This window comes from Schistocerca serialis, chromosome 4 (assembly GCF_023864345.2).
Source record: "Schistocerca serialis cubense isolate TAMUIC-IGC-003099 chromosome 4, iqSchSeri2.2, whole genome shotgun sequence".
Lineage (NCBI taxonomy): Eukaryota > Metazoa > Arthropoda > Insecta > Orthoptera > Acrididae > Schistocerca > Schistocerca serialis.
This window is the reverse complement of record NC_064641.1, coordinates 438,746,708-439,323,423: the sequence shown is the minus strand read 5'-3', so window position 1 is coordinate 439,323,423 and position 576,716 is coordinate 438,746,708. Positions and strand designations below refer to the sequence as shown.

At 41.8% G+C, this 576,716-nt stretch overlaps 1 protein-coding gene and 1 non-coding gene across 2 annotated transcripts; both read left to right on the top strand.

Moving 5' to 3' along the window:
- The first annotated feature begins 188,262 nt into the window (after positions 1–188,262).
- Positions 188,263–563,972, top strand: LOC126475054 (Ca(2+)/calmodulin-responsive adenylate cyclase). Its single transcript, XM_050102605.1, has 26 exons — positions 188,263–188,445; positions 194,964–195,159; positions 211,277–211,305; positions 215,255–215,434; positions 283,569–283,718; positions 293,780–293,898; positions 331,268–331,379; positions 368,127–368,254; positions 370,656–370,814; positions 371,592–371,736; positions 385,308–385,469; positions 388,393–388,494; positions 393,413–393,598; positions 411,209–411,487; positions 414,997–415,271; positions 419,211–419,331; positions 434,227–434,346; positions 450,202–450,348; positions 473,465–473,687; positions 486,680–486,804; positions 489,773–489,947; positions 497,827–500,491; positions 535,189–535,321; positions 536,507–536,723; positions 539,274–539,623; positions 562,066–563,972. Exons 1-25 carry the CDS (start codon positions 188,278–188,280, stop codon positions 539,621–539,623), a joined length of 6,666 nt encoding a protein of 2,221 aa, XP_049958562.1. The 5' UTR covers positions 188,263–188,277; the 3' UTR covers positions 562,066–563,972.
- Positions 206,882–206,956, top strand: Trnat-ugu (transfer RNA threonine (anticodon UGU)). Its single transcript has one exon. It is a non-coding gene; the product is annotated as a tRNA-Thr (tRNA).
- Positions 563,973–576,716: the final 12,744 nt, after the last annotated feature.

The following is a 576,716-nucleotide window of genomic DNA, read 5'->3' as shown; positions in this document are numbered from 1 at the left end:
ATACCATTGAAGCTAACGGAAAAAATTATGGAATGAAAATTAACACAAAGAAAGGAAAAGTATTGGCACTAGGAGGAAATAAAGAAATAAAAATTACGCTGTATGGAGATATATTAGAACACGGGAGGCCCTAGCCACACGACATTTCATTTCAGGTGCAAAATTATAAGTATCTTGGAAGTAGGATAGACAGCGACTGGAAGTTCAGCACAGAAATTAAAACAAGGATAGCAATGGCAAAAAGAGGCATTTTATAAGAAAAAGGGAAATTTTCTGCAGCAGTCTGGACAGAGAACTGAGGAAAAGACTCATAAAATGTTTTGTATGGAGTGTTCTTCTGTATGGCTCTGAAACGTGGACTTCGAGGAAGAAAGACAGAGAAAGGCTGGAGGTTTTTGAGATGTGGACATGGCGGAGAATGGAAAGAATAAGTTAGATGGACAGAGTAAAAAATGAAGAGGCACTGAGGAGAGTGGGAGAAAAAAGACAATTACTAGATGTAATAAAAAGAATAAAAAGAAATTGGATTGGGCATATATTAAGAAAGAATGACGGACTGATAAAAACAAAAATGGTTCAAATGGCTCTAAGCACTGTGGGACTTAACATCTGAGGTCATCGGTCCCCGAGACTTAGTACTAAGTAAACCTAACTAACCTAAGGACATCACAGACATCCATGCCCGAGGCAGGATTCGAACCTGCGATCGTAGCAGCCGCGTGGTTCCGGACTGAAGCGCATAGAACGATAAAAACAGTTTTATGATGTTATATAGAAGGGAAAAGGAAGCGAGGAAGGAAGAGATTTGAGGCACTGGATGGCGTGATGGACGGTACAACATACAGAAGCCTTAAGAAGGAAGCAATGGATCACAGAAAATGGAGAGGCAAAGGACCTGCTAATATAGCAGAAAACGTGGTGGTGGTGGTGGTGGTGGTGGTGGTGGTGGTGGTGGTTAAATGTAAAAGATGTAGAGAAGCCCCGCAGCTCCGGAAGTAGCCTGGCACAGTGGAAAAGGTGTGGTTGGCGCGCAAGTGGCAACTCATCCTTGGTGACGAGTAAGGAATCTGGTCTGAGCAGCGGATCATAGTGGCTCCTATTCCTGGAGTTTTGAGGCCAGAAGAGCATTAGGTCAGTATTTATGGGCCTCCGATGCTGAATTTGGTGATACCATTACCATGGCATGGTTTTTAGACCTATAAAAATATTATTTCGTCGCCAAGATCAGTATTAGGGCGAGGCCAACAGTACTGCCATGACTGTATAGCCGCCAGGTTAATAGCCACTGTAAATTGCGCCACCAGTGCTACTAGCCTTCCACTAAATTGTTTTGTATTTGGCACTCTGTAAATGGACCAGGTATTTGTGACATTTGCTTGATTTTAATAAAAATCTTGATGTTTCTTAAAACTCTATCTTACACTCGTGATTATCCCAAATCACAAACCTGGACAGGATTCCTGTCCTAGTGAATTTAATTCTGGGTGTCCGTATTTATGATAAGAAAATGGTTGAACTTGAATTTAACTTTGTGTTGTCATTTGCTCAGACGATTTTGAGTAGGTCAAAAGACTGCTTGTAAATGCACAGTTGTATAAAGAGCTATAGTGTGTTGTGCTGTACTTAACTAATACTTAAAGATCAGAATACTTACCTTTTGTCATACATACTAGTGTAGTTTTGTTAATGAGCATGGTTCTCCAAACCATGAAAGTTTAAGGGTCCTCATGTAACTGCCTAGTTATTTAATGAAGCAATGCGAAGGCTCCTTCAGAGCCAGTGTAGTTAGATTTGCATTCTGTTTAGTTGCTTCAAACCGAGTTCAAGAAAGAACTGTTTACTGTGTTATCTATTCTAATGCAAGTTGGTTAATGCACATGCTGAGACACCCTGTATTACGCAATGAAGTTACAGATGATGATCATTAGTAGACGGCAATGATTTAAATTCAGAATCATTTCAAGCTTTTCCCTGTTCAGTATTGCTTCTAGTTTCATGTGTGACAGTATTTGGTTTTATAAACTGTTGCACCTAGTTCATTCAAGGTACGTGTTGTTGAGAGGCATATGTTGCTGCTTACTAAATCATTGACCATTTGCTTATTGACTTACTAGTTAGTAGCACATTTATCTGCAAGATTAGGTTACTGTGTTCTAGTGTGAACAGATGTAAGGAAAGAGTTTAGTGTGTGTGTGTGTGTGTGTGTGTGTGTGTGTCAAGGAAGGTTAGGTTAGCCGTAGCATTGCCTTATGCTTTATCATTTTCTTTTGACGCATGAATGCCTAATTAGACTGGCGATCTGTTCTACTATGTAATGTTACAACTTGCTTTTCTGCTGGGAGAACGTCTGTTCCTGACTCACCGTTACTATTGTTTACACTCTGGTGGCGTATTTCGGAAACTAATTCCAGTCTGATTGCTGTATTTCCATTGGGTTACCTCACGGTCACATCTCAAAAATTCGTCGCAGAGGTATAACGTTGTCATCGATTCCCGTTTTAAGGTGGTCGGCGCTAGCGTTAAAAGGAAATTCGCCCAGTGATTAGGAGAGAGAGAGAAGAGCCATGAATCACCCCCCGCTGTTGTGAGCCCGGGACACAGTGACCTGGAATGAAACTGTGACGTCGGCAGCCATCAGCCGCGGATCGCCGCGCGTGTGCGCCAGTGCGTGTGCACGCGTGCTGACACGCTCCACATGCGCATCCGCCGCTGTGTGTGCACTGCTGCACAAAAAAATAGCCGCCGCGGAGCAAGCGTGAAATCGAGGCGCGTCTGGCTAACACGCTCCCAGCCACATGATCAAAGTTGCATAACAGGACGATCAAATCACACAAGCGATATGGATATTCCACGACGCTGTTTTAACTGAAAAGAAAGAACCACACAGGCATCGGATGCTTTCCTTTTCTTGGAACTGCATGCAAGCTGCTTCAGTCTAAACAGTGATGACTGCTTTGAGGGATTCAGTGAAGTGCTCCGCCCACTATGATCGGCATACTAGTCATATTATCTCTCTCTCTCTCTCTCTCTCTCTCTCTCTCTCTCTCTCTCTCTTTCTCTTCATTTTTAGTACAGTAGAACATCGATTATCCGAAAATCGGTGAACCGAAACACCTTCTTTCTGCTGGCCTATTTGGTGGTTGTCCCAATCCTGCCAACTGTCATCGTTGCTGTTGTGTGTAGACTTCTGAACCTTCACTTCTGACAGATCGTGCCAGTGCTGACAATTCGCAGTGGGAACTCAACGGAAACGCGTCGTTTTTAGTATTTCCGATAAAATTAAAATAATACACCAGTTTATGAAAAGCGTCAGTGGATCAAGTTTATTCCGGGAATGCGGAGTTGGAAATGCAACAATATAGGGCGTTTTCTGGACACTGAAGTCATTAGAAAATTTGCAAGTGAATATGTTTACACAGATTGAACACCAGAATTGTCTGAAGACCACTTTAAATGTGCTAGTGCGTTTGGGAACTGAAGTATTGTTAGGGTGAAACTGCTGACTAATAAACGGCGACTAAAATGAATGTAGTTAATTGCTAACGACATGTAAACAATCTGCATACTACATTTATGAAACGGCAATATAATCAAGCTGTATTAAAATCTGAACTGGAACACGGGGTTGATACTAGACACACGGTCTCAGATTTTGAACTTCCGTCGTTTTCCTACATATGAGTTCTTAATTCTTAAAGGAAATTACGTGTGACGCTTTAATTAAACTTGGGACTAGTAATAACGATCGAAATATCTGGAGCGGGGGTTGGGAGTTTATACAACCTGATACCAGTTGTGGTTGGTTCTGCCGACTGCACGACGGCTGGAGCCTGGCGCCCCTCACCGCCGTGTGGTCTGAGCACGGGGCGCCGAGTAATCTGCTTAAGCGATTAGCGGCTCGTTCCATGTTTCCCCTTCGCGTTTCCCGGCCACCGTCTCGTTTACAAAGCACCAGCCGAGACAATGCGCCCTGTCGTTCAGCTACTCCCTGTGACTTCAGGCCGCTCTGGTCCGCACAAATGTATTTCACGATGGCACCATATCTTCTGCCCAGAAGGCTGTATGGATTCTTCCACAATGCAGGTTCACTCTGGACGGAGCCGGCACACGTCGGTGTGGAGTCGGACTAATCTCTTGGTATCTCATGAGTTGTTCGTCGGGGAATATAGCTTACGAAACACATGCCACTGTAGGCTGCGAGTACAACTCATGCAAGTACATGAAATGCTAAGGCTTAGTAACTAGTGTGAATACTTCGCGAGCAGTCTACACCTCCTCCTCCTCCTCCCCCCCCCCCTTCCCGCTTCCAGTGATAAGTGGCCAGAAGTATCAGGGCAACTATTCTCTCTCTCTCTCTCTCTCTCTCTCTCTCTCTCTCACACACACACACACACACACACACACACACACACACACACACACACACACACGCACGCACGCATTCATTTCCAAAGGAACAAGCAATGCAACGACTGTAGCCGTTAGGGAATAAAGAAAATGTATTCAGTTGCGATTACGAACCACTTTCTGCTGTATATTGGAATGACGACAGTGAAAATTTGTGCGAGACCGCGCATCTGGACTCAAACCCGCACTTCCCACTTAACGCGAGCAATCTCCTTAACCGCTTCGGCTCTCCGTGCACGAATCACGGCCAGACCCAAACGTCAGTATGTCGTTGTGCATGTGTCACAACCTGCACTAGTACGTTATGTATCTCCCCGTACAGCAGGAACATATTCATTGGGAGTCGAGAGCATGACATTGGCAAATAAACGCATGCACGTCCGAAGGAACAATGTATCGTTTTTCCCAGTAACATACCGCTACTATCATTACTATTTCATATTTATCCGCTAACACCAGACAACGACTCTCAATGAATATATCCACCCTAGAAGGGAATATACGTAACGGACGAGTGCATGTTGTGACACCTGGTCTATGACATGTGGAAGTTCGGGTGTGGCCGTGATTCGTGAACGAATAGCCGAAGGAGATAAGGCAATCGTTCACGTAAAGAGGGAAACCGGAGTTCGAGTCGCGGCCAGCACAAAATTTCACTGTCGTCATTCCAGTATACAACCGAAGATGGTCCAAATTCACAACTGCTAATACGTTTCCTGTATTTTCTGATGAAGATTGGACTCTATGGTCACATTCAGTTTGGGTGATAAACCAGCAAATAGCTGACTAATTGATTCCTGACTAAAAAAAATCTAGTTATACTAAGCGTCGATTCCTTAGTAGTTGAAAGGGACGTTGGTGTAAAGAACTGCTCTCATAGAACATTCATTTCGTTCGAACTCGCAGCAGGTCTGTTAACGGTTGAAACTCACTTGTCAAAAACGGAACGAACACAGTTTTATTTGTATTTTCACAGAAAGCTAATACATGTAAGTAAACTTTGTCAGACATTCTTTAGGGGTGGCTGAATTTAACCAATGAAGTGTGATTAGGATAATTACATCATGGGATACTTTTGAGGGATAATATGGTTTTGTGATGGAATAATATGGTCTTGCGATGCTAATGAAGACGAGATGTACAAAACAGCTAGTGGTGACACGTTGCAGTAGAGGTTTTTCCAAATTATTGCGGATCTTTATTCCATTACATTATGAAGTAAATAACTTCAACTAAGAAGGCTTTCTCTGTTAAAAAGTAAGCCCTTGTGAGAACTTGGGTGGTACCTCACATATGGATACACCAGAGAGGCGATTTTAGCCATTAGGAGCCGTCTGTTTTTGTCAACCTAACGTGTCTCAGCAGTCTTCCAAAAACTCTGGAAATGGACTTACTTAGATTGGCTATGAGCAGCCAACTGTTATTTGAATGCTGAAGTTTCAAACAGCACCCAGAGCTGTCAGTTCACTGGTTATCTTCCGCAGGCAGTGTACGTCTTCCGCAGTTAGAACAGTCGACCTTCGGGTCGGACCTTCAGCTTAGGCACCATGTTATCTCAGTAACTAAGACTTTAGAGGTTCAGGAAAGGCTGCCAGTGTACTTTCGAGTTGTACAGTTTAGAATCCTATTGTTCAGTAGACGCTTCAATTAGGTTTATCGAAATTGCGATGGTATAACGAAATTACAACCACAGATGCCACTATGACGCCGCTAATTTAATTTTCAGTCTTCTGTTGCCGTTTATCATTAATAGAATCTATCTACCTGGCTCTCAGTTTTTGATGTTTCATTTCTATATTCGTTATATTCCATTATTTTTTATGTGGGGTTTTTTATTGACTGAGCACTGTCTGCCGATCCCTTAAAGAATGATCCTCTATCGAGGGTCTCCAAACTACTACTCGCGGGCCAACAACGGCCAGCGAAGACTGGTCCACAATAACGAGTGAGACATGCATGGTGTACTTCCCGCCGTAATTTTTTAAATTATAGTCGAACCGTGCTTATCGAGCACATCCCATAAAGAGTGATTCCCACAACGAGTAGGAAAAAATCTAAGAAACTGGCTCGCTTAACGAAGGATGTTTCGTATAAAGAATCTGTTTAATGCTATTTTTTCAGACATTAATAACTATTTCGAAGCCCAGCTTCTGGCCAGGATCGGTCGCTTTTGGCCACAATAAATGAACACTAAGTCACTCGTTCTCCTCTAACTTCCGCACTGTAAAGTACAATCCCCGACGATGTAGCAAATTCTCTACAACGATGTTTCAAGATCTTTTATTCACCAGCGCATGGTAACCCTTTCCCTTTTAGTATCTGCTTATGAATTCCAATTCTGACTTGCCCTCATTAACTAACACGAATTCATTAAAGATGCCCATAAATCAGTAATTCTGAACGATTCGAATTTAATTAACAATAATACTATATCTTTTTCGACAAATACTGAAGCATAGGGATAGACATATATCTTCGGACAACTTTCTTCTAAATAGGACGTACTGTACTATAAATAAAAAATTACAACATTGTATTAGAAATCTGTTTGAGCACCTGCTTTTTCGGAATGGAACGTATTGACTTATTCTACATGGATTAGTACGGAAAAAATTATTTCGCTTAGCGATTGTTGATTACGAGTAAGATTCAGGAACGAATCATACTCATTAAGCGAAGTAACATTGGATAGTGTAGGATTTACAATGCAATTAAATCATACAAAGTACTTAAACCAACTAGTTTTTTTCGTGACCAGTGAAGCTCACATTAGTTAACTTGTATAATGTTACTGAACATTTTAACCGTGTTTAATTATGAGATTTGCTGAAAATTTACCGTACCAAAGATACTTCGGCAATTCACATAATGAAATTAAGCATTGTAATGATTATTATTAATGGGATTTGTTTGGCTGTAACTTCCCACTTACAGTTTCTTGTAGTTTTTGATCAAGTTAACTAGTGGAAATTATCAGCAGCGACTTCAAATGCTCTTCAGATAGTTTAGATCCGTAAATACTTTTTGTATATTAAATTTTGGAGAATGTTTTTTTTTTTTTCACACAGGTAAGTAGCCACGAACAAACTTATACAACGGCAAACTGTGTGAGTGGAAGACTCTAATAAAATTCTGGCAGTGATGAATTTAAATGTTTATCTGTATAAAATTCGCTACATTCCAAACCAACCATTTCCATTCGAAGTTTTGGGGCCAGAGTTTCTACATAGGCGTTCAAAGAATTTTCAAAAATCTTGATATCATTTGCAGTTTGATCAAAACTTGAAAAACGAGACTCAAAATTTATTTTTAAAGCACTCAAAGTTTCAACTGCGGAATCTACCAGAAATGGAGTCTCTGTTGCTGACCGAATGTTTGGCATATTTTAAAATGTGCAAAAACATTCTTTGTTCAATTAAGACTGAAACAAAACAATTTTTTGTCCCAAGGATTTAATATGACTGTAGAAATAAGGCAGTGGCAGATTTTCTCTTTGTAATTTCAAATAAGATAGTTCGTATGTTAAGTATAATTTGTTGTTAGCGATAACTTACTTAACCCTTCATTTTGTAACTCACCCAGAGGACGATTCCTTCCATTCAAGAAATTTTTTCAGTTGTTGTTCGATGTTCAAAAAACGCGTCAGAGCTTTTCCACAGCTAAACCAGCGTTCTGCTGTATAATACGTTACGTTATTTTCTTCAATAAACGCGCGGAGTTGACGCGATTGAAAGCATGCGATTTCATATCATGGACAGTTGTCATTAGTGGCTTTAAAACTTCTAACGTGACTAAGCGTTTTCTGCACGAAGACTGTTGATGAATGATGCAATGTACGATTAATGATTTTGATCCTTCGTAATTTTCTACCACGTTTGGCATAAGAGTAACGACACCTTTATTTTTCAACACACGTTTTTGCTAGCATCGGTTGTAATACACATTGTTTATCCATTGAAGATTATTTTTCAGAAGAGCATTTTCTGCTCCTTCACAAATTTCTTCTCCTGTAGCCGTGCCGGGAATGCTATGAACGTCTAGAAGCTTTTCGTACATCTTACAATGTTTGTTTATCCCTCTAATAAAAATTAACACCTGAGCAGTATCAGAAACATATGTTGAGTCATCCAGAGCCATAGAGAACCACTCTGTCGAATTTTCTCATACAATTTCCAGCATAGTGTTCGCTGACAAACTAATATTTTTAAATAATTTTTTTTTTTCTGGATACACATCTTCGATTGCTGCAGTCTTTCAATTCTTTGTTAATTAGCTATCACTAAATGATTTTCCACATTTTCCTGTTGAGCGATCCATGCAGTGGCTAGCACGAGGAATTACGTTCCTAAAAGACGTTTGCTTTGAGTTCAAATAACGTTACAATGAATAACTCTGAGAATTTTTAGTCTCATAATGAAATTTTATATTGTATTCTTTTAGAATTGATACTGTTTCATTGAAAATTATACTCATTGTCTTGTTACTTGACTCAATTACGAAATAATGATTTCCCCATTGCTGTTCAAAATTTCTGCCCTCACTATTTATCTTCCGTTTCTTTTCCGTATGTACACAAATCTAGACAAAAGGGATCTAATTGCAAATCAAAAGGATGCCACTTAATAGTATTTAACGCGTGGTTTTTGAGTAATGAACTGCACTTGATTTATCTGTAAGGCAATTTTAATTGAATTAAATACTAACTGTTAAACACACGATATTTCCAGTAAGGAGCTGTAGCCAGAAAAAAACACTAATCTCACTATATTTTGCTTTTCAGATCGCACAGGTTGCCGCTACTACTGCACTTCTCTACTCTCCGGAACACGTCACTATTATACATTTAGCATTGTCAGAAGTTGTCATAATAATACGTGAAGCGCAGCATGCATGTCGGGCCGTTATCGTGGCAGTGAAATGACCTGCACACTTGCCTGTAAGTGGCAACAGAAATTGCGGAGTTGAGTCCATCCCTGCTCCCTGTGCCATAGATATCACAATCGCCGTCTAGTTCTGAAACGAAAATTTGAACGTAATTTAACAATACAGTATACTGGTACGATGACCAATATAGTCTGTCCAACTTTTATTAAGCCATGCCAGCGGTGACCAAAGATAATAATTGCCGTCGCATGGTGAGGACCTTCGCGGTGGGATAATATCATGTAATGCTGAGACCATGAACTGAGGTGACAGACGTAAAAATGATTCAAATGGCTCTGAGCACTATGGGACTTAACATCTGAGGTCATCAGTCCCCTAGAACGTAGAACTACTCAAACCTAACTAACCTAAGGACATCACACACATCCATGCCCGAGGCAGGATTCGAACCTGCGACCGTAGCGGTGGCGCGGTTCCAGACTGAAGACAGAAGTCATGGTACGGCTCCTAATATCGTGTCGGATCTCGTTTTGCGTGGAATTGTGCAGTAGCTCGACGTGGTATGGATCTAACAAGTCGTTGGAAGTCTCTTAGAGACATATTGAATCATTATGCCTTTATAGTCGTCAATAACTGCAAAAGTGTTGCTGGCGCAGGATTTTGTACACGAGCTGATCTCTCGATTATGTCTCATAAATGTTCGATGGGATTCATGTCGGGCCACTGGGTGGCCAAATAATTCGCTCGAATTGTCCAGAACGTTTTTCAAGCCAGCCGCGAAAAAATTGTGGCCCGGTGAACAAGGCGCGTTGTCATCCGTAAAAATCCCACGGTTGTTTGGGAACATGAAGTCCATGGATGGCTGCGGATTGTCTCCAGGTAGCGGAATAAAACCGTTTCCAGTCAATGATCGGTCCAAATGGACCAGGTGAGCAATTCCATTCAATGTAAACACAGCCCACACCATTATTGAGTCACCACCAGCTTGTAAAATGCCTTGTTGACAATTTAAATCCCTGGCTTCGTGGGGTCTGCGCCACATTAGAACCAACTCTACTATTAGTTTTTACCTACTGAAATCGGGACATACTTAGTGAGGACACGGTTTTCCAGTAGTATAGGATCCAACCGATATGGTCAAGAGCCAAGGAGAGGTTCGAATCCTGCCTCGGGCATGGATGTGTGTGATGTCCTTAGTTTAGTTAGGTTTAAGTAGTTCTAAGTTCTAGGGGACTGACTACCACAGATGTTAAGTCCCATAGTGCTCAGAGCCATTTGAACCAAAGAGAGGTGCTTCATGTGATGTCGTGCTGTTAGGAAAGACCGTCGTGTCGGTCGTGTACTGCCATAGTCCATTAACGCCAAATTTAGCCGCACGGACCTAACGGATATGTTCGTCGCAAGTCCCAAATTGATTTCTCCTGTTACTCGTATTTCACGCGGTGTTGCTTGTCTGTTAGCCGTGTAAACTTTACGCAAACGGTTCTGCTCTTGGTCGTCAAGCCAAGGCCGTCAGCCATTGCTTTGTCCGTGATGAGAGGTAATACTCTGAAATCTAGCATTGTCGGCACACTCTTTACACTGTTGATCGCGGAATATTGAGTTCCCTGACTGTCTTGGAAATGGAAATGGCCCTTGCGTCTAGTTCCAACTAACATTCCGCCTTCAGATTCTGTTAATTCCCGTCGTGCAGCCATAATCACGTCGGAAACCTTTTAACATGAATCAACAGAGTACAAATGACAGCTTCGCCAATGCATTGTCCTTTTCTACATTGTGCAAATGATACTACCGCCATCTGTATACGTGCATATCGCTGTATCATGATTTTTGGCACCTCACTGAGTGTGCAGCTCGATGGCTCGGTGGCGAAGTGCCAGTCCACAAATGCGGTTTCTGTACCCGGTCAGACCTAAGATTTTATCTCCCAGATATCGCTTCTTTCATCTCTGTCAATGTTTGTTGATGTGAAAAGTGCCGTGGTTTGGAATCCACGTTGAACTGTAGGTCCCTCTACACCTGGCTGGGTAAATCATTTCAAGGGAGGGAGGAAGGCAACGGTATACCACCTCCAACAGTACCATTCCTGGTAAAGCAATGTGGTGTTCCAAACAATCATCGGAGTGATGACTGTTTTACTTACTCTTACTTTTATAATATGTATTATGTATTTCTAACATGTCCATATCTTCGAAGTGTCTACTGAACGAACAGTATGTCTAACCTAGGTAGAACGAAAAGTTGCTATGTATGTTGCTAAATAAAAATATTAATACTGATAACTGTACAAGAAAATATGAAACCAAATGATGTTTTATATTTGAGTAAATCGATTTGACTTTCATGGGTTCTAACGTTATATCTGAGATTTTTCGAATTTAAGTCTATAACGAAATTCTATTATGTGGTTGAACAACTTTTTGTGTTCCATCATTACAAATGGAACTGTCGATGACAAAAAATGGACTTACAGCGTAGATACGTTTACAGTTGGTTTCATGCAATGTGACATAACCTAGTAACGTCTAGATGCTGGTAGAAAGTAGGTCACGAAAGTATGCATGCAGCGAGTGAATAACCCGACTTGTCTAGATAGACATCTTCCAGAGCCACCGCTGTCGGACAGAGTTCTTCCTGGTCTGGCTATCGCATTTCACGACACGGCAACTTCTATTTGCTGCACTCCCGTAGAGCTAGGTATACACTACTGCAGCAGCTTAACTTTTTTTCTTTTTTGTGATTCTGTGGCTGCAGGTGGTCAGGTATCTTTTATCACTGTTAGTGTCGAACAAATACACGTGTGTGTACGGGCGCCTTTTGCGTGCGCGCGCGCGTGTGTGTGTGTGCGTGTGTGTGTGTGTCCACTGCGTGAAAGTGCAATACATTAAACCGTGTCTTCCGTTACAGACATTTCACTCAACAGCCTTGTGTAACACGAATAAAAAAAGAAAAGTTTTTTCTCGACTTTTCTTTTTGGGAATATTTATTTCTAGCTATATAACTACTGAAAGTATTAGACAAACTACGCATTTGATCTTAATAGCTAATGCGTTTTTCAAGCATAATGGTTTATTTTCACTAAAATTTACACTATTGGCTCTCGTGCATTCTGAAGCGGATGTTACAACAAATCTGTCTGTTATTATCCTCATTGTAAGTAACTTTATCAGTCGCCTTCAGTAAGTTGGAGTGGAAGACTGCTTCTTGCAAAGCTTTTTTTGTTTACCGATACATACTTTTTAGTGACTTAGCATGTATATCTATTCCATGGTACACTATATTTTTACGAATAATTTTACAGACGATATTTTTTCGGTGCACGTAGTACCTTATTCTTCATCGTCCAGCCACTCTTGTCCAGAATAAGATGTTACAGTGTACTTCCTACAGGAATGATGGTTACGTTAGTGTTACAAAATTTACTGCGTATTAGGAAGAAACACCCACTGTAGACGGTATTGCAGTAACGAAACGTATCCGGGAACTAAAAACAAAGGAAGAAGGCAGTAGGTAACATTAGCTTATCAATTAGTTATTCTCAAGATTGAGAAACCAGAGCTACGCATGTTCTGTTGACTGTGCTTTTAATTTCGTTTCGTTTCCTTTCGTAACATTCCGTAACCTTATCCCAAAATTTAATAACCGATGTGATCAAGTTTATGAGTTGGTCGTTTGTGCCCTGATACGAGACTGCAGAAATCTTACTCCTGTCGGAGATTTTATCTGCCAGTAGTAGAGGTTTAAGAGAGTTGCAATTCACTACACTAGCTGAAATTTTTGTCTCATTCTTCCAGACTTCCGTTGTGCTTGGCCAGTTATGGTATCCATCTTCACGCAAAAGCAATTCAGCTCAGTTTGGCAGTTCCTTTGGGCCACGTCGACCGAACTTGTATTTCTGACGAATACTCGCTACTGCGTGGCGTTATTTGGAAAAGAAAGGTTGCTGAAAGATTCTGATCCGGAAACACCGACTACGTTTTGTATTGATCATAAGTTTCTGAAATTAATACCAAAGTATTTTTGTCATCCAGTTTTTTGAAAGAACATTTCTTGTACATTTTGGTTTAAAAATTGATTACGATAGTCGTAATTTCCACGTTGTACTGAACTGCGCTTAGGATTCGAAGTTTTGATTTAAAATGAGAAATACTTTTTTTTTTCTTTTTTCTTCTGTGCGCAGTTACTGGGCCAGGCACACGGGACAATATTCTGAAAAAATAACTGTTCAGTACTCCTGAATTACGTTCTTTAAAAATTAAATCACGAACGCTTACGCCTCCAGAACACCTACAGAATATCTAAATAAAATATGGTGCCCTATAAACAGGGGGTGACACTGCAGACTCTACTAAATTACAAGATGTAGCATCTGTGTATTCTTCTCTTTCGCTTCATATTACAGCTATACTTTCAGCTTCAGGAAAATGAATGCTTCCTTTCTCCTTAGCGAATGATTTTGTGTTAACCGTGTATTATGCGTACTTATTCACTGTTTACATAAGTCAAAATATGTAAATGCGTCAAAGTATATAAATAAAGACTCAAAATTTCAGTGATATATAGAATTCGTTTGTTTTAAAAGCGGCATACCCTGTTACAGCAGGGTATAGAAGGAAACCAGTCAGAGGGCAAAAATGTGAACATGTTACTCTTTAAACCACTCTGACGGAAAGGTGTGGAACCCTAATCCTGCATTCCTCACCAAACCTTTTGTCATGCGAACACGTTCGAGCATTTTGTGCTGAGAAAAAGTAGCAAAGAGACAGTGACAATGGGAGAGAGAGGGCACAGTGCCAGTGGAAGAGAAGGAGAGAGAAGGTGACTTTGATAGTGATAGTGAAAGAGAGAGAGAGAGAGAGAGAGAGAGAGAGAGAGAGAGAGAGAGAGAGAGAGAGAAGAGACAGTGGAAATGAAAAATGCAGGTGGGTGGAGACAATACAAACGCTTGGGGGGCCTGGAGCCTCCCAAACCGACCGACTTCAGCCCGTATGTATAGGGGATGGTGCATTTTGAACCGAAATTTTAAACACGTGGATGTAGGGGAAGAAGTAAGTTCGACCCCCAGAATTTTTGAGCTGAGAAAGTATGATGGAGATAGTTGCAGTGGAAAAGAAGTGCTACAGGAGACAGAGTAAGTGAGAGAGTGTGGTGGTGGGAGACGTTGTAAATCAGTGGGAGAAAAAGAAGACAGTAGGAGACAGACATATATATATATATGCAGTGGTAGTGAGACAGAAATGGTGAGTGTAAAGGCTTCACTACAAAGAGAGACAGGTGTAACAGTATTAAGGATTTTCTGTATTAAAATAGCGCGAACATGTTCGCATACCAAAATTTTTGGTGAGAAAGGCGGAGCAAGGGTTGAGACAGCTAGTTCGCCACTATTCTGTGAGTCTTTTAAAGAGGAACACAATAGCCTTTTTCGTGCCCCGACAGTATTCTTACGGCGGAGTATGTCCATGTGAGCCTCCTGTTTTATTGTGATGGAAGAATTCCGGTCATGCAAAGGGAATACCGATAAGATCACACTACAAAATATTCGTCACAAAAGGTGGTTAGCAGTAGTGTCATTGACCTGTACTGGATACAAGATAAGCTAACAGAATACACTGAGACGGCTAAAGGCATGAGATACCTTCTGATACCGTGTCGGACTTCGTTTTTGCCCGGCGTCATGCAACAACTCGACGTGGCATGGACTCGACAAGTCGTTGGAAGTCCCATGCACAAATATTGAGCCATGCTGCTTCTAAAGCCGTCCTTACTGCGAAAGTTTTGCTGATGCAGGATTTTGTGCACGAACTGAACTCTCGATTATGTCCCATAAGATTCATGTCGAGTGATTTTAGTGGCCTAATCATTCGCTCGGACTGCTCAGAATGTGCATCAAATCAATCACGAACAGTTATTGCCCAGTGACATGTTTGGGAAGACCATGAATGGCTGCGGATGGTCTCCAAGTAGTCCTACATAACCATTTCCAGTCAGTTACTGGTTCACTTGGATCAGGGGACCTAGTCCATTCCATTTAAACACAGACCACCAGCTTGAACAGTGCCTTGTTGACAACTCGTGTCCATGACTTCGTGGGGCCTGCGACTTACTCGAGCCCCACCATCTGCTCTTACCAACTAAAATCGGGACTCATCTGACCAGACCACGGTTTTCCAATCATCTAGGGTCCAACTGATATAGTTACGAGCCCAGGAGATGCACTGCTGGCGATGCAGTGTTGTTAGCAAAGGCGCTCGTGTCGGTCGTCTGCTGCCATGGTCCATTAGCGCCAAATTTCGTCGCACTGTCCTAACGTCCCACATTGATTTCTACAGTTATTTGACGCTGTCTTGCATGTCTGTTAACACTGACGACTCTTCGCAAACGCTGCTGCTCTCGGTCGTTAAGTGAAGGCCGTCGGCCACTGCGTTGTCCATGGTGAAAGGTGATGCCTCAGATCTGGTATTGTCAGCACACTCTTGATACTGCGGATCTCGGAATATTGAATTCCCAAAGGATTTCCAACATCGACTGCCCCATGCGTCTAGCTGAAACTATCATTCAGCGTTAGAAGTCTGTTAATTCCCGTTGAATACAAACGTCAGCTCCGCACATTCACCGCCTTTTTATATCTTATGTACACAATACTACCGCCATCTGTATATGTGCATATCGCTATCCTGTGACTTTTGTCACTTCCGTGCAACTGTCTTCAACTGTACTGAGCCGGTCTGAGTGGCCGAGCGGTTCTAGGCGCTACAGTCTGGAGCCGCGCGACCGCTACGGTCGCAGGTTCGAATCCTGCCTCGGGTATGGATGTGTGTGATGTCCTTAGGTTGGTTAGGTTTAAGTAGTTCTAAGTCTACGGGACTGATGACCTCAGATGTTAAGTCCGATAGTGCTCAGAGCCATTTGAACTGTACCGAAATGGCTCTGATTCAATCAGAGATCTTCCTCTGTACAGAACTCTCTTCGTACGACATAACTTAACTTATTCTGGATGAAATGGCGTGCTGTGTTCTGAAGTAAAGCCTCCATCAAGCAGAATATTTGTGTTAACACCATAATGCTTCGACATTATGTTGGAAATGGTATTAATGTACCCTTCCTCAAGCCTGTAAACTAACAGAACCAGCCGCTTGTAAGGGGGCGTACAGTTTAAACTTGCATTTTCACATACGGATCTCTTATCGCAGATATGAGAAATGAAGAACGGAAAAAAATTCTAGGACCGACGAGGGGGTCGACATTTGAAACTATGTATTTGGAATCTGACGTTTATCGACTAAGTCACAGATTAAAAAGTATACAAATGTAAAAACAAAAATTAATATAGATTCATATGAACTTAAAGCTTTCTTGATTGTTTCAATTTTTATCTATGATGGTTAGAACTAAGTAAAATTAATCACAGACTCTGAATTCTTCAAATTCGCAACCGAATGCAGACGTGGATCATGACGTACGGTACTAAAAGCGCCTCGCGTCGTCATCGTCTCGTTACTGATCACCACGATACAGTGTCTCTAACTGCTGGTGCCTTACAGCAGAAAATTACTTCGCCGTGTCTCTTCTCCGCTGCGGGATTAATTAGAAGGCAGTTACAGTTCGCTCAGTGACTTTTTTCCTCTTCCCGAATGTCTCTGGTGTTCTATAGAGTGCTAGAAAGTTTTTCGTTACTCCAGCGAGAGTCGTGATTCTGTCTTTTAATGACGCCATTGATCAGGTAGTCAAAGGGGAACAGCAGCAATTGATGGTTCGGTCTTTTGAAAGTCACCATTTTACTCACTTCTTTCGCGGATGTCGAACAGATAGCGAAGTGGAGGTTGTCGATGAAGCACTGGATTCTTAATCTGAAAATAGCAGAGATGGAACGAATGGGCTTAAATTACCTACCACTGGTAGGGGCACCTGTTGAAGGAGGGAGTCGAGGTGCCGCCGCAGAGACTCACTCGCTGCTTGCTTACATTACATTGTGTTTTCGCTGAGTAATGCACACGCACGAAGTTGAATACTGCAGCTATGGCTCTCCTGCCTGGAGGTATATATCGGTATTACGTAGAAATAGTGTCTATATTAATAGAGTGATGTTCAACTGTTCCCGCGTGTATCGTTCTTCAATTCTTCCACAATTTTTCAGTCGCAGAAGGAAACTGCTGTCATTTACTTGGTAACAATGGTATAGAATTCACACACACACACACACACACACACACACACACACACACACACACACACACACACACTCGCACGCACAATTTTAAGTGGAACTATAGACGACATAGTTCGAGAAATAAATGGAAATTGTTCTAATTTCCCAGTCGGCCGTGGTTTTTGCAACGATTCCCTTGATTGTCGGACGAGTGCCGAAACTGGATGTCCCGTCCCTTTTATTCCCAGTTGGGAACACTTTTGCACCTCTCCTAGTCTATTGGGATGTATAGCAGAAAAGAACCGGAGCTCTATAATGAGTCGGATCTCACAAACAGCCTGCTCCACTTCTTGGAGTGTGAAAAAGAGGGATCAAACATCACGACACGACAAACCACAGTTAAAGGGTCATATTTTTGAAAACCCATGATTGTGTCCCATTGCAGCGCTGAAGTTTGAAATTTGGCTCATAGGTGACTACAACCCTCTTCTTCTTGTTGGTGGAAAACCTTGGCATCCTGCGACGTCGCCCGCGCGCTCGGTGACTCTTCAGACAGCAAGGTTTTGGCACATGCGAAAAAAGTCAGAGCTCAGATGCAAGGTGGGTTAATGATGTCGTATAGCCACCAAATTTCACCACAGTTCTGTCCAACGTCATTGCGGACGTTAACGCACCCCGCCTTACCCAAATTTAACCCATTCTTTTGACGCCTTCGCGATGGAGGAATTTGCGTTATCGCGAATCAAGGGAGAGATTGCTAAGGGCGTATGTGAATTCGGGTTGCAATCGTTAAAACAGAGGCGAAAATTCAGTCTTAAAAGTTTCTCTTCCGATTGCGAAAATATTCTGTTTGCTGCACCCACATACACAGGGACAAAAGATCATCATGATAAAATTAGAGAAGTCAGAACTCGCATATTAAGATTTAAGTGCTAGTTTTTTACGCGCACCGTTCGTTAGCTTTATGGTGGTTCGATGAACCGTTTGCCAGGCATTTAATTGTGAATTGCAGAGTAATAATGTGGACGTAGATGGCGTCAGAACCATGACACCCACTGCTGAAACCACTTGGTTTTCTTATAGGTGTGTAGGAAAACTTTTCAGACACACTGTCGCCTGAAATCGACACGTAGAGACCACACCTTTGAACGTTATCTGGGCCCTTTGGAGTACAGGGTGACCACAATATTACCTGTGGTATATAGGATGTAACCACTATAGACCGTTCACGTCCATTCGACAAAATTTGAAGGTGATCCGAAGTAAAGGGTGTTGATGCATTTTCAAGCATCATGTTTCATGCCCTCCTTTCGTGGCAAACGGAATATAAGAGGTGTCGAAAGGGATGCTTGCTCTCAGGCGCTGTAGCTATGAGAAGCTGCTCGACAATTGTACCATTTTGAACCCCCTTACAAATAGTTGTTGAGCAGGCTGGACTGCTGGTATTACTTCGGAACCCATTAGTGATTCCTTTTGCTGATTTCATGCAACTTTTATAACCACTCTCCGAAGTGGTCGATCGTCCCTGTCAGAACAGGTCTGTCTGGTCTTAGTTTAGCTGTGGTTGTTCCTTTCCCTTTCCAGTTTCCGTGATGGATTTGTTACTCAGGTGACATTCAGTGTCTAGTGCACAGTCCAAGTCAAAGAGCTCTCCTGACCAACCCACTCTGCTATTACTACATCTCTCCTTCAGAGATGGAGTGCAAGATAAAACATAAAATAAAAACAATTCGCAGTAAAACTATAGTTCGAACCACATGCGATCACAAGCGATGTAGATATGTTGCACGTGTCCAGTACGTCATCGACTGTACAACGTATTCCTGTGTGCGCGCTTACACACACACACACACACACACACACACACACACACACACACACACACACACACACACACACTTTCCATGTACTTTGAGACATATATCTCAGAAGTAAATAAAATATAGATATCGAAAGTAGATTGGCACAAATGAAGAAAACTTCCTTCAAAAAAGGAGCACTGCTTGTATCAATAAGGGACTGAGAAAGAAGATGCAGGAAGTGTACGTTTACGTTCCAAACATGTCCAAGAAACCATCGGAAATCTGATGAAGAGCGCACTTGAATCGTATGAAACGTGCTGATATCGTAGAGCGTTAAAAATTGTGTAGACTGATAAAGTTCGAAATGATGAAGTACTAAAAGCAGTAAGTGAGGGAAGAATTGTAAGGAAAACCTTCCCAGGAGGATGAACAGATCAATACATCAGCTTCGGTGCCCGGGAACAGTTGAACTGGCGCTGTAAGACCGAAATATGCAAAACGGGTTGAAGAGACTGTTTCGTGAAGTGGTTTTGTATGCATGAAAAATTTAGATAACGTCTTGTCATTAGAAAGATGTATAACTTTAAAAAAATGAAAAACGTCGAAAATTATTTTATTTTAGGGGACAGCAGCGTCCTTAAAGAAAATATTGCTGTGGCTTACAGCTTAGCGTGTTTAGCTTTGTGAGCTTTTGACTCACTGACAGTGGAAAATATCATCTTTCAGACAAGTTAAGGACAGAGGACATTTCATAGTACGCATTGGGAGACGGCGTTCAAAGAATGTAGAACTGAAACGGCTGCTGGGCTCTGAGGTAGCGCAGTAATTCTTTTGAGAGGGGCTTATTAAGCTTTAACGCTGACACGTCGCCTGTCACTTTTATATCGAAATAGCGCCGGACCACTCGCCCAGGCTAACCTCGCAGGGGTGCAGCAGTTAGAAGCAGTGCCGAGAATTTTACGACCAGTAAAAGTGGCAGCTTTATTCTGGGCGCAGGCTATGCCCTTCTTTATACCGGTTCCGAGCTGTTTCCCCCTCAAAGCGCAGCGAGTTTGACAGATCCTCCCAATCGATTGGAAAGAAATGGCGCTGAAAGTAAACATTGTTGTTCATTCAGTTAATGCAGAACAAAAAAAACTGCTATAACGTTACGCTGGTCATTAATGACTAGTTTTCAGCGTATTGTATTACCCAGAACGTCGAAAATAGAGAAATTACTCAGTTTTGTGCTGCAGGCTGATACTTACCGGAAGAGCATTTGGCTGAAACCATGACAAAAGTATGATGCCAATAAAATAATATGAGCGATTAAGGGTTTTATTTTTGTTTTTTAAATCTCAGCAATGGAACACTTGGTGCCTGAAGTTTCGTCAACAAACGCTCAGTAGTAATAATTATTGCAGATGAAGAGCGATATCACCTGTGACTAAACGCTGCTGCGGCAGTTTTACCTAAAGAAGAATCGATAACGAATGTTTTTTCAACAGAGGTAAAGGGAGCGAGAAGTGGCGCCGAAAGGCTGGTGTTTACATTCATCTCTGTAAAATACGACTCTTGCGTAGTACGAGACATGGGATAGAAGAGTGGATGCAGATTTTCATGTTGGAGTATGCCTTTCTGAAACAAGAGCGGGAACTGGTCCATGATGGGGCTACTTCATCCACCACTGCAACATGCCTGCTCGCCCGGCGACGAAAACACTGACTTTCATGAAAGCATCCCTAAATCAACCACTTGCGTATCCGATTTGTAGAACCCCTCTTTTCTCGGTTATTTTTTTACTTTGCTGAAAAGAAATGAAACTACTGGTGAGTGCCTGTCTCAGTCTGCCGGCAAAGTAGTACTGAAAGAAAGTCTCAAAAAGACCTTCCATTTGACCTTCAAGAAGTGGCTTCACATAATACGTCGGTAAATGTAGCGTGAAAGAGGGTACTACCAAAAGCTGTGAAGGTAAGTTTTCATAAAAACATGAATTTGCACCAATTTTCAAACTTCTGCGAGTTTTACTCGTGGTGGTGGTGGTGGTGGTGGTGGTGGTGGTGGTGATGATAATTCAAAACTGACAGTTTATGTCGGTCAAATATTTCGTGTAGAATATTCAGGATAGGTTAAAGCTATGGACATCAGAAAGACCAATTACCTGCGCTTAGTGCCTTTTCCATTAGGGGTGCGCCAACTCTCCTGTCGGCCCGAACCCGTGTTCAACATAACGTTACCTCACCGTCTGTTTTCTCACCAGACGTCTCTGTAGCAGTACGAGTTCTTTCGTAGAAGGCGTAGCGGAGAGATAGGATTGAAATAAGTCCAAAGGAGCTGTTGCTGGCAGCGTAACTCTGTATTACCATTGCCTACTCACTCTGTTGAAAACAGTTTCAGATAATGAAGATTTTTCAAATTTACGTGATACCCATGGAGTTGTATCCATTTCAAAATAATGAAGTAAAGAAAATGTTTAAAAATCCTTCATGAAACACCATTCCATTTGTAGTGACTCATTCTTTGAAACGTGTTGTCAACGTATTTTCCTTTTGAATGGGTGTGACTTCCCAATTTATTTTGATCACCTTTTTCACTTAACTCATTTGAAGTACATCCTGACTTCCAGTAGCTGACGGGGCGAGAGAGAGAGAGAGAGAGAGAGAGAGAGAGAGAGAGAGAGAGAGAGGGGGGGGGGGGGGACGTGAGAATGAACTGCGACTGCTCCTTCCGATGTAGTAGTTTGATGTAGCACCTACCGAATAATTTTATCGGGTTTTGTTCTGGCCGTTTGATTGCAGGTAATGCACATGGTGGGGAAGACAGGAGATCGTACTAAAATTTATGGCGTCCACTTTGAGTGTAATGCATGTGGCACTCCATATGCCAAGTCCTGCAAACACTCTTTTTGAACGGATCCTTCTTAGTTGCCTAATTCCATGATTCATAGACAACAGATAAAGATGTAGAACAGTGACTTAGATTGATTAGAAATAAGGGTATTTGTCTCCTACACTGCCCATTCCACCAGCGAACAACCCTTAAAATTTCCAATCAAATAAATTTCTTCGCGTAATACTACTTTTTGATGAAAAATTCTGATATAGAAATCTACTTCCAGAAGAGACAGTTTCACTTTCGACACAAAATTTTCTTTTCTGTCTGCCAGATATTTGTTGTTGAATAATCGAGGATTTTTGTGACTGCATATTTTACATCTTCCTGAGCCACTAAAAGGTACATTAATGAGTGAAGAAACCATGTATATCTCTTAGTCCTCCAGATAAGTTAGTATTGTTTTATGAGCGAATATTCGGCACGTCAGGGTGTGCTTGAACACCTACAACTATGAAGAGGCACATAAGAGACAAAACTGTGTGTGAACACGTTATCAATTACATGTACCCCAAGGCATTTTTATAGGATAGCTGCTTTTTTATGATACACATGAGGATTACGAACCAGTCCGCTTTGAAGTCCAAGCGGTACAAAGCGTCGCACAGTGGGCCAAAATCCTGAAAAAGTGGCTATAAAAGAAGATCGAAGTTAAGGCATTTCTTTTAATAGTGGCGAGAGTAATTTTGGTACCGTTGAATCCAGGTCTTAGAAGCGGCCACCTGTTTCTTCTGTCTGTAGGTTGAATTTTAGGTCCAACGCGGCATTCATTTGAGAGCCGCGCGCTGAGCCGGGCTGGAAAAGTACTGCGTCGTTCGGATGAAATATTTTTGTTCAATGAAATCAGACCGAATTTTTTTAAATGTAGGCCATTTCGGAAGATATGTACCTAGTTATGAAAGCCAATTTCATTGTGTAATCATCAATTAACAATTGGCTTTTGTTAATTAATTTCTCCGGACATGCAAAGAAAAGAAATTTTAAAACTCCAGTGAAACAGAGTGAGATAAGGTTTTAGATCCACGATATTTCGCCTTCTGTTTCATACCTCCCTTAAGTGTGTGCTACTAGATTCGCGATTCAGCGTTAAAACCCAGCTACAAGCTATTAAAAAATGAAAATATAATTAGTAAAGTTTTCCCAATCGGCCAGCTGTCGAAGGATGCGCAGGAATAAAAAAACACGCTAATAAGACTATGTCGTTTAAGCTTTGTCCGAAAGACTTCTCTCGTGGAAAATATGGAGGACGTGTTCTGGAGACTTCTGGCAACAACGGATCCTTCTATTTCTTCTTTGCGGAAACCATTTCCGAAGAAAGTGAATACTTTGTCGTCGGAAATTGTTGGCATCTTGGTACTTGCAGCAGAGGATGATGAAGAAGATACAAATATTGACCAAGAAGATGAAGAAAATGAAGATAAACAAAAAGCACGAGAGGAAGAAGGCCTATGAAGAAGACTTATAAACATTTTGTTACTGATATATATTTTCTTGGCGTCTTGGTACTTGCAGCAGAGGATGATGAAGAAGATACAAATATTGACCAAGAAGATGAAGAAAATGAAGATGAACAAAAAGCACGAGAGGAAGAAGGCCTATGAAGAAGACTTATAAACATTTTGTTACTGATATATATTTTCTGTAATAAAGGTAGTAATAGAGCCAGTTTTGTTATAATTTGCCATTAGAATTATTAATGTTCACAGTCAACATTTATTGTCCACTTCATTTTGTGTAGACTCTTCATCGCGATATTGGAACTGTTATTTTGAGATTTCGATTGTGGTGTAAAAATTGTTATCAGAAGGGCCAGAAGCTGTATTACACCCATTTTTGGCCATCTTGAACCAGATTTTGAAAATCTTGAACCAGATTTTGAAATTTTGGCCAGGTTTCCAGGATTCTGGTCAGCTGTGCGTCACTCGGAGTGCCAAACTGAGAGGGGCGCCCAAGTGCAAGATTTGTATAGGTGCGTATCACAATTAGTAACGGAAACTGACACGAGGGAAAAGGAGGGAGGGGAGGGGGCGCCAAGTGGTAAGTTACTTGTGCGGAAAACGGGCTCTGGTTACGGACATTGAAGTAAATACGAGAAAGGCCTGTCATTAACTACTTTGTTCTCTTTGGATGGGCGGTAATGTGAATGCAAAGAATTTCATAATAATGTTTTACCTAGGAGGGTGAAGGTATTTGAAACAAAATTATCCGGACAATTTCGTAGTTTTCAGAATCTCCTTGGTTAATGTGTGATGATTGATCTTCTTGGACGACAGTGTGTGAAGTGACTTCAGGAAGCGAAAACGCGGCTTTAATTATAAAGCAAAAATGAATGCGACGACAGGGCACAGATGGAGAGCGACAAATAAATCGATGGCGTTCGCGCATGTCGTGTAAACAGGTGCGAAATTTTACGAAACTGGTGCCTTAACCTACAAAGTAAACCAAAAGATAACAAGGTCTTTTATGCACATGATGAGTTCAATAAATGCACTACAGTCGAAGGAGGAAACGCAGGAAACTTGTGGAGCCAAGGGAACAATAAAATATTATGCAAGTCTGCGGAAATAACTATTAGTGGAAGAGAGGAACTTATAACACCAATGGAAATGAATACCGATAATGTACTACATTATTAGCAAATGACGAATTATTTCATATTGTTCATGGAACACATTTGTCAGTACGTCATTGCGGAAGAAGAAATAGAATGACATCTGAACTAAAGTAAAAGTATTCTAACTTCACCAAGGAAAGTATTATGACTTATGTACGTCTTTGTGCGTGCATTTGCCAAAAGAAATACGGGCCACAGATGGACCAAGACTTTATTGAATTGCTTAATTTGTGAAGCTCTTTCTCGTGAATGAGTCATCCAGCTTTTCTGAAATTGTAACCATTTGTTTGCCTGTACACGTACATCACATCTACCTATTTCCGTCTCGTCGGAGAGTGAATTTTGAAACAGAAGTAGAACATATGGGCGAAAGGTAAATTGTGCATACTCTTCATTATCGGATGAGGCATTAAGGATACTGAATCCATTCGGCACTACTTAAAGGAATGGGCGTGGGATTTCAACTGATGTTCACAGGTCGATAGCAAACAGAACATAAGAGAATGTCAGAAGTGATCATTACCAGCCGTCTCATTGACTTGTTGCTTGTTGGTTTAATAAATCAAAAACAAAACATTAGGGTTTCTCGGCGACATTGGTTGTTTGAAAGTTGCCGCCGCAACCCCTGTTTTCTCTTTTAACCCGTCGGCGCCTGAATTAATTTCTACTGAGAAAAAAAATCAGAAGTCAAATTTTGTTCCCAGTATTGGGGTGTTAGATCATTTTTAATATCAAATGAGAGAAATGTTACACGTAACTGATATAATTAGGTATGTGTCAAATATGTGATAACAAGAATTTGAGAAATAGAGGACTGAAAGCTCTTCATTGAGGGAGGGATTTTTTTTTTAATTGAACGTTCTCATAAGATAGAAAGAAATAATTTGTATGTGTTTGAATTACATTTGTCTTTATTTTAAAGCCAATGCACGAGATTAAGGTTACTTTGCTCATGAAATTGGCTAAAATAATTTGCGTTTATGTCTAGGTAAATGTGAAGCTTGAATTTTGTACACATGATGAGTCTGCCCTTTACAGATATGGCTTCTGCATCTTTGTCTTTCTGTTACAAAGGGCTAGTGATCTATTCTACATATGTGGGACTGGCTTTGTGGACCTTCTTACATTGAATTTCGGTTTCCATACGCAATGAGGGCGTACCTCTTTTTTTCGTGTCATGTCTTTTCTATGCTTGCAGAGAGCATGTGCTATTCTGGATTTGAATTCCAGATCATCATTTTGTTTGCGACGGGGGATTCCCAAAATGTCACATTCCCTTCGATGCAGCAGTCAACAGTTCACTTCTACAATATCCAACAGATGAAAAAATAACCGTTGATAGTATGTCCTTGAATTTATGAAAATCCTATAATATGAAGTTAGAGCATCTATCAAATCCATCCCTCCCATGAATTTATTGTAGATTGTAACAATGTTAGGGGATGATACTGACTGTGTGCTTTTTGTGTTATTTCTATTGCACTAACTGGATGATCAGATGCAGATGTACTGGCAAGAACTACACCTCTGTTGTCAAACCATTTTACTCCTCTGAACTCTAAACCTTCAACCGTAGCCCTCTTTTCTTCGAAAGTGTCCCTTCCTTGCTTCTTCAAGGTGCTGGTGCTATCAGTTGAAAACGTAAAATCTGGAACACGGCTTGGGGGGGGGGGGGGGGAATGTTCCCACTGAATAAATCCCCCTTCTTCATCAATGCAACAAGCAAATTTTTAGCTGAAAACCAGTTGTGGGGAAAAAAAAAATTCTGGCTGTCTTCAGTAAATTAACAGAATATTTCCACATGCCCTTACGTCCGGACAACCTGCCACTAAAATAGGTTTGCCTGTATAAATCTCAAAATTATGTGTCATTCTTTTTGTGTCACATAAAATAAATATTTTTATATCCCAATTTATTGGTCTTCTTGGGAGAACATTGCTTCACTGCAGACTGCCGTTTGAATGGAACCATCTGCTCAGCAACACAAATCATCTGAATTTGAGGTCTAGCCTGAAACTTCGGAATCAACGAGCCAATTTCTTGACGTATTTTGAACAGTCTGTTTCTGTTTGGATCATGAGTATTAGTCATTCTGTCATTATCATTTAAATGCACATTTCTCTTGATGACTTTCCACAAATCGCGTGATATAAAATAAGCACATGTCACTGGACTTGCCATTCCCCAGTGCATACGGGTGCGAGGGAGACGATATACTTACAAGAAACTGCTCACGTTCGTCTTTTGTGAGTTGTAATGACCTACTTATGTTATTCTGAACAGAAAATGTTAGTTCGTTCAACCGTATGCTCTAAAAGAAAGTCGCCAAAAACACTGCGAAAATAATCTGTGGGAGCTTTCACGTCATCTGTTTCTGGCAACGAATTATTCCAAACAGGTGTAACTCTGTGCTACAAATAGCTGGTACTGTCTGCCACAGCAGCGGTCTCTTTACTGCACTATTAGTATTGGCATTCTGCGAACAGCCCCCCGATCTTGAAAAATGTTTTCGGTCTCATTCTCAGCACCATCATCCTAAGCAATAGGAGAGAAGAAATACATGAGGCACTAACATAAAAAGACAGATTTTGGATGCAGATTTTAAATTGGAAGACATTTCCAGTGGCAGATGTAGACCCCGACCACAATTTATTATTTACGAACTGTAGATTAAAACTGAAAAAACTGCGAAAAGGTAGGAATTTAAGGAGATGGGACCTCGGTAAATTGAAAGAGCCAGATGTTGTAGAGGGTTTCAGAGGGATTGTTAGGGAACGATTGACAAAATCCGGGTTGAAGGAATGCAGTAGAATAAGAATTGGTAGCTTTTTGAGAATTGAAACGATGAAGGCAGCAGAGGATCAAGTAGGTGAAAAGACGAGGGCTAGAAGACATCCTTGGGTAACGCAGGAGATATGGAATTTAACTGATAAAAGGAGAAAATGTAAAAATGTAGCAAATTAAACAGGCGAAAGGAAATACAAACGCCTAAAAATGGGATTGACGGGAAGTGCAAAATAGCTAAGCAGGAATGGCTAGAGGACAAATGCAAGAATTGAGAAGCATATATCATTAGGGGAAACGTAGATCCCTCCTACAGGAAAATTAAGGAGACCTTTGGAGAAAAAAGAACTACCAGTTTGAATATCAAGAGCTCACATGGAAAACCAGTCCTAAGCAAAGAAGAGAAAGCAGAAAGATGGAAGGAGTATGCAGAGGATCTATACAATGGAGATGCAGTTGAGGGCAATATTGTTAAAGTGGAAGAGGACGTAATGAAGAAAGAGGGTTGGAGGGTTAATTTGTGGAAAGAGACCAAACATCAAGGTCATCGGTCTCATCGGATTAGGGAAGGATGGGGAAGGAAGTCGGCCGTGCCCTGTCAAGGGAACCATCCCGGCATCTGCCTGAAGCGATTTAGGAAATCGCAGAAAACGTAAATCGGGAAGGCCGGACGCGAAATTGAACCGTCGTCTTTCCGAATGCGAGTCCAGTGTGCTAGCCACTGCGCCACCTCGCTCGGTGTCGATGAAGAAGCGATGGGAGACATGATACTATGTGAAGAATTTGACAGAGTACTGAAAGACCTGAGTTGAAACAACATTCCGGTAGATCTACTGAAAGCCTTGGGAGAGCCAACTAAGACAGAACTCTTCCATCTGATGAGCAAGACGTATTAGACAAGCGAAATACCCTCAGACTTCAAGAATAATATAGTAATTCCAATCCCAAAGAAAGCAGGTGTTAACAGGTGTGAAAATTACCGAACTATCAGTTTAATAAGTCACGGCAGCAAAATACTAACAAGTCTTTACAGACAAATGGAAAAACTAGTAGAAGCCGACTTGCGGAAAGATCAGTTTGGATTCCGTAGAGATGTAGGAACGTAAGAGGCAATACTGACCCTAAGGCTTCTCAGATAAGAAACCTACATTTTTAGCGTCTGTAGACTTCAAGAAAGCTTTTGACCGTGTTGACTGGAATACTCTCTTCGAAATTCTATGGGTACTAGGGATAACTTACAGAGAGCGGAAGGCTATTTACAACTTTTAGAGAAACCAGATGACAGTAATAAGAGTCGTGGGGCATGAAAGGAAAGCACAAATTGAGAAGGGAGTGAGACAGGGTTGTAGCCAATCCCCTATGTTATTAAAGCTGTTCTTTGAGCAAGAAGTAAAGAAAACCAAAGAAAAATTTGGAGTACGAATTTAAGTTCAGGGAGAAGAAAAAAAAAATTAAGGTTTGCCGAGACATTGCAATTCTATCAGATGCAGCAAAGTACTTGGAAGAGCAGTTAAATGGAATGAACAGTGTCTTGATAGGAGTACATAAGATGATCATCATCAAAAGCAAAACGAGGTTCATGGAATATTATGGAATTATATCAGGTGATAGTGATGGAATTAGATTACGAAATGAGACACTTAAAGTAGTTGATGATGGTCGAAATAGAGAGGATATAAACTGGAGACTGGCAGTGGCAAGAAGAGAAATTTGTTGCATCGAGTATAGATTGAGGTGTCAGGAAGTTTTGTCTGGAGGGATTTGCATGGAGTGTAGCCATGTATGGAAGAGAAACATGGACAATAAATACTTTAGAAAAGAAGAGAATAGAAGTTTTTGGGACGTGGTGCTACAGAAGAAAGCTGAAGATTAGATGGGTAGACGATGTAACTGACGAGGAGGTACTGAATAGAATAGGGGAGAAAAGAAACAAGTGGCGCAACCTGACTAGAAGAAAGGATCGGCTGATAGGACACATTCTGAAACATGAAGGGATCACCATTTCAGTATTGGAGGGAAGCGTGGGGGTAAAAGTCGTAGAGACACCAAGAGATGAATACGAGAACAGAGTTGAAAACATATTGGCCACATGACTCCATTGATCATTGTTATACATAAAAGCGCAGGAACCTAAATCACAAACACAAGATGGCACTGAAGCGTGGTTAGTTGATTCGGGGGAAGAGACCAAATAGTGAGGGCATTGGTCCCATCGGATTAGGGAAGGAAGTCGGCCGTGCCCTTGAAAGGAAACATCCCGGCAATTGCCTGAAGCGATTTAGGATAATCACGGAAAACCTAAATCAGTATGACCAGGCGCAGCTTTGAACCGTCGTTCTCCGGAATTGAAGCATGTTAACACTAAAGATGAATGGGAATTATCCTTTCTTCATTTGGTTTACCTCTTGCATGTGCAAATAAATGTGCCTAAGATTCTGATGATGCCTATTTTACAAAAACAGTATTTTCGTGTTCACTGAAAGTTGTATCTAGTTTATCATATCGAAATATGGATTACAGCACCTAACAGATATTAGCAAAATATGATACTTTTCTGCGTATTTACCTGTATATCAAGAAACAGTGAACACAACATCGCGTCTTTGTTCGCAACGCGAACACAATAAATGAAGGTCGTTACACGAATACAACCAACGTTCAGTAGTTACCAGCACATATCACACGCACAGGGGTCGTTCATGTAAAAGTTGCTTCAAGCGGCACTAGTGCTCGAAAACAGTTCTTCTCCCACTTAAAAGCGTCATAATGGTATGATGCGAATTCGCGACAGTCGGCATTAAAGGGTTAACAATATTTCGAGAAACCTTCGCAATTTCCATCGTAAAGTGTCAAACGCTGATTTCGTTAGTCTCCGTTGGGACTCCAGCAGATGGAGTGGGAACCACTGTTCTGAGAGCAATCATCAGAAGATCAGCGTGCTATTCGTGTAGTTCTATGCCGTGATCATGTTAATACGTCGCGTGGCGGAACAGCGTTTTTACGCTCCAACCGTCCCGCTGATTACCCCGTGGGCAGCTGCCAGAAAACTTCCGCCTCGTTGGCTACTTGTTGCGAAAGGGCCTCTACTTATATCCGCCGCCGGCCTTACACTCGGTCAGCTTATGTCGAGAAGACAGTTGTTTCCAACTGTCAGTGCCTTTGTAGCACATTTTTTGTCACCAAGGAGCTAACGCGTGTTATTGTCCTTGTGTATAGAGCAGCGGTGTGTCGTTCAAACCTAGTAACGAAAAAAGGTTTTTTTACCGGCCACCCTGAATTCCCTCTAAAAGGAGAAAAAGGATTGTAGGTTATGCACCACTTACTTCAAGTTAGAATTTGGAGCAGGAAAATTTTACCTTTGTGTTGCACTTGTCGTCGTTCCGCAGCCAACATTCGGTTCCTTGATGGTGCTGGAATTGAAATTGTTTAACATTATGAGGAACTATACTGTATGATGTGAACGAAGTACATTGCGATTGGCTACTGAAGTAACGCTTCAGTAAATTTATAATCAATTCATTTGTGGCAGCCACAGACACTGCTTAAGATCTAGCATCACTGCATTATCTGATGGTATAACAAAAATGCTCTCAGTGATTTGAATTTATCTTCTGCTTTAAATGAATTTTCATAGCAGTCTTCCGAAATGTGGGAAGTCAACATTTTTCGTGGGGTTCATCTTATTGGAAGTTCTTTACTATTTTTGATTAATTTTTATGTATTTGTTTCTTTAGTTGGCCATCTAAGGGCCACAGTAAGCTTACAGTCATTATAATGGTTCTTCTCAGTTTCTATTTTTTCTGTAAAGCCAGACGTTGTCATCAGTGCACTGTGTCTAGAATGGTGCTCGATTTGGCATCAAGTCTTCTTATCTAGGAAAGCACCTAATGTCACTACAGCTGGTGTGAAAATGTCCCAGTTTTGCGTGTCTTGTGGTTGTTTACTCATTTCGTCTAGATCTTTTTTTAACGTTCATACACCACGATATTTTAGTTTTCTGTGTTCATTCAAATATGCTGGGATTGCGCTTCGCCTATGAGGAATCATTCGGTCTTCTTAGGTGACCATAATAATTGAGCTATACATATGCGTATTGCGTCGTATTTGTTACTGTAATAGAAAATATTTCTTGTTTCATTTTTGCAGTATAGATTCCAGTTTTGTAATTCTCACCCAATAGGCTGTGTAACATCTTTATCTGTTTTTGTTTCTAATACCCCTAGTAATCATACCTCAGAGAGGGTAAGGCACGCCTTTAAACACATTAGTTTTATGACAGTTTTGTTATTTTTGGAAAACGAATTTATACTGTAAAATTTCGTTTGAAATGGAAAGCTATTTCCATATTTCTGCCAGTTCTTGGTTTCAGGTGGGCTGTTGCCTGTCATCCATTCACTCAGATATTTAAAGATATTCACACGTTTTGATTGTCTCGTATCCTGTGTTTAACGGGATTTTACTGTCCATGATGAAATTTTACACTACTTCTTCTGTTTTCTTTTTCTTCCCCTTCTTGTAAAGATAGTTGCAAACTGCTGCTTCTGTTAGTACATTACTTTGTTCTGTTAATGTTGCAAAACCTTTTGTCCTTATTTCTATGTCATGTGCAAGAACTGAACAGACTACTTCCACCCCATTCTTCTTAGTCACAATCCTTAAAACTTTTGAACAAGTTCCGAAGTTTTAATTCCTTGCGCCGTTCTTGTATTTTTTTTTCTAATAAGCCGTTGCAGTAGAGGGTCAAATTCATGTTCTGATGTCAAAGCCTTCAGTAGTAACATCGTTGAAATTTTATTTTGGGCTATACGTTAGCGTTGATCTACTGATCTTCAGTAGCTTCTCGATAAATCTCATATCTGCCAGTACGATAAGTAGCATATCACGATGGACTGAGATACTGTCTTGCTCGTCGCACGTAATACATTATAAAGGTTTTTTGTTATTTTTTGCTTACATATTTCTTCAGTAACAGAACAATGATTGTGAGTGCAACGTTAAATATCAGTCATAATTACGATCGTGAGCCTCGAAATGGAGAGATTATTAATAATGCGTAGATCTGCTCCTGGTGCAAAACATTTAACAAACAAAGCAACTCGACCGAGACAGCTTTTGGTGGGCTTTTTACACGTATTACGACGAATACCCACCTTACTTTCATTCGCGATTGTAATCTTACCCGCACTGGATGTGAAAGAAGCCATATTGTTTCACAACCACTTGGCCGTATATGACAAGCCGGAATTAGGAAGCAATAACGTACGTCCGCAGCAACCTTACTGAGGACTTAAATGCAAATAAGCTACGTACATGGTTATTGTTTTTGTGTATAATGGATAATACGGCATAAACTACTGCAGCAAACATCAGTGAAACAATTTCAGATTTTATCGAATCAAGATTTGTTACTATTTATATGGATTTCTTCGAAGGTAAATCTTACGCCTGGTCATGTTACAGTGATTCATGGATGTACTGATTCAAAATAAAATGAAGGGAAAATACTACCTGAAATTATGTGGAAAATAGCATCTGAACTGTATCTGAGTTCATAATGTTAAGAAATTGGCTAAGCCTTTACTGAGGTGTAATGGACAAGCTTAAACCTGCAGAAAGCGTAACGTTATGTCTGCAGACATACTTATGGGCGTAGGAGATTAGTACTACGGTACAATAGTCTCTGAAAATGCGCGACCGTCAAAATTGCGACGAGTGTGTGTAAAACAGCAGGGGAAATTTTAAACATTTGTTATGAGGTGACTTGAGAACTTCATTTCGTTGAACAACACAAAAGAGCATTTTCGGACTTAAACAATTTATGTGGATCCATTTTCTTCTTTTAATGAGAAGAATACTCCTTGAAAGTTATTTAAAAGTGTAACTGATGCATTTTGTATAAACTCAGTATGTTCTTGACAGAGACAAGAGAGCAATCTACATCCATTGTGGAGGAAGTCAACAAACTTGGTGATTGTTGTTATATGGACGTTAGGCCGTGATCTGAGGCACGTTTTCGGTGCCTAAAGTATCGTCTCGTAATGCTGGAAGCATCCACATAGGCTACAACGACGTAGTTAGTTGATTTTTTAACTTAAAACTGCGCTCACTTGACACTCAACTAACTACGATCTTAAAGCCGCTGTGGATGTTTCCAGCATTAGGAGCAGAACGCTGGCACTGAAACATGCCTTAGAACATGGTCTCATGTTCATAGAACAGGAGTGTCCAAGGATGCAACCTGCCATTGGTAACCCCCTCTGTGGCTCTTTATGAATTGCAGACTGATCCCGTTGTGAAGAATGCTGGGTTTGTACAGAGCATATTTCTGATGATATCTCTACCATTGGGAAACGAAACGTAGACGCTTGACACATGCCATATACCACGGCATGGTGCCCTTACAACAAAAATTGCTCAGGATGTAAATATAATACATGAAAGCCTGCACTGCGTAGTGAATAGCACGTTACGTACGTTCCTCCGCCTGCCTGCTCTTCCTTTTAAGCGCAGTCGTTTCCCGCTCGAGACAACTTGAGCTCGAGGACATTCGCAGAGCGCCTGTTACGCCAACACGTCAAGTGAGCAGCTCTCAGCAGAAGCTGATAGCGCAGCCCTCGGCCGTGACCTGATAAGCCCGCGGTGACGTTTGGCGGCCGAGGTGGCCGTGCCTCCGCGGTCGACGATGATCGATCGCTCGACCCAGGTCGACGGTCGCCTAGCGTCGCGGCGCGGCGATCGAGCGGCGCAGGTCTCGTCTGCCCGGCCGTGCTTTCATTTTGCCGGCTTCCCTGTCTAGCCTGCCCCGAGACGGAAATAAGAGGGCAGCAGCCGCTGGAAAATTGCGCCGCCTTGTTCGCGTTTCGTTGCGGCAAATTACTTTCCCATCTTGCTTTCCCACTCTAGTCTGTAGAGTAAACAAGGCGCGCGCTCACACACACACACACACACACACACACACACACACACGTCATTGCGATGCGGCCCCCATACGTGGGACACGTAGCTGTGATATCCCCGAGGAAATCGGCTAGTGGAAGGCTTAACTGAAGCCTTCACATCTCTTACAGTGAAATCAGATTAACTTACTGTGTGCATTTTGTTGAGACCTGACCTTCGACAAGTTCACCAAGGCGTAAACGCTTTGGAAAGACGCACAGATTGATTCAGCTGCCCCTACCGCTGTCATTTTATGCAACCCGCAATGTTATACCTGGCCTTCATAAACCATGCGCTAGGTTTCCATATTCGTTCACTCGCTACGCGCAAAATAAACGAGACCTATTCGTAGGATATTTATTGTGGTGAAATTCTGTGCCGGGGTACGTTTTCACTGGTACCAATGGTTTCGGAGTCTGGATTTCTTGCAAAATGGTTCGTGGCACTTCCTCCTACCACTGTACAAAAGCTTTCGGCTACATGAACTATTCCCGATATTCACCTTTTTTTGGTCTCTCTTGATTGGACTTGTACGCCACCAGCACACTCCTCTATTTCGTTAACATTATTAATTTAAACGTAACCGTGAGGACAATGAAAGGAAAAAGACTTTCATAAACGTTGCGAAATTAATTACGTTGATAATTCGATCCAAACTTAATCCTACAAGCACAGTAGTTTCGTAATAGAACGAAGCGATTGCTTGTTTTGTGCTGTTAACATTGTCAAAACTGTTCGGTAAAATTTACGCAAACGTCAGTTTTGCGATTTGTAAGTGCTCAACTAAGCCGGTGTCGTAATAAGACCAGATAGTGAAGACCAAAAGTGTCGAATGAGTAAAATAAATCGTGCAGATTTTTGTCCAGTGGTAGGAAGAAGTGCCATGAACAAGACAGTAGTAATCCTGACCGCTGGGGGTTAAGTGGGAAAATGGAGATGCGTCTGAAGGTCACTTTAGTACGTTTTTCTTGAATAACTCCAAAGCTACGGTCTCTAGTGAAAACGTGTCACAGTACAAAATTTAAGTGCATTAAATTTCCTATAAAAAGGTCCTGCTCACCTTTCCTGTAGGACTAACAGTTTGCTCGTAGCGAGCGAGAAAATATGAAAATTTCGCGCGTGGTTGTTGATGCCAGATATAACATAGAGGGTAGCCCGAAACAACAGCAATAGGGGCAGCTGAATCACACTGTATACAGACGTCAGCTGCTTCGCTAAGCTCTCTGTGCTTCATTTCAATGTCTGAAAATGTTTCACTTTTCTGTAATTAGGCAATGGCTCGTATCCAGGGAGGACTGTGGCCGTCGGGGGGGTGGGGGGGGGGGAGGGGGGGATACACTGAGGTCAACCCCCACCCTAAAAAAATAACAATTTTTGTAAATGTTTTTATATCTTTACGTGTACCAAAGCTCTCCGGTAACCTCCAGAGAATAAAGTAAGGAAAGAACTTGATGTCTTAAAGTCGTCAAGTAAATATAGAAATTACACGCTACATCAGTCACAGGATACTTACAGTTGCTAGCACGGAACATTCCAGCCAGCGAAAGGGATACATTCAAAGGCTGATCGCTGATCGCAACTATCGTCAAGAGCAAAACCGACACGGTTCAACAGTTCATAGGTATTAGCGACAAACGACAGGACAGTGAGCGAAAAAGAAAGATAAGGAGACACTCTCTTCGATTTAAAAAAGCTGCAACAGGATCAGACTTACTTACGTTTTCGCAAAGCCACAGGCAGCAGACCTTTGCTCACAATAGCAGTGCTAATAGAAATAGGTAGCGGCAAACTATGTAACATTTTACGTTGTGCAGATTGTGACTTTGTTAAAGTTTCATGTTTTTAATTGCAAATGTTTTTGTATTCATACATTAAATACAGTCTACAATTTATGGTGGTCCGTCCACACAGCTAATACGTACAGCCGCAGAGAAGTACGACAAGCCGATTGGCTAGTGAATGCATGCAACAGACCTTTAATGTATTTGTATGTAATTCTCTTTTCTCTTAGCCCTCGATAGACACAGTTAAAAGAGCCTCACAAAAACAGAAGTAGTGACTGCAGACAAGGCCGAAATAATTCTTGATCTAGGTAGCCAGATGAGAAGGCCAGCGTTTGAATCCTTCCAGTACTAGCTTCGCAAAGCATTTTCAACATTCAGTGACTACTGCCGTATCACCTTCCACAAAAATCCTTTTTTGAAAATTACTGTGTATATACTATCAAGCGAGGGACGTTAGAAGCAACGTTCTTGTTAACTCTGGGTAATGTTATCGCGTGCCCACACCCCAAACCGTCTCCGTTTCCCAAGGGGCCCTTGAATCCGAACGGCTCCACTTCTTTTATCGCCTCGCGAGACCGCCTCGCAAGCTCTCTCCCGCAGTATGTCTCGGCTAAACGCACCGATAGTTCGGCAGGAAAATAGTAGTTTGCTGCTGTGAAGCCATTCGGCCTCCACTATCTCCGATTGGATTTCCATGGAAAAAGTTCTACCGAAAGGGAGAGAAGTAAAGGAGCGCTAGTCCGAAGCGACGAGGCGTGGCGTCCTTTAAGCATCAGCAAAAGAGCAGCAACATTGAAGGGAAAAAATTGTTTATTAATGAAACTGAGTAGCGAATAGAAGAAACTGAATTAGCTCTGGCATCTGACACAGGGGGCCAGTCATAGAAACGAAAGATAATGCGTTGCAGTAGCCATCAAATACCTCTTCGCTTCAGCACAGTCAGTTCTGAAAGCTATAACTTTACGCTTTCGTAGTATTAACAGTAACTAGTATGCACCATCTGATCAAAAAATCTGGACGTCCCCATGTGATTGATATCATGAGAGGCAGACCCGCTACTATGAAAAGAGGTGAAGAGTATTGTTTTTCATAGAGACGCAGTAACAGGAGACTGGATTGGTCAAGAGAGCTCAGTAACTTCGAACGTGGATTAATCATTTAATGTCGCCTCAGTAACAAATGCATCAGTGATATTTAGATCTTCTAAAGCTGCCCAAAGTTCATTGACTGAGAAACTGAAACGCGAAAGAAGAACCACACCTAGACAAAGACAAGGCAAAGCACTGCAGAGGGTGGTGGCAAAAAATCACATGAAACCAACAGAAGGAATCACTCGTGAGGTCTACAGTAATACCAGCAAAAATTATACATAATCTCACAAAACAACTGAAAATAAGTTCAATCTCCACCGACATACATCGCTGTATGAGGAAGCGTTAAATAGACAAAGCAGATCATTGTCAAAGAAGCTCTGTTAAATGCTTCTTGAGATAATCGATTTCCTATTTTCCCGTAGAAATATGCAGTACTGGACCTCACAGCAAGGAGACGTCAGTAGTTTAGAGAAATTTTGATTTGCACTTCGTGTTTGGAAAAAGAAAGATTTTCGAATCCTTCTATACCCACTTGCGACTTGCGATTTTAGAAATTATGGAACGGAACGTGCCCTGAAAAAAATGGCCTCCTTTGTTTATTTTGATCGTGGTCATTTCCTTCTTCCCAAGACAGCAAGGGAAGAATACGAAACACTTTAATTCTTCGATACTTTCGAAAATTTCCACTTCCATCACACAACGTACCATTACCACCGAAACAGCGGTCTTTTGAAAGGGAGTATTGCTCAATTGTTGGAACAACGAATGCCTTTCGAATGATTATTATTTTCAACAAGGTTGCGGTACAGTATTACGTAACTATAGGTCTGTTATAGTTGATAACGATTTGTTGCAGATTTGCGGAACGAATTTCACGGAAACACATTTTTTTGGGGAATATATGGCCAAGTGGATTACTTCGCATAGCCCAAGAGGTGTCATGGTTTTCAAAGTAATGATCAGATTCTTTGTAATATTCTCAGTGAAAAGTAAAGCACCCACATAGGAACTACCTTAAAACCCTCGGTTGAGTATTTTACTTCAGTATGGGATCCTTATCAGCCAGGATTCACAGAGGAGGTAGAGAAAAACGCGGTCCATTTCATGCCTGTTCGTTAAGTAAGCATTCCATTCTTGAATGGTACAGGGAACGAAGTGTGTAGGGCCGGTTTAAGACACAAGCGACACACGGCGGCCGCTTGGGGCACTAAGCTGAGGCGCCGTAACTGTGAGTTTCTATACAGGACGTGTCACATTCACGAGCGGCCTGTTGAGGGACCAAGCTGAGAGGGCCTCCGGGTAGGCCCCAAGTACAAGATGTATATTCAGTGCAAATCAAAATTACTAGCTAAAACTGGCACGGTTGAAAATCTGTCAACCAAAAGCGGGGGTAGGGGAGACGAGAGGGCAGATTAAACAGAATTGATTTTTTGTATTACAGTTTATTGGGAATGTGTTTTATGAAATGTTAGAAAGTCGCTTGTGCGGAAAAACGGTCCGGAACCTGCCCTGGTGGTACCCGAAGTACTCTAACTCATACGCCATAAGGTGGCTGGCGGTGTGTGGACTTAAATGTTTATATGACATATAAATAACAAAACTGCTATTAATTGTAACAGTTAAGTCAGTTCAAGACTTTATTTACACATCTGATAAACGTTTCAGTGTTTGAGAGTAACGGGGCTCATAAAACGAGTCACAGTGACCAAAAATGTATACATAAAACAGGGACTGACCTTTCTTAGCAAAACTATGAAATTACGTCTCGTGCCTCCTCCTAGATACAGAGGAAAGAGGATTGCTGCTGTGGTTTGCAGATAATGGTAGAACTGGTAGAACATTATCTCCCGATTCAGATTGTGGAAAACGTCGTTCAGACCTTATTCACCTCTGATGGACTCAGGCTGTTTGGGCTTGTCTTTGTAGAATTTGATGAAACTTTCATTGAGTGTGGATAAAGGCAAAGAATTATTATGTTCGCAATCTATTAGTGGTTCCCGGCCGCAGAACTGAAACGGCCACACAGTGTGGTTAACTCTCAGGCTACGTATCTCGTAAGAAAGATAAGGAGAACGTACTTTTCAGCCAAGTGCTGTGAGGTTATCGGCTGCACTTTCTCCTGAGTTTCTTGCAGTACAGTAATATAACTTGTTTCTTCTTTTTCATACTATCTTTGCAGTGTTGATATCAGCCAGTTTATGTATATTACGCTTTGTGTTACATGCAAAAGCACGTCTAAATTCACTTTCACTTCAGTACCTAGTAGACGGTCGGATACTCTTTCAAATAACTTCATGGAGTTACTAGCGTCTGCTCGAATGTGTATTTTCAAAAGCATAGCACAGTTCACTCTGTAAGATATTGGATAATTGATAAACGAACAACGTAGCCCATACTCTTACTACATGTACATAAATAATCCTCAACCCACTGTACGATGCTTGGCGGAGAGTACCCTCTACCACTACTAGTTGTTTCCTTTTCTGTTCCACTCGCAAACAGAGTGAGAGGAAAACTATTGCCATTTTACCTCCGTACGAGCTGTAATTTACCTTACATTTTTTGTCCAGAGGCGAAATGTACGTTGACGGTAGTGAATCGTTTCTCAATCAGCTTCAAATGCCAGTTCTCTATATTTTTCCAATATTGTTTCTCGAAAAAGAACGTCGCCTTCTTGCAGGGAATCCCATTTGAGTTTCCGACGCACCTCCGTAATACTTGAGTGTTGATCGAACCTACCGGGAACAAATCTAGTAGCCCACCTCTGACTTTTATTCGAGGTCTTCGTTCAACTGGACCTGGTGCAGCTCACAAACGTTCGAGCAGTACTCAAGAATGAGTCGCACTGGTGTCCTATATGCGTTTTACTCCGTTACAGATGAACGACACCTCCCTAAAATTCTCCCAATAAACCGAAGTCGTCCGTTTCCCCTTCCCTACTGCAACCCTTACAGGCCCATTGCATTTCATATCGCTTCTCAGCTTTACGCCTGTACTCATCTGCACTAACTTACATTTTTCTACATTTAGAGCTAGCTGCTGTTCATCACACTACCTAGAAATTTTGTCAGTCATCTCGTATCGTCACTCAGTGACGAAACCTTCCCGTCAACCGTAGCACCATTAGCAAAGAGCTGCGGCCTGCTGCTCACTCTGTCCGGCAGATCATTTATGTATGTGGAAGGTAACAGCGGTCCGCCACACATGCGGTGCTTCTGACGATACCCTTGTCTCTTATGAACACAGGCCGTCGAGAACAATGTGCTGGGTTCTGTGTTACTTCGAGCCACTCACATGTTTGGGAACCTCTTTTTCCTAGAGGCGGTGGCAGGTTTTACGTAAGCTTTCAATGAACATTTAAACATCTGGGACGACGTGGGCAGTAAAATAGACATGGTCACGCCAGTCGTTCTGGTCGTGGACCTCAAGTGCAGTGCCACAGGAGGTAGCATCTGTCGCGGCCTGTCTGTAGAACCCTGGGCCAGGAGGAAATCTCAAATCTTATGGCAGCTGGAACAGCGGAAACGAAGTTTACGTATGACATTAATGGGCGGAAGACTGCACGTGGGAAGTACGCGCAAGTCTTTTTATGTGACGCCACTTCGGCACATCGATGCGCACGCGCGCGACTCCCTCCCTCCCTCACACACAGCCCGCATCTCGTGGTCGTGCGGTAGCGTTCTTGCTTCCCACGCCCGGGTTCCCGGGTTCGATTCCCGGCGGGTTCAGGGATTTTCTCTGCCTCGTGATGGCTGGGTGTTGTGTGCTGTCCTTAGGTTAGTTAGGTTTAAGTAGTTCTAAGTTCTAGGGGACCGATGACCATAGATGTTAAATCCCATAGTGCTCAGAGCCAGCCTCACACACAACACACACACACACACACACACACACTCACGCACGCACCCCCCCCACACACACACACAGAGAGAGAGAGAGAGAGAGAGAGAGAGAGAGAGAGAGAGCAAAAATCTTCAACCCGGCCGGGAATCGAACCTGGGGCCACGTGATCGAGAATCAGCAACGCCAACCACAAGACGACGAACTGGTGACGCTGTAGCGGAGTGCGGTACTTCCGCCACTGAAGTTGTGGGAGGAGAATGTCGGTGCCAGACTGTAGGGTGTGGCGGGGCCTCGTAGTGCAAACGTCACGGGCAGGTCTAGCGGCTACAGGCGCGCGGCTGCTCAACCGGCAGCACGCACGCACGTCGGCCTGACCTGTCGCGGCCCACTACCTGCCGTCCACCTCACGATCTCTCTACATGCCCGTTCTCCCACAGGTGAAACACGTGTGCTTTCTTTGTCAATTCCACTCCGTCACAGCTAGACGGACAGTTCTTTTAGGCTTGCGGGAAGCCAGATACACACAAAGCAATATTGAGGATATTCAGCCCAATGGTTAATCGTGCATTTGCTACGACATGTTTCGGGATAACAGTATCCCATTTTCAGGTGCTAAAAACAAGGAAACCAGATAAAACAATCCTCCTTATACCGACAGACGTATAAGCATTGAAGAAATCATGAGTTAAATTTTTTATGCCATTATGCCTAGTCATAACTTAAAAAAATAGCTGCACGCATGCATTGTCAACTCAAATTATAAAAAATAAAACATCACAAGCCGATGCATTTACTGTTCCCGAAGTACAGTTGCAGACTGAAAGCTGCTGCCATAACATACCAACGATGATATAAGTCCAATGCTCAGTACTAAATATACTACTGTCGATCATAAAATCGTTGATAAATTCATATCTGGCCTTGCCCCATTCTAACTTAAAACTGTCCCTATGCTGCAATCTAACGGAAGTATCATGCGAAAATCCTGTGTTAAAAGGTAAAATACACTGAAGCGCCAAAGAAACTGGTATAGGCAGGCCTATTCAAATACAGAGACAAGTAAAGAGGCAGAATAAAGCGCTGCTGTCGGCAACGCGTATAAGACAAATGTCTGGCCGCAGTTCTTAGATCAGTCACTGCTGCTACAATGGCAGGCTGTCATGATGTGAGCGAATCTGAACTTGGTGTTACAGTCGGAGCACGAGGGGTGGCACACAGCATGTCCGAGCTAGCGATGAAGTGGGGATTTTCCCGTATGACCATTACACGAGTGAATACCAGGAATCCGGTAAAACATCAAATCCCCGACACCGCTGCATCTGAAAAAAAAAGATCGTGCAAGAAGGGGAGCGACGACAGCTGAAGAGAATCTTCGAAAGCGACATAAGTACTACCCTTCCACAAATAGCTGCAATTTCAATGCTGGGCCATCAACAACTGTCAGCGTGCGAACCATTCAACGAAACAACATCGACAGGGCTTCCGAAGGCCCACTCGTGTACCCTTGATAACTGCACGACACAAAGCTTTACGCCGGCCGCAGCCGAGCGGTTCTAGGCGCTTCGGTCTGGAACCGCGCCACCTCTACAGTCGCAGGTTCGACTCCTGCCTCGGGCATGGATGTGTGTGATGTCCTTAGGTTAGTTAGGTTTAAGTAGTTCTAAGTTCTAAGGGACTGATGACCTCAGTGCTCAGAGCCATTTGAATCATTTGAACAAAGCTTTACGCCTCACCTGGGCCCGTCAACATAGACATTGGACTGTTGATGACTGGAAACTTGATGTCTAGTCGGACGAGTCTCGTTTCAAATTGTATCGAGCGGATGGACGTGCCTGGGTGTGTGGACACCTTCACGAATCAAAGGACCCTGCATGCCAGGAGAGGACTGTTCAAGCTGGAGGCTCTGTAATGGTGTGAGATGTATGCAGTGGGAGTGATATGGTACCTCTGATACGTTTAGATATGACTGACAAGTGACACATTTATAATTATCCTGTCTGATCACCTGCTTGCATTCAAGTCCATTGTGCATTCCGACGGACTGGGGCAATTCCAGTAGAACAATGCGACACCGCACTCGTCCAGAATTCTTACAGAATGGCTCCAGGAAAATGAGTTTAAACACTGTCGCTGCCCACCAAACTCTCAAGACATGAAAATTATTGAGCATATGCGGAATGCCTTGCAACGTGCTGTTCAGAGGAGATCTCCACCCCCTCGTACTCGTACGGATTTATGGACAGCCCTGTAGGATTCATGGTGTCAGTTCCCTCCAGCACTACTTCAGACATTAGTCTAAACCATGCCACGTCGTGTTGGGGTACTTCGGCATACTCGCGGGGGCCGTGTATCAATGTCTTTGGCTGTTCAGTTTATGTTGGTGGCTAGTTCTTACGGAAGATATCTCTAAATTGTGCCCAGAAATGCCCTTTAGACACTTCCGTCCTCTCATTTGAAACTCCGACGCACTCATCTTTCAAGGCACAATAAATCTTTACCTTCTCTAAATTTGATAAGCAAGTACCCTTTTTCTTTAACGTGCAACACCCACATGCTTTCCGTTATTTCCCCAAAGAGTGATACACACTCTTTAGATGCTTTGCTGCAGCTGACTAACCGTTGTCTCTATTATTATGCTCTTTAAATCGAACTTCAAAATTCCGTCCCGTCTGCCCCACATATCTCACTTCAAAATCATGACATTTTACTTCATACATTCCCAATTTCCCCATCCAGTTTTCATTTGGACCGATCTTATTCCTCGGCCTCTATCCTAATTTGTTTTCCGCCTTGAAAGCAATTTTAACCCCTTTCTTGTTAAACCATCTCGCTAATTTATATGAGATGGTCCCCCAATACGGCATGACTATATTTGTCTGGATTTTTATCTTTTGCTGGTTACCATGCCTAACTGCTACATCCAATCGTTTTGAAATCCGCATCAAAGCAGATACACAGCGAGTGACACGGAAGAGCATTACCCCCCGAGAAAAATATATGATCTCCTAGAGTTTTTGTCGCAATCTCCCCCGTCACACATACAGTCGTATCAGTGCATCATTGCTTTCAAGCAAGTGTTCCCGGAGCCACTTTTTGTGAACTCTATTTTGCTGTTCGGAGCTATTCTCTTTGAAATGATTTGAGTTTCATTTTGTACGAAATTGGTGTTCAGCTACATCCATCCATCCATCCATCCATCCACCTTCCACAAAGTTGTATTGCACACTCCTCTACTCCTCCCGCCCTCCCACCACGTTCAGTCAGATCATCTGTACGTGTATGGAAGCTGGCCTTATCAAACAGTTTCACCAGTCTGTCAATGGAAAATAAAATAGTACACGATAGATCAACATTTTGCAGCTTCCTGAAATTAAATTCTACGAATAGGTGCCTATAGGCATGTAGTACTGTAAGATAAATGGCAAAAGTAATATATATATATATAGAACCTGGTCTTCGATTATTGATAACTCCACCACTTTTCTGCATGGTATGTTCTCCAGGAATGCATATTCGTTGGGAGAAAGACTTTCTTGATATGACAACAGTGATGTTGGCATGAAGTTCGTGATCATGAAACAATGTGTGGCATTCCTCGGTTAAATTTGAAACCCTCCTGTTGCCTGTCCGGAGTGACAGAAAGTAACACGGTTTATGGATAGGACAATGAGAGGGAGGGAGAGAGAGAACGAGAACAATCCTTTTACTGCCACTACAGCGATAAGTAGCGAAATTTGAGATAAACATTTCCTATTGCACAGAATTACATGTACAATACTGAATATCAGATTGATTATTTTTAGTGGTTTCAGACTTGTCGAAATTTGATGATGATTAGTATGCCAATATAATGCGAAACATACACAACATGTAAGAGCCTTAAATACGGAATCGAAGAAACGAAAAACGGCCACCTGGACGCTGAGAGCGAAATAGACACGTGCTAGTAGTCTTAATATCGTGTAATTACCGACATAGGTCATGACAAAACTGAAAGTAATTCAACCGTTTTACTATCGAAGTTTCCTCAAATGGGCGATTACTGGTAAGATATTACGATTCTTTGGTGTCGACTATTCACCACCCAGTTTATTAGCGTGGCTTGTTTCAATGTCGTAGGGACGATTCTACACCAGCTATCCGAATACCATGCATCTATTAAAGAACCAACCCTTAGGCCATTATAATGTAATAATCAAATTAGCGAAACAATTTGTACATAAATTGCGTGGACAAATGCCATGGAAATAGTAACGCTGTCCAAACAATAATCATCATTTAAACGCAGTAAATGTTAATTGCAATTAATTGACACATTTGCGAATGTGGTCTTACACTATTGCGGATTCAAATTGAAACGAAGATGAATAATAAATAATTAATGTAGTGCAGCAGAGAAATGTAAACTGAACACATGCATATAAAGTTCGTTTAACAGCTCATTAATCAAGAAATTCGAAAGCAAATATTTGAAACTGTCCGCAGCACAGATTCTCACTATCGGTCCCAACATACAATTAAGGTTCATTACCGTAAATAATCGCTGTAGTAACAAGCACAAAACATCAGACCTGAATAGCAATATTAACCATAGCAATATTTTTAAGTTGTCAGCTTCCTTAAGTCCCACAAATAAACTTGAACTGCGTATGGGTCTTCAGACTCAATCACTGAAAACCGCAATCAAATGTTCTAACTAAAAGTTCTTCGGTACTCACTAAAATAACTCTTTAAGTCCAATGATCGGTACCTGAACGTTGGTAGTGTTCTAGCTACCGCGGATACTTCCTCGCCCAGACTACGCAGACTGCCGTCAAGCACGCCAGCCGATAAAATAACGCTCGTAAAGGTAAAAACATCTCCCAGACGGAGGGCTGAAAACCTGAGACAAAAGGCCGTGTGCGTGCCGCTGCTCGCCCATAAATACACTGGAGTGCAAAACTTGAGGACGAAACTATTAGCGTGAAGCGTGAATGTCAGTATGAAGTAACATAGATCGATGAAAGTTGGGTCATACATGGAAAGAACTGCTACAATATAGTATAGAAAGTAACTGACAGAAGTATGCAATGAGACGAACAGAAATAACACTCTTATTTAGAGAGAAAGGTATCGTCAGGAGTGCCCTAGGGAAGTTTGATAGGACCTTTATTGTTTATATATACCAGTGATTTGGCGGACAGGATGGGTGCTGATGATGCTAAGGTGTACGGTGTGGTGTCGAAGCTGAATGACTGTAGGAAGGTACAAGACGACTTAAACAAAATTTCCGTTGGTGTGATGAATGGCAGCTAGCCCTAAATGTGGAAAAATGTAAGTTAATGCGGATGCGTAAGAAGAACAAACCTGCAATGTTCGGATACAGTATTACTAATGTCCTGCTTGACAGAGTCAAGTCGTTTAAATATCTGGACGTAACGTTGCAAAGCGATATGGGGTGGAACGAGCATGTGAAAACTGTGCTAGGGAAGGCAAATGGTATACTTCGGTTTGTTGGGAGAATTTTAGGAAAGAGTGGCTCACCTGTAAAGACCACCTATAGGAAGCTGGTGCGACCTCTTCTTGAGTACTGCTCGAGTGTTTGGGAACCGTTCCAGATCGGATTGAAGGAAGACATAGACGCAATTCAGAGGAGGGTTGCTGCATTTGTTGCCAGTAGGTTCGGACAAAAATCTTACGGAGATGCTTCGGGAACTCAAATGGGAATCCCTGGAGGGATGGCGGCGTTTCTTTCGGGAAACACCATTGAGAAAGTTCAGACAACTGGCATTTGAAGCTGACTGCCGAACGATTCGTATTCCGCCAACATACATCGCGCGTAAAGATCACGAAGATAAGGTACAAGAAATTAGGGCTCACACGGAGGTGTGCAGACAGTCGTTTTTCCTTCGCTCTATTTGCGAGTGGAACAGGAGGGAAAGTGACAAGTAATGGTACAGAGTGCCCTCCGACACGCACACAACGGTAACTTGCGGAGTATAGATGTAGATGTAGACAATAATTAAAGTGGAGTCTCCGCGATTTATGATGGTGCCCTGGAAATTCCAAGAGGCTGGACATGTTTCTTGATTGACAACATGGGCGATAATGCGTGCTCTGCAACGTGCCCCCATCGTAGCCACAAGGTAAGTAAGGAGCTCCTGTAGTACGACGTTCCATTCCTCCATCAGCGCAGCTGAGAACTGTTGATGCATGTGGACGTGCTGCAGTACGTGTTCTCAACGCATCCCGCTTATGCTCGATGGGATTTAAGTCGGAGGAATGGGCATGTCAGTCCATTCGCCGAATATCATCTCTCATTTCAAGAGTTTCTACACCCGTTCTGCTCGCTGCGCTCGCGCATTGTTGTCCATAAAAGTGTTAGAATTTTGTTTTATTTTGTTTTATCGGCGCTGATTTCTGCGGATGCCACATTGCCTATCTGGTTGGGCAGTACTGGAGAATTGGCAGATTTAGTTACACTGACTTAGATTGAGCTGTCGCATGTGGTGTTCATCCAGGGTCATTCAAGTGTCCTCTCTCTCTCTCTCTCTCTCTCTCTCTCTCTCTCTCTCTTATTTATATCTCTGATTATAATCCATTAATACCTGTATGTTCAGTTTACTTTGACTGTCATCTGTGTATTTGGCATAGTTTTCACCAGCTTATGTCTTACGAATCAACAAACGTTTCTTTATATGGTGATGCATGTTAGATTACATTGATTTTTCCATTACTCGGTGCTTGTTGTTTCTTTATTTATAACAGCCATAGTCTTCTCAAATATAAATCTTCACATGACTTGCACAATTAGTGTTCGACACAACACTGAAACGTCACTGAAGACTGCGGAACTGCCTCTTTGTGTCAGAGGTCATTCTACGTTAGTTTTTCTGCAGAAATGTCATTTACGTTCATAGAGACGGCTCGTATCTGAAGGTATCGTGTGACAAGAATTGTGATTCTTATTTTTACGTTTCATTCCGTATCGCAGTAGACGGCGGGTTGCTTGAGATCACGGCAGCTAGTTGATCTTGGATCTTTTCAAGCAGGTTCCAGTTGGGGCAGAGTTTTCCAATTGCGAATGTGTGGAACGCAATAAATTTTTCTAGCATTGGCCGTACAACGAAGGGAAACGCGTATAGAACTTTTTTCACAGTTGAAGAAATGGAACCAGTTTTATAACTGGATTGTGTGTCTGCAAAGAAAATGTGGAGGACTAGTGTGTGTAGAATCGTTTCATTCAATATGTTCCTTAACTTCGTCGCACCTGCAGCCTTTTAATTGGGTGCTCTGTTTCGTTACAGAAGAGACGCACCGTCCCTGCATGGGTCGTCACGGCGCGTGAGGATCATCTGCTAAGGTAAGCTGCGCATGCGCGTTCCGTCAGCGCGTTTCTGATCACCGTTACCAGTCACTGATATATTGCAGTTTCTTCTTTCTCTTGGCAGAAATCTATATGATAATCCGCTCATAAGCTGCATTATTTAGGCAAATCAATCCGAGAAACTATCCCATTTGGACGATTGCTGGCGTGGGCACCGATTTCTCTAATTTTACCTTCACGCAATATGTTTATTGACTCTTCCATGAACGTACTCTCTCGGAATTTAAACACAGACTATACTGTGATGTAGAATGCATCACGTGCAGCGTATGCCAGTGGAGATCGCTAGCATCCGTCTGACATTTTCATGTTTACTAAATGAACTTTCAACGAGAAGTTCTGCTCTTCATTCGGTCTTCTCTATTTCCGCTATCAATGCTATCTAGTGAAGATTCCAGACTGTCGAGTAGTTTACAAGCCAATGACTTCTTTCTTTGTATTACCTCCAACTTTTTACATTTCTGTTAATTACTCTTGGCTGGGCCTACAATCCGGAAGCGACATTATGGTGTGACGCAGAGCGTACTTCTTGCAACACAATCATTCCTCCACTGTACTGTGTGGTAATTTTGTCTTGTGGTAATTTCGTGAGAGGAAGACACATGTTACCCTTCTTGTGACCCAAGACCTTGTAATATTAGTAGGAATATTTTGCTGAATCAACAACTCCCGTCCTATTAATCCATCCTGATAAGAGTTGCAAACTTCCGAACAGTACTCAAGAATCTGTCTTACACTACTTTGTAAGCCACTTCTTTTATGGATGAAGTACATTTCCTTAAGATTCCTCACTGAATCTCAGCATGACCTACGCTTCTCTTCACAGCTGGTTTTATCTGACATTTCACTTCAGGTCGCTATGGGCGGTACCTCTACGTACTTCACCATTGTTTGCAGCGATTTATCGTCAGTGGTTTAACCAAAAAGTAATCGATCTCTTCCGTTTATGCGTAGTTCGTCAACTTCATTTACGTTCAGGATCAACTGCCAGATTCTCTGTGTTTCGCTGAACGCTTTCGGCGTTGCAAGGTTTCTATATACTACAGTATCGTCTGCGAAGAATCTCTTGGAGCTTTGAATTGATCTAGTACACAAATTATATGTATTTTAAACATTATTACACTCCCATTGTCACTTCCACATTCGTCCCGTTTCATCTTGGGAAAGTCCTGTCAGAAATATGTTCTGATCTACCGAAAACTCTTCTGTTGTTCACTATACAACAGTATGGACCTGCATCTAATGGCTTTAGGTCAAGGACACGCATCAACTTCTGCACCGTTGTTATCTATGCTCTGGATTTCAGCTGAATTTTACTAAATAGCTTTTTGTGTAATCCAGAGTGATTTCTGCGAAAAAAATTGTTTACAGAAAATTTTAAAATACGTGATTCTAAGAGAGCTAGATTAGTAAACGAGACACTGCAAGTAGTAGGTGAGGTTTTCTATTTGGCAGCGAAATAACTGATGATGGCCGAAGTAGAGAGGATATTAAATGTATGCTGGCAGTGTCAAGAAAAGCATTTCTGAAGAAGAAAAATTTATTTATATTGAATATTGATTTGAGTGTTAGGGAGTCTTTTCTGGAGGGATTTGCACTTCTTGCAGCCATGTATGGAAGTGAAACATGGATGATTAACAGTTTCGACAAGAAGGTGTAGCACCTTTTGAAATGTGGTGCTACAGAAGACTGCTGAAAATTAGATGGGTAAATCGCGTAACTAATGTGGAGGTACTGGATAGAGTTGGGGAGAAAAGAAATTTGTGGCAGAACCTGGATAAAAGAAAGATCGGTTGTTCGGTCCCATTTCGAGACATCAATGGATCACCTGTTTAGTGTTGGAGGGTTGTGTGGGAGGTAAAAGTCGTAGACGGAGACCGAGAGATGAATACAGCAAGTAGATCCAGAAGTATGTATGTGGCAGTAGTTATTCTGAGATGTAGAGGCTTGCACGGGATAGGGAGCATCAAACCAGTCTTCGGACTGAACACCACAAGAAGTCTTAAATTATAATTGTCATCCTACTGTCCTGTTGTCTTTTTGCTTTAAAAAAAGCAAGCATGACTGAAATTTAACGTCAGTCTTGTGACTGAGGACGACGACGTCGTCGTCGACGACGACGACGACGACGACGACGACGACGACGACGTGGACGACAACAACAACAACAGCTAATATAGATCCTGAAACTATAAGTTTATAATAAAGGTCGAACAGAAAATAGTAATGACGATTTGTTGATAGAACTGTGTGGTATGCATCTTACATATAGTGGTGGTCTCATCTTTTCCAATTTTCGGAACCTGAAGTCGCGGTACTGACGTAAATAGAGTCGGAATACACACATTGAGAAATTGGCCCGTGATAACGTGTCGATTCGATGTCGTGCAGTGACTGAATTCATTCTAAAGTTTAAAGAAAGGATATCCGCGGCAGACGTTAAGTGCTAATTGCATTAGTTGGTGGTGGTGGGTAATGTAAAGATGAAACATTCAAGAGCGAAAACACTGCTGTTCATCATCGGCCTCGCTCAGTTACTGCAATTCAGAACGCGGAGTGTCTTTACTCGTTAGAGAAAATAGGCATTTTTTTCATGTGCTACTGTATAGCGCGTTGGGATAATGTCGGTTAGTGTTTTTAGAAGTTTGGTGTGTATTCTCTGAATATCTACATCTCACTTCGTAAAATGATCACTTATTGAATTAAATCAGAATCGATTGTCTGGGGAGCAGTAATTACGTAATAACAATGTGAAACCACAGATTCCTCTAATGTCATTCATTGCTCCAAAGAAACTGTGGCTGAGACAGTTTCAGAACTACTAGAACTGAGGGCAAAGCTCTTCGAAGTGAACTGGAAGAATTGGAGTTCCTTACAGGAAAGCAGTATGAAAAATGTATTAAATGAAGTGAATGAGTTCAATTTCAACACTTTTCCGTTTGTTCTATCAGATGTTGCAACATTATGCTAATAACTGGTTTATACATGACGGTACAACTCTTTAAAGTTCCAAATCGAATGTGAGCTTCCACAGTTGTTCTTTGATGCAACACACATCCCCCTTGCGTTTGACTGTGGTACACAACGGTAGGTTTAGCTGTTGTTTTGCACGGCAGCGATTGTTATTAAGACATACTGACTTTTAGTAATTAACGTTGTCTGACGTCTTCCGCTAAATTTTTGCCGTTACAGGTTATAAAAGTAAGCGGTGTGCATCCTGTGGCTGTTCCATTTGTATATTCTTTATGACGATCAATTTGTCGACGGCAGGCCATGCCTGCGTTTGCGAAGAGAACGGGATATTCACCAGAGTTATAGAGATTCCCATTTTGAATTAAGATTGTATGTGAAGCATTTATTCTCATATTTCTCCTAATGTAAGAAAAATGTTAAGCGCAGCTTTGGATAGAGCTTCAGGTTAATGATAACATGGATAGCAGGCAGAACAGGATACAGGCTCTCTAGTTTTCGGCAGATACGTGTAATTTCGTTTTTAAAATGTGTAGCTGGAATTGTTCAACATTTGTTCTATGCGACGCCCTTTCGACGGGAAATATAAGTTTATACATAATTACGAATACAATTTTTAAAATGTAATTTGTATACCCATTCTAAACAGCGATTCGAAAGCTGTATTCAGTTCAGCGACGTGGGTTAATGGAGTCAGCAGAACACGAAGAACGACCAATACTCCAGCAGCGACTCTGCATACTGGTCGGGCATTTTTTAATGGATTTTTGTCTTCTCAATCTTTACTTTGTTGTTTGCTTTGTTTTCTTGACATGGTGCAAATGTTGGATATAGACTTCATATTTTTCCAAGTGTTGCTCTGCCGCGAAAGAGACCTAATATGTGAAAGCAAAAAGAAAAATAACATACACTGTGCATAAATAAGATGGTAAACATAAGAAACACGTTTCCTATGGAAAAACGTATAACGAAAAGTCAAATCTACTGAACGAAATTTTATTCCGATGTTGTTTGACACAAGAAAACAAGGTACAAAGAATAAAGTAAAAACGTGCTATCTACTCTCCTGTAAATACACTAGGCGCTACAGTCTGGAGTTGAGCGACCGCTACGGTCGCAGGTTCGAATCCTGCCTCGGGCATGGATGTGTGTGATTTCCTTTAGTTAGTTAGGTTTAATTAGTTCTAAGCTCTAGGCGACTGATGACCTCAGAAGTTAAGTCGCATAGTGCTCAGAGCCATTCGATTTTGTAAATACACTATCTAAGCAAAACTATCTGTAAACATAGGATGCATCGATATGAATCACCGATTAAAAAAATCCTAACTATCATGTTACTTGAGATACGTGCTCAGTTCTAGTAAAAATGGTGTCGGGACAGCAGAAAGCGTTTTGTGTTCTACGTATCGCGCAGTGCGCGTCAGTAACAACTGTTCGGCGTGACTTTCGTACTAGCTATGGTGTCTGACACAGACGTCGAACGCATCCGCCATAGTTTCATAAGGAGGCCGCAGAAATACGTTCGCCGTGTAGCCTGACAGCTCAACATGCCCCCGATGTCCGTCTGGCGTGTGTTGCTTGTACGTTTACATATGAAACCATTCGAAAATCAGCTACTGCAAACTCTTCGGGAAGGTGACAAACAACAACGCGTGGAGTTCCGTAGTTTTGTTCTTGGCAATGTGGAGGATGTCAGTTTTCTTCCAGTCTTAGTGTTTAGCGACGAGGCAACATTCCATTTAAATGGAAAGGTGAACCGTCATAATGTGAGAATATGGAGTACGGAACAACCACATGAAGTTGTACAACATGAGAAGGACTCTACAAAATTTAATGTGTTTTGTGCAGTGTATGGTCCATTTTTATTTGCCGACAAGACTGTTACAGGAAGCACATACCTCTATATGCCTGAGAACTTTATTTTCTCACAGTTGGAGACTGTTTCGAACGACTTCGTTTGCCAACAGGATGGGGCACAGCCACACTGGCATCTGGAAGTGCGGGAATTTTTACATCAAAGGATTACTGAACGATGTATCGGTCGTACTGGACCAAATGTTCAGCCTTACGTAACTGACCTCCAAGGTCGACGGAGCTGACTGGTTATTTCTTGTGAGGTTCATAAAAGACTGTTTATGTTCCTCCGTTACCAACAACAATGAATGAACTGAGACGTCGCATAATAGTGGCTGTGGAAGCTGTAACTCAAGACATCGTCGATGCAATGTGGGAACAATTTGAATACCGCATTGACACGCCGTCCACTTAAATGGGGGTATATCGAACATCTATGAAAAGGTATGAAAACAACTTTTTGAGTTTTCCGTTCATCAAAAAACAAAATTCATTGTATATGTTTATTAGTTTCAGAAATATAAACGTGCCAGATCGGATGATTATTTTTGATACACACCGTAGAGTATACTAGTACACACTTAAATGGGATGTGTACACTGTGAGGCAATGGTTTGCGGACAGTAACATTCATGAAATGGGGTGACCCGTCCATATTCCCGACTTGAACCCAACGGTATAACTTTGAAGTGAGCTAGGACGTAGACTTCTCTCCATACCCCAGCACCCAGAATCACTACCGTCTCTGGTTTCAGCTCTTCAGGAAGAACCGCCGGCCATTCAGACACCTCATGCATAGTGTTCCGAGCAGATTTAAAGCTGCTATAAAGGCTAACATAATGGCTGTTTGAGCTCTGCTTGGAGAAGTGTAAATGAGGTGCCGTTAATGTCTGTGGAGTAATGGCAGACGGTTCTTCGTGAAGAGCTGAAACCAGAGAAGGTAGTGATGTTGGACGCTGGGGCATGGGGCGAAGTCGATGTCCTAGCTCACTTCAACGTTATACCGTTGGGTTCAGGTCGGGACTTTGGGCGGGTCACCCCGTTTCAGGAATGTTACCGCCCGCAGATCACTGCCTCACAGATGCTGGTTTATAACATGTGGATACTATCGATCATCACCTCACAACTGTTCCTCTACTGTACGCAGTAAACAGTGCTGTATGTGTTCATATCTTTCCGGAATCGGCGTATTCTTAATCGCAATGAGGGGACCACAAACTAACCACGTAAAACACCCCGTATCGTAACACCTGCTCCGTACTTCACAACTGACACTACACATGACGGCAGATAACGTTCTTTAGGCATTCACCTAACCCAAATTATTCCATCGGATTGCCATAGTGTAGAGCGTGATTCGTCACTCTAAATCACTCGTTTCCACTCATCTACTAGGGAGTGGCGTCGCTCTCCACACCACGTCAATGTCGCTTGACATTAACTAGAAAAATTCATTGCTTATTGAAGAACTGCTCGACCATCGTATCCCACTCCCTTTAACCCCGTACGGACAGTCGTGGTAACTGGACTGCTGCTGAAAATTTGGACTCAAGAATGATTCCTTCCGGTGATTCGATGCATTGTTTTTATAACCACCCTCTACAAAACTTGACGGTCCTTACCAATAATGACACGAAACTTGGTGGTGTTGGTCATCCAGTGACTAGACTGCATTCGAAGTCATTGATCTCTCCTGAACGACCCGTTCTGTTGTTTATGCTTCTCAACTGAAAAATGGCTCTGAGCACTATGGGACTTAACTTCTGAGGTCATCAGTCCCCTAGAACTTAGAACTACTTAAACCTAACTAACCTAAGGACATCACACAGATCTATGCCCGAGGCAGGATTCGAACCTGCGACCGTAGCGGTCACGCGGTTCCAGACTGACGCGCCTAGAACCACACGGCCACACCGGCCGGCGCCCGCTGGTGTCAGAATTGTATCTTTGCCTGAAAGAAATTTAAAGAAGCACAGGTCACTACCGAAGGCACTGTGACAGATAAAGAAGAGGAGAGAGCATAATTGTTTGTATCACCTCGTCAGGTCAACAACTTGATTTGCCCGTAAGAACAGCCATCAACGGCGGCGACACACATCCGTATTCGACGAAGGCGCGCCGCATCCAGGTGTATATTGCCGCAGCAGTGAGGAGCTGCGTGGCTGGCAAAGTTGCCTCGTAAGGCGATGTGTTATTAACGGCCCATTGAAGTTAACACGGTTGACGCAGGTTACCCTCTAATGGAGCGTAACTCAGCGCGGCACACTTTCTGTGGCGCTGCCGGCGGGCGACGGGCGCATCGACCTGCAACCCTATACTAGCAGCGTAATAGAGTATTCGCCACCGCGCCCGTCCTCATCTTTTACACACACACACACACACACACACACACACACACACACACACACACACACACAAATATTGCTTATGCGGATACCATGCGCCAATCAATATTTTCAGCTGTTTTCTCTAGGGTGTAAAATTCGCTGCACTCAACATCCCTCCCTCGCGGGGCAGCCTTTGGGGCTAATCAACCGACATCGATGCGCAACTCCTCACCAATCGTACGAGGAAAGTAGTTCAACAGTAGGCTCCGTGCTTCATTCACAGTGAGATGATTGACGCCGGCACGGTAGCTCAGCGCGTTCGGTCAGAGATCTGGTTGGCCTCCGTAATAAAAAAACTTAGTTGAAGGATCAACAAACGAACTTAAAAGGATGTCATGTGACGCCCGCAACGACCAAAGACAACGATGAAAAAACAGCCTGATGCCAGTATTTTGCTTAACTCACTGTCCTTCTACTATACTAGCACGCCCAAGAACACTTCTTGCAGTGTAATTATGGTCGCAGTCAGTCTATCTCGCTGTAGAAAACTAGAAGTTAAAATGCAAAGACCTCGTGAAACCTTTTCAAACTTACGAAAACGAAGTAAACAACACAGTAAACATGAAACCACGAAATCCATTTCTACACTGAACAGCCAAAGAAACTGGTACTCCTGCCTGATATCGTGTAGGGCCCCCGCGAGCACGCAGAAGTGCCACAAAACGACGTGGCATGGACTCGACTAATGTATGAAGTAGTGGTGGAGGGAATTGACTTCATGAATCCTGCAGGGCTGTCCATAAGTCAGCAGAGTACGACGGGGTGGAGATACCTTCTGAACAGCACGTTGCAAGGCATCCCACATATGCTCAATAATGTTCATGTCTGGGGAGTTTGGTGGCCAGCGGCAATGTTTAAACTCAGAAGAGTGTTCCTTCAGCAATTTTGGACGTGTGGAAGTACGTCGTCATGCATAATAGACAAGGATACAGGTGATCAGACAAGATGCTTACGCACATCTCACTCGTCAGGATCGTTTCTAGACTTACCAACGGTCACATATCACTCCAACTGCACGCGCTCCACACCATTAGACAGCCTCCACCAGCTTGAACAGTCCCCTGCTGACATGCAGGGTCCATGGATTCATGAGGTTTTCTCCATACCCGCGCACGTCATTTCTCTCGATACAATTTGAAACGAGACTCGTCCAACGAGGCATCATGTTTCCAGTCATAAACAGTCCAATGTCGGTGTTGACGGGCCCAGGCCAAGCGTAAAGCTTTGTGTTGTGCAGTCATCAAGCCTACACGAGTGGGCCTTCGGCGCTGAAACCCCATAACGTTGATATCTCGTTGAATGGTTGAATGATTCGCACGCTGACACTTGTTGATGGCACAGCATTGAAATCTGCAGCAATTTACGGAAGGGCTGAACTTGTGCCACGTTGAACGGTTCTCTTCAGTCGTCGTTGGTCCCGTTTTTGCAGGATCTTTTTCCGGCCGCAGCGATATCGAAGATTTGGTATTTTACCGGATTCCTGATATTCATGGTACACTCGTGAAATGATCGTACGGGAAAATTCCGACTTCGTCGCTACCTCGGAGATCTGTGTCCCATCGCTCGAGCGCCGATTATAACACCACGTTCAAATCTGCTTAAATCTTGATAACCTGCCATTGTAGAAGGAGTAACCGGTGTAACAACTGCGCCAGACACTTGTTGCCGTATATAGGCGAACCGCATAGCCGTATTCTGCTTGTTTAGATTTCTCTTTATTTGAATACACATGCCTATACCAGTTTGTTCGGCGCTTCAGTGTATAATAGGAGTGAGCTCGACCAGAATAGATTATAAAGCTACCGATGATAGCAGGCGCCGCGAGAGTCCCTTGTCTCTGTGCACGCACAGCGTGCAGCATACTCCGTAATTTATAACTCCACATTCGACACAATGTATAGAGCGTTGACGTCATATACACTCGCGTCTTATTTCGTTGCTGAGTTACTTGCAGGCATGAAAGGAGCACACACTTCGAGTAGTAGATTTTGAGCAGAAAGTCGCACGTGTAAAATGGGCTGAAAACAGGAGCAGGGGCCGAACAACAAACCTTTCCTCATCCCGATTTGTGAGGTGGCGTTGACAGCAGCAAGCTCCTGAACGCGAATGGTGCTGATCTACACGAACGGTCCTAACACATTGCCGCTCCCAACGTGATGAGAAACAACAATGGCGTTAACTTCCGCAGTATTGCTGTACACTAAGTGATACGTCTCAGATCAGCCACCGAATGCGCCGGACCGTGGCTCTCAGTTCTGTTTGTAAACGTGGTAGCGGAAGGGAATGAACGGCCGTTGTCTTTGCCCCTCAAGCTGTGGTACCAGTTTGGGCGCGAATTATCCGATCGAGGGAAAATTGGTATGCGCGCTCCACCTCGCGGCTTCACGTTACATTCAAACTTAATGATCAGGAACTATTAAGGAAGTTCTCCATTTTTAGCTGTTTCTGCATTAATCGGATGGAGAATGTGAAAATGGACCATCAGGGCGCGAGTCCTGGCTAATGTAAGTAACTAAACTTAAAGATTGAACCTTATTGATGGATTTTGGTGGAGCAGGGTCATCTTTTGCGGTAGTAAAATTTGTGTACACACTTTGGCCAAATCTTGCGTCAACAAGTCAAGCTTAGGTACTGGCGCCATCCCTGTCCGTGAGTGTTTACTCATCCAGCGGCTATGTCAAACATAGATAGTTTGAAAATTGCCGTTGTACCATTAAGTTCCAGAAAAAAAATAGCACTTTATCTCTCATTAATTGCATATTTATAAGCCTCTTTTCTTCTTTGATTTCATTACGGAAACTATAATGTACAGTAAACAGAGGCCTTTTAAGTTCCCAGTAGTCTGCAAGGATGTTCCTGATGTTTAACGACGTTGTGTAAGACAGTGAACGACGTCGTTCCACTTCAGGCCGGCTTCTTTGCAGCTATACTGGCATCTGGTGACCATTTCGTTCCAATATTCCTAACGTGATGAAATAGTATGTCTGACATGGATTTAAATTTCAATGCCAGCTTTTCGGGAGCTCTGCTCTTACTGTTCAGTTGTCCGAGCAGCTTTGGCCCCCTACCGTGCTTCGATGTACAAAATGGTTAGTCTCTCTTCTTAAGTCATTCTCGTTACAGGTGGTAAAGTTAAAATAAATGTTCAGAATCTGATGTCAGTCTATTGCTTGCAATAAGCAAGAATCTGCATAATTAAGCAGTTTCCCATTCGACGCCCACGGCTCAGTTTTCATGTTAATTTACTGCTCCACCTACCTTGACTTAATTTACATATTGATCCAGCAGAATTTGCAAAGTCTGCGTTAATCACTAGCCCACATCGATCGTTTGCTCCCATAGCCTTCTCATCTCGAATTACTTTGTATGCATGTCATTTTAAGCAATTTAACGGACTGTTTATTTGTGAGTTCATATTTTTTCCTGTGCTTGATGCTCTTTTCAATTTTGATAGTAGATTTGAATAATGGCTTTCTCCTTGAGTCTCTTGAAGAAACCACAAATGGCACGCATCAGAAGACTTTCAGCAGACATCACATTTATCTAGATGTCCCGTTTGTAAGCAGTTGCACACTTCTACCTGCTTAGGTTTGTTTATAAATAACTCGTCTGCTACCAGTCACGATTTTATTTTATTTTTCGCACGACGCGTTTCGGGAAATGAATCCTATTTTCAAATGCGTTTTTTGTGTTTGTTATGCCATTTCTATGCGATGTTATCGATGTGTGAGAGTCTGCTTCATTTCGTTGACTTTACTGCAATATATAAGAAAACACGCGATTTTTAGTTGGTTGTCGATCTTTTTGTGAAGTTGGTGCTAAAAACAACTTCACACATAAGATTCAACAAGCACTGCCAACAATTAGGTATAATTCCGAATTATATAAAAGTGAAAATATGTTCTAGCAGCAGTATCGCAAAAGTTATAAAGCACAAAGCAGAACAACTATGGCTGAAAACCGAAATAAGGCAGTTACACAAGAAGGACTTACTAGACAGAAAGTTACTCAACATGCAAATAGACAGAAAGTTACTCAACATGCAAATAGAAGCAGCAAACGACATGAAACCCACAGTTTATGGCAGCTTATGTAAGCACATCCAAGACATAGTTGACAAGGAGTACTCGACCATTTGCAATACACATAACAAGAAACTACTGACATTGACATCCAAACAAAATAAGAAATCCAACCTTGAGATAACAGACAAAAACACACACACACACATTTTACAACAAAGTGGTGAAGAACACAGACATAAATTTGACCAAAGAGAAAATGATCTGCTCCAGAAAGGACTAAAATACAATGTAAAACCCAAGCTCAACAACCATACACTGAAACAGACCATAGCTGCAACTAAAAATGCAGCAGATGTTACAAAATTAAATTCTAATACAAAAGCAGCAATAAAAAAACAACCAATCCATAGTCGTAAAGTCAAGCAAAAGCAATACATTAGTTGTGATGAAATAAAAGGAATACATAGACAAAACACGTGGATTTTTTGATGCTAATAGTATTCAGCACACAATTTCAAAATAAAATTTAGAAACAATTAAAGAACACACATTTCCTACTGACAGAAACTGAAAAGAAATACCTTAATACATGAATCCAAAAGCACCAGGCCTAAGAGCACAGCCAAAAATACACAAAGATAGAAATTCGATATGTCTCGTGGTCAACTCTATAAATAGCACAGCATACAAACAATCACAAAAACTGAATAGCATACTGATGAAAAATTATACATATGAAGCTACATATTCCATAAAAAAACACCATGATACTAGCTAAAGAACTAAAAACCAGAAAGCTCCCCCAAGATGCTCAGTTTATAACACTTGACATCACCAACCTTTACTCAAACATACCCATACACGAAGCTGTAACAGTAATACACAAGGAACTTTCATTCACAGAAATTGTTGAATTTATGGAACTTCTTCAGCTAACCCTAAGTTACAACTACTTCACTTTTAATGGCAACATTTATAAACCACCAGATGGCCTAGCAATGGGATCATGTATATCTGGTACCATAGCTGACATATACATAAATCACTTAGAACAAAAAATTATTTAACAACCAAGAACCTTTCCTAAAGAAAATTGAATTTTATGGGAGATATGTAGATGACACACTACTGTTAGTGAAAGGGGATACCAAAGACATCACAGGCGTTCTAAATTACTTCAATAATCTACATGAGAAAATCAAATTTACGGTGGAACATGAGCAAAACAAAAGCATCAACTTTCTGGACCTAAATATAACAAGTCACAACAACATGTGCACATTCAGAATTCACAGGAAAAATACAATGACAGACGCCACAATCCCTGCAACCTCGTGTCACCCAAATATCCATAAACAGGTAACATACAGGTCAATGCTGCATAGGGCAACTAAAGTACCACTGAACCAAGAAAACATGCAACAAGAAACAAACACAGTGAAAAAGATTGCAGTTGCCAATGGTTACAATGCTTCCATGGTTGACACAATCCTAGAAAAAGTGAAGAAAGACTCAGGTACAAACTGCACCACAGAAGAAAAGGAGAAAAACAAATGTATATCTAGTATCCTATACATTGGCAATGTATCACAGAAGACTGCAAATATTTTCAAAAATCACAAAGTAAAAATTGTGTTTTCTACATCTAATAAACTACAACAAAAACTAGTACATAATATAAAGTGTAAGCATGATCCATACTCAAACTCTGGAATGTACAAGGTAACAAGGCAGGAATGCTCCATGTTCTACCTTGGACAAACAGGCCGAAATTTCAACACCAGGTAGACAGAGCACATCAAAGCCTACACACACACAACACACATCATCAGCCATAGAAGCACATATACGTAATACAGGACACCCATATGGAAAAATAGAGCAGAATGTTAAAGTACTCCACCGACTAAATAAAGGATATAAAATGGATTTGCTACTAGAACTGGAGATATTCACATAACAGAAAATGTGAAGATAAAATATTAAACGAAAAACTTGAAAGCGAATCAGTGAATTTCTTAAGATGTTTCGATAGTATAATTAAATAAAAATAGTAACACATAGAAATAAGCAGAATTGTAAAATAGATATAAGTAAATTATGATCAAAATTGTTGAGGTAAATAACCTCTGTACAGAAGCATATAATGCTCTGCGGCAGACCTATAATGTTATCGCTGTTAACTACTTGTAGGAATATCTGTGTAACTGTGTCGTTTATGTAAAATGTTTTCGCTGTTTAAAAGCGTACAAGTTGTTTGTCTGAGACTCTGCACAAATAGACCATAAGGAAACTGTAAGTACAAATTCTTCTAAATTTCCCCACTAACTTCACAAAAAGATCGACAACCAACTAAAAATCGCGTGTTTTCTTATATATTGCAGTAAAGTCAACGAAATGAGGCAGACTCTCACACATCGACAACATCAGATAGAAATGGCATAACAAACACAGAAAACGCATTTGAAATTGGGAATCATTTGTATACGCGTCGTGCGAAAAATGAAATAAAGAAAATCGTGACTGGTAGCAGATGAGTTCTCTTGAACAAACAAACCCATTGCTTTCACAGTCGTAGGCTTTCAGAACCATTTACAATGGATCAAATCAGTTCTACCTCCATTTAGTTCAGCTGAATTAAACAGAAATATACGTAAATGTTTTAAAGAGTGTTTGAGAATATAGAGTAAAAGTTATAAATAACAAATGGAAACAAAGTATTAGGAAAACACTAAATATATGGTTTTATTTTGTGCAGGCGGTGCCCCAGAGCTTGTAAAAGACGTCGTATTTGAGTACCGCTACGGGCTACTGGTAAATAAATCTATATCAATTACCGTTTTCGATCTTGTCATCATTTCAAGTATTACAAAATTATTCATAGTAGCCTTTTAAGGAAACGTTCTTGCTGTGACTTCAGATAAAATCAAAACCAACCTGTGTCACTGCTGTCAATAATAAAATGCATTACATAATAAATGCATTTTGTTGTTGTTGATGCGAGGGATTATTTTGAAACGCAGATATGTTATTGGTGGCTTCATTAGCTGATCACAGTTGGCGTCACTTGGCGTCCGGTTCTGGCGAAATGTTACGCGTAAGAGAACTGTAGAAGTTTCAGGGCTCTACTGTAGAGTAATATAGGGTGTTCCACAGTTCCTATTACGGGCGTATATGGTTTGTATAGGGGACTCAGTAAATAAAGGTTTGATGAGTAACCTAAGTCTGAACATTTACCGTTTGGATGTGAATTAGGAAGTTCAGATCACTTTCAAATGCCCCGCTTCACGGGACGCAGAAACACTAAGAGGGCTCTGTCGTCAGTCCATGTTGTAGCTGTGATGTAACATGCTAGTTTCGTCTTACAACTAGAACGGCTGCGAGAAAAAGAGTATGTTCGAAAATACAGTGGTTGACAGTGGTGTTCCACAGACGCAGTGCAAACTGGACTTCGAAGAGCTCGTCCTTCGTCACGTAGAAGAGAATACAACAATGTGTACTCCAAACATTGCTCGTGGCGTGACTCCCGCAGAGCACGCAGGTCAGAGCTCATTGTCTGTGCTATGTACGTACAGGGAAGCGGAAGATTTGAAAGTTATCTTATCTACACCCTCTGCAACGCTTTGAAGCCTGTTTTAGGAACTGTGAAACACACAGTGTTTTTGAGGGCGATACAGTAGCTGTCTTCCTTGCCTTCTCTCTCTCTCTCTCTCTCTGTACACGCAGGCGCAGCCATGTCCTGTAAGGGGAGAGACGCTGCAGCGGTACGGAAAAGATCGTCCGCCAGAGAAACGTGATTTCCGACCAGACGCGATTTCATTTTGCTGGCCTCTGCCCGTGGTCCGGCCTGTTCATGCAGAATATCCTCCCGGCCAGGGCAGCGGGATTAAAGAAGACGGCCGTCCAAAAGAGGGGGATCAGATTAGTTCTGCTATCTAAGCCGCCTGTCAAAGACTCTTCGCTTAAGAGTGGAGCAAGAAACACACAGATACGTTACGTTACATGTTTTACGAACGCAGGGCATTATACGCAGATGTACTGTACTGCAATATATCTCCCGTCGAAATGTTTGCAATGATCCGGGTGCTTATAAGTAAAGTGCAGCGATCGAGGAATTCCACTATGGGCTGTAATTATCGTATGGCAGCGAAGAAGTAAATTTACGGGACCAGAATTCAACTTAAGTAATTCGTGTGCATGTCCATCGTTAGCCCCATGGGCTAGATTACTAGATTGGTAATCAGATTGTTACTGAAACAACATCAAAGAATTATGGGTTTTTCTTCGTGAGATATACCATTGTGAATGAGGACAGGAATGTGTTCAGTCGTTTGAAGATGAATGAATTAAGTCGATGGGCAAAGCCTTTCATAGCAGAGAATCGTTGTCATCATTGGTTATTAATTTTGTGTGGCAGTAAAGATACGTTGCGGGCAGTAGACACTCTTATATACGACGTTAGGATGAAAACGCCTTCAGATAAAATTTTTTCGTGTTTTATTAAATTACTCTATCCAGTACGGCCCATGTGCGTCCTTCTTCAGGCGCAAATCGTCTAATACATAATTTACATTTGCTCTTAAGTGAACTAAAATGAAGTATCGTGCTATGAGAAAGTTAAATGATCGGTTTTGTATTTTGTGAATCGACTGCATAAAATATGTTAGAAAAACATTCGATTTATGATTCACGAAATAAAAAACATGCTATTTAACTTTACCATAACAGAAAACCTGCCTGTGTAGTGACTACGGTCAGGTTCACAGCTGCAAAATATGGATAAAAGTAAGTAAACACTCTATTTCATTCTTTGCCGAGCATGATCTGTTTGCAAGTTTTCTTCCTGGGAAATATGCATGTCCTTAAAATCGAATGAGCTGTAGTACTTCCGAAAAGCAGAGTGAGTCTGCAAGAGGACGATCATGACAAGAAACAGTCTTCGCACTCGAAAAACCCGGTAGCAAACTGTACCATGTTGACATTTGTAGGAAACAAAAGGAAGCATAGCGCGTGTGCGACCTAAAACGGTTACTGAAACATGAAAAAAGTCGCGTGCAAGTGAAACAATGAAAGGAGATTGATCGCAGTGGTACGGGACATCGTCATCAATACTTATCAATAATGGCAGCTCATACTAAGCCAAAGAGTGAAAGTATCGAAGACTGTTTTTACGGTACTCCAGTTTGTCATAAACAGAATTTCATTCGGAATTTTAGTTACGAGCCCGTTGGCATGAGATATCTAGTATCTCTGCAAATTCATGGATGTCACTATGGTCGTCGTCTTTCCAGTTAGCAAGAATTTTATCGACCATTCCTCAGAAGAAGGATCCAGAACGGCAGTACTCATCAACTTGGCCACCATTACATCCTCGTATCCTGTTAGCCTATTTGCTTTGTGCAGAGTCCCTGTGAACTTTCGTGGTTTCAGTCCGTTTCAGTTAACTGCCACTTCAAAAAGACGTTCGGTATGTATTAGGTTGACCGCTTATTGGATGATTACCAAGAAAACACTTTTGAGTTGCATCTGTTTGTAACTCTAAACAAATGTCGGGTAAGAGACGATTTCACAAAGAAAAAGTTGAAAATACTAATCATTAAAAATATAAGAAAGATATGGACAACATATTTTTCAGAACTGTTCCATTGTAATGACACACTTCCTGCTTTAAATTTGAAGTGCCAAAAACAGCTTATACAGAACTCATGGACAACCATCTTTGAAAGATTGGACAAGCAATAAAGAAACAAAACAAAAAAAAAACGTGCAATGAAGGTCATATTTGTACAGAATAAAATGGAGGATCCCAATTAAAATCATAACTCCTGTCTTTAACAGAAATAGTTCTCTACATAATTCGAATAGTTCTTAGGAATTCCATGAAGAAAACCGAATACAGGAAAATGTTACCTTGTAAAAAAATTGTTTGCCGATTATGAGCACGATTCTGAATAGCGGCAAAGAGTTCTCCAGAAAACCCTAATGACCTTCTTTGTATTGATAATACTTTGAGGTAATTGCAATAATGAGGGATCTATTTTCACACCACAAAATATACGAAATCGAAAGTTCCGGCGGCAGTTCCGGATAGCACCCCAAGAGTTCTATTGAAAACCCTGATGTAATTTTTTTTGTGAAGATTATAAGTATCTCATAAACAGTGATTTGGGACACATTTCATTATCATACATCCTTTCACTCGGAAGCTGATCTTCGCTGCCCTAGTTGTGTTCGGTACATCTCGGTACAAGGCGGCACATTTCGTGTCGACAGTCATTTCTATCTGAGTGCTAACAACCCCACTAATCTAACGGTAATTGCAATTTGTTTCATCTACTTATTGCGATGGACTACACGAACTTTAACTTTATGTTCTTTGCTACAAATAAGTGTCGAATTTGAAGATAATTGTTTTTGCTTTCACGAATTAATGTTATTTCAGTGTCTGACGCATACCGGACTTTGCCAACATTTAACAAGACGTGGGCTAGTATTTTTTTTACAGAAGAGATCAGATGCTTCATACAACTTAGACACCTTTTGTACCTTGATATGTTCGTTGTCAGAGTTGAGAAATAGGGATGGGGGTTGCATCTTCTTCGCTTAGAAGAGGTAAAAGAATAACTGAGTCAAACAATTTACTTTGGTTCAAAAGACACACGTTTATTGGAGCAACAGTCGTCAATAGTAAGAAAAGATTTCTTGAATGAGTGGATAAGCGCTGTTGTGGACCCCGCTTATCATGATACAGATAGCGAAGACTGTTGTTCGGTTAAGATAGCTCTGGACCAGATTTGTGGGACACGGAGAGATAAAGCGTGTTCAGAGGGAGGTGGAGCATTGAGTGGTCGGAGCTTGGGGTTGCTTGTTCTCACTGCTCATTAGGAGTCCTGCTATGTGTTTAATAGTCCTAAAGTATGTTTGTAGACAGAATGAACTTTTTTAAATTATTTAATTAAGGAATTTAAACATCATCTGTAACAGCATAGGAACCTAACTTACCACTAGTTTGATTAAGATATCCGTGACTTTATTTTGTCTTTAATAAATCTCATAGATAGAAAACCTTGTATTCACCTGAAAGTCGTCCCAAAGAGAAATAGGCCTATATAACTACATGGTGGGGAGGCTAGCGTGCCTCAGCGATACAGATAGCCGTACCGTAGGTGCAACCACAACGGAGGGGTATCTGTTGAGAGGCCAGACAAACGTGTGGTTCCTGAAGAGGGGCAGCAGCCTTTTCAGTAGTTGCAAGGGCAACAGTCTGGATGATTGACTGATCTGGTCTTGTAACAATAACCGAAACGGCCTTGCTGTGCTGGTACTGCGAACGGCTGAAAGCAAGGGGAAACTACAGCCGTAATTTTTCCCGAGGGCATGCAGCTTTACTGTATGAAAGACATTTCCAGGGGCAGATGTGGACTCTGACCACAATCTATTGGTTATGACCTGTAGATTAAAACTGAAGAAACTGCAAAAAGGTGGGAATTTAAGGAGATGGGACCTGGATAAACTAAAAGAACCAGAGGTTGTAAAGAGATTCAGGGAGAGCATAAGGGAGCAATTGACAGGAATGGGGGAAATAAATACAGTAGAAGAAGAATGGGTAGCTTTGAAGGATGAAGTAGTGAAGGCAGCAGAAGATCAAGTAGGTAAAAAGACGAGGGCTAGTAGAAATCCTTGGGTAACAGAAGAAATATTGAATTTAATTGATGAAAGGAGAAAATATAAAAATGCAGTAAGTGAAACAGGCAAAAAGGAATAAAAACGTCTCAAAAATGAGATCGACAGGAAGTGCAAAATGGCTAAGCAGGGATGGCTAGAGGACAAATGTAAGGATGTAGAGACCTATCTCACTGGGGGTAAGATAGATACCGCCTACAGGAAAATTAAAGAGACCTTTGGAGATAAGAGAACGACTTGTATGAATATCAAGAGCTTAGATGGAAACCCAGTTCTAAGCAAGGAAGGGAAAGCAGAAAGGTGGAAGGAGTATATAGAGGGTCTATACAAGGGCGATGTACTTGAGGACAGTATTATGGAAATGGAAGAGGATGAAGATGAAATGGGAGATATGATACTGCGTGAAGAGTTTGACAGAGCACTGAAAGACCTGAGTCGAAACAAGGCCCCCGGAGTAGACAATATTCCATTGGAACTACTGACGGCCGTGGGAGAGCCAGTCCTGACAAAACTCTACCATCTGGTGAGCAAGATGTATGAAACAGGCGAAATACCCTCAGACTTCAAGAAGAATATAATAATTTCAATCCCAAAGAAGGCAGGTGTTGACAGATGTGAAAATTACCGAACTATCAGTTTAATAAGTCACAGCTGCAAAATACTGACACGAATTCTTTACAGACGAATGGAAAAACTAGTAGAAGCCAACCTCGGGGAAGATCAGTTTGGATTCCGTAGAAACACTGGAACACGTGAGGCAATACTGACCTTACGACTTATCTTAGAAGGTAGATTAAGGAAAGGCAAAACTACGTTTCTTTCAAATTCTAAAGATGGCAGGGGTAAAATACAGGGAGCGAAAGGCTATTTACAGTTTGTACAGAAACCAGATGGCAGTTATAAGAGTTGAGGGACATGAAAGGGAAGCAGTGGTTGGGAAGGGGGTAAGACAGGGTTGTAGCCTCTCCCCGATGTTGTTCAATCTGTATATTGAGCAAGCAGTAAAGGAAACAAAAGAAAAATTCGGAGTAGGTATTAAAATTCATGGAGAAGAAATAAAAACTTTGAGGTTCGCCGATGACATTGTAATTCTGTAAGAGACAGCAAAGGACTTGGAAGAGCAGTTGAACGGAATGGACAGTGTCTTGAAAGGAGGATATAAGATGAACATCAACAAAAGCAAAACAAGGATAACGGAATGGACAGTGTCTTGAAAGGAGGATATAAGATGACCATCAACAAAAGCAAAACAAGGATAAGGTCGTTTCTGAAAGTATTTGTGTGGAGTGTAGCCATGTATGGAAGTGAAGCGTGGACGATAAATAGTTTGGACAAGAAGAGAATAGAAGCTTTCGAAATGTGGTGCTACAGAAGAATGCTGAAGATTAGATGGGTAGATCTCATAACTAATGAGGAAGTATTGAATAGGATTGGGGAGAAGAGAAGTTTGTGGCACAACTTGACCAGAAGAAGGGATCGGTTGGTAGGACATGTTCTGAGGCATCAAGGGATTACCTATTTAGTATTGGAGAGCAGCGTGGAGGGTAAAAATCGTAGAGGGAGACCAAGAGATGAATACTCTAAGCAGATTCAGAAGGATGTAGGTTGCATTAGGTACTGGGAGATGAAAAAGCTTGCACAGGTTAGAGTAGCATGGAGAGCTGCATCAAACCAGTCTCAGGACTGAAGACAACAACAACAACTACGTGCAAACATTCTTCTGTAGAAGACGACAACTAGCTTCTTTAACTTTTTTAAACATGTTTTGTCCACATTTTCGATCCAGTATCGCGAATGGCATCCGACATCCTCTTGAGATTTTGTGCAATATGGCACCTTCTTAGAGATACGATGATGTCCTGTGTGAGTGGCGTGCTGGGCGGGTAGCATATATGTATGATAGGCCGCCGTCGCGTGTCAGATGCTCCTGGCCTGTGTTACTTTCATGCAATTGCCCTTGTGTGGTGATATGTATGTAGAAAGCAGATGTGTGTCAGAAATTACTTAACAATAGAAAATCGTCCGACGGTGCCGCACTTCTTCGGGTATTATCACATTATTGCAGGAGGAAGGTATCTCACTTTTTGCAGGCCGTTTGTAACTTATTATTTATCTTTATGCGCTTGAAACGATTGTTGTCTACCTAATATGATATTCATCGACTAGATTTTGTGTTACCAGTGACAGAACGTAGGCTGCTGAACAAGTAATCTTAGCTATACTCTGTAGGCGAGCTATTGCAAATAATCAGAGAGGGTAGAATTGAAGAAAATTATTGTTATATAACATCACATGCTGCTAATAAACCAAATTTTATTTAATACCTGTTTCAGTCTATCGTATAATCACCAGGGAACACAAATAACGTCACTCCAGCCGTTATAGTACCATTACTCCTGTGGCATCCGAAAAAAAAAACAGTATTATCGAAATAATTGTTTCACATATACTACTGATACAAATGCAGAAAATACATAACATGATGAGATAGTCTTTAGAAACAAAAACATCCATCAACACTGTTTAAAAGTATATGTTCGTCTATCAGGTAGAGCTGTGGCAATTACATTATCGAATCGTGAGAGAAATTGGAGAGAAGGAAAAGAAGATTTAACATTCGCCAATGATTTTCTAAAAGAAAACTACGCATCCGATGTGTCGCTATTCGATGTACGTGAAAAGAATAAAAATAAATCACAAAATGCGAACAAAATTTCCGTTTCCCATTTATTTTGTGGTGGTAAACTCATATGAGACCAAATTGGTGAGGTCATCGGTCCCTAGGCTTACACACTACTTAATCTAACTCAAACTAACTTGCGGTAAGGACAATGCTCACACCCATGCCCGAGGGAGGATTCGAACCTCCGACGGGGGAGGCGCGCGACCGTGGCAAAGCGCCCCTCTATTAAATTAAGTTTGTTATAAAAATACGGATTACAATAAAAATTTCATTTTTCATATTTTTTAATGTGACAGTTTCCACACAACATTGAAAATGTAATACTTTCCTTTGTAAATTATCTATTTCATAATTTTGTGTGTGTTTTTGACTCGGTAATACTTTTCATTGTGTCACAGCAGTTGCACATCGTTCTGCGAAACTTAAAGACGACATCGATAAAGTATCAAAACACTAACTATTCGGTAGAAATGAATGAAAGTGCGAGATCATGTTGCCAGAAGTCTCCCAGTTGTGCTTAGGGACTTGGACGTCACACGGCGTTAGCTCAGCGTGACTATAGCGCCATATAGAGCTGGCTCCGTAACAGGAGGTATTTTAAAAAGGGAAAAGATAGGGTGTGTCGATCAGCCAGCGGTTACGGTGCTGTGGTGGTATTTTTTGATAACAACAAAGCCCAGACACAACATTTGGATGCCTTTACAAGGGGAATGATCGTGATACTGGAAGGACGAAGTGTGGAGAGTGTAGCCCACGAGTTTAATATTACTCACAGCATTGTTTCACGTGCACGGGGAGCGTTCCGAATCAGAGACAGTGCTACCTGAAGTAGAAGAGGTTGCCGACCAGGGTCAATTACAGCAGCAGATCACCGCTACATTGTGCAAGAACCACGTCAAACAGAAGGTGCAACTGCTACCACAATGAACACTGTAAGACATGCAGTCTCATGCTCCGCAGAGTCACGGGATACTGGATGAGGGTGCTCTTTTTCCGACGACAAGTAACTTGTTCTCCGTTGGCTCCTGCATATCGGCGGCACCATGTGCGGTGGTGCCAGAGCACAGGAGTGGCGTCACGTGCTCTTCTAGGACGAGAGCAGACGGAGTCTGAGTAGTTATTCTGGACGTACGTGGGAACGCGTAATGCACCCGGGAACATTATCGAATTTGATCGTTTTGGTGGTCCAGTATGGGGAAGCATAATGTTGCATGGGCGTACAGGCTCCAAATCTTTGAACACGGTAGACTCACCGGTCAGTGTTATTGTGATACTGTACTGCTTCCCTATGTGCGATTTTTCAGGGGTGCTTTTGGCCTTTACTTCGTTTTCATAGATGACAAGCGCGACCGCATCGAAGAATGCAAGGGGAGGAGCTCTTGGAATGGGAGCATATTCGATGAGTGAACTGGCCTGCCCGTTCCCCCGACTTATATCAATTCGAGCACATACGGGATGCTTTGGGAGACGTATTGCGACACCTCCACATGCATCAAAGACCCGCCAGCTGTAGTCAAGCGCACTGGCGCAGGACAGGAACGCCCTACCACAAGAACTCTGTACCAATATTGTGGCCAGCATGGGAACACGTTGCAGAGCACGCATTGCCGTCCGTGGTCATCACATACTGTTAATAACCATGGTGCGCATTACGTAATGCCAAGGGGACCATTATAAATCGTGATGACTCCACTGTAATTATAGTCTTTCCATGAAAGTGTCACTTCTGCTCATCTCATTGCATATTTCTTTCAGTTATCATGTCTAGGGTAGGGCGGGGCTAGTTGAGCATAGGGGTAAGTTGGGAAATCGAAATATCTCGGAAACTTCACCGCACGCTACTGCATCAAATTGCGGAAAGAAACGGTCGTGAGAGGGGAACCCATCGCGCGACCGCCTGTTATTTTCTCCCACGCAACAGGAGTCGTTAAAAAAATACTTGTTACGAATGGCATCAGTCTTGTATGGACATTCTCCAAAAGATGTTCGTCGCCTTACCTACGAGTGTGCTGCTAAATTTGGCATTAGAATTCCATTCAGATGGTTCATATGGCTCTGAGCACTATGGGACTTAACTGTGGTCATCAGTCCCCTAGAACTACTTAAACCTAACTAACCTAAGGACATCACACATATCCATGCCCGAGGCAGGATTCGAACCTGCGACCGTAGCAGTCGCGCGGTTCCGGACTGCGCGCCTAGAACCGCTAGACCACCGCCGCAGGCAGAATTCCATTCTCCTGGAGTGCTAATAAGATCGGAAAAGAATGGTTTACGATGTTTTCAAAACGACATCCGGCGCTATCGATTCGAAAATCAGAACCGACCAGCCGTGGTAGGGCAACACCATTCAATGCTGAGAATGTCAAAGTTTTTTTTTTTGACAAATTAGCTGAAGTAATGGATATTCATGGATTCAGTGCGTCAGGCGATGGAATGTATACGAAACAGTAGTGTCCACTGTGCTCAAGCCAAATAAAACTGTAGCTGTCAGGAGTAAGCGTAACGTCGTCGCCATGACTCTTGGGGAGCGACGGACTAACGTTACAGTACTAACTGCTGTGACTGCGTATGGAAAAACAGTACCTTCTATGTTTGTTTTTCCCAGAAAAAAATTTAAGAGACACTTTCTTAATAGTGGCCCCTCTGATTGTATAGGAGCAGGCAATGCCAGTGCGAAACCGTCCATTGAGCACCGTATTTTGTTAGTATTAGATAATCACTCCTCTCATTTGAGCGTGACGACGCTAAATTTGGCCAAAGAGAACGGAGTTGTAATGTTGTCCTTTCCGCCGTATTGTAGCCACAAGCTGCAGCCATTGGATGTCTCAGTATTTGGACCATTCAAAAAGTATTGCGCTGCTGCTGAAGATGCGTGGCTACGAAATTATTACGATATAACAAAAATTGTCGCTGATTCGTTGCCAGTGTGTCAGACAAGTGTTAATATTGTCTACGGTCTCCGAAAGCCTGGCATCTTCCCATATTATACGAACATTTTTAGTGAGGATGGGTTTTCACCGTCATTGGTAACCGACCGTCCAGATCCAGAAACTGTCAAGCTGGAAAAAGATCGTCCAGAGCAAGCTATGGGCCTAATGTCCAGCACTGAACCTAATCCCACTCCTCCTACGTTCACCATTCAAACTGAAACCGAACCTTGTAAACAATAAAGAACAAGCTGTTCCACCTAACGCATACATTTTCTCCAGAAATTGTTCGACCATATTCAAAACCAAGTCCTAGAAAAGAAGAAAAAAAAATAACAGAAGAAAGAGGTAAGCTGCTGTTCTAACAGACACTCCTGAAAAGAAAGCATTGCAAGAGGAACAAAATAAAACCGCAACGAAAATTAAAAAGCCGAGAAAGAGAATTCATAAAGAAAGTTTTCCTAAAAAAATGCTTCAGTCGAGTTTGGAAAAAAAACGATGATTGTTTCTGTCTGGTGTGTTGCAAAGGCTATTCTGCAAGTTTACCATGGGAAACATGTATCCATTGTCAAGTTTGCAGGTAATGGGCACATATACTTTCACTTTTGTAAACTGAAACAGTGACGAGGACGATTAAGTTTCCAAGATCTTATTAATATTTTCTTTCTTACTATAAGCTGTATTGATAATTACATAAATATTCAAGTTTGTTTTTGAATAGAAAGACTGAGCATAATCCAAAATTTAAACGGAAGATACGTTATTGTCTTGTTGATTCTATTTTTTGTTTATTATTAAAATAAAATTTCTTTTAGTTTTACTGTTACATCATTAAAAGACTATAATTAAAAAGTTGATTGTCAAATAGAAACCCATGGTTTGGCTAGATTTCTAAGTGGTCAATTTGCCCCATACTCTTGCTGAACTTGCCTCATTTATGGGGTACGTTGAACGTAATTGACTGTTTGCATTTAAACAGCTCTAGCTCTTAAATGCGACATGTTAGAAATTAATTACTATGGACGGTTTTGCAAAGGGATAAATTACTTACCCATCAGTATGCATAACAAGCCATTAAGACTTAACGTTGAGGAGCTATAACCAATTGCTCAACTAGCCCCGCCCTACCCTAGTATATTGTTGCTGTTTGTTCTGTGTAGATTCATCGCCCTCTGTGTCACATCACGCAGACCGGTGTAGCTGGCAGTTCGTCAGATATGTGGGACTTTGTTGTAGTTAGTGGACACGGTCATATTAATGGAACAGCAAGATACGAAGACCAGAATGGTGAAAGCGTCGTTTAGAAAGGAGCACTCATCGTCGTTTCAATCTCAGTGTTCTGTAACTAAGAGTTGCACCTAGTGTTGTTAAACGCACGACAGCGCTGCCTTGCACTTGAAACGACACTGGGCTGTCAGCAGCACGCTGTTGGCCTCGGGAGGCGGCGATGGTGTTGGCAACGCGCCCTAGGTGGCCAGTAACGAGGCGTGTCGCTAGAGACAAGTGGCCCGCCGGCGCGGCGGCCCGCGCCCCTGGGCGAGGGGACGGTTTGCTGCCGGCTGGGCAGCGGCGCACGCTCTCTGCAGCTGACCTTTGCGGGGCTCGTCAGTCCCGCACAAATGTCAGCAGTCAGCGAGAGGGCGGCCACCGATCAGTTAGCTGTTACACTCTGACATGGGTCAAAGCTGGCTGAATAGAGCTCCCCGTAATTGATGGCTTCCACAACTCACAAGGAGAGGTCCCCGCAATGGGGTCGACTTTTTGGAACCATCTATCTGGTGACGTAGGTTAAGATCCCAGGTGTCACACACGTCTTCTAGTCATAAATAGTTAATTCGATTTTTGTTTCTTAATTACTTTTAGGCCTATAAGTAATTAACGCTGCAATATTATTAATCCTTACTAAAAATATCAAATGAGTTTCACATACTGTACACGTACAATTTCATATTGTGAAAGTACAAGCTTTCCTAGTAACAAGGTGGTAGATCGTCTGTAAATGGCAACAAACAAATAAAGATAGATAAATATCACACAACGCAGCCATTCACCCTGGCGGGCACTGGTTTGCCAGTAATGAACGAAATAAAACTTCGGAAATTTTCGTGACCCTCTGTAGCGTTAAAAGTCATGCATTGTACACATTGGTTGCGTGCTGTAGTGGGTAGGGAAAGGGCTACACAGGCAGAAAGTCGTGGGTTCGCATCTCATCAGGTACTTTACCTTTTTTATTTTCAATTTTTTTTCGAATTTACTTGATCATTTTCATTCAATTAATTGGTTTAAATGTAATTTCTTTATTTCTGTTCCTTTCCACATTATTTTAATCACCGTTTGGACTTTCTCATTTGTTCTCATTGTTTCTTTGTATAATTCTGTTTCCGTTTGCAATTTTCGTGAATGTGAATTTAGTTATATGTCAACTGCATACAGGGAATTATTCAAGAAATATAATCCGCCCACATCGTCTTTAACATTTTTGATTAGTGTTTGTAATTGAGGTGGAATGAGGTGGAGTGGAGCGTGGACTACATCAGAGTGCAACGCTATAAGTGGTATACCTGAACGCAATGGTCAGCCATCCCTGATATGTCAGGCTGTAGCAGACGAATGTAGCGTCCATGTTTCACGCAACGTTCGCCGGCCGATGTGGCCGAGCGGTGCTAGGCGCTTCAGTCTGGAACCGCGCGACCGCTACGGTCGCAGGTTCGAATCCTGCCTTGGGCATAGATGTGTGTGATGTCCTTAGGTTAGTTAGGCTTAAACAGTTCTAAGTTCTAGGGGACTGATGACCTCAGATGTTGAGTCCCATAGTGCTCAGAGCCATTTGAACCATTTTTCACACAACGTTCCTGACTATTATACGAAAGTCTTTACTGGCTGTCTTCTTGTACATACCTGCCTTAGGTAGAGTTAGATCGTGCTTCACAGGACCTACGACAGATCTCTTTCGCGCTGAACGAACGGCAGTCTTCACTTTAAGCTCATTTATTTACTTATTGTTTCCAACAAACAAAGCCTGTAGTATCGTTACCTGATGCAGATTGAACAACACAAATTGTATTTCACAAATACAAAAGCGCGCATTCATACAATTCAGTGTTGGATAAATCTGCTACAGCTGGGATAATGCATCCTAAGAAATAATGGCCGGCCGGTGTGACCGTGCGGTTCTAAGCGCGTCAGTTTGGAACCGCGTGACCGCTACGGTCGCAGGTTCGAGTCCTGCCTCAGGCATGGATGTGTGTGATGTCCTTAGGTTAGTTAGGTTTAAGTAGTTCTAAGTTCTAGGGGACTGATGACCTCAGTAGTTAAGTCCCATAGTGCTCAGAGCCATTTGAACCATTTTTTTAAGAAATAATGCGCTATGGCGCTTTGAGTGATACACGCAATGCCGCCATTAATATGATCAGCTGCAACAGGGAGTTTTATCTAAAAGAGGAAGGACGGCGAGGGATTAACTTGCCGTCGACATGATGTCATTGCAGCGCAGGTCGGAATAGGATAGGAAGGGAAATGAAACCAGACGTGTCCTTTCTTCTCAAAGACAGCGTCTCGACAGTGATTTAGGGAAGCCACGGAATATCGAAATATGAAAGTCCGCACTAATATTAGAATCCTGATTCCACAAATGGGAGTCCAGCGTTATTCTTATGCGAAGTACTGACTTGTTCGCAAAGTGATACTCAAATAGCCATGTATGTACTTCGTGAGCCCCTGGCGCTTGGTACACTCGTGTGCTGCGACACCGAATTATGCATTAGTTCTTGTAATGACCTGCGGCGAATTCTGCATTAGTTCATGTAATGACCTGCGTCTTCTGTACTCTGGCTTGTGTTCGGAATTTGCGTTTTGATCGACTCATAATGGGTGCATGTAGGATTACCACGCTGTCTCAACAGTTCGTTACTCCACACGATACAGGCATGGCAGAGGGTACCGTGTACCACTGCCAGTTATTTCCTTTCGTATTCCATTCGCTGATGAAGCGAGGGAAAATTGACTGTCGCCAAGCAAGTGTTGTCGGCTCTCGGCTGTTCCGAATCTACGTAGGGCGGTCAGATACTAAAGAGACAGCTTACACTACACTCGTTCGTTCTCTGTTTGAATATTGCTGCGCGGTGTGGGATCCTTACCAGGTGGGATTGACGGAGGACATCGAAAGGGTGCAAAAAAGGGCAGCTCATTTTGTATTATCACGTAATAGGGGAGAGAGTGTGGCAGATATGATACGCGAGTTGGGATGGAAGTTACTGAAGCAAAGACGTTTTTCGTCGCGGCGAGATCTATTTACGAAATTTCAGTCACCAACTTTCTCTTCCGAATGCGAAAATATTTTGTTGAGCCCAACCTACATAGGTAGGAATGATCATCAAAATAAAATAAGAGAAATCAGAGCTCGAAGAGAAGGGTTTAGGTGTTCGTTTTTCCCGCGCGCTGTTCGGGAGTGGAATGGTAGAGAGATAGTATGATTGTGGTTCGGTTAATCCTCTGCCAAGCACTTAAATGTGAATTGCAGAGTAATCATGTAGATGTAGATGTAGAAAGAGTCTAAAAGGCCAGTAACGATGTTGCAGGGCAGGTTGTGCTGAGAAACAGTTGTTAAAAATATTCGATACGTTGCGTCTTTTCTGTGTTACTTAGCACTGAACTTAGTCAATTAGGCCGTTGCGTGCACAAATTCCTAAAACAAAACAAGAGCGATACATAAAAAACTGGACGTAGGACGGTAGTAATGCTCGAATCCGAGCCAATAAAGGTTGAGCAGTCTCGTGTGTTTGAGAACAAATGACACTAATTGTATCTTACGGGCCGCTCGAGTTTGCACGCGCAATGGGGCTGATTAAGTAACTTCAATGCCAATTAACTCGGAAACAACGTAAAGTATGGACTTCTTGTTCTTAACTTTTAGTTCTCATCACAACCTACCTTGCAATATCCTTCCAAGCTTTTCAGACTGGCTCTGGCCACCTTGTATGTGCCTCCACACAAGTCTTGATTTCTCTTGTCTTCGTGGACCTTACGCGAGATGTAGATTGTAGCAGTAGGTTCGTTCTGTAATGTACCGCAAATGACTGTTCTCTAAATTTCTTAGTATTGTAAACGAAAAGAACTACTACTTCCTCCAGGGGTTTCATTTTGAGTTCACGGAGCATTTCCGTAATACTCGCGTGTTAATAGAACCTACCGGTAAGAAATCTAGCGGCACGCCGCTGAATTGCTTCGATTTCTTTCTTTAATCCGATCTTACGGGGATCCCAAAAGCTCGAACAGTAGGCAAGAATGGGTCGCACAAATGTTCGGTTCGCTGTCTTCTTTTTAGAGGAGCTACATTTTTTAGAATCTCCCAGTACACTCAAGTGGACCATTCGCCTTCCTTATAACCGACCTTAGGTACTCGTTCCATTTTATGTCGCTTTGCAACGTTACACCTAGATATTTAATCGACGTTACTGTGGCGGCAGGCAGCTACTTGCAACAAACAAACAGTCATTCATTTGTGATTCGGAGGAAAAATAATCGGATTTTTAGATTGACGGAGGAAAATATCTTGCACGAACGAGGGCGGTGGTTGCGTGTTACCTCTGTTAGTTGGTTGGTTGATTTAGGGGTGGGGACCAGACTGCGATGTCATCGGTCCCTTCGGATTAGGGAAGGAAGCCAGACGTATCTCTATTGGCCTAAAACCCTGGTAACAATGTCTTGAATGGTTCTCGGGCTTTGCGTTGGGTGTTGTGCCAGACTACACGATGTTTAATCAAGATAGCTCCTCGTCATCTTTACGCCTGAAACCAATGAACATGGAAAGGTAACCATAGAAATAATGTGACTGTCTTTTAATAAAGCAAGGAAAGAAGAACAGATATAAATTTACACACATGATGTATTAATGGAAAAAGAACTAGTTCATTAAGCAAAAACAACGTGATGTATAATTAAGCGCGCTATAAGGAGAATCGTGACGATCACTTGCCTTAGGCGTCATAATCATAGGAACAGTTCGTTGGTATAGCTCTAGGTTAGCGTACTCACTTTCTGAAACCCATCCGCACTCACAATATGTGCTACGCCCGGGCCTCGTGCTGCTCTTCCTGCTTTACGATGCCATCTGCAATGAGGACATGTTGCTTACGTTCCTTCGCATTCAGCCGGCGTCCTTTCACTGCCGAGTACTGCGGATGAGGGTGCTACAGAACGTGCCGCATATCTCGATGGAACTCATTCAGCGGTTCCTCCCCCCCCCCCCCTCCCCCACTCCCCCCCCCCCCCCCCCAAAGTCCTCGTTTCGCTCACGGTTCCTCTCCCTCTCCCCTGTCTGTTACTTATTCGCTACGCGTCATTGCAACACACATCGAACGTGAATTAAACTCGGCAGATACTTTGATAAAGACCTAACCTGGGAAGCAGAGGAGGAGCGAGAGAGGTTCGTGGTGACACCCTTACAGGAACGCATCTGAATCTAGCCCCTGCCATTCAATCGACAGAGGCGCCAGCGACTTCTCTATATCATTTCGGTTTAATTTCAATTTGAGCTGATGTCGGAACACGCATCATTGGTTTAGGGGAAGTACATCTCGCAACTGGCTGTGTCGCTAAGTTAATACTGCTTCCCAGGTGTCTTCACAAGCAGCAGTTTGTTCGGATCCAATAAACTTGGAAGAGGTTTACTGAGTTGGGATTTGTGATTGGAACAACGGAGAGATAATTATAAACAGAACCCATGTCTTACGCAAAGACCTGAGAAATCAAACACATTGATGTCGGAGACAAATTTTCTTAATTCCACTTAAGTGACAAAAGGACACGTTGGACACTTCATATCAATTGTTTTTTTAATGTCGATAATACACAAAGCGACGGAAGTTTTCTTCCCTGTTGTCTTTTACATCTTTTTTATCTACGAAGATACTGAACTGGCTGCTGCTGTCTCTATCATCAACGTTGAGGTTGGTTAGATGCAGTTCTCCAGGTCTTGCGCTTGGCATTATTACTCTTTATTTAAGCACAATTGCTGCGTCCTACACATCATCGGAAATCTGCGTCATGTTCACGTGTATTCTTCACATACCTAATCTATCCTTCCACAATCTCTTCGGCTACAGTTTTCAACATCGACTAACCATTCTGTTTATCCTTTTCATAGCGTTCATTGTTAGGCGTAGTTTTTCGTTCACTTGTTGCAGGACTTCGTTCCTTATCGATCAGCCCGTCTGATCCTCACATGTCTGCTGTAACACCTTTCCCATTGCCCACGTTTCACACTAACGTAGAAGTACGCTCCATACGTGGTTTATAATCAAATTTTTCTGCTCTGAAGGTTCATAATTTTGGTTGTTAGAAGCTGATTCTTTTTAATAGAAAGCCCTTTGGACGTGAGCAAGCCTTACCATTCCGTCATCGTTGCATCGTCCTGCTTTAGCTATTCTACATCCGAAATAGGAAAATTCGACCTCCTCTCGAAGAGTTTCATGTCCAAATTAAAAGTTTATCCACCATGTGCGCTTGATACGCATGTTACTATCGTTTCTCTCTTTTTGTTTATGTGCATAGTACTGTCGCCAGTGCTTACAGTGAAACCTGCTACACAGTTGCTTGGTGATCAACAGATTGTGTGGAGGTAAGGCTAGCAACGTTGTATCGTTTCCCGGGTGGACATCGCATTCGCTGGCCATCACCTTAGCCTTGACATTTTCAACTATTTTCAGTTATTCTCGCTGAGAGTCTAATTGCAGACGGTAATAATCGTTGTTACTGTTCGTCTACTCTTCCTCAAGAGCTCTCACATGGGGTAAACAAACACGTCGGTATATTTCAAGAAGCCATATTTGCCTCTGTATTTGATTGGAATTTGGCCTAACAGCAACATAGAAGACCCTATCTTTTATACGCCGTAGATATCCGGAAACGGTGTCTCCGTATACTGAACATCGACAAAGAAAATTGAAATGACAATAGAATGTGAAAGCAGATCGCAGTCGATGACGCCTTAGAAGATAACTAAGTAATGAATGAGTGTGAAGTAAGGATTCGTCGATTATGAAGAATTTAGAATTTATTAAGTGCGTGAATACATCGGGGTGAACGCAGCATATCCTCCCACCACCTCATTTGTTGCAGAAAACACACAAAAATTACATTTGACCACTACCAAGGTTCAACTACGTGGTCTCTCTCGCCCTGAGCCCTGTCAACTAGTCAACACAAGAGATGTCAAGAACCCTGTGATGTTATCACCGGCAGAAAAGAAGGCAGGAAGGTAGCTTAGGGATAGCGGCACAACGACAAAGAGTTCATTAGACGCTGAGCACAGTGTCGAATTGAAGATGGTTTCCGTAGTTGGTAGGAAACCATTTCGCAAGTACTACATAGGCCACTAAATACGCAAAACTTGTAATACATCACCTTTGTTACTCAGAAGTTCTTTTTAAGGCCGTTGAATTTCCAGTAGATTCATATTTTACGACTGATATTTTCTTTTTGCTAAATTTGTTAAGTAGTAATAAATTCGTATTATGATTTCCAGGGTAAAAAAATAAAGTCAGTGTACGATGTGCTGGAATTTCCGCAAGAGGCTGCGAAAAGAGAAGAAAGGAATTTGTAAGAAAGAAAACTGAGCGCAGAAGTGAATCGAGCGGTGGGGCGACATAAACTATTGAAGGCAGCCGGAGCCGCAGTGAGGCCTGTGGCGAAGGTATGCGGGAGGCCTATACATCAGGCGTCGCTCCCGAAACCAACAGTGGTCTTGCGCTGGCAGTTCACGTTATAAAAACAGATCAGTGACGAAAGAAAGGATGCTATTAACAGCATGAGTTTCCCTCACTCATGTTCACAGAAATACTGTTACCTGTTGAATTATTTGAACGAGGATTGGTGGTTGATGTCACTGCCGTATTATCTTTCTGCTGATCATTGTTTACTAGCCACGTAATATACTTCAATACATAGGCACAAATTAAAGTAAACCCCATAGATACGACAGTCTGATAGTGTGACGTTTGGACTGTGATTGGTACTCTTCAGACAGCTTATTGAGATTCGACTTCGCGAATTAGCTAAAAGTACAGCTTCCGCATGCTCTCCTGTCGTAAACACATCATCATCAATAGGCAGCGCGTCATTTGACTAGATAACAGGTTCTCATATACCGTGGTGGCCATTGAAACGGTAACACTAGGAAAAAATGGTTGGTGAGGAATTTGATGTACAATTCTATACAGTATAACAGGAAAATACATAATTAAATTTGTTGGTGATTTGAAGGTATACGGGGCGCGAAATCTAGTATGCCGTTCTGATACCTCTGGAGAAAGCAGCAGCAACGGCTCTAAACAGTCTGGGTATCAAAACGGCAAGTGCCATAACCCGATTTCCCAGAAACTTCGTTAAGTGGAAGAGTGGTCAGAATAAGAGAACACGTATCTCACTTATCCGTATATATGCGACTGCTTCTGAGAAAATGGCGGTTAATTTTTTCGAATGGCGGTTAATTTTTTCGAGGTAATTTATGTACCTTTTTAAGTAAACAGTCCAACCGAAACAGTGGCATAGTGGGTAGCGTCAGGTCTTCACACTTTGGCGCTCCGTGTTCAAAACCAGATTATTTTTATTTATTTATCACATTACAGGAATGTTTTCCAGTGTATACTGAAATAACGTTGTCCTTATTTGTCTACTAGTTATCTATCAGGTAAATGAATAAAAAAAAAAAAACAAAGTGTTTCTTGATTCATAATCAACTGCAAGCGCTAGTTTTCGGAAAAGTGATCAGTTCTGCGTGGTTTTTGCGCCAATTTATTGGCAACGCGTGAAACCTTCAGCAGTGTTAACGAAATGTCTTTCTCGAGTGAAATTAATACGAAGAAATGTCGCTGTGAGAAACCTGTTTTCGCGCGATGCTGGTGGTGGTAGGAATTTCTATATAAACCAAATCTTCCTGAAGAATAAACATAACAGTAAAATACAAGAATCAAGAACTGATGTACGAATGAAACATAATAATATCAGAATTTAAAAAGAGTGTAAGCCCTGAAATTACCGCACACGCATGTGTTACGTAATCAGTGCGTAACACTCACTGTGAAATCCAGCTGTAACTTTACAATTAATATGACTCATTGTATCCGCTAACTTCATAAGAAACAGTCACGTGGTACATGGATAGATTAATGAGAAACATAAAATCAGTAAAAACAGTAATCGGGTTTCGTACACAGGGCGCAATAGTGAAAGGCTGCAACGCTAGCCACTGTGCCACCTGTTGGGTTAACCTTATCGCGCGCTAAAAAGCACCGAAATGAAGTCGAAAACCTTGACAGCCTTTTTCACAGAAACGGTCCTGTATCTTCAGATAAGCCGAGACACATTATTGTAACTCTTCTTACACTGAGCGAAGTTTCTGAGAAATTGGATTATGGCACTTGCCGTCTTCTCCTCGTCAAATGTTTCCATCGTGTGACAAAGCAACAGTCGAACACACTGTGTGGAAGTTGATCAGTATAGCACGGGCAGCGTGTAGTCTTACTTTATCGTCATTAGACCTCGTAGGGAGGGCCCAGTTACTGGCGTTAATACATCAGAAATGGCACTCCATACCATCGCACCAGTTACTAGGTCCATACGACGATGTTGAATGTAACCTTGCAACGTTCTTTCCCCTGGGAGCCTCCACACTTTTGGATTCTTCCATCACTATGCTGTATGCAGAACTGGGACGTGGTGCCACCCCTGTTTTCAGTGTTACCACTGGTCTTACCAGTGTCAGCTCATCTCTCTGCTGCTTCTGCTGCGTCAAGGAAAGCCGCAACAACGGTAGCTGTGCTGAGAATTCGTGGTGCTGCAGACGACATCGCGCTGACCTTGTGGAATCTAATATTCCTGCGAACAACCCATTTCCTGACTGAAGATACGTGACGTGGCTGTACGATCCTCCATAGCTGAAATTTTCCCCTTCGGTGCTAATCGCGTGGGGCAGCCGACATAGTGTACGATGTTGAGGATGGCACTCTGGTACCCATCGATTCCATATTAGCGTGAGTCGTAAGATCCCGACCAATGCGAGAAGCGATATATTTCTTCTTGTAAACAACCAATATTCAGATGCAGTTTATGGGTAAGAAGCCTGCGGCGAAATGTTTCCTTATATACATAATGTAGACCGTATTACTCCAGCTACTAACGTCCGGTGCACTGAAATGATTATCATTTCCATTTCCAAGCATGTAGAGCACTTAATGCCTCATTGTCGTTTGCTGCATGCTGCTCTGATAATACTGAGATTTTAATGACAGACAAATTAGTTTGCAAGCCCTTGCATTCACTCTTCACAAGTAACACCTTCAAATATCCGAAACAATATACTATAAATATTGTTCACTACCATCTGCGTTATATGTTGATAAGAAATGTAATCCAGATTAAGTAATTATGCAACTGTTAGATTCCACATTTGTCCATTTCCGGACGTCTCATGCAATGTCCCACAGCAGATCGTTAACCCACTGACTTACTGATATTTATTCCCATAGTCGACCCTACATTTACTATTTAGATTTACGACAGCAAGCATATTTTGTCTTGTACTCTTCTCTCAAAATTATATAATCTTTTAATAGGAATTCTTTATAAATCTATCCTTACTATTTATTAAAGTAACGATGAGTGTAGATAGTACTGTTGTATTTCATGTTGGTGCGGCATTCCGAAAAAATACAGGCAGTTGCAACGCCGCTAGACATTTCTCACACTCACACCATGTATCACTTCTTCTTCCTTGCTGAGCGTGCGCGCTCCTCCCCCCCCCCCCCCCTCCCCACACACACACACACACACACACACACACACACACACACACACACACACACACACACACACACACACAATTTCTGCAGCGTGTTTTTTGATGGAATTAGGTGAGGGGGGGGGGGGGGGGATAAACCTAATAAAACCTGAAAACGATTTCTTGTAACTAACAAAATGTCGAAAGAAATCGATTGTGTTATACACCAATAAATAGATCGGTTTCTCAGTTTTCCAGTAGTACATAACATGTTTCCTGTCATCTTTTAACAGAGGAGAAGAAGAAGAAGATGAAGAAGAAGCTATAGCTGCTCGGCCCGTCTCACAACCGGCAGTGTAGTAACAGACCTGGAAACTGCGACTGGCTGTGAGCCAGCTGCATATGCTCGTGGGTTAACGGAAGTCCGAGCATACGGAGTAGGTTACCAGATATGTGAGTGGCTCGAATCCAGTACGTTGTCCTGAACGGCGAGTGCTCATCAGAGATAAGGCTGTCGTCAATGGTGCGGTAGAGAAGCGTGATATGACCGTTATTATTCTTTATATGCGAGCACATAAATGATTTGACGACAGGATGAGCAGCAGTCTGCGCCTGTTTGCTGATGATATTGTGGTATACGGCAAGGTGTCGTCATTGTGTGACTGTAGGAGAATACAAGATGACAGGCTAAATTTGTAGTTGTGATGAATGTCAGCTTGCGGCAAATGTACAAAAGTTTGTAAGTTAATGCAGACGAGTAGGAAAAACAGCCCCGTAAGTTTCGAGTACGTCATTAGTATTGTGCTGCTTGACACAGTAACGTCCATTAAATACGTAGGCGTAACGTTTGAAAGCCATATGGGATGGAATGAGGGTGTAAGATCACTTGTAGGGAAGGCGAATGATCGACTTCGGCTTATTGGGGGAATTGTAGGAAAGTGTAGGTTAACTATAAACGAGACAGCATACAGAACACTAGTGCGACCCATTCTTCAGTGCTATTCGAGTGTTTGGGATCTCCACCACGTCGGATTAAAGGCATCAAAGCAATGTAGAGGCGGTCCACTAGATTTATTACCGGTAGGTTCGATCAACACACGAGTATTGTGGGATTGCTTCGTGAACTCAAATAGGAATTGCCTCAAGGATGACGATAACAAGATAAGAGAAATTACGACTCGTACGGAAGAATATAGATAGTCGTTTTTCCTGCGCTCCACTTGCGTCAACTAGAATATGGAAACAATTTTTATTTAATTCTGGGAAAATACGACCCAGACAAAAAATTAAAAACTAGTATATCTGAAACTGTATTTGTTCATGAGTATACAGAATAAAGTCGATGACATTCTCGATATGTGCAGTTTAGCTATGTCGATGTACCCATCTGAGGTTCATTTACGTGTCTATATGTTTCCCCAAGAAACTGTAGAACGTGTCATTAATCATCAAGCAGTCTGCCTACTTAGCTGAGTGGTAACGTGCTTGCCTACCCTGCAGCGGGCCCAGGTTCGATTCTCCACCCGTGGACTGGGTGCTGTGTTGTCCTCCTCATTATCTCATCATCTACGCGCTAATCGCCCAATGTGGCGTCACCTGAAATAAGACTTGCTCCCGGCTGGCGAGCTCCTCGGACGGGGCCTCCCGGCCAACAATGCCACACCATCATTTTATTTTTTTATCATTATATAGCATTTATGTGAATAGTTTGCCGTGATCCTAAGTGGAGACCTACAGAACACTAGAAAGGTGCAGAACTTATTTCTCAACGACAGATATGTGATGACGGGAAGGGTGTAACCTTGACAGCAAGAGTGCATGGTGCCGATAACCTGTTGAAGGTAAGTGGCCACAAATGAAACCGTGCTAAATGCACATAGCGCCACTTAGAGGCTGCGGCTTGAAAGGGGTTGAGCTCGCACCCTCGCCTCTGGAGTGACGCACGTGCAGGGGGCGGATTCCACCACAGAGCGCTTGTGGAATTGCCTCACATTAGCAGCGGAGTGGGGTCGCCGTTTTTGTAGTTGGCGGCCCATTTTCCAGCCTGTTTGCCACCCTCACCGGAGCCGAAAACGGGGGTGGACTAGGGTCTGGGGGTGAGTGTCGGGGTTTACAGATGGCGCGACTCAGCTCCGGTCTGGGCGTAGGTAGCGGCAGCGACCGCAGGCGAGGATTGAGGGCGGGCTGCGAGGCGGCTATGGGGACGTCCTTCACCTTTCTGCAGGTACACGTGAGACGAGCTGGCTGTATCGCAGATACACGCGAATGAATTGTTTCGTTACATGAACTGCTGGCTAGGAAAATTGATGCGCCAGCGTGGAGTTCCGTTGTCATGTATTACAGGAGCACAACACGATACACCAGATGCTTGGATGCAAATAATCTGAATGAGGGTAATTAGTGGTGTTTTAAGGATATCCAGGTTCTGTGGTATGGGAATGCGATGGGTTGTTCTTAATGACTGGTGATGACAGGAACTTCTTCCACAGTGCTACAGATATGCTAACGGCGAGAAAAATTTGACACGGCGCTGAGAGACATTTACCGAAAAACAGCCCTTGGAATAGAGGAAATTTTTTTCGGAATTATTGACGTCGTTGTGAAAGCCAGCTATGACAAAACTATTATACGTGATATGTAAGATACATGAAATAGGCGAAATACACTGACACATCAAGAAGAGTGTAATGTAAGAGGCAATCAAATGAAAACCGAACACCCGTCGTAACGGGACCATGGGATGATTCCATTCAAATGTAATCACCACACACGTTAAGACATTTATGCCCCTCGCGGTTGGCCGCTGACGGATCCACAGCCGCACTCTTGCACTTCTTCGTCCGACTGAAACCAATGTCCACGCATGTCTTGCTTCGCGTCGCAAACAATGTGAAAATGACACGGTGAACGATCCGGGCTGTACGAAGTAAGTTGCGGTGTTTCACAACCAAATCGATGAAGGGTAGCCTTCGCCCGATTCACTGTGTGAGGGCCTGCGTTGTCGTGCAACAGTATGATTCCGTCCGACAGTATTCATCGGCGTTTTGTCTTTATGGCGCATCGAAATTCCTACAAAATGTCTTCATAGCTCTGCTCATTGATTCTGGTTTCACGCTTAAGGAACTCGACAAGGAGAGGGCCTCTGCAGTCACAGGCGCACTGCCAGTCAGACGAAGGTTACGCTTTAGCGATTTGGTTGGGAAAAACTGCAGCGTCCTCTGTACTGCCCGGATCGCTCACTGTGTGTTTTCCACATCGTTGGCGACCTGAAGAAAAACATGCGTTGACGTCGGTATCAGGCGAACGGTATAGTGCGAGAGTGGGTGCGTCTGCGGATCCGTCCGCAGCCGAACACGTTCTGCAAAACAGGAATTGATCATGTCGCCCATGTGATACATGTGTTAACGCGTATGGTGAGTACTCTTGAATGGGACCACTCCATTGTCTCGCTGCGGAGAATGTTCGGTTTTCATTTGACTGCCCGTCAGAATTTCTACACCAAAGAAGGCAGTTGCTGAGAGCTGTCACTATTACAGAACCATCAGTTTAACAAGTCATCGCTACAAAAAGTTACACGAATGATTTACCCAAGATTGGAAAAAGCTGGTATAATGCAGTCTCGGGGAGGATCACTTTGGGTCTGGAGAAATAGAGTGACAATCCAGGCAATACAGACCATGTAATATATCTTAGAAGATGAGCTGAAGAAAGATAAACCTGCGTTTACAGCATTTGTAGACTTCGGAAAATCCTTTAACAATCTTAAGTAGAATACACTCTCTGAAATTCTAAAGGTACCATAGATAAGACGTCATCTGCAACTTGTGCATAACCCACACTGTAGTTATGAGTCGAAGGATGTGAAAGGGAAGTAGTAGTTGAAAAGGGGGTGAACCAGCGGTGTTGCCTATTCCCAATATTGTTCAGTCTGTACATTGAGCAAGCAGTAATGGAAACAAACGAAACTGGAGTATGAATTATATTTCGGGGAGAATAAATAAAAAATTGGAAACTTGCCAATGACACTGTGGTTCTGTTAAGAGACGGTGAAGTACTTCGAAGAGCAGTTGATCGGAATGGAAAGTATCTTCAAAATAGGTAATGATATGAAAATCAACAAAAGTAAAATCTGAATAATATTGTCGAATTAAATCACGAGATGCTGAGGGAATTAGGAGACGAAACAAGACAAGTAATTGTTAAGTTCTGCTATTTTGGGAGCAGAATAACTGAAGATGGCCGAAGTAAAGAGGATGAAAATGCAGACTGGCAACAAAAAAGAAGCCTTCTTGAAAAAGTAAAATCTATGAATATCCAGTACAAATTTAAGTGTTGTGCAGTCTTTCCGGTAGTTATTGGTATGGAGTGTAAAGTAAGTGAAAGGTGGGTAATAAGCAACATAGACAAGAACAGAATAAAAGATTTTGAAATACGGGGCTAAAGAAGAATAATGAAGATTAGGCGAGTAGATCAAATAAACACCGAGGAAATACTAAATCGAATTGGGGAGAGAGGCAATTTATGGCACAACTTTACTGGAAGGAGGGAATGGTTGACAGGACGCGTGCTGAGGTATCAAGGAATCGGCACTTTATTAGTTCAAAAAAATGTAGGGGGAGGGGGTAAAAATTGTAGAGGAAGACGAAGGCTTAAGTAAAACTAGCACATTCAAATGAACTTAGGTTTCAGTTGCTATGTAGAGATAAAGAGTACTGGGCAGGACGAACTAGCTGTAGAGTAGCATCAAACCAGTCTTCGGACTAAACACCACAAGAAATATAATACTGAAAACAGAAAGATTATGGTACACATTTACGGAATTACGGATAAGGCTATAGGAGGGAAGAGCTATAAATCTTATCGGAGGACCAGCCACAGCAGAAACCCAGGCATCTGGCTCGCAGCGGCTGGTCATAACAATACAAACATGAATTTTGGTGGGTGTAGCAGAAGACGAAACAGCAACGGAGCTGATGGTAGCTGTGTAGGAGTACAACACGAGGGGGACGGTGTGTGTCGACTTCCGGGTACGTGACGCTTCTGACTTCAGGATCTCTTACGGAGCATCAGAGACCATAAGCGGCCTAGGCATGTACGGTCCCTCGACGTGTCCTGGAGCGCTGGAAACAGAAGACCACTCCAGCCACATACTTCGTAGGAAACGACGTTAGCCCATCTGCGCATAGCTGCCTGTCTCCAGAATTCCGCTTCACGCGTGTCGGCGAGGAACACAACTTCCAGAATAGGGAGCAAGACCGGAAAGAAAAATAAGTAGAAAACACAGCTCACTTTGTTTTCACGCTGAATCACGGGGAGGGTGGTTGTGGCAGTTTTGCAATGGCAGTGTCACTAGTTCTTTCCTTTCTTTTAATTTGCTTAATTTTTCAGTTTGAGGGTTCCGCGCCTTAGTGCGTAAGAACAGAACTCTTGTAGGATCACTTTGTTGTCCGTCAATCTATCCATCTATCTATCTATCTATCTGTCTGTCTGTCTGTCCGTCTGACTGCTAAGAACCCTTTTTCTCAGGAACGGGCAGACGTATCAAGTTCAAATTTACTCCACGTACTAGGTCTATTTTTCCTTGGCGGTGTAAAAACTTTAAGCTTCTAATTTAACGCAGCGAAAAGATACGGCCATGTATGTCACATATTTTGATACTCGAAAACTCACTCATCAAAATTTAAGGGGTACTTTCCCTTGACCTAGAATCGTGAAATTTGGCAAGAAGTAAGGTCTCACAGTACAGATAAAGGGAACAAACCGAAATTATTAATTTATAATTATATCGCACGAAGAAGAATACTTCTTTGGTCATGTGTTATCCAGCCGCGATGTTTGGGCGCCTTGCGACGGTTCGCGCGGATCCGCCCGTTGGAGATTAGTCTTCCCTAGGACATGGGTGTGTGTGTGTTGTCCTTAGCGTAAGTTAGTTTCAGTTAGATTAAGTAGTGTGTAAGCCTAGGGACCATTGACTTCAGCATTTTGGTCCTATAGGAACTTACCACAAATTTACAAATTTTTCCTGCTTCACACTTGAAATTAAAGCATTCTCTTAAGTCTTGGAATCCATGGGACCGATAGTTTGCCAGTATACTTGTCGATACATACAAAAATCTGCAGTATCTCGAACTCGCGGAATGGATGAATTGTTCATGTATGTTATTAAGTTTGTAAGAAACCGTCAGTGTGCAAGTCCTACTCGCACCTGGCAAGTTTTCCTTATTTTTATTTATCGACTTACAAATGGCTCTGAGCACAATGGGACTTAACAGCTGAGGTCATCAGTCCCCCAGAACTTAGAACTACTTAAACCTAACTAACCTAAGGACCCACACACAGCCATGCCCGAGGCAGGATTCGAACCTGCGACGTAGCGGTCGCGCGGTTCCAGACTGAAGCGCCTAGAACCGCTCGGCCACATCGGCCGGCGAATTACATTTTACATCGAGTATCAGCAGTACTCTGCACATTGAACCTTGTTGAGCTCTCTGGATCCAGGAGTTGTGCTTCCTGAGAACCAGAAGGTGAGAAGTCTGGATAAGACACAGTCAGCAGGCAACATGTAGTAAGTAGCGTTTTACTGAAAATTTAGTCATATAATTATAAAAATGCAGTCTGCAGTAGGATAGAACGCAAAATAATGCGGAGTGTTTCGCTATTCTATGAGCCGTAGAGAAGACTTATTAGACAAAGTTTCGGTTAGGAACTTGTATCCATAAATGTGCCGTCTGGATGAAAAATAAGTTTGAGGATGCGATCGCTTTCATATCTCCCACACGACGGTACGCACACAGCGGGAGCTAGGTGATCTTTGACCTGCGTTTCCTACAGGGCCCCATGGCGTGAGAAATATTTAGAGTACTACTCTAGGGTTCACTTCTACATGACGATGGACGTCATCTCGAAAGTCGAGAGAGCGGCACGTCCTTGCAGCACCACAGTTAACCATCCAAACTGCGAACGTACCAGTTTCTCGCAGCCGTTGCTGTAGTCTGACGAAAATGCCAAATGGTGTCATAATTGCAATAGGAAGTGGTAGGGACTGAGGACGGTGTCCTGTTCTCAGTTTGTGTGCATACTGTGAAGCGAGAGATCTGAAAGTGATCCTTTTGATATCCAAAAAGTGCGTTTCCGGACGGGGGATCCTTGTCAGAACTATAACAGTACATTTTGTGAAATGTGTTAGTCTAGTGACGATGATGATGATAATAATAATAATGATAATAGCGGTACTTTTGATTGATAAAGAAGCTTATCCTGAAATACTCATTAATTTCTGTGCAAAATATTCGCTCTTGTGCCTACAGCGGCCGCATCCCCTCGCCTAGCGCGTGGCGGTTACGTTTGTTCTCAGGCTAAATCAGCCATTTGCCCCTGTAGAATATCAAACGCGCCTGCTTTTCCTCGTAGGTACAGAACCGTGGCTACCTACAGCACATACCTTCAAGCACCATTCAGTAAAACCTTTCTGATGCGTTGAGGGCGGCTTGTCGAAACACAAAGTAAAATAAATATTGTTACACGGAAAGAAGGTAGGGATGGTGAACGAAGCATCACTCCAAGGCTTACTTAACTACCAGGAACAGTCTACGCGTACCACTTGGTTACATTTTCTGTATGAATCTTCCTAAATCAACCTCTTTACTTCCGTTTAGATTTTTTTTGTCCTGGTTGATTGGTTGATTAGTAACTCATACCCGAAAATTCTTTAAGAAATGGTGAATTTCATCATAGCAGATCGACAGCAAACTGTGGGAACTTAATTGCAGTGTCGCTCTAATAAATTGCTTCATTCGTAAAACATTCGTTACACGTTATACGTTAGGCCAGTCAGCTTTTATTGAATGCTGTGCTGTACCTGAAAGTAGCGCATATACATGACACTGTTCTTCTACGTAGTCACTGTAAAGAACGGTCTACCAGTTCCTCGACGATATTCATCCGCTCCTTGCCGTAGTGGATATACACCAGAGCCATTGTGCGCACGACCTTATCGTTGGAAAAACTGCGATTGCTGCGAATGGGTTCCTCGAATGCCTGGACATTATCGTCTGTAATTGATGTCGATGGCCATCCTTCCCGATCACCTTCACCCACATCTGTGCGGCCTTCGTCATTTTGTTGACGGTTGGGCGCGACGTAATATTAGGTCCATGTGCAGCCAGAATTTCACGGTGAATCTGTGTGCAATTAAGACGTTTTGCGCTCAAGAATTGTAATGTGCCGCGCGCCTTAGCTATGGATTCCGTTTGCAGTTGCCGCACTGTTTCACTGCCACACTTATTTTTGCACATGTTTGCTGTGCCATAGGAGAACTGCGTCTGTAGGAAACCCGGGTGATGTACTCTCCTCTGACAATGTGCAACGTTCATAGCGTGGGACGGCACGTGTAACTTAACATTTGAAATCCCCTCTTCTGAATTTCAATGGCGGTGCTACAGTCTACAGTCTGAAAACTGCTTCAACGCAGCTCTCCACGCTAGTCCGTTCTTGATTAACCATGTCAGCGGATCCTGTTTTTCTTCAGGTTCTGTCCTAAACTCCTTTCCTTCCCAATCTGCTCAATTACTTCCTCGTTAATCTCAGCAAGCCATCTTACCTTCAGCGTTCCTCTGTAGCACCGTATTTCGAAACCTTTTATTCTGTTATTGTCCGAATTGTTATATATATATATATATATATATATATATATATATATATATATATATATATATAACTAAATTCTCTGGCTAGCAAATTACCATTGTTACAATTTTCCAGGCTGTTATTGCCGTAGTCTAATGGATTTTCTTGATCGCGTTTGGTCAACGTCAGCGGATGGTTGAATGATGACTACCCGCGAGTCAGTTGGTGCAGCACGTACCAATATTTTGTGGGTTTTTTCTGATCGGAAGCTATATTCATCACATGAGCACTATATTCCACTGACATACTCGCGTTTCACATATCTCAAAACGAGATAATAGGTAACATCGTGCAATTGTCTCCCGGAAACTGCAAATTTCTACGACGTAATCCTTTGTATTTCTGTGCTTATGCGTGGAATTTCAATGGTTATAGTTACTACGTAGATTGTCCTGTGATCTGGTCGTCGTGATACTCGAACAGAATCCGAGCACGTGTGCGTCCATATGGCTGCGAGAAGAAGGGCGATGTATGTGGTGAGAGTTAGCGCTACGTCAGGTCCGAAGTCTTGCGCTGGGTCAACGAGGTCTGCCTGCCTAGGCTGCAAGGAGGATCGGATTACCTGCTAGGTGGGAGCACTGCTGTGCAGGCTCCAGTGCCTGCAGCTGTGGACGTGACTCGCCCAGCTGCTACCAGTGCGGCCGGTCTGGAACTCGTTTCTGACGTCTCTATCTGCACGCCGGCCGACAAGGCAATCACAGCAGGCCGCAACGCTAGTTTCACAGGTTACTGTTCTACCTATTAAAATAGCCACGGCCAGCTGTATTGTAGTTATCACACGCAGGATTGACACACAGGCTCACTCGTAGTTTATGCAGGATACTGGGAAAATGCAAAGAGTGTAGAAACGAAATTGGTTACAAAAAAGCTCGTGCGATCCATCATAGAATATGACTGAAGTCTGTGGAATCCGTATCAGATAAGGCTAGCTGGGGGTTCTGAACGTTTTCGGAGAAGGCAGCACGAATGGTGATAAGTTTGTTTGATCCACGGGAGAGATTCACAAAATTGTTGACAAACGAAACTATCATATGCTTAAAGACAGATGCGAACTATCCCCTGTATGCCCAGTTCTAAAGCTTTAAAGAACCAACTAGAATCTGGGAGTACACTACGTTCCCCCCTATGTATCACCCCTGCAGGAGTGGAGAACACAAGATTAAACGTAGCATACAGGGTTTTTAGCAATAATTCGTCCCGCGCTACTTGCGAGAATGGAGTGGGAAGAAGCCCTAATAACTAGAACAATGGCTAGTACCCTTTGCCATGCACTTCACTGTGGTTTGCAGAGTGTAAATGTACGCACTAAGTTAAGATTATCCCCTGACAATTGAACTGGTTTGATATTTGATAAATTCCATTGCAGTGAGGCGGTTTCCATAACACATTTTGTTTTGGGGCATCCACAGTCGAAATATATGTTGAATAAGTAGGAACGCTGCGACAGTTATTGAAAGATACGGCCGGTTTAGCGAACTATATTTGCGTCATCAGCGGTTTATTTGTATAAGGATGTATAAAACAACGTATTAGAATTTTGGCAATGGCAGGTAATGGAATATAAAAGCGACTAGGTTTATGTCTGCTCACTGTCACTCCATAGAAGCGATCTGTTTAATAGCCAGAAAAAGCACATACCCCAACATTCTCAACAGGGTATTTAAAATTTGTAACTCGCAAATGTCCAAACACCCATGAATAGAAAAAGGGGCTAAAGCCATCCCGAAAGCTAGAAAGGAACAAGTGAGAACATCGAAGTAGGAACGTAGTGGATATTAAATTAATGATTTATAAAGACAGTCTGCAAAAGAACCGCGTTTGACGTTTTCACTGGGTTGTTTTTAGGATTCGGGATATTTACTCCCCTTTTTCTATTCAATTACAGATTGTAAATATCTTGATGGGCAAGTTGGCGAATGTGCTTTTTCCGCTCCTCAAAATGTATGGTTGAAAGTCACGAGAATGCATGTACCATTTGAAGACATGCCTTGTGTGATTTCCGAATGTTACTGCTGGATGATTTCCGAATCTTACTGCTGGATGAGGCGTGTGGCGCGACTGTGGACACGCTATATGAGCCCTGTTACAGATAGTTGTGGTAGCGAATATGGTAGCACGTCCCGTGTTACCCGACCTCGAACGTGGGGTGATAACGGGTTGAAGACGCATGGGTCATAACGAATTGGAGGTTACAGAATAATTCGCTTTTTCTACGTTAGCAGTGTCTAAGATGGATCTTCAACACCCATGAAACAGTGTCTTCACGCAAGTAAACCGCCGTACAACAGGGCATCCACAAAAGTTTTACGGACGAGCGTCATTTCACCTCCGCAGGGCATAGGGGGCGATAGAACGTCTGCTGTTTTGTGAGTCAGACTGCCACCAGTGTGAATGGGCGGTGTCAGGAGCCGATTTCTGCCGCAGCTGATTGCAGAGAAATGCACTGCCAAGGCTTCAGCAGTGGGGGAGCGAAATTCCTCAAGCCGCTATACAAACTTCGTGAGAGTTTTAGCGAATTGTTGTCTTCCTCCATTCGCGGATGGAGGTGGTGAGGGACAAGGACTGCGGGTATGTCTGTTTATGCCTCCTACTTTTCCTTATCTTAAGACACCCGAAGTACACCGTGATGACATCGGAATAGTCGCGCAGCTTTCGTCGAATACCTGTTCTCTAAATGTTGTGCGAGAACGCTGTCTTTCGTCAAAAGATCATTAAAGCTCCCTCGAACACATCTAATACGCCTCCGTGTGGATTGTACACGGTCTAGGCACATTAATGTGACCCCCGCCTATATTTGACGTGAACGTTATTCACAGGCAGCATGTAACAGCACTAGCAGTGGACGTGATAAACCGTGTCGGGGGGATGGGGAAAATAGTGCCGTCGTTGTCGTAGTAATTCCAGTTCCAAAAACAGCATGTGCTAAGGGTGGTGAATATTACCGAACCGTTAGACACAGGACTCGCATTCGGGAGGACGACGGTTCAATCCCGTGTCTGGCCATCCTGATTTAGGTTTTCCGTAATTTCCCTAAATCACTCCGGGTAAATGCCGAGATGGTTCCTCTGAAAGGGCACGGCCGACTACCTTCCCTAATCCGATGAGATCGATGACCACGCTGTCTGGTCTCCTTCCCCAAACAACCAACCAACCATTACCGAACCATCTTTTTAATAATTTATGGTTGCAAAATACTGAAACGAGTTATGTCTCAATCGTGGAGAAATGTTGGAATACGCGAAGTAAAACTGAGCCTACTTCTGAGACAGGTAGAATGAAGGCAAACCGACTTTTGCAGCGTGTGTAGATTTAGTGAAAGCTTTTGAGAAAGTTCACTGAATTACTCATTTTTTTAAATTTTGAAGTTAGTAAAGATAAAACATAGGAAGCGAAAGGTTATTCACAACTTGTACAGACACCAAACTACAGATACAGGAGTCTTAAGGACATAAAAGGGAAACACTTGTTGAAAAGAGGGCAAGACAGAGTTTACCCCATCCGCGTTCTTATTGAGGAGGCTGTGAAGAAAAGTAACAAAAAATTTGGAGAAAGAACTAGGCTTCATCCTGAAGAAATAAAATTTATACGTTTGGTGATAATACGGCAATTCAATCACAGCAGGTAATGAACGTAGAAGAGTGGTTGAAAAGAACGAATAATGCCTTGAATGTGGTTAGAAAATGAGCATGACCAAAGCTGAAAAGGTTAATGGAATGTAGCCGAATTAAATGACACTATGGTTAGGGGAAGTGGGTTAGCACATACGGAAAGGGGTAGAAGGGTTTTACTGTTTGGAGAGCAAAATAACTGACAGTGAACAAAGTCGAAAGGGTGGAATACAAATTTGTGTGTTCGGAAGTGTCTTCTGACTATGTTTATCTGGAGTATAGCCTTGTACGGAAGTGAAATGTGGAAGGCACATAGTTCATACTACAAGAGAATAGGAGCTTTTGAAAGGCGCTGCTTCAGAAGAATGTTGAAAATGACATGGATAGATTAGATTCATAAAGAGGAGGCAGTTAATCGAACTGAGAAGAAAAGAAATTAGTGAAAGTCGATGAAAAGAGGGGATCGGTTGATTGGACGAATCGTAAGGTACCTAGGAATAATCGGTACGGTTTTGGAAATAATTGGGGGAGGGTGGGGGGTGTAAAGATGGTAGAGGGAAAAAAAGCTTGAATGAGTACGTAGATTCAGTTGTTATGGAGAGGTTTGAACATGGATTAGACTGATGTGGAGAGCAAACTAGTACTCTCAATGAAGACTAGGAGGAGCGTTCGACAAGTAAAGCATGACACTTTTGTCCTGAAAGCAGGTTGGTTTTATTCAGGTTTCCAATACACCATATTATTCCCCACTCTATTTTCCTCAAAACCATGTTTTTAAATGTAATCTCCAATCAGTGCGACAGTCTTACGCCACCTTACTGGTAGGGCCTGTATTCCCGCATGGTACTACTTTGCTGGTCGGCGACGTTGTCAGTGTCTTGCCCCCCTCCCATCACCCAACTGCTTCATTGGGTCTCTCAGTTGGAAGTCGCTAGATGCGAGTCCGGGCTACTGGGTGGATGAGGAAGAACGGTCCCATGAACTTAACGTGACCTGCTCTAGGATGTGCAGACGTATGTGAGACCTTGCGTTGCCACAGAAGATACGTAGTTCGTTTGTCTTTTGTGGGACGGACACGCTAAAGTCGTTTCTACAATTACCTGCGGGTAGCAAAGTATGCTTGAGAGTTGACTCTGGCACCGTGAGGAAGGACATCAAACGGAATAACCCTTCAGAGTCCCAGAAGACCGTCACCATGACTTTACCGGCTGCAGGTGCGGCTTCGAACCTTTCCTTCGGAGGAGAGGTGGTGTGGCGCCACTCCCTGGATTGCCGTGTCGTTTTCGCTTTAAACTGATGAACCCATGTTTCATCGCCTTCGTTAACGTCCAACAAAAGTCACGGTCACTCTTGTAACGCCCAAGCAATTCCGCACAGATGGTCCTTCGTTGCTCTCTACAGTCTTCTGATAGGTGACGAGAAAGGTAGCGAGCACACACCTTTGAGTACCCGAGTTGATGTTTAAGCAGTACCAACTGAGATGTTCAGTTGAATAGCGAGGTATTTGATTGAGATCTGTTGATTACCTCGAATGAGTGTCCCCGTACGTTCCAATATTGCTGCTTGGAACGCGCCATTTTGAAGGCTACGTATAGCGTTGAAACCAATAGGAATTTCATGACAGTGTAGGGGCTGAAGGAGGAATATTCCACGGTGTACCAAAACAAATTCCGCACTTTTTTTAACCGATACTTGCCGAGAAGAAAAATGTGTTGGGTTACTTATTGAACCCCTCTCGTATGCAACAACAACGACTGGCATGCTGCCTTTTCTGGTCAGTGCCATCGGTTGAGTCTCCTGGTTCAGGACTGAGGTGTATCGGGCACTGGGTGACTGTGTGGAACAGAGCCACGTGCGGGCCTCGGCCAGAGTTTGGGCCGGCCTGGTGCTGATCTGTCGGACAAGATTGTCCACATCCGGCCTGTAATTGCCGAGAGCCTCGGGCGCGCGGTAGCCGAGATAACCTGTGCGGAGCGTAAGCCTGATGGTAGCGCGGCATGCGAGCCCGCCTCCCCGGGCACTGCGGCTGCTGGGCTGAGCGTTCCTTTTGTTCTCTGGAGAGGGGGCCGCGGAACGGAATGTTGCCAGCAGCGACGTTCAATGCGCGGGGGCAGCAGGCGCACACCGGCCTCTGGAACTGGCTGCGGCGTACTCAGCCAGCTGTTTAGTAATGTGTTCTACGTCGAGTCCTCTAGCGTTTCACTTTTGCGACACTTAAATCTCTGCTTCTGTCTATTTAGTGGGCAATGACAATATAGCCGGAGCGTCCGTTGCCCCAGATATTTCTGCTTCCACTGTTGCTACAGTCCTCATCAGCTATCTCCTCCCAGAGTAGCACAGAATATTTATAAATCAGAGGTGCGGTTTTAAAAATGAATAATAAATCGTTTTATTACTTTATATGGAAAAACTTCAGAGCATGGGCAGCGGTAGCTGTCTAAGTTTTTGATGCACTATCCAATGTTCGTTTGCAATGCTTACTGCACATGCATAGCGTCTGTTCTGAAGATGGCGTCAGAACAGGAGAACGCTTCCTGTGTGTTCCATTTTGAGGTGTCCAAATCTGTGGTTAAAGTGCAGCGTGAGTTCTGTGCACGATTTAGGAAACGCCCATCACGTAACGTAGGCGTATGGTACCGACAGTTCACGGAAATTGGTTGTGTTTGTAACAGGAAGAAGAGTCTTGGTTGACGCCGTATGCCTGATGCAAATATCGAAAGAGTGCGCGAGGCGTTTCAACCAAGTTGTCGGAAGTTACTTACCAAAATAAGCAGGGAATTGTTCATGCTAAAGATTGCAGTGTGGAAGGTGTTACGTTAGGGGCTATGTTTTAAACCGTACAAATTGGGATTAGTGCACGCTGGTTTGATAGAAAGACTCATTTTCAGCGATGGGGCCGCTTTCCACGTAAGTAGCAAGGTGAACACACAATATCCATACCTGGAGAAGCAAGAAACCACATACGCTGACAGAACATAAACATGCTCGAGAAAGTGCACGTCCGATTATTCTTCGAACAACAAGCAGTGTGGGGGTGGGGGGGGGGGGGGGGGAGGGAGAGGCGGCTAACTCATTTCTATACATATTGGAAACTTGGTAGTTGCTCCAGCTGAACACCAGTTATGATCACATTTTGCAAGTGGGTGGTGCTCCGTCCCATTTTAACAGCAATGTAAAAGAGCTTCGTACTCGTGTTCTTCACCAACCTTGGAATGGATGTGTTGCTACAGCAGACAACAGCTTTCTCCTGTGGTCAGCCCGTTCGCTGGTTTTAACAGCCTGCGATTCCTTTTTGTGGGGGTTTGTGAAAGAGTCTGTGTATCGCCAATGCCCGTGTGTCTCGAAGTGTGTGCTTGGATAAAGCATGCACTGCAGACCATCACGGAGGGCGTGTTACACCGAATTTGGGAATAATTTGATTGTCGTGTAGACGCGTGTTGTTTGACCGAGGGAGCACGTATTGAAGGATTGTGATTGATGCATAAAAAAACTTGGACCGTTGTCGCTGTTTACGCTGTCAGGTTTGCCGACATAAAGTAATAAATCGATTTATTATTAATTTTTAAAACTGCGCCATTCATTTATGAACACCCCATATAGATGTTCTCTTGTATTTCTGTAGTCAATGCTTAGAAGAATTCTTGTGTGTGTTTATCATTGTATGAACGTCATCCTTGCTTACGAAAAGTCGTAAGTAAAGATGTGACGACCCTACTGTAAAAGAAATACTGTGGGTATATAATTCAGAGTTGCACTTCAGTCGCCGAATGAACTGAAAATGCCACCATAATTACTGTTCTTGGTTCTTCGTTTCTACGGGGTTGGTCCGCATCATCACATTCGTTTCAATTATGAAAATGTAGTACCAAAATCCCAGTACACATCGAATCGTCACATTCACTTCAGTACTTAAACTGTAATACCGAATCCCCTGTACACATCAACATTGATGCTGGGCAACCAACTGTAAATTAGTGTAACCAAGAAGTAGCGTTCGTATTAAAACTGGAAATTTATTTAAAGAATCACCACGGGAATTAGCTCTTAGTGCATAGCACTGAGCTTTTCGTGCATTCAATCTCGATGCAAAGTCAACCATTAATAACGAAGCCCTCCAGTACCAAGTGTGCTCGAAATGAAGTTGAACTCTTGTTACACATTAGAACACGTCCATCTGTAGCTTAGGTTGCTTCGTGATAAAGCAGCAAAACTGAGAACATCGGTCGAAGTGCGTTGTGAGGGAAAAACACACACACACACACACACACACACACACACACACACACACACACACACACACTCTTTCCATAGTCCAGTATGCCATCCATAATGCACTGCTTGTACATGGCTGCGACTGATTAGATGGCACTCAAAAAATTATTGGTACACTGCTTCAGACACTTACTTTTAACACTACTACATGTTTCATTGATCATGCCACCACCACCATTATCATCGATTTCATCATCATGAGGTACATTAACATACCTTTACATCGTTGAATTTGTTTGTAACATCGACAATTGGCACGCAGCGCTGTGACAGGAAAGTTGTATGCCGTCGTACTGATGGAGGAACATTAGCGTAATTTACAACAATGAAAGGGTTTAAAAACTTTCAATCCAAAGATGTAAGTTGTGATAAAGATTCTGGACACAAGCCAAGAGTTTGTTCAAAGATGTCGAGATATTTTAATGTTGTCGTATCCTTAGTTTACGAGATAGCTTAACATAACAGACATCTGCGAAATGAATAAAGTATTAACACATTCATTTACAATACATAAAAGTTGAAACACACAGTATGCATAACTTGGATCGCTATGAGTCCTTCATTGGTGCTGAGAAACATCAATTTCTGAATTGTTCTTTACAGAAAGTGGTTCACTTACTAGAGGCTATAAGATAAATCACTGGCTAGCTGTTGAGATTACTGGCGTCCTGTTATATCGATGTAGCCTCACTCAGTCTTCCGATAAACCTGGGCGGCGGAGCTCGATATGCGCCATAAACAGACTTGGCAACGGAGCAAGTGAATGCAGCGACAAATACGAAGACGTCGTCCTCTGATGGCATCCGTGGTGCCACTCACCGGAGACACTGGACAGAGCGTTGGCGGGAGGTTTCAGATGTGTCGTCTGCCACGAATATGTGAGCGACGCGCCGCGTGCGGTCGACGAAGGTACCGCCGATAGCGCAAATGCTATGGATTATTAGTTTTGCGGAAAAGTGAATTTTTTAGTTTAAAACACGACTGTAATTAAAATTGGTAATTTGGGTCTGCTGACTTCGGCTGGTTCACACGGCTGGTTTACAATATTGCATCTTGTACTTGATATGTTTGTTACAGTTTAGTGATATAACATTAAGATGTTTGGAAAACTTATAAAAAAAATTAGTATTTGTTGTCCAATCTGATTGTTTTTCTTGTCGAAAACAGTACATTAGATTTTATAAAAAATCAGACCTTTAAGGGATCGGATATTCCTCGTGTACGCCGCTTTATCCCTCAAATGTAGGGTATAAAGATAAATGAATTCGTAACTATTATAACAGCAATACTTTATACTGTGCTTATTCAATATTATACATAATTGGAAACTAATCATATACATGTATCTCTCATGCTAACTGAAACTACTGATATTACACATTACAGTTATATAAATATGAAAACACTAAATATCAGTCGCGCTGCACTTCCATTTCCTCATCTTCTCTTCCACGACTGCAGTCGCAAACTACGTGGCGTGTTGAGTGTTTCTTACATACAAAACGTCTGCATGTCGAACAGCGTACAGTAGTTTTGTTATTCTTGTTTGGTCCACATTTCTAGCACGAACCTACTCTTTTTTTTTCATCCGATTGTCTGGTCAATTCTGTATTAGTTGGTTCTTGGTAGTCTGATAGGAAATAGGTATCCTTTTGGCAAATTCTTACGTTTTGTACGGTCTTAGTAGTGTTCTTCAGAAAGCCCGGAGGCCATGTTTTCCGGGAAGTCCTGTCTACTGAATGTTTGGTCTATATTATTTCACCTCCACAATATGTGTGCATTTGTTCCTGCCGTTTCCAAAAATAGGAAGAATACTGACAGCGGCCACCTTTCGTTTTTATCGAAGTCAAATAAAGCGCACACTTTTGATCAACTATATCCACGCCTTCTTGGTATGGCTGTAGTCCGTTATTGGGGTAGGTTTTCCCTTTTCCGTGTCTGCTTCCTCACAATCATGCGTTGTAGATAACAAGACGTCACATTTTTCCTTCTGTAGCATGTAAGATACCAGGGTGCAATCGTCCTGGAATACAAATAGCGTAGAGCCCCTTTCTCGGGATTACAGATCCAGTAAGTCTGAGGGGCTTTCTTTTTTATTCTCTTTCATTTTACCAAGAATTTTTACACCCTTCTCCAGAAGGAACTTCACCAATGGACAGCTATTGTAGTAATTGTCGGTGGTCACATTTCTGTGAGAACCTGAGATGGGCCGAACCAGTCACTAACTGTGTCGAACGGTTTGTTCGATATAAAATATGGACCTTCACTTTGTATATCTCAAAGCTGTGCACATAAAATGCTCTACTATTGCGTATGGCATACAAATTTCAGGCCGTACTTTGCTGGCATGGCAGGCATGTATTGGATGAAACTAAACCGACCCCAAAGGGGAATCAGAGTTTCATCAGTGGTCACAAATTCTGATAGGGAATAATTGTTTTTACAGCTACTTTCAAAGTCTCTGTATACCTTCCTAATGGCGGCTAATTTATCACAGTTTTCTCGAATTCCCCTGATCGCCCTCTCATGAAACCTGATGCTTCTCTCTAGGAACATACATCTGTTACAAGAAAACACAGCTCAGCAAACAATCGTCCCTCTACTATTACATTTTCAAGCTCTTAGGGCACTGGCGCTTCTAATTTTGTTGAGGGCGATCAAGAATACAATTCCACAAGGACCCTTCATTTCCGAAGAAGTAGTAAACGTAGAATCTCTTTCCCTCGTATATTGAATTGTACATCTCCGTTCTGAAATATATAGGTGTGTGTTTCTTCAATCATATTTGTTGGAATGAATCTCATTAACGGCCAAATTCCGAGGAAATATTTCTGCCCGCGCTGGTCGGACCAGGCAATACTTTTATAGTATTCCTTGATTTCGTTTTATTCTACTGAGATAATCAATTGCTTATCCAAGGTATTTTCCCATCTTTTCCGACGTAAAAAGAGTAATAATTGCTTGAATATTGTCTAAGGGGTTGGAGTCTTCGTCCCCGGACTGTTCCGAGCCGCTGCTGCGTCAATCCACGTTCACACTTTCTTCCTCCTCTTCACTTTCATCGGTGAAATCGCATGGAGGCTCTGCGCCTTCATCTTGGTCCTCGGACAGCCTACGAAGTATTTGAGATATAACTTCATCATGTATATTGTCCCTGTTCCTAGAAAATCAAAAGGAAACAAAGACGTAATTATGTGCATTGCAGTTCCCGCAATACGCAGCGACGCTTAGGTAAAAGCAAAGGGAGGTACGGCAAAGTAAGAAGGTACAGTCGTGGACAAAACGAGCGAGACCCCTCGCCTTTTCGTTATGCTGATCCGCACAGCTTTAAAGTCTGCTACACAGCATAACAGGCAAGGCGACGAAGTGCTACCAACATATTATGCAGGTTCGCTCAGCTGATGTGCTGAGATAGCCTTCATTGGTCTGGAGAAACTTGCGCTTCGAAGACACCACAGCATCGTCTGCCGCCACTTCGTGGAAACAAAATACCTCAAGCATAAGCCAATGTGTTGTATTCACATATCTGTGACTATGACTAGGATCTAAAGTTAGGTTATGGATACTACGTATGCTCAGATTGCGAATCTAACATCATGAATAAGACAAGGGGAAATGAGTTAGGCGTTCTTCCTCTTCCGTAAAATCAAATATATTTAATTACTCTTTCTTAAATGGACTGCGCAGAAAATCATTCACCAGAAGTGAATAACTTTTTAGCAACACCAAATGATATTAACAGCTTGCCGGCACGGGTTAGACGTGCGCTCAATGGCGTCATATCGCGGACGCCGTTGAGCGTCATATCGCGGACCGCGCTGCTGCTTGCGCCGTAGTTCTAATCCTTCCCCGGGCATGGACGTGTGTCAGGTTAGGTAGGTTGAAGTAGTTCTAGATCTAGGGGACTGATGACCTAAGCAGTTTGGTGGCATAGTTCTTAGAGCCATTTTCTGACCTTTCGCGTAAATTTTCTTTACATAAACGGCCGTAGCTTTAGATTGCGTTGACATAGCTCACTTTTTTACACCAGCCAGGGGCCGTATACCGCAGGAAGTGCGATACATTTCCGCTTATTATGTCCACCCGTACTCGAGGTAAACGGGTTTTAAGGGTTGGGTAGACAGATAGACGGTCAAGAAAGTGAGACTAGTAGGGTTCCATTTTGACCGATTTACGTGACGGAATCTTAACAACGAAAATAGCTACCACAGTTACTGAAGATGAGGGCCGCATAATAATTTCCCCTGCTCTTTATTCGAAATGTTCCAGTTGGAGTCGATAAATCAGCATATTAATCGTAGCTACGCTTTCGATCCAAATCACGTTTACAGGAATGCAAATAAAATCCATTTGCCTATACACTATTAAATGCCACCGCGTTTTAGATGTGCGAGCATTCCCATTGCTAGCTAACTTAGGGAACACTTCGGCTAATGAACGTTTTCCGGCTGTGACACGTCTAATGGAGAATTCGAAACATTCTAGAATACGTTTGGCAGTTACGTCGCCGTTTATTTCATGGAGTGGTGCAGAATAATCCTCCTAAATTTCCTTGCTAATAACAGTTTTTTGTTATTTCGATAAACGTACCGAATGATTGTCACATAAGCAGTGACATAAACGTAGACAATTCATGTTTTTGAATCCAGAAAGCTGTATGCAACAGAAACTGCAGATCATTTTGCCATTTTCATTGCAAAATTGCCGGCTTATTCATGTCTGGGGTAATAATGGAGGGCTGTTTGCATGGGTTGTCTGCTAGCGTAGTGAAAGGTGTTTGCTACTGCAAGGGAGGTCTGGTTTGTTTTCGATTCTAATCTCGATGGAGGCAGATAGACTATCAGTAAAGGAATTGTAAGAAATTCTCGCACCCCCAATACGTTTTATTGCTACCTTTATTCTATACCGGCGCCCTGTGGATGTCGATATGAAACACTTGTAGAATTTCATAGTTGGTACTGCCTACTTTTTCCGCTTCTGTCAATACTTGAATTTACTTAAGTGTGGCGCTGAATGATTTTTAACTGAATTTCGTTATGAATCTTCACGCATTGCTAAATTTGCACACTTTCATGGTAGGTCAGCAACGGTAATCCAGCATGACCTTTTCTAAACGTTGACACAGACCATTTCGCGGCCGAATGCGCATAATATTTTGCTAATTCGTAACGATCTGGGGTACTTTCTCTTGTTAAAACATTTTTGCTATCTCAGTAAGCTGAAATTCATTTTTATTAGTACAGTTCATCCTAATTAGCGTTTCTTCTTTCATTTATATCTTATATTTAGGTGTTGTGGTTAACATACTAATCAGCATTGATATAGTCTTACACATGATTGAAAACAGTGTGACAGATTTCGGATAGTTTTTCAGTTTCACGCCTGTGCATAGTATGTTGGTAGCACTTCGTCGCCTTGCCTGTTATGCTGTGTAGCAGACTTTAAAGCTGTGCGGATCAGCATAACGAAAAGGAGAGGGGTCTCGCTCGTTTTGTCCACGACTGTACATGATTGACCGCGCGCAGTACGGAGTGCCGCGTGTGCGATGTTCAGTTCAACGGATAGTTTCTCACTGACTACGAGGAAACAGGAGACAGACACATGCAATACTCGGGGGAAGGGCGACCGTGAGATTTCCTATAAACAGAAAGTGAGGGGACTAAAGAACAACACGTAATTCCGCGAACACTGCAGTTGCGGCACTCTCTGCCGCCGCGCGGTGTTGAGAGGGTTAATATATACTTACGCTAATCTTCCGGATTACCTCGTAGCTGTTTCAGTGAATTTATATTGAGTGAGCGGCCCTTTTTCAGTAACTACTTTGATAACTACCACGTCTTCTGTCGTATGTGGAACAGGAGCGCATACGAGCTTTACGTACAGCAAAGCGTCGTCCATGTTACTTTACTGTAAGTAAAATACTAATTACTGATATGAGATCATAACGAATAGATCAGTAAAAAGTACAGAAACTTGGAACGCCTCGCGAAGATCCAAACAAACACTGAACATTACGGGTGGAATTCCTTTGGATAAAACGCACGTGCGTGGACGTATTTTTCCTCCTCATCAGAATTTACACACTTGTAAAGCCGATCAAGTAAACTTGAAAGCGAAGAGTAGGCTTGACACAGTGTGTGTCGCTGACAACGGCTGACACATCCCACGTAGCAACCGCGAAGACTCAGCGAAAGGGAAAGGAGAACTTGGTCGGTTTGTTGGGACGGTGTTTTACTTTCACATTGTCTGAGTTAGCGCTGTTTTTTTAATGACTGTCGCGCCACATAATAAGTCTGTCCTCCTCTCATTTATCTTCGCTACTTGATGCGTGTATGATAACAGCTATAATACAGAAAAACCCATGACATTAACCCCTCCTCTGAGAGCCTAGTGTGCCAGTCTGTCGGTAACCAGCCGGGATGGGCCGAACTGACAATAGTATAACAACTTTTCCCTGGACAGCAGAAGCAAATTCCTCATCGAATTTAGCGTTGGCCACATATGAGAATATGCTTTCCGAAGAGACTAACGAGCAAATTAAAACATACGCAGATGAAAGGTAACAGTGAAACACAGCAGCGACGACTCAGGCGTAACACGGCGCTGTATTCACAACGCAGTCGAATCGCGGAGCCATGTAAGCGATAATGAAACGGCATATCCACTCAAGCATCCAGCCACCACATACATACACGTTCGTGTACACAAACGTAACTATATTGCTGCCGAAACTGTTTCCATTCAACTTTCAATAAGCATACAGGCATGCACTGCTGTACACTGAGGCTGTAGTATTCAAACTTAAATGGAACTGGTCAGGTCCAACTCAGCAATAAAATTTAAATTCGTGGAGGTATGTTCCGTCTATGCAACTAATTGAAGACGTTTTGTTTATTGTCATACGCGTTTCGCTTCTTTTATTTGTGAAGCGTCTTCAGTGGCCTGTAATACATGTTTCTTTTTATACATACAGCAAACGTAGTATGTGGTAGATACAACATATAGTTATCTACCACATAATACGTTCATTGTATGTGTGAAAAGAAACAGGTGTTACAGGCCACTGAAGATGTTCACAAATAAAGGAAGCGAAACGCGTATGCTAATGAACAAACTGCCTTCAATTAGATGCATAGACGGAACCTACCTCTACGAATTTAAAGCGAGTAAGTAAAGATGGAAAACAGAAAAAATGACAACTTAAATTGTATATTATTGTCATTATGTAAAGTGATTGGTATTTCAGTTGTACTGAGAACATGGAGATTTAGATGTCACTGTTTTTTAGATAAATTATGCAACTCAGAGTAAAGGGGTCATAGTCTAAGAACAACAGAATGTTCTAAACAAAAAGTTTCGAAACTGACTGTACGTCAGTGGTTCAGATGTAACAAATTTCACTGCCCAACTTTGGAGTAGCGTCAGCCTTAGCGTGATTTCACCGAAACTGGTGTTCCAGTGACGTTCGTAGTCTGCTCCTGTTGCCCCTAAAATTAAAAAAATTCATGCTTTCTTTTACTCGGTAAGCTGTAAGGTAATTTATTTTTTTATTATTCTGTAAAACTCCATATTGTACCATCGGTAACTGAGTACTGTTTCCGAACTGTGTTTGCAATACAGCACTCCCAAACTAAAAAACGTTTTTTGTCCATTTCAGCGTATGGACCCTTGCCTTTTTTCCCCTCCAACTTTTGAAAGGCAGAAGGGGGGGAGCCGCACTCACTCGCATTGGGTTGCTTTCGTCCATTTAGCGACAATATCATCGCTCTAGTAAACACTTCTCGGGCAGAAATGTATTGACGTTCATATTGCCAAGCAACAGTGACCGACAATGTCACCGAACATGGACCATCCGCGTGTCCAGCAATGTTACCTGATTATTTTACTGGCAATATGCAATTACTGTGGGCTGTGTAAACGCCTCTTGACTTAGTTCTGATGGGTTGTAAATTGTCTTATAAGATAACCGGTATTCTATATATTTTTATGCTTCTACATTAAGCCACAGAGTAAAGTGATCTTGATTTCGCAGTAACTGCATTGAAGCAACGAAAGTCATTGATGTCGCAGAGTGCCTGGTTCACGGGAGAGAACACTAGCAAACGAGTATCAGCGAAAAAGAAGTTATTCTGGAGTAAGCGGTAGGCAAGTGGCGTTATGTGGTTTTCGGTTTGTATTCGCTGGTGTTCGCTTGTATTCCACTAGCTTTCAATCTTTAAAGCAAACCAACAAAGGAAGTTGGCGCCCTCTCCGCTTTGGCAGTAACAGCATACGAGTAGATATCATTCGTGTGCTGTTTTGCGCGAGAACTACTTTTTCTGTTAACATGATGTGCATGAGCGATGGGATAGTCAGATGATCAAATAATGTTGGTAACGGATCGGTATGGAGATCAGAGGTGCCTGTGAGATCCAGAAGATCGACCACACCAGATACCGACTTAAAAGAAACACGATTGGTAGAAAATAACAGAAGCACCAAAGTGTCCAGTTGGAGCGTGAGAAAGAAGTCAATATATGAAATGTTTTCACCATGCACGAACCCACTGAATATATTGGAGTTTCGTATTTCTTTTTAATGAGAAGGAACACAAAAACCATTTCCTGGAAAGTAAGCGATTAAGAATTCGTATGCATATGATAAGCCAGCGAAAAGCGTCAGCCGGCAGACATAAGACGTTTTAGATTAATTTTAACTAAGGTCTGGAGCTGCAGTTCAATGACAAGTATCCTAAAGTACGAGGGACATTCAGTAAGTAATGGAACACACTTTTTTCGCAGAGAATATCTGTTGGAAAAATGTGCAATTTGTTGTACATCATGAGTGTTCCACTTCAACCCCTATAGTTTCATGAAGTTCCTATAGGTGGCGGCGCTAAACATAACCGTCAATATGGCGTCTTTAACGGAGGTGCGCTCCTGGCAGAGAGCTGTCATTGAGGTTCTTTTGGTGGAGACAAAAGCACGATGTGAGGCGTCTGTTGTCGTCACAAAAAGATATCGTAAATCTGTCCGAATCCGGCCGGCCGCACACAGCTTTGACACCTGCCGCGTTGGAACGTGCAGACAGTCTCCTTCCAGGTGTTCGATGGATCACAGTCAAATACGTTGCTACACAACTGGACGTCTCTGCTGGTAGCGCAGACACATTTGTCCACCAGTTGGGATTCTCAAGTCTGACTGCGCGCTAGGTTCCTCGCCGCCTAACAGAGGACCATAGAGAGCAACGAACGATCCTGTATGCGGAGTCGCTTGCGTTTCACGAGGCTGGTCGTGACAATATTTTTGTCGAATATCGTCACAGACTACGAAACGTCTGTTCATCACTTTGGAGCGGAAACAAAACGGCAATCCAACGAGTGGCGCCGTGCCACCTCCCCTCCGAAGAAAAAGTTCAAAGCCGGACCCTCAACCGGTAAAGTCGCGGCAACGATCTTCTGGGACTCCGAAGGGGTTATTCCGTTTAATGTCCTCCCCCGTGGTGCAACGATAAACTGGGAAGTGTATTGTGCTACCGTTAGCAAATTGAAGGAACCACTTCAGCATGTTCGTCGACACAAAAATGCAATCGAACATTTCGTTCTCCCTGTCAAAGCAAGTTCTCACACAAGTCAGCTCACCCGAGAGGCACTCACAAAACTTCATTTCACTGTTCTTCCTCATTAGCCCTACAGCCCGGATTTCGCTCCTTCCGACTTCCATGTGTTAGGCGCAATGAAAGACGCTCTCCGCGGGAAACAGTACGCGGATGAAGGGGGAGATTATTGACGCGGCAAGACGTTGGCTCTGACGTCGACCAGTAGAGTGATACAATGCGGGCATACAGGCCCTCCCAGTAAGGTGGCGGAGATGATCTTGGAAAAAACAGGGTTTTGTAGCCAGAAGAGAGGGGCATAATGTGGTGTATTGGAATCCTGAATAAAATCAACCTGCTTTGAGGAAAAATGTGTCATATTACTTATTAAACGCCTCTCGTAACACGCTTCACATTGGGATAAATATTCAGTCACCTACTACATTCTTGATTTCCTTCGGCATTTTGCTTGATTCTTCAAAAGGAGCGAGCCCACAAAACAGTGCTGCTGAATAAATATCACAGTTTTGCATCTCACGTCACCTATCACCATCGTTGTTTAGAGTTAAAACTGTGCAACAGTTATTAAAAGAAACAGAAACGCGGCGTTCATGAAGTTGCCACGTGATGATGGTTCTCTTATGCTCTCTTACGTGTGCTACAGTATAAACGCCAGGTACAAGTGAATTGTAGTGACCATTGACTAATTATCTACGCACGCTTGTTCGCTTCCATTCGCTCCGGCGTAAACGAGGCATTACGTAGAGAACGTGTGTTGTAGCCCCTGGTGTGTAGGCCGGCCACAGCGCACGGCTGCGTTGCGTGCAGCGCGCGGTGAGAGGGCGGGAGCGCCGTGTGGACGAGAGCCGAGTCGATACTGCGTGCGGCCGCGGCCTCGGGCGTCCGGGCGCACGGCTGCGTGCCTGTCTGCCTGCGTGCACGCAGCGTGCGTGAGCAGCGGCCGCGTCTGCACTGTGCATTGCTACGGGAAAATCTCCATACTCGACCAGCCACAAACACTCGTACTAATTAGGAAGAAAAAATTCAGCAACAAGCCACCTTTTACTAATGATGTTTATTAACCTGTTTCGAACAGACGGGTACATCATTAGGCGACTGTCGCTGTTTGTTTTTGTCATTTGAATTATATTACACTCAATATTTCGGTTGTTTTTGGTTGTAACTGAAGTTTATTGGGGAGGTGGTTTCGGCAAAGATCCGCGTGATGTGGGGGGGAGTGGCCTGTCCAGGCAGAATACCTTTTCTGCAGTACAGCCACCCCAAGACTCACTATCGTGTCCAGAAGCGCCGTGCAGAGTGGGATGTTTTACAGATTCTGTTGTGCATTCCTTGCATCAGTTTCTTAGTTGCTGATCTCTGTATACCGTGTACTGTTACTACATTTTCTGGAAAATAAACACTCTCAGGCGTCTCTGCCCACCATGTCGTCACTGGTTCAAAAGGACCAGTATAACTTTCTCGAACAGCGTGTAGTTGCTCTTTGTGACGTAGTGGAGTAGAGAGAGAGAGAGAGAGAGAGAGAGAGAGAGAGAAGGGGGGGGGCAGGAAGGGGGAGGAAACTCGCATGCTAGCTCATCATTTTGGTGACTGATTATACAAACATTGAACTTTGCAGATAGAAACAGGATAGAACACAAACGCACAGGCCTGCTGCAGTCGCTGGTCAGAACACCGTCTGTCGGCACGTCATGTTATAACAGTAAGATATTTGGCTTACACGACATTTTCTGATCCAGTCTGTGTTTGTTTGCCTGTTGCTATTGCGTACGCAAATGCCGGTTTCGAGTATCGAGGGGAAGGTTGCCTCCAGCCCGGAGCTCATGGGCAGGCCTTCCCGTAATCCTCCTAAATGGGTTGTGTTGGAGACCGACGATACTGGCTCAGGGGCGAGTAATTTTCCAACATGGCTGACGTTTCCAAGCACTTGCTGGAAATAAAATTTTTAGATAATCTGGAATCGAGGAGTCAAATGGCATCCCTGCCGGATGTTCTGCATCTGCGTCTGTACTGTGCAAGCCACCTTACCGGTGTGGCGGATGGTACTAACTATACCACTGTTACTTCCCCATTTTCGTGTTCTAGTTGGGTGTGGTTCGCGGGAAGAACGGTTGCTGGTAAGCCTCTGTGTAGGTGGGCTCGAATCTCTCTAATTTTATCTTGATTGTCTTTTCGTGAGATATCGTTAGGAGGAAGAAATACGTTGGTTGACTCTTCGAGGATGCACACTCTCGGAACTGCCACAGTAGGCGATTACGTGACTTCAGAACGCTCTCTCGGACCATCCGACCGACCATCTCCTTGAGACTTCCCCGCTTACTAAATGAACCTGTAACGAAACGTGTTGCTCCTCTTTGAATGTTCTCTACTTTTTTTTATCAATCATATCTGATGCGGATAAATCTCTGACGAGCAGTATTCAAGTACTGATCGAACGAGTGTTTTGTGAGCTGCTTCCTTTTTTGACATACTCGCTGTCAATTTTACGTGGTAGTTCCACTTCATATCGATCCGTATGCGTACTCCTAGGTATTTTATTGAAGTGATTGTTCTGAAATTTTTTAATCATACAATAAAGGATCTTTGTGCCTGTGTATTAGCAATCGGCTACATTCGTTTGTGTGAGTGCGACTCCATTTACCAACCGTCAAACCTCTGCAAGACTTCCTGCATCTCGGTACAATTTATTTTCTAGCGCCGCGAATTATCTATATACAACAGCGTTATCCGCGAATAGCCTCATGGAACTTCCTACGTTTTCTGCTATGTTATTTATATATATTTTGAAAAGTAATGGTCCTGTAACACTCCTATGGAGCACGCCTGAAGTTGCGTTTACATTTGAAGACTTCTCTCCGTTCAGAAAGACAGGCTGTGTTCTGTTTGGTAGAAACTCTTCAATGCAGTGACACAGTTGGTCTAATATTCGTTATTTTCTTCATGAGGCGGCGGCGCAGAATTGTTTCGAGTGACTTGCAGAAGTCTGTGAGCACGACCTCTACCTTGGCGCCTGTATCTACTGCGTTATGGGTGTCGTGGACGAACAGAGCGAACTGGGTTTCACACGGTCGTTGTTTTCGAACACATGTTGGTTCCTACAGAGGAAATTTTCGGTCTCCAGTAATGGCATAATACGGGAGCATCAAACATGTTCCAGAATTCTACGACAGACCGACGTCAGAGATACAGACCAATAGTTTTTCCCGTCTGTTCGATGACCCTTCTAGGGAACGGGAATGACCTGTGCTTTTTTCGTATTAGGAACACTTCGCTCCTGAAGATACCTACGGTGCACAGCTGCTAGAAGAGGTGCTAGTTCTTTCCATACTTTGCCGAATCAAACTGCGTCGCATGAGGTCCATTGGCCTTTCCTTTGTTCGACGATTTCAGGTGCGTTCCTGTCCAGTGGTCACTAATTTCGATTCCAGCCTCTTTGTCGTTCGTGCAACGTTTGAAAGGAGTCCCTGCAGTGCGATCTTCCTCTGTGAAACAGTTTTGGAAACAGACGTTTACTATATAGCCCTTTCTGTGTTATTCACTGTTTCAGTGCCTTTATGGTCACAGAATGCCTTGACAGATCGCTGCGATTTGTTTACTGATTTAACATAACACCAGAACGTCTGAGATTTCCCGTCAAGTTAGCAGGTAGTTCTAGTTTCGTATCCACTGAACCTTTCCCGCATTGTCCTCCTTCCGCTTTGTTTGTCTGTGAGGCTTTGACTACTTTTAAATTTGCAGCGAAAATCTCTTTGCTTTCGTAGCAGCTTCGTAACAGGGTTGTCAAACTACGATGTGTCTTTTTCAACCCTGACAATTCTGCTCGGTACATCCTCGTGTAAATTGTGTTGCACGCTGCTTTTGAACTTCGTCAATTGATGCTCGACTTTGTTAATGCTGGAGGTGAAACTTTTATGATGACGTGTCAAGCAATCTGAAATCTGTTTCTTCTTGGAGTCGTGGACTCTGTCAAGTGGAGCTGGTTCTAGAGAATTACTGATTTCAGTTTTTGGAGACTTAAATGATAGTTGTAGTGTTTTTTTTCTCCAGTGCGGAGAAAATGAGAGAGTTGGCAAGGTTGTTCCTCGTGCATGGGTGTGGAATGCTCAACGGTTTTACGGTTTTTATTTGTGTGTGTTCCGCGTTGAGTTAGAATCACGTTCCTATTTTGTTGTTACTAATACAGTACTACCGGCAGAAGTTGCTAGGAGCCATCAGGAGGCCGTTTACGATCCTTAACGGCGTTATGTTCCAGCCCAATGGTGGCATCTTGGAGTCTTGCTGAGAGTAATTAGACAACTACAGGGCTTATAATTGTTGATCCTAACGTAGTTTAATCTTGTCCTGCTGGTCAAAGTGAAGTTGGCGATTGATATTATCGGTGTAGTAGTGCAGGGAATTAATCGGTCCGCTAGTAAAATTTTCCGATTAAATAAACGAAGTACGTTGCGTAATTCGCCTCAGACGCTGCACAAAGCTAAGAGATCGGTACTTCGTGCCGCAGCCGCAAGTGCAACTTCACATGTCACAGAAGCTGCGAGGGATGGAGGGGAAGAACGCTTCTGTCGTTTACTCGTTATTCTTCGATACTACGATTAAGGGACGTCGGGGAAAGAACCTGAGAGACATACCTAGCCAAATTATCTAAAATCATTCTAGAATCTCCAAAATTTGCTCCCTACGCGTGGCCAGTAGGAGATCGTTTGTGCATACACCCTCAGTTCGCAAAAGTAATCATACTCCATAATGTTCAGGGCTCGACTGCGTGTGGAACATAAACGGTAGACGACATAGATAAAAAAAAGAGACAAGATTTCTTTAAGTAGTAAGGAACTATCTGTTGTTGCATATTAGTAGACGACGTTTTTCCGATCTTGAATTAACTCCTCATGCGGATCTGAGCGCCATCGAAATCGACCAACTCAATTGCAGTGACGGACGTGTTCTCTCTTTGTAGGTAGTCTGGCATATAACAAACTAGACGGAAATTGCAGATTTTTGTACATATCAAATACGTTCAGTTAGCTGTCGTCTGTTTCAAAGTACTTGTAGGATCCCGCTGAAGCCGCACACGTCTTCATTCATTCGTTGCACTCTTCAAAATATTGATGCTCAGGAGCTACCGTATTATGCGGTCTTATTCCTTTTTGTATCTAGGTATAATAAAAGGTTCTGTGATCCCGAAAAGTCATTCGATCATGTAGAGTATAAAATAAGGCGTAGACCTAAGCGAAAAAGAACTTTTTTCATGGACCAGCTACTGAGAAAACGTTTAATGGCACGAGCGTAATAGGTATCTCTCAAAAACGTAAAAATGGCCGGAAAAAAGCGATCGTATAGCAAAGTATAGCGGATGTATTGCTAGCTGAATGCAGATAATTCAGATATTTTAATTTACTTTAACTTCATTTTAAATTTTATTCCGCACGACCTCTAAAACAATGTTGTCCTAGCAAAGAAATCTGTACTACGTATTATTAATTTCGTGACACGGTCATTAGCAATCTAACTACAGAAGTCTATGTGGTAGAGAGCAGGAATGTCTTTCGCCCTGATTGTCGTGGTGACGTGTGCTGTCGGCCACTCCACGAATCATTGAATGCACAAGAGAGCCATCTTAGAATTCCTGCGTGTTGGTACCTTTAATTAGAAACACTGTGACAGCATTTGTCATCTACGACGTTTATTATGTGGCGCGATGTTTTGCACACTCTGTGATGTACGTTAAATTCTAATGTTTAAAATCGTCAGCCGTGCTTTGTTGCAAATCTATCAAAAAACATACAAAGGCGCGTAGCGAGAGTCCTTCCTGTACGAGTAGCTCCCTTTGTTGTGGAGTTTGCTGGTGGGTTTTCCTACGACGTCTCTTCCTGGAGATGGCTGTTCCAAATCGCTAATGAGTGCGCGTGTAAACAGAGCTCGCGAATCATGCCGTAAACATTCTTTTAAACCAAGCAATTAATGCGATCGTCATTTTGCATGATTCTCGTATTACATTCGAATGTACTAACTTGTCATACGGTCCGACATCGTCTCTCGTTTTCTGCAGCATGAAATAAGCCGTTAATTGATCAATCACGCAGGAAATTGTGAATTTCCACGTACATTTCGACACCAGATTGTTAAGGATTAGCCATGTATGGAAGTGAAACATGGACGATAAATAGTTTGGACAAGAAGAGAATAGAAGCTTTCGAAATGTGATGCTACAGAGGAATGCTGAAGATTAGATGGGTAGATCACATAACTAATCAGAAAGTATTGAATAGAATTGGGGAGAAGAGGAGTTTGTGGCACAATTTTATTAGAAGAAGGGATCGGTTGGTAGGACATGTTCTGAGGCATCAAGGGATCACCAATTTAGTATTGGAGGGCAGCGTGGAGGGTAAAAATCGTAGAGGGAGACCAAGAGATGAATACACTAAGCAGATTCAGAGGGATGTAGGTTGCAGTAGGTACTGGGAGATGAAGAAGCTTGCACAGGATAGAGTAGCATGGAGAGGTGCATCAAACCAGTCTCTGGACTGAAGACCATAACAACAACAGCGCCACTATTCGAATATGAGACAATATCATTTATGTTATTTACAACAGAAAGTATGGACTGTTGATCCAAAACACGATGACCACCTGCTTAATATCTTGTTTGTCCGCCTTTGGAACGAAATACATCACTGATTCTGCTTATCAGCAATTCGGCATTTTGTTTGTAGGTACGTTTTGGTATGTGACATGGGATGTCTACTCACAGGTCATGTAATTTCACGTAAATAATGGGCTGCTGATTAGCGTTCGCGATGATGGCACCTGATAGCGACCCAGGTGGGTTCATAGGATTAATTCGGGCTAATTTTCTTCTACGAGGCATCAGCGTGAGTACAATCACGAGACACGGGCAGTTATACTGCTGAAAGATGACATGGCCGTCGGGGAACACGAAGGGATGCATGTGGTTCGCAGCTGTTAGCGTGTCTTCGATTAGTACCACAGGTCGTCCCATGCAAGCGCAGGAGAATGTCTGCTGTAGTTTAACACTGCTCCTACCAGCGTGCGTCCGCGGTGGGCTGCGCGCTCGCCGTTTACCTCGATGACGGCGTTACTGGAGACGACCATCGACCTAATATAGCAAAAATGTGATTTACCCGAAGAGCCGAAACGTTTCCATTGATCGACGGTCGGATCCCGATGATCGCGTGCCCACTGCGTTTGTCACTGACGGTGTCGTTGGGTCAATAAGTGAACATGTAGGGGTGGTCTGCTGCTTCGGAGACATCAACGTGAGTTCACTGCAAAGCTCCTCAAACCACTGTAGCAGGGTTCTGGCTTCGAGGCACGGACAATTGTACTGCTGAAAGATTACATGCCGTCGGGGAAGACATCAAGCCTGAAGGGTTGCAGATGGTTCGCAGCTGTCAGCGTGTCTTAGATTACCATCACATGTCCTCTGCAAGCACAGGAGAATGTCTCCCATAGCACAATACTGCTCTCATCAACCTGCGTCCGTTGCGTGACGCACATTTCGAGCCACCGTTCGCCTCGATGACGGCGTTTGTGTAGACGACCATCGACCTATCGTAGCAAAAACGTGATTGACCCGAAGAGCCATAGATCGACGGTCGAACCCCGATGGTTCCGTGCTCACTGTAATCATAATTGATGATGTCGTTGGGTCAACATGTGAACATGTAGGGTTGATCTGCTGCAGAGCTCCAAGTTCAACAATGTACGATGAACGGTGTGCTCCGGAACATGTGTGTGCACCAACACTGTGCTCTTTCGCCAGAGATCCAACAGATTATCTTCTATCGTGCTACACAGAGCAGACTACCTTACAAACCCCACGTTGTGTTAAGAGTCGTGGACGTCCAACCATTTAGGCTTAGTGGCAGTTTCACTGTCCTATCTATTTCCGTAGAGGCTCAGGACAGTAGCACGTGAACATACGATCAACTGCGCCGTTTTCGAGGTACTCGTTCATAGGCTCTCGTAAAAATAATCTGTCCTTTGTCAAAGTCGCTTATCTCAGCGGATTTTCACTATTTTTAGCCCATATCTTCGCTAGGGTAATGCCCCGTCCGTTTCTGCTCCGCTTACATGCTTTTGTTAATGCGTTACGTGCCCGCAACGCCACCAGGCGGCACTCATCCTCGTGGTGGGCAGTGGCCATAATGTTTTGACTTATCGGTGCGTCATATGCAACATACAAGAAGTCACAGAGAATGAATATCGTCCGGGTGTGTCACATTAAAGATGTGAAGACGCAACAAAAATGTACAAACATGTAATATACGAATAAATGAAAATATCTTACATATAAGTACAGGCGACTTGTAACTTGCATTATACTGTTTTCCACGACATCAGTACTACATGTTTCAGCTGGTACGACGTCCCAAACCGCATGGCCCCCCCCCACTCCAGGGGGTCCACAACTCTTTTGTGGATACGTGCGTAGCGAGCACGGGACCCCGAGCTAGTGTGGCCTTCCTTTCTTTCCGGGCTGCATACCTTCCCTTTCCGCATCCTTCCCCATCCCCCATTCCCCCCCCCCCTCACCTCCGCCTCTTTCGTTCCCTTTCTTCCCCTCTGGGAGTATGTTTTGTGCCTACGTCCGGAGACGGACGCTCAAAACTGTAACAAATTCTTTGCTTTCTCCGCTTGCAAGTCTTCGTCATTCCTTTGTGCTTCTCTTTTCCTTACCTCTTCTCTTTGCCCTTTTCTCCGCTGCGGCGTTTGAGACCTCTCTTCCTTCCTTTCCCTTTGTTTTTTCCGTTTCTCTTTTTTCCTCCCTGTGCGTGTCTGAAGGCCGACCCACGCGTTTCCATGCGTAGCCGGTGATGGGGTAACGCGTAATTCCCCGCCCCGGGTAGACAGGTAGGGCACGTACGTACCCCCTGGTAATGGCTAGGACCAGGGAGGGGTGATTACCCCAGCTAATACCTTCCGAAAGTGCCGATTGGCCCCTCCGTCCGTTTCTCGGGAGATGTGACCTGAAGTGTGACCTGAGGTGTGAACAATCACCTAAGGTGGGAGTGCCCTCAGAGAGGACCCCCACAAGGAAGGAGAGCACCATCGGAGACGCCGGTAATCATGGGGGATACTTTCGCAATGGTTTCCTCTACTTCCACTATGTCTGCTCACAAGCGTAAGTTCACTGAGTCTCAGCCACAGACAGTCCTTCCATCGTTGCCACAGTTCCTTGTTGTTTCTCGGTCTGACGAAGGTCAGGACTTCTCCACGGTCAACCCTTTCATTATTCAGAAAGGTGTCGACGCAATTGCAGGTCCTGTAAAGTCTTGTGTCAGATTACGAAATGGCACCTTGTTGTTAGAAACAGTCAGTGCCCTCCAGGCACAAAAATTGCTGCGTACTTCACTGCTACACACCTTCCCTGTCCGGGTGGAACCACACCGCACTTTAAATTCATCACATGGTGTCGTTTATACACGCTCCCTCGACGGATTGTCCGACAAGGAAATTCAACACTACCTGTCTGACCAGGGCGTAACGGCTGTTCATAGAGTCATGAAAAGGGTTGACACGAACATCATTCCAACCCGTACTGTCTTCTTCACATTTGACAAAGTTCAACTCCCATCGAAAATCAGAGCAGGCTATGAGATAATTTCTGTTCGCCCTTACATCCAAAACCCTACGCGTTGCTATCGGTGTCAGCGGTTCAATCACACCAGCCAGTCCTGTTCCAATCCGGCCAAATGTGTTACGTGTGGCAAGGCTGACCATGAGGGTGTTTGTCCACCTCCATCCCCTTGTTGCTTCAACTGTATGGGTGACCACGCTGCTTCCTCTCGAGATTGCCCCATTTTTAAAGACGAAAAGCTCATTCAGGAAATCAGAGTGAAGGAAAAGGTGTCGACCTTTGCTGCTCGAAAATTATTCGCCAGTCGAAAGCCCACTGTGCCTCAGACAGGAAAATACAGCACTGTCTGTGCCTCTCCTCGGCCAACAAAGGAGGCGGCCACGCAGACTTGCGATCTCACCTTTAGTGCCACGGTCGTCAGATCGGCCAGCGCAAAGATCGCCCGTTCAACCTCCCCAATTTCGCCTGCTCACTCTACAGCTCACCTTTCATCGGGTTCTGCTAAATCTCGAGCCCAAAAGTCAGACACCAAGACTTCCAAAAAAGAGCATACTCGTACCCCAACTTCACAACCATCGGTTCCTCCTTCACCTAAACATCATGTTTCAAGAAGGCTAATAAGAAACCCAGTTCCTCTCCTTCTCCGCCAAGGCGTGTCCAATCTACAGCACCACCTGGCGGTAATCGCCCTCGGCCGTCTTCTGTGTCGCCGACGCGCACTGCTGGCGGCCGATCAGCCGGCCGATCGCTGGTGGCAGGAGCTACTCCTGAACAAGCTATGGACCAGGATCTTCTGCCTTCGGCTGACTGCCATTCCATGCTGTCGGTCACAAGCTCTGAGCAGTCGTTGAGTTGACAGCAACCTTGGTCACATTCTTCTATTTTCTGTTCACCCTATGTCCATTATCCACTGGAATATTCGCGACATTCGAGCCAATCGGGATGAATTGTCGATCCTCTTACGATCCTACTCGCCGGTCATCTTCTGTCTTCAGGAAACAAAGCTGCGTCCCCATGACCGCTTTGTTTTCCCCAGTATTCAGTCCGTCCGATTTGATCTCCCCTCTGTTGAAGGCACTCCAGCACATGGAGGACTCATGATTCTTCTCCATGATACTCTCCACTATCACCCAATCCCCTTAAACACTTCCTTCCAAGCTGTCGCTGTCCGTCTTTCCCTTTCTGGATACACCTTCTCTCTTTGTACTGTCTACATTCCATCGTCCACACCAATGGCACGAGCTGATCTCCTTCATCTTCTTGGTCAGCTTCCACCCCCCTATTTGCTGATTGGGGACTTCAATGCCCACCACCCGCTTTGGGGATCTCCACATCCTTGTCCGCGTGGCTCACTATTGCTAGACGTCTTCCACCAAGCAGATCTAGTTTCCCTCAACACTGGGGACCCTACATTTTTGTCTGCCTCCACGACAAATTTCTCTCATTTGGACCTTTCGGTCGGTGCTGTTCCGTTAGCTCGGCGCTTCGAATGGTTCGCCCTTGATGATACACACTCGAGTGACCACTTTCCATGTGTCCTTAGACTGCAGCCTCAACTGCCATACATGCGCCCGCGACGCTGGAAGTTTGCCCAAGCCGATTGGACACTTTTTTCGTCTCTAGCGACATTCGATGACTGTCACTTTCCTAGCGTCGACGATGAGGTCACTCATATTACAGAAGTTATTCTTTCCGCTGCGGAACGTTCAATACCTCGCACCTCCGAATTGCCCTGGCGCCCCCCCAGTTCCTTGGTGGAACGAGGCATGGCGTGACGCAATACGTAAGCGGCGACGTGCTCTTCGCGTTTTCAGACACCATCCTGCTTTGGCCAACTGTATCCGCTATAAGCAGTTCTGTGCGCGATGCCGTCGCGTCATCCGCGATAGCAAGAAGGCAAGCTGGAAATTCTTTACTAGCTCATTTAACACCTTCACTCCCTCCTCGGAAGTTTGGAGTCGGATTCGACGGTTATCTGGCGCGCCTAGTTTCTCCCCGGTCTCTGGGCTCACTGTCGTGCATGATACGTTAGTGGACCCCGTCGCAATTTCTAACTCATTGGGTCAACACTTTGCTGAGATTTCGAGCTCTTCAAATTACCCGCCAGCGTTTCTCCCGAAGAAACGTGCAGCGGAATTGCAACCTCTTGCCTTGTCCTCTCAAAATCGCGAAAGCTACAATACTGTTCTCTCCATGCGGGAACTCCAACATGCACTCTCTTCTTCTCGCTCCTCCACCCCAGGACCGGATGGTATCCACATCCAAATGTTGCTGCATTTATCAACCCATAGTCTGCGTTACCTCCTTCGCCTTTATAATCGAATTTGGACCGACAGTACTTTCCCCAGACGATGGCGGGAAGTTATAGTCGTTCCTGTTCCGAAACCTGGAAAGGAGAAACATCTCCCCTCTAGCTATCGCCCCATTTCTCTCACGAGTAGTGTATGTATGGTTTTGGAGCGTATGGTGAATTGCCGTTTAGCTTGGTGGCTGGAGTCCCGCAATCTTTTAACACCTGCCCAATGCGGTTTCCGAAAGCATCGTTCTGCAATTGACCATCTTGTTGCTCTCTCCACTTATGTCATGAACAATTTTCTCTGGAAACGCCAAACAGTAGCAATATTTTTTGATCTGGAGAGAGCATACGATACCTGTTGGAGGACAGGCATCCTCCGCACACTGTTCTCTTGGGGCTTTCGAGGTCGGCTGCCCCTTTTTCTTCACGAATTTATGGCAGAGCGCACATTTAGAGTTCGGATGAACACTACTCTCTCCCGTACTTTCTCCCAAGAAAACGGGGTACCCCAGGGCTCCGTTCTGAGTGTTGTACTGTTTGCCATTGCCATAAATCCAATTATGGATTGTCTCCTTCCCGATGTCTCACGCTCTCTGTTTGTGGACCATTTTGCGATCTACTACAGCTCTCAACGGACCAGCCTTCTTGAACGACGTCTTCAAGGATGTCTCGATCGCCTCCACTCTTGGAGCATCGAAACCGGCTTCCGCTTTTCTTCCAGTAGGACCGTGTGTGTTAATTTTTGGCGTCGTAAGGAGTTTCTTCCACTCTCCTAACATCTAGGACCTGTCAACCTTCCGTTTTCGGACGTCGCTAAATTCTTGGGTCTTATGTTTGACAGAAAACTGTGCTGGTCCTCCCACGTTTCCTATCTTTCGGCTCGCTGTCTGCGATCCCTCAACACCCTCCGTGTCCTACTGGGGAGCGGACCGAGTGGTCCTTCTTCGCCTCTATCGCGCCATAGTGCGCTCGAAATTGGACTATGGAAGCATAGTTTACTCCTCTGCTCGGCCGTCTATTCTTCGTCGTCTCGACTCTATCCTCCACCGTGGATTGCGTTTAGTGTCTGGAGCTTTTTACACCAGCCCTGTGGAAAGCCTTTATGCTGAGACTGCTGAACCTCCGCTGTCCAATCGGCGAGCTGTCCTTCTGAGTCATTATGCTAGCCATCTGTCTTCCATGCCTGCTAATCCGGCCCATGACATTTTTTTCGACGCCCCCTTGGATGTAGGATATGCAGGCCGCCCTTCCTCCCTACTACCACCGGGAGTCCGCTTCCGTCAACTGCTACATTCTCATTCCTTCCGCTTTCCTAAAACCTTCATGACACTTTGGGTACAGCACCGCCCTGGCTCCGTCCCCGGATCTGCCTGCTCCGTGACCTTTGCGGTTTGCCAAGGAAGGTACTTCTTCACTTGTTTATCGTCGGACATTTGCTGCTCTATGTGCACAAATGAAGGAAGCCACATTTATTTACACTGATGGCTCGAAAACATCGTTAGGTGTAGGGAGTGCCTATATTGTTGGCGACACCCCAAATCGATTTCGACTTCCCGACCAGTGTTCGGTTTATACTTCGGAGCCTTACGCTGTTCTCCAGACTGTCCAATACATCCGCCGCCATCAGCGGATACAGTATGTTATCTGTTCAGATTCTCTCAGCTCTCTCCTCAGTCTCCAAGCTCTTTACCCTGTCCACCCTCTGGTCCACCGGATTCAGGACTGCCTGCGCTTGCTCCACTGGGGGGGGGGGGGGGGGGGGCGTCTCGGTGGCGTTCCTCTGGCTCCCAGGACACGTTGGTATTTGTGAAAATGAGGCGGCCGATGTAGCGGCCAAGGCTGCAGTCTCTCTTCTTCGGCCAGGTATTCGATCGATTCCCTTCGCCGATCTACGGAATTTTATGTCGTCGTGTTGTTCTTTTATGGCACGCACATTGGTCGACACTTCCCCATAATAAATTGCGGTCTTGAAAGCTCTACCCTGTGCTTGGACCTCTTCCTCCCGACCGCGTCGTCGGGAGGAGGTAATTTTAACTAGACTCCGGATAGGGCACTGTCTTTTTAGCCATCGACATCTTTTAAGCGGCGATCCTCCCCCACTCTGTCCCCACTGCTCTCAGCTGTGGACGGTAAGACACCTTTTAATTGAGTCCCCCTATTTTACTCCGTTACGCGCCCGTCTACAGCTGTCGCCTGATATATCGTCAATTTTAGCAGATGACACGCGCTCGGCCGATCGCGTTCTCGAGTTTATTAGTGCCAGTGAGATGACGTCAATCATTTGAAGCTCTTTTTGGGGACAACCAACCCCTTTCTGTAGTGGATTTTTAAGCTTTCCTTCTGCTTTTAGGTTCTCCAATTTTTTAAGTTTCGTTCCCATTGCTGCAGGTTTCCATTTTCGTTTTTTACCGTTTCCTAAGTCACAGACCGGGCACTAATGACTATAGCAGTTTTGCGCCCCAAAACAAAAAAAAAAAAAAAAAAAACGCCTGGCAGTCGTTGCCATATGTGCGACAGTTATCGTTAAGCGAGGCCTGTCAATATTTGGTATTAGTCGTAAACGTTACACAGCACCGCATTTGTGTGCTTGTGATGAATTAAACGTGAAATGCGTAATATCGCAGTTGTAATCAAACGGGCAGTGGATAACCTCACAATTACACTCAGCAAGTGCATATGAATGGACGACGAAATCAATATATCATGTGGAGGGGATTATGATTCTGTCTATTATTGGTCCGTGAAAAGCAACATGTAAGTTTTTATTTCTTTTCAACACTAAGTTTAGTTGGATTTCTGTAACTGCTGTTGGGATTTACTAGAATTATTTTTGCGTCAACCTCTGTAAACGGACTATATTAATTTGCATCGAGCTGGGGCTGGCTTCTGAGATGTTCCTCTAGCCGAGCTAATGGAAACGCCAGTAGGTAGGAGACCAGGCGGTTTACGGGTTAGCAGCATGTTTTACAGCGACACATTGCTGCGCCTCCGCAATTAGCGATGAGTGGGAGTCGCAGCGCTGATGAAACGAGTCATCTGGACGCGCATTTTAATGAGGGCGGCGCGGCTGGCGGCGAATGAATGGCGGAAATGCGAGGCTCAGCGGTCAGCTGCTGCGCATCCACTTGTTTGGTCGTTATCACGCGTCGGTGGATGCTCACTTCTCTAAAAGACCAGGCGGTAACGTTCACAGCTCTGCACGATGAAGTTTAATGCCTGCACCATTAAAAGATAGTCGCTATTTATCCTCATTTCGCGAAATGCTTCATTATGTTCCTAGATGACCATTGTAACTCATCGAGAACGTCCACAGAATTATTGCACCATAATACCAACAGCTTTCTCCACGTCTTAAGTACAACAGTGTTCCACATCGTCAGAGTAATAAAGTCTGCATGAGCGGTCTGCCGCTCGAAACTACATTCTTCGTCTGATACTGTTGCTATGTCTTCTCCTCGCGAAATCTGATATTTCTCTTCCACGGTGCTCCACATGTTAGCTGGAAAACTAAGTACACTGATGAGTCAAAACATTATGGATACGGCCCATCGTGAGATTAAACGCAGTCTGGTGGCGTTGCGGACACGTTACCCGGCAGGGAAAGCGTTTATAGGAGCGGAGACGAATGGGGAATCAGTCTGTCGGCGGTACGAGTCGCAGATGAAGTAATTCAATGACATAAACGAGTTTGACGAAGGGCGGTTGCTTACGGCGCGATGCCTGGGAGCGAACATCTCGCAAAGAGCGAAGCTGGTCAGGTGTTCACGTCCTAATGTCGTGAGCACTTATGGGAAGTGGTTGCAGGGCGGTGAATCCACGAGTAGGGGACAAGGCGTTGAAAGTCCGCGCGTCACCACAGTCTTTAGTGCTGGAGGCTTGCCCGATGTCCAAAGGTGGACAGACATAGATACGTCGCAAATGTGACGATAGAATACAATGCTAGAGCATGCACACGTGTTTTGGAACACACCGTCCAACGCACAGAGAAATATTTTCAGGACCTGAAATATCAGGTTTTAAAAAAATAAGAGAAGGGGCACAGAGAGCTGCTTCTACACGATAAATACATTTTACTTTCTTGCCATTGCTGATTACAGCGTGCATAGCTAACTGAAAATCAGCAATGCAGGAAAAGATAGATTTCTGCTTACCGTAAAGAAGATGCGTTAAGTCGCAGGCAGGCACAATTAAAACTCTTACGCAAAGCTTTGGGTCATAGCTTTCATCATTAAAAGAGAAACGCAATTCATACACATAAGCAAGTACACCTCACGCACACTAGACCACCTACTACAACATCTCGGCCTGTCTCTGTTTATCTTTTGGAGATGAAGGCTGTGGCCGAAAGCTTTGTGTAAATGTCTTTTTAATTGTGCCTGTCTGCGACTTAACGCGTCTTCTTTACGGAACGTAGCACTCTATTTTTTCTTATGTTGTTGTTTCTACGTGGAGTTCCCATTGTGTAACTGAAAATCAGATTCATCGAGCCGGTAATAAACTGTAACAATTATTTGATTTTTGTCGCTGAATGAACTTTTGTTTTAGCAGCACTGTTGTCCGCCGCGACTTGATGTCATCATTTACAAAGGCAAAAGTTTGGCAAGTGATCGATGAGCCGCTTTTAGAGTGAAACCACTCTCGACAAGAGCGTTGATTGCGTTAAGCACTGTCCCCAGAACGAGTGACAGAAGCCAGTGGTACTGCAACTGTGTCGGACGCCTCTCTTCTTACCTGTGTACCATTTGCCCTCGAAACCTTAATTGTGATGATCCGGTGAACTGCAGGGATGTGTGATAAATGCAAAAGCTCATCGCCACAACTGGGGTTCTGTACCTTTTAGTGGGCTTTATCTGGGTAGGCATTGACCAAAACCATCTCAGTGGACCGTGCATCGTACCTGCCTGTCTGAATATTTATTTTTACTAGATCGATGTGCAGAGTGCATAATTAGTTAGTTTCATGTTCCATGAATCATTTTGCACGATGATTCGCAATGATGTGGAACGAGCCATTTTACATTCACGTCGCAAATTAATTTGTAAATATGGCTACATGCTGAACATTAATTATTTTAAGGCGTTGTCAAGGAGAAACTTTTTCCGTTTGTTTTCAAATTTTACTTTGATGTCTGCCAGTCATTTTATGTCACTGGAAAAAAATTTTGTTTCAGCATTGTCCATTTCCTTTTGTGTTATAGACAACCTGAACGTGGGGTTATAGGTGTCGTATTTCCTTCTGGTATTGTTGTTATGTACATCATTGTTCATTTTGAACTGAGGTGGATTGTTTACAACAAACTTCCGGAGAGAACTGGATGACGTACCGGCTACAACGAATGAAAACCGTTGATGCAGAGAATAGGAAGAATGGCTTAAGCTTACAACTTGTATCGTTCCACTCCCGCTTCTGTAGAGGACGTGATCAATAACTTGTTTAGTGGTGTAATGGAACAACTTCTGAACAGATTTAGGTAAGTGGAGCGGCGTGGACCTGTGCGTGTGGACAATACTGTAATCGTGCTGCTTTTCAAAATCAGCTGGAGCATCATTTTGCCACCACACTCATCCCTGCACACTAGTACGACCGCTCGATCAGTGACCAATTTCCTAAGCCTGGCACTTTCTGAGAGTTTAGCGGCAAGTGGAGTGTTTGACGCCTGGGGCATCTGCTCACCATCAACACAGCCTCGGTGTGTCTAAATACTGGACACCCAACCAGCAAGTGGCATTGAATCAGCTGTCAGTGCAGCCTACCGTGAGGCCTTCGTCACACACATGCCATCTGCAGCTAACTCTGTTCGCCATCCCACGGGACTGCCTACTTGCGGGTCCAGCAGGGTCGAACTGAGGTCCTCCCAACCACCGATCCACAATCCATCCGCAGACGCCGCCAGCTATATGAGGACGCGAGGCGGGGCCCCGTACCCGGATGTCACCATTAACGTTGCATGCCTGACAGACTGCAACCCGATATTTGTGGTGGCACATCTGCGCCAGCAGCAGACGAAGCGCCACTGCTGCTGCTACCGCCCAGTACTGCTGGCGACGTAATGGTCACCAGGCTGTGAGGTCACGCGGGGCATACCAAGGCGTCTTTACGGTTATGTACCGTGCACACACTATCCACACTATTTAGTGGCTCGGGTTCTCTAGTGGTACGCGAAATAGTTGACCTAATTGTTACAACATTTTTGTACGGAATACTCATACCTAAATCAAGTGGGAGGTGTATGTGTGTGGTGGGGGGGAGGGGGGGGGGGAGGTTAGTTGGTGAGCAGATGCTCCAGATGTCACACGCTCTACTTTCCACTACGCTGTATGAACCCGAAGCGTCTCGGATTTTGTCATTACCGTTGGTCACTGGCCGAGCGATCGTGTCGATGTACTGAAAGAGGCGTGGTTGCGAAATATTGCGCTAATTGATTAGAGCAAGCAGAGCAATTACGGCAACAGGCGTTTGCACAGGCCTGCGCTGCTACATTAACGAATCTCGACCGTAATGTGCCTAAATATTTGCGATACAACATTTACTCACGTATGAGTTGTGATATCCCTTTTCGATACCAAATTTACCATAAGTCACTTTCGCAGTTGGTCAGAAAAATCCCGAAAACATATAAATTACAGAAACCTCTTGAATGATTATGTAAAAATAACCAAAAAGCGGACAGCTTAAAAACATGTGAAATTTCCAACAAACGTACTGAACACACACATGCCGGAGCTAATCCTCCAAAACACAGAGATACATCTAATGACAAGAAAGTCGGCTAGCGGCAGCGATAGGGAAATAATGGGGCAGATAATGATAAGGTGGATTTGCGTATCTAATTACTGTAAACTAAATTCTTTCGAAGAAACGTCTACTTGGTAAAGTCAATAAAATTACATTAGAAATTATCTGGACAGCTTGCAGAGTTTTTACGGGGGTGAGAGTTTTATGGCGATGTAAAATTTCGAAATTGCTTACTCTACTTCATGCGTGGTCTGTAGCAGGTCCCTCAACGTGAAAATGCAGCTGCTACATCCTCTTGAAATGTGCATAATCCCTATGGTGACGGTAATATTTCTTCGTTGACTCCTGCAGGATGTATTGAACGAAAGCAGTCACTACTGTACTTCATTGAGCTTCGTATATGTGCGACGAGAAGATTTCTGTCACAATAATATGTCAGGTTGTCAGTTTTTAAAGTTTGCAAAACTCACGTTAACCCCCGGAATATGAATTTGCAGTTGTTCCGTTTTCGACACATGTTTCACACCCGCCAATACCCAGTCTTATGTATAATATTTACATATAGAAAACTTTTTAACTATTTATACAAACACGTCTGGTACTGGACGGAAAGAAAAACCAACCTGGAAATCCTAAGGAAATAAACAAAGATCGAAGATTATAAAGGAAATAGAAGAGAGAAAAGTAAAATTCATCGACTATGTCAACTATGTCATTAAATTCTTGAAGGGGAAAGTGCCGAGACAGAAAGGAAGAGTACCCTCTAGGAAAAAATATTTGGACGAAAGCACGTAAGGCAACTACGTGGAACTGAAACGAACAGCTAATGAGATAAGAGAGGGTTTGCATCGATTAGGTATTTGCCTTTATAATGTGTATGGATGAATATAATTATTGTCGTTCAGGGTTTACTGCTACGGTGGCAGGTTCGAATCCTGCCTCGGGCATGGATGTGTGTGATGTTTTGTGTGTGATGATGATTCCCATTTCATTTAGTTTACATAACATTATCAACGCGAATCGCATTTAGACAGTACACTACTAGTACTTGTTTAAGAGTTCCCTATCACACTTTTCTTCACCCATACTACGAATACTCTTCTTCTCATCACGTTTCTCATACTTTACGAGCAGTCGTCGTTATTCTCATATTTTATATTAAATATTATTCCACGTAATGCAGTTATTGAAGTCTCACTGCTACTACTCGACTCGCATGACTCGCCGGCTTTTAGAAAACGTACGTGCGCTCGAATGAAAGCCAAACATTGTCAGCACTACAGTGCAGAACGACTGTAGTCCAGGCTACCAAATAACGGGCAGATACTTAGATAAGATGGAGGAAGAGCCCACTAATCATCCTGGTCGAATGCTGCAACTTAACTTTTAGATAGGAGAGCTAGTTTTTCGCCGAACAATTGCGTCCTTCATGGACAGAAATACTGTTATTGGAGCTATTGCCGAGATAGTAATTTATTGAAACGCGCTGTTGGACATGTAGAATAATGATACGGAACAAGGAGAACAGTGTAAAAGTAATGTCTAGCTAAAGTGATCAGAAACTCCTGCTTTATAAAAACTTTACATTCAGAAAATTCAGGAAAGTAACATTTACTGTTTGAAGATGCTCGAACAAAAAGAACTGTAACGCAAAAATGTTTACAGGAAGAAGTGATCTCGTTTAGTTTAGGCGCTTGAAAAACTATACTCATGATCCATCTTCAGTAAAAAGATGCAATAAAAAAGGAAGGAAATGGTGTGTGAAAAGGGAAATGTGTGTAATGCTGCTTCTTCCTGACTTAAAACATGAAGTAAGACAATGTGTTATGTTCTAATGAGCATCATGCCACAAGATCCCATTTCTTCCTTGTCTACATTGTAGAGAATTATATTGACGGGGAAAATCGGTGTTTCCCTTCATGAATTTCGGCAGAAGGGTCCTCTGCACTTCGGAGAGTGACGTACGCATACGAGAGTTTTCATTCTCTTTTTCACTTTCGTTTTCATTCTTTGTTTGAATCGGTTTTGTGAGTAACTGTAAGAGGAGTACAGACACTCACAGTCGGCTGAATAAGGTCTGCTCTTTCCCGTACCAAAAACTGACAAGAAAACCAAAGAAGTAAAAGCATTTACCCTGGACAAAACTATGCACTGGCAAAATGCTGAAACGGACATGTTGCACTTAATGAAGTGCGTTTTTCTACAAAGCCCGACTGTTAGCAGCAGATATTTGCAATTTCGTTTTTGCAATACACAGCTGGAGTCAGCCCAAAGAAATACTGCTAATCACGTCTTTCACGCGACGCCCAGTGTCAACGGAAAGCGTCTATTTGTTTCCGTTTATAAGGAAAATAAGTTTCAAAGCCGAATTTACGTACCTATTCGATAGAGCAATCCCACATTAGTCTAGTAAGATAATCGTTTTATTGATATGTATTAATAGGGGCGCTAAAACAGAAAGGCCGCGCGGGATTAGCCGAGCGATCTGAGGCGCTGCAGCCATGGACTGTGCGGCTGGTCCCGGCGGAGGTTCGAGTCCTCCCTCAGGTGTGTGTGTGTGTGTGTGTGTGTGTGTGTGTGTGTGTGTGTGTGTGTGTGTGTGTGTTTGTCCTTAGGATAATTTAGGTTAAGTAGTGTGTAAGCTTAGGGACTGATGACCTTAGCAGTTAAGTCCCATAAGATTTCACACACATTTTTGAACAAAACAGGTAGAATAACGAAACTGCGCCAACGACCGAGCAGTGCTGCTACATGGAGGCAGCAGTCAGGACGGGGCAGGGCGATAGTGCCGCTTTTGGAGTAGGTTACTGGCTATTCTCCGTGTTTTACTGCCCCTGTTAATACATACCGATGAAACGATCGTCGCAACCGACTAATTTCCCTGACGTGTATCCCGTCTAGTACGGGGTTCGATCGGTCCGGATTTGACAGTTTTTCTTTTCTTATTTAACTTTGTGGCCGTATGCCCTTCCTGGTGCCACAGACGTCAAGGTAGCTCAAAGGAAGGGACGTCGTGAGCGCCAGCGCTCTATTAATCGTGTACACTTTGTTCTTGGTGTTATCTTATTTTAACTGTTCGTGAATTGCATTTCTTGCGGCGGTATTTGCTGACGAGCGCAGCATTTCCTTAACCAGCTTGGGAAACGGCCTAAAAATCACAGTCTGTCCGATGTACCTGTCGACGGTCATTAATCCGCTGTGCTGATTAGAGTGCTGCAACGCTCAATGTTTGACCGGTCACTGCTCGCCTGTTGATGGGGGGACCGAGCCGCTCGTGTCCGGCCCCACACGACTCGGCTCGGTCACGTACTCGCCCATGTCTGATGTCCGGATTCCGGACACGCGGATAACCGAGCATGACCGGTCACCGCTGACGTCTCACCTCGCCTCGCCTCGTCCCGGCTCGCTGCACTGTACTGTACAAATCCAACGCGCCTCTCTCTCTCTCTCTCTCTCTCTCTCACACACACACACACACACACACACACACACACACACAGTGTATTTATCTCTCTCTCTCTCTCTCTTTCTCATTTAACACAAAAGGAACGTTTACTAGAATGGGTTCGTGACACAGCTAAATTCATAAAGCACTTGGAAAGTAAAATTATATTTCAATACAATCACGGATAGAAGACGAGTCTCATTTCGAAACAGAAGATATATTCTTCCTTTCATTAACAGGAAACATTGAATAAGTGCTGTCCCTGTAATCCAGAAGACAACCATCTTCATAAAGAAAGCATACGAAGAAAATTCAACTTTTTTACAGACGCAACTTGTCATACTTCTCACTTGTTTGCAACAGAAACAAAATTATAGTTATTGTTGATCAGTAAATCACTAACGCGTTCCGGATTTAACTGGCTGACATCTGCCACGTTAACTTCTCCATAGCGCGCACCTAGTTGAATTCTTGGCCTACTTCTCTGAAACCCTCACCGGAATCAGTATTAAAAGATTTCATATCGTTAGCACACATTGCAACACACTTTGCTGTAATACTATTTTTTATTACTGCCGGTATCCCTGAAGGAGCTGTAACTTTGTGAGGTTTCTTGAAATTGTGTTTCTTTAAATGCGTGGCTCCCGAGTGGAAACACAATAATATGGAGCAGTTTATGCACGATACAACTCAGTAGACGCACTGTTTTCGTCTTCAACCAACAAAAATGTACTCCATACTTGGTTTTTTTAGACCTTCTGTTTGTTCATTGTGTAAACATTGGTTTCAATCTTACGTCTTACTGCACTGGCTTCCTTGCGCTGCATGATTACAGAGGGAGACACACCAGAAATGAGAAGCCCGTACTGGCTGCAGTCTCACACGGATAATGACATGTGTAATGCGTCTGAAGTTACGTGCTACGTATTCGGTCACGGCATCTATGCTCGGTCACAAGGACTCGTGCGGGCAGCCTATGCAGTTAGGCTGTGCTCGCCCCATCTCGTATTTTGTGCTCGCTTACTCGGTCATGCAGGACTCTAGTGCTGATTCTATCCGGGTCTGGATCAGCTCCCTATCTCACAAGCTAGCGCGCAGCGCGTTGCTCTGTATAGCAGGTCAAATGGGCTGCGGAGAGCAGCCAAGAGAAAAATCGGAGGTTTGCCGCTAGTTGCTGTGTCCGGGTAATTGCGGCAGTGGAAGTTGCGGGCAATTTGTGACGTTGCGATAGATATCGCAAGGTTTTTAATTGAGCTTACTGGATACAGTGTTTGAAGAGTAGACGGATACGGCCAAACCCAAGCTTTGCTATGATTTTCCGCTGTAATGAACTTCGTAAAGCTTTGCAGTTTGTGTGCGAGTTGAAGAGTGCTGTTGTCAACTAATGGGCGCGGTAGCAAGCTGTTCTCATATTCCACCGGAGCGGTATTCGACTTCCCGTTTGAAACTTCGGAATTAAATTTCCCCCTTTACTTTTACCTAAACCAATTTAGGTGGACAGGACATATTATATTTCCTCCTGCGTCCCTGGCCACCCGAGTGACATCTGCAGTTCTACAGGTGAGTCGTGTCGTGTGTGAGATCTGCCTACGGTTTGTTTGAAAAATTTCATTTAAGCGGGCAGCCACTAATAACATGGAACCCTAAATCCACAACTCCTCTGGACATATCTTGTGATCGCTGGTTGTTCAGGGTTGCAGGTCCGCGGTTCCATTATATACACTGTTATGCTGCCTGCCTTCTTTCGGTATACATTCTAAGAAAAAAAGTTACACGGAGGAATTATCCGAATGGGACGGAATCGGTAGATGCGATGCACATGTACTGCCAAGAAGTAATTACAGTTTCAGAAAATTTGGGTGATTTATTCAAGAGACAGAGTTACACAATTCGAGCAAATTAGCAACGCTTTGGTCCACCTTAGGCACTTTTGCAAGCAGTTATTCGGCTTGACATTGATTGATAATTTTTTGATATCCTCCTGAGGGATATCGTGCCAAATTCTGTCCAATTGGGGCGTTAGATCGTCAAAATCCCCAGTTTGTTGGAGGGCCTGCCCATAATGCTCCAAACATTCTCAGCTGGGGAGAGATACGGCGACCAAGGTAGGGTATGGAAAACACAAACACAAACAGTAGAAACTTTCACCTTCTGCAGGCGGGGATTATCTTGCTAAAATGTAAGCCCAGGATGGCTCGCCATAAAGAGCAACACGGGGCGTAGAATGTCGTTGACTTATCGCTGTGCAGTAAGTGTGCAGCGGATGAGAACTAAAGGGATCCTATTGTAAAAAGAAACGGCAGCTCATACCTTCATTGTCGAGGCTTGTGGCGGGCGGCCAGGTTGGTATACCACCACTGTCTGAGGTGTCTCCAAACACGACTTCGCTAGTTATCGGGGCTCAGTTCGAAGTAGGACTCAACACTGAAGACAATTCTGCTCCAGTCAATCAGATTATAGGCCAATGACTTGGCTGTAACCTCCCTGTACAGCAGTGGGACACTAACATGAATGACGCCCGCCATGAGGCCCGGCAACCACGAGTGATAGTCTGGGGTGTAATTTCATTTCATAGGAGGACCCGTTTGGTTGTGATCCACTGCACGCTTACAGCTTTAGCCGTACGTCGACGCCGGCCGGTGTGGCCGTGCGGTTCTAGGCGCTTCAGTCTGGAACCGTGTGACCGCTACGGTCGCAGGTTCGAATCCTGCCTCGGGCATGGATGTGTGTGATGTCCTTACGTTAGTTAGGTTTAAGTAGTTCTAAGTTCTAGGGGACTGATGACCACAGATGTTAAGTCCCATAGTGCTCAGAGCCATTTGAACCATCGTACGTCGACGATATTGTACGCCCTGTTTTGTTGCCCTTCATGGCAAGCCGTCGTGTGGTTACATTTCAGCAAGATAGTGCTCTCCCGCGAACGGCAAGAGTTTCTGCTGTTTGTCTTCGTGCTTGTCAAACCCTACCTCGTCCAGCGAGGTCGTCCGATTACTCCCCAATTGAGAACGTTTTGAGCATTATGGGCAAGGTCTTCAGACCAGCTCAGGATTTCGACGATCCAACGAGACAATTGGGCAGAACTCGGCACGATATCCCTGAGGAGGACATCCAACAACTCTACCAATAAATGCAAAGCCGAATAAATGCTTGCGTAAGGGCCTGAGGTGGACAAACGCGTTGTTGACTAGCTCCATTTGTGAAGCTCTTTCTCTTGAATAAATCATCCAATTTATCTGATATGGTAATAATTTGTTTGCCTGTAAATGTACATCAAATCTACTAATTTCTGCCCTATTCGGGTAATTGAATATTATTATTATTATTATTATTATTATTCGGTACAAAAACAATAATATCACGAGTACGATGCACTATAATATCTCGCTTGCCTTGGTGTTGAAATTCTCTCCGTAGGCAAAAACAGTGGAGCACCATCTTGAAAACGTTTGCATTTGTTCCTGTCGAAGCATTTCATAACTACACAAGACTGCCGTCATACCTGGCCGAGCGTTCACCCCAAACTGAGGCTGCTCCTTGTATTCGAGTGGCTTGTGTCGGCATTCTCATGACTCAAACAAGTCTTACATCAGCACTGCGACGTGTATTATGAATCATATTAAGTTTCGTTTTTTTTAAAGCTATACTGATGGCCAATTACACAAGTAATTTGGTGCATCAAAATGACATTGGAAGTCCTTCACATATTACTAGTTCGTCTTGCAAACAAACAGTTTTGTGATATATTGACTGAAACTGGTTGAAAGGGGATGCCAGGGCTAAAACCTACAAAAACAAACACGGTTAAAAAAAATACTGAAATAAAAATCTAACAAATACTGTCGCATCTGAGGACCATCAAACTGAAACTGGATTCTGTGTGGACAAAGTAGAAAACAATTGTCGCCTGTTGATACTTACAGATACCGCCTCTTTCGATCCTTGTTTATTCTTGCTGCACACATATTTCCCTCATCCTGGGCTGATGCTACTTTTAAGTGCATGGTTATATTGAGTTGAAAACACTCCACTGTCTTCTCAATCGAGTTTTCCAGTCAAAGAGAATATGTGTATAATCTTTGGTGACAGGTGAAGGTTTGCTTTTCAGAGAACGTATTTGTTTTATTTTTTGTCACATTGTTATTAGCAATTTTTGTTTGTACCAACATAGATAAGATGGTTAGGTTCTTCTTTCAACTTTCTTCTTTTGCAGCTCTTCTGTAATTCTTAGTTACGAAATAAGCCGAAAACCATGCGGTGGTTTATAGTACCGTCTGGCCGTACGTGCATTTCCCATATACTTCCGCAGAAGCGTTTTTTGTCGCGTTCTTTGATCTATTTTATTAGCTTTGTCGATCTAACTGCATAAGGGTCAGGCATCCTCTAGTGTTAGCACGATTCTCATTATTGTAAGTATGTTCTCCCAGAGAAGCACTAGTTTATGGGCACTGGCAGTACCAGCAGTTCACGGAATTTTTACAGCTCTTCTAACAGATTTGCTATATTATGATGATGATGATGATGATGATGATGATGATGATGATGAATCGGAAGTAGGGGATGATGAAGACAATGATACTGATGCAAATGATGAGAAAAATCCTGCAGGTTTAGAGTTTGACGAGATTTTTGAAAAAGCCGTATGTTTTGATGCAATTTTTGAAAGAGTTTTTGGGCACCAGTGGACCAGTTTACCTGAAACTGTGAAGAATTGTGAAAAACAAGGAATAAATGATTGCTTGCTTGAAAACATTTTCAAATGTAGAAAGATCCCCGAGACTACAATTGACAGAAGGTGGAGGAAACGTAGATAACTCAATTATTTTCAGCAAAGTAAGCAACCCAATGACACCTGTACAACGCGGTTACAAACTGCAGCGTATTGCAGACCTGGAAAGCTACATTCTTGCCTTTAATTTTTATAAAGGGATAAATGAAGCTTTGGAGGGGAATTTGAAAATTGTGTGTAAGGATAATTTTAGGTTCCTTGAAAGAAGTTTTGGAGCGCAAACGGGAGACTGAACTTTGATAACGTTTCCACTTACTTTTTTTTGCTTGGAAAGCTAAAGGTAGATAACAGTTTTGTTTGTGGCACAATGGGGATAAACAGGAAAAGATTCCCACAGGACTTTCACCTTCTTAGGAAACGAAATAAGGTGACGTTCACTATAAGATGACGTCATCGGAAATTAGGGTAACTTGTTCAAAGGCAACAAAACTGTGTGCCTGGCTTCCAAATACCATGGTACAGAAGTAGTTTGTCTCGCGAAAGCAGGAGGATGTCATTAAAATCAACGTTCAAAAAATGGCTCTGAGCCCTATGGGACTTAACATCTGAGGTCATCAGTCCCCTAGAACTTCGAACAACTTAAACCTAACTAACCTAAGGACATCACACACATCCATGCCCGAGGCAGGATTCGAACCTGCGACCGTTGCGGTCGCGCGGTTCCAGACTGAAGCGCCTAGAACAGCTCGGCCGCTCCGGCCGGCAATCAACGTTCAGTGCCCTTCTGTAGTAAAGGAGTACAGTTTTTGTATGGGATTTGTGAACCATGCTCAGAGACGTAGACCTACTTACGGTTTGGAAAGATGATGCAGTAATTGTGTGTAACTGCTTATGAATGGTACTGTGAGCTATATAGCAAGATCCACCTCTGGAGTTCGGGATAAATGTTGGTCAGCGACTGATGGGCAAAATGAATGCAAAACATATCAATTCCAGAGGTGCAAGTCAAGTTCTGACAGATAGCAATACATGCAACAAAGGAAGAAATTGAACTCAAAGTATGTAACATTAGGAAAGAAAGGTAAAATTTTGTTACTTCCGCAGTAAATAGAGGAAGATTTTTTACGTATGTACTAAACTGCAGATGGTCATTTTGGAAATATTTCCTTGCTGCAAAGAAAATAAAAATATTTTTTCTGAACTTCATTTAGTAACTACATAATTACCTACCTAATGTTCAATGATTTGTTGTGATCTTAATGCATTCTAACTCATTTGGCTTCATTACTAGGAAAAATGCTGTACTGGGAACTGTTGGTCAGCAATCCACTGAAGGGTCAGACGGGTACTCAAATGTGCCACATTCGTAAAATGGTAAAAAAATAAATAAAATTCCGAAAAAAGACTTGTTTTGTTGCTATTTGCTACTGTTATCCACGAAGAAACCGGGAAATTTGTGTTTTTTGATAGTTCAGGCAACAAAGGGTTAAGAGAGTTATAAGTGACTGTTTATTGATGATGTAATTAATTAGTAATAATTAAAACATCGTCTTTTAAGTGCAATGAGTCTTCAGAATCGAGTTATTTTCACCAACTGCTTGTACAGAAATACCTCCACTACTTCAAAACAGCTTTTCTTAAGCAATGTCAAAAGTAAGATGAGGAGTGATCTCGTATCAGGGTTTGCAAAATAAGCTCACGAAAGCTATTTCCCACAAACTTACTGCGTAATTCAGAGTAAGAGGTGGTTTTGACTCGGCAGTGCATGTTAGAGAAGCTGGGGATCTGAACGGCTAAAGCAGTCACCTACTCTCAGGTTGCCTGTCTGACGGCTTCCATGGGCAACAAAAATTTGAATTTCAGTATTTGATATAATTACTGAGCGAATTTTGAAAGTTAAAAAATTTAAACTGCTCTCGCAAGCTACTCATCGAGAGGTGCAACTTTGCGTTAAAGGTTTAACATAATAAGTCATTGATCAAACTTTGAATGTGTGTACAAGTCTTGAGGTAGCGTAACTCATGGCTCGCAAACTACCCAGACGCTATTCGTCCGGTATTTGAAAATGAGAGCACTTAGCGACTTCCGACAATCTGTAAGGATAATTCCAAACCTTTTCTAAACTGTATCGTGCTTATATGCTTAGCGTCAAATATTTAACACATTAACTCATTTTTAATCAGACATTTGGAACTGTTTTGTTACACGGGTGTTCGATTCTTTCAAGAATGGGGGGATCTTAGTGGTAATTTTTGAAAGACAAACCAAATACGAAAACATTTATTCACACGGAGAAACCTGCCCAAATAAACATAAGTAAAAAGGTTGAGAGGGAATGGAATGGACAGTTTCAAGCAATTTTGTGTAATGAGAGAGATGGAGATGTCGTGTGGCTAGGGCCTCCCGTCGGGTAGACCTTTCGCCTGGTGCAGGTCTTTCGATTTGACGCCACTTCGACGACCTGCGCGTCGATGGGGATGAAATGATGATGATTAGGACAACACAACACCCAGTCCCTGAGCGGAGAAAATTTCCGACCCAGCCGGGAATCGAACCCGGGCCCTTAGGATTGACAGTCTGTCACGCTGACCACTCAGCTACCGGGGCGGACATCACATCTCTCTCACAGTTGACAAAGCACTTTTAACTTTAAGCAACCGATGTATAACAGATCAAGTGTTCGCAATCGATGTCGGATTTTTGTAAAGAGCGGCACGTTGAATAGGATTATACCACAAATGTTATCGGGCAGCGCTACGTCGTCATTGTGGCCGACGTATCGTGCGATGATTGGCGGCAGCATCAGCAGCTAGTGTCTAGGAGGGCTTCCTCTGTGGCTTACTCCCCCATTACTGTTGCTGCTCTGATAGCTGCTCCATCACCAGGGATTCTCCTTTCGAGCCGTGCGCGTCAGCCAATGCCCGATTCGGATGCGGCGGCTAAAGGTCAGGGGTGGCCCTAATCGCGGATAATTGGTGGCTTCTGGCAGGACTGGTGCGGTACTTGGTGGTGGGCGAGTAATTCGTTGCCGAAATCCCGAACGTGGTGATCAGCACTGCCGTTGGTCACCTCTGGCGTTTCAGCTTCTACACCTACATTTACGTATTGATGTCGTTTCACGAAACTACAATCAACACCTTACTCTTCTGAATGCCAAAATATTTCGTTGACTCCCAGCTATGTAAAATGGCAATCTTAATAAAATATGAGGAATTAGAGCACGCACTTACAGATTTAGGTGGTTATTTTTCCTGTGTGCTTGTCGAGAGTGGAACGGTTCCATGCTCCATTTACCGAACAGTTACGTGTGGATTGCAGAGTAATCATGTAGGCGTCCGAATTCCATCGTTGCTTCTCTGGGATCTCGACAGTTACTGGCCTGCGCTATAAATTACTCGAGGAGAGAGGAAACGAGTCTGCTCGCCAACATAAGGCGAAATATATACTTAAGAGTGACTATTGTATTCAGTGCTCTGGCCATATTTTGGCCAATATCTGTTGAGTTCTAGTATACAAAGCTATGGAACAGTTTATGGTGACTTCTTGTATCATCAGTAAGAGTGACACTAGGCTATTCGTAGTAATCAGGAAACCTGCAATGTCTTTCGCCGCAAAGTTGCAGCTATACTCATTTAAATTTAACAATAAGAATAGGAACTAAAACTTGAAATAAGTTTTTAAATCTTGTGGACCTAAGCCACTAAGCTTCGTGTTAAACTAGTTTTATGACTGTGGCTATATATTTAACACACTTCACATAGATCCCAGCAGTATCTGGATTGAACTTTATTCCACAGATTAATCGTTTTAATTTGAGGCATATTGACAGCACTAATAAATATCCATTTTGATAAAAACTACAGCCACTGGTAACTTTCTGATCCTGCGGTGTTTTACACCATGTGATGCCAGTGAGGATTTCCAGTGTATGCGTGGTGTGGAGCCTAGTGGCGTGATGTTTGATCCCGAAACACGTCGACGGAATTATTGGCTTGCTGCTGTGTTGCCTCTTCCGACAAAAATAGGAGACAGATTGCGCTTCATACTTTTAAATAGTTCCAAATCAGTTATGTGGAGGAGAGAAATACCAAAACTTGGTTTTCGAACATTTTTCTACACCCCCACCCCCACCCCTGAAGCCCTAGGGACAGGTGGTGTATCTCACTCCCACAGTTGTTTTGTTCATATAATGTGAAATGTGTTCGAAAAATTTGGTTGAAATTGCTCCAGACGTTTCTGAGCTGTCTATATTTTTACCCCGACTCCCGCACCTACCGGAATTACTGCTTTACAGATAGTGATATATGTGCGAAGTTGGTTTATTTGGAGATGTGGAACGTATGTGCGTATGTATGTATAGTGATTTGTATTGGAACGCACGCTACAGCGTGCGCTACCTAATGGGTTCCAAAACGCCGCGCATAAAAGCAGGATTCTTTCGGGGCTCATACATCGGGTTCTATTGGTGACAGAAAGGTAGGATCAAGTGTTTTGGATGGCCCTTTGGCTAGGGACCGTTTGCATACCCAACAGAAGGATCATCTTGGTGTCACTATCTTACGGTACTGGGTCAAAGTATGAATATTACACCCTCCCACTTGCTTAGGAAAATCGATGCTGTCTGCGGTGGCCAATAAGCAGCTTATGGAGGCGCCATTAGATTATGGGCGACACCGTAGAAAACCTGAAAAAAGCGTTTTCTACCATTTTTGTACCAAGACCAAGCCGCAGATTCCAAGATGGGTAGCCACAACAAACGGCTCGCATTTTTACGATGTATTCGTAACAGCCTTGAAAATTTTCTTGACATCTTTATCCGTTTCCAAGATACAGAGGTTCAAATTCGCCGTACTTGTACACGTAAAACACTAGACGCATATAAATTCCAGAGTGAGGTGAAAACGTTGTTCATAAAATGGCATGGCACGGAGATTTATGCTGTAGTGACACTCTGTTGTAGGACTGAAGCACACACACAATTTTCGTGCACGTAAAGTCTGGTCTGGGATGTAAAATTATTTTTGCCTTATTTCAGTTTCAAGTATGTAAACTATCAAAATTTTACTGACCCATAAAGTTCTTTTCATGTGAGTGACATGCCTTGCTGTGGCAGGGGAAGAAGGGAACCGGTGGCAAAATGCTCCTATCGTGCAAAACTGACGAATATGCTCCTACTTAAAAGGCTGAGACTGAAGAATGCGGTACCACCTGCCTCATTCTACCTTCCTCAACAACTTTAAAGAAATTTCTAAAAATTCTGTCATGAGAACATGTTTGCGCTTTTTTATGCTGAGAGAGACGGAGGCAGTGGTAATGGGAAAAAGATGGAACAGTAATAAACACTGGAAGATAATAGACAGTGACAATGTGAGTGAACGAAAGGGTCACAGTGAAAGTGGTTCATAGTTGACAGGGCAGAGCAGTTCTAGGAAAAGGGTGAAGGAGACAGTGCCGGTGGCAGAGGAATAAAGAGAAAGAGAGAGTGGACGTGGCCGAGAGACAAGGTCAATGGCAACGAGGAAGCGAGGGATAGTGACAGTGAGACGAGAATGGGAAGGAATGAATGAGATGGTAGCAGTAAGAGGGAAACGGAGACTGTGGCTGTGACAGTGACACGGAAGACTATGACAGAGAGAGACAAAGGGATTATGACAATAAGTTAGGCTGAATAAGTGAGTGAGAATGGTCAAGTGGGAGTGGGTGGGTATGAGGGGCATGCAGCGATGGACTAGTGTGTGTGTGTGTGTGTGTGTGTGTGTGTGTGTGTGTGTGTGTGTGTGTGTGTTTTACAGCTGAGAACTTTGTGGGAATGCGAGCTGAGTTGCATGTTAAAAAGAGCGCTAGTATGTTCACATGGCAAAATTTTGGGATGAATTTTTAAAGGTACTGAGGGAAGTCGAATGAGGCAACTGGTACACCATATTTAAGTGCGAGTCTTTTGAATAAACAGAAGCATATTCGCCTTTCTGTGCCGCGATTGGAGCACCTTTCCACTGGCAAATACGTAGCTGTAGGTAGAAGATAGACAATGTTCTGAAGCAGTAAGAAAAATTAGGTTTTAAAGCCATGTCGTCATTACAGACGGAGATCAAGCTCAGATAAGAAAAGTTATAGATGACCGTTTTTACAGAAACCATTTCGGAATTCGTCCTAGCCGCTTTGAAGGATTGGCTGACAATCTAAATCTGAATGGCTGGACGAGAATGTTTCGACATTCTCCAGAATACCGTCCAGTGTGCTACCAGTGGGCCACTTTGCTCGGGAGAAACGATTAATTTACACAAAACGATCATGTGAAAATATTTTTTAAGTGTTTGCGAAAGAAGACAAAATCCAAAACTTTTGAACAACACAGTAACTATCGTAATCCGTTCCGCACCACAGCTACTGTACTACCTCTGGACGTAGCGTCCATGCTTCCATATTACCTATATGCACAAGCCAGCTTAACGTCTGCTTTTGCGATTGCTGGCGACAGCGAGTAAGGATGGCAATGACGTTTCACCACAAGATTTTGAACTACGTGGACATAAATACTTTTTTTATTTTTAAGCTCGCAGTTACGTTGATAGCATATGATGGACTTGAACCAGTTAACTGGTTTCGACTTTAGAGTCATTGTAAGATGCAATGTCGTTTTGCAACAGTATTAGTTTTGTAACAAGATACAGAATCTGACGATGACGTGTAAGAATCTAAACTATTCAACTGTCATAAATCCATCCTGTGCCCTAGTTTGACGACGTCAAATTTCATTGTAGAACTAATTTTAGTAGGCGAAAGTGCGTCAGACTGCGACTTGCGTACGCCGCACACTCCTTCTATAAAAGGTGGTATTATTGCCCTGCTCCTGCGTCAAGCACCAGAATTAGCCGGTGGCCCCCGTCACGGCCAAAATAAAGCCAGCGGCATTGTGCGCTCACGTAGTTTACATTGGCCGCCACTCCGAAAGCCTGTTACGCAGGACGGGGCCGGAAAATCTGCTGCGCACGGATGTTGCACAGAGTCGTTCTCTAAGTACCCGTCACTCAGCACCCAGCTGTTGCAAACCGCTCCACACGTTAGTATATCTATATCTGCCCACGCCGACAACGGTTCGCATCTGACCAATATTTGCAAATGCTCCTCGAAGCTAAATATGATGACCTAGTGTGAAACAGAGCCTAGTACAAAGATACTGGGTGCCTATTCGGGAGAACGGCGGTTCAGATTCCCGTCTGGCCATTCAGAGTTAGATTTCTTCAATCACGTAAGGCAACTTCAAGGATGGTTTCTGTCAAAGGGCACGGCCTATTCCCTTCCCCTTTCTTCCCCAATCCGAGCTGCCCCATGCCCTTAATGACCTTGTCGTCGACGGAAGTTTAAGCTCTATTTTTCCTCCCTTCGTTCCAAAGCAGCAGGCTTAAGTTCACAGTACTAGTACAAAACAGTGAAGCTCATCAAGTCAATAAAACTGACAGATTTGAACTCGGAGTTGCAACAATTCTTGTGATTAAGTGTTCATTAGTCTACACCATTAGCGAAAATTATCAGCTTTCAAATTTGTAGAACAGTCAACGAAGACCAAAGAATATAGTCTGAACGAAAAAGTTCGTCTAGGTCTTTGCGACGATACGAATTTTTCCCCCTAATTTTCCGTCTTTGATTCGACTATTTGTATAGAATTGCGGTAGATTGAGTTTCAAACGTGCGCCATTTGAAAACATTAGTATGTAGAAAAACTAAAATCACGCAAAGTGCAGTGCCAGAATCTGTGACCTGATAGAGGAAAATAAAAGGTTTTCCAGGACACGTAAAAAAATTATTATTAGTATTATTTTATTTAATGTAGAAAACAAGAAGACACGATTTTCAATATAGTACAACTGTTCCCTAGACCTGAAATACTGTAATATTTCAGGCTGATCCGCGAAGATCCCTATCAGATAAAGAACGAAAAATGGCTCGCATAAAAGTATCTACATTGCAGCACGCGAAATATTTCTTTGTTTTGCCAAACCCCAGTGCTATTCGTTGTTAAGTACACAGTTATATACGGACTGGCAAAAAAAGGCAAAGCACCCAGAAGACATTATGGGGATTTTAATGTAGCTTAGTGCACGTACACACCGTCAGGTTGTAATTCACTCTGACAGGTATCAGAGACACCGGGTGCTCGTGGAGGCAACGTTATGAATAACTGACACGCTTCGAAAGGGGCCTCATAGTGGCTCTCCGTTTGTCCAGGTCTTCGAACCTTGCAGTATGCAGGTTTATCGAGCATACGGATGTGACAGTGATCCGATGATGCACTGCATGGGAACGTGAGTGCAGGCACACTGGTCGGCAAGCTCCGGTCAGGCACGTCTGATCACCACAAGGGAAGATAACCGTACTGTACACCAACCACATCGTAACCCCTTCACGTCTGCGCCTGATAGTCGACAACCAGTAGTGGACTCCCTGCAATCTTCTGTGTCATCACGCACCATTAGTCGGAACTACCGCCAGACTCGTACGGGGCACTTAAGACCACAACAAAAGGCTGCATTTGGTGTGGTGCCGTGACTGCAAACCATGGACGGCTGATGAATGGTCTCGCACTGTGCTCAGCGTGGTTCTGCACTACCTCGTGTGGCCATCGTCGGCGAGTGTGGCGGCAGCCTGCGGACAGGGTCCACTCTTCAAATGTTTTGGAGAGGCATTGTGGTGTTACCCTGGCGCCGTGGTGTGGGGAGCCATAGAAGTGAATTCACGTCACCGCCTGTTGTGATTTAGGGAACTCTGACGGCACAAGGGTGTGTTATGGTATCCTGCTTCCTTGTGTGGGTCAGTATCGTGGTGCCATTTTCTAACACACCAATGCACGTTCTTTTAGCTGCGCGCGCGCGCGCGCGCGCGCGCGCGCGTGTGTGCGTGTGTGTGTGTGTGTGTGTGTGTGTGTGTGTGTGTGTGTGTGAGTGGGTGAATTGTCTGAGTGGTGATGAGGCACTCCCGTGGCCAGCAAGATCCCTTTATCTGTTCACGGTAGAGGATGTGAGCGACCAGGCCGGACATAATCTCCGTCCAAGTGACAGTATCGAAAATATCAAATACCAGTTAAGAAGAGCTGCAGGCCAACTTGGCTCAGCAGGAGATAAAACTGCTGTGACACCCTTCCCCCTTCCTAACCTAATAAGTGCGTGCGTTCAGACCCGAGGCGGTGCGACGTTATACTGATACGTGCGCTCATACACTCCTGGAAATGGAAAAAAGAACACATTGACACCGGTGTGTCAGACCCACCATACTTGCTCCGGACACTGCGAGAGGGCTGTACAAGCAATGATCACACGCACGGCACAGCGGACACACCAGGAACCGCGGTGTTGGCCGTCGAATGGCGCTAGCTGCGCAGCATTTGTGCACCGTCGCCGTCAGTGTCAGCCAGTTTGCCGTGGCATACGGAGCTCCATCGCAGTCTTTAACACTGGTAGCATGCCGCGACAGCGTGGACGTGAACCGTATGTGCAGTTGACGGACTTTGAGCGAGGGCGTATAGTGGGCATGCGGGAGGCCGGGTGGATGTACCGCCGAATTGCTCAACACGTGGGGCGTGAGGTCTCCACAGTACATCGATGTTGTCGCCAGTGGTCGGCGGAAGGTGCACGTGCCCGTCGACCTGGGACCGGACCGCAGCGACGCACGGATGCACGCCAAGACCGTAGGATCCTACGCAGTGCCGTAGGGGACCGCACCGCCACTTCCCAGCAAATTAGGGACATTGTTGCTCCTGGGGTATCGGCGAGGACCATTCGCAACCGTCTCCATGAAGCTGGGCTACGGTCCCGTACACCGTTAGGACGTCTTCCGCTCACGCCCCAACGTCGTGTAGCCCGCCTCCAGTGGTGTCGCGACAGGCGTGAATGGAGGGACGAATGGAGACGTGTCGTCTTCAGCGATGAGAGTCGCTTCTGCCTTGGTGCCAATGATGGTCGTATGCGTGTTTGGCGCCGTGCAGGTGAGCGCCACAATCAGGACTGCATACGACCGAGGTACACAGGGCCAACACCCGGCATCATGGTGTGGGGAGCGATCTCCTACACTGGCCGTACACCACTGGTGGTCGTCGAGGGGACACTGAATAGTGCACGGTACATCCAAACCGTCATCGAACCCATCGTTCTACCATTCCTAGACCGGCAAGGGAACTTGCTGTTCCAACAGGACAATGCACGTCCGCATGTATCCCGTGCCACCCAACGTGCTCTAGAAGGTGTAAGTCAACTACCCTGGCCAGCAAGATCTCCGGATCCGTCCCCCATTGAGCATGTTTGGGACTGGATGAAGCGTCGTCTCACGCGGTCTGCACGTCCAGCACGAACGCTGGTCCAACTGAGGCGCCAGGTGGAAATGGCATGGCAAGCCATTCCACAGGACTACATCCAGCATCTCTACGATCGTCTCCATGGGAGAATAGCAGCCTGCATTGCTGCGAAAGGTGGATATACACTGTACTAGTGCCGACATTGTGCATGCTCTGTTGCCTGCGTCTATGTGCCTGTGGTTCTGTCAGTGTGATCATGTGATGTATCCGACCCCAGGAATGCGTCAATAAAGTTTCCCCTTCCTGGGACAATGAATTCACGGTGTTCTTATTTCAATTTCCAGGAGTGTATTTTGTGAATTAGACTCGATTTTGTAATCACAGAAAGCATTACATACCCTCCCAACCAGTCATGTCTCATTTCGTTTCTCTTTCCATTACGTTTTACTTCAATTTTTCTTATCGGCAGTAATACATGTGAGAGAGTGGGCGGGGAGGGAGGGAGGGATTGAGGGGATATATATATATATATATATATATATATATATATATATATATATATATATATATATATATATATATATATATAGACTGAACAATATTCAATTAGGAATTGAAAAGATTGATCGATATGGCGACCACTGTATTCATTATACAATTATATTTGCACAGAATTTTCTGACTCTCTCTGCCAGAAATTCCCGGTAGTCGGTGATAATTACTTCTGCAGCCATAACGCGTGGAGAGCGACCATGCTCTGTCTGTACATGGCTCTTATAAATAATGCTCATGTAGGCCGCAGCAGAAAAAGGCTAAAGAATCAAAATCCAGGGACATTATCACCCAAACAAGAGTTCCTCCATTCAAATTCTCCTTTGCTCCAATGTTCCCTTTGCGACAAACTCGATATAGTATTGTCCATCTAAATTCGTTACATACCTGTCTTCGCCAAACCACTGACACCGCGTTCTGTACTCAGGAAATAATCTAAGTTTCTGGTGTCAAAAGCATCTATACTCTTCAACCATATTAGATGTAATGGTCTTCAGCGGTGTACTTCACACGGGGGAGATGGTCAAATCTGCTGGCACGTGCCAGATCTTGATGCATTCATCAAACCACTGAAAATTTTTTGTCCGGGGAAGGTATGTTCTGGGCGTGTAGAAGCGTCTGGGAACAGCCACCTATGTCGCGCTTTCTTGGCGATGTACAGTTTGCGACATAGGTCATCATACTCCCATTCATACCTTTATAATGAAAGGGTTACGTAACAGTGCAAGCAGAATATGGTTCCGGCAAGACATGTCGTACTCAAGTTACACAAATGTAGCACCACAGGCTAGATGACGGCGAAACATCGAAATTTATATCGGGTTTGTAGTTGGATCAAATTGTTAGCCCTGCTGGTATAGCTTAAAGCAGAGCGAGCTGGCTTAGGACACGGGGAGCTGATCTATACTTGTGCGGAATCCGACCGGCAGATTAATAGCAGTAGACTGGTACGTCGGCCAGCCTGTAAGTGGTTTTAAGGCGGTTCCACAGACTCGTTTAGGCTGCTCGCCAATCATTGCCTCAGAGAGTGCATTACACAGATAAAAATACCATAATACACAGAATGAAGTTTACAGGATTCACAGACAGATAACGCTCATAACTTCTTTGCCTTAGCTTAACTGATGACTGTGGCAACTGGAAAGTCATCTGGGCACAAAGTTAAAATAAAATAAATTTGACAATTACACTTCAACTTTACTAGTTTCGCAAGACATTTCAGAAACTTGGCCAAGAACCTGATACTACAATTTCATATTATTATTGTTACTATTATTATTATTATTATTGTTGTTGTTTTATCCAGGGCGATACACTACAATTCCTCACAAATACAGACGTATGTACAAGACTTTCTCAAATTGATTTTGGTCCCAGAGTTCGGCAGTGTTAATTGCTGGAACATCTGCTAAAACCAGGTCATCCAGCGTGTGCATGCCTTTCACGCCGGCGCCGTGATTGTTGCGTCGTGCGCTGTGGACGAGCGCCAGTCCCGCCCGGCCGTGCCCGCTGTACGGCGCATTTTTCGCGCTTCCCGCGGTGTTGCTCTGTCCTGCTTTCACACTCGTAATGTTATCGCTATTATTGAACTTTATACTATGTATTCATTCGGGGTAATATTTATACAAATCACACGTGTCTTCGATGTTGTGTCTCGTGTCTGTGCACAAATCCAAGTCTGGGGTGTCAATGGAACAGCTGGAGTAGCATATGTACCTGATGTAGAAGCTGCTACGTTCGGTGTTTCATGTTCATCTTCCGATTCGGACGACGATTCGCGTTCATCTTCAAAGTCACTACCCAGTATGAGAGAAAGAGCTTCCTCCACAGTATATCGCATGTCTGCCGTATCACTTCTAGTAGAAACTAACTGAGGTTAGCAACACGTCACTTCCGATTAGAAACAAGACGGGAAATGAGCAATGCAACTCAAGCGAAACCAACGCTTTGAAACTGAATGCAACTGCCATCTACAGACTTTGAACAAAGCCGTTAGTTGGTGCAGAGGTCACACAAGTCGAGCGTAGTGAAGCGGAGAAATATGACGCTAGGCGGAACTGCTACAGCAACAGCAGTCCACCGGCTGGGCGGCACATTCGCTCCCGACTTCTACAGAAGTTCACCGTAGCGAAAGGGTTAAGGTAACTTCGAGTAGACCAAGAGATGTTCAGCATCTTGAAGTTCTCCACATTCGCAGGCTTCGTCTCCAATAATGTAGCGCCATCACTTCGAGTTCTGTTTGCAGCGCGTCACTCCAGTTAGCAGTCTGTTCAGAGTCTTAACGTCCGGTGGGGTAGTTGGAAACCGGCAGCGGGCTATTCCTTCAAGCTATTACTTATATTTGCCGTGCTTCGCCACAATTCTCTTCGACGAGCGGGAAGTGATAATACAATTGCTTCACTTGTTGGGAGAAACCTCATTCTTGACTTTTACTCTAGGTAATAATGCATCAGCTCCATAAATGGGATGTCTGGAATGATTTTCCAGTGGTTTTTTGTTTTTGTTTTTTTTTGTTTTTGTTTTTCTCTGAACCTGTGCCGCTGCTCATCGTCTCACTCCGGGGGCGCTATGCATATATGGTGGTAGATTTTGTTTACTCGAGTTGGTCGTATGTTAAATTACTTTATATTATTATTATCATGCAGCATCTGTCCTCAAGAGCGGTGTCAACGTGCATGGGTTGTGCGAAGTTCTACCAGACTGGCGCTGCACAGAAACATAGAGAAGGAGCAGACTTATGTAGAATATTTGGTCGAGCCCCTCATTTGCTGTTAGTGAGGTTGCGGATATTATTATTTCGGCTGCAGGCTTCGAGCATTATGTTCTCGCAATGGTCTTTGAAAGTAACTGTGCGATCGAGCTTTATTGTGAGGCATGTAGCGGTATCTCAGAGTTCTAGCTGCTTTACCCTCCCAAGTTACTTCCTGTTCTTCCTAGCTTGTCTACTTCTTAAATGAAACACGCAGACAATAACAATAATAAATTTAAGTTAGGTTAACTGAAGTTCAGCACAAAACTCAAGTGGACATTGGGTATCAAAGGAACGTCGTGGTTAGTTTACAACAAAGCCACAGTAGGCCGAGATTGCTTCGATACTGCCTTGAGACGACAGGGAATAATGCAAGCCGCTAGATCTGGAGTGGTTACGAATTGCGTGTATCTACCTTTGACTTCAAATAAAGTACTATAATATCCCAGGCATCAAGTTTTCGGGAATGTGTCGTAGAAGTCCCAACTGGAATTCTCTTGTCAAAAACTTACACCTGCTACTGTTATAGTTACTAATTACACAGTGCATATTATTTAGTAATCTTAGAAGCCCTAGGACAGTCCCAAAAGTTATCACTGATGGGCTCTTCATGTTGTAGGCTTCCTGCCAAGACTAGGCACTGCCGTATACAGATTACGACGCCAACATAACATTTATTTATTGTTCTATTTATTTCTTTACTGCTGTATGGCTATTAATATTGAATTACAGAGCAGCAGCGCAACAGTGAAATCCGTAACCATTGAAAACAACAGTGCCTACTTTTAGAGTCTAACACGCAGGCTGCGAAGGGCGAGCGCTGGCGCAAACCTACGGACAGTGCTTTCGGGTGTTCAGTAGGATCCTTGATTTCATTGATGTACAATATTTCGACGATCGACCCAGTCGTCTTCCTCAGGTGCTGCGAGTTGTACTGTCTGGACTCCAACAAGACTTCGTACTGTTGCTCGTGTAGTGCCGCTGTGTATTAAAGCTGAGTCCGATTCCCGACGCTCACTGCGCCATTTCATGCTCTTTTGTTTTTCAGAGCCCGCACTGATATCCCGTGAAAAGCACATTCCTTCAGCGTTTCTCAGCTCTGGTGGATGTGATACTCGGCGAGATCTCGAAAATATTAAGTGCCGTCTCCCAAGGCTTGTTTAAATGGAAACATCTATCCTTGTTGATTAGCTCTTCTGACATCTTTATTTCGATAGACTCCTTAACAACACTGTCCAAAAGACTTGGCGTCTGCACCAAGATACCGATCTCGTCGTGTTTTACATCCCAATGATACTGCAGACAGAGCTCGCCGACAGTTAATTTGCTCGGCTGCTGTAGTCTCATGTATCGCTGATTTTCCTGGTATTTCTCCTCTACTGGTCAAAAAGGCTTCCCCACCTACTACGTGCCACATATACATGGGATGCGGTACACACTATGCTTTCGGAGACCTATAGCGTCTTTAACGTTACAAGGAAGAATTCTTATCATTGCGAAGAAATATGTACTCAGATCACAGAATTCATCAAGCGTTGCGATCAAAATCTAAAACACCCGAGTAAGAGGTAATTAATACTGACACTGAAGTTCATGAAGGTTACATAGGAATATAATAAGGGAAGTTGGCCCTAGTATGGCACACGATATTCTCTTTCTTGTTGATTTTTCATAAGATAATTTTTATTCAAGTTCGTCACCTGTAAAATCGAAATGTTGACGCTAACCGCAGTTACAGGCACAAGAAAAATTACAACTGTGTGAGCGGGTAATGCTGCATACTTCACGCCGAACTTGATTTAATCCAAATTGAAAACTTAATCGGAAATTCTTAGTTATATTCAAGCAAGTGCCTCAAAACGAAAAAATAAATACGGAAGGAAGATTAAGGATTCACGCACCGCCCTTTGCATAGCCTACTTGCTTTCGTCGTAAGTGGTTTAGGATCGCCACGGAAAACTTGCATCCATGTAGCTCTTAGCTCCCGAATGTAAGTCCTGTGTACCGTCAAACTCGGTGTAGCACACGAAGAACCAAAAACAGTGCTGGAAACCGCTTTTGGCAACTCCGTCCGTCTGCAAACATATAATAAGTATTTCTGTTGTTCTTATCCTTCTTTCCAAACATTGGGTTGATGCAGCCCTCCGATCTGTATTTTGACCTTTGCTGCGTTATTTCTGCAACCCAAATTCATTTAAAGGTGCTTGAATGTTTCCAAGCCGTGACCTCGATTGCAGTTCCCCCCCCCCCCCCCCCCCCCACACACACACACACACACACACACACACACACACACACACACTCACTCACTCACTCACTATTCACTACCAAATAAACTATTCCTTGTTGCTTTAGGAAGAGTCCTATCAACCAATCGCCTTTTTTTAGTTCAGTTTGGGCAAAAATGTGTTTGTCCCCTAATTCGGTTCAGGAATAGACCGTTATACGATCTAAGCATCTTATCTTCGCCATTCCTATGTAGCACCACATCCAAAAGCTTCTAGTTTCTGCTTGTCTGAACTGGTTATCGTTCAGGTTCCAGTTCCGTGCCCAAAAAGCAAAACTAAACCGCTATTTTAGTGCCTCATTTCTTTAATTAGTTACCCCAGAATTGCCTTATTTAATTACGGACACCTTTTTCTATCTTCCAAGACACACTATACATTCCGTCCAACTGGTCTTCAGAATTCTTTGCAGTCTCTGAGAGAATTAGAATGTTATCGGCAGATATCATAATTTAAATTGCTTCACTCTTAATTGTAATTCCAAATTTCTCCTTAGTTTCCTTCACTGCTTTCTTAGTGTAAAGGCTGCGTAGGCTACAAACCTGACTCACCTTTCGTAACTACTGCTGCCCTTGAACGTCCTACTCTTAACTACAGTTTGGCTTCTGTACAAGGTGTAGATAACATTTAGTTTCCGGTTCGCTGTCGTATCTTGATTGGTGTAGTACACGATGAGGCAAACATCGTTGCTGTTCAAATATTTAATTTTGGTAGTTTCATACGACTGTAAATCCGAGATAAATATGAACGACTATTACACCAACAAAACGGTCGAAGTTTACATCTACGTCTTGTTTACGAAACACTCCTCCGACCCGCTTGGAGTAATTCAGCGAAACACGGACGGAGTAGCTCTGGACATAAAAGGTAGCAGCCGCAGTGTGCAACCCGGGATGAGCTGCGCGCCACGGCAGCTCTCCAGGCGCTCTGGAACCAGCAGCAGTGCAGAGGCGGAAATGGCGGTGCTAAGTACCGGCATTTATTCTGGGGATGAGCGCCTGCCTCTATCTCCTGCTGGGGCGACCACGCAGCTGACGCGCGCTCCCAGGAAAGCTCGCAATCTAGAGTACGTCGCATCCATTCCAAGTAGCACACCGAAAAAATGAGCTTCATTCACAAAAGAGCTCTATTGTACTGTACAGCCCGCCACGACCGAAAATGCCAAAGTTTTTTGTTTCTTTCCTTCAGGAGAAAAGGTCTATTGCGCGAAATGATTCTTACATTTCTTTAGAAGTTGAACGATGATGCATCAAGGAGTCGATAAAAAACGTTAATATACACTATGTGATGAAAAGTATCCGGACACGCACAAAAACATACCTTTTACATATTGGGTGCATTCTGCTGCCACCTACTGCCAGGTACTCCACATCAGTGACGTCATTAATCATTAGACATCGTGAGAGAGCAGAATGGGGCGCTCCGCGGAGCTCAACGGGCTTCGAACGTGGCCAAGTGATTGGGTGTCACTTGTGTCATACGTGTGTACGCGAGATTTCCATATTCCTAAAACCCCATAGATCAACTGTTTCCAATGTGATAGTGAAGTGGATACGTGAACGGACACGTACAGCACAAAAACATACAGGACGACCTCGTCTGTACACTGACAGAGACAGCCGACAGTTCAACAGGGTCTTAATCTTTAATAGCAGACATCAATCCAGACCTTCACACAGGAATTCCAAACTGCATCAGGATCCACTGCAAGTACTATGACAGTTAGGCGGCAGGTGGGAAAACTTGGATTTCATGGTCGAGCGGCTGCTCATAAGCCACACATCACGCCGGTAAATGCCAACCGACGCCTCACTTGGTATAAGTAGCGTAAACACTGGGCGATTGAACAGTGGAAAAATATTGTGCGGAATGCCGAATCATGGTACACAATGTGGCGATCCGATGGCAGGGTTTTGGTATGGCGAATGCCTGGTGAACGGCACCTGCCAGCGTGTGTAGTGCCAACACTACAATTCGGAGGCGGTGGTGTTACGGTGTGGTCACGTTTTTCGTGGACTGCCCTGCACAGAGTCATGAACTGAATCATATAGAACACCTTTGGTATGTTTTGGATCGCCGACTTCATGCCAGGCCTAACCGACCGACATCGATACCTCTCCTCAGTGCAGCACTCCGTGAAGAATGCGCTGCCATTCCAGCAACTGACTGAATTATGCCTGCGAGAGTGGAAGCTGTCATCAAGGCTAAGGGTGAGCCAACATCATATTGAATTCCAGCATTACCGATGGAGGGAACCACGAACTTGTCATTTTCAGGCAGGTGTCCGAATACTTTTGATCACATAGTGTATTTTAAACCGTTACGTGATATACCAAAGTTATAGAAATATTTACCTTTTCCATGATACATTCCCTGTCGTCGATGCAAGTTTTCCAGAACGTGCAAAGCATACAGAAAGGAAACCTTCCAGTAACAAGGGTTACATGCAACGAGTGCAGTAGAAACTTATCTAAGAAAAAGTGTATGCAAAATACAGTCTAATACAAAAAAAAGGGCACACCACGAAGAAATCGGTAGATATGATCTACATGTACAGATAAAAAAAAGACTACGCTTTCAGAAAAGTTTCGATGATTCATTCAAGAGAAAAAACTTCACAGAATTGAACAAGTCAGTAATGGTTTGTTCCACCTGTGGGCCTTATGCAAGCATTTACTCTGCTTGATAATGATTGATAGTAGTTAGATGTTATCCTGAGGGATATCGTCCCTAATTCTGCCCAATTGGCGAGTTGGAACCACAAAATTCCGAGCCAACCAGGCCCTGCGTTTAATGCTCTAAATCTAAACGTTCTTATTGGGGGGGGGGGGGGGGGGGGGGGGGCGGGGGGGAGAAATTGGCGACCTTTCAGGTCAAGGCAGGGTTTGACGAGTACGAAGAGAAGCAGCAAAACTCTTGCCGTTTCTTCCTGAAATGAAAGCCCAGGATGGCTTGCCATGAAGGGCAACAAAATAGAATATCGACGACATACCGCTGTGCTGGAAGCGTGCCGTGGACGACAACCAAACGCATCCTCCTATGCAATGAAATGACACCCCAGACCGTCACTCTTGGTTGTCGGGCGGAATGGCGGGTGACATTAAAGTAGGTGTCCTACCGCTGTCGAGGGCTTTTCCAGACAAATCTTATCGACTGGAGTAGAATTGTCGTCAGTGTTGAATCCCGCTTCGAACTGAGCCCCGATGAGTAGCGAAGACGTATTTGGAGACACCCCGGACAACGATGGTATACGACCGTTCTGTCACCCGCCATACGCCTCGACAACCAGGAGTGACGGTATGGGCTGCCATTTCTTTTCATAGCAGGACCCCTTCGGTACTCATTTGCTTTACCTTCACAACACAACGGTACGTCGACTATATTCTACGCCTCGTCTCCTTGCCCTTCACGGCATGCGACCCTGGGCTTACATTTCAGCTAGATAACGCCCTCCAGCAGACGGCGAGAGTTCCTACTGCTTATCTCATGCTTGCCCAACACTAGCTTGGCCAGCTAGGTCGCCGGATCTCTCTCCAATTGAAAGTGTTTGGAGCATTATGGGCAGGGTCCCTCCAACTGGTTCGGGATTTTGATGACCTAACGCGCCAATTGGGCATTATTTGGGACGACACTTCTCAGGCCGACATCAAACAACTCTGTCAATCAATGACCAGCTGAAAAACTCCTTGTATTGCGGCCAGAAGGGGATCAGTGCGTTATTGACTTGTTCAATTTGTGAAGCTCTGTCTCTTGAATAAATCAGCCAATTTTTCTGAAATTGTAGTCATATGGCTGTCTGTACATCTACATCACCTCTCCCGATTTCTCCCATTCTGATAATTTCTTTGTGGTGCATCATTTTTTTCTTATAGGTGTGTATTATGTGTACTGCAGTTAAAATGGCACACAAACGAAAGCAGTAAAGAATAAAAGGGAGAAATTTGCGTAACTATAACGTCTAATTGGAGAGAAGATTGGAGAAAATGGGAAGGATACATAAAAAGGAGTGATGGAGAAAGTGAAAGACTGAACTTAATGAGACCTTCCGATGGCCAGACGTTCCCGAAGCCGCTTATCCTTGCCTGCGAAATATAATTTAGATTTTTACAACTTCTGAAAAACATAAAACTTCTTTTTGTTCTGTGCCGAATGATGTTATCTTCAGGAATTATCCTCTTACTTCTGTAAAATACACAAATTCCGAGTTCTTCGCGGATGGCATGTCGTCAAGCCATAAACCGCATAAAATACTATCATGTACAACCAGTCTTTAAAGTTAATGTAGTTTGCGATGACGAATCATAAAAAATACATAAAACAGAGAAATAATAATTCCTAGCGCTGTAACGGAAGAACCAAAGAAAAGCTTTGTGTAATATATCACAGAAATAAAACGAGACCAACTGAAGATGACACGTTGGAGATGAAACACTCATAGGGAAATAATAGAACAAAAATAAAAATTGCGCGTTTTGCAGAACGAGAAGTTGTGAAAAACAAAGGTTCAGATGTGGGCTACTATCGTCTCACAGAAAGATTTTTTTTGTACCACAGTACTGGTTCAAATGGCTCTGAGCACTATGCGACTTAACTTCTGAGGTCATCAGTCGCCTAGAACTTAGAATTAATTAAACCTAACTAACCTAAGGACATCACACACATCCATGCCCGAGGCAGGATTCGAACCTGCGACCGTAGCGGTCACTCGGCTCCAGACTGTAGCGCCTAGAACCGCACGGCTACCACAGTACTAACTTCTTGTACTACAAAACTGAACTTTCATTTATTTTGCTCGTAATCACCATTGTTTAGCGAAGCAACGTAAATTTAATTTCGGAAGGAGCGACGCTAAAATCCGAGCCCAGCATGCAGACTGTAGTTTCCTTAGAGTCTTCAACCGAATGTCGGGATGATTTTTTCAATAAGGTCACGACTAAATTCCTTTCCTATCCGTGGCCAACTCAGTTAGGGCTTCTCACCAACGCCCTCGTTGTCAACGATACGTTAAAGCAAGATCTCTTTCTTTTTATGCGATGAAAATTTCCTGAGAAACATTTTTATATTGCTTGGTATTAAATTGTCGCTACACTCAAAGTTGTTACAGCAGTAAGAATGTGTTTCATTCAAAATGATGAAAACATTGGCTCAGTCCTTTGTAAGCAACGTCTCTTAGTTTATTCTAAATGTTCACTGCAAAGAAATATTTTTTACGTATTTCGTAAAATGCAGTCTTGAGTTTCGGATCTGCTAACGGCAAAACTAACCGAAATAGGAAATAAAGTTTTTTCAGTCTGTTAATAGCGGTCGACAGACTGAAAAAGTGTGTTACATGGAAAATATTAAACTGTAAACTCTCTTTCAGCTGTCATAAATTGGCTTTTATTAAGAGGACTGTTTTTAAATTTCAAACAAATGCTTCCTCTTACTGCTGATAACTGATAAGTGCGATGTGACACTGACAGAAAAACGTCTTTTTGTAAGATGCGTTGTTTTCTCGTATACTGCCTCGCCATGTATTTTTATTTTTACTTTTGCTATTTGCACTCACTGCAGAATTTCAGCTTCGCGCTGTATACAAAACTTTCTTAGTTTCCGACAAGTTGTTATATTTGGATATTTGGAAACTAATGAGAAAGAAATCCAGAGTTTTTGTAGCTGCTCTTATCTGAAGTTCGTTGCTTCTGATAGTAAACCTATGTACTGGTTCTGGCATAAGTTTCGCTAGTAGCAACAGAGAAACAAAAGCGGGAATGCAGATAACGTCATACGGGGGAACTGAGCAGCGGAGACAGAGGCAGGCGGGGCCCTTGAAGGGAGTGAACGGGCAGACAAACAAACGTCGGCGCTGCCTCTCCTGTGGAGAGCCGGAAAACAACTTTGTGCGAGGAAAATTACGACGTCTCTGCCGGAACGTCGAGAGAATCGCTGCTGAGGCTGTCTGGAGGAGAGGGGCGTTTATTTGACGGGAGCCGCCGCGAAACGCAGACGTTAAGCTGCCCAGAAACCGTATTAATTAAGGGGAAATTGCAATTTATTTTCCAGTAGCATTTCATTACGCGAATCCATCGCGGAGAGCGTCCAGGACCGCGATAAAAGGGGAAAGGCGGAGACTGCATTTGCAAACGTTGAGAAGCTCCATTTGTTTACTTTTTTCCCCCGGCGAAGAGGCAAAAGCCAGACTTTTAAAGTGCCGAATTGTGAATAAGCACCGAGAGAACCACTCAAGTGGAAATATTTGCCCAACAATAAATCCAGACAGTCCTCGAGAGATGAGGCAGCAAAGTGGCCGCGAGATGGAATGATAATTATTTCGTAGTATAATGAATTAATAACTACTTTAAATTCAGACAGTCGTGCTGTCAGAAGTAAGATAGTTTAAAAACAGTTATTTTTTGTCCCTGCAAGAATCGCCAGAGAGACAGAGACAGACAGACACGGCTGGAGTGGCCGAGCGGTTCTAGGCGCGACCGTCTGGAACCGCGCGACCGCTACGGTCGCAGGTTCGAATCTTGCCTCGGGCATGCATGTGTGTGCTGTCCTTAGGTTAGTTAGGTTTAAGTAGTTCTAAGTTTTCTACGTTCTAGGGGACTGATGACCCCAGCAGTTAAGTCCCATAGTGCTCAGAGCCATTTGAACCATTTTTGAGAGAGAGAGAGAGAGAGAGAGAGAGAGAGAGAGAGAGAGAGAGAGAGAGAATGAGTGTGTGTGTGTGTGTGTGTGTCGGGGGGGGGGGGCAACCCAAATTTTTTCAAGCATTTCCTTTGAGATTTATGATTAACTTCGTAAACCTGTTGTGTTGTCTCCTTGTATGAGTTTCATTTTGTTTTTCGCTGCGAGTTTTTCTTAAATTTTGACGGAAAACACTCTTGTCCACCACGTTTCTTCTTTAATATGTCACGTACGTGAGGTAGTAAACCAATGCAAATCTTCCTTTATTCACTTAACTGGGTTTCTTGGACGTAAAAGGTTTCTGGGTACTGTGCCATGTGATCTTGAGAGATAACTTTTACTGCATAAAAAAAAGGCTCTTCCTCTGTGTTTACTGGTGTTCTTCGTTGTCCAAGGTCTACTATATTTCGTCATAACCGTACTACTGAGCATGACATAATGTTCCAGTTTTAAAATCTGTTGTTATTATTGGTCTCCTATAGTGCAAGGAATCATGGATCATCCTCTTCTCCCTTCAATTTTGCATCTCAGTGCAAGGTTTGGTATTGTTGTTCGCTCCATTTTTCTTACCTTTACATACCACTCCATTATCCCTCTGTCCAACACCTTACATATTTATTCTTTCACTTCCATTCTCTGTAACAATTAATCGGCCCTTAACTTCGGCTTTACTTTAAATTATTTCTGACCTCCAAAAGTCCTTCTATAATACTTCCAGCTTTTTAATTTGTTTCTGATAAGTTATCCACGTCTCTACGCCTCACATGTCTACAATCTCTCACACAGACTTGAACGTGGCCCTTATTGTTCTATTCGTCCTATTCCTGCTCCATAAGATGGGGCTGACTCTTGAAATGACTTTCAGGCCGGACCGATTCGCGTATTAAATTTGAAATTGCCTCATTCTAAAAATAGATGTCAAGTAGCAAAAGTTTTGACTTCGTTACTGTCTTGATTTACATCATTGGTAAGGTGTACCTTTTTTGATAATTAATCTTCCCATCCCAGACTTTTTGTATTCTACTTGTAACTGATCAGATATCTAATTTATATACTCCTCTTCTTGTGATATGACGACTTCGGTCGTCACCAGTAGTAAATGATCTAGTTATGTTAGAGTTTCAATTTGTAATACCATTCTCACACATTTACGAAGCGTTTTCCTAGGACGACTTTTAATATATGTATAAAATTTATATAGTGGTGGTGACATGATAGATCTGTAACAGGCCCTTGCCTGCAGAATGAACTTTTTCCTCTGTAGCGGTATGTGCGCGATATGAAACTTCCTGGAAGATTAAAACTGTGCACTGGATCGAGACTTGAACTCGCGACCTTTGCCTGTAGCCTGCCAGGAAGCTTCTTATCAGCATACACTGCGCAGCAGAGTGAAAATGTCATACTGGAAACACCCCCAGGTTGTGGCTAAGCCATGTCTCCGCAATATCCTTTGTTGCAGGAGCGCTAGTCCTACAAGTTTCGTTGGAGAGCTTCAGTTAAGTTCGCAAGGTAGGAGATAAGATACTGGCGGAAGTTGATCTGTGAGAACGGGACGCGAGTCGTACTTGGGTAGCTCAGTCGACAGAGCACTTGATCGAAGAAGGCAAAGGTCCCAAGTTGGAGTCTCGGACTGCACATGGTTTTAATCTGGTGGCAAGTTTCAATCCATTGCTTGTTTTAATAACTCATTAACAATCTACGTTTGGATTAAAACTAATCAAGTTGTCGATTGGTTATGTCCCAGTACGCCGAGTCTCACAGAGTTCCAGTATATCAGTTCACATTAAGTATACGACAATAATACGTCGTGCCTCGCAGAAAATCGCGGTATCACTTACCGGAAAAGAAAGAAAAAAAACAACAAAAAACGATTTAACGGCAGGGATTGGTTCTCGGTACGAAGACATCGTTTTACTTTTTGCATGCTGCTTCATCACATGTCTTGTAAACGTGCTTCTAGTCCAGCGTTCGGGAGGTATAAACAGCTTCACGGTGCAACACCCCTGTTTAATCTAAGTAACAGTGCACTCACATAATGCTGTGCGGCTAGGTGGCTTCTCAACATTTTCCGCTATGACAGGTCTCGTTGCTTCATCGGTAGCGGCTTCTTATTTATCTTCGCATAGTGAATTTCAAGTCGACGCCTTTTGGGGCTCGTAACTCCATGTTTTCCTGTTGATTTGATCCATTGAATCTTCTGTGGCATGTTAGTATATATTAATGAAGGCCCTTCTATTTTTTAACAAAAAGGGTCAGCCTCGTAGATATTTTGCAGCCGTTATGGAGTGCCCTGAACAGCGGTGTGGAGTGGCGTAGCCGGCAGCGTGTTTAATGTTCACACGAGGCACTTACTGAGTGGCCCTCACCGCCGAATCAGCAGGCCGGCCGCCGAAACGGAGAGGAATCTGTACAAGTGCCCGCACGCGCGGAAGCCCCTGGGTGGAGGGCTCCCCCTCCTTACAAGTACGCCCAGGCCAACGGGTGACCCAACAACTTGCTGACGCTACGGCTCTTCTGAGACCCGAGCACCCAACCCCACGAGTTCAGCCGAAAGAGATTGGCCTACTGGAACTACTGTGATGTCATCTAACATTCAGCCACAAGTGTTGTTGTATTATGTTAGTAGCTTTCATTAATTGTAAATAATTCCAGCCACTCTAGATTGTTGTTTTTCGCAGTTTTGGAAAAATGTATTTTTTTGGGAACTTTTGTGGAAACGAAAACCCATGGGAATTTTCTGGGGAAGAAAATTTAGACACCGGGAAAGTTGGGGAAGTATTTTATCTGCCTAGTCCTACTACTAATGCCATCTCTGCATTTAGTCCAAATAAGATGCTTTGTTTTCTAGATATTCAATAGATGTCACTCCTTTCAGATCAATCGATACACCTTTCCTTTTGTGGGAGGCGTAAGGTTCACCGCGATGATACCGTTACATGACACGACTATGATGTGCACATGCCTGTTTCGACCATTTGGGACGTCTATCGACCTTCGTGGTCATATCGCGTTCTGAGGAGACGCCATATTGGATTTCGTCGTTTTAGTTGAATCTTCTGTTAGACGTATATGTTATGAATATTTGTTTTTCCAGCACTGAATATATCTAGCGTTCCTCAGTCAAATTATTTTTTAAAAAAATAAGGTTTTGTATTATTATTTGTTAGATGGGTATGGACAAATTAATTAAAATGGGATGTTAATAGATTTTCTCTCTGCTAGTAAACGTGACTTTTAAGAAGGCATTGAATAAATGTTAAGTATCGGTTGAGAACATTACATGAATGTTTCTTGCTTTGCTGGACACAATATTATTGAAATTATAAAACATGGCACAGAAAAATGTTACTCCCTTTTCTAATTAAGCGAACTCCGCCTTCCATCGTCCTCATTATGTCAGGCCGGGGACAGCGTTGGTAGGCGACATTGTTTGGAGACCAATGTCCTATCTTAATATTACGCGGTCCGCATAATAACATTACCCGGATTTTGAGAAAAAGAGACCGGTAAAAATGATTCAGGGACGTATGAATTATAATGTGAGGATTAATTGGCGAACGAACACTAACAGTGTTCGGCCGTGACCGCAAAACAACGTGCCAGCAACTTCTCTTCGATGTTGTCTGAAACTGGACTAAAACAATGCATAACAAAATCACATATAACATGAATTACCAGGGAAAGGGATCTCCAAATGAAACACCGCCACTTAACTTGAAATTAACATAGCTATTCAACAAAGGCGTACAGGTGACACTTACAGAGCTAATCTCGGTAGCAGAGGACTACACACACACACACACACACACACCACACACACACACACACACACACACACACACACACACACACACACACACACAGAGAGAGAGAGAGAGAGAGAGAGAGAGAGAGAGAGAGAGAGAGAGAGAGAGAGAGAAGGGGGGGGGGGACGCTTACCGCATTTTTTATATCGTTACGCAAACGAATGTACCTACTACATTTTGTTTCACACAGTTTCTCCGTATATTTTAACTCTGATACTTCTTTACAAAACAATTCATGAACAATTAAAACACATCATCTCATTAGAACAACGCGCCATTCAATGAATATACCAATTTATTTATATATGTAAAATTATGTATAATATTTTTAGACGTTAATTAAAATTGATGCAATTTTTTGTACATTTATAAAGTAACATTTCAGATCTGTCGAAAACATGTCTGTGTAGGAATAATTATAACTGAATGTAAGTTGTTGATAGATCGGTGGTTAACAGCTTTCAGGATGTGTAAGTAAAAAACATAGGCACGGATTCTCTGTGTTCACAGTAGTGTAATGGATAGAGATGTCGAGTTACGAAGTGAGATTCAAGTTATGTGCTAATAGCAAGTCAACAGGATAATGTAAAAACATGACGAAAGCAAACGTGCCCCGACCCGCTCCTGGAACAGGTTTTCTTATTTTTATGTCAGGCTATCGTTTTTTTACAGACTAAAATGTTTAGTGTATGTACTGTAATTTTTGGATGTCTGCGTTAGTTTTACGCCCCTGAAATCAGAGTCCCTCCTCTCCAAGCTACCAACACTGGTGACAAATAATGGTTTGAAGGAACAGGTAGGTTCAAGTTATTTGGGGAAAAGATGCCGGAATTTTATCATTTTGAGGATTTTTTTATATGCCATAGGGAAATTTCGAAAACTTGGTCTGGAAAGTTTTACATCGACCTCGAACTATTCTGTGAATAAGACTATTAGGCATAAAGGAAAATACTACCATGCTTAATATGACGTGCAGGCAACATTCTTTCGTTATCTGTTACATTGTTCCTGAGACATACTCATTGCGATTTTATTTAAAGCTTCTAATTCCACTCCGTGCTAACCGAACGAGGCGACCATCCGGTCATCCAGATAAAAGTTTTCCGTGGTTTCCCTTCATCGCTTAAGGCTGTTGCTGGGATGATTAATTTCAAACGAACACTGCCGATTTCGTTCCCCGTTCCTCTCTTACCGAAGTTTGTAGTACATCTCCAATGGATTTGTCATCAGTGGTTCTTTAAACGATAATCTTCCTTCCTTTCTTCTCGGTGATGGAAATATTTTGTAAGGAAGTAATTGAAATAACAGCTTAGAGAGATTGGTTGGTCCACACGTAAGATTTATTTGCCCTGCAGCAGAAATTTGATATCCTCGGTAGTTTAGTCCATAATTAGCTGCTAGTCAGACTGTACCACAACTCTACTCGTTTCTTGTCAGTGTTTTCAGTTACCGTATATTTCCAAATATTCTGTGTTTATCAGTCCGTCATTGTGTCATCGAACTCAAATATTCAAATCTGTGTGAATTCCTAAGGGACCAAACTGCTGAGGTCATCGGTCCCTAGGCTTACACACTACTTAAACTAACTTATGCTAAGAACAAAACACACACACACACACACGCGCGCATGCGCGCACGCGCGCACGCTCGAGGGAGGACTCGAACTTGTGCTCAATCCGGGACATGGCGTCTCAAACGGCGCGGCTACTCCGCGCGGCATCATCGAACTGTTGTAAGCTAGTTAGCAGAAACAAGTGACGCGGACGCTCGGTTGAGACTAGTTTGGAGCAGACGACGCAGACTACAGCGCAGGTGGTGGCACAGGCAAAATGAGCCGTGACGTCGGTCTGCAAGTTGGCCAGCGCCGACCGCCCGTAATTAAAACTTGGGCCGCGAACTAGTAGCGCAGCAGCCGACTGCAGTTCACCAGATGTTGCAGCGATCTCTGCGTCAGCAAAGCAGTGGCAGAGGGCACATGGAACAGCGTCCCGTCTCGTCCTTGCCGTTGGATACAGGGAATGGACGGTTCTCTGTACGATGGTTTTGAAAAAAAAAGTGAAGTAAACCTGCACCTGAAAAATGGCGTAGTCCATTGATAGCGGATATTTGTTAGTGCAGCGTTTTATTTTTGCGTATATAACGACTTGATGTGGTATTGGTTTGTGGGCTTTTCAGGGAGTAAAAGGACGGCAGACATCTACAGTACAAACCTTTTTAACCGAACTAAAAGGGGGAACCTGTTCTGGTTAGCAATTTTTTCGGTTGAGCCACAGTTTTTTTGTATTGTACGTATTTTTGAAAGTTTTGGAAGGTCGGACGAATTCCAAAATCACTTTCTAGGCTCGGCGTATGTTCTTCATTGAAGTTACCTTTTTAAGATCATAGTATACCGTACCTAACAGCCTGTAGCATACCACAAATATACACTCGCAGTGGAAAGAAAAGCAACCACTCCCCTGCACTATTATTGGCTTTGTAGCTTTGTTTAAACTGGTGAGACGGTTGGTGCGGAGGCAACACATCATTAAGCGTTCACTTCTCCCTGCTAACCGCAGCCTAGCACATTCGTGACTAGAATTTTTTCCGTGAATGCAGTTTTTGCGATTTTAGGAGTCGTTTCAGATAACACGGGTTTCAGTTGACCGGAGTTCTGTTAACTGGGGTTTTCCTTTAGTTGCAAACAATAAAAATAAATAAATAAATAAATAAATAAACAACTTAACTATACTTTTTAGAGTTGAATATTCTTTATTACTATCTCATTTCACATTTCTCATTTCTCATTAAAGAACGCCCGGTAGTACGGTCGATACACAATGAGGAGACGAAAGTTATGGGATACCTCCTGGCATCATGTAGGACATACTTTTGCCCGGCCCGTCGTAGTGCAGCAGCTCGACGTGGCATGGACTGAACAAGTCGTTCGAAATCCCCTGCTGAAATATCGAGCCAAGCTGCTTCTGCAGCAGTCCCTATTTCTGAAAGTGTTGCCGGTGCAGGATTATGCGCACGAACTGATTTCTCGATTAAGTCCGATAAGTATTCGACGAGATTCATGTGGAACGATCTGGGTATCTAAATCATTCGTTATTCAAAACAATCGTAAGCAATTGGGGTCCAGCGACATTGCTCATCGTCATCCATAAAAATTTCATTGTTATTTGGCAACATAACATGACAACCATGAATATTGTAAATGGTCTCCAAGTAGCCGAACATCCAGAGGACCCAGCCCATTCCGTATACACAAAGCCCACACCATTATGGAACCACCACTAGCTTGCACATGCTTTGCCAACAGTTTGGATCCCTGGCTTCGTGGTGACTGCGCCACACTCGATCCCTACCACCAGCTCTTACCATCCGAAATCGGGACTCATGTGACCAGGCCAAGGTTCTCCAGTAGTCCAGGGTCCAACCGATATAGCCACGACCCCAGGAGAGCGCTGCAGGCCATGTCGTGCTGTCGTTAAGTGAAGGCCATCGGCCACTGCGTTGTCTGTAATGAGAAGATATGCATGAAATTTGGTATTCTCGGCGTAGTCTTGACACTGTGGATGTCGGAGTATTGAATATATTAAGGATATCCGAAATGGAATGTCTCATGCGTCTAGTTCCAACTAAAATTGCACTTTCAAAGTCTGCTAACTGCCGTCGTGCGGCCATAATGACGTCGTACACTTTTTCACATGAACCACCGTGTACAAGTGACAGCTCCACTGCCCTTTTATACCTTGTGTACGCTATACTACCGCCATCTGCACATCTTCATATGTGCATATCGCCACCTGATTTCTTTTTTCCAGCTCAATGTGTACGCACACTTCTATCATGGATGCTATTCCAATTGGGTGAGCTTCATTGGTTATGTTTCTTAAATGAATGCATAAGCCTTTACAACACATATTAAACCAGAGCAGAATAAAAATGTGTAAGATATACAGCGATTTCCAAAATTAAAGCAACAACTACTTTCGCGTCCTGTGTCTAATTCACGATATGATCATAGAAACTGTCAGATGTCCGTCGATCGTGTTCTGCACGGAAGATGGCATTTCGGTCAACGGAAAACCACGCCAACGGTGACGTCAAGGCACCTATCAATCGGTCTAGTGTTTACCGGGTAGTGTACGCAGTCACAGTCGGTGCAGTATGGCACAGAGAAGACGCCTACCAGACTTTCTGCGGTTGAGGGCCATAGGAAGAATGTTGCTTCAGTTTTGGACACCAGTGTATTTGTTTGCCGAATCTGTCGCTCCTCTTCAGTTTATAGATGGGTGAATTTTTCAGTGAATGAAAGGGTGCTAAGAATGCTGATTTACTGTACTGTGACTACATTCACCATTACTGCTACTGCTTCTGACGTGAACAATGTTAATCTTTCGTTGGTCTATGTTTATCTAGTTGCCCGCTTTGCTGAAGAACACCTTGTGCTCTCTCTCTTCATTGCATGTTCTCTTTGTCGTACCCTTGTATGCTCGTGACAGCATATGTCCTCTCTCTCTCTCTCTGCGAATTTTGTGTGTGCCTCAGTTCAGTTCCCGGCAATAAACAGGTCCTATGATGAAGGCTTTTGTCCAGATGGCAAAGCCTGCGATATTAAAAACTCCCCCGGCATGTTCGTCACCCTGGGCTTCTCCTTTCTCACAAACTTCGTGGAGCATTCACGTATCTACCGTGTTAGCAAATGAAAGACTGCGTCTAAAGCAAGATGTAACCTCAGTGTTACTGCAAGATCTTACTATGTTTTCGTTCGTGGTACATTCACAGAAAATGCTCTATAGCACATGGTCTCTATCGGCAGCTGACAGTCATCTGCTTAGACCTCGCCCTCTCGTTTCTTGGAATTTTTCGAAACAATCTGTTTTCATTAGAAATGTTTACAACTCGTCGAATTCTAGAACATTTCGTGGGTTTTTGGGCAAAAAGTTTTATTAGAAAACCTTTCATCCATTTTAGATGAGTTATTGTATGGATTGTCTTGGTAAAATACTGTCTTTATAAGTTGACGCCACGCCCGCCTGTCCCCAGTAGCCCCCAAGCCATTGGTTTCCTTGGGCTCTTGATAAGATCTTCAAAATAAATCTAAATCCAGTGATCGTGAAAACGATGCATTTTTCTCTTACTGTTAAAATAAATACTATATAGACATTATTCTCTAACAAACCAATTTCTAAGCCTTAGTCAAGTGCCAAATGTTAGGAGAGGAAACAATTATTTTCTGTTTAGGTACTTCGTGAGATATCAAAAAGCTTTTAGTAACATTTTTGTTGTATGGGGTGATTCAGCTGCCCCTACCTATGGGTTTTATGCGACCCACAATAGCTTCAAAAATCACACGCAAGATTTTCAGATTTTCTCGTTTGGTACGTACAAACTAGTAGTTCAACAGGAAATATGAACAGGAAAGTTTTGTAGTAATTTTAGTGTAGTGAAATTTTGTACTGGGATAAGTTTTCGTCGGAGGCCACGACTTTATTCAAGATAAACTAGTTTGAATGTCACTTTTATACGTTTTCCTTGAATATTCGAGAACTACGGCCACTAGCGAAAATATTTACTAGTACAAAATTGAACTACACCGAATTTCTTACAAAAAGGTCCTGTTCATTTTTTCTGTAGGACTAATAGTTCACGCGTAGCGAGCGTAAGATGATGATAAATCTTACGCGTGGTGTTTGAAGCCTTTGCAGGATGCAGAAAACCCATAGATGGGGAAGCTGAATTACGCTGTTGCATACAAGGTGGCCCACGATAACAGAAGCAAAAACATTCCAGTGAATTTTGGTCCACGAACGAGCCATTTGTGAGATAACTGCGAAAGTGCGGTTATGAGCTGCCGCAGGATCCAGCATGAAATTTTGTCTCAATTAGTACAATTATATTTGAGCTGTGAGCTTTCCCGTTGTGGTCTGAATTACCTTGTGCAACATCGAGGAAGGTGGTACATGCATGATGTGGCACAGGCACATTTTGCTATGATACGACGGTATCTAATGCGCCTGTAATTTCCCAAGGTGGACAGGTCAAACACAACCTGTATCTTAGTCTCTGTCGTCGCCTGACCTCTATCCTTTCCAAACTACTACTGTCTACCCATACAATATTTTACGTAATCAGAGCCAAACTCTTACACAACCCTAAGTTTATTGTGGCGTTAGCAGCCACTTCGAGATCTGCCAAGTATGCGGACGTGTATCTCGAAGTGGCTGCTAACGCCACAATAAACTTAGGGTTGTGTAAGAGTTTGACTCTGATTACGTAAAATATTGTGGGGGTAGACAATAGTAGTTTGGAAAGGCAGAGGTGGTTATTCAGGGAATATCTCTCGTGAGTGATGTTATATGGACATTAGGCTGTTGTCTAAATCATATTTGCCTGTGTAACGTTCTCTCTCATAATGCTGGTGAGGCTATTTTAAAACGTAAACAAGCTCAGCAACCCGAACTGCTTACATATAGCGCGGGTTCGCTGGGTTGTGACTTCATGAGATCACGGCCTGATGTGTTACAAGGAGCTTGTAGTGCGGAAGAGTTGGTGTTGTTTGCCCTAATTAGCAATAAGGCGTACTACTTGTCTAGTTTCACAATGTTTAAGCCAACAAAAAAGTTACATTAATATTTGAACACTGCAAAGGATCTTGCCACAGCAGTAGCTCACAAAATCCCTTGGACTTGCAGTCAAGTGTACGTAAAAGCGACGAAAAGAAGCTTTATCACAAAAGCAGTTGTTGTCTGGAACAACGTGAATAAATCTGCAGTCATAGATGATTATTCACTGGGACCAAGAATCCACGAAATTTTATTCTCCGGTACCAGAGTTCGGACCGAGCGAGGTGGCGCAGTGGTTCACACACTGGACTGGCAATCGGTAGGATGTCGGTTCAAACCCGATTCCAGGGAACCTGATTTAGGTTTTCCGTGATTTTCCTAAATCACTTCAGGCAAATGCTGGGATGGTTCCTTCGAAAGGGCACGGCCTACTTCCTTCCCCATCCTTGCCTAAACCGACTGGATCGGTGACCTTGCTGTTTGGTCCCTTTCCCCGAATCAACCAACCATCCAACCAAATACAGTTTGTAAAGGTCTGCTCGTTACTGTGCTAGGATGTACAGAGAGCCCGTATAAACAAGGATGATTTAAATAAGAAAAGTTGCGGCTTTCGTACAAATGAAGCAAAGGGGGTAGGCATCGCCGCGAGTTCACGATGTTGGGCAGTGTCGCGTCCTCCACAAAATACGAGACACAACCTGTATAGACGAGCGCTTAGATGCCTACAAATCAGGCGCACCATAGTTACAGTTAGCCTCCTTAGAGGACACACGTAGCAACACCTGTTTTATAAATGTGCCTACCATCACATAAACAGTTCCCACGTGGACATCGATCCACCAAGTGCAGATATAAGCAGACACATAGCACTTCAGCAGACGGTATCAGGCAGTACCTCAAAACAGCAGCAGGACAGCGTCTCAGCGAGTCTTTATAGGACTCATCTACAGTCGTCACCGAGAAGAGCCAAACTGGGTTTGCTAATCGTGATGTTAGTCACCATACCAGTGATCAAAAATGAATCAGTGCATGTGATCCTGGAATTATATTGACACGAACCATTTTCATACAGCACTTAAACACGGTCCAATGACATTAATGTGACCAGCTGACAAAAGCCTGAATAACTACTTTTTGCTGCGCAGAAGTGCGGGTTGTTCTGGAACGTACTGACAGAGATGTGAAGCCAAGCCGACTCCAGTGTTGTGGCCAGCTGCACTAGCTTTCACGGCCAAGGATCCAGGGCGCAAACAACCCGATCGAGGTGTTTCCAAAGATTATCAATATGGTTTAAATCCGGGGCGACTTTGGTGGCCAGGGATTGCGGGAAACTCATCGTGGTGCTCTTCAAAGAATGCACTTGCAGTGCGACCTGTGTGAAATGTTGTGTTGTCCTGCTAGTAGATGCCATTGTGGCAAGAAAAAACAATCTGCTTATAGCGGGTGACATGGATCCCAAGGATGATGCTTACTTGTGCCTTCCGGAATGGTGAGATCATATAGGGAATTCCACGAAAACATTCTCGAGACCGTATTGCTCCTTGATCTGTCCTGGACCCTTCCGACGATTGTTGCAGGGTCGCACACATCGACGGCCATCTGCCCAGTTGAGCATAAAACGTGACTCATTTGGAAAAGCCACCTGTCGCCACTTAGTGAACGTCCAGTTGAGGTATTCTTGTGCAGATTCCAGCCCTTGTCGCCAGTGAGCAGCAGTCAACGTGGTTGCATGAACTAGGTACCTGCTGCAGAGTCAATACACAGCAACGCCACTGAACGGTCGTTGAAGAGACACAGTTGGTAGCCCCTTGGTTCATCTGGGCGGCCAGTTGCTCTACAGTTGCACGTCTATTCGCCCGTACACATCTCCACAGCCGTCGTTCATTCCTGGCATCTACGTCCCATGGTGCACCACCGTTCCCTCGGCGCCGGTAGTGGATAACGACATTTTGCCATGCACGGGATACTGCAACAACAGCGTCACGCGAATAGACTACAAACTTAGCCGTTTGCGGAAATGCTTCCATCCTTGGCCTGAAAGCCAATGATCATGCCGTTTTGTACTCAGATAGATAGCTCCGTTCCCGCATTACGACGACTGCAATGTTCACCTCGCCTCCCCAACAAGCTTTATGTATCCTCCACTGCTAGTGCTTCTGTCTATGAGCGGGTATTCCACGCTGACGTCGGACTTACGCTGTGATCACGTTACTGTTATTGGACCGTGCTTATTGCAATACTTCTATTAACAAATAACCTAAATACCTCCTAATCTTCTTTGCCATAAGTGTTGCTTATTCCTATTTCGCCCACTGGGGACGTTCTACAGTTACTGCCAGCCACTTAGTAACAGCAACTACTTTCGGTTTTAGGGGGTGTTCTCTTCCTGTAACTTTTTGTGTGTTTGCCTGTAACTTTTTGTGTATTTGACAGCAAATAAGTTTGGTAAGTACAAGATGACGTTGTTACTCAGCTTCTTTAAGTGTGAAAAATAGATTTGTGTCTGTATAACTTCTGATTTCGTATCTAGCATTAGGAAACAAAGTGTTCGGTACACAAACCCCCATGCAACAGAAATCACGAAGGATGTAAATACCGGCCCTGAAAGCCTGCAGTTTATAGCCAGCGAGTGATTCAGGTGCTGCAGCCAAATGAGCCTCGTGGACAGCGAGGGGCTGCGACCCTGGGGAATTCCACGGTGTTTGCAATGTCCAGGCGCCGTCAGAGCGACCAATCAGCGGTCGCCTCTCCCCGCGGGTCCGCGACCCGGGTACACAGCCCGTTAATAGCCCCCGCGCGTCCGACGCCGCCGGCCCTGATTGGCCCGAGTCGCTCTCTGACGCTACCAGCTTCCTGTGATCTCGGCAGTTTGACCTGGCGTGGAAAGCATGCGCCGCGGGACCCTCAAGTTTACTTCATGCAGCAAAGTGGCTCCCTGGCTTTCACGCTGACATAATTTTTTTCAGTACCATAAAGAGATGTGTATGATGTAAAGAGATACCACCGTCTGTCGTCCTCGACAGGAGGCATTCTCCACAGCAGGAGATCTTACTGACAACAGTGGATGGAGAATACAGAAGAATGCCCTACCCCAAGGAATTATTCTGGCTCCCACACGGTACAGTGTGCACACGTATGATCAGCCAACACCAAATTACAATTGGTAATTCGTGGACACTGATGGTACAGTGGAGGCAGCTCAGCGGTCGAGATTCTTACAGGTAGAAGAGGAAATGAAAAAAAAAAAAAAATCGTTCAAATGGCTCTGAGCACTATGGGCTTAACTTCTGAGGTCATCAGTCCCCTAGAACTTAGAACTACTTAAACCTAACACACATCCAAGCCCGAGGCAAGATTCGAACCTGCGACCGTAGCGGGCGCGCGGTTCCAGACTGTAGCGCCTTGAACCGCTCGGCCACAATGGCCGGCAGAGGAAATGATATGGACAGTACAAGTTCTACCTATGTTACGATGCTGACCACCCGAACCCATCAGAAAGAGGAACTTCTGGGCTTGCTACTGGCCGTCAGAGGAATGGGACGTCAACATCATTGTTTCTCGGGAGGAAAGAGTGCTTAGTATGCGTTTTTGTGTGTGAGGGAAAGAAGAGATACGGAGATGACGGCTTTGTCTGCTAACATCGGAAGTTAACTTATTTTCGCCTCGCTTACTCATGGCTCAAAAATGGCTCTGAGCACTATGGGACTTAACTTCTGAGGTCATCAGTCCCCTAGAACTTTGAACTACTTAAACCTAACTAACCTAAGGACATCACACACATCCAAGCCCGAGGTAAGATTCGAACCTGCGACCGTAGTGGTCGCGCGGTTCCGGACTGTAGCGCTTAGAACCGCTCGGCCACTCATGTGATAGTACTTAGTTTCCTGCTTCTGAGTCTTATTAGCCATGGTTTTATTGTTGTCTTGTTCTCATGACGCATTGTAATTGTTGCATCTCGGCTCGCATATCTTTTCAGTCAGTGTTCGTCAACAAAAGAGGAAGCAAAAAATGATTCAGGTTTGAAAATACGTGCACATAGAAACAAACTCCGCTTTGCGTAAATGAGGACATAAATTGAATTCATTGCCAGCGAAAAAGTCAGATCTATTTAAGTAGAAAAATGCTTATTTTTACGTTAGTTCTAACGTAGCGAGGAAAAGAAACACAACGGATAATAAAAAAGGCTCTGTGTATTGCCCTATAAAAATTATTCGGTGTCTGTGCATGTAAACATTTTCCGTAGCAAACAATGTATATGTTTTCAAATGTTTTGATGACAATTTGCTATTAAAATTCTTTTGGTGCTTTTGCGACTTATTAATATATTGCCTATTGCCTCGGGATCTTTGGCCGATAAACAAACGTGGGTCAGAGATTGTGAGACGATAGGCAATAGGCAGTGAGTCACATATTCTGTCTGTTTACTTCTCAGCACTTTACCTTACAAGCTTTGTCCGTGAATAAACCCTATCATTGCGAGTTCGTTAATTTTGATACAATATTCCGACTTTCTGTACGATTGGTGGAAGCTCATAAACCTGACTTTCAACATTCGAGACCCGAGCTAAGAAAAGTGATTTTGTGTTAACGTTCCGTCCAGTGCGGTTGCCCCAACATTTGATGGTGACGTCGCCTTCCGTTTCGTATAGTTGACCTATAGAGTGGATCGACCTTAACCCTGGATTGTATTGAATTGAGCTGGAGACCTAGAAACGATAGAGAGGTTTCGTCCCCGCTGTAGCCCTCAGTGGTTCATAACGCCACAACAGGCTTCAGATGTCGACTCACCCCACCGCTGAACCCAGGGTTATTGTGCGGTTCGGCCCCCAGAGGACCCCAGTCGAGTGTAACCCCAATGTTTGCGCGGTTGAGTAATGCTGGTGTATGCGTACGTGGAGAGTGTTTGAGCAGCAATCGCCGGCATAGTGTAACTGAGGCGGAATAAGGGGAACCAGCCCGCTTTCGCCGAGGCAGATGGAAAACCGTCTTAAAAACCATCCACAGACTGGCCGGCAGACCGGACCTCGTCTCTAATCCGTCGGGCGGGTTCGTGCCGGATCCGGCACGCCTTCCCGCCCGCAAATCAGTGCATTAGACCGCACAGCTAACCGGGCGCGGCGAACCCTAGATTACTAACCTTAGTAAAATTTACGATTACACTTGGTATCGATTCGTGATTCTCTCCAATCTTGTCAAATGAGCGACACGTGCTCTTGAACAACCTCGTGACAAACATTGTTATTAAAAATGTCTGAATTATTTATTGCCTGACTCCAGCGATTTGCTGACACTGGGACTCTTGTAAATATTACGAATGTTTAGAAATGGTGTGTGTATTTTCTAATAGTATGCATATTTGTTTTATCGCTTAGAATTTGTCTTAGTGTGTCATCTTATGTGAAATATCAAGTAGCCACAGTTGGAAGAGTGTTAGCGTATATCACATTGACTCTCTCCAGTGCTACTAGACTTTTGCTACTGAAATTAGCAATATATGTGTGGTGCTGAGCGTTTTTAATTTTGACACTAACATATTGGATGAGTTGCTTGAAGAACTTAATATGAGCAGCAGCAGAACTTGAGATAACCTCAAAGGAGAAAACTATATTTGAAACCACTGTTCAAGAGAACTTTGTGCAGAACACCGAGAGAGGTCTGGCTTGGATGGTAGTAATAGTGCCTAAGCAGAAAATTCTCTATTCATTTTGTGATAAAATAATTATAATAATTTGTATCTAGTGCATAACATAAATTATATATTGATTTTCAGTAACATTTTGAGCTGTGAAATTGTCGTTGTAGGATATACACTCCTGGAAATTGAAATAAGAACACCGTGAATTCATTGTCCCAGGAAGGGGAAACTTTATTGACACATTCCTGGGGTCAGATACATCACATGATCACACTGACAGAACCACAGGCACATAGACACAGGCAACAGAGCATGCACAATGTCGGCACTAGTACAGTGTATATCCACCTTTCGCAGCAATGTAGGCTGCTATTCTCCCATGGAGACGATCGTAGAGATGCTGGATGTAGTCCTGTGGAACGGCTCGCCATGCCATTTCCACCTGGCGCCTCAGTTGGACCAGCGTTCGTGCTGGACGTGCAGACCGCGTGAGACGACGCTTCATCCAGTCCCAAACATGCTCAATGGGGGACAGATCCGGAGATCTTGCTGGCCAGGGTAGTTGACTTACACCTTCTAGAGCACGTTGGGTGGTACGGGATACATGCGGACGTGCATTGTCCTGTTGGAACAGCAAGTTCCCTTGCCGGTCTAGGAATGGTAGAACGATGGGTTCGATGACGGTTTGGATGTACCGTGCGCTATTCAGTGTCCCCTCGACGATCACCAGTGGTGTACGGCCAGTGTAGGAGATCGCTCCCCACACCATGATGCCGGGTGTTGGCCCTGTGTGCCTCGGTCGTATGCAGTCCTGATTGTGGCGCTCACCTGCACGGCGCCAAACACGCATACGACCATCATTGGCACCAAAGCAGAAGCGACTCTCATCGCTGAAGACGACACGTCTCCATTCGTCCCTCCATTCACGCCTGTCGCGACACCACTGGGGGCGGGCTGCACGATGTTGGGGCGTGAGCGGAAGACGGCCTAACGGTGTGCGGGACCGTAGCCCAGCTTCATGCAGACGGTTGCGAATGGTCCTCGCCGATACCCCAGGAGCAACAGTGTCCCTAATTTGCTGGGAAGTGGCGGTGCGGTCCCCTACGGCACTGCGTAGGATCCTACGGTCTTGGCGTGCATCCGTGCGTCGCTGCGGTCCGGTCCCAGGTCGACGGGCACGTGCACCTTCCGCCGACCACTGGCGACAACATCGATGTACTGTGGAGACCTCACGCCCCACGTGTTGAGCAATTCGGCGGTACGTCCCCCCGGCCTCCCGCATGCCCACTATACGCCCTCGCTCAAAGTCCGTCAACTGCACATACGGTTCACGTCCACGCTGTCGCGGCATGCTACCAGTGTTAAAGACTGCGATGGAGCTCCGTATGCCACGGCAAACTGGCTGACACTGACGGCGGCGGTGCACAAATGCTGCGCAGCTAGCGCCATTCGACGGCCAACACCGCGGTTCCTGGTGTGTCCGCTGTGCCGTGCGTGTGATCATTGCTTGTACAGCCCTCTCGCAGTGTCCGGAGCAAGTATGGTGGGTCTGACACACCGGTGTCAATGTGTTCTTTTTTCCATTTCCAGGAGTGTAGAAGAGGATATTAGGTACTTATTTTGTTTGTAATATAACACTGGAGATCTAAATTTGCAGTACATAACCTATAAATATATAACCTATAAATTAAGACTTCTTTTGAATAAAATTTGGGATAGTAAAATGCACGATGGTTTAGTAGAAATGAAAAATTTTCCGCCCTTTAGTGCTCTAGGGTTAACAGGAAGGCGAATGACTCCAGCACCAGCACAGCCAGAACAGCCAGGCGTGACACTGGGTCGTACTCTAACGTTTACACGGCATTGAACGAACATCAAAGACAGAGTAGATGCCAGGAACAATGTTATCGGGTACTCACGAACAAGACAAGGGGAAGAGATCAGTGACTTGCGGATATTGTTCTCACTGTGGAACGCATTTGCTCATGCGAAGGAGGTGGATATCACAATGCAGGAGTTAGTGCTGACTGCTTCGGAATGCCTTGAATGCAGAAACTTTACCACTTATGGCATTACACCCTGTCACGTCCGCCGGGATACTGTGTCAGATGTGGAGAGGACGACCGACTCCCGCCACCCAGTGTACGGATCGCAGCCACGCGTCCAGAAAAAAGCCTTTTGCAATGAAAGCAGGTCCTCTTATGTGCACAGGATGGAAGGATTGAGGGGAGAACTGGAGATTCCAGATACTCTCCCCAGAGAAGCATCAGTCTCCTACACTGTGTGGCGGATCCTGAAAAGGGTGGGAGCGCCGCGCTGCAATACCAACGGACGGCAGCAGGGCCTCGCCTCGGGTGAAGCAGGTGTTCTGTACGAGTGTGACAAGGTGCAGGGTACAGGCCACCTGCCGCAGTGGATGAACCTTCCACATTAAAAGATCTTTTTAACGTTAATAGTAAGGCCATTTCACCGAAATTTAATGGAAAAAAACTTATTTAAACAGTCACGGAAATAAAATAAATCGCGTTTACATGTAGCGGAGTTAAATGCTATTGGCCATATTAGGTGTGGGCACTTGTTTCCGCTCTTGTTTCTTTAAATGTATTGCCGCGTTACGTTTCTGTATTCGGTGTTCATCACATTACGTTCCAAATACAGTATGGGCGAAGTTGCGGAAATGCTGTGTATGGAATACCGTAAGGTACACCTCTACGACATTTGCTGTGCACGCACTGTACAAGCGAAATTTTTCATTTTATTGATATGGAGGAAGGTAGATGACAGTTAGGCTACTATAGAAGCAATGTAGTGGCATTAAAAACGACTGTGGAAAGGAAAATATTAAGAACAGGCAAGATAAATGAGTTAGGGAAAGAGGTGAGAATAGAATACATATTAAAGTACGCGTTAGAAGGAACCTCGCGCGAATAAAAGGATAGCGGACGGACGAAATGCAGAACTGTCAGTTAATATTAGCTTCATCATTGGGCTCCAGTATATTGTTCTCGCTCAGTTAGCGATGTACTACGGCACTGTGACGTATTAGGAGCGTACCAGGACTGCAGATTTGTACTTGAAAACAAACAAACAAAAACTGAATTCCGTAACTCTATTTTCTTCGTAGTGAAAATAAAACTTTGAGTGCGACTAATATGCAGAAACTTGTGATTTAAATCTTACAAAATAATACCGAGTAACCAATTCAGATACTGTTGTTCGACGTCACTGCTGCAACTGCCCGTTGCAACCTGTGTATGATGGAGAAGTTTGACCGTGAAAGGCTCTTTTATTCTGGTTAAGCATGGCTGCACTTATCGATGTATGTGAACTCGCAGAGCAGTTGAAAATCTTCCATTTATTCTACTTCTTGTTGTTTTTGTTGTTGTTGTGTGTTTTTGTTGTTGTTGTGTGTTTTTGTTGTTGTTTTTTTGTTGTTGTTGTTGTTTTTTTTTTGTTGTTGTTGTTGGTTTTTGTTGTTGTTGGTTTTTGTTGTTGTTGGTTTTTGTTGTTGTTGGTTTTTGTTGTTGTTGTTGTTGTTGTTCTTCTAATAATATTTGCGCCGTATACCTTTCTGCAATTTTCAGAGTCGGCAGACAGACTAAATCTGCCGTACCAGTTTCGTTGTTTTAAACAACACGTTCGCATGCGCCAGAGATTTTGTTCGGCGGCAGAGTATACATAAATTCAATCTGTGCCTACGGGATCGATTCATGATTTGTCAACGTTCAAACAGTCATCTCTGTTAACTGAATTCTCTGCCAAACGAATTTCAGCTACTTCTTTCACCACCGAGTCCCAAAAAGGTATTGTCGACGCTAGAATTTCGATATTTTCATACCGCATAGAGTGAACAGCGTCGATGCAGTGCTCTGCCACCTGATTTATTGGGCTACCTACTATGTTCCATGTGTCTTCCGTGGTCAGTTCGGGTCGTCTCCCCGGTGTACGAAAAGCCACACTCGCCTATCGGATCGTCGATTCATCTTTGATGGGACCCAGAATTTCTACTGCCTTCTCCGGAGGGCGATGACTCACTTTAATGTTGTTCTCCATGATGAACCAACTTATTTTTGACGACATGTTTCGCGTCTTCTTCTTGGTTTCTTATGTCGACCGTACGCTTTATTCGTAGCGTCTTACATGTCTGTTACGAGAATATCGAATTGCTTCGAAAAGTCTCTTTAATTGTAGAAGCTCATCCTTCAGACCTCGTCAGCCAAAGTTGTGAGGATCCTCATCGTTTGGGAAGGGTGGTGGCATCTATTTAAATTTGCGTCTGTATGAGTCGGCATCCGATATACGGTATGTTCCAAAATGCCACCATCTTTTCGACGAACAAAAACACCTAAAAATGGAAATCATCGTTCCTTTGCTACTTCCATTGTAAACTGAATTTTTTGTGAATGATATTTAGATAGTTTAGTATACTGCAATCTCTTTCAGGGAAGTTATGACTAATGATAACATATTTGATTAATTCACATAGCATAAAGCGCGCAAAAGTGTAAATACAGCCGTGCTTCATCAGAAGAAAAGGACACGTCTCCATCATAAACAAGCTGAAATAAACAGTTGCAGTATTGACGTCGAGAAGCAGTATCTTAATTGGTCACTAATAATATTTACAAGGGGACTGCGTAGCAATAGGATGTTTTTTATTTTTATTTTATATTTATGGTGCGTGATGTTCAGAACTCAAATATTAGTCTGTAAAAGCAATTCGATCCAACACTAAACACCTCTCGAGAAAATAAATTTTTCAGTTCTCCAAGCGACCTCATTAGTTTTTCGTTCAGGTCGAATACCTATGTGATTTAAATATAAAATTTATCAAATATATGATAATTAACCACATCTAATTATCATTATGAAAAAATGAATGTGAGTTGAGGGACGACGCGACACTAAAGAGCGCCTCTCTACAGAGAGAGTTAACACTAATTTTTATCTGCGTGTGGTTACAAACTTTGCAGTACGCGCGTTACTACCAGTTGATGACAGTTGCCGAAACTGAGATCCCATGCCCCTTGCACGAAACTTATACTAACCTTTGGAGCGAGACACAGCTGCTGTCGGCGAATTCCACGACGGTTAGAGGGGACACGACATCATTTGCAAGGCACCGCTGTGGCTGAAGCAGCAAATAGTGGTTTGCGGCCTTGTGCGTGAAAATCTTCTAATACGGCAAAACATTTGTTATGTATCGGACGTGGATGACAGCAATATTTTGCCTGGTCCTTCGACTGGACAAGAAGATTTTGTTGCAGTCTCCTTATCCAGTAACGTTTCAAGATTACGCACGAGGTATGCTTTTGTATATTACGAGCTAATCCTTGCAGAAACTTACCTCGTCGTAGTACCGCAGTCAAAATGCTACTGCCAGAAGTTCCGTTAAACACGACAAATTTTGTACGAAATAAGTTTATAAAAATGAAGCGTTAATTAAAATATTTCAGTTGATTTTATATTTAAATGATACAGGTAACAGAATGGAACGAAAAAAAAGACAGAAGCAAGACTCGAACGCTACCGATACAGCTACGCGTCACAGCGAAAAACTGTCCTACATTTAGTGACTTGGAGTAGTTAGGAGAACTTCAAAGCCGATTTTCCCGAGAACTTTTGAAAAGTTGAGTCGAACTGCCTTGGGGCAGTGATATATGAATCCTGAACTTCACGAACCCGAAATACAAAAAAATTATAAACATCAGATTACCGCTTAGTCCCTTAGTAAGATTTCAGGTTGAATTTGTACACAGCTCTGTGAGAAGCAGTTACTGATAGAGCAGTCTCGGGTTATAAAGTGCAAAACGATTTTCTCAAGATTTCTGTCCAAGGCCACCACAAATCGTCCAGTTCGGCTGAAAGTGGTACACCATCTGCCACAGTCGCAGGGAAACATGAAATGCATCTCACTTTATACTTTGCCTAGTCATTTATTAGGGTGGCGGTTACGTTTAATGCAAAGTGTGATAGATAGTGCCTCTTTCGCTGAAATGGAGGCTGCACGTGATAATTGTGAAAATGTTGTGGTTGATGATGGTGCAAATGCAGTGAATCAAAGATTTTGTAGAGTGTTACAGTTAATGAAGAGTAATTCTTAGAGAAACAGTCTTTGATTTGTTTAAGGAAAGTGCAAAAATAAGTGTCAGGACCTCACGTGTTTGTGTGTAATAAGAAAAGTTATTTGTAATTCAGAATTTCATTTCAGTTTTGCTTCTTACAGTGAGTAAAGGACAAAGTAGTACAGCTTCCAAGTATCTAGAAATTGAAAGTTTATATTCTGTTATTGTTTGTTATACTTACGATTAGAAACCTTTTTTCAATTGATTATTACGTATTAGTAGTCGTTAAAAAGTATTGAAACACTTCAGTATTGGCCAATTTTCAGACAAATGCGGTTGTGATAATTCTCATGTTTTAATTTAACTTTAATAAATATATAAATTTCTAGTTTGAAAATGTTATTTCATTGTTGTTTCACTGCGGTATCCATTTCGCATTTTAATAAATACCTAACATTTTTACATGTTTCCTAGGAAAAGTTTTAAATTAAACAACTTGCCAAAAAGTCCTCAACATTCTTTACTATGTCTTGATTCGACACTTTTCCGGTGACATACACAGTGCGCTAGCGAGTTTGTCAGGTATAGTGACGGAGTGTAGGTCAGCGAACGGAGCACGTTGGGGCCACCGGAAGCGTGAGTCACCGCCAGAGCATTCGTGATACTGGGCACCTGACGATACAACGAGAGAGACGCTGCAGAAACAACATAACAACATTAAGATACGCTTATGCAGTATATTAAACAATGCCCTTCAATTTATTAACGTTGTCTTATCACAACAAAACAGAGGTAATACGTTAACATCTGTTGTGACTGCAAGCTCCGCCTGTTAGTTGGCGCGAAGCTGTTGAGTAAACGAGAAGCACAAGGCTTATAGCCTCGCCGGCCGGTGTGGCCGTGCGGTTATAGGCGCTACAGTCTGGAGCCGAGCGGCCACTCCGGTCGCAGGTTCGAATCCTGCCTAGGGCATGGATGTGTGTGATGTCCTTAGGTTAGTTAGGTTTAATTAGTTCTAAGTTCTAGGCGACTGATGACCACAGAAGTTAAGTCGCATAGTGCTCAGAGCCATTTGAACCATTGTTAAGTCCCATACTGCTCAGAGCCGTTTGAACCATTTTTTTATAGGCTCGAAGGTGAATGAAACAAAAAGGCATTAAAATTTAAGGAAGAATGCTGGATGAGGAACAATATGGATGTACAGTTAACCGAATTCTGTGCGTCTATCCTGGAAGGGTAGCAGTGGTTGGGAAGGGAGTAAGACAGGGTTGTAGCCTCTCCCCGATGTTGTTCAATCTGTATATTGAGCAAGCAGTAAAGGAAACAAAAGAAAAATTCGGAGTAGGTATTAAAATCCATGGAGAAGAAATAAAAACTTTGAGGTTCGCTGATGACATTGTAATTCTGTCAGAGACTGCAAAGGACTTGGGAGAGCAGTTGAACGGAATGGACAGTGTTTTGAAAGGAGGATATAAGATGAACATCAACAAAAGCAAAACGAGGATAATGGAATGTAGTCGAATTAAGTCAGGTGATGCTGAGGGAATTAGATTAGGAAATGAGACACTTAAAGAAGTAAAGGAGTTTTGCTATTTGGGGAGCAAAATAACTGATGATGGTTGAAGTAGAGAGGATATAAAATGTAGACTGGCAATGGCAAGGAAAGCTTTTCTGAAGAAGAAAAATTTGTTAACATCGAGTATAGATTTAAGTGTCAGGAAGTCATTTCTGAAAGCATTTGTATGGAGTGTAGCCATGTATGGAAGTGAAACGTGGACGATAAATAGTTTGGACAAGAAGAGAATAGAAGCATTCGAAATGTGGTGCTACAGAAGAATACTGAAGATTAGATGGGTAGATCACATAACTAATGAGGAAGTATTGAATAGGATTGGGGAGAAGAGAAGTTTGTGGCACAACTTGACCAGAAGACGGGATCGGTTGGTAGGACATGTTCTGAGGAATCAAGGGATCACCAATTTAGTATTGGAGGGCAGCGTGGAGGGTAAAAATCGTAGAGGGAGACCAAGAGATGAATACACTAAGCAGATTCAGAAGGATGTAGATTGCAGTAGGTACTGGGAGATGAAGAAGCTTGCACAGGATAGAGTAGCATGGAGAGCTGCATCAAACCAGTCTCAGGACTGAAGACTACAACAACAACAACAACATCCTAGAAGGTTACAAACGTCGTTAAAAAAGAGTGATTTCTATAGACTCAACAGTATTTTTCAAATATACACAATGCATGAGAAAAAGCACCACCACAGCTGTATCTTGAGTATGCCTTTCTTGTCTCACACGACTAGTTTAGACGGCACGGCCACCTCAGACTCCATCACTGCCAAAGCAGTATTAGATTTCACTGGCGCATTTATTGTGGAGTCTTTGTTACTAGCACACGTGGCCTAGCTGTCGTCCAGAGTCTACTCGACGCCGTGTCGTCCACAACAGACTCCTGACGACAGCCAGGCCACGTTTGCTGGTAACAAAGACTCCACAATAAATGTGCCAGTGAAATCTAATACTCTTTTGGCAGTGATGGAGTCTGAGCATGGCGGTAATGTGCCGCCGAAACTAGTCGTGTGAGATAGTAAAAACGTACTCAAGATACAGCTGTGATGGTACTTTTTCTCAGCTGAAGTCCCTCGTCCTTGAAACAGGATGGACATCCATAAATTATACACCGTGTGTTTTCAATTATGTTCACATCTGCCATGTTGTTGGCACAGAGCAACAGTGAGAACATTAAATTAGAGTACAGATTTTAACAGTCAATGTACACATTAAGGGTGTCCAAGGAGGAATATTCAGGGATTTGAAGGAACGATCGTTCGAAGTAAAAAAGTTGAGTAAACGTGGGCTCTAAAATGCGCACCTTAAGAGCTATGAGGACTTGTTCAGCAGAATAGATGAGTTTCACAGTGTTTTTCCACGGTTCAATCGTCCAATGTTTACGCTCATTACACCAAGCGAGGCGTAGTTTGGCATTTACCGGCGTGATCTGTGGCTTATGAGCAGCCCCAAGTTTTCTCACCTTCCGCCTGTCATAGTACTTGCAGTGGATCCTGATGCAGTTTGGAATTTCTGTGTGATGGTCTGGAGAGATTTCTGCCTAATACACATTACGACCCTCTTCAACTGTCGGCGGTCTCTCTCTGTCAACAGACGAGGTCGGCCTGTAAGCTTTTTTGCTGTACGTGTCCCTTCACTTTTCCACTTCACTATCACATCGGAAACAGTTGACCTAGGGGGGTTTAGGAGTCTGGAAATCTCACGTACAGAGGTATGACACAAGTTACACTATTACCTGACCACATTCGAAGTCCGTAAGTTCCGCGGAGCGACCCATTCTGATCTCTCACGATATCTAATGACAACTGAGGTCGCTGAGTACCTGGCAGTAGGTGGCAGCACAACGCACGTAATGTGAAAAACGTATGTTTTGGGGGGTGTCCGGATACTTCTGATCACATAGTGTACGTCAATGTAGTTTAAGCTGTGATAGCGAGAAAGCCATACTGGTTCTCGAGCCAATAGAGCAGCCGCGCTGAATGTGTGTTGCTATTGAAAAATCCCGCCAAATGTTAAATCTTTCTACAATACGGGGTTTATTGACAAAAAATGGTGCCGTTCGGAGAATGGATCGATGAATCTTAAAGACGATGATAACAAAAACCAATCAACAGCCAAGCTCGCATAAAATATTTCTTTGTTTAACACAACTGGTTTCAACAGACTTTGCTGTTATCTTTAGGTCTTAAACTTTTTGTTGTAAAACGTAAATTTAAGCTGAACCTCAGGCACAAGGTGTCAAGTGGATAAAAACCAGCACGTTATAAAGGTTTGTCGTCGCTGAACTGTTAAAAACGTATATCACCTCGTGCGAAAGGCCATGTACATAATACATATTGCTCATACATGCTTGTAATATGTCTGTGGACATGGCGTTTTGCATATAAGGTGTTTCATGTTTTTAAATTTTCACCTAGGACAAACCTTTATAGCTTGGTGGTGTTTATCTACTTGACGTCTTGTGCGTGAGGTTTAGCGTAAAATGAACATTTTTTACAAAAAAAATGTTTAAGACCTGTAGATTACAGCAAAGTCTTTTGAAACCGGTTATCTTCAACAAAGAAATATTCTACGCGTTCTCTCCTGTCGCATGTTTTTTTAAAAATTAAAACATATCGCCCTTCAGTAATCTCAAGATGATGACGAAACTTGTCCATTAGTTGTTAGCAATGAACTGCTACAGGAAGTTGATGAAAAGATTCGTGAAAACTGGCATTCCACGGTATCTCAGTTGTCAGACATCATTCCTAGTATCTCTTGGGAGTATCTTGCATGTGGTAATGAATAAAAACTATGGTAAAGGTCTGTGCTAGTTGGGCTCTGAAACTACTTTCCGAGAATCTCAAAAGTCAACTAATCTCTGCCTCTTTGTCTAAGATGTGAATCAAGAAGGTTGGAAATGATCCTCACCGCTTCATGGATGCGGAGAAAGTGACGCGATTCCCAAAGTTTGGATTCCATCGAAGACTTAAAAATTTCAAGGTAACGACCTGGCTACAATCTCATACCGCAGAACTGAATGCAGAGGGATATTTCTCCACATTCAAGAGGTATAGTAAATGTTTAAATCTCACTGGTGATTACGTAGAGAAGTAAAAGGCTGTATAGTTAAAAGATGTTTCTAGGAAATTTCTTTTCAGTATCCTTGATTTTTGTTAACAGGCATAGGGAGGCCCCTTCCCCGGTAACCGTCGTGAGAGTGTACGCGCCAGCGGCTTTGTTAGGTTTATAGAGAATTTTCTTGCATATTCCTATCGGATTAAAAATGTGTGCCTCACTGCGACTCGAACCTGCAATCTTTGCCTTTCACGGTCAAGTGCTCTATCGACTGAGCTACCAAAGTACGCCAGCGCACACTCTGCTGCAGACTGAAAATCTTTTTTCGGACTTTCTCAGATTACTTGCAACACAAGCGGTCATGTTGAATACGTATAGGGATTCCATTAAGTCCTGCTATCATATAAAAAATAGTTAAAAAGCATTAGACATGGAGCATCGTGATTTGTTGTGAAATATTTAGTAACTTTCAAATTTTTTCCTGTTCCGCCAGAATTTCATTGAATGACCCACTCGTCGTTCGTAGAACATCGAGGCGGTATTAGAGTTCTGGCCATGTACGCGTCAGCATTGCAGCATGTACGGTTTTGATCATTTCATTGATTACCGCACGATAGGTAGCAATGTCTTTAAATTGTGGTGTATGCACGCAATCTCACGAAAAGAAGTCCAGTGGTGTGACCTGGGGGCCATCGACCTATAGGAAATGTCATTCAGCACATCCCTATGTTCAGATTTCAATGTGGGCGGTGGTGGTGTTGGAAGTTGGGGGGGATGTCGTTGAAATGCATCTTCCACTCTGTCAAAATGTGCTTGAAATCAGTTCCAGTAAGGTATTTGACACTGCGTGTCCCTTGAAATTTTTGAACCACTTCATTATGCTTGTTCTTGACTGTGGAGCTCTGATGCACTCCAATGGAAATTTGCAACAAAGGAAAGAAATTTTGAGAGAGATTAAACGTTTTATAAGTAACCACAGTTCACTATCTTTAATAGTTTGCAAGTTAGGATTTTTCTTAAAATTATGGCGGGACTTTGTGGACACACTGCGTGTTATGCTAGACGTGCGATTCGTTGTTCCCCGGTAGTGTGTATCCATGTTCGTACTACAGTGTGGGCGTGGTGCTTGTGGTGTTGCAGACGCTGCGGCGATGTGGCAGTGCTGGCGGCGGGTGCGGGCGGCGGCGGAGGGGGCGTGGCAGTGGCGGTAGCCGCGGGGCGGCTGCGAGAGGCGGAGCGGGGGCGGCGGGGGCGGCATGGACCACAGCGTGAAGGCGGCCAGCGACGCGCGCCGGCTCGCGCGCCTCCTCAACAGGCACCGCTTCGAGAATGACGAGCTGGAGGCGCTCTACCGCCGCTACACCTTCAAGTTGCAGCACGCCAGCGTCGCGCAGTGCGTGGCCCTCTTCGCGCTGCTCGCGGGGGTCAGTATACATCCTGTAGAATGACTTCACAAAGCATGACGTCTGAAGAGTGTAACACAAAACACAAACAATATGGATATTTTTAAGTGCATTTCAGCATAAATGACAGCTGTCAGTGCACTTTATGATTCTTTGGTCGAAGTAATATTTACAAATATCAAATGCTTTGTACTTCCCATTCTCAAAATGTCGGGAACATTCTTTGCAGAAACGGTCGAGGTTGAGTTATCTTAGGAAGACCCCCGTTTCTTTTGAATGTGATAACTGAAACACCAATTTTCGCTAAATGCCTTGACATTCATCTATATTCCAAAAATTCTTTCTAACGAAAATCATTACAGAATAATAGACCTGATAAACGCGATAAAATGTTTACATGACGCATCCAAATCATTTACAGATTCAGCGTCCAAAAGCTGGCAAGTGTACCGCACCAACTTTTGATCAACGATTTCATTCATACTGACAAGGTCTGTAGGGCACAACTAAGATTTCAAAATATGTAAACAGGAAGACACAACTCACCACCGCCGGCCGGTGTGGCCGTGCGGTTCTAGGCGCTTCAGTGTGGAACCGCGTGACCGCTACGGTCGCAGGTTCGAATCCTGCCTCGGGCATGGCTGTGTGTGATGTCCTTAGGTTAGTTAGGTTTAAGTAGTTCTAAGTTCCAGGGGACTGATGACCACAGATTTTAAGTCCCATAGTGCTCAGAGCCTTTTGAACCCAACTCACCACCATTTTCGAGAAAGTCTCATTGATTAGGGTAGAATTGTCTAGAGTAATGAGTCCTGCTTCGAACTGAGCTCCGATGACTAACGAAGAAATGTCTGGGGACGCCTCGCCAACGTTGGGATACCAACCTGCCTGTCGCCTGCCACACCGCCTGACAACCAGGAGTGATGCTGTGGTGTGCTGTTTCGTTTCAAAGCAGCGCCCCTTTGGTTGTCATCCGCGGCACGCTCACGGCACAGCAGTACCTCGACGATATTCTATGCCTCGTTTTGTTGCCCTTCGTGGCAAGCCATCCTGGCCTTACATTTCAACATGATAATGCCTTCCGCACACGTCGAGAGTTCCTTCTGCTTGTCTTCGTGCTCGCTAAATCCTACCTCGGCGGCAAGGTCGCCGGATCTCTCACCATCTCAGAACGTTTGGAGCATTATGGGCGGGGCCCTTCAACCAGCTCGGGATTTTCACGGGCTAACACACCAGTTGGTCAGAATTTGGCACTATATCCATCAGGGGGACATCCGACAACTCTACCAATGAATGGCAAGACTAATAACTGCTTGGATAAGGGCCATAAAGCCATATTAACTTTTTCAATTGTTTAATCTCTTTCTCTTGAGTAAATCATACAATTTTTTTCTGAAATTTGTTTGTCTGTACATGTACATCACATCACATATACAGATTTCCGTCCCATCGTCATATTCGTATAACTTTTTCGTGGAACATCGTTTTATTACTCTTAGAACATATTCCTAAAGAAGGAAGACAGTATTAAACCCACCTCCAGTAATAATTGACACGACAACGATGTTAGTTTCTCGCTTAAGTTCTGGTACGAGTGAGCATTATTGCAAGTGCATTTAACAGCCAACTCATCAGCTCTTCAAGGATGTTACTGGTGTTGTACGAGCCTTACTCTTTACACGATGTATAATAGTACTGTGTGCGTAGTGGCTTCTCTATAATTGATTGAATGATATATTCCGAGACTGAAAAGACAAGTGGCATGCTGCGTAATTCATTTGCATGTAGAAACTCAGACGTCTGCCTTTGCCATTCTCTGCGAGACTGCGTCAAGAAAGCCACATTGCTTTCCCTGTGTTGTGCGCTGTGATAATTTTATGAATCGCCGTCGGCAAAATCGCTGGCGCCGTCTTGCAGTACTTTCCGGCCGCCGTTTCGACTGTGGGGACCACCCGCAGCGGCCCCGGCTGACCTGTGCTATGCCGCCGCTGCAGCCTGACTGCTAAATTCCGCCTTTGTGTTGCACTGTTAAATATTTATCGCGGTGCAAGTGGTGTGCGCTCGCCGCAGCGCAGAGGCCAAACAGCAGTGGAACGCTGTGTGCGGACTGCTCTCCCCTGTGTATCGGCGGGACACGACTCCTCTTAAGCTGGCCTTGTAACTTTCACTCGCCCGGACAGTTAATTATCTCCTTACTCTGGACTCTTCACTTTTCTTCTACACTGTCGTTGTGATAGTGCTGATATGGGAAGCAAGCAGTCTAAATGCATTGACAATTAAGTCTGCATACTTGAAGTAAGTGGGCATCTAACGTGAAATGCCAACTGGGGCTCTGTGGGTCATTGGTTCTTGTGGCTTCATGTGCTAAAAGGAAAAAAAAGATCGATTGATCTGTCTCCCAACAGATTTTGGCTGGATTTTATCATTGGCCATAACTGGTTTTCCTCATTAATTGAATACTGCTGCTTCTATATTCTGCAGTGTGAGCTGAAAGTACTGCATATATCCACAGCGTTTCCGCTTATGTAATTACTGTGAGATTTCAATATTGACACCAGCCTGCCTCTGAGTACGGCGCTGGCCAGATCTTGCTTACTCATCAGAATGATCTGGCAATAAATAGACACTGTTTCGATAACTGACGAAGTAAGTGCCCTTCAGTGTATTCCTTCAAAGAGCAAAATCATGCTTTTCATTAAAAGAAAAATCCAAAAAAATCCCACAGTTAAAGGCAGTGTAGTTAAACAAGTGTTCTCCTCCAAATACGTAGGTACCATTTAGAAAAACAATGCGAATACAGGGTAGGGATAAAACCAGAACTGACCAGGCCAGCAAACAAGTCAAGAACGTATGAAAATTCTTCGTGAGATCACACTTCAGTTCGGAAACGGTGCTACATACTACCTACTCCCTTCATGGATGTAAAATTTGGACCTTGGACTCAAGTATTAAAAAACGAGTTGAGGGCTTTGAATTGTATCTGCACCCTGGATATAAAAAATATAAAATTTTGAGGTCCTTCACCGGACAAAAAAAAAAAAAATGTTCAAATGTGTGTGAAATCTTATGGGTTCAAAATGGCTCTGAGCACTATGGGATTTGACATCTGAGGTCATCAGTCCCCTAGAACTTAGAACTACTTAAACCTAACTAACCTAAGGACAGCACACACATCCATGCCCGAGGCAGGATTCGAACCTGCGACCGTAGCGGTCGAGCGGTTCCAGACTGAAGCGCCTAGAACCGCTCGGCGACTCCGGCTGGCGAAATCTTATAGGACTTAACTGCTAAGGTCATCAGTCCCTAAGCTTACACACTATTTGATCTAAATTATCCTAAGGACAAACACACACACTCACGCCCGAGTGAGGACTCGAAACTCCGCCGGGACCAGCCGCACAGTCATTACTGCATCGCCCTTGACCGCTCGGCTAAACCAGCGCCGCTCACCGGGCGAAAAAGCGAGAACAACTGCAACCTCTTACGAGGGCAAGCTCAAAGTAGTGCCTTCCAATATTTTGTATGAAAACTCTTGAAAGCTTTTTCTAACAGTCTACATCTTTATTCTTTATGTCGACGTATTTGCCGCCCTCTGCCGCTAGACGGCTCCGAATCTAAGCATGTAAGGTAACGGTGTGTAATGTTATTAGGTCGGTGCGTGAGAAACAGCGTGCTGTTATAGTGCGTCCTATTCGAAGCGTTGGTCCACACATGGAGCACCCTCTTCTTCAGCATGGCTGTGACAGACCCCACTCAATCGCAGCGACATCTTAGCAAATCGACGCTTTGAGTTAACTATCATTGATCCGATTTTCTTTTTCCAAAACTTAGAGAACTTCACTTTGATAGTGATGAAGGGGCACAAGCAGAGATGAGACTGTGGCTCCGTCAACAAAATCAAAGTTCTGTATTTGGGGTTGTTTGGGGAAGAGACCAAAGAGCGAGGTCATCTGTCTCTTTCGTTTAGGGAAGGATCGGGAAGGAAGTCGGCCGTGCCCTTTCAAAGGTACCATCCCGGCGTTTACCTGAAGCGCTTTAGGGAAATCACAGAAAACCTAAATCAGGACGGCCGGACGCGGGATTGAACCGTCGTCCTCCCGAATGCGGAAAGTTCTGTAGTGATTGTATCGAAAAATTGGTCAATCGTTAGGCGAAATGTATTCATCACAGGGTAACCGTGTTGAGAAATTTAGAATGAAGAATAAAGGTGTGGACTGTTAATAACGTTTCTTGTATTTAGGAAGCTTTAAGAGTTTTCACATTAAAAATACGGAGGCGTCACTTTTCAGTTCCAATCGTATAATATCAAGAAAGACAAAACTTGAAACATTATGAATGGACGAGAGATATTAATTTTTCCAGTTTATTGTCGAAGGAAAGATGCATGCCTAAGGTCCATTGCAGGGCGGACATACTCGTTGATGAGAGAGACTCAAAACTGGCACTGCTGTACATCACAAGAAACGTGCCGCTGTGCGCTTTCAAACTGTCTCGCTAACCTTCGCTAGCAGAAGGCGTCTTAAGAAAAAGAAGAATGCAATAGAATAACGTAACCGTACACATCTTAATAACTTAAACACGCTCGTAACCGGGTGCTGATTTCATGGTTTCTACAACATGCGCCAGTTAATGAAAAGGTATTTGTATGTAAGGCTTAGTCTTTGTTCGTCGACGTTGTTTAGCGTGAACATCTTTTGATGTCCAAGTGTTGATAACTGTGCACTGTCGCTGACCGTAATGAGCTATTGAGTTAATTACATATTCGTATGTTATTAGTAATATTTTTATCGAAGTAATATGGAACGAGTTAGTTGGCAGTCTATATTATGCATACTTTGTTTGCAAATATGGCTTTATGAAGGCCATGTACAGGTTACTGAATAGCACACTAGCTGGAAATTTGTAATAATTAACGTATTAGTCATTAACACTAACTTACTCAAGCAGTTAGCGATATACCTATTTTTGTCTTTTTAACTATCTTCTTCTTCGGTTATCAACCCACAGGTTGGTTGGCAGCAGCACGCCATTCCGTTCTTTTGTCAACTTTCTTCTTCATATCTGCATAGGTCTGGCACCCGATGTCATTTATTACTTGTTGAATGTAGCTTAATCTAGGTCGTCCTCGGCGAGTTCTTCCTTCAATGATTCCTTCTAATATTCTCTTAATGAAATTGTTATGCCGTAAAATGTGACCTATGAAGGTTATTCTTCCCTATGAAGGTTATTCTTCCTTTAACTATACATACTGATTAAAGTTCGTCTGTGGAATAGAAGTGGTTGGCAGATATCGAAATAAAAAGAGAGAGTGGAACCCGGTGCTGGCACAACCTCAGTTTAAAACTAAGTTCATCGAAAAAACAAGAAGAGAACGAAACTTGAAGTCCCTTCTGTTTTGCTCTCTCACAGTTTCTGATGTTCAGGGAAGCTTCCACCTTTGAAGCTGGACGTCGTTGGCCATCCTGTTGATCCTATAATAAATTATGCAGCATCTTCTTCCGTAATTGTAGCGACATAAATTTGTCTGCTACAACGTTGCCGGCCGGGGTGGCCGAGCGGTACTAGGCGGTACAGTCTGGAGCCGAACGACAGCTACGGTCGCAGGTTCGAATCCTGCCTCGGGCATGGATGTATGTGATGTCCTTAGGTTAGTTAGGTTTAAGTAGTTCTAAGTTCTAGGGGACTTATGATATCATAAGTTGAGTCCCATAGTGGTCAGAGCCATTTGAACCATTTTTTGCTACAAAATTCTAAATATTTGCCTTTACAGCGCCGTGATTTTGGGAGTACACAGCTAACTTCCACGTGGTCTTCAGTCTGTACTGTTACTGAGTAAGGGTGCATTCTCCTCAGTCGGCCTATAAAATAAGAGATTTTTGTAGAAAAATGAATCAAGGAATTTTATTGCGCGTTATTTAATTCTTGGACAACATTTCTGATTTATGTAAGTAGTTCAGTCAGCATTGAGGGCTCCATGCGACGAGTCAAAGTCGCTCTGTCCGAAATGAGATGTGTTGATGACGGAAATCCTGTTGTCTGCTAAACTTACCTAAAATCAAGAAACAAACAGTTTTCTTAATATACAGGATATTGCGCACGGAGCAGTAGCGAGGTTTTTTAAATTTGTAAAAATAATAAGATGGTGGACGTTTGAATCAAAGACGTAGTTTTGTCACGTGTTTTTGGTCACGCTTTTTTCTTTGCAATAAGTAATGCATAATAAAGAAATAGCCTATTATTCCTTGCGAGCATGCCCGAGGAGTAATTCAGCAAAATTTCAGAAAGGCATCTTTGTTATTGTGTGCACAATCCATCCCGTCAACTTGAAGTACAACCTATCTCGTGCATGTCCGCAAGGAGTTATAGGCTAATTTATTTATTTACTTTTTTTAAATTTTGAAATTCCGATTTAGAAGTGTTTGTTTTGCTTTGTGCAACCCTTGTATAACCAGTGCAGGAGATGATGTCGAAGTATACTCTTAGTAAGATGCTGCCGTGCAGTGGCGTTAGTGAGCAGGGGACCGGTGCTGTGGCTGTGGCAGGTGCTGGCGAACCTGGGCGGCGCGCACGCGCTGTCGCCGACGCCGCAGAACGTGTACCACGGCGCGCACTGCGTGCTGTTCGTGGGGCTGCTGGTGGTGCTGCGCTCGCGGCTGCTGCACGACGGCTACCTGCTGTGGCTGTGCTACGCCGTGCTCTTCTTCTGCGCCACCTTCTGCGCCGTCGCGCTGCCGCTGGGCGAGGCGCCCACCCCTCCGCCCCCGCCGCCCACGGCGACCGCTGCCGCCTCGCCTGGCGCGGACGCCGCCGCCGCGGCCGCCGTGGGCAGCGTCGCCGCCACCGCCACCCCCGCAGGTCTGTACAGTACTCACACCATTTACTGTCGATAATTGAGGTGGTGACTCGCAAATCGAATGTATCCAAAATTTAAACCACGCGAGATACGGAATGGAAGGGCACATACAACATAATGAGAATCTAAACGAATCGCAGTTTAAGTTAAACAGAACATGTGCCAAGATAAAAGCCTGTGAAAATACGTCTCTCAGAGCAAAACGCGAACTTGTCCACATACACATTCCATCCAAAGGAGAACCAGCCCAACAGGAGGCGCTGATTCCAAGTCATGTGACATCTGTTCGAGTCACAGCCAGAAGTTCCCACGCACAGTAGCCGTTAGCATAAGCTTGTTTTTCTCTGTTCCCTCATAATACACTGACTTGGCGTAGCTACTAACATCGTGATGAACCTCTTTTCGCCCGGCATAGTGCAGCAAGTTGACGTGGCATGGACTTAAAAGTCGTTGGAAGTCCCCTGCAAAAATATGGAGCCATGCTCCCCCTATAGCCGTCCATAATTGCGGAAGTGTTATCGGTGCAGGATTTTGTGCACGAACTAATCTCTCGATTATGTCCTATAAATGGTCGATGCGATTCAAGTTGGGCGAGACCTGGGTGGCCAAAACATATGCTCTAATTGCCCAGGATGTTCTTCGAGCCAGCCGCTAACAGTTGTGGCTCGTTGACATAGCGCATTGTCATTCATAAAAATTCCATGATTGTTTGTGAACATGAAGTCAATCAATGGCTGCAAATTATCACCAAGTAGCCGAGAGGACCCAGTACATTCCATGTAAACACAGCCCGCACCATTATGGAACCAACATCTGCCTGCACAGTGCCTTTTTGACAACTTGTGTCCGTGGCTTCGTGGTGTCTGGGCCACACTCGATCCCTACCATCAGCTCTTATCAACTGAAATCGGAACTCATCTGGCCAGGCCACGGTTTTCCAATCGTCTAGGGTCTAACCGATATGGCCAGGAGTCCAGGAGAGGCGCTGTAGGCGGTGTGCTGTTAGCGAAGTCACTTGCGTCGATCGTGTGGTGTCACAGCCCATTAACGCGAAATTTAGCCGCACTGCCCTAACGGATACGTTCGTCGTACGTTCCAAATTCATTTTTGTTGTTGTGTCACGCAGTGTTGCTTGTGTGTTTGCGAACGCCGCTGCTCTTTGTCGTTAAGTGAAGGCTATCAGCCACTGCGGTGTCCATGGTGAGAGGTAATGCCTGTAATTTGGTACTATAGGCATACTCTTGACACTGGATCTCGGAACACTGAATTCACCAATGATTTCTTGAATGGAATTTCATGCGTCTAGCTCCAACTACGATTCCACGTTCGAAGTCTGATAATTGCCGTCGTGCGGCCGTAATCACGTCGGACACCAGCTCACATGAATCACCTGAGTGCAAAAGACAGTTACGCCGGTGCACTGCCTTTTTATACCTTCTGTACGCGATGCTACTGCCATCTGTATATGTGCGTATCGCTGTCCCATGACTTTTCTCAACGTATCAGTATTTATTGGTATGAGAACACTGTTACTTATCTGCTGTAGAATACAGAAATTCCACGGAAAAGCCCAACAGTTGTAACAAATCAGTCGATGAAGTAAGAAATATTGGTGATGTTTGGAGAGTAATAGACGTTTACTCCTTAAAAGTCATTCGAAATCTAGACTATATAAGTGAAATAAAGCGAATTTTCATACAAAAGTACGAAGCTATGGGAAACATATTGATGTGAAGCAACTGCAGTGTAGAGGTCCCAGAAAGATATTAAAGAGCAAAAGTCTCTTTAGAAAAGCGAATGGACCATTACGAAACACTCTTTCTCAGCCATCCAATTTCAAATGACAAGATGATATTGATGGTTAACCGTAAACTATTTCCGGAAAATACTAGCGAAATCAAGTGAACTTAGATTGCTATACATCCATCATTTGACAGGAACACGTGAAATCAGCTAATCCATGAAGGGCATGGGGGGGGGGGGGAGGGGAAGGGGAAATTGTGAAAACGCGCTGAACCCCTGTTGTTCACCGAAGACAAAGAGAGAATTGCTAGCGATTGTATAGAGATGAATCTGGTTTACATGTATAACAGTTACCCGGAGAATCTTTCTAATAATAGTTAATGTCGTTGTTATATCATTATATTCTGTTATGGTGATGGGAATATTTTAACTAATTGTGAAGCAACAATAAAGTCAGAACATTCGATAAAACGCTGAACATAAATATCAGTGTTTAAGTTACCAATTTATATCTTTTCCTTGATATCACATACTAAATTGTTACAATTACATGATACGATACAGTATTGCAAGCATTATACAGTACGATGTAAGATATTTTGAAGGAAACAAAAAGAAAAACCAAGATACTTGCTTCTGAAAATCATCCAGACACGAACATGTCCAAATGGTTCATGCAAGTAAGAACATGTCCATATTGAAAAGTGCTTGTTAAGGGATAATTTCATTGTATATTTGTTTTACAGAGATGAACAGCCTTTTTGAACAAAAGTAGAAGCGTTTACATTGCAGTATGTTATTTTAATTCATACGTGTGTGCCTGGAATAAGTTTTATGTTGATTGTGAAAAACTGTGTTTCGTGGACATGTTCCTCTACGCACGTCACTTCCTCAACTACGGTAATAACAGAACAAAAAATACGCTATTAGGATGGAAAGGCATCCGGCTACTAACTTAAAATTAAAAAAAATTGTGAAAACCCGCTGATCCCATGCGATAGGATAAACTTTAGAAAAAAAGAGGAGATAAATTGCTATTTCATCCAGATCTACACTATTGAATCAATATTAATGGTAGTTTAATCCACAAGTGGCGCTACATTCGGCCATTACATGTCTGGCCCTACCCAACTCATCGTACAGTTCGCAGTTCTTCCTCTCCCTCCTCCTCCTCCTCCTCTCCCTCTCCCTCTCCCTCTCCCACCTCCTTCTCCTCCTCCCCCCTTCCCCTCCCCCCCCCATCCCCTCCCCCCATGTCCTTCATGGATTAGCTGATTTCACGTATTCCTGTCAAGATCAGCCACGCGTCTCTTTCGTGGTCTTTCCCTCTGTCTTGCCCCCTCTGTTTGTAGTCAAGAATTTGCTTCGGAATAATGTTTTCAGGCATTCTGTCTACATGTTCCTACCATCTATTTCTGTTTTGATGTATTTGCTTGTGCATTAAATCAATCAGTTTGCAGATATTCTAATACTAGAATTCTACCTGCTATCTGCAAGGGTCGTTCAATAAGTAATGGAACACACTTTTTGCCCGGTCAATACCAGTGGGACAAATACGGAATTTGATATGAGACATCGGGAATATTCCCGTTTCAGCCCCTATAGTTCCATTAAGTTACGATAGGTTGCGGCGCTATACGAGCCTTCAAAATGGCGTCTGTAACGGAGATGCGTTCCGAGCAGAGAGCTGTCATTGAGTTAGTTTTGATGTCTACAGAAACTTGACGGTGAACGTGAGCACGGCGAGTCGTTGAGCGAGGCGACTGTCATCGTCGCAACAGGGTCGCGCAAACCTGTCCCATCTCCCGCGTGCCGGCCGGCCGCACACGCTGTGACTCGTACAGTGTCGGAACCTCATTCGAGGTGATCGACGAATCACACACACCTCGCTGCACAACTCGACGTCCCCGTTAGTAGTGCTGACACACTCGTCCACCAGTTGCGGTACGCACAGGGGTGCGGCCGCTGGGTTCCTCGCCGCCTAAGATAAGACCATAAAGAGCAACGAAGGGCCATATGTGCGGAAATGCTTGCGCATTACGAGGCTGGTGGTGACAATTTTTTGCAACCTAGAGGCACTCATAAAATTTGATTCTACTGTTTTTCCTCATTCACCCTACAGCCCGAATCTCGCACCTTCTGACTTCCATTTGTTTGGCCCAATGAAGGATGCACTCTGCGAGGAGCAGTACGTTGATGATGGGGAGATAATTGACACAGCATGACATTGGCTCCGACCTCGACCAGTAGAGTGGTACCATGTTGGAACACAGGCCCTATTAATAAGATGGCGTAGAGCTAAGTGCCACCCAATAAAAAAAACTGGTCCTTTTCAAAGTATCTCTTACGAGGATAGAATACAGAACTTACATACACTGAAGGAGAAAAAATCCCTACGCCAAGGAGTTGTGCAGTATAATGCAAAGTTGGTAGGCGTGTTTCTACGTTTGAAATATGATGCTCTTCAAATTTCACATAAGTGTGGCCCCAATAGCGCCACTGAGCATGCAAATCAGTTCTGCTATAAATATACGCTGTATAGGTCGTGAGCGTTAATTGACTTTGAGAATGGACGAGATGAGTTATTGATGGTCAAGAATGCCTTTAAGGCGACAAAGACGCCATTGTCAATACCTCACTGAGTTTGAACGAGGTCTTGTGATAGGGCTACGAGAAGCTGGAAGTTCCTTCTGTGATATTGCAGAAAGACTTGGCCGGAATGAAGCAACTGCACACGATTGCTGGCAGCGGTGGTCACGACAGGTATGGTCGCAAGATGACCGGACTCCGGACGGCAGCGTGGCATTACCGAGAGGAAAGGCTACCGTGTTCAGTGTATGGCTCTGATGCATCGTTCTGCATCTGCAGCAGCAATCTGAGCACAAGTTGGCACCACAGTCACAAAACGAATCATTAAAAATAGGTTACTTCAACAACAGCTCCGAGCCAGACGCCCTGTAGAATTGACCCCAAAGCACCGCCATTTGCGACTTCAGTAGTGTCAAGCAAGAGCTTACTGGAGGGCAAGCTGGACATCTGTTACGTTTTCTGATGAAAGTTGATCCTGCTTCGGTGCCAGTGATGACCGTGTGAAATCAGTACGTCATTCTGGTGATTCTACCTGTTATGTTGCCATTCATGAACGGCATTCCAGGATGTTTTTTCCAACTGGATGACGCTCGCCCACATAACGCTTTTGTAACCCGCATGCTCTGCATAATTTCGATATGTTGCCTTGATCTGCTCAGTAACCAAATCTGTTTCCAGTCGAGCACATATGGGACATCATCGGACGATAACTCCAGCTTCGTCAACAAACAGCATTAACTGTCTCTGTAAGTGCAACAGGCCTGGAACTGCATCCCAGAAACAGAACCGACACATGCACAACACTATGCATGCACGTTTGCGTGCTTGCCTGCGTCATTCTGGCGATTACTCCGGTTATTAATATACCAGCATTTCACATAGGCATTAGTTCATCTCGCGCCTGCATGGACCAGTCATCTTGCATTGTTATTCACTTAAATAGGTTACCTAGACAAATGTATTCCCAAAATTTCATTACTCTGCATTAATTCTTTTTGGTGTTGCGATTTTTGTTTCGTCATTGTGTTTTTCAGTGTGACTCCCCTCAAGTTCTATGAACTTCTGCCAATGCTTCTCAATTCGACGTAACCAGATATTCACTGCTGGCTGGACTTCATTAAAAATATGGTGATCTGAAGATGTGTGACCTCTGGTGTACGGGGGGGGGGGGGGGGGGGGGGTTGGCGGCAAGCAGATGAACTTCAATTCTGATTTCTGATGTCGAATAATTACTACACATCAGTACACCATGAATAACTATCCGACACTAATGTTCATCTTTGCTGCAGTACTACTCACCGTAATGCGCCTGTTTTCCCGTATCATTTTATCAACACATGCAGTGTTGTTCTCCGTGACTGCACAGAGCATCCTGGGCGTGGCGAATCTTCAACACTTGTCACATCCCGTTTGAAGGTACCTGCCCCATCCTCCACTTCTGCTCAATTCAGGCATTTACCACTATATTGCACTGACATCTGACGATTGACGATTAGTTTGAACCCGTCAGCTAGTAGAAATCTAACGGCACGCCATTGCGCCACGGTGGTGCAAATCTGCAAGGGTGCCGCCATCTTTTTCCACTGGTTCCCAGCATCCTCTTCGCGAGGCATGCTTGCCAGACCCATCCGATAATTGTTACAGAACACTACGACAACATAACAAAGAAGCACAAGCTTTGGCGAAGTTTAGTGTTTGCATCGCAATAAAGTGAAGGGCGTTGCATTTAAGAAAATCTCTATGCAAATTGAGCGTTAGGAATCCGGTAGGGAATCTTTCAAAACATTTCTTGTCACACCCGGTGACCTATTGCGCTGTCGCACGCTGGGAACTCCATACACCATAAACTTTTGTTTCTAAAGTATTCGGGAACATATGAATGGACATAAATATGCGATGGACATAAATATGCGATGACAGCTAGAACTCTGCTGGGTCTGATTGTCTATGGTAGGCGATTGTACCTCAGTAGCCGTAACCAGAGAAGGTAGTAATATTGGATGTTGGGGCGAGGTCGACCTTTTAAGTCATTCCAAAAGTGTTCCATTGGGTTGAGGATGTGGGCACTCCGGTCCATTTCAGGACTGTTACTGTCCAGAAACCATTACCTCACATTTGCTGCTTTGTAACAGGGCACGTTGTTAAGCTGGTGGAAACAGCCATCGCTACCGAACTGTTTCTCTATCGTACGCAGTACACAGTGCTGTAAAATATGTTCACATCGTTGCGCACTTAGCGTTTTCTTAAGCGCAACAAGTGGACCACATCTGAACCACCCTCATAACGTAACATCACTTCCTCCGTACTTAATTGTTCACACTACACATAACGACCGATAACGTTCTCCAGGCATTCGTCAAACCTAAACCCTTCCATCGAATTGCCACAGGCTATATCGTGCTTCACCGCTTCAAATCACTCGTTTCCGGGCACCGGTTGTCCAGTGGCGACGCTCTTCATACCACTTCATGCGTCAGTTGGCATTTACTAAAGAAACTGGTCGACCATTAGATCCCATTCTGTTTAATTCGCTACACACTGTCATTGTGATAGCTGGACTGCTGGTAGCACTTCGAAACCCGCGAGTGTTTCCTTCCTGATTTCATGCGATTTTTTACAACCACATGCTGCAACACTAGAAAATTGCGGTCCGTCAGTACATGGGCATCTTTAGAAAGATTGAAATGTCCGTGATGGATTTTGAACTCAGGTGACGTCCAATGGCTAGCACACATTCGAAGGCACTGAGCTCTCCTGAAGGAACCGTCTGCTTTTAGTGCTTCTCTACGGCCAAAACAATACTCCTCACCTCCTGTTATACTGGCAGGTTCGCCTCTCGTGACTTCTTATGTCAATTCAGCATTTCATAGGCGTGTCCGGATATTTTAGATTATATAATGTACGTTACATAAGCTCAGTGGACAAAAAAATGTTCACTCCTAGAACAATCATTACAAGCATCACTTAAAACCGTGTAAGTTCGCTCCTGACTTGATAACGGCATGTATTCGGTTAGGAACTGTGTCCACATGGTTGTTCAGGTACGTCGCATTCAGCTTAAGCTACTCGCTAAGGATTTGATCGCCCAATTCTACCAAATTGCGAGGATACTGTCGGGTTTTTACCCGCTGTTCCAACATGTCCCACATATTTTTTTTTTTACAGTTTTCACGTCAGGTGATCTGCTGACCGTCTAATAGAGTGGGGGAGTGTTCAGAAAACTGGTCTTCTGATTAACTTTGCTGTTGTCTTTATGTGCCTGCGTGAGTAATGGCTTCTTGCAGGGTGACCGACTCCAAATTTTCGTTGCTGCAATACCCCTCGCAATGTTTTCTTGCTAACAGGTTTCGATGGATCTTCATTCATGTCAGGTTTGGAAGCTATTTTCATTCACAGTCCGTGAAACGCGTCTCCGGTCCCTCTCAGTGAGGGTTTTTTTTTTTTCGATCACAATTCTCTAGTGTTTCGTATCTACCTGTGTTACACCACTGCTTTAGACACGTTGAACAGTGCGCCGCAAAACACCAACAAATCGAGAATTTCACACAGATGGTCATGGGCACAGCCAAACACGATTGCCCCTTCTTGTCACTCTATCATGTCCTTACGTTTCCATACAATGCCACTTGAAACAAGTGTCTCTCACTGATAACTACTGCCTTACGTCACGTAAAGGCTTTGCACACGTGGTTGAGCACGTGACTCGATTGTGCCGCCATCTGTAAAGGCTTAACGATTCATATGTGCGTGCGCACTTGGGTGACTGAGATTATTTCACTTACTACTTCTGCGTTTGATTCTATAAATTTCGTATCATTAATTTTTGGAGGGCTTGGATTGCAGTTGAGCGAACTTCACCTTTTAAAGTAATTACAAAATGTTCGTTAATCCATCGGCATCTCGCCTGGTTGGTTGCTGGGTGGTGTAAGTCATGAACGTTGAAAAATAGACTGACAACATTATCATTACCAGAGAGACAGATCTTTGTGTCCAACAAGTGGCGTCGGTCGTAGCTAAACAGTTCCCTCACAGAGTGCGCTGAACAGTATTACACTGAAAGAAACTGCCGAGTGCCTTACTGTCAAGTGGATACATCCCAGTAGTCATGGCAGTGGGGTGTGCTATCACTGCGTGATAACATCGTTCGCTTGTGTGTTCCGTGTTCTGTCGTGGGAAACATTCATATTATTAGCTTTGTCTTGTACAAGACTAAAATAATGTGGCGTGGGTGTTAAATATTGTAAAAATATGGATGTGACTGCTGCAGTGCCACAGTCAAAAAAGGTTAGAAAATATGATGGGCATCAACGTTGGCGAATCACACAAGAGCCGTTCAGAGAGACTATACCACCCAAAATGTTTCATAACAGACTGCACAAGCCGTTCAACAAAAACGTTCCAACAATAGCTTTATACATTGTGATTGAAAGTTTACATTTACAGGTTAGTACCATGTTATAAGAAATATATAATTATGAATTTACAGTGAACCGCAAACTTCAAATTTTCTCTTGTGAAAAAGCTGACTTTTGGACAGACACCACTAGACAGCCAGTCCCCTACCTGTATGCCACACGATACGTTGACTGCTCACGGCTTCATCGTGGGCGGAGGGGGGGGGGGGCTCTCTGACCCTAACGAATCCTAGAACGAGTGGCCAGCCACACCTATACGTTTGCTCCATCGCTTACCCTAACTAGTTGACTATTCTCTCACAGGTAGAGGTACCGCTTTTTTATACACCTTATTTGTAATCTGTGATAATTCAGCGGCATTACCTTCATCATCATCATCATCATCATCGAAGGTACAGCATCTGTGACACAATCGTTTCTATAGTTGCTCTGGGTACTACTGGGCCGGTACAAAGGTGGTCGGAACGTAGGAGCAGTGGATTGCCAAGACCCACTCTCAGTACAGACTACGGAGCGTTTCGCCTACAGCGCTGGGAAGCGGCAGCCCGCTACACTTCTGTGTCTCGCAGTACGGTGCGTGCGCCAGGCTTTCCGACTGATTGGTGGACGCCGCTGGCCATCCGTTGCTACACTGCTCGCGGTATAAACAGTGCGTTGATTCATGTCCAGCTGTCACCAGCTGAAGACAATGATGTGTCTGTCTGCCGAAGCAGCGAGTCTGCTTATTGTCTTTGGCGGCTGACATCCTCCAGTTAATTTCAGTCAACAAGCAACCAGTTCTGCTTTGTCGTGAGAGTTTGTTGTAAAAACTCCGTGCAACGGGGTATTTAGGTGATGTTGAAGTCCACGATTTGTAGATTACGTAATTCTTTAGACAGTGAGAAAGAGAGCAGTTTTTGTCAACGACTCAACGACAACAGACGCAAAAATATCGACAGTTTATGTTCCATAGGGTCTACATGCTCTGGAAACACACATCAGAGGGTCAATTCAATACATGTGAGAATGTTGTGATTTACAAAAAAATCTCGAAAATAGAAGTTAAAAAAAGGATAAACGTCAAATAAACACCTTCTAATTAATAGCATTCTCCGATCGCTATAGGCGTAGACTACTAAGAACATATCGCAACCAAATAACGTATATACACGGAGGTGTCAAAAGGCATGGGATAGCGATATGCACACATACAGATGGCGGTAGTATCGAGTACACAAGGTGCAAAAGGGCAGGGCATTGGCGGAGCTGTGATTTGTACTCAAGTGATTCACGTTAAAAGGTTTCCGACATGTTTGCGGATGCACGACGAGAATTAACAGACGTTGAACGCGAAATGATAGCTGGAGCTAGAGGCATGCAACATTCCATTTCGGAAATCGATAGGGAATTTAGTATTTCGAGATCCAGTGTCAAAAGTGCGCGAGAATACCAAATTTCGGGCATCACCTCTCATCATGGGCAACGCAGTGGCCGATGGCCTTCACTTAACAGCCGAGAGAAGTGGCGTTTTCGTAGAGTTGTCAGTCCTAACACACAAGCAACAGTTAATGAAATAACCGCAGAAATCAGTGTGTGATGTATGAGAAATGGCTTCATAATGTTGAGGGCTGTGTTTACGTGGAATGGATTGGGTCCTTCGGTCCAACGGAACCGATTATTGACTGGAAATGTTTGTGTTAGGCTACGTGGAGGCAATTTACAGCCATTGATGAACTTAATATTCTCAAACAACGATGAAATTTTTGTGGATGATAATGCACCATGTCACCAGACCACAGTTGTTGGCGATAGGTTTGAAGAACATTCTGGACAGTTCGAGCGCATGATTTGGTCACCCAAATTGCCCGACATGAATCGTATAGAACATTTGTAGGACGCAGTTGGGAAGTGAATTTGTGCACAAAATCATGCAGCGGCAACACTTCCGCAATTATTATTAACGGCTGTAGAAGCAACGTGGCTCAGTATTTCTGCAGCGGACTTCCAGCGACTTCCAACTACTTGCTGAGACCTTGCCACGTTGAGTTGCTGCACTACGCCGAACAAAACGATGTCCGACAGGGTATTAAGAGGCATCCCATGACTTCTGTCACCTTAGTGTATCATCTGTATAACATTGTATGTGGCCATTAATAGGACTAAACATTAGTTTCCACATGTAACACGTACAGAATAGCTTACAAGTATCGGAACGTAAGAGTCGCGGTGATGAGACGGAATGTGTATTTATCACTGTACACTCGCGTTTGCGGGGACAGAATGGAATAATGAAATTTCACAAGTGCTTATACTTTGAAACATATGACATCGCAGCTACAGAACTGTCATGTAATTATGTTCTCGAAAAAACGGACACCATTGATGACCGTGCAACTTCTCTAGAATGAAATGATAATTAAATCGAAATCCTTAGCTGCCGACAGGTGTTGTTGATATACAACAATGGGGACAGCTGGAAATGTGTGCTCCGACCGGGACTCGAACCCGGGATCTCCTGCTGACATGTCAGACGCTCTATCCATCTGAGCCACCGAGGGAACAGGATAGTGCGACTGCAGGGACTTACCCCTTGCACGCTTCACGTTAATTATCATTTCATTCTAGAGAAGCTACACGGTCATCAATGGTATCTGTTCTTTCGAGAACAGAAACCATCTTCATATAGTGAAAGGCTACCCAGCCATTGACCTCCTTTTGTGCGAATGCGCAATTTGCCCGAACTCTTACGGGACTCGTCAGCTTAATCTGGCGCGAGTAATGAGTGAATGGGCAAATATCTATTAGGAACACTACGAATGTAGGTTGTGGACAGTTGGGAATGCGGGTCTCACGAGAAGCGTGCAAGGGATAAGTCCTCTGTGCCCTCGGTGGCTCAGATGGATAGAGCGTCTGCCATGTAAGCAGGAGATCCCGGGTTTGAGTCCCGGTTGGGGCACACATTTGCAGCTGTCTCCGTTGATGTATATCTACAACACCTGTCAGAAGCTAAGGGTTTCGATTTAATTATCATTTCATGTAATTGTTATAACTGTCAGATTACAGTTTCCAACGATATTGGTGTATGTCAGTCAATCTAGACAATATATAGGTAAGTAGCAATCCATGCTCGAAAATAATGTCACCAACGTTGTACCGAAGGTCACTTGGTAGTTGCAGTTGAGCCGAAACACATTTTTAGTGAAAGGGAACGAAATGAAGATTAATGTTACTCAGCAGCGAGTCCGGACACTCGTGATAAGTACGGAATAAATACGGGTCATGTACCATATATGCCGCGCGGGATTAGCCGAGCGGCCTAGAGCGATGCAGTCATGGACTGTGCGGCTGGTCCCGGCGGGGGTTCGAGTCCTCCCTCGGGCATGGGTGTGTGTGTTTGTCCTTAGGATAATTTAGGTTAAGTAGTGTGTAAGCTTAGGGACTGATGACCTTAGCAGTTAAGTCCCATAAGATTTCACACACATTTGAACATTTTCGTACCATATATGGTTGTCAAGTATAACAACAATGGAACTAGACACATATTGAAGTAGCAATGTGTTGTTAGAAATATGCATGAATACGACACAAATTCTTTGTAGCGGAGGGAGGTGGCGCAGTGTTGAGTCATTGGACTCGCATTCTGGAGAGCAACGGTTCAAACTCCGTACGGCCATCCAAGTTTAGGTTTTCTAAAGTTTCCTTAAGTCACCTCCGGTGAATACCGGGATGATTCCTCTGAAAAGGCACTGCCTATTTCTTTCCCCATCCAAGCTCTTGTTCCGTTTCTTATGACGTGGTCGCCTGCCAGACGTCACAAGGGGGAATGAGGCAAAGGCGACGAGTGCTACAAACTTGATGCAGTGCTCGCGGGAAGTTTCGCAAACAGGTAGTACTTGGGTTCTGATTGGTTGCTGTGGTGAAAGCTAGAGGAAATTATCCCCCTATCTGCAAGCCAAACTGCTTATTTTCATTAAAAATAATACCCAAATTAATATTTAGCTCGAAATAGCATGGGAGACCCTTTCAAAGACATATGTATGTTGACATAATCAGGACATCATCTTTAGTCAACTTTAGATAACTTTAGATAAACAAATTACGCACGAAGGAGAGAGAAACCGCTTCATGAGTCATCATCGATGTAATGAATGATCGCCTGGTGAAGTATTTCTACCTAACAGTCAGTGTTAAGTCTGAGAGCATGGTGTTAGGGAGTGCGCACTTAATCCTTGGATTCACGACAGTATGAGAACAAATACAGTTTTAAATTTTTCACAAAACTAACCTTCATTATAATAGTAAGCAACGAATACAAGAAGGAATTGTCAGAAAGTAAACAGTGAATTGTTTTAAGGTGATGATTTGACTTTGGTACCGATGGAACATACAGTTCTCAGCCACCCATCATTTCATGTGATACATTTGAAAGCAAATTCGCGTTTTACTTAGGCACAATCCCACACCTCGAAACCTCCATGAACTCATAACGCCTGAAACAAGTAATAACACCTAAAATATCTTGCAAAAATGACCCTAAAATTTAATAAGTTTTGTATCAAAACTACATAATGCCCCAGTGGTTTCTTTGCGAAACCATTCATAAAAGCTAAGTCGCAGACTCAAGGTTACATTACAATAATTTCAGGTGTACTACTTTTTCTGTCGGTGATGTTCAAAATGTAGCCACTATAAAAATAACTCATGTCACCATCTCCTACAATCCTATACCAAAAGCTCCATGCGTACTGTTGCTTCGAAAGCTATAAGTGACTGCTGCAATGCACTGTATTCGTGGTACTTCAGTGTACCACTAGATGGGTCTCTCTTGTAACAGAATCAGTGATTTAATGCTAAATGCACAGGCCCTTAAAGAAATGGTCGTTTCAGGCAGACACCACTGGTGCTTAAAGAGTTAAGCTCTGTTATCTGCAAGGATACCGAATGGTATTCTTAGTTCAGGAATATGTAATTGTTTTTTTGATGTATTGCTGATGTGTTCCTCGGTTAGAAAAATAGGATTGCATTTTGACTATTGATAATAACAGATGATTTTTCGAGTGAACTAGACAGGCATACGAATGATAACGAATGCTGCACTACAGCTTAGCGATTTTTTATGAACATACATTCAGACAAAATAGCAATTAACTGCCGACTTTACTACTTAGGTGAGGTTAAAGCTGTTTCACTCTAATTCGATAAAAGTCTGTCATCAAAAGCGACTGACTCAAGACCTGCGTGGTAATCCTGTGCTGGGACGACGACGTCGCATGAAGACGCCACGTTGGGGTAAATAAACATGCCTCTTACACGTGCTACTACTCCAGTACAAATGGAGACTGCTACGTGCCATCTGCGTTAAGAAGGGAAGGAAATGGCGCACTGCTTCTTAAACGACGTGCCACTTGCCAGCCACTTAATTTCAATGCCGGTGAAAAGGCGTGTTTGATTTCGCCGTACATGGCATACCTGTTGAGAAGGGGTGGACCGTTCGAGATGACGCCGTAAGGGGAAGGCATGTTATATACACCGGGCGAAGCAATGGCAGATAGAGAGAGCATTCCGCGCCAAAAGACGTCAGTTAGTACTGAACATAAGCCTTAATCAGAGAAATATGTAGTTCATGTAATGCAGTCGACAATAACGTTGTACTGATACATAAGTACTTCATGCGATGAGGCCCTGAGGAACACGGCGATGTTATAAGACTACTTATCCGCTGTGGCGATCTGCAGCAAGTCCTCGTGGATTCCGTCTCTCCACTTTTTCTTTGCTGTACTTTGTGATCTTCTTCCGAAAGGAGTAAAATCCATGGATTTCAAATGCGGTCATTGTTGTCCATCCATGCGACGTGACGAGCCCGTGCAAGCGATTTGGTTCTCATCAGGCCTGCAATTTTTGGGCAGTTGTACATCCCCATGCAGATCAGGAGAAACAGCTGATAGCGCTGTCCGTAAGGGCGGAGAGGTTTGCATGTTGATACGACGCTAAGAGGCCTGTGGAAGCATAGCTGCTGGAAGGTTCTACCCGTCCGGACAGGTCTTGGTCGAAGGAGTATTTTCATAGTGGTCTGTACACCCAATCCGTACTCTTCATTCGTTCAATTTTTTGAGGAAAATGATGATGAAACTAGATACTCGTAGGAAAACCAATTCATACTGGGGAAGATCACGGAAAATTTGGCAACGGGAAACATTGTATTGGTAAGGGTATAAATTAATTACGGCAGTGGAAGATGTATGAAAACCCGGACCCGTCTTGGCATAAATAAGTCTTTACAAAAATTGACTGATTGCTGTATTTGTTAATGTAATCAAATCCACAGCCACGGAGCTCAACCATGAATAAATTAATGTAATGAATGCTGATGAATTAATTCGATTTTCATGTAAAAAAGATCAAACGTTTGTTCATTAATCAAATAAAGTTATATTATACATAGAGGACCTTGTAGAACTCCGAGGCTGTTTTTCAGATAGTGATTCTTGATGGATGCAAGCAGCTATAAATACTTTTCAAAAAGCTTTATTTTACAACCACGACCGGCATCATAATATCATGTCTCATCTCCAGGTCGCTATACTTATTTCAACACGGCATTATATTCGTCAGCATCGAGTCGTCCGCCCCTGTACCGTATATGTCCTTAATTAGCGTCGACTTAGATGTGCGATAGCTGTACTCTAAAAATCTGTGCTTATTAACCTTCTTATGATTTGAATCTTAAGTTAATTAGCTGTAAATTCACATAGTGGGGTAAATATGTTGCTTCGAAATTTTAGAAGCTATAATTTGCTCATCTGACTTGCGTAAGAGTTCAAATGGCTCTGAGCACTATGCGACTCAACTTCTGTGGTCATCAGTCGCCTAGAACTTAGAACTAATTAAACCTAACTAGCCTAAGGACATCACACACATCCATGCCCGAGGCAGGATTCGAACCTGCGACCATAGCGGTCGCTCGGTTCCAGATGTAGCGCCTAGAGCCGCACGGCCACTCCGGCCGGCTGCGTAAGAGTAAAAGTAATTCAGTGATATGCAAATATACGTCTTAATTTACAGTACACTCTCTGACGGCCATTTCATTTTGTATCAAAAATCTACAGTCAATTACCACGTACTAAAAAAAAGAAAATTAAGTGTTTTTCTGTTATTAACTTGTAGCAGGCCAGCACATATTCTTTGCTTCTATTATATACGAAGGTTGTCCAGAAAGTAAGTTCAGATCGGTCGCGAAATGGAAGCCACTGGGAAAATACGGTAAAGCTTTGGACAGATGTGTTGGGCAGTGTCTTTAGTATGCCCGTTGATCGTGTCGCGTCGCTCTTTTCAGTTTTGAGTGAACAGTGAGCACGTAAAGATGCGTACGGTATAGCGTCTCCTGCCAAGTATGAGGGCCTGGTTTGAGATTTCGACTGTATCATGCAGCCCACATAACACTACTTTCGAGCAGTTCCTTCTTCATGCCAATTCTCGGCCGCACATTGCAGGGCCAATGAAGACGCTCGTGCAGCGTTTCCGATGGGAAGCGTTTGATCACCCACAATAAAGTCCATAATTGGCTCCCCCTGAGTCTCATGTCTGCTCACAAGAACTGCTGGCTACGAAGACAAAATTTTTCCACAGACAACGAGCTGCAGACCAGTGCAGATGACTGGCCGAAAGCACAGGCGGCTACTTTCTATGACGTATATTGGAAAGTTGATACAACACTACGAAAACACTCGAAGATGGAGGGTCGACTATGTTGCAAATAAAACGTTTCTGGTTTTCACTGTGGTTTCCATTTCGCAACCGATCGGAACTTACTTTCTGGACAACCCTCGTAGTAGAGGCTCATTGATTCCTCGGAAGTTAGTGGTAGCTTCGCATAGCGGATTATCTTTGCATTGCAAGCAAATACACGGAATGTACACTGAGGTGATAAGTCATGGGATACCTCCCAGTGTCGTGTCGGACTTCCTTTTGCCCGGCATAGTGCAGTAACTCAACAAGTCGCTGGAAGTCCCCTGTACAAAATGTTGAGCCACGCTGCGTCTATAGCCGTTCATAATTGCGAAAATGTTTCCAGTGCAGGATTCTGTGTACAAACTGACATCTCCATTATGTCCGATAAATATTTGATGGGTGGCCATACCACTCGCACGAATTGTCATAATGTTCTTCAAACCAATCGCAAACAATTTTGACCCGGTGACATGGCGCAAAGTCATCCATAAAAATTCCATCGTTGTCTGGGAAAATGAAATTCGTGAATGGATGCAAATGATCTCAGAGTACCGAACGTAACAATTCCAGCCAATGATCGATTCAGTTATACCGGAGGACCCAGTCCCTTCCATGCAAACACAACCCACACCATTATGGCACCACCACCACCAGATTTCACAGTGCCTTGTTGACGACTTGAGTCCATGGTTTCGTGAGGTTTGCGCGACACTCGTTCCCTACCATCAGCTCTTACCAACTGAAATCGGGACTCATTTGACAAGGCCACGGTTTTCCAGTCGTTTAGGGTCGAAGCGATATGATCACGAGCCCAGGAGAGGCGCGGCAGGCGATGTCGTGCTGTTAGGAAAGGCACTCGCGTCGGTCCTCTGCTGCCGTAGATTATTAACGCCAGATTTCGCCACACTTTCCTAGCGGCTATGTTCGTCGTACGTCCCACAATGATTTCTTCGGTTATTTCACGCAGTGTAGCATGTGTGTCTGCACTGACAACTCTACGCAAACGCCGCTGATCTCGGTCGTTAAGAAGATAGGTAATGCCTGAAATTTGGTATTCTCGACACTCTTTTCACACTGTGGATCTCGAGATATTAAATTCCCTAACGATTTCGGAAATGGAATGTCCCATGCGTCTAGCTCCAACTACCATGCCGCGTCCAAAGTGTGTTATTTCCTGTCGTGCGGCCATAATGAGGTTGGAAACCTTGTGTACGCGATACCACGGCCTTCTGTATATGTGCAAATCGCGGTCCCACGACTTCTGTCACCTTAGCGTTAAGTAAGTATCTAAAACTGGAACTAAAATGATGTTTGTGAAGAGTTTATATGCCGGAGTTGTTTGTGTGATACAGTTGGTTAGTTACTTGTTATTCCATGGATCATTTTACACAATCGATCATAATGATGTGGAACGAGTATTTTACATCCACATAGTAAAATTATTTGCTCATATGATTACTTTCTGAATATTTCTTAGGTACTTTTTTTAGAAAACTAAAAAAATATATACAGATGTGGTTAGGAATTCTTGTACGGAGGAGTAGGAGTTGTCAAGGAGAAACTTACTCAGTTTGTTTGCACATTTTACTTTGCTATCTGTCAGACATTTTATATCACTGGGCAAGTGATCAAAAGTTTTTGTTGCAGCATTGTGCACTCCTTTTTGTACAAAATACAACCTTAATGTGGAGTAATTAATGCAGTTTCTCCTCCTGGTTTTGTAATTATGAGCATCATTGTCCGTCTTGAACTGTAGTGTATTATTTACATCAAACTTCATGAGTAAATAAATATACTGTGAAGCAGTGGTCAGTATGCCCTAGACGTCTAAAAGATGCTCGTGGGTGAGTATCCCGCACTATTATTACAGCAGATTTCTGAGCGATGAGGACATCCTTTCCTAAAGATTCGATATGAAATAATTGAATGAAAATATGCAAAACTTCTCAACTTACTAATTTGTCTCTTCCCCAAGATTTGCAGTTATCCGAAGTGCAGTTGTTGCTGAACTAATATGTTTTAGAAGTACCAAAAATTTTGATGTTGGCACCCTATTTATATTTCCTCGCCATGCGTTACGCGTAACATTGGTGTAGTTTCCCTACATGTGCAGAACTGAATATGTTACTTCTTTTTTAAAATTGAGGGTGAGACCATTCACAAAAAACCAATGATACTTTTAAGAACTTTGTTTACCATTCCTTTTGTTTCTATATGTATTGGATTGATTACGGTAGTAGAGTCATGTGCAAGAACAACTAATTCTGACTGTTGTATATTAGAAGGAAGATCGTACATATATAAGGGAGAACAGTGAACCCAATATTCAGCCTTGGGAAACCTCATACGTGATTTCTGCCCGGTCAGTATATCGTTCCCGAAGTATATTGGTTGAGTTACGAAGTGTACATCCTCACAGAAATGCAGACGGAAGCAAACGAGAGAAAAAGACGTTCTCTAGAACAAATCTGTTGTTAGTATATATAAGTGACTCATTTCATGTTACCAATTACTGTTCATTGGTGTATTTTTCTGTATTATTGAATTGCCGGCCGGAGTGACCGAGCGGTTCTAGGCGCTACAGTCTGGAACCGCGCGACCGCTACGGTCGTAGGTTCGAATCCTGCCTCGGACATGGATGTGTGTGATGTCCTTTAGTTAGTTAGGTTTAAGTAATTCTGAGTTCTAGGGGACTGATGACCTCAGAAGTTAAGTCACATAGTGCTCGGAGCCATTTTGCATTATTGAATACATCCATACAGAGGACAAAGTGGCGCCAACTAAGCATATATTCTTACGCAGTGCAAAAGCGGACGACATGATGTTGACCAATGTAATTCTTGATGCTTTCCCGGGGATCTGTTCACATCTTGGATATTCGGGAATCCAGCCGAATGTTCGGGTCGTTGTCGCACGATATTTCAACAGCGTGCCTCGCTGTCTTCTTCAGGTGCTACCTGAGACTGGGGGTCGATCGAGTCCAGTATTTATGCCTGGAAGGAGCTGGGCGTTCCCTAATCGGTCCGCGCCGTGTGTTCCGTCTGTGGTCCGCGCCTGCCAGACGCGGCTTCAATGGACCCGTCCAGTCGCGGATGTTCCGACTGCCGTCCGCGCCCGTTTTGTCCGTCCTCAACGGTTGTGGTCGTCATCTGAGGTGTGTCAGAGTCGATCTGAGATGTTCGGTACTCTGTCTCATGACTGTTACTGTGATTTCCATCAGTCTCAGGCAGCACCTGAAGAAGACAGCGAGGCACACTGTTGAAATATCGTGCGAGAACGACGCGAATATCCTGCTGGATTCCCGAATATCCAAGATGTCAATGTAATTTTGTGTTGAAAGAAATAAGTGCGGCCGTCTGAAGACGGGCAGTAAAACATAGCTTGTGGCAACAATCTGTAAATGAAACGGAAATATATCTATACCGATGTTAACTGTTAAGTCTCCAAAGAATGCAGCCTCGGAACCAGTTCCACGAGTGTTGCGACTGTGTGTTGTCCAGGTGGCGGTGGCGGCGTGAAGTCGGAGACGCGGCGCGTGGCGGCGGAGGGCGTGTGGCAGGTGGTGTTCGCCGTCTTCCTGGCGTACGCGATGCTGCCGCTGCGCACCTGGGTGGCGGCGCTCTTCGGCGTCTCGCTGCCCGCCGTCCACATGGCCGTCGCCGGCGCGCTCGCCCGCGAGCTCTTCCCCAACCTCGCCTGGCAGCAGGTCAGTACTCATCTTGCCAGTGAGGGCCGCGTGTGGGTTTGGTAGGAGGTAAACTACAGGGTGACGCGGCGCTGTGGGATTCACTTGTATCCGAGGCGCTTCGGAGTTACGACCGAGTCCCTTGGAAGACGGCACGGAAACTACCCAATCCGAGTAGAGGGCAACGGACGTTGTTCCGTAGAACGTGATTTGCTGTAACGTGAAAGCATCGTAGGCTCTGACTCGTCCAGGGAGCTGACACGAGTATCTTTCTTTCCATCGGAAGAGAGACGTGATGCGGGGATGCTGCATGTTTGTCGTGGTTACTTTACAAAACTGTTATGTGGTATAATTCGCCACCCTAGCGGTAACAGCGGTAACAGCTGCGTGATACGCAACAATTTATTTCAGTTTCTGCTTCTTTCACGTGCTTCTGCGAAGACGTGAGCTGTACATGTATATTTTACTGGTTAAGTTTCTGTCTCTACGTAAATCTTAGTGCGTAGCCTTGCATGAGACGGCCGTCAGAAGTGACGCGTCACGTGACAACATTTAAAACTCGTTTTAGTACACAGAGTATAGATTAAGTCAGTGCACCAGAGTTTACATGTTTATTTCCTGCCTTTGCTATTATGTAAGCGCGATTTCTAGTAACAAGTAATTTTGATACATCCATTTTCAGTAGAGAATTTTATTTCTGTTTTAAGAGCTTGCGGTCTCGGGCTACAATGAGAACGTTGTAGAGCAGATTTTAGTGTTTATTCTCCCATGTACACGTTGCGTACGTTACAACCCCAATAGCGCCGCAACCAGGTAACTGTCTCTCTTGCGAGGGTCTGTTAGCAGTCTAAGTTACTCCTGACTGCTTTGTTTGTATTGTCTGATATCCCATATCAATTTTTTACACAGTAGGATATGGATAGAGATTGTACTTGTAGTGAGCGGACCCAGGAGAATTGTCTGCGCTCTTCAACAGCTGCAAGCAGCATTGGCTAAGGACGACAGCGTTCAGATCTGCGGCAACATCAGGCCCCCGGTGACTAGACCAGAGGACCTTTGGTGTCGTTGGAATCCCCTCGTGACGTGGTTGTTGCTCTGTCTTCCGATGAGTACCATTTGACCAGTCCGTCCTCACTCAAGAATGAGAGGTGGACAGTGGTTGGTCACTTGTCGCTGAGCGGAAGGCGGAAGAGGAACGGGCCGCGCAGCTGCCTTCTTAAGTCTTAGCAACATCTACGAGGTGCTACCCAGTGTTGATAATACGTCTGAGCCAACACGGGATGCCTCTCCTTTAGGGTTAGCGGCCGGTTTTCCTGCCCAGTCCTGACAAGTGAGAGGGCGGGCATACTAGTCTCCATCTGCGAAATTCCCCTTAATAGATCAGAAGTGCTCTACACGCAGGTAGCATCTACAAGGATATCGGAGTACGTGTGGTGTTTACATGGGGATTTTTACAGAACAATGCCAAGTAACCTGCTGCTGTTCTAGGAGCAACTCGTCGTAGACCGCTGGAGCAACGAAGGATCTGCAGCGACTAGAAAATAACGTAGGTCATTACTGTTTTCAAGAAGGGCCATGGAACGGATGCTCTTAATTATAGGCCTCTAACGTTGACGTCGATCCGCTGTAGAATTATGGAACATGTTTTTTACTGAAAAATTATGACTTTTTTGGAGAACGAAAATCTCCTCTACAAAAATCAAACACGTATTCGGTTAGCAGAGATATTACGAAGAATCTCAGCTCGCTCTGTTCCTCCACGAGACGCATAGCGCTGTAGACAACGGCGCTCAGATTGATGCGTGTTCCCTAAATTCATGAAGGCATTTGACACCGTCCAGCACTGACGGTTAGAGAAAATAACATGACTTACCGAGTACCTGACCAAATTTGCGGTTGGTTTCAAGACTTCCATGCAGGTGGTAAAGATAAATTTCGGAGTATCCCAGGAACGTACTGTCTACATTGCATATAAGTGGTCTAGTAGAAAGCGTCGGGAGCTCTTTAAGACTGTTCGCAGATGATACGGCTATTTATAAGAAAGTAGCAACGCCAAAAGACAGTATCGATTTGCAGAATGAACTGCAGAGGGCTTATGGATGGTGCAGGTTCTGGAAGTTGACACTGAATATAAATAAATATACAAATGAAAAGAAATCCACTACTGTACAACTACTCTATTGATGACAATTTCTGGAAACAGGAGTTGCTACTCAGAGCGACTTTAGGTGGAATCACCACATAAAATAAATAGTAGGGGTAGGAGAAGGCAGACTGAGATTCATAGGAAGAATGTTAAGGAAACGTAAAGTGGCTTAAAAGGCTGTTTTTCGGCCGATTCTTGAGTATTGCTCTTCAAAATGGGATCCGCAGCAGGTAGGACGATAAAGAGAAGATCCAACGAAGAGTGGTGCGTTTCGTCATGGGATCGTTTAATCGACGTGTGAGCGTTACAGAGATGCTCACCAAACTTCAGTGGCAGAAGTTTCAAGAGAAGCGTTGTGCATCATGGAGGGATTTACCTTCGAAATTTCGAGAAAGCTCTTTCCGGGCAGAGTGTGACAACATATTACTTCCTCCCACACACATCGCGCGAAATAACCAGAACGAGATAGTTCTAGATATTAGAGCTAATACAGAGGCTTATCGACAGCCATTCTTCCGACGCGCCATTCGCGAGTGGAACAGGATAGGTTTGGGGTGGGGGAAATCACTGCTACCAGAGATGGGTGGCTTGCAGAGCAGAATGTAGACGTACGTGACTCCTGGAAGAAATATTGTCCCTTGGGACTTATTACTGTCATATCCTTTGCTCAGTGAGTGTTGTGTCTGGATTTAGTGAAATGCACTCTTTAAAATAACAGTTGTTTATTACAAGAACCAAACAAAATACTATTTCTGAGAAAGGAATGACAACTCAACTTGAGAACAGTTGTGTCTTGAGGAGCAGGGAATATTAACGACGCATTCCAACGAAGATGAAAGCTCATAGGCAGTGTACTAGTAACGACACGGTGGCATGGGACGATGGCCTCGGGTGGCAGTCACAAAGAACACTGGTGCAAGCACAGCGTCTGACAAGGGCGGCACGGCACCTTGGCGGGCAGTGGGAGCGGTATCAGCAGGCGGGTTCCGTAGAGGAGACTCAAAGCGGCTTTTTGTTTCTCCGAGCTTGGGACGTATGTGGCTCTCCCTGGGCGGAGCCCCGACGTAAGTACTCGCCTACGGAAGGATATACGCGCAGTTTCACGTGACGGCGCGAACGTAAATTAGTGATAGCGACTGCAGCCCTATGTGTTGCGACTTAGAAGCCACGAAGTGGCGAGGCAGGGCCCCCGAACGCTGTGGCGGCTTCACTGTACATGTACCTTAGCTATTGTAACTACAAGCAACCTTCTAGGTGAGGCTGGGGCCATACCTAGCCTACGAAGCAGACACGTAAGTGTGGTGGCCAAAAGTCGCAGGGGACAACCCTGAATACACCACACCACATCTGACGTATGCGCCTTTCACGTATCTTACGTAAAAACTGCAATTTCTCCGCATCAGCGGTTTTGTGATAATAATTCATAGCAGTGTCACACAGCAGAATAATTTTACTGTACGTGTTTAAATATTTTAAAAAGTTGTACCAGTGCGAGTTCAAAACGTAGAACGGTAGCTCTGGGCCGGTGTACCAGCTGGAATGTCAACAGCGTGTAACACCGATGTAACAGACCTCAGGGCATGAGGCGAGCTTTGCCACATGCCCTCAGAGCGAAAAGGTAGAACCTTAAACGTCGCAGTGCTACGTAACAAGGCTCTGTGCAATTATACTACGTAGCTTCAGCGCCAAAGCGCCACTGCAGAGTCAAACATAGGCAGAAAGATATGAGCCCGATTACCTAGAATAATTACTAAGTTACAACAGTGAAGCAAGGAGCGCTGGCGGGACCGTTAAACGTTGGCAAATGCATTCCTATACCTAGAGCCATCACGTTGTGGGCACAGAATCAGTCCGTAAAAAAAAAAAAAAAAAAACATGATTTCGGAGCTGAAAGACATATTCAGTCATGCTGTTTTTCTGCCCGTGTCTCTACAACTAGAATTAAACTACGACAGGATGATGGATAATAGTCTGCCTTCTACCTGCTTGCTGACTTCAACACTGAGACGCAGCAACCTGATGCAGACCACTGTAGTGGTTTGCTGCTACTGTATACTGGAACGTCGCGGATGAGAGGACTGATAGGCGGCCAACCCTCCAGCACTAAGGATCATCGCGGATGATCCGCAAGCTGTCATCTGCACACCAACCAGGCGTGGCGCTTTCGCGCAAGCCTGGCCGACTTGAGTATCTGATGCACCCTTGGATATCCAGGGCCTAGTCTTGACCCAAGGTGGCAGTCTCCACCTGAACACACTACAGGCTGTCTACGAGAGCACTGAAGTGGGAGCCGCACTTTGTCGCCAAACATCTGGGCAGGTGACGTGTTCTTTGCCCCTGCTGCCGCAGAGACAGCACACAGGCATTGCTCAGTGGCCTGCGCCCCGACATCACATCTCGCTGGCAGGGCATCAGCGGTTACGACCGGCCGCTGACTGCCACCTTGAAGACATTTATAACTCTGTAAACTCAGCACTATAAATAAACGTTACTGCAGGTACGACTGATGCCACTGGACCTAAACTGGACCGCTCACTCACACTCCGTGCTCGCCTGCCTCCTGTTCACAATTCTTTAATTAATGATTTCACATTCGCTACCATCAAGTTCTGTACTCTCTGTAATTGATTTGTTGGTGAAATATTAGAATTGTACCTTCCAAACAGTGGCCATTAAGAGCTCACCAACGTTATTGTTTATATAATTCGGGGAACTTGTCTGTTAATTGCCGTCCGTAAGTTCAGTCATTAATATTTCTCACCCTAATTGGACATCATCAGTCAAATTTCATAGTCTAATACAGTTCGTCACATACAAAACACTGCACTCGCTACGCAATATTTAACACAGACTGTTTTATAGAAGACAGCAGCAAGGAGGGCGTAACGTTTCTTTTTCGCTCTAGCATGGAATCTCCACACAAGAAAATTCGAAAATTTATCGAAGTATAACACGCGTGAGGCAGAGCGTGGAGAGACATGGAGACAATGGCAAGTAGCACTTACGACTCCTTTTCTGGCGGTCCACAGATGTGGATTTCGCGCATTGGTGCCGACAGGATTTAAATCACCCTGCTCTGACCAGCTCGTGACCACAGGTGTCTCTGAGTCATACCCCTTCTGATCATTATAATTGATGCTTGCATTCCCATTTGGAATGTTCCAGTCCTCAGATAATTTTTTGCTGACCGGGGGTCTTTTCCTGATAGAACCCCTGTTAAAAGTATCACCGGACTTAACAAGATAAAACAAACAGAATTCTTTTAAAGACACGGTGCGAATTCCTGCTTTATCTGAGAGGTCTGTCCAGGTGTGGATTGTGGCTAAAATGTCAAAAAGCCACAGCACATCGTTAACTTCTTGTCTGTACAATATACTGAAATTTGGGAGTTCTCTGTTCAAATAAAAGGTAGTTAATCTATACAGATTTTACCAAGCTCTGCATATCGCTAGATTTTACTGAATTTATTCATTTCAGATTGTATACACGGAAGAGAAAATCTATTTACAGAGTTTTTTCATTAGATTATGTATTCGTACCAACTTTAAACCTTGTATTTCACTTTTTCACCGGTCACAAAAAACTACCGAAAAGACACAACTTCTAGAGCTCTTAACCGACCACCTCGAAATTTAGTCACAAGTTATTCTTCTTCATCTACCACGACTTAATTATACAGAAGTAATATTAAAAATAGTTATTAGTTTAATAACAATAATGGCGTGTGACGAGGGCCTCCCGTCGGGTAGACCGCTCGCCTGGTGCAAGTCTTTCGATTTGACGCCACTTCCGCGACTTACGCGTCGATGGGGATGAAATGATGATGATTAGGACAACACAACACCCAGCCGGGAATCGAACCCGGGCCCTTAGGATTGACAGTCCGTCGCGCTGACCACTCAGCTGCCGGGGGCGGACCAGTTATTAGTGTGAAATGATTGCATATAAGCACAGTAACGTCTTGCACATATCCTAGGCGCGGACAGTAGTAGGGAACATCTGCTCTCGTAACCACAACCGTTTAGCGTTGCGGACCGAAACCAGAATGCCATAATAATATTGGAAAGTAAGTTCAGGAAGGCCACACTTGCTTCCCTCCAACGTGGTAACTGCCGGGGCAGTCTTTTTAGGGCGCGGACCCTGAATGGTAAAAACCAGTATTCAGATTCACTTCTGGGGCACACGAAGTAGCCCCTTGGCGGAATGCATAGTAATTACCTGTAAAATTGATGTAACTGGTATTTGGTACCGTTCCTAGGGCAACAGGCGTTTCCAGGATACAGGTAAAGCTCAAGCGTTCTTGGCAGTTGCTCGTCAAATGTGGTGAGATACCAAGACGAGTTGTAATGCGTTTGTTGGGAGTGAAGGCTAAGAACTGAGGGAACCTGGGTATGACCAAGCATAGCCTGATGAGCCTTACAGAAAGTGAACTCGACGGTGGGCAGGTCCGGCCAACTGAACTCTGCAGTCTTGTATGAGTCTACGAACTATAGAGTTCGACGCACGGATAACTGTGCGGACACTGAAGCTCAGTGACATCGATGCAGTGGGCCTTGACTGAGCTACCGCTACCACCACGTTAGTTCTCCCTGGGCATCAGCCACAGGCGCACACTCGTCGATCAGTGGCTAAGTGCGCTCCTCCAGTTGGAGGGTCCGACCCCTTCTTAGTGCTATTTTACCGTGCGCTAGAGCCAGTTGTCGTCGTGTAACGCTGGTGGAAGATGCAGAGCAAGGCTAACGTTTGCACCAACAATACGTGTATATTGATTACGAACAACAGATCTGCTTTGTAGTTCGTACAACCCACTCTCCAGCTCTTACCATTTGACCGGCACCATTTCTCACACTTACCTCTCGGGGACGGGGTGTCAAATTCCCGTTCTCCACCTACCTGACCCACCGTGTCACCCAGTATTTCCATCAATTTTCACGGATGTACGGATTATTCGTTAAAAAAAATATCCAAATGAGCTACGACAAATAGTTTTAATCATTATCTGGAAATTTAAAATCACGCATCTTATTTACTTTTCGTATGCAGGTAAATGCCTGCAGTAATTGTGCTTGTTCACATTGCTGCGCTACACTGTCGTAGCCCGACCCTAGAGCAGCCAAAATAAAATGGCGCAGTCGTTTGATAAAGTGAAGCATCGTGCGGCAATTCGTTTTCGACAGCAGCGGAAATGTTGCAGCTGTGTCAGGCCAATCTAGTGGCTTCTTTAAATGCCTGGATCGTCCTGAAGCAACTGCAATATTTCGCTGCTGTCAAAAACGAATTGCCGCGCGATGCTCCACTTTATCAAACAGCTGCACCATTTTATTTTGGCTGCTCTAGGGTCGGGCTTCGATACCATGGCGCGGCCATGTGAACAAGCGCCAGTACTGCAGGGATTTACCAGCGTAAGAACAGTAATTAAATTGCTTAATTTTACATTTCGAAGTCATAATTAAAACAACGTCATCTCGTAGTTGTCTAACAATCTCACAATGGACTCACTAACTCTAACAAGAGGAAATATATATAGTTCTAAGTGACTGGTGACCTCAGATGTTAAGTCCCATAGTGCTCAGAGCCATTTACTGTGGGCCGTGTGCAGTCAAGTCCACTTAAAATGTGAAGCCTGCAATACATTCCGGATGTTCTAATTTTCTTTCCTGTACTCTTTTTTGCTTCATAAATTCAACAATAGCGAGATTTAAATCGAAAATCGTTCCAGTCGTGGCCCTTGACTTAACCAACATAATTTGCTGACGTGTATGAAGTCGCCGTACTCTTCATACATTTCGATTGAAAACTGTTGCAACTGAAAATGGAATAATGCTTGCGACTTCAGAAATTTTGCTATTCTTACCACAGATTTCATCAAGTGCTCCATGCCTGATCATTGCAGATTTTTACTGTTTCATTGTCATCTAAAAGTTTAAATTCTTTCTGCGTGGTACTACAGTGTCATTTCGTAGCAAATAAGCAGTACCCGTCGCTTACACGTATTGAGAATTCTCATCCCCTTATTCCGTCATTTCCATCTATTTTTGTGCAAACAGCCGCTGGACCTTGAACGTCCTTCATATCAAGAACAAATAGCGAAGGATAAACAGCGTTGACACCACAACTCTGCAGAGCTTACACAGTTGTGCCGAATGAAAAATGCCGCACCGTAATGCTCTATGAAATGTCATGTCTTCCGGTATACTTACGAGAAGGCCCGAGCAAAGCCGAGCGACAGGCCTTCCTTGGCCCAACAGGCCTTCCTTGGCCCACACATGCTGCACGCGTAAAGATTGGCATGCCATGACCAGCTCTGTTCTACGTCTTCCTATAATCCTCTTCCTCTAGATTGGTAAAGTATGGTCAGACATAGGATTCTCCCTGCACTCATTCCTTGTAGATGATGTTACCATAATGTTTTACTTTCTTCAGTCTTTTCATTAATATTATAAATATTTAATTCGTTCCTAATATCTTCGTTTCTTATATGTTCTTCACTGGTTATACCTCTCACCTTCCTAAGAAATCTAATTTCTGCAGCTTGTAGTGTATTCTGTTTGACTGAATACAGAAAATGAGATAAATTTTAATTTAAGCATAAGACTACACAGTTTTTATTTTCGTGTCTATCGTCCGATTTTACATGAGCACGTCTTTTACAATTCTTTTCATGATCTGTGTTACCTGTTAGCGACGCATGAAAATTTGTCCCACACCGGGACTCGTACCCAATTTTCCTTATATCGCAAGCGGTCGCCTTAACAGTGTCGGCTATAATGATCTTAAGTATTGATGTATTTTGTTTACCGTTTTTTCAGCTTTCAACACCATCAGACTTCACTGTTTATTGTCGTTAAATAAGGTACCAGATTCTCGAACATGGCTGGAAAGATATTACACATGGAGGCTAATGTGCAAACGCAGAGTGAATGCTATCTTTGACATGGTAGTGGGTACGCAGTTGAAAATGTTAAGAGTTATGCAGTGAGTAAATGTAAAAGGAACCAACCCTAAGAACATTAACAATAAACATCAACAACTATAAGTGTATTGGTGGGTGTGCGTGTCTGTGTGTGGTGGGGAGGGGTTGCAAACGCGCACGTGAACATTGAGGTGGAAGAGGACAGCGTTAGTAAAGAATAATTACAATCGGCGGATGAGAAGAGATGCGTGTGGTAATTCGACCTAATAGCATGTATAACAATTTAAATTTAACTAATGATTTCAACAAAATAAAATTAACAGAAGGCCAGAGTATTGAAGAATAGCTTGAAGAGAGAAGATAAATGATCGTTAAACACAGAATTGACTATTGCATAAGGAAACAGATAATCTAAAGTTTATAGCAGGGGCACGAAGAATTTTTTCTTACTATAGGGAAGGTGTGGAAGAAACGGAGTACATAGACAATCAGATCAGAATAGAATAAATAGATACAGGAAAAATGAAGGAATGGAGTGGAACAGACAGCGTGAGAAGAAACGGAGAAATGTGGGGCTTACGTGAAGTTTTAACGGGAAATTGTGAGCTGTGCTTCCTCGTTCAATGTTAAATCAGGACTGTGGATCAGATGTTTGATTTCCAGGGCTTCCAGCAGGTTGAGTATTTTAGCTTTGTGTGCTAGGTGGACATGGGACTGGCTGGTAGCTTTGGCACCAACTCAGTTCTTGCTCAGCAAGAATGTAGTCACAGTTCCGTAACCTCCAGGTACGTTCATGTTCATTCCATGTAGCTTTCATATCATTAACTGCTTGACCGATACAATATAAAACTTATCATAGAACCAGTGATGTTAAATTACCATATTTGGCCAGTATGTGGGTCTTCGAGTGTTGCTCACAAGCAATGTATCCTCCTCTGTGACGACCTCGACGGAGTCCGGCGTTCACCCTGCAGCCCTGGCAGAACTTAGCGAAGGTGCGAACGCACCCCCCACTCCCAACCGCAAACTACCTTTCGGCAATTTTGTCCATAGATTTAGAAATTTCGTAAATAGATTTAATACAAAAAAATCAGGATTACTGAATAATGTTACAGGCAGCAGTTGTCACGCACAGGCGCCTTCGTTTTATTTGTGCCTTGAAAATGACGAAGGTGTTCACCTGTCGAGAACTTTACCCTACTGCATTCCCTTGAGTTATGTAAACAATCAGTACTTCGAGAGAAGCTCAAGTTTCAGGAGAAACGTACCTGCTTCAGCGACTAGTAAATTACATATTCCCTCCATCTTTTCGCTTGCTTCCTCCACCGTCGCTGCTCACCAGCCTTGAGTAGATAGAATTCGGGAAAAGTCTGAAGCCTGTAGTCAGGTAGCACGTTTGGTTCATCAACCGGTCACTGATCTTTGATATTCTACAATACTTTAGCGAAGCAACAACTCCATTGTTGAACCCGAACGAACTGTGTAAACGACTGCTATGTGAACCAAGAGCACTGTTACCACATAAGCGATAGAAGTCTGTTCAGTAGTTGTCGTTCGTTTACCGTGCTGCTGCAGCGAAATGACATTGTAGAAATGTCACTGTGTCAACAGCTCGCACGTTTGCAGTCGCGGGTCGTCGGAAAGGCTGCCACTCGTGAGGAGAAGGTGAGAACAAGTGGGGTAAGAGAACTCGCATACCTCTGCCGGTTAATTCTTAAACCGTCTTTCCTTGATGTTCCTTTGCTGTAATTTTTTGCGCCGCCTACGTACCTGCGGTCTAGACGGGGGCGTACTTGCCACGCCCTCGGCACTGCCGTTGGGACCGGCAGTCAGTTAAAGTCTTGTAAAAACCCTGCAAGCCAAAAATCGGTTAAAAAAAGTTAATACTTTAGAACATCCTCCAAGTTGTGCTTTTCTTTTATAATCAGAATACTCCCAGTTCCGATTCTTTACAGAATCGAACCCCGAGGTATAAATGTCATATCTACCGAACTATGTGGTGTACAGTGATATAATTTAATTTTGCAACTACTTTCGGTGGTATATGTGGACAGTGCCTGCAAAATGTGTTGCGAGTAGAGTTAGTAGTAAATAAGTAATAAATTCTTCTTGACTGACGTCGCGGTCTCTGCGTGAACAGTGAAACTGTGGTTAACAATAATTTATTTATTTATTTTTTTCATGCATTACTTTGAGGACGATGTCAGCGGCTTAAAGTTCGCTAAAGGTTTGAAATTGTAAAGTTTGTTGGAAGTCGCTAAGAGCTGTGATTCTCCAATACTGGGTTAATAGAACATGGGTAATTAGCGTGCCGTAAGTCATTTTGACTCACAACGTATTACACAGTTTCCAACTGTAATATCTAACGTATTGTGTTAAACCTTTAGCTTAAGGTTATAGCCCTTCATCAGTAGATTATGAGAGCGTTTTAAATTATTAAATTCAGTCCATAACACTGTGAAGCTGAAAATTGTGCCCCGCGTTATCCGGGTAGTAAGATGGATTCCATGTAGTTCTTATTGATGTATCGCTAAGCATTAAATACAGCGTGGTTATAATTAAACTTTCGCTATTACAGCCAATGTAGGCCGAAAACTATTTATCTTATCGGAACCCAAATTTATAGGAATGACGATCAGACAGTGCGCTGCAGGATTTGCGGTGTTAGTAATATTAGTGTTATGATTTTCGCTAGGCGCCGGTACTGGTACGACGACGAAGGACTGAAAAAGAAGCATGATAGTTCATTACAGTTGCAGACAGTGAACATGGCTCTGAAGAAGACAAGCACGGCTCCACTCGTAAAGCTGTTTTATCACAACAGGAATAGTGCTGCTGCTCTTCGCTAGTATCCACGCCGTAAAGGGATGCGGAGAGGTTCTCTTTCCGCAACGGGGTCGAAGAACGTGATTCCAAAGTTGGAATGAAATGGCGGTTTGGGAACTGCTCCTGTGGGTGGTCGACGGCCAAATGCGCCACAAACTGTTGACGTTACTGTTGCCGTAGCTGAGAATGCTGGCTGTAGTGGGCTATCTTCAAGCAGCAAGTACTTCATTGAATACGTATACTTCGTAAAATACTTTTAGACTGTGAATGGTGCCGTTGTGTACCACTGTATATAAATGACGTGCACGGACGACAGCGAGAAACGACGGTACTGAACAGACGGGGTAAGCCTTCCACACTGTATGTACGCGCGTGCCACCTAGTGGGCCACGCCACACGGTGACAGGTACAGTAGTGTCTCAGCAGTGCTGTACCAGTTATTGCGACACTGTCTGTTGCTCGTTTCTGTCGGCACTGTCATAAAAATAGCACTGTTCGATATTCCTATTTTCTGTAACAGCGCAGTATTTCAAACCAATGGAAATTCTACGAATAAAAATTACTCTTTTTTTTTAAATTAAAAACCAAAACATTAAGCGCTGCTGCTATGTCTAGTTCATATTTCGTTTTTTTCCCCCTGTTATTTATTATTAAGAAATAAAAAACTCTTGTTTTAACGGAGACCAAACAAATACCGAAAAATACTGGTTATCCCCAACTAAAATACCGGCATTGATTTTAACCGGTCGGTTTTTCCTATCTCAACCTTAGCCCCGCACTTGCCCCTTGCGCCCTCAGCTGTTGCTGCTGGCTCTGCTACTGCCCGCGAGGCCCGCAGCGTCCTTGCATAGGTCGTGACCCGCGCAGCGTCAGCGGATCGACCTCCCCCCCCCCCACAATGCCCCGCCCTCCCCCTCGTATTCTCCGTCTGTTCTTGCGTTTCATATCGGATACAGCCGCCGTTGGCGACCACTTTTCCTCCGAATAAACTTCACAATATAATATACTCCCTCTCTCCCAGATTTACTAGTCCAAGAGATTCTTACTGCGTCTCATTCCCTCCAACTTCGATAGCTGTTATTTTCTTTCCAGCTGCTAACTTTCGACACTCTACGTAATTTTATTTCTCAAACCGCCTTCAAGTAACGACGGAGGAGATATTTCATCGCATTTCGTTGTCTTGAAGTAGGCTCGCAGTCAGAGGCGTGCAGTGAGCTCGAGAAAGTGGAAGGATCGTCGCGTTGTTAAAATGGGAATTGGCTCCAGATGTAGAACCTGTGACAGAGAGATCTCTACAGTTCACTACATGAACGATGCTGTAAACGGTAGGGTAACCGGTAGTATTGGCAGCTTCGGTAGGGAAATAAACATAAATGAATGTGTAAGAGAGAAACTGGGAGCTGAAGATTCTCTTTGTTTTGCACATAATTAGAACCGCACATCATTGAGTGTTAGTCCATGCGTGTTTCATATCCCTACAGAATATAGATCGCATTTCATAACTAATAAAAATTAGTTGATCAAGCAATTCTGCGCTTTTATATAAACAAAGTAATTGCTTCTCATGCAAGTATATATATATATATATATATATATATATATATATATATATATATAGAGAGAGAGAGAGAGAGAGAGAGAGAGAGAGAGAAACGTCTTTTATATAAGTTCGACGACGTATTGAAGCGACATTGGATGTACTTCTGTTTTGCTTTTTTTCGTTGAGGAAATAAATTGCGTTTTCTTGCGCTATACGATTAATCTTTCTACTGTAACGTCCCTCTGTTTCCTGTCACAAATAAAAATTTTCCAATAAAACCTAAATTAAACATTGGCAGTTCCGTTTTACTATCAGTACCGTTTACTTTTAAGTAACAGAGGAGAGGATAACTATGTTGAACAAAAATGTTCCGTAAGTTACTCATACCTTAATATGTATATCCTTACTTAGTTTGTAGATGGGTCACCGCTTTCGGTTTTTAGGGGAATCTGGTAAAACACTGAGCAGCTACAGTGCAACTGTTTGAACGTTGCGCCTGGCAGCAGTTGAAAACATGACGTCATAGTCATGAAGGCTACCTACGCTTCCAATATGTAACGAGCAGAACTAGAGAACAACGTGACACTGCAAACGGGAGAAGACTGTAGCACCTGTTATATGTTTTAAATGTTGTGCTTTTACTGTTTTGTTAGAGGAAACTGTTTTAAAAACCTGAATTTCAGTACAGTATTTTGAAAAAAAAAAGATTCCTCGGTTAAGTTTTATCACAAGTTTTCAAAAATCTAAACTCGTGATTTTTATGGAGGGAAGGGGGTATGGTATGATTCAGGAGGTGCGTTCCAGACACTAAAATCTTAGAAATTAAACACTAATGTGATGTATTTATGACAGACGATAATGTGATAGTATTAGTATGCATCATAATATAAGCAAACACAGAGTGAATATGTAAACCTGAGGCAGAAAGTGCGCTGGTATGAAATATTCCGGTCGAGTCTAATTCAAAATGATGACTGAGACGCTGGAATACGCTTCTAACTCTTTTAAGTCTCGCTTCACTAAGCTCCAAAAAGTACTAAATGGTAAAACAGGGAATAAGCGATTGCCTTAGCTGCACCCAACGATAGAATAAAGCTACACTCTCTGCGAATTGGTTTAGAAATAAAATAATCTTACTTTCAATGCATTTCGTTTTGTAAAGGGGGCAACTCACAGTTAACAGTAAAGGATGGCGAAACTACTAGTGGGCGACAAGGTGTTGGACGTCCAACAAGAAATCCTATATCCATACTTGGATTGACAATAAATTCTATATTCTTGAACTAAAATTACATGCACTGCGCCTCTTAATATTAACGACCTAATAGTCTTCGATAAATAAGTAACGATAACTGCAATAGTTGGCTCAAATGTGTGTCGACCAGTTCAGAACGGGTACAACACAATGACTGACTGATACATTTTGATACTTCTCTTGTTTCTGCACGGCCACAGCGGCCTGCAGGCCTCGTGCAATTTTTAACCCACTGAAGCTGCTAACTGTTTATTAGCTGACTAGTTTCGGGCTTTGTCCATTTTCACAAGCCACGTATTTTGTATTTGGGGTATGTTCGCTGTCGACAATTTTGTTCACGTCATCTCGCTTCAGATGTACCTTCAGATTTTCGTTATCCAGCATGATTTGATACACGTGTCCACGATATTTGATATACAATCGAGAATTTGTTCTCATTGCAATACACTATGTGTCACGTTAGCTTATTCTTATTTGCTATAACATGTACGAAAAATAAGCCAACGTGACACACAGTGTATTCCAATGAGAACGAAGTCTCCACTGTGTATCAAATAGCATTGCCACATGGATCAGATCGTACTAGATAAACGACTGCTAAAGCCTGATCTCATACATAGAATTATCCACACCAAACATGACACAAATACACGCGGATTCCTCAGTTCTGATTGGTACCAATCGGGAAACCTCGTGTCGCATTGCAGATTATCGTTACCAACTGTGCAGCGTGCTACTAGCCGGTGTTGATTGTCTTGTGGTCTGCTTTGTCGCTAAGCTGTGCCCTTGCTGCCTGTGTTATGTTGCGCTAGTTTCGTTGTGATATTTTCGAAAATGAGTGATGATGCCGTTGCTGGCTCATCGTGGGGATTACCTTCACATCCATTTCGGAGAAGTAAGCCGGTTATCAGGAGCTCGTGAAAGCTCAGATCACAGGTTTGTGTTACCTGCACTGCGTACTTACAGGACAGGCGGAGCGTGTTACCCCCAACCCACCCCACTCCACCCCACCTCGCCTCGCTCCAGCAGCCAACAGCATCCGTTCTCACCGCACGCCTCACAAGCGTGACACCAAATTATAGTTAGCGATTAGTACAAAATACATGATTTGTGAAAAATAGGTAAAGACCGAACTAGTCAGCCAATAAATAGTTACCAGCTTTGGTGTAAACTTTTAAAAATGTATTTTGTACAATATTTGAGTGTCTGCAAGAGGCAACATGCAGAAAGCCTTTTAACTCACTGTTCCGCGCCTCCGTCGTCATGAAAATCAGACGTCAGGGTATTACCGTCTCCGGAACTCTTTTCGCGTCAATCAGTAATAATTTGAAATTAATATTTTCATGACTGATGTTTGAAATTAATATTTTGATTGAGAATAACAAAACGTACGTGACTGGCCCGTTGCATGCTCTTACCGAGTGATGCGTTCGCATCCGCCCACCGAGTTTCACTCCTGCTAGCACCTAGCTCCTACTTCCCAATCTCCACGGACCTTCTCCTGTGTACCTTGTGGGATAAGCTTTTCTGGAACAAACAATACTGCGAAATAATGGCTAACACCCAAACCTCCAGATGTCACACACTCAGATCGGTAGCGAATGTTGTATGTTGATAGTGTGTGAACCAAAACAAAAAATGGCTCTGAGCACTAGGAGACTTAACTTCTGGGGTCATCAGTCCCGTAGAACTTCAAACTACTTAAACCTAACTATCCTAAGGACATCACACAGACGTGTTCGTGCTGTGAACTGTCGTCCAGTAGAACATACGTATAGGGTAATTAAAAGTATAACCAGAGCTACGGAGCACAGGAAAAGCGTATCTGTAAAGGCGCGTATTGTTGATCTCGCTTGGCTGAGAAGACCGCCGTAGTTCACGTGTTCGGTCAGAGGGATAGTTGCCCTCTGTAATAAGAAAACTGTGAGTGAATGTATCAACGATGAACTTGAACGGATGTCATGGGACGGCCGCCCTGAACGAATGTAACGAACAAAATTAGATCAATAAAAATTTTTAAAAATAAAAAAATTGTACTTTCGGTCGTCGCGATAAAGGGCCTGCATTCAAATCCCACTCTTGGCAATTTCTTTAACTGTTTACACTTGAAACAGTTACATGGGAAACATTTTCGTGACATCTAAAAGAACTTATCGGAGTTTGTAGCAATGTTCTTTTGGCAGTCTGCTTTCATTTCTTTGATTGAAATTTGTGTGCTTGGTATTGAGCTTATTATTTTGTTTGTTATTAATTATTGTTATTGCTTCCGCATGTGTGATGCAGTTGTTTCTTTATTTTTCTTTTCTGATTGTATATTCTGTGACACTACAAATGCAGTCTATAGATTTACTACTTTCAAAGAAACGAAGAGAAAGCAGACTGCTAAGAGAACACTGCTGTAAACTCCAAACAGCCCTTTTACATGTCATAAATACGTTGTCCCATTGACACTTTCACTCATAATACAATAAAAATAATTGTCGTCATTGGAATTTGAGTGCAGAACTCTTGGTACGAGGTACCAAAGTACCCTTTACCAATTTCCCCACGGAAGTAATATGTGTTAGTTACCCACAGTTACAGTTTTCATGTGCTCCGTAGTTCTGGTGTTACTTTTAATTAACGTTTACGCCCATTCTGCTGGACAACAACACATAGTACGAACTAAATCGGAGTTCTGGTTCATGTTTTATCGACAGAGAACGTTTGCTACCGGTCTGAGTGTCTGACATCTGGGGGTTTGGGTGTAAGCCACATCCCAGCAATGAGGTCCATGCGGCACACAGTCTTTATCTGCAGGGAAGTATTACAACCAGCACGCTCTGTAACATTTACACTGATACTGAGTGGAAGTACAATGAACCGCAAGACAGCTTCCATTCAGTATGAATGGCTGCCGCATTACAAAGTTCTGTGCTACACTGATGAGCCGCTTTCTACCGCCTTAATACAGCAACGATTCTGCGCTGTACGCATTCGACAAGGCCTCGGTAGTTTTCCTGAGTTATGGGGCACCAGATATCGCCTTATGGATCACGCATTTCCCGTTAATTGCGGACCGGTTGTTAATGCGCGTAGAGCTGCTGCCCGATAGCGTCACAGGTCTGCTCCATCGGCTGCAAATGTGCCGAGTTCACTCTAGTGCTGTGACTCGTTTCTGGTGTCGTGAACTGGACAATTCTCCTGCTGGAAGACATCATTGTCAAAGAACGTATGAAGCATGAAAGGATGCAAATGGTCCGCAACCAACATCACGTAGTCCACAGCTGCCACGGTACCTGCGATTACTACCACAGGTTTCATGGAATCCCTGGTGAATGCTCCCCACAGCAAAATACTGCCCTCACCGGCTCCGTCCGCGGAGCGCTGCCTATTTCGAGCAGCCGTTCACCTGTATTACGGCGTGTCAGGACACCACCATTGTGCTGATGTAACTAGGAACGTCACTCATCTGACCAGCCGACATGCTTGCTTCCACCGATCTACGGGCCAGTCTTGCTGATCGCCCGCCCACTGCAATCGTACTTCACAATGTCGGGGTCTACTACGGAGCCCTATGTTCATTAGGTAAGATGTTGGGAGTGCTCCGAAACACTTTTGCCTGCTTTGTACTCTGTTCTCGGAGCTGTCGAAAATTGTCAATACACGTCCAACCATATGTTTCTCCTGTCTGAATTAGTGTTAAAACATTTGTAGAGAGATGTTTGAAAAATAGTACTAAAATATCTGTTCAATTTTAAGAAGACTGAGACATCGTTTATGGGGTCCCAAATTAGCGTCCAAGCCCTTAGACATACGCGGAAATGAATTTTAAAGAAAAAGTAAATTTTGTAAATACTCCATGTGTGAATCTCAAATGCAGAGCCATCAAGTAAATTACACAACGAAAATTCACTGGACTGCAGATATGTCGACTTTGTTTGTTTACCTAGGAGCAACTCACCTGCGCTGAAAACCGGAACTGCCACCTGACATGAAGAAAAGGCAACGAATCGGGTCGTAAATAAAATTCTGAAATTTAATGATGGTGGCTCGGTGGCCGTGCGGTTCTAGGCGCTCCAGTCCGGAGCCGCGCTGCTGCTACGGTCGCAGGTTCGAATCCTGTCTCGGGCATGGGTGTGTGTGATGTCCTTAGGTTAGTTAGGTTGGTTGGTTTGTTGGGGGAAGGAGACCAGACAGCGAGGTCATCGGTCTCATCAGATTAGGGAAGGATGGGGAAGGAAGTCGGCCGTGCCCTTTGAAAGGAACCATCCCGGCATTTACCTGGAGCGAGTTAGGGAAATCACGGAAAACCTAAATCAGGATGGCCGGACGCGGGATTGAACCGCCGTCCTCCCGAATGCGAGTCCAGTGTTTAACCACTGCGCCACCTCGCTCGGTAGGTTAGTTAGGTTTAAGTAGTTCTAAGTTCTAGGGGACTAATGACCGCAGCAGTTGAGTCCCATAGTGCTCAGAGCCATTTGAACCATTTTTAATGATGGTGTGTAATTTGGTTTTATGTTAAACGCAGTGACGGAAACAATCTTCCCAGTGTGTGTGTGTGTGTGTGTGTGTGTGTGTGTGTGTGTGTGTGTGTGTAAGGAACAACGTACTCTCGGCACACTTCTATTATATAGTTGACTTGCAAATCTACACCTACATACATACTGCGCAAGCCACAATACTGTGTATGACGGAGGGTACCTTGCTCAACTGTTACTAATTTTCTTTCGTGTTCCACTAGCAAATGCTGTAGGGAAAAAAAATCACTGTCTCTATGCTCCTGTACGAGCCCTGATTTCTCATATTTTATATTTGCGGACTTTAAGCGAGGAGCATGTTGGTAGCAGTAGGATAGTCCTGCGATCTGTCAGTCCTGCTATCTGTCCCAAGTGCCTGTTCTCTAAACTTTCTCAATAATGATTCGCAAAAAGAACGTCTTCATCTCTCCAGAGATTCCTGTGTGACTTCACTGGGCATTTCTAAAATACTTACACGTTGATTGAATTTATCTGTAACAAATCTAGCAGCATGCCTCTGAACTGCTTCGATATATTTAATCTGACCTCGTTGAGATCCCAAACACTCTAGCAGTAATGAAGATCGGGTCGCACAAATGTCCTGTACGCGGCCTCCTTCGGAGCTGAGCTACACTTTCCTAAAATTCCCCCGATACGTCGAAGTCGAGCGTTCGCCTTTCTACAATCGACTTTACTTGCTCGTTCTGTTTCATGCCTCTTTGTAATGTTAGCCTAGATATTTAATCGACTTGATTGTCAAGTCTGGATTTGAACATTATGGGATTGTTTTCTCCGTCTCATCCGCGTTACATTTTTCCACATTTAGAGCTAGGCGATAATAGTGTCTTTACATCGCAGCTTACAAATCGTACTCCAAAGAGTCCAAGGACTAGTGTCTGAGGGTTACGGAAGGAAGTCGAGAATTGACTTTTTATTTGGTGAAATACAATAAAATGACGCTACATGTTATAAAGCGCTATTATGAATTATGTCCTGTTGCATTAATTTTAAGTTTTTCTGTGAACATATTCTTCATTGTAGTAGGAACTGACCACAGAGTTCTTCGTGCATTTTAATTCCACCACACCCGGCATAAGGCATTTAATATGCAGTCAACGGCCATGTCACGGTGGGTACACCGGTACCAGTCAGCTCACCTAAGTTCAGCACCGTCGGATGTGGGTGTCACTTGAATGGGTGACCATCCGGGTCGCTATGCGCTGTTGACTTACCGCGTTGCCCCGAGCCTCGTGATGCCAACTGAGGAGCTACTTGGTCGAGTGGTAGCGGTTGCAGGTCACGAAAACGGAAAACGGCCTGGAGAGTGGCAGGCTGACAACACGCCCCTCATTTCAGCATCCGATGACGACAGTCAGCTGAGGATGAAAAGGGGTAGTCTAGTATCGTTGGGCTTTCCGAGGACTGTTCGGGCGGAGGAGAGCCGGAGAATGTGCCGGAAGAATGTTAGGTGCATGTGTACCCAGTTATGACTCCCGTTTAGAACTACTGCTAAGCCCTGAAAATATTTGCAGAGGCAGTTCTTAGTCCTTGACTTTCGTCACATATACTGCCGCTATTCACGTGACCTCTTTTATGACACTGGTGTTTTCGCAAATGAAGTTCAGATGGACGGTATCGATTCCAGATGTCATCCAATTTTCGGCTGAGATTATTTTCTGCACGCAAAAAATAACAGGAAATTCCGTAGCTCTCTATATTTATAGTATTAACACTATGCCGTCCGGCGACACCACAGTGGTGTGCGCGATATAGCGGTCAACGGACGGCGACACCACAGTGGTGTCGTGAGCATAATATCGCGCAGTGGCCGGCGACAGCAAATTAGTATCTTTTGCATTCTGTTGGTGTTTTGTTTAGGTAACAGTAAGTTACACTCGTCAACAAATTTTTTGTTTATGAATCCGCGGACGTCTTGTCTGACGTTCCGGACGACTTAGCCGATAGGGAAGAAGACATTGGATATAAAAAAAAAATGAAAGTGAAGCAGAATCGTAGGAAGACAGTGAAATACGTCCAAGAAGAATTCGACGAACGCTACGGTTGCCAACTGAGTCGGCTGAATCAGACGAAGAATGCAGTGCACAGTGGTCAGAATTTGATTTACCGAGGACCAATAATAAATTTGAAGGATCCCCGGGTCCAAACATATTTCACAAAGACACACAGAGCATCGAGGATATCGTAGAATTATATACTGGGAATGATCTATTTGAATATATTAGCAACGAAACCAACAAGTACAACAGTCAAAATTGCAATAGAAGGAAACTGGATTTAAAAAATGCCAAGTTTTTCGACGTTACGGGACCCGAACTTAGAAAATGGTTTGGGCTTGCTATCCTTATAGGAATTGTAAAAAAAAGCAATGATCGATGATTATTGGTCAACGAATCCGTTGATAGACACACCGATATTTCGCAAAACGATGTCCCGTAATCGATTCAGACAAATATTATCATTTTTACATTTTTCCGACGGCAACAATAAACCCGATAATGCCGACCGGCTTGTCGAAGTGCGTTTCGTAATTGATTATTTTTACAAAAAGTTTAAAGAAACGTTGAATCTACGTCAAAACATCTCAATTGATGAACGAATGATACCGTGGCAAGGACGATTTAAGTTTTAAAGTTTACAATCCGTCGAAAATTATGAAATACGGCATGCTCATTCGGATGCTGTGTGATTCGATTACGGGATACATTTCCTTATTTAAGATATATTTCGGCGCTGGACAGCCTTAAGCAAAAACAGTGATGGAACTGTTGATACCTTCTGATGGAAAGTGGTATCACCTCTGCAAGGATAATTATTATAACAGTGTAGAACTTGCAGAAAAGTTACTTCTAATGAAAATTCAAGTTTGTCGAACGATACGGCAAAATAGAGGATTTCCGGAAAATTAAAGCGTGCAAAAGTCAATATGTCTGAAGTTTGTCATCAACGGAAAGGTGACAAGCGGCCGGCGACAAGCCAAGTAATCCGAATTAGCGCTGCCGGCGCCAAGCGAATAAATCTGTACGAGACGTGCCGACGGCAAAGTGTTAATCATAAACAAAACATGACAGTGTTACGTCTTAATATTCAACCGGGAAAAGTCATGTAACTTACTTGGAAGGGGGTCGGGCAAGCGACAGCAATGTTTGACGTGGAAGAATTCGAACGTTACAGAAAAAGAGATACTAAGTCAACGGGTGTCCCTGAATGAACGCCATGAGAAACTCCAAGTGTCATTTATGGAGAAACTACTATGGCTATGGCGATCTGGAGATCAGAAACTAACAAAAGGCCGCATACATCGTACTTTGTTTGATTCTGTCTCGTTCCTGCAGTTAAATGAATACCTGTATGGAAGAAATTTTCAGATGATCAAAAGAAAGGTTTGAGGGAGGACATGTAGAACGTTCAAAGAAAGGTAACTTAGTATGTATTATCGCGAAATAGAGTGGTGTGTGTCACGTTTATGTAAACTAAAAGAAAGTCGTATTTCTATGCTGCGAGATCTTTTCACGAAATTTTAATCACCAACTTACTTCTTCGAATGCCAAAGTACACTCCTGGAAATTGAAATATGAACACCATGAACTCATTGTCCCAGGAAGGGGAAACTTTATTGACACATTCCTGGGGTCAGATACATCACATGATCACACTGACAGAACCACAGGCACATAGACACAGGCAACAGAAGATGCACAATGTCGGCACTAGTACAGTGTATATCCACCTTTCGCAGCAATGCAGGCTGCTATTCTCCCATGGAGACGATCGTAGAGATGCTGGATGTAGTCCTGTGGAACGGCTTGCCATGCCATTTCCACCTGGCGCCTCAGTTGGACCAGCGTTCGTGCTGGACGTGTAGACCGCGTGAGACGACGCTTCATCCAGTCCCAAACATGCTCAATGGGGGACAGATCCGGAGATCTTGCTGGCCAGGGTAGTTGACTTACACCTTCTAGAGCACGTTGGGTGGCACGGGATACATGCGGATGTGCATTGTCCTGTTGGAACAGCAAGTTCCCTTGCCGGTCTAGGAATGGTAGAGCGATGGGTTCCATGACGGTTTGGATGTACCGTGCACTATTCAGTGTCCCCTCGACGATCACCAGTGGTGTACGGCCAGTGTAGGAGATCGCTCCCCACACCATGATGCCGGGTGTTGGCCCTGTGTGCCTCGGTCGTATGCAGTCCTGATTGTGGCGCTCACCTGCACGGCGCCAAACACACATACGACCATCATTGGCACCAAGGCAGAAGCGACTCTCATCGCTGAAGACGACACGTCTCCATTCGTCCCTCCATTCACGCCTGTCGCGACACCACTGGAGGCGGGCTGCACGATGTTGGGGCGTGAGCGGAAGACGGCCTAACGGTGTGCGGGACCGTAGCCCAGCTTCATGGAGACGGTTGCGGATGGTCCTCGCCGATACCCCAGGAGCAACAGTGTCCCTAATTTGCTGGGAAGTGGCGGTGCGGTCCTCTACGGCACTGCGTAGGATCCTACGGTCTTGGCGTGCATCCGTGCGTCGCTGCGGTCCGGTCCCAGGTCGATGGGCACGTGCACCTTCCGCCGACCACTGGCGACAACATCGATGTACTGTGGAGACCTCACGCCCCACGTGTTGAGCAATTCGGCGGTACGTCCACCCGGCCTCCCGCATGCCCACTATACACCCTCGCTCAAAGTCCGTCAACTGCACACACGGTTCACGTCCACGCTGTCGCGGCATGCTACCAGTGTTAAAGACTGCGATGGAGCTCCGTATGCCACGGCAAACTGGCTGACACTGACGGCGGCGGTGCAAAAATGCTGCGCAGCTAGCGCCATTCGACGGCCAACACCGCGGTTCCTGGTGTGTCCGCTGTGCCGTGCGTGTGATCATTGCTTGTACAGCCCTCTCGCAGTGTCCGGAGCAAGTATGGTGGGTCTGACACACCGGTGTCAATGTGTTCTTTTTTCCATTTCCAGGAGTGTATTTCGTTGACTCCTGTCTACGTAAGGAGAAATGACCACCATAATAAACCAAGATAACTCAGAGACTGCACGGTAAGATATTTCTCACGTGCTACTCGGCAGTTTAATGGTAGAGAAATAATCTAGCAGTGAAAGTAATTCTCAGAACCTTTTGCCGAGCACTTAGGTGTGACATTCGAAGAAGTTTCGTAGATACAGACATAGGTTGAAAAGGTTAAGAGTAACCGCTATGCGTTCAGTGTGGGAATAATAATAATGGTTACCTGTCTCGAAAAATGGCAATTGGTGCCGATGATCAAGTGGGGTATCAGGTAATGGTACGTTCTAAACTTAATAAAGTCAGTACGAAATGTTGCTTATCGGTATACTTACTTGTGTTGTCGTGTTCTAGCATAGGAAAGAAAGGAGGAAGGAGTTATGAGTTAGTTTGGGATTTCCGAGTGGAAAGAAATGCGGAAAAACAAACTTTCAATGATGGCAGGTTGATAGCTTGGATCAGCGCCCAACACTGTCGCAGGGCACCTGCTAGACGCGCCGATTTTGGAACTCGATAGGATACTCGCAACTAGTGACGTAGGGGACTCAAGGATCTGAATAGAGTCCCTGGGGTGAGAGGTAACAGAAGTAGCAGTCACTAGCAGCATCGTAAATACAAATATTGAGAGCAGCACTCCAAGTGAGAAAACAACTTGCCGGACTTTATCGAGGCAGACGACGAGCGTCTCGGAGTGGGCGTCCCAACGGTCTTACTCATAACTCTTGAATACGAAAATAGATTGTGCCAGCGCACTATTTCTGCCTTTCTATAGTTGGCCCGCCAGTCCATCAGCTCTTTACAGGCATCGTCCAACCCGACTTGGGGCTTTGCACCTATTAGTAGTAAAAGTAGTAGTAGTAGCTTTATTCATCTGTAGATCTCTTTTTTTACATGGACATGTCGAAGTATTTACAAGTTTAGACCAATTTAAAATAAGCTCATTCGTATACACATACATTTACAGACTTCTGGTTAGAGACAATCATTAGATTTACTCCTGGTTTACAATACTATTTTTACAAATAACTCATTAAATAATGTAGTGCCACACTGTTCACTCATATCTCACTATCAGTCACTGCAGATACTATACACACATCGTTTCATAACACTACACCCCCCCCCCCCCCCCACACACACACACACACACACACACACACACACACACACACACACACACACACACACACACACCTTTGATCTCTGGGCCATTTCCTGTACCGCAACTTGCCCTTTGCTATCCTGAAAAACTGAGTCAGCATCTCTCCATACTGAGTGAGATGTTGAGCTCAGAAAGAGGTGTATGCATAGCTTGGGGGTAGGTATTTCTAGAAAAGGAAAAAAAGGAGAAAAACATAGTGTGAAGATGTTATGTGAAGTGTTGGAGGTTTTATAATCCTCATTATTATTTATTTGTATAACATTTTTCTTACCAAACCCCTACTCTGTTTTATCTAAGTAATCCTTCAATGTACAAAATGTACTGCATAACAGGTAGTTTTTAGCTGCCTTTTTAAATAAGTGTATTTTTGCAGTTTCTTTAAACTCTCTTGATAATTCAATGTACAGTTTTATTCCTGGGTAGATAATGCTGTTTTGAGTTTTGTGTTTATTTTTTCTTGGTAAATGTAAGTTGAGTCCACCTCTTGTTCCATGGTCATCGACAGAGCTGTTTGTGCAATAATTAACAATGTTACTTTTGATGTGTACAACTGACTGGTAAAAGTATTCACATGAAGCAGTTACAATCCCCAGTGTTTTTAACAGATATGTACAATGAGCTCGACTACTATTTTTGGTTATTGTTCTTATGGCTCTTTCCCAGGATTTGAAAATTGTGTTCATATTTTGTTCATTTGTTCTCCAAAAAAGAATGCCATAGCTAAGAATTGAGTGTACATATGAATAGTATGTAACTAAAAGACACTGCATGCTACACACTGATTATAGGATTCTAAGGGCATAACATGCCGTTGACATTCTGTTTGCAAGTACCTTTGTGTGTTCTCACCACTTCAACTGCGAATCAATATTCATTCCTAGAAATTTTGCATTTTTACACAGTCTGTAGAGGTGCCATCTACATTTATTTTAACATTGTCATGTTTATGATAGAAATTTAAGAATTGTGGTTCACTGCAACTCTTTTTCATGGAACTAAAGTATTTAAGTGTTTGGGAGGATGTCTTAATACCTGCTGTTATCCATCTGTTTTTGTGAGATGTTGATACAGACATGAATATTTTTGGAAATGCGTTTTCAAAGTTCAATTAAAATAATGTGGAGAATTTAAAGAATTTCATATTCACATTAGTTTCCTTATACACTTCACCCTAGCTTTGTTTTGATAGTTCTTTTGAAAAAACTTTTATTTTGTTTTCTGATGGATGTCGTCTGTAGGCTTGTAGTTTAGGGAATGGTTCGATGCCTGATTTTACTGTTGTTCTGATAGTCTGATAGTCCGAGATCTTTTACAGCTATATAACATTTTTTCCTGTCCATATTTGTAGCCACTTGGTCAATTACTGATGCAGTCATTGTAGCAACCCTTGTTGCACTGTTGACCAATAGGGACATGCCAAAACTTTGAGTTTTATTTATGAGGATGCTGCTGGATTCATTTATGATACTAGTGTTGATGTTAATGTCCCCCACACAGAATTATGTTGACCATTGTACTTGAGACTTTATCTGGAAATTCCGTTAATTTATTGAAAAAAGTGTCCACACTACCGTTGGGAGATCTATACACACGCAAAATGAATAATTTCTTGGTGATATCAAGCCCTGTTAATTCAATAACTGATATTTTAAAGTGTTTCCCCACTTACCGTACTGAGTCATGTCTTGATTTGAACTGTATTCCTTTTCTGATATAAATGCGTGATCCTCCACCCTTTGTTGAAATTCTGCAGTGAGAGTATGCCCTTTCATACAGTGATAATAGTACATGTTGGATTTCTGTGTCTATACACCAGTGCTCAGTAACACAAACTACTGTGACCTGTTGCGTCTGGCCAATCATGTTGAGGTCCTCTCCCTCTTCGTGCTCTGTAGGTAGGGATGTTCTTTGCCTCTTTCATAAACTAACTCCGAGTTTGGTAACAACAGCGTTCAGCTGGAAACTTAAATATCACTACCCTTCCTATTATGGTTATCAGAAACAATGTTTTACGTCACTTGGTCCCGCCGTGAGAGCTCCGCTTTTCCAGCAGTTTTGCCTATTTTCCATCTCACTTTAACCTGTGTGAATCCACTGACTTTGCGGTTTACTGGACCTAGTCTCATGTTTGCTGTATAAGCTGAGGTGTGCCTGTCGGCGACTTCTGTCTTCTCTGACACCATGCGGTAGCGTCTAGACGGTGTATGCAGTTCCCAGTTGATTCTCTATAGTGAAGTTTCTACTCTAAGACGGCTGCACGGAGCGTCTGCAAGTTGGCATGCTTCAACCGGTACTGTTTACCTAGCTGGTAACGTAAACGCTAATACAATTTTGGTAAACATTTTTGGAAAGCAGTGATCAATTAATTGTTATATTTTGACTAAAGTTCAGTCTTGATCACATCATGTATGTTTTAATTAATTTAATTAAAACATACATGATGTGATCAAGACTGAATTAATTAAAACATACATGATGTGATCTAGACTGAACTTTACTAAAAAAAAAAAAGTAAACGCTAACGCTTTTATCTGCTTTCTGCAGTATGTCTGTGATTACCTATCTTGTGGGGTGTCCTCGCAGCCTTCAGCTTAACCTTTACTTGACACACTTCCGTAGAGTGAGGTACTTGACGCGCTGGAGTGGATCTCACCCCAGCGACAACAACTGTTATAACACAATCCATTGAATATTTTCGCTTTAAAATTTCTTATAACATCTAAGAAGCTTACTTTTTAAAGTTTTATGGGCCATATAACCAAAAAATAAGATTAAAAAATTCAGATACGGAAAAATTGAAAGACATTACTCATTTAAAAAAAAATCATAACTGTGTTTTCATAAACGTTGCAAAAAATTTAAGTTTGCTTTAGATGCAGTACAGCAAAGAATAACAGTATACTACAAAAGTATCTAAAAAAGGTATTTATTTTGGAAAATAAGAGGGAAGGATTCTTGAAAAATGGAAAATTCTGTTAATATAAAATAAAGCAAAGTTTTTATTTTCTAAATGTAATGGACGTTCTCGAGCACGAGAAGTTTCGAGGCCCTCATTCAGTCTAGCGTCATCCATTTCAGTATCGTCCTCTGCATCCTCTCCCTCTCCAGTAGAGTACGTATAATTTTCTTGTTCACTCCATCCCTCTTTGCTCAACAAACACCATGCAATTTCAAACAACTCTTCACTTATTCGTCGAATTCGCTGAATATACGCCATCTAAATATTTGAATAAAATATTATCAATCTTCCAAAAAAAGTAAGTCATGATAAAACATAGTATGCTCACTTTATTTTTGACTCTGATGCCAAAATATACTTCAAATAAAATGCACTTAAATTTCACACACTTCCCCAGTCGATGGCGGACTGCTGCCGTAGGCGGATTCACACTTCCAGTGTGATGCCACTGCACCTTTAGTCATTACTTGTGGTTTGTATCGTAGTGATTTGAATAAAGTTGTGTGTTCTAAGAACACCTGAACACGACGGGAATTTAGTGACTCCAGAATGTTCCATGATACGTGAGAGAGACGAGACGCCTGCTCTCTCTGTGGCCCAGGTTGTGTCGCGGCAGGTTTCCCCTTTTATATTCGCTTCTCCCTCACCTTTTTTTTTTAAAATCCACGACCGTCCCGCCTCGTCTCGTCAGCCGCCGCAGCTTCTATGGCGTGACGCGACGTGAGCGGCACACAAAATTTAATATTCTGACGCGAGCCGGCCTTGCGAGTCAGCGCGGTGTTACTTGGGTATGGTGCCGCCGCGCCCTGAATAGGCGCCTCCTCAATTTTGCAGGAAGGATTGTTGCCTGGCTTGGCGGGTCCTGCGGAGAAGGGGTTGAACGTTAATAAAACGGGGCGGCGACCCGCCGCGTGCACACACCTTCTAGCTGGCTGGCGGCCAGCGCTGTAATCCCTGAAAACTTCTCTCCAGCTATTAACGTTCTAACCCGAAGCTCAGAAATAATTATCCCCAAAGCTACTGGAAGCGGAATGCTAACTGGTGATACCTGGCCTAACGTAGGTTGATTCATAAGTACCTCCAGGGTTTCAGAAGACGACTGTGTGGAAACTACAACACTTACAGAAAATACATATGAGTGGACAGAGCTTAGCTCCAAATTTTTAACTGACATTACCGTCGGGTACCGTTCGTAATGTGGCGAGCATTTACACGGTACAGCCACATTAATGAACCTACCGCCTATGTTAGACGTCTGCGTGCAGTAACCATTTACAAAAGGCCGGTGGCAACGCTAGCAGCGGAGGGTGTATAAAGCGTATCGGAAGGGCGCGGAAAAACAGCATAGTCGTTGTCGTAATGCGGAAACGGGGCGATTTACCTGACTTACAGGCCAAGGGGAAAGTGCAGTAAAACTTGGTCAAATCGGCACGTGTATAATTCAGAAATCTGCCCAAACCGTACAAGTTTTTCAGTCCCGACGCATTCAGTGCACTTCTATATGCTGATTTTTTGTATAAACCAGAACGTGCCTAACGCGGAAACGGAAAGCAAATCTTAGAACATACTAAATAATTCATTGTATAATGCAGAAAAGAGCCTGTACAGTACTACTGTATTACAGTTCATTAGTTATTCACGACTTACGGAGTTTGAGGCATCCACATGATGGCTGGACAGTTTCAAATCTACGCACAACATCGTGTGGAATGAAGTGTGTGCGGAAGCTGAGGATGTGCAGGAAACTATAGCAACAGAATGGAAGAGAATACTGTCTAACTTAATTGTGTATTATGACCCGAAAGAAATGTTCATTGCCGATGAAACGGGAGTTTTATCGCGCGCTGCCTTTAAAATCGTTAGCAGTTCGAGGTGAAAAATTCACCGGCGAAAAATGTCCAAGGAAAGATTCACTGTACTGCTGTGTGAAAACATGTTAGGTGAAGTGGAGAAGCTACTGGTGATTGGAAAGGGGGCAAAACAGCGTTGTTTCAAAAACATAGTCGTCAGTAAGCTTCCAGTCACTTGGCGAAGCAATAAAAAGGCGTGGACGGTGAGTGGTTTTATGGAGCTTTCTCAGTGGCAAAATGAGAAAAGGAAATCGCCAAGTTCTCCTTTTCCTAGACGATGTAATACGCCATCCGAAAGTAACGTTCTCAAACGTCAAATTGGCTTAGTTCGTGTTCAACCAGCATCACACAACCTATGTACCAGAGGGTTATTTACACATTCAAGTGTCATTACAGGGGATTACTGATGCAGTTTCTTATTCTTAGTGTTGAAGAAACCGAAAGTGCGTTTGCTCTTGCGCGGTACAAGAAATAAAACCCGAAACAGTCACTAAGTGCTTCAACAAAGCGGGATTTGGGGGGTCAAGAGTAAGACGCTTCTGTTGCCATCGAAGTTCAAGAAAATGCAGCAGCAATTGCTGAATTAATCAAAATGCAAAATCACGTAGTGCAGATGATTACATTCGAAGTGATGACTTTCTGTCAACTCACTCTACTTTCACTTCAGCAACCGATGTAATAGAAATCCGCAACACAGACGATGATGAAGAAGCAAAGGAAAAGCAAGAAGAGCAAAATGATGTCTCTAGAAAAATTAATGCGCCTGAAGAAGCCACTGAATGCATATACAATGTTATGCAATTTTCAGCACACACAAATTCTCCCAACTTGTTGAAACTATTGTATGGTGCAAAAAGTTGCCTAGAAAAAAAAAACAATTTTGAACAGAAAATTAAGACAAGTTTCCCTCGTTGATATGTGGCGAAAAAAGTGAAATGCAAAGCAAATAAACATGGGGATAATACGTATGTACATACCATAATAAACGATTTTAAAGTTCGAGTAAAAATATAGAAATTCCTTGTTATTTATCAATTAGTGTAAAATTCCAGTGTTCTATTGTCCAATATACAGTAAATAAACGTCTACTGTTCTGTAGTGAGCCGGCCGCGGTGGTGTGGTTCTAGGCGCTCAGTCCGGAACCGCGCGACTGCTGCGGTCGCAGGTTCGAATCCTGCCTGGAGCATGGATGTGTGTGATGTCCATAGGTTGGTTAGGTTTAAGTAGTTCTAAGTCTACGGGACTGATGACCTCAGATGTTGAGTCCCTTAGTGCTCAGAGCCATTTGAACCATTTGATTTATGTAGTGAATGTGTACGTAAATAGAGTATATGCATAACTAGAATTTTTTACTGTACTTTTGTGCAAGATAACTGACAAATTTTACGTAGCCCAGTGCATTTAGTGTAATCCGGAAATTTGTCCAGTTTGGAAAATTATGTTAGTCCCTGGCGATTCCGTTTTGAGCAAGTTTCACTGTATTTCCGAAACGGCTAAGTTCATAAACAGTTCGCATGCTGCCGTGGTAAAAGTGTGCTTTGCGTGGCGAAATGGCGCTATCCAAGACCGGTGCTGAGGCAACTATGGTGCCACGGGTGTCAGGGGTGAACGACGGCTGTTGTGATGTGTACGGGCGAAGAGACGTGAAGCTGTTGAGAAACTGACCACCCAGACGAACCGAGGGGCTATTAACTGTCTCCTCGAAGACCGTTCAGCGAATGTCGCTGCGTATGGACCTCCGCAGGGGGTGCCTAGTTCATACACTCCTGCTGACTGCTGTTCATTGGCGACGAAGACTGGAATTTGCGCGCCAGTCCTGCAACTAGTCGCCCACTGAGCGGCGACGGGTGGCCTTCACAGGTAGCCGCTTGCGTCTACGGCGCGAAACGTCTGAAAGCAAACTATCTGCGACAATTGTCGGAAGGGTCGCGGCCGAAGGAGAGAACGTTATGGTCTGGGGAGTGTTTTCCTGGCATTCCCTGAGAGATCTAGTCATTCTGAAAGGCACAGTAGATGAACGCAAGTATGCATGTATCCTTGGGACCATGTCCATCTCTACATGCAGCTTGATTTCCCTCAGCACGGTGGCATCTACCAGCAGGACAACGCAACGTATCCCAGCTCGCAGTGTACATCCGTGGTTCGAAGCGCCCCAGGATGAGTTTACCGTGCGCCACTGGCCACCAAACCTACTGTATCTAAGCCCAGTCGAGAATCTGGGACCACCTCAACCGGTCTGTATGCATTATGGATCCTGAACCGAGAAACATAGCGAAGCTGGCCGAGGCCCTGGAGTCGTCATTGCTCCACACCCGTGGCGGAACTTTTCAGAACCTCATTAATTTCTTCCTGCACGTCTCGCAACATTTAGCTACACCTTCCAGCTACTTGTCTACAGTCAACACTCCGTGTTAGACATTTGTCGCAGCGTGTTATCCTCTTTCCAGTACCCTCGTCATAGAAGGCAGCCGCCTTTGATTTTCACCAATTCCCTACGCTGGTCTGCAGACCATTGTCTGTGCCAAGGTGCTGTCCGCATAGCCAGCGGTTCGTGTGAACGAAAAGATGAAACTCGAAGGGACCCAACTCCGGCTTGTCAGGTGAGTGATCAAACAATTCCCAATGAAAACGCTGCGGAATCGTCTTCGCTGCAGTAAGCGGCCGAGGATTATCACGGAGTAAGAAACTCGTGACAGTTACGTTATGTGAGTGCAGGCAATCAGGCGAAACCCCTCTGCAAGCCTTCCGGTTTGGCATGAAATATTATTTTTTAGGTATGTTTACGTGCTCAATGTGCGCTAACAAGCAGGCCGGTGTAGCCGAGCGGTTCTAGGCTCTTCAGTCTGGAACCGCGCGACCGCTACGTCGCAGGTTCGAATCCTGCCTCGGGCATGGATGTGTGTGATGTCCTTAGGTTAGTTAGGTTTAAGTAGTTCTACGTTCTAGGGGACTGATGACCTCAGATGCTAAGTCCCATAGTGCTCAGAGCCATTTGAACCATTTTTGCACTAACAGCTGGAAACTACGACTTGACGCGATAGACTGGCACACTAGAGACTCTGCGCAACACATCTGTGCAAAGCGTCTCTGAATTGCCCCTAGCCGCGCAGGATTAGCCAAGCGGTCTGGGGCGCTGCAGTCATGGACTGTGCTGCTGGTCCCGGCGGAGGTTCGAGTCCTCCCTCGGCATGGGTGTGTGTGTTTGTCCTTTGGATAATTTATGTTAAGTAGTGTGTAAGCTTAGGGACTGATGACCTTAGCAGTTAAGTCCCATAAGATTTCACATACATTTGAACATTTGAATTGCCCTAGGATTTTAATTTCTCGACCGATCAGAGATTGAAAAACAACCTCGCTCGGGTTGTGATGACTTACAGGATTTTGGGAGGGCAGCAGGTATGTAGAGCCAGTTGGACGGCCGCCATAATGTCTTAAAAGCAGTGATAAAAGAATAACCCGTGTATTCATTACAAGCAGTACAGCAGTTAAGCTAGCACCGGATTATGGGGTGTGCTTGGTTCTGCACGCAGCCTCCGGAGGCATCCGGCTTAAGGAGTCGCGAAGCCGAGTGGAGCCTATGGCGACATAACGTTGTGAGCACCTTGCCAAGTGTAAGGCTGCGTCAGCCCTGGGCAGGCGGCAGGCACGAGCCTACAGCGAGCGCCGTAGTAAGTTGGTCACGCCGTTGGTGAAAATGTGCGACGCAGTGCAGAAAGCACCCGAGCGCGCAGAGAAACCTTCCTCGGCAGCTAGGGGCGTGCAATTGCGAATCGTGTACTGCCTGGTGCACGTCCTGAAGTCAGCCGATAGATACGCCGCCATCCCCCCATCCACCCCCACCCCACCCCACCCCCACCCGTTCAGATCCAGTCAGCATCAGCGCTGCCCGTACCCCGCAGCTATTGCAGGCGGCATCTACTAGCAGTACGCTGGATGCCCAACATCAGGTCGAAGCCGGTCGTGGAGTAGCCTAACCCTCGGAGTGGGTGCAGACGATGACAGATGCTGCACAACCGGGCCAGGCGGCATTTATGGTCACTCGTTCCCGCTCTGTTTTGAGAGGACACCATTTTTGATCACGTAGGCCCCAGAAGCGGCGCAGTGCCAGGCGTGGTTGTAGCGTGATCCAGGTCACCACTGCGACAGCCTGGTCCCCCGCAATATGCTCTGTCAACAGTGTTCTAGCCCCGCCAGCAGCAAGGGGGGCTGGACGAACGTCAACTAACCTCGTTCCAGGTCCAGAGCGGGGGATTCCGTCACCCCACCGACGCCTCTTTACATCTTCTTGCATCAGACCGCGGCAATAGCTTTCCGTTCGCTTGGCCAAAGGTTACGGCCGCACACAACAACACGGAGAGAGAGATTTGTCTACACATTATGAAGCTCCTATCTCCAGATGGTGCGTTTCGCACGACGCGTATTAAGAATCAAAACCTGCAGAAATACAAAATTACCCTTATCAGTTGGTAAAGTATTTCTACCCACTAACAAGGATAATTTTGCTGTGAATTCTGTGCTTTTCACGCTGTCCTCTTCTGTCCAGAAATGCACAGCAGACAATGCTTATTCTGCTATATTTTGTGTTCCCACTGCATTCACTGAGTATAGGAAGTATGACGGCTTGTACAGGGTGTTCAAAAAGAAACGCTACTTTACTGGGAAACGACTGTTACAATAGTTCTTGGTAGTGACCTCCATTATGCGAAGAACGAGAGCTAGTCTGCCTGTCGTGTCTGCAGTCGTGGTATACAGTGGAATCCCCTTGTCCCAGAACCGTAGCATGCTGGCGCTAGAGAAGCCAAAACAAGCTGGTGCGCGTAATTAATAAAAATTTAGTATCGTGCATAGTCCGTGTCCAACTACTGCGGAAATGTGGCTAAAGGGTCACTTGCATTAACCTGACACTTCTCTAGCTTTTTGCGCTGCTGCCGAAAACAAATTACCCCACGATTCTCATTTTTATGAACTGCGCGCATCGTCTTGTTTTGGCATCTCTAGCGGCAGCGTGCTACGGTTCGGGGACGAGGACGTTGCAATGTGTACAATAGCTAAAGACATTTACCTGAAGCAAAAAAATAACGTAATTTTAATTAAAACTCTCTGTACACTCTTAAATCTGGCCTAAAATTTGTAGGTTTCTTGTTGACGCGTGTTCTTCTGTGTGAGAAACCTGGTGGTAGATAGAGAAACGACTGCGTGTTTTCGGCGTGGTTTCGCGCTATAGTCCTGATTCATAGTGTATCATGCTTCTTCCTTGTTCCTACTTGATCTAATGACAGCTGTTTTCACTGTTATACGCTGTTCGATATAGCAGTCTTGCTTCTTAATGTACCGTGTCTAATGTTTCCTCGAAAGTGTTTGTGGAAATTACTTCAAATGGATTAATCCGAGTACGGTTCTCTTCTGTATTAAAAAAAGTTCGAAACTTTTTGGCAGATTAAAATTGTATGCCAGACCGGGACTCGAACCAGGGATCTTTGCCTTTGTTCTACCGCCTGAGTTACCCAAGTACGACTCACGACCCTCTCTCACAGCTTCACTTCCGCCAATACTTCGTCTCCTGCCTTCCAAACTTCCAAGTTTCTAATCAGCGTACATGCCGCTGCAGAGGGAAAATTCATTCCGGAAAAGGAAGCTCGTTAAGTGTTCGGAACTTCGTTAAATTAATGCGTACGATGTCTTCTTTCTTATGTGCTTAATTTAAACAGCAGAAAGCAATCATTTCCACTTGATTATTTTTATCCGCTGCATCTCTAAGCGAACAGAGATGGCGCGATTGCAGCGCAGTACATATGTACTGCAAGAATCGTGCTTCCAGGTTCTTGATAAAAGTTACTTTCATGAGGAAGCAGTCTTACAAAATTTTCAGAAGACCCTTTGATTTAATACCAACTTCTGGAGAAGCTTAGAATTTTGCCTATTTAGTACGGTAGCTGGGGTAAAATACAGGGAACGAAAAGTTATTAAGAACCAGACTGCAGCAATAAGTACGATATTGCAGTGCCTATGACTTTTTGACAACAGTAATGATTCCATTGCCGAAAAAACAAGGAACCAAGAAATGCAGCGAGCACAGGACAATCAGCCTCATTTCACATGCAGCCAAAGTGATGTTAAGAATAATTAATAAAAGACTTGAAAAAGTAATAGAGGAGAATCTCGGCGAGGAGCAGTTTGGCTTTAGACGGAATACGGGCACCAGAGATGCAATAGGGCTCCTACGAATCTTGGGAGAAAGGTTTATTGAAAAAGGAAGAGACCTATATATGTGCTTCATCGATTTAGAAAAGGCATTTGACAGTGTGGTTTGGGACAAGCTGGCGACTATTATGAAGGAAAAAAGAGTGGACTGGAAAACCAGAATACTTATAAACTCATTGTACCTTAATCAAAAAGTTTCAGTTAAAGTTAGAGGAGAAAGTACAAACTGGATCAGACTAGGGAAAGGAGTAAGACAAGGATGCTGTTTATCACCTACTCTTTTCAACCTGTACTTGGAAAACATGATTGACCAATGCTCATTAGATGACAAAGGAGTAGAAATTGGAGGAAGAAGAGTAGGGTGCTTGAGATTTACTGATGACATGGTCCTTCTAGCCACAGGGGAAAAAGAATTACAGGATTTGGTGGACACCATTGCAACTAACGGAAAAAATATGGAATGAAAATTAACACAAATAAAACAAAAGTATTGGCAACAGGCTGAAATAAGGAAATAAAAATTGTGCTGAATGGAGAAACACTAGAATAGGTGCAAAATTTTAAGTATCTTGGAAGCAGGATAGACACCGACTGGAAGTGCACCACAGAAATTAAAACAAGGATAGCAATGGCAAAAGAGGCGTTTTATAAGAAAAGGAGAATCTTCTGCAGCGGTATGGACAGAGAACTCAGAAAGAGACTCATAAAATGTCTTGTATGGAGTGTTCTTCTATATGGCGCTGAAACATGGACTATGAGGAAAAAAGACAGAGAAAGGCTGGAGGCTTTTGAGATCTGGACATGGCGGAAGATGGAAGGAATAAGTTGGATGGACAGAGTAAAAAATGAAGAGGTACTGAGAAGAGTCGGAGAGAAAAGGCAGTTACTAGATGTAATAAAGAGAAGAAAAAGAAATTGGATTGGGCATATATTAAGAAAGAATGACGGACTGATAAAAACAGTTTTAGAAGGTTATGTAGAAGGGAAAAGGAAGCGATTCCAAATACTGGATGACATGATGGACGGTACAGCATACAGCAGCCTTAAGAAGGAAGCAATGGATCGCAGAAAATGGAGAGGCAAAGGACCTGCTAATATAGCAGATAACTGATGATGATGATGATGATGATGTTGTTAACAACACAAACACTGCGATATCGTATTTCTTCGCCGATATCACGCAGCGACTTTCAATTAAAAGTTTTCTTCCTCCGTTCGGGAATTACGTAATGTATTCACCAGCACAGGTAATGACGCAGAAATGGCGGCATGTGGAAGTTTGGGTCAGGCCGTGAGTCCTGCAGAGACAGCCAAAGCTGAGAAGGTGACAGCTCGCGGAAGCGGCAAATCCGGGTTCGAATACATGCAGTAATAAGAGTCGAAGGGCATGAAAGAGAAGCAGTAATTGAGAAGGCCGTGAGACAGGTTTGTAGCCTGCCCTCTATGGTTTTCACTCTCTGCATTTAGCAAGCTGTGAAGGTAACCGACAAGAAATTTGGGAAGGGAATTAAAGTTCAGGGAGAAGAAATTACATCTTTGCGATTAGGCGATGACGACGTATTTGTATCGGCGATGCGGACTTGGAAGAGCAATTGAACTAAGTGGGTAGCGTGTTGAAATATGCACGTATATCAGATGACTACCAACAAAGTAAATCGGGGATGACAGTCTGTAGTCGAACTGAATCAGACGTTGCTGAGGAAATTAGATTAGGGAATGGAACACTAACAGTAGTAAATGAGTTTTTCTGTTTGGGCAGCTGATGTGGCCGAAGTAGAGAAGATATAAAATTCAGACTGACAGTATCAATAAGAGTGTAAATATGAGGAACTCTTTCCTCAAGATATTTGTATGGAATACACCTTTGTATGCAACTGAAACATGGACGTAAACGCGGTTCTAGGCGCTAGAGTCTGGAATCGCGCGACCGCTACGGTCGCAGGTTCGAATCCTGCCTCGGGCATGGATGTGTGTGATGTCTTTAGGTTAGTTAGATTTAAGTAGTTCTAAGTTCTAGGGGACTGATGACCTCAGAAGTTAAGTCACATAGTGCTCAGGGCTATTTGAACCATGGACGTAAACAATTCAGACAAGAGGAGAATAGAAGCTTTTCAAACGTGGTGCTACACTAGAATTTTGAGAGTTAGACTGGTAGATCGAATAACTAATGAGAAGGTACTAAACCGAAGTGAGGAAGAAAGAAATTTATGACAGAAGTTAAGTTAAAGATGGACTGGGTCGATCTGAGACACTGATCAAGGAATCGTTTCTTTCTTAATGGAATGAATTGGGGTGGAGGGAGGGGGTGATTGATGACACCACGGCATGAATACAGTAAGCAAGTTCATATGGATGTGGGTGAGAGTAGTTACACAGACATGAAGATGTTTGCACAGGATGGAGTGGCGTGGAGAGCTGCATCAAACTATTCTACCGGCTGAAGACGACGAAAACAACAACAGATGGTGCAACGTGCCTCATGCTCTTCCCTCCAGTGGTATCGTTGTATGGGATTGAAACAATAATCTTTTCCGTGTATCGTCTCTATAAAATAGCCTTGTCTGCGATAAACGTTACGCTGTCCTAATCACTTCTTTACCGAACCACAGAGCGAGATGCCGCATTTATTAACACACTGACCTTGCATTCTGTCTGTCCATCAAGGGTTAGGTTTTCGCTTATTGTAAGCGATGGGATACTTATTGTAAGCGATGGGATACTTATTGGAAGCGATGAGATACTTATTGGAAGCGATGAGATAGTTTCTGTAAAAGGGTACAACTGACTCCCTTCCTTAGTTTGGACTAGTACTTCCTATACAGTGACTTCATCATCGATGGGATATCCGTCTGTGCAAATAAAAACGTAAATGTTCTTTTGTTCAAAATCGTGTGTCTCCGAAACTTCTTGACCGACTGCTTTGAAGTTGTTACTCGACGTTCCACAGGTATACGCACGTGTTTTTATTTACCTATTTCTACATGTATTTAATACGTAAATTTATAAAAAAAATTAATAACAGAAGGACAGTGTTAGCAAACAGCAAAGTTGTATTTATGGCTTATTGGTTTATGATTAGAATACTACTACAGAACCTGAATTTGAAATAAAAATAAACAAGGCTCAAGGTCAGAGAGAGAGAGAGAGAGAGAGAGAGAGAGTGAGAGTGTGGCTCTGAGCACTATGCGACTTCTGAGGTCATCAGTCGCCTAGGTCGCCTAGAACTTAGAACTAATTAAACCGAACTAACCTAAGGACATCACACACATCCATGCCCGAGGCAGGATTCGAACCTGCGACCGTAGCGGTCGCTCGGCTCCAGGCTGTAGCACCTAGAACTGCATGGCCACTCCAGCCGGCAGAGAGAGAGAGAGAGAGAGAGAGAGAGAGAGAGAGAGAGAGAGAGAGAGAGAGAGAGAGAGGGGGGGGGGGGGAGGGAGGAAGGGGGAGATGGTCAGAGGGGTGCCAGGAAATAGACATAGAAAATGGGAAGGAGGAGATGGACAGGGAGAGGAGGGGGGGCAGAGAGAGATAGGGAGAGACAGGGAATTGGGGAGGAGACCCGGGGGGGGGGGGTGGTGAGTTATGGACTAAGAGGAAGGAAGAGAGAGGGGACAGGTGGAGATAGAGACAGGTGGGGGGGGGAGGAAAAGACGGACAGTGAGAGGGGGTGGAGGTGATGGACAGAGAGACTGGTAAGGAGGAAGAATCGGGCAAAGAAAGGGGAGGTGGACAGAGACGTGGGAGAGAAGGAGATTAGGACTTACATCCAATTCCTGTACATTTTGGAAATGATATTTGGTTGGCTGATTTAGGGTAGCGGACCAAAAAGCAAAGTCATCGGTCCCACCGGCTTAAGGAAGGCTGGTGAAGGAAGTCGGTCGCGCCCTTTCAAAGGAATCATCCCGGCATTTGCTTGAAGCGATTTAGGGAAATTACGAAAACCTAAATGAGGATTTCCGTACGCGGATTTGAACTGTCCAGTGTGCTAACCACTACGCCACCTCGCTCGGTTTTTAGAAATGTGGTTTCTCTTTTCGTCCGTTTCCTTTTAAGCACACTGAGCCTCAGCGAAGCTGGGCTGGGTGCAGATAGTCTGATTATAAAATCCAAGACGTCTTCAAAAGTTTCAGATGTCATGGTGCACTTACACATCGAAATAACTGTCTCGATCCCACATCTCATTTTTCCAAACTGTACACTAAGCGTTTCGGCAGACGGCTATCGTCAGATTCGAGGAGAAACATGCCTGAAAGGATGCAACTGAGTACAAAAGGTGACGAAACAGTGTTTTTTGTACTGCTTACTTGTTTTTCTTGAACTTGATGTTGACAATCTTCCGAGTCTTGATGTGTATCAATAAAATGCGATTTAGACAAGTCTTTCATTTTACAAGAAATCTAATCCTCTTCTTTTTTTATTTACAGAATAGGAACATTTTGATCGACGGTGTGTGTAGTGTTGGGTACTGGTTGATGTCATTTCATGTTCTTCCTCTTCGTTTTAGTCCCCTTCTCCCATTTTCTACGGAGTAACTCGACGGCAGTTTCGCAGTATTTCCCTCAATAAACAGCGAAACTGCAAATCAGATGCTATAACAACCGCCATTTCGATGATAAAAGCCGTCATGGGAATATTCGCAACTGCGGGAGGAAGGCCCTCTGTACAGCTTGGCGTGACTTCAGCAGAGGGGTCACTGCGGTTATAAAATGTATGAGCGAGCCCCAGGGTGTTTACACCGGTCAAAGAATGGAGGGGGCGGGAGGGGGAAATCAAAAGTAAACTGCAATGGAAGGGCTGTGGAAGCTGCCAACACTTGCACGACCACCACATCCATATTTGAACACAGAATAGTAAGTTAGATTTCTTGTAATCCAGTTTACCAAATGTAGATGCTTGCTGTGTTCCATGTTCTACTGATTTTGCAATTATAGATTACGAAGTAGATAACGCCACTGTAAACCCTAATCCCCGATTCCTTAAAGAATATAACTCCCATGTATAAAAGAGCTTGAGACGTCTGATTACTTCACAAATGAGTTATTGTGCTGTAAAAGCTATAGTTCATGTCATAGGTGGTGTCTTTAGTAGTACATGTACTTACGATCTGCAAAGTGGATAGCGATTATATTTGGAAGTGATGTAATAGTAAATTAAAACTTCATGCCAGATGTTGAAGTTCCAGCGCAAGAGAAGTGAAACTGTTTTCTTTCGTTAATTGTGTGTGTGTGGGGGGGGGGGGGGGGGCATGTCGTCCGGGAGGGTGGTATCTGACATTTTGATAAGGTTTGAAATGATGTGTTAGGTTTATTGGAAATCACTAAATGTTTTCATTTTCAAATACCGGATGAATATAGTCTGAGTAATTTGCGCGCCGTGGTTTCCGCAGCCTCGAAATACAGACACAATTTCCAAATTTAGTACCTGTGAATACAACAGTGTATTTCGAATAGATAACGTTTTAAGTAATACAGTTGTACTTCTTTTGTCGTTCGTCTTATAACCTGTGTTCAAGAGACTACGTATTCCTCGTAACTGATCTTCGAAGTTCTTGCCGTTTCGGATAGAACTACATTGTCATCTGCAAGCGGAAAGTTTTTATTACTTCTCACTGAACTTTAATCTATTTTTAAATTTGTCTTTGGCTTCCTTTGAATGTACAGAGTGAACAACGATAGAAATAGGCTGCAACCCTGTGTCACAGTATTCGGAAATTTTCTGAAACACTGTGTTCTGTGTGTAGGTGTAGCATAGGCGGCGGCAGCAGCTTCTGGAAGTGCTAGGCCCCTATGTAGTCTGTATTTTAAAGCGCTTTTACGTACGGCCATTTTTAAAGCGCTCTTATGTACGCCCATAATGAAGATTGGCATCGGCTCGTCACGCTTGGTGCCTCCGCGTTTTACGAGTAATTCGCCTGTGTTGGGGTGCGCAGTCTCTGAAATTGGCTCGCGCCGTTCCGTCTGTTACGGGAGCACAAATTCGGAACGAGCTCTTCACTGGTGGCGACCGCAGCCGAAGCCAAGAGCGGCGAGCTTTTATTGATATCGATTCGGAAGGGGACGAAGACTCGAGGGAGGGGAGGGGGGGGGGGCGGGGCGCTGCGGAGGCGAGTGGACAGGAGGAGGAACACGGCAGAGGACGCAGATTCTGCCGCGGGCTTACTTGTGGTTCTTGGCCGTGTTCTCTGCAAACGGCCGACAGCAGTGTACAGCAGAGCCCCCCACCCCCTTTCTCTCTCTCTCTCTCTCTCTCTCTCTCTCTCTCTCTCTCTCTCTCTCTCCCACCAAAAGACTAAAAAATATAAAAAAAGCTCCGTTTGCTCGGTGAGGTGAAAAATTTATTGGGAGATCTTTTTACATGCATGCTAGATAGCACGTTTTTGAAACTGCCGCTATTCATTCCTTTGCAACTGTTATTCAGATTCGGTCTCTGTAAGGTTTCCAGCAGGAGTATTTTTTTTTTTTTGTCTACTCTTGCACAGACACTATTTCTCACGCTGAGATAATGAGGTGGATCTGGCGCAACGAGACGAACACTATTTTGTTGAGCAGCTGTACTGGAAAGAATACGACTGCTTTATTTTCAAGTTTCTGTTGCTTCGCGTCTGCTACGTTTCGCCACCATCCCTAGGGCTTTTTGTTAGATGACTGACACAAAAGTCATTGCTCTCCGCTTGGACGCTGCAGACTCCTATCATGATTTGAACCTCCATACAAGTTTCTCGGTTCAGTCGCGATTCCGTAGAAAGTGGCACAGGTGACGTAAAGTATACTGGACAAGCCTTCCTACCGGACACAGCGCTTGTTAAGATGACCCTTTCTTGGATTATCCTAGTGAATCGGCGCATAGGGTTTCCTCCTACATTTAATACGTGATGCTCTCGTAAATAATGTCCCCAAAAGCAGATCTAGTAGCGCACTGGATTCATCAGAAGATGCAACCTGTGATTCAAATTAGTGGTGCGGGTAGCTAGTTTCTGTGGAAGTTGCGCGATGTCATTACGACGCGGTTATTTGCAAACACTGTAAAAATGTAACAGTTTAGTATTGTGAAACGATTCCTTACACCAAGTTAAGAAGCTTCAGGAGCATGGTAAAGTCGAATATTATGTAATAACGGTATCGTAATGTATTCTGTCGCTGACCCTCACATATTGTCAGGCCCAGAGTATGTCCTGTCGCCGACTGGCGAACTCGGCGCGCAGCCGAAATCTCTTGGCGTACGTTCTGACTCTTCGTAGGCCTTCGTACATCTTCGATGAGTTACAGTAGTCATCTGTTGACTGAATTTACAAGTTTGCAGCATAGTGTTGTTGTTGTGACGAAGCTCTGATGAACCATAGGCTCCTACTAGTACCAGTTCTCCCAAATGATGACTTTCAATATTAATGTTTAATAAAGTAAAATCGGTGCTTCCCGCTAGAAAACTAGTGGTTTCACTACATTTTTACTGTCGAGTAAGATCCGCTGTCAATGCTAGCTTTCCCCCCTCCATTCGGGTGACGATTCATCGCGCCATATGGTCCACCTCTGCCTCACTGGAAACCTGCTCCGTGCTCACTGCCGAGTTAGTCCGAGTTTCCGATTTTCAATAAGCGTAAAATTTGAAAAAGTAAAAATCTCCCCCCAAAACAAAAAAGAGAGGGACAACTCACAATTCGAAGCAAACTTTTGTTATGAGCTGGCCGGTTGTTGCTGTAGAGTTTATGTAGATCATCTACAGACAAATATGAACCAAAATTTTTTTTAATCAAATGTAGTCGAACATAAATAGGGAAAAATCTGGTAGCGAGCGAGCACTTGGTGACCGGGAAGAACTGATAAGAAAAAACTTTTTGGAAACTTAGCAAAAAACGGTGCTAATATAGTGGTGAAGGTACTACGAAAGTTTGAAGTGAGCATCCGGTGATACGTTCTTACACCAGGGTAATGATAGTCCCTCTTGTATGGTCTCCAGTACAATGGGCTGTTGGGAGAATCGCATGGTATTTTCTTAAAACGCTTAATTATCTCAATCTGTAACGACATCGATCATACTGCTCAGTTTCACATTCGTATTCAGTCCCTTCGCAGTGGGTAGCCGTCAGTGGAGAGAGATAGGCCCAGTAGCCTAGTTTCAGTATTCAGTACACGATTAAAACTTTAACGAAAATAATTATGTCGATATCTCATACTGCCTTTTCTTAGGTTTTTCTCGCGTCCATCCAAGTAAGTCCAAGCCTATTCTATCTCACAAAGAAAATACAAATTAGCAAGAACAGACACCTGACTCTTTTCGAATGCTTTTTTTTCATTTTTAATTTTGTTGATGAAAATATAACTTTTAACTGCTAAAATCGGTCATAATCACTTGTACCTTCTTGCATCTGTGAGTGAAACAAATAGAGTTAAAATTGCAAAATCACACAAACCAGACTTTAGACATCGCACAGAGTAAAGGACAAGACAACTTAGGTTAAAGTGGCGGGAATGGCACGTGACCACAAGAAATAAAATAACGATACGTCCCGGATGCGAGGCTTACCCAGGATTTTCGGAGGGAATGTAATGCAGAAGAGACCACCGAAGCCAGACTGCAATTAGAAGGGGTGACCGATATGAAGTGAAGGCAGTAGTGGCGAAGAGAATCAGAAAAATCTGTACATTGAACTAAGAGTAAAGGAAACGAAAGATGAATTTCTAAATGTGACTTCATTACAAAGAGAAGTACATACTACATTGTAATTAAAACAATACGTGAACAACAGTTGAACGTAATTGATAGTGTCTTGAAAAAAGTAAAACAAAAATAACTGGAATGCAGTCGGATTAAATGAGGCGATGCTGAGCGAATTGGATTAGGGAATAACACTCTGAAAATTAGATGAGAAGATCACGTAACTAATGCGGAGGTACTAAGTAGAATTAGGGAGAACAGAATTTTGTGGCACAACCTGACTAGAAGAAGAGATCGGTTGGTTGGACACATTCTGAGGCATCAAGGGATTACGAGTTTAGTACTGGAGGGAAATGTGGGGGGTGGGGGGCTTAAAAGCGTAGAGGGAGACCAAGATACGAATCCAGTAAGCAGATTCAGAGGGATGTATGTTGCAGTAGTTAGTCAGATATCAAGAGGCTTACAGGAGAGGACAGAATAGCATGGAGAGCTGCATCAAACAAGGCTTTGGACTGAAGAACAGAGCAACAACAAGGCAGAATGGGATAAGTGAGGGGTCTAGAAAACTTCGCAATTGAAGGAAGAATGCCCCCCCCTCCTGCTAGTATGACGAAATTACGCAGGGAATTCCCCAGTCCATAACGCACGCAGGGTGTCTGTTTTGTGACTTTCACGTCGAACACACCAACGGCTATCTGTCCGCTGGAGCATAAAACGTGATTCATCTGGAAAGACCACCTGTCGCCACTTAGTGGACGTTCAGCTGCGGTACTGACGTGCAAATTACAGCTTTCGTCGCCGATGAACAGCAGCAATATGGATGCATAAAACTGGCGCCTGCAGCGGAGGCCCATACGCAGTAACGCTCAGTGAGCCGTCATTGAGGAGACACTTTTGGAAGTCCCTTCGTTCGTCTGGGCCATCAGTTGCTCTGCAGTTGCGCTTCTGTGTGCCCGTACTAATCTCCACATCCGTCACTCACGCCTGTTATCTATGGGCCGTTGTGCACCATCGTTGCCTTGGCGCCTGTTTTGGATAGCACCGTTTTGGCATCCACGGTATACATTAACCCCGGCAGCACACGAACAGATTATAAACTTAACCGTTTCGGAAATGCTCCCACTCTTGGTCCGAAAGCCAACGATCATGCTCTTTTGGACTCAGATAAATTTCTCCGTTCAGTACGACTGCAATGTTTTCTGCGTCCTGCCGATCCGCTTTATATATGCTGCACTATTCGTGCTGCCACCTGTGGGTAGTCGCTGCACGCTGGCGTCGAATACAGGTGGCGGTCACATTAATGGAACTTCACCGTGTAGTTTTCAGTCTGTAGACAGCAACAGAATACAACCCTGCGGGAGAAATGGCTGTATTTGCACTTCTTGGCAGGTAGCACGAAGTGAAAAGTGCTCAATTAAAAAATCATGTTCATACCGTTCAGGTTCTGAGACGTAGAAGTCGTGCGGATCTCATGCGGAGAGGGCACTTTGGCGATGACAATGGTAAGGGCCCTACCCCCGCTGCGCCACCTACGGCAGTGGGGCCATAAGATAGCCGGCCTCGTGGCTGTCGATATCCGGTGCCAGCTGGTTCCAGCTCTGTTAGATTACTGGCCCTGGCGTGCGCGCCCCTCCTCCATTGTACCCGCCGCTGCTGGTGTCTACTAACATCGTGGCGATGCCTATACCATCCTCCTCCACTGGAGCGGAGAGACGGCACTCGAGGGTGGCACCGAGTCACCCGCAGAGCGCGGCTGTAAAGTTTCGAACTGCCGCCTGCGCCAGTTTTGACAGTTTCTCCCTGCCTCCAGTAGCTGGTATCACTTTCGTGTTCCTTTCGTCGATCGACACTGTTGACGCCCGCACATTACGGCAAACAGGTACAGTACTTTGGAAACTTAACGCCCTTGAAATGTTTTCGCAAAAAAAAAAAAAAAAAAAAAAACCACGTATACTGTGTTTTGGTAGAAAGAGAGGCATGGTCTCCGGTGGCTTGTTGCAGTGTTACAATATCATAATGATTTATTTCAGTTTTGATCCCAATTACTTTAGTTTTTGTGAAAATAGCTTCACAACAGTTAAAACTCAAGTAATATCCGATCACCGCAACGAACAATACAAAACACAGAGTGAAGATGCAAAAGACTGTAATGTGGTTGCCGTCGGCCCGGGAATAGTTCAGCAAAACGTCGTTGTCACGCTGTTCCAGTGCATTCAGTGCACTCATACACGAGGTGCATATCGGCCAACTCTTCCCCAGGAAATCTATCGATACTGATATGTATCAGTATTACGGTTCATCTAACAGTTGAAGAAAAACGAGCCCGACGCAGAACCTGGAAGTACTTAACGTGTTTCACGCGCCATCCGTTACAGTAGAATATCGAGATTACTCGTGTTTTCACGCGCCATCCGTTATAGTAGGATCTCGAGACAACTCGTGTTTCCTACACGCTGTCTGTAGATGCTATCTACTGTGATATACTTTTATCTACCTCGTCTATTTAGGTGTTTACGCCAGTAGTCAATGTATCAAACTACAGAGTGGCGCACGAAATGTGTTACTATTTTGTTTTTGAATATAAACTTTATTGTCAATACAATCTGAAAGGAACATATACTACAATGATGAACCATCCATGGAGATTTGTTCTAACTCAGCACATGCTGAATAGGTCCACCATTTCGTTTCCTAACTTCCTTCAAACGAACACTGAAGTTAGTGATTACCCTACGGCACATGTCTTCCGTAATTTCACTGCAAGCTTGAAGAATAAGTCTTCTGAGCTCCATTAAATCACGTGGAGGTTTCGGGAAAATTTTTCCCTTCGGGCACCCCCAAAGAAAAAAGTCACATGGATTGAGGTCTGGATTATTTTGTCCGTCATTGAAGCGACCTGGAAACCTGAGTGAAATGAAATGATCCGCATGTTGAAATGCTCGTATAAAAACTCCAACACAGTTTTTGCAGCATGTGGCCTTGCTCCATCTTGCATGTGCCACTGCGTGTTGAAGGGCAAGGCAGTAGCAAGAAGCTGTGGAATTTAATGGAGCTCAGAAGACTTATTCTTCAAGCTTGCAGTGAAATTACGGAAGACATGTGCCGTAGCGTAATCACTAACTTCAGTGTTCGTTTGAAGGAAGTTAGGAAACGAAATGGACATATTCAGCATGTGCTGAGTTATAACAAATCTCCATTGAAGGCTCTTCATTGTAGTATATGTTCCTTTCAGATTGTATTGACAATAAAGTTTATATTCAAAAACAAAATGGTACCACATTTCGTGCGCCACCCTGTAGGTGGCCTTCATGTACTTATTGCTTGTTGAGCGTTTTGGTATTTTAAATACTTCCTGGTTTACATTAAATGTATTCACAGTTGCGAACATGGATAACCATCAGCTGTAGAATTGAATGACAAATTTGTGCCGTACCGGGACTCGAAATCGGATTTCCCGCTTACCGCGAGCGGTCGCCTTACCCTTTGGCTATCCGTGCACGACTCGGGCAGACCCAAACTTGCAAGTGTCGTCAACCCTGTCCAGCATAAATTTTCATTGTCGTCATTCCATTCTACAGCTGACGGTTGTCCATGTTCGCAATTACGAATACATTTAATGTATTTCACAGCGGCTGTACTCACCACAGTGCCTGCATCGAATTTAGAATGACACAGACTTTCCAGTATCGTACTTATTGTTTTTCGCGCTTTTAGATATGGCCCTATTGAGAAAACGGTAGAAAATGAACGAATCTGAAATACTTTCGAACTTTTTGACGATGATCATTCAGATGTTCTTTGTGAGAATGACGATCGGCATTACATGTAAATGACTGTGTTTGTGATTCGGAGGACTATTCAAGTACAGTGACATATTTCGATCTGTAAAGAACAGTAACGTGGCCGTGTTTTCAAGTGATTCCGACGATAATGATGAGACTCTGTTCTTGTGAATGATTGGTTTTGTTATATTGACAACCCTTACGAGGCGGCGTCCGTGTGTCGCTCGAGTGTTAATAGTGTCATCACCAAGTGCCGTGAATGAATAGATTAAGTTTGTCTACAAACAAGACACACACAGCATGTACCGTCACAATTTACGAAGTTGCGGAGATACTTTTAGTACAATATAGGTACAAAGATAAATGGAGGCACAAAATCGAACGAAAACCGACTCCGCTGTAATTAGTCACAAGACGCCACAAGGAGTTTATACTAAAAAAACTCAGGAAAAATAACTCTGAACAGTTTCCGAAATTATGTCGGTGGAGTTCGGGTTACCTTGTGTTGCGTGCGGTTAGTTAGCAACAAGCTGACTATTCGGGGATTGACTTCCATCACGCAGTGGACTGTCTTTTGAAGTATCTATAACAGGAAGACTGAGGGGAACGTTTAATCTAATGATGATTTTCTCAGCCAAGGAATCCGACAACACGGTGACGTAGTCACCAGACTCGCTAATAGAAAGTCAAGAATCGTCAGTGGAATCGCCAAAAACTCACAGCAGGCACACACAACACATTTCTTTTTACATATATACAGAAGTGGCAAAAGTCGTGCGATACCTGCCAATGTCGTATTGCACCTCCTTTTGCAGCAACTCTACGTAGCATAATTCAAGAAGTCATTGGAAGTCCCCTGAAGAAATATTGAGCCATGGTGACCCAATAGCTGTCCGTAATTGCGAAAGTGTTTCCGCTGCATGATTTTATGCACGAACTGACCACTCCATTATGTCCATGTAGGGCGATCTCCGTGGCCAAACCATTCGCTCGAATTGTCCAGATTGTTCTCAAACCAGTCGCGAACAGTTGTAGCCAGTAGAAACTGCGCAATGTTAGCCATAAAAGTTCCATCGTTGTTCGAGAACATGATGTCCATGAATGGCTGCAAATGGTCTCAGAGAAGCCGAACACATAGATTTCCAGTGAATGATCGGTTCAGTTGAACCACAGCACCCAGTCCATTCCACGTAAACACAGGCCTCACCATTTATGGAGCCATTACCAGCTTGCACAGTGCCTCGTCTATGGCTTCGTGAGGTCTGCGCCACACTCGAACCCTACTATCAGCTCTAACCAGCGGAAATCGCGACTTGGTTGACCGGGCCACGGTTTCCCAATCGTCTAGGATCCAATCTGTGTGTTCACGATCCCAGGAGAGGCGCTGTAGGCGATGTCGTGCTGTTAGGAAAGGTACTCGTATCGGCCGTCTGCTGTCATAGCCTATTAACGCCATATTTCGCCGCACTGTTCTGACGCATACGTTCGTCGTGCGTCCCACATTGATTTCTTCGATTATTTCACGCCGCTGCTCTTTGCCAAGTGAAGGCCGTTAGCCACTGCGTTGTCCGTGGTCAGAGGTAATGTCTGAAATTTTGTATCCTCGGCACACTTTTGACATGTTGGATCACGGAATATTGAGTTCCCAAAAGATTTTCGAAATGGAATGTCTCATGCCTCTAACTCCAACTACCATTCCACGTTCGGAGTCTCTTAATTCCAGTTGTGCGGCCATAATCACGTCGGAAACATTTTCACACGAATCACCTGAGTACAAATAACATCACCGCGAATATATTGCCGTTTTGGACCGTGTGTGCACGATACTACCGGCATCTGTATATGTGCATATCGCTGTCTCATAACCTTTGTGGCCTCAGTGTGTACTTCGTAGGCTACTCTATAGTTCATGGCTGTGGATTTGTCATATTCAAGAAATGGGTGGTGCGAGATAATGACGGTGTTTAATTTTTTGCGCTATAATCCCTCTTAGTTGAATATCATGATCTATACACAATATACACAGTGATATTCGCCTTCGGAAGTACACCGATTCAGATTCCCGTCCTCACATAGAGATTAAGGTTTTCTGTGGTTTGCCTCAATAGTTTAAGCTATAGTATGAAAAATACACAGCCGATTTCGGTCCTCAGTCCCAACTTGTGGTCCGCCTATGTTGACGTCGACCTTGGCCATAATATTCCTCCCTTACTACGCGAGATACCTGATGACAGAAGAAGGGTTGCAAATTCCAAGAAGGGCCAAGCAACGTATTAAGCCCTTGCACATATATTCTGCGACATGACCATTACTGTAAAATCAAATAAATTCTACCCCAAATACGTTTGCCAAACATGTTTCTTCCTGCCCGGTATTCTTGGCTAGTGCTGAAAGAAATGAGGATGGTAATGACACACTAGTCCGCCACACACAGGAAGATGACACGCGGGACTGAAATGTAGATGCAAATACTCAGGATTATTTTTCTTTATTTATTATTACTTCGTTGGCGAGGAGAACAACACAAGTGCCACATGCCTAACCAGATTTCCCAGAAACTTTGCTCAATGGAAGAGGGGTCAAAAAAAAAAAAAAAAGAAAAAAGGAACACGCATCTCGACTGATCCGCACATAACCGATCGTGCCACCGCTTCGGTTGATTTATTTAATCGCTAAAAGGCTCATAAACTACTTCGAAAACTAGGCCGTCGTCTTCCCAGGAATGGGAGACACATGTTCGCTTATTTTAACCCTTATTCTACTGAGCGAAGTTTCTGGGAAATCTGGTTATGGAAATTGCTGTGTTCTCCTCGTGAGTACATAAATATCTAGCTGCACCCATAACCCTCGATCTAGACAGAGCTGTTTCGATTCCTGGCAACATCTCCCCAGTGGGTCAGGGAGTGAGGCTCGTGACCCTTTTGATGAATTACCTCTGTGCGAGACGTAAAATTGCAGACGCCTTTGTGTTATTCGTGAGGACTAGGCAATATTTCCCTATGTTGTTTCAGTTTTTTGCTTTCCTTCAACGATATCCGTCTACAATGAAACAAAAACGGCGCTACTCTGCCATTCCAGACATCCACAGAATACTAAATCCTTTTGATCCATTTGACATCTCATAAGAGTTCAGAGGAAAGCTACATTCGTTTCAAGTAGGGCATTGCCAATGAGTGTATGTCGCTTTTCCACATTGTTCCGGTGCTCACTACCTGTGACGGGACATTATTAAACTTATTCGCAAAAAGTCATGCTGCATTACAAACTGTGATTGAGCACTGGCTACAGCAAATAATTCCTTTCTTTCGAGAATTTGTGGCGGTGACTCTTAGATGAAGTAATGAAGTATCGCGTCGCTCTGGCGCATCATGCAGCATTCTTAATGGAAACGTGTCTGAATAAATGCAAGTGTCTAAATCCAGTCTGTGACTAAAATTCAAAGAAAAATTGTAGCTCTTCAGCGGTACTTCTTCCCCTAAAAAATAAGAGTATACGGCTGTGGGCCCAATTGAAGCATACACCACGTGAAAATGCATCAAGAAAGGATAAAGGACGTAAGATAGGGGTTTACGTACCCTCGAAAAAATTTGCTTCGAACTTCGCCACTAGTAGCTCCGTCTGTTGTATTCCGAGGTGTAACACAACAAACTGATGCCTTCAGCTTCAATCGCAACCCTAGCTTTCTTCGCCTTAACGTTGGTTCAGGTCCAAAACACGACACTCTCTCTCGATAGAGAATTGTTATACTTCATTTGGAGTAGTTGGTGCAAGTGGATTGCCTCAGCATGAAGACAGATACTGCGTCAAATTATCTCATACAGTGAGTGATGGGTACCGATGGTGCTGTGAATCACTACAGCAGAAGAATGCAGGTACCGTCTAAATAACTTTTCCATAGCAGCAACAGGAATAGTTCTCGGAAGCTTGTCCCGCCACGTCACCACCATTGCAGCGGTACGGCGGAAGTCGTTTACTTGAATAAAACGTCTGAGTTTGTGTGACTTTTATTATCGATCCGATGTGGGGCTGGCGCGGAGCTGTTGCAGCCGAGGGTGTGTGAGGCGCGGCGCGAGGCTTTGGCGTGGTCGGCGCTGCGAGTGCATCCCGCTCGCCGGCATTGTTCCAGGGGCTTAGCGGTGCCTTTGATCTCCTGATGATGGCAAATATCCGCTGCGCGCCCGGCCCCGTAAAGCTCTGCACCGTACCGGAACAGAATCGATGCCGCCCAGGCTGGTTGTGCAGGCTCTGGGATCGAACTCCATCCCCCCATACAAAAAGCACTCCATTCTACTCGATTCTCTTAACCGAAAGGCAAGGTATATGTTCTGATTTTACTTTGGCAACATTATACTTCCACATCCACCCGATACGCAATCGTATCTGGTGCTCAACGGGATGTCTATTTTTTCTAGCCAAGTTGGCGATTCCATTTTTTACATACAGTATTTGGACGACTGATATAGTCGCCTTATCCATGTGATGCAGTCAGTGGTGTTCTCTCTTGTCCTTAGTTTATGAGCGCCAACCAGGCTGATGTACTGTCATGAATTTTTTTCCTTTTTTTTCGTAAGCATCTTCTGACTGATGCAACCCGCCAAGAATTCCCCTCTTGCGTCAACCTCTTAATTTCAAGGTAGTACTTGCAATCTACGCCCTCAGTTACTTTCAGATGTATTCCAATATCTGTCTTCCGCTACACAGCCGGCCGGTGTGACCAAGCGGTTCTAGGCGCTTCAGTCTGGAACCACCTGACCGCTACGGTCGCAGGTTCGAATCGTGCCTCGGGCATGGATGTGTGTGCTGTCCTTAGGTTAGTTAGGTTTAAGTAGTTCTAAGTTCTAGGGGACTGATGACCTCAGATGTTAAGTCCCATAGTGCTCAGAGCCATTTTTTCCCCTACACATTTTATCCCCTACGGCTCGCTCTAGTACCATGGAAGTTATTTCTTGATGTCTTAACAGATGTCCTATCGTTCTGTCCATTCATCTTCACAGTGTTTTCCATGTAATACTTTCCTCGCAGATTCTGCAGAGAACCACGCCACTCCTTACCTTAGCAGTCCACGCAATTTTCAACATTCTTCTGTAGCACCACATCTCAGATGCTTCGATCCTCTTCCGTTCCAGTTTTCCCCCAGTCCATAATTCACTTCCATACAATGTTGTGCTCCAGACGTACATTATAAGAAATTTCTCCCTCAAATTAAGCCCAATGTTTGATATAGTAGACTTCTCTTGGCCAGGAATGCCCTTTTTGCCAATGCCAGCCTGCTTTTTACACTCTTGGAAATGGAAAAAAGAACACATTGACACCGATGTGTCAGACCCACCATACTTGCTCCGGACACTGCAAGAGGGCTGTACAAGCAATGATCACACGCACGGCACAGCGGACACACCAGGAACTGCGGTGTTGGCCGTCGAATGGCGCTAGCTGCGCAGCATTTGTGCACCGCCGCCGTCAGTGTCAGCCAGTTTGCCGTGGCATACGGAGCTCCATCGCAGTCTTTAACACTGCTAGCATGCCGCGACAGCGTGGACGTGAACCGTATGTGCAGTTGACGCACTTTGAGCGAGGGCGTATAGTGGGCATGCGGGAGGCCGGGTGGACGTACCGCCGAATTGCTCAACACGTGGGGCGTGAGGTCTCCACAGTACATCGATGTTGTCGCCAGTGGTCGGCGGAAGGTGCACGTGCCCGTCGACCTGGGACCGGACCGCAGCGACGCACGGATGCACGCCAAGACCGTAGGATCCTACGCAGTGCCGTAGGGGACCGCACCGCCACTTCCCAGCAAATTAGGGACACTGTTGCTCCTGGGGTATCGGCAAGGACCATTCGCAACCGTCTCCATGAAGCTGGGCTACGGTCCCGCACACCGTTAGGCCGTCTTCCGCTCACGCCCCAACATCGTGCAGCCCGCCTCCAGTGGTGTCGCGACAGGCGTGAATGGAGGGACGAATGGAGACGTGTCGTCTTCAGCGATGAGAGTCGCTTCTGCCTTGGTGCCAATGATGGTCGTATGTGTGTTTGGCGCCGTGCAGGTGAGCGCCACAATCAGGACTGCATACGACCGAGGCACACAGGGCCAACACCCGGCATCATGGTGTGGGGAGCGATCTCCTACACTGGCCGTACACCACTGGTGATCGTCGAGGGGACACTGAATAGTGCACGGTACATCCAAACCGTCATCGAACCCATCGTTCTACCATTCCTAGACCGGCAAGGGAACTTGCTGTTCCAACAGGACAATGCACGTCCGCATGTATCCCGTGCCACCCAACGTGCTCTAGAAGGTGTAAGTCAACTACCCTGGCCAGCAAGATCTCCGGATCTGTCCCCCATTGAGCATGTTTGGGACTGGATGAAGCGTCGTCTCACGCGGTCTGCACGTCCAGCACGAACGCTGGTCCAACTGAGGCGCCAGGTGGAAATGGCATGGCAAGCCGTTCCACTGGACTACATCCAGCATCTCTACGATCGTCTCCATGGGAGAATAGCAGCATGCATTGCTGCGATAGGTGGATATACACTGTACTAGTGCCGACATTGTGCATGCTCTGTTGCCTGTGTCTATGTGCCTGTGGTTCTGTCAGTGTGTTCATGTGATGTATCTGACCCCAGGAATGTGTCAATAAAGTTTCCCCTTCCTGGGACAATGAATTCACGGTGTTCTTATTTCAATTTCCAGGAGTGTATATCCTCCTGCCTTCCGTCTGCCATGCGTTAATTTTGCAGCCTAGGTAGCAGAATTCACCTACTTCATGGTCACCTGCCATCTGTCCTTACGTTACGTTTCTCTCTGTTCTCATTTCTGCTACTTCTCATTACTTTCATCTTTCTTCGATTTACTCTCAATTCATATTCTGTACTCATTAGACTGTTCATTCCATTCAGCGGATCTCGTAATTCTTCTTCCCTTTCACGGACGATAGCAATGTCATCAGCGACGCTTGTGATTGATATACTTCCACGATGAATTTTAATCCTGCTCCTAAACCTTCCTTTTATATCCGCTCTTGTTTCTTCGATGTGTAGTTTGAACAGTAGGTGTGAACTACTGCATCCCTGCCTTATACTCTTCTTTTTTAATCCGAGCGTTTCATTCTTGACCGTCGGCTCTTATTTTTCCCTTGTGACTCTTGTACATATCCGTGTATTCCTACAGCTTGCTCCTAAAAAAAAATGGTTCAAATGGCTCTGAGCACTATGGGAATATGGGACTCAACTGCTGAGGTCATTAGTCCCCTAGAACTTAGAACTAGTTAAACCTAACTAACCTAAGGACATCACAAACATCCATGCCCGAGGCAGGATTCGAACCTGCGACCGTAGCAGTGCTGCGGTTCCAGACTGCAGCGCCTTTAACCGCACGGCCACTTCGGCCGGCAGCTTGCTCCTATTTTTCTCAGGACTTCGAAAAACTCTCACCATTTTACATTGTCGAACACTTTTTCTTGGCTGACAAATGCTATGAACTGTCTCAATTTTTCTTATGTCTTGCATACATTATCAGTCCCAACATCAGAACTGCCTTTATCTTTACCGAAACCAAGCTGACCGTCTATTTCTTCTAACAAGAACTCTGCCGTGTTGGGACTAGAACTTTGGGTTTTCTGCTTATCCCGGAAAGGTGGCGTAACCATTATGATAACTGAGTTGTCAACTCCTCCAGCCTGACTCGTACCTCGACTATCACTAAAGTTTCCTCTTATTACCTATTCTGCGTAACGTTAGCACAGCAACGAATAGTACTTAAGGATTGGTCGAACGTGGTTTTCGGAAGAGACCTCTTGTATTGTATTGTATTGTATGTTAACCAGGGACCTAGAAACGACGGTGAGGCTCCGTCCCCGCCGCAGCCGCAGTGGTCCACAACCCCACGACTACTACCGCAGTCCACTTCACCCCTCCGCCGCCCCACACCGAACCCAGGCTTATTGTGCGGTTCGGACCCCGGTGGACCCCCCAGGGAACGTCTCACACCAGACGAGTGTAACCCCTGTGTTTGCATGGTAGAGTAATGGTGGTGTACACATACGTGGAGAACTTGTTTGCGCAGCAGTCGCCGACATAGTGTAACTGAGGCGGGATAAGGGAAACCAGCCCGCATTCGCCGAGGCAGATGGAAAACAGCCTAAAAAACATCCACAGACTGGCCGGTTCACCGGACCTCAACACAAATCCGCCGGGCGGATTCGTGTCGAGGACCAGGCGCTCCTTCCCGCCCGGAAAGCCGTGCATTAGACTGCACGACCAACCGGACGGGCAAGAGACCTCTTACTTGTATGAATTGTACGGTTTGCTTCAGAATCTTTGCATCAAACGTCAAGGGGTGGTAGATGACGTCATGAGGAACAAAATTTTTCTCGACGCAGAACTTTCGCTGATACTTTCCAGTGACCTTTTGTACTGTTTATGTCCCTGAGAGGCACAGGGCGTAGGTACTGTGCAGATACGTATGCATTTTGTGTATGCTATGTATGAAATAAATAGGCCAAGCAAAATTATAGTTTCTGATTCACTTCTAACAGATCATTCTCGGTTTAGAGATACTCATTCTCGTGGTTTTCTTTTTGAAAATCACTTACCAGTTTACTGCGTCAGATAGTAAAGGTATGCAGCGCACTTCGTTAGTAGGCTCTGCTAGTTCGGTGAAATCTCGTCGTACCAGGAACGGCAAATGCTGAAGGACGGCTTATGTTGCTGGGGAATATCAGTGAACTTAGGTCTGCAACGGAACGTGAAGTGATCTCTAGACGTTTGATGAAAATACTTTGGAACGCCCTTCATTTCCTACGGGCTCATTTATTTAATGTATCACCTGCCTTCTCCACAGCTAGATTTGTGTGCCCGTTCCACCTCTGAGAACTCCAGAATGTTGCTCCTAGATACTTGAAGGTTGTGGCAGGTTTCAGTAACAGATCGTCGACGTGTAATCAGATGATATCGGGTCCTTTTGTTTATTTACGCGCATCATCTTGCATTTATTTTTGTTCAGAATCACTAGTACTCTTGCAACAGGGGCTGATCGTAACTAACTCTGCATTTTGTAGCAAGTTGCCAGTGACGCCACCTTGATACACAAAACTGCGTCATCTGCGAACAGTTTTGTATGGCTACATACTGACCGCCAGCTCATTTATACAGAGCGTGGACGTAGCAGCCCTGTCACTCTACCTTGAGGTTCGCCGGATGATAGGTTCGCTTCTGATGACGCTGTTCGTTAAGAAGAGGAGACTGTTGCTGGGAAGTAATAAACCCAATCGCACTTCCGTTCATATATTGCGTATGCTTATATTTTGTGTACTGGGGAACGTTCCGAAACTGTATCGAAGGCATTATAGATGTCAAAACCGACATCAGTTGGGGTTGGGTTGTTTGGGAGGTCTCATCGGATTAGGGAAGGACGGGGAAGGAAGTCGGCCGCGCCCTTTCAAAGGAACCATCCCGGCATTTGCCTGGAGCGATTTAGGGAAATCACGGAAAACTTAAATCAGGATGGCCGGACACGGGATTGAACCGTCGTCCTCCGGAATGAGAGTCCAGTACGCTAACCAATGCGCCACCTCGCTCGGTCCGACATCAGTCCGAGATCCCCCGTCTGCTGCATTCTTGACTTCACACCCAATCGATGCTTTCAGAAACCACGTTGATTTCTGCATAGTTATTTGGCTTCCAGTAGAAGCATTATACGCGAGCATAATGTAGGGCTATGTTCCATATTTCTACTTAATATCAACGTCATTAAGATAGGTCAGTGTTCTGCGAATCGGTCTTTAGCCCTTTTTACAGATTCGAACGACCTGTGTCTTTCCCAGTTCTACGGGATGCTCCTTTGTCCCGGGGACGGCCGCGTCTCTTATTAATGCAACCGGTGACAGCGCGTCGCAGGACGTAACCCATATGACTCCCTTCGGTCACGCAGGCTACGTCTAAACCAAGCGTGTTCATCGATCTGCTCGCCCGAGCTGGCACACGATCACGCCTCGGCAGTGAGCATCGGCGTCTCGCGGAGGGTAATAAGGGGAGGGGAGGAGAGAAGGAGGGGGGGGGGGACGAGCATTGTAATAGGGCCGTCCGGCACGATAAACTGTTATCAACGACTCGATCCTGCGGCCATTTAATTCTACGGAGAGGTATTAATTCGTGATGGCCAATTAATGGCTTTTGTGGTAAATTTATTTCCTAAGAATGGTGCTTTGATAACAAGTGACAATGAAATGAAACTTACATTTCTGTTAATTTATGCGGCAAAGAACGTGGGGCAGCTAAGAAGGGAAGTCTCTCGGCTTGAACCGGAATTCGGTGTTATTTAGAAACTTTACGTAGAACTGTGATTAGGATGGTGAAAGCACTCGATTGTGTTACTGTTAGTTGCCCACTATCGAATTCTAAAAATGTACATGAGAGTCCTGAACCAAATGCGTGGAACTATATGCAGAATCACAATAGGCACATGTGACGAAAGCAATTTCTGCACAATCCTCAGAATCACATTCTTGAACTGCAAAATGAAATGCCACATGGACAACAGTCTTGAATTCAGTAAAATGTGCTGTTGTTCCCAGCCGCTCGCCATTAATATTGAAGCCTAGGCTGATGCACTGGAGCAGTCAACCGGTCGGTTATGAATAATACAAAGCATTTTCGCTATGAAAATCCTATTTCCTAATTTAGTCTCGAAGTCGCTGCAGAGAGTTCTTATGGAGTTAGTTATTGTTCTATATACGTTTTATATTGCCGGAAGAAGTATGCATCAAAAGGCTATAAGTATTTTGTTGTTGTTGGCCGAATGATCATGCATTCATTGTATTTACCTGCAAATGAATTATTTAGTATCGTTGTGTTCTTGTGAGGACTCCAAGAATCACAAAGTAGTATACAGTTCTGATGATTTGCGACATTGGTACTAACAACATTCACGAAAAAATATTTTAAAAGACCATTTGACATTTTCCTGTCTTTGACAGTCGTACCGAACTTTTTCATCCTGAAGGCAAGTATACTGTTTTATTCTTAGGTGTCCACTCACCGTTCCAGCATCTGTTGTATAACTATGACTTGTATTGTGCGCAGAATGGACCTAGGCATCTGTTTATTTCCTCCTTTTTTAGATAATGTCGCACCAGAAGTTAGTTCATAATTAAATAGAGATTAATCAATGTTCCGAATGCTGTTTTTGGAGACTTACAGTTTTCTGGTTTACTTCTTCGACAAAATGGGCCTCATAACGGGAAATCTCTTGGTCTTCCTGTACTTCTCTGGCCGTTGAGAAACAAGTGATGCGTTTAAGGCGCAATCTTTATTTTTTCTTCTTACGTGCTGTAAAATCTGCAGAACATTTGAACTACGTGTGCCAAATTTCTGTTGCTATTTGCATTGCCTTAAAGTTAAAGTGACACGATCATTGTTTCATGGTGAATAGCGAAATAATTTCGGAACTTCACGAGAAACAGTTCTGGATATACTGGCCAAATGTTTTGCCTTTTTTTTTAGCATGGTACTGAATTGATACGTTTGTGTTTGACGACTGAATATACAAGTTCAGTTTGTGTACTAATTTCTGCAGGGGATGGGGGATATCTACCCCTCCTACCTCACTCCACCCTCGCCGTGCCTACACCCATGTAGGTTACCACTCTTAACAGTAGTCTAGAAACATTAGCTATTCACAATGAGCGAACTGATTACGGTTTTTATCTTGATGAATTGCAATGCATTATTTTGTGATAAGGTTACGTCCTTGTGACAGCATGATTTGTGAACGCCATTTTTAAGGAAAAGTAAGTAAATTGACTTTTGAAGATTATTAAAGTAAAAATAAAACTATGTTGAGATGGTACACGCTAAGGCGAGGCGAAATTGGCGGTGATGATTTACTCTATCACTTTGGACCGTTTTGTCCACCCGCCACGTCACTTAGTTCTGGTATACGCCGGTACATTACATTCAGTTAATAATATTGGTTTACAAACAGTTGAAGTTAAAGGATTTAGCCTTCATTTGCAATTATACTGTAATAGTCCACGTACGAGCTTTTCTTATTTTAGTGTTATTGTTATTATTCACTGAGCAGTATTAGTTTTATTACGTTGAAAACTGACTGTCATTTGCGAAAATAATAAAAACTGAAAGAAAGATGTGCTCATAAGAAATTTCAAGTTCACGTAAATTGTAATAACTGTTTATACTCGTTAGAAGGAGAATCAGATCATGTTGATATCTTGGCTGATCAGGAGTATAAGCTCATTATTTTCCGTTCAAGTAATTAAACTTGTAGATTAACGTTTCTCACTATCAAATCTTAAGTGAATGACTTCTTCAATATCGAATATTACGTCTTTGGTCTAAAAATATTCACAGTTACTTATTTTCATTAAAACACAAATATCTTTTCGCTCAGATGTGTTACCATAATTTCATAGATCAAAGAGATCTTTTCCCCCCTTGGTTTAGTAAATAATTCGCATATAAAAATGAACAGCATTTTTCTTCTCAATTCAGAACAGTTGCACCGTTTTATTTCCTTCAAAAATAGATTTATTCACTTTTCACTAAACAAACTGTTGAGAAATTCTGCTGTAACCTGTCTGGGACCTTAACTTAATCACAAGACGTGTAAAACATGTGCACGCATCTGTGAAAGATGCAGTTGCTTGAACTCAGCTACAGACAACTTAACTTCGTTCTTACACATTTTCTTTAATCCAGCGGCGCCACCCGCAGTGGCCGAGCGGTTCTAGGCGCTACAGTCTGGAACCGCGCGACCACTACGGTCGCAGGTTCGAATCCTGCCTCGGGCATGGATGTGTGTGATGTCCTTGGGTTAGTTAAGTAGTTCTAAGTTCTAGGGGACTGATGACCTCAGCAGTTAAGTCCCGTAGTGCTCAGAGCCATTTGAACCAGTTTTTAATCCAGCGGCCGTGGGAAGAGTTGTGGCAATGTTTCGCGCATTTTTGTGCCTTGGACGGCCGTATTGGATCCGGCCACGTGTCGCGGTGCACCACATGGCGTATCCGCGACATTCTCCGGGTCTCCTCGGCAATGAAATATACATACTCTTTGTAGTTTCAAATTAAAAAAAAAATACGAGTGCAATAAACTCAATCTGTTAATTCTATGCGTTGCCGTACACATTGCACGTGTGCGTTAAGTGTACGATATTTGGTAACAGTTGTGGCTGCCCCAGCGCGACATAGCGATAGGCAGCGGCGGCGCTACGCACGCGCGGCGCCACGTGTCTGGGCGGCGGGCACGTGTTGCGCCGTTATATTATTCAGGCCGTCTCCAGCAGCCGGGGGACCACTGCGCCGTTCCGGCTATCGACAGGGGGGTGGGGGACGCTGAATGCCTAACACACCGCCGCCGCCCCGGAGAAAACGTACCAACCCGACACCCTCCAACCCCTCTGCATCTTGTACATTAAATCAGCTTTATAGCAGCCAGCGGCCCCTCAGTCGTTCCGTAACTGAGAAACGGCCGGCACGTGGGACAAACCGCTAGGGACACGGCAGCCACTCAAATGACAAAGTATCGCAGAACTTGAGGCACGCCGTTACTGAGAAGTTTCATTAAATACGTACCAGTGCCACACGTGTTTAGGTAAACATTGTCCGTTTCTGATTAGGGCCAGTTCGAAAACATCTTTCTACACAAGCGATACATTATTTTGACGCACACTTCGCCTCGTCCATTTTTCCACACAAGGGACGTACAATTTGGCGCCTCCTCCCCTTCCCTTTTCCTTCTCTTCTTCGTGCATTAGTTGCCATGACTTGGGCACTGAACCTAGTAAGCTTGGGGATGGTTGTATTTGCTACTACTTATGATACGCTCTTTGTGCCCAGCGGTAGACATTTATCGAATTGCCGAGCATACAGATTAGGTTCCCATATGTGGTCAGCTCTAAGATTTGTTAACTAATAGAATCCAACACGTTTTGCTCGAAGACGATTGTTCATCAGATACAAGGGTGTCGTCGGAGGTGTTCCGAGAAGTGTGATAGGACTGTTGTTCTTTATATACAAGGGGCGTGTTGCAAAGTAAAGTGTCCGACCTTTTTATAGGACCAGGTCGGGACTCTGCGGATGATGATCAGTGACAGCGAACCCGCGGCGTCGCCTTGTCGCTGCGGTCGTGTGTGGTCTGTTGTCGTCATGCTGCAGGAGAGGGTGCTCCATGTGTTAACGAACATGTTATGCCCCACATTTCGGAGCCATCTTGCGGCAGAGGACTGCAAATATGTAGACGTGAAGAATTAAGATGTAGTATTTTATTTAAATAGCTTCAAGAGTTACAACATGAAAAATGCAGAGGCATTACGTATCAGCGCGCCCTCGTATATAAATGTTTTGATGGACAAGATGAAGAACTATCTGCGACTGTTCGTTGATTACGCTATGATGGACGTGATGGTGTCGTCGTTAACTGATTAGAGGAGAATGCAAGATGATTAAGACACAATCTAGTTGGTGTGATGTATTTCTAGTTTGCTTTAAATGTAGAAAAACGTATGGTAAAGTAGATGAGATGGAGTACAATTCTGTATCGCTCGAATACAGCATTAGTAGTGTGCTGCTTGTCGCAGTCACGTCGATTAAATATCAGCGCGTAACGCTCCCAAGTGATATGAAATTGATGGAGCACGTAAGGTCTCTTGTAGAGAAGGCGAATCGCCAACTTCGGTGCATTGAGAGAATTAAAGGAAAATGTAACACATACATAAAGATGATAGGAAAATTAACAATTGTGCGACCCTTTCTTGACCACTGCTTGAGTGTTTGGGATCCTCAACAGATCGGATGGAAAGAAGACATCGATACAGTTCGGTGCCGTTCTACTAGATCTGTTACCGGTAGCATCGATCAACACGACAGTGTGAAGGAGATGCTTCGTAAATTTAGGTGGGAATCCCAGCAAGGTTCTTTTCGGGGAAAACTATTTAGAAATTGGAGAACCGGTATTTGAATCTGACTGCAGAACGAGTCTACCGCCGTTAACGTACATTTCGCGTAAAAACTGCTAACACGAGATAAGAGAATTTCGTGCACATACGGAGGCACATAGACAATCTACACTCATTCGCTACATTTGCGAGTGGAACACGAAAGGTACGAGGTACCCCCCTTTATGCACCACATGCTGGCTTTCGTGGTATGTATGTAGATGTCGAAATTATGCCCTAGAGGCGCCAGAGGTACTTGAGTCGCTAGGGCCTTAAAGCGGTCTTGTTTGTGGTACACGCCACGTGAACCATAACAGTTGTATGTAAAGAAAAGACTCTCCCAGGGAAACAAGTGCGTTTAGTATCACTTTTTAAAAATTATTAGTCTTCGGACACTTCAGGGTTATATCACCTTCTATTCATACTGTGCACTGAACAGGCAATAAAAGAAACCAAGGAGAAATTCGCAAAGGAAATTAAAATCCAGCGAGAAGAAATAAAAACACTGAAATTTGATGGGGACATGATAATCCTGTAAAAGACGTCCAAGGACTTCAAAGAATAGTTGAACGGAATAGGTACTGTCTTGAAAAGAGGTTGTAAGATGAATATCGATAACAGTAAAACAATGGTCATGGAATGTGGTAGAATTAAATCAGGTGATACTGGGAGAATTACATTACGAAATGAGACACTGAAAGTAGTAAGAGTTTTGCTTTTTGGGCAGCGAAAGAACTGATGTCCGACGAAGTAGAGGAGATATAAATGCACACTGAGAGTAGCAAGAAACGCGTATTAACATGAAATATAAATTTATATACTAGCGAGTTTTCTGAAGGAATGTATGCGGAGTGTAACCTTTTAAAAAAGTGAAACGCGGGCGATTGAAAGTGCAGACAAGAAGAGTAGAATCTTTTGAAGTGTGGTGCTACATAAGACAACTGAAGGTTAGATGGGTAAATCTAATAGTGAAGTACTGAATCGGTTAGAAGAAATTATTTATTACGTTACTTTGTTACCCTTGCGCCGGGTCGATGAGAGGGAGGTGGAGAGGGGATTTTTTTTAGGGGGGGGGGAGGGTTAGATAAGCTCTTGGAGGCTGGAGGCTGTCGTCTGCTCTCTGGCCTCTGGCCTGATATATAATTACCTCTCTCCGCCATTTATTTCTCATCTCTGGCATCAAAATTAATGTTAGTGCCTCTTCTTTATCACTCCTGCAAGGGAATGACGACTTCTTGCTTCTTACTGATATTTGGCATTTTTCCGAATGTGAGGTCGTGGAGACGTGGCGTGTTTTAAATGTATTGTTATCGCAGTCTTTCTTTAAGCTGTATAAGAGGGTGTACCCAAAGAAAACCGGAATTATTTTTTAAAAGTTATATATTTTCAAACTGTTTACAAGAAAACTTTTTCCCCTTCAAAATACTCTCCATTACAACTAACACTTTTGTCTCACCGGTGCTTTCACTGTTTGAAACATTTTTTTGTAGTCATCTGTAGAAATGGCTGACAGCTTCTCCCTCGTTTTTTTTCTTCTTGACTTCTTAAGTGTTGTCAAATCGGTGTCTTTTAATACCCTTTCCCTGTGTGCAAATAAGAAAAAGTCGCACGGAGTCAGATCAGATGAGAAAGGTGTCTGGGACAGCGGAACCATGCCATTTTAGCCAGAAACTATCTTACAGGGATGGCTGTGTGTGCTGGTTGGTTCTCTTGGTGGAAGAACCAATCTCCTGTCTACCACAAATCTGGCCTTTTTTGACGAACACTGTTGTGCAATCTAAATTCAAACTTCCAAATAAAAGATTTGATTGACTGACCTGGCGGAATATACTCTGAATGAACTACGCCCATGGCCTCAAGAAAGCAAATAAGCATTGTTTAGATGTTTCATTTGACTTACATTTTTTAGACAGGGTGACGATGACGGCTTCCATTGGCTTGACTGTTGCTTTGTTACTGGGACGTAAGCATAGCACCATGATTCATCCCAGTAATGACCTTTGACACAATATCTGGATTAGTTTCAGGCTGTTGTTTCAAAGCACGACATGTTTAACTCGACTTTCCTTTTGATTGCCAGTTAGAACCCGAGGAGCAAACATTACAGCAAACCTTTTCATTCCCAACTCTTCCGTTAAAATTCGCTGAACCGAGCTCCAAGATAAGCCACTAACCTCCGACAGTTGATCAATTGCCTGCCGACGGGTTGTGAGCACGAGCTCTCAAATTTTTTCGATTTTTTCGTCGATTCGGGCAGTATAAGGTGTCCATAACGAGGTTAGTCATCAGTCAACATGTCTTCATTTTTAAATCGAGTGAACCACACGTACACTTGATATTTTCCCATAATTCCATCTTGGTAAGCTGTTTTCGACATTACAACAGTTTCAGCATAATTTTTACCGAGTAGAAAACAAAATTTCACAGTTGCAAGTTCTTCACTCGGACTTCCCATCATAAAAAACGAAACAAGAACAGCCGGCCGCTGTGGCCGTGCGGATCTAGGCTCTTCAGTCTGAAACCTCGTGACCGCTACTGTCGCAGGTTCGAATCCTGCCTCGGGCATGGATGTGTGTGATGTCCTTAGGTTAGTTTGGTTTAAGTAGTTCTAAGTTCTAGGGGACTGATGATGATGACCACAGATGTTAAGTCCCATAGTGCTCAGAGTCATTTGAACCATTTTTTTGAAACCAGAACAAAACACCGCTAAAAAAAAACAATCAGTGCAGATAAAACCGAGCAAGCCAGGTCGACAGCACAGGCAGCACTGAATTGGCAATGAATTACGTTATAAACGTCTAGAGGCAGAAATGCGTACTACACAATCTCCGCCCACGGCAGTGTTATTCCGGTTTTTTGGTTACTCCGTCTTAGATCAACGGAATACTCGATTACAGTGGTGTTTTTTGTATCTTTTGATTCGGTTAGTCTGCAGGAATTCGTGTGTGTTATTTTTATGTGGTTGTCTTGGAATGGTTTTAGTCCTACTGTCGAGTTTCTCGTTTGTCCCCGTGCACCCCCCCTCCCGTCCTCCAGTCCTCTCCCCACCCGTTACTGTAGTGTCATTAGGTGAACTGCAATATTTCGATTGTTTTTGTGTTTATTTGCGGCTGTAATCATCTATTTCCTATTCTCCATTTGGAAGGATGAAGCGACCTCTAATCAAATTTCATTTATGGTTCGCTGAATAACCGATATAATTCTAAATGTAACGTTATGGGTCAAAGTAGATGGAATCGGGTGGCGGAGGAAATACCCACCAACAGCTTTTCACCAGCAACGGGAGGAGAAGCGGTAGCCTCATTTTCCTCACAGACATTGTGCCAGTTTTTTTGATTAAAATCCAAACCTCTAGGTAGTTTCTCATGGAGCGATAGCATGTAACTCTGTTGAAAATGGTTATAGTAGTGAACTGTTGATGGTAAAGATGATGGGACCATTGAGTACAGTGGCCTCCATGGTATGCTATTTGAGGGGAGTAGGCTATGCGCCCGCATCGGGTTTCCACCTTCCACCTTCTGCCTTCTCTCGTCGTCGTTCAGCGGAATATGACACCACACTGTACACATATCCGTTATAGCTATGTATTTTACACTTCCAATAACTCTGACACACCGCTGGGAACTGGGCCGTTGTGTGCGGAGGAGGGAAACCTTTCCCGATTAGCCAGCTGTGCCCACTCCTCACGGTCTCCCAGTCTACAATCCCAGACGACCCTTTCTCCTTATTCTTTACTGCAACTTCAGCGTTGCATTCCGTTAGACAGGACAGGACAGGACAGGTCAGGTCTACAGTAAAAGTAATTTTGTATGTGATTTGTTGTTGTGTTTAGTCCAAATACTGATTTGATGCGACTGTCTACCGTAGTCCTGTGCAAGCGTCTTCATCTCCGCATGACTGCGGCAACTTATAGCCATCACACTTTCTTTGATTACCAAATTGCCAATTCCTTAATGCGTCACAAGGTACCCTACCAACCGATATCTTCTTTTGTGAAGTTCTGCTATAAATAACTTTTTTTCCCCAGTTTGGTTCAGTACCTCTTCGTTGCTTCCCGATCTGATGTTTAGCATTCTCTTGTACCACCACATTCAAATGCCTGTCGCCCCAGAAAGTTATTCTGTGTGACATTAGTCAATGCAAGTACGAAAAGTAATCTAAATTTCTAATGTTTTCATGAGCAGCTCGAACGTTTGAAAAGGTCTATAACATGCGATTTACAACTTAGGTTCTGATCACTGTGCACTCCCAGGAATTTTGAATAATATAGTTTTACACATTTACTTTCCCCCATGCTGTACTGTTACTGGCGTTAACACTTTCCGCCGTGTACAGGACTGATTGTACTGTGGTATATAACGGTCCTTCTCTGTCGATGTTTCAGCTGACGGCGAACATGATCGTGTTCCTGTGCGTGAACGTGGTGGGCATCTTCATGCACAACCTGATGGAGCACGCGCAGCGCAAGGCCTTCCTGGACACGAGGAATTGCATCGCTGCCCGCCTCGAGATGGAAGACGAGAACGAAAAGCTGGTGAGTGTTCGTTCGATGGAAGCGTACTGCCTGTGCCTCGTCGAAACAGCCAAGCGGATTCTTTTCTGCATCATCTTCATTACTGTCATTCCTCCGAAGAAATAGCTTCTTTTGATGTTTTACAAGTACTTGTACAAGCACACTTGTATGTGACTTCGTAAGCTATCTCGGAGACATGCGTTTGATACTCTTCTCGAGTTTGCTGTCGAGCTTAAAACTCAAAGTGACATAGTATTTCGACGTCGCAGCTGAGCGGTATCTGCAAGTGAGACGTTATTGTTACTGAGTTCCGTCTAACTGATGCCACGTCGGAGATTGCGCTGCTTTGTGGGACAGGTGTCAAGTGCCTAGAAGTGCTACCCACCCCCCTCCCCCCACTTACAGACTAGAAGTAGTGCTGCCGGTGGCGAAGGCAAACAAAAGCGAGGTATCGCTGCCGTTACTAATCATCCTATGGCCGCCTCGGTAGCTGCGCTGTCAGCGCGACAAGTTACTAAGCGAAGGGGTCTGGGTTCGATTCCCGACCAGGTCGGAGATTTTCACCGCTCGGAGACAGGGTGTGGTGGTGTCCTTACTTTCGTATCGTCAGAATTAACATTACTATTGATCTAGCTGTATGGGCACTACCCGAAAGCCAATAAACTGAAAAAAGAACTAATCCTCAAAATCTTCTGCCGATTGAATCAAAGAATGTCGTGTTTAATGCAGGCCAGCACACGTTTCCACGCCTCGCTCAGAGGACATCCCTTATCCCTATTAATAACGTTATTTGCCAATCTAATTTCAATAGATTGCTTCAGAACACAGCACCTGTAACGAAAAGTGGCAACAACAAACTGAATCTCCTTATCTTTCAGTGCATTTCTCATGTCAGAATTAACATTACTATTGATCTAGCTGTATGGGCACTACCCGAAAGCCAATAAACTGAAAAAAGAACTAATCCTCAAAATCTTCTGCCGATTGAATCAAAGAATGTCGTGTTTAATGCTGGCCAGCACACGTTTCCACGCCTCGCTCAGAGGACATCCATTATCCCTATTAATAACGTTATTTGCCAATCTAATTTCAATAGATTGCTTCAGAACACAGCACCTGTAACGAAAAGTGGCAACAACAAACTGAATCTCCTTATCTTTCAGTGCATTTCTCATGTCAGAATTAACATTACTATTGATCTAGCTGTATGGGCACTACCCGAAAGCCAATAAACTGAAAAAAGAACTAATCCTCAAAATCTTCTGCCGATTGAATCAAAGAATGTCGTGTTTAATGCTGGCCAGCACACGTTTCCACGCCTCGCTCAGAGGACATCCATTATCCCTATTAATAACGTTATTTGCCAATCTAATTTCAATAGATTGCTTCAGAACACAGTACCTGTAACGAGAAGTGGCAACAACCAACTGAATCTCCTTATCTTTCAGTGCATTTCTCACGCGGGTTTTTTAGGATGTTGTAATCGTGTGTGGTGGCGATCTTACACACATCTGTCCTGAAATTATGCATACTTTGATCAGTATTTGCCTTTCCACAGTGTTATGAAATATTATAAAAACTTAACTTCCTTTGCCCCAGATCATCTTTAACACAATCGAAAAGGACTCTAATTTGGCTGGCGAACGAAACACAGTCTTGATATTAAAACTTCTTAAAATTCTCCCTGTTTTAGATGGCGCTCATCCAGCATATGTTCGGAAAGAAGCTGATATAGATTCATCTTGCTTTACTTGCGGTTATGATCTGAACTCCAAAGGCACGACGGATCTGCTGCCCACAGAATTCGCTTTCTGTTTAAATACACTCTTCAGGTCTTCAGTTTTCTGCCGGAAGCTTTTCGTATCAGAAGTAGAATACGATCTTCAGATTGGGTCCAAAGGAACCCAAGGCGTTGTTACCATTAGTTATATAGTTAGTTAGTTACATAGTTACCGAGCGAGGTGGCGCAGTGGTTAGACACTGGACTCGCATTCGGGAGGACGACGGTTCAATCCCGGGTCCGGCCATCCTGATTTAGGTTTTCCATGATTTCCCTAAATCACTCCAGGCAAATGCCGGGATGGTTCCTCTGAAAGGGCACGGCCGACTTCCTTCCCCATTCTTCCCTAATCCGATGAGACCGATGACCACGCTGTCTGGTCTCCTTCCCCAAACAACCAACCAGTTACATAGTTTGTACAACAAATCGTAATGAAGTTGATTTCCATTCGTATTAGGCATTCATACCCCAAAAAATTTCGAGACTGTATTAATGTAAAATAGAGAAAAGTCAGGAGGGTGGTTTTAATGCTAGCGTCTCCCCCGACTGCACACAACGCACAGAACGTTCACACAGTCTTGTGAAACTGTCACGAAAGTCTTTCTACAGGACGTTGTTCAACACACGCGTCACATTGGTTAACGTCGTCAAAGCTGTGGTCCTTCGTGTGAATTTCTGCACTTCGTCCTTTTATGTTAGGTTCATATTCGTCATTCTTAATGATTTTTATCCGAAAAGAATTGTCTGCGTTTCAATCAAGTCACCCCAGGCGTCCACGCGTCGTTGTGTTTGTGCGAGAATCAAAGCGTGAGGTACATAATTTGCGCACAATTTTCTCTTCTTCGAGACAGTCTGGAGGATACGATACGATATGATATTGCAGTGCCTATGTTATTCTGAATTACGATGCGAAGTTCGTCATTCCATTCTACAGCTGATGATTGTCCATATTCGCAATTGCGAATATATTTAATGTATAGTCTGGAGGATGTCTTACACACTTGAGGCGAAGATGTTGCTCCATTGCGATTTTGACACGACGTCGACACTACGGCCACACTTCCTCTACTTAAGAACGCCTATTCACAACTGGCTGTCGAGCGCACGTCATTTGTTTACAGTTGTTAATTCAAGCTGGCACAGTAGTTACAGCGCTTATACGCCAGGAATAAAATCAGTCACTACAGTTTTTTGGACGATCGGTGTATGTATGCCTAACTGTGGCTACATACTGACCATTTACAAGCTTTCTTAAACGCATACATGAATTAATAATTCTTGACCGCCACGTTTTACACATTACGTAGATAGAAATCATCTACGCAATAGGTGGAGTTGTTAAGGAGAAACTTTGGTTGACAACCAGTCACTTGAAGGCACTAGTAAGTAAGCGTAGGTTTGCAAACCTCCCATGAAGAAGGGATGCTGGTTCCAGCGTCACATCTGAAGATCACAACCATTCGTATTGCCGCGAAATATTGTGTCAACTTCACTTGAAGATCTGGCTGCAGACCCGAGAACATCACATCCACATCTACAAACAGCAAACAACCATACGGTGTGGCCAGAGGTTACGTTGTTCCTTCTGCTGATTTAACACCATTTCTTACAACCAAGTTCCACCCCGCTATACGGTCCCTGTTGCTGTGTATATGATGGGTGGCTGGTCTTGCTATAGTTGTCATTGTTACCTCAAGTTTCCACTTCACTGTCACGTCACCAACAATCTACTAGGGCAGCTTCTGAACGGTTGAAATGTCACTGATAAATTTGTTACTCAGGTAAAGTCAGTGATTAGTCTACGTTCGAAGTCACTGATCTCTCGTTACCGAACGATTCTGCGGTTACTGCTTTTCTACTGGCAACACAATGCTCCCGCCCCCTTTTGTACTGACGGGTCCGTCTCCCGTGACGTGTAGTAGCCAATTCCGCATTATGTTGGGGAGTGTGCGTATACTTTAGATGAATCGTGTAGAGAAGTAGAATTGACCCTAAGCATAGACAAACGTATCATATTCCGTATAAATAGGCGAAAGTCATGATATTCTAGTATTATACGGTTACCCAACAATCACCGGAAGCTGTAACATCAATTAAATATCTGAGAATATGCGTACGAAGTGGTTTAATGGAGAAGGAACACACAAATCGAATCGCAGGAAAATTAGATGCCAGACTGAGGTTCAGTGGAAGAATCCGCTGGTACATTATTCCATTAACGAAGGAAGTTCCTCGTAAAACCAATGTTCTACCGATACATGAATATTACCCGTCACTCTTGGACTAATACTACAAGAAATAGAGAAAATCAAAATAATAGCAGCGTCTTTAGATACTGGTTCGTTTACTAAGCCTGGAAACGTCAGTGAGACGCTCAGCCAGCTCCGGTGGCAGACGTTACGAGAGAGACGTTGTACTTCACGGTTTGTTTTACTGTTAAAATTCCGAAAACGTTGTTCCTAGAAGACTCAAGCAATGTATTCTTTCCTGCTACATGTACAGAAATTCGAGCTCCGACGAAAGCTTACAAACAATAGCTCTGGCGCATCATTCCTGACAGGCTCGGAAGTGACAGTGGTAGGTAAAGTACCCTACGCCACGCTCTATAGTGTGGCTTGCATGGTGTTAATGGCGATGTGGTCGGGGGAAGGTGGATACCGATGAGTGAGAAACGAACGTGGTTGAATTTAACTAACTCGTTTGATAGTATTTGTCTTCACCCTGCGATCAGCCAAGTAAATCATTTGTAACAAGATATCATTTCTGTGTTATTGGGCCGTCGGGTGACTAGATTCAACCATCTACTTACGTAATAGATCTGATGGAAAAACATTTGAGCGATATGTGACAGATAATGAATAGTTAACATAGTCTAATGAAAAGGTACACCAGGGCCAGCCACGGTGTGTCAAACGGCACATGAGCCGGATGGGCAGGCCGCGTGCGGGACGAGGCTTCGCCTCAGCTTTGTTCAATGCTTTTCGGAAATACTCGGCGTTTCATGAACTCTAATGGAAGTGCTTGGAGGGAAGACAACGCTCTTTTCGAGGAGCACTATTGCGGAGATTCAGAGAACAGGCATTTGAGGCCGAATGCAGAAGGCCACAACGTACATTTCACGTAAGGACATGAAAGTAAGATGAGTGAATTGAGGGCTCGTTCGGATGGTTACAGTCAGTCATTCTTTCCTCGCTCTATTTGCGAGTGTAACAGGAAAGTAAATAACTAGTAGAGGTACGTGGTATCCTCCACCATGCAGCGCGCAGCGGCTTGTGGAGTAGATGTGGATGTACAGCACGACGTTTCATTCAGTGTTGCTGTGACATTTTCCGATCTGCACAACTCTCTTCAGTAGGGCAGAATCGCGGTGTCAGTGCTGCTTACACTTCGCTATTTTTTCATAGTTTGAAGGACGTTCAGTGGCTGTTCGCACAAAAAGCGGCAGTCAAGCGATCTATCGTCACAGGATTTAAAACTGCATGGGAATGTCAGAAGACAGGGATGAGAATTTGATACCCATTATGCAGTCGCATAATTGACAGGTACTGCTATGAAGAGACGTTACGAAACCATGAAGAAAGAATTTAAAAATTTAGTTAACAAGAGCAAAACAGTACAACGATCGACAGATGATATTTTGGTTCGGTATATCAAGAAGCACTTTGTGCTAAATTTTCAGGTATGGAGCACTTGAAGAAATTGGTCCTTGGAATAGTAAAATTTCTGAAGACACATGCATTATTCCAATGTCAGCTGGAAAAGTTGTCACGGGATTGAACGAAGAGCGTGGAGAATTTAGATATCAGCTCCAATATGCATGAAAATGCTGCGAGGCAACGCGGCCATTTGGATGCACTTTTAACAACTTTTCTTATTTCTTGACCACACTTTTATTTTTCCAACAATCTTATGCGTTTCGACTTTCCGTCATTTTCAAAGGCGGTTTAAGGTTAGTCACACAAAATTGTTCCTTAAATGTATCACAACATTCTCTAGCACTAGAATTCTGTCGTGCTACAACTTGTCTAACGAACAATATTATGTGACTAACCTAAAACTGCCTTTGAAAATGACGGAAAGTCGAAGCGCGTAAGGTTGTTCAAAAAATGTTTCGGAGACATAAGAAAAGTTATTGAAAGTAAATAAAGATATTACTGCAGAGAATGTTGGTTAAGTCCACGGGTTTGCCTGGAATGATTTTTCTTTTTAAAACCCGCTTTGTTGAATTTATGAAGGAGAAAGGTATGCAGGAACGAAAATTAGAACATCCTGAATGGATTGCAGACCTGGCTTAAATCGACTTGCTTGCACATTGCTCGCAGTAAGACATTTCAGGGTGGGAAACAACTTCTTTCTGCTTTTATGGGGATGCATTTAAAAAGAAAATCGCGTTGTAGAAGGGACAAATTTGGACAAACACAGATTAGTTTCCTAAGCTTACTGTTGTTAAAGAATACGCGAAGTTTGAAGGATTCATTGCGACCTTGAAAGAATTGCAACGATAGTTTTCTAAATGTTTTGAGGACACTGCCAGTTTCACAATTGTTGCTGTTTCAGTTGAGAGCGCTCCTGTACATGTGTAGACATCAACTGATTTATCTGCAGTGCAATTCCCGTTTCAAAGACGTGTCCTTATACATTAAAATTGCCCAGCACATCTTCAGTGTGTTCCTTAGGTAGAGATTCGACGTTTCCATAATGAGGATGCAAAAGTGCTACAATATTTCATTCAGCGTATGTGCGTGAAACACCTTTTTTCTTTTATGTGACTAAACAAGTCGCGATTACTTGGCAACCTGAGCGCCAAAATCTGTGAAATTTTCTGTCTGTATACCGGCTATTTGTAACAGGTAAAATTTTGTCATATCTGTGGCACGCCAAAATTTTAAATAATACTGAATATTTGTGTCGTTTGTGATTTATGCTGTCGTATGCAGAGCGAATGCATTGCCATCTAAATACAGCGCATTAACAATTTTCCCCCTCATCCCCTTCAGACATCGTGGCGTGGTGGTAGGGGAAGTGAGTAACCAAACTGAGCTCTGTGGCATCCGAGACAGGGCACGGTTCACAAGCTGCATTCTTGTGACCATCCCTGGGATGCACTGATTCTACAACCAAAATCATTGTTTTCAACACTGTGCAAAAGAATTAAAGTGTCAATTTTTGAAACAACTGTCTTTTCCCCCTATTGTGACGCAGAGGTGTGAAATTTTGGTGAAGAATGCCTACAATCTTCCTCTGTAACGATGGGAAAACATGGCGCTCTGCGACGTAATCCTTGGCCTCATTGACGCTTCAAATGGCAAGGTGTTGACACAGGTGAAAGAAAAAGTCACAACTCAGAAGATAATATGAGGTGTAACGTGGCAGATGCCACAAAATTTCACCGTAATTATGTCCAAAACCACAGTGAATGTTTTGAACGACGGGAAGTTCGTCGTGTCACTGCCTCCCCCCCTCCCTCCCCCCCACCTCCTGAAGCACATCTCACTCCTTTCTTTTGACTCCTCTGTGATGGATGCCAGCAGTTTTTTTTTTTGTTTAAAAAAAAGTTTAAAGCTGTTTTTTAAGGATAGCTAAGAAAAACAATTTAGTCACTCCACTGCTCAGAATACACATGAAAGAGCCTCAAATTTCGCATGCCCGCAAGCAAACGCTAGATCAGCAGTATAGTGCCACTCAGATGTAGGAAGCGTTAAGTTTTCTTTCCGTTTTATCGTTTTATGTGTCATGTAGACGCCCTGCTCCCCCCCCCCCCCCCCCCCACCACCACCACCACCACCACCACCACCACCATAGACACAGCACGGAGGTGCTGCCTCAGATTTCGTCGAATGGTGTTTAACGACCGCTAGTATTGCTGTATACAACAAATTGCGGTCGCGCTACGCTCCAAAGCGCTCAAATAACATTCAGTGAGATTGCAACCCCATAATTTCCTTAGAGAATAGATGAATCGTCTAAGGGGAGGGTGCGGTGATGGAAGTACCAGCACTGTCAAAGGCTTTGAAAAAGTTGTTCTGTTGCACATCGCACTGCAAACTGTCGTTTTCAACAGTGAAATGTGCGTATAACGAACGCCCCAAGAGAAGGTGTGGTTTAATCTACGCCCTTTATGCCACCTCTTGAGGCCTTTCTATGTCAATTCTGACCGGCGGTGTGTCTGAAATGTTTTCCTTGGGCACACATAGGAAAATTGCGTGATTTCAATGCTTGGCGTCGCGCTTGTGACCTCCATCGCTGAGGCGACAAGAGAAAGGGGGGGGGGGGGCGAGATATAGTTAAGCTCGAACTTCTGACCTCTGGTCTTTATTTTGCATGCACCGAGTCCTTGCTGTTCAAAGTGTCACCAAGCTCTAAGGTGATGTCGCAGGGCGCCGTTACAGAAATAGGTTGTAGGCACCTTTGAGCCAAATTTCAAACTTCGACATCCCAAAGGGGAAAAATGACAGTATATAAAAAAGTGATCCATTAATTCTTTTGAACAGTATTTCAGTAATGCTCTACAGTCAGTTCGGGTATAGTATGTTTGTAAAATTTAAACATTTACGTCATATTATCTAGGTTGTAAAGTGGTATTGCAGGATACTGTCGATTGCCGCCAAGTATTCTTTGCATGAATCGGTGAATAGATGATAAGTGAAAGTCTCTCTCTCTCTCTCTCTCTCTCTCTCTCTCTCTCTCTCTCTCTCTCTATTCGTTTAGTCGGTTCCGACTCTTTGTAACCCCATGAACCAAATCACGCCACTTTTTCCTGTCTTGCACTTTCTCCCGTAGACCTTCCAGGTTGGAACACATTGCTTCTGTGATGCCATAGATCCATCTCATCCTCTGACGTCCTCTTCTTCTAGTTCCTTCAATCTTCCCCAGCATTAATGTTTTTTCCAGCGATGCATGCCTTCGCATTGTGTGTCCCAAGTAGGTCAGCTTTTGTTTTAACATTAGGCCTTCCAGGGAGAAATCTGGTTTTATTTGCTCCAATATTGATATGTTGGTTCTCTTTGCAGTCCATGTAACTGGAAGTTTCCTTCAACACCACAATTCGAAGGAGTCAATTCTTCGCCGTTCAGCCTTTCTAATGGTCCAGGTCTCACATCCATACGTCACAACTGGAAAGACCATAGCCCTCACAATACGGATCCTTTTTGCTAGTGTTATATCTCTGGACCTTATAACCTTGTCAAGGTTTGACATCGCCTGTCTACTGAGCAATACTGCTTGGTGTGTAGTATTCCTGTTTTAGATTGTCTTCAGAGAACACATCACAGCATTGAAATACGTTCAAACCATTCAACATTTGCGTACCTTCTAAAGCAGAAATACCACAGACCAAGAACTATTGAAAGAGATATGAACTTCACAAGACTTATTAAAGATAGAGACGACCTACCATTCGAAGAAAATTTCCATATGCGGAAAGCATCAACACAAAATAAACGGTTGCTCAATGACCAAATTAATTTTCGAATAGACACTATATAAAATACTTCAAGAAATCACATGGAAAAAGAAAAGGGCCTTTTCCATTCTCCACTCTCTCCCACTCTACCACCATCCCTCCCACCAATTCCATTTTTCATCTTGCTCCTCACCTTTTCCTCCAACTCATTATCCATCATGCACTTATGTCCATTTATCTTCGCTCCTCCCGCTCTCCCCCCAACATAATTAACTACAGAGAAAAGGACTAGCGGCAATGTCGGCGGTACACACTTAGAAGTATACAAATAAACAGTGGACAGTGGTGCACTAAAATGAGTGCTGTGTAAAACGTAAAAAATGCAGCGTTCAGCAAAGCAGTGAAAAAGTAGACCCCAAGTATCAGAGCCTAATGAAGAATGAAACCAAAGACGTGTTAGCAGACGGCATTTGATGTAGTGTAAGTAGAAACCAACAGTTTGCTAACAATTTTTTTCGTTCTAAAAAAGAAATCAAATTGTAAATATTGTTAATTATAGGCAACTGATGCTTTACTGCAATAAAGCGAAACGCGTCTGTTGTGAAAAACTCGCGTTTTGTTATAGTTGTAATGACGAGACAAAAATACCCGCAGCCATGTCTGATGGCCTGTAAGTTATTTACAAACAAATGTATGAGGCGATCATGGTTAACTTTCTGATGTTAGGCCACCTACTGTTACGCTTTATCACTTACAGTAAAATATAACTGCAGTGCACTACAACCAGATGGACATCTTTCGGCAGTCTGTGTCTTATTAACGCCATACTGGTGGCCCCTGTGTATTGCCTTGCCTCCCTGACCCCGCATTTTTACCTGACATCAACGGTTTCATTTGCAGGAGCGGCTGCTACTATCGGTGCTGCCACAGCACGTCGCCATGGAGATGAAAGCGGACATCATCTCTCCAGTGGAGGGCCAGTTTCACAAGATTTACATCCAGAAGCACGAGAACGTCAGGTGAGTCCCGTCCACCAAATCAGAGACGTTGATGGTGAGTTACACTTCTAGTGGCACACGCATGTTACGTTGCCGAAACTACTAGGTTCTCAGTATGAAGATGAAGTAACTTACTAACGCGGTATCTGTAAATCTGTTGATTGTAATGTTAGGAACGGTACACGGATGTTCATTATCGTCCGTAGCAGTTCTACATCGACGAGTGGCAGACATTAAGTTTTAATAATGACGTAGTGCTGGAAAGTAATGCCTCGGATTTCATTATACTGAAAACTCTTAAAAGCTTTTTGACTAAAACAAACTTTATTAACATTCTACATAGTTATTCTTCGTGTCTACGTCTTTGTGGCCTTCTGGTGCTAGATGGCTACGAATTGTGGCATGTAGCATGGCTTTCTGTAACGTAACTATGTTGGTGAGTGAGAAACAGCATTCTGTAATTGAGTTTCGAATGCGAAGATTTCGTCTACACATGAAGCACCCTATCCTGCTACACGACAATGCCGGATGACACATGCGCGCTGTGACGTGTCCAACAATCCTACGCCTTGGGTTCTGTGTCATCGATCATCTTCTATACCGTCCCAACTTGACCCCATCTGATTTTTCATCTGTTTCCAAAACTTAAAGAACACCTTCGAGGACTCCACTTCGATAGTTATGAAGCGGTGCAAGCAGAGGTGAGGTTCTGGCCCCGTTAGCAAAGGCGAACATTCTACAGGAGGGGCGGCTAAGATTTTGGCTCACGAACCGTGCGCTCGCTGCACATTTCTCTCACTGCCATGGCATGCTATCAGAATGATTGGAGGGAGGACAACGGGCAACTGCAAACGCACCTCATTTAAATAGAAGTAGAGTCGCACTACGTACGACCTCGTTTTGTATTTCATATTTCTGAAAAACATGGATCACGAACAAAACAAATTGTCAGATTATTTAGTAATTCTTGGCACACTGAAGACATAATATAACCTATAATTGGTAAACTTGCTGACAAACGCAGACAATTTGACAGATTTCCGTACTCAAGTTGTCACGTAAAAATATCCTTCACACATATAAATCGATCGAAATGTTGCAGGACTTTTGCAACCTCATTATGGAGACGTGGAAACTATCTAAGGAAAGCAGTGTAATCGTACTGGACGTTTGGAACGTAAAACGATTGGTCATGAAAACGGGAATTATCTTGCAGGACAATCATTTACATTTGCACATGCACAGGGGTCCTTACCACTGAAAGGCAAACAAATCGAAATCATATGTAAAGTTGGCAGTATCCTTAAAACGTCTAAGAAAGTATCCTTTCAAGGCCACTATGAATTCTTCAAACGTCGCGGTGTCTTTAAGGCAGTGAACTTAGGGATCTGAACTGTTTTTGTCAGAATGTCACTTACAAAAAGCTATTTTGTTTTTTAATGCATCCCCATCAAATCAGAAAGAAGTGGTTACTCGCGTTGCAGTGTCTTACTGTGGGCAGCATGCAGTCTAGTCCACTTAAAATGCGAGGTTTGCAGTCCATTCCGGGTGTTGTACTTCTCATTCTTACACTTCTTTTCCTCCATAAATTCAAAAGTAGCGAGTTTTAAATCGAAAAAATCGTCCCAGGCGTACCCCTTTACTTAACAACGTACTATGCAGTAATATATAAAGTCTCTATAATCTTCGTACAGTTCCACAGACAAGCAGTATAGCGTGAAATAACCGCAGAAATCAATGTGGGACGTCCGACGAACGTATCCCTTAGGACAGTGTTGCGAAATTCGGCTTTATGAGCTGTGGTAGCAGACGACCGGCGCGAGTGCTTTTTCTAACAGCACGTCATTGCCTGCAGCGTCTCTCCTGGGCTCGTGACCGCATCGGTTCGACCCTCGACAGCTGGAAAACGGTTGCCTGGTCAGATAAGTCCCGATTTTATGCTTGTACCGCTTCGTCACTACCAAAGTGAAGACCTCGAAAGTGTTCGTTAAGTTCTACAAACAGATGAAAATTGGTAGGGGCCAATTGGGTACTCCGTGAAGGATGATCGTTGACAGGGAACCCACGGCGGCGGATTGTTGCAGGTTTCGAGTGTGGTGCAGACCCCACGAAGCCATGTACCCGAGTTGTTAACAATGAACAGAGCAAACTGGTCGTGGCTTCGTAATGGCGTGGCTGTGTTCACATGGAATGCACTGGGTCCTCTGGTCCAACTGAACCAACCATTTGGTGGAAATAATTATGTTCGGCTACTTGGACATAATTTGCAGGCATTCGTGGACTTAATTTCCAAATAACGATGGAATTTTTCTGGATGACAATGCGCCATATGACCAGTCCTCATTTTTTCGTGGTTGGTTTGAAGAAGATTCTGGACAGTTCGAGCGAATGATTTAGAAACCCAGATCGCCAGACATGGGACGTAGTCAAGAGGTCAGTTCGTGCACAAAATCCAGCATTGGCAACACTTTGTCAATTACGGACAGCTACAGAGGCGGCATTGTTCAGTACATTGCGGGGGACTTCCAACGATTTTTGAGTCCATGCCGCGTTGAGTTGTTGCACTAAGGCGGGAAAAAGAAGTTCAGACACGATGTTACGGGGTATCCCATGATTTCTGTCACCTTAATGTACATATCAACAGTTGAGTGGTGTTTTCACAACCAGACACGCAAAACGTAATCGTTATTAAAATATGACGTAAGTGGCAAAATATATACAAAAATGCTAAAGTTTATCTCGTACACCTATTGAAGAGGTACTGAATCGAATTGGGGAAAAAAGAAATGTATGACGCAACTTGACTTTTAGAAGTGTTCAGGCGATAGGACACAGAATAATGCATCCAAGAACCGTCAGTTCGATTATGGAGAAAAGGGCTGGGAGCTAAAAATTAGAAGTGAGTCCATGGCTTGGCTATAGTAAGCAGGTTCGAACGTATGTAGGTTACAGTAGTTGTAGAGAGATGAAGAGGCTTGCACATGATAGACTAGCGTGGAGAGCTACATCAAGGTAGCCTTTGGACTGAGATAACAAAAACGACAACAAAATGTTTTTAGTCTGCTAGCGGGATAATATGGTCAAACCACAGTTTGTTGATACCGTCGCTGTAGAATGTTTCACTTTGTTGACGGGTCCACAACCTCACCTCTGCTTGCACAGCTTCGTCACTACCAAAGTGAAGTCCTCGAAGGTGTCCGTTAAGTTCAACAAACAGATGAAAATTGGAATGGGCCAATTGGGGACTCCATGAAGGATGATCGTTGACAGGGAACCCACGGCGGCGGATTGTTGCAGATATCGTTGCGCTCGTGTGTGGTCTGGCACTGTTATGCTGAAGAAAAGTGTGCTCCACGCGTGGACGAACTCACCGAATTCGAAACTCGATTACAGCACGCTGTTTCTCAGACACCGACATAGTTACGTTACACACCGCCATGTTACACGGTACAATTCGGAGCCCTCTAGCGGCAGAGCGTAGACATGAAGAATAAAGATGTATAATCTTGATAAAGTTTGCTTTATTTAAAAAGCCCGAAGAATCTTCTCATAAGGAATTCAGAGACGTTACTGCTCAGCACGCCCTCGTAAGTGTAAATCATTCCTCGTTAATGTGACAAAGTGTCATGACACGTTAATCAGAACGGTTTTCAGTCCAACTACGACTCTAAACTAAAAAAAAATTCAAGTAATGAATTTATGAAAACTTCTGTAACCGCGTTGTCATTTGATTTGGATACTGTTGATTTATGGCAGGGGGTGTTGTAAGTATGACATGTAGGGTTTTATTTTTATTTTTTATTGAGTTTTCGTTGAGTGACGGTAATGTGTCAAATGATGGGGGAAGGGGGGGGGGGAGAGCAGGAGGGAGCAGGGTTATATGCCGTTGGTAAATAAACTATCGTAACTTTGGTTCCCGTCTGGCGGTAGAAGCGCGTTCCATCTGGCACGCAGCCGTTACAACTCAATTGCTTGTTTGGTAGAGTGGACGCTGTGACACAATATTCATATAACAGACTATATTTTCTACTTTCCGTCACTTCTATGCTCTTCCTTAGTGATCTTTCTCCGTTTTCATGTTTTTCATTTCAACATACTACCGTACCTCGCCACACAGCGTTGCGTTAAAAGTTTTGAAAACTTGACAGTCGAACTCGACGTGCTAGTTGCTGTGGGTTTTGTCTCTGTTAGTGACTGACCACTTCCTTTGGCAGTGATGTCGTTAGGGACAGACAGAGTTCTCTGTTTTGACGATAATAATAACATTAAGTTTGCACCAGTAGCGCGCAGGATTAAGAAAAAATCAAAACTCTTATCAAGATTACACGTTCGATGTATAAACCTAGCTGAATCCTCATCCCGTTACCTAACCTACACCGCTACTTCATTTCGTACTATATATATATATATATATATATATATATATATATATATATATATATATATATGGTGTTACAAAAAGGTACGGCCAAACTTTCAGGAAACATTCCTCACACACACACACACACAAATAAAGAAAAGATGTTATGTGGACATGTGTTCGGAAACGCTTAATTTCCATGTTAGAGCTCATTTTAGTTTCGTCAGTATGTACTGTACTTCCTCGATTCACCACCAGTTGGCCCAATTGAAGGAAGGTAATGTTGATTTCGGTGCTTGTGTTGACATGCGACTCATTGCTCTACAGTACTAGCATCAAGCACATCAGTACGTAGCATCAACAGGTTAGTGTTTATCACGAACGTGGTTTTGCAGTCAGTGCAATGTTTACAAATGCGGAGTTGGCAGATGCCCATTTGATGTATGGATTAGCACGGGCCAATAGCCGTGGTGCGGTACGTTTGTATCGAGACAGATTTCCAGAACGAAGGTGTCCCGACAAGAAAAGACGTTCGAAGAAATTGATCGGCGTCTTAGGGAGCACGGAACATTCCAGCCTATGACTCGCGACTGGAGAAGACCTAGAACTACGAGGACGCCTGCAATGGACGAGACAATTCTTGGTGCAGTTGACGATAACCCTAATGTCAGCGTCAGAGAAGTTGCTGCTGTACAAGGTAACGTTGACGACGTCACTGTATGGAGAGTGCTACGGGAGAACCAGTTGTTTCCGTACCATGTACAGCGTGTGCAGGCACTATCAGCAGCTGATTGGCCTCCACGGGTACACTTCTGCGAATGGTTCATCCAACAATGTGTAAATCTTCATTTCAGTGCAAATGTTCTCTTTACGGATGAGGCTTCATTCCAACGTGATCAAATTGTAAATTTTCACAATCAACATGTGTGGGCTGACGAGAATCCGCACGCAATTGTGCAATCACGTCATCAACACAGATTTTCTGTGAACGTTTGGGCAGGCATTGTTGGTGATGTCTTGATTGGGCCCCATGTTCTTCCACCTACGCTCAATGGAGCACGTTATCATGATTTCATACGGGATACTCTACCTGTGCTGCTAGAACATGTGCCTTTACAAGTACGACACAACATGTGGTTCATGCACGATGGAGCTCCTGCACATTTCAGTCGAAGTGTTCGTACGCTTCTCAACAATAGATTCCGTGACCGATGGATTGGTAGAGGCGGACCAATTCCATGGCCTCCACGCTCTTCTGATCTCAACCCTCTTGACTTTCAATTATGGGGGCATTTGAAAGTTCTTGTCTACGCAACCCCAGTACCAAATGTAGAGACTCTTCGTGCTCGTATTGTGGACGGCTGTGATAGAATACGCCATTCTCCAGGGCTGCATCAGCGCATCAGGGATTCCATACGACGGAGGGTGGATGCATCTATCCTCGCTAACGGAGGACATTTTGAACATTTCCTGTGACAAAGTGTTTGAAATCGCGGTGGTACGTTCTGTTGCTGTGTGTTTCCATTCTATGATTAATGTGATTTGAAGAGAAGCAATACAATGAGCTTTCACATGGAAAGTAAGCGTTTCCGGACACATGTCCACATAACATATTTTCTTTCTTTGTGTGTGAGGAATGTTTCCTGAAAGTTTGGTCGTACCTTTTTGTAACAACTATATATATATATATTTATTTATTTATTTATTGTGTGTGTGCCCTTTCGAATTTTACACGCAATCCTATTTACGCCCTGTTTAAATAAGTTACGCGTAATACTATATTAACTCTCCGGTTATATTCTGTGAAACTGCAACACCTTACGTCATTACAATTTCGTGCAGGTTAAAGACGCTGTCCTGTTATAGCTACAGACATACGTCTGTTAAACTTAAAAGTTGAACCCTCCATAGGTCGCTCTTTGACACAGTCGAAACGTCACAGGATGAAAATAAATGGCACCTATTTCGCTAATGTGGAAACACTCGATAATACCGAGAAAATAACGCACAAAGTTACAACGAGACTTCATCAGACGGCTTGCTCGGCGTAGAACAGAGGAGGTGGTTAGCAGCTTTTACGAGCACAGTTTCGAATTCTGGCACCCCGTGCTCAAATTCATTCGTATGTGGTGGTTTTTTGTGCTCGCGAAAGAAAGTGATGACCTCTTTTTTTGTGACATCGTGAAATATAGTGGAATGAATGACAAAACAAATAAGCTTTTCAAATATTATTACAAAATAATATTTTCATTACAAAGCTTATATAATCTTACACAACTAACAGTAACTGAAAAACGTATAAATTCTAGTATTTCAGTATCTGCTTTGATTCTTTTTTTTTTTTAATTTTTGACTTCAAGAGAACAGTTGCATGCTCCACGGTGATACCTCTCACAACAATATTCAAAACATAAAAATTCGGGGAACCACGAGAAACATACGAGGACACACATGCCACAGTAAGATTTTGCAGCGAGAATATCGTGAAGAAATGCATTTTTCTGTTACGAAGATCGTACTTCACTAGTGATACGGTGTTGCAGGGTTATTTCTTACATTATATACATACATATAGCCATAGCAATCACTACATTCGTATCACATGAGAACCTCAAGTCCCGCACATTCACCACTGGCAAATTGCGTTACTGTATACAGGTTAATTTCGGCTGTTACGTTAATTACTTTGTAACAGGCATTTTGTTTATTGTGTAGTAATCCATTTGTATCTCAAATTTAACTTCTAACGATGGTGGAACTGTTACAGTGGTTTACAGTCTGAAGACTGGTAATGCAGCTCACCACACTAGTCTATCTTGTGGAAGCATCCTCGTCTCTGTATAATAGTTACAAAGAGACAAAACTACATCCATTTGGACCCCCTCCTTGTAGTGATGTTGTGCCATGTAGATGTTTTCCACCCAGTTCGATTCAGTATATCTCTACTATCAGATACTTGAATTACATATATCATAGCCTAGATACATTGTGAGAAGCCCTGAATTTAATTAACAATATTCCAAAGGATCAGTGTATCAATGTATAGTAACCTGCGTGCAGGAATGTAATACCGTATCATATTATAATGAGAAAGGATTGAGAAATGGCCAAGAGCAAGGTGAATAGCGGAATAAAACATATTTGTATGAGAGGCTTACAGAAAGTCACTCTATGCTAAAAGCGCGAACAGCTTGAAGTCGTATGCTGGAATGTTAGGACTAGCCTTGTATGCGGTGCTGTTATTTCAAAGTAACGCATGTAACCAAACAGAATACAGACATCTGAAAATAATATTGACAGCAGGTACCAAATGGCTAAGCAATAATGGCTAGGGAAAAAATGCAACCAAGTAGAAGCATGCATGACCGTAGGAAAGATAGTTGCCGCATGTAGAGAAATTACGGTAGCTTCGGAGGAGAAGGGAAGTTCGAAAAGACTATACAAAAAAACAAAAAATTCAGTTTGGATTCCAGAGAGATATTGACCCCAAAGACTTAACTTAGATGATGGACTGAACAAAGGGAAACCTATGTTTGGATCACTTGTGCACATTTATGGAAAGCTCTGGCATTGTTTAGTGCAATACACTCTTATAAACTCTGAAGGCAGCAAGGATAAAATACAAGGAGCGGTAAGAATCTACATATTGTACAGAAACGAGATTACCGTTCCAAGGTCAAATGACACAATATGGAGACAGCTGAGAAAGGAGTGAGACAGGGCTGTAGTCATTCTGTACAATCTGTACGCTGAGAACGAATTAAATGAAACGAAGGAGAAATTTGGAAAGGGAATTAAAGCTCAGGGAGTAGAAATGAAAACCTTGTAAAGTGTCCGCCGTAGGGGATCACAAAAGGAAGCCCTAGGTGTTCAATGGACACAAAGTTTATTTGAATTAAGACACAATTTTCCTTCTGGGAAACAAGTTCTAACAGTCAGGACCAAAATAAACTCTTCTGGCCCGGTGCATTGCAAATAAAAACGAAGTCGAGAACTCACACAAGCCGTCTCGCAGAAACAGTAACGTGAAGCTTTGCGTTATCGTTACGTGGGTTCCAAAGCGATTTCCTGATTGAAGAAATGCGCAAGCATCCGGTGCGCGGCTCACTCGGAGTGAACATGCTTCTCCGAGCCTGTTCGCCAGCCGAAGTACAACCCTCGGCACCGGGACGCAGTCTGCCTTGCCTCTTGTCGCATGGCCGGCGTGGGAAAAATGGTCCGTGAGGCCAGAGACCTCTACCGGCGCTTCGGTGGGCGTCTGGCGGTTGTGTATAGCGCCGCATCAGATCTGTATCAGTCTTCTATAACAAATTTCGAAAGCTTCTGTTTCTTCTTGTCCAAACTTTTTATCGTCCACGATTCACTTCTGCACAGGGCTACAACCCAAACATCTCCAGTAGAGACTTCCTAACATTTAAATTTCTATTAGATGTTAACAAATTTCTGTTTTTCTGGAAACTCACTTCTTGCTACGGCTCAGGTGCATTTTATATCCTGACTGATTCGGCATTTGCCACTTATTTTGGTTCCAAAGTAACAAAACTCCTTTACTACTTTGTGTATCATTTCCTAATCCACTTCTCTCGGCATCGTCTGATTTAATTTGACTGCATTCCATTGCCTTTGTTTACTTTTGTTATTGGTAGTCTTTACAAGACACTGTTCATTCCGTTCAGCTACTTTTCAAAGTCCTTTGCCGTCTCTGCCAGAGTCACAATGTCATAAGCGAAATGGAAAGAGCGTATTATCGGCTTGTGCCTTCTCTGTCAGCAGCCCATATTACATCCAAGTTATGCGGGCAGCCTACTTTCATGAAGACGACTGTCGAGGGCCCCCACGCTATATACATCCACCAGACGGCGACCGAAGCGACGGCAGAGGTCGCTGGCTCACGGACTTTTTTTGACTTTTCAGTTCTGGACGTAGTTCTTAATTGCAATACACCAGCCCTGATTACGTTTTCGTCATGCTCGAACCTCAATATTGGACTGTCCATTGGGGACTTTAACTTGAAAGTGAGTCTTTGTAGTGCTTTGTGTCATTAATAGTAACAGTTTCCAGTAGTGTTTGCTCTCGTTCTAGAGACCTTTTGTCTTCATATCATATTTATGTTCATTTTCTATCACTGACACTCTGCCGCAGGAATTGTTTAGGATTATCTGCAGTTTAGACTTCTTTGTTTGATCATTATTATTGGGCGCTCTGCCTCTAGTATTGTTTGTGTTCAAACGAGGAGTTCATTTTGGTCCTGACTGTGTTACCACTTGTTTCCAAGAAGGAAAATTGTGTCCTGTTAATTCAAATAAAATTAGTGTACACCTGGGACTTCCCTTTTTGACTCCCTATGGCGGATACTTTACATTATTTTTTTATTTCTTCTCCCTGAACTTTAACACCCTTTCCACATTTCTCTTTCGTTTCGTTTAATCCATTCTCAACGTACAGATTGAATAGAATAGCTACAGCCCTGTCTCACTCCTTTCTCAGCTGTCTCAGTATTCGAACGGCAGTCTGGTTCCTGTACAATATGTAGATATCGTACCGCTCCTTGTGTTTTACCCCTGCTGCCTTCTGAGGTTACAAGTGTGTGTACACCAAACAATGCCAAAAACTGTTTATATATACACAAGTGATACAAACTTAGGTTTGCCTTTCTTCAGTCCTTCAACTAATAGAAGTCTTTGGGCCAATATCTCTCTGTAATCCACATTGATCTATTTTTTAGTTTGTATAGTCCTTCTGTATTACTCTTCATCTTTTCAGACTTCCCTCCTTCTCCAAAGCTGCCGTAATGTTTCTACAAGCGGCATCTATCTTTCCTTTAGTCGTGCATGCTTCTACTCTGATTGCTTCTACTCGTCTGCATTTCTCCCCTAACCATTATTGCTTTGCCATTTGGTACTTGCTGTAAATCTTATTTTTAGATGTCTGTATTCTGTTTGGTAAAGTACGTTACTTTTGAAGTAACAGCACCGCATACAAGGCTAATCTCAACATTCCAACACATGCCATTAAGCTGTTCGCACTTACAGTAATGAGTGATTTTCGGTAAGACTCGCATACAAATACGTTTTATTCCTCTATTCACCTGTTTCTTAATTCTTTTTCATTGTAATATGACACTGTTTTATATTCCTGCATTTACTTTACTATACATGGATACATTGACCCTTCTTCAGGGTAATGTTAATTAAACGAGTGTTGTAATACAATTGTCTCTCAGTGTTGGTTTTTATGTATTCTTTATACGCTTTTAACATACCGAATATTTTAACTACGACTAGTTCAAAATGTAAAATGTGTAATAATATGCCACTGGGGTATCTTACTTTAGGTCTGGACGTAGTATGACATTCTTGAAGCTATTTGTCTGGAGTGTAGCTTTTGAATATGTTGTTTCAGAAGAAAGTTGAACATTAGATGGATAGATTAAATAGTTAATGAGGTGTTACTGAATCGAATTGGAGAGCAAAACGTGACTCAAAGAAAGGGTTGGTTGATACAATACGTTCTGAGGAATTAAGGACTTGACAATTTCGTATTGGAGGGAAGTGTAAGAGGCAAAAATTTTAGCGGGAGACAACTGCACGAGTTCAGTAAGCAAATCAGATGGATATAGACGGCAGTACTTACACAAAGATGGACTAACGTGGAGAGCTGCATCAAACTACTCTTCGGGATGAAGACTACTACAGCTACCCTTATTTTACAATGTAATAAATATGTTGAAAGAGGGAAATGTGTGTATATTTTTTCGTTTCATTATAGTCATAGCTTTCTCTTTCATTGTACGGTCCCGATGATGGAAATGTGTTTCCGAAACTAGTATGCGAATAAAGGTAAAAGAAAAACGGTGGCTTTTAGTGGATTTTCTTTCCCTACAAAGTAGAGTATACAGCTTAGGACCCAACGCAAGTATCTGCCAGGTGGCATCAAGATACGCTATTGGTGTTTCGTTGGAGTGTTATATGGCCTGAGGATGCCTTAAATTTTTATGCAGGTATGTTTATTTCCTTTATTTTCTCATATTGTAGTATCTCTTGGTTCATCGGAATGAGGCGACAGCCGGAGCCGAAAAAAATCTTGTTGCTTCGGACGGGAACATAGCTATGCGAAGCGATGACATGCCTGTGTTGTATGTTTCTTGTGATGAGATATCGACTGTTTCAGATTACTGGACGCTCACAAGTAGTGATGATAATTACAACGATATTGTTCATCTAAGTGTGTTTTATTTCTTTACTCTGTGCAGACTTTATGAGAATGTATGACAGTTGAAATGTGGGTGGAGGAACATATATCATATCCGGATCCAGGCGTTTGGAGGCTTTGCACGCCATTTACCTCATCCGAACACAGGCACTGGCCGTCTCGAAGCTTCGACCAGAGGAGTAGCCCGTGGCAAGTTGAATCTTGGAGTCGGTTCATGAAGCGTGATCGTATGACAGGGCTCGAATACTGTCTGGCATACTGCTTTACCCTATCACACATAATCTGTTTTGCTTTTTGCTCTTCGTTTTTGGGAGCGACGAGACTCTGATCTTGTTAAAGCCGAGCAGAAGCAGCATGTTGTCACTTCTTTTGTTGCCGAGACTTAGGCAAAGTGGCTCTCAACACTTTGCTTACTATGTTACTACGTCATTTGCCTAAACAGGCTACTCAGAAATTAAGCAGGATACATTCAAAACCGAATTTCTTTGATTCTGATCTGGTACCGTAGAGTTATACTGCAAGTCAGTAAACGTAACCATTGCAAAGCTGCATTTTGTGTAACGAAAAAATGAGTATTTCGGGTTACACATTTATGCCGCAGCCACATTACTTCGTATTTAATTTATTACGTTGTTAAGGCCTCGGAGCGTTCTGCCAGGATTCTACTGCGTCGCTAAGAGGCGCCCCGACGTTTCGTGGGCGGTAATGTGTCCGATTAGAGAATTCTTAGCCTCTTTCACCAAAAATATTTTTGTTTTCAACTTGCATAGGTTTTTTTCTTTCAGTACTTTTACTAAACAGTTGACTTATTCGTTGAATAACAGTGAACGAAAAACATTCCAATTCCAGCACTGTTTTGTGTTTTGATAACATTTCTTTAGTCTTCCTCTGACAAGTGTCACTGTGTCATCTGCCTCACCCGGGTTTGATTTACGTAGTGGTTACACATTAAATGTCTCTGGACTGATACGGTTGGATACTCGACGATTGTAACTCATTCCCGAGTCAAGACACAAAGGAGTTAAACAACATTAGCTGCCAGTGGGAACTGATTTATATCAGTGGGGCAATTTGCATTTTCGTGGCAGACTGCCATTGGAACCCATGTCTCCTACTTACTAGGCAGATGCGCTAACTACTGCGCCATCTGGACACACGGGTCACCACAACCTCACGGACTACCCTAGCAGCCTTTCGTCAGACCCAAATTCTCAACTTATACAACACATACTGATGTAGTGCCCCTGCTCATTACGTAAGTTCAGAATTTAGATCTGACCAGGAGGCGTGCTAGGGGAGTCCGTGCGGTTGTGCTGACTACTGTGTCGAGATGGCGTAGTGGCCGGCGCAACTGTCATTAAGTGGGAGACCCAGCTTCGAATCCCGATCCGGCACAAATTTTCAACTTTCCCCATTGATATAAATAAATGCCCACTGACAGCTAATGTGCGCAATTCTTTTGTGTCTTAATTCATAGTGGTTGTAGTGTCAAAATGGTTCTCTTCTTTTGCACACGTCAGAAAGAACAGACACTGCGTATATCATTCCCGTGTGTATGCTGTCGTCGTAGTTCTTACACTTGGTTTGGTTCCTCTAGAGATTTGTCTTGTCACGGATACATAAACGAAACTTGTATCGACAATTAATTCTGTTTGACATCAATAAGACATCAAATGGGTATTCCTAAATACATCATCTGATTCATCGGATACGTACTGGCACGTTACAATTATTCCTGTGTGTTTAAAGTAAAAGAATAAAGGAAAAGACGACCCAAAAGTCAGAGAAGAGGCACGATGAATGAGTTTTTTTACCAGAGCTTAACTTTTTTTCCTAAACATTGTCCACTGATTTCGGAGAGCATAAAATACCCAAATTAAAAAGATTATAAAGGAACGTAACTACACTATTTACCTGTTTATGGCATGTATTTATTAACGTATGAGTTTAGTTGCTAATGACGTAGTACACACACACACACACACACACACACACACACACACACACACACACACACAGAGAGAGAGAGAGAGAGAGAGAGAGAGAGAGAGAGAGAGAGAGAGAGAGAGAGATACGGATAGAGGTTTACACACAAAATGAGAAATTAATAAAAACTTATCTGTGTAATACACATCCCACGTCGTAAAAACAGTGACCAGTTGGTAATGACGCACCTTGTTTTAAACTAATGAGTTACCAGCACACATTTTGTTCGATTATGAAGAAAAAATTGTAACGTGAAACACGGTAAGCCATGTGAAAACCACTTTGAACCTTCTCCATTTGGCTTCCGTCAGTGAAGTGACACTAATCGTGTGGAATTTAGATAAGATGATACCTTCCATTCCATTTAACATTTTGCTGTTTACGAAGAATTTATTTTGGACTTATCTCTTAAGTGAACCTTAAAAATTATCCGCATTGGGAATATTGTACGTTGAATACCTATTGTACATTCCAAGTAAGATCTCTGTACCTGTTCACTCGTCCATGTGTTCTCGAAGTAAAGTGAAAAAATGGTTTCGATGGCGAGCGGCACACCAGCAGCTGTACAGCGATGTCGATGGTTCGGCCAGCCATACAGGCGGAGCAAAACTCTGGGGAAATTAGCGCTTGTTAACGGTGGCGGGGGCGGCGGGGGGAGCGGGGTCGCGGCGGCACGCGCCCTTCCTGTCTGGCGAGCGGGGGCACTAAGGACAATGTAAAGACCACCGGCTTCTTAAATGCAGCTCGAAAAAACAGCTAACCTGAAAAACTGTCGGGGGGAATATAAGGATATTTACACCATAGTTTACCCAGTTGAATGCCTTATTTTAAAATCGGGAAATTAACGGAAACAAAATTCGTATTCTGTGTGATTCAGGAAACTATAGGCAAACGTCGGGGACGATAAGTTGCACAAAGAAGATTTTTCGTGTACCTTTAATGTACACTGCCTGATAAAAAAATTGAAGCACCTAGAAGGAAACGGAATGAAACTTCAGGGGTTGACGTTAATTCAGTGATTACAAAATCGAGTCAAATTTACGAAGAACTTGGCAGTAAGAGCCCACTTATCAGTATGACGTTGCACTCCATACTTTCGGGATGCGTGCATTTATTTGGTTGGGAAGGGGGTGTCATAAAGCCATTGTGTGCTCTCCTGAGGCAAGCTGGCCCAGAAGTGTTGTACCATGTCCTTGATATCCTGAGACAGGGATGATGATGATGTTGGTCCCAAGCATGTTCTATCGGGGGCAGATATGGGGATCTTCCTGGCCACAGTAGTACTTCAACATCATGCTGAAAGTTCACAGACAAACGCGTCATGTTCGGTGAGCATTGTCTTGCTGAAAAACGGCACCACGGTAGTGTTGCACTATAGGTAATACGGGAGGACGCAGGATGTCCGTGAGGTGCCGTTGTGCCGTCAGAGCTCCCTCATTAACTACCAGCCAACCACAAAGCATGTCGCCAGGAGTAACACAACTGTTCCTCTCCGAACCACTGGAAGAATGGGATGTCTCCCAAGGTCGCCGCCGTACTCACCGACGATGATCACCCAGGGCAGTGCAGTGAACACCATACGGCGCCGTTCGTCAGCAGTTCATGCTCCCTGGTCAGGGCACCACTCGCGGTTTTACAAGAAGGCCGTAAATGTCAAGCCTTCTTTGTTACCTCGTTTAGATCTCGTGTATTTCAAACCGACTGGCGGTAGAGCAGACTGTAAGTACTGCTGAAAACCCACCCTACATCAGATGGAACAAGGTGGATGAAACAACAATAAAGGAACAATAATGATTCATCAGGACGCAGTTAGTGTTCTTGGCGTTTGTGAAACGTGGGTGGTATCCAACCTACGAGACAGGCGCAAGAAAATTCCTAAATCTCTATCAACAAACATCTTAGAGTGTTAATGACAGACTATGGACGGGGCAGCTATTCGCTAGTCCAACTGCTGGTAGTCTCCGACCAGTGGTTTGGGACGACACTGAATGCTGCAGGGAGTTCATTACTTGTGCTCGGAGAGCAAATCCAGATGTGAAGGGTTACCATGATGTGCTTGGCGCACAATACGGCGGTCCTCCCTTGCGGTGGTGAGATATGGTCACTCGGAACCTCGACGAGGAATACGCCAGCCCTCACGTTCTCACGCAGACCACCAGCGGTCCACTGTTACATCGGGATACCCACAAACCTGCATATAACGTATTCGACCAGCTGACCTTTAGACAGCCACAGTGACGCCCCTGTCAAACTGCCAGAAGACTATAATTACGTTTGGCACTAGCACACAGTATATCTGTGTCCTTCGCAGTGTTCAGTAAACATTTGACGCTGTTCGCTCCCTTTATATGCCCGATCATACCTGGTAACAACGCTGAACAAGCGCAACACTACTAATGCACTGGCCATTCTACCTGTCACAGAGAATTGCAAATTTAGTCATTTACATACCTGCACAAGATGTGTACATGTACGAAGCTACATTGACATTCAACCACGTATCCTTTGTGCTTAAATATTTTTGTTGTTCGAATGTGTGTGAAATCCTATGGGACTTAACTGCTAAGGTCATCAGTCCCTAACTTTGCACACTACTTAACCTAAATTATCCTAAGGACAAACACACACACCCATGCCCGAGGTGGGATTCGAACCTCCGCCGGGACCAGCCGCACATTCCACGGCTGCAGCGCCTTAGACTGCTCGACTAATCCCGCGCGGCTAACTATTTTTGTCAGGCAGCGTATATATTACTTTTACCCTATCGTTTATGCATTATACAAAAAAGCTGTTTCTGCGGTATTGGCAATGAACAACAAGTGTACGCAAAACTCCGTTATATAAAAGGCATTTTAGATTAAATGCATAACAAGTATTTACAAAGTATATCTAACCAAGCTTCTTCACAGGTTGCAACTTCACGATAGCGACTGTACAACACTGTCGAGCATGGCTGGATTCATGGGTTTTGTTTCATCTCGTGAAACATGATTTATTCAAGTAATCAGTTTGGCTCTTGTGTAAATTTGAGTAATATAACCACATTTTAGAATTGCCCCGTGAGCTTAATTCAGTGGTGACGCATGCAACCTACACAACACAACAGTTTTATTTGAAGGCAAATACGTCTGCATCTGCATTCCAAAGTCATTTTGTAGTGTGTGACGATAGCATACGCGTCTACCATGCCAAGAAAAGTTGGAGAGGCGTTTTAATCATTACAGAATTCTCACCAATTTCTAGCAAAGACTGTCTGAGACTCTACGAAACTACAAATTTAATATGCTGAGGGTGACGGAGAATTCTGTGACTTTAACAGCCACATTACATCGTGAGATTTTTTGATTGCTTAGAAAGAGCTATATGCCTACACGAAGTTTCATACTTTTCTTTCCCTTCTCTTATCCGCATTCGGGAGAACGACGGTTCGAACCCGCGTCCGGCCATCCTGACTTTGGTTTTCCGTGATTTTCCTAAATCGCTTCAGGCAAATGCCGGGGTGGTTCCTTTGAAATGGCACGGCCGTCTTTCTTCCCCATTCTTCTGTAATCCTCGCTTTTTGGCCTCCTTTCCCAAATCAATCAATCAATCAACCAACCAACCCTTCTCTTATCGTCATTCACTACTCTGCTACATACGTACATACCTGCAAGCCATTTCAGGATGCGTGGCAGAGCTCAAGTCGTTAAACCTCATATGAGTTCCAATTCAACAGTCATGGTCTTCCCGCGATATGTACAGTATGTAAAAGCAACGCAGCCTCAGTAAGTAGAAATAACGACGTCATTTCACTAAGCTGACATTTTAAATAAATACCTTAGTAACCAGTAGTTGGTTTCGAGCGCGTGCCCTTTTTCAAGCGCCATGATGGATCGTCCTCGTTAATATATAACAAAAATCACATGCCATGCACAGTTATAAATGGCACACTCCCCATTGCACGAAACGGTGGAGGAAGAAGTATTCAGATACCTCTCTTGCACAGTTGTTTGCTTTGCGTTCTTGATTGTTTTGTGTGTGTGTGTGTGTGTGTGTGTGTGTGTGTGTGTGTGAAGAACTAATCTAATTGGTGATGACGTGGTTTGGAAAATGTGAGAAAGAGAAATAGTTTTCTCCAAAATTTCGACCTTACTGTGAAAAAAAAAAGTTACCTTCCGTGAATACTTATAAGAATAATGCTATGAAAATGAAAAGGACAGAAGTGTAATTACTATACGATGACTTAGGAAGCGAATCCGTTGCCGACAACCCGCTAGGTACAAATAATGGAAAATATCAGAAATTAGGAAAAAGTTCGAAAAGTGACACGTCACAAGAATGCTGCCTCTGAGAGTTGAAGCCACGACTTGGTGCGTAATTGCGAATTATTGAAGTAATGATGCTATTTTGCAATACTCGTAAAATGTAGAAGCAGCGCAAAATACGATGTCTAATCTCTTTTGTATATACACGCGTAACAAAAGCTAAAGAAATTATTAAAATCAATAACTTTTGTTGTATAACAGGATACACTTCAGTAATGGGAAAGAAAATTCAGTGAGGTTCACGTAAAGTATCCGTCAACGTAAAAATAACGGTGAGGTAGTTCTCTGGAACTAGCAGTATATATATCAAGGCAACTTCGGCACAACACAGTTTACTCAGCCAGCGCCTGCAGTATGGCTACCTGGCAACCCGCGAACCTGCACTGCCCTGCAGAATCACGTACGGTACGCGTTTTGACCATGCCACATTTTGCTTATTCTTCCATCCTGTAGCAAAACAGACATTCGAAACGCACACTGAAGTTGAAGAGCTGAAAATAGGAACTGTTTTAAAACGTTTATTCCACTGCTAGACTAGTATTGCATTTATCACGGCCAAAGCTGGGCCAAAGATAGGCATGAACACCAGTCGCAGAAAAAAAGTAATGACTCGTATTTTAACTCTGTTGTACTTTCTGTGCTTGAAGACAGCGACAAGAGTACTCAGCAAACCATGAAGGCAGTTTATCAGATTCAGCTCCCTTAATTGGATTAATGTTTGGCTTTGTTAAGAGTTCAGAGAGGGAAAGCTAGATATTTAACGGCTGAAGCAGTTACAAACACAGATGGAACTTCTGCTACAAGCGAATGAGATGGAAATTCCTCCGAATCATACTTACGTACAATTACACACACACACACACACACACACACACACACACACACACACACACACACACCACAGCACGCATAGCTACATCATATTATTTTCTAAACTTCTACAACTTTACTTAGTAATAAAAATACACAGATTATATAGCATATGTCTCAGATTAGCAATAGAAGGTTAATGATAAATGCGATTCCTTATGAAACTCTTTCTATTAATGTTGGCTGATAGACTAACCATTATACTGACTTGTAATATAATGCAATGCAATGCATGTCAATAGGACGGAGTGGCATGATGGAGAAGGTATAGTAGCGGCAGCCAATAGGAAGCAAACTAAAAGAAGCGATGGGGATAATGCATAGCATGCTATAAACTGAGAGTAAGCGTATTTATAGATTCGAAAGAATGAGGAACTCGCTTTCCAAGACGCGAGTTTCGAATCATTGTGTACTTTGATTTCTGGATAGCAAACGGACATGTCCTGCGACTGTTGGCACTTTATTTCGCGAGTACACGTTACATCGCGACTCAGGATTTTTCTGAGAGACCGTACAGAAACTTAAAAACTTTCATAGGGAAGTGTGTTCATACGTATTGTGGAATTAAGCTTTTTTTTCCTAGTGTTACTGAAATAACTAGTGCCTCTACAGCAGAGCTACGCATTAATGAATAAACCATTGATCTTCAAAGATATTCCTTGGGTCCCTTAGCCCATTTGGTATAATCATCTGAACTATATTCAGTTATTTATATGGCATTTAACAGGTCTGCAAAGAACTCACGTACTTGTATTTTTATATAGTAACTGCTTTGCAATGGTGTATAGACTACAACTGTTGGACCAAAATCAATTCAGATAACACAGATCGTGCATTTAGATTCACTTCTCAAGATACGTATATCAAAACAGAATGGTAGCTGTTTCATCATCGGTGTTAATATGAGTTGTTCAAGATCAAGTTGACTTTCCGATGGCCTTGTTTAGCTGTTACTTCGTGTACCACTCTTACTTGTTACTTTCTTGTTCTAGTCGTGATTTTTGCGCAGGAAGAATCGTCGCTTGTAGGCCTCCGTGTCAACTCCAGTCTCTGTAGCTTCACCTCTATGGACTTAGTGAAATATACGTAGGAGCCAGCAATATATCGGTTGGCTGTCGTAGGAACGAACGCGCTCTGTATTTTAACAGTAAACCACACGATGATGCACTGCGCCTCTCTTTGCAACGTCTGCCACTGGACTCTGACTTTTTTTTAAGCATCCATGTGACGCTTAAAAAGACGAACCTGTGACGTAAAAAGTTGCTGTTCTTTACATTTTTTGTATTTTCACTATAGGTTCTATCTGATAAGGTTCCCAAACTTACGAGCAGTACTCAAGTAACAATCGAACGAGAGTATTGTGAGCTACCTCTTTCGTATGTGTACTTTCTGAGATATCTGCCAGTTAATTTCGCTCTGGTATATGCCTTTTACGTGTTTATTCTACTTTAAATCGCTGCGTACGCATGTTCCGGGATACTTAATGGATGTGACTGCTTCCAGTGATAGTTCTGCAGCCGCGTAATCAGTACAATAATCGGTCATCCTGCCTATTCATACTCAGTACGTTACATTTGTTTATACTGAGGGTCAACTGCTAATCACTGCATCAAGCATCGATCCTCTGCGATGAGCCTCATGGAGCTCTTCACTGTGAGTAGTAATGGTCCTATAACACAGCTTTGGGTTTTATATCTGAAAATCTCCCACCGTTCTGTTTGCTAGGAATTTCTCGATCCAGTCACAAAGCTGTTTCGATATTCCATACTGTCATACTTCGTTCATTAGGCGACAGAGTGGAACTGTATCGACCACCTTCCGGAATTCGAGGACCACGGTATCAATCTGGGCGCTGGTGTTTACTGACGAACAGAGCGAGCTGAGTTTCACAAAATCGTTGTTTGCGGAATTTTTGTTGATTCCTACAGAGGTTTCCCGTCTCATACGATTGAGAGCAGCGGTGTTTGTGTAGAGTTATCAGTACATACAACAGTCTTGTCAATTCTACAACACACTAAAGTTAGCGATAGAGTGCTGACCTGTCGACTACTGTTCTTGAGAGCGGATATGACGCGAACATTTTTTCCATAGGAATACTTCACTCTCCCAGCGACGTGCTGAAGGATGCTGCTAAAAGAGGAGCAAGTTCTTTCGCATATCTACACAGAACCGGTTGTGACTGCGATGATCGATGATGCAACTGTTACTCTTCAGACCTTCCGAACTTTGAAGTAGTAGAGATCTTCCACGATGTCCTACTCTGAGATGACAAAAGTCACAAGATAACTCCTAACATCACGTCAGACCGTCTTTTGCCCGGCGTAGTGCAGAAACTCAATATGGCTTGAGTCAACAAGTCGATGGAAGTCCCCTGCAGTAATATTGAGCCATGCTGCCTCTAAAGCCGTCAAGAATTGCGAAAGTGTTTCTGGTGCAGGATTTTGTACACGAACTGATCTCTCGATTATGACCGCTGCAGAGCGATCTATGTGGCTAGATCATTCGCTCGAATTGTCCAGTCTTCTTCAAACCAATCGCGAAGAATTGTGACCCAGTGACATTGTCATACAAAAAAATTCCATCTTTGTTTGGGACCATGATGTCCATGAATGAATGGCTGCAAATGGTACCCAGGTAGCCGAACATATCCATTTCCACTCAATGATCGGTTCAGTTGGACTAGAGGAGTCAGTCCATTTCAATCTAAACACATCCCACGCCGATATGGAACCAATACCAGCCTTCAGTGTGCCTTGTTGACAACTTGTGACCATGAGTTCGTGGGGTCTGCGCCAGACACGAATCTACCATCAGGTCTTACCAACTGAAATTGGCAATCATTTGACCAGGCCACAGTTTTCCAGCCGTCTAGGCTCCAAACGATATGGTCACAAGCCCAGGAGAGACGCTGCAGGCGATGTCGTGCTGTTAGTAAAAGCACTCGCGTCGGTCGACTGCTGCCGTAGACAATTAAAGCCAAATTTCTTCGTACGTCCCAGATTGATTTCTGCGGTTATTTCCCGCAATGTTGTTTGTCTATGACCACTGATAACTCTACACAAACGCCGCTGCTCTCAATCGTTAATTTAAGGCCATCGGCCACTGCGTTGTCCATGATGAGAGGTAATGCCTGATATCTGATGTTTTCGGCACACTATTTCCGAAATGGAATGTCCCATACATGTAGCTACAACTAAAATTCCGTGTTCAAAGTCTGTTAATTAACATTGTGTGGCCATAATCACGCCGGAAACCCATTCACACCAATTACCTCTGTGCAAATGACAGCTCCACCAATGCACTGCTCTTTCATACATTGTGTACGCGATACTGCTGACATCTGTATATGTGTATATCGCTCTCTGATAGCTTTTGTCACTGCAGTCTATACGGGGATAATAATATCGCGACCCCAACCGCAACCTGCGTGTAATACCGAGAAGCGTCCGCTTGCGCGTGCGTGTTTGGGAAGCAAGCGATCACATGCCACATAGACAGCTTCGGGCGCGTTTATTTCGGACGCAAGTAAGTTTGTCGGGCATTATACAGAGTCGAATGGAGTGGTTTTCTGAGCGACCGTCCTGAAGCGTTTCCGCCTCTTCGCCCTAGGGTAGGAGTAAGACCTTGGGTCCGCCTCGACCTGCCCTTTGCCCAACTTTCGCGTGCCTGCTGCCAATCAGCGCACCTTGACGGTGTTTGATGAAGGCGCCAATGTAGTTCAGGTTGCTGCCTTTCTTGGCGTCTGCAGACAGCGCCACCGCACACTGCTCTCCAACGGTATTCAAAATTAAGTTCCTTCTTTTTGCTGCAGCTACACCTACTCTCCTTACGGTGTGTTGCGGTAGGTACTGCCACCACCACCACCACCACCACCACCACCACCACCACTACGAGCTTTAATTTAATTTCGCGAGACGCCTGTGCGTAGAAATGGTACACTGCTAGACTCTTCTTGTACCGTATGCTCCCGGAATTGAAACAGAAAAACTTTCATTGAAAGACAGCGCCTCTTTTGTAGCGTCTGCCACTGAAGTTTGTTGAGCATCGCCTTAAAGTTCTGTTTAAACGGGCAACTTTGTCGTGGTGGACGAGTCGTGACAAGTGAGTCTATAGCAGCGCCGATGTGCGTGTTATTCCAGTACTGTGGCTCCCTAGACACGAGTTTCTTTTTCTTTTTTTACTCTTGTCTTCATCGACAAAATTGGATTTGAAATTTCATAGCAGATTAAAACTGTGTTCCGGATTGAGATTCGAACTTGAAACCTTTGCTTTTCGCGGGTTACTGCTCTACCGACTGAGCTTCCGAATCAAGAATCACGACCCGTCCTCACAGCTTTACTTTCGCCAATACGTCATCTCGTATGAAGGACCATTGTTACAAAAATATGCATATGAAATATGCAATTATTGTACAGTTTATTAATATCAAAACTCAAATGTTCTTCACAAATGATTACAATAAATCTTCCACACAGTTGAACACTAAAAAAATTGGCGTAGTGCGAGTAGAACTCCCGCACTGAGGGTTGCATGAAAACATATATATACAGCGTAATCACATAAATCTTGCACTGAAAATATTTCGGAAATGGAACGTGCTGTTGATGTGCGGTTTTTACAGAATGGGTTGGTAGTTAGGAATTCGTGACGTTACTGCCGCACTTGCGACGTAGTTGGCGACTGGTTTATACGCTGGTTTGTGACGCACACACACGACTAGGCGGTTTTGACTAGAAAGTCGCTCTCTTCAAACGGGCTTAACGGTCTCGCGCTTGCTAAACGATTCCGTGACGAAACGCACCGCTCTTCGTTTGATCTTCTCTATCTCTTATATCAGTCCTGCCCGGTAGAGGTCTCACCCAGATTGATGAACAATAGGTCATATTCAAGAATCGGTCGAACGAGTGTTTTGTAAGCCACTTCTTTCTTCGACGAATTACGTTTTCTTAAGATATCTCCAATGAATCTCAACCTGACATCTGCTCTTCCTATTGTTTGTTGTAATGGTCGTTCCAATCTACGTCGTTCCTGATGGGCACTCCTATGTATTTAACGATAGTTACTGTTTCCAGCGATTTTTCGCAACAGTGGAATGAAAGAGCAGTACATACTGTGAAACTACTGTTCTGTGTACAAAAGAGATTACTTACACGCCAGTTGTGCTGCAGCCGATTAAGAGAGCGAGGCTATCTCGTTCGCTGGGAACAACCAGCGGCGGCATATATTCGAAGCCGGCAGCCGAGTACACGGCAACGGGCCGGAGACACGCCCTCTCTGGCCATCTCATCTCATCTCATCTCATCTCACGTCACGTCACGTGCCGTGATCGCGTCGTCTCGAGGGCGGAATAAAGCTGCCTGCACACCGTCAACTCAGTCTCGTATTCATCCCTCCATGCTTACCAGACATGCTCCGGCTACCTTTATATTGTCAACACGGCGAACTCTGACAGTGGTTGGTATTTTTCTCTGGAAGGATTTCTCACTGCATTACTGTGGACTTGAACTTTGCACAAGCACCTGCAGTATTTCGCAGTGTTCGTTCTTCGTGCAATCACCGCCAGCCAGAAACGTTCTTGTGCGCGGGACTCGTGACTCGTACACAAGTTGTAACTTGTTTGCGTTCAAATAGAGGCAACGGCGACCGCGTTCCAACAAGGTGGCAGCGGCACAAATGGTCACAGGATTGTGTGATCGACGAGCTCGTACAGACGCCATTATTGTCATGTTACCTCCGGGGCAGAGTCGTGATGATGCCCGAGTAGTCGGGCGTGACAGGAAAAGAGCAGAGGGCACTCACATTTTTAGAATTTTGTTCTTATGGGGATCCAAAACCTCAGTATTTTTTAAGAAACGAAACATGGTCCAAATAGGCTGTAATACTTTTATGGTCCTTGCTAGTAGCTAACTCTGTTATTCGTTTTCAAGCACCTGAAATATATCCACAAAAATAGTAAAATTGGTTTATATATTGTCTGTCCACATTAAACATCAAGTGTACATATATTTTTCACAAACAGAGTTACGTACTCATTACAAACCTCAAAACAAAGGCACAGCTGTTACGACATGGAAGCTTTCTGTATGCATATTACTAATAGATGTAATGTAGTGCGCTATTGTATTTCTGTTACAAAAGAACATGAACGCGAAGTGTACCTTTACATGTGTACTGGCTATTTAATCAAATGTGATGGGAAGCTTGAGGCTTTTGATACGTAAATAACTTTGTTTTGAAGTATATATGTACACGAGTTGTTTCATATAGACAGACAACGTATAAACCATTGTTACCGTTATTATGGATGGATTTCAGGTGTTTGAAAATGACGAACAGTCGAAATTAGCTAATAGCGTGGACAATAAATATATGGCAACCCATCTGGACTTTGTTTTCCTTCTTAAAGCATTGTTTACCAAGAAGTGTAAAGATCGGATACACAGATTACAGACCAATATCGCTGATGTCCGTCTGCTGTAGGATGCTAGAGCGTAGTCTAAGGTCACACATTGTCAAGTTTCAGGAGGTAAACAAGTTTCTCTCAAAGAACGAATATGTATTCAACAAAGCCACTTTGTTTCTCTTCACGGGATATACACAACTATTATTAATCGTAAATGATAAAGTCCGCTACAATTGTAAAAGTTATTTCCAAAAGAGAAAGCACAACCTGGTTTCAGGGCATGTATTCCATCTTCAGATGCATATTAAAATGTGAGTCCCTGTTTTAACACATTTTAACCTATTTTAACCTTGGTTATGAATCCTTTGTGGACTCATATTTTAATATGTGTTCTGAAACCGGGTTGTGCTTACATTTTTAGAAATAATTTTTACGACTGTAGCGAGTTTTATTATTGAAAACTATTTGGGTCAGGCGCAGCTTGCTTTATTCATACACTAAATCTGTCAAACAATGAAAGAATCTGCAAAAGTAAATTGCGTCATCCGAGATTTCCGAAAGGCGTTACAAACTATGCCTCCCTATCCATCACTAAAGAAGAAAAGACAATACAGAGTTTCTCGAAAACATGTGATTGATAGTGGGAATATGCGTCCAATAACAAATCAGTGCGTTACACTGGACAACGAATGTTCCACATAAACTAAAACGCCCAAGAAAGTCTAACAGATCCTTTAATTTGTTAAAAATATTCATAAAAGATTGTCAGATTTGGTAAGAGATATAAGACTCTTCACTGACGAGGATGCGTACAGGAAAGCATTGTCGTCGTACGTTCGTCAGTAATAGCTGAAAGATGTGGACAACATTTCCTCTTGGTGTTATGAATGGTAGCTCTCTTTACATGCAGATCATACCTACAGCAGATAGGAAGAAGGGACTACGTAAAAGCAGTATAAGAGAATGGGAGTGTAACACTTGAATTTGTTGGAAGAGTTCTTTGAAAGTGTGGAGCAACTGCAAAGGAAATCGCAAGCGATACGCTAGTGAATTCAGTTGTAGGATATTGTTCCAGTGTTTGGAGTTCTTATCAAGTAGACATGACATCAGACATTGCATGAATTCAGATACACGTTCCTCGGATGCTAACAGGTCGGCACAGCCCATTCAAAAGAGTGAAAGAAGTATTCGAGGAAGTTAAATGAGAATTCTTCGAAGGAAGGCGACTTAGGTCTCACGAAACCCTGTTGGGTAAACTCAGAAGACTGTGCGACCACTCTGATGCTACCGTCGTATATCTCATACGGGAGTCAAGAGAAAAAGGTGAGACAGACTAGGGCGTGCGAAGCATATAGGAAGTCGTTTGTTCCACACTCAATAATCAGATGGACGAGAAAAAAATTGTACAACGTACCCTCCACATGCAATGTACAGTAGAGTGCGGAATACTTAGGAAGATTTAGGACAGAACAAAAAGTACCTCTGCTAAAAATTTCATAGTGATCCCCAGGAGTATAAATGTATAGGATGCCCCAGGAGGAATGGTCAATATTGAGGGATGTGACAGAAACGATCATGCGAAGCAAAAATATCTCTAAAATGCATACCTTAAGAGCTCTTAGCACTTTTTTGTCTTCCCGCTGAGAGACATGTCTCCTCTAGTGCAAGCTCTTTGCTTTCCATATCTTCACTAAATCGCAAAAAAATGCCCAGAAAACATAGGCTTTAAAATGAATATCTTTAGAGCTGTGAGTACTACTTCATCTTCGCTTCTGTGAAACACTTCTTCTCCTGAATAAGAGCTCATAGCAGTTAATCCTTAGAATACCAGTGGTTTCTGCATGAAACCAACGTTTTATTATTTTTTATGTGACAGTGTCTTTCACGTAAAACCGTAGATGCTCTTGCGAGACAGAGACGTTTAGTGGTACACTGATGTGCTTCAACAAATATAGTGCATTGTAGCAGTCATTTACAGCTTTCAAAGCAACAGTCGGCTCGGAGGTTGTGCTACGCGATTTTAAAGTTTCAGGCCTATTATTGTTTGTTATTTATGACTATAGTTTGTTTTAGGTATTATGAGTTCATAGAAGTTTCCAGATGTGGGATTGCGTGTATAAAAAAAAAAAATCTGGAATTGCTTTCAAATACATCTGGTGAAATGATGCGTGGTTGAAAGCTGTGTGTTCCAGTGATTCCGAAGTGAAATCACGACTTTAAAACAGTTCTTTACTTTTTACCAGTTTCTTCTTCTTTTCGTTGCTTACCATGACGGTGAAGTATTTTGTGAAAAAAAAATTAAAATTAATTTGGTTTTTATTGCTGGTACGGAACGTGTTAAGTTATGGATTTTAGACCCCTTGGTTACGACACAACTGTTTCTTGATTTGGTGCATACTACCTCCTCCAGAAACATGGAGAACAAAGGGCTTGCAGTAGAAGAGATTTGTTTCACAACATCGAAGCTAAAGAAATGCTCTTTCCTCTTAAGGAATGTATTTTACAGTCAGTGTTTGCTATACTTTTTTGCTTCGAATGGTAGTTCGTGTCGTATCCCTGAATATTGACGATTCGTCCTGGGACGTTGTAGAAGAGTGACGTGAAGCTAGAGATGACGAGTGGACAGCGCACACGAAAGGAAATTAAGTTGCTGTTGACACTCGTCCATAGAGTTCGCGTGTGGCACTGACAGTGGAATCTTAGCTAGGAACTCCCCCCCCCCCCCCCTCCTCCCCCCCGTCCCGTTGCTTCAAGCAATAGTGTTTTCATTTTGGCGAATGTACTCTTGTTTCCCGGCCACGGAAATTCAATGACAGGATTCATTTGATCTGACAGCGTCGGTCGTGGAAGTCAGTCAGTAAATAGATATCCCGTGACTACGCGTTGTGGTAAAGTGGTGGTGTCTTTCGTCTTGCGGCAGTGCCGTCTCCCATAGTGGTTAACGGGTACTGAAAGCGAGGGGAGGCGGCTATCGATTAGTCATGATGGCGCCAACATCTCTAACCTCACCCCAATGCCTCGTCCACCTTTTGCTGCGCTTCCGATTTCTACCTCTACCGGGACAGAAGCTCCCCCCACTTCCCCCCCCCCCTCCCAATCTCCTGTCAAACGCTGGCTCTTTGAAGGTGAACAGCACGGTCATTAAGCACGGACGGATGTTGCCTTTAAATAAACTTTTCTGTCTCATTATTTAAAATGTGAATGCACAAGCGAAGATCAAACATCTCGCAAGCAGAAAGAGGGGAAAGCTACGGAGAACTGTGAAACGCAATCTTCTCACAGAATAATGTCCTTGTTGTTATTTTCTAAATACGATTTCAGTTTGGAACAAGCAAAATGCTTCACGTAAAAATAAGAATATAAAAATCTTTAACGAATATTTACCGCGTGAAGTTTTGTTTTACTTCAATTCAAATAACATTTGCTTTAGAAAACACAGGGTTCCTTGATTTATGTTATGGAAACTCAAGTTTAGCGAATTGAACGGAAAACTGAGGTAGGACGAAGTGTTCATAAACTCCTGTGGCACATATTGCCAATTGCTGTTACGAGGTTTCATAACCAATCTCACATATGGTGGTAACTGTAAATTGGTGAAGCGGAACATTAACTAGGTATCACCACAATTTGATTTTGCACTGCCGCCTTGTACAGTTTAAACAGTTGAAATGTTAACTTCTTCCCACCCGAGACAGTTTTAACCCACTACTGCATTTAACACAAAACAATAACTTAAAGATTAAAGAGTCGTGAGTGTATGGGTCGTTGTTCAGAAACTAAGTGTCAGAGTTAATATTCAAACGTTTGTGGTTCAATCCTCTGTTGGCCCTAGAAATTTCAACGGGTCTTACAAGTTCTTTCACCTTTGACAGTGTTTATTAATGTGAAAAATGCCCGCTTTCACCGTGGTTCTAAGCCCACGTTGAACTGTATGTCGTCCTATAATCGACTGGATAAGGGCGTTAAGAGGTCGGAGGAAGGCAGGGTCGCTATCTTTTGCAATGCTGGCGTGCAGGAAGAGATTCAGCGAGGTTCTGGAACGTAGCGATACTGACGTGGAACCATGATTACAGCAGTGCGTGGCGAGGTACACTAGGTTTATCGGTTGAGGATCGAAGGCGCCAACAGCCCAGATTCTCGATTAGAGCCAGTCGGGGTGGCCGAGCGGTTCTAGGCGCTTCAGTCTGGAACCTGCGACCGTAGCGGTCGCGCGGTTCCAAACTGAAGCGCCTAGAACCGCTCGGCCGCATCGGCCGGCGCAGGTTCGAATCCTGCCTCGGGCATGGATGTGTGTGATGTCCTTAGGTTGGTTAGGTTTAATTAGTTCTAAGTTCTAGGCGACTGATGACCTCAGAAGTTAAGTGCTCAGAGCCATTTGAACCATTTTCTCGATTAGATTTAAATCTCGAGAGTTTGCTGGTGAGGGAGGTATGGTAAACTAATCTTGGAGCTGTTCGAACCACGCGCGTACACTGCGAGCTGTGTGTCGCGTTATATTATGCTGCTAGTAGATGCCATCTTGCTGAGCAAAAACCAAACTGTGTGTAGGCGTGGACATGGTCCCCAAGGATAGTCGCCTTCCAGAATGTCGAGATGACCCAGGGAATGCCACGAAAACATTCCACAAACAATAATGCTCCCCTCCCCCCCCCCCCCCCCCCCCCCGGCCGTCTGTCTGATGGAGCATAAAACATTCTTCATCTGGAACTCAGTAGACGTCCAGTTGTGGTACTGGTGTGCAAATTCCAACTTTTGTTGGAACTGAACAGCAGTCAGCAACTGAGCACGGATGCATGAACCTGGCATCTGCTGGAGAGGCTCACATGCAGCAACGTTCGCTGAATGGTCGTTGAGGGGATGACGATCGGTTGTTGCACGTCTATTCCCCCGTACACATCTCCACAGTCATAGTTCACCCCTGGCCCGTGGTGCACCATAGTTGCCTAGGGGCCACTCTTGGATAATGCCATTTAGTAATGCATGGTGTACTTCAACCACGGAAGCATGCCAAAAGTTTACTAATGAAGCCGTTCCAGAAATGGTTTCACCCTTGGCCCGAAAGCCAATGACCACACTCTTTTTGACGTTGATAAATCGCTTTGTTTCCACTTTACGATAACGGCTGCAGTGTTTCCACGTCTCCACAGACCCGACATGATCTATATACCCTCCACTGCTCGTGCTGCTACCTGCCATATGTGAGTGGTTATTGCACATTAACGTTGAATGTAAGTGGTGGCCACATTACTGTGACTGTACCATGTAGAAACAAAGAACAGAAATTGACACGCAGCGGACAATCTGCGAGAAACGATGCGTGCGTATTATGTCGGTGCTAAGAGGCTGGAGTAGCAGGTTACGCACAACACACCAGACACTCCCGTGAGGGCACGTCCATGGCATAGGCAGTATTTCGAGTGGTCGTCGTCGGGTTCTCTCATATGGATCATGCTAGCTGCGGACTTCCCAGTTTAATGCAGATGTTGTTGTAGTCGAACGAGAATGGTTTTGTGGTGGACTGAGAGACAATACGGAACGTTCTCTACACATCTATTTTGCAGCTCTGCTATTACGTCTAGCTTCCCCAACATCTCTGTGTACCCGGTCGCCCTTACTGCCTTGTGAAAGACTTACAAGTGATCAGCACGTTGAAGCAGTGATTTTAAACAGAGGGCACATTACGTCAGAAGACCGACAATGGCGTCCTCTTCTCAGTTTCTGCGCCTACCGTGAAGCTGAAGGTAGGACATTTGAAAGTGAACCCATCCTCAAACTGATTACATATCCAAACGCTACCATTGCCGGACGTGGGTTCCTCGTCAAAACTTCATCTATCATGCGTATACAACCCGTAAAAGTCTTTCATTGGAGTTATCAAGCACCCTTTGTATGTTTTTAAAACACGATTATGTAGCCGGCCGGTGTGGCCGAGCGGTTCTAGGCGCTGCAGTCCGGAGCCGCGCTGCTGCCACGGTCGCAGGTTCGAATCCTACCTCAGGCATGGATGTGTGTGATGTCCTTAGGTTAGTTAGGTTTAATTAGTTCTAAGTCTAGCGGACTAATGACCTCAGATGTTAAGTCCCATAGTTCTTAGAGCTATTTGAACGACGATTTTGTAGCACAGATAGTTCACAATGAAAACATTATTCCGGGAAGATGATGATGATGATGATGATGATGATGATGATGATCGTCATCATCGTCGATGAGATGATGACAATACAAACACCCAGTCTCCTGGTGGAGAAAATCCCCTACCCGGCCGGGAATCGAACCCGGGACCCCATGGTCCAGAGGCAGCAACGATAGCCACTAGACCACGAGCTGCGGACTTCGGTGAAGAGTAACGGACAAGATGTAAAACACCAATCGATGTATTGGTAAAGGAAACTATTGCAAAGGTGATAGTGTTTCCGTAGAAATGATTAACTTGTCAAAATATTAGCCACCCTCTCTCCCTCTACCCTCCTTAAAAGAGCAAATCGTTACATTGAAGCAGTGCAGAAGTTGGTACTGGTGGTCATGTAACGCTCTGTGACAGAATGGCAGAAAGGATCTGTCGTATTTGGACGTGTCCGTGACCTAACGATAAATAAAGTTCCCCGATTTGGTGGTGTAACAAAGCATACTATGCACCGTGTCCACAAGGAATGGTGTAACACGACGTTCCCCCGGAAATCCTGAAAAGATAACTCTCACGAATCGGAGACTAGTGTCACGCCTTGCGAATGACCTTCAGTTTCAAACTCGACAGGAACTGCCCATATTTGTGAACACAGATCCATCTCAACCAATTTCCGAGGGAAAATTTCGAGTGGAATTGGATTGAATGGTAAGTTGGAGTCTGCAACTTTGCCGAGGGCTACTGCTCAGAGTAGCACATAAAACTGCACGCTTTCACTGGGCCAAACAACACAGAAGCTGGATGGTAGCTGACTGGAAGTGTGTAGAGTATGTAGTGTAGTCTGGCGAATCGCGATTTGCCTTGTTTCAGATGATACTAGGCATTTCTGAAGGCTTTAGCTCATGCCAGATTTGGTTCTCTGACTTTACGAGGATGTTTTCTGTACCATGATTTGGGCCCATTCATCAAGGTACTTCTAAGATGGACCTGAATGTTTATTTCAACATTCTCGGTGATGGAATATTGTACTAATCTTCATCTTCAGGATGAGTGCACTTTGGTCAACCGTTTGCCAAGATGAAAACAGCCGTTTTCACAGAATTTCATGCATACATTGCTGGTTTGACGCACACTATGGCACCCTGTTGCAGAACGATTGCCTCGCTAAATCTCCCAGTCTTAATTGCATAGAAAATGTGTGGGACTATGTGGAGCAGCGAGTGAAACGTATCGTCAGTATCCACATATTTTGATAGATCTGCAAGGTACAATTGCCTATTAATAGCTTCAGCTGGATATGTAAATCTGAAGAAACTTAATGACACGCAGTATTGCCTGATTGAGATCTTTATCAAGACGAGAGGCGGTATTCCACGGTATGGGCGTCTTGTCTCTGGGGGGCGAAAGACTTATTTTTGTCCAGCGTGCTCACTTAAGGGGGTGTCTATGAAGGCTTGGTGTGGGCGGTGGTTCTCTACCAACGTTGGATATCGGTGCAGTAGAAGAAGACACTCATGGACGCAAGAAGCCCTTTATTACTGTTTTATTTACATTCGTCAGTCTTAGATGCCTGTACTGTTGATCCCTGGCGAGCGCGGCAAAGAACAGACACGGTGTCTGCCGGAGAACTGACCTCCAAGCGACGTCGTCCTTACCAGCGGTAGCGAATGCCTACCACCAATGCGTAAGAGAAAGTCTGGAGCCATCCGTTGAGCCTCGGCTGGCGTGAGGAGGATTCGACGCCAGCGTCGTAGTCACGTGCAGGCGGCAGAGTGCTGAGCTGCCCGAGCACTCTGTTGATCAGACTGCGGTCAGAGGACAGATCAGCGGCGACGGTGGTGGTAGCATCGTCAACAGTACATTGCTGACTGGCAAAGACTGGACGTCATATTGCTGCCCATCTGTTCGACCATGACGATTTGGCCACGGGGGTTTAAATGCAGCTGTTCAGGGCTGACTGTGATGGAAATCGTCGTGGAAGTTTCACCAACAGGGGCTAGTAACGTAGTCTGGGCTGTTGCTACACCATGGCGGGTGGAATCACAGACGAGTCTCAGCCCTGCTGGGTGCTTCATCAGCCGTTCAGCGACTGCGGCCATTTGGGAATGCCCTGAATTCAGTCCTGGGCAGTGGCTCGTTCCGTTACACTTACAAATCAGAAACAGGGTACCACAATATGGGCAAATTTTTTGCAGATCGTTTTGTGTGAAGACAGCTATGCAGGACCTATTGTACTTCACCAGAGGCGAGACAAGGCATACACTTAGACCTGTCTGTCTGCTGTCAGTATTGTAAGAGATATTTACTAAAGTTATTGCAATCCGCATCGAAAAGTATTAAATTTTTAATGAGGCAAGGGAACAAACTGGATTTAGTAATGAAAATAGTTCAGTGAACAATTTTAAAGTTATGAATGAAACTATGGAACAGATCAATGACTAAGAATTACCACTTTGCCCTGGATACAAATATTTTGTGAAAGCGTATAACTAAGTTTAATCAAATTGAGTTCTAGCAGTCTCTGAGAGCTTGGGAATTCATCTAACGTATTTCGCTGTACTGAAGAGTATGTAAGTCAATGCTGCAGATTCAATTAGTCTTCGTCAAGATAGTGATAAATTCATTAGGACAGCTGTGAACTCAGAATTGAGAGTAGCGCAAGGAGGTTCCTTATCGCCATAACTATTGCCAGCAGTCCGAAAGGCACTTCTGGACCCATAAACTGAGAAAGCTATGATGGGACATATGAACTACCCTTCGTTTTATTAATGCTATAGTACTGCTTGCCTCCTATATCTCTAACATCGATCGGTTGTAGAATTTTGGAACACGTATTATGTTCGAGTATAATGGCTTTTCTGGAGACTAGAAATCTACTCTGTAGGAATCAGCATGGGTTTCGAAAAAGACGGTCGTGTGAAACCCAGCTCGCGCTATTCGTCCACGAGACTCAGAGGGCCATAGACACGGGTTCCCAGGTAGGTGGCGTGTTTCTTGACTTCCGCGAGGCGTTCGATACAGTTCCCCCACAGTCGTTTAATGAACAAAGTAAGAGCATACGGACTATTAGACCAATTGTGTGATTGGATTGAAGAGTTCCTAGACAACAGAACGCAGCATGTCTTCTCAATGGAGAGAAGGCTTCAGAAGTAAGAGTGATTTCAGGTGTGCCGCAGGGGAGTGTCATAGGACCGTTGCTATTCACAATATACATAAATGACCTGGTGGATGACATCGGAAGTTCACGGAGGCTTTTTACAGATGATGCTGTGGTGTATCGAGAGGTTGTAACAATGGAAAATTGTACTGAAATGCAGGAGGATCTGCAGCGAATTGACGCATGGTGCAGGGAAAGGCAATTGAATCTCAATGTAGACAAGTGTAATATGCTGCGAATACATAGAAAGATAGATCCCTTATCATTTAGCTACAAAATAGCAGGTCAGCAACTGGAAGCAGTTAATTCCATAAATTATCTGGGAGTACGCATTAGGAGTGGTTTAAAATGGAATGATCATATAAAGTTGATCGTCGGTAAAGCAGATGCCGGACTGAGATTCATTGGAAGAATCCTAAGGAAATGCAATCCGAAAACAAGGGGAATAGGTTACAGTACGCTTGTCCGCCCACTGCTTGAATACTGCTCAGCAGTGTGGGATCCGTACCAGATAGGGTTGATAGAAGAGATAGAGAAGATCCAACGGAGAGCAGCGCGCTTCGTTACAGGAGCATTTAGTAATCGCGAAAGCGTTACGGAGATGATAGATAAACTTCAGTGGAAGACTCTACAGGAGAGACTCTCAGTAGCTCGGTACGGGCTTTTGTTAAAGTTTCGAGAACATACCTTCACCGAAGAGTCAAGCAGTATATTGCTCCCTCTACGTATATCTCGCGAAGAGACCATGAGGATAAAAATCAGAGAGATTAGAGCCCACACAGAAGCATACCGACAATCCTTCTTTCCACGAACAATACGAGACTGGAATAGAAAGGAGAACCGATAGAGGTACTCAAGGTACCCCCCGCCTCACACCGTCAGGTGGCTTGCGGAGTATGGCTGTAGATGTAGATGTAGATTAATGCTGTAGTACTGTTTGCCTCTAGTGCAAATGAACTTCAGCAAAACAATACAAATATAATGTGCAACCAAATATCGAATGAACAGTTAACCTGATGCTTAGTAGTGGTTTTAGTAAACTGAACAGGGCTTTCAGGACCTAGATTCCGATGTCTGAAAATGTAGGTTTACAATGGATTTGTATTTCCAGTTCTGGCTTATTTGCAGCGGGACATTAATTGTAATGTGATAATCAGCAAAAATTTGGGGAAACTTCAACGAGGAAGGGATTCCTGCGTCCTGAGAATTACTGGGAGAGATGAAAAGACTGACAAATGGACCAATGGGCAGAGTGGAGTCGATGACGTCATTATGACTATAATGGAAATGAAATAATTTGTGAGACATGTAGTTAAGCGAATAGGTGAACAAGGAAGTTCTTTCCCGATAACAGGAGATAAGACTACTGAGACGAACACTTAATAGAGAATGGGTAGATGACACTACAAAACGTAATGGAGTAACAGTGATATGTATTACTGAAGATCGTATAGGATTTAGAAGGCTAAGAACGCATATATCCAGATGTGTATGTCAAACAGTGCTTCTGCGTCTACAATAGGTTGTGTGTGTGTGTGTGTGTGTGTGTGTGTGTGTGTGTGTGTGTGTGTGTGTGTGTGAGTGAGTGAGTGAGTGAGTGAGTGTGTGCGCGCGCGTGCCGGCGAGGGAGGGAAGGTGGAGAGAGAGAGAGCACTGTTGTGAAATGAAAGAGGCGATGTATGGTTAAAACCAATTTAATCGACTACTACTAGTGTGTTCGTGTCACTTGCCAGCGTAGTAAAAATCAGCCGCTACGCACAAGTGTGTCGGTGACGACAGTGAGTAATTCACTGTGCCAAATGTAGAGTTCTAAAATCTTGAGTATGCTAAAGACAGCGGACGAGCAAAAATAGCGGACAACGGCTGCGTGTGGAGACAGTGAAGTTAACAAATTCTCGTCTCGCTCATTCATCTTACTGTGATGGATCTGGTGTTACTGTGCTAACGTAATCTTTATTTTATTGACTGCTTTGTTTTCATGGAACGTTGCAAAGATTGCATGTGGAATTTATATTTCAAGTGCTCTCGCACAGCAGATGGCACGTATCTAAAACCAAAAAGTTATTTGTGAATTAGAATTCCTTTACTTGAACAAATAAATAGCATTCGCTGCACATAAGAAATAGGTAAACATTTTTTATTCTAAACTGTTAAACTAGTGAAAAAGTCAGTTACAGTAGGGAGGGAAAATAGTTTTGGATATTATTTGCCACTTATAAGAAAAACGAGACAATAAAAGGATATAGTAAAATGTCTCCATACATTGCGTTATAAATGTGGCTTGATGTGTTTATATGTAAATATTTTCTCAAGCAGGTGACTGTTGATTTTTTTGAATGTTTAGATGACATTTTTTGAATTCTTTCAGTTGTCTCCAGTGTAGAGAATTCCGCATGCCACTTCAGTTAAGGTCCTTCACCAGTTAAGGACCTTCACCATGAATTTTCCGTTTCTTATTGATAGACTCTGTTATTATTGCTAGTCTTTTCATGCTTTCACAACATTCTAACACTCACTAAAAGTGCGGCACCATCCAGGAATGCTAGGCCAGATGCACTGCATAAGCCAGATGCGCTGCAGTACTCACTTGCCACGAGTAGTCTATTGAGACAACAAAGTCGCTCGTGTAAAAATCGGCTTAAGACACTTGACTCGTAGGAAGGACTAGCTTCCATTCCCACTAGGGCTTTCATGATTTACTTTTTGCGTGGTTCCCTAAGCCATTTGAGGCGAATCCGGCGACAATGCTCTAATCACAGCTGTAGTCTAAATCTTTCCACTTGTTTCCTTCGTATCTTACTTTGGTACCCTGCTAAACACGTAACATCCCACCTAGCCGTTTATGCGTTTGCAGTCGTCTGTTAGGCAGTTTACGTGGTATTCTAGTAATCAGATATTACTTCTGCTTCTGTTGCTCTGACTTGTTTAGAACTTGTTCTTGTATGTCCTCTTCAATGACTGCATGTTGTTTCAGCATCCTTTTCGCTGACATCGTCGGGTTCACGGTGCTGGCCTCGCAATGCACAGCCCAGGAGTTGGTACGGCTGCTGAACGAGCTGTTTGGCCGCTTCGATCAACTCGCTAACGTGAGTATTCCTTTAACCGGTGTCGCTAGCTTTGTCAGTTCCATACTATTGCCAGACGTTAATTTTATTGTGCGCTGGTCTCTTTAGGATTGGGGGGGTATCTCACACTAGTACTTCAATAAGAAAATATGAGAAAGGTGAAATTAACTCAGACTTCAAGAAGATAAAAATTCGATTTCCGAAGAAGCCAGTAGCGAGAGATTACCGAACCACCATCAGTGCAGAATACTGACACGAATTATTTACAGAAGAATGGAAGGCTAGTAAAGGCTGACACGGGGAAAGATCTGTTTGGGTTGTGGGCAAATGAAGGAACACGTGACTTAGTACTTGAACCTACGAACAATCTTAGAAGTTACGTTGAAGAAAGGCAACCCTACGTTTGCAATAGCAGTTTTAGATTTAGGGGAAAGGTTGTGACTGTGTTTGACTGGAATCACTCTTTCAAATTTAGAAGTGGCAAGGACAAAATACAAGGAAACGATATTCCCAATCTGTATAGAAACCAGAATAGAGTTGGAAGACTTGAAGAAAACGAAAGGGAAGCACTAATTGAGAAGGAATTGAGAGAGTTTTGTAGCATATATCTGATGTTCCTCAGTCCATACACTTAAGTCTTATCCCCATATATCAGATATCAGCAATATGGAAAATGCTGGCCCTGAAAGCCCGCATGGGATGGATAATGTTATGAAAAGAGGACATAGGATGAAAAACAACTAAAGTAAAACAGGGGTAACGAAATGGTGTCAAATTAAGCCTGCAGATTGTTATAAGTTTGAATTACGAAATGAGACACTGGAAGTAGTAGATGAGCTTAAAAATGGATTTTTTGCTTCTGTTTTGAGAGTAAAAACGTGATCCGGGTAGAATGTTTTATTTTTAATACCTTATCGATTGGCCAGTTTCAGCCTTTGGTCATTTGCAAGCACGTATCTTAAGTTTCCAGTTTTAGTTAGTTGCGCTGTGTAACGTCCAGTATTAGACGCGGCTTGTTCTGTGATACTGTTCCCGTGCGTTTTCCAGGACTTGGGCACTGTGTACTTTCACGATAGGATTAGTGGTTCATGCAGTTCGGCGAAACAGAACTGCCGTACATACGGCCATTCGCCGACCGCTTAGGCTACCAGACGTACAGACGCGTCCGGATGGTTGCCAAGCTACAGGCGTCATCTGCCGCAACCAGTTCAAGCGCCTGCGAGACAAACACCGACACGGGTTCACCTCTCGTGTTAGTAAAAGTCAGAAATTTGCTCGGTATACTCACTTCAACCTCGTCAGCGAGTGATGTGACGTCATCTCCGAACTTACCGTCTCCGTGTGTCCGTAGACTCGACTCCTGAGTCTGTGCTGCAGACCACTCATCCCTGAGTCCGTTGTCGGGTTCAAGTGGACTGGACTCGCTCTGAAAGGAGAGCGAGTACGCAAGTTTGCAAGTATTCCGCGGACTCGCTGCATTCCTGCTAAACACACACAAACGTTTTGAAAGAAATTTCAGCCATTAAATTAAAATTATTATTTATTTATTTCAGACGGTTATGATTTCGGCTTTATAGCCATTCTCAAGTGCAAGTTGAGATATCAAAAAATGTCCAGTCTGCCAGAATGACAGAATTTATATACCAAAATAACAACTGATCGGTTGGCAGCGTATTTGGGACCCCTGAAAAGCCAAAGAAACTGGTACACCTGCCTAACTTCGGCCCCCAGCGAGTACGCAGAAGTGCCGCAGCACGACATGGCATGGACTTGACTAATGTCTGAAGTAGTGCTGGAAAGAAATGACACGGTGAATCCTACAGGGCCGGCCGCGGTGGTCTAGCGGTTCTAGGCGCTCAGTCCGGAACCGCGCGACTGCTACGGTCGCAGGTTCGAATCCTGCCTCGGGCATGGATGTGTGTGATGTCCTTAGGTTAGTTAGGTTTAAGTAGTTCTATGTTCTAGGGGACTGATGACCACAGATGTTACGTCCCATAGTGCTTAGAGCCATTTGAACCATTTTGAATCCTGCAGGGCTGTCCATAAATCCGTAAGAGTACGAGATCTCTTCTGAACAGCACGTTGCAAGGCATCACAGAAGAGTTTTCCTGGAACCACACTGTAGCAATTCTGGACGTGTGTGGTGTCGCATTGTCCTGCAGGAATTGCCCAAGTCCGTCGGAATGTACAATGGGGATGAATGGATGGAGGTGATCAGACAGGATGCTTACGCACGCGTCACCTGTCATGGTCGTATCTAGACATATCAGGGTTCCCACATTACTCAAACTGTGCACGACCCACACTGTTACAGAGCCTCCACTAGCTTGAATAGACCCCTGCTGACATGCAGGGCCCATGGATTCATGAGATTGTCTCCATACCCGTACAGGTCCATCTGCTCGATACAACCAGGCAACATGTTTCCAGTCATCAACAGTTTAATGTCGGTGATGATGGGCCCAGGTGAGACGTAGAGCTTTGTGTCGTGCAGTCATCAAGGATACACACCAGTGGGCCTTCGGCTCCTAATGCCTATATCGGCGATGTTTCGTTGAATGGTTCGCACGCTGACACTCGTTGATGTCCCAGCATTGAAATGTGCAGCAGTTTGCCGAAGAGTTGGATTTCTGTCACGCTGAACGATTTTCTTCAGTCGTCGTTGGTTCTGATTTTGGATGACCTTTTTCCGGCCACAGCGATTTCGGAGGTTTGAGGTTTCACCGGATTCCTGATATTCACGGTACACTCGTGAAATGGACATACGGGAAAATCCCCACTTCACCGCTACCTCTGAGATGCTGTGTCCCATCGCTCGTGCGCTGACTATAATGCCACGCTCAAACTCACTTAAATCTTAGTAACCTGCCACTGTAGCAGCAGTAAGCTCCGTATCTAAGAACTGCGCCAGACACTTGTCGTCTTAAATAGCAGTTGCCGACCGCACCGCCGTATTCTGCCTGTTTACATATCTTTGTATTTGAATAAGCATACCTGTACCAGTTTCTTTGGTGCTCCAGTGTACATGCATTTATATAGATAAAACTTCTTCGAATGCTGCTTAATTATATTTTAATTTTTAATATCTATTCAGAGAATATCTAACAATTACGTTAGCATACACACACACACACACACACACACACACACACACACACTTTCAAGGTGTTATGGAGTCTGTAAAGACAGTTCCAGAAAGCCGGCTGGAGTGGCCGAGTGATTCTAGGCGCAACAGTCTGGAACCGCGAGACCGCTACGGTCACAGGTTCGAATCCTGCCTCGGGCATGGAAGTGTGTGATGTCCTCAGGTTAGTTAGGTTTAAGTAGTTCTAAGTTCTAGGGGACTGATGACCTCAGAAGTTAAGTCCCATAGTGCTCAGAGCCATTTTTGAACAGTACCAGAAAACATGAGATGAGGATGAAGTGCATTCTGTAAATAACTCTGTCCGAACAGGTCTCGGAAGGTCCAACGTTACTGACAGACCACTGTATCACTTTTAGCAGATAGGCATCGCTGAATGCAGACATGGAGGTGCATGTGATCAGCACACCGCTCATCCGGTTGTTTTCAGTTTTCTTGGCCATAGCAGCTACTTCTCAGACAAGTAGCTCTCAGTTTGCCTCACAAGAGCTTAGTGCACCCTACTTGCCAACAGCGCTCGGCAGATCTGGACCGTCACCCATTCAAGTGCTAGCCAAGCCCGACAGCGCCTGACTTCGGTGATCTGATGGGAACCGGTGTTACTACTGCGGCAAGGCCCTTAGCCGAAATCTCTAAGTAATGATTAATTACTGAAATAAATTACAGAAATCAATGATAAGCTACACAACTCGCTGTTAGCCTATAAACGGAAGTTGGCATGATAAAATGAATACAGAAATATTGCACTTGTTTGTCGTCGGAGTATAACGGTGACGTTGTTCTTTTCTCAGTTTTCGTTTGACGGAGTACATATGTTTCCTCATGGTGGATGTGGAATAAACAAGAATATAATCATTTTGTTTGCATTTGGCGAAATTTTTTGTGAAGCGTGAACTATAACTTGAAACTTATTCTAGATACCACTCCTCTCCTAATGGAACACATTTACAGCTGTGTACTTCTCATCTCACACCCTCAGAGGTCTCACAAAACACAGGTTTGTTGTAGGTCCTCTTGTTCCGGCAGTCGGTCGTTTCACCCTGTCAGTGCTACTTCACAACCGCAAGATCGTGTACTTGGCTTCCGTACTAACGGTAAGTCACAATTAGCGTTACACTACTGCATGATTCATTAAGAGAGAACGAGCCAACGAATATGAAGCGACGGCAGCGTCACGGTTGTAAGACTCGCCATAATCGCGTAATTACAACGAGAATGGAGGGAGCCCATTAAGCACTGATGTAGCAGTGGCGCCTGATACATGAAGTATTCAACCCGCTAATTTTACCCGTAATAGCTCCGTTTCTGATCTCTACTTGCTAGTAAAGTTTCCAGACAACAGCCACTCCCACCGATTTGTCGTACACGGAATCTTTGCCTGCCGCCAGCTTCATGGACTCTGTTTTGGCTCAGCGATGTCACAAGCCCACAAGGTCATGCCATATGCATGCACTGTGACAGCTTTTATGCCGGTGCATCACATTCGAAGTGCATTCCAGGCTTACACCGACCACACCAGCGGTTCGTCAGGCACTACTTTAAGTGCACTACTTCCGAGTTACACTTATTGTCAGGAAACTTGCGCTGACTGCACCCTGTGGCTCATCAATCTGAGCACAGCTCACCGAACAGTACTTCTGACAGAATTTCTTTGCCGATCTGGACACCGACCAGGACCATGTGTATTCAGCGGACAGTTATTAGCAGGTGCTAATCCTTTGTAACTCGCAATAGGTTTGTGAAGTGTGCGTCATACTACACTACAGGCCATTATAATTGCTACACCAAGAAGAAATGCAGATGATAAACTGGTATTCATTGGACAAATGCATTATACTAGAACTGACATGTGATTACATTTTCACACAATTTGGGTGCATAGATTCTGAGAAATCAGTAGCCAGAACAACCACCTCTGGCCGTAATAACGGCCTTGATACGCCTGGGCATTGAGTCAAACAGAGCTAGGATGGTGTGTACAGGTACAGCTGCCCATGCAGCTTCAACACGATGCCACAGTTCATCGTGAGTAGTGACTGGCGTATTGTGACGAGCCAGTTGCTCGGCCACCATTGACCAGACGTTTTCAATTGGTGAGAGATCTGGAGAATGTGCTGGCCAGGGCAGCAGTTGAACATTTTCTGTATCCAGAAAGGCCCGTACAGGACGTGCAACATGCGGTCGTGCATTATCCTGCTGAAATGTAGGGTTTCGCAGGGATCGAATGAAGGGTAGAGCCACGGGTCGTAAGTCATCTGAAATGTGACGTCCACTGTTCAAAGTACCGTCAATGCGAAGAAGAGGTGACCGAGACGTGTAACCAATGGCACCCCATACCATGACACCGGGTGATATGCCAGTATGGCGATGACGAATACACGCTTCCAATGTGCGTTCACCGTTATGTCACCAAACACGGAAGCGACCATCATGATGCTGTAAACAACCTGGATTCATCCGAAAAAATGACGTTTTGCCATTCGTGCACTCAGGTTCGTCGTGTACACCATCGCAGGCGCTGCTGTCTGTGATGCAGCGTCAAGGGTAACCGCAGCCATGGTCTCCGAGTTGATAGTCCATGCTGGTGCAAACGTCGTCGAACTGCTCATGCAGATGGTTGTTGTCTTGCAAACGTCCCCATCTGTTGACTCAGGGATCGAGACGCGGCTGCACGATCCGTTACAGCCATGCGGATAAGATGCCTGTCATCTCGACTGCTAGTGATACGAGGCCGTTGGGATCCAGCACGGCGTTCCATATTACCCTCCTGAACCCACTGATTCCATATTCTGCTCTAACAGTCATTGGATCTCGACCAACGCGAGCAGCAATGTCGCGATACGATAAACGTTTATCAAAGTCGGAAACGTGATGATACGCACTTATCCTCTTTACACGAGGCATCACAACAACGTTTCACCAGGCAACTGCTGTTTGTGTATAAGAAATCGGTTGGAAACTTTCCTCATGTCAGCACGTTGTAGGTGTCGCCACCGTCGCCAACCTTGTGTGAATGCTCTGAAAAGCTAATCAATTGCATATCACAGCATCTTCTTCCTGTCCATTAAATTTTGCGTCTGTAGCACGTCATCTTCGTGGTGTAGCAATTTTAATGGCCAGTCGTGTAGTATCAATAAATCGTTGTTCAGTCTCTACCTAGGAGCCTCCTCATCTAGCGTGCACCATACCACTGGAAACCAAAGGAACTGATGTCGTTATGGACACATGAGGATCTGCAAATTTGGTTGTCTTTGATTATATTGGAAACATCAGTTTGACAGAATCCTAAATCATTTCGGACTGATTTCTGCACTAAAAGGACGAGATTGGAAGAAATGTTGTTTCACATTACGAAGAACATTGCAGTAAAACATAATGGTGCACAGACATGGAAGTTCCTTCTCATTTCTCCGTACTGATTTTTTACAGTATTCTGCTGGTGAGCGAATGCAGATATAGCAGACGACGTTCGTATTGGATGGTGCACCGAAATAGTGAGATCTGAACCACGAATTTTGGCAACAGTAGTTACTGGAATAGCAAAATTTTCGGCTTCAGGCAGCATGTTACGTATACTCTTGTTGCCTGCTGTCGCGCGTATCTAACAAAGTCTCCAAATGCTGGAGCGGTAGTGAGGAATTAGTCACTCTTGCATCTCGTATACGTTTCTGAGATTTTACGGAGGTGGTCTTAATGTGTTGCCAGGGTGCCTCGCTCACCCACGTTTTTGGTTAGTGATCAGCCGTTCACATTTGCCTGTCCCGTTGCTTTAGCTCCTCTGTCATTTTAGTGTCTGCTGTAGCACTTTTCACCCTTCCTCCGTTGTTTAAGGCAATGAGATAGAGTGATTGTGTTGAGTGAACGGTAGTGAGGTGGTACTGAGTACATAAGTGTCTTATTATAGGTTTCATCCTCACTGTGTGCAAAAAGCTAGCGATTTTATTCGCATTCGTTCCTTCTAAAATGTGACAATGCGCTGATAACTTCGCCGGTGAGCACCCGTAAAGTCAAAACGCACGCACGCGAGTGCGCGCGGTTCGGATAAAACCAAGGAAAGGTCTGACGGTATGTCTCGATGATGCTCTTGTTCTTTCCATACAAGTGAGGGAAATTTATTCGATGGATTTAAGTATTATTTGATTGCAGGAAATATTTAGCGTTCATCTTACTGTTTCTATCAATTATGCGCATCGCCTTTGTTTCTTTATCTAATTATGGCGACAACTCTGGATCACAGCAAACATCTTTCTGGTGGTAAAATTTATCACGCCTTATACCAGAGACACTATTCTACATAGTTCCTGGAATCTTGACATTATGGGAGAGATGAAGGTAAACGACTCCATTGTGAGAACAGTCTCCATTCAGACATCGACAAGTCTCTTTTGCTCAGTTTGTATTAGATTCAGCAGCTGGCCGCTAAAGAAATTGTGACACTGTTAGATGACAGCTTCGGGAGCGGAGGCGGTGTAATCGAATTGCTTATAAACTCTCGTTTTATGAAATGGTTCAAATGGCTCTGAGCACTATGGGACGTAACATCTGAGGTCATCAGTCCCCTAGACTTAGAACTACTTAAACCTAACTAACCTAAGGACGACACACACATCCATGCCCGAGGCAGGATTCGAACCTGCGACCGTAGCGGTCGCGCGGTTCCAGACTGAAGCTCCTAAAACCGCTCGGACACAACGGTCGCCGGCCGGAGTGGCTGAGCGGTTCTAGGCGTTACAGTCTGGAACTGCGCGACCGCTACGGTCGCAGGTTCGAATCCTGCCTCGGGTATGGATGTGTATGTCGTCCTTAGGTTAGTTCGGTTTAAGTAGTTCTAAGTTATAGGGGACTGATGACCTCAGAAGTTAAGTCCCATAGTGCTCCGAGCCATTTGAACCAACACAGCGGCCGGCCTCACGTGCCGCGATAACCAAAGTATGTAAGCGGAGCAGACACGGACGGGTTATCATCCTAGCGAAGATATGGGCTGCAAATGGAGAAATCCACTGGGATAAGCGACTTCCACAAAAGGCGGTTTATTATTGCGCAGAGTTTGTGAACGAGTATCTCGAAAACGGCGAAACTGGTCGATTGCTCACGTACTACTGACGCGAGCATTTACGGAAAGAGGTAGGAGCATCACTAAGCCTAAATTTTTGGATGCTCACAACTCTTAACAAAACGTGGGGTTTGTAGGCATATATGGCGAAATAGCACAATGCTGGTGCACACATAAGTGTTCCGGAGCACACCATTCATCGTGCAGCGTTGAACTTCGAGCTCAGCAGCATTGTTCACATGTTGACCCAACGGCATTGTCAATTGCGATTGGAATGGGCACAGGACCATCGGGATTCGACCGTCGATCAATGGCTCTTCGGATGACTCACGTTTTTGGTACGCTAGGTCGGTGGTTGGCTACACAAACGCCGTCATCGAGGCGAACGGCGGTTCGAAATTTGCAGCGCGCCACGGTCGCAGGCTGGTGGGAGGCACTGTGCTGCGCTTGCAGGGGGCATGTGATAGTAATCGAAGACACGCTGACAGCTGTGAACCATCTGCATCATTTCATGCTCGATGTCTTCGCCGACAGCGAAGCCGTCTTTCGGCAGTAGAATTGTCCGTGTCTCGAAGCCTGAACCGTGCTACAGTGGTTTGAAGAGCATTGTAGTGAACTCACGCTGATGTCTCGGCGACCAGATTCGCCTGATGTAAATCCAATGGATCTCATCTGGGTCGCTATCGGGCGCCATCGCCGCGCACGCAAATCAGCGGCCCGTTATTTACGCGAATTACATGACCTCTGCATAGATATCTAATGGCACACGCCTCCACAAACCTACTAGCAAACTGTCGGATTCCTGGCATGCAGAATCAGTGATGTACTGTGTTCCAAAGGCGGACGAACAAGCTGTTTTAGCAGGTGGTTATATTGTTCTGGCTCATCAGTGTATGTTACACCGGGGGCGAGTCCTCTCGTCGCCTGTCTAGCTCGAGACGCCACCCAACTCTTCATCGCTCCTGAACCCAACTTAAACACTGATATATCTTTCCATGTACATTCACGGACAAATAGATGCCAACGACGTGTTCTAGGTTTCAATTTTGACTTTTTCACACAGTGATATTTTTTATTTTTGTGGCGGGCACATTTCACACTTTAGTGTAATATATACGATCGAACGATTTGTACGGCAAAAAGTCTCGTGCTTACATCAGCGATCACTTGTGAGAGCATTAAGAGACTAATAATTATTTACCTAAGGCTCTTTAAAATAACCGTCATCATCATCATCATAACCAAAAGTTCTGAATCTGGTCTTTCAGAACCCCATTAGCAAGAATGACAGGATACAAATTTCAGCGTACTTGAGCAGTCAACATTAAGTATTCAGTTCTGAGGACGAAGCTGTAGAGCACTGATGTATGAAATCCAAAAGCATTGTTCAACACGCGTTCGACCAGTACTCAGCGTGGGTAATAGTAGCTTTACAAGGTTGCTACTAAATAAAAGGGAGCTTAATTACAGATTTAAGTGAAACATAAGCTGAACATAGTGAGAATGAGCGTAAGGGGAGCAATGAAAAAATCTTCAGTGAATATGAGAGTAAAATTTTCGCTGACGATCTGACTAAAATCATAAGAAGTTTTAGTCTCGTGTAAAATCATTAGGCGCATGTAAATGATCTGTCCAGTCGCTCAGTAATCTTACTGGCTCCAAAATGGATGATGAAAGAAAGAAGGCCAAACTCTGCTGTTCGGTCCATTTAATTTTTTGCACCATGGTGGTAATACGGTTACTCCTCTCAAGCATTGCACGAACGCCAGAACAGTAGATACACTATCTGCTCAAAAGTATCTGGACAGCTGTTAGCGGATATCAGTATTGGGTGTGATGGCTTATGTCGGCTTGAACTCTGTTGGGGGAGTGGGGGACACTTTTAATGAGGTGTCTGAATGTCTGTGGAGGAATTCCAGTCCATTCTTCCTCAAGAGCCGAGACCAGAGAAGATAATGATTTCGAACGAAGTCACGTTGTAACTCCTCCCAAAGGTGTGTCATTGGGTTCAGGTTGGCGATCTGGGCAGGCCAGTCCATTTGGGGAATATTATTGTCCAGAAACCATTGTCGCACATTTGCTGCTTTATGACAGGGTGCATTGTCAAGCTGATGTAATCATTCATCGTCTCCGAACTGTTGACGCAGTACACAAGGCTGTAAAATGTGTTAATAAACTTCCGCATTCAGCGGTTTCTTAAGCGCAGTAAAGTGGACCACACCTTAACCACGCAAAACACCCCAAATACTGTAACAACACATCCTCCGTACTTCATTGTTGCTGCTACACAACGATGACAGGTAACGTTCTCCAGGCATTCGACAAACCCAATCGTTTCCGACCGAGTGCCACAGGATGTAGCGTGATTCATCAGTCCAAATCACTCATTTCCACTCTCCAGTGGTGTCGCCCTTTACAACACGTCTTTGTTCTGGAATCTCACTGACTGGCGTAGAATTGTTTTCAGTGATGAGTCCCGCTTCGATATGAGCCCCGATGACCAGCAAAGACGTGTCTGGAGGCGTCCCTGACAACGGTGGAATACCAACCTGACTGTCGCCCGCCATGCTGCCCGACAACGAGCAGTGATGGTCTCGAGAGGCATTTCTTTTCATAGCAGAACCCCTTTGGTTTCATCCAGAGCACCCTAACAGCGCAGCGGTACGTCGACATTATTCTATGCCCCGTTTTGTTGGCTTTCGTGGCAAGCTATCCTGGGCTTACATTTCAGCTGGATAATGCTTGCACAGCACCCGAGAGTTTCTGCTGTTTCTCTTCGTGCTTGCCGAACTCTGCCTTGACCAGCAAGATCGCCGGATCTTTCTTCCCAATTGAGAACATTTCGAGCGGTATGGGCAGGGCCCTTCAACCATTTCGGGATTTTGACCATCTAACCCGCAAAATGGATAGAATGTGGCACAGTATCCCTTGGAAGACATCAAACATCTCACTCAAGCGATGCCAAGCCGAGTAACTGCTTTCAAAAGGACCATAGGTGGGCCAACGCGTTATTGCTTGCTCGATTTGTGAAGCTTTTTCTCTTGAATGAATGGCCCAATTTTTTTGAAATTGCACTCATTTGATTTTCTGTACATGTACATCATTCCGCCCCATTAGGATAATTCCTTCGTGGTGCGACTCTCTTTTTTAAAAAATTTTCCTTAGTGTATGCACCATTAGGGAACTGGTGCAAACTTGGACGTTAGATGTATCGTGTAATAGGGCTGACGAAACAGTTTGCACATCCAGGCTTGTACTCTTCGGACGCTACTGCATACTCATATACGACAGATGTCGTGTAATACACCAGCTTTGTCGCTTGGTCCTTAAACCGGCCCTGCTTGCGGAGTATAGACGTAGATACGAGTAACATGGTTGGTACTGGAGTGCTCCATATTTAATGTCTAAGCCATGTCAGTCTCAAAGGACGGGACGTCCTCGCATGCCATCCGCCGAATTCTGAAGTACACGAGTACGCGACGGCTTCCTTGGTAAAGAACCTCTTTTGTCAGACACTGTTTTGGAACATATCGGAACGTATCAGATTTGCATTTTCCTATCAAAAAATGTTTAGCAGTAATCACTCCAATGATTAGATTATTTTCACGGTTCTGTTTCGACCTACTGCTGAACAGAAACGGCTCATTCAAAAGGAATTTGATGTGCAATTCGCGGTAGGTTCAACTTTATAGAACTCAGTTAAGTGACAGTAGAGGAAGACTGAGGGAAGGGGCAGCGAGTGTCTTCATCCACATAAAGTTACTGACCGGATGTGCTTCGTTGCGTTCTCAGAGCTCGCTGGCGCTGCTATTGTCTACAGGTTCATATTATCGCTGAATGATTGAAGAAGAATTCGGATCAACTTACACTGTGAACTCGAACTATCCTGGCAGACTGAAACTGTGTGCCGGACCGGGATTTGAACCCCGAACCTTGACTTTTGCCAGTTACGTTCTGAGCAACCAAGGCACGACTACCCCTTTCCTTTGTCGCAGCGTCAGCTCTGTCAGTACATCTATTCTCGTAGTTCTTCTACACAAATTTCGGAACTAGCACTCCAGGAAGAGAGGATATGTTAGAGAAATGGCTTAGCCACAGCCAGGCGGATTGTTTCAAGAAAAATCTTTGGTACAGCAGTGGAGTGTGACTTTCGTTTGTTTGTTTTTAGCTTCATGCGTGGTTAAAACTGGATGCCGGACTGGTATTCGAACACTGAACCTGGCCTGTCGTAGGTAATGTGCTTCCCAACTGTGAGATATCCAGCCGCACAACTCACGACCCGTCCTCACATCTTCAGTTATGTTATCAGCTTTTCCCACATTTTCTAGTTACTTATACTGTGTAACATTTCATGAATTCAATAGCAGCGCATTTTAAATAGGAATAAATTCATAATAACGTTCATAAACAAAAGGTGCTCGGTAACATCCGATTATTACAGTAGTGGTAAACTTCTGCGATCTATCGCATCGGACATCAGTCAGCGGTAATATTAAGACAGGATGTGAAATGAGTTGAAAATGTGAAATCAGTGGTAGGAGGACGAACTGAAGATATCGTTTGGTGTTGTTATGGGAACTGCGGTGAACTTGTGGAGGAAACCACGTGCCAGACATTGGTGCGGCAATTGTTGAATACTGCTGCAGCATTTGGAGGCTGCTTGGACCGTTGCAGATCGTACTGTGCATACGAAAGCGTAACGAAGATGCTCATGGAAACGGAAAGCTCAGCAAGATAGATAACGCTGATCACTTCAAACCGTATGGGAAGCAGGTATTCTAGTTGCGCAGCAATATTATTGCTTCCCTCGTAGAGGCTATATCTCATTTAGGGGTAAAGAGAGTAAGGTGCCAGATATTGAGGAACGTACCGAGGCGTTCAGACAAAAATTTTTCCTCACTCCATACGCGACTGGAATTTGCGAGAAAATGGATAACTATGGCAACAAAGTTCGTCCACCATGGGCCGTATCCTGGCCTGTGGAGTGTATAGATACTCACACAGGTGTAGATAATACGTAACAATGCTAACTACTACAGCTTCATTGATAGGGCCTATTAATTGAGACGACAGCCTTATCGCCAAGCCATTCGAATTATTCAGCTTTCACCCTTTTCTCCGTTGTTGTTGCCACCGGAATTAATGCCGGCAAATTTGACAGTGGACATTTATCATTTCACCGTCAGCAGCCCAAATTTTAGGCGATAGTTGACGAACCAGTTCGTAAGTGCGCACCAGTCTCTTCCCAGTATACATTTAATAAGTAATTTGCGGGCTCTGTAGCCAAACGATTAATGTATTTTCATACGAAAACAAGGAGATGGAAACTGTGGAATAGAGGACAGGTTGCTTAGGGAGTAATAAGCACAAAGGAGTTATCCGAGGCACCTCAGATTTCCAGCAGTGAAGAGAAACAGGACTAGTGGTACCACAATACAAAACCCGAAGAGAACAATGGATTGCGTGGACTGTTGATTTTGAAGATGCAGTGCAAAGTACCCAGGTTCGATTTCCGTCCCTGTCAAAGATTTATACTCGATCGAAGAATTGAGCGGGCGGTCGCTCAGTCTCGTGAGGGTAGTTGCTGAGCTAATTGAAAGTGAAGTTAGGTTTCCATTTAGCGTAAGACGACTTAAACATCCTAAAAGCCGTGGATCAAGGCAGTCAGGTGGATGCAGTATTTCTTGACTTCTGAAAAGCATTTGACTCAGTACCGCACCAACGCTTATTAATGAAACCACGATCATATGGGTGATCAAAGAAAACTACCGACTGAATTGAGGTTTGGTTCGCAAGGAAGGTACGGCATATTATCTTGGCTGGAGAATTAATAGATGGATGTAGAAATAACTCCAGACGTGGCCCATTTTTGCAGATGATGCATTTATCTACAGTAAAGTACTATCTGAGAAAGCTGCACAGATGTTCTGTCAGATAAGATTAGATTTCAAAGGCGTGCGAAAATGGGCAACTTGTTTTAAACGCTTACAGCTGTAACATAGTGCATTTGCAAAAGGTAGAAAAGTAGCATGCTGTGAATTGGATTTGGTAAACTTACACAAATACCTGGTATAACAGTTTGCAGGGACATGATGTGACACGATCACGTTTGGTGTCGTAGGCAGGTAAAGAAGGTGGCAGACTTGGATTCGTTGGCAGGATAATGGCAAAGTGCTCGCTGTGTACAAAGGAGATTGCATAAAAACACTCGTGCGACCCATCCTAATATGATGAAGTGTGTGGGTTCCGTGCTAAATAGTAAGGACGGGCAATATTGCACAGATACAAAGGAGGACAGCAGGAATGGTCGCAGGTCTGTTCCACTAAGGGGGAGAGACACGAAGATGCTGAAAGAACTCAAGTAACAAACGGTTGAAAATAGATGCAAACTGTCCCGTGAAAATCTTCTTAGAAAATTACTGGAAGCAATTTCAACTGATGAATCTAGGAATGTACCAGACGGTTATAATTAAAGTGCAGCTACTCGCAAAGGTCTAGTGTGGGCTATAATTATCGTATAGCGCCGAAACTTGGCAGGTATGCTAATGCGTTAATTGGGAACCGATTTATGCTGAAAAAAAAGCTCCAATTTAGGCGACCATGTGCAAATTGGGCGTTGTGCACTGTGTGTATGACGGGTTGACATCCACGCAGTCGTTTGACAAGCCATAACGTGAGCAGACAGTATGGCTGTCGAGAAGAGAGACCGTGCACTGTTAGTGAAACTGCTTTATGTGAACGGCAGCAAGCACAGTGCTGCACGATCGATGTTTTTAAATGGCTTAAAGAAAAGATAATGAAACTCGAGAACACGGGTGAGCACGGCGTGGCACCTGGAAGAGGAAGACGTGCTGTCCCGGCGGAAGTTATTGACGAGGTTGCTGTTGCTGCAACTGACAGTGCAGCACGTGCACCGGGTAGTACTGGTGCTCGCGCAGTGTCGCGAGAATTGTCCATCCCACGATCAACAGTACGGAAATTTTTGCAGTCTGTTTTACACTGATACCCGTACAACATCCAAGACGGTGCGCAATTGAAACCTCGTGATCCGCGGCAGCGTTCTCAATTTGCTCTTCGGTTTCTGGCACGGATCGAAGTTGGTAACATGTGGCTGGCCAGTATTCCGTGGAATGAAGAGGCGCAGAGGTACAGAACTGCCGAATTTGGTGTACTGTTAAACTGCTTATTGTGCACGAAAAGTTATTACACTCGCCCTATGTAACTACGTGCTTAGCATTCATAGGACCTTTATTCTCGGTCTGTTCTACTTTAAGGATAATAATACTCAAAGAGGACATGTCATGTGTACCATTGAAGTCTGTATATTATCGAGATCTCCTTGTACAGCTTGTGATTCCTGCTTTGGAAGAGCACAACTGTGTGGAAATTACTGTTTTCACGGAAGATGGGGCAACATCTTCTGTGCTCCCCCAGTGAAAGATATGCTTAATGCAACCTTCCACGAACGTGGTATCTCCAGAAGCTTTTCCGGATTTCAGTCCATATGACATTTGGCTCTGGGGATTTTTAAAAGAACACATTTGCCAGGTACACGTTCGGTCTCTACGTGATCTGAAGGTTAGTATACGGGAATACGTTTCTCAGATTCCGCTGGAACTGCTGCGAGAACTGTTGACCACGTCTTTTTAGGGATGCAGCATCTCTTCGACTTGTCTGCTGCTCATATACACCAAAATGTGTAGGCGGTGGTCTTTGATAAAATCAACATCATGCCTTTCTTACTTGTTTGACTTTTTCTGTTCACGTCCCGTTCGTAATCCATTACATATGGAAACATTTCTACACGCATTTCTTGTCTCCAGAGCACCAGATTTGCACCTGGTGGCCAAAATTGGAACTATTTGTTTCTATCGTTTCCACATTTACGTATTAGAATACCTACTACGTTTCGCTGCCATAAGATAATTACAGCCTACTCTGGACCTCTGTGAGTAGGTGAATTTCAGTTATAAACACCCTGTATACTACAACACCACCACCACCACCACCACCACCACCACCACCACCCCCCTCCTCCACATCACGTAGCACAGAGGCATTGAATCAGTCATTCTTCCCGCGCTCCATACGCGAATGTAATGGGAAGAAGCCCTTGTAAAGGGCAGAATAAGACATACATTCCACTTTGGTTTATGGGGCGTAGATCTTAAGGTAGAGTGCTAAGCAACTCTCCGTAACCGATGTCCACGGACACCACAGGCAGAACTCCCCTGAACTGCCGGCAGGCCTCGAGGAGCCCACCTCACCTGATCTGAATTTATTACCATAAACAACGTACTGATTTTGGGTCTATCATGAATTCGATGCAGTTAGAGTAAAAAAAAGTGGAATGTTGAACAAAGTGAACACCACAAATTCGAAATGAATTTGAAGTCGCTGAAAGTTATTGCTGAAAATGTTCTTTCTCCACTCCACCCAATGTTTTTAAAGAAAGCCGATGTAACCCTATTTTGTACACCATACAAGTCTCATTTCTACGTCGGCTTTATGATAATAAAGAAAACCCGCTCTGAAGTCAGTAACATGAACTTACTAATGTCAGAGGATCGAAAAATAATCATTTTGTCCGTGGAATTGTGATTTACCTATTTTTACATGGAGTAATACAACTTTTCGTGCTTCGTAGTATTTGTTTATTGATGCCTCGTCTGCCTTTTGTTTCAACTTGCCAGCAACCTCTCCCTCTTCAGTGCTCCCTGCAAAGCAGCTCTGCTGTGCAATCTTTTCTTTTGTTCTCTTCGCTGCATCCTACCTGTTTTTGCGTCCTTTGTGTTCATTTATGGAATTCTTCATCCTTGCTTTTCGTACCGTCGGCTAGCAGGAGATTAGTAGCCTCGCAGTTGTGGAATAAAAGCCCAGCTCTGGACCAGATGAACACTCCACTGTAGTTGTCTGTTCTGCCGTGGCTCTGCGGTGGCTGGTGTTTACGGGGATGCTTCAGTTTCTCCATTGCTTCATACTGCAAGAGTAGTTGTTTATTTCAGGCGCTTCTGCAGAGATGTAATATTAGCAGTATTCATATATATATCTTGTAATCTAGCTTGTTCCACATCATATCGATAAAATAATCGTGAAAATGATCTACGGAACATGACTGGACTAAACTATGGCTGTTAATCAGGGTCTTAGATATTGCAGTAGTTTCCAACTCGAACATGTTTCACCTCACTAACAGGTGCTGTTAACATTGTGCTATTAACACGATAAGCGCACCGTGTGTCCCATGGGACTCTTGGTTTGGCCAGCGTCGGTCCCCTAAGTGTGACAGTATAATTCCCGTTTGGAAGAAGTCTGTCCGTGCGGACTGACAGTGTGCTTCTCGTTTGGACGACATCAGTGCATGGAAACGGCGGTAACAAGATTTAAAAAACAAATGTTGTAATTTTAATTAAGTTTATTATAACATTCAGTACAAAGACGGCGTTTAGATCTGCACGTATTACAGAAGGTAATCACCTGTTTAGTTAATTTTCTAAGTGTATTGCGCCCAAACGTTTTTGTGTTAGTCTTGTAACATACAGACAATATCTACAGACTTTACGAATGTTTCCTTCCATTTTTTCCAACATACGTTTGCTTCTTCATATATCATAATGACTGGTGTTTCTTCATGTGAATCCCTAGTGAGCACATATGCTAATTGTTTCCGAAAAATCGTGATTGGCTCTTTCCGTCCCGTCACGTCTTGGATGACATACGAGACGTGGCCGTAAAGCAATGGGACCGATGTTGTCACAGAGTAAGAACGCTCACGCCAAAAATGAACGACCAATAGCTGTGGTGAGGCCTTCGCAGTTGAATGCGGCGTCTCCGGTGTCTGTAGGCAAATGGACGCGGCCGTGTTCTTCGTTTAGGTGAGAATTGTTATTCAGTTTCGCCGGAAAATGATAAGTGTAATAATACAGCAACAGATTTTCGTGGAGCTTCACACGAAACTTGGAAGCACAGTTACTGAAACCTGTTGTTGTTGTTGTGGTCTTCAGTCCTGAGACTGGTTTGATGCAGCTCTCCATGCTACTCTATCCTGTGCAAGCTTTTTCATCTCCCAGTACCTACTGCAACCTACATCCTTCTGAATCTGCTTAGTGTATTCATCTCTTGGTCTCCCCCTACGATTTTTACCCTCCACGCTGCCCTCCAATACTAAATTGGTGATCCCTTGATGCCTCAGAACATGTCCTACCAACCGATCCCTTCTTCTGGTCAAGTTGTGCCACAAACTTCTCTTCTCCCCAATCCTATTCAATACTTCCTCATTAGTTATGTGATCTACCCATCTAATCTTCAGCATTCTTCTGTAGCACCACATTTCGAAAGCTTCTATTCTCTTCTTGTCCAAACTATTTATCGTCCATGTTTCACTTCCATACATGGCTACACTCCATACGAATACTTTCAGAAATGACTTCCTGACACTTAAATCTATACTCGATGTTAAAAAATTTCTCTTCTTCAGAAACGCTTTCCTTGCCATTGCCAGCCTACATTTTATATCCTCTCTACTTCGACCATCATCAGTTATTTTGCTCCCCAAATAGCAAAACTCCTTTACTACTTTAAGTGCCTCATTTCCTAATCTAATTCCCTCAGCATCACCCGACTTAATTAGACTACATTCCATTATCCTTGTTTTGCTTTTGTTGATGTTCATCTTATATCCTCCTTTCAAGACACTGTCCATTCCATTCAACTGTTCTTCCAAGTCCTTTGCTGTCTCTGACAGAATTACAATGTCATCGGCGAACCTCAAAGTTTTTATTTCTTCTCCATGAATTTTAATACCTACTCCGAATTTTTCTTTTGTTTCCTTTACTGCTTGCTCAATATATAGATTGAACAACATCGGGGACAGGCTACAACCCTGTCTTACTCCCTTCCCAACCACTGCTTCCCTTTCATGTCCCTCGACTCTTATAACTGCCATCTGGTTTCTGTACAAATTGTAAATAGCCTTTCGCTCCCTGTATTTTACCCCTGCCACCTTTAGAATTTGAAAGAGAGTATTCCAGTCAACATTGTCAAAAGCTTTCTCTAAGTCTACAAATGCTAGAAACGTAGGTTTGCCTTTCCTTAATCTTTCTTCTAAGATAAGTCGTAAGGTACTGAAACCTATCTGTTACTAAAGGAAGTGTATTGCGAAGACTGTTTATCGAGTACAGGAGTTTTTGACTGGTTCAAGCGTTTCCAGGGTGGCCTAGAAGAAGTTGGAAGCGACCTGTAGAAATTCACAAAGAGCGTGTAAGGCAAATTTCACATAATCAATTTAACATGAGATAAATATGCGTGAGTTTGGTGCCGAAAATTCTCACTATCGAACAAGAAGCAGATCGTAAAAATCGTTATACTGGAACTTTAAATACCATTGAAAATGAACATGATTTTTTGGAAACTGTGATAATATGGGCGAATCGTGGTTTTTCATTTATGATACAGAAACTAATTGCTAATCCATGCGCTGGAAGTGCCTAACTTCAGCGAGACCGGGAAAAGCTGGAATGAGCAATCAAGATTCGAAGTTTTGATGATTGTTTTTTCGATATTCCTGGAATTGTGTATCTTCACTGGCTTCGTGAAAGTCAAACTATTAATCAACATTACTACCTTTAGGTTCTTGTTCAACACAGCGGAAAAATAAGGAAAAACGCCCGTGTTGTGGAAGGACAAGTCGTGGGTTCTGCCTCAAAGCAACGCACCAACTCATACGACATCGTCTAAGAGGTTTCTGACAAAGTACAGCTTCCCAGTGTCAGAACACCCTCCTTATTCGCCTGACCTAGCACTACATGACTTTTATCTATTGCCCAAGGTCAAATCTGCTGCAAAAGAAATAAAATTTCAGTCCGTTGAAGCAGAAACGAAAAAGCAGCACGCATCATCAAGGAGCTTGCAGAGGAGGATTTCCAGCGCTGTTTCGATCAATGTAAAATTCGCTTGGAACGTTATAGGGATAGAGAAGGGGAATTTATTGAGTGTGACAATAACTAAATACATATATTTTTGAAATAAAAGTTTTACGGCAATAGTTTTTATAGTTACACCTCGTATAACGTATTCACAACAGCGCTGTTCAGAAAGAGATTCACTGCTAACTTTCGCTACCATTTAACTGTAAGTTACAGTGGAGTGCTATATGAACACGGAAAGCTGAACAGAAATTTTTCCCTTATTATACTGAGTAACAAATTTTGGCTTTCGATAAACTCATCTTGTGGTTTCACTCGAATACACACGCCGGACTGCCGCCTCATCGGAAAGCCTCATAAAATCGGCTCCACGGTCAACCTGTTAACAATCTTCCGATCAAGGAAAGAGGCGTCGGGCTTAATGTGTTGTCTACGATGAGGTCGTTAAAGACAGCGCACATGCTCAAATAGGACAAGGATGAGGAACCAATTTGGTCGTGTCCTTTCGAAAAGAACGATTCCGGAATTTGCCTCGTTGGATATGGCCAATGATGGATACCTGAGAGCAGACGGAAGGACAGGATTTGAACCCCACTGAACCCGAAAGCGTCCACAGTGCATTTGACCACTGCACCGCCTGGCCACGTCTCTTACAAAGAAGAGAGCCGTGTGATACGCATCCACAGGCCATCGTATCGTGATGTACCAAAGTCATTCACGTTCCTTCTTTTCCAGTCACGCTTGGTGTGCGGAAGAAAATTTTTCGTTGCTCCTACGTATATGCCAGAATAATTCTGATTTTTATCGTCATCGTCAATACGTGATTTATACAGTCTCGGAAGTAAGATGTTTCTTGACCTTTATTGGAACGTAATCTCTCGGAATTTAGACAGTAAAAGCTGTTCGCATTGTTTCCACCTTCCTGGTAGCGTCTCATACTGCAGTTAGTTGACTATTCGTATGACGTTCTCACGGAGTTATTCCTCGCGAGATTTATCCAACAGGGAGGCTTATATATAATCGTTTTTCTGTCTTACACCATTTGAAAAACGAAATAAAACATTACATATCAGTTATACCTTCTTTGAAGAATGTATGCAAATGATTGTTTCTTGTAGAAGTAATCTCCTCGTGCTCGATGAAGTGCGTGATAGAGCCTCAGCAACTTTCTAGCATTGCGCGTGAACATGTCTGACCATTTGATGGGAATTCACCAAGCGTTTCAGCCTTTGATCAACAGAGAACATTGATCCCATTTTCCATGGAACAATATGTTGAATTTACAATTTAAATGTTCCTTTTCTTAGGACGCTTATACGTTTATTTATCGTGAGGATATCTACTCGCCGGTCGTTCAACACCTTATCGTGTATTACCTTCACCATATCCTTGGTTCTGGTCTCCACAGTATCTTCCGTATACTCGGTGTCATTCGAGCTGGTAGGGCTACACACAAAATTAATTAGCCTTTCTGTGCCTATATCACGCGACGGAGCAGAGAGCTTCTCTTTTCAGCCTTCTTCTCTTTCGTGGAAAGTTTTCATGAGAGTCTCTGCCCGTTTGAATTTATTTTTCCCTTATGTCAGCTATTAAAAACGCTATCGGAGACAAACATCAGTTTATGGAGGACCACGACGAAGTTCTGATCAACATATAAAAGGTAAAAACATATGTCCAGTTTGGAAGTGAACTGAAACATATGATGGGCCACGTTCTTGAGTTAAATTGATAAACATTATTTGCAACTAAGAGGTTGCCTTGATATAAGCGACAGATACATAGCGTAAACAGGGAAAACGAAAACCTACGAAGCAAAACAACAAAAAGAGAGACACCTTTGCGGTTCATACAGAATGAAAAAGAGCAAGTCATGTTGCTACCAACCACTACGCATTTTTCTAGGAAACTGTTCATTAAGAAACTGTGACGTTATATTATTGAGACCATTGGTAAAATGAAATGTCGTATGGCCAGGGCCTCCCGCCGGTAGACCGGTCGCCTGGTGCAAGTCTTTTGAGTTGACGCCACTTAGGCGACTTGGGCGTCGATGTGTATGAAAAGATGATGATGATGGTGATGATGGTGATGATGGTGGTGATGATGATTAGGACAACACAACACCCAGTCCCTGAGCGAAGAAAGTCTCCGACCCAGCCGGAAATCGAACCCAGGCCCCTTAGCGCAGCATTCCGCGTGCTGACCACTTTCTTAAATCTCATATTGTTCGTAATGGATCGTTGTATTTGTTCGGGGTGGACGTCCTATGTCCTATGACACTTGTTGAAGTTCATCGTTGATACATTAACTCGTTTTTATTATTATTATTTATTACAGAGGTCAGATAACCCTCCGACCGAACAGGCTGAGCTACCGTGCTGGTACCACTCAGGTATCGAGGCGGACGGGTGACATTGGTAAGAAGAGTACTAGACGGTACACAGCTTAAACGTGTTGGTAAAAACACATACAGTGTCAAATGTATAGAACGAAAAGCAACAGAAGTTGACATAGTAGCTGATAGGTACTGCAAAACATGTCGAATAAAACTTTTTTGCATAAGCGGAACATTTTACGCTGAAAATAAACGTGCAGAATTATATAGGCCTCTCTAGTGATATGGATTGACATCCTACGAACGTAATAGCTCTCTTACTCCCATAATGACAAGGCATTAAGACGTTTAATTTTTGTTTTTTAAGGCCACAGTCTCAGAACCGAGGTTCATTAAAACCCGTCCAGTTATTTTGAGCAGAGTCTATTAAGAGTATTTGATGCAAAAACGATGATATGTTAATGTACTGCCGAGTAGTATTTAGTTTCGTCCATCATTTGCGCATACGTCACAACAGATTGATATACTATGCCTAGAACTTAAAGAAATATCGCGAAATCTGCACTTAACCTGTGAACGTGGAGCAGATGTCACGTTGGTTACATTCTTACTATATTACGCCTCCACAAGACTACAGGATATCAAACAACAAAAAATTAAATAACATGAAAACAAAAGTTGGAATGAGAACACAACATACTATGTGTGTACCGTGCTGTGAAATCTGTAAGAATGTTGCACAGAAGTTTCGAATTAGTGCTTACGAAAGCTGCTTACAGAGGGCGCTTTACCCCACAAGCGATCGTTGTAGTCACGTCACAATCTTTCCAAACGTCCATTGCCCTCAGTAGATAGGTGGCACAAACATACAACTAGATCTGCCAGTATATCTTGTAGTGTCTCAGCCCGAATGTATTCAGTTGCCACACAGACCGACAAAGATACTTTTGAAGTGTGATGCACTCCGCAAAAATTAGTCGCAGGGAGTCAGATCGGGTGAATATGGGAGTCAATCGATGCCCGCACCAGTAAACTTGCGGTAACCCAATGTAGTGACTCCATTCCCAGCGTATTCGACAAGAAAACGGTACACCTGTTCGGTGCGATGAGGTCCGGCCCTATATTGCAAGAGCCACTTGGTGCATGGTGCATCCTCAAAATTGTTTCAAAATTAACAACATAACGTCCCGTACGTATCGATTCTCGCTTGCAGAAAGGTCCGGTAATGCCTCTGCTGCATACTGCAGTCAAAACAGTAACTTTAGAAGAATGCAGTGGTTTCGCTTCACACGAATAGGGATTTTTCGGAATCCCAAATTCGGCAGTTTTGTTTATTCACGGATCCATTCAGGTGGAAATCTGCTTCATCTGTGAACCAGATGCAATCAACATTAGCAATCATTGTGAGAATCTGATTCGCAAATTCAGATCTTTTTCGCACAGTGGGTACAGTAATGACTTGGTGGCTTTTGGTTTTGAATGGAAACATGTGCAGACTAGAATGAAATTTTCACTCTATAGCGGAGTGTGCGCTGATATGAAACTTCCTGACAGATTAAAACTGTGTGCCGGACCGAGACTCGAACTCGGGACCTTTGCCGCCGTGGGTAAGTGCTCTACCAACTTTTTTTTTCATAAAGACATTTATTAAAAAAGACAATGTTACACATTCGAAATACATACTAAGTTATACATACATGAAGTTATTTAAACAAAACGGTTTGATCATTTCAATTACGCTGACGTTAAGGAAAGACAACAGAACATTGTGTTACTGACTAAATTACCAGAAAGAATTACGTTAAACATCAAGAAAAAAAATTTTTTTTAAAGGCATTCAAACTTCAACCCGAAGAAGTAAAACCTGCACTTTGAATTACATGAGCTGCAATCTTTACAGAAGCATAATTTCTTTATCATGGATATCAGCAAGTTCGTGGGATAATTTTAAATATAAAACAATTTAATAGTCATATTAGGCAATTTCTGAAATACTTGAGAATGGCGGAAAGGAGATATATAATAAAGTTGACTAGCCTTCCAGCTACACTTTCTGGACATTAATTGAATCTTAAGTATCTGAAGTGATCTGATCTATATAATCAGACTTTCACTGCGAAACTGACTTACACATCACAGTGCAAAAATGAACAGGGCAATGTGCCAGCCATTGAATATTACATTTATCAGTTAGAATCTCATGGTTTTAACCAATCGATAAGGACATTTCTATAAAAACTGTCTATTTCCAAATTTCTAGTTTAAACCAATAATGCACCTTCAATGAAGGTGTCGGGACTGCCTGAGTTCGACACTGACATAACTAAACTCAACATAGAAAATCCTCACGTGCTGTAAGCGACTGTTGATATTCTGCACGTCAATCGGGGGAAGCAGGCTTGGAGGTTTAATGATCTCGAAAAGTTGGCTGGTTATGCTTTCTCGTGAGTCTCTTATTAAATTAACTTGCCTTTTGATAAAAAGAGCAGAGGCTTTATCCGTTATATCAGTTAATCCTAGTCCACCATTTTTAGGATCTAAAGTGGCTACTTTAGCAAGTACTCTGAACACTTCACCTCTCCACAGAAAGTTGGTGATTTTAGACATTATTCTCCTCGCTATCATTCTCGGTATTGGAAACAGCTGGGCAGTATAATAAGTCTTAGCAAGGATGCATGAGTTGATATACTGTGTTCTTTGAACTTGGTTCATATATCGAGTTAAATTCTCTACAATGGCTCCTTGCACTTTATCTGCTGCAACTTTCCAATTTAAAGCCGTCATTTTCATAGGGCATGCTGTCAGGGTGATCCCAAGTGTTTTATGTTGTTGGACTAATTTTGCCCACTCGACGTTTATATTATCAAAACCTCTGAGATTTAACATCTTACTTTTTTTTTCGTTTGCATTGGCTCCAGATGCTCTACAGTACGAATCAATCACTGTTGCTAGCGTGGTTACCTCATTATTGTTCCTTATAATGACCCCTATATCGTCAGCATAGGCTCTTATAACGGTTTTATTTCCTGATAATGTTAAGCCTTTTAATCTAGCATGGACATGTCGGAGGAAAGGTTCCAGCGAAATGGCGAATAGCGTCATGGACAGAGGACTTCCTTGAGGAACACCTCGTTGTATTTGCATCGGCCTGGATTGTTGACAATTCACCGCTATTTTAGCATTTATTCCAGTTGCTATGTTCTTAATCAACTGTATGACCCTATCGTTGAAACCTATTTTCTTCAATGTCTGTAGAAGATATTCATGATTTACTACATCGAACGCTTTATAAAAATCTAAAAACAATAAAGCACATTTTATGTTTGTTACCGAAGTTATAGCAATGATATCCATGAATTCCGCTAGATTTTGAAAAATGGTTCTGCCTTGCGCACAGTTCTGATGTTGACTAATAATTTTATCTGTAAGGCATGAAATTCTTTTGTTTATTATTCTAGCTATTAATTTATAATCAGAATTCAGCAGTGAAATTGGACGAAAATTATTTAAATCTTTTTTTCCATTATTTTTTGGCACCAGAACAATTTTACTTTCCTTAAACTCAGCCGGAATCATTTTACCCTGAATAACCTCATTTACAATGTCCGTGATTTTCGCACGTACTATTGGCCAGTAACGGATGTAAAACTCTGCTGGCAGACCATCCGGTCCTGGGGATTTTTTTGGTGGTGAGGCGCACAGAGTCTTCTTCACTGACAACCTCGAGAAAATTTTCGTTGTCATCTTCGGTCAGCTGTGGGGCTAGGATGTCAAGGAATTCTTCCAAGGAAGCATCACTACTTTGATGTACAGAATATAGCTCGCAATAGTAGCGATAAATCTCGTTCATGATATCCTGCTGGGTTCTGAGAGTCGTACCGTGTTTTGTTCGAATTTCATCAATAAAAGTCCTTCTCCCGATTTTCGTATGCTTCACTAAATGATATAGGGAAGTAATTTCATCTTCTGACACCGAATTTGCCTTCGATTTTATTTTTAACCCTTCCATTTGACTTCTCTTGATATTAAGTAACTTGGCTTTGACTTTTTTGATGTCTGCTATCCGAAGTGAGGAACCTGCTGAGACTTGATCATATAGATCCCTCAAAACGGAATAGTAATACTCTATAGTGCATTTCATTTCCCTTGCGCTCTGGGCACTGTATTGAATAAGAACTTTCTTCAACTTTGGCTTTGCCATTTTAACCCACCAGTCAATAGCAATGGCATATCTACTACGGGCTGGCAGGCATATTGCCCATGTTTCTTTAATCAGATCTTCTAAATCATGATTTACTAACAAGGAAGTGTTCAAATTCCACTGATTCTTGAATCGGTGAACCGGCTGTCTTTTTAGATTTATGCAAGCTAAGACACTTGAATGGTCTGAAAAGTACGTAGGAATGGTTTCTACTTTTGTCACGGAAGTTTCAAGATTTTTAGAAATATATAGTCTATCAATCCTGCTACGTGATGTTGCCGTGACATAAGTGAACTCAACAGTGGAGGGGTATTTGATTTCCCATATATCTTTTAATTCTAAACCAGTAACTAGTAGTTTTAGTTCACTTGAGAAATTAAAATTAGGTAACTGATTTTTTCGATTTAAAACACAATTAAAATCACCTCCTAGTAATAACTGTCTTGGCGACTTCCTTAACAAGTATATCAGGTCATCTTTGAAGAAGCGTGCCAACTGAGCTACCCAAGCACGACTCACGCCCCGTCCTCACAGCTTTAATTCCGCCAGTACCTCGTCTACTACCTTCCAAACTTCACAGAAGTTCTCCTGCGAACCTTGCAGAACTAGCACTCCTGGAAGAAAGGATACTGCGGAGACATGGCTTAGCCACAGTCTGGAGGATGTTTCTACAGTGAAATTTTCACTCTGTTGAGGAGTGTGCGCTGATATGAAACTTCCTGGCAGATTAAAACTGTGTGCCGGACCTTTGCCTTCGGTTGGTAGAGCATTTGCTCACGAAAGGCAAAGGGCCCGAGTTCGAGTCTCGGTCCTACACACAGTTTTAATCTGCCAGGAAGTTTCATGTGCAGACTATTTCTCAGTGTTTTATGCGTACTGGAACGCTTCAAACCATTTCTTCGGACGGATTTCTTGGATGATGGTGATTTTAGTCCAGTAACTGTGGGGGGACATTTTTCAATTGCGTATGTTTTTCGCATCGGGTTCTTTTAGAATATTAAATCATTTTTGAAAACTGCAATATTAAATTATGTTTGAAAACTGCGCCTTGCTGACGTAATACTATGTTCTAACCTGTGATATTCTAGTACCAGGAACACATGTTGCTCAGTGCAATACGTCACTTCAACCCGTCCCTAAGGTACGCTAATACCAGTTGTTGCTGATTACAGCGCCATCTACTAGTAGCTTTCGTAACTACTACTTCCAAATGTCAGAATAAAATTCTTACAGCTTTCACAATAAATGTACCATTTGTTGCGTTCTTATAACGATCTTTGTTTACATATTACTTAATTTTAAAATCAGGGAGTTCTCAGTCGCACATACTTTACCACAGCAGATAACGGCAAATTTCGTTGTCGGAAAGATGACGCTTTCGGGCGTAGAGAAGGGAGCTGGGATAGACTAGACTAGATCGTGTCAGCTGTTCTCATAACATAGGTGGTAGTAGACTGCTCAGCCTATGACTCGGGGTCGGTCCATAGTTCCGTTCCATGTCCAATTTTTGTATCGCTCTCTTGTTCGGTTTTAGGAAACCAAAGACAGACGACGTTTGACGACACAGACTCTGGCGAGCCGCTTGAATTAAGCGCGCAACGGCTTGATTGGCTAACTTCAACACTAATTAACTCGGAAACGATGAAAACGTATCGAATTTCTTTCTTAACAGTTATTTCTCATCACATTTTGCCGTCTAACATCCTTACAAGTTTTTCACACTGTTACTGATCACCTTGCGTACATATATTTGCGAGATGGGAGTGGTGTATGTGAGTTATTGGTTTAATACAGAATAGTATGCGCAAATAACGGTTAATAATGACACAGTATTGTACAGATAATTGTTGTACATGTTCATGCATATTGGTATTTCCCAGTTTTATGTAGACTGACGTTTCCTGGTCTTACAATTCCGTTCAGTTGTAGTTCCGCGAAAGAAGGTAGTAGGCCTGTATGTAGCGAGAGTAATTGAAAATTGTCCCAAAGTGCCAGATTCCTTACAATTCTCGGGTAAAGATAATCACTTTGCACCAAGAAAGCAATAGTGCTAGTCAAATATTGAAGGAATTGAACCTTTTCCATCAGCAGAGTCGTCAAGACCATAAAGATATAGGCTCCTGTGATGATCGTCCTCGCTCAGCAGTATCCAGAAAAATATCAGAACAGCAGAAGATGTATTAGGTAGTGACCAGTATATGTAACAGATTCAAAAATGTCCGTAAATTGACTGCAGAACTAAACCCAACTAGGGGTACAACAATGATTCAACACTGAGACAGCACCCACCAGAAAACAGCCTCCAGGATTATGTGGCAGCAAGGAAGCCATTGTTACGTCCCATTAACAAAAAGAAGAGGTGTCAGCGGGCTACGGCACATCAACGTTTGGCAGCATGGGCCTGGGAAAGAGTCTTATTCACTGATGAATCCAAGTTGGAAATATTTGGAAGTAAACACTGTCAATTAGTATGCTGGTTACACCATCAACACTTGAATCTTCAGTGCATATTTCCAACTGTGGAACATGGAGGGGGTTCTGTGGTGGAATAGGTGCCTTTTGGCGGGAATAAAGTCGGAGATGTGATGAACGTAGATGGAAAACTGAATCAAAAGGATTATCATGCCATTCTACTGTGGCATGCCGAGACAAGTGGTTTGCATCTTATTGGGAAAGATTTGCCTTGCAGCAAGACAAAGACCCAAAACATACATCCCACTTGTCTCAGAACTACGCAAAGTCTCTAGAGGTTCAGAAAATTTTGAAAAACGTGGAATGGTCTGTCAGTTCCCTGATTGTAACCCAATCAAGGTACTAAGGGTTGAGTTGGACAGGATGATCTAAAAACAGAGAATCATGAGTGGGACACACCTGTGGGAGGTCCTGCAACAAGAATGGAGACCAATTGCAGATGAAAAAATCGACCCATCGCATGCCAAGATCATGCAAGACAGTGATTAAAGTAAAGAGTGGCTGTTTTGAGGAATCTAAAGTTTAATGGTTGCCTTTAGCGATGTATTGTTTGAGCCTAAGAAAATTTGGAAAACAATAAAATGCCCTTTTCCATTGTTCATAATCACTTGGTGTTTCCAAACTTAATCACAGAACAAAAAAATTAATTCAGACTGAATTATGGTTTATGAATGTCTACAAGGAGGCTGTAGAATTTTCGCCTTTCCAGTTAACTGCAGCTGTTCTGTTGCCCCTCTTTTATTCCTGAAAGTTATGGCTTAAGGCAGTCAGATGTATACAGTATTTATTGATTTTGAAAACATTTGAGTTAGCACCATACCAAAAGCTTCAGAAAACTGTGTTCCAGTCCAGTCTGACGTGTGTTCAGCTCAAGATGTTTCCTAGAAGGTGGTTTTCCATTGTATTGGCTTAAATGTTCAGAGGCGACTCTAGCATGCAAACACAAACTTCACACCTTCAGTTGAAGTAAAGTTTGGCTGACAGTTACATCTAATCCAGAACCAGCATTCAAAAATTTGTAAGGCTGTTAACTTAGGATGTACTGTAACACAAAACTCATTATTTTAGAATCTTGATTTATTACCACGTATACAACAATAATGTGTACAGTTTCTCATTCAATTTTAAATATAACAAAAATATTTATATGGATTTACTTTCTTAACTTTAGTATTCACAAAATCTTTGTCAGTATCGCAAATTTCAGTGTGGGTATATAAAGGGGTACTTCCCTGCTCATTTTTTATTTTTGTAGAAATATGAAATCTGTTTGGATTTCATTAAAAATTTTGCAACTATTATCAAATTTTGTTGTAGTGGTGTCCAATAGGTAATACTAAAAAATTGCTTTGATGGATGTATCTGGGTCAGTTGTCGGCTCATCTGTAGTCTCGTACATATTTTTTTCTGGGCCGGCATTGGCTCAATGTGGGAAATACCACACACCAACGAAGCATCTGCATTTGAGTTAACCCTGAGCATGAATGAGGATTTTGTTCTCTTCATCAGCCAGAACACAATGTACACCTTCACTTCATCATCAACAGAAATGTCCCTTCAGTATGACTGAGGCGCACTAGACTTGCACTCAGAAGGACAACAGTTCAAATCCCCATCTGGCCATCCAGATTTGGTTTTTTTATGTGATTTCCATACACTGATTGAGGCAAATGCTGGAATGGTTCCTTTGAAAGAGCATGACTGACTTCCTTCCCCAACCTTCCCTATTTCAGGCTTTGGCTCAGTCTCTAATGACTTTGTTGTCGACGGGACATTAAACTCTAATGTTCCTTCCTTCCTGCCTTTCTTTCTTTCTTTCTTTCTTTCTTTCTTTCTTTCTTCTGTGCTCTCCTCTCCTCTGTTTGTGGGACAGTACAGGGTGCCTGTCAAAGAAATAAATTTTGTTAGTATCAACTGTAAGCATTGTAGAGTTTGGTGCAAGGTCACAATTGAAGAGTAGCTCACAGTTTTAGGTAACCACATGAACGAGTACTGTGTAAATGCCAGTCGGTTGCTTGAACTGTGTGACTGATGTGGCATGGTGTTCTTCTGCATATCACCTTTTCCCCTCGAACTGGAAGTTACACTCACCAGCTGACTGCAGTCCCTTTACCATACAGGAGTCAAACTTCTTCCATCTGCAGTCTTTTGTCACCCAAATGATTGCTCCATTTAATGCTAAACGGACAGTGTGAAAGTTACAGAACATAATAGGTAGTAAACATGATTAAAATAGTCATATGCACTGACAGAAAAAACTCGCAACACCAAAAAATAATTCATGTAGAGTAATGAAATGTCAATTGCAAGATGACAGGTTAATTAATGCAAGCCTGAGATAAACCATTGTAAATGTGAAATGCTGGTACATTGATAACCAGTGTAACAGCCAGAAAGTTGAATGCAAACATGCAAACGTACATGCATTTTACCATAAAGGTGGCGGATGCCAGTTTGTAGGATGGAGTTCCATGCCTGTTGCACTTGGTCAGTCAGTACAGGGATGGACAATGCTGTTTCTGCCAGAGATTAGAGGCTCCAGATTTGTTGACCAATATAGATTGCATGTGTGCCACATAATAAAGTTGCACATATTGAATATTTTTTTAAAAGAAAAGTTAGTTTATGTTCAGTTTGATATACGAAGTGTTGTAAATAGTCTAAATCAAACTGTTATAGTATACCATTGAAACTCGAAAAATTATGATTCTCCAGGGCATAGACAGTGACAGTGGTGAATAATTGTGCAACCCAGATACAATATAGAACACTTTTATTATCACACAGAGCATACAGTAGACAACAAAGCCATAAGCCAGACCACTTGTCAGAGGGTTTCTGACTGGGGTTCTGGTCAACTGGCACCCTTAGTGCAGAGCACTATGAGGGAGGCTGTGTGAAGTGATGCGGTGGCGTAATGGCAACTGCGTGGAGTGATGTGGTGGCATGATGGCATCTGTGTGGAGTGATGTGGTGGCTTGATGGCATGGGGACAGACAGGTCTTTCAGGTGCAATATCATCTGCAGCAGTAAGGGTCATGGGGCAGTAGTGTATGCCGATTGGCATACTGATGGTAATTGTGGAGGCAGATCAGTTTGCAGTGAAGCAGGCCATAGCATGAGTGTGTGGCAGTGTTTGGGGATGGCAGTGTGAAGGGTGGATAGGGCTGGTGGGAGGTTCGTTGGAAGTAAACATGTTATCGTAATTCTGCAGTCCTTCACTGAGTAGGTTGTTGTCAACAAGTTGGATGTTGGGGTCCCCGGCAAGGAAGTCAGAGATGTCCAGTCATAATTTGAAGGTTGGCGGTACAGCATTAATAACAACAGGATAGGCAAGTGTCAGAGAGAGGGTTGCTTGGCAAGTGTTGACATTCGGTCAGGTGCTTTGTAGTGTCCAGGCAGATTTGAGTCGATTGATTGACACAGTTGCAGATTTTCTGGTTAATGACGTTTGGAAGGTTCAGTAGTCTCTTTGGAGCACTTTATGGAGCCAGAGTAGAGAGATTTGGGACAGATTGTAACATGTCATCTCTTAACATTATGAAGTCAGAGTCTGCAAGTGCTTTGTGATCAACGACTTCAGGTGGTGAGTGTGGGAGGGGCAGTGGGATGTGAAGGCATGCTTCGTGGTTCTCGACATGTGTGACTAAGTCCAGTAGGCCTGGGGCATGAAGTCTGCTGGCAGGGATAATGTCTCGCTGTATAGAATTTCACCCAGTGATGCTTGAAGGTCATGTCTTTGTGCTGTACGAAGTCCCAGGAGAACCCACAGGAGCACCTTAGTCCATAGCTCTTTGTGGCATGTAATTGCTGCCTGTCATATGTCGTGCTACCATTCGACCAGATCTTTACTTTGAGGGTGGTATGCTGTGGTTCTAAAACGCTTAGCGCCCATCATATTATATAGTTCGAAAAAGAGTGCAGAGTCATAAACTGCCTGTACTGGTCTGTTGTGATGGAAACTGGCTGGCCGAAGTGTGAGATCCTCATTTCAGCAAATGCTTTGGCAGTGGGTTCAGCCATTGTAATACTGTTGCTTCGACCCAATGTGTGACATGATTGATCACCAAGAGAATATGGTGGTAGTAATCAGAATCAGGTAGTGGACCGATAAGGTCATTATGTATTTGATGAAAGCACCCTTTGGGATCTCTGAAATCCTTTATATGGTTTCGTGTGACATAAGACTTCGCTCTTCTGACATGGGATGTGTGCGCTAGCATGGAGCTTATAGTTTTTCTTTACATTAGGCCACATTAACCTGTTCATCACTATGTGGTGTTTTGGCAAATGCCCATGTGTGCCAAATTGTGGAGCTGTTCAAATATAAAATAACGGTATTTTTGAGATATAGAGGGTGTGTCCGATTTTGTGAAACATAGTGGAATATAGGGTGGGTTGCTCCCAGGACAGGGTGACATTCAGTCCATAGGTTTGTGGACAGGTCATAGATGAGGACTTGTAAATGTTCATAATGTTGTTGTGCATCTACAAACTGATCATAGTTGAGATTAGATGACAAGACACTCATCATTCCTGAGAAGTAATCTGCCACAGTGTTCTCCAAGCATTTGAGGCGGTGGAGGTCCATGGTGAACTGGGCAAAGTAGTCTAAATACTAAAACCAATGGGAGCATGTGCCCTTGTGTGGGTTTTGCATAGTTGGCAAGTGGGTCTTGATTCGTGTAGATCTGAGGGGGCATCTTTTATGTTCTGTCTGAAGTAGCATACTGCTTTGTAAAGTGCCAGTAACTCCCCCTCATATGCAGACCACTTGCTTTGTGATGATGTGGGCTTATGTGAGAAGAATAGAGTGGTTGCTGCACACCATCCCACCTCTTGTTGTAGCATAGCTATGATAGCAGTTTCTTTCACTTCTGCTGCTGTGATGTGCTGTGCATAGTGAGGGAGTGTGCCAAGGTAACGGTCTTGGTAAGGCAGTCCTTAATGCTTTGAAAAGGGCTTTGCATCTCACTTGTCCATGTGGGTTTTAATTCACCAGTGGTATTATTATTGCCGGCAAGAGCTTGTGTTAGTGGTGCTTTCAGGGAGACTGTGTGTGGAATGTGTCTTCTATACAAATTTATCTTGCCTAGGAACTGGCATAATACTTGATTGTTTTCTGACGGAGACAGCCGTTGGATAGTCTCTCTATACATTGTGCTGTGCGACGGATGCCTGATGCATTAACAATGAATTTGAGAAAGATGAATTCTTTGAACTGAAGTTGACATTTGCCTTTGTTGATTATGATATTGTTGTGAGAAAGGGTGTTGAGAAATTGTTTGAAATGGTTTTTGTGAGATTCCTCATCTAGTCAGAAAATTAAAATCTCATGAAGATAACCATAATGGAATGTAAATTTGAAGAGCATACAACCAATGAAGTGTTGCCATATTTGTGTCATGTTCTTAAGTCCATACAACATGAACATAAATTCAAACAATCTGAAAGGCATGATAATGGCCATTTTATGAATGCCATCTGGACACACTGGTATTTGTAAGTATGCCATCTTACCGTCAATAACACTAAAAACAGAGTAGTTTTCCAAATAATAGGTAAAGTCCTGGCTGATGGTACAAGGATTGAGGATTCTGCGACCAATTTTATGGAAGAACGCCATGAACTGTCAGAGGGGTGAACTATCCACACTTGTAAGAGCTTGTCCTCTGCGGTAGGGGAATAGAGGAGAAAGATACAAATTTTTGTGTGTACATATTGATGAAAACTTGAACTGGTAGAAGCATATTACTGAGCTTCTCAGATAATTACGTTCAGCTGCATTTGCTCTTCATATCACTGCTAATCTTGGAAAGAAACATATCAACCTTATGATGTATTTTGCATATTTTGACCCAATAATACCGTACTGAATAATTTTCTGGGGTAACTCGTCACTTAGAAGAAAAGTATTGACTGCATGAAAACGGGCAGTAAGAATAATATGTGGCATACACCCAAGGACTTCATGTAGGTAGCTCTTCAAAGCACTAAGCATTTTAGTATTGCTGTCACAATACGTATTTTTGCTAATGCTAATGAAATAAGTAAACAATCACAATTTGAGAAGAACAGTGATCTACACACATAATGTACTCAAAAGTATCTGCCCCAAAAACATACGTTTTTTATATTACGTTTTTTATATTAGGTGCATTGTGATGCCACCTACTGCTAGGTACTCCATACCAGCAACCTCAGTAGTCATTAGACATTGTGAAAGAGCAGAATGGTGCACTCCACGAAACTCACGGACTTCTAACATGGTTAGGTGATTGGGTGTCATTTTTGCCATACATCTATACGCGAGATTTCCACACTCCTAAACATCCCTAGCTCCACTGTTTCCGAAGTGATAGTGAAGTGGAAACATGAAGGGACACTTACAGCACAAAAGCGTAAGGCAAACATCGTCTGTTGACTGACACAGACTCCCAACAGTTGAAGAGGGTCATGATGTGTAACAGGCAGACATCTATCCAGACCATCACACAGGAATTCCAAACTGTATCAGTATCCACTGCAAGTACTATGGCAGTTAGGCAGGATGTGGGCAAACTTGGGTTTCATGGTCGAGTGGCTGCCCTTAATCCACACATCATGCCAGTATATGCCAGGCGACACCTTGCTTGGTATACGGAGTGTAAACATTGGACAATAGAACAGTGGAAAAACATTCTGTGGAGTGATTAATAATGGTACACATTGGGGCGGTCCGATGACAGGGTGTGGGTATGACAAATGCCCAGTGAACGTCATCTGCCACCATATTTAGTGCCAGGTTCGCAGGAGAGCTTCTGTTAAGTTTGGAAGGTAGGAGATGAGGTACTGGCAGAAGTAAAGCTGTGGGGACGGGGCGTGAGTCGTGCTTGGGTAGCTCAGTTGGTAGAGCACTTGCCCGCGAAAGGCAAAGGTCCCGAGTTCGAGTCTCGGTCCGGCACACAGTTTTAATCTGCCAGGAAGTTTCATATCAGCGCACACTCTGCTGCAGAGTGAAAATCTCATTCTGGAAACATCCCCCAGGCTCTGGCTAAGCCATGTCTCCACAATATCCTTTCTTTCAGGAGTGCTAGTTCTGCCAGGTTCGCAGGAGAGCTTCTGTTAAGTTTGGAACGTAGGAGACGAGGTACTAGCAGAAGTGAAGCTGTGAGGACGGGGCGTGAGTCGTGCTTGGGTAGCTCAGTTGCTAGAGCACTTGCCCGCGAAAGGCAAAGGTCCCGAGTTCGAGTCTCGGTCCGGCACACAGTTTTAATCTGCCAGGAAGTTTCATGGAAAAGGGAGCTAGCTAATGTTGTTGTCATCATTGCAAGGGGTCAGAGAGAGGAGAGTACATGGCAGGCTCACAGTGCTACTGGCAATCTCTTCAACAGTTAAGATGTACATGTTACGTAGTTACACCTGCTACAGCTAACACACATGGGTACATTTAATGGGTGAAGTACACAGAAAATAATTACAAATTACAAACAGACCAGATTAAGGATATACCATATTTTGTAAGGGCATATCTGCACTTCCACTGTTTTCCATAAAACTCCTCCTTTGTCTTTACTACTATTGCTACTGTTACAATGCATTTGTTACAATAGTTTTTTCAGTAACAATGGTTCAACTAAAGTATTTTAATTTTGTGTGTAACAGGACAACCACTGTCTGAGGATTAAGATCCTCGGTGACTGTTACTATTGTGTATCTGGCCTGCCAGAGCCTCGGTCTGATCATGCCCACTGCTGTGTTGAAATGGGGCTCGATATGATTGATGCTATTGCGTAAGTATTTTCTGTGCTAAATGAGTCTGTACCTTGTACTATCTTACAGTAAGATACTTTCTTTCAGATTCTGTCCTGGTTGTTAGTTTGATGTTCAGTGTGCTGGCTCATGAAATAAACTAGTCCGCCCCATCAATATCAAACCCATGTAGTGTGTTAATATTTCTTTGGCCGGCCTGAGTATGGTTTTTATACATTTTTCCACACACATGTACACAAATGGTGAGCCAATTCCTCACTCTGATTTGGAATAGAAAGCTATAATAATTACATTACAACTCTACACAGAACAGAGCTTAAAAGATGTTACATAGGAAATATTTTCCTGATGTTCTGTGAAATACTTTTTGGTCAAAAGCTGTCTTTCAACTTCGTAGGTTATTGTCAGTTGCAATTGAAGGATAAAATGATAAGCAACTTGCACAGATAGTCCTGACGTAGTTCCAGTGAATACAGAAAAGAAGATGTACAATGTGTTTTCAAATGAAAACATTACTTTTAAATGCTACACAGAAACTATTATATTTAACACAAGTGAAAATAGAGCTTTTAACATCATGAAAAATCGCTACATAAACAAAAAAGAGAGAGAGAGAGAGAATAGCTTTTGTCGATGAATGTAAGCAATCTAATACTGTAACTGGCTGTGTGAAAAAATGAAACTTACCTGTAACCCATCTGATTCAGATATTGCACGATTTAAGTCCAGACTTAAAGCATGCCATTAGTTGGCACAGGTTCTCAAAATTTAAAGAACAGTGGTTCAGTAATCAAACAACATTTTTCTTGTAGGGTATTTGAGTAGAGTTAAATGCTCATCCATTAATACTCAATTAAATAAACCAGTCGAGAATTGTACTTACTAAATATAGATCCTGTGTAGCATTGACTGAGACTTTAAAATGCTTTTTCGAAAGTATGTGAAGCACAGTCCTTTTAACCTCAAATGTCACTGAAAATGAAAGTAAGTATGATGACAAGAGTTTACGTAAAGATATGTGTTGACTGATTTTCATCAAAATCATTGTGGCAATTTAGATATTTGTCATAAACATGTACCAGCTTTCATGGGTCCTCTGCAAGGAAAAAATGTCTGTTGCCTGTCAGTGGTGTCCTTAATAATAGTTATATGCAAGTTCTCATTTGAGGAAGCCACAGGACTTAATATCACCAGGGACAACAACAATTTTGGCTGCTCTGTGGAGGATACTATACTCACAATGTAACTTGACCCTTTTCTGAGATTGAAAGAATTAGCGGAAGTCGGATGACTTCAGTTGGGTATGGAATGTTTGTGCCTGTTGCAATTCTTACCTACTACATAATACAGCATACTGTATCATTGTAATAGGCACTGTGAATGCAATGTTCATTCCAGTATGCTGCCTGCATGCCTCTGAGAAAGAGGCAGACCTCTCCTCACCCCCAACAGTAGCTGATACACTGGGCACCGATAGCATGCTTCTACTTCCAGCAGTTCCAGAAACAACTATTTTCAAAGATGAAAAGGTAATGGATCAAATGACATTTTCCCTCTAGCAGGAATCTGCAGGGTATGGCATGGCTTGATGGACAAGGGGAATGTTCTTTTGTAGAGAGTACAAAAAAGCTGGTACAAAGTCATGACAAATATCTTGATCATCACTATGATTATGTAGAAAAATAGCCAGCATATGTATGCAGTATTTGTTTATAACCACTTTCTAATATTCATACTCTTTTTAGTTTTGAGGCATACTGATTCTTAAGGACAAAAAAAGCTCTCGGTTATTTTTTCAAATCATTAATGTGTATCGTCCCATCTTAGTCTTTTAATTAATTCCTTTTAGTATATTAATGCAATAAATTAATTCTGAGTTTCAACTCATCTTAGTTTAAATCAGCCATCACTGTCATCATTTTCTTCTGAGGGATATTGGTGAAAATCTCCAGTTATGTCATTACTTCACAATCTTAAGCAAGAGTATTAACCAGAATGAAATTTTTGCTCTGCAGCGAAGTGTATGCTGATATGAAACTTCCAAGTGTATTAAAACTGTGTACCAGAGCGAGACTTGGATTTGGGACCTTTGCCTTTCGCAGGCAACTGCCACCCAAGCACAACCCATGACTTGTCCCCACAGCCTTAAATGATCTCCTACCTTCCAGACTTAATTTGTTGGAGCAGTTGCCTATGAAAGGCAAAGGTCTCTAGTTCATGTCTCAGCCTAGTACACAGCTTTAATCTGCCAGGAAGTTTCAAGAGTAATAACAATAAAAGTTTGGTATTATCCTTTATTTTCTGTAATCAATGCTATCCAATATTTCTGTAGAAAAGGGTAGTAGGAAAATACTACCAACTTACTACTACATGGTGCAAGATATTGGTTACAAGCACTATATTGAGTATCACTGTTAACAGGTCTGTGGTGGAAGCAACAGATGTCCAACTCAATATGAGGGTTGGCATCCACTCAGGCCGTGTGCTGTGTGGTGTGCTGGGCCTGCGAAAGTGGCAGTATGATGTCTGGTCTAATGATGTCACACTTGCAAACCACATGGAAGCTGGTGGAGAGCCTGGGTAAGCCATAAAAGTTGCACTGTTAGAAATAACAGTACAGCTTACCTCATGGCAAGTGAAATATGTTTTTATTTAATAACTAGTGTTGTTTATACAGTTATCTTCACATAAGATTAGTTGATAAGAATATAATGGGTCATCAGAATATGTACATAAACTTGTACTAAAAGGGAGAATCAAACAATCATTGATAAGGCTGAAAATATCCATGTGATGCTTGTCTGTGCTTTAGTTCCTTTTGTGCTGTTAGTTTATGTACATAACCTTTTGGCCCATTGTGATTTTATTAACAGAAGAACAGATGCAAAGGTATTGTATCTGTAATGCTTGTCAGTAGCTATAACAATAACTGGGTCAACTTTTGTATGTGATTCCCTACATTAAAAATAAGAGGGACCCACTAACATGGGTGACCATATTGTTGAGCACCTCATTTGAACAAGTATCAAGAGTGGACATTACGTGCTTCCCTTTCTGTGTACAGGTATTCATATTTTGGAAAGTAACTTTTATCAATTCATGTTTCTTGGACTTTGTTTTTTGCTGCAATGAGAATTACCTCCTTTCAAATTATTCATTTTTGAAAGCCTTTACATAGAAGGACCCTGAACTGGGTGCTGCTGCTGCTGCTGCTGCGAATTGAGTCATTCCACAGCACATCTCATAAGGCTCTGCTTCATCTCACACACACACACACACACACACACACACACACACACACACACACACACACACACACACACACATTAATGATATTGAATGATATTGATTTTGCAGCCGTGTGCACATAACACAGGCTACATTGGACTATCTCGGTGGTGAGTACGAAGTGGAAGCAGGCCACGGTGGGACAAGGAACCAGTACCTTCGGGATAACAGTGTCACCACGTACTTCATTGTGCCGCCTGCTAGGAGACGGAAGGTAAGTGCTGCCTCCCATTTTAAATCCAGGACCTGCTATTTTTGAACTTGTTGTTTTGTACATACTTCGAAATTTTTGTTCTCCATTTGAATTTCACTTAACTTTTTTTAATGACATTTGGTCACATAGAATGTTAATAAGAAAAAAAGAAGAAAAGGGTACCTAATACAGCATAAACAGAGACAAAAATTCACAGGTGATAAATGGACAGTAAAAGAAGGGACCCAATGAGAATTTTTGAAAAGCTCAGATGTGAATTATAACGGAATGTTAATGTGACTGTTGTTCTGATGAACCATTTTTTTCATGTGCCAAAAATTCCCTAGGTTCTGTAAGTTAAAACAATTTTCTTGTGTCCTGCACTTACAATCTATCTTCAGTTGTTCTTTCATTTGGCAGGAATTAATTTTTTCCTTGGTAATAGAATTAACACTTGGCAAACACCATTAATGGCATTACAATGTATAAGGTTTCCTCTCTCCACTCTGCCCACCTTCCCCTCTTCGATTTCCCACCTCCCTTCCTCCAATAGAACCTGAAAATAAATCAAGTGTCAGTATCAGCAAAGGTTTTTATGCAAGCATGTATTGATTATTTTTGTGTGTAATTACCATGGCACCTGACAACATTCCACGCGGGAAAAATATATTTAAAAACAAAGATGATGTGACTTACCATACGAAAGCGCTGGCAGGTCGATAGAAACACAAACAAACACATACACACACTCAAAATTCTAGCTTTCGCAACCAATGGTTGCTTCGTCAGGAAAGAGGGAAGAGACGAAAGGATGTGGGTTTTAAGGGAGAGGGTAAGGAGTCATTCCAGTCCCGGGAGCGGAAAGACTTACCTTAGGGGGAAAAAAAGGACAGGTATACACTTGCGCGCGCGCCCGCGCCCACACACCCACACACACACACACACACACACACACACACACACACACATCCATCCGCACATACGCAAATATATTTTTCCCGCGTGGAATGTTTCCCTTATATATATATATATATATATATATATATATATAAAAACAAAGATGAGGTGACTTACCGAACAAAAGCGCTGGCAGGTCGATAGACACACAAACATATATATATATATATATATATATATATATATATATATATATATATATATATATATATATATATATATGCCGAAACACACGCTGCAGCATCAACTCAACAACTTCTTTAACAATTCATATAGGAGCTGTTGAATCAACTTTCATACACTCTGAATATTTCACCAAGTGATTTCCATCTTTTTACAGATTGAAGTGATTAGCAGAAGACATTTCACCTTGTATGAGGAACTGCCGGGGTACTATACTGACAGACAGCTGGCAGGCTTTTGTGGAGTAATTAGCAAAGCTGGTACACTGTTCAGACAACATATCAGTCACGATGTTGATTATGTTGATAAACAATCAATACATGGATGCAGAATCTGTAACACACACAATCCTTTTTGATATTCACATCTCTTTTAATTGTCAGAGATCGGGAAGTCGGGAAGGGAAAAGGTCAAAGGAGGGGGAGGGGGACAACATTTCAGCATAGAACACACCAAATAAAATGCAAGGAATGTGCCACATGTGTAAAGATTGTGGAAGTGCAAGGAAAACACAAGTATTTTTAATTTTCGTCAAACGTACTTATTATTCAACTGTAAGGGAATTTTCTGCAAATTTTTTTTCTTCCACCTAGTCTATACTGCTTAGTGGTTTATTAAGACACACAGCATGCAGTACTACAAATGTGACCAAATTTATGGAAATGCCACACCTGTGGACTATCTACAAATGGTCGTGTATTACTGTTAAAGAAAGTGATGACAGTTATCACTTAACTGCTCAAAAGTACGACTTTGTTGTAAAATGGTGTAACTTCCTGAATAATTTCTGGTGGGAAACTGAGCTTTTTGTGACCCACGAATACAACATGCATAAACTGTAACATGAACTGTGCGAATAACAGTGTCCTGTATACAGGATATTTCCAAACAACTGACAGAGAGAAGAATGAGGTGCCTCTGTTTGACATCTGTGCTTGACTGTGTTCGGTTGCTTCCTGACAAGCACTGTATTTACTTTTATAGGATCAGCAGGTTCAGCATTATGCAGGACAAGCTGGCAACTGTCCTCCGCAGCAATATTTTACTATGTGGTGTGTATTTACATTGATAACCTGCTGCAACATCAAAACTATTTAGCCTTGTGTTTCTTCGTATGACATCCCAGCACTCATAAAATATACTTCCTTCTAAACTTCAAGTTCAGATTAGATCCCCCCTGCAGGTCCAGGGGTTAGAATAGGCCTGAGGTATTCCCGCCTGTCGTACGAGGCAACTGAAAGGAGTTTCACATGTTTCGGCCTTTATGTTATGGTCCCCTGTAGGGTTTGACCTCCATTCTTCAAAATTTTCCCAAAGAGCAAGCCAATTAGGGAAGGGTGCCGTACAAGGTGCATCATGTCCATCATGCATTAAGATCTTTAGTGCACTTTCTCATTGTCACATTTCAGTCCTGCCCATTCTCCATCTCTTGACTGAGGGCACCTTCCTGGGTGCGTTTACCACCATGCACTATGCAGTGTTGATTTCTGCATTGATCTGTCCCCACTTCTAAGCTGGAGAAGCATAAGTCTTCTTCAGCTTCTCTCGGTAGGAAGGGGTACCTTGGGTCACTCCATTCCTAGGTTTCTTCTAATGGAAAAGACAACACCTGCCAGTGGCTGAAGAGCCCAAAAGCAGCTGGTTGTATGGATTCACACTCATCATCAGTCCCGGAGACTGAGCCAGTGAAGTCCTCCTAGCCAGGGAAACCCAAGGAGCAGCGAGAGAAATCCAAAAAGAAAGCCCCTAAGACCAGAGACATTGCAGTGGCACCCATACCACCGCTACCTACACGCTCTGTGGCTGAGGATGGGGTGGAGATTTTGGCGACTCCAGAAGACCTAGATCTTACCAGTCCCTCAGACACAATGGACATAGACGGCTCAGGCAATAAATCGGTGGCATCAGATGACTCTGAGGCGTAAACTGCCTCATTGAATGTTCCATGCCTTCCCAGTCTCATGATGTCATCCCCCCGTGGAATTGCGGTGGTTTTTCCAACACCCGGCTGAGCTACAGCAACTGTGAAGCTTTACACTTGCTATTTGCATTGCCCTCCAGGAAACCTGGTTCCCAACAATGAGGACTCCTGCCCACTGTGGCTATAAGGGATATTACAGGAACCATAGTGGCTACAATCGAGTTTCAGGTGGAGTTTGCATTTATGTTCTAAACTCGGTCTGTAGTGAACATGTGCCCCTTCAAACCCCTCATGAAGCTGTGGTTGTCAGGATAGGGATGATGCAAGAAATAACTGCAATGTTTATCTTCCTCCAGATGGTGCATTACCCCTGAATGTATTAGCTGCACTGATTGATCAACTGCCTAAACCTTCCTACTTCTGGGAGATTTTAATGCCCATAACCCCTTGTGAGGTGGTACCGTGCTTACTGGCCGAGGCAGAGATGTTGAAACTTTACTGTCACAATTCGACCTCTGCCTCTTAAATACTGGGGCTGCCACACATTTCAGTGTGGCTCATGGTAGCTACTTGGCCATTGATTTATGAATTTGCACCCCAGGACTTCTCCCATGTATCCACTGGAGAGCACATGACGACTCGTGTGGTAGTGACCACTTCCACATCTTCCCGTCACGCCCCAGTGTCAGGCACATGGACGCCTGCCCAGATGGGCTTTGAACAAGGCAGACTGGGAAACTTTCACCTCTGCTGTCACCGCTGAATCTCCCCCACATGGTAACATTGATGTGATGGTTGAGCAGGTGACTAGCACAATTGTTTCTGTGGCAGAAAATGCGATCCCTCGTTCTTTAGGCTGCCCGAGGCATAAGGCAGTCGCTTGGTGGTTGTCGGAAGTTGCTGAAGCAATTAAGGAGTGTCGGCAAGCTCTACAGTGGCATAAGTGGCACCCTTCCCTGGAGCACCTCATAGCTTTTAAACGGCTCCGTGCCCGTGTTCGGTACCTTGTCAAATAATGGAAGGAGGAGTATCGGGGGAGATACATCTCCACCATTGGGTGCATGTCACCTTCCCAAATCTGGACAAAGGTCAAATGAGTAACAGGCCCCAACAGCTGTCCCCGGTGTTACCACAAATGGTACTGACGCAAACACAATTTCCGAACGCTTTGCTGAGCACTTTGTTCAAGCCTCTGCGTCGGAGAATTACCCCCCAGCCTTTTGCACACTCTAATGGTGGCTGGAAGGGAACATCCTCTCATTCACTACATGCTGCAGTGAATCCTATAACACCCCATTTACAGAGTGGAAGCTCCTCAGTGCCCTTGCACAGTGCCCCGACACAGCCCCTGGGCCTAATCGCATCCACAGCCAGATGATTAAACATCTCTCATCTGACTACAAGCTACATCTTCTTGTCATCTTCAACCAGATCTGGTGCAATGGTGTCTTTCCATCGCCATGGCGGGAGGGCACCACCATTCCGGTGCTCAGACCTGATAAAAACCCACTTGATGTGGATAGCTATCAGCCTAACCAACATTCTTTGTAAGTTGCTGGAACGTATGGTATGTCGACAGTTGGGTTGGATCCTGGAGTCACATGGCCTGCTGGCTCTATGTCAGGGCAGCTTCCACCAGGGTCGCTCTACCACTGATAATCTTGTGTCCATCGAGTCTGCTATCCGAACAGCATTTTCCAGACGGCAACACCTGACTGCGGTCTTTTTTGACTTACGTAAAGCATACAACACAACTTGGCGACATCATATTGTTGTCATATTGTTTGAGTGGGGTCTCCGGGGACCAGTCCCGATTTTTATCCAAAACTTCCTGTCGCTCCGTGACTCCCAGAGTTCCATCCATATCCAGGAGAATGGAGTCCTGCAGGGCTCTGTATTGTCTGTCTCTCTATTTTTAGTGGCCATTAATGGTCTAGTTTCAGCTGTTGGGCCCTCCATCTCACCTTCTCTATATGCAGACAACTTCTGCATTTCGTACTGCTGCTCCAGTACCTTTGTTGCTGAGTGGCACCTCCAGGGAGCCATCCACAAGGCGCAGTCATGGGCTGTAGCCCACGGCTTCCAGTTTTCAGCCGAAAAGTCGTGTGTCATGCACTTCTGTCGGCGTTGTACCGTTCATTCGGAACCCACACTTTAACTTAATGACGAATCCACTCACTGTAGTGGAGACATATCAATTCCTAGGACTGGTTTTCGATGCTCAATTGACTTGGCTCCCTCATCTTCATCAGCTTAAGCAGAAGTGCTGGCAGCACCTCAATGCCCTCCATTGCCTGAGCAACATCAATTGGGTTGCAGATCGCTCTACGCTACTGCAGCTGTACAGAGCCCTTGTCCATTCCCAAATTGACTATGGGAGTGTGGTTTATGGTTCGACAGCACCTTCAGCATTCCATATACTCAACCCTGTGCATCACTGTGGGGTTCGATTAGCGACAGGAGCTTTTAGGACAAGTCCGGTGACTACCGTTCTGGTGGAGGCTAGTGTTCCTCCACTGCATATCAGACGTGCGCAACTGCTCGCCAATTACGCAGCACACATTCATAGTTCCCCTAAGCATCTGAATTACCATCTCCTTTTCCCGCCCATGGCAGTCCGTCTCCTGCATTGGTGGCCCAGATGGAGGCTAACGATTGCAGTTCTTGTGCGGTCCCTTCTCTCTGAATTGGAGTCCTTTCCTTTACCACCTCTACTTGCAGTCTGTTCATGTACGTGTCCATGGTTTACGCCTCAGCTGCAGCTTCATCTGAACCTTTTTCATGGCCCTAAGGACTCCGTTAACTCCCCCGCTCTCCGCTGTCACTTCCTCTCGATTCTTTGTGTGTTCTGGGGCTCTGAAGCGGTTTACACCGACGGCTCAATGGCTGATGGTCACGTAGGTTTCACATTTGTTCATGGAGGACATATTGAGCAGCACTCCTTACCAGTTGGCTGCAGTTTTTTCACTGCAGAGCTGGCGGTCATATCTCTTGCTCTTGAGTACATCCGCTCATGCCCTGGTGAGTCATTTGTCCTGTGTACAGACTCATTGAGCAGCCTACAAGTTATCAACCAGTGCTACCCTTGCCACCCTCTGGTAGTATCCATTCAGGAGTCCATCTATGCCCCGGAAAAGTCACGCCATTCCATGGTGTTTTTACATCTACATCTACATTAATATTCCGCCAGCCACCCAACGGTGTGTGGCGGAGGGCACTTCACGTGCCACGGTCATTACCTCCCTTTTCTGTTCCAGTCGCGTATGGTCACGGGAAGAACGACTGTCTGAAAGCCTCCGTGTGCACTCGAATCTCTCTAATTTTACATTCATGATCTCCTCAGGAGGTATAAGTAGGGGGAAGCAATATATTCGATACCTCATCCAGAAATGCACCCTCTCGAAACCTGGTGAGCAAGCTACACTGCGATGCAGAGTGCCTCTCTTGCAGAGTCTGCCACTTGAGTTTGCTTAACATCTCCGTAACGCTATCACAGCTACCAAATAATCCTGTGACGAAACGCGCCGCTCTTCTTTGGATCTTCTCTATCTCCTCCGTCAACCCGATCTGGTACAGATCCCACACTGATGAGCAATACTCAAGTATAGGTCAAACGAGTGTTTTGTAAGCCACCTCCTTTGTTGATGGACTACATTTTCTAAGGACTCTCCCAATGAATCTCAACCTGGTACCCGCCTTACCAACAATTAATTTTACATGATCATTCCACTTCAAATCGTTCCGCACGCATACTCCCAGATATTTTACAGAAGTAACTGCTACCAGTGTTTGTTCCGCTATCATATAATCATACAATAATTTGTGTGGACCCCAGGGCACATCGGAATCCCCGGCAACGAACTTGCTGATAGGCTGGCCAAACCGGCAGTGCAGCCAAACAGGCAATGCAGAAACTGCTTCTGGAGATAGGCATCTCCAAAGCTGACCTGTGTTCTGTCTTACACCGCAGGGTTTTCCAGCTTTCGGAGATGGAATGGCATAACATCACGCACAACAAACTGCGTGTCATTAAGGAAACTATGAAAGTGTGGAAGTCTTCCATGCAGGCCTCTCGCAGGGGATCAGTTGTCCTCTGCCGGCTCCGCATTGGCCATATGTGGCTAATGCATGGTCACCTAATCTGTCCCAAGGACCCATCTCAGTGTCGCTGTGGCCCCCAAATAACAGTCGCCCACCTCTTGGTGGACTGCCCACTTTTAGCCACTCTGTGGCAGACTTTTAACTTTCCCGGCACCCTGCCTTTGGTGTAGGGCGACAATGCCTCCACAGCAGCTTTAGTTTTACGTTTTATCCATAAGAGTGGATTTTATACTTCTATGTAGGCTTTAGCGCTTGTCCTTTGTCCCTCCGTGTCCTCCATCCTAGTGCTTTTAGTGTGGAGGTTTTAATGTGTTGCAGAGTAGCTGGCTTTCCCTTTTTGTTCTTGTGGTTGGCCAGCCACTGTAATCTGCTTTCATGTTTTACTCTCCTCTGTTTCTAGCAGCTCTGTTGTTTTCTTGTCCTCTTTTGTTCCTTTTAGTGTTCATTGCCTTCCCTTCATTCTTGTGGTTTTTCCTTTCTTTCTATTTTGTGTTATATGTTTCGTTCATTTTATTCTCACACTTGTGGCATTGTTTTATTAGGAACAAGGGACTGATGACCTGGTAGTTTGGTCCCTTCTCCCGCCTTTAAATCAACCAACCAACCAATCAGATTAGATATGCTTTCTGTTCCATACATACATGGTGAGCAGTATTAATTATGTGGGACATGATATAAAATAAGAAAACGTATTACAAAAAAATAGATATGTTAATGTTTCTTCCACAGATCTTAAGTAAAACTGTCCTCATGAATGTTGTACAGGTAACAAAAATCTGAAGCATATTTTGACTTAAAGACTTAATAAAAAAGCTTGTCAGTGTCTGTTCCTCTTGTTATCATTAGAATATTGTACTGGTTTGCAATATTTTTGTATGTGGCCTAAGCGTAACAAAAGACCATTTCTGAGAGGTTCATTTGTCTTACTTTGAATAATGTGTTAGATAACAGTGTGTCAGTCTTTCTTAAATGAAAAAAGTGCGAAGATGTTACAGTGAAAAAACGGGGTGACCAGAAAACTATACCACCGTCGTATGCCTGTTATTGCAGAAATTTTGTGTCATTCTTTGGTACCAACATTAGGGGGGTACATTGAAATTTATTCATCACGATGAAAAATTGTTGGCTAGAATTTCTTAATCTCAGAAAGCAGTTAGTGTTTCAAGTTGACCAAATTTCAAAACATACATTAAATTTTGGGTTGTTATACAACCATACTTGAGTAACAGAGGGGCATATACAAATGCTTCGGAAATTCACATATTCTGACAAGTGGAACAAAGATTTGTTAGAAATATTGCCTTCTGTGGGTATCTATTACCTTTGTTAACTGTTTGCTACACAGAAAGTGCCACAATGTTCTAATGAAACAATTAAATTGTATTTTTCTCAGAACTTCTACACATATTATAGTCTTGTTCTGCTCTAATTTCTTTCAATACTCTCTACCTGTAACCTAATAAATATGCTCCTTGATTCCGGTAATCACCAAGATCTTGTCTTTGGTGCTTGAGGCCCCCCCCTCCCCCACTCTTTCAGCAAGATAAGCAGCTAATATTTCCTCCCCCTCTATTCAGATGCAGGCTCAGTTGCAGCCATGAGCACGGCACGGATATGAGATTTTTTTTTTTTCCCAGTCAAAAACAATTCATTCAGTTCATTGTTCACATGGCTGACAGCTGTGTTAATCGAGGGTTGGTCATGTCAGTGCAAGACTTAAGTAAACCCCACAGGAGTGTGCGCTGTTGCTGCTTGCCCTGTCTCCATGTCATCTTTGATGCTAGATCCTAAGTTGCTACCCAGGCTGTTTCCTGCTCCTCCTGCATTAAGTGCCTTATCCTCACTATCAGAATCGCTACACAAGGCCCTAATTTTCTTTGTCAGCTGACTAAATTTGATGCTTGGTTTCATGGTACTTGTGACCTGGTATTCTGTAGTTAGCTTTTCCTGTAGCAATTGGCCTACACATCTCCCGTGACTGCTCGCTGGTAGCAAGACCCCCTTTTTTTATGCAACTTTTCTACAACCTAGCCTTAACATCATTTCTACAAGTCTGCTGCACCCTGTTAAACTCACAGCTCAAAGGCTACAGTCCACAAAAATACCTACAGAAAAGACTTGCTAACATTTTAAATTGAATTCAATGTTTTATACTCTTTCCTTTGGCCTTAGTCAGTTATTTTGCTGCCCAAATAAGAAAATTTATTTACTGCTTTTAGTGGCTCATTTCTATTTTAATTCTGTAATTATTAGCTGATTTAATTTGAATACATTCAGTTACCCTTGTTTTTATTTAGTTAATGTTCATCTTATAACCTCTTTTCAGACACTATCCATTCCATTCAACTGCTCTTCCAAGCCCTTTACCATATCTGACAGAATTACAATGCCATCAGCAAACTGCAAAGTTTTTATTTCTTGTCCCTGCTTTCCAAGGTTCTCCTTGACCTGCTTTAATGCTTGCCCAGTGTACAGACTGAATAAAATGAAGGACAGGCTACAGCTCTGCCATACTCTCTTCTCAACTGTCTTATTGTCATGTCTTTTGACTCTTCAAACTATAGTCTGGTTTTTGTGCTACATGTAGATAACCTATCACTCCTTGTATTTTATCCCTACTACTATCTTCAGATTTTCTAAGAGTATATTGCACTAAACAATGTCAAAAGGTTTCTATGTATGTGCAAATGCTACAAATGTAGGTTTAGCTTTCTCCAGTTTGTCATCTAAGATAAATCTTGGGGTCAAAATTGACTTGTGTGTTCCTACAGGTTTCCAGAACTTGAACTTGTCTTCCATGAGGTCACCTTGTACAAGTTTTGTCATTCTTTTGTAAATCAGCTGATGGTCAAGCATTCACACCTGTAAGCACCAGCTTTCTTTGGAACTGGAATTATTACTTTTTTTGTGAATACTAAGGATATTTCCTGTCTCACATATCTTACATACCAGGTGGATTAGTTTTGTCAAGAGTGGCTCTCCCAAGAAAATCAATTATTATAAGAGAATGTTGTCTACTTTAGGGACCTTCTTTAGACTTTTGTCTTTCAGTGCTCATCACATTCTTCTCACAATTTTGTATCTCGCATCTTATCTCCATCCATTTCCTCTTCTCTGTCCACTATAATTTGGGAGGATGATGGTTGAAATTCCCAACCAACGATCCAGATCCAGATTTAGATTTTCCATGATTTGCCTAAATTGCTTAAGGCAAATGCCAGGATGGTTCCACTGAAAGAGCACAGCCAGTTTCCATCCCCATCCTGCCCTAATCTGAGGTTGTGCTTCATCTCTGATCTAATGACCTCATTAATGATGGGATGTCAAACACTAATCTTCCTTTTCTTTCTGCATTATTGTCTTCAGATGTGTTTTTCTTGTACCCTTCCATGTATTCGTCCTAATCTTCAGCCTTCCTTATTTTGTCTCACACTGGCTTGTTATCAGAGTTCTTGATACTCGCACAGTTGCTTCTGTTTTCTCTGAAGTTTTCTTTATTTTCACTATAGGTGGCATCTCTCTTTCCTATAGTCAAGCATTCTTGTACAGCTTTGCATTTGCCTTCTACCCATACCTGTCCTGCTATTTTGCACTTCTGTCACCTAGTTTTTAGATGTTTGCTATCTTCACTTCTTGTGTTCTTATATTTTACCCCAGTAACATTAAATTCTTGTAAAACAGTTCCTACTGGCTGATTTGCCATGTAAAATATTTGGTTCCTTGCTTTCTGTAGAAGCATGAGAGATCTTGACAGAAGCAGGCTAGTTTTTATGCTTGGGTCTTTTATTCAGTCATGAACTGACAAAAAAATTTCTCAGTACTTATCACCTCCAACTTCCTCATTGTCTCCTCACTGTTGTGACTGTTCATGGCACCATTATGATAGTGCATTATGTACCAGGAATGACACTTTCAGATGTATTTGCTGAATTTTTATTTTATTTTATACCCTGCACTAATTTTTTTATGCCCTCTATGACATTTATTGTTCATATGGACAGTGGGCAACAATCATTATACATCTCATTGCGGATATATAAAATTGAAGTCCACTATGGTGTGCCTCGTTTTCTGTTTATGGTATGGATGGCTGCAACACATCAACTCCTGCTTGTTGAAGTTGATTGCCACTGTCACATCCATAAGCTTGATCTATTTTGGTGCAACATTACGCTTGAAGATGTTAAAATGTAACACTGGTTGCAAATAAAATAAAACTAATAAATACAGTTGGAGGTTTCAACCATACTGCATAAAGATGTAGTAATGGCTGTAATCTCATGATACATCAGATGATGTGTGTACAAAGATACTGATACCTTTTTGCAGTTACTTCTTTTACATCGGCCACCTTCTTTCTCTCCTTTCTGGTGGTTCCATAGTGTACTATTGCTCCACACTCATGATTGTACCCAAAGACTGAGACTTCGAGTTTTCTTTTTGTGTGTGTTTACCTGCTGCAACTTTTTATAATACTATATACAGATTCCATCGGTTTTTAAATATTTTATTTTATTAATGTTAATTGTAATTTACTCAAGGAATGTTTCATTAAATATTCTTGCATTAATAACTGTGTTATTAATTACGTTTTTACTATATGTCTAATCTGGTTGAACCAACATGTAATTCTCATAAATACTTAGATATAATTATATGAGGCAGGTGACATTTGCTCCCAAAATGGATCATTCACAGTAGGAGAATGTTGTCAATCTTGTTGGTTTATTATCTCATAGTGTTCAGTACAGGGTGGTATAAGTGAAGCAAGCTTTGTACACATTAATCTTTACATTAATCTTTCAATTACCTGTGACCTCATTTGTTTTTTAGTAGAGCCAATACACAAAGGAGGGTTCCTTTGGTACATGATAAATGGTTTACCCAAAGGCAATATACATTTGTGTTCTTAAAATCTAAGAAACAATTTTTCATCATAATGACATTTATAATACAGGTTTAATTCTTCTATTTAAGATTTATGATTTGATTAACAGAAGATGGGTTTATTTATTTTAATTACATTTAACCAGGTTCCATAGCGCTGTGTGAACAAAAGTTAATTGAATATGGAAAAAGTCACAGCCATTTTGTTTAGTCTCAAAAACTCATAAGAATATTTAGAAAACAGAAAGAAAAGACCATAAACATTAGAAAAAGGACACACAAATACTTCAATAATATGCTACAGTACAATTGTGAATAACAGTTTTAAATTAGAATTAAATGTCCAGGGTTTATCACTCAGTTGTCTTAAAATTCTGCAAAATTCTGCTGGAAACCTTTAGAATAATGCACAACTTACTGCATAATAGTTCAGATGAGTGATTAAATTTCTGCTTGTTTTTTCAAACTAGTGTTCAGTGGGTGGATTTTTTAGTGCCTTTTGGTTGCAGCAAGAAGGTTTGATCTTTAGAACATGGGATGAGATGTTTTCATGTATTGACTGTTTTGAGTTCAAATAAACGCTGCTGCTTTGTGAATCCCCAAAATGACTTGAATCACATTCTAGAGTTTTCTTACCCTGTGGTTTATGGTGTCCCAGTGATCAGACTGTGGTGTCTTATCACTAAAGTGCAAGATATCTGTGTTGAAAATTTGTTGTGCAGAGAGTCTGCATCATAGGCAAAACATCTGTGGTTTGGAGGTTTTGCCTATATGTATTCGGAAATAAGTTTTGTCCAAGTTGGCAGTTGGAGCCCATAGGTAATAAAATGCTGTCTAAGAGCTACAATAAACTGATAACAGTCAATAATGAAAGTGGAAATACAATTAAATGATAGGCAAAAAGAACATATCCATGAGGTTCATGTTCAGATGATATTAACAAAATCATTAACCACCAATGATCACCATTCTAAATCGGTGTGCAGATTCTGAAAACTGCTATTTACTGAACAAAGCTTTCAATAAGTAATGTTTACAATTCCTTGAGAATCTTGCTGCTTTCAAAATTAAAAAAATTATCCATCTTCCTTTTTCTTTTGTAGTAATCAATAGTGTCTGTGTTTGCTGAAATTAATTTTGAATCAGCTGGATGTACTTGTCAGTGTACTGTATGTATTTATAATTTATAGTGTGCCAGTTGCTTAAATTTTTCTGTACTCTTATTTCTTTAAATCCCAGTGCAACATCTGTCCAACAATCAGTAAAATCAATGAAGTCATTAAAGATATACATGACATAAATTTTCATTAACAAAGCTGTTCATATTTCCATCAAGTCTTATATAAGATTATATATTTAAACCATGTAAGATTTTTGAAGACCATGGACAGTTTTAATGCATTTGTTTCAAATCATCATCCTAGGCTTTAGATCATTCACAGTTTAGTTACTTCAAGAATGACATTAAGTTTGTTAATGCATTCACTAAGCAAAAACATCAGTATGTTATGAACAAGATTTATAAACCAGTTTCCTTGTTTAGGTGCGATCAGTTATGGGAGCAGCCCAGAGACGGAAATTGTCATTCAAGAATGTCTCCAGTGTAGTTGTACAACTGCTACACTCCATTAAGTATTCTATGGAGGTTCCTTTCTCAAACATTGCTGTGGCCCCAGGAGATCACAAAGCCAATGCTGCAAGGAAGGTAAGGCCAGTCATTCCCAAATATTGCACAATTTTGGTAAACATTTTTGGAATACAGTGATCAATTAATTGTTATATTTAGATTAAAGTTCAGTCTTGATCACGTTATGTCTGTTTTAATGAGTAACCGGTTTCGGTTTTTTCTATAAAACCATCATCAGACCCATTGGCTCCCTTGGGTTGGTAGGTGGAACTCTCTTTGCTGCTGTGCAGTCAACTGTGCAGTTGACTGCACAGCAGCAAGGAGAGCTCCACCTACCAACCCAAGGGAGCCAATGGGTCTGATGATGGTTTTATAGAAGAAACAGAAACCGGTTACTCATTAAAACAGACATAACGTGATCAAGACTGAACTTTAATCTATATATAAATTCCCAAATATTGCCTGATAGCATTAAATTTTGATTCCATGTAGGAAGACAAAAGATTATTAATTGTAAAGTGATGTTTTGAATATTCATTGTGATCTGTAAGATCACACTGTACAGTTGAAACTGGTGTCTCAGAATTATTGGATTTGCTTTTCAGTTGTTCACAAAATCTAATTTTCTCCTGGGGATGTATTGCCTATATTTAGCATCAGTGACACCTTGTCTCACTGGCTAGTTGTAAGAATGTTTAAGAATTGTATTTGCTTTAAAGTTTTGTTCTGTGACAGAGGACAGTACTGGTTATACTGATTTATAATGAACAATAGCCACGACTATTGTTGGTTACTAAAGGTGTCTGACACTCGTTACTTCAATACACTGCTGTTGAACATCTACATGTGAATAAAACCAGATTGGGGTTCTTAAGGGATGTATTTTAAGTACTGCAACTGACATGGTAGGTGCATAAAACAGTCTCCCTGGTAAAATATGTTGTCACATTAGTACAGTCTTGGAGATTGAGTATTATCTGTATTATTTAGTTCAGTAGAGGGTGTTTGTCTTAAAACGCTTTAGCCTTAGGAACAACAACAGTTTTTGAATAGGGCATAAAAGCAGTCCCAGCAAAAAGTAAAGGAATAATTGCTAGTAGAATAAAAGTTGCATATGAAGGAACAGAGAAAATGACATAAAAAAAATCCACAGATAAAATAGACGTACACTTTAAGATTTGTCATATTATCTAGGATAATTGCTTAATCTTGCAGTATTTTGTACGCTGTTTGTAGCATTAGTGCCATACTGTCAGCACTCATATTTCAGATTAATTCACCATTGGTACATTGTCAGTAAACCTTACCTGGCACTCTCTTAAAAGAATGCCCCAGAGCCTTTTAGATTAAGCTTTATGTTACACCAGAAGATACACTCTGAATCATAAGTTGTCTGTAACAGTCAAATTTTAAGTTGTTTGTGGATGAAAAGCTGTTCTTCGCACAACACTATCAGACTTTACAGCAGTCATTATACATGATGTAGACTGTCAAGTTGTGGTGTCATTGAACAGCTGCTGTTCGTTGTGTGGTGTGACGCTTCTAGAAAACTAGTCCTGCTTTTAGGAGTAAACTGAGTTATAACTTCTAATTTGTAACTTTAAAAAAGCTGTAGAAGTCATTGTAGTTGATCAGTAGATGCAGAAGAGGAATTGTTGCCTACCAAAATTGAGAGTCAAGTTTCGCAGAGTGCAGTTTCTTGCTTCCTAATGGCAGTAATTAAGTGATTTAATTATTTATCAAAAGTGCATGGCACAAGTGATAGAAAGATTCTGTTAGTAAGTTGTTAGTGTGTTTTTTGGTCGAACAGAGATAACTGTGTGATGTTACTGGGTTTTCCTATTTTTTTGCTAAATAATATACGTAACAGCTTAATAAATTTCAAATTTATTTTAAATGTGTAACTGCTTGTTTGGTATGTTACACAGTTTAACAGTGTGTGGCAATATGGAATCTCTACAGGACATGAAAGTGCATGTCGTCTTGTAAGCAGTATGTCATAGTTGGGGAAGAAAGCTTTTGAGACTTGTTGGTTGCTTTTTTTTCCCCCACAGGATTTTATATCATATTTTCTTACATGTAACAGTTATTTCTTCAGAATCTTAAGCAACTAAGATTGAGTACACGCTACCATAAATATGCATGAAGTTACAAGCTATAGTGTATAAACTGCAATCATTATCACTGTGTTCCTCAGTTTGCAAATATAGTTTACCACTTGCCTGAGAGAGAGAGAGAGAGAGAGAGAGAGAGAGAGAGAGAGAGAGAGAGAGAGAGAGAGAGATAGGGAACAAACACTTGTGTTGTCCCCCACCTCCTTCTAATTTGTGGAAGGATGCGATAAAAGAAAGGGGGAGGGGTCTCTGATTATTGGGTTCTGCCTTTGCTTGTGACTTCATGTACAGGTAAATTGGGATTTTATCTTTTCTTGACTTGCACTAACTTAACAAACTCTGATATGCTTTGCATTGTGAAACTGAACTATATAATTTCTTTTATCTCAGGATTCTCTACTAACATGAAAATAATTTTAAAGACAATACTAACTATACTTTCTGTAAACCAAAATTAAATCTTATTAAATAACTCATGATTAGTTTTTTGGAAAGGAATGCAGTGACAGTCTAATATAGTCTTTTTTTTTTGTGTGATCACAAAAAGGAAGTATGCTTATTTTCATATTTTTAATATATATATAATAGTTAATATTGTCACACAAAAATCAATGATAGATCAAGTGTGTATTTTTTTCCTGTGATCACAAGAAAACAGCATTCAGACACTTAAACAAAATTTGCAGTCTTGCCTCATTAAATTTGTAGATTCCTTGAATAGCTGTATACTGCTATTTATTGACTAAACTGTACAATATGTTGCATAAAGTATTAGTTGCATAAACAAAGTTTTTAGACAAACATGCTTGATGGAACTTGGGCAGCTTTTAACACAATGATTAGCGGCTGCATTTGTAGAGTAAATGGCCCACTGCCATTGGTTGTAGGTGCTAGATTTGCAGAGAGCTCTTCACGCTGACCCCTCCACAACCGGAGGTCGCCCTTTTGGGGGCACAGAAGCACTGGACCTTCGAGATATAGCCAGCAAGGTGAGGTGGGGAGGATGCCGCTTTTTTTGCTCTGAATAATACATATTTTTAGAAAATGTTGGGCACATCCTGTACATAAATAAAAAGCAAAAGTATGTTCCATACTAACAACATAACAAATAATGAAAATATGTTTTGTGCAAATAAAAGATTCCTTTTTATTTACCTGCATTCAGCATAACAAATTATACTAAAAGAACTGATCTTAACTAACAATATTAGTAAAAATGGGAAAACCTAATTTCATTTGTTGTAAATATTTACTATTACCTTTTACCTCAGCTTTTCAGATAGTTGTGAAAAACTGAGCAATGATAACAGGATGTATCAACAAATATGAGCTGTAGATGTATATTTTACCAATCATCTAGTGGTCAAAATTACAAAAAATGCTAAAAAAGATATGCCTGACAATGCATAGAATTTCTCTCTTGTCTATAAGTTTTATACCACTAAATGTAGTGTATGAACTGTGTGGTTTGCGAGTAATAAGATTTACTTTACACACCCTCACATATTAAAATGTCTTACAGAATAATACGGTTTTCAGTTCAGGAACAGCTGTTTATGATGATTCTAAATATTTGCAAAAGTTACCATTTGCAACACATTAACTGAAGAGTTTTTTGAGGTACTTTTCATACAAGATTAACTGAAGGGCCTGTAAAAGCTGTGGAAAGTGGAGGATGAGGTTCCCCAAAGAACGTACTTGTTGCTATAAAGCTAGCAGTTTGTCTCTCCTCTTATGATGTGATGGCATAAACAGTTAGTCAGTGATACAGCGTTCCTTGAAAGCGTGGGAGTTACTGCTAATATTGGGGGGGGGGGGGGGGGGGGGGGGGGGGGGGGAGAGAGAGAGAGAGAGAGAGAGAGAGTGTGTGTGTCCTTCAAATTATGGATTGTAATACTAATAGTGATAATTAACATACAGATATGTGGTTATGAATAGTTAAATATGTCCAAAGTTAACAGAAGCCAACATCAAATATGTGCTGTGGGAGACTGGATCTCATGTTACCAATAAAATTTTGTTTAGGTGTTTTGATTTGGTTCTCAACTAAGCACAAGGGGACTTCAAAAATTAACATGTTGTTCTATACAAGACCATTGCACAACAAGAGTGGTGCATTCTCAGGAGACATTACATGTTTTGCGTTGCTTGCAGACACAGTTCTGCTGTGGTACAGTTAAGAGGCAACTGACAGTATGCAAACAAAATAGTGCAGCAACCGGAAGTATACCCCTACATGGAAGTACCTGAGACAGTAAGTTTCTTGTGGACAAAACATCTAAACTTTATGCCGATTCACTGCAAAATTATAGCAGTGTTTGGAACAAGTGCAATTTCACATCCAGCTGTAGTGAAATGGTGCAAACAACTCAACAAATACTGCAGAGACATATGTGATGCTGATGGGTAAGAAAGACCATTGACGTCAACCCCCCCCCCCCCCCTCCTCCCCCTGGTAGCTGAGTGGTCAGCGCGACGGACTGTCAATCCTAAGGGCCTGTGTTCGATTCCCAGCTGGGTCGGAGATTTTCTCCGCTCAGGGACTGGGTGTTGTGTTGTCCTAATCATCATCATCTCATCCCCATCGACGCGCAAGTCGCTGAAGTGGCGTAAAATCGAAAGACTTGCACCCGGCGTCTACCTACCTGACCTACCTACCTGACGGTAGGCCCTCCTCACACGCCATTATTATTATCAACCATAGACAACAGTGATCAGTTCATCGAGAATTGATTCACAGCAATCATAGATTTTTCAACTATGAGTACATTTGCACAGCAGTTTCTTGAATGGTACCATGATAAGGAGTGCATTTGTATTGTTGAGTAACTGAACAATTGGTAGAATGTTCCGACCATTGTTTATAGAGACTTTGTGAATATGGAAAAAATAGTGGCATGTGTCTGTGTGTTGCAGCCTTCAACAGAAGTTGCTTGGTCTGCTATGATAATGTGTAACTTTCTTTTTTGAAGTCCACTTGTGGTAACATAATTGTGTAGAAAATGTACATAATGTCTCACAGGACTGAAAATTACAGTGGGCTACCGTTAATGGCTACAGAAAATAATAAGGTACTGAAGGAGAGAAGTGATTAGTGATTTAAAACCAAAATCAATTTACAATGAAACAAAGTGGCCGGCCAATTCTTATCTTTAGGAAGAAAAATTCCAGTACTGCCGATGACACATATAAAAGTGAAAGAAACTAGTCCTACTTTTTTGGACAGAGAAGTGGAATGAGTATTGCAATTGACAAATAAAAGAAAATTAGAAAAAGAAATGGGTAAAAACCAGAGAGAGAGAGAGAGAGAGAGAGAGAGAGAGAGGAGGATAAAAAAGTATGTAAGGAAATACTACCAATATGATAAAACCTGGGGGGATGTTAACAGACAGAAGTAAGTTCTGGAGGATGGTAGAGGCAAATTGGTGCTGGATGGAAATATGCAAATGTCCCCTGTAATGTAGAAGGCAATCAGTTCTCTGGAATGATGCTTTAGAGATTGCTCAACAACTGGATACCAGGTATAACCAAATCACTGTTCTTTTGTGTCAAGTCATGCACTCATGCTGTTTGGTGGTGGTCATTCCATATTAAAAGCTGTCCGTGGACACATGCTGTTTGGTATACATGTGTGGTCAGGAATGTCATGGTTTCACAAAGAGTTGTGTATAATAGGAGGACAATGGAGGGCAACAGAGTGTACTTTGGAAAGGATATATAAGGAGTGAAGTGAGCAGATCTCATTTTGGAGCCATATGCGAGACGGCCAGAATCTTGACAGGCTAATGTGTTAAGGTATTGTAGGCCTAGGTGGTACTGAGTGAAAAAGGGACAGTTGGCTCCTCAGTTTTTTGGAAGTGGGAGCTGTTTTTGTCACAGGGTGAGAAGAAGGTACATGCAAGATATGTTTGTAGATAATAACTGTGTGGCAGTTGTAGCTGAGGAAAGTCTGGGAGAGGTAGTTAGCATAATTGTTGAGCAAATTGTGTTGGACCAGAAAAATTTGAGAAGGATGTATAGGAAGTAGCTCTGGAGGTGAAAACTTTCTCTCCAACATATTCCTACATCTTGCCACTCTTGCAGACTTAAGCTCCATTAAGTACCCTCCCCCTCCTCACCCCATAAAAATTTCTGGTTTTTTGACCAACACTGTCTGTTAATTGATGTTCTCTTGAGATGAATAGGCTTTTTATTTGAGATGTAAAGTCAATTATATCTACAAATTTGCATCATTAATAAATGGTTGTGTCAATTACAGGAAAATATTTTTTAAGCGTAACAGTTAAGATGACAAAGTAACCTTAATGTGCAAATTAATTGTTGCGAAATATAATATGATACATATCTATCGATACAGGGTGATTCAAAAGTAACTGTAAAAACTTTATGGATATCATCTCTGAAATTGCTTTATGTCAGAGTTATGCAGTAAAGCAGGTATCATGAGAGCAGCACAAACAGTACAAAATTAATTTTTCTTGAAAAGCAATGACATGAAGGACAGAATTTGAGCACTGTGCATTGACACCAGAACATGTTCAAAATGATGTCTCTGTAGATTAAGACAGTGAGGTTCTTGATGTCTTACTGCACTCTAAATGTTGCATGCACTGTTCATCTTATACTGCACAGTTGCACACCCATTTTCATTTTTCTGCTGTAGTTCTGCTACATTCTCAGTTACTCAGTACCATACATGAGCTCCTTGAGGAGGCCCCAAAGGTGTAAGTCCAGGGGTTAGGATTCAGAGATATGGTGGGTCAAAGCAACTGGTCCTCCATGAACTGTCCACTTATCAGGACATGCAACACTGAGATAGTCTCTTGCTTCACAACGGAAATTTGTAGGTACCTATAGGTGTCAGCTCCTGTACCTTCTTCAGGGGAAATGAGCGGAATTGCTGTCTCCAAAACAGGTGTAGTACAGTTGATTTAGGAACCCTTATGGTGACACATATACAGTGAGTATTTATGGTTGTATCTTAAGCTGCCATTTCCAATATGTTCCCAAAGCTCTTTCCATCCAGTTGATGACAACCTAACTGTGGTGCACCACAAATGCCAGATTCCTTTAAACACCTGTCCACAACTGTAAGAGTCTGATGGTTTGGTACTCTTCTGTTTGGAAACATCTCTATGTACTGTTTTATTGCTGCTCATGCATTGCCTTCTGCTGTGTCATGAAGGTGGTCTATATCCACATATTCACTGTTTGAGTCCCTAGACCATCATACCATACGCAACAACTGTACTCTTTGAACGATTGACAGAATGAAAGTATGTAGTATGTCTGTTGCCGCTACAGTGAAACAGCACCATAGAGTACAATGGGGCTGACTGAAGTCAAGTAAACAATGGCATTTCATGGCAGAATCAACTGAGCAGTATAGAGGAGTCTACAAAGCACATCAGATGAATACAACATGCCAAAAGCCCGTACTGGTCCATAATGTACATCTACCTCAAGTATTATGTGTTGTAACCTGAAAATAAAGCAATTACAGAAAAAAAAACTGTATTTAACATTTTACTCTTATTTTTATGCACCCATTACACCCATTAAGTGTGGATAGTTATTTTGAATCAGCATGTATAAGATTTGATCACTATTCGAGAGTGGAAGAGCTGACCAGGCATGTGGAAAGAGCTTTCAAACAAAATATGAGTACGTCCATGCACGCGCGCGCGCGCACACACACACACACACACACACACACACACACACACACACACACACACACACACACACACACGCACGCACGCACGCACGCACGCACGCACACACACACACACACACTCTATAGAACTTATTATATCAGTCTGTTGGTGTTTTTTTCCACAGTATTTGCCCAGCGTATGTTGCTAACCAAACCTTTCACTGAAGAATAATAGTGTATACATGTTGCAGAACAAGGTAACAGAGAAGTTCAAAAGACCATTCAAGAAACGGCATTCTAGTGTGTATCATCAACCATCAAATCGTGTAAATAAGTATTTGGCACAAGCTATTGATGCACGGAGTGTTGACAGAGAAAAGTCAACCCATGTCAACCTTGCAACATTGTGCTTCAAAGATAGGGAGAAAGAGAATCAGGTAAGGTTTATGTTATTATTATAATAATACAGCATTTAAGTCTTTTGTCTTTGGTTTACTTATAGTGCTGGGGAGTAAATACCAAATATTTAAATCTGAAGTCACTCCTTAATTTGGACAATCAGAATAATAAATGCTGAAAACATCACAATTAAACCTAAACTACGGGGTGTTCAAAAAGTCTCTCCGCAGTGCCATATGATTGTTAGCCGCGCATGCCGTATGGTGCAGGAATATACCGAAATGAAACTCAGTGAAATACAGGTTGGGAATTTATTGAATATTCATTTTTACTTACAGATTTTCACATTAAATGTTGAAAGTGCCCCCTGTGTTGTTGAATACATAATTCAATTCATCTGATCGTGTTTCCAAACACAAGCTGTAACATTTCTTCTATAACAGAAGCAGCGAAAGTGGATATTGCAGTTTTCAATTCATCAATGGATTTTGGGCGGTCAGGTGGTGGTAGGTCAGGCGATCATAGAGGCCAAAGTCCCTGTGAAATTATGCGATCACCAAAAACATCAGCAAGCAGTAACACTGAAACGCGAGCTGTATGCACAGTTGCACCATCTTGTTGAAAAACATAAGTTCTCCTATGTATAGGGTACAGAATATCACTGCAGTATCATTGTGCATTTATTGGTTGGTTGAAAAACCCAGGCAGGTGAACAATCATACGACATGCGCAGCTAACAATCATATGGCACTGTGGAGAAACTTTTTGAAAACCCCGTATTTATAACACAGGAACTTGTTCTTGATCACAAATGAATGCAAGCATGTAATTTTTTTCTCCTTTGCTTAGCTCTCAGGTTACTATCTTAACTACTGAGAGTCACACCATTCTGGTCGACACACTCGTCTCAACAGTAACTTGCCAACTGCCTCTACTTAACTCCACAATAACCACAGACCCCTAAAAGATAAAGATACCATGCATTCCCCCACTAAATCTTCTTTTCAAATTTACAAGAAAATCTGGAAAATAAAAGATAAAAAAAAATTAGGGCATGAAAATTGCAGTTGCATAACTAACACAATATTACTAATTTACCCAGCAATCACTCACTATTATGACAACATTACTACCAACAAATTTTATCAAATAACACCCTAAAAGATGCCATCCTACATGCAAAATTTAGTGTCTCTTGATTTAAATGTAGCATTATCTAATAAACAAGAGGTGGAGGAGGGATGGGAGGAGGAATTAACTATTGCGTGAGATAATCCGACATGACACGTTATTCCAATAATAATTTAGTTTGCAATTTTGCCAAATAAAGACACGGTTGGAGACATATATATATTTAAAAAATACCATTATCAGTTTCAAATGTTTCACAATTAATCACTAGATGGTTCTTAATGCTTTCATTTCCTTTCAGTTGCCCTAAGATAAACTCTATTTCTCAACTACAAATTTGTAACCAAATGGGTGCGCTACATATTTGTGTTGGAATGCAACTTCTATGAAATGTCCATTTGGCATATTTGTTTTTGCAGTTTTCTTACAAAGAAATAGTTTCTCAAGTATTTTCAGAGTTGCAGACATTTCACTGCATTGGTAAACCACTTTCTTTAGGTCACAAAAAAATTTCAGTTTGCACCATTTGTCTTGATTTACTACTTAATTCAGTTGCACAAATATTTCAGCTCATTATATTGAAAATTTTCATTTACCGTATCTTTGAAATGACATCATGTTGGAGTTGTCAGTAGCTTTTCATTTTTACATGCTCCACATGGACAATATTACTCTTAATTGTCTGCTGAAAAAGAACAGAAGGGAAATTAACAAAAAAAGAATTGAAATGCGCATCTCGCTACACTCCCATTAACATACAGAAGTACTCTAGCTTGTTGGTGAGTTGATACATATCTCATAGTTAAAATTAAAATTTAAAACAGTGTTGATCGCAATCTTGTTAAAATATTTTTTTATTGGAGTGAGTGACCGGTTTCGACTCTATGAAAAGTCATCTTCAGTCTCCAGAGCGGTGGATGGACACTGCTAGATGAATTCCGTCAACCCTCGATGCTCGTGTAACTGCTCAGTACCAAATATTTAAATCTGAAGTCACTCCTTACTTCGGACAATCAGAATAATAAATGCTGGAAACATCACAATTAAACCTAAACTATGAGGTGTTCAAAAAGTCTCTCCGCAGCATGTAGCAGTATTTGTTTGTAATAAGTATTTTGCTGTGCATGTGCAGTAGAGTATTCTGTGAGATTTTAGTGAAAGAGGAATGAGTGTGGGAGGTGATGTGCTACTTGGTTTTGCATTAATCTGAATCAATAAAAGTGTGTTTCAACTGATACAATGCACATAGCCATTTCCAAAACTGTCAGTGTTCTGTGCCTGCTCCTTGTGCCCTTCTGTTATGAAGAAAACATTGAAAGTAAATCACATGAAGATGTAATACAGGAAAGAACCTTCAAATCTTCGCATTCCATTCCTCTGGAAACTTCTTAAGCAGATAAATCTGCTTAAGAAGTTTCTTCCGTGATTCAGACTCTTACACAGCTGGACTAGAAGCAGCTATTGGTGAAAACTGCAGTGGTGATGATGCTGCTGCTTGTCTGACACAGGCCTCGGAGGATTGGGTGGGTCTAGAGACCATATGTTCTTTGCATAGGCAGTTGGATGATGATGCAAATGGGAATGTAGATCTCTCTGAAACAGATGTGTTTTTGAGAGAAGAATTGAACTACGCAGGGGGTCATGAACGGAGGCAACATGCATTTCATCGCAATAATGACAAGCATATCCCCGTGAAGGAATTATGGGAAGCCTGGATTCACTCTGAAGTTCATAACTGGACTGCAGAGAAAACTGCTGAGTGTTTAGCAACAAATGTTGAGTTACCACAGTACCATTCCAACATTTATTGTGAACAGAGTTACAGGAGCAGCTCTGCCAAGACTAGAAGCTAATAACATGCATTACTTAAGCAATGTTCTGGGAATTAAAGATCCCATTCACAAACAGAAAATTGCACTGAAAGCTATGGATGTTGTACTGCTTGGCCCACTGAAAGATTACAGCCATGGAATAAAGGACATCATCCTCATAACTCTTTTACTTGGAGCACTTATTGGATGTTGTTATGCCTATCATCAAAATAAAAACTCTAAGAAACATCTAAGACACATGATGAGTGATGTGGAGAGTCTCCATAAGGCAGAACGTGCATAGGATAAATTGCAGAAAGAGCTTGAGCAAGCTAGGTTCAAACGGGATTGTGTGACGGCAGAGAAGCAGAATTTGGAAAAACTACTACTAGAACAAGGTTGTGATAATGCTGAGATGCGGACATCTTATTCTTATCTTGAGGTTTCACAACTGAAAGCTGAAATTGAGATGGTTGTGCAGGGAGCTTCAGAGAGCAGTAGGTGAATTAGAAAATCGTTGTTGGTCACCTCCAGTAGGGTTACAGCAATGGTTACAACTTACTCATGAAATAGAAAATAAGGCTTATATTAAGAAAAAGCTTTCAGTGGAGAAGCAACTTCAGCAAGCAAGAGAAGCTTAGGAAGAAAAGATCAAATTTGGTGGGTGCTTTTGTATCAACTCATGGGAAGTCTATAGATGATGTTGCTCGAAGCATTGTGGAAGCAAGGACTGCCTTAAATGAAGTTACACAGGAGCTGAAAGAATGTGTCCACCGTTGGAAGCAAATTGAGCTGCTATGTGGTTTTAATAATATCAATAATAGTGGTCTCTAGTACCTGGAAAATGTTTTATATTGAGGAACAACAAATGGAAAAAGAGGGCCCACTGGTCGCATGGGTAGCAGCCATGATGATTTAGATGATGACTTGTGCTCTCCATCAGCGGGTATCACAGACAATATGCAGTGGAAGGACACAGGAGACTCATCTGGCAGTGAGACAGGAAAACAAGAGCAGGATGATGATTTCCAGGCTGATTCTAGAAGTTTGGTATGCAATGTACATTTTACCATAGGCACTGACAGTTGACCAGAAGAACATACAAGTTGAAGTAAATCAAGATCCTCAGTGATACGATCTTACAGTCAGGATACCAGTGTGTTCATTGGTGACAGAGAGGGTTCAACTGGTGCCATTTCACAGTCAGAAACATGCCTTGACTCACCGGGAGCACACAGAAAGATAGTTACTTCAACAAAGAGGCAGTCAAGAGATCAACTTGGATCCAATAGAAAATATAATCCTCAGGACATTTATAAAGACGTTTTGTCACAAGAAAGTGTGAATAGAGGCCAGATAACATCAAGGGTGAACACTACAAGGAAAACTGCAAAAGAGCCGACGCCATCCTTTGATGATGAAACCTACTCCACAGACTCAAATTCTACACCCAGGGATGACAATCGTCGGAGAAAGAGCAAGCCATTTTTTTTCTTTACTTGTAAGCTGAAGTGCAGAATGACCTGAAGATATTTAACAAACAAAACCAATTTTATGTTGTTAATAATAAAGAAACATGAAAAGGAAGACAGACTTGGTTCATATTTGGGAACTGTGTCCACGTTTCTTGAGTTAGAGGATATAGGAGAACGTAATCCTCTCAGTTGCCCCAGCATTGAACTTTTTGAGCTCCGGCTGTTTACGAGAGGTAAAAGATGTGTGCTTTAATTATTTATGGTGCTGAACACTATAACAATTATACTGGAAACTGGTTTTTCAGGTATATTCTATTTAATTTCCTGAGAAGGAAAGTTCCTACTCACCACGTAGCGGAGATGCTGAGTCACGATAGGCACAATAAAAAGATTCACACAATTAAAGCTTTCGGCCATAAAGGCCTCTGTCAGCAGTAGACAGACACACACACACACACACACACACACACACACACACACACACACACACACACACACACACACACACACACACACCTGCAGTCTCATAGAGCTGAGACCACACTGCAAACAGCAGCACCAGTGCATGATGGGAGTGGCGACTGGGTGGGGGTAAGGAGGAGGCTGGGACAGGGAAGGGGAGGGATACTATGGTGGGAGTGGCGGACAGTCAAGTGTTGCAGTTTAGATGGAGGGCAGGAGAGAAGGTGCGAAGGGGGAAGGGGGTAAGTAGTGGAAAGGAGAGAAATAAAAGAAATTAAAAGACTGAGTGTGGCGGTGAAATGACGGCTGTGTAGTGCTGGAATGGGAACAGGGAGGGGGCTGGATGGGTGAGGACAGTGACTAGCGAAGGTTGAGGCCAGGAGGGTTATGGGAACGTAGAATGTATCGCAGGGAAAGTTCCCACCTGTGCAATTCAGAAAAGCTTGTGTTGGTGGGAAGGATCCATATGGCACAGGCTGCGAAGCATTCATTAAGATGAGGGATATCATGTTTGGCAGTGTGTTCAGCAACAGGGTGGTCCACTTGTTTCTTGGCCACAGTTTGTCGGTGGCCGTTCATGCAGACAGACAGCTTGTTGGTTGTCATGCCTACATAGAATGCAATGCAGAGGTTGCAGCTTAGCTTGTAAATCACGTGACTGGTTTCACAGGTAGCCCTGCCTTTGATGGGATAGGTGATCTTAGTGACCGGACTGGAGTAGGTGGTGGTAGGAGGATGTATGGGACAGGTCTTGCATCTAGGTCTATTACAGGGGTATGAACCATGATGTAAGGGACTGGGAACAGGGGTTGTGTAAGGATGGACGAGTATATTGTGTAGGTTCAGTGGACGGCGGAATACCACGGTAGGAGGGGTGGGAAGGATAGTGGGCAGGACATTTCTCATTTCAGAGCATGATGAGAGGTAATCGAAACCCTGGCAGAGAATGTAATTCAGTCGCTCCAGTCCCGGATGGTACTGAGTTATGAGGGGAATGCTCCTCTGTGGCCGGACTGTGGTACTTTGGGAGGTGGTGGGAGAGTGGAAAGATAAGGCACGGGAGATTTGTTTTTGTACAAGGATGGGAGGATAATTATGGTCAGTGAAGGCTTCAGTGAGACCCTCAGTATATTTTGGGAGGGACTGCTCATCACTGCAGATGTGATGACCATGGGTGGCTAGGCTGTATGGAAGGGACTTCTTGGTATGGAATGGGTGGCAGCTGTCAAAGTGGAGGTATTGCTGGTGGTTAGTAGGTTTTATATGGACAGAGGTACTGATGTAGCCATTTCTGAGGTGAAGGTCAACATCTAGGAAGGTGGTTTGTTGGGTCGAGTAGGACCAGGTGAATGGGGGAGAAGTTGTTGAGGTTCTGGAGGAATGTGAATAAGGTGTCCTCACCTTCAATCCAGATAGCAAAGATGTCATCAGTGAATCTGAACCAGGTGAAGAGTTTAGGATTCTGGGTTTTTAGGAAGGAGTCCTCTAGATGGCCCATGAATAGGTTAGCATACAATGGTGCCATGCGGGTGCCCATAACTGTACCGCAGATTTGTTTGTAGTTAATGCCTTCAGTGGGGCTGCAACCTCTGTGCTGCATTCTATGTAGGCATGAACACCAACAAGCTGTCTGTCCGCATGAACGACCACCAACAAACTGTGGCAAAGAAACAAGTGGACCACACTGTTGCTGAACACACTGCCAAACATGATATCCCTCATGTTAAGGACTGCTTCACAGCCTGTGCCATATGGATTCTTCCCACCATCACCAGCTTTTCTGAATTGCACAAGTGGGAACTTTCCCTGTGATACATTCTACGTTCCCGTAACCCTCCTGGCCTCAACCTTCGTTAGTCACTGTCCTCACCCATCCAGCCCCCTCCCTGTTCCCATTCCAGCACTACACAGCTGTCATTTCACCGCCACACCCAGTCCTTTAATTTCTTTTATTTCTCTCCTTTCCACTACTTACTTCCTCCACCCTCCGCATCTTCTCTCCTGCCCTCTGTCTAAACTGCAACACTTGAATGTCCGCCACTCCCACCATAGTATCCCTCCCCTCCCCTTCCCTGTCCCAGCCTCCTCCTTAACCCCACCCAGTCGCCACTCCCATCATGCACTGGTGCTGCTGTTTGCAGTGTGGTCTCAGCTCTCTGAGACTGCAGGTGTGTGTGTGTGTGTGTGTGTGTGTGTGTGTGTGTGTGTGTCTACTGCTGACAAAGGCTTTAATGGCCGAAAGCTTTAATTGTGTGAATCTTTTTATTGTGTCTATCGCGACTCAGCATCTCCGCTATATGGTGAGTAGCAACTTTCCTTCTCTGGTATTGTTACATTCTGTCATGGATTTTCCATTGTTTGCTATTTAATTTCCTATCTGACAAAACCTAAATTTCCTCCTGGCTACACAAATAATTTAATAATCTTACAAGGTATTACAATTTTGTATTCAATATACAGTAATAATGTAATCTACAAACAATTGCAATATTTACAAATAAACTTGCACCACAACAAAAAATACTCACAGTCAGTTTTATAAAAACTTCCTTTATTGATGAGCAGTTACAAGAGTGTTGAGGGTTGACGGAACTCATCTATCAGTGTCCATCCACCGTTCTGTAGTCAGAAGATGAGTCTTTCACAGAATCGAAACTGGTCACTCTCTCCAATAAAAAATATTTGAACAAGATTGCGATCAAGACTGTTTTAAATTTTTAACTACTTTTAAGATCGCTGACTATGTTTTCAAAAATCTTACATATCTCATAGTCTGTGATGGTTGGGGGGTAACACATTGCACTCCCACAGAACAGCACACATGGTTTTCTTGCTGAACATAGCAGCTGGCCTTATGTGTGCTGCTAGGGGTAAATGCTCTCTCTCCTACACCGGCTGTGTGACAGCCAATGGGTCATCTTGCATGTACAGAGTCCTGCCTGATGACTCAGTGCCTGCCCAATGCGTGGGAGTGAGCAAATTTGTTCTGTTTCTGCTCATTGTTGATGGGTGGATTTGGCTCATCTCTGTGCTTTGTAGAAGGGGACAGCCCTACCCTGCACCTGTGCAGATTGTTACTCATCCTTGCTGCTGCTGTTGGCGTCAGCTCTTGACATGTTCAGGATCTGAATTAAAAAAAAAAATCATTCTTAAGCATCAGATAGAAGCACAATCACTCATAGAATTCCTTTTGCTCTCCCACTGCTGACTGATTAATTTTTTTTCATTGCAATAACATTATGAAAATTTATGTAGTCATTTACACACTTAGAGTTTTTAAGAGAGTTCTCACCCCAGTCTAATGAGGCTCATAGTTTTCATTTCCATTCCTTTTTGTACTGTATAGTAAGTTCTGTCTCTTTTTGTTTGGTTCACTTTGTATGTTTTTGAGATAGTTCTGAATTTTGTGCCATGTCCTGCTTTCCCATCTTATCCTTGCTTCATTCTTCTTTCATTGTCTGGTATTTGGATCTGTTTACTAGTATACACTTTATTTCACTTTGAGTTTCTTTTAAGCAGTCTCCTTCCAAGAATGCAGGCTCAGAATTAGAGTAGCTGTTTGCTGTCATTTTTGTGAGCATGGAGTTCACTTCTGAGTCTTCCATCAGCTTTGTGGATGTAATGTTGGTGTTTTCCTTTTCTGTACAACCAGTAAGCTATCCTCCTCTTAAGTTTTAAGAAATGTGGTTGGACTGATTACATATAGTGGATCAGGACTGATTACACCTGCTGGATCAAATTTGCTGATATCACTTAACCTGCAAGTGACATTCTATTACTACTGTTTCACTGTGTTCAGTACTGGACACTGTTGCTAACTCCCTTTTGATGTATTCCGATCATCTGCTTTGGTTCTGCTGAGTGTCTTTTGTGACTTTGTTCTTGACTGTTACAACTTGGATTGCATAGTCCATCACACCTTCTGTTTGTCCTTGTTACTGTCTCCTCAGTTTTGGTTACATTCCTATATATTGCTTATGTGTTGCTCTTTTGTTTTGAATTTTCTTCATTACCCAAAACTGTACTTGGTTCAGAGTTCTTCACTGATCATTGGAACTGTTTCAGTCTGGTCTGGTCTTAGAAGTTCAGTGTCAAATTTGGAAACCCTTGCTTTGGTATCTTCTGTCCTCTTCTGCTGCTCTTTTTTTCTGTCATGATTCTGTTCTTCCATTTTTCTTAGCCACTGAGCTTTTCATTCTTTTCTGCTTTCTCCTGACTCAGCAGATCAGTAAATATGCTGTAAGTTTTCTTAGTACCTGTATCACTGGATATTCCTCCTGTTTCTCCATTAATTCTTCTCTCAACCATTGTTCCTCCATCTCTCTCTTCTCCTTGAACTCCTGTTTTCTCCAAAACTATTCACAATGTGCTTCCCTTAATTCACTAAGCGTCATTTATTCCTTTTGTGGCCCTTCATGCAACTGTGAACTAGACACTCTGCTGTATGTAATTCCATCTCCCATTTTGATTTCACTGCCTTACAAAAATCCTGAATCCTTAGATTTGTCTCGTTTCCCATTATATTCACCTCCTGATTGTCATTCACCTGTTCATATACTTCTTCTGTTTTGGGCATATTCATAATTTTTTGATGGTACTAATCCGACAGTCACTCCTTAGCTTTGATAAAGACGCAAAATAAAGTTCCAGCACAGTTCACCCTGGAGCATTATATGCTATCGTGCCCACCTGAAAATAAGGCTGCTCTGGTCAAATATTGTACTGTAGCAATTGTACATAAACTGTGTCACTGCACTTTCTGACATTTACTTTCCCTTGTCTTGACTTGTGGTGTTCTCTGCAAAATTGAAGGTGTCTCCCACCTATTCTTGTAATTTCTTCTGTTGTTCAGCCTTGTAAATACATTCCATTTATTCAATTCACCGTTCATTAAACATTCTGTTCTGGCCACATAATTTGCTATGCTGGATCCTACTTGCCATTCAACAAAGCATATCCACACTCCTATTGTTGGCACAAACTACCATTTATTTCACTATTATTATTATTCTTTCTTTTCTCAGACGTTATGTCTGGTCAAAAATGGAAAGTGATGCGGACCTTGATCAAGCGTGACTTCCTTTTAACTGTACGGTATATGTTACATTGCATTTAGGAACTTTTGGGTAATTGAACATGTATCAATAATTACAGATTTCTGTAGTTGTATATATAAGTTTGGATGTAGCTGTATTGCATTGATGTACTGGTGGATATTGTGTGGTATGACTCCTGCAATTGATAGTATAATTGGTATAATGTCAACTTTATCCTGATGCCACATGTCCTTGACTTTCTCAGCCAGTTGGATGTATTTTTCAATTTTTTCTCCTGTTTTCTTTTGTATATTTGTTGTATTGGGTATGGATATTTCGATTAGTTGTGTCAATTTCTTCTTTTTATTGGTGAGTATGATGTCAGGTTTGTTATGTGGTGTTGTTTTACCTGTTATAATGGTTCTGTTCCAGTATAATTTGTATTCATCATTCTCCAGTACATTTTGTGGTGCATACTTGTATGTGGGAACGTGTTGTTTTATAAGTTTATGTTGTAAGGCAAGCTGTTGATGTATTATTTTTGCTACATTGTCATGTCTTCTGGGGTATTCTGTATTTGCTAGTATTGTACATCCGCTTGTGATGTGATCTACTGTTTCTATTTGTTGTTTGCAAAGTCTGCATTTATCTGTTGTGGTATTGGGATATTTAATAGTATGCTTGCTGTAATATCTGGTGTTTATTGTTTGATCCTGTATTGCAATCATGAATCCTTCCGTCTCACTGTATATATTGCCTTTTCTTAGCCATGTGTTGGATGCATCTTGATCGATGTGTGGCTGTGTTAGATGATACGGGTGCTTGCCATGTAGTGTTTTCTTTTTCCAATTTACTTTCTTCGTATCTGTTGATGTTATGTGATCTAAAGGGTTGTAGAAGTGGTTATGAAATTGCAGTGATGTAGGCAATGTATTTATATGAGCGGTTGCTTTGTGTATTTTGCTAGTTTCTGCTTGTTCTAGAAAGAATTTTCTTAAATTGTCTACCTGTCCATAATGTAGGTTTTTTATGTCGATAAATCGCCTTCCTCCTTCCTTTCTGCTTAATGTGAATCTTTCTGTTGCTGAATGTATGTGATGTATTCTATATTTGTGGCATAGTGATCGTGTAAGTGTATTGAGTGCTTCTAGGTCTGTGTTACTCCATTTCACTACTCCAAATGAATAGGTCAATATTGGTATAGCATAAGTATTTATAGCTTTTGTCTTGTTTCTTGCTGTCAATTCTGTTTTCGGTATTTTTGTTAGTCTTTGTCTATATTTTTCTTTTAGTTATTCTTTAATATTTGTATTATCTATTCCTATTTTTTGTCTGTATCCTAGATATTTATAGGCATCTGTTTTTTCCATCACTTCTATTCAGTCGCTGCGGTTATCCAATATGTAATCTTCTTGTTTAGTGTGTTTTCCCTTGACTATGCTATTTTTCTTACATTTGTCTGTTCCAAAAGCCATATTTATATCCTGTTATCTTTAGTAATTGGTTGAGTTGTTGATTTGTTGCTGCCAGTACTTTTAGATAATCCATGTATAGCAAATGTGTGATTTTGTGTGAGTATGTTCCAGTAATATTATATCCATAATTTGTATTATTTAGAATGTTGGATAGTGGGTTATTATTATTATTTATTTTAAATATCACACTCTGTTTTTTCTGTCCCACCTACATTTTTAAACAAAGATTGTGAGTCACTGATCACCGTGTGTAAGGTATTGTGGCGGGAGAGTGCATACCAAATATTTAAATATTGAGCCACTCTTTGCTTTGGACATTTGGAGTAATAAATGCTTCCGACACCACAATTAAGTCAAAACGTGTTCTTGACTGCAAATGAATCCAAACATATAAATTTTCTTCTCCTTTGGTTATTTGTCAGATTACTGCCTTAAAGTCTAACACTTGCACCATTCTGGTTGACACACTAGTCTCAAGAACCATTCACCAAATGCCTCTACTCAACCCCATATAAACCAAAGACCCCCAGAAATACAAGGATACCTTGCAATAGTGTGAATTCCTCAGCATGGTTCAGGTGCATTTCTTTTCAGTAGGCTACCTATTCATTTCATAATGGCCCATGCCTGTTAATAGTAACATATTCACTGTGAGCTATACATATTTGAATTGCACCAAGTTTGTACATTATTTCTATATCCATTCATAACCACAGTGAATCACTTTCAAACAAAATCATAAAATTTATGTTATAGGAGACAGAGATATAGGTAATTCTTACACAAAATGTTTTGCGATAGGAAGGCAAACGTAGATGATTGTTAACACAAAGAATAGCAGTTACTGACAAGGGAACCTCCCCATCGCACCCCCTCAGATTTAGTTATAAGTTGGCACAGTGGATAGGCCTTGAAAAACTGAACACAGATCAATCGAGAAAACAGGAAGAAGTTGTGTGGAACCATGAAAAGAATAAACAAAGTATACAAACTGAGTAGTCCATGTGAAAGATGGGCAACATCAAGGACAGTATGATCTTACGAGCACCGTGGTCCTGTGGTTAGCGTGAGCGGCTGCGAAACAAGTGGTCCTTGGTTCAAGTCTTCCCTCGAGTGAAAAGATTACTATCTTTATTTTCGCAAAGCTATGATCTGTCCGTTCGTTCATTGAATTCTCTGTTCACTGTAATAAGTTTAGTGTGTGTGTTTTGCGACCGCACCGCAAAACCGTGCGATTAGTAGACGAAAGGACGTGCCTCTCTAATGGGAACCGAAAACATTTGATCGCAAGGTCATAGGTCAACCGATTCCTCCACAGGAAAACACGTCTGATATATTATATGCGACACTGGTGACGGCATGACAAGAATATGTTATCGACCCACCTAACTTGTACACTTGGCGAAAGGGTAAAAAGATTCTTCTACCTTGCCCGATTTAGGTTTTCTTGTGGATGTGATAATGACTCCCAAAAAAGTGATGAAAACATAAGAGTTTGTCACATAAACTGAAAATAAAAAATTAAACTTTTCACTCGAGAGAAGACTTGAACCAAGGACCTCTCGTACCGCAGCTGCTCACGCTAACCACGGGACCACGCCTCTCCTGAGCTTGTACGACCCTTGATGTTGTGTATCTTGCGCATGGACTACTCAGCTTGTATATTTTGCTTATTTTTTTCATAGTTCCACACAACTTCTTCCTGTTTTCTTGATGGATTTGTGTTCAGTTTTTCAAGGCCTATCCACTGTGCCAACTTGTAACTAAATCTGAGGGGGGTCCGATGGGGAGGTTCCCTTGTGAGAAATAGTTTGGATGGCATAACTTACATGTATTCTACTGGGCCCACACTGCCTTACTCATATTCACTAGCCATCTGTATGTCAATCAGGTGTGCGGGTGGAGTTTCTGAGGAGTTCTGTATAGCACATGTCATGGACATAGTTAGTTCTTTTGATAAATAGTCTATTTGAAGATAATTGTCAGCACCATGAAATGATGAGACTTCATATATATGCAGTGTATGTGTTACTACAGAAATAAAAGTTGTAATACATATATCAGTTTATACAGAGTATCCCATCTAATAATTTGTTATACAGGGTGTTACAAAAAGGTACGGCCAAACTTTCAGGAAGCATTCCTCACACACAAATAAAGAAAAGATGTTATGTGGACATGTGTCCGGAAATGCTTAATTTCCATGTTAGAGCTCATTTTAGTTTCGTCAGTATGTACTGTACTTTCTCGATTCACCGCCATGATTTCATACGGGATACTCTACCTGTGCTGCTAGAACATGTGCCTTTACAAGTACGACACAACATGTGGTTCATGCATGATGGAGCTCCTGCACATTTCAGTCGAAGTGTTCGTACGCTTCTCAACAACAGATTCGGTGACCGATGGATTGGTAGAGGTGGACCAATTCCATGGCCTGCACGCTCTCCTGACCTCAACACTCTTGACTTCCATTTATGGGGGCATTTGAAAGCTCTTGTCTACGCAATCCCGGTACCAAATGTAGAGACTCTTCGTGCTCGTATTGTGGACGGCTGTGATGCAATACGCCATTCTCCAGGGCTGCATCAGCGTATCAGGGATTCCATGCGACGTAGGGTGGATCCATGTATCCTCGCTAACGGAGGACATTTTGAACCTTTCCTGTAACAAAGTGTTTGAAGTCAAGCTGGTACGTTCTGTTGCAGTGTGTTTCCATTCCATGATTAATGTGATTTGAAGAGAAGTAATAAAATGAGCTCTAACGTGGAAAGTAAGCATTTCCGGACACATGTCCACATAACATATTTTCTTTCTTCGTGTGTGAGGAATATTTCCTGAAAGTTTGGCCGTACCTTTTTGTAACACCCTGTATATGAATGACGTTTTTGTTAACTGATAGATCTAAATTTCCATAAAATTCTGCTGAGTTGTTGATTGTCTCTTATTTTAGAACACACAAATGTTTCAGTGGAAGTGTTGGCTCGTTTTGCAATGTACCATGACAAACAACCCAGAAGAATTGTATAGAAACTGACACTGGTCACAGCAAGAAACCCACACCTATGAATTTAGAAGTTTTTTAATGAATCATTAATGGTTGTTACTGCTTTTAGTCCTAAGATATTGGAGCAGCTTCTGTTTTTCATAATGAGAGGGTTGTACTTTTTATAGTTTACATACTATAGCACTTGAAGAAAAAATATACTCATTTCATGATTGTTTATGTTTTCACTGCATGTTTTTGCAAAAGGAGCTAGCCAGTTTTGTTGGACAGAAGGGGCAAAGGTAGCAGCACAGTACTAACTGTGTAACGCATAACAATGTGTTGAAGATTTCGTAGGCATTTTTATGGAAAGCTCCACAGAAAGCAGTAAAAGGTTTAAATATAAGCATTCAAATGTCTTTATAAAATCAAAGGCATTTCATACTCACAGTAGGAAAAGAAATTTAGAATATTTTTATATATCAAAATACTCATCCATATGCTTACAGTCACTTTTTTAAAACTTTGTTTTGACATCTTGAACCATTTTTACAATACGAGGTGCATTCGAGTTCTAAAGCCTCCGATTTTTTTTCTCCGGAGTGGAAAGAGATAGAAACCTGCGCATTGTTTTAAAATGAGGCCGCATTCATTGTCAATACGTCCCAGAGATGGCAGCACCGTATGGCAGACGGAATTTTACCGCCAGCAGCGAGAATGAGAACTGTTTTAGATATTTAAAATGACGACGTTTTCCTTACTTGAACAGCATGCAATCATTTGTTTTCTGAATTTGCATGGTGTGAAACCAATTGAAATTCATCGACGGTTGAAGGAGACATGTGGTGATGGAGTTATGGATGTGTCAAAAGTGCGTTCATGGGTGCGACAGTTTAATGAACATCGTGTGACAACAAACCGAAACAACCTCGGGCTCACACAAGCTGGTCTGACGACATGATCAAGAAGGTGGAGAGAATTGTTTTGGGGGATTGCCGAATGACTGTTGAACAGATCGCCTCCAGAGTTGGCATTTCTGTGGGTTCTGTGCACACAATCCTGCATGACAACCTGAAAATGCGAAAAGTGTCATCCAGGTGGGTGCCACGAATGCTGACAGACGACCACATGGCTGCCCGTGTGGCATGTTGCCAAGCAATGTTGACGCGCAATGACAGCACGAATGGGACTTTCTCTTCGTCGGTTGTGACAATGGATAAGACGTGGATGCCATTTTTCAATCCAGAAACAAAGCACCAGTCAGCTCAATGGAAGCACCCAGATTCACCGCCACCAAAAATATTTCGGGTAACCGCCAGTGCTGAAAAAATGATGGTGTCCATGTTCTGGGACAGCGAGGGCGTAATCCTTACCCATTGTGTTCCAAAGGGCACTACGGTAACAGGTGCATCCTACGAAAATGTTTTGAAGAACAAATTCCTTCCTGCACTGCAACAAAAACATTGCGGAAGGGCTGCGCATGTGCTGTTTCACCAAGACAACGCACCCGCACATCGAGCTAACGTTACGCAACAGTTTCTTCGTGATAACAGCTTTGAAGTGATTCCTCATGCTCCCTACTCACCTGACCTGGCTCCTAGTGACTTTTGGCTTTTTCCAACAATGAAAGACACTCTCCGTGGCCGCACATTCACCAGCCGTGCGATTTTCCAGTGGTCAAAACAGATTCCTAAAGAAGCCTTCACCGCTGCCATGGAATCATGGCGTCAGCGTTGTGAAAAATGTGTATGTCTGCAGGGCGATTACATCGAGAAGTAACGCCAGTTTCATCGATTTCGGGTGACTAGTTAATTAGAAAAAAAATCGGAGGCCTTAGAACTTGAATGCACCTCGTATTACAGGTGTTCACATTATATGTAAATGTATTATCAGGTCTTAGGACTAAAACCTGTCATAATAAAGAAGTATTTGTCAGCATTTTAAAAGTAGAAACTCCAGGAAGGAATATCAGCATTGTAGGATAAGATAATTTGCTATTTACCATAAAGGTAACAATTAAATTGCTGATTGGCACAATTAAAAGATACTTACACATAAACTTTTGCCCACAGACCTCATCAGAAAAAGAGAAATACACACCATTCAGTCACAGAGAACCACACCTCACGCACACGACTGTCAACTCCAGAACTTGGCTGAGAATTTCACTTCTTTGTGGTTCTCTTAATGTATAATTATTACATCATGGATTGAGTTGGGAAGAAAGATAGAGCAGGGGAAGATTGAGACTGTAGGGAGGAGGTTATGATAGGTGACTGGACAGGAGCTAGTAGATATCGAGGACAGGTTTACCCTTCTTTTTTATGTAATCCACATAATTTGATATTTGCAGGAGAATCCATATGGCATGGTTGTTCTCAGCAATGTGTTCTGTCACTGGGTGGTCAACTCTGTTTGGCTACAGTGTGGGCTGAGCAAGGTGGTGCAATGATTAGCACACCAGATTTGCATTTGGCAGGATGACAGCTCAAACTATGCCTGGCATCCAGATTTAGGTTTTCCATGATTTCCCTAAATCACTCCAGGTAAAGTTAAGAACGGTCCCTTTGTAAGGGCTTGGTGATTTCCATCTCCATCTTTGACACAATCTGAGCTTGTGCTCCATCTCTAATGACCTTGATGTCAATGGTACGTTAAACACAATCTTCCTTCTCTTGGCTACCATTTGGCGATGGTAATTCATTTGGGTGTACAACTTGTTGATTCTCATGTCCGCTTAAAATTATGTGCAGAAATTACTGTTGAGTTTGTATAAAATATGACTGCTTTCACAAGTAGCTCAGTATCTTTATAGAACAGGATAGGCCCGTGAGTGGACTGGGAATCGATATCCTGTGAGGAGACATTGGGCAGGTCTTGCACTGTGGTGTGACTGATATGTCAAGGAGTTTGGAGTAGGTGTGGTGTAAGGATGGAGTAGGATATTATATAAATTGGGTAGCCAGTGGAATACCATCAGGGGGAGGGGGCAATAAAAATGGTTGTATATAGGATGTACCTGACTTATGGGCACAACGATAAGTAACTGTAGCCCTGTGAAGGGTATGGCAGCTTCTCTGTCAACCCTGTGAGAGCAACATGCCTAGGTTGGTCGTTAGACATTTTTTTCTAACAATATGCTCTGAACTGTAAAATCTGGTTTTCATTTTTAACACACTGCTTTGTCTTTGAATAAACATTCAGTCTGTAATTTGAACTGTTGTATTTGTTGAAGTTCGTGAAACTTTATGGGTTCTGCTCACATTCCCTAGTACCACGAAGATGCAGATGTGGGATTCAGCAGTTCGCTAGCCTGCTCCCTGGTGCTGTTGCTGCTGCTGGGAGGCCTGCAGGCTGTGGTGCTGCCACAGACCATCATTCTGCTGCTGCTCTTCCTCACAGCATTCGTGTGGGTTGCGGTTGTACTCATGCTGTTACTTGCCGTGCGCCTTCGCTGGATCCTCTGGGATATCTCACAGAGCTTCACACTGCGTCTCGCCATTACAGTCTTCACTATTGTGTTGCTGTACACTGTGGCCCAAGTCAATGTTGTGAGTATCTGCAGGCTACCTGGTACTGTTTATAAAATTTATTTTACTAATTTCAGTGTATTTTCTCATCCTTCCTTTTTTGCAGGATCTTGATTTTTTTTTTTTTTTAATTTTTGTAAGAAAGTGACATAAAGGTGTTTCCAGGTGTGTGAAGATGAGTAGAAATGATTGACACTGAAAATTTCTCCACTTTATCATTTTTTGAGGCTGAGAATTGAGAAATTGATATAGATTTTTTTTCTTTTTGCAACCACCATGTGATTCATTGTGATTACATTGTTTCAGAGACAACATTATTCAGTGTTTTTCTCTAAACATACATGAGATAGTGCTAAAGACTTTGCAGTGATTTGGGGCAGTCACACTAAAAGATTAAACTCTATGACATGCATTATATTATTTAATCAGAAATGCTGTATTACATCTGTCCAGTCAGTTTAAGTTGTCATTTTTCTTATGTAATATACGTTGCAATAAAAACTGCACAGCTCGTAGAAGAAAAAAGTGAAAGTTCTCAGTAGTGCTGGTAGTTCCATTAGTTTTACACTGTTATGCTCAATTACATGGATCCCAGTTCCTTTGTCACTGTTGATATGTTTTACAATATTCATAAGGTGACGTGAAACATTGGGTAGTTGAGAGAAACTAACATCAGTACATAAAAAAAACCATTTGTACAATGATAATTATACTAACTTATCACAGCAGTAGCATCATTTATACATTGGCTATACATCTGCAGCACTCGTGACATTTCACATGCTGCTCACTTGTCATTTTCTGATCATGCTCTGATTACAATCACATTTTTATTTGTGGTCCTCTAAATGTCTTCTGAACTAGTTTCTTCCATAATAACTAACAATATTATGTGGACAGTACATTGTGGTAGTTGGCTGTGCCCATAAACAAATGAGAACTTAAGACTGCCCAAGGGAAGAAACAGAGTACGGGGCAATAAGCCCCACCTCCCTCTCATAGGGCTGTCATCTTATGTCTGTGTTGTGTGCTTTCTCAAAAGCAGATCTGACATAAAAGTAACAGGGATCGCTGATTCCTTTTGTTGTTATGAGAGTCACATTTGACTCCCTTTACGCACCAGTACCAGTCTGTTCACCCATTTTGGGGAAAAGAGAAAAAGAAAAAGAAAACGGGCAATCCACAACACAAAGCAAATTGGGGTACACAAAGCATTTGGTAGGGGCTGTAGTGCAATTGCGTTTGGTAGTGGTAGTTCAGGTTCGACCTCTACCTGTACCTTATGCAACCATAGTTCAAAACACTCCCCACCTAAAACTGCCATGATATAGTGTCTGCATAATGATTACAATTAATTTATAAAACAATAATGGAAATTCCTACGAGAGGGAGGTAGGGTTTATTGCCACTCACTGTTCCTCTCCCCTTCGGCATTGTGACTTCTCTTTGTTTACAGTCGTGGCCGACTGCCACAATATAATGTCTGCATAATATTGTTACCTTTTATGGAAGAAATTCCTGCCTGGAGAAATAAGTAAAATAAGGGAAATGCAACTATTCACATACAGCAGATCAATGGATGCAGGACAGTGACACATAACAGCAAACTGTATTCGCACTGGTTTTCGAGTACCAGCTTCTTCTCCAGCTATAAAACACACATTCATACACACAGCTACACGTACTCCAAAATGAGTTTGTGTTTCGGTGACTGTTTGGTTGCGTTTGTGAATGTATGTACTACTGACTCTGCTCCAGTGATCAGTCTGCTAGAGGTATGTAAGTAGTTGCATTTCCCTCAGTTCATATAAAATTCAGTTAGTATTAACATTATAATTTTCAGTATATACTTTCTTTTAAAAATGTATGTTGTTATTATTAGTTTCATAAGAAAGATAGAGAAAAAGTTCTCTTCCATATGGCTTCTGATTAGTAGATATGTGCAAAAAGTAACAGATTCATTATCTAGTAAAATCTGGGAATTTCTGCTGTGACAAAATTCAAGGAAGAGTTAGAGGAAACTGTGCTATTCAAGCAGCAGGCACAAATGTTGTACACAGCCACAGGTTACTTTGTCCTATCTTGCCCTGCTCTTGCTCTTTTAGCTGAAATTTTTGAGAGAGTTCTCTAGCTAATTCTAGAACAATTTCATTTCCTCCAGTCCTTTCTTCCATTTCATCATTAAATAATAACCCCCCAGGTCTCAGCAGTGCTGTCACACGGTCCACTTTTTATTTTTAATTCTGAAAGAGCATGATGTTATAACAATAACTATCTTATGCCACAGAATTTGAATAATTGATTCGTAAACTGATGTAGTCTGTTTGTCTCAAATAAAATTTGAATCTTGAGCATTCAAAACAAGAGGATTTTTTTTTGTAATAGTGGAAGACTGAAATGGAAGATAGAAAGCAAGAGGAAACAGAGGTATTGTGAGGGTAAGGGTGAGACATTTAGAGCTTCCATTAAGCTATAAAGACAATTTATAGTTACAAATCTGAAGTATAGAAGTTGTCAAGAAGTCAATGAATTTTTTGGGGGACATCACTATGTTTTTGGGAGAATAATGGTTGATTATGCTGAAGTGAGAAATGTGTACAAAAGGAGAGGGAGAAAACTAAAAGCTACATTCAAGAAAGGTAAATACAGTTAACAACAAGGAGAACAAAAATAAAAATTTATACAGGTTGAAGCAGTGCATTGTGGTTGGCTGACACAGGTATTTATACATAAGTAAATATTGTCATTAAGCATAAACACTGCTGGATATTGCTAAATGGAAAATATGTTTCAATACAGATGAATCAAGGCTGGTGTCTTGTACTGTGTCTTATGACTATCTTAAAATTTTGTAACTGTTTTGTAAAACCAAAGTATGTGATTGGGATGAAATTAGTGAGTGTACTTATAGTGACTTGCTTATTTGAAGAATTTCTTATAGATTGCAGCATCAAGATTCCCTTTGTAGTTAGTTTCTGACAGCAGGATACCTAAAGAGCATTCTACAAATGCTGTATGGAATATCACTCATCTCTATATTCCACTACATAAGATTTGTTCAATTCCTGCAATCAGCCATAATGGTTTCTAAGCAATGCACTGAGGAGTCAGTTATTAATCTGTGTTCCATTTCCAATTTCCAACCGTTCTCTGTTTTCCTTTCCTTTCCTTTCCACATTTTCCTCTCCCTCTCATGCACTCACAAATGAAATCTAAGCAACCTGTTTAGCCAGTAAGCTAAGCGCAATGTCTGCCTTCAGTACATATTGATTGTTGTCAGCTGTTATTGTTGCTTGTGTTATTAAATTATTTTCCATATTTAAAAATTCTGTGTGTTCTGTAAGTAGAAGCACAAAGAAAACTTTCCAGTCTTAAATAACCACTTTTCATAAGTTTTCGCATCTCTGATAAATAAATTGATTTGTTTCCTGATGTTACTTCAGTGATTCCTTTTTTAAGTAAATGCATTCCAGATTTACAAAATCTTCTTTTCTCAGATCTAAGATCTGCCATTTTCCTTAATGTTGCAGTTTACCTGTCGTGCTGATGCACTGCAGCCGTGTCGGCTTGGTGCAACCGCCAATGTTACACTAGATGGTGCTGGTGTAGGGCAAGATCACAGAGCATGCCCATTGCCGCAGTACGTGGTTCTCTCATGTACACTGGGGTATCTTGCAGTTGCTGTTTTCCTGCGGCTTCCAATTCTCGTCAAGGGAATACTTCTTGTTGCTATGGCAACTGTTTATATTCTCCTCATCGAAGTCTCCCATCGCTCACTATTTGACTGCTATGATGAACGTGTTGGGTATGTTATAATTTATTGCCCTAAGTATCAGTAACATCTTCCATTCATTTTGTACATGCTGCTGGTCATGTATCCGATGAGCTTTTATTTTAAGTATTGGTTAACAATAGATGAAATTTTATACATATGCAAATTTGTTATATTTAATATGTTTTCAGGGTAGAAGAAAAAGAAAAATGTGAACTTGGGAAAAAGTTGGGGAATTCAACCTGTGCATCACGATGCGTTTTGTCTTATTTACAAACCATCTTCAGTGGATGCGCTGAAATATTACATGACTTTTTTTGTTTGCACATACAGGTTATCATTCGCACATATAAGTTATAGATTTAAAACAGTTCATTGAAGTTTTTTATAATAAAATGAAAAATTACTTACTGGTCAGCAACTATTTGATTTTTTTTTGTAAGACAAACAGCTTTCTCCCATGTGGCGAACTGGTTGAAAACTCGCAGTTTCCCTGAAGGTTGCTATTTTTTAAATATAGCACTGTAACTGCCTTTTTTGTGTCTGTAATGTCATTTGTTTCTATGTGTTGCCAACTTTCTCAGCATTTGCTTTCAGTTGTTTTCGTTTGTATGTGTGTTGATGTAAGTGTTCTGTGTGTGCGTGTGTGTGTGTGTGTGTGTGTGTGTGTGTGTGTGTGTGTGTGTGTGTTTATTTTATAATCTATTTTTCAATTATTATCTTCACTTTCTCAGACGTTAAGTCCGGTTAAAAATGGAGTGACGCGGACCTTGATCAAGCGTCACTTCCTTTTAACTGTAAGGTATGTGTTATATTGCATTTAGGAACTTTCGGGTAATTGAACATGTATCAATAATTACGGATTTCTGTAGCTGTATATATATGTTTGGATGTAGCTGTATTGCATTGATGTACTGGTGGATATTGTGTGGTATGACTCCCGTAGTTGATACTATAATTGGTATGATGTCAACTTTATCCTGATGCCACATGTCTTTGACTTCCTCAGCCAGTTGGATGTATTTTTCAATTTTTTCTCCTGTTTTCTTTTGTATATTTGTTGTATTGGGTATGGATATTTCGATTAGTTGTGTTAATTTCTTCTTTTTACTGGTGAGTATGATGTCAGGTTTGTTATGTGGCGTTTTTTTATCTGTTATAATGGTTCTGTTCCAGTATAATTTGTATTCATCATTCTCCAGTACATTTTGTGGTGTATACTTGTATGTAGGAATGTGTTGTTTTAAAAGTTTATGTTGTAAGGCAAGCTGTTGATGTATTATTTTTGCGACATTGTCATGTCTTCTGGGGTATTCTGTATTTGCTAGTATTGTACATCCGCTTGTGATGTGATCTACTGTTTCTATTTGTTGTTTACAAAGTCTGCATTTATCCGTTGTGGTATTGGGATCTTTAATAATATGCTTGCTGTAATACCTGGTGTTTATTGTTTGATCCTGTATTGCAATCATGAATCCTTCTGTCTCACTGTATATATTGCCTTTTCTTAGCCATGTGTTGGATGCGTCTTGATCGATGTGTGGCTGTGTTAGATGATACGGGTGCTTGCCATGTAGTGTTTTCTTTTTCCAATTTACTTTCTTCATGTCTGTTGATGTTATGTGATCTAAAGGGTTGTAGAAGTGGTTATGAAATTGCAGTGGTGTAGCCGATGTATTTATATGAGTGATTGCCTTGTGTATTTTGCTAGTTTCTGCTCGTTCTAGAAAGAATTTTCTTAAATTGTCTACCTGTCCATAATGTAGGTTTTTTATGTCGATAAATTCCCTTCCTCCTTCCTTTCTGCTTAATGTGAATCTTTCTGTTGCTGAATGTATGTGATGTATTCTATATTTGTGGCATAGTGATCGTGTAAGTGTATTGAGTGCTTCTAGGTCTGTGTTACTCCATTTCACTACTCCAAATGAGTAGGTCAATATTGGTATGGCATAGGTATTTATAGCTTTTGTCTTGTTTCTTGCTGTCAATTCTGTTTTCAGTATTTTTGTTAGTCTTTGTCTATATTTTTCTTTTAGTTCTTCTTTGATATTTGTATTATCTATTCCTATTTTTTGTCTGTATCCTAGATATTTATAGGCGTCCATTTTTTCCATCGCTTCTATGCAGTCGCTGTGGTTATCCATTATGTAATCTTCTTGTTTAGTATGTTTTCCCTTGACTATGCTATTTTTCTTACATTTGTCTGTTCCAAAAGCCATACTTATATCATTGCTGAATCCTTCTGTTATCTTTAGTAATTGGTTGAGTTGTTGATTTGTTGCTGCCAGTAGTTTTAGATCATCCATGTGTGATTTTGTGTGGGTATGTTCCAGTAATATTGTATCAATAATTTGTATTATTTAGCGTGTTGGATAGTGGGTTTAGAGCAAAGCAGAACCAGAAAGGACTTAATGAGTCTCCTTGGTATATTCCACGCTTAATCTGTATTGGCTGTGATGTGATATTATTTGAATTTGTTTGGATATTAAGTGTGGTTTTCCAATTTTTCATTACTATGTTTAGGAACTGTATCAATTTAGGATCTACTTTGTATATTTCCAATATTTGTGGTAACCATGAGTGGGGTACACAATTATTATTATTATTATTATTATTATTATTATTATTTTCCTTTACATTCTTAGGAGAGAAATGGGATTTGTTGTCATCGGTTTGGAATTTCTATCTATTGTATGATCAATCAGTGTAAACAGTGAGTGGTTAAGGCATATTCATGTAGTCATTTAGTAGTAGTGTAATAGTAGTTGTAGTTCTATCAAATGGAAAAAATCATGTAATATTTCTGGACACCCGCTGAAGATTCCTTGTAAATAAGGCAAAAGATGTCTGGGTGCACAAGTTAAATAAAAAGAAAGTAAAGTGTAGCATGCAAAAGGCAGTTTTTCTTTTAAAGTGCTTCAATTTATATACAGCTGCTGTGAAAATGGCCATCACAAGAAACTTGTCTTTAAAACTTCTTGCATGAGGTTGCTTCTTGGAGTGCATCCATCCTAAGATTCAGATATTACACCAAGTGCCTTCACTTGTTTTTGTAGTTGCAGATATATCAAAGTCCAAAGAGTGTTGAAGACAACAATGTAGGTGAAAGGATGGTAAGATAGTGGTTTGGGATTTCAGGCAAGACACATCTCTGACAATGCAACAAATTGGCTCATATCCAATCTCTCAAAGTATGGGTATCAATGATGACTATGTGAGAGAGTATGTTAAAACCATACATCAAGTGATGAAAGACAAAGGGCTTCAGAAAGATTGTTTGTGTTTTGTAACATTACTATTTTTGTAGTCATCTTATAACAACTTGCTACCAATTTTCTCTCTTCAGCAAACAACTTCATATTATTCAGTTCATTTTTGATAGTTGTTCCTCCAGATATTGTATCACTTCTTTTCTTGCTGCTGTGCACATATACATTAACACATCATAAACTTCAGTGAGGTTTGAAAGTCAACAAAGAAAGTTAAAATCGAAAGTACAGACAGCGGAGGGGTCACTAAAGACAGAGAATTAGCTCAGCTAGACAAGGCTGTGAAAATATGCAGTCGTGGCCATATTCAAGGCACAATCTCCATGATATGGAAATTTGAGATTGCCTGTTATTGAATAAGTGCACACAGTATGAACCATTACACCACTTTGTTAATGACAAAGATCAACCCATCCACCCCTCATTTTCTAATAAGGTTGATATGTATAAAAGAATCTCTTGCAGTGAGAGTTTTGCACTGCGAATGCTAAGAATACTTTCAAATTTCCAAAATGTAGTATGGAATAATATTTTGCTTTTTAGAATGGTACAGTGAGGAACAGTGAAACTAAGAAACAAATTCTTTTCCTTAAATAGAATAATAATACAAAGTGGTTTGTGGTTTTACTATGGATGTTAATTTGTTTATCAGAGCAAATACATAGCCTATGCTCATCATTTATATGACTTTATTGTTTAACAGGTCAGTTGTCCCACAGCACGCTCTTGCTGTTGTCTACATTCTAATGTTCTTATTAGCAGTTATAATTCATGGTCGACAAGTAGAATGGACGGCTCGACTTGATTTCCTGTGGCAGATACAGGTTTGTACTTAATTTATCTATATAAATTTCAGTAGTAGCTGCATGTGTGGTGCATATCCAGTGGCAGTATCCTGTAAATTCTCCTATATGTTCATCTGATCAATATCCAAAGCTGATAAATATAGATCCCTGGAATTTCCAGTTTGGTTCCTTGATTTGATTTCAATTTCTTATGGAAACTGACAATCAAAGTGTTAAATGGTGTATCAGTAATGTCATATTTTCCATAAAGGAACCCAGGACTGATGGAAATTACTTTTAAACTGTAGGAAACTTGTAGTGACTGTGAGGTGTCAGTGATTTAAGGCACTGCACCCTTAGACGGAATGTCTGTAGTTCAAATCTACATGCAGCCTTTGAACTGAGTTTTTGATAGTTTCCCAAAGTCATTGAAGGCAAATGCTGGGATGTTTCCACTGAAGAGCCTACCCCCCACTGTCTACCTCCAATCTGAGCTAATACACACAAAAATGACCTTCTCCAGAATGAGACTTAAGTGTGTAATGTTTCTTGCTTTTGTCTTGGGGCATAATTTCATTTCAACAAACATTTTAGTTCTGTACACAACAGTTAATGTTACTTTTTCAAGTATTTACCCACAGCGAGATACCATGGAATTGAAAATGGCAGGATGTGGTACCATCAGAGGTCATTTACAAATTGTGGTGGCAACTTTAGTGTTCATAAACCATTCCAAATGTAACACTTCTTTGACTTTGCTGACATTTTCATGTTTATGGCACCTTGCTTTTGGTATTAAAAATATGAAGCTATCACTAACTAGAACATTGGTCCAGTGCTGCAGTGCTTCACTAGGCATGATCTTGTTGATGTACACACTAAAACAGCCATTTTTGGATCAAAAATAGTTCTCTAACTAAGAAGAGGTTTTCATTAATACAAGGTGCATCTGAAAAGTCTCGTGAATGATCCCATACATTAAAACCTGCACTGGTTAGGATGAGGCACTTATGCATACACATTGAGAGAGATGTCAAATTGTAGAAGTGACCAGTGGTGCATGCAGCAGTGAAGCTAACAGAGTCAGTGTGAGGACTCATGTCATTGCAAAATGGAGCACAATATGAAGCAGTGTGTTAACATGAAGTTTTGATTCAAATTAGGGTAAACAACAACAGAGACTCGTGGAATGTTAGTGCAGTGTACAATGTTGAAGAAGTGTGTAAAAGGGTGTGTTTGAGTGGTTTAAACATTTTAGAGATGGAAAGACAGGTTTTGAGACTGAGATGCATTCAGGTTGACCATCAACAAGCACACTCCAAGACAACATAGAACGATTGTGATGTGTACTCATGGATGATTGTTGGCTGTCTTTGAGAATGAGAGCAGAAGAACTGAATGTAAGTACAGACAGTGTAAGCACTATCGTTCACAAACATTTGAAAATGTGAAAATCTGTGCCCAATTTCTAACACAAAGCCTGACAGACAAGCACAAGCAAACTTGGATGGAAATGTTTGGAGACCTCATCAACACATCTGACCGGAATCCACATTATGGGAGATGAGCCCTGGTGCTACCAGTATGGTAAGGAAACCAAACAGCAGTCAGCAACATGGTGCCCTTTCGCTTCCCCACCTTCCAAGAAGGAAAATCGGGTGACAAAATCTACAATTAAGATAATAATGATTGTCTTTTCCAACACTGATTGATGATGAATTTCTGCCCAAGGATCAAAATGTCAATGTGGAAGTGTTACAAGGGAGTTTTGAATCAACTGCTGCAATGCATTGGCAGGTACTGCCAGAACTGTACCAGAGTGAACAGTGGACTTTCCTGCAAGATAATGTCTATCCACACACTGCTCGACTTTCTTGCTCAGTGCAAGGTGACCCTTATTAATGGTTTGTACATTTGGTGTTTAGCATCTTGTTGAAATCATAAATATGTCATATTAATAATCAATGTTTTGATGTAAGCTGATTATTGGTACTAGTTCATTTTACCAGATGATTTCAGACATTGCCCATCACTAATGGTATCGGTGTTACTAAAGACGTGCATTTCTTTTAATACATCAATTATATTATATATAATATTGTCTTATGCATAGGTGGTTATTTGTATCATTATAATGTGACCTGCCATATGAATAATGCATTTTAGCATTTGTCAGTGATGATATTTCGTAACAATCATGTAATAATAAGATTATATGCTTTATATGTACGTAAATGCAATCGGCATACTGTATTTTGTACGAAAATATGTACATTTGTCATTGGCAATTGTTGTACATTCAAATATTATTTTTTGTTATATATATATAATAAAATATACATATAATAGAGGGAAACATTCCACGTGGGAAAAATATATCTAAAAACAAAGATGATGTGACTTACCAAACGAAAGCGCTGGCAGGTCGATAGACACACAAAAAAACACAAACATACAAACAAAATTCTAGCTTTCGCAACCAATGGCTGCTTCATCAGGAAAGAGGGAAGGAGAGGGAAAGACGAAAGGATGTGGGTTTTAAGGGAGAGGGTAAGGAGTTATTCCAATCCCGGGAGCGGAAAGACTTACCTTAGGGGGAAAAAAGGGGTGGTATACACTCGCATACACACACGTATCCATCCGCACATACACAGACACAAGCAGACATTTGTAAAGGCAAAGAGTTTGGGCAGAAATGTCAGTCAAGGCGGAAGTACGTAGGCAAGATGTTGTTGAATGACAGGTGAGGTATGTGCGGCGGCAACTTGAAATTAGCGGAGGTTGAGGCCTGGCCGGTAACGAGAAGAGAGGATACACTGAAGGGCAAGTTCCCATCTCCGGAGTTCTGACAGGTTGGTGTTAGTGGGAAGTATCCAGATAACCCGGACGGTGTAACACTGTGCCAAGATGTGCTGGCCGTGAACCAAGGCATGTTTAGAGACAGGGTGATCCTCATTACCAACAAACAGTGTCTGCCTGTGTCAATTCATGTGAATGGACAGTTTGTTACTGGTCATTCCCACATAGAAAGCTTCACAGTGTAGGCAGGTCAGTTGGTAAATCACATGGGTATACACTCGCACACACACCCATATCCAACCACCTATATATACACAATAATATGTAACCCACGTGCAAACCATAACCAAGAAAAAAAATTTTTTTTTCCGCTTTCAACACTACCGCTGCTATAAAATCCACCGTATCTAGTTCACAAACAGTTCCTTTCACCTATTAAACAACCATTTCGGCTAGTTCTAATAACTTTCGCTTTATATCCATTTCCGTGTTTCCCACATCACTGATCATTTTTAGCCGCTTCCCACAGGTTTTAACTTCATTATTTCTTCGTCAGACAATTGTTAGCCTCATTTTCATAATCTGTCACCACAAAACCACTCCTTTTAGTACATTTACACGCAGTTTTTTTGAAATTTTCCTAAATTTCTCCACCCTTTAACGTGTTTTAGCGGCAACACAACCACCTAACCTTTGTGCACATCGTTGTCTACCAACCCAAATTCACCACAGGATCAACATAGCCCAGCTTTAACCAACACTTTTTCGCACACCAGATCTCCAGTTGCTTTCTAGTTCACCTTTATCTCTCCCCATATATTTTTAATTTCATTTTCATTTCAGCCTCATGTTACACTTTCCACCTCCTAATACCATGTCACCCTCACAACACCCCCACATCGACCCCATTAAGTTTTATTTACATTCCCTCCGCAAACATGCCTTCGCCCTAGCCAGGTTACGCTCCCATATTTTATTTTCTCAGGCTTGTCTGACATTTGGCGTTACCCCCAAAGGCCTCACACTTAAAGTTCCCATCTCTGGCTGTAATTTTACTTTCCATCAGTCCCTATACCAGTTCCAAACTGAACAATCCATTGCCCTCACCCACATAATCCTTCACCTACACATCAACTCAGCCAATGAACACACCCGTCAACTCCTATCCTTAATAAAAGTCCTCAATCTTTCCTCTCCCACATCCACATTGGCTGTTCAGAGCATCCTCCTACAGGCCAACCGCAAATTAGAACAGCATGCCACCCTCCACCTCAAAAAACTATCCAATCTCCTGGTTTCCCACCTCCGGAAAGGCAATTCGCTCACCCTTCACAACCTTTCCAACAAACCTCAACCTCCTCTCATTGCACACAAACCCAGTCTCTCCCATCTACTCAATCTCCCACTTCCAGCTCCACTCCCTCCAAAACCTCAAAATTCCAATCAACACAATCTGGAACCACAACACCCTAATTCAGTAGTTAACCTTTCCTCCAAACCTCTCTCTCAATCTGAAACCTCTATCCAAAGGTCTCACCTTCAGCCCCACTCCCAGATTCAACCAAACAGCCCTTGTCAAAGATTTACTGTCATACACTCGTACTCTCTGCTGGGAATATCACTTTGCCATGAAGAAAAATGATCCTAATTCTACTCCTAATGATCCAACTCCCCAAGACACTATCCAAATTGAACCCTGCCTGGAACAGTTCTGTCCTCCGTCACAGCGGGACCCACCTCCTCTTCCTCAAAATCACCCTCTCCAAACCTTCCAGGAATTTCTGACTTCCAGCCTTGCCTCTCAATCCTTCTTAAAAAACCTTAATCCTACTCCCAACATCACCACTGCTGAAGCCCAGGCTATCCGTGATCTGAAGGCTGACCGATCCATCATCATTCTTCCGGCGGACAAGGGTTCCACGACCGTGGTACTTGATCATCGGGAGTATGTGGCTGAGGGACTGCATCAGCTTTCAGACAACACTACTTACAAAGTTTGCCAAGGTAATCCCATTCCTGATGTCCAGGCGGAGCTTCAAGGAACCCTCAGAACCTTAGGCCCCCTACAAAACTTTTCACCTGACTCCATCAACCTCCTGACCCCACCGACACCCCGCACCCCTACCTTCTACCTTCTTGCTAAAATTCACAAACCCAATCGTCCCGGCTGCCCCATTGTAGCTGGTTACCAAGCCTGCACAGAACGTATCTCTGCCTACATAGATCAACACCTTCAACCCATTACATGCAGTCTCCCATCCTTTATCAAAGACACCAACCACTTTCTCAAACGCCTGGAATCCTTACCCAATCTGTTACCCCCAGAAACCATCCTTGTAACCATTGATGCCACTTCCGTATACACAAATATTCCGCACGTCCAGGGCCTCGCTGCGATGGAGCACGTCCTTTCACGCCGATCACCTGCCACCCTACCTAAAACCTCTTTCCTCATTACCTTAGCCAGCTTCATCCTGACTCACAACTTCTTCACTTTTGAAGGCCAGACATACCAACAACTAAAGGGAACAGCCATGGGTACCTGGATGGCCCCCTCGTACGCCAACCTATTCATGGGTCACTTAGAGGAAGCCTTCTTGGTTACCCAGGCTTGCCAACCCAAAGTTTGGTACAGATTTATTGATGATATCTTCATGATCTGGACTCACAGTGAAGAAGAACTCCAGAATTTCCTCTCCAATCTCAACTCCTTCGGTTCAATCAGATTCACCTGGTCCTACTCCAAATCCCAGCCACTTCCCTTGACGTTCACCTTCATCTGTCCAATGGCCAGCTTCACACGTCCGTCCACATCAAACCCACCGACAAGCAACAGTACCTCCATTATGACAGCTGCCACCCATTCCACATCAAACGATCCCTTCCCTACAGCCTAGGTCTTCATGGCAAACGAATCTGCTCCAGTCCGGAATCCCTGAACCATTACACCAACATTCTGAAAACAGCTTTCGCATCCCGCAACTACCCTCCCGACCTGGTACAGAAGCAAATAACCAGAGCCACTTCCTCATCCCCTCAAACACAGAACCTCCCACAGAAGAACCACAAAAGTGCCCCACTTTTGACAGGATACTTTCCGGGACTGGATCAGACTCTGAATGTGGCTCTCCAGCAGGGATACGACTTCCTCAAATCCTGCCCTGAAATGAGATCCATCCTTCATGAAATCCTCTCCACTCCACCAAGAGTGTCTTTCCGCCATCCACCTAACCTTTGTAACCTCTTAGTTGATCCCTATGAAATCCCCAAACCACCTTCCCTACCCTCTGGCTCCTACCCTTGTAACCGCCCCCAGTGTAAAACCTGTCTCATGCACCCTCCCACCACCACCTACTCCAGTCCTGTAACCCGGAAGGTGTACACGATCAAAGGCAGAGCCACGTGTGAAAGCACCCACATGATTTACCAACTGACCTGCCTACACTGTGAAGCTTTCTAAGTGGGAATGAGCAGCAACAAACTGTCCATTCGCATGAGTGGACCCAGGCAGACAGTGTTTGTTGGTAATGAGGATCACCCCGTGGCTAAACATGCCTTGGTGCAAGGCCGGCACATCTTGGCACACTGCTACACTGTCCAGGTTATCTGGATACTTCCCACTAACACCAACCTGTCAGAACTCTGGAGATGGGAACTTGCCCTTCAGTATATCCTCTCTTCTCGTTATCCGCCAGGCCTCAACCTCTGCTAATTTCAAGTTGCCGCCGCTCATACCTCACCTGTCTTTCAACAACATCTTTGCCTCTGCACTTCTGCCTCGACTGAGATCTCTTCTGAAACTCTTTGCCTTTACAAATGTCTGCTTGCGTCTGTGTATGTGCGGTTGGATATGGATGTGTGTGCGAGTGTATACCTGTCCTTTATTCCCCCTAAGGTAAGTCTTTCCGCTCCCGGGATTGGAATGACTCCTTACCCTCTCCCTTAAAACCCACATCCTTTCGTCTTTCCCTCTCCTTCCCTCTTTCCTGATGAAGCAACCGTTGGTTGCGAAAGCTTTAATTTTGTTTGTATGTTTGTGTTTTTTTGTGTGTCTATCGACCTGCCAGTGCTTTCGTTTGGTAAGTCACATCATCTTTGTTTTTAGATATAATAAAATATACAGTGTGACTTTTTTCCCATAAAAGATGCTGCTGTAATCGACATAAATCAGAATGGCTTAAAACCATTAAAGTTGTAATATCTCAAGTTATACCCAACAGATTAGGATCTCAGGATAATAGAGAGGCAGTTACTCTAAAATCTTCAGTGAGAAACTGGTTTTTTACAGCAAAAAAATCTTGATTCTGCAGAATATAATACACTACTTTGTCCACATTATCTGTGCAATTTCTTTAACAGATCTGGGGTAACACTAAAAGTAGTTTTTACTTCATTGATAAACAAACCAGTGAACTGTTCCAACTGTTTTCCATTCCAGTGAAATTTGTGGAAGAAATTACAGCGATAATGTGGACAAAGTAATGTGTTGTGTTCTGGAGAATCAAGTTTTTCTGCGATAAAAACAGGTTTCTCATTAAATATCATAGAATACCTGCCTTTCTAAACTCCTGGGACCCTAATTCGATGTGTGTTTCTTAAGATATTATCATTTTCAATGGTTTTTAATCCCATTTTGATATTTGTTGATTACAGCACCATCTGTCATGTCACAAAAAAAGTTAAATACAAAAGTTACGCATTTTTCTCAGAAAATCCAAATCTGCAATAAGAAATAGGGATTTCTATTTAAGATTTCAAGGTTAACACCTCTTACACTCACAGCACATGGAGCAGGGGTAGAGTTCGGTGTCATTGGATGAACAATTTTTTTAAATCCAATTTGTAGTTTTTTTTAGATATTTCCAGAAACAGTTTTTAATGCCTTGCTCTGTATGCAATGCTACTCCTAATTTATATTATCTCTGTTAACATGTGAACAAGCAAATTTACTGAATTATTCTTTCTGAAGCGTATTTTTAGGTTGTTTTTCTGAAAGTGCTAGTTTGGTTTTTATCTGAGATTTTCAAAATGTATAATAGTGATTTGCGTATATATTTTTTTTTGTTTGTTTTTGTTTAGGTAATGTTTTCTTTAATTTTCTTTCTATCAGTGTGTAAATTTTGTCAATTATGGTAGGGCTGTAACCAATATTCTTTGCTGTTCTTCTAAGCATCTTTGTCAGATTTTACATTTTCTTTAGTCAAGTTATACCAAAATATGCCCATGTGAATATAAAAATACAACACAGGTAGCCAGATGTGTAAAACAAAATAGTGAAGTGATGAGGACAGAGGAAGAGTTCTGAAACAGATATTGAATGAATGATTTCTTAAAGATGAAACCATATTTAATCAAATGTAAAATTATAAAAGTCTTAGAACCTTTCTATAAAACTTTTTAAAAATTTCAAAAATTTTATGTATATTCTCTCAATCATGTTTAAAGTCAAAAATATTATTACAAAGTGATGGCCATTTTTGGTAGCTTACCTACCATCTTCAGGTCTGAGATAGACCAAAAGAAAAATTGCCATAAGTAGCAAAGTTAAGTAAAAATTGCCATTGGATTACTTTTAAAAGATTACAGGGAATTAACATACCATATATTGTTTTATCAATGCACTTGCAGTGTACAAAGCCATTGCATTGCCTGTAACATTCTTATTTTAAATCTTCAGAAAAAATGTGCTATGTGTAGCCTAAAAAAAACATAAAGGCAAATATATTTATATATTGGCAAACAAATAAGAACAAGAAATAATTATTTAGAAGAAAGAGTAGTTCATTGAGTGTACCATGCTATCTGTGACAGCAGTTGAAATAAAAAGACTTTATAACATGGTAAAAATTTTTATACCTTGAAATATCCATACAATTATTGTTGTTATAATCAGTAACTGTGAGCACAGATTTGCTTCTGAAAAGGAAGAAGCAAGTCAGAAATATTTGTTTTTAGTTTGCAGCACATAAAAGTAATGTGATTATTCAAAACATTAAAATATTCATAGTGAAACGTACCATGTAAGCTGTGCTTGAAGTCAAAACATAGTGGTCAGTTTTGCTGTAACTGTGGGTACACGGGGGTGGGAGGAAGTCATGTGTCATCCAGTGTACATATATCTTTACTGTTTGGACAAATTTTATACTTTTTGCTTCAAGTACAACTTACATGATATGTTTCACCACGAATGTTTTTCTGTTTTGAATAACCATGTTACTTGTATGCACTGTTAACTAAAAGTAAACATTTGTGACATGCTTCTTTCTATTCAAAGGCAAATCTCTGCTAGCAGTTATTGCCTGTAATGATAATAAGTATATGGACATTTCAATGTATCAGAATTTTTACTGTGTTATACAAGCTTTTTGTTTCCACTGCTGTCACTGATAGCATGGTATGCTCAATGAACTAGTGTTTCTTCAAATAATTATTTCTTGTTCTTATTTGTTTGCTAATGTATAAATATATTTTCCTTTATCTTTGTTTTACAATAAGAATTTTATAGACAATACAATGGTGTTGTACACTGAAAGTCCATTTATAAAACAACATGTGGTATGTTAAGTCCCTGTAAATTTTTTAAAAGTAAGTCAGTGGCAATTTTTACACAACTTTGTTACTTACAACAGCTTTTCTTTTGGTTTGTCTTTCTGTGATCTGAAGATGGTAGTTAAGTTACTGGAAACCAGTCATCACTTTTTAAAAATATTTTTGATGTTAAATGAGATTGGATGGTACATAGACAATTTTTGAAATTTTTAAAAAGTTTTATAGAAAGTTTCTAAAATTTTTAGAATTTGACATTTGATTATCTGCACACGATCACTTTCTCCTATTCCAACAGTGTCACATGTATTTAAAACTATATTTAGCACAACTAGAAATAGGAAACCTATTTCAAAATCCTACGTTGGGCACAATTATGAAATCAAGTGATGAGGAAGATGGAAATGGACATCGAAACATTAAACTTTGGCATAATTAAAAAACTAAATACATTAATCCAAAATATAATTACAATAGTAAAGGAGTAGAATGTGGCACAAATTTAAAATTTTTCAATAGAGGCATAAGCAACAGAAATAAAATTTAGTCATGAGGAAGTAGATTTATTATAGAAAGGCCTGGTGTATAAGTTGCCAAATAAACCAACTCATATTAATACAGGAAGCATTATTGCACATGTAAAAATAGCAATTCATACAGCTATCACTTCTATTGCTGAGTGAAACTACTTTGCTAGAAAAATATCCAAAATATTTCATCATCATCAGGATTTCCTTCCAGCGAGCCAGATTGGAACTTAATGAACGATATGCCTCCATTGGTTTCTGTCCTGGTATAGTTTTTCCCTCTCCACTACATCCCATGTTACTCCTCTCCTCTTGAGATCTTCCTTAACCTTGTCTGTCCATCTCTTTTTAGGCCACCCAACTGGTCTTCTTCGTAGTATCAATATTTATCAACCACAATTATAACAGTAAAAATAATAATTTGTTTGAAAAAGAAGATCAAAATATTGATACAATTCGTGAAAATATAGAAACAAACAATGCTATCACACTCAAAGCAGACAAAGAGAATATAGTAGTGATCATGTCCCATACAGATTACATAAATAAGACCTTAGAAGTCTTTAGTAAAAACAACATTACTGCCAAACAAAAAGACTCAACTAATCAAATCCAAGCCACAATAAAAAAAAGGTCCTGAATAAAACTGATTTTCTTACTCAATAAAACAGAAAAGGCATGAGCCCATCTCCATCCGAATCATGGCCCAGTCAAAAGTCCATAAAGAAAACACTCCTATCGGACCAATAGCTAATTACATAGGCAGTCTCGCATCTCTCTTCACAAAAAATTCTGTTATATTGTGACTCAGAACTACGTATATGATAATCAGTGCATAGTAAAGAACTCTAGCAACCTAATACTACAAATTATAGACAATCTCATATAACGAAAAATTTATTTCCTTAGGTACAACAAACATATACCCCAACATATGAGCTAATGGAACTACTGAAAATATTGAACATAATTTGCGTAACATGTGGGAAAATGTGCACAGTCAAAATAGGATGACTTCTTACTTTCTTAAAATTAACATCCCCTCATAAGTATTTTTAGTTCAAAAACCAACTATGTATATGTAGAACACAGTATAGCACAGTAAAGTTGCCTTGCTGGTACACTAGTGAATATTTTTCTTCGCCATATTGAGAACAATACATTTTTCTTAAAACTATCCAAAATGGACTAATAAAATTCAGAACTATCACAGATATGTAGATGATACATTGCTTTTCTTGGAAGGAGTAGGAAACAAAATAGAAATCTTGCATTCACAGTGGAATAGCGTTCATAAAAATACAATGTTCAAAAATCTTAAATGAACAGGATAAACTTTCTGGCTCTTGAGATTGCAAGAATCTACCAAATACAGACAACCACAGACTATTTTATAAACAGCAGCTCTTATCACCCAAAACACACAAAAAGCATATTTTCGAACATGGATAGAGAGACTAATAAAATATCCATTGACATATCATCTAAATTAAAAGTACTAAGAAGAATGGCAAAAAAAATATTTGTACAGCCAGCCATAGTTGACAAAATTTATACCAGGGAATTTCTCACAAATAAAAATAAAATAAAATAAAATAAAAGATAACATCACCTTAACAAAGAAAAATTCTATTAGAAGTACACAGTTCACTATCATACCATACTTGGAGAAAATCCCAGATAAAATTAGACTTGTGCTTTAGAAAGCCAACCTAAAAATAGGCTTTAGAAAACACAACACAATGTGATCACAAATTTGTCATAACATGGAAAAATCCCGTTAATTTACACATGCAGGTGTGTAGTGGGTTGTTGTTGCAGGTGCCAGATTTAATTATGCATCAATGAATGACACTGTATGCAACAGCAGCAGCAGTGGCAGTTTATTCTTTGACTTTTTGCATTACATACTTCTTGCATTGTAATATGTACATAGTTACAGTGTTTCCCCATTATGAGATAATGATTAACATTCAGGGACATTTCCAGTTTCATGTATTGTGTGGAGCTGTTAAGTGTTTGAGTGAGCATGTTTATTCTGATAAATAAAGTTTCTACATTTCATGGATCTCAAGAGTAATATTTCAAGCACTACCACCTGGCTTAACAAATACACACTTAACAAAAGTTGGACAGCCCTAATTCTAGCTACACCTGACAAGTGGTGTCCCCAATGTTCTTTTAAGCTAACATGAACTTAGCTACAACCCGCTAGATCACTGCTTTGATGTGGAAGTACTGCCCCACTAGTGGCAAATTCTTATGACAAGCTCAAGACAGAATTGATCTGTCACAGCCTCCAAAGAAGAAAGAATTCATAAAGGGCTGACACAAGAGGACATTGGAGACCGCAAGCCCTCACTGTACCTTTGGCACTTAGTAAGCAAGTTGGATACTGGTACTTTTCCAGATAATTTGCTGCACACCATATAGAACTGCTGCTTGCCACAACAAGTCAAGGTAGTTGTAGTGCCCCAACAGAAATACCATTAGACACTGTTGCAGAGCTTGTGGACAGATTCAAGAAGCCATTGCTCCCACTCAGTTTTTCACAATAACAGAGCCGTGCAGCAGTACAACAGAGACAGCAGCATTTGGATGTGCTGATTATGACTCTCTAGTGCCAAGGTTGATTTATTGTGTACAGAAATTGGCAAGCTGTTGTCTCAAAGCAGCACTAGCAGTAATAGGTGGTGATACCACAGATCATGAAGGAGCTGTTCATTGACTAACGCTACACCTGCTAATGAAGAGTCAAAGGCACAGCTGACTGCCTGTGAACATCATGGCACCTGTTTATCAGTGATAGGCAGTCAGGCCAAAAATATTTGATGGACATTAGTTCTGATTTATGTATGTTGCCACAAACTTCAGTGGATCACTGCAGACCACTGACAGTTTACTGTTTGTCAACAGCAAACAACTTTTTCCTATGGAAGCCAACGAATGGAACTGGGTTTAGGACTGTATTGCCCCTTAATCTGGGGCTTTAATGTTGGTGACATCTTGGAAGCAAAACTAGTTGCTGATCTTCTGGCTTATTGCCATCTGCTGCTGTACATGGTGAACACCCAGCTTATTGACAGTGTTACCAGCCTGACTGCTACAGGATTTTGCCATAGTGCAGCAGTGCACAACACCAAGCTAACACAACCAAGGGATCATACATACGCCTCTCTGTTATGCAATTTCCATCTTTGACTAGACCTCCAGGTGCTTCTAAACAAGTGTTACATAATATGGTGCACCATATTAAAGTTACTGATGGCCCACAGGTATCCTGTAGACCTAGCCCTTTGGCACCTTATCGCCTTGCTATTGCTAGATCTGAGTTTGACATCGTGCTCAAAGAAGGCATTATTTGACTATCAAATGGCACATCATCATTTCCTCTACATTTAATACCTAAGAAGCGTGGAGATTATCCCACGTTTAATGCCATAACTGTGCGAGATTGCTACCCAGTACCATTGTTGTGGGACTATAATTATGCCTTGCATATTGCAGCCATATTCAGTGCTTTTGATTGTGCCAAAGCCTACACTCATATCCTTTTAGCAGAGGAAGACATACAAAAACAGGGATTATCACTCCCTTTGGTTATTTGAGAGTGTGTACATGACATTTGGTTTATGGAATGCTGCTCAGGCAGGGCAGCAATTTATTGATTCAGTTCTGTATGGGCTGCCATTTTGGTTTTGCATACATCAATGATATTCATACCTTTTTGGCCATCAAGGAGCAACACCAACAACATGTTATTGAAGTGTTAATGTACTTAGAGCAATAGGGTGTGCTCTTTAACATGGCTAAATTTGTGTTCAGGCAATCTGAAATTACTTTCCTTGGCTATCAGATATCTTCTGTGGGTTGCTACCATTATCAGAAAAGTTGAATACCAAACTGAACTCTGTTAAAGAATTATGCTGGTTCCTGCAAATGTTGAATTTCTATTGCCACCATCTACCATGACCAGCAGAACTACAGGATCAATTAGCTGCAGCTTTTGCTTGCCTGAAGGTTAGAGGCAATGCTCCAGTTAAGTGAATTGATGTGATGTGCTTTGCTTTTTGATCCTGCAAAACAGAGTACGGCAAATGCTGCACTTCTCGCATGCACCAAGTTCAGTCCATCCTTAGCTTTAGTGGTGGACCCAAGTCAGACAGCTATTGGCACGGTGTTGCAACAGTTGTCAGATGGCTCATGGCAAATGCTTGCTTACTATTCACATAAACTGTCACCATCACAGCAGATCTGCCTGTGACCACAAACCTCTGGCCATGTATGAAGGTGTTAAGTACTTTTGGCCTTAGATAGAAGCATGGGAATTCACCGTCTACACAGATGATAAGCCATGGACTTACACCTTTAAGCAGAGCAGCGACAGCAAATCACCTTGTCTGTATAACCACCTAGAGTTTATAGCTCATTTTAGCACTGGCATCAAGCACATTTGACAATGTAGTTGCTGATAGCCTCTCATGTGTCAATAGTGTTTTGTCTTACAGATTTCACAGAACTCGCCCAGGCACAAGAAGGTTACCAGGAGCTCTAGATTATCCTAAAAAATGCTGTATTTGCATTACAGTTGAAGCTCATCAGTGTTCCTGGTGAACATGTCAAGACGTTTTGTGATATCTCTCAGGGAAGATTTCACCCTTTGCTTCCAGCTGCATTATATAGACAAGCCTTTGACAGCCTACACATCTTGTGTCCACCTGGGATCTGTCAAACATTTACCTGCTGTTGAAGCATTTCATGTGGCTCTGTATGCAATAAAGCATTTTGTAAGCTAAGAAACTCACGTATGTAATGTGAATTAATTGTGTGGAAATCTGACTTAAATGTAGTGTTTTGCAAATGTAATGTTAAATGTGGATATAATTATGTAATACACAATTGTACTGTTTTATGAAATTGCTCATAAGTTTCATATGGGGAGTTCTAACTCCTGTCTTGAATCACATATGCAGAAGTCTTAAAGTAATGTTGAAGTTATAATACATAAGATATGGCTTAAATTAAATATCAAGAATCTCATTTCTTTTATTCATTTGTATAGGCCAATGAAGAGAAGAGGGAAATGGATGCCTTACAACACAGCAACAAAAGAATATTGTTCAACCTCTTGCCAGCTCATGTCGCCACGCACTTCCTTGATAACCAGTTCCGCAGCAACATGGTGACTATAAAGATTCAGATTTTATTGTTTAATAATCAGCACTGACTTAATCTCTGTGTGTTTCATTTGCAACTTCATCAAACAGCAGGAAAAACCATGATGGCGTGTCAATATTTCATCTACAGATTATTTTCTATAAACATGCATGTCCGAAGGAATATTGCATCATACTTATTAATAACACAGGCACTGCACTACTGTATCTATCTGCTGGTACCAAGGCAGCCCCCTGAAAAGGAATTGCATAATGTGAATAAGTGCAGGTTGTTGTGATGCATGACTGATGACACATGGAAGTTCAGATGTGGTGATGAGTCCTGCACAGATAGCCAAAGCAGTTTAGGCAAGCACTCTCATAAAATGGGAAATCCTGGTTTGATTCCTGGTCTGGAAAAAATTTTCATTATCATTCCTTTATACAGCTGATGGTAGTCTGTATTCTCTAATGCGAATATATTTAATGTAACTAATAGTATAAGTTGTTCAGGTACCTCTCTTGCATGGCTAATGATCTAGACAAACATATGTTAGAAAGAGTACTCGAGTTTTCTTCTCACAAGTAAACATAACCAATGTGTTGCTTGAGGCTTTCCCGACGGACATGTTGTATATGTGGTTCTCGGGCAAGACATCTGATGTCATAGTGAAGACTCCACAATATTTCACCAGCGTAACTGGCCGACATCTTCAGGTGCGACGAACACACTGCTAAGTCATGACTAGAGCCCACTATTTATGCCAGTCTTAGGCAGGAAGTGTGCACGCGTGGAGGCACCAAATTCGATGGCCAATAGTGATGATACCAACCGATGGCTGGAAAGAGAGGAACGCCACCTGCTGGATGAAGAACCAAAGACTTCGGCACACGTGCAGAGGCTGCCACTGCTGCTCTATGCTGCCATCAGCTGCCCCAGTGACTTCTGTCAGAAGCCGCAAGTAAAAATGCGTGTCCATATAGGCGCGCGACTATCCTCCCGTTGTCAACAGAATATTTATGTTGCTGGCGAATCGTCATCCATCGTATGACCGATAGTACTCCTCTCTGCTTGATGTGACTTCAATATGGCCACTACTGGATCCCAAGCTGTACTGAGCTGAAAGCCCGTGTGTCTGTTTACAAGATTCGACGCGCTACATATTTCCACTGCTTCCTTAATAACACTGTCCCAGTATGGACTCATCAACGCGAGAATTTTGGTGTGTTGATAATTCATAGAATGGCCTGTACTGAGACAATGCTCGGCCACTGCAGACTTCTCTGGTTGCTCCATACGAGTGTAGCATCAGTGTTCAGTACATCTCTCTTCTATAGTGCAACAAGTTTGTCCGATGTACGACATGCCACAGCTACAAGGAATCTCGTAAACACCGGGTCTTCTTAGGCCAAGGTTGTCATTAGATGAGCCCAAGAGAGCTCTGAGTTTTGCCGGCGGACGAAAGACACATTTAACTTTATGCCTCTTTATGGAGTTTTCACTATGACATCTGACGTCTCATCGGAGAACCATATATAAAACATGACCAACTTTACATCATATTTTAAGGAGAAGAAAACACACTAGCAAGATGATTGCACTAAGATTTGGATCATAATTCAGATAGCACACAGTCAAGACTTTCTGAAAAGACAGCTTTTGAACTTTTGCATGTGCCACTTGTTTCTCACTTGCTCCACCACACTGCAGACGCCTAATGCCCAAGCATGAAGTTTTGTACAGCAGAGAGACAACCAGAGCTCTCCTATTTCGGGATGTAGAAGGCAAAGAACAGGGGGAAGGTGGTCAACTTTGTGAAATATGGTTTGATACCTTGTTGGAGAACATAAATTACCATGCAAAAACAGTAATAATATGAGTATGTAATGTGTCACTCCCCTCCCCTCCCCCACCGCCGTGCGCGCATGCATGCATGCATGCATGCACGCACGCACGCTGACAGGTTGATAGACACACAAACATACACACAAAATTCTAGCTTTCAAAACCAACGGCTGCTTCATCAGGAAAGAGGGAAGGAGAGGGAAAGACAAAAGGATGTGGGTTTTAAGGGAGAGGGTAAGGAGTCATTCCAATCCCGGGAGCAGAAAGACTTACCTTAGGGGGGAAAAAAGGGGTGGTATACACTCACATACACACACGTATCCATCCGTACATACACAGACACAAGGAGACATTTGTAAAGGCAAAGAGTTTGGGCAGAGATGTCAGTCAAAGTGGAAGTACATAGGCAAAGATGTTGTTGAATGACAGGTGAGGTATGAGCGGCGGCAACTTGAAATTAGCGGAGGTTGAGGCCTGGCCGGTAACGAGAAGAGAGGATACACTGAAGGGCAAGTTCCCATCTCCGGAGTTCTGACAGTTTGGTGTTAGTGCGAAGTATCCAGATAACCCGGACGGTGTAACAATGTGCCAAGATGTGCAGGCCGTGAACCAAGGCATGTTTAGCGACAGGGTGATCCTCATTACCAACAAACACTATCTGCCTGTGTTTATTCATGCGAATGGACAGTTTGTTGCTGGTCATTCACACATAGAAAGCTTCACAGTGTAGGCAGGTCAGTTGGTAGATCATGTGGGTGCTTTCACACGTGGCTGTGCCTTTGATTGTGTACACCTTCCGGGTTACAGATCTGGAGTAGGTGGTGGTGGGAGGGTGCATGGGACAGGTTTTACACCGGGGGCAGTTACAAGGGTAGGAGCCAGAGGGTAGGGAAGGGGGTTTGAGGATTTCATAGGGATGAGCTAAGAGGTTACGAAGGTTAGGTGGACGGTGGAAAGACACTCTTGGTGGAGTGGGGAGGATTTCATGAAGGATGGATCTCATTTCAGGGCAGGATTTGAGGAAGTCGTATCCCTGCTGGAGAGCCACATTCAGAGTCTGATCCAGTCCCGGAAAGTATCCAGTCACAAGTGGGGCACTTTTGGGGTTCTTTGTGGGAGGTTCTGGGTTTGAGGGGATGAGGAAGTGGCTCTGGTTATTTGCTTCTGTACCAGGTCGGGAGGGTAGTTGTGGGATGCGAAAGCTGTTTTCAGGTTGTTGGTGTAATGGTTCGGGGCTTCCGGACTGGAGCAGATTCGTTTGCCACGAAGACCTAGGCTGCAGGGAAGGGATCGTTTGATGTGGAATGGGTGGCAGCTGTCATAATGGAGGTACTGTTGTTTGTTGGTGGGTTTGATGTGGACGGATGTGTGAAGCTGGCCATTGGACAGATGGAGGTCAACGTCAAGGAAAGTGGCATGGGATTTGGAGTAGGACCAGGTGAATCTGATTGAACCAAAGGAGTTGAGGTTGGAGAGGAAATTCTGGAGTTCTTCTTCACTGTGGGTCCAGATCATGAAGATGTCATCAGTAAATCTGTACCAAACTTTGGGTTGGCAGGCTTGGGTAACCAAGAAGGCTTCCTCTAGGCGACCCATAAATAGGTTGGCGTATGAGGGAGCCATCCTGGTACCGATGGCTGTTCCCTTTAGTTGTTGGTATGTCTGGCCTTCAAAAGTGAAGAAGTTGTGGGTCAGGATGAAGCTGGCTAAGGTAATGAGAAATGAGGTTTTAGGTAGGGTGGCAGGTGATTGGCGTGAAGGGAAGTGCTCCATCGCAGCGAGGCCCCGGACGTGCGGAATATTTGTGTACAGGGAAGTGGCATCAATGGTTACAAGGATGGTTTCTGGTGGTAACAGATTGGGTAAGGGTTCCAGGCGTTCGAGAAAGTGGTTGGTGTCTTTGATAAAGGATGGGAGACTGCATGTAATGGGTTGAAGGTGTTGATCTACGTAGGCAGAGATACGTTCTGTGGGGGCTTGGTAACCAGCTACAGTGGGGTGGCCAGGATGATTGGGTTTGTGAATTTTAGTAAGAAGGTAGAAGGTAGGGGTGCGGGGTGTCGGTGGGGTCAGGAGGTTGATGGAGTCAGGTGAAAAGTTTTGTAGGGGGCCTAAGGTTCTGAGGGTTCCTTGAAGCTCCGCCTGGACATCAGGAATGGGATTACCTTGGCAAACTTTGTAAGTAGTGTTGTCTGAAAGCTGATGCAGTCCCTCAGCCACATACTCCCGATGATCAAGTACCACGGTCGTGGAACCCTTGTCCGCCGGAAGAATGATGATGGATCGGTCAGCCTTCAGATCACGGATAGCCTGGGCTTCAGCAGTGGTGATGTTGGGAGTAGGTTTTTTAAGAAGGATTGAGAGGCAAGGCTGGAAGTCAGAAATTCCTGGAAGGTTTGGAGAGGGTGATTTTGAGGAAGAGGAGGTGGGTCCCGCTGTGACGGAGGACAGAACTGTTCCAGGCAGGGTTCAATTTGGATAGTGTCTTGGGGAGTTGGATCATTAGGAGTAGAATTAGGATCATTTTTCTTCATGGCAAAGTGATATTCCCAGCAGAGAGTACGAGTGTATGACAGTAAATCTTTGACAAGGGCTGTTTGGTTGAATCTGGGAGTGGGGCTGAAGGTGAGACCTTTGGATAGAGGTTTCAGATTGAGAGAGAGGTTTGGAGGAAAGGTTAACTACTGAATTAGGGTGTTGTGGTTCCAGATTGTGTTGATTGGAATTTTGAGGTTTTGGAGGGAGTGGAGCTGGAAGTGGGAGATTGAGTAGATGGGAGAGACTGGGTTTGTGTGCAATGAGAGGAGGTTGAGGTTTGTTGGAAAGGTTGTGAAGGGTGAGCGAATTGCCTTTCCGGAGGTGGGAAACCAGGAGATTGGATAGTTTTTTGAGGTGGAGGGTGGCATGCTGTTCTAATTTGCGGTTGGCCTGTAGGAGGATGCTCTGAACAGCCAGTGTGGATGTGGGAGAGGAAAGATTGAGGACTTTTATTAAGGATAGGAGTTGACGGGTGTGTTCATTGGCTGAGTTGATGTGTAGGTGAAGGATTATGTGGGTGAGGGCAATGGATTGTTCAGTTTGGAACTGGTATAGGGACTGATGGAAAGTAAATTTACAGCCAGAGATGGGAACTTTAAGTGTGAGGCCTTTGGGGGTAATGCCAAATGTCAGACAGGCCTGGGAAAATAAAATATGGGAGCGTAATCTGGCTAGGGCGAAGGCATGTTTGCGGTGGGAATGTAAATAAAACTTAATGGGGTCGATGTGGGGGTGTTGTGAGGGTGACATGGTATTAGGAGGTGGAAAGTGTAACATGAGGCTGTATATATATGTGTTGGTGGGTTTTATGTGGACGGATGTGTGAAGCTGGCCGTTGGACAGAGGGAGGTCAACATCGAGGAAAGTGGCATGGGATCTTCCTCTCCAACCTCAAATCCTTTGGTTCCATCAGATTCACCTGGTCCTACTCCAAATCCCATACCACTGTCCTCGATGTTGACCTCCATCTGTCCAATGGCCAGCTTCACACATCCGTCCACATCAAACCCACCAACAAACAACAGTACCTCCATTATGACAGCTTCTACCCATTCCATATCAAACGGTCCCTTCCCTACAGCCTTAGTCTTCGTGACAAACGAATCTGCTCCAGTCCGGAATCCCTGAACCATTACACCAACAACCTGAAAACAGCTTTCGCATCTCGCAACTACCCTCCTGACCTGGTACAGAAGCAAATAACCAGAGCCGCTTTCTCATCCCCCTAAACCCAGAACCTCCCACAGAAGAACCCCAAAAGTGCCCCACTTGTGACTGGATACTTTCTGGGACTGGATCAGACTCTGAATGTGACTCTCCAGCAGGGATACGACTTCCTCAAATCCTGCCCTGAAATGAGATCCATCCTTCATGAAATCCTCCCCACTCCACCAAGAGTGTCTTTCCGCCATCCAGCTAACCTTCGTAACCTCTTGGTTCATTCCTGTGAAATCCCCAAACCACCTTCCCTACCCTCTGGCTTGTACACTTGTAACCGCCCCCAGTGTAAAACCTGTCCCATGCACCCTCCCACCACCACCACCACCACCTACTCCAGTCCTGTAACCCGGAAGGTGTACACGATCAAAGGCAGAGCCATGTGTGAAAGCACCCACGTGTTTTACCAACTGACATGCCTACACTGTGAAGCTTTCTAAGTGGGAATGAGCAGCAACAAACTGTCCATTCGCATGAGTGGACCCAGGCAGACAGTGTTTGTTGGTAATGAGGATCACCCCGTGGCTAAACATGCCTTGGTGCACAGCCAGCACATCTTGTCACATTGCTACACCGTCCGAGTTATCTGGATACTTCGCACTGACACCAACCTATTAGAACTCCGGAGATGGGAACTTGCCCTTCAATATATCCTCTCTTCCCGTTACCCACCAGTCCTCAACCTCTGCTAATTTCAAGTTGCCGCCGCTCATACCTCACCTGTCATTCTATAACATCTTTGCCTCTGTACTTCCGCCTCAACTGACATCTCTGCCGAATCTCTTTGCCTTTACATATGTCTGCATGTCTGTGTGTGTGTGTGTGTGTGTGTGTGTGTGTGTGTGTGTGTGTGTGTGTGTGTGTGTGTGTGAGTGCGTGTGCGCGAGTGTATATGTGTCCCTTTTTCCTCCCAAGGGAAGTCTTTCCGCTCCCGGGATTGGAATGACTCCTTACCCTCTCCCTTAAAACCCACATCCTTTCGTCTTTCCCTCTCCTTCCCTCTTTCCTGATGAAGCAACCTTGGGTTGTGAAAGTTTGAAATTTGTGTGTCTGTTTGTGTGTTTTTTATTGTGTGTTTTTTGTGTGTTTTTTACTGTCTCCTATCAACAGACCAACGCTTTCGTTTGGTAAGTTACAGCATCTTTGTTTTTAGATACATTTTTCCCACATGGAATGTTTCCCTCTATTATTTTGATGGCATTCATATATATCAAAAGGAATAAACAAAAGCAACTAAAGAATTATTATGAAATGAAGTTAATGATTTTCATTTTACAATTCAATCATGCCAATCACGTTGAGGAATAACTCCTCTCCTGCGAACATACTTCAGTTTAACAGTACCAGCTTCCAAATCCAAAGAAAATAATGCACAGCAGCAACTTTAATTTTTAAATAGTGCTGTGGTACTTGTGACTTGCAACATAAAAATGCTCAAAGCAGTGGGATCTTTGACACCAGCTAGATGGTGGAAACTGTGCAGTTTGTCAGAGTGGCCTTTCAAGAGTAATGCAGATCGTATCACTTCAAGAAGTCAAAATCTGTTTTTCTTTTCAAATAGTTTGTCACTATTAAAAAAGAAGAGTTGTGGCTTTCCCTGTATATTTTATTTGTGGAGTGGGCATTAATGAGATGTAGATCTTAGCTAAAGTATATACTATAGATGATACAAACAATTTAAGAAGAGGTGGATGATGATGACGATGATGAAGATGTAAATGAAGTGAAATAATTTGGAAGTGACAAGAAGCTGACTGCTCTTAGGTACCTTTCAGAACTCCAGTTCATGGACTACATGCCCTTACAAAATAACAAAAGCATTGAAACTATTTTTGATGAGACAGTCATAGGACCACAGGCATTTGAAAATAATTGTTATCCTATTGTTTATGTCCAGTCACAGATTGGTATAAAATCATACTAAGGGCTTCATAATTGCGAGGACATTCTTATAGATGACCTTTATATGAATGCCTGCTTCTAAATTGCCATGTTTTCTTTTTAGTCTCCCCCCCCCCCCCCCCCCCCCCCCCCCCACACACACACACACACACACACAAAACACCTCCTCCTCCTCCTCCTCCTCCTCTCGTTTCCTCGGAACAATGACAGCATGAAGTATATATTGTTGTAGGTGTAATGACAAAGGAAGAAACTGCTCAATTTCAGGTTGCATGTGGTAGCAAAACAACTGAAAACATTTTGGAATATTAGCTTCATCTCAATGTGGACAGCATGCAAAATTGAGAATGGCTCACAGCAAGGCATTTTATTGAAATTATTTAGATCACAGAAAATAAAAGTAAACTCACACAGCAGTATACATTATGTTGGGAAAAGACAAAAAAATCAAAGGGGAATTTGATTTGTACAGGACTGGGGTAGGTGCAGTTGGGAATAATGTTAGTCCTGAATAGCTGCTGCTGTTACTTTCAAAAATAAGTTCTTGTTACCAGCCATAAATCTCATAAGGAACTGATGTCACTGTCAGAATTCCCAGCACATGTAGTAGAGGCCTGTGTGAGCTTGGTGAATTAACAGTGTGTATCTCATGATTGCCTCGCTTTTGATCTAAAAATGATATCACTTATAGAGATTGTGAATGTTTGTCTTTGCAAGAACTTCCATCTGCTTTCAGTTTCCCAAATTTACTCTTTCAAATATTATATGATTCATTGTAAGAAAGTTCTGTGTCAGTTTGAATAGAAGTGAACAAAAAACATGAAGATCCTGTACTATTTGCTCTTTGTGTGACAGTGTTATCAGAGAAACTATTCTCATCCCATTCACTGAGATGACACATAGGTCAACCATTGACATTATATGAAGGAGGAACAGGTTTCAAATTCCTTTTCTACCATCTAGATTCAGGTTAATCTAGGTTTCCCCAAATCACTTAAGGCAAGTGCTGTGATGCCCCCTTTGAAGGGGGGGGAGGGGAGGATGTCAGTTCAATAATGTCAACTTGTTTTCCGTGTCTAGTTCCTGCCCTAATTGACAATGCGATTTTAAACCCTAATCCACCTTGCTTAGTTGTCATGACCTGCACAAAACCTAATGTAACTGACCCAGTGATTACCTTCTTGGCAAAACATTGTATTATCACTGGCCTTACTGAAATTGGCCAATATACAACTGACAACACATAGTTCCTGAAAAGTGGCAACAGCTATGTCAGCAGGAGCAACTGTCTGGATGACTGACTGATATGGCCTTAGTAACGTTGTCTAACATGACATTGCTATGGTGAATTGTGATAGGCTAAATCATTGGAAAATTACAGCCAATGTGTTTTCTGAGGACAAGCAGCTGTACTGTATGGCTTAATGACAATAACGTACCCTTGGGTACAATATTCTCCAGGTGAAGTAGTCCCTTGTTTGTGAAGTACTGAAAATGCTATCATCAGTAGAAACAAAATTGCCATTTTATGGTTCTGAGGATGGAATGTTAGATCTCTTAACCAAGTAGGTAGACTAGAGAATCCAAAAAGGAAAATGGATAGATTGCTGTTACATATACTGGGACTAGTGATGTGCGATGGCAGGAAGAACAGAACTTTCGGTAAGGTCAATACACGAGTATAAATACAATATCAAATAGGAGTACTGCAGGAATAATCTAATCATGAAGGAAATTCACTACTATAGCCAAAGTAGGCACAAAGCCACATCTGCCACAATAGTACATATTTATATAGCAACTAGCTCTGCAAATGATGAAGAGATTGAAAAAATATATTACAAGATAAAATAAATTATTCAAATAATTAAAGGGAACAAAAATTTAACTTTGACATGGGATTGGAATTCAATGAAACAAAAAGAACAAGAGAGAAAAGGAATAGGAGGGAGAGTTCTAAAAGGAGTAGCCACCAGATAGAATCTTGCACTGACAATGATTTAATCTTTTCCAATATTTGGTTTAAAAATAATGAAAGAAGTTTGTCTATATGGAAGAGACATGGAGACACTCAAAGGTTTCAGGTAGACGACATGATGGCAAGACACAGCTCTGATACCAAATTTTAAACTGCAAAACATTTCTAGTGGCAGATGAGAACAGTGACCATAATTTATTAGTTATGAACTTCAGAGTAAAACTGAAGAGATTGCAAAAAAGGAGAAAGGAGCTGTATAAATTCATACAGCCAGCAGTTGTTTAGAATTTCAAAAGTAGCCCTGTCGGCAACAATTGACTGAAATGAGGAAAAGGAAAACAATAAAGGGCGAGTGGTTAGCTATGAGAGATGAAATGGTGAAGGCAGCAGAGGGTCAGTAGGGGGAAAGACAAGGCCCTGCAGAAATCTGTGGATAATACAAGAGAAACAGAATTTAACTAATTAAAGGAGAAAATATAATAATGCTGCAAATGAAGCAGGTGAATAACACCTATAAAATGATGTAGACAAGAAATGCAAAGTGGCTAAGCAGCAATGGCTATAGGACTAATGTAATGTGCTAGAAGCGTGCATGACTAGGGAAGATATTAGAAAATTAGAGACCATGGGGAAAAGAGAAGCAGCTGTATGAATATCGAGAGCTTAGATACACAGCCAGTACTAAGCAAAGAACGGAAAGCTTAAAAAATGTATAGAGGGCCTATATAAGGGAATCAGATTTGAAAACAGTTATATAGAAAGAGAAGAGGAAGTAGATGAAGGTGAAATCGGAGATATTATAGAGATATGGTACTGTGAGGAGAATTTGACAGAGCATTGAGAGACATAAGTTGAAACAAGGCTCCTGGAGTAGACTATATTGTTTCAGAATTATTGAGAACTGTGGGAGAGTTAGCCCTGACAAAATTATGCCACCTGGTGTCCAGGTTCTATGATACAGGCAAAATACCTGGACACTTCAAAAGAAGGTAAGTGCTAACCATCTGTTTATTAAGTCATCGTTGCTAAATAATAATTCAGATTACTTACAGAAGAATAGAAAAAAACTGTTAGAGGCTGATCTCAGGGAAGATCAGTTTGGGTTCTGGAGAAATGTAGGAACACGCAAGGCAATATTAACCCTAGTTAGAAAGTTGAGAAGGGAGTAATACAGGCATACATCCTATCCCCAATGTTATTTAATCTGTGCAATGAGGTAGCTGTAAAGGAAACCAAAGAGAATTTTCAAAAGGGGATTAAAATTTGAGGAGGGGTAGTCAAATTTTGAGGTTTGTTGATGTCACTGTAACTTTCGGAGATGGTAAAAGAGTTAGAAGAGCATTTAAACAGAATGGATGACGTCTTTCAAAGAAGTTACAAGATCAACACTGACAAAAGTAAAACTGTTGTTATGGAATTTAGTCTAATTAAATCAATTACACTATGAAATGAAACACTGAAAGTAATGAAAGAGTTCTGCTATTCGGGCAGCAAAATAACTGATGATGGATGAAGTAAAGAGAATATAAATCCAGACTGGCAATAGAAAGAAAAGTATTTTTGAAAAATGGACATTTTCTATCACTGAATATAAATTTAACTGTTAGGAAGTCTTTTCTGAAGGTGTAACCTTGGGTGTAACCTTGTAGAGAAATGAAATGTAGATGATCAGCAGTTCAGACAAGAGGAGAATATAAGCCTTTGTAATGTAGTGCTGTAGGCGAATGCTGAAGATTAGATGGATACATCAAGCAACTAATGATTAGGTACTAAATTGAGTAGTGGGAGAAAGAAATTTGTGTACAGTAAAGAGGTTCAAATCAATGTAAGTTGTGTTGTTACACATAGAAGTAGAGGCATGGACGGGTTAGATTTGCATGGAGAGATGCATCAAATCACTCTCACAACAAAAGACTACAGTAGATCATGTTAACTGTCCTACATGGTTGAAATAAGGTATTCCTCAAATTGTGTCAATTACAAAGGATGATCGAACAAGAACCATAATAATTCTATTGTTTTGTACCTTATAATTGAGGCCCTCATAGGGGGGGGGGGGTCTATTTCTGTGCCTAAGTACCAATCTCGAACACCACTGAGCCACTTGTTCTGTTACTTCTCCCATCTGTTCTTTTTGCACATTCCATCTATTGCGATGGAACAAGTGGTGTTTATGTGCAGTCTTCTTCCAACAGTAACCATCATTGTCTGCTATGATGAATGGTGCTCTGGTTAAATGTACCTTAGTTTCAGTTACACAGTGAAATATGGCCTCAAACATCGTTGGTGTGAAAGCTTTAAATGGTACAATATAATTTTTGTAGTCTCCAGGTGTAGAAGATATTTTGTCTCATAAATCTAGTTTGTTGGCTCTTCTGTTACGGATACTTCGTCTTCTGAAGGTTTCCATTTAAAACAGAACTTAATAGGCAAAATTCTCTCTCCATGGTGTCTGTGGAAGGAGGCAGATAGTACTAATAGCAACAATATTTTCATTCATGCATTCGTACAGATTGTAGTTGGTTATCATTGTACATTACAGTGGAACCTTGCATAGCGAGCATAGTTTGTTCCAGAATCTTACTCATAGTATGAAACACTTGTTAAGCGAAACCATTTATACCATATAAATTAATTTTAAATAAGATAATGTGTTCTACACAGAAAAAGTACTAAAAGTTTTATCTTACTCCTGACATTTATTCAAAGAAAATTATACATGCAGTATTATGCGCTTTATTATGCTTGACACAGAACTAACTCATTTTTTCCAGGAAGCTGCCTATAGTCATTTGTTTCTTCTGATGCTTCAAAACTTGGGGAGCATTATTTTTCAAATAAATTTGTAGTGCACATAGCAGTGGCTGCTTTATTGGGGTGATGATTTTCTGTGCACGATGCAACTGATTCCCGTGCTTTTGGCATTTCTCTTATTGTGCCAGAAGGCTGCTGTTTTGCTGTTTCCTCCTCCTCCTCCTCCTCCTCCTCCTCCTCCTCCTCCTCTAAGTTGTGGTCTTCCATAAGCTCATCTATATCATTGTTATCCACTTCTAGTCCCTTGCTCTTGGCCAAAGAGACAATCTCATTGACTACAGTCTCCACAGATACTAACTCAAATGCTTCAGAGTCACATTTGACTATGCACTCTGGTGAAACCTTTTTCCAAGCAGAAGTGAGAGTTCTCTTGGTAACCCCTTCCCACAGCTTTTCGATCATCTTGATGCAGGCAACAATGTAGAAGTGATATTTCCAAAACTCTCTAGAGTGTGAGATTGGTGGCTTCAGTCAACTTGAAGCAAAGCTCGAAAATTGCTTTAGTGTAGTGCTTCTTAAAATTTAGAAATCTGCTAATCCATAGTCTGGAGTAACAGAGTGGTGTTGGGAGGCAGAAATTGCCTTGATAAATTGAAATTCTTCAAGGAAGTGGTTTTGCAGGCCTGGAGAATGGACAGGAGTGTTGTCCATAACAAGCAACACATGGAGTGGCAGATTGATACTGAGCAAATATTTTTTCTCTGAAGGACCAAACTCTTCATTGATCCGATCACAAAAAAGGTCACATGTCACTGAAGCCTTGTTCTTGGATCTCCACATCACATTTAACCTGCTCTTCGGGATTTTACACTTCTTGAAGGCTTTTGGAGTTTCTGAATGATAAACATGCAGCAGCTTCATTTTCAAATCACCACTTGCATTTGCACAGAATAGTAGTGTGAGAAGGTCATTCATTGGCTTGTGACCTGGTAATGTATTCTCTTCTGCTTTTGTAAACGTGCACTTCAACATCTGTTTCCAGAATAGACTCATCTCGTTGCAATTAAAAACCTGTTGCGGCAGAAAATGTAAGAATCTACGAGCATGCTTTGCTGTGCCTCACAATGCTGTGGATTCTGGTTCTTCTCTTAAACTTCTTAAACCACCCACAGCCCCCCTTAAACACTTCACTGGCCACTGATGATGCTGTCATCTTCTTAACAAGTTCAGCAAAAGTCATTCTCGCCTTCTCACAAATGATGTTCTCGTTAAAAGTGTCACCTTGCAATTGCTTTTCATTTACCCATATAAGGATCAACCTTTTGACATCATCCAGAATATGAAACTATTGTTTAGATACTCCCTTTGAAGCATCTATCTCCTTAATTGTGTCCTTGTTCTTGAGGATAATCCAAGTAGTTGATATAGACCAATTCTATGTGCTTGCTAAATCAGCAATGCTCACAAAACGTTTATGTTTCATTTCTAAGTCATTTTCTTTCTCATGTGGTTGTCTTCTTGTGTCTTTATCTTCAGGAAAATTTCTACGAAGGTTATTAAAATTTGCACCAAAAAAATTACACTCTGTGAACACAAGTTTAGAAAAATGTTTGATCCCAAGTTGCACTAAGATGGTAGCAGAAAGAGTGCTAAACCCAGATTGCAGTATCTACTAAAGACGTTGTTCATATGCCTCTGCTGAGAGTGAAAGGTGTTCATATTGTTAAACATTTCCCCCACTGCATGTGAACGACTGGTGATGTCACACTAAATTGTTGTCTCTCATTATGTGAAAACTGCTCGTTAAGTGAGCCATTTTTTTACAGTTTGTTTTGCTAATTATGTGAATTGCATGTTATGAGAGGTACTTGTTACTTAACGTTCCATTGGAGATTGTGATTTGAGAATTATAAATTCAATTTATTTTTATTTTTATGCCTTTCCAAGACCTTGTAATGAAGTGTGCACATGTATTTAGATTGGTACATATTTCCAGGACCATCTTGTTTGTAAAACAGAAGTGGAATATAACGCATCATTAAAATAGGAGAAATTTGACATACTTAATGATCACATGTAGAGAAACTGTATATTCAGAATCTTCTCAGTGAATCAGTCTCTGCAGAGCTTCTTTCAATACCTTAAGTGACATGAATTATTTTAACATACTATCGTTTAGAATAACATTAAATTTCGATTATTCTTTATGTTTAATGATGTCATTTATAGCTGTGCTCCAATTATGCATTAACTGCTTGTTAGTAGCAGTGAAGTTGCTTTGATGCTGAGCTTCCCCATACATACTCGTATATTAGTGTAGAGTGAATACTGGCATTGCCATTGTATCTTGAACGGTTCATCACTTGCTGATGCATAATTTTTAAACTAAAAATTGTCAGATTTCTTTAGTCAGCTTTTTCCAAATACCCTTTTATCAGTAAACTAGTTGTTTATAATTTGCAAATGTATAGTTCATTAGCTTTAGATTACAACAGCCACTATTCTTTTTATTATAGATAGACGGATAGATAGATAAATACATAGATAGATAAATTTTTATACAAATTTGTTTCAGATTAAGAAATTATGCTCTTAAGAGTCTGATATCTAGTTGAAGCTTAGGTTTTTATGAATTGGCTTAGTTTGAGTTAATTTTTCACATGTTTGTACATTATGAGATAACTATATTAAGACTGTATCACAGAACCTTTAGAAAATATTTTTATTTTGGTAGACATTATAATTGTGTTATTCAGTCAAAGAGGGCATCTACTGGATTGTGTGTAACAAGGAAAGAATCCTTGCATGCGAAATGCGCCTTTTTTTGATGGTAAGAGCTCTCACAAAAATATGCAAGACATTTGAAAAGATTTTGTACTAACTAATGTTTGTTAACCATAATGGAAATTCCTCAGTGGAATAGTATGTAAAATAAGAAAAATGCAACCACTCACCTTTGGACTGATATGTACATTGTACAACAGGAAACAGTATTCAAATTAGTTTTCAAGTTCTTGCTGTTTTCCCTAGTTAAAGTACACACCTCCACACGCTCAACCACATAGACATCCAAATGTAGTCTCCCGCAGCCATGGTGAGGTTGTTTTCTGTTATGTGTTTTAATGCTACACACATCAGTGTGCTATATGTAAGTGGTTGCATTTCCCTTACTTTACCTAATGTTTAACAGATTACTCAAACCATTTATGTGGCATTTTTGTATGCACTTTGATTGCTTTATTTTCTTCTAAACTTGGTTATATCATCATATAAAATTTGGTGTGTTAGTTAGATAGGGTAGGGTCATAGACAAAATTCAGTTTGTATGTTACCAGTGACTTACTTAATAAATTTTGCAAGTTCTAATCATGTAGAATTGTGACATATTCATTAAAGCTAACTTGCAAATGAAAATGTAATAATTAATAACAGAGATATTGTGTGATCCTTTTAATTTAGTGGTTGTAGTGGCCCTTCCCTGTTGTTGTGGATGTAGGCAGTAGTTGTTATGGCCCGCTATAACCAAGCTGCAGTGCATAGAAGCTGCTGATGGCTGAGTGTAAGCTTTGTATACTGATGCTACGCACTCTTTTTCCCTTTCCCGTCCTTCTGTGTGGCTGTGGTGCACAGAACACTCTTTCACAGGACCTCTACCACCAAAGTTATTCAAGAGTCGGAGTCGTGTTTGCAACTGTCACCAATTACCATGAATTCTACACTGAACTGGATGGCAACAATCAGGGTGTGGAGTGTCTTCGACTGCTTAATGAGATAATTGCAGACTTTGATGAGGTTTGTTTTGTTTTGTTATTTATCTATTACCTTAAAATAATTATTTGCCATAGCTGATACTGTTGCTTTCATTGTTGTGTTTTTATTTTTGTTGTTGGTATTAGAATGTAATGACTCTATTTACAGCTGTGGTAGAAGTAGCAGTAGTGGCAGCAGCAGCAGCATAACAGGAGCTGTAGTTTCTAAATATACATCTACATACATACACCACAAGCTGCCATGTGGCACATGATGGAGGGTACTCTTTACCACTATTAGTCATTTCCTTTCGTGTTTCACTTGCAAATAGAATGAGGGAGAAATGACTGTATGCCTCCATGTAATGCCTGATTTCTCACACTTATCTTTGTGGTCCTTATCCAAAATCTATGTTGGTGGCAGTATAATCTTCCTGCACTCAGCTCTCAAGTTCTACTTCTCTAAATTTTCTCAGTAACGTTTCTCAAACAGAGCATCACCTTCTGTCCAGGGATTCCAGTTTGAGTTTCCAAAGCATCTCCAAAATACTTGCTTGTTGTTTGAACCTACCAGTAACAAATCTAGTAGCCCGCCTCTCAACTGCTTCAGTGTCTTCCTTCAGTCTCAAGTAGTGCAGATCCCAAAAACTTCAACAGTCCTCAAGCATCTCCTTTGGAGATGAACCACATTTCCCCAGAATTCTCTCAATAAACCGAAGTCAACCACTCGCCTTCTCTAACACAATACTCACATGCTGTTCCATATCAGTCCTCACATGTTTGTTCCATTTCATATTGCTTCATTCACTATTGGCCAGGAATCTGTTTCCTGAAGAAAAGAAATTTTCAAATGAGATGAATTCTTTACGATAGCAACACACCCTTGTTCTAATCACAAATAACCTTTGAGGAAGCTAAATAATGTGGTATACTAGCAGTCTGAACTTACAAAATGTTTCCAACAGTTTCAAAAGGGGTAAAGAAAAAGTAACAACTGAAAACACATTAATACACCATACTCCCTTGAAAAAATAGACTCATACAAACATGATAAATAACGGTATTTGAAGCATTGGTAGAGAAACCTGGCATTGGTAGATACAATTTGAATCAGTGTGTACCAACCTTGGGTCATTACAAATTGTGGCAAATAATATGAAGGTAACTAGTAACCAATAGGCACATTTTAGCACAAAAATCTTTAAATCTCTCTCCACAAAAACTAATGCTTGTATATAATTAGACTTTAAGAAATGCCGTCATTTGCATTATATAATTAGCAAAATGTTTATAAGTGTGTATGAAATTAATCCACTATCTACTAATTGCAATGAGCATTGTTTTTTCAGCATACTCTGTAAATGTCTTTGGAAAAAAAAGTAGACTTTACACCAGCAAATCCTAGTCTCTATTACTAAAAAAAATCATTATCTTTGGAAGAGTGTGAGTTTAAGAAGAATCATCATCTAATAAGCATTTTCATTGTAGGCAAACATCAACTAATTACATGATCAATTAGCAAGTTTAAATATGTCTTGTATAAAAGGTACATAGAAGATGAATTACATGTCAGAGTTAACCATATAAATATTAATTGCTTGCTCAGAAATAAAGAAAGGAAAGGGAGTAGGGCAGAGAGAGATTTGTGGCACACCATTTACATAAGTAAATAGATGTTTGTACATAAGTACTTCAGAATTTGGAATATCCAGGTGTGAACACATTTTACAGTGCACTAATTCATCTTAATCATCCACTGCACTAGTGAGCACTCTGCTTTATAGCAACTGAAGTTTCCTCGCATCATGTAGCTCAAGTGGACTTGTTGACAAACACTGTGACTCCGTGCAGCTTGCTGTGGACAGACCAGCGCATAGCACATCCTGTGCAGTCATGATTGGCAGTGCCATATATTGGAAGGCATTTTAATTCTTCATACGATGTGAGCTGACATTCTCTCTCCCACAAATCACCTCCATGTACAGGATGATGTAACTTTTTGCACTGGTACCTCAAGAGTAATAGAAAGAAAACAGCCAACTGTACCAAATAAAAATAAAATCTGCACTGTCCATGCTGTTGAACATGTAAATAGTAGTCACACGCAAAGTAGTTTGGTACAGCAAAAAGTGGCGATTTTATACACACTATCATTGGTAGGATTCACAACCTGTCTATTTCACACTTACTTATCAAACCACTATACATATCGAGATAACACCAGAAATTTAAAAACTTTCTTGTCCTTTTGTTCAGGATATTTTTTATATCCTCTTCCTGGTAGATTTCAAAATATTTTTCTTCGTTCAAAATTTCCAATTCCACAGGATTCAGGTGAATAAGTCTTGCAATAATGAAATGGTCCCAGACACCACTGATAGAACTTCTTTATTTTACCCTTTACCAATGATGAACTCATCAGTGATCTAACAGTATGTAGTCAACCACTTTATAGATAATTGATTGAACTGGTTTATTTTGTGCTAACTTCCTAGCCTATGGTATATTATTCATTTGTTCCAGTACCACCTTCTGCCTTTCATCTTGTGATAGTTCTTGATGATGATCACAGAAATGAATAGTTTCTTCAAAAATGTATCGGGCTTCTTGCCACAGTACAAAGTGGTGGTTCCATGCTTTAATGAGCCAAATTATTAACGACATGTGCAAATCTTGCTAGTTTGTGTGTTTGATTTCAATTTATTTTGCCACAATATGCTATAAACAATTGTCCTAATTCTCTGACAATGCATACAGCCGGATTTGATACCAGGCAATAGCTTGAAAGATCAAGATGTGCCAGACTTGCTGTTCCAGGGTAAACTAATTCCAAATGTTTGTTGAAAAGTGTGGGACATTGTCAGTGAGGAGACATTTACAAAATATTCTTTCTTTAATTTCTTAATGATAATTTTGCTATTCGCTTTACATATTATAAAGAATGGAATGAATTTAGAGAACAGTTGTACAGTCACCAGAATCTGTGAAGTTTCATTTAAGTCTTGGAATTCGACGAAAAAAGTCCAATTCAGTTTCATCAATTGATTGAGAAACTTGCACATTAACCCTTTATTTCCTATCATGGATATTTTCATGCACAACTTTTTACAACTTCTCTACTCATTGCAAAATTTTGATAAAATTACCTGTTCTTCTAATTTCTGTATGCACTTCTTAGGACAGAAATGTTTGTGACTGATAAAATGTATTTGATTAAACTTTTCACCTGTTGTTAGGGATACGTAGCTTTAAGTATTCTACATTTCAGTTAGATGTTCGATGCAGTATATTGTTATGAACGAGGTGTAATAATATATTCCATGAAGTTTCTGAAATGCAGCCAGATAACTAAGACTTCTTGCCATGATATTTCAGATGACAATCATTCTGCCATCATAGATGGGTGTTTTGCACTGGAGATTTCTAGTACTATGAAGTTAAAATTCAGATGTCAAAATTAATAAAATTGAATGTCACTAGATGTGTCATAGGTTGTAAAATGATGCTTTTTTTTCCCTCTCTTTTTTGCTTCCACCGTGAAGAAATTAATTAAATCACTGGGTCCTATGCCTTGTCCAATTGAGAGCCACCAACGCAATTAATAAGAGCTTGCACTAAATGTATTTCCCCTGATTCCTTAATAACTGAATCCCAGAAGGATCCTGTCAAGATCAAGAATCCTATGACAAACTAATCCATGGAATGTTCTGTGGAGATACAATGCTTGGCTATGTATGACTTACTGGGCTGCGATAGGTGAGTGTGGTGATCAAGTTTAACACATATTTCATGCACTGTGTGCGTTGTCTGACCAATGTAGGCTTTGCACACTGGCAAGGTATTCTGTCGATTCCAGCCTTCTGCAATCTCAGATCATCCTTTGCCAGACTGAGAGGAGCGTACATTTTTGTAGGAGGGCGGGAGATTGCTTTGACATTATGTTCTCTTAAGATTCTACCTAATTTCAACAAAATATTGCCAACTCGTGGAAAGACCACCCTGCCTTGAACTGCTCCTTCTCCTCTTGATCTTGTGGGTGTAATTACTTCAGATCTTTGCACGATTTTTGTCTGGGTTTTTCATTTTACCATTTGAAGTATTTCATCAGGTTCCTATCCCATCTCTATAATGCATAGAAATTTTCTAATCTGCTTTTACACCAACTACACTTATGAAATAATCTTGATTTCCTTTGCATGTGAGTCTCAATGCAAACATCCTTTAAGTGTTCTATAAGATGTGAAAAGCATCAAGTGCCATACTTTTTTCACCGTGAATGTACTGGATTTCAAATTCAAATTCTTGTAAAGCAAGAGCCCATCTAGCAATCTTGTTACATATCAGTTTGCACTGAAGCAGGAAGGATAATGGTGAATGACCTGCCTGTACAATGGCATGTTGTCTGATCAAAAATAGCTGAATCTCTGAGCCCCAAGCAATTGTGAGGGCATCATACTTTCCCCCACTAAAAAATTTTGACTTGAAAATGCTGTCATACAATGTTGTTCCTGCATCCATCCCAGGATAAAATTATTTATGAACATTTGGTGGTTACAATAGTGGAGCTTCTAAGAGCTACTTCCTTGATCTCTTCAAATTCATCCTGCTAGCTGGTGTCCACATGGAATTCTTCTTAATTAATTGCAGTGAAACATATGATAAGCAGTGTCCTTTAATAAAGAATTGGTAGTATTACAGAAGCCCAGATAGGATTAAAGTTATTTTTTTACAAGCTGGTACCAGGATATTTTGAATTGCTTCTAATCTGTTTGGGTATGGTTCAATTCCTCCTGGTGGGATGACATGCCCTGAAAATTATCCCCCCCCCCCCTGCAAATTCCAATTTTTGCAGATTGAGCATAACTCTACCCGATTTAAATGTATTCAGAACTTTTTCCGGTATATGTATGTGCTCTTCCCAAGAAGTGGATGCAACCAACATATTATCTGTGTATACTATTACGTTCTCCAAAAACTTCTCCTCAGGGATCTTATCCAGAGCTTAAACAAATTCTTCAGATGAAACATTTAAACCTAACAACACCTGCTTGAAATGATAGCGACATTCATTATTCAAGAATGTGGTGGATTTTCAGCATGTCTCCTCCAGCTCCAACTGCTAATAACTTCTTGTTATATTGAAACTACTAAGGTAACAAGTGTCATTAAATTTTTGCTAAAGCTTTTCCGTATTTTCTGCCTGCTCTTGTTGGGTAGAAAGTTGCAAGGCTCATAGTTCAGGCATCCAAAAGAGTCTATCTGAGCCATCCTTTTTGATTACTGTGTGTATCAGATTACAATATTTGCCGTCTGATCCTGTGATTATGTCATCCTCTGCCATATACCTGATCTCCTTTTCTAAAGTTTCTCTTCTGCCTGGCAGTGAGGGATACATAGCGAAAGGTGGTGCAAGATCCATATGACTTTGGAACATCTTCTGCCCACCAAACTCTTTCTTGAAGCATGGTAACAGATGTCATACTCTGAAAGCAAACTGTACAGATAACGCTATAGATGCACTTTCATGATAGGCAATGAAAATCTTGTAATGCCATTTTGTTAAATTTTGGAGGTGAAGCAAAGATGACCTCTTAAAAAATAATATAACATGATACAGAAAGTTGCTACATGTGTAACTGTACACTAAAAGCCTAGTTATTGACAGAGAAATTCATGCTCTTTCAAATCTCTCTTTGACTATGGAGTTACTGGTTACTGACATTAAGAGTTTTCACAGACAGGAGGAGTTGGCAGGTTTTCATTGCCTACCCTTTACTTGAGAGTGGGCAGTGCCCAAAGCTAGTAGTGCAAATAAAATGATTTAAAGCAGTCTTGTGAAATAATTTCCTTCATCATATTTATTGAGACTGTGGGGCCCCACCCAGAATGAATTCATCTTGAACAGTTACTGTGGTTGCTACTTAATTTAACATTGACATCCTTTAATCAGTCCAGATTTATTGGAAAATACCTCTGTGTGGAAATGTTAGACTTCTCGCAATTCTTCTATGTTGTTGTTGTTGTGGTCTTCAGTCCTGAGACTGGTTTGATGCAGCTCTCCATGCTACTCTATCCTGTGCAAGCTTTTTCATCTCCCAGTACCTACTGCAACCTACATCCTTCTGAATCTGCTTAGTGTATTCATCTCTTGGTCTCCCTCTACGATTTTTACCCTCCACGCTGCCCTCCAACACTAAATTGGTGATCCCTTGATGCCTCAGAACATGTCCTACCAACCGATCCCTTCTTCTGGTCAAGTTGTGCCACAAACTTCTCTCCTCCCCAATCCTATTCAATACCTCCTCATTAGTTATGTGATCTACCCATCTAATCTTCAGCATTCTTCTGTAGCACCACATTTCGAAAGCTTCTATTCTCTTCTTGTCCAAACTATTTATCGTCCATGTTTCACTTCCATACATGGCTACACTCCATACGAATACTTTCAGAAATGACTTCCTGACACTTAAATCTATACTCGATGTTAACAAATTTCTCTTCTTCAGAAACGCTTTCCTTGCCATTGCCAGCCTACATTTTATATCCTCTCTACTTCGACCATCATCCGTTATTTTGCTCCCCAAATAGCAAAACTCCTTTACTACTTTAAGTGCCTCATTTCCTAATCTAATTCCCTCAGCATCACCCGACTTAATTAGACTACATTCCATTATCCTGGTTTTGCTTTTGTTGATGTTCATCTTATATCCTCCTTTCAAGACACTGTCCATTCCATTCAACTGCTCTTCCAAGTCCTTTGCTGTCTCTGACAGAATTACAATGTCATCGGCGAACCTCAAAGTTTTTATTTCTTCTCCATGAATTTTAATACCTACCCCGAATTTTTCTTTTGTTTCCTTTACTGCTTGCTCAATATACAGATTGAACAACATCGGGGAGAGGCTACAACCCTGTCTTACTCCCTTCCCAACCACTGCTTCCCTTTCATGTCCCTCGACTCTTATAACTGCCATCTGGTTTCTGTACAAATTGTAAATAGCCTTTCGCTCTCTGTATTTTACCCCTGCCACCTTTAGAATTTGAAAGAGAGTATTCCAGTCAACATTGTCAAAAGCTTTCTCTAAATCTACAAATGCTAGAAATGTAGGTTTGCCTTTCCTTAATCTTTCTTCTAAGATAAGTCGTAAGGTCAGTATTGCCTCACGTGTTCCAGTGTTTCTACGGAATCCAAACTGATCTTCCCCGAGGTTGGCTTCTACTAGTTTTTCCATTCGTCTGTAAAGAATTCGTGTTAGTATTTTGCAGCTGTGACTTATTAAGCTGATAGTTCGGTAATTTTCACATCTGTCAACACCTGCTTTCTTTGGGATTGGAATTATTATATTCTTCTTGAAGTCTGAGGGTATTTCGCCTGTTTCATACATCTTGCTCACCAGATGGTAGAGTTTTGTCAGGACTGGCTCTCCCACGGCCGTCAGTAGTTCCAATGGAATATTGTCTACTCCGGGGGCCTTGTTTCGACTTAGGTCATTCAGTGCTCTGTCAAACTCTTCACGCAGTATCGTATCTCCCATTTCATCTTCATCTACATCCTCTTCCATTTCCATAATATTGTCCTCAAGTGCATCGCCCTTGTATAGACCCTCTATATACTCCTTCCACCTTTCTGCTTTCCCTTCTTTGCTTAGAACTGTGTTTCCATCTGAGCTCTTGATATTCATACAAGTCGTTCTCTTATCTCCAAAGGTCTCTTTAATTTTCCTGTAGGCAGTATCTATCTTACCCCTAGTGAGATAGGCCTCTACATCCTTACATTTGTCCTCTAGCCATCCCTGCTTAGCCATTTTGCACTTCCTGTCGATCTCATTTTTGAGACGTTTGTATTCCTTTTTGCCTGTTTCACTTACTGCATTTTTATATTTTCTCCTTTCATCAATTAAATTCAATATTTCTTCTGTTACCCAAGGATTTCTACTAGCCCTCGTCTTTTTACCTACTTGATACTCCGCTGCCTTCACTACTTCATCCCTCAAAGCTACCCATTCTTCCTCTACTGTATTAATTTCCCCCATTCCTGTCAATTGCTCCCTTACGCTCTCCCTGAATCTCTGTACAACCTCTGGTTCTTTTAGTTTATCCAGGTCCCATCTCCTTAAATTCCCACCTTTTTGCAGTTTCTTCAGTTTTAATCTACAGGTCATAACCAATAGAGTGTGGTCAGAGTCCACATCTGCCCCTGGAAATGTCTTACAATTTAAAACCTGGTTCCTAAATCTCTGTCTTACCATTATATAATCTATCTGATACCTTTTAGTATCTCCAGGGTTCTTCCATGTATACAACCTTCTTTCATGATTCTTAAACCAAGTGTTAGTTATGATTATGTTGTGCTCTGTGCAAAATTCTACCAGGCGGCTTCCTCTTTCATTTCTGTCCCCCAATCCATATTCACCTACTATGTTTCCTTCTTTCCCTTTTCCTACACTTGAATTCCAGTCGCCCATGACTATTAAATTTTCGTCTCCCTTCACAATCTGAATAATTTCTTTTATTTCATCATACATTTCTTCAATTTCTTCGTCATCTGCAGAGCTAGTTGGCATATAAACTTGTACTACTGTAGTAGGCGTGGGCTTCGTATCTATCTTGGCCACAATAATGCGTTCACTATGCTGTTTGTAGTAGCTTACCCGCATTCCTATTTTCCTATTCATTATTAAACCTACTCCTGCATTACCCCTATTTGATTTTGTGTTTATAACCCTGTAGTCACCTGACCAGAAGTCTTGTTCCTCCTGCCACCGAACTTCACTAATTCCCACTATATCTAACTTTAACCTATCCATTTCCCTTTTTAAATTTTCTAACCTACCTGCCCGATTAAGGGATCTGACATTCCACGCTCCGATCCGTAGAATGCCAGTTTTCTTTCTCCTGATAACGACGTCCTCTTGAGTAGTCCCCGCCCGGAGATCCGAATGGGGGACTATTTTACCTCCGGAATATTTTACCCAAGAGGACGCCATCATCATGTAATCATACAGTAAAGCTGCATGCCCTCGGGAAAAATCACGGCTGTAGTTTCCCCTTGCTTTCAGCCGTTCGCAGTACCAGCACAGCAAGGCCGTTTTGGTTATTGTTACAAGGCCAGATCAGTCAATCATCCAGACTGTTGCCCTTGCAACTACTGAAAAGGCTGCTGCCCCTCTTCAGGAACCACACGTTTGTCTGGCCTCTCAACAGATACCCCTCCGTTGTGGTTGCACCTACGGTACTGCTATCTGTATCGCTGAGGCACGCAAGCCTCCCCACCAACGGCAAGGTCCATGGTTCATGGGGGGAGGATTCTTCTATGTAAGATGTGGAAAATTTACTCAAACTGTCAATTTTTTTTCCCCCAAATTTTTCACATGGCTTACCAACTTTCTTCTCCTCTCACCATGGACATTTACCGTTCATGTAAACTGGCACTTTTATCGCATTGTCTATAGTCTTAATAATCGTAACTCCCATACTCACGAAGATCATTTCTTCAATAGATCTGATGAAATTAACTTCCAATTCTTTGTTATTATCACAATGCTTAAACTTCCTCTTCCACAATCAATTCTACGTCGCCATTTGCTCAACCTGTTGTTACGAAAAATCCAGTCCAGAGTTAAACATTCATTAATCAATGTAGTCATATGAAAGTGTCTTTTTGAAATCTTGCACCTAGTGAGCACTTGCCCAGTAACTGCTTGACTTTTATGACCAGTTGCTGTGACTATATGCACATGATTTACCGGAAGTACAGGTATGTCTTCTGTTTCATGAAGCTATATATACAAATTTATGGATATTGCTGCAGTATCACATTCAGAGTTTACAATGCCTGCAATTTTACAAACATCTGCACCAAGTTCAGTCACCGGAATTAGAGCATCATTTATAGTTTGTACTTCATTGACAAACTGCCTACTGGCTTCTGTCTCGGGTTCTTCGGCCGACGTTCATCTAATGATTTCTCTGACGTTTCGCCAGCACGAGTGGCTGGCATTGTCAAAGCATCACCCTCCATTGCCGGTGGTGAACTGGACCGGCAATGGAGGGTGAAGCTTTGACAATTCCAGCCACTCGTGCTGGCGAAACGTCAGAGAAATCATTAGATGAACGTCGGCCGAAGAACCCGAGACAGAAGCCAGTAGGCAGTTTGTCAGCAAGTGGCCACGAAAGCCTCAACAATTTTGTACTTCATTCCTTAGTAGTTCAGTCTTGATGTTTTCCGTATCACATTCGATCATTCATACCTTTGGAGACAACCCATTAAATTATTCATATATTCCAGAGTGGTTCTGTTGGTCCCTCTTTCAAAATAATTTTTTCTCGCCTCACCATTTCTATAGTGACTGTCATTGTACAACTCATTTCATCTTGGCTGATTATCACTCTGTTGACTGCATGATGGGCAGCAAGGTTATCTTGCCAAGGTGTTTTGCATCACTGAAAATACTGACTGCAATGTGCTGTGTCTTGTTCAGAATCATCTGGTGCTCCCTAATTGTCAATCTTTCGTAAACAGTCAGTGACTCATCAAAATGACCAAATGTACCTGAAGCTAACTGTCTTCATGCTTTTCATGGCCAATATTTTATTAAAGTAATAACCAGGTCATCATCACTGATGGGATGGTCCAGATAAGTATTTTAATCCTAATATTTCTGAAGGAAATTCGGTGTTTATCCTCTGCTGCAATCATAGTTGTGTATCAAAATTAATTTTTCTTTGATTCTTCATTGTTTCTGTAGAAACCAATACTTGTGAAAGAATACACTTTCAATGTCTGCAAATATAGTGAATTGATCAGCCACATTGTTTCCCTATGCTCTAGCACCTTCACTCGTGTATCGTACACAAATATAGATTTTTTATTTTATTTATTTATTTATTTTTTTAATTTGGGACTCATCCTGAATTCATGTGAAGCCAATTCTAAATTATTTCATAAAATTAACAGGATTTCATTATTTGTGTGACTCAGATTCCTTAAATTGTCCATGGCTGACCATGTTATCAGTGATCATCTTCATCCAACAACCTGCATCACGATTTTATTGCATTGGAGTTCTTACATCTTGTTTGATCAAATTCATGTCATTTGGTGTGTTGGAATTTTTTTACATTCTTCATTGTTTCCTCTAATTCCTGTACTTTCAATTCTAAATCAGAGTTTTGTTATTGCACACCCAAAATTACTGTAATGACGGAATTTTTATTTTGTTCACACTTATTTTTCACAGGAAATACCTTGTTATTCACTACTGTACTGTCCATTAGAGTTTGTTTTACAGTCTTGTGTTAAGGGTTTACTTGAGCCTGTATTTCAATCAGCTTCACTTCTATCTGGAGACAATTTGTTGTAACCTCTTGCTTGAGTTCAGATGGCTGTGCATTTATTGATTCACTACATTTTTTCTTAAACTTACTGAACTGATCCTGCATCTTGTAACAAATATCTATTGCACTTTTTGATTTGATGTTTTGTTCAGATTTGTTCTCAACATGTGCATGAAACGAAACAGTGTTGTTGGAGTGCAAGGATTGGTTTTCAAAACTGAGCACGACTAACCAGCAGTAACCACATCAATGTACCACACACTCTGCAACAACACTAAGAAATAAACTTATGGAAATGTCAAAAATATTAAATTCAGACGTGAAAGAATATGTATGCTCACAGCCTCAAGCCAAATGATGTCCAAAAACCAGCATTAATCAGTGAAAGGAATTGATTGTGATGTCAAGATCAACAGAACCAGTTGGAAGTAAACACCTGAGCCTTTCAAATGAATGCAGCTTTAATGAGCCAAAGATTAAGACTAAAGAAGAAAAACAACAAAGGAATGAATAAGCTACTTCGAACATTTAACAGTACTTATATGCAATAGTTAGCTTAGCACTGGAATCCCTTCATTGTGTTGTCTTTTCCATCTTGCTGTTCTGTTATGTGTGCTATTTTAATTTTCCTGAAATTTTGACATTTGTGTTTGTATTAGTTTCTCCATGTTTCGAGAATTCTGTTGCAGTGCAGCTGTATATTGAATTAATGAATAGTTGCTCCAGTTTCTGAGATTTTCCTTATCCCATGACTGGTTTCAGGTTTCATATTCAAGCCATTTTCCGAGCCACTGAAAAACGGCTTAAATATAAAAACTGAAACCAGTCAAGGAATGCAGAACATGTTAGCAATCTGAGCCTCTATTCATTAATTAGGGTTTGTTCTGAACTATCTGTATGCTCTAGCTTATTCTCCAACCTCTTCTGATAAATATTTTTCATAAACTACCCTTATTCATGCCTTCAGTTCTAATGTTCCCATTGTGATATTTCAATTGTTGACTTACAATTTATGAAGTGAACGCTACAATAAAATATATTGCCTCATACTGTTTTTAAAAATCTGGTGTACTTGTATCTTAAAGAACTGTTAAAAATAGTGTGTATTGGAGTGCACTAGCCAGTACCAGTACATTATCACCCATTTTATTCACCCCATCTCATGAATCTTTCAATGCATGTCTTTTACTGGCAAATCAAAACCTACAGGTTGTTTCTGTCTCTCTTCTTCTTCTTCTTTTTTCTTTAACTACTTGATACTACGTATCCTGCATTTCATCAAGGAGGCTCCATTAGTTAAGGTAAGATGATGATTTGTTCCAATTCTGATAGACAAGGATCCAAAATTGCATCATTTACCTATGTCATAGCACTTAATTCCTACATCTATATCTGCATCTACATACACATACCAGAAGGTACCATACTGTACATGCTATAGGTTACCTTACACTGCTGTTAGTCATTTGCTTTCCCTGTCCACTCTCAAATGGAGTGAGGACAAACCAACTATCCATACACTTCTGTACAAACCTTGATGTCTCTTACCCTGTCTTTTGCGGTTCTTACATGAAATGTATGTTGGTGACACAGTGTTCTGCAGTCTGTTGCAAGGGCCAGTCCTCTAAACTTCCTCAATAGTGTTTTGGGTAATATCACGTCTTCCATCCAAAGATGTCAGTATTTCAGGTCTCACCATAGAAGCAAGCAATTACACAATTCCTCGAATGTGCCAGTGGCACAAATTGGTGATACATTCAGATATGCTGTTCACATGTGATGGTCAGTTTTCAATTTATGTACTAGCATCAGTTAAGGCAATTTTTCATGCAACTGCTGCTGCTGCTGCCATCGTCATTGTTGGCATCTACATCTACATTTACATCTACATAATTACTCTGCAATTCACAATTAAGTGTCTGGCAGAGAGTTCATTGAAACATCTTGATGCTATTTCTCAACTGTTCCACTCTCGAAGAGTGTGGGGGTAGCACACACACTTTAATCTTTCCAGGCAAGCTCTGATTTATTTTATTATGGTGACCATTTCTCCTTCTGTTGGTAGGAGCCAACAAAATATTTTTGCATTTGGAGGAGACAGTTGGTGATTGAAACTTCATGAGACCTTACTGTATTAAAACGTTTTTTGTTTTAATAATTGCCATCCCAATTTGCATATCATATCGATGGCATTCTCTCCCCTATTTCACAATAATAAAAAATGTGCTGACCTTCTTTGAACTTTTTTCATTTCCTCTGTCAATCTTGTCTGATTTCGATCCCATAGCACATGCAATTCTGCATAAGAGGACAGAGTATACACTGTCTCTTTAGTAGGACTTTTGCATTTTTTTTTTTGTGTTCTGTCTATAAAGTGTAGCCATTGGTTTGGATTCCCCGCAACGTGATGTATGTAATCATTCAATTATTCCAGTTTGTTATCTATAATTGCAATCCCTGAGTGTTTAGTCAAATTTATAGCCTTCAGATTTGTGTTATTTATCATACGATCAAAATTTAGCATATTCCTTTTAGAACTCAAAAGGACGGCCTCACATTTTTCATAATTTAGAGTTGACTGCCGCTTTTTACACCTGCAGATATTTTTACAAGATGGTACATGGCAGTATCACCTGCAAACAATCTAAGAGGTCTGCCCAGATTATCTCCTAAATTCTTTAGGTAGATCAGGAACAGCAAAAGGCTTGTAACACTTGCTTGGGGAATGGGGGATGCCAGATATTACTTCTGTTTTTCTCAATGACTTCCTGTCAGTTACTATGAACTGTGGCCTTTATGACAGGAAATCATGGATCCATTTACATAACTGATACAATACTCCATAAGCATGCAATTTGTTTAGAAACTGCTTGTGAGGACAGGTGTCAAAAGCCTTCCGGGAGTCTAAAAAGATGGAATCAGTTTGACATCCACTGTCGATAGCATTCATTACTTCGTGAGAATAAAGGGCTAGTTGTCTTTCATAAGAACGGTATTTTCTGAATCTGTGTTGGCTATTCATCAATAAATCGTTTTCTTTGAGGTAATTCATAATGTTCGAATACAGTATATCTTCCAAAATCCTTTCGTAAATTGACATTAGTGATATGGATCTGTAATTCAGTGGATTACCCCATTTCCTTTCTTGGGTATTGGTACTGACATGTGCAACTTTCCAGCTTTAGGTACAGTGAATGAGTGTTGTATATGCTAAGTATGGAGCTGTTATATCAGCATACTCTGAAAGGAACCTAATTGACATACAATCTGGACCAAAAGTCTTGCCTTGATTAAGCGATTTAAGTTGCGTCACTACTCTGAGGATATCTACTTGTAAGTTACTCATGTTGACAGTTGTTTTTTATTTGAATTCTGGAATATGTCCTCCATCTTCTTTAGTGAAGGAATTTCAGAAAACAATGTTTAGTAACTCTTCTTTAGTGGCACGGTCATCCGTAACATTTCCATCGCTATAACACATTGGAGGTGTTTATTGTGTCTTGCTGCTACTGTATTTTAAACATGACCAGAATTTCTTTGGGTTTTCTGTCAAATTTTGAGACAGTTTCACTGTGGAAACTAATAAAAGTATCTCACATTGTGAAGTTCAGACTAAATTTTGAGCTACTGTAAAACTTCACCAATTTTGGGGATTATGAGTTCTTCTAAAGTTGGCATCCTTCTTCTGTTGCTTCTCCAACTTCTCACCTGTTTAGGGTACCGTGGGGGAAAAGTTCCACCTCTTATTAATTTATTTGGTATACATCTATCAAATGTCATTGATAGTATTTCTTTGAATCTAAACAACATCCCGTCTATGCTTACACAGTCAGTTTAGAAAAAAAACTCTTAGGAATGTATCAAGCAAATTATTATCTTCTTTTTTAAGTAGATGTATTTTGTATTTGTTTTTGGTGGATTTGGATGTTACAGTATTCAGTCCTGCTACAACGACCTTGTGGTCATTAGTCCCTGTATCCATCATGATGCTCGTCATTTGCTCAGGGTTATTTGTTGCTAAGAGGTCCAATATGTTTTTGCAACCATTTATACATTGAGTGGACTCCTGAACTCATTGTTCAAAATCATTTTCAGAGAAATCAGTCAGTACAAATTCTGACAATGTTTTATACCTACCACCAGCTTTGAACATGTAATTTCAACAACATATTGAGTGTAGATTGAAGCTCCCATCAACTATTATTGTATGAATGGGGTACCTATTTGAAATAGGACTCAAGTTTCTTTTGAACTGTTCAATAACTGTATCATATCAGTCGAGGGTTTGTAAAAGCAGCCCATAACAATTGCTGATCAACAAAGACTGAGACTGATGTTTCTCTGATGTTTATTACTCCAGTTTAATGTTTACATGCACTTTTTCAAAGTGCTCACCTACGATTTCAATGCACTTTTTCTAGCATCTCTGCCAGGTCTCAAACACATGATGCAGGCCATTCTTGAGAATTGCTTCAATCTCCTACAGCACAGTATCGGAGTTCTGTTAAAATGCCCTGAAGCTTTGCCTGTAGTGGTGGAAATAATGAAATCACAAGTTGCAAGATCAGGGCTATGAGGGGGATGTGGTACACAGGTGATGTTGAATTGAGCTAGAGACTGCATCTCTTGATTTGCGACAAGAGGCCGTGCATTTTCATGATGAAGTCACCACCCAGTCTGAAAAAGTTCTGGTCATTTCCTTACATTGTGCTTTCTCAGTTTTAGCCAATACTGCTGCTGCACAGTAATTTAAGAGGGAACTGCATGCTGGTACATCATTCCATGACAGTCAAGAATGTGATCACCATCACTTTCACTGCCGATGGAGCAACTTTCACCTTTTTTGTTGTTGGATAACCTAGCAAGTTGCACTCTGTGCTGGGTCATTTTCCTTCACAATCATGGTGATGTAGTCATAACTCATCACCAGCGATGATCTATTCCAGAAATGAATCTCTGCTCCTCTTGCGTCACCTTCAGTATTCGATATTTGAAATGCAAAGTGCATCCACAAAATTTAGCCTTACTACCAAGCTACTGATAAGAGAGTGCTGCTGCCAGTTGACATTATACAGAAAAACCCACTATTTTCAAATAGTCATGGTACAGGTAGGAAACAATCATGGAAGCTAAGGGGAAAAAATCAGTCTGAGTTTCTGTTGATCAGCACTCACATTAATTTGCTCGGGTGCCAAGTATAATCTCTATCCATACTACCTCACAGGAACTAGCTACATCAGTTCTACCACAAAGTATTGCTTCTGACTGCAATAAACACTCTACCAACATGGTTATATCCTTCGTAAAAATTTCACTGAACTTCTCAGCTTGAAACAACTTACTGTACCTATAACAGTTTGAGCCTCACTGCTTCCTATTAGCACTTGGAGCTGGAACAGCTGTGACAGTTTGCAACTATAATACGAATTGTTTACAGGTCCACCCTCATCTTGTGTTTGCCGTGGCCCCCGTCAGACTGACTCCCTTTCTGTAGTTTCCAGAGACCCTCTAACCTAAAAATGCCCAGCCCCCTCCACCTACGTATTCACTTCCTGTGTAACGTGGACCCTTGACCTATTAAGTAGAATCTGAAAACCCACCATCCTGTGGTGTGAGTTAAGGAATTTGCAGCCCACATGGCTGCAGAACTTGACTGAGCCTCTGATTCAGATCCTTTACTCATTTCTGCACTGAAAGTCCATAGTCAGTCGTGTCTAGGTGCTACAGATCGTGAGCTCTGCCTGCATCTCACAAGCAAGACTGGGAGTCTTGACCACTTCTATGAGCTGCCTGATACCAGAGAGAATCTACTCCAATCCAAAGATACACACACACATAATTAGTACTGGCATAAGTCACCACTGCAGTTGCAGTGTGTTCTTCATGGCATTTGGGAGCAGCTTTTCCACGTCTGGAATGACTCCTCCCAGTATGCACACCGCCACACACCGTTGGGTGGCTTGCGGAGTATCAATGTAGATGTAGAGTACATGCTGGATTCCTTCCCCTCCTTGGCAGCCATATTGCTAAGGGTGCCGTCACATGCCTAATATTGGAACTCCTAGCTACCTGTAATCCAACCCTGTAAGACTGCCCAGATTATGCAGGCCAAGAGATTTCCCCTGAAACAGGGCAAGTGTCTGCATCTGGCTCAGGATGTTTATCAGACACAGTCACCACTTGCAATCTGTTTGTTTGATGAATCGGAGAGGCCCTCTGATCAGCCCCCTGGAAAGTTTTTCACTGATTGTCACACCTTGGAACAACCTTGCACTCAATCACAGATGAGGGGTCAGCCTCAGTGCAGGCAGTATCCAGGGCGGCCACAGTAGTGGACCAATCTGGGAACTCGGGGACATGCAAGACATTCCTCAAATCCCCGCATCTGACCCCCACTGTGATGCCCATTGGCAATAGCCTCAAGCTGTGTGACTGAAGCCAGCACCGTGATGCCCATTGGCATCAGCATCAAGCTGTGTGACTGAAGCCAGCACCATCTGGAGCTGTGAGTAGAGCATCATTTGTACCTTCAGTCCAAAGACTTGTTTAATGCAAGCCTCTTCATCTCTGAATAACTACTCCACTCTCTATCCATTTGAACATGCTTACTGTAGCCACCTGTAGGTTCTTGTTTCCAATTTTTATCCTCCCACCCTTCCCTTCATTCCAGTTTGAATATTCCTTTATGTCTCAGGAAGTGTCTTAGCAGTCAACGACTTATTTTAGTCAATTTGTGCCACAAATTTCTTTTCTCCTCAATTTGACTCTGTAACTTCTCATTGGTTATTTGATTCATCCACGTAATATCCCGTACTCTCCTACATTTCAAAAGCTTCTATTCTCTTTTTGTCTGAATAGCTTTTGACGACATATCACTTCCATACAAGGATATGCTCCAGACAAGTACCTTCAGAAAAGACTTCCTAATATTTCAGTTTATATTAGATGTTAATAAATTCCTCTTTACTTCACAAATGCTTTTTAAGTGGCTTATGGCAGATCAGATATAGAGAAATGGAAGCCCAGGTGGTCAATGAAAAGGAAGTTTGGTAAAAGTCGGACATCAGGTAAGGAATGACTTTATTGTTCATATGATGTGTTATAGAATTTATTCATCAGATATTCAGGAGCAGTTGCTGCACATAGATAAGGCATTTCAAGTTGTATGGGAAACAAACATTCACAGCCTGCCTGTGAATGTTGTTTCTCATACAACTTGAATTGCCTACATGCTGAAGATAGGACATTGAGCCTTAAGAGGTCATTATGGTGTGCTGGTTCTGGAGAGTGGACCAGTATCATCTCCCAAACCAAGAAATCCATTTAAGCATGTTTGCTCTGAGGATCAGAACACTGGAAACAGCAATCCCTAGGAAGCCCATGCAAATGAGCTGTCCAGTCCCTGTATGACTGTCCAATTTTTTTTTAAATTTTTTTTTCAGATGAAAGTCCCATGTCAGGTGGCTGCCATGTCTACTTGGATATCAAAATAGTCCAACAAACAGGATTTTAAAGGTCCATGTTGCAAAATATTGGATTTTGATCTCAGCATTGAGCTGCTGCAGGAGGTGATAGATTTATGCTCCTGCGTGGGTGGGGACTGGAAGAACTGGACAGGAAGGGAAGATACAACTTACTATACAACAGAGTAAAGACTATGACATGGGATCAAAACAGAGCAGGAAGTGCTACCATGGAAATTTTGAGTAAAGACGAAGAGGTAGTGTACAAAGATCACGACGAAGTCCTCCAGAGATGGGAAGAATCTCTAAAAGAGCTATATGACACAGATCGCAAACACAAAACTCTGGAACTTGAATCACTCAACATACGCTGTTGAGTGATTCAAGTGATGACGAGAAAATACTAACCCTCATATTGGAAGAAGTAAAGTCTGCCATAGCTGCAATGAAAAATGGCAAAGCGAAAGGTACAGATACAATACTGGGAGAAATATTAAAATGCTTGAACCAAGATGGAATAAGAGAATTTTTGAGGTTATGTAATAAAATATATGACAGTGATGAATTGCCTGAGGACTTGCTGACAACAGTAATGATTTCATTACCGAAAAAAACAAGGAACCAAGAAATGCAGTGATCACAGGAGAATCATCCTCATTTCACATGCAGCCAAAGTGATGTTAAGAGTAATTAATAAGAGAGTTGAAAAAGTAATGTAGGAGAATCTTGGCGAGGAGCAATTTGGCTTTAGACTGAATACAGGCACCAGAGATGCAATAGGCCTCCTACGAATCTTGGGAGAAAGGTTTATTGGAAAAGGAAGAGACCTATATATGGGCTTCATCGATATAGAGAAGGCATTTGACAATGTGGCTTCGGACAAGCTGGTGACTATAATGAGGGAAAAGAGAGTGGACTGGAAAACCAGAAGACTTAATCAAAAAGTCTAACTAAAGTGAGAGGAGAAAGTACAAACTGGATCAGACTAGAAAAAGGAGTGAGACAGGCAGGCTGTCTATCACTTACCATTTTCAACCTCTACTTAGAAAATACAATTGACCAATGCTCATTAGATGACAAAGGAGTAGCAATTGGAGGAAGAAGAGTGGGGTGTTTGAGGTTTGCTGATGACATGGTCCTTCTAGCCACAGGGGAAAAAGAATTACAGGATTTAGTGGACATCATTGAAGCTAACGGAAAAAATTATGGAATGAAAATTAACACAAAGAAAACAAAAGTATTGACACTAGGAGGAAATAAAGAAATAAAACTTATGCTTATGGAGAAATATTAGAAAAGGTGCAAAATTTTAAGTATCTTGGAAGCAGGGTAGAAATTAGAACAAGGATAGCAGTGGCAAAAGAGGCATTTTATTAGAAAAGGAGAATTTTCTGCAGTGAACTCAGGAAAAGACTCATAAAATGTCTTGTCTGCAGTGTTCTTCTGTATGGCACTGAAACATGGACTCTGAGGAAGAAAGACAGAGAAAGGCTGGAGGCTTTTGAGATGTGGACCTGACGGAGAATGGGAAGAATAAGTTGGATGGACAGAGTAAAAAATGAAGATGTACTGAGAAAAGTGGGAGAGAAAAGTCAGTTACTAGATGTAATAAAAAGAAGAAAAAGAAATTGGATTGGGTATATATCAAGAAAGAATGACAGACTGATAAAAACAGTTTTACAAGGTTATGTAGAGTGGGAAAGGAAGCAAGGAAGAAAGAGATTTCATATATTGGATGACGTGATGGACGGTACAACATACAGGAGCCTTAAGAAGGAAGCAGTGGATCACAGAAAATGGAGAGTCAAAGGACCTGCTAATATAGCAGAAAACTGATGTTGATGATGATGATGATGATGATGATGATGATAGGAAAAAAAGGTTCACTGCTAGTCATTACCTAAAATCCTGTGAGCGATTAAGTGCTGTTTTACCGATGAGTCGATGTGAGATAACTCTGTGGAGATTTCTGGTGATGGCAGACATCTATAACATCAGCTCCTGAGCCTGTTGGGTGCTTTGTATAAGTAGTAAGACTTGAGTCGTCAAATCTGTAGATGTAGACACATTGAAATGAGGAGCAAAGATCAGTCCATCAGAAACTTCGAAAGCACATGAAGAAGAACTGTTTACCTGGGGCATATCACAACTGTGCACGCAGAAAAATACTTCTTTGTCATTTGAAGTAAGCCATGCCAGATTTGACATAGAGAAAATATGGTCCAAGAAGACAATGAAAAGTAAGTTTGTTGAAATCAGCATACAACATCAACTCTGCTTCTTTGGAGCATAATTACACCACACAAGAAATAGTTCACTATTAAGTTTCTGTCTTTGAAAGACCAGATGGACTGTCAGCCACTGAAAACTGAATCACAGTTACTAGAGTCAGAGTACAGGTTCATAAGAAACTGATTGAGTCTAATTACACAAACACTGCATTGGACCAAAATTCATAAATTCTGGATGTCTGTGTTGTAGAGGCCAAGTCTCACAGCTTGAGGATGACTGCTGGCAGCCCCACATAACACCAAAGGTGAAGATCCCAGACAGGTAGAACAGCATTGAATGACAGGTCACGGAAGGATTCCAGCAGAGTGATTAAGGAGCTGTGGCAGCAGTCACCATAAAGTCCAGAGAGAGCTTGTTTGTGCAGAACTGACTGGCTGTAGCCACACGTCAGCCTAAAAACTGTTGAGACACCAGAATACAGTGAGACCTCTTTTCGAGTGCGTGAGTGAGTCCATGCTGACTGTGCCGTCTTGGTGCAATGCTACTGCTGCCCATCGGTGAGCTAAGTGCTGGGAACTGCAGTTGCAGTGTTCACCATTGTACCAGTTTCAATTTTGGCAAAAGCCACCTGTAGTGCAGTGCTGTTATGCTGGAGGGCTGTGAGCCCAAAGACAGCAATAGCCATTCTGCATTTTTTACCCTCTCTTCTTTGACCAACATCAGTTATTTTTCTGCCCAAATAGCTAAACTGATCTATACTTTTATTGTCTCATTTCCTAATCTAATTCCCTGAGCATCACCTGCTCTAATTTGACTAATTTCCATGACACTTGTTTTACTTTCGTTGATGTCAATCTTATATCATCTTTTCAGGAGGCAATCCATTCTGAACAACTGGTCTTCCAAGTTGTTTGGAACATCTGGCAGAATTACAAAGTCACCTGCAGATTTCTTCTTCTTGAAAACTGAGGATATTTTACCTCTCTTGGATATTTTTCGCACGATATAGAATAGTTTTGTCATGACTGGCTCACCCAAGAGTCTCAATAATTCAAGGAGAATGTCATCTATTCCCTTAGCCTAGTTTCCAGTTAGACTTTTAATGCTCTGTCAAATTCTGTATCATATCTCCCATCTCATATTCAGCTGCTTACTCTGCTCTTTCTATAATATTGACCTCAAGTTTGTTTCTCTTGTACAGCCCTTCTGGGTTTTCTTTCCACCTTTCAGCTTACCCTTCTTTGCTTAGTGTTGGCTTGCCATCTAAGCTCTTGATATTTACACAGTTGGTTCTCTTTTCTCCAAAGGTTTTTTTAAATTTTCTAGTAGGCAGCAACTTCCTTTCTCCTAGTAATGGATGCTTCTACAGCTTTGCACTTATTGTCTAGTTACTCCTGCTTAATGATTCTGTATTTTCAGTCACTCTCATTTTTAAATATATGTATTCCATTTTACCTTCTTCATGTTCAGCATTTGTATGGACACAAGTGTAGTGTGTGAATAAGCAGACGTTGCCTGTTATTTCTCAAATTGTTGAACCGTTTACCCTATATAACGTAGTGATTATTTTACAAAATGCCATAAAGAGATGACAGTTCCAGATGCATCACAGTTTCTACCAACTATTTACAGAGTACAGCAACGAGCTGTAAAAATTAAGTACTTCATCAGTTAAAAATTCCTTACATCACACTGTAAAATTCATCTGTAAACAGTTCATACTTTTCACATGTTGTATGTGAGTATACGTTACTGAAAGGAAGTGTGCTAAGGTAGTAGCAATAAAAATTACCAGTAGTCTTAATTTAACAAGTGTATAATAACTGTATTTCGGCTGTTGCCTAAGCTGTAATTTAGAAATTAGTAGTGAAGGTTTTGGATTTTTGTGTGTGTGTGTGTGTGTGTGTGTGTGTGTGTGTGTGTGTGTGTGTGAGAGAGAGAGAGAGAGAGAGAGAGAGAGAGAGAGAGAGAGAGAGAGAGAGAGAGACCCCTTCCTTGTTTTCATCTAACAGGTTTTAACTCAAACAGGAATGGTCATTTGGTCCATGTAACTATGTAATAGTGCTCCTTTGTGTATTTATTTCACTTGAGAGTGAAGTTTTTATTTAAGAACTGATTTCATTTCAGCTTCTTGGAGAAGAGAGGTTCAAAGCTATTGATAAAATTAAGACTGTTGGATCAACATACATGGCTGCTGTTGGCTTGATGCCTGATTTGCGTATCCTGGATGACGATGATGATGCAAGTGCAGGGTATTATCTCAGCACTTTAGTAGAATTTGTGTTTGCTATGCGTGAAAAATTAGTGAACATAAATGAAAATTCATACAACAACTTCATGTTGCGCGTCGGTAAGTTTTTATCAATAATCATTATAAAGTTTATTATTAGTTCTTATTGGTTCTTCTCACCAGCACTTTAAAATATTTGGAATGAGTTGCATATAGTTACCTGAGAATGTGACTTACTAAATTCTTGACACTTTATTTTCATATGAAACAATCACAAAATACTTCAAAGCATTTTCTGGTTTTAATCTACATTAGCCACACTCTGTGACAAAACATTACCTGGTGTTGGTGTCACCATTTGCTACTTCCATTTTGCAGTTCCAGTGATGGCCAATGTCTACTGAAACTGGCCAACATTTCAAAGTGATTTGTGATTTTGTCTCTGTGCTACTGGGGACTTTGTAACATTAACTGATGAGAAATTCAACACCATTTACAATCCATTCTTTGCTACTAACCACCATAGGGCATGTACATAATCTTAAATTTGTGTTTTTGTGTGTGTGTGTGTGTGTGTGTGTGTGTGTGTGTGTGTGTGTGTGTGTGTGTGTCATGTCCCACATTTCCTCCTGAACTGTTGGCTATATTTAAACCAGACTTGGTACACGTGTCACTTAGTGCTTGGAAAAGAACCACTGTGCGGGTAAAAAAAACCCTACCAGGAAGGGAAAAAAGGGGGGGGGGGAGAGAGAGAGAGAGAGAGAGAGAGAGAGAGAGAGAGAGTGTGTGTGTGTAGATCATGACTTGTAGATATCTAGACTATATTCATGTAGTATTTGAAAATGAGAGCACTTAGTGACTTGGAACCAACTTTACATGTAATTTCAAACCTTTACAAGATTTTTCTAACTGACAGCCCCTGCAAAATGATGAAAGGATAAAAAGTTTATCGCTTACTAAATTTTCACTGTTAATGTAGTATAACTGAAGCATCAGGCATGACCTTTTGTTATTATGTATTTACCAGTAACTCTGTTACAACACATTTTGCAGACATTATTCTTATATACAATTGAATGTACTTGCAAAAATATATCAATGTACAACACATACCTCAGGAGTTATGATGTCATAAACACTGCAATATGTGAAAATGAAACTGTGGGAGCAAGTTTTGCAAGAGATACAGGTGAAATGTGTGTATAAAAATGTGTGCAGTATGTTGAATTTATGTGAAACATAAGTGACGTATGTACACAGTCAAAACTATGGGTAAAAAGCTCCTCCTAAACCCCTGGATTGATTTCGACAAAGCTCTGTATACATATTACTTACTATGTGGAAAGAAGTAGTGTGTGGGTAAGAACCAACAGGCTCCTTGTGGTGGGGGGTGATAATGTGGAGCAAGAAAGGGGGAGGAGGAAATAGAAAGAGGATCGACACAAGAGGAGTAGGAGGAAATAGACAGAGAAGGAAGAGAGGAGGAGATGGACAGAGAGAGGGTCAGGAAGTAGAGAGGGGGAGGTGGAGATATGGACGGAGACTGGGGGGAGGAGGAGATATGGACAGAGACTGAATTGAATCAAATTGCTGAAGTTCAATAGTTCACTCAAGACTTTGTTGTTGTGGTCTTCAGTCCTGATACTGGTTTGATGCAGCTCTCCATGCTACTCTATCCTGTGCAAGCTTCTTCATCTCCCAGTACGTACTGCAGCCTACATCCTTCTGAATCTGCTCAGTGTATTCATCTCTTGGTCTCCCTCTATGATTTTTACCCTTCACGCTGCCCTCCAGTACTAAATTGGTGATCCCTTGATGCCTCAGAACATGTCCTACCAACCGATCCCTTCTTGTAGTCAAGTTGTGCCACAAACTCCTCTTCTCCCCAATTCTATTCAGTACCTCCTCATTAATTATATGATCTATCCATCTAATCTTTGGCATTCTTCTGTAGCACCACATTTTGAAAGCTTCTATTCTCTTCTTGTCCAAACTATTTATTGTCCATGTTTCACGTCCATACACGGCTACACTCCATACAAATACTTTCAGAAATGACTTCCTGACACTTAAATCTATACTCGATGTTAACAAATTTCTCTTCTTCAGAAATGCTTTCCTTATCACTGCCAGTCTACATTTTATATCCTCTCTACTTCAGCCATCATCAGCTATTTTGCTCCCCAAATAGCAAAACTCATTTACTACTTTAAGCGTCTCATTTCCTAATTTAATTCCCACAGCATCACCTGATTTAATTCGACTACATTCCATTATCCTCGTTTTGCTTTTGTTGATGTTCATCTTATATCCTCCTTTCAAGACACTATCCATTCCGTTCAACTGCTCTTCCAAGTCCTTTGCTGTCTCTGACAGAATTACAATGTCATCGGCGAACCTTAAAGTTTTTATTCCTTCTCCATGGATTTTAATACCTACTCCGAATTTGTCTTTTGTTTCTTTTACTGCTTGCTCAATATACAGATTGGTCAACATCGGGGAGAGGCTACAACCCTGTCTCACTCCCTTCCCAACCACTGCTTCCCTTTCATGTCCCTCGACTCATTAATAACTGCCCTCTGGTTTCTGTACAAATTGTAAATAGCCTTTCGCTCCCTGTATTTTACACCTGCCACCTTCAGAATTTGAAAGAGTATTCCAGTCAACATTGTCAAAAAGCTTTCTCTAAGTCTACAAATGCTAGAAACGTAGGTTTGCCTTTTCTTAATCTAGCTTCTAAAATAAGTCGTAGGGTCAGTATTGCCTCACATGTTCCCATATTTCTACGGAATCCAAACTGATCTTCCCTGAGGTCAGCTTTACCAGTTTTTCCATTCGTCTGTAAAGAATTCGCATTAGTATTTTGCAGCCGTGACTTATTAAACTGATAGTTCAGTAATTTTCACATCTGTCAACGCCTGCTTTCTTTGGGATTGGAATTATTATATTCTTCTTGATGTCTGAAGGTATTTCGCCTGTCTCATACATTTTGCTCGCAGATGGTAGAGTTTTGTCAGGACTGGCTCTCCTAAGGCTGTCAGTAGTTGTAATGGAATGTTGTCTACTCCCGGGGCCTTGTTTCGACTTAGGTCTTCCAGTGCTCTATCAAACTCTCCACGCAGTATGATATCTCCCATTTCATCTTCATGAAATGGAAGATATACTGCGTGAAGAGTTTATAGAATAAAAAATCACCTTAACAGAAGTTCAGTCATTAATAATGATACTAGCACTCAGAGTTCAAAATATTTCTAATTCCTGAATTGGTACGCATTGAAAGTGTGAAGTAGCTGCACACTGAAATAATGCTAAGTCTCAATCAACAACGAAACTTACATGGTGGGCCATCCATGCAAACCTTACAAAACACAACCTTACCAACAAACTCACAAATATCAAAAGATCTACCAACCGTTCTCTACCTGCCTATTTGAAAAACTTGGTCATGTTGATCACCCCAAGGTTCAGTGGAGTAGCTTACAACTAGACCACCATTCTCACGATTACACATATTAAAACTTTCACTTGTTTCAGACATACATTACATATACTTCTAGCTTATTTGCAGTCTGATATTACATTATTAAAATCTGTACATTGCTGAATGAACAACTTATATTTAAACTTCTTGTATATTTTGTGTCGTAGGCATTTGACTGTGTTAATCACAATATTCTTTTAAGTAAATTACTGTAGAATACTACAGTGTAACAGGATATGCTGCAAAATGGTTCAAATTGTATATATCTGACAGAGAACAAAGGCTGTCAATAGGAAACTGATGTGTATTAAGCTATCAGTCATCATCCTACTGGGAACCAGTAACATGTAATGTCTCCCAGTGTTTCATCTTAGGGCCCTTACTTTTTCTGGTGTATCTCTATGACCTTTCACCAGTAACATTACCATGTGCCATGTTTTTTTTGTTTGTAGATGATACAAACTTTGCAGTGAATAGTAGATCAAGTACAGCATTAGAAAGATCAGCTAATGAAATTTTCATGAACATTAATCAATGGTTCCTAGCCAATTCCCTGTCATTAAGCCTTGAAAAAACATACTATATGCAGTTCAGAACATGTAAAGGTTTCCTACCAATATACGCCTTAAATATGACAACAAGCAGATTGAAGAAGTTGACAGTGTTAAATTCGTGGTATTACTGTGTGCTGACATATTTAAATGGGAGGAACATCCCAGAGAACTGCTGAAGCATTAAACACATTTATGTTTGCATTGCGAATGTTTTCAGACATAGGTGATATAAAAATGAAAAAGCTAGCATACTATGTGTACTTTCATTCCATAATGTCATCCAGGATTATTTTCTGGGGTAACTCATAAAGCCAAGCTAAAGTTTTCTGAGCCCAGAAACGTGCAATCAAATTATTTGTGGTGTGTACTCAAGAACGTACTGCAGTAGGCTGTTTAAGGAACTGGGGATACTAATTAGTGCTTCCCAATATATTTATTCCTTAATGAAATTTGTCATTAAAATGTATCTTCTTTTTCCAAACCAACAGCTCAGTTCATGGAGGCAGTACTAGAAATAAGAATAACTTTCACAAAGATTTAAAGTCACTTTGGTTCGGAAAGATGTCCACTATTCAGCAGTACACATTTTCAAGAACTTGCCAGCAGCCATACAAAGTTTAACTAACAATTAAGTTCAGTTTTAGAAGAGTCTAAAGGATTTATTGGTGGCCAACTCCTCCTACTCTACTGATCAATTTCTTAGCAGAACCAATTGATGCATGTGTTACTAATGATATTGCATAATGTGCATGTTGCTTACACTCAGACTTCTGTACAAATTTTGTGCAGTATAATGTGAACATGGTAAATAAGTGCTGTAAAATGATTATTTATGCTTGGCTACAGTAGCCCAAGAATGATCATATCAACTTAAGTATACTGAACATTTAATATGTGATGACAACTGTTACATACTTTGAAATGTAAACAAGCTTAAGATTTTCTGAACAATTCCACATCCATAAGGGAAATTTAAGTTTGGATCTGTAGATGGTACATTAGCAGATCTGATCTAATGTTGTAAATATTTATTGTGTATTATTGTTTTCTGACATGTTCCACATCCTAGAGGTTCTTCTCATTATGGATCAACTGGAATGAAAAGTACATCTAATCTAATCTACAAACCTTGTCTGGGAGATCAAAATGTCCAATGAACGTATAGTGAGGGCATTGCTGCAAACACCCTAACTTACACTGTAAACAGAACAGTTAAAACCTAGTAGAGTTCATACCTTTATTCAGTTTGCCACTCCAGTACTGTGACTCATATCCTCTCATCTTACAAAAATTAACTTATTGAAAAATCTATAGTGTGCATGTGGATAAATCTGGCATTATTTCAAGAATTGATCAGTAAATTATTTCTAACAATATGTGTATTTGAACAACAATAATAGAACCATGATATTGTTTAGCTGACATAAAGTCCTATCCAACTGTGTTTATAAGCATAGGTTGCATATCTGTAGCATCTGCTACCAATTTTATTTACAATTTTCAGTATGAATGTTAAAAACTTCATTAATAATTAATTCATACATATGGCAAAACTGTTAATGAGTTTGTCTCTTTATTGAATTTCTACACTGTCTTTGGATTTTCTGTAGACTGTCTGGAGATGGTTTGTGAGTTTTTAGTGAATATTCAGAGCTTCAGTTTTAGCACAATCAAAACCAGGCCACTTTGTTTCGTGTCCATATTCATGTGGTGGCAGTTTCATCATCCACCATGGGATTTTCGAGTAGTGTTTAGCCATTCTGATACCCCACCTCCTCTCACAACTACTACAATGCCCCATGCCTTGGTGCTCGGTGACTGTTCTCGTACCTGGCTCAGCCCCTAAATTGCAATGTTCTATTTTTTAATACAAGTGAATAGCAGGGACTCCATTCATAATCTCAGAACTTTTTTTTAATGAATCTGTATTTACCAAGCTAAAGTTACCAGTTTCTGTTCACAAATTCTCTTTAACAACCAGCACTGCTCTAAGAAAATGAATATACAGGGGTAATACAGATAGTGGGTTTGAATATGATTTTATTCAATTCATGCACTCCTTGAAGTGTCAGTGTCAATAATTTGATAGGTGCCGAGTCGTGATAGGCACAATAAAAAGATTCACACTTGCATAGCTTTCAGCCATTAAGGCCTTTGTCAGCAGTAGACACACACACACACACACACACACACACACACACACACACACACACACACTCGTGCAAATGCAACTCGCACACACGTCTGCAGTTTCAGAGAGCTGAAACTACACTGCCATTTCCCAGCTCTCTGAGACTGCAGACGTGCATGCAAGTTGCGTGCGTGCGTGTGTGTGTGTGTGTGTGCGTGCGTGCGTGCGTGCGTGCGTGTGTGGGTGTGTGTGTGTGTGTGTGTGTGTGTGTGTGTATACTGCTGACAAAGGCCTTAGTGGCCGAAAGCTATGAGTGTGTGAATCTTTTTATTGTGCCTATCGCGACTCAGCATCTCTGCTATACGGTGAGTAGCAACTTTCCTTCTCTGGTATTGTTACATTCCATCCTGGATTTTCCATTGTTTGATTTGATAAGTATGTTTGTTTTTATCTGCATAATGACACTAAAATGTACACTATTTAAATACTCGGTGCACAGTCAAGATGGCAACTGCTGCTGCCATGATATGGTTATTTTCATCTTCATAAACACCTGACATCACATAAAACTAATTGTGTTGTTGTTGTTTTCAGGCTAAACACTGGTCTGATGCAGCAAGACATTTCATCTCTAATAACTACTGCAAGCTGTGTGTATTTGAACCTGTTTAATATAGTCAAGTCCGTACATGCTTTACTATCCAAACCCCCCCCCCCCCCACCCACCTCCACCCCCACCCCCACCTCCACCCCCACCCCCACCCCCACCCCCACCCCCACCCCTAAGACTTCCCACATTTACCAAACTGAGGTTTGATGAATGCCCCAATGTGTCCTACCAGTTAACCATACTTTTGGTCAAATCTACTCATTTAATTTTCAACATTCTTCAGAAGCACCTCATTTTAAAAGCTTTTATAGTTCTCTTGTCTGAATTGTTTATCAGTGATTTATGTTCAACATTAGGAAATTTCTCTTTTTCAGGAACACTTATCTTCCTGCTACCAGTATGCATTTTATGTCTTCTCTATTTTGGCCATTGTCAGTTACTTTGCATCCATATGACAAAACTTATACCTTAATCTAATTCCCTCAGCACTACCTGCTTTAATTCAACTATGTTCCATTACGCTTGTTTTACTTTTGTTGATATTCATCTTATAACTTCTTTTCAAGGCACTGTCCATACCAGCCAACTCCTCTTCCAAGTTCTTTGTTATATCTGACAGAATTACAGTGTCATTGGCAAGCATCAAAATTTTTATTTCTTCTTCCTGAACTTTATTTCCCAAATTTCTCCTTTGTTTCCTTCACTGCTATTTCTCCTTGGTTTCCTTTACAGTTTGTTCATCATATACGGTTGAACTACACGTTAGTGCTGTTCATCATCAGACAAATAATACAGCTGTAGTTGCTCCTTCCTCTTTATAAGGCCGGATCAGTCAGGCATCCGGACTGTTGCCCCTGCAGCTACTATAGTCATCTGTACATCTTAAAGTACCTCATGTGATCTTGGCTTCTTCCTTCCTGTGTGCTTACACCTGCGGTGCAGCTATCTGCATCATTGAGACATCTAAGCCACCCAATTGTGGCAACGCCCATTATTCATGTGGGGTGGGGAGGGGGTGTGGGAGAGGAGGAGAGTTAAGGAGGGTTAACAACCTCCTGCACATGTTGCACTGCATGTGCAGAATGACAAACACAATGTGTTATTTGAAGGAATCATCATAGAAAATTACTTTTCAGTTAAGATAGGAGTGTTCATAAAACTAGCTTATTCAGTTAATTGAACTGTATAATTTTATTTACTAATTTACCAATAAATACTAAATATATGTAGAGCAACACAGATCTCTTGTACTGTAACAAAAATTTATGTATTGTAGTGTAGTAAACAAAAAAATATGTAATACATATGCATTTTGCATGTGTAGTATATACAGATAGAACTAATGCTTAAAAAGTCTTTAATGTTGGTCTGTCTAAGCACACCTACCCACTTATGAGAAGCTTCACTTCTTTCAGAACAGATATCTAATACTGATCACTTTCATTTTGAGCTTCAAACCATCAAAAGGCAGTATCTATACCATTAAATGCTTCAGAAGCGGGTGTTGTATTTTCACATTCATTTTCTGGACCACTAGTTGATGAGGTACTAGTGGCATCAGCTTCATCAGTGTCAAAGTTTACAATTTCGCTGTCTTGCATGATTTGGTGCACATGAGTGAGCAGCAGTTCACTTAAGCAGTCGTTCAGTTTGGATAATTAACTCTTTACTGTGAAACTTCCTGACAGATTAAAACTGTGTGCTGGACCAAGACTTGAACTCAGGACCTCTACCTTTCGCGGACAAGTGCTCTACCAACTGAGATACCAAGCACGACTCGCAACCCATCCTCACAGCTTTACTTCCGCCAGTGCCTCATATCCTACTTTCCAAACTTCACATAAGTTCTCTTGCAAACCTTGCAGAGGTAGCACTCTTGGAAGAAAGTGCTGCAGAGTGAAAATTTCATTCTGGAAACTCTTTACTGTATTAGGCTGTCAGTGTTGGAATACATGACTCTCCAGTAGGTACATTCATGAGAGTCTACTATGTTGTGTGAGAATGAATTGCTAATATCAGTCAGATCCTGATACGATGCTGTAAAGAGTTGCAACTTGCTTGAAATATTCAGAAATGAAAAACTGTTCACTTCCAAGACACAAAAATATAGTATCGCATTACTACAGTTTCACAGGCTCACAGCTAGAATCATTCAAATCGTATGAATACCTAGGTGTAATACGATTGTAGGGATATTAAATGGAATGATCACATTGGCTCATTCATAGCAAAAGCAGGTGAATTAACTAGACATACTAAATACATACAGAGTAGAGCAGCACAAAAGGGCAGAACTTTTTTCGGCCCATAGGAGAGCGTCACACTGATGCTGATAATCATGAAGTGCCAAATTTTATATATCATCCCTCCTGCATTTCATATTTGAATGTAAAAGAAAGAAAGCTTAATACATCCTTAGGTACCCTGTCATGCAGTTCAGTGGTTTGCAGAATATAGACGTACATGTAGGTGCAGATAAATTAGTGTAGGATATATGCTAATTTCCATAAATAATTGGAAAATCTCGAACATAATTACACTTCACATGACATTGTGACAAATGAACATAGTCAAAATGTAAGAAACATTACGAGTAGACATATGGCATTTTTCAAAGATATGAAATGGATGTTGGTTGCTGTAGCAAAATTATTGTGCAGCTATGTGCTGTAATCATACTGCTATCAACTGTGCTGTGGGTACTTTTAAAGTCAATAATCTTCATGTTTATTCAATTTACTACTTATGAAGCATTTCACAAATATAGTTAAAAATGGTAGCAGAATGATATAGAACTTTTACTTAGCTATTCATTATTATACCTTGCACCTTCTTAACAAATCAAAACACCTGCAGTTCTTTTGGAAGCTACACTCAAACCCAATTTGGAGCCTTGCCATTCTTGAGAAGTGCTTTTCCCAACTGAGCTATCAGGGCATCACTCAAGGACACGCTCACAACTTTAGGTCTATCTATATTAAGTTTTAAGATATGAGTTCTGGTCTGTTGCTTGCTTTTAATATGTAAGGATCCTGTACAGAGCAGAAGTTTTGTTCTTGATACCTGATTCTTTATACGATCAAAAAGCATCTGCATTATATAGAACATCATGGTATATCCCTTGGAAAAGTCAACTCCTGTGATGAGTAGTAAACATGTGGCTCATCACCGCGCATGCATACTATCATCGTTATGACTGTCACACACAAAACTCACTGGGGCCAGAGTTATTTCACTATTCTGTAGAGCGAATATTGGCCGAAGGTATATTTCATAGCCATTGGTCATTCTTGACCAAAACTTTTCAAAGTGGAATGTGATAAGAAATTCTTGCCACAGTTTTGCATGCTAACAATTCAATCTGCAGATCAACTCAGTGAGACAGGTTACAAAGTACAAAGCAGGTAGCACCGAACATTTTAGTTAACTTACCCAAGTGCTGGTGCCACATCAGTTTATTATTCATCGGGGTGACTAATATCTTCATTGAGCTCTCTTTCTGGTACATGTAAGTGCCTAATATACCATCCTATCTACAGCTGAATATGAAGCTGCAAGAGTGTCATTAATACAAAATTAGTTTAGTGTTGTGTACTGATACAACAGAAGGAATATGGTTCGTTATTGGTTACAGTGCAAAGATCTGAAGAAGTGAAAAGGCTGAAAAATAGTACATTTTAGCTTCAAAATCTGTCGCACAAACCAACAACTTCTCAACAACCAATAACAACTAACTTCCTTGGCTTTGTGCTGGCCCTTACATAAACAAGTAATAATTACAACAAGTATTTCATTATTATAATGTTAATTTTTCTTGATTTACATTGAAGAATTACACGTTTGTGGAGTTTTAAATATGACAACATATTCTCCATAAAAAACTAACACATCTGAAATAGCAGTTTTTGTCAAACGGACACCTTTCCTGTACAAATTTAGGTTTTAACACCTGTCTTCGATAGATGAAGATTTCAGCTGCAGTATTTAACTATTTTGGTTGCCTACATTTGTAGATGTTTCAGTGCTATAGTTTTATTAATTCATACAAATAATCCCATTAAAGGTTGTTAAAGTCTGAAATGTTTGCATTTTGAATGATTGACTAAGACATTTTACTGTGTTTTCCAAATAAGTTTGTTTGAAAATTCTGCATATCTTATTCAAAAATTGCATTCTATTAAGAACTTTGTGTTTTCAAGATAGTGAAACTATTGAACTGACTTGGCAGAAATACGTATATATGCAGTTTTCATTTTTAACAGAGTCATAATTTTTCAGCTGACCACTGTGGCCGAGCGGTTCTAGGCGCTTCAGTCTGGAACTGCGCGACCACTACGGTCGCAGGTTCGAATCCTGCCTCAGGCATGGATGTGTGTGATGTCCTTAGGTTAGGTAGGTTTAAGTAGTTCTAAGTTCTAGGGGACTGATGACCTCAGATGTTAAAGTCCCAGAGTGCTCAGAGCCATTTGAACCATTTTCATAACTTTTCGTAAGAAATGAGAGGATGAACTTTGTCTTCTGCAAGGCATTAAATTACTTCAAATGATGTTAAACAATCATTTATATGTGATAACAGAAAGAAACATAATCATATATTTCATCAACATTATAATAATAAATAATAAAATTACCATGTATCACATACTACATTAGAAGCATGTACCGTTTGGTCCTATTTTAACTGGTATCAGGTATTTCATTAACTAGTTTAATGTTTTCAAGGTAGTGCCTAAATTTAGCTATAAAAGTTGGTGACCCCTCACAATGTTGTGCACATGTTCACCATGTTACTAATATAGGAACAAGGAAGGGGCTCTATCACATAGTTTGGTAATCACAGTGTGGATGCCAAGGAGGGGGAAACACCCTGAATTAATACAAAATGATTCATGTGTAGGCTGTTGCTATATTATCAGCTGGAGTGATGCTTTTATAAGAAAAATAACTGAAATCTATCTTGATAATGTAAGGAGTAAGGGTTATAAGATAACATTTCACCATACATTAGAGATGCTAAATTGTGAAAGGCATGTAAACAAGTCTGAGAACTTTGGTAACTTTCGAAGTTTTGGTGTACACACACACACGCACACGCACACGCACGTGCGCGCCCACACACACACACACACACACACACACACACACACACACACACACACACACACACCCGCGCGTTGCTGACATTGTTCCCACACTGCAGCTTACATGGATTGAGGGTTTGTGTCTGGTAGTGGTGGAGTGGGCTAGGGAAGAAAAGAGGTATGGGGTAGGAGGGTGGGAGGCTTGGGGAAGGAAAGCTGATGGTTAAGAGGGAGGAGGCGGCAGCAGGTGCACAGTATACGAATATTAAGTTAGTTCAAGGTGGAGGAGGAACTATTGATTTCGGCTGCTTTGGGACTTCGTGCAGAATCAATGATGATGTTTGAAAATGTGTGCTGGACCAGGATTTGAACCTGGAATCTCCTGCTTACTAGGCAGTTGCGTCAACCACTGCACCATCTGGCCAGAGTGTTTATTATAATTGCACGGACTACCTCAATATGCCTTCCAGCCAATTCACATTCCCACCTAGCACTACCTATCCGCAGTCTCCGTCCGTATCCTCCGCACTTGTTACATTGAGATTCTCGTAGCAGGTGGAGAGTTGATACTCTTCTGGCTGCAGGCATGGACAATTGCGCGTGGCACATGATGATGGATGAGAGTGGATTTGGAAGTGAGGAGGGGGGGGGGGGGGGTGAGAGAGAGAGAGAGAGAGAGAGAGAGAGAGAGAGAGAGAGAGAGAGAGAGAGAGAATAGAGGCAGGGGTGATGGTGAGGAAAAACCAGATGATTTCATAATCCTCCAGGCCTCAACCTCCGATAGCCCTGCCCTAAGCGCAAACCTCCCTCCTATTCTTGCTTCTTTCTCCCATTGTCCACTCCATGTGGCACAACCCTATATTAATTGACGCATTCTATACTGTTTTTAACAACCCATACGTAAACTGCCCCTTTGAACCAAACTTAGACTTCAGGCTATGCTTCACATCAGACTGCCACCAAATCTAAGAATTCAGTTTCACATTCATTGTCTTTGCCAACTTGCAACCAACCCCAGTGTAGCCATAATGGTGAGAGATATATGTATAATCATATATTGCCAGTAAGTGGAGTAACACTAATTCTGCAACATTTAAAATTCTTTTCATGTTTTTACTTCACATACATTGAAATGGCTATTGGATTTCTGTCAAAAATCCATGCTGAGAAGGAAGGAGAGGAGCTTTCAGCTAATTGTTGTATGTATTCTACACCTCTATTAATACTATACTTGCACCTGATTTCCTTACTGCAGGTATCAATATTGGACCTGTGGTGGCAGGTGTAATTGGTGCTCGGAAGCCACAGTATGATATTTGGGGGAATACAGTGAATGTTGCGAGCCGCATGGATTCAACGGGCTTACCAAATCACATACAGGTATTTTATTGTAATATAAATTGCATGTGTATCTTTGTTGATTGTGTAAGCAGATATTACGGTAACATTGGGGAACATGTAATCCTACCTCCTGCAGAATCCTCACTACCACTCATCATGTTCTGTAGATCCTGTCATGAAGGGAAAATTTCAGCTTTATGGAATGAATTGAGAAAGAAAGTACACGTAGTGGCAACTATTAATAAAACATTAACATCATTCTGCCTGTGCAATTTGTAGAGGGCCATAACTACCACAATTCTTAAATGATTGTTAATAAACGACTGCACCGAAAAGGGAAATTTATTTGAGAAACCCATAAGACTACAGAACAGACAGAACTAATGGCAATTATTTACCTTCAGGTTGAGAAATGTAAGTACTGCTGATAGGCACATTTAAAAGTTGAAAAAATTATTGATAGTTTCAAAGTGAGGAAAGAGGTATAGGTTAGGGAGAAAGTTAGATAGAAGAGGCGGATCAGTCAGACCCCAGGATGAGAGAGGTCAATCTCAGTCCATTGGGTGACCTGCCCCTCTTCCCTTTCTGAGGAAGAAATTAACAGTTCTGAAAGCTAAAATTAGTTTTCTAATTTGCAAATGTATGTGTTACCAGTACTTGAATTTTGCCTTGTTAAAAGAAGTACTAGAGACTAACTATTTAATTTGTGTAATCAACAGTAATTTTAGAAAAGGATTTATACCATAGCTTTTGATGAGATGATGTGGCTGCTAAATTTGTAACACCTTAACGCAAGAGCAACCATAGAATCTCTAGACACCTGTATGTTGAGAGTAGAATTGGAGAAACCTGAGCACAAGCCAGAACACGCCTGCAGTAATTTTATAGAATATTTATTTGATAAAATCACAGTAAAGGCTGCAGCATATATTGGGTTGGTGCCTAAGTTCGTAGAATTTTTCCATAAATTTAATAAACACAGTAGGTACACGTAACAGAGATTTATCAATAATATGTCCTCCTTCCCTATTTACAACAGTCTACCAATGGTGGGGTAACTTTTCAATTCCACAATTAGAAATCACGTGACTTTGAGATGAAGAACTCGTCAAGCCATGTTTAGAATGAATTTCCATCCAGGGAGGTGGTTCGTTGGAGATTATTGCATAGAGAGCAGAAAAGGTGAAACTATAACTGCACAAAATCAAGCGAATAATATGGGTGCAGAATGACTTCCCAACATAGCTCATGTATAGTGTTTTTTGTCAGCCTAGCAGAAAGTGGGCAGGCATTAATGTGTAGTAGCATCACTGGACACAGTCTTCATGGTTGTTGTTGTTGGACAGTTTTTGATTTGTTGACAATAAATTTCAGCAGTGACAGTTACACGTCTGGAAGCAATACATAGTACACCACACTGTCGCTGAGCTACCAGATATTTAACATTACCTTTTGTGGATGTGCACAGTTGTTTGTTTGAGCAGTAATCTTTAACCCGATCTCCTGAAGTACTGGAGCCACTGAAGAAATCAAAGAGAAGGAAATTTTGTATCTGATTCACTTGCATCAATGCTATAGAATTATCAAATGCCCTGTATCTAAATAGTCAGTGAAGAGATCTCATATTTCTAACTTCTCTATTCTCCTACAAATCAAGTTGCATCCTATTCTTCCCACAAATCGAGTTGCATATTCTTAATTTAATTTTATGAAATAATTTTTACTGTGTCAGTAACATTTTGCTAATATTTATTAGCACAACATGTTTTGACAGCATGCTGCTATCATCAGATGCACTGCAGTTACATGTATGTTAATCTGAAGTATGATGGGGATTATTTTCTGGGTGTGCCAGTGAGGATATGTACCAAAATTTAATAATTTTTCCTGGAAATTTATTTGTCTGCAACACAGAGCACAGCAATGAATACGACACCTTCACTTTACACTTGCACATTTAGATGTTTGCAAGACAAGTTTCCAGCAAAAATGGTTAAATTTTGGAATATTATGCATCTGGCATATCCAGCAAATAATCCTCATCACACCTCATGTAGATGAACATCTAACTGCAGTGCACCTAATGATGCCAGCACACTGCCAAAATGCGGAACAGTAATAAAAATTAGTAAAAAGTTAGAGCAGCAGTAAAAATTATGTCATAAATTTATAATACAGTCATTGACCTCACCCAGTTCCATACAACATGAGTAAATTTAAGCCTTAATCTAAGAGAGAATTTAAATAATGTAAACAGCACAGAATTAAAATTGTTATCTTGTTTATTATCAAAGTTCTTGTTGCAGCAGACCTCAGACAGAATATATAATTTCTTATATAAGTAAGAAATGCATCAAATTGCAGAGATTAATTATTCTCACTTTTTATGAGATACTTCAGAGCTGAGTGAAAGTTGAACGCTGCTTACCAGTGACCTCTTCATGAAAATACTGACAAAAATTATAATGGTTAGTTGGTGTGTACTCTTAACTTAATACAATCAGTGGTGTTGCAAAAGGAGGTGTGAGAATGATCATCTGATGGGGACAGTGTAGACTACATAATATCGAAGATTTTGTTCAACACTTGTAACCAGTAGATTCACGATATTCAGAACATACTTTTACAGTTACGGCAGCAAGGAACAATGGTGAAATTTTGACGTGGGAATGAGGCAGCTGACAAAGTGGTAAAATTGTGTTGTGAAGAAAAAAGTCTAGCAGTATGTGATGTAATCCTTTACATAGTTGCTACACTGTTAATCAAGAGTCATGTGGCAGTTGGATAACATATGGCTGGATATAAAGAGCAGAGACATATATCTTGTAAAGCTTACAACGAGGACATTGGCTACTTCTATCAGGGTTCAGAAAATAACTAAGATCTTCCAATGCATCACTGCATTGAAACTTTATTGTATTTTCTAGATGTGTTCCATCTATATGTGCATGACTTTGTTAAGTTTCGAAACACTCAGAAAATAATTGCAAGAATTAATTGCTTGTAGGTAACTGAAGAAGTTTATCAAGTACTGAAGAATTACCCATATGAATTCCAGTGCCGTGGTAAAGTAAAAGTGAAAGGTAAAGGTGATATGACAACCTACTTTCTGACAGACCGTAAGCAACCTGGAACAGTGAGAGTTGATGATCTCCCAAGCCTCAGAACTGGTCCTAGTTTGGGTAAGGAGACTTTTCTTTGGCATTGCACAACATGATAAACGTGTATTTGATAAGAGTTGTTAATACATCTTTCTCTCCATTTCATCCTTTTATACCATTTCTTATTGCTAAGCTTGTGTTTTTGTCTATAAAGTTCCTGTCGTTTCAGCTTTTAAGTGTTGGTTTAAGACACATCTCCAGCTGTGTCTGTACGATCATAGAATATTCTAATCCAAAATTATGTGAATTGGGTGCATTTAAAAATCCATTTTATTGTTCTTTATAACCTGTGCATATAACTTTCAGGATGACTTTTGTAATTTGATTATTGTTCATGACTGATTATAGAACAAAAATTTTGTGAATAGCCTCATTAGTTAGTTCATAAGGTTGCATGGATTATTTGCATGGAATATCAAAATCACATGAGATGGGTATTTACAGGCTTCTTAATCTAATTTGTAATTAAATATGGCAGCATGCTATTTGTGTGTAAGTTTACAGAACAGTAAAAAAGTTAATTTAACAACAGAAGGCCAAATGTAATTCCTTTGGACTGTAAAACAAACAAGTTATAAATAAAAAATTAGTATGCAATCAAAGGAATTTAGTCAAAGAAAATTATTTGGCTTGCTTTCCAATTTGGTATTAGCATTGCATGATACTTCTAAAGTTAAATTAAATTATGATGAAGGGCAACATTTTTCTTACACTGTATATATTGACATAGTTGTTCTTCTAAAAAGTGCAGTCAGTTATGAATAACAAATTCCTTTAAAGACTATATGTAGTACAATACTGTACTGGAAATGCTCAACCCCTTACACAGTTATAATAAAATCTTATTGGACCTATAGTTGTGCTAAGTTGTTCAAACCTCAAGTTAGCAGTTACCACTCAGCAATTATTGGGATGTACTTGGATGAAAGCGCATGATGTTTGAACTACACAATGTGGCTGGGAATGATTAGATTTTATGAAATTGTATCATTATGACAATGTTCATTAATCCTTAAACAGATGCCACAAGATGACGTAAAATATTATTAAGGACTGCATGATCTTGTGCAATGGTAACTTTCTTTGTAAATGATTAGTTATCAGACTATAGAGCTCTGGAATGTTATTCACTGAAAACAAGCAAAATATTTTATTTAAGTGATTTTCTCTGAGACTTGTAATAATGTGATGTCTTCCTCATGAACTTTCCCATTCTAACTTGTCAACTACTATTAGTGCAGTTTCTTCCTCCACATTGTCCTCTGTCTTTTCTGCTGTTCATTTTTAATTCTTTCCCTCTTTCTCTGTTTATCTCACATTGTTCATTTTTGTATGAATTTGTGAATTATCACTGAAACTTGGCCATAATGGGAACCAATGTGGTTGTATGATCAGGTGCAGCCACATTCCATTTCAAGATAGTCTGCATTGTTATTTCACAGTGCAAGCATGGAAATAGTAGCAACAAATGTTTGCAGTGGCAGGCATGATGGATTACTATTAACATATTAAAAGTATTGATGAAGATATAAATGACAGAGTGAGCAGAGAAGCAGCAGTGTGCTTCCTAGATGAATAAGCTAAGTTAAATGACTGTTGTGCAAATTATAGCAGATGATATTTGTTGCTGAGAGAAGTAAGATACCATCAGGTATGGTCAAGTAGGTAATCAAAAAAGTATCCTGTGTATTCAATTAGGTTTCAGTAGGTGCCAGAAAAACAAGCGATCATACATGGAGATCAAATCATAGTTACAAAGGGAGCATTTTATTTCACTCATTCATTCCTTCATACATAGTGTTCTATAATTCCCATAAGGAAATAAATCCTTCAAGAATTTGGTACAACAGAATCAAAATTTCCAGTATTTTATCTAGATCAGATGTGGATACATGTTTCCTAACTCTGACTAAATGCTGACATAATGTCATTGAGACTGAAGTATTGACGGACAGTAGTGCTGATTGAGGTTCATTATATCTCTCTACATGTGAGAGTACTTTGATGTACAAAGTGAGGGAATTTATAGTTAAAATAATAGCATGTTCAGGACTTGCCAGTGTCATCTATTGGAGCATGAAACGGAGTTGAGAGCTGTAAATATGATTATAGACATTCCTTGGTGGAATATAAATAATGGAAGAAGTAGAGATAACTATTCACTGTGTAGTTGAGGCAATGAGTTGTTAAGTCATGAACAGGATTGAGAACTTTCCTGAGCTTTTGGACAACTCCTCCTTCATAGCTAACTGAATATTTTTGGCTTAGAAACAGGCGGTTCGGGCAATAAGTGGTGAGAGTTCACGAACCTCTTGTTGACCTCTGTTCACGAGTCTGGGTATTTTGACATTGGCCTCTCATATGTATATTCCTTATTGTCGTTTCTTGTTACCAATATTAGTTTATTCCCAAGAATAAGCAGCTTTCACTCGGTTAATACTCAGCAGAAATCAAACCTGCAGTTGGATCAGACTTCCGCAACCCTTGTGCAAAAGGGTGTGCAGTATACTGTTGCATCCATTTTCAATAAGCTGCCACTTGAATTCAAAAATCTTATCTGTAATCCACGCGCTTTCAAATCGAAACTGAAGAGTTTCCTCATGGGTCACTCCTTCTATTCTGCTGAAGAGTTCCTAGAAAAATTAAGCTGTTTCTTATTGCATTGCTGATAGCGTTTACTTAAACTTATGGACTGACTTTTTCCAGGTTCATGAACATTTATTTTTATCTGTTATTACTGTTATGTTGTAATTTCATGTACTTACACGTTCCATGACCTTGGAGATTTGCTCCTCAATTTGGTCCTATGGAACTTGACGTGTAAATAAATAAATAAATACACATAAAAATGCATACACCTGCACAGCTGCAGAGCCCTGTCAGTGTAATTAAGGTATTAACATTTATAATAATTTTTGAGATGGGTATGTATTTCTTTCACTTGTTCTAAACTTTACTAAATTGACAATTTACCACTTACTCCTGAGTGAAATAAAATTATATGTTAACAATCAAGAGTATTAGTTAGAAAAGCTATGAATATAAATCAATAGGGAAAGAGTTAGAAAGCTACAATGAATTTTTTTCGCGTTCAATGTCAATAATGTCTTAATGTACAGTTGGGGGTTCGCTCATTAAAAATTCTTTGAATAGTCACTCATTTGGTGTAGACATTTTAACACAGAAAAGAAACAGAAATAAATATTCAGTTAGCTGATGATACTCACAAGAACTGCTAAAAATTTTAAGCATGTGTATTTCAAAGATGATGATTCCAGTCTGCAACTGTATTTATTTAGTTCTTCTCACAATTATTGTTTTAGGAAGGTGTGTTTCACTTATCTTTATGGCACCAGTTATGAACCTTTCTTTTTTGTTAATGAAATGGTTAATTTGTAGATTTTTGTTTAGTTATTTATTTTTATGTTTAAATTTTGATATAATCTCTTTCAGTGTTCTGTGTTGTCTTTACCTTGTTTTTGTATATTTTTTTAAGTTATTGTCTTAGTTATTATTGTCCCTCCTATCTTGTCTGTTTATTGAGAGTATCTTTTATACAGCTGCTATTGCTGAGGAGGTTGCCATGGTCAACTAATATGACGTCACAGTGTCATCTGCTCAGGTTTGATCTCACTTGAGCATGTTACAAAATTTTGCTACTGCATTCAGTGATGCCTTGCATTTGTTTGTGGTTAAGGCTCTAATACAAATAGTATTTTTTATCATAGATTAGTTAACCTGGACTACAGATTGAAACCAGTGTGTAGAAGTACTAATTATTGCCATCGTTTGTCCAGTCACATGTTTATAAAATTGTACAGCTGTGCTGGAATATGTTGTAGCTCTTAGGAGATGACGTGGAAGTAGATGCTGGCTTATAAATTGGAGACAATGTTTGAAGATTTATTATGACAATTGCAGATGAAATCAGTTTGATGTGCGAGCTTCTGAATTTACCCTAGTCAGGATCTTATGTACCTCTAGGTAGTTGGTTATAAGGCATATCCACTAAAATGCAAATCATCCTTCCCACAATTCTCATCCTCCACATCTCTGCAAGCTAGTTTATAAAAGTAGCAATGCAAGTGTTAGAGAGAATGCTATGAAAAATGATAAAATATAAATGGAGACTGTATGAATGGACAAAATTATTAAAAAGGTCCAAAAGATAAAATGGCAGATCTTGGAAAATAAAATTTTCGACTACATGTCCAAATAAGAGCAATTTCATTACACTAAGTTTGTGTCATTATTATTTTTCTACTGTCTACTGTCTACTGTCTACTGTCTACTGTAAAGTGCTTACGGTGGTGATACAGTTCCATATGATACTAAATAATCCATCTCATTGTAGGAGTAGAACGCTAAAAAACCAGAGTTTCATTATGAAACTTCCTGGCAGATTAAAACTGTTTGCCGGACCGAGACTCGAACTCTGGAACTTTGCCTTTCCCGGGCAAGTGCTCTATCAACTGAGCTACCCATGCATGACTCACGCCCCGCCCTCACAACTTTACTTCTGCCAGTAGGAGACGAGATACTGGCAGAAGTAAAGTTGTGAGGGCGGGGCATGAGTCGTGCTTGGGTAGCTCAGTTGGTAGAGCACTTGCCCGCGAAAGGCAAAGTTCCCGAGTTCGAGTCTCAGTCCGGCACACAGTTTTAATCTGCCAGGTAGTTTCATATCAGTGCACACTCCTTTGCAGAGTGAAAATCTCATTCCAGAGTTTCATTAGTTCTTCATAAACAATATTTGAGATAATTTAAGGGTGTTTGGTAGATATACAAACTCTTTCTTAGGTTTGTTGTGAGATTTTGATAAGATAGAGGGGGACATTTGCATGATGAGTGTCTGTGACTAGTTGTTGGGCTTGTAGAACAAGAAACATCAGCTTCACGCTGCCACATCTGTCTGAACAGTAGTGCCAATGCTCTCAAGAAGACCATAGCAAATGCACTGCTTCACATATTCAACTTTTGTTTACGGAATGCCATGATATCTGATATAGGCATATCTAACAGATACTTATAGAATGAAATGACACATTATATCACAGACTGAACGGAACATAAGAGGGTTGAATGAAAAGTAATGCATCCACCTTCGTTAATTTGGTTTGGATGGGAATATTTTAATAAATCGAATGCAGAAATAATCCTTAGAATCTGATCTTTAATTACCAATATTCACTTTGCCACATAATCACCAGCCTATTGGATACATTTCTGCCAACGATGAAACAGGTTTTCTAAAGCTGTTACGGAAGAAGTCAACACTCTGTTTCTGCAACCACAGTCTCACAGTTCTCTCAATGTCTTCATCAGAAGTATAATGATGTTCTTGCAGCTTGTTTTTCATTATCGGGAACAGATCTAAGTCAGATGGTGCTAAATCTGGACTGTGTGCAGGATGCCGTATGGTACTGAGATTCAGTCTCTGAAGTTCTGTTGTGGTGGCATGTGAAGTGTATGGTTTGGCATTGTCATGCTGCAGGAAAACATTTCCTTTTTCCTTTCAGACCCTTGTTAGCCGTCGTTTCAGAGTTCACAGCATTGTGATGTAATGCTCTGAATTTATTGTTGTTCCATGATCAAGGAAATCAACATGGGTAACACCATCTGCATCCCAGAACACTGTGGCCATGTTTTTCAAGCTGAGAGCTGCGTGTTGAATTTCTTTTTCTGGGGTGAGTCTTTGTGTTGATATTCTACAGACTGACGTTTCATTCTGTGATGAATCTCCTTTGGGGTGACACCTTCTGCTGTCAAGAATTAAATGACTGCACATTGACTGACCATCTGTGCTGGGTTCCATACTTTACACTGTAACAACACAACTGTTCAATTCTAAGGCTTCCCGCCAACTGGAGCTGAAGAGAAGAGTCTACGGAACAAGCCAGTACCTGCTGCATACAAATGCTGTCAACTGTTGAAGAGTTATGAAGGTGGACACATTACTTTTTAGTCGACCCTTGTACATTATTTACATTATTCGTAACACACGTACTACATTTGAAAAATTAGCTCATAACAGTAATTTTGTCATTTTGGGTGTTTCCAATAGCTGTATGAAAGGTAGGTGTGTATGGTGGTGTGGGGGGATTTTTTGGGGGGGGGGGGGGGGGGCAGCATGCTTGCGTGCTTTGTTGTTGTTTTTTACTGACGTTCACATTCCAGCCTTTGGTGAAATGTTAGAAATTGTTTCGTAGCTAGTCATCAATCATCTTATGATTACCTTGGAAATTTCTTAATATTTCTCATTCTTTACTTTCTTAAAAACAGATTATATATGTATTATTTTACCTTCAGTTTCTTTGTGAATATCTCTAACTTGCATTTTACTCCTGAACCTTCATCAGAATACAATGTGACTCTCATAAAAATGAAGCCAACACACACAATATTTCTTGCTCCATTAGATTAAAAATTCTTCCTTTGGCTCTATATGTGGACTTTGCTTGAATCTCATAGTTGCAACTGTATGATAATCCCCATGCTGTCTTCATATCTGTTATCTATTCCCATCTCCCATTTTTGCAGAGTTCTGTGAATTATGGGGAGAGCTACTCACATTTTCTAACTAGCAGTGCTACTTCAGATTCGTGGATCGTATCTGTCATTACTGATATATATATCAAGATTTTGTAGGAGAGCTAAAGTCTCTTTTAATGAAAAAACTGTAGCAGAAATGTGTTGCCTGAAGAGGGCTCTAGAACTTCCTAATGCATGAAGCAAAAGGACCATGAGAACTGTGTATGAAGAATAAGCTACATCAACCCATTTCCTCAGATGTGCCATTTTTGTTGCCATTTTGAAGATATGTTATGAATCAGTGAAACTAATAGTTTGTGTCAAGTTTTGTCTTAATACACTGAGTTTCAGTGCAATTAATTTACATTGTTGGCACTGTAAGTTTTGTTTTATGCAATGTTAACAAGTGGGTCAAATATAAGACTTTTTCAAAAAACCAATGAACTAAATAAAAAACAAAGATTACTTATATTTCCATACAATGTTCAAATTTGGAAGTATATTAACAGTCCTTTTTTATCAAACTAGTTATATTTACAGCCATTTGTACGTGACTGCTCTCTGTGTGCTTATTTATTTATTTATTCTCTTTTGCCTCACATTTAAAAAACCAAAATAAATAAAGTGTCTCTGCATGTTAACTATGGACTGTAAGAGGGGTGTTTTAAGCTTCTGAAACACATTTCTTCCAGTTTAGTATCTTTAATAGAACAATATTAGAATTTGAATTGTCATAATGAGGAAATAAATTTTGGGTCGGTTGTTGTTATCTTTTGTTGTGATAGGTAATATGTTCCGCCCCACAGGAAACTTCACTGTTACTTCTTCGTGTAAGTTATCAGTCAGAAAAACAACTCTATATTCAAACAAGAGCTATCACTAGCACTTTATTACCTGGTAAACTTGTTTCTGTTTGACAGGGGCAGACACTACTTCATAGCTCTGTTTTTGGCCTCTTCGTGTGGTTCTGTGTTGTAATGTTTGACAATGTTCCAGTTTAGTACAAAATATTCATATCCACTCCTTTTGTTCCTCATCAAATGCATGATCCATTCACCACATGTGTGTGATGTCTTTTGAATCCACTTGCTGAGATGTACACTGAGTGAGAATAAAGACAAAAATTCAGGTTTATATTTGACCCACTACCATATGTTTAATTAACATCAAATTTTAAAATGCAAACATGTGGTTGGTTTAATATTTAATTTTAGTGTATGAATGGAACTTTTGTAAATAATTTAGATAGATGTGATTTCTTTGTAGAAAAATGTTGCGTGAAGTTTCGAATGAATGTAATGTTTCAGTTTTGCTTGTCTCTTATCATCATTCTCATTTCTAGTCATGCTAATTTATGTTTCTATTTCTCTAGGAAACATGTATGGTGGTGTAGCAACACCTCTAGCTCTTGTGCACCAGATGCATCAGGGAGGATCAGGAGATTCTGGCAGCCGAGCTGGGAAACCACCAAGTCACAGAGTCGGAGGCAATGCCAGTGAAGGGTATTCAATGAGGAGTGCTCCACGTTTGCCACCCTTGCGAGAATCAGGATCTGGATGTGGACCGGGAGCTGGTGGAGAATGTGAACCCCTTCTTCCACCTTCTGCTGGAGCACCTCACAAGATAGTGCCACGACAAGGGAAGAAATCTAGGAACAATAATTTGGATGATGATAGCAATTTGCCTCCACCTCCACTACCTCCCCATAACAAAAATTTCCAGCAGTCGGGCACGTCTTCCACAAAAGTTTCACAGCGGTCTGCAGAGGTCACAAAATATGCTCCACCATGGCCACGTGGTGCAAGCGGTAATGGTGATGGAGGAATTGTGGTACGCCATGGACCTGTAACAAATGGTTCTGGTGGAGTAAGTGGTGCAGTGGTGCGTGCAGCAAATCCACCACATCCGACAAGGGACTCGAATGGAGCTGAACTCAAGCCATACTTAAAACCACTTCCAAAACCTCCAATGAAAGATATCTCTGCCGGCAGACATCGGGGTCGTACTGTAATTCCACCCCCACCACCTCCTCACCATCAGTTTCGATACAGAATGGAAGAACCAGCTGCAAGAACAAAATTACGCAATAATCCACTTCAGAGACATTACTCAGATGAAAGTTTACAGGGTGCCAGTTCCTTTGGTTTATATTTCTCGAGTCCCCATCAGCAACAACATCGCATCCATTCTTCAGCAGATGAAATAAGCTCACTGAACCATTCTCCTAGCATTAGTTCATCAGATGAAAGTTATAGTCGAACTACAGATGCTGATGCTTCTCCTTCTCCATCACCGCCTCTTCATGCAGAAGTTTCTGTCCAGCAGTGGTTGTATCCATCAGACATTCAAGTTGATCCTTCTTCTTCCCTAGAGAATTCCCCAAGAGCCTCAGTAGATTATATACCTGGTCAGTGCTTCCTACCTAGTAGTTCTGCTGTTGTAGGTGGAAATCATAATAATAACCCTGTGTCTGGAAAGATTCCTAGTGCTCCCCCACTACACGATATTCCTCTCACACAGAACCTCTCATCCTCTCGCAGCTTCTCTCCATCAAGTCACCATCAAGGTAGCAAGTCCAGCAGGAATAATTCTTCAAATAATGGAGGGTCCTCCACCAGCAAGAGAGACTGGAGTCTGTCACCAGGTCGTCATCGACTTGACAATGGCAGCTCTACCAGTAACTCTAGAAGAAGTAATAAATCGTCTGTTGCAACCAATACAGATAATCTTCCCCCCGCTACATTGTTGGCTTTAGCTGCAACTACAAACACCATGGATTCATCAGCCTGTTGCAGTCCCCTTCCATCAGCAGCAGATGGTCAAGAGTCGTACCGTGGTGACAGCTGTGGCAGTTTTGAGTACATCGGACACCGTGGCCAACGTTATCCGGTGCGGGACAAAGTTGTGCCTCACAATGTACTGCAGAGTTCTGGAAGCAGTGGTCAGGCTGTCCGTAGTGCAGTGAAAAGTGCAAAACAAGTCCATAGTTTAGACAAAAAGCTAAGTGCTTTAAGCAATAGTAAAAGTGATAGTGCATCAGTGCAACGAGATGAAAACTTTTTTTGTAAAAACATTGCATCTCATTTAAGACAGTCACCTATTGTGGAGAACTCTGATATTAAGGAGTCCATGACTGGTTTTACAGACGATGTGGATGATGATGATGACAATGTTTCACACATCACATCTGCCAGTGAAAAATCATCGAAAAAGGATGGTTCTAGTCAAACTGACAGGAAGGATGTGGGTCACAAAATTGCTCGTCATCATAGTGCATCTTCTGGAGGTGCTAAGAAAGGTGATTCACATTCACCAATATCTTCAGTGCCTCCAAGCAGTGGGAAGTTCCCTTCAGTGCCTCCCATTTCTAAGTACCATCACAGTGGTGCGGACATTGTTAATAAGATACCAAACTTTGAGCGTGAAATTCAGAAGCTATTAGAGGACCAAAATCTTTTGAAGAATATACCTCCTAAACCAGAGAAAAGTCACCAAAATAAAGAAATAATATCACTAGAGGAGTTAAAGAATGTCAATCAGGTTTTAGCTGAATTGGGCCAGTCAACTTACCTGGAGAGGGATGCCATGGTTTTAGGAAGGTATGTAATAAACCAGGCAGATGTTAGCATTTGTAATAATAACAATCTCAGTGGTCAACCTCCAAGAGAACAAGTGGGTTTAGCTGCCATACAAGAACTTGCAAGAAGGCAGCAGGATGAACTGAATAATATCACAGATTCTAATGACAATGCATGTAGTTGTCGTGTAGATTGTAAGTTTGAGGATGAAAGAATGCCCACAAAAAGAACAAGCAGCAAGGAAGGTTCACTTAAAAGGGGAAGAAACATTATCCCAATGACTGAAAGTGAGATTAATCAGGAATCTCAAAAAATCCAGCGCCATGTGCCTGTTTCTGTGTCCCCAATACAAACTGGTTGCAAATATCCACTGACAGCTCCAGGTGATAATTTCAGCAGTTGCAGTCAGCTGGTCAGTAAGGATAATAACCAGGGGGTTCATCGTTGTTCCAGTTCCAGGTAGGCCCCCATTTAATCAGAAACGAAAGTGTAATCTTTTGTCTTGACCAATACTAACAGCCAAATATTGAGGCATGTTATTGCTTTTCTATTTTAATTTCTTTAACTTCATCTTTGTGGAAGTTTACTAGTATATATTCATTTTACTAAAATACTAACATAAATAGCACCAGCACAACCAGAAGTAATGCAGCACAAATGCAGTTTTATACAAAAAGCACTGATTATGTATTTCTAATGAAATTTCTCTAGTGAATTTAACAAAAGTTAAAAGTAAATTTCGTGAGGAGTAAGTGAGTAATACTTGAGTCTTACATATGACTTATCAATGAGAAAACATTGGCATTGTTTGAGTTCACAAGACAATAATCCTCTCATTCTTAAATTACCATACTGATGAAAAATATCAAAAGTAGTTTACAGACTGGAGCCTGTAAATCTTGAAAAGGCTAAAGGAAAGAGCTTATGCAAATAACAGCACTTACTTGTTTGAAACTATAGATAATTTGGAAATAGCTGCGCAGTAAATTAGTAAAATGGGTGGTACTTGGACTAGAAATTGGAGAGAAAAAAGCATGTAGTAGCTAAAAGTGCAGTCCCTCTTCTCTGTGTGTATAGTGTATATCTCAAAGCATGAATTGTAGCTGTCTTTCTCTTTGATAGCTATTTGTATACTTCTGATTCTTCTACTTTCTCTGTGACTGCCTATGTACAAACTTCTATATTTATAAGCTTCACAGGAATTCTAAATCATATTAAATAGAATAATTAATAGTGTTGTCTGTGGGAAATATGGCTCAAGCTCATGCGCTTGCCAGAAGTATTACTGTGTGTCAACTTGACACAGTTGGTAAGGTCCCATATGCCATACAAATAAAACATGTGGAAGCATGGAAGACTCCTTAATTATCAACACAGAGACAATAAGTTCTGTAAACAGTCATTTTTATTTTAAAACTTCATTAATCATTTCAGAGTGTTGTTCCTTCATCACAATGTGGATTGAGTTACTTGTGCTACACAATACATTTCACTTAGTTTCAAAAAAATCTTTTACCAACATGCAGACAAACTTTCAGGCACCATAAACTGATTTTCAGAACTGTGTTTTGTATTATGTCCCCAAATTTATTGAAAGTGATGTGTGTGTGTAATAGTACTGATGTCTTAAAAATACTTCCACATGCTACCCGTGAAATCAGCATAAAAGTAAAGGTTTTCATGTTGTATTAACCTATGTTACACTTTGATGAGACCAACTCTGGAAAAACAGTGCAGATCAAACGTGAACATTACGAGCCACACTCGTGGGAAAGAAAGTTGGGCCAACCTATTTTGTTTGCATTGGATATGGCGCTGTTCAATGCGTGTATTATCCAAAAAACACCCAGCCAGAGAAAGTAAATATATGTTCATTACTGAATAAATACAGCAGAGATAATATTAAAACAAAATCTCCAGTTGCCAGACTATGAAAAGTATGGAAAACCATCACTAAGTGAAACACTTCTTCGACTCCAAGCACAGTTTTGTGCCCATTGCTGAACACATATCAATCTAATACCTAAAAAAGATTTTAAAAAATAAAAATGGGGATTTGCAAGTTTGCATGAAACACAAAGTAGGAAGTGAAACAACATGTGGATGCATGGAGTGTAGAGTGGCGTTACATCCACCACAATGCTTTCAAAATGACCATGCAATGCAGAACTTCTAAATTTTAGAGCTATATGCATTTTTCTATCAGAAATTCATTCAAGAGTAGCATTTTTTCTCGTAGCTACATTTTTTGTTGACAATATCTATGTTTAGGCATCGTGGTGTTACATTCCTTCTAAAGTCACACTTGATGTTCTATTAAAATATTATTTATGTGTATAAATTTACATTTATATTTTGAAATGTTGTTTGATAATTAAACAACAAAAATATATAAAAAAGGGACAAGAATTAAATTAGCATTAACATCTACAAGAACAATATAATAGAGGGAAACATTCCACGTGGGAAAAATTATATATAAAAACAAAGATGAGGTGACTTACCGAACGAAAGCGTTGGCAGGTCGATAGACACACAAACAAACACAAACATACACACAAAATTCAAGCTTTCGCAACAAACTGTTGCCTCATCAGGAAAGAGGGAAGGAGAGGGTTCGTCTTTCCCTCTCCTTCCCTCTTTCCTGATGAGGCAACAGTTTGTTGCGAAAGCTTGAATTTTGTGTGTATGTTTGTGTTTGTTTGTGTGTCTGTCGACCTGCCAGCACTTTCATTTGGTAAGTCACTTCATCTTTGTTTTTAGATATATTTTTCCTATGTGGAATGTTTCCCTCTAATATATATATATATATATATATATATATATATATATATATATATAATAGAGGGAAACATTCCACGTGGGAAAAATATATCTAAAAAGAAAGATGATGAAACTTACCAAACAAAAGCGCTGGCAGGTCGATAGACACACAAACAAACACAAACATACACACAAAATTCTAGCTTTCGCAACCAATGGTTGCCTCGTCAGGAAAGAGGGAAGGAGAAGGAAAAACAAAAGGATATGGGTTTTAAGGGAGAGGGTAAGGAGTCATTCCAATCCCGGGAGCGGAAAGACTTACCTTAGGGGGAAAAAAGGACAGGTATACACTCGCACACACACACATATCCATCCACACATACACAGACACAAGCAGACATTTGTAAAGGCAAAGAGTTTGGGCAGAGATGTCAGTCGGGGCGGATGTACAGAGGCAAAGATGAAGTTGAAAGACAGGTGGGGTATGAGCGGCGGCAAATTGAAATTAGAAATTAGCGGAGATTGAGGCCTGGCGGATAGCGAGAAGAAAGGATATGCTGAAGGGCAAGTTCCCATCTCCGGAGTTCTGACAGGTTGGTGTTAGTGGGAAGTATCCAGATAACCCGGACGGTGTAACACTGTGCCAAGATGTGCTGGCCGTGCACCAAGGCATGTTTAGCCACAGGGTGATCCTCATTACCAACAAACACTGTCTGCCTGTGTCCATTCATGCGAATGGACAGTTTGTTGCTGGTCATTCCCACATAGAACGCTTCACAGTGTAGGCAGGTCAGTTGGTAAATCACGTGGGTGCTTTCACACGTGGCTCTGCCTTTGATCGTGTACACCTTCCGGGTTACAGGACTGGAATAGGTGGTGGTGGGAGGGTGCATGGGACAGGTTTTACACCGGGGGCGGTTACAGGGGTAGGAGCCAGAGGGTAGGGAAGGTGGTTTGGGGATTTCATAGGGATGAACTAAGAGGTTGCGAAGGTTAGGTGGACGGCGGAAAGACACTCTTGGTGGAGTGGGGAGGATTTCATGAAGGATGGATCTCATTTCAGGGCAGGATTTGAGGAAGTCGTATCCCTGCTGGAGAGCCACATTCAGAATCTGATCCAGTCCCGGAAAGTATCCTGTCACAAGTGGGGCACTTTTGGGGTTCTTCTGTGGAAGGTTCCGGGTTTGAGGAGATGAGGATGTGGCTCTGGTTATTTGCTTCTGTACCAGGTCGGGAGGGTAGTTACGGGATGCAAAAGCTGTTTTTAGGTTGTTGGTGTAATGGTTCAAGGATTCCGGACTGGAGCAGATTCGTTTGCCACGAAGACCTAGGCTGTAGGGAAGGGACCGTTTGATGTGGAATGGGTGGCAGCTGTCATAATGGAGGTACTGTTGCTTGTTGGTGGGTTTAATGTGGACGGACGTGTGAAGCTGGCCATTGGACAGGTGGAGGTCAACGTCAAGGAAAGTGGCATGGGATTTGGAGTAGGACCAAGTGAATCTGATGGAACCAAAGGAGTTGAGGTTGGAGAGGAAATTCTGGAGTTCTTCTTCACTGTGAGTCCAGATCACGAAAATGTCATCAATAAATCTGTACCAAACTTCGGGTTGGCAGGCCTGGGTAACCAGGAAGGCTTCCTCTAAGCGACCCATGAATAGGTTGGCATACGAGGGGGCCATCCTGGTACCCATGGCTGTTCCCTTTAATTGTTGGTATGTCTGGCCTTCAAAAGTGAAGAAGTTGTGGGTCAGGATGAAGCTGGCTAAGGTAATGAGGAAAGAGGTTTTAGGTAGGGCGGCAGGTGATCGGCGTGAAAGGAAGTGCTCCATCGCAGCGAGGCCCTGGATATGCGGAATATTTGTGTATAAGGAAGTGGCATCAATGGTTACAAGGATGGTTTCCGGGGGTAACAGACTGGGTAGGGATTCCAGGCGTTTGAGAAAGTGGTTGGTGTCTTTGATGAAGGATGGGAGACTGCATGTAATGGGTTGAAGGTGTTGATCTACGTAGGCAGAGATGCGTTCGGTGGGGGCTTGGTAACCAGCTACAATGGGACGGCCGGGATGATTGGGTTTGTGAATTTTGGGAAGAAGGTAGAAGGTAGGGGTGCGGGGTGTTGGTGGGGTCAGGAGGTTGATGGAGTCGGGTGAAAGGTTTTGTAGGGGGCCTAAGGTTCTGAGGATTCCTTGAAGCTCCGCCTGGACATCAGGAATGGGATTGCCTTGGCAAACTTTGTAAGTAGTGTTGTCTGAAAGCTGACGCAGTCCCTCAGCCACATACTCCCGGCGATCAAGTACCACAGTTGTGGAACCCTTGTCCGCCGGAAGAATGACGATGGATCGGTCAGCCTTCAGATCACGGATAGCCTGGGCTTCAGCAGTGGTGATGTTAGGAGTAGGATTAAGGTTTTTTAAGAAGGATTGAGAGGCAAGGCTGGAAGTCAGAAATTCCTGGAAGGTTAGGAGAGGGTGATTTTGAGGAAGAGGAGGTGGGTCCCGCTGTGACGGAGGACGGAACTGTTCCAGGCATGGTTCAATTTGGATAGTGTCATGGGGAGTTGGATCATTAGGAGTAGGATTAGGATCATTTTTCTTCGTGGCAAAGTGATATTTCCAGCAGAGAGTACGGGTGTAGGACAGTAAATCTTTGACGAGGGCTGTTTGGTTAAATCTGGGAGTGGGGCTGAAGGTGAGGCCTTTGGATAGGACAGAGGTTTCGGATTGGGAGAGAGGTTTGGAGGAAAGGTTAACAACTGAATTGGGGTGTTGTGGTTCCAGATTGCGTTGATTGGAATTTTGAGGTTTTGGAGGGAGTGGAGCTGGAAGTGGGAGATTGAGTAGATGGGAGAGACTGGGTTTGTGTGCAATGAGAGGAGGTTGAGGTTTGCTGGAAAGGTTGTGAAGGGTGAGTGAGTTGCCTTTCCGGAGGTGGGAAACCAGGAGATTGGATAGTTTTTTAAGGTGGAGGGTGGCATGCTGCTCTAATTTGCGGTTGGCCTGTAGGAGGATGCTCTGAACAACAGGTGTGGATGTGGGAGAGGAAAGATTGAGGATTTTTATAAAGGATAGGAGTTGATGGGCGTGTTGATTGGCTGAGTGGATGTGTAGGTGAAGGATTAGGTGGGTGAGGGCAATGGATTGTTTGGTTTGGAACTGGTATAGGGACTGATGGAAAGAAGGGTTGCAGCCAGAGATGGGAACTTTAAGTGTGAGGCCTTTGGGGGTGATGCCAAATGTCAGACAAGCCTGAGAAAATAAAATATGGGAGTGTAATCTGGCTAGGGCGAAGGCATGTTTGCGGAGGGAATGTAAATAAAACTTAATGGGGTCGTTGTGAAGGTGTTGTGAGGGTGACATGGTACTAGAAGGTGGAAAGTGGAACACGAGGCTGAAATGAAAATGAAAATAAATATGAAAAAATATATGGGGAGAGATAAAGGTAAAATTAGAAAGCAAATGGAGATCTGGTGTGAAAAAAAGGCGAAAAAGGGTTGGTTAGGGCTGGGCTATGTTGATCCTGTGGTGAACTTGTGTAGGTAGATAATGATGTGCATAAAGGTTAGGTGGTTGTGTCGCCGCCAAAACACGTTAAAGGGTGGAGAAATTCGGGAAAATTTCGAAAAAACTACGTGAGGATGTATTAAAAGGAGTGGTTTGGTGGTGGCAGATTATGGAAATGAAGCTAACAATTGTTTGATGAAGAAATAATGACGTTAAAACCTGTGGGAAGCGGCTAAAAATGATCGGTGATGTGAGAAAAACGGAAATGGAAACAAAGCAAAAGATATTAAAACTGCCGAAAGGGTTGTTTAATAGCTAAAAGGAACTGTTTGTGGACTGGAAACGGTGGATTTTATAGCAGCAAAGCGGAAAAAAAAAATTTTTTTTTTTTTTTTTTTTTTTTTTTTTTTTTTTTTTTTTTTTTTTTTTGGTTATGGTTTCGAAGTGATTTACGTATTATTACGTATTATTGAGTGTATATCGACGGGATAAAATTGTATACTGGATTACGGTAAAAAAGGAGAAGGTGAATAGAAAGTGAAACTGCTGGCAAAAACAGAAGGAGGAAATAAGACGACAGAAAAGACTTCGAAATGTAACAGTGACAATAACAATAACGATAACAATAACAAACGTGATTGTTGGCTTCAAATTAATGATATGAATATAATAGAGGGAAACATTCCACGTGGGAAAAATATATCTAAAAAGAAAGATGATGAAACTTACCAAACAAAAGCGCTGGCAGGTCGATAGACACACAAACAAACACAAACATACACACAAAATTCTAGCTTTCGCAACCAATGGTTGCCTCGTCAGGAAAGAGGGAAGGAGAAGGAAAAACAAAAGGATATGGGTTTTAAGGGAGAGGGTAAGGAGTCATTCCAATCCCGGGAGCGGAAAGACTTACCTTAGGGGGAAAAAAGGACAGGTATACACTCGCACACACACACATATCCATCCACACATACACAGACACAAGCAGACATTTGTAAAGGCAAAGAGTTTGGGCAGAGATGTCAGTCGGGGCGGATGTACAGAGGCAAAGATGAAGTTGAAAGACAGGTGGGGTATGAGCGGCGGCAAATTGAAATTAGAAATTAGCGGAGATTGAGGCCTGGCGGATAGCGAGAAGAAAGGATATGCTGAAGGGCAAGTTCCCATCTCCGGAGTTCTGACAGGTTGGTGTTAGTGGGAAGTATCCAGATAACCCGGACGGTGTAACACTGTGCCAAGATGTGCTGGCCGTGCACCAAGGCATGTTTAGCCACAGGGTGATCCTCATTACCAACAAACACTGTCTGCCTGTGTCCATTCATGCGAATGGACAGTTTGTTGCTGGTCATTCCCACATAGAACGCTTCACAGTGTAGGCAGGTCAGTTGGTAAATCACGTGGGTGCTTTCACACGTGGCTCTGCCTTTGATCGTGTACACCTTCCGGGTTACAGGACTGGAATAGGTGGTGGTGGGAGGGTGCATGGGACAGGTTTTACACCGGGGGCGGTTACAGGGGTAGGAGCCAGAGGGTAGGGAAGGTGGTTTGGGGATTTCATAGGGATGAACTAAGAGGTTGCGAAGGTTAGGTGGACGGCGGAAAGACACTCTTGGTGGAGTGGGGAGGATTTCATGAAGGATGGATCTCATTTCAGGGCAGGATTTGAGGAAGTCGTATCCCTGCTGGAGAGCCACATTCAGAATCTGATCCAGTCCCGGAAAGTATCCCGTCACAAGTGGGGCACTTTTGGGGTTCTTCTGTGGAAGGTTCCGGGTTTGAGGAGATGAGGATGTGGCTCTGGTTATTTGCTTCTGTACCAGGTCGGGAGGGTAGTTACGGGATGCAAAAGCTGTTTTCAGGTTGTTGGTGTAATGGTTCAAGGATTCCGGACTGGAGCAGATTCGTTTGCCACGAAGACCAAGGCTGTAGGGAAGGGACCGTTTGATGTGGAATGGGTGGCAGCTGTCATAATGGAGGTACTGTTGCTTGTTGGTGGGTTTAATGTGGACGGACGTGTGAAGCTGGCCATTGGACAGGTGGAGGTCAACGTCAAGGAAAGTGGCATGGGATTTGGAGTAGGACCAGGTGAATCTGATGGAACCAAAGGAGTTAAGGTTGGAGAGGAAATTCTGGAGTTCTTCTTCACTGTGAGTCCAGATCACGAAAATGTCATCAATAAATCTGTACCAAACTTCGGGTTGGCAGGCCTGGGTAACCAGGAAGGCTTCCTCTAAGCGACCCATGAATAGGTTGGCATACGAGGGGGCCATCCTGGTACCCATGGCTGTTCCCTTTAATTGTTGGTATGTCTGGCCTTCAAAAGTGAAGAAGTTGTGGGTCAGGATGAAGCTGGCTAAGGTAATGAGGAAAGAGGTTTTAGGTAGGGCGGCAGGTGATCGGCGTGAAAGGAAGTGCTCCATCGCAGCGAGGCCCTGGACATGCGGAATATTTGTGTATAAGGAAGTGGCATCAATGGTTACAAGGATGGTTTCCGGGGGTAACAGACTGGGTAGGGATTCCAGGCGTTTGAGAAAGTGGTTGGTGTCTTTGATGAAGGATGGGAGACTGCATGTAATGGGTTGAAGGTGTTGATCTACGTAGGCAGAGATGCGTTCGGTGGGGGCTTGGTAACCAGCTACAATGGGACGGCCGGGATGATTGGGTTTGTGAATTTTGGGAAGAAGGTAGAAGGTAGGGGTGCGGGGTGTTGGTGGGGTCAGGAGATTGATGGAGTCGGGTGAAAGGTTTTGTAGGGGGCCTAAGGTTCTGAGGATTCCTTGAAGCTCCGCCTGGACATCAGGAATGGGATTGCCTTGGCAAACTTTGTAAGTAGTGTTGTCTGAAAGCTGACGCAGTCCCTCAGCCACATACTCCCGACGATCAAGTACCACAGTTGTGGAACCCTTGTCCGCCGGAAGAATGACGATGGATCGGTCAGCCTTCAGATCACGGATAGCCTGGGCTTCAGCAGTGGTGATGTTGGGAGTAGGATTAAGGTTTTTTAAGAAGGATTGAGAGGCAAGGCTGGAAGTCAGAAATTCCTGGAAGGTTAGGAGAGGGTGATTTTGAGGAAGAGGAGGTGGGTCCCGCTGTGACGGAGGACGGAACTGTTCCAGGCATGGTTCAATTTGGATAGTGTCTTGGGGAATTGGATAGTGTCTTTCCCCCTAAGTGTCTTTTCCCCCTAAGGTAAGTCTTTCCGCTCCCGGGATTGGAATGACTCCTTACCCTCTCCCTTAAAACCCATATCCTTTTGTCTTTCCTTCTCCTTCCCTCTTTCCTGACGAGGCAACCATTGGTTGCGAAAGCTAGAATTTTGTGTGTATGTTTGTGTTTGTTTGTGTGTCTATCGACCTGCCAGCGCTTTTGTTTGGTAAGTTTCATCATCTTTCTTTTTAGACATATATATATATATATATATATATATATTCACTTATGAAATTTGTTATTAACAATCCGAACGAATTTATATATAATAGCAGTGTACATGGCTACAACACTAGGAAAAGGATGATCTTCACTACTCAAAGTTAAATCTAACTTTGACTCAGAAGGGGATAAATTATGATTCCCAAAAAAGGCTTTGGTCACTTACCTAATAGCATCAAAAGTCTGACAGATAGCCATATAGCATTTAAAAGGAAATTAAAAGAATTTCTTAATGGCAACTCCTTCTACACACATTAGATGAATTTTTGGATATAGTAAGTGGGTAATTTCCCCAACCCATATAAAAAAATTGAAAATATCAAGTGTCATGTAATATTTCGTGTAATGTAATATTTTGTATAGACACCTTTTATTAACCTGACACGTTCCACATCATTACGAAGTGTCGTATTCATGATCTATGGAACAAGTACTAATCTAACCTAATCTAAGACAAGATTTTAAATATGCCATATGACTTTCTACTGCTTAAAATTCTTCTGTGAGCGCAGCTTTTGAAATTATCAGCAGTATTCAGTCTGTTTTCATCTTGGCCATACAGTGTAGTTATTAATCTGAATGAAAACGGAAGAATTATAAAAAGCTTGAAATGTATTCCTGAAATTTCAGTATTTGAAATTGTTCTTCATCGTCATACATAAATAGTTAGTCATTAAGTTTTAATCAACACCTTGAATAAATTATGTAATCAGTTTTTTGTTGTTTGCAGATACATGTCTCCAGTCATGATCCACACTGAAATCCCCACACCAAAGAACCATAGCACTTCACTAGAGGAGCCAAAACAAAATGCTACATCGCCTTGATAAAGTGAAGTATTGTGTTGTAATTAGTTTTCAGCCACAGCAGAAATGTTGCAGTTCTGTCAGGCAAATCCAGATGGCCAAGGAAGTCATCTGAAATGGCCTGACACAGCTGCTGGAAACAAATTACCCTATGATACTCAGCTTCATCAGTGGCTATGCTATTTTATTTACAGTTTTCCTAGCTGTGTGTTATGGCACTGTGGTACAGGGATTCCATCATGTACCAGAACTGCACACATCTATCTACAAACAAACAAAAATTGAATATGAACATTGTTTTTTCAAGGTTATGATTAAAATGTAATGATTACTCTTCATAGTGAATAATAGTAGTAAGCTCATGCATGTTAATGTAACAAAAAAACGAGTGTGTTTGGTAATAGCAGTGTACCACTTGAGTCACTATTCATATCGCAGGGTAGAAATTATTAGAGTATGAAAAATATGAAATTGAACTTTTATTAATACTGGGATGTCAGGATTATGTAATGATGAGGGAACAAGATGATGTGAAATTTGTGATCATGTGATTTTAGCATCTGCTACACAATGTGACATATGCTGACATGAATTGTTTGCCATCTAGACCAACCTAAGAAAGGAGAGCAGAAACAACTCTATCTTATGACAACGTGGTGTATGAAATGCAGATGAATGCATCTTCCATCTGGTTTTTATTTAGGAACATACAACTTAATTTCAAGAAGTGGCGGCAGAACACACACATAAAAGAGGGTGGTAGTTAGGCAAGCTTTCGAAGCCGGTGGTACCTTCTTCAGGTAGAAGGGGAAGGGAGAGGGGTGAGGGAAGGGGACTGGAGAGGTCAAGGAAGAGGGTTAGATTTCAGGGAAGTCACCCAGAACTGCAGGTCAGAGGAGACTTACCGTACAGGATGAGAAGGAAAGACTGATTGTTGGAGACTACATCAGATGAGATTTGAAAACTTGAGAGCTTAAAGGTTGAAGACAGGGTAATATTGAACACAGGGATTACTACTAAAACATAGTGAAACTAGTTAATAAGAGTGAAAAGCTAAGTGCATTTTATGTAACAGAGGTGGAGGGGGCAATGAAAAATAGATGTGTAAGACAATGAAAGATGTAGAACACTAAAACGGAGTGAAGAAAAGAGTTGTTACTTTGAAGAAATGCTGAGATGGAAGAAATTAATGTAAATGAAGGACAGGTGTTTGATGTTGTAGTGCTAGTTCCTACCTGCAGAGTTCTGAGAAACTGGTGTCTGGGAGAGGAATCCACATGGCATGTGTGGTGAAACAGACACAGAGATCAGATTGTCATGTTATAGAGTATGCTCTGCAAGAGGATATTGCTTGCTGCCAGCACACACACTCTGCTTATGCTCATTCATCTTAATAAATAATTTGGTGGTAGTCCAACCGATGTAAAAGGCTGAACAGTGTTTACATAACAGCTGGTATATGACACATTCTGTTTCACAGGTGGCTCTCCCTTTGTGATATTAAATGTTTTGCCAGTTGCCATCAAGATCCCATCCCTTGATTCAAACTGACCTGCAGTCCCTCCTTAAAACCTCAGGCCCCTCACAAAGGCTAACACTTCAGTCCATGGAATTTCTTACCCCACCCAAACATCATCCTGGCTGTCCTGTAGTTGATGGCTTCAAAATACCCACTGGATTTATATCTGCCTTAGTTGATTAGCACCTGCAACCCATAGTAGAAAGACTCCTCTCCTATACCAAAGATATCAACTATTTCCTAGACTGTCTGAAATCTGTGCCCATCCCACTCTAACCACACACCTTGCTTGTCACCATTGATGCCATCTCCCTCTATACCAACATCCACCACGTACATTGTCTGTCTGCTGCTGAGCATTTCCTCAATCAGTGCGTACCAGATTCCGAACCTATAACATCCTTCCTACTCATCTTAATCAGCTTAATACTTACCAACAACTACTTCACCTTGGAGGGGCAGACTTGCAAACAGATCAGGGTTACGACCATGGGGACCAGGATCACTTCTTCCTGAGAGCCTTTTGATGGGTCACTTGAAGGGGGCTTTCCTGGGATCCATAAGTACCTGATTTGGTTTAGATACATTGATGACATCTTTACTATATTGACTCATGGTGAGACTGACCCATTGATATTCCTGGAATCTCTGAATATCTTCTCCCAATTAAATTTCGCATTGTCCTATTCTGAATCCCATGCCACTTTCCTTGATGTTGATCTTGTCTTCACTGAAGGCCAGCTACACACTTCTGCCCTCATTAAACCTATCAACAAACAACAGTACTTACATTTTGACAGTTTCCATCCTTTCCATGAAAACGTTCTCTCCCATACAGCCTTGGCACTCAAGACAAACGTACTTGTTCGGATGCAGACTCTTTACAGCAGTACACCACCATCCTCACCTCGGCCTTCACTGCACACAATTATCCCACCAGCCTAGTTCAAAAGGAGATTTCCTGGACCATCACATCCAATGGTGGTACTGCTGATCTCTCTAAAAAAAAACAACTTTGGAGCACCCTACTGGTGACTAAATATTATCCTTGTGTGGAATGTGTTAATCAGCTACTGTGACTTCCTAAAATCATGCCCTCAAATGCGATTCAGTCTGTCTCAATTCTCGCCCACCACACCTAGAATAGCTTTTCATCGCCCTCCCAACCTCCACGATACCCTTGGTAGACCGTATGCTTCTTCTGCACCCATCTCCCTACCCTATGGTTCCTACCCCTGTGACTGTACCTGCTGCAAGACTTGCCCTATGCACCCTCCTACTACCTCCTATAACAGCCCTGTAACTGGCAAAACATATACTATCAAACAGAGCTACCAGTGAAATGACACGTCATGTACCAGCTGTTATGTAAACACTGTTCAGCATTTTACATCAGTAGGACTACCACTAAATTATCAATTAGGATGAATGGGCATAGGCAGAGGTTGTACATTGTCAACACATAATATCCTGTTGCAGTTCATGCTCTTCAACATGACAGTCGTGACCTAGGTGCCCATTTCATCACATGCGCCATCGGGATTCTTTCCCCAGACACAATTTTGTCAGAACTCCGCAGCTGGGAACTAGCACTACAACATGTCCTTGATTCTCGCCACACACCTGGCCTTATTTTATGTTAATTTCCTCTGTCTCAGCATCTCTTCATAGTAGCTACTTTTTCTTCACTCTGTTTTAGTTTTCTACATCTTTCACTGTCTTACACATCTATTTTTCACTGCCCCCCCTCCAACATCAGGTATGTACAATGCACTTAGCTTTTCACTTTTATTAAATCATGCATGATGCTTGAGCTATAATCTCTTTCTTTCATGTTACCTTGCCTTCCACCTGTAAGCTCTCAGGTTTTCAAATCTCATCCAATGCAGTCCCCAACAATCAGTCTTTCCTTCTCATCCTGTGTGGTAAGTCTCCCCTGACCTGCAGTTCTAGATGACTTTTCCAGAATCTACCCCTTTTCCTAGACTTCTACAGTCCTTTTTCTTCGCCCTTCTTCCTTCCACTTCAACCCTTCTGCCTGAAGAAGGAGCCACTGGCTCTGAAAGCCTGCGTAATTACAACCGTTTTTTATGTGTGTGCTCTGCCGCCACTTGGTTAGTAGAGTTTTTATCAAGCCAATGAAATTATTTTGTCAAAAACTGATTGTTTTCGCTGTTAATTTCAAGAAGGTTGTTTTCATGTATTGCTGAATGGCCAAAGAAAAATACCAGATGTCTAGATTGACTGTGTCATTGTGTGCTCTCATTTTGTGGTTTGTCTGTGAAGTGGATCACTTCTTTATTGAGTTATTTGTTGACAGCGTGTTGAACTTACATCCATTAGACCTTAATGTAATTTGTTCTTGGTATCTATTCTATAAATAATATCTCTTAGCTTGTAAACACAGGTGGCACAGTATGAATAGTTTAAATGTATAATATAATGTATTAATTAATTGTATAGTTGCAAACACTGATGGCCAAATAAATGTTGTTATTAATTGCATCAGGTTCCAAGTTCTGAAGTAGCAGTTTGGTTGGACTAGATCATGTTCTGATACACCAAACAGATTCTAAAATACCAAGTACTCATAGGTTTCCTGTAATAATATCACTGCATAATGTTTATGGTATTGCTATGGACAAGAACTTAGTACATCAAATTGTGGAAGTTCATGCCCATTCAGTGAAGTATACTAGTGTCCTTGCAATGTCAACAAAGTCATTCTGACTTCTGGCATTCCAACTGCCAAGTGCCCTAAGAATCAGTTTCCCATAACAGTGTATTGCAGCATGTGGCAATTTACTTAGGTCCCATTTGTGTGTGTTTCTTGCATTGTTTACAGGGACTGGACAAAAATTTGGGAAAACCATAAGAAATGCGTTCTTGAAAATAAGTGGAGATGCTAACCAAGCCTGTAGGTGGTGCTGTTGTATTTGACTACAAACAGCACCTGTGCAATCCTGTCACTATATTACAAGTGTCAGTCATGGTCAGAACAATATTCTGTGTAGTTTTGAGTGCATTAGGTCAGAGCTAAATGAACTAGAACATGGGCAAATTGTTGGTGATCCTACGGTGGGTACTTCCATATCAAACGTAACCAAAAGTGTTCTATGTTTCAAAAGGCACTGTGGTGAAGACTTACATGGCATACAGGGAAAGCTGGAAAAACATCATCCACTAAGTAACAACAAGGATGAAAATGTGTTTGTTAATCATGACTCATGGTCACTGAAGGTAATTGTGTGTGTGTGTGTGTGTGTGTGGGGGGGGGGGGGGGGGGGGGGGGGGGAAGATATGAGAATTACAGCTGCAAAAAATAATTGCGTAACTGAATGTCACACTCATACACTCTTTCAGTTACAAAACAACACAAAGGGCACTCCATACACAGGGAAGAGCAGGACAAGCTGGAATTCCAAAACCACTCGTCAGTGGTGAAAATGTCCATAATAAGAAAAATTAGTGCCAAAGCTATAAAGCCTGGACTGTGGAGCAATAAAAGAAAGTCATTCAGTCAGCTGAGTCTTGTCGCACACTGTTTCTGAGTTCTGGCAGAGGTTACGTCTGGCGTATGCCATCCCAAGCGTACAATGCAGAGTGAAACATGGGGGGCGGGGGGTGATAATTTGGACAGCAGTATCTTGGTATTCCATGGGCCCCATAATTACTCTGGAACGTTGCATTACTACCAAGGATTATGTAGCCATTTCAACTGATCAGGTCCATGCATGATACAACATTTGTTCCACAGTGGTGATGATGTGCACCAAGAGGACAGAGCCCCTGACTATACTGCTAGTATCATCCAGGAACTGCTTTTGTGAGCACTTGGAAGAATTGTTGCTTCCTCCTGGCCATCACAATCACAAGATCTCAGTATTATTTAGCCTTTGTGGTCTACTTTGGAGAGAAGGGTGCACGATTACTATCCACCTCCTCCATCATTACCTGAACTTGTGGCTATTTTGCTGGAAGAATAATTTAAGACAGTGCAAGACTTGTATTTGTCATTCTGAGATGTCTGGAAGCTGTTTTGAATGCCACCCATTTTCCTACACCATATTGTGCATAGAAATGTGTTATGTTTTTGGTGTTTTCATGTTTTTGTTCACCCCCAGTATGTTAGGTACTAGGATCAGTTAGTTATATTTTTACATTCAGTGAGATAATCAGCTATTTCATTGGGTGAAGTGATGGATAAGCCTACTGCATTGCAAGAAAATGTGCACAAAATGTAGAGCATATGTCACAGAAACGAATAGTACAGAGGTTTCTGCCATGATTAGTGGCATCCTGCAGTTGTCCCTAGCACCTGGAAACAGTTGATGTGTGTGTTTGAGATGTGCTTGTGTGAATATGTGTGTGTGTATATTATTTCAAAAGAACAACTTTGTTTGAAAACTTAATTATTTTAGCAGTCTTTTTCATTGTGCCTGTCTGAACTGGACATGTACTCTCCAGTGAGCAGCAGTCTATCCTTCCCATATTGTTCTTATCATCCTGACTACTGTTTGATTTTGCACCAGAGTACGTGACTTTACTCTGAACCTTAGAAAAGTAGGCAAACTTAGTACGAAAATTATTTTTGTATCTTGCATTGTGATATATAAATCACAGTCCAGCTGAAACTGATGGCATTATCAACAACAAAAGGCATTATGGAATAAGTATACTGGGAATTGAGTGTAAGAATCCCAAGATCCTTCAAGAGAGTTCTGCACGGTGTGCATTTATATACTTTATGCAGTACTTGTATGTTTGCTTCTGCTGAATATTACTTCATTTACTTGAGGCAATGATTTTATTTGTTATACACCAGAGATCATCTCACCCTCACAATAAACAGATCAAAATACTGATCCACATAGGATACACATAAATAAGCTTTTATGAGTATAGGAAAACAAGGAAACAAGGAGTTACAGTATCCAAAATAACCCAGCACAATTATCTCCAAGTCACCTCACTGAGAGTTGCCTGTAAAGGAATGTATGCTAAACAGAGCTTCTTGATTAGCTGACTTGCACATTGACTCCATTGCAGCTTATAATGTAGTCAATTTGCAAGCAATTTTACAAATAGTGTTTCATTTGGTTCATAACCAGTAATGTATACTTCCAGTGCTAACATATCATTTTCTCTTGTTTGGAACTGCATAATGTGAGTCTTTGTGAAATTCACACTTCAACTGTTTTTTCATCAATAAGACAGCCATACTCTGCAAACCACTGGGAAGTGAAGTGCATGGCAGAGGGTACTTCCCATTGTAATGAATATTAGATTCTAAACAGAATCCTTTTGTGTGAAATTAGGCAGTGCATGAATTCATCAATGACTATTGCTGAGTCTTGTCAAAAGATCTCCTGTAAAACCAAAGAAATTCTGGTATATGTAAAGGTTGTCAGTGGCACCCAAATCAGTGTCCAGACACTCGTAGACAACACTCATACCAAAACTAAGTGAAGCAAAGCAAAGGTGGAAATTCTTAACTCCGTTTTCAAATTGTTATTTACAAAGAAAGACCCAGAACTATTGCCTCTCTCCGTTTCTCGCAGCACTGTGAAAGACAAGTGATGCGGATGTTACTGTCAGTGGTGTTGAGAGACAGCTGCTACTGCTAAAATTGGACAAAGCCCCAGTGCCCAACTGAATCCTTACCAAAAGAAGGTGGCATTTTTCACTTTTGTTTTATCAATTTTATTTCTTCATGATTACTTTCAGCCTTCTAGGCCATTCTCAAGTTTTTGGTGGTTCTGTACAAAATAGAATATATTACCTCCACAAATAGAAATATTATGAAGTGAATGTAGACATTTGCCTGTAACACAGAACTATGCCTTACATATTGAAATGTCAGCATCTTTAAATTTGTGTTTTCAATTTGTCTTAGTTCACAATTGCTGTCTTGTTGGTTTGACAGCTACTGAGTGGAGGTAATATAATATATTCCATTTTGTACAGAACTGCAAAATTGCTTGAGATTGGCATTCACCTTGTTTTAATAAATTCGTTGCTTTGGTACCCCCATGAAGAAAATTAATCTCCAATAGATTCTATACTGTATTTGTGGTCAAGTTAACCTCTCTTTTAGCCTTAATACACAATAGAAAGCTGAAATAGAGAAATGGCTAGTTGGAAATTAGATGTCTTGGGAATTAGTTGAGTGTGGTGACATGAAGGAACGATTTGTAGTTTGTTAGCAAGTTATCAACACAAAATCAAATAGAGATAATGCGGGAGTAGGTCAAAAATGAGTAAGAAAATATGTTGCAAGCGAACTGTTATATATGGTGAAGTGAATATATGGTGAAGTGAATTATAGCCAATACAGACACAAAGCCAAAACTCACTACAGGAATAAAAGCGTGTTTCTACCAACTCCTTTGATGATAAATATATTGAAAGAATGTATGATCAGATAAAATAAATTATTTAGTTTATTAAACAAGACAAAAATTTAACTACACTGAAGGACTGGAATTTGACAGTAGGAAGAAGAAGAGAAGGAAAAATAGTAAGAGAACATGTATTGGGGAATGCAATTAAAGGGAAAGCAGTGTGGTACAATTTTAAATAGGAAACAGTTTAATCATTGCAAGCTCTTGGTTTGGAAACCCCAAAAAGTTTGTGGAAGAGAGCTGAAGGCACCAGATGGTTTCAGATATGTTGTATATTAATAACATGGAGATTCATAAATCATGTTTGAAGTTGCAAAATATTTCTGGGAGTGGACATAGACTCAGCTAATTTATTGGTTATGAACTGCTGATAAAATCTGAAGCATTGCAAAAAGCCAGGTAAGTAAAGAAATGGGACCTAGTCAAACTGAAAGGGCCAGAGGTTGTTGGAGTTTCAGAGGGACCATCAGTCAACAACTATCTGAAACAGGCGAGTGAGATACAAGAAGAGATGAATGAATAGCCTTGAGAGATGAAATAGTGCAGTTAGCAAAGGAACAACCGAAAAAAAGACGAAACCTAGTAGAAATCATAAGATATCACGTCAGATATTGAATGTAATCGATGAAAGGAGAAAAATATAGAACAAAATGGAATACAGACATATAAAAACTGATGTTGACAGGAAGTGCAAAAAGCTATTGGAGAAATGCAAAGCTGTAGAAGCATCCATGACTATAGAAGAGACAGATGCCATCTGTAGGAAAATAAAGGCAATCTCTGAAGAAAACAGAAGCAGTTGTATGACTACCAATAGCTCAAATGTCATAGACTGGGCAAAGACAGGCTTTCTGAAAAGTGGAAGGATAATACAGAAGGCTGTACAAAAGAATAAATCAGATTGTATTCCAGAGATGTTTAGGAATAAGTGAGGCACTGCGGACCCCATCATAGAATATGGGCAGGCTCACAGTAGTGTTCGCTGACCTGCACAGTAGTGTTCACTGACCTGAAACTTCCTGCAAGATTAAAACTATATGCTAGACCATGCCTCAGGCAAGCAGACAAGTGCTCTGCTGACTGCTATCTGAGAACAACTCATGACCCACCCCCACAGCTTTATTTCTGACAGTTCATCGTCTCTGAATGTCTGTCAAGTTTGGAAGGATGGAGATGAGATACTGGTGGACATAAATCTATGAGGGCTTATCATGAATTGTGCTTGTACACCTCATTTAGTAGAGTGCTTGCCCGCAAAAGACAGAGTCTCAGGTTTGAGTCCTGGTCCAGCACACAGTTTCAGTCAGACTGCAGTTATAAGTGTTGAAGGGCATGAAAAGGGGCCACTAATTGGGAAGGGTGTGAAACAAATGTTATTGAAGCTATACATTGAGCGACCTGTGAAGGAGAAATTTGGAGAGAGGATTAAAGTTCAGGAGGAAGAAATGAAAACTTAGTGGTTTGTCAGTGACACTGTAATTCTCTCTGAGATGGCAAAAGACTTGGAAGAGCAGTTATGTGGAGTATACTGAAGGGAGATTATAAGGTGGACATCAACAAAACTAAAACAAGTGTACTGGAGTGAAGTCAACTTCAATAAGGTTGACACTGAAGGTATTAACGAGATGCTAGAACTCAAAGGAAAGTTTTGACAGTAAGCTTGAGCAGCAAGCTGTTGGCTGACAGTGACTGAAGCAGAGACTGTACACTGAGGTGACAAGTCAAGGGACACCTCCTTTCACCTGGCGTAGTACAGCAAACTCGACACAGCAAGGACTCCACAAGTCATTGGAAGTCCCTCCAGAAATATTGAGCCATGCTGCCTCTAGAGCCATTCATAACCGTGAAAGTGTTGCTAGTGCAGAATTTTGTGCATGAACTGAACTCTTAATTATGTCCCATAAGAGTTTGATGGACTTCATGTCAGGTGATAAGGGTGGCCAAGTCATTCACTCTAATTTACCAGTATGTTCTCCAAACCAATCACGGACACTAGTGGCCCTGTGATATGGTGAACTGTTCATGTATGGTTGCAAATTGTCACCAAATAGCAAAACATAACCATTTTCAGTCAATGATTGGTTCAGTTGAACTAGGGGACTCAACCCATTTCTTGTAAACACAACCCACACCATTATGGAGCCATCACCAGCCTGCACAGTGTGTTGTAGACACATTCAGTCCATGGCTTCATGGGGTCTGTGCCACATTCATACCCTACCATCAGCACTTACTAACTGAAATTGGGACTTATCTGACCAGGCCATGGTTTCCGGTCATCAAGGGTCCAACTGATAGGCTCGTAAGCTCCAGGAGAGGCACTACAGGCAATGTTGTGCTTTTAGCAAAGGCCCATTACTGACCAATTTCCCCTTGCTTTCCTGACAGATACATTTGTCATATGTCCCACATTGATTTCTGAAGTTATTTCACACGTTGTTGCATGTCTGCTAGCACTGACAACTCTAAGCAAATGCCACTCCTCTCGTTTGTTAAGTGAAGGCCATTGGCCACTGCATCATCTGTGGTGAGAGGTAATGCCTGAAATTTCGTATTATCAGGACACTCTTGACACTGTGAATCTTGGAATATTGAATTCCATAATGATTTCTGAAATGGAATATCCCTCATATTCAGCTCCAACTACCATTTTGCATTAAAAGTCAGTTAATTTCTGTTCACGTAGATCACAGCTCTGCCAATGCACTGCCCTTTTATACCATGTATACATGACACTACTACCATCTGTGCATATCACTATCCCATGACTTGTCACCTCAATGTATAAACTGCACACTGGCAGTTTGAAGAAAAGCATTTACACACAGAAAGAGAGAGGGTGGGGGGAGAGGGGGGGGGGAGATTTTAACATTAGATATAAATTTGCATGTTAAGAAGTCTTTTCTGAGAGCATTTGTCTTGAGTGTATCCTTGTATGCAAATGAAATGTAGATAATTAACAATAGAGACCAAAAGAAAATGGAAGCTTTTGAAATGTAGCACTACAGAACAACACTGAAGATTTGGTGAGGAAACAGGATATCTAGTGAAGAGATACTGAATCAAACCGAGAAGAAAAGAAATGTATGACACAACTTGACTAAAAGTAGGGTGAGTTGATAGGGCTCTTTAGGGCATCAAAAAATTGTCAGTATTGTAATGAAGTGAAATGTAACAGGTAAGCCCTGCAGAAGAAGACTAACATTTGACTAAAGATGTTCAGATCCACATAGGTTGCGGAATTTATACAGAGATAAAGAGTGTAATGGAGAGCTGCAGAAACCAGTCGTCAGACTGAAACAACAACAACCTGTGGATCCATTAAACAAAACACTGTGCTCTGTAGCTGGAAGAAAGTGCAGGACACATCCTTCTACAAAAAGGGTAGCGGAACCAATTCACATTGTCTCTGTCCAATCCCACTCACATTTTCTTTTGTAGAATCTTAGAACTTATTTTGAACACACAGAAAAAAGTAGGTCAAACAGAATTATCTTCACAATGCCAACCAGCACATATCCAGAAAAGATCAAGTAAATGAAACCCAACTCATTTTCTTCACACATGACTACCTGAAAGCCATATATCAAGGCCATAAAGTAGATGCAGTATTTCTTGATGTCCAAGAAGCATTGCATGAATACACAGCATGCAAGGAATTAAAGTGCCAGTGTACAAACCTGCATTAATAATTGGATGGGGACATGTAGTCTGGGTTAGCGTCATGCCACCTAATCTGCATAGTTTAAATAGATGTGAACATTACTAAGTAGAGAATTGATGAATTTGACCTAACTCACATTAGAAGGGATGTTCTCAATTTTCTTCTGTCATTTGGGAAAATAAATGAGTCACCTTTGCAGCACCCTTTTGTGTGTATGAATATCCAGAGCAAGCAGGAAAGAATGGCTGTGTTACATGCATGTGAAGTCAAAACAAAATAAGTGACTGCATATATTAGTACCTAAAGGAATAGTAAACAAAATTTGGAAGGAGGCAATATAATCAGTATGTTTCAGAAGTAAAAAAAAAGGAACATAGAATTAATATAGAAAGGATAGGTTGCTACTCACCTCGGAGAAGAGATGTTGAGTTGCAGACAAGCACAATGAAAACTAATTCTAAGATAGAGAAGCTTTCGGACAAGGTCCTCCTTCCATAGTAGAAAACTCACATACATGGCCACTGTTTCTGAGTGCTTAGAAATGTAGAAACCATTTATTTATTTTAAATACTCACTTGCACTGAAACTGTCTTTTACTCTGTGAGTTCTATATACTCTCCCAACCTCCTCTTCCTTATCACAGTGATCTTCATCTCAGATTTTATTTTAAAATTTTGTTGGAAATATTGACAATGTGGCAAACTGAATTGAACATTCGCTGGGTTATATTTTGAAGAAAGATGTCACTGTAACACATAAAAAAGGATGAAGATAAAGTAGTCTAAAATGTATCCAGTTACTAATGTGCATACACTGTTTTTAGTTTGTGGTAAAGTAAGACAACACTTTTGATAGCCAGATTTAGTTCTGATAAAATATATTCAGTGAGTTGTAATTCTTTGCATGAAATTATCTAGATGTGTGTGTTCACAGTACTTAATTGATAAAATATACATTAAATTTATTGCACAATATTTTCTTTATATAGTAATAGAAAACTGTTGTTCTTTTTGTTATTTTCTAACTTTTTTGGATTGTATATTTAATATGTATTCATAAGTACCTAAATTCTAGGTTTACAGTGCTCCAGTGCTATTGGCTGTTCTTTTATTTTTTCCCTCTAAATAATGACAGTATGCACATCTCAGAAGCTTAGAATGTAATGGTTATTTTGCCAGATAACTGAACAATATATTGCCAAAATTTCAATCATTTCTAGATTGGTGTTCATGCTAAGATATCAGTGGTATGATTTTGGAAGAGGATGCTTTAATAGCACAGTGATTTGCTGTTTCTCCTCTTTGTTGATTTGTGCATGTAAGGAAGAGACATGTACAGTTTCTGCATGATCTTGGGCATATTTTATACAAAAATGAGGATTTTTTATTGCAAAATGAATGTGACAGCTCTAAGACCTTACCCACAATTCTAGACACGTGTGCAGAATGAACACAACATTCCTTCTTTCGGTTTAGTTTTAGTTCTCAATCATTCTATTCATGTATGAAAATCTTTGCTGTGTAATAGGTTATGTCACATCATTGTTAAGTTAGTGCTACAAAATCACATAGTCTCCCATAAATAGAACTTATCTCTTTGTTTTCCGTATTACCTCTCATGCCTAAAAACTTACACTGCAGGCTATTAAAAACATGACACAAGGAAGAATATCAAATAACAAGATTTTACTTATTCTGCAGCAAAAAGACTCTTAACACGGTTGTCTATTGAGCTGAACTGAGCTTGTGAAAGACTCAGGTATATCATCCCATTCTGCTTCAGCTCCATGTCAGAATTCATCAGCCCTAGTGTATGGTAAATGGTGGTACCCAATCAATGATGAGATGTTTTCAGTGGGTGAGTAATCTGGCTAGGTCAACAGCTGAACATCCTCTGCCTCAATGCAGCCCTGCATTTCTCCTACTTACACAAGGCTTAGAATGAGTCCCTTCCAAGTGGCCAACATTCATATTTGATTTCTGAATGAGGAACCTGCTGTATAATCTTGGTTTATTAAAGAATTTTGATGGAATTACTCCTATCTGCTTTGTGTGGTTGTGCTGAAATGCTAATTTTTTGCATATCCAATTATGCAGTACAAATCATGCCAATTTGACATTTGCTGCATGACTACTTCATGGTGCTGCAACTTTAATGACCAACAGTGTACATGTAACATTGGAATCAAAAATCAAAGAGCCCTTTTTTTTAAAGCCAATGCTTACATAAAATTCAGACAAAGAAAGAGTGCTAATAAAAGTGTTCAATGCATGTGCCATCTGCAAAACTACACTTTGTTACCATGTGAGGATCATTCCAAAAGTATTTACCCGTGTCAAAGCTAAAGTTCCTGTGACAGTATTGTCAGCCCATATACCGCGCTGATTGTTTTTTAGGGAATGCCACTGGTAAAACTGGGCTGATGAAAATAAATAATTGAAGATGATGGTGTCTCTCAAGTGAATCTTGCCCTGGACATTCTTCAAAGCCCACAATGCAAGAAAGCATCAGTATTCCAAGAATAAATATTGAAAAAGACTAATATTTACTGTTTTTACAGACCAGGAATTTTCTAAGTATCGGATTTGCAACAGAACGAATAATTGGTTTAAAGTTTTAGTCTGATTAAGTGAACACTGAGTGTTATGTTCCATTTCACACTGACAGAAACTTGGGCATCTAAATTGCTGTCATTTCATTCTTGAAAATACCTGCAGAGTACACTGATGACCAGTTACTATATTCCACATTACATACAGACACAACTTGCTTTCATGAACCTAAAATGACATGCTGTTAGTATAAATACAGCAAGGGAAGATCTAGCAAAATGTAAATACGAGGCTTGGAGCTTTACCAGTAGCAACTATTTATTTACAGCTCGCACAAAATTGACACGTGTTTCAAAGTTTTACTGGCCTTCAAAGTAGTTACCAGCATTGTGTATAACCTGTTGCCAGTGATGTGAAAGTTGTAGGATACTCTTAACAGTGCCAGTTGTGTTGACAGTTCAAGCGGCGCAGTCTATTGCCTGATGAATGTGTAGCAGTTCTGAAGCAAATGCCATGAAGTGTTTTGTTCAGTTCAGAAATCAAGTTGAACTTACGATGGCTCAAGTCAGGGGATTGCAGTAGGTTGTATAGCACTTAGCAGCCCCATCAGTGAGACAAATCAGTAACAGCTTGCACTGTACATTCTTGAGCATTGTCCTGCAAAACGATGGTCATGTCCTACAGAAATTGACAAAGTGTCATCACTTCTGTCTCTGTGCAGTTTATTTTTGGAACACAACCTACGACCAGCTTAGGGACAGAAGTGATGACACTTTCTGCAGAACCTGACCATCATTTTGCAGGACAATGCTCAAGCACAGTGTAAGCTGTTACTGATTTGTTTGACTGATGAGGCTGCACTCCCCTGACTTAACCCCTCATGAGTTCAATTCGATTTCTAAACTGAAGGAAACACTTCACGGCATTTGCTTCAGAACTGCTGAAAATTTGTTGGGCAATAGACAGCGCCGCTCAAACTGCCAACACAACTGGCACTACTAAGAGTATCTTAAGACTTCCACATCACTGGCAATGAGTTATACACAATGCTGGTGACTACCTTGAAGGCCAGTAAAAATTTGAAACATGTATCTATTTTGTACGAGCTGTAAATAAATAGTTGCCACTATTGAAGTTCCAACCCTCGTACTTTAGGAGTAAAGAAGACCACACTCCAATCAGCAGAAGCTTTGAGTTGTCAGCAGGCATATACTGAAGAACAGGATAACTTGCTGACATTCAGAATAAATCCCTTGCCGATCTAGGGTATCTCTCTCTCTCTCTCTCTCTCTCTCTCTCTCTCTCTCTCTCTCTCTCTCTCTCTCACACACACACACACACACACACACACACACACACACACACACACACACACACAAACACACGTGCCCATGTGTTATGCTGGCTGAACACAAAATGCAGGTTTAGTAGGGTGGGTTGGGGATTGTGTCAGGTGATGTTTGTAGAGGAGAGAGTGGCGGGAGACAGGAAGCGGGGGCCAAGGTGCGTAAGTAGTGGCTTGGATGGAGGCAGCAAGTTTGCTGGCTAGGAATGAAGGAGAGATGGATTGCTGGGGCACAGGAGGAAATTGTTGGGTAGAGGGTGTGGGGACAGTGGATTAATGGAGACAGAGGCTAAGAGGGTTACAGGAGTAAATGATGTGTTGGAAGGTTAACATCCATCTGCATAGTGGAGAAAAGCTTGTGGTGGACAGAAGGATCCACATGGTCTGGGTTGAGAAGAAACTATTGTACTTGAGTATGTTTTGCTCAACTGCATGTTGTGCCGCTGGGTAGTCAACTTTGTTCTTGGCTACAGTTTGGTCATGGCCATTCATTTTGGTGGACATCAGGTTGGTTGTCATGCCGACATAAAATAGTTATGCAGTGATTGCAGCAGTTTTTGTACACAACATGGCTGCTTTATTGGTGGCCCTGCTTGTGATGGGGTATGATAAGCCTGTGAAAGAAGTGAAGTAAGGCTTTGATTATCTGTCCTTACACCATGAAATGAGGGATGTTCTACATAATAACCTTTCAACTTCTCTTAAAGTAGTATTTGATTGCAGCCCCCCTCCACTCTGCCAGTCTTGACAATATCCTGGTCCATCACTATGCTACTCCCAGTCCCAATCCGTTGCCACAGGGATGATAACCCTGTGGTGAACCAAGGTGCAAGACCTGCCCAGTCCACCCTCTCAGCACTTCCTACTCAAGTCCTGTCACAGGATTATCCTATGCCCCTATGCCATCAGTGTGTGGGCCACCTGTGAAAGCAGCTATGGCGTACACAAAAACTGCTGCAATCACTGCACAGGTTTTTATGTTGGTATGACAACTAACCACCTGTTGATCAGAAAGGCCAAACAGTAGCTATAAATAAAGTTGACCATCCAGTAGGACAACATGCAGCTGAGCACAACATGATTGAGTTCAGTAGCTCTTTACAATCTGAGCCATATGGATCCTTCCCTCCACCAAAAGCTTTTCTGAACTACATAGATGGGAGTTACCCTTGAAACACATCCTTCAGGCCCCTGTTGCCCTCCTGGCCTCAGTCTCAATTAATCCACTGTCCCCACACCCTCTACCCAACAGTTCCCTCTTCCTGTGTACTGTCACCACACCTCACTGGCTCTGGCACCTGTGTATCACAAGCATAGGTCATGCACATATGCACATGCCACCCCCCCCCCCCTTCCCCCCTCCCATATTGCTAGTCAGCAAACCTGCTGCTTCCGTACCAAGCCGCTTGCTATCCTCTTCCTGCTCCCTATCCCTCTGCTCTCTCCAATATGCATATATATACATGCATGTGTATTCTAGTTCCCAACGGATTTACTCTGAAAGCTAGCAAGTTTTCTTTCTCGTTTGGGTGTGCCTGTTATGACTCAACAATGCTTCTGCTACTCAGTTAGTAGTCTCCTTTACTCATAAAGTGTTGAAATTCTGTTAGTATAACTTACTTACAAACAGAAGCATTACAAATCCTGTAATTTTATTTCCTGGTGTGGCTTTGAAATTTTATTACTTCTTGTTTTCCAAGAGCAGAAAAAAAAAGTGATGGGACAACATATTCCTTTTGAAGGAATCCTGAAGAGGTGTATTGCATAAAATCCTCTAAACTTATTTTGCACATTGTTCTAAAAATGATGTGACCAGTTGATCATTAAATTCATTATTGTTGAGTAAACCAAGTTAGTGTTTATTGTGAAAAAGGGGGAAGCAAATATTGATCAAAACAAATTGCTAATTATAGTTACAGATGTGAAGCTTTTGTGAATGGAGAAACATCAAAGATATTGTTGGCACTTTTGACAGATTTGAAAGCCTTTAGAATAGAATTCTGACATATGAGAGAGTAATATTTCTTCTGTGGACAATACTGGTTTGAATATTTGGTACTTTTCTGTACTAATTCATTTATCAATACTCAGGAAGTTTAAAGGAGGCGCTTCCTTCCTAATGGTGTTATATGGCACCATATTATATAATTAGGTGTCCCTTGGAATGTAATACAATAAAATTTCCTGATATGCAAGGTCAACATGCTCAACTTCATTTTACCATGTAATCCACTACAATCCATTGGACACTTTCAGGTGTGATAAATCAGTCAGAATCTTTTACCTGTTCCTCTATACTTGCAAGAACTACATGCACGCGCGTGCCCACACATGTGTGCATACACACGCACAGAGAGAGAGGCATATGACAGTTTTCTTATGTGTGAGATTTGAACAGGATAGTTTTTTGAATGACCAATGGGTACAAACAACATATACACAAATGCATTTTACAATTTAAAAAATACGAAATAAATTGGAGTAAATTTTGTAGGATAAAGTTATTGCTGGTGATCCATCGTGTAGTGTTTGGAATAACACAAGTTAATAAGTATTCAAACCTACTTAGAGGTATAAAGATGAAAAACACGCTTACTCTATTAAATTGAGGTCAGTTTTAGCTGTTGGATATGTATAATTATATTAAATATTTAGTACTGCATACTTCTCAAAATAGCCTAATTATATCATACTCATAGATAGCTAAAGATTTGTAACCAACAGTGTGTATTATTGTGAAAACCACAGTTGTAATGATTAATGCTGGATGTTTTGTGCTTTTAGATAACCTTGGAGCTTAAAACACTTTATAAAATTGAGTTTTTGCTGTAACCTTCCTTGCTGCTTCCCTTTCTAATTCATCATATAGTGCTAGGTGCTTGAGTGCTAAGCATTTTATAGAAAAGAAGATTCGGCCTCCAAATGCTGATTAAAACATCAAGAGTATCCTATTCCACCACATAAGCTGTGATATAGAACAGAGTTTTGTTTTTAACATGTTAAAAATGAAAGTTTTTTGAACCATCAAAGTGTGCTGTATCAGTACTGAATCCAATTTATTACATCCCAAAAAAGGTATGTTTTCAGAGAGAAGTTGTTGTCTCATTTTAGATTTCAGCTATAGAACAATAATATGGCCTCACTTTATATCCTATTAATGGCTGAATGGTCTGTTAGTAATTTTCTCTGCTCAGATAAAATAGCATATCATACCCTTACTCTGCTCCTCACTCCTTGTCCTCTAAAAAGCATATCTGAGACCACAGTATGTGACAGTGTGATTTGGTATGTAAAAAGGATGCATGTCAGCTGATTGCAAGTGGCAAAAATTGAAGATTATATAACTTTCCTCTCATTTTTGGTAATTATCAAAGTACAAGGAATGTTTCATATGTGAAAAATAAAAGGCAGTAATGTAATGAAACAGAAAATGTAAATGTCCTTAATCCTCACTTTTAAACAAGAAGCTGCATGTAGCAGGTGTGCAACCAAAAGTTGTGAAAGTGGCACAGTCATTAGAAGAGATGTATTCTATTGAGAGCATTTACTGTGGAAAATTGGAGGAATAAAAACCAAAGGAAGAACTGTGTTGAAAATCAAACTGAAGGCCAAAACTGTGATAGCACTTCAGATTTGAAAGTTTTAATACACAAAGACAAAAAGAAACAAAGATTACAAATGATTATAAGAATGGCTGTATTTCAAGTAATGTACAATATGTATCAGATTTACGTATTTATTGTGCCCTGCATACATTTATCATTTATTGTGCTATAGAACAAATTTGAATGGAGTTCATAGTTTCAGCTATCCACGACTGAAGCTGCAAATAACAGACAAAGATACTGAAACAATCAAGCTCAACAATCTTGTAATTTAATGTGTGGATCCTTCTAATTAAATATTCAGTAGATTCTGGACCTCCAACTGGACCTACAGTGAAACATTTGCCATGAGCCCCTTTTGTGTTGTGCTGACTAATGGGTGGGGTGGGGGATGATGTGTCATGATGTGGCTGAATCACTGAAATGGGGAAGTGGTGAATTAAATGTTATTACAAGCAGTGTCACTTCTGATAAATAACACACTTACAGCACCAATGTCTAGTATATGGAACGCATTAATAACTTTCATTTAGCATATGGAAATTGCAAGATATAATGGGTGAACAAAAATTGGGGTAGCCATTCACTTGCTTGTAGCTGATTGATGTCTGGCACATAATACACATTATAGTTCTAAGAACTTCACTAGCTTCTGGGCTACTTTTTTCCAGTATCATGCACACACAGATTCACTAAAAGCTAAATGTACATACTCTATCAAGGTGACACCAGTCATCAATGAGCAGCTGCCCAGGCTGACGATGAGGTTGGACTTGTGGTGGTGGTGGTGGTGGTGGTGGTGGTGGTGGTGGTGGAGGTGGTGGGGGGTATAATTGATGTGTGGGGCAAGGAGAAAAGTAAGGGAGGTTGGAGAGGAGGCAATAGGGGGATCTCAGCAGCAGCAGGACCACCACCACCACAACCAAAATGACTGTTGAACAAGATGACAGTAACAAAACAATGAAAATAATATCTTAAAACATTGTGAAATTCTGTATGCTGTTACATGTGTACAAAACACACATTCACTAACTTTCAATATAATTGCCTCTGGCTGAGATCATACATGCTGGGTGCATTGTTCAGAAATTCCTGTACTTCGTTTCTCTTACATTCAGTGTTACTAATTCCACACTATAATCATTTATTAATTTCCTAGAGTTGAACACTCATTATGTCTGTAAAAGAGGGCTAGTTCACATGAATTATTGTGGTTGGTGTTATGGTTGAAATGGACAGGACTCGGAAGACTTAAACATTACCTTTCCCAAAGTGGCATTTGTCACTCAAAGAGGTAGGTAGCATAATTGATTAACTTTGTTGACTATATCTAGAATGAATTTTCACTCTGTGTCAGTGTGTGTATTGATTTGAAACACATTAAAACTGTGTCCTAGGTCGGTCTTGAACCACTGATATTTCCTGTTCACAGGCAAGTGTCAGGGAGTTTCAAATTGCTGCACACTCCATTGCATAATCAAAATTTATTCTGGAAACAATGCCCTAGGTTGTGCCTAAGTCATTTCTCCACAGTGTCCTTCCTTTCAGGAGTGTTAGTCCCAGCAAGGTACAAAGAACAACTTCTGTGATCTTTAAAGGTTGGAGAGAGGTACTGATGGAACTAAATCTGTGAGGGTGGATCCCAAGTCATACTTGGATGCACAGTTGGGAGGCAAAGATCCCAGTTTAGAGACTGTGTTCAGCACACAACACATTGCACCTTAGAACTGTGTTTACAGTTCATGCATCGGAACTTGAAGGGAAGATACCAGTCCATTTTAACAACCCAGGAACAAGCATTCAAATTGTAACATCACTAACAGAGTCTTCATTCATTATACTTTCAGAATTTAAAAAAATCAAAAACTTTGAGATCACAAGTTTTTATAATACAGCTGCATTAGAAATTAAATGAATATATTCCAGACCATCCTTATATTGTGTTGTGTACAGATAAGTGAACAGGTACTCATATTTGCGACAGTAGAATCAATCATTCATAGATACACAGTAACTATCATAGAAATCAGATGTAAGATTTCAAAGAAGATTTAATGTTTTTCTCTGATATATAACAGTGTGAATTAGTGCTCTGATATTTTACACAAGACATTTGTGTAACAAGACCATGGTTTCATCATAACCTGTGTCCATGGTTTCTTCTTACATTTTGTTAAGTCTTTCTGTAAAACCTAGTTTCAAGGTCGATCAATTAGCCAAAATATTTCAGTAGGTTCTGGGGTCAACAGATTTCACATTTGTGTTGGGAGTAACAAAAACTTTCTTTTGGGAAGGTCTGGTGAACAGAAACCAGGAAGCATCTTGAAATGCTGTTTTAAGCATTCTGTTCCATAATAGTGAGATCTAAAAATGTGTAGTCATGTTGAGAAAAAATTTTGAATGATTTTCTAAAATAAAAAAAAGGATAGCTTTGGTCTATATTAAAACCTTAGTGTAATTAACAAAGATATGTGTTATTTAATTTGGATTAAGTTTTTCACTGCTTACCACAAGAAGAATGTATCAGTGTTTGAGGTATGTTTAACAGAGCATTAGTGTGCATTTACCAAGAAGTATGTTGAGCTAGAAGTATTATGGAAAAATATTGTGTTTATCAAACAGAAACTTTGTGTCATGCTAATGCTATTGTAAATTAGCTGTAGCACCACATAAAAGTTCTATGCTTATTTTCTAGCCAATTTCTATACTAATACTATACTGTATTATTATTATTATTATTATTATTATTTTACTTTTTGTGCAGTTTGAAAAACATAGCTATATTTTTAGGATTTGTGGTACAAGAGTATCTGAATATCTTACTTGCCTTAAATGTTTCTTCAAATGTACAGAACTTAGTGGCTGAGGGTATTTTAGATTCCATCCTTACACGTTATATTTCAGTACTCTTTCATGACTGGTCTGGTTTTGTCCAGATTTCAAGTGGTTGTTCACTACTGTAATGACCAACTTGTTAAACACATATTGTCTTGAGTATAAATATACAAAAATTAGCATAGCATCAGAACAGTTAGCAATGAGTAATGTCGAAGAGTTCTTGCAGTATATATGTTGACTTTTATACTTCCAGACTCAAATGCATTTTAGTAACAGCACACACTTCTGCTCCTAAAGTTGTACATTATTATTGATCTACAAATACTATTCTTGTATGTTGTTAACTAATAACATATCTGATTATCGATTTCTATGAACTGTCGTATTTATGAAATTATAAAATCTGTTGTCACTTTGCATTAGTGGTCAAGTTTGCACAAGTTGAATATAATACCATAGATGATTATGAAGATGGAGAAGAGACTATAAGCACTTACTAATACCAACTTTTTTAATTCATTACATTGTTTTGTGTTCCATCTTCAGGTCACACATAAGACACATATTTATTCTTTAGAGTTAATCTGCTTTGGTTTTTGTCACCCTAACCTATATATGGCATTCCTGACAAAAGGAAACTAAAACTTATGCACTTGAAAGAATAACTGTATGACTTCTACATCATTTGAAAGTATAAGCTCGAAAACATGTTGGAATGAATTAATGAGCAAAAGACAATGAATGGCTACAGATTTTTCATATCCTTCATTATTAGTTATGATTAACAGTAACACAGAAGGCTGTACTCAACATTGTAATGTTAATTTATAAATATGCTATATATTTGAACAAATCTTTGTACAAATGTAACAGTTTGTGGATGTGTGTGATCAGCAGTTTGCATAAGGGTAACAAAGAAGTAATGCTTTTGTTAAGAACAGGTGATTTTGAATATACAAAATATATAAATCAGTATGTTTTGACATCTGTGCATCACAGTAGATTCTTAGCAGGTTCTGGAATGCTTTACTTCCTTAAATCAGTGGCTGTCAGATTAGCGAATATCAATATCTGAGGAACGTGAATCCGTGGAAGATGTAGTGTCATCATTCTTTCCACTATCAGCTAACAGACAAAGTAGCATACTGTTTGCTATGCTGTAAGTAATTTGCATACCATGTAGCAGGCTCAACTGACTCTTTTTTCTGAAATATATATCTAAAGAGACAGAAAATATATCTTTTTTGCATAAGAATATGCAAACAGTTTTGCACATCCCACAGAAAACAACATGTAAGGAAAACACATAATGAAATTGTGGAAATAAGCTGCTTCAATGCTTCCCGTTGTCAGTCTATGTGACATTATAACCACTAAATATCACAAAACTTCTAAAATAAAACTTACACGTGCTTCATACCATACATGAGAAATTTGATCATTATAGTACAGCAGCTATACCTGAAGCTTTTAATATTCGTCACACTATTTACCTGCTTTGGCAAGTAGCTATAGATGTATGTATAGGGTTATAAGTATGTCTAGCCCAGGGTTTTTTTGCATAATCCAAAAAGTCTAACATTGAGAAAGGAGTGTGTGTTGAAATATATCATTAGTTTGAGTATATTTTATTGTTAGTGTTTCATGTCCTATTGTTAAGTTCCTGCAAAGGCTTTTAAATTTTTTTCACTTTGTCTCATGAAAAAGTACATTTAAAAATAATTTTATTGTTCAGAAGATGAACACATGCTTGCATTTCTGTTTGTTATTAACAGCATGGCTATTGGTGGCAGTATCATACACAGTTTTAACCCTTTGGATGCCAGTTATAACTGCATTTGCAAAAACTTTCATCTTCTACATCAACATTTACTTCTGCTCTCTGAAAATCACTGTGAAGTACATGGTAGAGTGCGCTTCTGCATTTACTGACGACTCTTCATCCAAAAGGACATGCTGCATCTGCCTGGCTAATAAATCCTCAGTCCAGACACAAATTGTGTTTGATATCTCACACAATTGTACCATTATTAATTATTAAATTTTAGCATGATACGTCAAATGCCATTCAGAGGGAAAGAAATACGGCATCCACCTGATTGCCTTGATTGATGGCTTACGGGACGTCATGTAAGAAAAGCATGAGTTGGATTTTGCATGCATGATGTCTTCAAAATCTGTGCTGGTTGGCTTGAAGGAAGTCCTTTTGCTAGAGCTACCTCATTACATTTAAGTTCAGAATGTGATCTAAGATTCTAAAACATACAGTGTGGAATGAAACATATTTTAAATATAATCTGGGATGCTTAAAGAAAACACCTAGTATGTTCCTGCATTATCAGAATTTTCAAGGCATGTCGTTTTGAAGTGTAGAAGCAGAATGGAAGGAAGGTCTGTGTGGCATTTTTCGTTACTCTATATGAGGCATTTTATTTTCTTACTTCTCAGATCTTTTTGTGTAGTAAGATGTAGGCCTACTGGGGAGATGGATAAATATTTTAATTTTACTCCAGCTTAATGTCATCACCGTATAACAGAAATACTAAATCCATAATGCGCGTATGTTGTATACAGCTTTCTGTATAGTGTAAGCATATTTCTAAACTGCAGACTGTATTTCTGCTTTTTTATTTATTTATTTATTTATTTATTTTGTGTTTAATATCTAAAGATTCTCAATATCACCCAAACTGCCATTTACTTTGATTGAATTAATTGTTTTTACTTGCAGAAGTCAAAGCAAAGACACCAGTGAATATGAAAATTTGGAAAGTGATACTCATGATGAGGATTGTAAGAAAGAAAGTGATGTGTCCAGTTTTGAGAGAGAAGAAAAACGAATAGCAGAGGAGGTTCAGCGGCAGGTATAGTTCTGTGTTTCTGTCTCAAGATGTTTTGTTAATACGTGTGAAAAATATCTTTATATCCTTCTTGACTTATTATTACAAGCAGCCACTGGACATGGAACTGGTAAGCTATTGATAAGTAAATTACTAGTTTTCTTTTAAATTTTTTGATGAAGTGGCATATTATAGTACCAAAATACTGTTTGTATAGGGCATAAGAAAACCATCAGTTTCCCATGTCATACCAGAAGGACGTGCAGCTGCACCTGTAAACATTCAAAAGAATAATATCAAATTTTGGAACTGCCCTAGCTTTACAAGGACCCACTTTGATGGCTGAATGCATTAATGCACTGCCTCTGGGATTTGGGGAGGTGAAACATCCATGGATCAGATTTGTCTCGTGGATTAACGATAAGGGCTGGTGAGCCAGCCACCCTTGGATACAACTTTTAGACAGTTTTCCACATCCAACTAGGTGAATACTGGGCTGGTACCCATGTCCCATGCCACACTACATGAAACATTTAGAGAAACATTCTCACACTTGGACATGACTTATTCTAGACCCGTACAAATGGGGTGCACAGAATCTGTCATGAGGGAAGTGGTAGCATCACGAGTGGCATCTGACCACCATCTGTCCCTAACATTGCCAAGATCAAACAATGAAAAGTCCAGGTTAGAATATCACCAATTATGGAAAGGATAAATTGCAGATTGCTACTCACCATATAAATGACATGTTGTGTTGCAGACAAGCACAACAAAAGACAGTTACACATTAAGCTTTTGGCCAATGCTTCCATCAGAAAAGAGGAAAAAAAAGAAAAAAACACACACACATCTCTGCTTGCTCGTGCCAGACTCTGGCCAGTGCAGTCAGAGAGACCGGTCGTGTGTGGAGAAATTAGCAGTTAGATGGAAGTAAATAAAATGATAAAAAAAGCTATAATGTGAGAGAAAGTAGTAATAGGGTAAACACAGAATAAATATAGTAAATGAATTATGAGTAAAATTTATTTACTCATTGATGTGTTCCTTTACCTTCACCATGAGTTGTGAATTTCTCTGTTACATTTCTTCCCTTCTGCCATATGTATAAATTTGCATATCTTTTTCAAACTGACTTCGTTTCTATTTACTGATCAGGTTTTGCTATAAATATTGTATACCCTTGTGAACCTTACACTTTATGTGCAGGAGGCAGAAGTAAAACGTATCTTGGAAGTGAGTGCTGCCACCAGTGCTGGTGCAGGTGAAGCTAGTCAGTCAGAGTGGAGTGAAGATGACGATGATGAAGGGGGTGCTGCCTCAGAGCCGCTTCTGGCAGACAGGGAATCCACTGGGTATACAACGGATGACCCAGCACTTGAAAATGTTTCAATGCTCAATGAAACAGGCCTTACTGATGCAGAAGGTAAAATTTTCATATGCCATCAAAATGCCTGTTTACAGATAAGACTACTATAAACAGCACAGTTTAGAAGTTTGATGTACACTTATGAGGAACCAATTTAGGCTTCTTCTCCATATCCTCTCCTTTCATCCTGATGACTGCACTGATTCAGCATGGTGTGGATTTCAGAAAACACCAAAAGCGTTGGGGAGCTTTATCGATCCGTGACAACACAATAGCTACTTTCAGCTTATTGAGGTCAGCCAAGTAGGTTCATGTCCCTCTTGACAGTGTATTACATATGTTCAATAGGTTAAGTAATAAAAGTTATTCTTATTACACATTGGTGAAGTGTCCACTGAATCACTTTATGGCAATATCTGAGTGTTGAGATGGTGTAATGATTCATGAATGTGCATTAAACTAACCGGTAAAGAAATTAGTGTACATGGTCTGATTGTAGGTCCAAAACCATTAGCGGTTGGGGACCAGTGTCAGATATATCAAGGATCCCATTCAAACCATGTAATAATTCATCACATGGAGACACTGAACCTATACTTCACTGTGAAGACAGGCCATTACTTTATGCAGTTTAGGATGAACTGCTTTTAAATTGCACCACAAGCCACTAATATAGTCCAGATCCAATTTTTCCATGGCTGCCAATTTATTTTCCTTATAATTGTCAGAAGTTTTTGCAACAGATAGTAATTTCTTTAGCCGCATAGTGAGCAGATGATTGTTGGGTGGTCTTCTGGTCTTCTTGCACAAATAGTAGTTGCCCAGGAGTGAACTGTGTGTGATCCGTTACAATGAGATATGTGTACCATGCTATTATAATCTAAAATAGCATAAAACAGCTTGTATTTTCTATCCTTTGTGCAACTGACCCTGGCAGCAGTGGTTTTACCCAGACTGAGCTGTTCACACGATATCCTCTAACTGTAACTCCTGACAAACCCAGTTCCCACACAACTTTAGACATATAATAGTAACTGTGTGTGCCCCTCATAATGTGACTAAAATCTACTGATGTCTTGTATCTTACTCATAGTTTGCATGATTGCTATCTGCTAACCAGCAGACAATCTGATACCATCATGTCCAAGTGAAAGTCAGAGTTATTCTGTTTGCTAAGATATTCCATAGATGAAAGCTGCAGTTAGTGTGAGTTATGCAAAAAATTATAATGTAATACTACACATTGTTTCAGTATGTAGGACAACTGGTGTTTTGTTCATTTATATTTCCAGTGAAAAAAGATCTACAGGTTGACAGCATATTTTGCTTTCTATACTTCTAATGCATTCCATTGTATGAAGATTTTGCCCTTGATCATGTTATCCATGAACATGGTCATGCAAATCACAAAAATTCAGCTCTGCTTATCATTAATATGCATTTTGGTTATCATTAATAGCATTTAATAGGTATCCTCTTAGAAATCCTCTGTTTTTGTTTTTACAGATCTCTCAAACACACATACAAACCATTTCAACTCTCTTTAGATTTGTGATGCTTCCATTTTTTTACAACTTGGAAAGATTTTATTTTGCCTTGTGCAGTCATAGTTTAACTTCGAGTTTTGAAAATGTTACTTAATCTGTATTTGTTAACAGACAATTTTATAACTATTGCAGTTTGATATTATGTGGAGAAACAAGTGTGTTAAGCATGTTCTTGTTGCTGTCATTGCAGTTTAGTTGAATAGATAAAATGGGGCAGTCAGTAATATTTTCCATTGCAAAGAAGGAATAGAAATGTATAAAGAACAAAGGGGTTGCAACAAAAAAGCATATAAGGTAATACTGAGAAAAACAGTTCAATTCATGTTCCTTGTGCCTTCTCCTACTGGATGCCTACAGCTCTAATTGTGCACAATGACTGACTATATTGGTCATGCAGCAACTATTGTTTGAAAATATACTGTTGTTGCTCTGAGAACATTTTATTTGATTGATCTGTGATGTGCCTTATGTGTATAAAAAGACAGATTTTCGCAAGACAGCTCCAAAAATGGTTATATAACTGAAAAAGTATTCCTCCCTTTGAGGAGATTTTGGAGAGATCCTGACTATGTTGCCAGTAGGTCATTTCAATTCCTTTTGTAGTTACCAGCGTCTCAAACTGAAAGAGTATGAGAGTGGTGACACCAATGTATCTTCTGTACTATTATTGTTCCTCCCATACTGTTTCAGTTCAGTGATGGGTCACTGTAAGAGTTATTTCAATGTTCTGTCGGTAACACTAAGGTGTGGAGAGTGATAGCAGACCACTTTTTGTCTGTGGATAGTGAATTTGTAGTTTTGAGTTGTCTTTGGACAGTGAAGTGTAACATGAAGTGAACGTGTCAGTGGACCATTACTATACATTCAGTATCCAGCATTTTTCTATCATTTGTCCTTCTGTTGCTGTAGCTGCAGTGATTGTAATTAGATGGTTGTCTTCTTAGTGTAAAATATCAATCTCTGTTTCCTTATTTATAGCTTATTTGTTTGTAATTATAAGCATTTAAATTGAAATATTGAATAAAGAAATTGCTGAACAACCAATTTGTTTCATTTTCAGGAGCTCTAAGTGATGTGAATTCTGTTTTCAATGACTTAGGTCATGATGCAGACATGGATGACAACACAAGCATGTCATCTCGTGCTTCTTCAAGAATCTTTGATTCTGATGCTATGATGAGCTTGGATTCACTCAGTGTACTGTATGATTCAGAGTATGACAATTGCTACCGTACCGATGAGGATGTCAACACAGCTGATACTGTACCTGATCTTGATAGAATTGATTACTTTTCAGCTGTCACGACAGACACAGATATCAATTTGGCTAACATAAGATCTATGTCAGAAAGCATTACAAGAAATTTTGGGCAGCCCAGGAGTGAGACAGACCCAGATAGTGATGTTTAGGTAACTCGAAATTTTACTATATTTTAAATGTGTATCACTTATGGTAGAGTTAAGATTTGGACTGTTTTGTTGCATTATGTTATCAGTTTCCATAGCGATACATATATGAGGTTTGGAACTAAAATAGTGGCAACTATTTGTTCACAACCAATACAAAAGAGTTACATGTTTGTACTTGTTACTGTCCTACAAAGAAGTCACCAGCATTGTGTAAAACCTGTTGCCAGTGATGTGGAAGGCGTAGTATACCGTTAGCAGAGCCTGTTCTGTTGATGGTGCAAATGGAGCGGTCTACTGCCTGTCAAATCTCTGGAACAGTTCTGAAGCGAATGCTTCAGAATCTTCGGAATCAAATCAAAGTCACAAGGACTTAAATCTGGGGTGTATGGTGGATGGTACAGTACTTGCCAGTCCCATCGACCTAACAGAGCAGCCACAGCTTGCGCTGTATGCACCCGTGCATTGTTGTGCGAAATCATGGGTGGGTTGCGCAGAAAGTGTTGCCACTTCTTTCAAAAAGCCTGTAACAGATGATGCTCCAAACATGAACAGTAATACTGTGCATTGATGGTCTGCCATGGAGGAAGTAACACATTAGGATAACACCATCACAGTCATACACGAGAATCACATAACTTTAGAACGCTCCATTCGCACCATCAACGAACAGGCTCTGCTAACGGTACACTAAGCCTTCCACGTCGCTGGCAACAGATTCTAACAATGCTAGCGACTACTTTGAAGGACACTAACAAGTGCAAACTTGTAACTCTTTTGTATTGGTTGTGAATAAATAGTTGCCACTATCTCAGTTCCAACCCTCATAGTGGACATTTACTGCTGCACAGAAATGAAAACAAAAATACACAGTTAAGACTGTATAGTTAAAAATATTAAAACACACATTTTCTATTTTTCTGATACAATGTGTACCGTTATTGTTCTGTCATATTAATTAAAACAACACAAAAAAAATCAATTATTCTTACACATGTAATACAAATGACTGTATAGTGAACAACAGAGGGTAACACATCCCTTATTATTTAGCTGCGTATCTCTTCCATCAAGGAGTCAAATGGGATAAAAAGCAATTGTCAAATGAAATAGGTTGTTCGTAAATCCCTTTCAGTTGCTGAATATGTTAGTGTTAAAGTTAACACCTTCCTTAGAGTTCTTCTGAGCTTGACCACTCCTTTGATGTCTTCTGTTATTTGGGAACACAGCCAAAATGAATTTCTTGTAGGGGAAACATTTTTCCTATGTAGTATATATGACTGACATTATCAAGTTAGCCAGCCGCTGTGGCCGAGCGGTTCTAGGCACTTCAGTCTGGAATCGCGTGACCGCTACAGTCGCAGGTTCGAATCCTGCCTCGGGCATGGATATGTGTGATGTTCTTAGCTTAGTCACGTTTAAGTAGTTCTAAGTTCTAGGGGACTGATGACCTCAGACGTTACGTCCCATAGTGCTCAGAGCCATTATCAAGTTAGGTGGTGATCTACATTAATGCATAAAGAGAAATACATCTTTAAACAACCAGCATTTATTGTGATGACTGGTTTCAGCAAACTATGTTGCCATCATCAGATCTTCTGTAGTACATTTCACTGAATCTTGGTCAAATGCAGAGACTCAGAAGATCTGATGATGGCAACTTAGTTTGCTGAAACCAGTCATTACAATAAATGCTGAACAATAGCGATCTTGGCCATTTGAAGTTGTACTTCTGTTTTTACATTTTCATGCACAGGCTGTATTTTATTCATAATCTGTAACATTAGCAAAGTAATTACAGTCCTTCCATCATTCTCAAGCAAATCGAATGAGTCAGCCCATACCTAATCCCGTAGATGCACATGTTAACATGACAACTTTCAGGGTGGCCCCAGATCAACTCTGCCCTAAAAATGAACAATGAGGGGTCTGTGTGCTTGACCAGCTTGGATGTGGTCTCTAGGTAGGTTCTCACATTCCACTTGGAGTATCCCAGCCAGGTTCCCATGTTCTGTCTCAGATATATGCTATGCAAATGTATAGAACACTTTCTCACTGGTGCATAGAGAATTTACTCTATACACAGACACAGAGCATACACTGTTCTTATATTGGGGGGTGCACTGGAGACTGATGACCTTGGCTGTTTGGTCTCCTTAAACACTCAATCAAAATCAGTTAGCCCATATGTAAGCGTCACTATAGCTTAATTCATTGCCTTCTTGAGAGTAAAAAAAATTGAACTGCTTGTTGGCTTCTGTCTTGGGTTCTTCGGCTGATGAAGATCCAAGTGTGTCTCAGATCGGCAAAGCAGAAAAGGGACCCACTTGCAGTTTCAGAAATACACCACATACCTCATACCATGTGCATGTGGAAAAGTCTATGTTGCAATGAATGGACAAACCATGGATATCAGAATCACTGTACAGAAACTGCATTGCAGACTGGGCCAGCTCGAGAAATCAGCTGCGGTGGAGCATGCATAGTGTGACACAGACCATGTAGTAAAATTCACCAACAGGGACGTTCTTGGTGTAGAGAAGAGCTTATCATGCCCACTTGTTTAAGGAAGCCATAGAAACACACACAAATAACAATAGCTTCAACTAGAAAGAGGAAAGCCTCAAGGTGAATGGATCCTAGATTCCCATGCTGCAGTGAACAACCGTTGCGAGTAACAAGGTGAGAACCACTGCAGTGAAGACCACGGAAAAGCCATTGGATGTTTACATGCCAATCTGTGCCTGCAAGCTCCACTTGAGTCCACCACAAGCAATGGAGGATGAAGCTTTGACAATGTCAGCCACTTGTCAACGTGAAACATCAGAAAAATCTTCTAACAGATGTTGGTCAAAGAACCCAAGACAGAAGCCAAAAGGCAATTTTTCAACAAGAGGCTATGAAAGCCTTAACTAGTCTGTACATTAAAATTAGTTAACCCTTACGGATGATTACAATAAAAAGACAGTGTGCACAGAGACCTGGTTTAAATTCCAGGCATCCAAACAGTACTGGCAAAATGATCAAGAGGACCCATTTTGTTGATGGTATGCACAGTATGAATGCAGCTGTGGTCGGACAGTGTGTTGCAACACAATTTGCATGTACACAATTACTCTGCAGTTAACACTCAAATGCGTGGCAAAAAGGCTCATAGAACCACTTTAACGCTATTTCTTGATTGTTACACTCCTGAATAGCCTATGATAAAAATGAACACCTAAATCTTTTGATGTGAGCTCTGATTTCTTTTATTGTATGACAATGGGCATTTCTCACTATGTATGTAAGAGTCAACAAAGTATTTCGGCATATGGAGGAGAAAGTTGGTGATTGAAGTTTCGTGAAATATCACTGACACATAAAACACCTTTGTTCTAACAACCCCCACCCCAACACACTTATCACATCTGTGACACTCTCTCCTCTATTTCGTGATAATACAAAGCAAGCTGACATTCTCTGAATTTTTTCAATGACAGCTGTCAATCCTATCTGGTAAGGATCTCGTACTGCACAGCAATACTTCAGAAGAGGACAGACAAGCATAGTGTAGGCAGGCACTCTCTTTAGCAGATATGTTGCACATTGTAAGTGTTTTGCCAATAAAATGCAATGTTTGGTTCACCTTCCACCCAACATTTTCTATGTGGTGTTCTCATTTTAAGCTGTTTTTAATTGCAATCCCTAGGAACTTAGTTAAATCTATGACCTTGGACATGCTACTTAGAATGCAATTCCTTTAAAATTGTAAGTGTTATGGACTTCAAAAGATTTCAGTGGTACAATAATTGTCACAGTTTTCTTAACATCCTGGTATTTCTGAAAATATATCTGTCAATGTGTGCCATGTGGCAGCACATGAGGCATACAGTATTTTAAAGTCAAAAACATGATCACTTGTGTTTTTATTTGCACATACACTCACATTAAACCTTTAACTTGTAAAAATAAGTTAATGGTGTAAAATAAAACCAGATAAAATTATATCAGATTTCAGAAAAAAGTCCTGTAATTCTTCAATGCAGCCAAAAATCCTAATAGGAATGAATAATCTAATATTGAACACGTTGGCTGTAACATTATAATTCATTATAACAAACATCGCCTTTCCAAAAAGTTCCAAGATCAATTTTATTCCTTGTGTATAAGTGATGTCAGTGAATCTGACAGCCTGAACTAACAATTATAAATACCAAGTGCACATTCATCAAATCAACTGTGAGCAGGCAGTGCTAAATAGTGGACATGTGACTGTATTGTGTCAACATTGTTGTGTCACAAATGGCAATAGAGCAGCATTTCTAAATAAAGACTCCAAGACATTCTCCAGGATGTTTTGAAGAACAGAAAATTTTGTGCAAAGTTTGTCCCGTACGCCTTGACTCCCAAACAAAGATGATGAAGCATGGCTGCATAACACTTCTTGACTGAAATTCAAAATGTGAGCAATTCTTTTTTGGAAAAAAAAAAATCATCACAGGTGACAAGACTTGGTGTCATCAATAAAAACCTACTGTAAAGGAGCAAAGAGCAAAATGGGTTCTGATGGTTTGCCAAGACTGAAGAAGGTGCAAATGTGATACAGGAGTTGAACATCCCACAGAGAGACTTTCTTGACAGTTTCATATGACTGTATTAATCTTCTGTGCAGTGTGTTCCATTGGGAGGGGGAGACAAAGTAAAACACTTGAAGCATTTTAAAACCACCATCGCAACATTCCTCTATTTTGATTGATCCAGTGTCATGAATGTTATTGAACAACAACAACTAAATTTTATGCCCAGCATTTGCAGATAATGACAAATCATGAGCCCTTATTGACAGGCAGAGGCAGAGATTATTATTTACTACTGGGCATAGCTTAACCAGCTGTTGCTACATGACTTACTAATACCTAATAATGTGTGGACAGACACATTCCAGCTATTTTTTCATTGCAGGTACTTCTCAAATTGTGATGACATCAAAATCTTAGATACAGAGTAAAAAGATTTTCATATTGGAATGGCATTTGCAACAATAAAAAAAGTTTGATATTTGTAATGTTAAAGTTCTTTTTACAGTAAAATAGACATCAAAATTCTACGCATCTGTTGTGCCAAAAACAATGGCTATGGATACAGAAATGACAAAACACACAAAGGCATTGTTAACGTAAATAAATATAAAGAATGCATGTTAGTACATTCATAGAGTATGATAAATATCAACACATGCATATTATGACTTTATTTGATCTTGGCACTTTACAGTGAAACAACTGTGCAAGATGCAAGGCAACTGCAAATTAAATGCACTGTTGCAGTAGTGTGCATACTGTTGATGACTGTGTGTACGTGTCATACATAATGTATTTAGGAAATGGTTTTCTTTAATATTTATATTTGGGGGTGGGTGGGGGGGGGGGGGATGAGACCATATAGTTAATGCAAATTTGCCTTCAGGTACTCATCAACAGAATAAAAAAGTGTATTGCACCTAGCAATTCCTTTTTTGTCCTAAAAGTATTGCTGTTATTTTATTAATTGGTTTGTTAATAATTATTCTGAGAGGTTCAAGGGCAAGGTGCAAGTCTTATGACTGACACCACTTCAGTGATGTTCATGCCCCTAATCTACACCAGTTTTACATATGGAGAAGAGGGACCTGCAATTTAACATGGAATCCTAACCTTGTGTCATTCGTGGTAGTCCCACACATTGTTGGGAGGAGAAAGCTAGATTAGAGTCAGACTGAAAATTTCCACAGTATGAATGGGATTTGATCCTGTAACCTCTCAATTTCCTGGCACAAGCTTTACCACTAGATGACCAAGAGCAACTATGCTCAATCTTTGGCTCACCAGATGAATGTTTACCTTGGTTTGTGTGTACTACTTGTGGATTTCTCTGTCAGTTGTAAGTAGACTAAACAATTTTTCCCCTCAAAAGAGATAGTTTCAAGAATATACATACAGAGGCTTGGCAATATAATGTTCTTTAAAAAAAATTTTTGTGGCTGATCACATTAGTATTTTCTTTATTATTTCTTTTATTCTTTTTTGCACAAGGAATATTTTCGTGTGTGTAGCTCCCCAGAAAGGGACGCATATACTGTTGTTGAGTTTGTAATACCATGGCACACTATCTTGGGTGTTCGTCACAGGATTGCCTGAGGATTATGAATGCATAAGTGTGACCATTTTAATAGTTTCTTTCTGTTGTGGTTCCATTGGAGTGACTATCAATCCACTTTGTTTCTGGCTGCTAGTCTTTCCACAATTAAAGAGTTCCAGTGGGTTTGATTTAGTGTCATATAGAAAGTTAAGAAAAAAATATAAAGACAAATCGGATAAGGGATTCTGCGGGTATTAGCATTAGTCTAACAGTGGGTACTTAATTATCTCATTTCAGATGGATATTTCTGTACGTGGAATTGCATTTAAATGTTGTATTTATTTTGGCAGTAATGATTAGTTAGTTTGTTAATTTCAACAAAACTAGTTTTATAAACATATATTAGTACTTATACATATATTAGAACCTTTCTGTCTTTGCCTACCTGTGCATCAAAATCTCCTATCACTATGGAGTGTGCTAATATAGGAGATTTTAATGCACAGGTAGGCAAAGACAGAAAGGGATTTGAGCAGTATTCGGATGTTTTGGATATGGAGACAGAAATGAAGAAAGGGAAAGACTCCTGGATTTGTGCCAGAGGAATGGAATTAAAATAGCAAGCAACCGGTTTATGAAGAGAGAAAGTCATGTTATCACCAGATACAGTTGAGATGGAAGAATCAAGAGTTTAATTGATTAAATTCTAGTACATAAGGAATGGGGAGAGAAAGTAACAGATGTGAAGGTAATTCCAAGTATGATGGCAGATTGAGACCATAGATTACTGGTGGGACAACGGAAAATGAATCACTGTGTGAAAAATTAAAAACCAGAAGAAAATGATGAGGATACGGGATTGGAAACTGAAGGAGAGTGAAAGTGCTGAAAAGTATAGAGAATTAATCACACAAAAATTTCCAAAAGACGTTTTCTGCAATGTAGAAAAAGAATGGAGTGTATTCAAAGACAATTTAGTCGAAGCAGCACAAAAAGTATGTGGTGGAACATCTGGAAAGGAAAAAGTAAGACATAGAGGTTGGTGGGATGGTACAACAATCCAAGCAGTTAGAAGAAAAAATTGAGCATGGAGAAAGTGGTGGAGAACTAAAAATGACGAGGACCATAAAAGATATATAGAGGAAAAGAAGAAGTGCAAAGAAATAGTGGAAACAGCAAAGAAAAAGGCATGGGAAGAGTTTACAAAAGAACTTGAAGAAGATATGAACAGTAATAAGAAAATGTTCTATAAAATGATGAAAAATAAAAGGAAGGCTTCTGAAGTTCCAGTAAAGATGGAAACAGAGGATGCTACTGTGATTGAAGATCCATGGAATATAAAAGATCTCTGGAGAGAACATTTTAAGAAACTGTTAAATGCTGAGGAGCAGGTACACGAGGAAACAACAAATAATGGAGAAATTGAGAGAAGTTGGGAAGCAGAATTAGGACAAATTACAAGGGAAGTAATGGAAACAGCTGTGAAGCAGATGAATGAGGGGAAAGCTCCAGGACCTGATGAAGTATCAGTGGATATGATAAGAACAGCAGGTCCAGTGGGAATGCAGTGGCTGTATAGAGTACTGTCCAGTGTGTGGAGAAACAGTACAATACCTGATGATTTTAGAAGAGGAGACATTGTTCCCAATCTTCAAAAAAGGCAATAAAAGGCTTTGTAAAAACTACAGTGGACTAACCCTTACGATTCATACAGCCAAGATTTTTGAAAGAATTTTACAAAATCGAATAAGTGAAAAGATAGAAAAGGAGCTGGGTGAAGGACAGCATGGGTTTAAGAAAGGAAGAAGCATGATCGACCCGACATTTTCTGTCCGCCAGCTGATGGAAAAAAAGTTGGGACTATAAAAAAAGGGTGATAATAGTTTTTATAGAATAGAAAAGGCATATGACTCAGTTAACAAGAAAAGACTCTGAGAAGAAATGAAGAAGATAGGAATAGAAGATGGATACATTCTATAAGACAGTGTACAGTGGACACAATTGTAGGATTAGAATACCATTGGGGAACACTGAATACTTCAAAATAAGACAAGGACTTAAACAAGGAAGTATTATATCTCCTGCACTTTTTAATATGGTGATGGAGGAAATGAAGAGGGCAGTTCAAGAAGAAAAAGATGAAAAGATGATTTTTGCAGATGATATGGTAATATGAGGTGATACAGAGGTAGATGTATAGTTACACTTGATGCATGGAAGGAAATAATGAAAAGGTATGGATTAAAAATAAATAAAGATAAGAGTCAAGTAATGGTATTCGGGAAGAGACAAAGGGATCAATGGAAATATTACTTTGAATGGAGAAAACCACAAAGTGGTAGACATTTTCACTTATTTCTGGAGTGAAATATCTAGTGATACAAGAATAACCAACGAAATTAATAGGAGGTTACAGAAGGGAGGCAATTTCTACCAAACAATAAAACACCTGATCTGGATTAACGAAGTTCCAGAATAAGCAAAACTCCTTATTTATAAGAGTTATTACTTCCCTATTGTCACCTATGGAAGAGAAACATGGACAATGACAGAAAGGGACTGGAGAAGACTGCAAGCAGGGGAAATAAAAAAAAAAAGAGATTAAGGTTGTACAGGCATGTTAAGAGGATGGGTGTAGAGAGACTTCCCAAAATTATGGAAGAACTGAAGATGGATGGAAAAAGACTTAGAGGGCACCAAAAAACACAGTGGAAAATGGGAGTGAGACTATCTGTGGAAAGGAGTGGTGGGACCTGGCAGCAAGTAGAGGAAGAAAAGTGGTGGGAGGACCGAGCCAAATGGAGAGGACGCGTCAGCACCCAGTCCCAACAGTAGCTGGAGCGGGATCTGGATACACACATATTAGGCCTACCGAAAAAATGTATTAAAGATCTGTTTCTTTTTCTATGCAATTCTGACAAAGCCAATTTGTCTTGGTGCCTGTTAGATAGCTTTCTTTGATTTAGTTTATAAATTGCAACACCTTACAAACTTCTAACAATAATTAAGGCTATTTTTTCATAAAATGTTTCATCCCCTATTTCACCCCCTTAGGGGTTGAATTTTCAAAGTCTCTGAATATATGTAATTTAACATATTTTTTATTTCTAAATCAGAAATCAAATGTCAGTTTTCATAGATATAACTTTAAAAATAATTTAGCAGTTCTTTAATTATTGTTTATTTTCAAAAAACTTTTGCCCACTATTTCATGCTCACAACCATTGATTTGCTGTAAAATTCTGTTTTCTGAAGCTACAGTGAGTGATCAAAGACACCAAAAACGTCACATGGGTCAAAGAAAATTCCAGAGGAAAATTCTTTTATCATTGAAGGCTTTAAGAAGTCAGACAGTAAGACTTAAAAAGTGCATCATTGATAGTTCAATTTTTTTTGTAAATCCAAACTAGTGTTTGGTAAATGATTTCATTTTATCAAGAAGTGCTGTTGTTTGATTGTATATGGCTTTCACAGTTATCTTAGATATAACAGGGAGTATGGAAATGGGACAGCAATTGTTCACAGCATGATTGTCCCTTTCTTTAAAACTAAAATTATCATCACTTTCCATATTCCTATGTTCATTAGTTGCTTCAAAATTTGTGGAGATATTTTCTGTCTTTTGAACTAAATGGAAGGCAGTTTGTATTTTTGCCATACGCATTTCACTTTTTTTAATTTATAAAGCATCTTCAGTGACCTGTAATACATATTTTCTTTTATATAATATATAAGAAATGCATTATATAGTAGTTGCAAGTATGTTACTGTGTTACAATATTACATTTTCACATGTTTTTCTCTTATTTTTCAGGTTAGATACCACTTTTGCAGCACAGGTTTCATTATGCTAAATTGAACTCTCTCTCTCTCTCTCTCTCTCTCTCTCTCTCTCTCGCAAGCAAGCAAGCACACCTTACGCATACATTACCACGAACTCCAGCATGTCAAGCTGGAATCCAATATCATTTGGGATGCAAGCAGCAATCTGGAGGGTGTGAAGAAGGGGAAGGGATAGGGATAGGGATAGTGATAGTGATAATAGTGTATGGGTGGCAGCATCAGGATGTGTGGGGCAGGGAGATTGGGGGGGGGGGGGGGGGGGTGGAGACAAAAAATGAGAGAAGCAGGGAAAGACTGACAGATGTATTGGCAGAGGGCTGCTAATAAACAGGGTGGGGGAGGAGATGACACGACAGAGGGAGTGGAAACTGTTGGGTGGAGGGTATGGGGATTAAACCTGGATTCGGCCTACAGTAACAGTGTCCCCACACACTCCACCCAACAGTTTCCACCCCCTTTATCCTATCATCTCCTCCCCCTTCTCATCTCCCACCCTGTTTATTGCAGACCTCTACCAATGCCTATGCCTGTCTTTTCCCCATTCCTCTCCTATTTTGTTCCTCTTTTCCCCACCTCCCTGCCCCACAACCTTGTGGCGCTGCCAATGTTGGCAGTCCACTCCCTGAATATTCCACCAGACAGTGTTCATCTCTCTCCCACCCTTACACTACTAGCCCTTCCCCTTCCCCACCCCCTCCATCCCACGTGATGTTGCATTCCAGCCCGAGAAGTCTGCAACTAGACATTCCTTCTTTAAGTTAAGTAGCAATCTATCTTTAACTACTACATAACGCATTTCTCATATATAGTTACAGGCCACTAAATATGCTTTATAAATAAAAGAAGTGAAATGTGTATGGCGAAAAACAAACTGCCTTTCATTTAATTGCAAAATGGAACATACCTCCATGAAACTAGAATTATTCTTGAGGTCTTTAGTACTTCTGAGAAACAATATTTGGTTGAGCTGTTTATTGCGTTACATACAGATGTGAAAATTTCCGCCTCGTAACATCAATCAAAAGCGGTCTTGCTGTGCTGGTGCAGTGAACAGCAGAAAAAGCAAGAGTGAAACTACAGCCACAATCCTGAGGGCCTGCAGCTCTACTATATGGTTAAATGATTATGGAGTCCTCTTGGGTAAAATATTCCAGAGGTAAAATAGTCCCACATTCAGATCTCTGGGCAGGGACTGCTCAGGAGGGTGTCGTCACCAGGGGAAACAAAACTGGTGTCCTATGGATCAGACAGGGGCATGTTAGAGCCCTTAATTGGTTAGAAAATTAAAAAGAGGAATTGGCTGGTTGATGTTAGATGCAGTGGGAATTAGTGAAGTTCTGTGGCAGGAGGAACTGAACTTCTGGTAAAGTGAATACAGGGCTATAAATACAAAATCAAATAGGGATAATGCAGGAGTGGGTTTAATGATGAATAATAAAGTAGAAATGCAGGTTAGCTACTATGAACAGCATTGTGAAACATCATCGTAGCCAAGACAGACTTGAAGCCAATATCTATGACAGCAGTACAAGTTTATATGTCAACTACCTCAGCAGCTGATGAAGAGAGTGAAGAAATGTGTGAGAAAATAGAATAAATTATTCAGATAATTAAATGAGATGAAAATTAAATAGTGATGGAGTACTGGAATTTAATAGGAGGAAAAGTATGAAAAGGTAAATAGTAGGTGAATATGGATTTGGGGAGAGGAATGAAAGAGGAAGCCATCCAGTAGAATTTTGCACTGAGCATAATTTAATCATCATTAACACTTGGTTTGGGAATCATAAAAGAAGGTAATATACGTGGCAGAGACCTGGAGACACTGGAAGGTTTCAGATTGATTATATAGTGGTTAGACAGAGATTTAGGAAATAGATTTTAAATTGTAAGACATTGCCAGGAGCAGATGTGGTCTCCGACCACAATTTATTGGTTATGAACTATAGATTAAAACTGAAGAAATTGGAAAAAAAACAGGAAATTAAAGAATGGGACCTGGATGAGTGAAAGAATTGGAGGTTGCTGAGACTTTCAGAGGGAGCATTAGGCAATGGTTGACTAGAACAGGGGAAAAAATATTGTAGAAGAGGGATGGGTAGCTCTGAGAGATGAAATAGTGGAGGCAGCAGAGGATCCAATAGGTAAAAAGACAAGACCTAATAGAAATCCTTGGATAACATAACAGATACTGAATTTAACTGATGAAAGAAGAAAATTGAAAAATGCAGGAAATGAAGCAGATGAAAGACAATACAGAGCTTTGAAAAATGAGATGACAGGAAGTACACAGTGGCTAAGCAGGAATGGCTAGAGGACACATGTAAGGATTTAGAAGCATATTTCACTAGGGGAATGATAGATACTGCTTGCAGGAAAATTAAAGAGGCCTTTGGGGAAAAGAAAGCAGCTGTTTTAATATCAAGAGCTCAGATGGAAAACTAATCCTAAGCAAAGAAGGGAAAGCAGAAAGGTGGAAGGGGTGTGTAGAGGGTATATACAACAGAGATAAACTTGAAGACAATATTGTAGAAAGGGAAGTGTACGAAGATGAAGATGAGGTGGGACATATGATACTAAGAGAAGAAATTGACAGAGCTCTGAAAGATCTAAGTCAAAACAAGGGCCCGTGAGTAGACATATTCCGTTAGAACTACTAATAGTCTTGGAAGAGCCAGCCATGACAAAACTACATCTAGTGGCCAAGATGTATGAGAGAGGCAAAATATGCTCACACTTCAAGAAGAATGTAATAATTCCATTTCCAAAGAAAGCAGTTGCTGACAGGTGTGAAAATTACCAAACTATATTAAGTGATGCTTGCAAACTACTAACACAAATTCTTTACAGAAGAATGGAAAATCTGGTAGAAGCTGACCTTGGAGAAGATCATTTTGGATTCTGAAGAAATTCAGGAACAATTGAGGCAATACTGAACTTACAAGTTATCTTATGCAACCTCTACACTGAACAAACAGTGAAGAAAACTAAAGAAAAATTTGAAGTAGGAATTAAATTTCAGGGAAAAGAAATAAAAACTTTGAGGTAATGACACTGAAATTCTGTTGTAGACAGCAAAGGACTTGGAAGAGCAGTTGAACGGAATGGCCATTGTCTTGAAAGGAGGATATAGAATGAACATCAGCAAAGGCAAAATTAGGAAATGACACATTTAAAGTAGTAGATGAATTTTGCTATCTGGGCAGCAAAAGAACTGATGATGGCTTAAATGAGGACATAAAATGTAGACTGGCAGTGGCAAGAAAAGTATTTCTGAAGAAGAGAAATTTGTTAACATATAATATAGAGTTAAATGTTGAAGTCTTTTCTGAAAGTATTTGTCTGGACTGTAGCCATGTATGGAATGAAACATAGACAATGAACAGTTTAGACAAAAAAGGAGGGGAAGCTTTTGAAATGTGGTGCTACAGAAGAATGTTGAAGGTTAGATGGGTAGATCACGTAACTGATGAGGAGGTAATAAATAGAATTAGGGAGACAAGGAATTTGTGGCCCAACTTGACTACAAGAAGAGATTGGTTGTTGGTTCACATTCTGAGACATCAAGGGATCACCAATTTAGTATTGGAGGGAAGTGCGGGGTGTGAAAATAGTCGAGAGAGACCAAGAGATGAATACAGGAAGCAGATTGAGAAGAATGTAGGTTGGAATGGTTATTTGGAGATGACGAGGCTCACACAGGATAGAATAGCATGGAGAGCTGCATTAAACCAGCCTTCAGATTGAAGACCACAACCACAACAACAACAACAACAACAACAACAACAACACTGTAAAGTTTGGAAGGTAGGAGACAAGGTACTGGCAGAAGTAAAGTTGTGAGGACGGGGCGTGAGTCGTGCTTGGGTAGCTCAGTTGGTAGAGCACTTGCCCGCGAAAGGCAAAGGTCCCGAGTTCGAGTCTCAGTCCGGCACACAGTTTTAATCTGCCAGGAAGTTTCAACAACACAATAAACTGGTAGTTTGATGATTGCATATATTAAGAACCTTACTGAGGAGATTTTTTATACTTTTTAAAGTATCTTTGGAAATTTGGACCACAGTTTGTTTTGTTTTGTTTTGTACAGTACATTCTATATAAAGTTAATTCTTGGTTGCACAAAAGACGATTATTCCCTTCGTGATTCATCTTTTGTACCCATCACTTCTGAATGGCTTTTCTATATGTCTTTTGAGAGGAAAGGCACTGTTAAAACAATGACACAGATAATCAACAGATATTTTTGTTTTTCCCTCAGTGCCATCCTCATGATAAACAGTTCCCCAGGTCTTCTGCTTCAGCAGGTACTTCATTAACATTACATTGTAGGTATCTTTGATGGAAACACCTATATTTTGGAGAACTACACCCCTGAAATATGTCATAAAGCTCATCACTGATGCGATGTAGCCCTCATCAGCTATTGAACTGAACAAAATTTGTCTTCCATATGTTGGCCAGCATATTACATGTTACACCAAGCATATGGTCAGACGCACTCAAGGAAAAGTGAGATCATTCTGAAGTGTAATGAGGCAGTAGGATAGAGCAAGCATTTTGAACAATGCCGTTGTGTTAGTTGTATTGTTTGCGTAGACATCTGACCTACAACAAAAATGCTTTAGTATGAGGCAAAATGGGTTTGTGGCATTTGGAAGAAAGTATATTCATTGAGTCATCCTTAACCTTGCTTCCACTTAACTATAAACCTTATCATGAGGTATCTCTTAAATTTATGAGCTCACTGGGTAAGGAGTTGCAGTACATGGCACCTTTGATACATGGACTTCTATCCATTAATCTAAGTCTTCTGTGGCTAAGTTAAAATATTCCTTATTCCTTGTATTATAACCACAAAATTCCATATTTGTGCTAGTTATTTTTCTGTCCCCTTTCACTGTTGTGGTTTTGGAAATCAATACTGTATATACAGTCACAATACAAACATTTAAAAATAGACTGTTACATTAGATTCTCTTTTTGACTTCAGCTACTATCGTCAGAATCATATTCTGTAACACAAAGACTCTATATTTGTTTATTTGTCCAAGAATCATTTTAGTACATTGTTTGTACATATGATATAGGACAGTGGTAAACCTAGTTAATTTACAACGTAGTGTACTAAATTGCTTGTACATGTGATAATAGCAGTTACTAAGTGAGACAACATGATAAGCACAACGTAAACTATATAAAAAATTTGGTAAATGGGGTTTTCCTATTATGGTGTTCCATAACATCAGACAAAGAAGAGAAGCAGTGATCAAGCAAGAACTGTTTTAACTTTGTTTTAAATGCATTTAATGTTGGTATGCATTTTAGGTAAGAAGACAAATGGTTATATAACATAGCTCCAGTATGATACAATCCTCTTTTCATAAGTCTGTATTTACTGTGTTCACGTAACAATTCATCTTCTGCCTAGTTTCATTGTACATATGTCATTGTACATATGTCAAACTCTGAAAGGTTTTTTTACAAACATTCGATATGCGAACCATGAGTGACTCTGCAGACGTCAATACGGTAATCGAATTCTTGCCATACCCGTCCCAGCGTGGCATCGTCGACTGTGGCTGTTGCTTCCTGTATTCTCTGCCGCAGCTCTGGTACAGGTGGTACATGCACCAGATCTTTAATGAGTCTCCACAGAAAAAAGTCACATGGAGTGAGATCTGGTGATCGGGGAGGCCATTTCATGAAACAGCTGTCCCCTTCTGTAGCATTGCCGATCCATCGATGCACCAGCTCTGTGTTCAGGTACCCACGAACTTCATGATGAAAATGGGGTGGAGCACTGTTGTTGTTGTTGTGGTCTTCAGTCCTGAGACTGGTTTGATGCAGCTCTCCATGCTACTCTATCCTGTGCAAGCTTTTTCATCTCCCAGTACCTACTGCAACCTACATCCTTCTGAATCTGCTTAGTGTATTGATCTCTTGGTCTCCCTCTACGATTTTTACCCTCCACGCTGCCCTCCAATACTAAATTGGTGATCCCTTGATGCCTCAGAACATGTCCTACCAACCGATCCCTTCTTCTGGTCAAGTTGTGCCACAAACTTCTCTTCTCCCCAATCCTATTCAATACTTCCTCATTAGTTATGTGATCTACCCATCTAATCTTCAGCATTCTTCTATAGCACCACATTTCGAAAGCTTCTATTCTCTTCTTGTCCAAACTATTTATCGTCCATGTTTCACTTCCATACATGGCTACACTCCATACGAATACTTTCAGAAATGACTTCCTGACACTTAAATCAATACTGGATGTTAACAAATTTCTCTTCTTCAGAAACGCTTTCCTTGCCATTGCCAGCCTACATTTTATATCCTCTCTACTTCGACCATCATCAGTTATTTTGCTCCCCAAATAGCAAAACTCCTTTACTACTTTAAGTGCCTCATTTCCTAATCTAATTCCCTCAGCATCACCCGACTTAATTAGACTACATTCCATTATCCTTGTTTTGCTTTTGTTGATGTTCATCTTATATCCTCCTTTCAAGACACTGTCCATTCCATTCAACTGCTCTTCCAAGTCCTTTGCTGTCTCTGACAGAATTACAATGTCATCAGCGAACCTCAAAGTTTTTATTTCTTCTCCATGAATTTTAATACCTACTCCGAATTTTTCTTTTGTTTCCTTTACTGCTTGCTCAATATACAGATTGAACAACATCGGGGAGCACTATCCTACTGAAAGATGAATGGAGAGTCCGATTGCATTTGAGGCATCAGCCAGTGCTGCAACACGTCCCAAGTAGGAATATCCAGTGACAGTGCTGTCGGTGAAGAGCTATGGCCCGTAGAGTTTTCGACATGACAAGGCACAAAAAACATTTACCTTTGGGGAATCACGCTCAAATTCAGTGCATTTGTGTGGATCCTTTGTACCCCAGATTCGCAATTATGCCTGTTCACTTTCCCATTAGTGTGAAAAGTTGCTTCTTCACTAAAAATTAAGTGATCAACAATGCCATCCCCATCCTCATTCAGTTGTTGCAACTGTGAACAAAATACAGAACGCTTGTCTTTGTCGTCATCATTGAGCTTCTGCGCTAGCTCCAGTTTGAATGGTTTCATAGACAGCTTCTGTCAATGGAGCCATTTTGAGTTCACGAGATGCTTGATGCACCAATTTCTTTGGACTCCTTATGAATGTCTCTCATACCCACTCCACATTTACTTCACCCACACTGGGATGTCCGGTCCTCTTTGCCGGCCACAAGCAACCTGTTCTAACGAATTTGTTGTGCCAGTGCTAATCGGCCTTCCTTGTTGGTGGCTTCTTACCGTACTTGGTTCTAAACTTCTGTTGAACAGCTGTAGCACACTTGTTTTTGTCGAACTCCAACACAGAGAATGCTCAGTCCACAACTGAACTCACCCTGTTTGTGACTAGTGCTTACTATTGGCAAATTACCAAACTACGCTGTGGCAGTATACATGAAAAAAAAAAAAAAAACTTTCACGGTTTCTCTTTGAAATGACGTATGTATTATATCATACAATGTTTGGTTCTTGTGCAATAAATAATTGAAAGTATTCCGGGACTTTATGTACATCCTGTATATACAAGCAAGGCAGCAACAGTATTTTGAGAGTTTTAAAAAGGGGTCTACAGGAATCCTTGCATTTAGCCTTTTTTTACCCTGATAATCTTTTTCTGTATTTTAAATGTTTTTGTAGAATTTGTGGAATTCCCCCAAAAAATTATTCCATACATAAGTAGCGACTGTTTAGGTGCACCTCCCACTTCAGATCTGCCTGAACATGAGTGCCTAGAAATTTTGTACCACTGACCTTAGACACATTTTCTCCTTTGATAATGAAAACAAGGTTTACAGGATGGAGGTTTTGTGTGATGTGGAAGTTAACTGCCACAGTTTTTCAGAATTTATTATGAGCCTATTGGTCCTCAACCAGTGCATTGAGGTATGCTTAACTGATATTGCAGTCTCTTGCAGATTTTCCTCATTCTGTAATTTAATTAGAATGTTAGTGTCATCTGCAAAGAGTACAGTGGTTCCATTGCGTATTTTACTAGCCAAGTCATTCATATACAGCAGAAATAGTACAGATCCCAGAACTGACCCTTGTGGGACTCCATACTTGATTTTTCTCCTCATCACTGTAAAAACTAGAAATTTTTTGTGTTTCACTATCTTTGTATTTTATTTCTGTTATCTTCTGATGTTTACTGAGGTACGACTGGAGCCACCTTTCAGACTGGCCTCTAACTCAATAATTACTTAATTTACGCAAGAGAATGCCATGATCAATAACATTGAAGGCTTTACTTAGAGCCAGAAATATCCCAGATACATGTTGCTTATCATCCACTGCTTCTAATATTTCATTTACGAAGGCAAAATTTGCTGTCTTGAGTTGACTTTCCAGCTCTGAACCCATGTTGGGAGTCACTTATCAGCCTCTCTCTATTCAAGAAAACTGTTAACCTTCCAAGGAACAGTTTTTCCATAATTTTACTGAAGTCTGACAATACTAAAACTGGCAATTCTTTTATGATTCTTGACAGTTCCTCAGGTGTTGTTAGATACATAAATAATGTGTTTGGGTGAATTTTTTGATCTGAGTGACTGGCTGGCTGTTTGTAAAGGTGTATATTTATTAACTACTGTGCTATATTGGAGAAATTATTGTTGAAAGCACTAGCCACATGTTTGGGGTCAGTTAGTTTATTTTTATTCATAATCAGCTCTATATTACTGTGATTAACTGGCCTGTTGCCCATTTCTTTCCTTATAATTTGCGAGTTTGCTTTAGTTTTATTCTTGGAATTACACAATATTGACAAAATTTTCTAGTTTTTTTTTGCTTTTGAAATAACTTGTATTTCTCATTGGTATCATTACAGTCATATACATCTTTCCAACTTTCACCCTTTGGGAGAGAACAAAAACATTCCACATTTTTTGTACTGAAATTCCTTACTATGTGTCATATTCTGCCAGGAATTGAGTGTCCTGAAATATTCATTGCAAGAATTTGAGCATTGTGACCACTAAAACTAACATGTTATACGCATATTTGCACGCATTTTTTCAAGATATGATCGATAATAGATGAAGAGGTTGGCGTTACTCAAGTTGGTTCAGTTACCGTGTAAATGAGTGTATGATATGTTCCTCCCCACAAAACTCACTACACAAGTAATGCCCCAGAAACACTGCAACATATTATGAAACATTGTAAAAACTTCAGGAGTACGCACATCTCTGAAATTGACAGATCAGGTATCAAAATAAAATCAATACATAGGGAATTTTGGCAAAACGAGGCCGATAAAGATGCCACAGAACATGACAGAATTTGTTTTAAAGAGAATGGGAGAGTTGTAAAGGGCAGTTTGTGACTAGCAGATACTTTTAATAATTGCTTTTTATGCAATATAATGGATTCAAATAGTTCAGAAGAGAAAGCAAAACAGTACACTGAAGAAGCAATACAGATGTCATTTAATGAATTAAAAATTAATCTTGCATCACCATCTGAATTGCAGAAGATCATCATCATGACTGTAAATAGTACATGTTCATAGGACACGGATAATATCTTGAACAAGACCCAAAAAGTTGTGGCCCTATAGTTGTAATGTTCTTAGTCACTTACAAAATGCATCATTAACTCGGGGTATTTTCACAGAAATATTGAAATGTGCCATTTTTAGCCTTCTGTATAAAAAGGGTGACTTGATAGATATCAACAACTACTTGCCAGTGTCACACCACTTCCTAAAATTTTTGAGCAGGCAATTGTATACCAGGTCTGTTAACCTACCTGGGTAGTAAAGGATTGATTAGCCTGTCGCAGTTTGGACTTCAAAATGGTCATTCTACCAGGTTAGCTGTTTATACATTTACTGAAAACACAATAAAAACACAATAAAATCTTTAAATATAAAACATCTCCAGTTGGGATCTTCTGTGGCTGTTTAGTAAAAGAAATTGATTTTGTCAGTCATAATATTTTTTTAGAGAACTTAGTCGTGGAATATGCAAATGGTTGATTTAGTTCTGATTTAAGAAACAGAATGCATAAAATTACCCTAGGCTGCTAGAGTAATACAATAAGGTGTGCCACATAATGTGCAATGGGAGTCCCATAGGGTTCAATCATTGCCCAACTACTGCTCTTGCTTTATAATGATGATTTGCTATTTTACCTGAATCAAGAGGCGAAATTAATCCTGTTTGCAGATGATTCAAGCATTTTTATGAAGCTGATGAAAGAAAAATCAACAGAGAAAAATAGTTAAAGATGTTTTCATGAAAGTTACTTAATTGTTTTCCACAATGGTCTAGCTTTAAACTTTGAAAAAATGCAGTTCATCTTGTTTCATACTAACAAAAATATCATACCTCCTGTTAACCTAGTCTATCACAAACAAATAATAAACAGGATAAGAAGTTGTTATTTGTGAATACTGATGAACAACTGTGAAAACCATATAGGAGACCTGCTAAAACGTTTCAGTTTGATAACTTTTGCCATTAGAATAACTGGCAACTTTGTGGATAGAGAAGTCAACAAATTAATGTATTTTCATTCATTTATGTCTTATGGGATAATATTCTGGGCTAACTTCTCACATAGGAAAAGTATTCATTGCACAAAAGAAAGTAATTAGAATAATGTGTGGACTTCACAAATGTAAATCTTGTAGGTATCTCCTTAATCAGCGGGGCATGTTAACTACAGCTTCACAACACTTTATTAATTAATAAAATTTGTTATTAACAATCCATCAAGTTCAATAGTTACAAATGTATTCACAACTACAACTTAGGAAGGAAAAATTATCACCATTACCCTCTAATGAACCAAACTTTGGTACAGAAAGAGGTGAAATATGCAGCTATAGAACTCTTCGACAATCCACCCACAGAAATAAAATGTATGACAGCATAAGTGTTTTAAAATGTAGATTAAAGATGATTTCTGAATTTATATATAGGGCAGCTATCCTTGAAGCATGGAGACTAGACATTAGCTTATTACATACATGATCAATCTGACATTTCCAGGTTGATCCCCCAGTCTGAAAGTACATTACTTTGGTTTTTGAGAAGTTAACCCATAAATTTGAACTTCCTTACAAACATTACAGGGATGATTTCTCCAGCAGAATAGATGTGTCATAGGAAGACATGGTGTTGAATGGTTCATTATCTTGTGTACTAGGAAGCTCATTCACATATTTTAAAAAAGAAATGGTCCCAATATTGAGCCCTGTTGCTCATCAAATATTATCGTTTTCATTCTGGACCTTTTTCTGTCTATAATGTTCCGATTGTCATGGACAGTTTCAGTACATGACTCTAGTAATGCCACATGATTTGCACTGAGAACATCATTTGCAAGTTTTCAACAGCAATCCTCTATGGTATACTGAGAACATTAGATCTGATGGTTAGCAATGAATTGGGGCACATTTGAAACCATTTAGATGTTAGCACACTTTGGGTACAGTTCAGATCTGTGCCTTTTCTGTATATCCACAATAATGCTACTGATCTCAAAGCAAGGACCATTGTATTGTAGATTGAAGAAAATCAGATGGATTTTCTGGATTAGCGTGCTCAAAGCCCCAACCTGAACCCAACTATGAGTCTTTGCGTAGAATTCTGTGGGATATTAGGTTCCACCATTCTAAAACATTCCTCATGACTCAGTCTATCTATTAGTGAAAGCCGTATCAAAATCCCTATAGTAGTTCCTTAGATTAGCCTTCACATACAGACTGAAAAATACAATGTGGGGACTTTAATTTATAAGTGTAGATGTTGCACGCTGTATCAGTTTGTTCACAAATCAACAGTAAATATTCATAACACGTCCGGAATCAGAAAGCAAATTTGCATTGCATGTACCAGATATGACTGAAAAACCTTTCTAAAGATTGAATGTTGTAATAGTAGGAAAATAGAGGAACTGACCCACTGTTAAGTACGTGCTATCGTCCTTAAAATTAACAATAATGGTAGTCTGGAGACGTTATGTAATGTAGTTACTTTTTCTTTACCATTAACTTCCTGTCTGTTTTGTATTGAAAAAATCGAAGATACTCAAAAACTATAAATATAAATAACTGCACGACAAATACAGGTAGATGAGGTATAGATAATAAAACTTGGTGTAAATACATAGCAAGTAGTAAAATTGGAGCCAAATGTAAAAGTAAATATGAAATGTGCATCCGGACAACACTTTCTGATATAAGCAGGAAAAAGATGAGAATGTGAAACGTTCTGAGAATGTATTGCCCTAATAAATGAAAATCAATGTAATGGTGAATGAAGCATTGCACACACTGTGCGTGGCCAATAGATGATTTGGTATTCATTTTGTTGAAGCATTAAAAGAGGCGTGTATTGAAGTAAAAAGGAATCCACAATATGTGTGATACATTATGAAAAATAGCTTTGCATCCCATATTATTTCATGTCTCTGATTTTCCTTTTTCTTTTTTCCAGAGGTGTTAGCCATATTGGACATCAGATAAGTCTCCACAGCGTCTGTGCAGACGGTTTGTAAACTGCATTTATACAAAACACCAAATATTTGTTAAATATACAAATGAGAATAGCAGACCAAGAAGATATGCCTCACATAATATTAAGGAAAGGATCAGTGTGTAAGTTAAAAAGTGGAAAAAAATAAAAAGCAAAATACAACATCGTGTGGAACATTGTCAACATTAGCAGATAGTAAAATAAAAGTAGTCGAAAACACAAATTGCAGCTGTTAACTCTATTTTGAATTCTTCATTGCATAAAAATATTCTGGGTGTTATTCCAAATTTTTTGCTGTGTCTAATTTGTTTGGGATTTAAATAATCTGTAGAAAGTAATTTATTGTTAATTTTAAAGAAAATACATTTTAATAAATTCTTGTTGTATTTTCTGTGTGTGTAAATATTAGCATTTCCGAACATATAGCAATTTTTCTTACTGCCAATGTATATTTTTGGTGTCTTTTTCACATATTTGTATATGTAGATATGTCTATCCCAATAAGTCCTTAGATATCTAGTGACTTATTCAGGACTGAAGCCTTCCATTACCATTTTACTTTTGGGCTGTAATATTTGTGTGTATTTAATGTAAAAACAGATAGCTCACATTCAAGTAATTTAATTCAGAGACCATAGAGAAAATACAAAATAAAACCATATTTCGGCAGACTTGCTGACTTTATTACTATGTTTCAACAACAGTACTCTGGATGGCCCTAAACAAATAGTAATCAAAATCTTATTAATTCCTTAGCATTTAAAATGTGTGCTAATCTACATTTTTTTGCTTAATTGTTCTGTGCTAATGAGTCTTTTTGTATGTGTAACTGTTATCAGAAGCACTAATCAACAATTCCAGTACAAATTTTGTATATTAACAATTAAATGTGTAAATTCTGTAGAATACTATGCACACAATTTGGACTTTCGACTACTTTCACTATGTTTCCTCTTGCCTGTGAAGACTGCTGGTGTGTACGTGAGATGTGACAATAAGGTGGTACTCTTGAAATTGTGATGCAGACTGAATATTGTTTTAGAGTTTCAAGTGACTGTTTATAATAGGTACTTCAGGGGAATAAAATGGCCAGTTTTTTTTCTTCTCCTGGATTTGTGTGTGTTTGTCAGCACCATATATCATCCCTTCTAATACTCAGATGATTATTTTGTACTTTGTCATTGTTATTGGCATATACTCATGCCAGAACTGTATTACAGAGAAAGTGATAGTATCACTAACTCATGTAAAAGAAAGAGTGCAGCTCTATAAATTTTGCTAGTGAATGGAATGTGCATTTTTCTTGTGTGTGTGTGTGTGTGTGTGTGTGTGTGTGTGTCGGGGAGAGAGAGAGAGAGAGAGAGAGAGAGAGAGAGAGAGAGAGAGAGAGCATTGTTGCAGTATGTTCATGAATGTAATGCATGAGCCATGAGGAGTGTAAATGAATGTACTGTAATTTGTTTGTCATATCTGCAATCACTGGCAAACTGTTGTTGTTGATTATTGCACATAAGACTATTTCTTAAAGCATACAAATTCTTTATTTATCTTGAAACTATCATGCTGAATATTTATTTTCTGGCTGTTCATGTCATATAATACCAGATGCAAAAAGTGACAGTTTTGCCTATTTGGTTGTGGTTGTGTGCCCTTCATATTTACATCTGTGCCTACAGGTTCATTTGTAATACATTTTTTTCCTTCAACATTTTGCCTATGTCATCTTTCTTATTCATCTGTCTTTTTATGTGTATACTTTTACTGGAACTTCAAGTTCAAGAAAATTATTACTGCCCTAAATACATTGTTTCAGAGAAAACAGACTTATTGTACTACAATATGCAGGAAAAATAAATAAAATCAGTCTGTTCAGCAAACAGCTAGTAATCTTATTTTCCTCAAATGTACAAAACTAAGGTAAAGGAGTCACAAACCCAAATGTTGACTCGAACACCATGTTGTGTTATTCAACATGCTACATCCAGCCAGTTTACTATACAACAGTTTACTGTAAAAATCCCATGCATGTTGCATCTTGATTTCCTTTTCAGAAACACAAATGTTTGCAAGTGGTGAAAGTTAAGTGGTAATAATTTCTTCCCAGATTGGAGACTAACTTTTAATGAGATTTGCTATGTCATTATGAAATCAAACATTGTAAAATCCAGAATGGAATGTAACAGTATTAAGAAAAGGATTGTTTGCTACTCACCATATAGCGGAGATGCTGAGTCAAAGATAGGCACAACAAAAAGACAGTTGGAAAGTGAGCTTTTGGCCAACAAACCCTTCATTGAAAACTTACACCACACTCACACATATACAAAGAAGACACCCCCCCCCCCCTCCTCCACCCCGCCCCCCTCCCCCGAACACAACCCACACACACATGACCAGCATCTCTGGCAGATGAAGCCAGGTTACTGTGAGGTATACTGTGGAAGCATGCAGTAACATTTTCTGGAAACAGTCTTCATTTTAAGGAATCCTTGATGACTGAAGGACACAAAGCTTCACTCCTTGCCTGGGCCTGCCAACACCGTTATTGGACTGTTGACGATTGGAAACGTTACCAGGTTGGATGAGTCTCGTTTCAAGTTGTATCAAGTGGATGGATATGTATGGGTATGGAGACAACCTGATGAGCCGAAGGACCTAGCATGTCAGCTGGTGGAAGCTCTGTAATGGTGTGAGACATGTGCAGCTGGAGAGATATGGTACCCCGATATGTCTAGATATGATTCTGACAGGTGACATGTACGTAAGCATTCTGTCTGATCACCTGCATCCATTCATGTCCATCGTGCATTCCGACAGACTTGGGAAACTCCAGCGGGACAATGCAACAACCAGAGTGGCTCCAGGAAACCCTTCTGAGTTTGAGCACGTCCTCTGGCCACCAAACCTCCCAGAAATCAACATTTATGGAGCATATCCGGGATGCCTTGCAATGTGCTGTTCAGAAGAGATCTCCACCCCCAAATACTCTTCCGGATTTATGGACAGCCCTGCAGGATCCATGGTGTCAATTCCTTCCAGCACTAGTTCAGACATTAGTTGAGTCCATGGCACGTCATGTTGCGGCACTTCTGCACTCTCACAGGGGACCTACACAATATTTGGCAGGTGTACTAGTTTCTTTGGCTCTTCAGTGTAAGAGTAAATTATAACAAATGCAAACAGACAAACACTGATATTTATGAGAATTATTTCTCAATTAACTATTTTGAAAAACTAGTTTCTGGGGAGGGTAACCACAGATCAGATACATTATTAATAACAACAACAGCACTCAATAACTGTTCAAATTATCATAAAAATTACAACAATTAAAAAGTCAAGAATTATGTATTTTCAGAAGTCATATAGCTGTATGAACGTGAAGGTGCTTAATTTGCGGCTACTGGTTTCACATAAATATAGATGTACCTTCAGGTTGGTCTGTTAAAATTACAAATCACTGTCTGAAATTTTTGAAATGGTAGAAATACAGAACCATAGTGTTGACATTCAGCAAGAAATAATGACGAGTACTCACAATGGTTATACTTCAATAATGTAAATGGATAATTACCGAGCTTTTGGGAAGTTATCCATGTAAAAATCAAACCACATTGGTAGGTTGTCACAATAAAATTGAGTACACGCAAAACATACATGTACAAATGTACAAAGCATGACTGCTGAATGAGCCAGACCTAGAAAAGATCAGGGGAAAACTAACAATGAACTGAACATTACTGTGTACAGGGATAAAATGCCTAAAAATAATTACAGTCAAGGGAAAGTACTATAAGTACATGGGAAATATTATCGCAAAAATAATACTCTAGTACAGAACCAAAACAATGAGAATGAAAGGAATCTGAAAAGTAGCTTACTGGATAACACTATGTAGGATATAGCAGGTGATCAAAAATTCAGTATAAATTTGAAAACTGAATAAATCACAGAATAATATAGATAGAGAGGTACAAATTGATACACATGCTTGGAATGACATGGGGTTTTATTAGAACCAAAAAAATACAAACGTTCAAAAAATGTCCGACAGGTGGCACTTCATCTGATCAGAATAGCAATAATTAGCATAACAAAGTAAGACAAAGCAAAGATGATGTTCTTTACAGGAAATGTTCAATACGTCCACCATCATTCCCCAACAATAGCTGTAATGTTGTGAACAGCACTGTAAAGCATGTCCGGAGTTATGCTGAGGCATTGGCATCTGGTGTTGTCTTTCAGCATCCTTAGAGATGTCGGTCGATCACGATACACTTGTGACTTCAGGTAAACCCAAAGCCAATAATCGCACAGACTGAGGTCTGGGGACCTGGGAGGCCAAGCATGACGAAAGTGGCAGTTGAGCACACGGTCATCACCAAATGGGGCGCGCAAGAGATCTTTCACCTTTCACATGTCTAGCAATATGGAGTGGAGCGCCATCCTGCATAAACATCGTACGTTCCAGCAGGTGTTTATCAGTCAGGCTGGGGATGATGCGATTCTGTAACATATCGGCGTAGTACTTCTCACCCGTCACCCGTCACAGTAGCAGGGTCTTTTTTTTTTCCCCCTAATAAAACCTCATGTCATTCCAAGCATGTGTGTCAATTTTTACCTCTTTAGCTACATTATTCTGTGGTTTATTAAGTTTTCAAATTTATACTGACTTTTTGATCTCCCAGTATTATAAGATGTGGTAGACACCAACTCTATCAAACCAATAAAGTAAAAGCTAACATTCCATGTAATGTGCATACATCTGCTACATTGGTAACTGGCTGATGTGGTGTAATCAGCCTGTGGAGGGTAGGAATACACTGGAAGGCAGAAGGCCACATTGACTAAGAGGCAACCAAAGTAAACACATGAGCAGCTGCAAGAAGGAAGTCATAGCCAGGAAAACAACTGAAGGCTGGGAACCGTATTACATAACTTTAAAAATCTGTAATTTATTATAGGTACAAATGAAAAATAAAATATAATCCGCTTTACAACAGTACCTCAATATTATATAATTACCAGAGTAAATATGCAGATGATTTATTTATGCTATACAGAGGTTCAGATAATGATTGTAACCAGTTTTTAAACTGTCTGAACTCTCTGTAAGATGAAATTCAATTTTCAACCGAACATAGCATGGACAACTCCCCACTGTATTTGGACTGTGTAACTATGGAAAGCACTACTTCCTCTTTTGATCTTTTGTGGAAGCCTACTGCTACCAGCACGACTATCAATCAGTCATCAAATCATCCCATGAAGTACAAAAACGTAGCTTGTAGGGCACTATTACAATGGATACATAGCATACCGCTTAAAATGGAAGCCTTTCAATTTACCACATTATTCAGCATATAGCAGCATCAAATGTTTGGGATAGTGATTTTGTGAAGAAGGTCAATAAAGAAGTCTTCAGTAATAGAAGGTCTGCTCGCTGTGTCCATTCAGGTAGGTATAAGGATAATTTTCACATTAATTTAGCCATTATGTAATATTCAAATACTACTACTTTTGTAATTTTATAATACTGAGGCACTGATTATCTTTTATTTTTCATTTATACCTACAATAAACTACATATTTTAAAATTATGTAATACAGTTCCCAGCCCTCAGTTGTTCTCCCATTTGTGTTTGTTTTTCTCCTTTGTTAGTGTGTTTACTTTGGTTGCCTGTAAGTCAGTGGGGCCTTCCACCTTCCAGTGTATTGCTAGCCTCCATGGGCTGCTTATAACACATTGGCCAGTTATAAATACAGCTAAAGTATGCACATTACATGGGATTTTAAATTTTACTTCATTGGTTTTATATATAGATGTTGTTCACTGGACCTTATCCTACATGATGTTATCCAGTAAACTATTTTTCAGATTTCTTCCATTCTCAACATTTTGGTTCCATAGTGGAGTACTATTTTTGGGATGATATTTCCCATATACTTTCCCTAGATGTTAGTTATTTTTAGGCATTTTTATCTCTGTTCACAGTAATCTTCCAGTCATTATTAGTTTTCTCCCCACTTTTTTCTAGGCCTGGCTCATTTAGCAGCCACAGTTTGTACAGTGTTACAAGTGTCTTTTGGGTTTACTTAATTTTATTATGACAACCCAACATTGTGGTTTGACTTTTAACATGGATAACTTCCTGAAAGTTGGGAATCTGTAACTGCCATCTTCATTGTGAAATACAACCATTGTGAGTACTCATTATTGTTTTTTGTTGAATGTCAACACTATGGTTCTGTACTTCTACCATTTCAAAAATTTCACACAGTGATTTGTATTTTTGACAAACCTGAAGCTGAATCTATACTGACATGAAATGGGTAGTTATGAATAAAGCACCTTTATCCAACTATTCTGATTCTCGTCTTTCTTCACTTTTTAATTGTTGTAATTGTTTTGATAATTTGAATGGTTACTGAATGATGTTATTGTTATTAATACTTTGAAAAATTTCCTGCGCCCCTTTGTACACTACTAAACTGACACACTTCCCTATATCTCCACAATTTTTCAGAAATCTTCCTCTCTGCATTAGTAATTAAATCTCATGAATCCAAGTATTAGTTGGTGATCCCCCTTTTTTTTGTTCTGTTTGTTATCCAATCCACTATACATTTTGGAAGCCTTTGTGCATACCTTTTACATGCCCATATCTTGTAGTTGTATTTGTTGAACAAAATCAGTGACTGAATTTTTTACACAAACTGCCTCTCTGATTACTCCATTTCTTATTTTTCTTTTCTCAATAGCAGTACCAAACATCTCCAGAAATTTATCACCGCAGCTGTTAATTTTAAATACAATTGCTATTTGATTGTCAAAATTTCTGAACCATATGTATTAAATTCTCCTAAATATTGTTTCAAATATTCTTCTTTCATTGTATTCCAAAAGAGTCCTTTTAATACAGAAGGACTCACCTTTTCCGAATATATTCTTAATCTAGCTAGATTCTTTGCCTTGTTCCACATCATTTGTAATTTTCACCTCTAGATATTTTTATTAATCAGTAGCAGCTTTTGTTCCCATTCCTTCGTGAAATACTAAATTTTTATTTATTCCACCAGTTACCATTTTACTGGTGTTTGCATTTACACTCCACTTTAAATATTCTTCATAATGAACTGCCATGTCGTAAGTAAAAATTAATTAACTTAACTTGACTTTGGACTTTGACACAGGTAAGATGTTTTCTTCGTGGCTGCTGTAAGGACAGAACTGGTTAGGTACAGGATGAGTTGGCAGTCAGAGGTTTCCATTTCTCTGGTTCTCAGAAAATGACAGGCATAGTCTGAGAAAACTGCCACAACTTGTGATGAAAACTCTGTCTCTTGTGGCTGCTAAAGGACTCACAGTCACTGTAAGATTTTCTGGAAACACTTTCAAGAGAAAAGTTGAATAGCAATGGCACTATGATATCTTCTTACAACAAACTGGTCACTTAGGGAACGTCTTTAACACAAGCTGATGGCAAAATATTTTGCGTTCTTTGGACCTTGATGATAGCAGATTTGCCCAGTACTGTTAATTTGCTGAGAAATCACTCTGCACTGGATTGCTAAACACACTAATCATTTTATGAAGGTCCAGGGATCAAACATCGAATAAAAGTTCGTAGACGATATATATCTTCCTTTTCAGACGATATATATCTTCCTTTTCACAAATTAAATTTTTTATTCTTGATAATTGCGATTACTAGTTATATCTCCTCTGCACTTCAAATTCTGTCTATACGCAAACTTACCTGCCCCCCCCCCCCCCCAAAAAAAAAAAAAAAAAAAAAAAAAAAAAATCAATCATTATTCCATATCTCCAACAATTACAAAAAGCATAGGTGCTACTTTTTCACACCAAAGAGTGTTGTCATCTCAATTATGGTAGCGCATCTTTATTGCTGGTACTTTCAGTCAGAATATTACAATAACATTTTGTTATATGGGGGCATTACATGGCCCCCTCTTGGTCACAATTTTTCTTTTTTTCAAAACTTTAATGTGGCCACAACATCTATTCAAACAGATAAATTGGCATAACATAATTTTCAAAGTAATGAAGTTTCTAAATGGTTTGTTCATGAATATTATGGTTACAAATTAAATCATTGAGTTGTCTGTGCTTTCTTAGCAACTCTCATTACTAGCTGGCATAAATAATCATACTAATTTTCTTGGGAATGGATTTTACAATGGAAATGAGGCCCACCCATTCAGGCACGGTTGGCAGAGGAAACTCAATATCAAAACTCCCCAATGGGCCTCGTCAGACCAGTTTTAATTATCATATTTAGCAAATACACCGGAACTCTGAATCAAACATATTGGTTTTCAGCATGAATATTGAAAGAAAACATTACTCAGTTTGTATGAAAAAACATTACACAAAAATCATTGAAATGCTTGCAGAACTGTTTAGAATCTTTGAAAACAGAGTTATTCACACAATACAAAAATCACGTAACAGACAATCACAATCTGGATATTATGTCAACAATGCAGTGATAATGGTACGAAGTCATCTGTGTGATGCCGATGGTACAGCAGGATGGTGAGAAGCTGCAAGACATCGGGATGGAACGGTGGTGATGGCTGGTCAGGTGGTTAGATGCAAAGCTGTTAGTGAAGGACTGCATGGACTGGAGGCTGGAATGGAACTACTAAGGCCTCACAGCGCCAAGGAAGAAGTTCTCACGACATAGAAAAAGGTACAAAAGAGTGAGCAAGAACAAAATGGCTAACTACAGTGCCTATCTGAAATAAAATGGGTTAGTGTTCAACTGAACCAAACTCGCTCCTGTGTATAAACAGACCACTTCGGTTCGTGTTTGTACTTGCACTCAAGAGAGTCCAGCAAACAAACAAAAAAGTCTAGCATGAGGCACAGTAATCATGACAAAACATAACACATAATGTTACAGAACATTTACATGTATATAATAATATTTTCAAGTTTTACCTTTTCAGTCAAACACCAACAATGCTCCCATCTGTGATCATATAAAACTAGAACACTAGACTAATAGATAAAAGAACAGGAAAAGAGATAGGATACCCTATTCAGATGAAAGAGTCCATAAAACTCATTTAACGCTAAGACACAAAATCAGAAACTTGTAAAAAATGGAATAACCTATAGAATAATCCTACAAGTACTGAAAACTGACAAGAAAATCAACCATGGTGAAAGTAACCATAAATAAATCACATAGTTATGTCCCTACATCTGGATTGAAAGTTCACACATTTCAATGGTGACATTTTATCAACACATATCATAGAAAATAAATTACATTACTTAAATAACTACTCTTTACAGGTCATATAGTTACACAAATGAGGACATACATATAAAAAATATGCAGAAGTATTTATATAACATTTTTAAATCCTTGTGAGGGTACAGACCCTTTATTTCAATGTCTTTGGATATGCCAACAGAAATGCAACTGGATGTGGCAGTTTTATGATAACATATGGTTCGTGGTATATTCTTTGCAACTTCCTGGTCCTCTTCTCCACAAGTGAAGATCTTGAATGAGATCTCAATAGTACGAAATCTCCAACACTATAATATTGTCTTCTCTTTAATCCCTCCTCATGTCTCTTCTTTCTGATAAGAGCTTTCTCTTTCATGTTGAGGTAAACATCACGGATTTTTTCTTCCCACGAGATCCTATTTTGGGGTATCTTCAGTAATGCTTGCACCCACTCATTATTTTGTTCAGTATTTAGCAATAATTCTTCTGGAGTATAACTAGTAATTGTATACAGTAGGTTATTTACAATTGTAGTGAAGTCTTCCAACAGATCAATCCACATGGTTTACTTGGTTGAGCATTAGGTTCTCTTAAAACAATTTAACACTCTAAATACATGTTCAATGGGACTCGCTCTGGGATTATAACATGATATGTAATATTTGCTTCCTGTAAAGCATTCTTCCAAGTTGTTGTTATTGTTGTGGTCTTCAGTCCTCTTCTTCATCTCCCAGTACTTACTGCAACCCACATCCTTCTGAATCTGCTACGTGTATTCATCTCTTGGCCTCCCTCTATGATTTTTACCCCCCACGCTGCCCTCCAATGCTAAATTTGTGATCCCTTGATGCCTCAGAACATGTCCTACTAACCGGTCCCTTCTTTTTGTCAAGTTGTGCCACATACTCCTCTTCTCCCCAATTCTATTCAATACTTCCTCATTAGTTATGTGATCTACCCATCTAATCTTCAGCATTCTTCTGTAGCACCACATTTCGAAAGCTTCTATTCTCTTCTTGTCCAAACTATTTATTGTCCATGTTTCACTTCCATACATGGCTACACTCCATACAAATACTTTCAGAAACGACTTCCTGACACTTAAATCTATACTAGATGTTAACAAATTTCTCTTCTTCAGAAACACTTTCCTTGCCATTGCCAGTCTACATTTTATATCTTCTCTACTTCGACTATCATCAGTTATTTTGCTCCCCAAATAGCAAAAATCCTTTACTACTTTATGTGTCTCATTTCCTAATCTAATTCCCTCAGCATCACCCGACTTAATTCGACTACATTCCATTATCCTCGTTTTGCTTTTGTTGAGGTTCATCTTATATCCTCCTTTCAAGACACTGTCCATTCCGTTCAACTGCTCTTCCAAGTCCTTTGCTGTCTCTGACAGAGTTACAATGTCAACGGCAAACCTCAAAGTTTTTATTTCTTCTCCATGGATTTTAATACCCACTCCGAATTTTTATTTTGTTTCCTTTACTGCTTGCTCAATATACAGATAAAATAACATCGGGGAGAGGCTACAACCCTGTCTCACTCCCTTCCCAACCACTGCTTCCCTTTCATGCCCCTCGACTCTTATAACTGCCGACTGGTTTCTTTACAAATTGTAAATAGCCTTTCGCTCCCTGTATTTTACCCCTGCCACCTTTAGAATTTGAAAGAGAGTGTTCCAGTCAACATTGTCAAAAGCTTTCTCTAAGTCTACAAATGCTAGAAACGTAGGTTTGCCTTTCCTTAATCTTTCTTCTAAGATAAGTCGTAAGGTCAGTATTGCCTCACATGTTCCAATATTTCTACGGAATCCAAACTGATCTTCCCCAAGGTCAGCTTCTACCAGTCTTTCCATTCGTCTGTAAAGAATTCGCGTTAGTATTTTGCAACTGTGACTTATTGAACTGATAGTTCAGTAATTTTCACGTCTGTCAACACTTGCTTTCTTTGGGATTGGAATTATTATATTCTTCTTGAAGTCTGAGGGTATTTCACCTGTCTCATACATCTTGCTGACCAGATGGTAGAGTTTTGTCAGGACTGGCTCTCCCAAGGCCATCAGTAGTTCTAATGGAATGTTGTCTACTCCCGGGGCCTTGTTTCGACTAAGGTCTTTCAATGTTCTGTCAAACTCTTCACGCAGTTTCATATCTCCCATTTCATCTTCATCTACATCCTCTTCAATTTCCATAATATTGTCCTCAAGTACATTGCCCTTGTATAGACCCTCTATATACTCCTTCCACCTTTCTGCTTTCCCTTCTTTGCTTATAACTGGGTTTCCATCTGAGCTCTTGATATTCATACAAGTGGTTCTCTTTTCTCCAAAGGTCTCTTTAATTTTCCTGTAGGCAGTATCTATCTTACCCCTAGTGAGATAAGCCTCTACATCCTTACATTTGTCTTCTAGCCATCCCTGCTTAGCCATTTTGCACTTCCTGTCGATCTCATTTTTGAGACGTCTGTATTCCTTTTTGCCTGCTTCATTTACTGCATTTTTATATTTTCTCCTTTCATCAATTAAGTTCAATATTTCTTCTGTTACCCAAGGACTTCTATTAGCCCTCATCTTTTTACCTACTTGATCCTCTGCTGCCTTCACTACTTCATCCCTCAGAGCTACCCATTCTTCTTCTACTGTACTTCTTTCCCCCATTCGTGTCAAGTGTTCCCTTGTGCTCTCCCTGAAACTCTGTACAACCTCTGGTTTTTTCAGTTTATCCACGTCCCATCTCCTTAAATTCCCACCTTTTTGCAGTTTCTTCAGTTTTAATCTACAGTTCATAGCCAATAGATTGTGGTCAGAGTCCACATCTGCCCCTGGAAATGTCTTACAATTTAAAACCTGGTTGCTAAATCTCTGTCTTACCATTATATAATCTATCTGATACGTTCTAGTATCTCCGGGATTCCTCCATGTATACAACCTTCTTTCATGATTCTTGAACCAAGTGTTAGCTATGATTAAGTTTTGCTCTGTGCAAAACTCTACCAGGCGGCTTCCTCTTTCATTTCTTAGCCCCAATCCATATTCACCTACTACGTTTCCTTCTCTCCCTTTTCCTACTACCCAATTCCAGTCACCCGTGACTATTAAATTTTCGTCTCCCTTCACTACCTGAATAATTTCTTTTATCTCATCATACATTTCTTCAACTTCTTCATCATCTGCAGAGCTAGTTGGCATATAAACTTGTACTACTGCAGTAGGCGTGGGCTTCGTGTCTATCTTGGCCACAATAATATGTTCACTATGCAGTTTGTAGTAGCTTACCCACACTCCTATTTTTTTATTCATTATTAAACCTACTCCTGCATTACCCCTATTTGATTTTGTGTTTATAACCCTGTATTCACCTGACCAAAAGTCTTGTTCCTCCTGCCACCGAACTTCACTAATTCCCACTATATCTAACTTTAACCTATCCATTTCCCTTTTTAAATTTTCTAATCTACCTCCCCGGTTAAGGGATCTGACATTCCACGCTCCGATCCGTAGAATGCCAGTTTTCTTTTTCCTGATAACAACGTCCTCTTGAGTAGTCTCCGCCCGGAGATCCGAATGGGGGACTATTTTTCCTCCGGAATATTTTACCCAAGACAACACCATCATCATTTATCCATACAGTAAAGCTGCGTGCCCTCGGGAAAAAATTACGGCCGTAGTTTCCCCTTGCTTTCAGCCATTCGTAGTACCAGCACAGCAAGGCCGTTTTGGTTAATGTTGCAAGGCCAGGTCAGTCAATCATCCAGACTGTTGCCCCTGCAGCTACTGAAAAGGCTGCTGCCCCTCTTCAGGAACCACACGTTTGTCTGGCCTCTCAACAGATACCCCTCCGTTGTGGTTGCACCTACGGTACGGCCATCTGTATCGCTGAGGCATGCAAGTGTCCCCACCAACGGCAAGGTCCATGGTTCCAAGTATAACACGTGAGAATCATTGCATTGTCTATTAGAATCATTCTTGGCTTCCCAACAGATGGAATAAAATCAGAAAACAATTTCTTGATAACAGATTTGCTGGTGGCTGATCGAATTGAGTACAGCATTACATACTTTGAAAACGTATCCAAAAATCCAACCGTGTATTTACTACCACCTCTTGCCCTTGGAACTGGCCCACAGGTGTCCACAGAGATTAGATCTAAGGGCTTATGTGGAATGATGAAGTGCACCTCATCTTGGGTATCTTTGCAACAAGGCTTAGTCAGCTGACAAACTTTGCATTTCTTCAAAACCTGCCGAACTCTTCTCTTGATATTCGCAAAGTAACAATAGCTACCTATCTTGCTTGCACATTTAAGTATGCCAAAATGTCCCCAAACATAGTGAGTGTGCAGTATGAGCTTTTCCACATAATCTTATGGTATACACCCCCTACACACCATTTAGCTGAAGTTTCAGATCTTTTGCAGAACAAAACATTATCAACTACATTGAAAAGTCTTCAGAGCTGCCCTTGGTCTGGCTGACTCAGTGTATTCAAAATTATAAACCAATGATCATCTTGTTGTTGGTGGACATACAGGTTACTAAGACATGTACAAATATCATCTCCTGGATTCCGTATCTTTCATCAGCAAGATCCTATTATGCTTCTCTTCATCTTCGACACCACTGCCTTCAGGTAGTCTAGATAAAGCATCTGCGATATGGTTATGTTGTCCCTTTATGTACACAACTCTGAAATTATATTCTTGTTAAGCCAAGGTCCAGCATGATAGACGAGCTTGAAGTAGTTTGCATTGTTGCATGAATGTGAGAGCTTGATGATCACAGTACACGGTAGTGCATGCTCCAAACAAGTAATAGTGGAATTTTCTAAACGCCCACACATCCGCCAAAGCTTCCAATTCTTTGGTTGTGTAGGTGTGCTCGAAACATGATAACACATGACTTGCATAAGCTATGGAACAGAACACTGACTGATTATTGATGTCCTTGATTTGAAACAAACAGCAACCTAAACCAATGCTCAATAAATCAGTCATTAAACCAAACTCCAAAGTCATATCCGGATGGTGTAACAATTTTGCCTCTGCAAGAGTGTCTTTGATGAGCTGGAATGCAACTTCACAGTCATTTGTCCACCTCCATTGTACATTTTTAATAGAAGATGGTGTAAGGGCTCTGCATTCATCACCTGTTTGTTTAAAAATTGCCTATAAAAAGTTGTCATTCCTATGTAAGATTTTAACTGTATCTTGTTTGATGGTGTGGGAAAATTCTTGATGGCACACACCTTCACTGAATCTGGCATTATTCCCTTACTGTCTATTATATGCCTGAGGAAACAGATCCGTTCAAGTGAAAAATTAGATTTTTGCAGGT

Coding starts and splice junctions, on each gene's coding strand:
- LOC126475054 (XM_050102605.1), top strand. CDS start 188,278: ATGGACCACAGCGTGAAGGCGGCCAGCGACGCGCGCCGGCTCGCGCGC. Junction 434,347..450,201: donor ACCAGTTCCGCAGCAACATG/GTGACTATAAAG, acceptor ACTCTTTCACAG/GACCTCTACCACCAAAGTTA. Junction 450,349..473,464: donor TAATTGCAGACTTTGATGAG/GTTTGTTTTGTT, acceptor ATTTCATTTCAG/CTTCTTGGAGAAGAGAGGTT.